Source organism: Colius striatus, chromosome 6, assembly GCF_028858725.1.
Source record: "Colius striatus isolate bColStr4 chromosome 6, bColStr4.1.hap1, whole genome shotgun sequence".
In the NCBI taxonomy this organism is placed as follows: domain Eukaryota; kingdom Metazoa; phylum Chordata; class Aves; order Coliiformes; family Coliidae; genus Colius; species Colius striatus.
Window position 1 is genome coordinate 22940849 of NC_084764.1, and position 559907 is coordinate 23500755.

The 559907-nt window shown below is 41.3% G+C and overlaps 9 protein-coding genes across 20 annotated transcripts; 4 read left to right on the forward strand and 5 right to left on the reverse strand.

Annotated features, from left to right (window-relative positions):
* Positions 1–1986: 1986 nt before the first annotated feature.
* On the forward strand, positions 1987–155311 carry ITPK1 (inositol-tetrakisphosphate 1-kinase). The gene is made up of 11 exons (XM_061997805.1): positions 1987–2090; positions 2408–2610; positions 37541–37565; positions 79215–79340; positions 94718–94835; positions 133178–133276; positions 134799–134839; positions 138619–138784; positions 140975–141042; positions 142494–142656; positions 148772–155311. Exons 2-11 carry the CDS (start codon positions 2516–2518, stop codon positions 149092–149094), a joined length of 1224 nt encoding a protein of 407 aa, XP_061853789.1. The 5' UTR covers positions 1987–2090; positions 2408–2515; the 3' UTR covers positions 149095–155311.
* Positions 155312–157662: 2351 nt separating this feature from the next.
* CHGA (chromogranin A) lies at positions 157663–170065 on the reverse strand. The gene is made up of 8 exons (XM_061998410.1): positions 169919–170065; positions 169421–169467; positions 165364–165457; positions 164910–164978; positions 162683–162781; positions 160595–161098; positions 159663–160129; positions 157663–158044 (listed from the first exon to the last, which is right to left on the reverse strand). The coding sequence occupies exons 1-8, from the start codon at positions 169962–169964 to the stop codon at positions 157961–157963; spliced, it is 1410 nt and encodes a 469-aa protein (XP_061854394.1). The 5' UTR covers positions 169965–170065; the 3' UTR covers positions 157663–157960.
* Positions 170066–210196: 40131 nt separating this feature from the next.
* Positions 210197–229979, reverse strand: GOLGA5 (golgin A5). Of its 2 annotated transcripts, none has more exons than XM_061998470.1 (13): positions 229836–229979; positions 228443–229058; positions 225967–226188; positions 224721–224940; positions 224016–224139; positions 222997–223200; positions 221671–221841; positions 220913–221041; positions 217325–217423; positions 215501–215726; positions 214156–214261; positions 212900–212963; positions 210197–211525 (listed from the first exon to the last, which is right to left on the reverse strand). In XM_061998470.1, exons 2-13 carry the CDS (start codon positions 229005–229007, stop codon positions 211445–211447), a joined length of 2211 nt encoding a protein of 736 aa, XP_061854454.1. In that variant the 5' UTR covers positions 229008–229058; positions 229836–229979; the 3' UTR covers positions 210197–211444. The 2 variants fall into 2 exon arrangements, with proteins under 2 accessions (XP_061854454.1, XP_061854453.1); XM_061998469.1 differs by having other exon boundaries at positions 229788–229979.
* Positions 229980–243164: 13185 nt separating this feature from the next.
* LGMN (legumain) lies at positions 243165–270019 on the forward strand. 3 transcript variants are annotated; one of them, XM_061997823.1, is made up of 14 exons: positions 243165–243259; positions 249352–249534; positions 257389–257486; positions 258354–258435; positions 258967–259052; positions 261717–261792; positions 262254–262316; positions 263223–263289; positions 264929–265047; positions 265718–265807; positions 266469–266666; positions 267289–267459; positions 268462–268529; positions 269300–270019. In XM_061997823.1, the coding sequence occupies exons 2-14, from the start codon at positions 249397–249399 to the stop codon at positions 269337–269339; spliced, it is 1296 nt and encodes a 431-aa protein (XP_061853807.1). In that variant the 5' UTR covers positions 243165–243259; positions 249352–249396; the 3' UTR covers positions 269340–270019. The 3 variants fall into 3 exon arrangements, with proteins under 3 accessions (XP_061853807.1, XP_061853808.1, XP_061853809.1); XM_061997824.1 differs by having other exon boundaries at positions 249373–249534; XM_061997825.1 differs by lacking the exon at positions 243165–243259 and adding an exon at positions 247184–247274 and having other exon boundaries at positions 249373–249534.
* Positions 270020–278058: 8039 nt separating this feature from the next.
* On the reverse strand, positions 278059–352921 carry RIN3 (Ras and Rab interactor 3). Its single transcript, XM_061997763.1, has 10 exons — positions 352657–352921; positions 332419–332605; positions 328773–328887; positions 311389–311461; positions 308240–308331; positions 302491–303975; positions 299337–299645; positions 290294–290425; positions 283327–283490; positions 278059–279265 (listed from the first exon to the last, which is right to left on the reverse strand). Exons 1-10 carry the CDS (start codon positions 352701–352703, stop codon positions 278957–278959), a joined length of 2913 nt encoding a protein of 970 aa, XP_061853747.1. The 5' UTR covers positions 352704–352921; the 3' UTR covers positions 278059–278956.
* An 8370-nt stretch (positions 352922–361291) lies between these two features.
* Positions 361292–459297, reverse strand: SLC24A4 (solute carrier family 24 member 4). Its single transcript, XM_061997764.1, has 17 exons — positions 458771–459297; positions 456269–456379; positions 403046–403122; positions 401808–401882; positions 399369–399453; positions 394570–394673; positions 391824–391898; positions 390853–390878; positions 390112–390165; positions 388957–389099; positions 384860–385029; positions 382763–382907; positions 369555–369721; positions 367464–367578; positions 365361–365473; positions 364462–364527; positions 361292–362739 (listed from the first exon to the last, which is right to left on the reverse strand). The coding sequence occupies exons 1-17, from the start codon at positions 458925–458927 to the stop codon at positions 362587–362589; spliced, it is 1836 nt and encodes a 611-aa protein (XP_061853748.1). The 5' UTR covers positions 458928–459297; the 3' UTR covers positions 361292–362586.
* A 65056-nt stretch (positions 459298–524353) lies between these two features.
* Positions 524354–537850, reverse strand: CPSF2 (cleavage and polyadenylation specific factor 2). 3 transcript variants are annotated; one of them, XM_061998010.1, is made up of 15 exons: positions 537656–537850; positions 536324–536509; positions 534739–534898; positions 534543–534648; positions 533391–533520; positions 532947–533062; positions 532216–532403; positions 531730–532020; positions 530566–530666; positions 530018–530218; positions 529227–529379; positions 528453–528678; positions 526757–527056; positions 526113–526247; positions 524354–526011 (listed from the first exon to the last, which is right to left on the reverse strand). In XM_061998010.1, the coding sequence occupies exons 2-15, from the start codon at positions 536470–536472 to the stop codon at positions 525919–525921; spliced, it is 2349 nt and encodes a 782-aa protein (XP_061853994.1). In that variant the 5' UTR covers positions 536473–536509; positions 537656–537850; the 3' UTR covers positions 524354–525918. The 3 variants fall into 3 exon arrangements, with proteins under 3 accessions (XP_061853994.1, XP_061853993.1, XP_061853992.1); XM_061998009.1 differs by lacking the exon at positions 537656–537850 and adding an exon at positions 537155–537631; XM_061998008.1 differs by lacking the exon at positions 537656–537850 and adding an exon at positions 537159–537630 and having other exon boundaries at positions 524355–526011.
* Positions 536891–539984, forward strand: NDUFB1 (NADH:ubiquinone oxidoreductase subunit B1). Of its 5 annotated transcripts, none has more exons than XM_061998014.1 (3): positions 536891–537018; positions 538310–538454; positions 539657–539984. In XM_061998014.1, the coding sequence occupies exons 2-3, from the start codon at positions 538315–538317 to the stop codon at positions 539691–539693; spliced, it is 177 nt and encodes a 58-aa protein (XP_061853998.1). In that variant the 5' UTR covers positions 536891–537018; positions 538310–538314; the 3' UTR covers positions 539694–539984. The 5 variants fall into 5 exon arrangements, with proteins under 5 accessions (XP_061853998.1, XP_061853999.1, XP_061853997.1 ...); XM_061998015.1 differs by having other exon boundaries at positions 538313–538454; XM_061998013.1 differs by lacking the exon at positions 536891–537018 and adding an exon at positions 537177–537432 and having other exon boundaries at positions 538313–538454.
* A 530-nt stretch (positions 539985–540514) lies between these two features.
* Positions 540515–553895, forward strand: ATXN3 (ataxin 3). 3 transcript variants are annotated; one of them, XM_061998025.1, is made up of 11 exons: positions 540515–540601; positions 543839–544003; positions 544530–544574; positions 545831–545916; positions 546335–546401; positions 549761–549848; positions 550101–550233; positions 551202–551377; positions 551768–551891; positions 552623–552699; positions 553316–553895. In XM_061998025.1, the coding sequence occupies exons 1-11, from the start codon at positions 540578–540580 to the stop codon at positions 553408–553410; spliced, it is 1080 nt and encodes a 359-aa protein (XP_061854009.1). In that variant the 5' UTR covers positions 540515–540577; the 3' UTR covers positions 553411–553895. The 3 variants fall into 3 exon arrangements, with proteins under 3 accessions (XP_061854009.1, XP_061854011.1, XP_061854010.1); XM_061998027.1 differs by having other exon boundaries at positions 551772–551891; positions 553316–553415; XM_061998026.1 differs by lacking the exon at positions 540515–540601 and adding an exon at positions 541514–541597.
* The last annotated feature ends 6012 nt before the right edge of the window (positions 553896–559907 follow it).

Here is a 559907-nt window from a genome sequence, read left to right on the forward strand (position 1 = left end):
TTCTGTTTGATAAAATCTTGTATTTGGACCTTATTTGGTTACAAACTTTCCTGATGTTACCACGCTTCCCTGAAATGTTTAAATACCAAAGAAATGTTCTGCAGCAGTTCTAATTACATTAATGTATGAACCATGCAAAAGGAATGATTAAAAGTGCTCTGAAAAATAGAAGTTATAACATACCAGTAGCAAATAACTTACAATGAATGAGAAACACACTTATCCCTCAGAGGCACTGCGAATGGAGACGGGCTATTATATACATTTACAAAAACCATTGGTATGAGCCCTTGGCAGATGGTTCCACTCCCTTCCTGCCTTCTGATATACCGTTGGTATAGGATGACTTCACTGTTCATGTAAGTAACAGGAATGTAAAATAGTCTTTTAACTACTCCTGAGGTCACTGACCCCTTTTGTGTCTCTTAAGGCTTTCCTGGCTTTTCTCCCTTCTTTCCTTTGTAGAGATGCTGCTTCTGCTTTTCCGATACCCTGCTGAAATTATTAAACAGCACTTGTTGTGGCACTGTGAGTCAGCAGAACTCGCTGAGCAATTTCAACTGTACCAGGCTCCAAGCCTGGTTCACACAAAGCATTATTGTAGGAGCATCATCTGCATCTCAGTTCAGGGCTGCAGGTACTGCCAACCAGTCTGTGAAAAACATAATTATGGTAAAAACTATACTTTTCATTCCCAAGGAGACAGAGAAAATGTTCAGGCTGGGTAATGGAGAGAAAAAAAGATGGGAATGTTATACTTATGCTGTGAGATGTCACAGAAATTCAGACTGAAACATTCTTCCTCTAAACTGAAGCACAGAACAGCTGCCTCGGTGCTTAGGAATGCACAAAACTCAGAATGCCAGCTCCTACTGTCACGGCCTGCCTTCCCTGCCTCACACACAGAGAAAAACCCTAAAAGTTAAATAAGGAATAGCTTTTACCAAAACTTCTGTTAAATCCTTAGAGATACTTGCCAAATGCGGGAAGAAGGAAGAGACTTGGTTGTGCAGCTGTACTCAATAACCGGTTTTATTACGTTTTTAGTAGCTCTAGTAGGAAATGTAAGTAGCTGTATAAACTGGTCTTCGATTGGAAACCAGAACTACAAGGCTTCTCTTGGGCCTCACTCCCGGAGCGCACCGGACTCCTGCAGCCCCCGCGAGCACGCCGGGGCGCCCAGCGGCATCTCATCTCTCGGTGCGCACGGCGAAGAGTCGGCGGAGGCACAGGCACTCGGGGCCGGGGCGAGGCCGAGGGCGGCGCGGGGGGCCCTTTCGGGAGTGGGTGCCCCAGGGAACACGGCCCGTGCCGCTGCCCTCCCTCGCGCACGCCCTGGGGTTCCCCTCGCGGCGCCGAGGGAGCAGCCGGGTGTTGCCCCCGCTGTCGCCGGCAACCGTTCAACTATAACTCGAGGCACGGCATTTCCCTCAATTCTAACGCTGAGAGCCGAGCCGAAACGGCTTTTCGACCCTTCCCAAAGCAGCCGCTTGCTGGGCGATGCGGCGGGGAGCCCAGTCTCTCCTTCCGGGGGCACGGCTCGGCTGCCCGCGGCGGGCAGGCCCTCCGCCCGGTAGCGGCGCTGGGAGGGGCCGGAGGATGCCCCCGCCGTGCCGGCAGCGGGCTGCAGTAGGCAGAGCCGCAGGGGACAGCGGCGAGGGCTGCACCAACGCCAGGCCGAGCGTTGCTCTCAACGGAGCCACGCGGCCACATCCCTGAGCCAGCCCCCGACAGGGCCGTTGCCTCTTTAAGGCGGCGGCGCGGCCCCTGCGGCCCCCTGCTGGCGGCAGTGCGGCAGGCAGGAGCCATGCCCGCGGAGGCGGGCGCGGGCGGCGCCCCTCAGCTCGAGCCGAGCTGCGGCGGGTGTGTCCTGCCGCCGCTCGCCCACCCACTCGCCCGCCCCTGTGCTGTGGGCTGGGAGTGGGGAGAGGAGGGGACGGGCCGGAGGAGGAGAAGGAAGTAGAGGCGGCTGCGAATAGCGGGCAAATGGGGAGCTGAGCGGCTGCAGCAGCACCGCGGCCCCGCAACAGCAGCAGCAGCGCGGCACCGGCAGCAGCAGCGGGCGAGCGCGGTGTCGACTCGGCGGAGGGGTCCGTGGGGCGGAGGCGGCCCGGGAGAGGGGCGGCGGGGCGCGCGGCGGGTGCCGCTCGGCGGGCGACAGCGGCATGCCTGCTCGGCTGGCAGCGGGCGAGCTGGCGGGGGCAGCGGCTGCCCGCCGGCAGAGGCACCTTCTCTGCCCGCCGCGGCGGCTGCCCCCCGATGCGGGGCAAGGCCTGCCGGGGGCTGCACGCCCCTCGCCGCCGGCGGAGGCTGCGCCTGGCTCGGTTCAGCGGCGCAGGGCGCGCGGGTGGTGGGTAGCGCCGGCGTCCTCCGCGGGCAATCAACTGATTTTCCTTTCTCTTCTTAGAGCCGTCGCTTCTCAGGCGCCGAGTGCGAGCAGGAGCCGGGCTGCCCCCGCCGTCCCGAGCTGATCTCCCTCCTCGCGAGGCGGCCGCCGCGTCTCCGAGCCGGCACCATGCAGACCTTCCTGAAGGGGAAGCGGGTGGGCTACTGGCTGAGCGAGAAGAAGATCAGGAAGCTGAATTTCCAGGCCTTTGCCGAGCTGTGCCGGTAAGGAGGCGGCCCTCGCCGCGCCGCGGAGAGCGCCGGGGCGGCTGCCGAGGCAGTTGGGGCGGGCGGCGGCCCCGGGATGGGGCTGGGGCCGGGGCCGGGCCGCTCCGGGCTTGCCCATGGCCTGCGGCGGTCCTCTGGCGTTTTGTGCTCCGTGTGAGGTTCCCTCCAGCGGGCTCTGCCCGCCAGCACCAGGGCAGGCAGGGCTGGCCGATGCCCTCCGGGCGCCCCGCTCCGTGCCCGCGGGGCCGTGGCTGAAGTCTGCCGCTCACCTGGGCGGCTGCTGCACGCTCCCAGGAAGCTCGGTGCGGGGCGGCACTCAGCGCCTCTGCGTGAGGGCACAGCCCTGGGTTACCACCTGGGCAAGGATCTGTCCACTGCTAACCGACAGCTCTCAGGTATTCTCGGTGAAATAGTCTAATTTTGGATCTCTGCAGACCTTGCTAGGATTTGCAACCGAAGCCAAGTTATTATGAAGAGTAAAATGACCGGGAATAACTTTCTTGTATGTTGTGTGAAAACACTTTAGAATTAGAGTGTTGGAACCCCTTAGTGAGCTTGTATTCACCTGAATATGAATGGGAAATCCGAAGATGGTGTAATTGCATGTGTTTTCTGAATCCCAGAGGTAAAGGTTAGTTCGATAAGCTGTAATTAGACTTTATCTTAGTGGCTTAGAGGATAATATATGGAGTATATTAGACAATTTTTTAATTGGAAGTGTAAACTCCATATGGATCCAAGGTCTTATGACACATGCACCTGAATAGCAGCATTTTCTTATTTATTTCATACTATTAGTAAGTTTATAACAAGTATATACTTTAAGTAGTCTGTGTTCTGGTTTTGATTAAGTCGGTTCAAAATTTGCAGAATGTCTTTTGCGAGACTTAAATACACTTTATTAAAGCATGTCATGCTAAAAACACTATTCTCTGTGAAATTTCTTTTGGCAGCACTTGCTCCTTTCTGTAAAGATGAAGGAGGCAGAAGAAACAGAAAACTACTTTGAGAAAGCAACAGAAGTTTTTACATCCGCTTGTGTTCTTGGCATTCAGTATCTGCCCTGTCAAACTTCAGGAGAACTTAACAGAGTTTTTTGAAGTATAGAGTAAAGAAAGGCTAATATTAACATGGGTTCTGGTTTAATGTCTTTTTAAATTTCATGTGATTCTCCAAACAAAATACTTCTGTATGAGTAATGCTAAGGTTTCACTGCCTAAGAGATTTTCAGGTTTTGTGGTGCTCAAAAATACACTTTAATAACCATAACAAAAATGTCCTTTTTAGGGCCTTAGAATAGATTTGGTGTAGACTGGTTTTCATGCCTAGGAACTAAGAGGAATCTCGGAAAATATATAAAAAGCTTTCTGTAGAAATTTGTCTTTTGTTCTTGGTGTTATATGCTGTACATTCTTATGTTTAGAAATCTCTAAAACTGCTGTTCTGTCTGTCTTCCATGATCTGTGTTTCCCTTTTTGACTAAAATCTTTGCTTCATTTTCCCCTACTTCAGAAACTCCTTACACTTGTGTTACATAACATGGATCTACAATTTCTCTGTGTAGTGTACAAATTTATTAATAGTGTTAGGTCCTCACAGTGCTGTGGAAATTGACCCCCAAGTGTCTCTCTTGCTACACTTTACTAATTTCTTCATGAAAATTAGGCTTTCTCATTTAGTATACTCTAAGCTGACTTTGAATAGCATTTACAGACGTTGGATAGATATATCTGTTCAGTCTTGCTCTGATATTTTTAAAAGCATTTAATATTAGCCTTTCTGTAGAACTGAAATGTTTGATTTAAAGACTAGTACAGTCATTGGAGTAAATTGCACTGGCATCTTGGATGCTCTAGTTTCCTTCCTGGTAACTGCCATGAACACCAGTGGAGAGCTGTATTTATTTAGGCAAAGATTTGAAGTATTTAGTGCGGAATATCTACTTGATTATTTGTATGTTTGTAAGCTTTTGTTGCTGTAGAAGTGGTGCCAAGCTCAACGTACATCTTACCAGAAATATTGTGTATGATCGGAAATAAGGCAAACACGCTAATTCCTGTACAGTGATTCATACATTAGAGTAGACAGACAGACACATAGTCCACTTTATGTACTTTATGGTGATTGTTACTTGGAATTTATTTGCCTTTTGCCTAGGGATATACTTTCTGGATGACTAAAAAGTTCAGTTTTGTTTGGATGGGTTTGCAACGGAGCAGTTATGTAATGCAGGAAAGTAAGAGAAAGCCTCCCAATGAACTCCTGAAGCATGTTGTGTTTAGATCAAGAGGATTGTTAGATTGAGAAAAATCTTCATTTCTTTACATTCTGTCGGTGTGGCTGCTTCTAGTGCAAAGCACTGGTGTCCTAAAGGGATCATGGACAGACTTTTCAAAATCTGTTTGAACTGTCCTCTCAGAGACTAAGTGTTAAACCAGTTTGTTAAGAGAGTGGTTCCAGATTTTATGTCCAGCAGCACTTCTAAGCTGAAATGTTGTTGCATTGTCCTAGCTGAAATGAGACATGTGCCAGTGTGAGTGGACTAGCAGTTCAGGTGCTGCTTTCGGGCATAGGCAGACCTGCCTTTATGGTCTCCATAAAGACTAGGCAGGAACCTTAAATACTTACTTCCTGTTTGTATCCATTTTTAAAGTGAAATTTAGGCCACTGGGTTTCAATAGGTTTCCCTGTTAATTTTTGACATCTGACATCTGACATTTTGCTACTGGAGAACTTACAGATATCTGCTGCGTCTTCTTAAAATTTTCACTTGGTTATGTAAGGTTCCGGTGACAGGTGTGACTGCCCTTCCTGAACACAGTGTCTTTGGGCTTTTGTTTAAGATTTATATCCACAAGGTCATTTTCTTTGCATCAAAGATCTTTGAGCTCACCTGCGTGTTTGATCCTCACTGTGACATGCTACGTATGATCTGTCTGGACTGTATTCTTCATAGAGCTCAACAACCTTGTCTGTACCTTCCAGATGTAGCCCAAGAAGATGAAAGCAGTGTCAGTGGTGATACCTACTCCACATTTATAGCCCAGACCAGTGGTTCCCAAATTGCTGACTTACAGCCCACTGCAGCCCTTAATGCTTTACATCTATTTCAGGCTTCTGAGCGATATAGTGTGCAAAAAGGCAGTGTGGTTTCACAGGCCTGTTGCAGAGGATCACTAGTCCTTGGATAGAATCTTGATAGCTGTTGACCTGTAGGATAGATCATTTAGCCTGGCAAGTTGGAAGCTGAGCTTCCAGCCTGCAGCTTATGTCTCCCAAAGGAGACTGAAGGAGGGCCAGACTTGCTCTGGTCCTCTGGCTGAACCTGCCGCTTCTGTATAGACAGGAATGCAAGCTCCCTCTCAAGTGCTAGGATAGCTATCCTTCATGCCATGCCTGTAGCACGGTGGGAGGGGCATTCCTTTGAGATGAGGTGCATCCTCACTCAGTTCTGCACTCTGCTTCCCACAGTGGTTTTTGGTTCTACCCAGCAACTCCTTTCTACTTAAATTGTTTATGGAGGAAGACTTCCATGTTCCCTTCTGTGCACCAGTATGGTTCCAGTGGGGAGAAGAAAGCCTCTATTTCAGCCTTGCTCATATGAGGACTTCCTTCTTCAAACTGTGATGTGCGATTGAGCTCTTCTGTGTGGAACAGGACATTTGGTACAGACTTCTTATCTCCTTAGTGAATTCATTAACCAGGAGGCAATTGAAGAAGCTACTATTGCCAAGTTCCTGTGCTCTTAAATGATGCTGATAGGACACCATGCTTTGTGTTGAACACAATATTATCTGCATGCTAGCATATATACTGCAGCTACAATTCACTTTATGGGACTGCGGCCTGCAAATGTGTGGTTTGTATATCTCAAGTAGATTTTCCTGTGAGCTTTTATGTTCAGCTCCATCAAGGTGATGGCACAGTGTCAGAGCTTTTAGGTAGCTGGCAAAATACAGCTTATCTATAGACTGCTAAAATGTAAGGCAAAGTTTCTAGGGACTTCTGACTGAGAATTTAGTAGCTTGTCATGTACATATGTAGTTCTCACATTGTTATATGTCCCTGCCACTGCTGCGAGGAACTGTTCCTCTAGCTGCTTGGTCTTGCCCTGTGTCTCAAGCTGGGTTTAGTTGTTATGCAGTTGGAAAAAATGCTCAGTCCAATCAGTTCCCTGCTCATCACATTGACCTTGGAATGCTTGTCCCACGCATGTGCACAAGCACTAGCACAAGGTTAGGGAGATGAGGATGGCTCATTCCATTAGAGGTATGACAGAGCTGTAGTGTGAATTGCAGATGGTGCTAAAGACTCTTGGATACCCATATTATCTTTTCTGAAGTACACACAGAGATGTACTGCCAGGTCTCTCTGAACACTGAATAAAAAGACTCCCGTTTATGCCGTATGAAGAGTGGTATACAGAAAAATGCATCTTACCTGTTCAGAAAAGGAGTCGTGTGTGTTTGGCATGGCTTCACATTAGTGAGGTGCAGACATTTATAAAAGGTGGTTCACTGTGTAGAAGTCTCCATTTCCTTGGTAGTTGTTCTGCATGTCATCTTTATGTATAGGCTCTTCTAGGAGCCACGGAGGCAGGAAGCAGTAAAGTTATGGCAGTGAAGTAAGTTACAGTTATATGAGGTGAAGTGAAATATATTTTGTCCAAGAGGAGATAATTCAAGTTACCCTATTCTGAATGTTATTTTGGGGAAAAGCATTCATATGTGCAACTCCAAGTTTGCATGGTAATGTGGTAGCTTTTCTGTGTAGCTATATACACAATGAGTCAGAGTTTCCTCTTTAGAGCATATAGAAAATGAATAGCAAAGGAGTTGAGAGTTGCCTGAAGAGGTGATCCATATCATGATAAATCCTGCAATTTGACAGGCAGAAGAACTGTCCTTGTACATCCTAATGTCCAGATTATTTATGGTCAGATTTCATTGTGCTGTATTTTTTTTTCATAAAAGCAGGGTGACCATCTGGGAGGAAAAAGTTCTTAGGAAATTACAGAAATTCTGAGTTAATCAAATTCTGCCCACAAAAGAAAATCAAAATGGAGTAATTGAGAATGCCGACTAGTAAAGCCCACCTGTCTTGATTTTTAGTGAGAAAGCCCACTTGTCATCTTCCCTCCTTTGGAGATTATCCGTAACAAACTGATAACGTTCATTGACACATGAGAAGCTAAGGCTTCTTAGTCTGGTTTGGATTTCTAGGTGCTACCCACTGCTGAAGACTGTTCTGAAATTTGAGACCCTGTTCTTGAATTGCTATCTGCATCAGTTCAACCGGGCTTGGTTTTTGTTTTATACAAGGGGATGTACTTTCCTTTGCTCCTGTTAGAGCATGTCACCTGTGCTGAAGACCATTTGGCTATTACAGTTCACTATGGTGGCTCACTTTCTGGGTTTTTGTTTTTGTAGTTTTTTTTGACTGAGTTAAGGTGAAGCTTTTTTTAATGCTGATACCAGATCGATCTGCTGAACATAGCAACCAATGATTTTTTTTCCTACCAAAGTATTAGTATGCCAAATTTAAACTTGTACATGACTCAAACTTGTTCATGGTTTTTTTTTTCTTTAAGCTAAATTGATTCTTCAACTTCTGCCTATTTTAGTTCAGTGATGGATAATTAAGCGTTCTTTTAACATGGCTATGAAACTACTCTGTTTAGTATATCTACCATAAAATGGTAAACTCTGCTGTTAGTGTTGTAGATCTGTATGGTTCTCTTTTCTAAACTTTATTTACAGTCTCTTGTATGCCGTAGCCTGTGTACAGGAACATAAACATGGGCATTAAGATAGATTTAAGAATAATACTGGTTTGAGGGTATTAAATTAATCTGTTGCTTTATATAGCAGGCCATGAAATATATTGCATTATTTTTTCCAGGAAGAACTTACAGGGGATTTTTTTTAACCCCAATTCCCCACAAAAACCTCTAAATACAACTTCTGTTAAATGTCTGTCTTGTGCCAGTTAGCTTTTACAGCTTTAAAAGCCATAAAAAAACCCCATATATGCGTTGATCAATAGCTCCCATTGTTGCTTGTGTTAGCCTGAAATACTGTATCATGATGAGTAACTGGGGGCTGGCTGGGTGGGTAAGTTTCTTCGACGCTGTCTTTTACAAAGACTTACAGCAAGCCTAATAGTAGAAGTTATATAAAGCCGTGAAAAAGTACTGAGCGTAGTTGCAAAAACCCCCCATGTATTTCTCAGAGGAAAAGTTCACTGTGTTTCTGGGTTCCTGTTTTTGATTCTAGTAGTCTGTAGAGAAGACTTTATGTCCCAGAAGAACTGGATATATGTGTGGTTTCTTAATGTTGGAGAGGACTCGGTGGTAGGCATCCTTCTCAAAAAAAAAAGTCTTCAGCATTCCTTCTGCAGAACCATTTCATGAGAACACAGAGAGCAGCTGTGTAGCACAATCACCTTTTCAGAGCCACTCTGTTTTGTGATCTAGCAATCATTTAACTCCACTTCAGGAAGTTTGTGTCCTCCTTCTGGTACATCCCTTTACCACAACCTGTTTGAACTGATATATAGCAAGGAAGAATAATAAGCTTGGTCAGGTGGCAGCTCTTCAGAGAATGATCTGCATTCTTCTGCAGATTGCAGACTGAATACAATTTGACAGTGTTGCCAAAGGGTAAAAAAACCAAACGTCATCTTGGGGCAAGTAAGTTGGAGCAAAGCCTGTGAGGCACAGAAAGTAATGCCTCCTTTCTGCAGGGCACTGATAAGGCTGCTGCAGCACCAGCCTCACTTGCTGCCTTTGGTTTGGGGCACAGCATTTCAAGGGGAAAACAGATCAGCTGGAAAGTGCTCAGAAGAGAGTGGTAAGAAGTATCGGAGGTCTTTAAAATATGATCTGTTGTACTATGTTATTCAACATAAAGAGGAGGAGGCTGGAGATGGCTCTTTGAACACTGTAAAAAGCTGTTGTAGCAAAAAAAAAAGAAAAAAACAACTGTCCCCACCCTCCCAAGAAAGAGTGTATTCCAGAGTTCCATTGCAGGTAGAACAAGAAGTAGTGGGCTTCAGTTGTACCAAAGAGGGATGATAGGTAAGTGGAAAGATGCTGTGGTTGTCCAGGTAGACAGTGGATTTTGTTGCTTGAAACTTCTAATACCAGCTTGGACAAAAATGCTGGAAATGACATGGGCCTGTGGTCTTGTTTGGAGGCAGAGATGCTGACCTCTTCTGATGTCACTGCTGTCCCTGGTTTGGTCCAATCTTTAATAGTGCCTGAGAAACAGATGTTTTTTTGTATGCTAAGTAGTTTGAAGTCCCATTGCACATTCAGGAGTCACGGCTCAGGCACATAATCTACATGTGTGCAGCTTTTTCAAATATATAGGCTCAGCCTGACAGGTTGTCAAAAGTGACAGAACGTTTGCTCCCCTGTAATGTACTGCACCTGGGAAGCACTAATGGACAGCATATCTCCTGATACTGACCAGATGATGTGCTCTTCATCTCAACAGTTGACAGTTTTTGGTGAGGTGACATTCTTGAACACGTTCCAAGGAAGCAAGGCACATGTAACACACTAAAATAAGCATGAAACAGATAAAATAATCACCTGTGCTGGGCACATCTGTGCTATAGTGCTGTGGAACAAACCCTCTTCTGTCTGGTTGTCCTTCTAATTTTTGAGTTCAGTCCTTGAAGCAATGGTTTGTTTTGTACTGATGGAATTTAACTCTCCTCAGGTGGAGGTATGTCCGTTATATGATCAAAGAGGAAACTAAATACTTCCATACTGTCCAAATACTACACAAATACTAGTTAGTATTCTCTCTCTACAGAGGAAACCTATTTGGAGGACAACCACATACTATTAAGAATAGCTTTTGAAATGACTGAGTTTATTGAAGGGGGAATGTTCTTTAGTTCCAAGTAAAACATCCCTAGTTATGGTTCTCTTTCCTCTCAACTGCAGTTTGACCTATTTTGGCTGGAATGTGATTGCCACGCAAACAAATTCTGTCAAATAATTCCTGTGAATTGGGAACCAAAGCAGAAGTCTGCTCCTTCCCACAGCCAGGCTACTGTGCAGGCAGGAGGATGTGTATTTATTGAGGTCATTGAGGGCTCTCAGAGGTGTGATCTCTAGAGTGAAGAAAGAGGTTTCTAGATCTGATGGTACTTTTAGGAAACTAATTGGCAGAGCCAGGCCCAGAATTTGTAAGTAAGTTCAATTCATGTTGAGCTGTTTAATCTTCTCACATCAGATAACAGTGGAGATTCATAGCGTGTCTCATTTTGTCATGTCACATACTGCTGAGTCAAGCCTGCTTCCTTGGAAGAATTTGAAATTAGTTGTTCCTCCTCTAAAAAATTTATTTTCACCCTTTATCACACTCACAGGCTTTTTCTTCCTCCTTGTGAACAAGCCATCTTTAGAAGAGTCCATTCCCTCTGTAGAGCATTGGTTCTAGATGTTTGTTCTGGATCAAGAGTCCCTGAAACTGAATTCTCCATGGTGCTGCTGGCAGTGGAGGAAAAATACTTGAATGAGACATGTCTGTAACAAAAGATAAAGTACAAAACCTTAGCTGCAAAGTTGGGATACTGTTGGCCATTGTTCTGGAGCTCCATGTTTGTCCTCTCAGACCACACCACAAAGGTGCCTGCACGTAGAGACAGTATCTCCCCCTTGAAGAATGCCAAGGGATTGAAAATCAGTGCTTTAAGAGATCCGGTTTGGCCATAAGCAACATTGTTATTCTTTGCTGAAATCATATGTTCCTAAAGTGCTGATGATTTCTTTTACTTTCTGTGATTTTTCCCACAACGTTGTGCATGGTTAAGTACATGTAGTTGAAGTACTAGTAGTATAATGTCTTTTCTTACAGCAGGAGGAAATAGCTCAGAGTTCTTTGGAAATGAGGCCTTTGACACTGCATGTTGGTAGTGCTTAGTAATGACTCTCACTGCCTAACCCTGATAAAGTTATCTGTGCATTGGGGCAACTGGTTGGGGCAAGCTGATAGAATAGATGATGTCTGGGGTGATTAATGGCCCTGGAAGGAAAAGATATCGTAAAGGTCCACTTGTGACATGCCACGCCTGCCTCATCAGCAGCCACAGTGCTCTCCATGCCATTCTAAAATGACTTTCTTGATTAAAAGAATTGGTGTAATGACTAGGCTTATTCTTTATCTTGTCAACCTGGTCTCACTACAAGGATAGCAAGTGTCGTCATTTGTCTTGGTGAGCTATGAAACACTCCCTGTTTCAGCAATAAGCTATGTTTTAGTCCAGCAATGAACATTTACACCTGATCAGGGATCTTATTTCTTAAGCATGTATGTTTCAATCTGAATCTTGGTTATTTCCTTGTAGCTAAACAAACAAACAAACCAAACAAAAAAAAAAAACCCCACAGAGATGACTGTAAATACTGATAGCTGTTGCTCTTTAGCTGTGTCTGCACGTCACACAGTTGCACATAGATGATTCTATGTTAAGGAACATGCTGTTCCTTGTATTACAAAAAGCCATCTCAGTTCAGGAGACTTTACAGGCTGCAAATGCAACTCTCTGCTGCTCTCGCTGTAGTCTGGTACTGGTGCAGCTAGTGTGGGCTGTCCTTGCTGCCATTTGAAGGATGAGAGGATAGCATGGGGTAATGGTGAGGTTACTCCTGCACAAATTCATCAGTACGTTTTTTGTAGCAGAGGCCATAACTGCACAGAGGTCTTTTGCTTGCCAGGCCAGCTGAAGAGCATGAGGCTAGCCAAACAAAGCTGAACCTGGCCATCCAGGTCCTGAGTAATGGTTGTAGCAGATGTTTAGAGACAGAACGAGGCACAGAGCAAATGTGCTCACCTTCCCCTTGGCTTCCTCTTACCTTCTATCAGTTGCTGCTTTACAGACTCTTGGTGGCAGCAGTTGTGTCCATGATACCATGTTTAATAGCTACAGATGCTCCATGTAAACCTTTTAAATGCATTTTTGAACTTGTTTCCATCCTTAGCATCACAGGAACATAAGGAGACCGTCAGTGCTTGTTGGCTATTCTCTAGTTTTGCTGCATAAAACATGTGCAAATATAAAGTTATTTCTGCTGTATTGTGTGTGGGGTTTTTTTTTGTTTTTTTGTGGTTTTTTTTAACCTGTAAAGGAATAGTCATTACTTATTTTTAGGTGTGTCTATAACTGTCCATTTTACAAAAACACTCTGGCTCTTGACCAAGTAAAAAAAATGAATCATTTCAGTCAGACCATAAGAAGTTCAGAGGTCAGAAGTTCTTCCCCAAAAAGAAAAGGCTTTCTTGCTAAAAATAAAAAAGCTTGCAAAAGAGGGAGGAAGAACTATAAGCTGGATACAGCTGAGGAGCCACCTTCTAATTTCATCTAGTGCATGGTAACCTGTGACTTGGGACCAACAGTGAAAGATTTTGAGGAACCTCAAAACTCCTTGTAATAGAAGAGAGAAGAATGTCTAGAGCCACATTTATTGCCTGACCAGGTTAAGTGGCAATATAGACAAGGTACACTCTTCAGTTCTGAAGTACAATATTAATACTGCAACAGGGACAGAAGCCTTGTCTCTGTAGCGTTTATGCCAAATCAAATCTGCATCTGTCTTTTGTCTGATATTTGAGCATTCAATTTTCCAGATTTTCTGTTGATTTTCAGTTAACATTGCCTTTCTGTATTTTCAAGTATGGCTTTAAGAGTTGCTTCTACTCAGCATTCTTTCATACTGTTGTCTAAAATAGATTTTTGCTGCTAGTCAGTCTTTAAACACAGACTTGCATGCGCTCAGACCAACCTTGTGATTTTGGTGCTACTGTGCTGTCTGGCACAGGTGTGTGCCAATAATATGTCAAAATGTTTGATGGAAACATCATGAGGCTTTAACATTAGTGACCTGGAGGTAGTTTGGGTAAAATATGTTATCAAACAGTCTTTAGGAAGCCCCTTGGTAAGACAGTGATGTGTGAAACTCAGCATTCAGATATGCTTGCTAGTTGGAGGCGTGGGAAGAGGAGGATAGAGGGAGCTTGTTCTGAGGTTGCCTGTGGTGCTGCTCTTGTTTTGCCGACAAAGAGGGAGCTTAATTCACTGGAGCTGTCAGTCTGGTAGTTTTCAAGTACTGAAAGAAAACTCGTGTAAAAGTGTGTTTAAGTGTATGTGAGGGAAGAAAGGGAAAAAGAAACTAGGCAAGTCTATTTTGATGAAGGGCTGATGTGGGAGGAAAAGGAGGAAAGTATTTTTATGTGCTGACCTGGGCCCTATATATGGCAGAAAAAGGGAAGTGTAAGAGAAAAAAGGTAGACATATTGTTGCTAGAACATAGGGTTGGAGCACTTTGTCCTGTGCAAAGAGTAGGAGTTGATAAAATAGAGCAGCACCCTTTGTCATTTAGCGGAAGGTTTAGTTTTTCAAAACTGCCAACTTTTAAATCTGGTTTAATCCATGGAGAGAAAATGGTTTGTGCTACGGTGTAGCCGTTCCTGGTTGCATGGATTGCAAGTACTAGCTGGGGCTATATAGAGAAAAGAGATCTATTTACAGGTGGATGAGTGTTGGATAGGGTTATATCTTGGCTTTGGGGCTTGATATTTTGGTTTAACTTTTCCTTCTGTCTCAAGGAATAGATCAAAGTCCAGAGTCTCTATCCAGACTGGAGTAAATTTTGAAGAGAGAGGGGGTTTTTAACCTTTTCCTGGCCTTTATAGAACCAAAATTTTAGCATGCTTTCAGGAACAGAAAGTACTGACTTGCTGCTAGATAGGAGATTGAAGCTCCATTTTCTTTTTGTTTCTCTTTCTGATGCTATTTTAGGCCCTCAGTTCTCAGCATCTGGGAGAATTTGTGCTTTGAATTTATTTTTATTCACAATTCAGTAGAGTAAGCAATCTTGGTGATAGACATCCCCCTGTTTAAGTCGCTTTTGTTTGGGGCTATCATTGTTTCAAGAACTCTTTAGCTAGTTTCCCTTCTGATTCTTTTTTTAGTGCAATGAGATCGTAGCTTCGCTCTTTCTATATGCTGTAGGGCATTGGTCTTCATCACTTGTGTTGCTTACTGGTGATGGATTGTGTATTTTCAAATGGCATTGCACCTCAAGGTAGAGCTCTCCAGTGGATCAGAACTTGCCTTTTTTCCCCAGAAAAATAAGTGAACCTTAATACTGTCTGGTCTTAATGTAGTTTAAAGCCTCTCATGCTTGTCCTTAAAGTATATAACAGGTTATCTCTGGTTCTGAGTATTGTAATCAAACTACATCAGTCTTTAGCATATAAGCTCATGTCTCCCTGAAAAGACTCTGGAGAGTAGAGAAGATTTTGCCTGATTGATGTTGGTTGGCTGCTGTGTTGTAATTGTGAATGTTTCTAAGACACTGCTGGGATGTAAGTACTCATTTGAGTCAACTAGGAATCTGACATTTCGAGCCCAAAATGATGCTGGAAGGAGCCAGAGTGATGGAATGAGAAAGGTCAATGGGGAGCTTTGTCATTTGCCTTTAAGTAAAATAAACTCGGTTGCATAGTACAGAATTATGCTTGCAGCAGACTACACTTCCATGTGTACTGTGCTTACCGTGAGCTTTTCTAGTAGCTTTTCTCATTTTTTGTGCTTCTGTGTAAAGTAGTTTCCTGATCAGCATAGTGGTGCATCTTGGCTCACAATAGGTATTGTTTGAGTAGGGGTTGGCACAAGATCTTTGTGCTGTGATTTGATCTGTCATTTTTCTTGAATAATCTATTAAAATGTAATGCTTGATCTCCTTCTTTTGTGGCAGGTTTTCCTCTAGTATTGTTGCAGTGGTCATGAAATATTGTAGCTCTGATTGCAAGAATTCACTGAAGAAAAACAATATTTTGTGATGATTCTTTTGTGTCTTTGGCTGTAGAGCAAAGCAGATAGTCACACTAGAGGCAGAGTAGGTTGGATCTTCAGTCTGACTTGCTGTGGCTGTTTATCTATTAACAAGTAATTTCCCCAATTTTCCCTTGTTCCTGGTTTCCCGTGTTTGTGAAAGAGATCTGCAGAACCAGACAGGAGGGCTTTCTTCAAACAGGAAAATGTGTTTCTGAAACCAGAGAACAGTGGTAGAGAGTTACTACAGCTAACATGTATTTTTAAAGTTACTTTTCTGTCTTTGCCAGCTTTGATACCACTGGACTGTGGAAAAGCATGTTTCCTCCCATCCCCCTACCCCAAATTATACTAACTGCAATTAGGAAACCTTAATTAATATGCTTGGTTTGCAGTTTGGACAAAGAATTTGGAAACAAAGTAACTTACTCTGAGGCAGCTTTACCACAGATTTCTTCTGAGGCAAAGCTATTTCCTGATGTGCAAGATCAAGATCTCTAAATCTGTTGTTCTGTAGATGAATTAGATGGAGGTCAAGTTCTTTGTACTAGTGTTTATTCCTAAAATTATACTCCTTGCGTATGAATTAGGCTGAGACTCTCAAAAGCTCTTGTTTGTTAAAATGCTGAGTTTTCTTGACCTTAGTGAGAGCTGAGTATGTTTGCAGACCTTGGCCTAATCCAGCTGCCTCTGAAGCTGCTGTAAATCTCTGTAGTTGAATTCCTTGGGAACTGAATATTATGTGGTGTTCAGATTTAAATGTTTTTTAGTGGAAAGCCTGAGAGACAGGAATGGAATTGGATTTGCTCAGTGGCACAAGTTCAGTGGCAAACCTACAGTCAACACATGGACTTCTCTTGCTGGTTTGTTCTTGCTTTGTTGTACTGTAACTACTTAAAGCAGGCACTTAAAAGATGTAATGGCTTGATAACAAGGATTGATGGCCAAGAATCAAAAGCATGGTAGGTAGTAATTAAAGCATGCAACCACAATGCCATTGAAAGTATTCTGAATGCCTCCTTGGCCCAGGGAAGTATCCTGTAGTATAATTTGAAGTGTTTTTGTCGACCCAAGTATAGTATTTGAGTTTCCTGTTACTTGCTAGTGCTGCTGCAACCTTTTCTTGTGATGACTGCTATGTGGGTGTGAAAGCTCTCTGTAAGAATACGTTTTTAGCACACTTGTGCTGCTGGAAGTGAAACCTGAAACACAAAATGTTTGTTTCTGGAAAATGCATGTAACCCATACAAAATCTGCCTGTTCCCTCTCCCATTAAGTAGATTGGCAGTTGTTTGGGGCTCTATCTAGGCAGAATGGGGCAGCCTAGCGGTGCTGCTGGTATTATAGTAAAGGAAGGCTTGTGCTGGAGAATGTTTTTAGTTACTTTTCTTTTGTCTTTAAAACAGTAATGTCTGTGTGGAGATGTCTTCAGCAGACACTTTGACTTCAAGGGGATAATTGTTGAAGCTTTCTATAAGAACAAGGACAAAAGCTCTCTTTCAGTAAAACTTGACCTCCCTTTGATTAAACTAAATCTATTAAAGAGTTAACACCACCCCCCTCTCCTCCCATTCTCTATGTGTCTTTGAATATGAAAATTGTTTCTTTGCTTTTTTTCCCTCCTCTCAAATACTTCAGGAAATTAAATTGTTTATTCAAAATGTCTCATGTTGATGCTGTATGCTCAACACTCGTTCAGGAGCTCAGAGACCTCAAAAAACTTGAGGTGACTCTTTCCTGCTGCACTGTAAATGTATAGTTTGACTATGAGAGGTCTTTGAAGCACACTGCTCAGACAGCTTTGAAATATTACTACAGTCTTAGATGTATGTAGATGAGCTGCAAACAATTGAAATATGTTTAAAACTGGATGTCTTCTTTGTGTTCACTGGGATGGGAGTTGTACAAGGAGTTTCCAAATCAAGGAACACTCTCCAATTCAAGACAGAGAATAGAGAAGAGTCTCTTGAATCAAGTGTAGGCCTGGCAGCCAAAATAGAGTTGGCTTTCAACTACCATAGACTTCATTGTAACTTATGCAAATCAGTGAATTTCCCACTCTACTAGTTTTTCTACCTGTCAAATGCAGAAATAGTAGAAATCTGTAAAAATATTGTCTGTGGCTGAACTAACTGCAAATTGCTGAGATCATTGGGTTCCAAAGGACAGCCGGAGTGTTTTAGTACTTTATCTTGGTATTTGTCAGCAGATCTTAATTCATATCTACCAGTTCCAGAGCATGGTTCAAAATTAAAAATTCAGGTTGCCAAATTTTTTTTGCTCCTCATTGGTGGTTTTTATAAAAGAAACAGCTTTGAATCCAGTTGTTGAGGACCCCAACATATTTTAACAATTTTAGCACTCTCAACTGCTGTTCTCTGACCTATTTAACTAGTAAATGTTTTCAGTTTTTCACATACAGAGTAAATTATTACTCAGCTTTTTCCATGGTAAGATTTCATCTTCTGTCATTGACTTTCCTAACTTGGTAAGTTTAATTTGTGGTGATAGTGAAGCTATAGGTTGAAAAGCCAAGAGGAGCAAAGGAGTCAGGAGGCTGTGCACCGGTCCAGAAGAGATGATGTTACTGATAAGGGTTGTTTTCTGCTTGTATTTTTCTCTGCTGCTTCTTTAGGTGCCTGAGTTCCAAGAAGGCTCTTGTAACCCTTAGGTAGAGCAAGCAGTTGGCATTTTCCAAGTGCACACCAAACCTGATGCAGCAGAGGAAAATGAAAACTCTGTAAGCTACAAATAAATTTGAGCTTGAGCCTAAACCTGCTGAGACTAATGAGAGGGTTTGTTTTAAATGATAAACCAATTTACTTAGTTCTGGAACTTAGGAGAAAAACCTCTCAAAAAGCAGGAATCTTTTATTCTTCTTAGCATCTAAGATGGTGCTATGTAACTTACTCATCTAACTATGAACTAAAAAAAAAAAAGCTTCCGGAGAAGTGATTAATTTTCTTTCACATTTGCAGGTTGTTTACTGGCCTCTTCAGGAAGTCTTTACTCCTTTGTGTTTGTTTTACAGAATTTTACTTGTAATAAACATCTAGACAGGAATGATTGGCTGGATGAAGGTTGTATCAGAAGTGGGTAGCAGCTTGGTTTTGTCTTGCTTATTTAAGAATGAAAAGATCAGGTATGCTCTACAGCCTCTTTTTTTGAAGGAACCTGCTACTCACCATTGTACCAAGAAGCTACTTTGTTCCCCTCTAAATGAGTCCCTGGATCTTCTAGGAGATTTTAAGACTACATATTTATTTTCTGAAAAACAGAATCATTTGATGTGCTTCTGAAATGATGCTTGAGAAATACTGGAATACATCTTTCAAGTGACCAGCAAGCAGCACAGACAGTGTTTCATTCTTCCTTTTACAGTGAGGATGTAGCTGTGAACCACTGGCCAGATCACATCCTAGCAGTGACAGTCAAGAAGTGTAATCTAAACGCTCTCAAGTGAAAATAAGGGGAGCAGTTAATTTGCTTTAGGTGAGGTTTAGGATTTTAGAGTGGACTCTGTTTATGTCAGTTGTCTCATCTGCAGGACTGATAACATTATGTCTGCAGAACACAGTATGTTAAGTTAATCTCTGTATGTGAAAGTTTCAAGGAGTGGTCTCCCTCACAGGAGAGGAAAAACTAGCCCAAAACAGAGTGAAGGCTTTTTTAACTACAAGGCCACGTACCTCCTCTCCTGGTTGCTTTTCAAATGGACCGCTGTGAACCACATCTAGGAGAAAAGATGGATGTGGTGATGAGAGCAGTCAGCCTGCAGCAGCTCTGAGCTGGTGTAAGCACCCTTGCCAATCTGGGGCTAGGGTCATGCAGGTGCTTAAGTTGGGCTGCTATTCCTACTCTTTCTCAAAGAAGTTCATATTGTTGAATTGTTCTTCTGTGAGAGAACTGGGAAGGCTGAAGACTATTTAGCCCACTGCCTTTTGGTCCTAGAATGAGCAGATATCATATTCAAGGTTTGTAATAGCAGCAAATGAAGGCAGTGGGTGCAGCAGGATGAACACAGAAGGACTGGAGAGAAGCTCTTTTCACACAAAAAGAGTGTAGGATAGATGAACCTTTTGGAATGAGATGCAGAAGTGGCCAGGGCAACTGTTGAGTCTGAGCCTGTGGGATGCAGCCAGTGGAAGCCTCACTGCTCCAAAGAGCAGTTAAGTGAAAGAACAGGGAAGTGGGTGGGAGAATAAATAGCTCAAGTACTGAGGTCTAGCATAAGAGGCAGAGGTTATAGTCTATAGCGTCCTGTCCCTGGATTGTTTTCTGAAAGAGGCATTGGGAGGATTTACTATGTCCTCTCACAGATTATCAGTCTGGAAAACCATTTCCTATAAAACCTGTACATTGAAAAATTGAGTTCTAACATTAGCTCATTAAAAACACCTTTCTAACTGGGCTTATGGTACAAATATGAACTTGTGCTGTAAAGGAGAGCTTCTGGAGACAAAACTTGACTCCTTTAGAGTAGTGTTGTGTAGCTTCAAGTATGTCATGTTGACAGTTCCTGGAGTGTCTGCTAAACTAATTATTCTTGGAAATCTTCTGTGTGGCTTAATTACTGGGAAGTAACTGTCATCTGTTGCATGTTTATATAAAAAGTATATAGCAAGTGGAAGAGTTGATGAGTACAGTTGTTCGTATGATCCAAATGTGTGCATATGAGAGAAGTAGTTTCCCAAATAAGACTCATTTCCAGACAAGTCCAGTTAATCTTTTTGTACAAGTATTAAATGACTTGCAGTGATACAGAGACAGGTTGCTGTTACCCAAGGCAATGCAGCATGACAGTAATACCTTTGCTTGACTAGCTATTTTGATAAGCACCTAGAATGAGAGATGACAAAAATCAGAGGATTTAGTGTTTAGTTCTCATGAAAGTGGTTTGAGGAAAAGCTATTTGGTTCTAATGGCATCTTACCTAGGATAGAAGCCTACAGTGCTAATCTTGCAGCAGCCCGATAGAGCCCAATAGACCTGTGCCTTACATGTCAAGGGGTAACACCTGACACAGAAGAGCTCATATGGTTCCTCTGCAAAACTGAGAAAGGAGGTAAGGAACAGTAGTGCTGTGTGAAGTGGCTGTAATAGCAAGCTTCACCCACAGCTGCTGTCACCCATATTCTAGCATGTTCATCATCAGTGAATGTGTTTGGTACTCGACAGCATAAGCATGCCATACCTACTGACACTGCCTGAAAGGTGCAAGCTGGCTTGATGCCATTACATTACAGCCCATTACAGGAACTGTGTTGGCTGTAGGTGGATAGAGACATTAGATAATACATCTTGAGCAATCCTAGCACCAAGGCAGTGGTAAAATCTGAGGAAGAAAAGAAACTTATCTTTGATATTATGTTCTCTCTATAGCACTTTCTCTTGTGTATGGGCAGAGGGAGGAGTTTAATGGCAAGTTCAGCATGCCAGTTGTCTTTAGGAGCATCTGTAAGCAGTTTATTGCTAGGTATGATACAACATTCTGGATTAGGGCCTTAGTTACAGTGAAACAGTTTACAGACAAATACTTAAAAATGACAAATCTTCCTGCTTTTAACAATATGAAAATTTCATTTTGTTTTTGATATAAAACACATTCTTCATTCTTTCTCAGTTCATAGCCTTAAATGGCCAAAAATGCAGTTTTAGGGTTTTTTCCCTTTCATTTTCTAATAGTTTTGTCTGTAGGCTAATTTTTTTTCCCCCTAGTGACATGAACAGAGAAGTTACCCTTCACCAAGGAAAGTCTTCCTGCAAAAGTCTAGGCATGATTTTACTAGAATTTCTCTAAAGAGAACACCACATTGTGAAAACAGTGGAATAAAATCATAATGAAAAAATCTATTATCTTTCCAGCATCACTTCTGACTGAATGTCCTGAAGTAAGATGTGGATATTAATAAAAGTGTAGTATACCTCTGTAAGCACGTCCTGTGGTTTAAAAGTGCCCCGGAGCACACAGCTACTGTTGTAAACTCCACCTTAAATTAGTAACCAGAACTGTAGGTATTATGTCTGACCAATTTACAGGCCAGTGCTTTTTATTGATCCAAAACATTTACACTTTAGTACTTTACTTTTCTCTTAAAGCCTTGAGAGAGGATTCTGCTGCAGAATCAAGCCTAGCCTTGGTACCATTAGGCTGACATGGATGGGCTGTTGGTTAGCTGTGCCTTGCAGAGCCATACTAGGTGGTATACTAGTGGAGCATACTTGCAGGTCTGAGGTATGTCTGTGGGACCTGAGGGGATGTTTGCCTGGTGTCTAGTGCAGGCCAAGCTGGAGGAAGGCTTCTTTTATACATTGTGGATGAGGATGCTAGAACTCAGATGGAGGGAAAATATGTAGATGTTCAAATTAGTCTTGAAAATAACTTATCCTGGCAATTTTTTTACCTTTATCTGGAGACTAATTAGAGGAAATAATTAGGGGTGATGTAATGTTTCATCGAAATGTAAGGGAGTAGTCCAAATTAAGATAATGACAGTTTATGGCTTCTTAGAGTCCAACTTTCTCAAGGTTTTGATTGTCATTTTACAACCATCACAACTTGACTGACTCAGTTGATTTTTCAGTGGAATGCTTTTGCTAAATTGGAATAGTCTCTGCCCTTAGGGTGATGCCTGTGTATTTTGCAGCTTACTGTGGCACCTTGGACTCTCTGCTGACCAAGCATGAAATCCTACAAGTTCAAGTAGGCAGATAATACCCACCCATTGTGACAGTGAAGTCAGCGAGGCTGAGCAACTGCATGCAAGGGGGTTACGTAAAGCTGGGTGTGGAGCAGCCTACTTCTTTATGAAACGTGACTGGCTGCAAAGATCTGATGTGCAAAGAGACAAGAAAACATGCTGCCTTGGAAAAAGACTTATTGGGATAAGAAATCCTGCTGTTGGAGATAGATGTTCTAGTGGGGTGTAAAAGCAGACTTTTTTTGTCTTCAAAAACAGGAATTCCTGGGAATATTCTGAGACTGAAAGAGAGATATGTACATTTCTCTAAAATTCTAACAGTATTACATGGTTCAGTCATTTTCATTAACTGTTGCTTTATTTATCTTACTGTGACAAAAATCACTTTCCACAGCAGATGTGGTTCAAGGTTCTAAGACATCCTGAATTTTCTACATCATTTGAAGCTGTTATTTAATGTGTTTTTTTCCCCCCATCTATAATGGTTCTTCAAGTCCTTGTACATACTCAAGAAGTACAGCAATTTAAAAATACTAACCTTTCTACAAGTCTCTTTCTGTTATGTTGATTCTGTCTCCAATTAAGCTGTGATGTAATTGTGGCAGTATCTTTGAGCTGATCCTGCCTGTGATGTCCCCCAGTCAAATGTAGAAGCCCTAAAGAGAGAATGTGGGGAATTAGCAGTGTGCATCCTATGATGGGCAATGTGGAAAGCAACCTAAAACAGCAGAGGAATCCTCAGCTTCTCTTTGCCTTGTGTTGTACAGTCACCTATAGACTTGAAATCCCAGTGTGTGATATGGCAGCATCTCCACAGGTTTTATCTCTTTGCCTACAAACAAAAGAAGTGAGCAAGAGAAAACAAGTATGCTTGTCAAAAGGAGATTTGTTCTATGGTCATATTTAATCAAACATGCAATCAACATAAATAAAACATTTAATAACTGCTTGCATTTAACCTTCTAATTAGTTGCTACCAACTATGTGATTGGAGAGTGAGTTTCAGAGTGAAGCTGGACAAGAAAATGACTAGCTGCTACTGTGCCTGTGTATTTGCCTTTCAAGCTCCTCCTCAAAAGTTTAAACATCTACTTCTTTAGCAGTGAAAAGGACAGTGGTAATTTGGTAGATTAGAGTAGAAATTTAGCAGTTTTTTTTTCCCCTGTAACAGGAATTTAAGTTATCTTACAAACTCTTCAGTGTGCTGTGATTATGGCAATGTAATGGGGTGGGGCAGGTACCAGATAATCTAGGTAAGTCCATAAAGGGAAACAGATCTAAAAGATGCAGCTGAACTGTTGGCCTTGGGCTTTTTTTTTTTCCCTTTGTTAATAAGGAGAATGAGAGTATGAGTAACAGAGCTCTGGTATGATGGTATGATTCATCTTGTTGAGGCAGCTTCTAGAAGATCTGAGGAGACCCAAGAAATTGTCTGGTTCTTCCAGTTACGCAGTGTAGCAGACTTCTCAGCAGATCTGAATCTGGGCTACAACCTTCTGGGGTTAGAAAATATAAGAACACTTTGGGGGGTATGTATCAGTCAGCTCCTGCATGCGCTGGCCAAATTTGTGAAGTTGTAGGCTTAAAACACGTGTGCTCAGTCACTGATGGAAAGGGTGGACATAACAGCTGCTGTCTATGATAAATTGTGAAAAAGACAAGGACAGGATTAATCAGAGTGCTTTGTGTGTGTGTGTGTGTGTGTGTGTGTGTGTGTGCCCCAGTTTGTGTGAGAGAGATTAGTAGCAAGATGTGCCATGGAGGGTCAGGAGTGTGGGAGACAGCAAAGCACGCACTGTGAGTGTTGGCCCAAGGCAGGTCTCTGAAAGTGAACTTTTGGACAGTGATGCCTGCAGAAGGGCTGAAGCTGATCAGAAAAAAATGTTTAGTTCAGAAAGATGGGATACTCTAAATGTTCACCTTACAGAGAATTGTACATTTTGTCCAGTAGTTTGAATAAAAATCAAGCAGTAGCTATGTTTTACAATTTATGAAAGGTTTGGGTTTTTTTTCTCCCTCTTACTGCACTGTAAACAATCCACTGAAGCAAACAAGAAAATGGGTGTTCTAGCAGACCTATACATATGCTACTGCTTAAAGCAAGAAGCCTATGGGACAGGAAGAAATAGGCAGAATTTTGATCTTTCTTTAACAGCAAAATTCAATGTAATATAAAGCAGATAAGATGCCTGATGAAATAGATATGTTTGTAACACACGTAAGTGCACTTCTATGAAAAGATCTAGACATCAGGACAGGAAATTTTCACCAGCTAGGATGGAGATTTCTTCGCGATACTCTTTACCTTTTTCAGGTACAGAAACTATAGTGAATGATGGAGACTGTCTTGCTGCTGCATCTCTGCTCCAACTTCAAGTTTGCACTTTCTGACCTTGGCTCATCCTATGCATAACAATCCTATGTTCATCCCTGCCCAAAGCTTTTGGTGTGTTTCTGTGTATCTTCATGACGTTCGTTGCCCTGATATTAAAAGCAGTACCTTGTTCATGCGTTAGATTTCCAACTCCTCAAACTGCAGCCCCATCCAACACGACCAATGGAAAACTCTCTGCTCTTCTCTGAACCTCTTTGTAAGTTCTTTTTTCCCAGGATGTGTGGGGGGTTGTGTTTTTTTTCCATTTGTTTGGTTTTGGTGGTGTGTCCCTCCACAAATGCTCATGTCAGATACTAATGGTTATTCTGTATGCTGTATAATAAAATAATTTCTTAATTTGCTGTCTCTCCATTGAGAGAAGTTTTTTTTCTTGTAAGTAGGATGATACTCAAATGTTGCATGTTGCAGACATTTTATTTGTTTTCCAGGATTATGTGTCGTTGTGCAGATACTGGATTTGCTGCAGCGCTGTCAAATGCTCTGTCATGTTGCTTCTCAAGGAAATTGGCCACATGTCAGTAAATGAAGTATTTTCAAACAGTATGACCAAAGCCAAACTTTCATATTATTGCAAGATTCTCTAATGAGGCTTCCAAATAAAGTAAAATCATTTTTCTTTGATCTATGTTGACATAAAGTCAAGCAGAAGAGTCATTTGCAGGGGAAGGAAATTCCCATTATTGGTATTGGCATCTAAATCTGTTCAAACGGAGAAAACCAATCCAATTCTTCAACTTGTATCATGTATTTTCTGCTGATCATCTTTTTATTCTCAAATAGGGTACTAGGCTGCAGAATTGCACTTTCCAGATTCAAAGTGGTTTTATTTTTCTCTGTTTTCTATTGACATGGTTCCTACAGTGTGTGTAGGGGAGAGCTGCATAGCAAAATAAATGTGAAATCCAATTTCAGATGATACTGGAACTACTTTTAGCTATTGTTTTATTTGGGTCTTAACCAGCCAGTCCTCTTTTAAAATAATGACTCCAGTCATAAGTTCCCAAAACAAAAGACTGAAGCTTGAAATGCATCTCAGAGTAACTAACTGGATGAGTTGTGTTGAGCCTGAATCAATGCAGAGTTTGAGGAGAAAATATTTCTAGGAACATACTTAACTATTTAGTGCAAAACTGTTGCAGGGATATCCATTTCACTCCATGAAACGTTGGATCTGTATCTGTGACTGTGTACATAGCTGGACACAGCAGCTTCTCAGTACAGACTCTTAACAGTTCTGTCTGTGAATCTGACTGACTGGTTCCATAACTGAGGAGGAAAATTTGTTTCTTGAAAATACAAACAGTGGTCACTTGGTGAGTGTAGGAGACAAGAAATAGCAAGCAATCTCAAAGCTAATGAAACTTGAGAGAGACTTGGGGTCTGACTTGTACAGTGCCAAAACATTAGGGCTATCCATTATGGAGGGGGGAAAAAAGTTGCAATCATGTTTCTTCAGTGAGCATATGTTAACTTTCTTGTGTTAACTTTCTCTTATTTGCATAATGAAGTTTCACATGAAGGCAAAAGCCCCAAACACCTATATATCTTACTTGAAGCCTGGCTAGAGATGAATACATTCATTTTTGCATGGCAGGTTGCTGAACTTAAATATGTCACTAATTTCTGCCAAAAAAATGCCCAGTCTTGTTTAGAGATCCAAGAAGTGGGGGGGAAGAAAGTGTATTACACATTTCTCATGTATGTCTCAGTGCGTGTCTGGCCTCTATAAAAACTCCCAAAAGGTTTATTCAAGGCTATTTGCCTGTCTTGGAAAGTTGCAGTGGCTGTACAAGCATTTGTTTTCAGGGTTAGTGGATTAAAAGCCATTCCTAGATGAAAGCTGTCTTAGCAGACATATTCTTCTCTCTGTACCCCATGGTTTTAGCAGAATGGAGGTGTGATTTGGTCTCTCTTGCAGGGTGCAGGAGACCTGTGGAACCTGTAGTACCAGCCTGAAGTCCAGCAGAGTCTGGTCCTACTGGCCATATTGAGCTGATGGTGTTTGTCTATGTTGGAGGGTAGCTGAAGGTAGTTGTTGGAACTTTGAGGCAAGCCACTATAGGGCTTTTATTTGGGTGAAAGGCAGGAATCCAGATACAGCTTTTGAAAGGAAATGGAGCAATAGAAGCATGCTGGAGAGAGGTGATGGGGAGGGGGGCAAAAGGAAGAGTGTGGAAACATCAGCTTCTAGCCTATGCATGAGTCTAAGTACCTTTTAATTTTTTTACCTTATTTTGTATAAGAAACTTAATTCTGAGCTTTGATTAGTGTATGAGAATCTAGCAGGCACAGAAGGCTTTTAAATTTGGCTTGCCATACCTATGTTCTTTGTAAAAAGACATCTATAGGGAGGAGATATCTCCCAGATACTCTTAGTTTATTCTTAGTATCTCAAGGATTACAATAAATTTTCTTCTTCAAGGCCTTGATGCTGTTACAACAAAGTCATCAAAGTGGTCTTAATATGCTGAGCATCGACTTGGCAGAAGACCCACAAGCTCTATACAAACCTTCCAGAGGCCTGAAGGTGACAATTATTCTTGAATCTTTGCTATCAGAGTTGATTTTCACTGCTAGAACCCCAGAGTGCTGTGGTAGTTCTCCAGGTCAATTGTGTGGGATGGTTTACAAATGCACTGTCTAGGGGGATTACTGTCTAGTTAAGGCAAACTATGACTAATGGTTCTGGTAGTGTTTGTTTCTGATATAGTTTCTTTTTCTGTATGTTTTCGTTGGGTAGCTGTGTGCAAGCTCCAATGACATTGTTAAAAGTGACTATGACAGATACCTCAAACTAAGTCCTGAAGGGATTAGATTCTCAGAGGATGGTTGTCAGCAGTTCCATAAATTGTCTGCATACTGTGGGCTGAGATAGGTTGGGAATTAAAATTCTTATGTGAGCTGGAAAGGCTAAACCAGTTCACCTTTTGTCATATTTTCTTACCTATTCTTTTGCTTTCCTGTTCCAACAAAAAGTCGATTGCTGCTGACAGAGTTCTGCATGTTGTAGGTTAGCTTACCAGATGTATTGCACTTCTTCAATCTTAATTCTTCCCGTCTCAGTAGAGCAAGGACATATTGGGAAGGCTTATATGTAGGGCATCATGTAAATATATTTAATCTGATCCCTCTTTCTCTTTCTAGATAGATATAGTGAGGTATGTAGATAGATTAATATAGCTCTATAGATATAGAATTAGTCCAAATCTCTCTATTATTTCTTTAACCTTGCTTGGTAGCTGCTAACATTGTCATGTGCATTAATACTGGTAACCCAATAGTTATGATTCAGACAGCCTATCTGCAATAACAGAGAAGAATCATTTGATGCTTAAATCTGATTGATAGTGCTTAAGTCTAAAACCACTAATGAAGCAACTTTGTGAGTGTCTTAATGTACATTGTGATTCTATATTGTTCAAATGAAGGGAAAAATGTATGCCGTCCCTATTTTATATTGCCCTATAAAAACCTCATAAACCTTGACGATACATTCGATTAACCAAAACATGGGAGGTAGCCCTTTTCATAAGGGGACATTGGTAGTTGTTACAATTCTGAGAAAGCTTTCTATAAAATGTGTGTGCAGATTTTACTAACCTTGGTGTACATAAGTTAAAAATTAAAAGATATGTTGAACAGTAAGAAGCTTTGTTGGGTCACAGTGAACAGTGAGGCAGGAGCCTAAAGGAAGTCCCAAAATAAACCAAGGCTTATTTTCATCTGGCTTAAATCTTTTATTTCTGAGAGCTGCTCTCTTCCTAGATGTATCTCTGTAAGAGCCAACCTGATTTTGTTGACCTTCCAGAATAGCCTAATGTTCTAATTTAGTACTGTAAGAGCTGAGGAGACACTGATATCTGCTTTCATACTTCAGTGTATTAGATATTGAGAAGTGTGATATAGTTTTTCCTGCAATTTGGCAGTATCTGACAAGTCAGAGCTAAACAAAAGACCAGTCTCCTAACTAATGTAGCTCTTGGTGAATCCCTGTTCTTAGTGACTTCACTAAGAAGGGTTTGTGCTTCTTGCCTAAGTTGCATGAAGTTTCCTTTGATGAAGAAGAAAATCCGTGTCCCTGATTTCTAGAGCTCTTCTGGCAGTGGAAAATTGGAGGTTTTAGAATTGTTTTTGCTGACTAGTGATTTATTTGGCAAATTAAGAGAATAAGACACTAAGAATTTTTGACTACTGGCTTAAATTAATATGGGAGAAGAGCTGCTAAGATTAATATAAAATGTAAATATTCAGAAGCTTGATTTCAGAGTGTCTTACAGTTATAGTGGCAAGAGGTTTTACCAACATGTGCAGAAAAGTTCAGCCTCAGTGTGATAGTTAATTGAACACATCATGGCACTGCAGAGCAAGTATGCAATGTTCAGGTCATGTTAACACTGGAGTAACTGAAGTTGTGGGGAGGAAACAAAGGGAGCTGGGAGCAGAGAGGACATGCATGGTTTTTGCAGTGCTTAAGGAAGCAAGTGATTTATTGAAGCCAAGAGATGATGCTCAACAATTTGGAGTGCAAATTTGAAGGACTTTGACCTTTGTGAAATTAATGTCTTGGAATGGAAGACAGAGTGCCAAAACAACTTCGTTTGAAGATGATTTTTAATAAGATTATAAAGAGATCACATGGTGTGGCTGCTTGCCATAGCTGGGAACTGGATCTGTTAATGTCTGGTGGTATAAGCCTATGGCTGAAGGCTGAACCCTGCCCAATTGCTTATAATTGTCATCAGGTACTAAATATGTCTCTGAATGTCTGCTAGGACAAATAGCTTACCGCCTTCAACAATTTTTCTGTGCAGCTGTTAATCATTCCTTCTTCCCACTCTTGAGAGTGGTTTTGTTGTTTTTTTTTCTTTTTTTTTCTCAAAAGACTGCAGTTAAAGGTTTTGTGTCCCTGCTGGGAAAGCAAAGAGTATGGGCTCCCAGAACCTGGGGTCACTAGTTCCAAGAAAAGCGTCTGGCAGGGCTCAGCAGCACTGATCCATCTTGAATGCCTAATTTTAAAAGAAAACAGACCCTTTGAATTTGTATTTACAGACTTTATATCTTGTATATCTTGGGATATACAGATTTTATTTCTGTAATACCCGTTTTTTAATGCTGAGATAAGTAGCCATGTAATGCTTCATTAAATGGTTACTGAAACTTTGTCTTAATATTTACTGACTAAAGGCAGTTTATTTCTTCCAGTTACTGCTTACAGTGTCTGATTTCATGGCTTTTTCTTCCCTGCTACTTGAACCTCTGAAGTCATGGTGTTCCATGTTTCATGTTGTCTTGCACGATAAGGGGTTAGTGAGTTTCTAACTCGATCTTTGCTGTGAGATACTGGTGAATGTTTGTGTGTGTTGTGGTGGGAATTTCTGGCATGTGGAAGCATTGTGGTGCCACAGATGAATACCAGAATGATGCTGCTATTGCCCTACCAAGATCCTCCTTTATTTTCTAGTCCCTTTTAGGGCACTTTGTTCTGGTACACCACTTTTAAGCAGTACTTTTATAGCTGTTAATAGGATGGTATCATGCTTTGAAGATGTGGAGAAGATGAGATGGTTCTACCAAATATCGTATGTCAATGGGGTTGTGGTGTGAAAATCATTGATGATGTTGCAGTGTGTGGTGTATGAGGACTCCTATTGCTCAGATCATTCCCTGTTTATAAAAACAAGGAAGAAATGTACAAATGTGGCTGCCCCATGTGACTTTTTTGCTACTTTAGAGGTCTTTATTGGCAGCCCAAAATCTTGGGTTTTTTTCATCCCATCTGAAGAGCACTCACAGTTTTAAGTGTGAAACCTTTTTGCCGCCACACTATATTATCTATTCCTACCAGATTATAAAGATGTACTTTGTTTCCCTTCTCCTTTGGAACTGTGATGCTTTTACAGATTGAGAAAACTGAGGTCTCCCTCCCCCGTATGCCAACTTTGGATTCATTTCAATCATAAGTCTTTCCAAAATACTGCTTACTGAAGGGGAAAAATTTGCTGAAAGGTAAGAATAGTTGGACATAAATTAGTAAAATTAATTCTGATATGCCTACTTGGTAGTCTATGTGCAAAAAAACAAAGCACAAAAAATTTCCATGTTACAGCCGAGTGTTGCCGTGTTTCAGATGCCCTCGGTTCACGTCTGTGTGCACCTATGGCTACGGCTGTGAGCACTCTTGTGCTGGGATTGCCACTTGGTTGTTTCCCAAGTGGAGTCTATCAATGATGAAAAATAATAAAAGCAGGGATCCTTAAAAATATTTAATAACAGAAATGCAAGGCATTCTGCTAATGGTAAAACTAAGGCAAATGGGCTGAGTTTGCCTTTGTGCCAGGAGGAGAAACAGGCTGTCTGCAGGGTTGCAGATGCCTGGTATTGGCTGGTTTTCATGCATTGCTTTGGTTTTGCTTGCCTAGTGTCTTTCTCCATGTTTCATAATTTCAGTGTGGTGGAAAGTCTTAGTGGCTGTAGGTTTTTTTCTCTAATGCATTAATACTTACACAACTGCCTCTGATGCCAATGTATTGCTTTTCTGGGCAAATGATTTTATTTTTTATATTGAAGCAGTACATTGATATATTTGCTGCTGTTTTATGTGGAGAATTTTGGAGATGAAACATTGTCCTAGCTGAGAAAATTAACTTCACTGCATGCAATAGTAACTTCTTAGGCTATTGAAGCAGTTACAAAGATTGCCTTTTAGTTTTGAAATTGTAAATTCTGTTTGGCATTTTTCCATCTGTCAATTGTACCAGACAGCAAAAATATGTTACTTCATTTAAATGAGGCTATAACAGTATTTTTTTCTTTTAACTGTCATTCACTGTAATGTTCAGGTCCTAGATGCTGTGGGGAAGTAGGCCAAAATATTTATTTTGGATGTTAAAAAAACCTAACCCCAACCTCAAAAGCCAACTGTTCTGCATAATTTGAAGCTCTAGTAAATCATCAATGCCAAAACACTGACAAATGTCCTTTTAGTAACTTGATACTGACTACTCTAAATCTATACATCACTCTATCTTAAACATGGAGTCAACTTGCATGGTAATTATTTTAACTGCTGTTGCCTATAGTGAGGTTTGCATTATCCAGTAGAGTTATTTACTGGTTTCGGGTATAGAACCAATAAATCATAACAGTATTCTGGGGTTTGTTCAGTATTGCGAACTAATGCAGTGGTTACTTAAATGTTTCTGGTTTTCCTTTAACTGTAGCAGTGTGTGATTCAGCAGAGCTGTGCACTGAAGGAAGGGAACACAACAAAACAGTAGTCAGTAATTTGTGCTGCACCTGAATAGATTTCTGTAATAGCTTCACTGTAAGTTAGGTGTTTAGTTTTGTCACCTTCAAACACTTTTTCCTCTTCTCTTTTCTCCCAGAGGTTTTCTGACATTTGCTAACTATTTTTTTCCTGGGCTAATTATGGAAATACAAGATCCTCATCTAGACGATCTTTGGAATGAAGTGTATTTTTAAAATAGTGACCTCTGGGAATAGAGTTTAGAACTGACTGTTTTTCAAACATGCTCAATGAAAGCAGGCAGTTCTTTGACTCAGTTGTGTTGCCTCTTTGGGGGGAGGAGGGAAATAGAGTTAATAAGGATCTTTCTTTTCCCCTCTGAAAAAAAGACTTGCAATGGGGTTTGTATAGCCTATTGCCAATATCAGGAAGCAGCCAGGCCAGCTGGGAATGGGAGCCCTTCCTCTGGTAGGTTGTGGCTCTTCATGGGAAGAAAGAAGGGTCACAGAAAAGCCATGAAAGACAAAAGAGTAGTGGTCAGTACTCTGTGGTAGTTTAGCCCTGGCTGGGTGCCAGATGCCCACCAAGTTGTTCTATCACTGACCCTCCTAAACTGGACAGGGGAGAGAGAAAAATATTACGAGAGGTTTGTGAGTCCAGATAAGGACAGGGAGATCACTCAGCAATTAGTGTCACTGGCAAAACAGACTCAACTTGGGGAGAAATTATTTGATTTATTAATGAACAATCAAAACAGAGCAGGGAAAACGAGAAAGAAAACTGAATCTAAAACTTCTGCAACATGGGTCCTTCCCATGGGCAAACTATTCCAGCATGGGTCCATCTCATGGGGTGCAGCCCCTCACAAACTGCCCCAACATGCATCATCCATATGGGGAAAAGAATCCTTTAGGAACAGACTGCTTCAGCGTGAGTCCCTTACAAGATCACAAGTCCTAACAGCAAGCCTGTTCTGGTGTGGGCTCCTCTCTCCCCACAGGCTTCCAGGTCCTGCTAGGAACTTGCTCCAGTTTGGGCTTCCCACAGAGTCACAGCCTCCTTCAGACATCCACCTGCTCTGGTGAGGGATCCTCCATGGGATCTCTGCTCCCCAGTGGCCTCCATGGACTGCAGGGGCACAGCTGCCTCTCCATGGTCCTCACCACAGGTCACAGGGGAGTCTCTCTTCCAGTGCCTGGGCACTTCCTCCTGCTCTTTTTCCACTGACCTTGGTGTCTGTGGAGATGTCACATTCTCAGTCCCTGTTGCTGCTGCAGTTTAGCAACTGCACAGCAGCTTCTTGTCCTTCTCAAATACGTTATTTGCAAAGGTGTTACTTCAGTCACTAATTGGCCAGGCCTTGGTCAGCTGTGAGTGCGTCTCAGAATTGACTAGTCCCTATCCCTGTCAGCTACAGGGGAAGCTTCTGGCAGCTCTTTGTTTAAAGAAGCCACCTCTTGCTACCAAAACCTGGCCACACAAAACCACTACATGCTCCATGTGGAATAGCTCTCACTTGGAGACACCATCTTTGACATAGGCATTGGTACTTTTGGGAGCATTCTGCCTAGTCTGGACAGGTTCTTGCATCCCTCACTGACTTTTTCATAACTGCCTGGGCTTGTCTGCAGAACTTGCAATTTGCTAGTTGTGTCTGAGCTGCAATCCTATACCCATGCAAGCATCTGTGGTTTGTGCTGGGAGATGGCTTTGTTGTAGTATCTCTTGTATGTGAAGTGCATCTGTGGTGCATGTTTCAGCACAGCTGACAGAAAACCTGTCCTCTGCTAAAGGAATAGTCTAAAGGATGTTCACCAAGGCTGTAGGATGTATTTTTCTTACTAGCTTTTTAAGCACATAGGAAGAAGCATTGGCTGGTCCATGGCTGTGTCAGACTCCCACAGCAGTTACTTCAGGAGCCATCTTGTCTGCATTGAGTGTCCTGCATAGACAGCCTGTTATCTGGGAATTGCTCATGGCCCACAATCTGCTTCATTCTGTCCGTTTCTCACACGTAGGATCACTGTTCTTTCCATGTCTGTCCCTCTGCCTTTTCTCACGTGACGGGGCAGTTAGTGTGGTAGGTTGTATCACATGCTTGGTTGCATAAGGGATGGTTTGCTGCCCTGAGCCTGCAGCTGTGACCTGCTCAGCTGAAAAGCCCACAGACATTGATTTAGGAAGTCTCTGAGGCAGAGAATCAGCTGTTGACAGAACTCAGGTGTGTGATTGCTTGACATCCTGGTTGTTTGGATACCTTTCATTTTTTAAATAACTTATTTTCAAAAAAAAGCTGTTTTATTAGAGGATTTTCCCCAAATTAACTAATCCTCAAAACAGGCATGCTTCTATGGTTTCTGGTCTCCTGGGCTTAAGTATAAAAAAGTTCTCTTGTTTCAAGTAATCAAAGGGGATCCCCCACACCCCCCTGCCTTCTGAAAAGGGGGAAGATCCAGCATTACAAGTCAACCTTGGTAATCACTCCCTCCTTCCCTTAGGTTTTTAAGTTTGTGTGACATAGTATCAGATGCTGTTTCTCTTCCTGCTCGAGTGCTGTTCTGTCCTCTTCCCTTCTGCAGGGACAGTACAACCAGTCACTAAGTCCCAGTAAATTTGCAAAGTCCATTTTGAGGGGATTATAGAAAACCTTTTGACTGACTGTTTGTCAAGTGGGTTGGCAACCAGCTTGTAAGGATTTTTCTTCTTCAAAGTAGAACAAATGCAGTGTGTATGCAGACGTAGCAAGACGTCTAAAGCCTTTGCCTTTAGCGTCTCTTCTTCCAGGGGTGGTGGAGCAGTCCTATCTGAAGCCTGGTGTATTTCAATAGCAGTTTTGAGTTGTTACATTTACTCCAGGGCAGACATAGCAAAAATGTAGCTGGTTTGGTTATTTTAAGTTTTAGCTTACAATACTTGGAATGCTTCTGAGTAGGCTACTGCCCTAATTAACAAAGAACATTCCCCACCTAATATTTATTATTTATCATGCTTAGCTTTGTGAAAGTCATGGTTTCAACGATTTGACTGTTAAGTATTCCTTTAAGAAATTAATATTTTCTTCTAAAAACACAGTTGGAACACATCTGGCCAGCCTCAGGTAATAGTCTGCAGGAATGCTTCCCACTCTGTAGTGGCAATCTATTAATCACCCACCACTTACAGGCTACTGTTTTCTGTAAGAGAGCTTTGAAATTCTCTGCAAGAGGTGCTTGGTTTCATTTTCTTTCAAATTTCCTTTCTGAGCAGTGACAAGCTCTCTGTTGTTGGTGTGCATTGCATGCTGCTTCTAAGCCAGAGAAACTCCAGACTGGTAAAGTGGAAGACGGGAGCAATTTATGTCATAGATGTTGATTGATTGCCCGTCCCTTTGGACATCTTTGTAATGTAAGAAAGACTTACTGTATCGAGCAGAAAACTAGAGGAGCCATTGTGTATTCAGCAGCCTGCAGCAGTTCAACTTTGGACACCACCACAGACGCTCTTAGACAGAAAAACATTTAGGGCAGAGTTAGGCAGTCCTGCTCTGTGACCTTCCCCAAAAGAGTCTTTGGTTTTCACATATGGGGTTAGTGGGAATTAGGAAGAGATATTCCTGTCTTATACTTGCTGAGGCTTTTGAGTTTTAAGTTAAATTTCCTGTATCTTCAAAGTGAGGAGAAGGTTCTAACATATTTAAATAGCCTGCATACATTGGGATGGTGGCATGGAGCAGGGATGACTGGGCTTTGTGCCAGAAATTCAGTCTTGCCCTCAAAACTAGAGCACAAATGGTTTGGTTTTGGTAACTTGTTGAATGCAGTGACTGAGCATTGTCTGGCTTCATGTACCTGAGTCTCGGTTCTCACACCACCAGAGCAGACAACTATTTCTACAGATCTACTTAAATTGGCTCTTCTGGTAACAGTTCTCAACATTTTGGTGTATAATTAGTAAGCCTTTCCAGTCTCTTATCCCTGGTGTTCAGGATCACCAGAACTATTCCCCATATGGCCAAAGCAGTGTTTAGAGGAATAGGGCCTTTCTGACAAACCTCAAGTATTTGAACTCTGCTCCTGCAGGAGCCGGACTGTGACTGCAAGTCTTTGAACTGAAGTCAAAAGATGTGTCCTCACATCCCGACAGCCTGCCATCTGGAGCAGGGTATCACAGTACCCTGGATCTGTCTCCCTGATTAACACACCTGGGTATTTGTCTCTTTCTGCCCAAAGGCAACCACAGCACTGGGGGCTGATGCACGCACAGAGTCCCACCCTAGCCTGCGGCTTAATATTTGCTTGGCCTGGGACAATGGAGTGTGCTCACTTCATGGACTTAAATCTGTACATGTTTGCTTCCATGACTGCTCATGTAATTTGTTAGCTTTTCTTTGGTCACAATTCCATGCTGCAGGGGTGACTGTCGCTGCTGAGACCAGCACAGTTGGGTCCATCTGACACTGTGCAGTACCAGTCACCAGTTGGAGATTTAAGTAATTGTGGTTTTGAGGCACTCTTTCTCGAATGGATTGTCTGTCCTGAGCAGTGGATTTACAGGGATGTATCTGTGGTGGAGCTGCAGTGGGGTGACACATCTGGACAGAGTGCTCCAGCTGAAGTGCAGTTTCTGGCTTCTAGAGCTAACCTGTTGCGTTACTCTTCCTTTGTCCCTTTCCCTGATCTGTTTGCAGGGCTAGTCTGTGGAGCCAGACTGAGTATCTTTGTGCTTGTAAGGAAGGCAAGCCATGGGACAGCTTTAAAACTTCTTTGCAAGAGTTTCAAGCAGAGAACAACCGATGCAAGTCCCTGTGTGTGTGTGTGTAGCTCTGGGATATGTTCTGTGGAACATCTTTCATACGAGGAAAGGCTGCAGGAACTGGGGCTATTTAGTCTAGAAAAGAGGAGATTGAAAGGATATCTAATTAACATTTACAAATATCTAAAGGGTGGGTGTCAGGACGTTGGGACATCCCTTTTTTCCATAGTAGCTAGCAACAGGACAAGGGGTAATGGGATGAAGCTGGAACACAAGAAGTTCCACTTAAATATAAGAAAAAATTATTTCACTGTTCAGGTGAGGGAGCCCTGGCACAGGCTGCCCAGAGGGGTTGTGGAGTCTCCTTCCTTGAAGGTCTTCAAGACCGACCTGGACATGTTCCTGTGTGACCTGATCTAGGTGGACCTACTGCTGCAGGGAGGTTGGACTAGATGATCTCTAAACGTCCCTTCCAACCCCTACCATTCTGTGATTCTATGATTCTGTGATGGTGGTAGGACAAGACTGTAAATAAGAGGATAAATGCTATGTTCATTCTCACTGACATTTATACATGTATCTTTGGATCAAAATCAAAGATCTATCAGGCATGTGGAATGTGCTGTGGTGCAATTTGCACACTCTGAGGGCAGATGAGAAATGAAGAGCGAAATGGAACTGACTAAAATTAAGATACTTCCTCCCTAGTGTCATCCACTTCCTACCACTGCTCACCTGTCAACTCTGTCAGCCCCAGCACTGCGACTGCTTAGTATGCATCTTGGGTCACTTCTGAGGCCATGATTCAGAAGGTGCTGAAGTGCTTCCTAAGCAGGGAATGGAATTAAATGAGTGCTTTCCTGAATTTGAATCAGGTTCATTAGTGTGGATTTTTATTGTTTGCATTCTAGTGTGAAGTAACCCTTTTCCATTAGTTGTTTTTACATTTTGTCCACGTTTCCAACATTAACCATTCCTTTTTTTTTTTTTTTTCTTTTCCAGGAAAAGAGGAGTAGAAGTAGTACAGGTGAGTAAAAACTGTATTTGGGTTTTTTCTCCTCTATTTTCTTGTAAAGAAGGTTTACTGATTTTAAATGCTGTCATTTAGATGTTGGCATGACCTGGGCTTAATTATTTTGTTTTCTATTCCGTTTTCTGCCACGGATAATCGTTTTTTGAAAAAGAGACTCACAATTTTGTGAATTATGTGTTGAGCCCATCTAGTCTTAACAGGTGACCTGGTGAAAGTAGAAATGCAGTTTGGCTTTTCTTGGGTCTGTTAATTAACAGGATCTAATCATTGATTAGGTGATGTTACCCTGTTCATTGCATTCATGAACAGTTGGGCTTAACAGAAACAGGAGCTGGCCTTTGAAAAAAAAAAAAAAAAAACTGGCAGAAACAATGTTCTTGTAACCCAGTGAGCAGAGAAATGATACTCAGATGCCTTCAAGTTGAAACCCATCTGTGAAGTTCAGGTGTTGGCTATGTTTGTTCTTTCCCAGATCTAAATAGTCATATTTCACACAAGATGTATGATGGCAGCTTGGGAAAGGAATTATGTTACTTTGACATCTGTAACATAGAGCACTGTAGCCTTAAAAGATCAAAGGGGAAGCATGCTCTTTCCTTCTGGCTTATTTTGTGTACTTAGAAGAGCTGTATGTCATCAGTTTCACTCTTAACTGTTGTTTACTTACTGCTTGTTTCACACTCTAAGGTGTTCTTTGTGTTCCTCACAGTTGTTTTCTCATATCTCAGTAGCAGAGACGAAATTGCCTCAACAGAGGGGACAGAGGAGAGAGTAGGACAATGAGGTGTTAGCCACTGGTAGCTGAGGCTGCTCTTAAGTCCACATGAAAGGTGCCTCTCAGCACCAGCAATGAATAGGAGAAAAGCACTTAAACCCTATTGAAAAATCAGTCCATGTTGTTTTAAAGGATCCACTATCAGAAAAGGTTTTGAAAAAGCTCTCATTGCTAGTTAAACTAGAGAATACATCTTTCAAGTAGTTGATGTTGAAAGATGTATGATGTGGTTGTCTGAGAACTGCATGCTATTAGAAGGCCAAGGGTCATATACCTTACTGACTGGATTTAACCTTTCACCACCATACAGCATCATCTTCCTTGCTTGTATTGGAATTGCTCGGAGCTAAGGAGCAGCTTCTTTTGTCAGTTGTGATAATATCATCTCCAGATTGATAAATACAAACCAGCATTTGTGAAGCACAGCTTCAGCAGCAGGACAGGGAGAAAACATGCCTGTATTTGTGTCACTGCTTAGAGGACATTATTATATTAGTGAAACCCCAGCGTATTATAGTCCGATGTCTGCATTTGTTATACATGCCTTGCATCTGCACTGTATATTTAAGCAGCAAGGTGCTCATATGAGATGAAGTCAATGATGCACCAATTTGCTGAGCAGAGGTCAAATTCCATTTTACCTTGTGGATTAAAGTTGTAGTCCTTACATAGGTTACCTCTTAGTCTTCTGATGTTTGCATAGCTTAATGGATAGTCATCAAATAGATACAAAATGATTGGAAAGGATTTCTTTATAGGAAGAACACTTTGTGAAACATTTGGACAGAGTAGACAGGACTTTGTGTAGAAGTACTTCACGGTCTCTGGTTTCACAGCATAGTTGAGAAATCAGACTAACCTATACAGGGAATTTTTCCCCCAAAGGCGTGCCTTGGACATCACTCCTTGCAGATCACTTGTGTTGTCTCATATATCCTCATGCGTGTACTTGTAGTCAGTAGGGAATTTATCAGAAATGGGCTCTTTCTCCATCCAACATTACTAAAAAGCTTTGTTGAGTCACCTTGCATGATCCATCCCATGAGCCCCGCTTCTAGATGGAGAATGTCTTGGTATTGGTCTGTTGGACAAAATTTATTTGGCAGAGGGAGTATTGTTTTTCAACGTTAAGCAGTAGCAGGTTTTTTTTATGTTTCCCCTTTTCTTCCTTTAAAGAACCTACCCTGTTCAAGAAAAAACAACTCTTAGACCTGATGATAGGCAAGTAACTCAAAACACAAAAAATACACAGACTTTTTTAAAATCTATTTATTTATTCTGTCTATTTTCTTCTTTACATAAGTTCAAATATTTTCTGAATGTAAATATACTTTTCAGTAATAAGAAGTGAGTTGGAAGGTAAGGTTCAGTTGCTGGCTTCCAGGTAGCAACAGACTGGTATCAACTGGCTTTTGTGAACAGGCATCAGATTATTCTTTTCCAAAGGTGTTTCACAGAAAGAGGAAATAATTTCCTACTACTAAAGGGAAGTCTTCAGATAAGCCCTTGTGTGATTTCTGTTTCCTTCTTGCAGTGAGGAATTATGATGATCCTCTGTTATTTACCTAGACCAGTGAAAGAGTCTATTTTGCTTGGGGCTCTTTAGCTTGGAGGAGACTGAGGGGTTATCTTATTAATAGTTACATCAAGAGCAGGTGTCAGGAGGATGGAGCCAGGCTGTTGTTAATCATGTCCAATGATGGGACAAGGGGCAATTGGTATAAGCTGGAACATAAGAGGTTCCAAAGAAATACAAGGAAGAATTTCTTCACTGTGAGGGTGAGGGAGCACTGGCACAGGCTGCCCAGATGGGTTGTCGAGTTTCCTTCTCTGGAGACGTTCAAAACCCCTCTGAACGAGTTCCTGTGTGACCTACTCTAGGTGTTCCTGACTCTGGAAGGGGTGTTGGACTAGGTGATCTTTCGAAGTCCCTTCCAACCCTTAAGATTCTTTGATTCTGTGAGTCTTAAGACCAATTGCACCATACCAATTATCAGCAAGCTACTGCTAGACAGCAATTAACATTCTGTGACTTGTGTTCAAGTTCTGTGTTTTGTCTTGTCTCAGACTTGTAGTTCCACAGAAAGAGTGGTTCCAGCGTTCTGTTGTTATTGAATGGGGAAACATGCACATCCTCCAAAGAGAAATAATGGAAGAATAGGATTGGCAGTGGGATGGTAAGCAGGCATCCTCCTTTATCCTGAAGTAAGAAATTATCCAAGCAACACATTGAAAACAAAGAAAGAACCTCTCAATTTGTGTGGTGTTAAGTAATTGTTTTTAAATTCTAACATAATGAGAATTCATTATGAACTCAACGCACAGGAGCTGAGTTGTGTGACATCATATAGTACAACTGAGTAACATCCATCAGGCTATCTCACTTAAAAGATAGTACAGTAGCTCAGTGAAATAAAAAGCTGTCAAGGTTATAAACTTTCCAAAGACAAGTATGAGTCTGAGCCTGCACCAGAGCATGAACAGATTAGCTCCTTTCTGTTTTTCCAGTGAGCAGTAGCAGAACTCTGAGTAACAGCATCTTTAAGATCTGTCAGTATTTTGGATCTAGATTTATTTTCTGCAGCCTAAATCCACATCAGTGAGTCAGCTACAGTCCAGTGTTATATTGCAAGTGAAAAACAAATATCTTCCTGGCTTTTAAAATTTTTAAATACTGTCTCTTAACAGAATACTGTGCTATACTTCTTACATTATGGCAGGCCACTTGCTTAATTTTTTTAATTCGGTGTCACCCCAGTATCAGGGACCTTTCTGAAGTAGAGTGCCTATTTGTTTGTTCCCTGTGAGGTAAGAATACACTCTTGTACCAGTTTTGAGGAGAGAAGTCTGAAGGATGTGCATAAGGTCCTTTAGGGAGCCTGTTGCTGTACCCATTCCCACCAGTTCTGCACTTCTGATCAGCTGGTTCAAAAGGGGTGTCAGAGCTCTCCTCTGTGCTGTTTGTTGTGAAGAGCAAGCAAAGGTGGTCAGCAGACCTGGTGTTGCTGGCTTTCTTCCAGTGCATTTAATTTTAAGGCTGCATGTGAAGTATTCTGAATATAACGCTCTTGTGGTTCCTGTGGCAGTTGGCACACCTCCTCTTTCTTGCCAGCTCTTCTCACCCCTCGTCACAGCTTGCTTAGCTGGAGTGACTTGATCTGGTGGCCAGAGGAGGGGTGAAGATGCTCTGAACAGATGATGAACAGGAGTGAAGCCTATCTGCCACTGGGCAGGTGGCAGCTGGCAAGGCTGAGGCAGAGCAGCACTTGCATTCGCACTGGAGTGACTTGCCAGTAAATGCTTAAATTGAAGCATTTCTTAATAAATTCTTTCATTATTGTTTCGAGGGAAAGACTGCTTATGAAGTTATGCAGTGGTTGTCTGATGAGGCATTTCTATTAAAAAATAATCTATTTTCTAGAATCAAAATCTATCAAAGAATGGGTTTGAGTAAGAAGGGTTTTTCTAAAAGGTAAAGCTGTTTCTTACATTTTTAAAATAAAAACTTGATTTTGTTCAATTTCACCTCTGTGTCCCATAAATTAATATAGGGAAAAATTTAGAATTGAAAATTGGCAATTCTTCTTTAGCCAGTAAATTATCCAATTTCTTACAACTTTGTACACTGCCAAAGGAAAGAAAGAACATCTCCATCTACCTTGTTTTTCAGGAAAAATCTGTTTGGCTTAGTTTGAAGAACGTAAGATTGAAAACATGTGAAGTGCAAATCATCACAAGTACCTCTGATAGGGACATGCATTTATTTTTGTTTCACAAGCTATGCAAATCCAGAATCATTAGCTGCAGCCCTTTGGCTTCTGACAAGTTGCCAATCTGTCTTTGTGTGACAAAGTTTGGAGTCTTTTTATTTCTTCCTAACTTCAGAGCTGTTTCAATTACTTCCACAACCAAGCTTTCCTAGAGCTTTCACTTGCAGTTTTTAATTTTAAAATAGTGAAAATTTCCTGATTTTGATGGGTATTTTTTGTTTGAATGAACACTAATGCTCTCTTTTATCTTAGAAAGATATTCTAGTCAGTTAGCTATAAAAGTGGGATTAGTCATTGTATTTCAAGCTGCACTTTTTTTAATAGCAGTGGGATATGGAGTACAACATGTTTTCCAGTGTGGAACAGCTGATTGTAGTAGTTACAATGGTCTGGGCTGCTGTTTTTGTTTTTCCTTTTTCTCCAAACTCTCTGGGAATTGAGATATTTGCAATCTTTTGCTTTGGAGAAAACTGTCCTTTCAGCCATGCGTTTTACTGAAGCCTGCGAAGGAGAATTCAGAGCTCTCCCTTTTTAATTCTTCAATCAAACTAAAATACTAATGAAAACAGTTTCCATTAATTGTTGCCAGGGAACTGTTGTTTTCTTGAAATGGTGAGAGGTTTATTTTCACATGAACTATTAATGCCCTAAGCTTGGAATGGCAGTGTTCTAACAGAGAAAAGAGCTTATAAAATATATAACCGATAGCATATACAGAAAGATGTGACTGGAAAGCCTCCAAAGCAAGCGGGATTGTTGAGATGTTGGAGAGTTGACTCTCTAGTACAGAGAGAAGAAAGTTTATTTTTACATGCATGCCAGGCCCTCAGTAAAGTGCATGTTCTGAGAATGGCAGTCTGCTTTACTTTCAGTGCATTTTTGGAAAGGACACTGTAGAAGCCCTCCAGTTCCCCCCCCCCCCCCCCCCCCCCCCCCCCCCCCCCCGTCTCGATTGTGCTAGATACTGTGTATATGCTTGAAGGTGAGGACTGCTGGTTAAAATCTTGAAAAGGTACTGATACTTCATAGCTAAGCACACAAATTGGAGTCTTCCTAAAAGTGTAACAATATCAACTTCAAACCCAGAAACAGCAGGACTGTGGTAGAACAAATCTTAGGCAGAATCCTCTCTGGTCCTCCTCAGTAGGGGAGATCCCTGTATTTGAGACCTTCTTAGTACCTAAGAAGCAGCAGTGCCCAGCAGGTATGAAGCATCAGTTCCAGTGCAGGGAGAGATGTGTTTGGCATGCTGCTGTGTATTGCATCAGCAGACTGGTCAGTGAGGTACAGTGTGGCCCTTTCTGGTCCAGTGGGGAAGAAGAATAAATATACTTGTTGGGGCAGAGAAGAATGAGAAAACTACAGAACATTTGCACTATGTGGTTTAAGCAGACTAAATAAATATTTAAAAATTAGAGTAAGCCAAGCAAATAAAAATGCATTTAGATCTGATTTTTTTTAAACTTTTGGTGAGTCAATGAGAGAACCATGAAGAAATTCTTGTGGTCCAGAGTCTCTTACTAACTGGTTCGACCACTTGTTTTTGACTGTGAATCCCAGTGGCCTAGGAGACCTGTGGGTTTCACAGTCACTTACAGAAGTCACCTGAGTGAGTGAAAACATTGCTAAGACTTAGAAATCTGTAATATGTAATGAATGGCTATCACGTTTGAGCCTGTTTGTATTTCTTTGGCTTATGGAGACAGCTCTGCCCAGCTCCTTTGTCTTATCCTGGCTCTTGGTAAGTAGTGATGAGGCAGTGATTCCTAACAGTTCAAGATGTCCTGGGTGGAAATCCAGTCTTTGTGAGACCTCTGCCAAAGATTCCGGTGATTGGAATGGGACTGAAAAGTAAGTAATCACTGTCACTTTGGACAACTTTACAAATTTTGCTACCGTTTCCTAATGGAGATAATACTCCATGTGGGGGAATGCCATTAAAGTTGCTTAGAGATACCTGAATGGAAGAGATGTAGAGTAAGATGTGTGTGTGTGAAAGAAAATGGGTCTATTAATGGTAGCTGGTAATTACTGAAGATTGCTGTATATAATATTCTTTTCAGTCATCAGTGTATAAGTGTCTTCTCAGGTACTTCTGTGAACTGCAAAGCTTCATAAAACCGTCCACAGGCAACAACATGAATGAAAAGAAGAGCCTAATATAAATACTAGGGAGTAAAACTGTGTTTGCCTCCTTCTCACTAGGAATATTTTGCAGCATACAGTCCCAACCTTTGCATAAAATGACAATTAGACATTGCTTTTATTAATGGTGGTTATTGCAGTGGTGCCTATAGGCTGACAAAGACCATTAAACTTAAATAGGATTATTTGACTAAATGAATGCAGTTGGTGTGATTTGCTATCAAAGCAGGGCAAATGGAGCATACACGGAGACATGACTCAGGAAGTGTCTTACTTTAAAACTAACCTGCCTTGTTTGTAGTTTGCTGAAACTGTGCTGAAACTGCAAGGTCTGTGTTGAAGTACAAATATGCACAAAGTTCTTTTGGCCTTTTCTGAAGTTTTTTTTTTGGAATAAGAAGAATGGGGAGTTAATATGGTACCAAGGGTGACTGTACCTCTTTAATACTGAGGTGTCCTCCCCCTGTTGAATGACCCATTCTTTTCTGTTTTGGCATGAAGCTGTGCAGTTCTCTGCTGAGGCAGAGCTACAAGATCATTCCTGCAAGAGCAGTTGTAACCTTGTCTTCGGTCCTGGAGGGTTTTTTTTAGGGAGAATGGTGTTCCTTTGGAAGCAACAACTCTGCTATCCACCGTAGCTTGGAACTTCTGACTTTGAATCTTTATAGAGAGAATATCTTCAGATCAGTAAGGGAAATTATTTCTATGCCTGTCATCCCCACTGAGGATGCCAGCAGGTCTGAACTTCCAGAAGACTCTGCAGAAGAGTTTATGGAAGTCTTTTTAGTATATGTTGTTGACTTCCTTTTTCCAGCTATTGCAAAAGTTACTCCTTTGATCTGAGCCGTGACCTGAGATAATTATATCATTGCATGCTTGTTTGCTCTTCTTGCACTTCACTATTGAAGGAGATAAACGTATTCATGTCACAAGATTGAATAGGGCTCCAATAAAACCTGGTACTTAAAGATGTTCGCCTGTGATGTTTTTTAAGTTTTATCATATTTATCCTTTAGCTTTAAGTTAGAGAAACTCTTAGCACATGTACTTCGGCTGACCCTATATAAAACAGGGCACGTTCAAACACAGTGAAACCTAGAAATGTTTTCCCGGACCTGATTGCCTTCATGAAATTATAGCAGAAGAAAGCGGAGTGGCTTCAACTTAATCAGAACTGCTGAACATCTTTTTTTTCTCGTCCAAGAGGCACTGTGTTTTAAGAACAATGTCTTTTGAAGAAAGAATATTTGTTATTCACTTTAGCTCCGTATTTCTAGTAAAAGCAATAGATCTACCTTTTCGTTTGGGAACAGCATAGACCTCGTTTTGCTGTGTGTTTAAAGTAGGTAGATCACACAGAAAAGTTTTCTGTACATGCTGTAGATGTTTGCTATGCCTTTGGTGGTTATTTTGCAGTATGTCTCATTCATGTACCATATGGATGGAAGACAGTTGTAGACTTTTCGACAGTTTATTTTAAATCACTGTCTTTGTTTAGTTTTTGAGAACATTTACACCTAAAGGTAATTTTGCACTGGTGCCAAAACCAGTGCGATTAACAGCTAAGAGTGGGAATTGTTGAACACAGGATTTCAGTCCAAGGAATAAAGAGAGCCAGGAGAAGTTTTGATGATTGAAAGCATAGTTCCTCCAAAGTGAGGTAAAAGTGGGTTATCCAAAAATATGTTTCTTTAACATGAAGTAACATTTATGGAGAATTTGAGCTGTAGTGTGTTTGTTTTATTTTAAATTTTTTCAGCATCCCTGTTCCCTCACATGATTTGTCAAAAAGGAGATTAGTTGCAGCTTCCTAAATGAGATTAACTTAGTTCTCCACTGTCTATGCCAGGAGCAAGGGTGAGCCAGCCACAGTTAATAAATGGATCAAAGTCGTCATTGGATACTTAAGGATATGATCTGCCCTAAGCAGTCCTTTAGTAAGTGGTAGAAATAACAGTCCCTCATTTTGGAAAGCTGTTTTCAAAGAGAAGATAGAAGGCGGGAGTTAAGGTTTCATTCCACAGACTCGGGGAGAGCCTGGAGATAAGCTGCCTCCAACACATTCATGTGAATGTGTCTCTGTTGCTGTCGTGGTTTAGGCCCATCAGGGAACAAAGACCACGATTAGCCTCGAGTACCGAAGAGGCTGAGAATTGCTCAAGGGCAGGGAGGGCTTAATTGCCGCTTAAGGTTCAGGACAAAACAGACCAGGCTACTCGGTATGGGGAAGAAAACAGAAAATAATTTAATGCAACATCAACTAAAACATACCCCCAAAAAACCCAAAACATAACCAAAACGAAACAACACAGAGTAATACATCAATGAAGAGTCCAACCAGCCTTTTTGAGAACACCTTCTTGCCACATCTCCCCTCTTCCCAGGCTCAGAGCCCTGATCCCGGGGTTTTTACCTTGCCCCCCCCTGAACGGTTCAGGGGGGCAGGCAGTGGAGGTCTCAGTCAGTCTGCTCCCCATAGCTTCTGCCATTTGTCCCTCCTCAGGACGGGTGAACTCCACACCAGTCCTCCCTGCAAGTCCGTGGGGTAACTCACATGCATGGCAGCCCTGCACGGGCTGCTCCGACGCTCACTTATTCCAAAGGCTGCAGCTCCTCTCTGCCTCTCGTGTGGGGCTGCTCTGCGACGTGCAGGCTCTCCAGCACGGCCTGGGCCATGGCCGTCTCCCCACACAGTCCCTCGCCTGTCCGGGCTCACTCACATGGAGCTGCTGGTAACTCTCGGTCCTGCCACGGATCTCCATAGATTGCAGGGGCACAGTTTGCATTCTCGCCACGGCTTGCAGAAGGGTCTCCGGTCTACTGCTTCTCCTTCCTTCCTCCTTCTCTGGCCGAAGGGTCCGCGTGGTCGCCTCCATCTTGTATCACTCTTCCACCTCCTGACTCGCATTCCAATTCCCGTCCCTTAAATAGTAATGGCAGAGGTGCCAGATTGGCCCAGCCGGGCCGGAGGTGGGTCTGAACCCAGGAGCCGGGGGGGAGAGTCCGCAAACTCTTTACCGGGTCTTCACTGCAACCCTCTCCCCCTGTTACTAAGCCAAAAGCTGCTCCTTGCTAAACCAGAACAGTTGCTCACATTTATACTGGCAATGATACTTTAAAGACTGTGCTACTGACATACTGTGAATCTGTGTAAATCCCAAAGCCAGAGGAAGGAACCACAAAAGCCTTGGAGCTTGGTCCATGCAGTGCTGCAAGGCAGTGTCATTCGTGGTAGTCAGCCTGTGCTCTGCTGCCTCCCCCCTCCCCTGCTCACCCCTCGGTAGAGCCCTGTGGCTCTGTATCTGGAAGACTGTATCCAGGTGCTCTCTGAGACACAACTGCACGTTAAAAACAAAGCAAACCCAAGCCTGCCTTTGGTACACAGCATAGATTCATCATTGAAATGGAGATGCTGCAGTGTGTTTAGTTATTAGTTTTGGAAAGGAGTCAAAGGAATTAATTGTTGCTCATATTATAGATGAATAAAAGCAAATAAAGAGAACTTGTCCTGTGTGGTTTTGCTTAGTTTTCTTGTTGACCTATAGGATCCTAAGACAATGCTGTCATTAAGGTATCTGACGTTTCAGTCACAATAAAACTATGTAAAGCTGTGGGTGGTATTCCTTTTCTTTGAAATATGGCATAACAGAAGTTATGAGTGGGAGAGCAGAAAATATACCTATCTACAAACCATAGACTGCTTCTATCATTGCTAAGCAATGGACTCACCATATACTACAGTGGTTGTTCTAGCATACAGGGTAGTTCAATATCTTACTTGAGTTTACTAATATTTTTTTCAACATGAGATTGCTTCAATAAGTTATAGTTGCCTCATTTAATTTCTCAACTGGTGTGCTTCCCTGAATAAAAGGTGTTTTGTAGCTAATTAAAAGTTGATATACACATTAACTTATATGTATATTGTGTCCTCATTTGCATGGGTTTTATAAGACAGATATTTAATAGTTAGTGAAAACGTTTTTTTTAAAGAAATACATTCCTCATTGGTACCTTGCCAAAGTGCAAACAAGTTATTTATAGTGTTTTGACAGAGTCATCTGAAGACAGAATGGAGAAGATGCCATTGGTACTGAGCTAATACTGTAAGAGACTGAGATGTAAGGGAAACAACTGTTGCAGAGGGATTTTTGGCTGACTTTGCACACTGAGAAAAGCTTTTTAGCTTTGTTTTTGTAGTAAATTGAGACTCAAAGGTCTTAAGTGTATCTCTAATCGTTTTCTTGTACAAAAAGCTTCATTGCACAGCTCCACTGTCCTGTAACCTTGGCGCTACAGTTATAGTGTTAAAATTGTTCATCAACTTACTGATGGCAAAGATTAGAGGACAAGCTAACTCAGTGTATAGAGAAGCTGTGTTGATTTCAGAGAGATCATTTTTACTTGAGATTACCTTGGAAAGTGTTCTTTCCTGTGACCTAGGTGAGCTTATCATGTAATACCCATTTTTTTAATGACATCCGTAAGTGACTGAAAAAAAAGAACAGCAGCTGTAAAGGGAGGAAACTGAACTTTTTCAATATTAGAGCAGTTTGAAACTGAGTCAAAGCAGATTACATGTTCATAAGCATACTGTGATAACTTGCATATCATTCAAGGCTTTAGTGGCTGGTTATCAGTGAACTAAGTGACTGAAAAGGACGTAGAGAGAGCATTTGCTCCTTTCAAGTGACAGATCCTCCCACCTGTCACTGCTCCTGCTTGTTTTTCCACCTCTGAGCCAAAAAGGGCAGGCTAGAGTTGCTGGTGGGTTTTTAACAGTGATGCTCCTGCATTAGCCAGAGGACCTTTTCCTTGCCAGTAGGGCAAGTGCACTGCCCTTGCACTGCATCCCATTCCTGCTGGGTGAGGAAACTCCTAGCAGATGTGTTGAATGCTCAAGTTCTTTGCTTTCTTTTGGTAAATGCTGTGATTATGGATCTTAAATATTACTGGCTGCTGGGTCTCTTTTTAGCTTCTTCAGCCTGCTTGTAGGATTAGATCACCTGTGTTTTTTAATGTGCTTCCTAAAATCTGAAATAGAAGTGGAAGTATTCAGAAGCCGTGTTGGCTTTGTGTGTGCTGAGTGCTGCATAGATGTGATAGTGCAGTTCCTGAGCTGGAAAGACTGATCTGGTTTATGTGCAGCAACTAGGGCTAGAGCATGTTAAATCTATCCGATACGGTCCAGGCCTTGCAGTGCCTTTTAAGGATCAGTTAGTGGAATGTCTTTTTACTAATTTAGGGCAGTCAGCCTTTTGTACAGCAGCTCAGTGGCTTATATTTACTTCTGCTTAGTATAGAATAGACCAGACTTCAGTGTAGCACAAGGGAGGACAGAGGATGGTCAGTGGATAATTTGCATTATTGAAGATTGTAATATTGAAAGTGGAAATGCATTTTCCCAGCCATCTCTTCAACTTGTATTGTCATGTTCATTTTTTCTTAAATGGTGCTGACTTAGACACTAAGAAAGTTTAAATGATGTTTTCAATAGTTTTGCTTTCCTCACACTCCAGGCTTTGGTTACTGAGTAACATTACTTGCTCTGCCAAGTAATGTACACTTTTGTGTGCAAAGAAGATCTCTCTGGAAAGCAGTGGAGGAGGGAGTGCCTTACCCAGAGCTTGCCCTAGAGAAACCCCTGGAGAACCAGCTGGATGCACCATGCTTGCAGTGCTGGAGTGGGAAAGCAGTTTGCTTGCTTTGAAGGGAATTACCTCAAACCAAAGGTGCTTCTGGAAGGCAGATGTGGCCAGCCTGCTGCCCTTGAGCCACCTGGGGCTTGAGAGCTGTCTGCATGCAGCTGCTAAGCCATGATCACCTCCCAAGAGCTGTGGTAGTCCTGAATCGGATGAGGTTATTGTGGGGTGTCCTGTGCTTTCTTAACAGTCAGGGATGGGTCTGCTGTTTGTTTCTGTAGCTCTTGGCTCTGTGACTCTTTTGATGTGTCCTTTCAAATCAACAAATCTGACTGCTTTTACCCTTTCCTTAGTGCTGAAGGTTCCCTGTTTTGAGGATTGTATTTTATAACTATTGTCTGAGACTCTTAAGGAGTGAGTACAGCTTAACTGCTTACAGAATAAGGTATTTGCAAGTAATTTTATGCTAGTGGGTTTTTTTTGTTGTTGTTGTGTAAGGAATTGCAATATAAATGCTACATAATCATGTATGAAAAATAGTCTTTGCATAGAAATGCTTTCTTGAAGGTCATCTTTGTAATTGCCTGGATATGTCTGTCTGTAGCTAAGTTTTGATGCGGTAATACCATCAAGCTAATGTTTAAAAAAAGAGCTGACAGAGTTTATTTAATCTTCAGTAGATACAAGTACCAAGCATAGCTGCTGATGAGTGGGAATTTTAATTTCCTACAAATTTCCTTAGGATTTATGTGCTATAATTTTATTTATTGAGTCTATCACAGTTGTTTATGATTGTGTGTCAAGAACTTTGTGTTTTTAGGGAATCACTTAGCAACAGCCTATGGCACAGTGAGATTGCCTATGGCATGCTCATGCTAGTACAATGAACCGTAAAACAATGAGGAAACACTCAGGAACAGCAAACATAAATTTAAAGCAAAGCAGAGCAGTTCACTTACTGAAGAGTTCCATGTTTCTGTGGGGCACTGTTTCAAAATTCTTTCCTTTTCAGTCTTTACTGAAGTGTTTGTCATCCTGATCTAGTGTACTCTGCTTGTGTAGGTATTTATGGGAAGTCTGCAGCTGTTGTAATGGAGCATCTCCAGAGTATTTAAAATAAACACAACTATTTGATATTAAAGCAACTCAAACTTTAATCTGTTAAATCTTCTTAATTAGTGCTTCACCAAGTAATAGCTAAGGAATAGAAGTTCCCTGCAGGGTTCTGGGATCTAGACTGGTGTTCCCACTTCATGGCTTTATGCTAATGCTGCAAGATTGCTGCTGCTAATAATCAACATTTATTTCCCTGAGAGCGGTGGGTTTCTTATGTTGTTTGGTTTGGGGGATTTGAGGGTTTTGTTCGAGAAGGATTATAAGTTTGAATCTGAATTTCTACATATTTGGTCCATTTATTATTGTTTGTTGACACCAATAACATGCTTGACTTAAATGACTTAGCTTGCCCAGGAGGTGAAAGCTAAATGCAATCAAAAAACATTTTCTTTTTTCAAAATGTTCCTTAAGGTCTGAGGTATGGACAGTAAATACCCGGGAAATGCCCCATATCTGTGTTTGGCAGACAGTAGCTTGACGGAAACATACTGACATTGTATTTATGGATCTTACTGGTTCCAGTGGCGCAGAGTAGGTCTGGGAAATGTTGAGTGGTGAAAGACAATGCTGTTTTTTAACTATTCTTTCTGATTCTGGGCTGTGGGATGAAGAAATTCTACCATTGCTTGAGCTTTTCAAGAAGAAACTCAACTGCAATACTTGCATTTAGATCTAGTGTTACCTGAGTTTTTTAAGAGTTTGGGTAGGAATCTTAAGTTTTAATGAAAAAGGTCTGATATCAGGAGAATTCAGTTTGTTGTTACTGGTATTCCTGCAATCACTTTAAATTCGTAGTCCCCTGACCTCAGAATCTGTCTCTTCAAGATGAAGAAAACATGGAACTCTGTTATTCTGCTCAGAAAATCTCTCATGTAAAATAACACTCTCATGGTAAGAAATGTATGAAAGATACGGCAGTAAGGGATATTTCCTACTAAAGCAAGGGGACTGACTTAGTGAAGGACCTCAAGTCTTTCCTCAGTTGCTGAGTGCTATACAACAAACCTGATAAGTTGGAACAGTTGAGCAAGAAGACAGTGCTAAATGATCTCTCTCAGTTTGCAAAACCAAAACTGTGTCTATAATACATTTAACAGTAAGGGGCAGGGATCTTTTGGTGTAGCACACTTCACAGACTTGAAGGTTGTCATGCTGCACATTCACTTTGTTCCTAACACTACAAATGTTGAAAATCATACTTCACTGTGGTGTCAAGGTCATGGGTTTATCTGAGATGAGCTGGCTACAAGGAGGTAGGGCAAGGTTATGCTGTTACACATGTAGTCTGTTTTGGGCAGGGTTATCACACAGTTTGTTTAACCTGACGGGGTATGTCAAACCAAACCTACCTTGGTTGTCTTGTTCTGTATGTGGCATAAATACATTATCTAAGGTTGTGCTATACTTTCAGCAGATGCTCGCAACAGTCAGGGATTTGAAGAATTAACATTTGATGGGAATGAGAAACCATTAGTTATGACTAGAACTTGCAGTTAAGTGCCCTTGTTGCACTTGTTTGTATTTGAAAGTACGTAGAGTGTTTTCTGTCATTTCAGTTTGGTTTTGGGACCTGTGTAGCAGACTTTTCTCTCCTGTCTGATTTCTTCACCTACTTTAATATCCATTGCCTTATGTGTTTGTCATTTCACCTATTTTAAAAGCTATGCATTTGACCAAGAATAAATAGGGAAGAGAATAAACTCAATGCAAGCTAATTCTGAAACTGAAGACCATTAAAATAGTATTTGCATATGTATTTTATTAAGGCTAGCATTAAATAATATTAGATTATGAATTTTTTTGTATTATCATTTTAAGATAAGATACTCCAAATGGAGCAATGGCATGTCTACAAAAAAGTTCAAGTCACTTAACATCCATGCTGAAAGCATGTATTAATATGAAGGATGCATATAACTGACTGATCAGTGGTTTGCTTTTTATCCCTTATTTTGTAGAGCTTTACTGGCATATTTGTTTAAGCTTTGCACATAGGACTTCCTTTTGAGCTGAATGTTTCTGCAGTTAGCATAAGCAAATCAGGCCTGCAAAAGAGATATTTTGAAGAGAAAATTTCAAACTTCAAACCACTCTGCACTGGCTCTGTATCCTTCTTTGTTCCCCTTCACAAACGTCTGGGCTGTGGTGTTCAGAACAGGCTGTACTGAAGGACGTGTGTTTCGGGCCTGCCCTGTGCTTTTGCTTGAAGTTGGCTGGAGGCAAGCCAGCTCTTCGCTTTGAGGTTGCAAAATTGTGGTAGTGTGGCAGAGGACTGGCTTTGTTTCTTCAAGGGACTCACTAGCCTCCCAAGCCCAGTGCCACATCAGTGAGGCCAGGCAGCATCCCTGGCAGAGCCAGGTTACGTCTCTCTGGCTGTACAAAAAGGAGGCACATCACATATGTCTCTGCTATGTGACCACAGACCTACCCAAAATCTGTTAATCTGTGCAAGTGGAGCATTTGAATGATTGTTTATGTAGGGAGAGCACTGGCGATGGGAAGCCTTCCTGGAGCATGATGAACTGTTAGGACGGTCCCCTGTAAACTGCTTGGCTCCCTTCTGCTCCTTGGTAGCTGCTTCTTCTAACTTCAGAGCAAAATATACAAAATCCTGCATGCAACAGCCTGTGTATCACCAATGGAATTCCATTCTCAATGAGATTATCACAGCTATACTTTACAAAATAGCATGATTTTGGCACGTGTTTCTGATAGCTCTGTTAAAACCCAACCCATTTGTAAGTCTACTACTTGTTAGCAATGCAGTAGAAGAAAGCTAAAATTACAAGCTGTTAACCTTGTATTTCCTAGTAGCTTCACGGAAGAGAAATTTCTGTTAATGTTTCAGTGAACACTCTCTTTCCTTTGCAGTTAACAAGATAGCACCATACGCAAAAGGAACATGCACACTCCATACATATGCTAGTTGTGTGGGTAGAAAGGAGGCAAGTAATACAAATTTCAGATGAAAACTTTTTTTAATTTTAACAAAAACATTTTCCCCGCAAGGTGAGATACTTTTAGCATTCAGTGAGGGACTTGGATTCTGTGGGAACTGATCAAACTTAGACATAAATGTAGAAGCCATGTAGCCTGTTGACTTGCAGAACCTCTGCCCCTATAAAGAAAAAAATGTCCAACACCATCAGTTTATTGCCACACTTTTAATATGTTTTTTGAAGAGGTAAGGGGACAAGAGGGTGCTCTTTATAAAGGTGTAGAGAGACGTGGTGCCTCAGCACCTCTTTCAGTAGGTTTCAGTAGGATATTTGGCAAATCGTCACCGGGACATAAGAAAATCAATAGAAAGGATCTGAAGGCTGTTCTCATTGTATAGTTGAGTTAAAATGTTAAACTTATCCATGACTGATATGGATTGTTGCTTAGTTTGGATTTGCTAGAGGGGACTGGACCAATTGTGTAAACAAGACTAGCTTTACAATGCCAAGATGCATGCAGGTTAAAAACTTTATCTGAAGTCTCTTACATCATGCAGTAAGAGGTGGCAGCTCTGAGCTGTAGGAGTTCTCGTATGATGTAGCTGGGAAAGTGGGGTTGAAGGATTAGTCATTACAGGTAGCAACAGTGGCATCTTTTCCACATGGAGTGGTTGATCTGTTGAAGAGCATGTAATACCTAGTTATGTTGCTAATCTGGACCAAAATCAATGCCACTGGATCTTCCTTTTCTCATTTTCCAGGCCAACACAACTGTTCCCCAGCCATGTCTCCCATTGCATTTTAAAATATCGGGTATTATAGAGTGGTCCCAGATGTATTTTTAGGGATACCACCTATTTTCTCCAAAACTCTGGACAACTTTCTAATTCTGAAATAGCAAACTAATATCATGAATGAGCTTGATATGTCTAACATAAAGAAAGACTGGGAAAGCAAAGTTTTATTACCAAGAAAACAAAGGTCACTCCTCCTCTGTGATGAAGAGGAGAAACTTTATATTCTTCAGTAAAAAGAAATCCTTTACCGTTGGTTCCTAGAGTAAAATCCAACCAAATCAAAGAGCCTAGAATAAGTCCAATAAATTGCTACTCTGCTGCTGTCACCTTTATGTAGTAGGCTGTTAGCTTATGTCTAGCTGTTTTGTTTCAATTTGAGACATAAATAAAAATGCTAAAATGATATTTATTGGATGGTCTGGAAATTAATTGCAGTTAGGTCTTAGTTATTTTTTCATCATACTTCTGGGAACTTCTCCCTAGAAGGAGACAGCTTGAAAGGCACTAGTTTTTCTTAAACTATTTTTAATACTTAAATGTTACTTAAAGACTTGAGAGGTTTATTTTTGGCAGAGAAGAAAACAGCTGAATTCTCCTGTATATATTCTTAGTCACTGCTGCAGGGTGAATCTCCATTTCTTTTTCTCCTTGGCAGGCTCAGTGTGTATTTCTGTCTTCTGCTCCCACTTGTTTCATGGAGAGTAAGAATCTGGGAGCTGTACCAGGAGGAGGAGGCAAAACATGCTGTAACCTCCTATTCTACATGTCTTGCTTACTGATCCCAAACATATCAACCATAATCGTGTTTGAAGTTAACCAGGAGGACATTAGGTCAAGCATTTGGCAAGTTGCCTCTTAAAAGCTTTATTTTCTTAGTCTGCAGGTGCAGAGTTTGGAGTGGAGGTGCCCCTTTCAGTGACTTGCGTCTAGCTGGAGCAGAAGGGGAAAACTGACTGGGAAAGCTGATGCCTCTGTGCAGTGGGATGATGCAGGAGGCTTTGGGAGAGGTCAGACTGGCTGGCTCCCCTGTGAGTTTGATAGTTCCTCAGGGAGATGGCTGGCTAAGGGAAACAAAACGAAACCCTAGGCGCACATTTTAAACTAGTTTGTTATGAGTGTTCCAAACAGTTAAAATGTCTGTTTTTATTCCCACATTGGAGACTGTAGATAATTATTCTGGACCTTAATTTGGCCCATTAGCAGTACTGATCTGAACTTCATCAGGGATTTAGGAGCCTTCAACTGATTGAAGAGGTTTTAAGATCCTTTAAGAGGTGGTGAAATACTTCCCAATGGAATTACTGCATGACTTGACTTTTACATTTAACTTCTATTGCTTGGCACCCGCCTTTACATGACAAGAGTATGTTTTCCCCAGTTAATTCACTGTATCACCATTTGTCACTCAGTTGCTTTGATAAAGACAGAGATTTCCTGCATCATGGGCACTGGTCGGTAAGTGACCATGGGACAAAGAGGTGACTAGAAGAGGCTGCTAAAAGAGGAAGGGCAGGAAGTGTTCTACTGGGATTGAAAGCTACAATGATGCATGGGGCTAATAGTCATCTGGGATATTTTTGGCTGAAAAATCCTTATTGCAGAATTGTTCTCTTCTCCTATGAAGACAGACTGAGAGAGCTGGAGAAGGAAGGCTCCAGGGAGACTTTGTAACGGTCTTCCAGTACTTAGAGGGAGGCCTACAAGAGAGACAGTGTGACTTTTTACAAGAGATAGGATAAGGTGTAGTGGCTTCAAACTGAGAGTGGATTTAGATTAGATGTGAGGATGACAGAGCACTGGAACAAGCTGCTCAGGGAGGTTGTGGAGTCTCCTTCCTTGAAGGTCTTAAAGACCCACCTGGACACATTCCTATGCAACCTGATCTAGATTGACCTGCTTCTGCAAGGGGATTGGACTAGATGATCTCTAAAGGTCCCTTCCAACCCCTACCATTCTATGGTTCTGTGATATTAGGAAGAAGTTCTTCCCTGTCAGAGTGGTGTGGCACTGGAACAGGTTGCCCAGACAGATTGTGGGTACTCCATCCGTTTAAGTATTCCAGGACAAGTTGGATGAAACTTTGAGCAACGTGGTCTGCAGAAGGTGTCCCTGCCCATGTCAGAGAGGGTGGAAGTGGGTGATTTTTAGGGTCCATTCCAACCTAAACCATTCTGCAATCCTACAGGCACAGCCTGTGCGGCACAGCCTGTGCAGCACAGCCTGGCAAGTGCCTGGCTGTGGAAAGAGAAGCCATGGTTTCATGGTTCCAGCTGCTGCTCTCTCCTTTTATTTTCTTGAGTTTTGTTGGTTTTGCAACACCAGCTCTGTGAGATTTTATGCAAAATCACTATGTCTGAAGAGTGTTTTGTCACATACTGTACCCTGTTGTGAGTGCTATAGGCAGTGGGAGATTTTTGCTCTGGAGTGATTCTGCCTTGCTCTTTTCTTGCTGCACCACTAGCTGAGGCAAAATAAATTGTAAATAAAATGAATCCAAAATAAGCATAAGTAACTTTTTGACACTTTCTGAATAGCCCTGTACTACTATTTTCTTGCATATTATAGGATTAACTACATTAAAGAAAAAAAATAGACTGACATATCTTACCTGTGTACATATGTTTTATTGTTTTTAATCTTAGAAGCAATTCCTGCTGCATATTACCTTGATAAATGTAATGATACTTAGCATAGTTCACTCTTGCACTTTGCTTGCACCTACAAGCAAAAAAATATTAAAAATTGAAATTGCCATTATTAGTGGGAGAGACAAAGATGAGCCTGCCCACTGCCAGTGCATTCTGGAAATTGTCTAGTGCTTGCACTTTTTGAGGTCGTCCTGATTTGTCAGGTACATAAAGGGAGGAAGGGAAAAAAGATGACAGATTGCAGTGAGAAGGGATGACAAGCCTTGAAGTCTTATTGTCAGTTACTCATTGTGGTAATAAGCATGACAGAGCATCGTTTTCATGACTTACCTTTATCTCTTACAGAATCTTTTATCAGGTGTACCTGCCCACAGTGTTGAAACACCTGACTCAGGATGTGCTGTGGTAGTGCACATTCCTTAATCTTTATTGTCAAGCTACTGGTGAGCCAAGGGTACCCTGAAGGCTCTTATCGGACAGTAAATAAAATCAGTTATGTTTGCACAGGGCGTTTCTGAACTGCAGTGGTAACCTGTTTGGTGTCAAAGTGCATATGCTGTAGAGACTATGAACTTGAGGAATATTAAAAACAGTCACTTCAAATTTCTATGCTAAAGGGAGAAGCTTTTGTTCTTTTGTGAAATGAACTGGACTTCTCCAAATCCTAGTGATTGGTAGTTGATAGAAGAAGTGCCTGGAACTGCAGTGTGTGTTACAGCACGTAGCACTGACCAAAATACATGTACAGTGGTATGTCTCTTTGTAAATAGCTATAGGTCACAGCTAATAAACCAGCAGTTACTTAGCCCTGTATTGCTACAGGATAGTTAATGGACTGAACTTTGATAGGTCTTTTTGTATTATTACTGTACGCATATGTACTGCTGTCTACTGCATTGTGAATGCAGCAGAGCTGAGCTGTGTAAGGGCTTGTTAAACCTCAGAGGAGATTTATTCGGAAAGCTCTAGTTAAACCTTGAATGACACGTCTGTAGTAGGCAATATATTAATATCCGTGAACACTAACCCTGCAAGCCTGGCGCGCTTAAGGATGTGACAAATGTCTGCAATCTCTACAGGCTGCATTCAGTCATTTTCAAATGCATGAGGTAATTTTTCTTGGTCTTAGTTTCACGTCTTGCAGACTGTCTCAGTCCAGAGCTGACAGGAAACAGTACAGAGGCCAGAGCTGGTCAGCCTCTGGTTGCAGAACTGGTGCTGCCTTACAGAAAGGGACAGACCCAATTCCCCCACATGGTGCCTGGCATTATGCTTTGCTGTTGGACCCAAAGCTGCTGCAGCATAGAGAGGACCTAGCTATAAAAAGACCTGCACAAAGCTTTTCTGGTTGGTTGAATTGGGGACGGGGGCTCTGTAGATGCGGAAATACCTATGCTCTGTTTCCCTGAAACGCAGGATTCTTTCCTATGTTTTGTCTATTGTTCGGTGTAATTTTTTTCAAAAAGCTCCAACCAATTGAGCTTTCACCAGTTCCTGTGGGAGATTGCTCCATGGTCTAACACATTTGTCTGCCAGGAAGTGTTTCTGCTAATCAGCCCATATGTTTCCTTCTTCCTATCAATCCCAGCTAACTCATTTTGTATGTCACTCATCTTAAGCATTATTTCTGTTCTAGGGCAAAGCACCTTTCAGATACTGATAATCTTTTACCATATTACCTGTTCACCTTGGCTGAAAGTAGGGCTGCTCCACAGCTACCTGGCTTCAGTATTGTTGATGAGCTTATAAATCCACAGACTTGATCTTACCATAATTTGTTTGCTCGGCTGTAAACTAAGAGTTTCAAACTAATCCATTTCCATTCCATTGTCATTAGCAGGATTATCTTATATTGACTTAACGGTGTTTTAGAAAGGGATATAATTTACTTTATGTAAAGCTTGATGTCACACCATAGAAGTTTGTTCTCCTTTTTCTCCCTTTCCACCTACTTGCACTTGAGAAGTCTCTTGCAGTTCAGCTCCCCCAGCCTGCAGCAGAAAAGCTTCCTGTATGTTTCTGAAGCACCTACACTTCTGCTTTTGCGTAGTGTATTTCTATTGAAGTACCTCCATGGAGAGCAAACTCAGATAAGTGCAATGTTTGCTGTGTTACAGAGCGTCGTGAAGGATTTTGTGTTTTGATTCCAGCCTTATATGTTTCCTCAAAAGGTTGGTTTTGCTGTGGAACAGGTTTACAAGTAGTATTGCAACATTAATGTTAAAGTAGGTATTATTAATAAATAAATTAATAGCAACCACCTGCTGGCTTTCTCTTTCTTTCTCTTGCTTGTTATGAAGTGCTTCCCTTGTGTTGTGAAGTGGTCAAGATGTTTTCTGCCATTCAGAAGTTCCCATTGTGGTGTATATAATCATCCTGCAAACTCTGGGACATGTTTTAAAGGGTTCCCTTTCATTCCTAGAAAAAGAATCTGTTTTCATAAAATACCCTTATTTTGGAATCTGTCTGCAAGGGTTTCCTCGCAGGATTTCAGGACGATTCAGATGAAGTCTTTTGCATATCAATTCATTTTCACTATCAAGTGAATCTGGCAAAACTATATTGGCAGTTTTTTGCATCCTTATTTTTCCCACTTCTCCTAAAGAACACTTAGTCTCTTCTGAAAAGGTTCTCAAAGGGCATTTATCTAACCTGTCATCTTTTATTCTTATGTATTGCGCTGCTCCTGGGAGTAATCCTCCAGCTATAGCACGGTGCTATTTTATCCGCCCCAGTGGCATCCCCAGCTGCTGCTTGCCTCTGGCAAAGAAGACAAATGGTTATTGTGTTCTGGAGCCATGCCAGGTCTTCTGTGTCTCTGCTTGGTCAGTATTGTTGTATTTGATTTAGGATCTAGCAGTGTTTGAATAACACTGGTTTATTTTGAGCCTTTCCTTCTTCATCTCCCTCCTATTGATTTTTTGTTTGTAGACTTGGACTTATAAGAGACCGCCCAGCCTGATAAGCCCTTTAGTAACCCGAGGATAATACTCTTTGGATTCTTTTTCCTTCCTTATGTTTAAGGTTTTGTAATAATTGTGAGGAGAATGCCTAGCCCTTCATTCAAATTTCTGAGATGATTTTTGTCTTTAGTCTGGTTTAGAAGAGAAATTTTACCAATTTTGAGTAAGTCATTTTGCTCAAACTTCATGTAGGAGAACATGAATGAGCAGGTTGGCCAGACTTTTATATAAACTTTTCAATATTTGCTTCAGAGCCAACAGATCCTCATCAAAATCAAATGACTCCTCTGGTTTTTCTGTCCACCCTTAACTCATGTCTGCAGCATTCACTTCCTTTTAGAATGCAAAGAAGGCCTTAGCCACAATCCCTCTGTTACTGCTCTGAATAGCAGCAGACTTTACAGGACTGTTCCCCTCTCTACTGAAGATTAGTTATCCTATACATATGCTGTGTAGCCCCCTTTCTTGAAGAACTTCTACTGCCAGAGTAGTAACACGAACTATGTGGGCAAAGGCTTTGCAGAAGTGGCACCCACTTAAGGCAGACATGCTCCCATCTTCTCTTTAGCCAGTTTTAGTAACGATGTGGCCTAGCTAAGGGTGTGATTAGCAGACAATTTGCTCCTTTTCTTAGGAAATGGGGAATGTCTCTTGGCCATCTTCTTAAATATAATTTAGGGGAATTGTTTCAGTGTTGGAAAGGGCACATTTGGTCAGGATATTTTCAGTATTTCTTGAAGGATGTGAAAAGCTTTGAACAGATGAAATAACCAGAGGGGAAAAAATGCAATGTCAAAACTCAGGATGCATTGATAGTGAAATTACTTTCCTTCTTTTAAATTACACAACTGAAAATGAAACCACGTTTAGCATATTTATGTCAATGTGACAAGTTTTCTGTCTCTGTGTCTTTCCATCTTAGAAGGATGTCTGCCTATGGCTGTGTAGCGCTGGGAAGGGGACTTTCAAAAAGAGCTGCGATGTTTACCTGAACCACGGAAATACCTGGCCTATGCCAGCCAGAGGTTTTAAAAGATATTTTTTCGCTTCTAATTCTAACCCTGTAATATGATTTAAAATCTGTATTTAGCAGTAGCTTGAGCTCAAATTCAGAAGAAATTCTGTAGACCATTATGGTGACCTGACCCCAGCCATCAGCTAAGTCCCCAGCCAGTCGCTTGCTCATGCGCTCGCGTGGGCTCAGCTGTCCCAGCATGTCCCCTGCCAGCCCTTTGCCCACCCCCAGCTGCAGGGCAGCCTCATTTGCAGGAAAAGCCTGGCCACTGCTTGAGCACTGTGCAGGACTAACTGTAACATGGAGGTGTTGTCCACACTGCTTTTGCCATCAGTTTAAAACACATTACCATAAAGACTTCTATGAAGAAAATTAACTCTGTCCCCAGTACAACCAGTCACTGTCCTAAGTAGTCTGCTTTTTCAGAGATTGTTCTTGCTAAAGAAAGACTATCTGGTAGCTGTATTTAATGACATGGAGCTTTGTCCCAGAGAAGCCATTCCAAAGCCTTCAGCATCCTTAGGGAGCTGGTCAAAGTGTGAGACTGTAGGATGGGGTTCTCTCTCTCACTTTGTGAACTTGCACTTTGAGAAGTTGCATTTCAAGAGTCATCTAGTCCCATGACTTCTTTCTCATAAGAGAAACAATAAGGTTGTCAATAAGTGAAACAGGATACTGTGTAGACCACTTGGGTGTTCAGTTGGCAAGTAACTGGTGTTACTTGCAATGTTTTTGCAATTCTGATCAGCCACAGGAGGGTGAGTTAGCTTACATTCTTGCCATGCAATTGGGAGGTAGTAACCGAATGCTCCTGGCTAATTGCAAAAGTGAAGTAAACAGATTGTCCTAAATACACCTAAATAAACCGCCTACCAGATCCTTGGGTTTGTCTGCTTGTTCAGAGACCTCAAAATCTCAAAGAGATGAGACACTATAAAAGAGCCTGTCACCTCTGTTCTTCTAAAGCTCATAGCTACTGTAGCTTCATAAGCATCTCTCTGATGTCCTGATCCAGGATTCAAACACCAAGTAAAATGGGCTAGTGATAAAAATGCACAGTTGAGTAAATAACTTGGAAGGGCATAAATAATGTACTGCATGATGAACTTCCAGATGTGAGAGCACAGCAAGCACTGCAGATTTTAAAGGAAGCAAGTCTGCTAAAGTTAAGGTAGGGCTGGTAGTAATGGGACAGAAGACAAATGAGAAAGTTTGTGGAGTGTAGGTAAGTATGATTCCTTGGAGTATAGTTTATTGTGTTTTAGTGAAAACATTGCAACTCAACCAGTTCTAATTTCACTATTCTTCCTCTGAGATGCTGCTGTGTAGAATAAAAATCCTTGGAAGGTCAGTGCCAAAGTCCAATCCAGCACTGCAACCAGGGCCGAAGGGGCCCCACTGCAACTCCCACTGTGGGTCAGTAGGAAGCTGGTCTGGAGGACACCTCTGTTGTTTTTCAGTCTGTGTGTTTTTCTGAGGACTTGGCTTAGAGTTCAGCACTTCAGGGCATGCATGTAGATCCTGCAGCACTTCCTGTTTGCTAGCGATTATATTTTCACTGGAGCTTAGGTCTTGTACATGTTAGGCACTACGTATGGCTACAATTGCATACAAGGCACTGGGAAGGTTTACTTGTCCTTTTCTGTGTTTGCTTCTGCCTTTCCCTCCACCATCCCTCTCCCTTTACCTCTCCCACACTCTGCCTCTTGCTTCCATGTGAAAAGGGAGAAATTATGGCAAGTGGCCATTTAATAGCACAGCTATGGAAAAAAATCCTTTATTAACGCAACATATGGCCAAAGTTTCCAGACACAAGCAGCTTTCTGATTTGTAGTTCTCCAACATCCCCTGTTCCAGCTCGGACAAGTCAATTATTTCCTCCCACCAGCAGATGTAGACAGGAGCAATTGGAGCTGTGATAACGTTATCTTTAATAGAGGCTAGCTAGGTCACACACCTTAGTCTTTCCTGTGTGTAAACAGCAGTGTGGGATGGCCCCACTGGCTGCTGGTGGGGAGCTGTAGCTATATGAACTGACTGAAGAGGAGGGAGATGCCAGTTCAGCAGCAATCCTCAGCTGCAAAGGAGGGATGGAGGGAAATAAAGGGAACTTGTAGAGAGATGCAAAGCAGCAGAAGGTCATGGTCAGAAAACTTGAAACACTTCTGTTAATCTCTCCAGTAAGGTGAGAATCAGAAACTGAACAGCTCTGATTTGACTTCCTTCTGGGGGGAATTACTGGCTGGATCTGCAGGGCTCACATTGCATCACAGCTTTAGAGGAAGCATCCTTTGGAAATTGCCCTACCAGGTCCTGCTGGGAAGCAGTTAGCTTTTTTTATACTGCTGTGATGCACAGGGTAAACTTCATCTATGGAACTTTCTTTTTTTTGCCAGTCATCAGAGGTTTTGAAGTCAACTTTTCTGTGCTAGAGGATTAAGCAGGGACAGTAAAGCAGGGGATGCAGGCAAAACAGAAGTTTTGTAAAGCCAGTTCTTACGTGACGGAGAAGTTTGTTCACATCTTTTGCTTTCAATAAGGAAAGAAGTTTGGAAATTGATATTTGTCCAGAAAGTTTCAAGTGTGCTTGTGCCCAAAAAGTTTCAAGGTATTTTGTTTCAACTAACAGTCCATCAGGAAGCTCACAAAATGGGTGTTGTCATCAAACAGGCCCTTTTTTCAATTGTATGTGAAAACTTCCAAGTGTCAAAGCTGTGCCATCAATGATATGTGGTTTCAGCTTTTCCTGCTTAGATAACTCAGAGGTGATTGCTTATGGTGAGATGCTTGACTTCTGAATGTGGGACAGGGAAGGGAAAGTTAGTGTTCACGTCATATCTCAAAGGGCTGGTGTCAGAGAGAGCTTCTAATTATGAAATTATGTCAGTTAATTGCATTGTAAGGGTTTCAAGCCCCCTTTCCTCCCCTAAATATAGGCATATAAGTACTACCGTGGTGAGAATTGACGATGGGGGAGTGCATAGAGGCTCAATGTTAAGTTCTCAGTCTCAGAAAATGGCTTAAAGTGGCAACGTGGTAGTTTCTTCTGTGTCATCTCTTCAGTGAAAGTCAACTAGCTCAGAAGGAGAGAGGAAGAAAATGTGTCTGTATATCCTCTTCAGCAAGGGCTCTTGGAGAGGCAGGAATATGTAGCTATCTAAAAGAATGGGTAAAATGTGTTTTCATGTGTTAGACTTTTTTTATGGACAACGTTCTTACTGGTCAAGGCTCTAACTTCAGCCGCAATGCCCCTCTGCTCAGGTGATCTCTGTGAACGTTACTCTGCCCTTAGTAGTTTAGTGTGTCCCCACTGAGCATCTGGAAGCTGTATAGCCACATTAATTTAGGTGCAGTGTCACACTGGTAACCTGTTTCCCTATAGTTATGTGTGTTCAAGCTGGTAGATGGGAGTCAACTAGCCCTCTGGAGAAGAGGCTGGAGAGTTTTTGGGGTCTGGTAGATTTAGAAGTGACTTTATGCACCACCAGCAAACCAGGAATTGGGAAAAGTAATGTGAAGTCTGGCAGTGACAAAGCATTGTAGATGTTTATGGCAAGCTCCTCTAGAAGCAGAAGGATGGGAGAAAATGCAAAGTCACTCGCTGGATTTTTGAAGTGGACAGTGGAAGTTGGCTTTGTTGGGTGGATGAGAGATGGGAGAGGGCAAGCTCAAAAATTTTGAAGGTTAACGGGGAGAGCATCCCCTTGATCTAAAAGAAGAGTGATGTGGTGAGGGATACAAGGAATCTGGAAAGTCTGTATTGCAAGAGGGGAATAGCTTGAAATAAATCACAAAATCTCAGAATCTCAAGGGCTGGCAGGGACCTCAAAAGATCATCTAGTCCAACTTCCCTGCCAGACCAGGAACACCTAGAGTAGGTCACACAGGAACCTGTCCAAGTTTTTAATGTCTTCAGAGAAGGAGGCTCCACAACCCATCTGGGCAGCCTGTTCCAGTGCTCCCTCACCCTCACAGTGAAGAAATTATTCTTTGTGTTTCTTTGGAACTTCTTATGTTCCAGCTTGTACCCGTTGCCCCTTGTCCTATCATTGGACATCACTGAGAACAGCCTGGCTCCATCCTCCTGTCACTTGCCCTTTACATATTTGTGAACATTAATGAGATCACCCCTCAGTCTCCTCCAAGCTAAAGAGCCCCAGCTCCCCCACCCTTTCATCATAAGAGAGAGAACTGATAATGTCTTCTAAAAAGTGGGCCTGGCAGCTCAATGATGATAAAATGATGACAAAAGGGAAGAGCTCAGAGCTAACTGGGGCAGGAGTGAGAGCAGAGGCTGAGGTAAGAGTCAGAGGTAGAAAAGTAGAAACTAGGATTATGAGATGGAGGTTCAGTTAAAATGAAAAGCATAGCTGAGGGAAGAATGAGCAAAGTGTCAAAAGAGAGGCTGCTAAGGATGTCTGGTAGAGTTGAGGACCTGAGAGGGAAGTGGGAGTTGGGCTCAGCCCTCTGTAATTTGGCAGGATGGGTCTTGTCTGTGCAAAAGCCATGTAGAAGACATGCTGAGGTGAAACTAGGAAGGAGTTTGGAGCTATCCCTGTGCAAAAGCATGGAGAAGCAAAGAAAGTGAGAACAAATTAAGCATCATCAGTGCGGACAGATGAGAAGCAGTGGAGGGAGGAGGGAAGTTGTTAGTGCATCGTGACAGGCAGCTGAGTGATAGTTGAGACAAATGCCTTGATATCAGAGCTTGGGGGTGAGTGCATGCAGACTCACTTTGAAATCATATGAGACCTAGGAGTTTATCTTTTTTTTTCCATCCTGAGGTTATAAGCTACACAGATGGGTTTTTTACAATCTAGCAATGTTCTTATATTTTAACTATTTTTGCCTTATCTTTGCCTGTTAAAATCAGTATGAATACTAAGGATGGGATTTGGTGTCTGTGGAAGGCATACCAACACTCCATTTTCTGAGGATGTTTTACCTGTTGCTGTGACAGGAATGCTTGAGATTCCTGTAACGCTTGAGCTTCTTGTAAACAGAATTGAGTGAGGAATAAGAGCTGCAGTTTTAGTTGTTCTCTTTCTAGCTCATTTAATTATTGCTGTGTTCACCATCTTCCCTGAATAGGAATTTGTTTTCCTGTTCACTTGTGTCTTTATGATCAGTGAAACTGAAAAGAAAATTAATAGCAAGGGATGGGTAATGTCATTGTAAAGCCTGAACAATCAGATGGTATGCTTGGGAGATAGAACCTGAAACTATTATTAATCAATTAAAATGGAGTTTTGACCTAATTTCACGTTACTGGTATTCCTTTAAGTCAGAGCAGCAATCTTAGTGAAACAAGGTATCTGAGGATCCTTGCAGAAGTCCAGTGAGGCCTGGATGCCTTGCCAAGGAAGGAGCTACAGCTTCCTCCTCCATCTGGTGAGGAGGGCTTGTCAGTCAAGGTGGATGAGGAAAGAGCCCAGAATTAGGGAGTGTGCCAGACTTGGTTTACAGCTCGATGACAGTGATTCTTTGCCTGCTTCTTCCTCAGTGATGTTTCTGGTGATCTTTTTTTAATCGTCTGTATACTGCTCACTTAGTGCTGTGCTTACGATGATAGTGAAATATGAGTTTGAATAATTTAAAATCTGAGATCTTTCCATTTGTCCTCTGTTGCTGCACCTTCTAGTTCTTTGATCCTAAACGACTATTTAGGAAACTTTGGGACCATACATATTCCTGGGTACTTGTACTCTTTGTACTGTGTACCTTGCATCTTGTTTAGTTGAATTCTTAAGCATTTCTTTTTATTTTCAATTTATGTTTCTAGATATAGACGCGTGTGCAGCTGTTCCATGGGTTCGGGTCTTGGTAGTGCCTGCTATACTAGCTTGATTCTTGCAAACTCACATAAAATACCCATATCCTGGCGAAACTGAGTTTTGTCTTTGTCACAGTCGTGCTTCAGCAACCATAGGACTTAACATTCTCTGAGCATAGGTATTTTTGGGGTTTTTTTGCGTCATGAGTCTAGCTAGATGTAGCCTTTCATCTTATATTTAACCATGTTGTCCCATTTCTGATTCTCTATTCCACAGAATACTTCTATTAGGGTTGTGATGTCAGTTACACTTCTGTGTAGTTATTAAGGTCTAACAGTAATCTAGTTACTGTGCTGAGACCATAATGAAGATATTAAATAAAATGGCCACAAGACGGGTGCTTGAGGAATGCCAATGCCACTAGCACACTGTCTCCAGATTGCCACTGTTGCTTCCAGTATGCAAGCCATTGTCATCTTCACTTACTTTCCTGTTCCTCTACTGGTCCTTGTCGTTCTGCAGTTGACCTGACTGCATGCTTTGCTGAAGTCTGAGAAAATAGCTTTGTTGCATTTTCTAGAGAATCAGTGGTGATACAGCTGGATAGGTGGCTTTGATACATCTTTTGAGAGTCATGTCATGTTGTACTATATATTTTCATTTACCTCTGGAGATTTGATTGTTTTTCCATATCTTCAAATGTGCTGAAATGCTTGTATAGTACTAAGTCAGATGAACAGTCAGTAGCTGCTGTATTTTATTTTTCATACTCTTTCCCTAATATAGTTGCCTTTTTGTGATCCTTGGGAAGCACTCCATACTGGATACTGTTATTCAGAACCCCTATATCATGGTCCTATGACTTCCTGTGCCATGGTTTGGTTAATTGGGCTTTGTTTTCTAGAGGTTTTTTGTGGTGCTGTGGTTGGGGTTTTTTAAGTATCCTATTATGAGAGAGAGGTAGCTTCCCTTCACCTCAGCATATTAAATTCTTCAGAGTCATCTAACATCTATGCCACTCCACTAGACTCCCTCTGATCAGGCTATTTCAAGTGCAATTCCTAAAATATAAATGTAAAGCAGGCTAGATGAACTTAAAACATGAAGTTATTTATTCATTTATTTCTCTCTGACTGCAAGGAGAAGCCTGAAATTACAGTGTCGTTACAGACTCTTTAAATTGAGATGAAACAAAATCTCACTTGGTGAATTCTGACTTTAACTGATGATACTTGCTGATAAATCTGTACTCATCTTTGGTACAACTTGCCGGCTTGCCTTGCTCCTATGCTCAGCATCTTTATTCTTGCTGAAAACTGAGGCCAAATATCTATATTAAGTTTGGGGCCATTTCTGTATTATCTTTAATATTAAACCTTCACTTGCTGTACAGAGACCTCATTTTTTCTTGTTTTTTACATGTTCCCAAAATACGTTTCAATATTTGGCATGGCTGCAAGAAATGCTAAGCATCCTTTATGATGAAATCCTTGAGCTTTTCACAGCTCAGCAGTCTTTACTAATTACTTCCTTTAATTTATCATTTTGTCATCCTGAAATCATAAAACCAGTGCTTGAACTGTACACCATTTTATCCTGTATTTTAAGCTAACCCAACTTAATGTAGTATTCTTTGTATTACTAAATTTCATGTTAGTTTTCCTGCTTTGAAGTAGCTGGGCTATAACCTCAGTATGAATGTTTATTCTCCTGAGTTTAAGCAGTGAATTTCCCCCAATGATAACAGTTACTCTTGTTTTCTTTCTCACTAATATCTGACTATGTCCAAATAATAACATGAGATTTCCTTGGCACAACAAAAGTGAGACTATCACTCTTGTTTAAAGGGAATTTTACCTAGAGTGTTTTGCCTGTGCCAGTGGTTCTCCCTATTTGTTGAGCAGGTGCTGTGTCAGAAAATAGTACACCTGGGTGAAAAAAAAGATGTCTGGTGCATGGTTGAGACATGGAGCACTTGCAAGGGCTTTGTCAGGGTGTTTACACAGACATAGCTCATGTTAGAGCTTTGTCTGTATCCCAGCCACGTTCTCTTGGCTTTGCTTTCTGCTCCATTCTCCAGTACTTTCTAGCAATGCAGCACCTGAGTGCGTGGTCTGTGGTGGTTGTGATCTCCACCCATGCTTTTCTTCCTCAGTATGAGCTAATTGTTTTATCTTCACGTTCACGTTCATTTCAGACCATTTCAAATGCCTTTAAATTTGGAAGGAACAATTTCATCATTTTGTCTCACTGGGGGTGATTTCAAGATGAAACCACTGCTCTGTAATCGAAAGGCAACTTCATTCTCCCATAAACAATACTCACTGGAACAGAGTGGAAGAGAAAGCCACAATCTCTTCTGTCTCTTCATAGTCTCTCTTGTGATTTCTGCTCGTGCAGCATAGGGATATGACATAGATCAACCTAAATGTAGCCTTCTCTTTGTTTAAAAGCAGCCTTACTCATTTTTATTTTTTTATTAGACTGCCTAAGTCTTCAAAAGTTTTTGCATTTCATACTTACTGTATTCCATTGTACTTCTCCCTTTGCAGTTACAAACTTTACTAGCTTACCCAATGTCTGTGAGCAACACTTATAAGAATATGTTTGAATGAAGAAGGATCTTTTGTTAAGATAAGTATGTTTAAATTTTGTTTAGTTTTTCAGAAGAGATCCTATTTAGTTTAGACAAGGGACAAATAAAGAGCATGAAAAGTTTCTATCCTGACAGCTCTTGCTCTCTCGACATGTATTTCAAATCCCTAGTACACAGTAAAGACCATATACATTCAGCAACATGAGGAGCAGACTGGATTATATGTACAAGGTGCTACCTGTGCTTTTGTACAGCTCAACATTATCCGGGGAAAAGGAAATGGACCTAGAAATTCAACTGTCCTGGGACTAGTAACAAACAGAAGTGAAGAGGGTGCTAACGATCTGGCTGTGCCTCACTGTCCACCATCTGGAAGCTTTGTTGAAGGCAGAATTACAGCAGAGACACTGGTGATCTTGTGGGAAGTGCAGCCATGCACACAGGAGCACCCACTGCTGTCTGACAGGTGCCGAGAGTCCAGAGCTGAGCTTCTCAGCCCTTAGGATACAGGATGGTAGCCAGGCTTTTTGGGAGATACGTCTTATATATTGGCTTTTCTACTGATCTAATGCCACGGACCAAAGAGAGGAAGGTTATATAGTGCACATTTACATGGCTTCAAGAGAAACTTTCAGAAGAACACATTTCCTTCATTTTAACTTCCTCTGTATCCAGTAGTTGTTCCTCATTCCCCCCCCCCTCCCCCAATTAATAGTACTGTCAGATCATGATGTTTTGACTGTTTATATGATGTTATAATTAAGCACCAAAAGCTTCTGAGAAGTGACATGCACTCCTCTCACCTCACTCCTGTTGCATACCCAGACTGTAGTGCTGCAGTATTTCTGTGGTCTCCCGGGATGGCTTCTCAATTCCTTCTTTAATTCCTTTCTGCTCTCCTAAAGGATTGATAGAGTTTGACAGTTCAATAACTGGGCTAGTGCTGATATAGTTCACTCAAAGAAACATTAAAAATATTCCTTGAAAAGTGTTTTTGACTTTCTGGATCTGATCTTGCCCATTCCAAAGCTTTAAGTTAAAGAAGTGAGAGAGAAATTTTATGAACCACTTAGTAATTTTCCCATACCTATATAACCTATAATATGATGTATGTAAACACTATCTTTTTAATGGTTACAGAATGTAAAGCAAGGCAGCCTCTGCAGCAAGTTATGCTGACTGCTCATTCTCCTGTGTTTTTTGTTTTTCTGTAATTTACTTTCCTTCTTTGGAGCACTAATCCGCCCATGTCAGTCTCTGTTCAAGTTTTCTGTTAATCTCTGGATTTGTTCTGCTGCCTTTCCTAATCCACAGGAGCATTCATGACCTCAGGAGACACCCTTGGCAAGAGGCTTTTTTGGATTTGAGCAACATCAGTTATTCTTCCTGCAGTACTAAAAATCAGTGATTGCCTTTCAGACTATCCCTGACCACGACTGAATGCTTAACCACTTGCCTACCAAAAACTGTTCACTGTAGTGCAGCCCTAATGGGACATGAGCTTTCAGTTCAGTATCATGCCTAGAAACAGCCATTCCTGCATCTTTGCAAGTTCTGGAAAGAACTTTCTGCAGCTGCTGAGGTATTGTACAGAGGATAAGGAGATAAACCAAGCTGAGTTATAGTTTAATTTTAGTGTAGTTTCTAGATTTGTGTGTGTGTGTGTGTTGGGCTGTAAATCAAAAACAATCTAGTAACTAAGTTCCAGTCTTGGGTAAAAAAAAAAAATCTGTACTGAAAAAAAAATAAAATGGTGAAAAGCTTTATCTGTAGCCCAAAGGTGGAATTTCTTGTTTTGCTTTTAAAGAAGATGCTCAGTGGAGATTTATATGCCAGTACAGTGGAAGGAGAGGAGGGCAGTTGGAGAAGACTGAGTAACTGAGATGCAGTGATTTTTATTCCAGTATTGCTCCGAGTGCTGAGTAGGAGTCATGATTCACTGTCTTTCACTGTTACTGCCCAGGCAACAGCAATGCTGGCTTGCTGGTGGCTGCTGGGGGAGTGCAGAGGAGGCTGTGGCGAGGCCATGCTCACTGAGGTCCTGGGGGATTGCGTGACTGCAGGACAAGCCTTCCACGTGCAAAGGCTAGTGACTTTATGTAGGACTTGGGGCAGCAATCCATAAATGGTGTCTGTGCATGTTAGTATATGCAGTGTAAAAAAAAGCTATGAGGTTCCATTTACCTCATTTTTCTAGACTAGAGCTAGAAGTGAGAACTTCCCAGACGTTTCGTAGATCATACCTAGCTTCCAGGGGAGTGGCAGTATGTGACTCCTGAAAATGTGCAGAGTGCTCACACATACTCTCTGGCAACTTGTGCCAAGCAGAATGCAAAGTAATCTGCTCTGGCATCAATGCAAGAAAACACAAAGAAACCATCTGTTAAACCCAGAATCTCCTCCTCTGGTGTTAAAGTTCCAGTATCTGAGAAAATGGAAACCCAGCAGGGCTTCACTACTGTGCTGCTCCTCACCTTTAGGTGTATCTCGCTGCTGGGGATATCACTGGCATCTGAGGTTCTGAATAGCATGTCCCATTGTGGGACTTGCTTTCCTTCTCCTTTGTTGATTCTCTTAAACTAAGCTGAGCAGAGAAACAAAAGATAGCCTGTAGAGTTAGTGTCCTGCAGTGGTAGAAAGGTAAGCTCTTGTATCACTTTAATTTCCTCGTTTCCGAAAGGAAAGGTAGGGCATTTTCAAGTACATTTCCTTCCTGCCTGGGAAGGAGTTCCCCTCCGACGTGGCAGCTGTTGCCAAAGCTGTGATGCCCTCCGCTCTTGTCAGTGTGAGGGAAGAGTGGGACAGCTGAGGAGGGGAAATCTCCTCACCACAGCGGATTTCCTTTCTCAGATTGCTGCCACTGCAACAGGACGTGCAAGTTAGTTTAACACTGTGAAAGGATGGCTGGGGAAGGAGGGCACACAGAGGCAAAAAAGGGGCTCTCAGTGAACTTTTTCCTTTTTCTTTACAGCTTCTGATGTTTTCCCTTTGCAGTGGGACAGAGCTGGTGTTTTGTCACCTAGAGGGGTTCATGTTCTCCCTGAGTATCCTTTGACCTCATTAGCAGCAGCAAGTGCTGAATACTTGCACTAGCTGTGCATGACAGCAGCCCAGATAACTTTCTTGCATGGCCAGAGAGATGAGGAGGAATGCTCTTAAATATGTGTGTGTTTATTTAGTTTGAACATGTGAATATTTTACGAGCTATGGAGAGGCTGTAAATCAGTGTAGACAACAGGTAATATAATGTCTTTCCTCATGAGGAAATGTATACCAGTACTACTTTGTCACCTTCCATGGGCTTTGGCAGGGAGTCAATTGTGGCAGTTTTGTGCTTGCACAGACCTGACAGCAGGGTTTGTGGGAGTGCAGTCCCAGTGGAGGAACAGGACTGGACTGCTCCTGCAGGATTGAATTTGGGAAAGGAAGGTGTGCTAGTCTTGTTTCATTCTGTGTATTTTGCTTGATTTGTCAGAAGAGCAGGCAGGCTTCTGCTCCATTCTTTTCTGTTGCTGTTGCTCTGGGCAAGTAGGTGTAATATGTATGAATAGACAAGCACAAATATTTTCCTGGTTTCTTTCAGGAAATTTCTCTGCTTCCGTTCAAATACAAGCACTTTCTCTCCTGTAATTAGACTATGCTATGTATTTTTGTTTACTTTTTACAGTAAGGTAGAACAGTGAACTTGGCAGTATTGATTTTTGCTGCTGCCCTTCCCTCTCCAGAGCACTTAAAATATTTTTAGAGGCTTCCATCTCTGAGCTTTTTGAGGAGAGATCAGCATCCACCAATACATAAACTGTCAGGATTTAGCTTCTTGAAGGCTTGGCTTTCCAATTCAAAAGCTCATGGCTTTTCTTTCCTTATGAGGTGCTCAGCATTGATGCATAGCAAAGGTAAACACTGGAGTTGAGGGAAGATGAGGAGAATTTTAAAAGCTAGCAACAGGACAAAGGGGTAACAGGATGAAGCTGGAACACAAAAAGTTCCACTTAAACATAAGAAAAAACTATTTCAAACTATTTCACTGTGAGGGTGATGGAGCAGTGGCACAGGCTGCCCAGAGGGGTTGTGGAGTCTCCTTCCTTGGAGGTCTTCAAGACCCGCCTGGACATGTTCCTATGCGACCTGATCTAGGTGACCCTGCTTCTGCAGGAGGGTTGGACTAGATGATCTCTAAAGGTCCCTTCCAACCCCTACCATTCTATGATTCTATATGAGTGTATGTGATAAAGATATAGGGCAGAAAATAGCCCCAAGAAGGGAAGATGATGACTGAAAAACTGAAGGCCAACATGCAATGAAGCTCTAGAAGCTGAATTAAGATTAAAATAAAGCCCACCTGTTTTGAGCTCAGTGCAGCCTTAACTGAGGATCTGGATGCAACAGATTTGTGTAGAAAATTCTGTATACAGCCTCAGGAGTCAGGGAGCAGAGAGGTCAGGTCAGGCTGGTGCTATATTTCCAGTTCACAGGGAGAAAAATGGTTGAATTACGACAAAAAAACTTTTGGACTGTGATTTGTGAAATATACAGCAGAATGTTGATAGATACCTACTGGAAAACTGGATGGATTCCTTCCCTTTTGTGGCATTTTATTAAGCTTTCTAGCACTTAAGATAGCATCTGATAATTTGTTGGTATCTGCCTAGTGAGAAGGCTTAGAATAAACACATTATCTCAGATTATTTTTTCCTTCATTTCACCTCCTTTGGGTGAAAGTTTCATGAGCTTTTTCCACCTGCAGCAAAACAGGCTGCTATGGGGTACATGCATTCCTGTCCTATTGCCTCTAAGCAGTGCATAGAATTAAACTGAAGCAGCAACAACTTATTGAAGCATCCTAGTGGGTGGAGTTTCTTAGATGTTTGGAGACTGGGAGCAAAATGCTTAAACAATAGGTTTATGAGTATTTTTCTCTATTTTATCTTAACATACTGTCATTTGAAAACAAAAAATGAGGGTAAATAGAAATGGAGAGACATGTTATAAATTCCTCAGGGATACAGCAGTGAACAGCTCTATCTTCAGTTTGGAGAACGGAACAGGTTTCTATTAAGACTTTATTTCACGTGAATTATAATCCAAAACTATTTCTGAAGAAGAGCTTTTAAAAAACCCCCACAAATCCTGCTTAGACAGATTTTGAAACACAGTGGCTGATAATAGCATGGGCTGGACACACTGAATAAAACAAAAAGTCCCAAACTATTTTAAATCGTTTAGATAAACGATATTTCTTTTTGCTAAATCCAACATTTGCAGTTGTTTGGGGTTTCTTTTTTTTCTGAGTGAACGAATCCAGATTGGTTTCCCTTGGACTTGTGTATTTAAGCAGGGCTCCCAGCAGTGCATGCACGTGGGATTGCAGTTGGGAGCAGCGGAGCGCCCTGGCACTCTGCCGGGAGCTCGCCCTGTCCCCGCGCTTCAGACGCATTGCCAACGGTCTGGAGAAAAACAACCCCACAACTTTAAACAAATTTGCCTTAGTGGAAATAAACTTTTTTTGCCCTCCAGTGTAATGATTTGGATGATGTGCTGGCTGTGTGTTTCTGGAGGACAGAGGACGGGGGAGGAGGAGAGGAGGACAGAGATGGAGCTCTGTATGCCTGTAACTTGCTCTCCAGTGGATGCTCTGGGAAGCCTGGAGGGGGTGGACTGTGACGTTACTAAGCTTGGAGCATTTTTTAACTTCTAGCCAACCTTTATGTTAGAAGGTGAACAGGTTAGCTGCAGCCAGCAATGATAAGAGCATTTATCTAGTGGTTGTTTTCTTCCATATATGGATTTGTAAGACCTAGAAAGGCATATGCCTTGTATCTGGCATTTTCTGTGTACAACTTTAATGCTATCTTCTATGTCATGCATCTGAGTTTTGCTAGGTTTTGGTGGTAAGAGACGATGCCACAAAACCAATACTTGGGGTCTAAGTTTATTTTGGGGTTTTTTTCATATAAAAAAGGGCAAGCAGAGTAGGCTATAGCCTACTTGACAGAAAGAAAAGGCACCATAGCCATATCTGGTTTTTCAAGCTGGTGCTGATAAATCTTTTCTCTTATTTCTGTTGCTATGGTGTAAGTTCTGTGCAAAAACAAACCTTTGGGTGATCATGTCAAATGCAAAGATGGTTTGGAGAGAGCGATGCTGAAAGAGAAGGGAAGTAGGAGGGCTGAAATTCCAGCTGATGACAAACAATGAATCAGTGTTTGTCTCAGCAGAGGGCCGTCAGAGATTTTGCACTCTACTTTCACTGACTTCTGCTTGGGTCTGAAACTCTGTTTGAAAAGGTTTCTTGAAACTCCCCACCCCCCTAATTTTTTTCTTCCTTCTTTTACTCTTTTTTCATCTTAGTATATAAAAGGAAAGTGGATCTCTTCCAAATTCCACACACCCTAGGAATATTTGCTTTCCACAGTGTGGTCCAGAACACAGAGAACTTATTCTTGCAAATGGTTTGATCCTTGAGTCCACAAAATACTGGATTAAGTTTTGGAGATTTGTGTGGTTGAAATGTACCTGCTGTGCTTATTGAGCCAATTGAAGTGGTCATTGAACTTCCTGCTAGAGGAGTTTCTTTAGGGTGCTACTGTAAAGCATTTCTACCATTGATTTCCTGGTCACAGGGAAGCAGAGCACTGTTATGAGGGGCCCTTTTAACACTTTCAGGTGTGCAAAGTAGGTGCACTTGGTTTCATTCTCAAAAAATAAAAGTTACTCTTAGCTGGCACAACTGTTGTTAAAGAAGTTCTCTTTCCCAGATGTCTCATGCTTCTGGAAAACACTGCTGAAAATGGCCTGAATATTGCTGAAGGCTTATTTCTGTTCTTAGGTCAAGGCTGAAAGGGAGGACTGTTTTCTTGTTTTCTGAATATTTCTGTTCAGATTGAGCCGCAAATGCAGGAAGAATGTTGAGGGGGTAACGAATCTCAAATACTTGTTTGCTTCTCACTGTTTTTCAAACTGGAAGTCCTGAAAATGGATTAATTAACATTTTTGTACCTTGGCAACTGGAAACTTTCCAACCTAGTTAAATGAACTCTTTGTTTTGCTGTTTCCTTCCAGATGTGATAGGCAGATGAAAAAAACTCAGTAAAAGCAGTGTAGTCATCTGATTTCTTGTAAAGATATTAACTGATTTTTCTGGAGCTTGGTTGCAGTAGAAGATCATCTCCTTCCATGTCCTTAGCCAAGCTGCAGTTCATTTTGCCATAATTTTGCAGACACAATTGCCTTCTTGCTGCACTGCTTGGGGGAATAAAAATGTAAATGCTAGGACAGCTAGACCTTCTGTGTACTACCTCACTCAGCCATGGTCTATCAATCACCGAGCATCCACATCAGATCTGTCTTGTTTGTCTTTACCATTGCATAATATTGACACATAGAGAGTCTGCTGCCCACTTGTGAATAATGCCTCTATACACAACATGTTTTCCAGTTGTATTAGAATCTATATAAGTACTTTAAAGGTAGTACTAGAACCTCAGCACATAGCTGTTGGTCGGAAGATTTAGTAATGTGCAAGATGGTCTCTTGATAGAATTGGCAGTCTTTTAGTTTGCTTTTGTGCCATAGATAACTTCAGTTATTCTGCTCAAGTAAGCCTAGCCCAGATAAGTGTGCCTGCACAAGAAAAACAATTGAGCTGCTTTGGTCAGCTAGATTAGCAACTAGCAAATTATTATGAGGCTCACAGATGTCTGCTGTTTCAGGTTTATTAGTGCTTGAGCTACAGTTATCCTGCCCTATCGTTACCTTCCTTAAGGCACTCCCTGATTCAAAGCAGGGCCATTTCTGTAGGATGGGAAATTTTGTTAGTACAAAACTCAACCTAATGAGACAGTGGTGATCAGGCTTCTATCAAAAACAGAGCATCAACAGTCTCTTCTACCCAGCCCCGCTTTCCCTCCTGGGCCACTTACACCCTTCTCTGCCAGAGCTGAATAAAAGGGATAGCAGCAGTGCAAAGGAGCATGTGTGTAACTGGAAAACCAGGTGCTAACTTTCGTTTTGTGAGCATACATCTGTCTTTCATTTCAAAGTTGTTCCTGGTTTGAAGTTTCGAAGGTTAGGTTGCCTCTGATTCAGCAGTTGGTTAAGGTCAGTGCTTGATAATGTGGAAGTTTTTGTGCTCTGGGAAGCCTGGTGCATTGGCTAGAATGTGAGCCAGCCCTGGTACTTATACTGTACAAATGTTCAAATCTGGTATGTAGCTTCATGGTTTCATTAAGTTTGGCAGGGACCTTAGGGGTCCATAATACAGCATCTTGAACACAGTAGATTCAGCATTAAATTCAGACTAAGTTGCTTAGGGCTTTGTCAAGTCAGGTCTTGAGGGATGGAAGTTCTGCTGCCTCTGTGGGACTCTGCTGCAACCAGACTGTCCTTGTGATGGATTTTTTTTTTCTGGTTTAGTTGGAATCTCCACAGTTTTGATTTATGTTCTGATAAATTTAAGCTCTCACAATGATATTGGCCAGTCCTCTTAGTACTTTTGCATGCATCCTGTCAGCTCCAGTAGCCACCTTTGTGTTAAAATTCCCTCAAGGTATCCATAACTCAACCCTTTTCCAGTACAGGTGGTTCCTTTGCTCCTTAAACCATCTTGGTACTTGGTACCAAACCCTGTGACACATCACGACCACTTCCATGCCTTCCCACACTGCCTGGAGCAAAGTTCCTGCACATCCCACCCCAAATCTTTGTCTCCTACCCAGCTAACAGCCAAAGTCTACTAGTGAGAGTGCTCTGGGAGCTGCATTCCTCTTTACCAGCTAAATAAGTGTCCCTGCAGCAGATGAATTTGCCAATATCCTGAGTCACTCGCTTTTGTGTTAACTGTATTAGTGCCCTGGGTGCTGTTTTGTGCAGTCCCAAAGGGCGAAGGGCACAGCAGGTGTTCCTTTTATTAGTGGTCATAATCTTTGTGGCCGCTTTCCTTTTGCATGTGTGTGTAAGTATCAGGAAAGAGCTGAAGAGGGAAATTTTTGGCTCAGGGCAGAGTACAGGAAGGCATTTGAATGAAAGGTGCTTGCTAACCATAGAATCCATTAGATTGGTAAAGGAGTTTAAGATCATGGAATCCAACCATTAACCTAGCACTGCCAGGTTCACTACTGAAACCTGAGCACCATAAGAGTCCCTAAGTACCACATGCGCACATCTTTTAAATACCTCCAGGGATAATGACCCAACCGTTTCCCTGGGATTTGCTGTCGTTCAATGAAGTTATTCACATTCAGTGAATGACTTCACCTGCTTTTTCACCAAATTAGATCAACACTGCTGAAAAAGAAATGTCCAAATGAAGTTTTCTGACATTCAGTGAAATACAAATTCTTCAGAATTCAAGTAACATACCAAAATAAAGGCAGCATATAAAGTGGGTGCCTTCTGTGTAGGCATGGACAAGAACCTCAGATACTACCTATATTAATAAAAGGTTTCTCTCTGGTTTATTCAGCTTGACCTCACCAAACCCATTGAAGATCAGGGCCCTTTGGATGTGATCATACATAAACTGACAGATGTCATCCTTGAAGCAGACCAGAATGACAGCCAGTCACTGGAATTGGTTCACAGGTTCCAGGTAAGTGGCTCTTTCACAGCCCTGCATTTCAAGCAGGAGGATGATCTTGGTGCTACAAATTCAATATTTCCCATACTGTTAGTAGAGTTTGATGAAAAGAACTCCTTGGCACACTGCTGCCCTGCCCTACTGATAGCCCAGGAAAGAAAGAGTTCTGTCAGTGAAAAATGCAGCTACATCTTTGAATAGGTTTTGTGTTGCATTGGTAAGGTTAAGAACTACGTTCCCACCAAATGTTGTCCTGAGGTCATTCCAAGAGCATGAATGCTATGCACAAAGAGAAACAGGTGTTTGAAGAATCCTTATCGATATCTGTGACAGGAGCCACTAAATTAATTTGACCCAGTTCTGTCTACTCTTCCCAGTTCCTAGAATGCTAATTCCTGCAATGTCAAGGTTACTGTGAGTGATTCTGTTCACTAGTGCTGAGAATCCTGTTTGATTAATCCTTTTTTTTTTTTTTTCCCTCTCAAGTTTACAGTGAAGGTCAGCAATATGTAGACCATACTGGTACAGAGAACCATGTTTCAAAAAAATTCCTATTTCTAATGTGAATACCAATGACAATGATAAAGCAACACCTTTGTCATTTTAAAAGATGTTGCTTCTGGTGGATGCCGTTGATCATAGAATGGTAGGGGTTGGAAGGGACCTTTAGGGATCATCTAGTCCAATCCCACTGCAGGAAACAAGTTCACCTAGATCAGGTCACATAGGAACATGTCCAGGCGGCTCTTGAAGACCTCCAAGGAAGGAGACTCCACAACCCCTCTGGGCAGCCTGTGCCAGGGCTCCCTCACCTCAACAGTGAAATAGTTTTTTTCTTATGTTTAAGTGGAACTTTTTGTGTTCCAGCTTAATTTCATTACCCCTTTGTCCTGTTGCTTGCTACTATATTAAAAGAGGATGTCCCAACCTCCTGACACCCACCCTGTAGATATTTATAAATGTTAATAAGATCTCCCCTCAGTCTCCTCTTCTCCAGACTAAACAGCCCCAGTTCCTGCAGCCTTTCCTTATATGAAAGATGTTCCATTCCCCTGATCATCTTGATGGCCCTGTGCTGGGCTCTCTCCAGAAGTTCTCTGTCCGTCTTGAGCTGAGGAGCCCAGAACTGGACACAGGACTCCAGATGAGGCCTCAACAGGGCAGAGTAGAGAGGCAGAAGAACCTCCCTTAACCTGCTGCCCACACTCTTCTTGATGCATCCCAGGATGCTGTTTGCATTCTTGGCCACGAGGGCACATTGCTGGCTCATGTTTAGCTTATCATCAATCAGGACTCCCAGGTCTCTCTCTGCAGAGCTGCTCTTCAGCAGTTCGACCCTCCTGGTGCATGGGTTTATTCCTTCCCAGATGCAGGACTCTGCACGTGTCCTTGTTGAACCTCATGAGGTTCCTCTCTGTCCAACTCTCCAGCCAGTCGAGATCCCACTGAATGGCAGCACAGCCTTCTGGGGAATCAGCCAGTCCACCCAGTTTGGTGTCATCAGGGAACTTGCTGAGGGTACACTCTGTCCCCTCATCCAGGTCATTGATAACGAGGATGTAATGGGAGACAATGTCAAAAGCCTTGCTGAAGTCAAGGTAGATGACATCCGCTGCTCTCCCCTCATCTAGCCAGCCGGTTATGCACTCATAGAAGGATATCAGGTTGGTCAAACAGGATTTCCCCTTGGTGAAGCCATATTGACTCCCCCTGATAACCATCTTATCCTTCATATGTTCAGTGATAACATTCAGGATGAGTTGTTCCATCACTTTTCCAGGGATGGAGGTGAGGCTGATCGGCCTGTAGTTTCCTGGGTCGTCCTTTTTGCCCTTTTTGAAGACTGGGCAAACAGGATGACCCAGGAAACATCAAAGACATATTATTTTCTTCTGTTTCAAAGAGAAGCAAAATTGAAAATGTTATCTTCTTACAGAATACATTCGTGTCAGGTGGAAAAACAGCTCAGTCAAATTCTGCAGTTTTGACAACTTTACTTTCTTGGGAGATGGTATTCTCTTTTCTCTGCTTAACGTTCTACAACTATTAATGCAGAAATAATTTACTTAATGGAGTCAATATTCTCTTTGCTCTATTTAGCTTTTTTGCATCCTCCCACGTGTATATTACTCAAACACACACAGGAGATTAAAAGGTTTGACTTGTGGGTCCAGCCTTCTGGCAGCAGTTCTCTGAATAGTAGGTGACTGTTCGCCAGTAAGTAGTGCAGACATCCACTTCCCACAGCACCGCAAACTTGAAAGTTTCCAAAGAAGCATATGGAGAGATAGACTTGAGGAGCTTTCTGCTCACAGTCTTTCTCTGCTTGAGATGTTAACTAGTTTGCCTTTACAACATACCCATCCAATCAGTGAGAAAAAATGACGACCAAAAAGGCAAAAGGGCACATGTGTTAGGTTATATGCAGCTGATTAAGGTTCATGAGATTCCTCGGTCCCAATTCTTAAATTTTTGTGTGCATTCATGTTCCGACTTTATGAGGCACAGAGACAGCAGTTCTTTCTGTGTAACATTGTGGTACCTCCCTTGTCCCCTGGAGAACATCCTGGTAGGGAACTTGTTCAAACAGTTGTAGATCAACAGTGTGTAGCAGTATAACTAATATCTAAACCACGTTTCTTTTATTCTTTAGCAAGAGCTCTTCAATGGATATGGGATATTTTTAATGAAAGATAGTGAACTTACTGTATTCAATAGCTTAAGGTCATAACTTGATACTTTCTGAAGTACCAAAGTGAGATCTGGAACATACAACAGTAAGTACAGAGGATGCATTTTCCTGAACCTGTATATAACCACCAAGGTGAAGTTCAGTATGAATCAAGGTAGAGCACTTTGCAGGTAGAGCCTTAGCTTTGGCTGAAGAATTAGTGTTCCTGTGTCTGAGTGACAGCTGCTGCACTGCTGAAAGGCTGGTAGAGGCAAAATGACCTACTAAAGTTAAATCCTTTACCCAGATAGATTTCTTAAAGTAATGATGATATGATACCTTGACATTATTCTGTGTACCTTTGTTTCCATTTAAATAACATCATTCACTTAATTCACATTTTTGTACTTAATTTCAGTTGGAAATTCTCAGTGCAAATACAATTTTAATCTAATACATTTGTGGGATACATTCTCAGAGCAGTGACAGAGATACAGTATAAATGTATTCTTTAGTTTAAGGACATGCTCTTCATATCTTTATCTGATAACGCTTGGAAAAGAATATTACCAACTAGAGATTCAGTGGCCTAAAAACAACAGAAAAATCCTCTTACAAAAAAAAAAAAGAAAACTTGATCAAAACTGCAACTACAAACCAGAAACTGAACTCCTCCCACCCAAAGTCTCTCCTAAAATTCTCAAATTCTAGAGAGCTATTCAAGTTAAAACATATCACTGATCTTACAAGACTTATTTTCTTTCAGATGATCATATCAAATACAGAGGTATTTTTTTAAACTACAGACTACTGTGGTTTAAACTTTTAGAAATGATAAATAGTTTATTTGCATGTAGTAGTTAATACAGCATAAAAATAAGAAATGTGTGTGGGCATAGTGTTTCCATTTTCTACGTTTTAATCAGGAAGAAGGTATTTTATATAGTGCAGCTTGGATTTTCTTCAGAAAGTAAGTTATAATTCAATTGCAGTACAAAATTGTCCAATTGCAGAGATCTCAAGTTTCTGGATTTTTTTTCAAGGTATACATGGTAGTGGAGGTGGGAACAGGAGGCCACAGGCAAAAGCTTTGCAAAACATGAAGAGATTGTACATTTCTGTTAGGCTTATTGAACGTTTGCTGCTGGCATGCACGGTGGCATAAATTTTATCACCTGGGCCTTTTGGTGATGCCATTTAAGCTTTCTGTAGTACTTCATTTCTACCAGTTCCCCACCTGGTGCAGTTTCTTCACCTCACAACCTAAATCCAGCCTGCATGCTTAAGGCTATCTTCATGGTCCTCAAGAGCTGACCACAGTTAGAGGAATGCTCTACTGCAGCATATTAAGCTCTAAGCCTGAATTTGGGACTCTCTGGTTTAACTGGAAATTTCAATGACTGTTTGGTCTCAGACTTCTTGAGCCCTCAGCCAGAAGGAGACTGGGACGTGGAGGGAGTCTGTTGACTGTTGTGAAGGCATCAGATAAGCTAATGAGAAAACAAGGTATATTCCCAGGAGACTTATGTCCTCTGTATGGCAGTACATGCTCCCAGTAGAAGTTTCTCAAGATACACGTGTCACAAAAGGCTGCATATCCCTGATTTACAGTAATATCCTTATTGAGACAATATGATTACCTTTGCGAGTGCTGGCAAATCTTACTTGAGATGCCTTATTTCTGAGCAGCTGAGAAACAGTAGTATTCAAATCCTGTGTGTGGTGGTATGTGACATTGGGATACCCTCACCCCCACACTTACACGCCTATCGGCAGCTGCCACCTATTCGTGTACGTGTCTCCTTGTTGTTCCTGTATGGCTCACCCGTCAGGTTGTGCCCTCGATCAAAGTCTGGAGGCAGGGCGTTGTGCTTCTGTTTCACCACAGTTGATGTTTTCCAAGATGTGATTGTGTGTTTCCTACAGTCAATTTACTGAAACATTCCCATGTCTCACCGGCTGGTTAACCTCTCCTGTATTAAAACTGTGGAGCAACTTGTTGCAAACAATTTTAAATCACAGCCTTAATAAAAGCTAAACAACCAAACTTATATTGCCCTAAAATCTTACTTGATGTATTTGAGTATAGTCCTGTGGGCAAGTTCAGCAATTCAGCCTTGCCTTCCCTCTCAAGACCATTAGAAATAATAAATCGAGTGTCACCATATTTGGGGTGATCCCCTGTTAAAGGAAGCTACATAATAGCATCCCTGTGCTGTGCTGTTTCTCAGAACTGTACTGCAGCTCTTGTTATCTTTGTTAACTTTGGAAATCACTGAACTATTTTTTTGTTGTGACCTCTGAAAAAAAACCAGTGAGAAATTTTCCCTTGAGATTTGGGCCAAAGAAATCTTATCACTCTCTGTATTTCCTGACCAAAAGGGGAAACAAATTGGGCTGGAATAGGTTTGGATTACAGTAGAGTGAAGCAGAAATACCAGTAATCCAGAGACTAGATAACAGAGTTGAAATTCAGTCTTCTATCTGTTAGTGTTGCTGCTCTTTTGTTGCTCTGGAACACTTAAAGTCATTCTGTGCCTCAGCTTACCACCACCCTTTCATAAATTGGTCTCTGTTTCTTAAAAATGGACTTCATAATTATCCTGTAAATATCAGTATTTAGTATGGTAGTTCTTGTGGAGCTAATTTGCAGTAGGCTGACTGGAAGTTGAAACATTTTCTTATTTTCATAATGCTGGAAATATGGATTGTGTGTCAAGTGTGTTCAAGTGGAAAACAAAGGTATTTTTCACACGTGGAGCTATCTTGTATCTAAGTCAGCACCCTTTAATTGTTGGTAGGTCTGTTAGTGAATAAGCAAGTGTATCCTTAGGAAACATCTCTCTACAGTAATGCCTGCTATCTCTATATTTTTTTCAGAGCTCAAGTAGTAGAGACAGAGGGAAGTGAGGATAAGTTTCTGAGCAAGTCAGACTGAGAAGAGATAGTTCCCTGTCTCATGACTTGATTGGTAAATACATTTGAACACGTTCAACTAACAGTGTGAAATATTTAAGAACGAAATAAGAGGGAAATAAATAGGGTGAAAAGCACCTATGGATACAGAGCCCTGTGTACAGATATCAGTGTCTTCACTGCAGAGGATGGTGGGGAATTCTGCTCATGCTTTGAGGTCTCCTCTGCATTTTTATCTTCATGTCCTTGTTGATGGTAGTTTTAGTCTTTTTTGACCACTCTGCCTCGTTCCAGTTTAGCGTTGCTGTATTCACAATGGCAACCTCTAGAAAGACTGTTTCAGGGCCACACTAGGAAACTGGCTTAATTCTTCTTGTGAAATGCTTGGATCCAGCTGGCCGGTGCCTTCAAGGCCTTTGTTTTTAGGAATATTAAATTTAACTGCAAATGAAAATAATAAAAAGCCAAGAATGTTCGAAGAGAACTGCATGTTCTTTCTTCACTCCCTGTCATTAATTCTTGGTTGTACAGTAAACACTGCGTTATCTGTATACCTATTCTTTTTGAGGACACCATTTATCTGTAAAGAAATGCAATGTAATGCCTAAAGAATTAGAAGAGGGCTCTGGAATATGAGTTCAGTCACATGCTTTTCCACAGTTTCATTTTGTGATCGAGACCATCCCTCAGTTTTCATTTTGCAAGCTGTAAATTAAAGGAAGTAGTATTCACTTCCTTTTGAGATGAGTATGAGAAGCCCTTTAGGTCAACTCAGATCGATTGTCATAAGGCCTTGGGGTTGGTTTGTTTCTGTATGGAGCTCTGGTATGAACGTGCAGTACCTATGATGACATCTGATTTACAGACCAAGTTACAATAGTCACACTGGTGTCAGATGATCTGTCTTTACAGATAGAGCGTTCTTTAGCATAGCTCAGCAGATGAATTGTCCACAATCATGTAATTGAGTTAGAATGTAGGTTTACATTACTGTTCCACAAATATTTCTGATGGTGAGTATGAGATTATAATCTTTCAGTATCTTCAAAACTCATTCATTAGAAAAAGATCCTGGCCTAGTGTCTTCAAAACTGGCAGAGGATCTTCTTCTAGAGAATGAAATAAAGGGCAAGGGACTTTGTGAGTAGGTTTCTGAATGGAGGCCTCTCCCCAATAAAACAGGGCCTTGGAGATAAGAAATCTAAGATAACACAAACTATTAGAAATTAAGAGAAGAATATTCCCTAGAAAAAAGTAAACGGTAGGAATGCATTTGTATAAAATGTGTGGTGTGAGGTGGTTATTTTGTTGGGGTTTTTTAAGCTAAAGTCAATAGGCAGCTTAAAAAATGTAAAGTCGACACCTTGCAGGAGGTATATGTGTGTAATGTTGAACAATAACTGTGCTATTTCTGACACCTGCACACTAGTGGAAATAGTTTGTTTCCCTTATTGTTCAATAAACTGACCTAAAAAGTTTTCATTATCTTAATCAGTGCAAAAAGTGCAAAATTAATGATGTTAATGTTCCTGCTACTGAATATAAATGTGATAGCAAGATGATATCTGTCATCAGTTGTACTGTTGACTTCATAAAGCTGTCTTCCATGAAGGAGAGAGCAAGGGATCCTTGAGCACAGGAGGAGCAATCTGCCAGGCTATATTTATGACCTTTGTTAGAATAGCTTTATTTCAGATCTTCATTGTAAAAGCCTTGATCATCTCATCTGCAAGAGCTGAGGAGGAAAATGGCTATACATTTATGTAGATAGATCTGTGTGCCTCCTCTCTGGAGTCTCTGGTGAGCCATTATACAGTCTGGTGGAGAATGCTAATAGACTAGGAAGCCTACTAGCATTCCCTTTTTGTATTGCTGGTTAATGACTGTTCTCAGTTGCCCTGTAAAAAATTAATCATTACAAGAGACCCTGGAAACAGCAAAGAGTAGTTGCCTTTGTCAGTGGGCTTTTGTTTGCTGCAGCAGACCTTTAGAGCTTCACTCTCTAAGGTCTTTATGCTAGTTGAATGTCATCTGGACTGCAGTTTCTCAGGAGAGTGTTGTTGGGTGCAGACTACTCTTCACTGCATTGAAGATCACTGATGAGTGCGTAGTCATCTCATCCAAAGCCAAAATGAAGTCTGCATGCAGCACCTAGTGTAGCAGATGAAGTACAAAGCAGAGAATTTTTTCTGTTTGCTTTGTCGGACACTTAAATTCTTGTTTTTAGGGATGATGATTATTTGTAGAGATGATGATAACTCTCCCTTCCTACTCACTGTTAACACTGAGCTGAACCGAATGTAGTTTATTTGATGTCTAGAAAAAATTGTTATAGTCCTTAGTGGTTCCTTCCTGACCAGAGGAACATGAAGAGAAGTGAGGTGGGAAGAAGCAGAGTCCTCAATAGTCCCTTTCACTTGCTTCAGTTCCTGTCTTCTTGGTAAGAAAGAGAACCAAACTACCCTAGTTCCTGCCTTCTAGAGAGAGTTTATGACTTTGCAAAGTGAATATGTTTTGGCTTGTGTAAGACATAAACTGAGGAATCTTTGTTATGCTCTGATTAGAGCAAAATACTCTCTGAGCAGCTGCCTATCATAGCTGTACAGGGGCTTGTGTAGCTTCATTCATTGCAGCTTCCTGTTAGTCTTTATACCATTCAAAAAGATGGCTCGAGCCATGGAAAATCAATAAGGTTATTACTTTGTCTTTCAGATTGTTTTCTGAACAAGTTCTCTTTGTATTATTAGCTGTCTTTAAAAAATAGATCAGAAGCAGATTTTATGCATAGGCTTCTACTGTAAGGTTGATGAAAATCTAAAGAGTTTCCCCTCCCGCCCCCCGTGCCCTCCAACTGTTGACTCTCCCACTCTGAAGTTGTCTAGGAAGGACTCTTCTATTCTTGATTCAGAAGCCTCCTTAGAAGGGTATGGGACTGAGAGGAAGGAAAATAAGGGAGATATTTTAGAAGGGAAGGAGTTAGGGAATGGCTCTTGTTTGGAAAGGGAGAAGTTAATTTCTTCTTGCTGCACTGATTGCTTTCTGCAGAAGTCTTAGCTGTGAGAAGGTGATTTGGATATGTAGTTGTGGAGATTATGCCAATGGATTTGCAATGCTGCTTTTTTTTTTTTTTTTTTAAAGATACCAGCCCATTCTGTTCCTGGTTTTCAGCTTTGTACTCTGAAAATACTTGCACATTTCTTTTTTTTTCCCATGTACTCTGCTGAGAAAAGACAAGTGAAAAATCAAAGAAACTATTAAATCTTAGAAATTTTTTCTTATGGGGTGGGCAGGGTGAGACACAAAGTTGAATGGCATCTGAATCCACAGGCCAATATCTGTGGCTTTCTCATTTAAAAAAACCTTTTCTTAACATTTGTTGGAAGAGCATTGTAAGCAGGCAAAATTATCTAAAAAATTTGTCATTCAAATGCTAACTGGTAGGATGGCTGCCTGTGGGTAGGTATTTGCAGGATGAAGCAGTGGGGGACTTTAGAAGGCAAACTAGGGAAGCTGAGTAGTCAGGAAGTTGCTTTGAGATGTATGGTGAATAGAAATATAACAGAGATCTGCCCTCATTTTCCCTTACTGCCCCCTTTATCCTTCCCAACCACTGCAAGAGTCTGGAGACAAACAGTTTTGAGATGAGTGTTTGTTCAAGATCTAACTTGCCTGCACTTTTCCTTTTGAAAAGAAATGGCTGTGAAGAGAGACCATAACAGCCCAAGACAGCAAAAACGAACTTTTAATTCTGAATCTGACGCAAACTCTTTAGGCAGACTTATGTCTCTGTTTCCACCTTGAAAAATGTCAGTCTGTTGTTACAAGTGGTAATCTTCATGTTTCTGTGTATGGGAAAACACAAATACAAACATTGTCATTGTTTCATTTGATAACTTTTTTTTAATATGGAACTTTTGTTTAATATTAAACAAAGAAGTTTTAGTACTTAGTAATAAAACCAAGTCAATGAGTCAGTGAGTCTCTCTTATCATCTCATGACCTAATATTTGCAGTAGATACTGTATCGACTTTTTGTTAAAACATATTAAAAAAATTAAAAACATTTAGCTACCTTTTTGAGTAAAATGGCAAACAGATCTTTTCTCATCTATATACAGGCTTCTCAAGAAAAGGGTTTTTAAAAATAATCTCTGGGTTATATCCAGAGGTATTTAATAGGGAACACAAAATACTTGGTCTCCCTTTGATTTCAAGTTTTATTGCTGGCCTTCTGCCAGTAACAGGGCTGATACAGAGTATGACTGAATGCTAAGCCTGGAATACAAACTAAGGAGAATCTGCTGCAAGACCTTATTTCTTCTTGTTTGGTTTTATTATGTCAAAGATTAGAAAGAGGAGAACATAGACATTGTCTGGGTCAAGCTGAACTGCAGCCCAAGGACAGAGTCCTTTCAAAATATTCTTGGGAAGCCTAAATATCCTCCTGATTGTTGCTGGAGTTGCTGGAGTCTGCTGTTGGTTACCAATCTTCAGTAATTCCACCAAAGGAGAATGCAGAATTGTTTGAATGACCAGAGAAGATTTGAGCATTCCAAGTTGAAAGGTTGTGCTGTACTGAAAGGTATCTCTTGGCTTCAGTGTTTCTCTTTTCCTTCTGCAACTGCTCCATTTTCAAGTTCATATCTGGAGTAGCTTATCTGCTATCAAAATTCTTAGACACAAACACTTCATGTTCATCCAGGCATATATTTCTAGTAGTGGAGCCGTTCTGTGCTGTGGGAAGAATGCTGCTACTTAGGCTACATCAGGAGTTTTCCAGTCTGTTCAGTGATCTTCACAATTATATATTCAGTAAAACATGATGCCTTTATGTGCAGCAGTTCCTAGTAAAGAATCAAAGTTTACAAAGAATTCACATCAGCTACCATAATTGTTCCTGTGAAGTTAATGTTTGCAATTTCTTGTGGAGAATTGGTGTTAAGGTTTGGATTTTAAAAAATACTAACATGGACCCCAACGGGATGCACCTGCAAGTGCTGAGGGAACTGGTGGAAGTCATTGTTGGACCACTGTCCATCATCTTCAGTAAGTCGTGGAGAACAGGAGAGGTGTCTGAGGACTGGAGGAGAGCAAATGTCCCTCCAGCCTTCAAAAAGAGTAAGAAGGAGAAGCCAGGTAACTACAGACTGGTCAGCCTCACCTCCATCCCTGGAAAGGTGATAGAACAACTTATCCTGGGTGCTGTCTCCAGGCATTTAAAGGGCAAGAGGGTCATTGGGAGCAGTCAGCATGGCTTTACCAAGGGGAAATCACGTTTGACCAACCTGAGAGCCCTTTATGAAGATGTAACCAGGTGGAGAGATGGTGGCAGTGCAGTGGATGTGGTTTATCTTGATTTCAGTAAAGCATTTGACACCATCTCCCACAGCATCCTCACAGCAAAACTGAGAAAGTTGGGGGCTGAATGATCAGGTAGTGAGGTGGATTGTTAACTGGTTGAAGGGAAGAAGGCAGAGACTTGTGATCAATGGGGCAAGGTCTAGTTGGAGGCCTGTATCTAGTGGAGTCCCTCAGGGGTCAGTGCTGGGACAAATACTGTTCTATATATTCATTAATGATCTTGATGAGGGAACAGAGGCACTGACAGCAAGTTTGCTGATGATACTAAACTGGGGGGAGTGTCTGACACACCAGAAGGCTGTGCTGCCATTCAGTGAGACCTGGACAGGCTGGAGGGTTGGACAGAGAGAAATCTAATGAAATTCAACAAGGACAAGTGTGGAGTGTTGCATCTGGGAAAGAATAAGCCCATGTACCAGTACAGGTTGGGGAATGAACTCTTAGAGAGGAGTGTAGGGGAAAGGGACCTGGGCGTCCTGATGGGCAGCAGGATGGCCATGAGCCAGCGATGTGCCCTCACGGCCAAGAGGCCAATGGCATCCTGGGGTATATTAGAAGGCGTGTGGGCAGTAGGTCGAGAGAGGTTCTCCTCCCCCTCTACTCTGCCCTTGTGAGACCACACCTGGAATATTGTATGCAGTTCTGTGTCCCTAAGCTCAAGAAGGACAGGGAGCTGCTGGAAAGAGTTCAGCACAGGGCCACACAAGTGATGGAGTGGAACATCTCCCTTATGATGTGAAAGGCTGAGGGAGCTGGGGCTCTTTAGCTTGGAGGAAACTGAGGGGTTATCTTATTAATATTTACAAATACATCAAGAGCAGATGTCAGGAGGATGGAGCCAGGCTGTTTTCAATTATGTCTAATGATAGGACAAGGGGCAATGGGTATAAGCTGGAACATAAGAGGTTCCAAAGAAATACAAGGAAGAATTTCTTCACTGAGAAGATGAGGGAGCACTGGAACAGGCTGCCCAGATGCGTTGTGGAGTCTCCTTCTCTGGAGACATTCAAAACCCATCTGGACTAGTTCCTGTATGACCTACTCTAGGTGTTCCTGCTCTGGCAGAGGGGTTGGACTAGATCTCTCAGGGTCCCTTCCAGCCCTTAACATTCTGTGATTTATTTCAAGAAGTTTTCTGTGCATGGGTATTGGAACTTTCTTTTGTAAGTGCTGGTGAAGTACTGGTGTGAGGTAGGCAAGACTGGGGAAGTGTTGACAGTGTTAAGTGTCCAAGGAGAGACTGGGTGATGTGCATTGATGATCCTGGTGCAGCTTGACGGTTCTGCTTTTGAATGCAGAGTTAATGCTTTGTGATGGAAGTCCAAACAACACACCATACAAATAGATGCAGAGTTATAAGGGCTTGAGTCCTATCCCCTAATTGGTTTCAGCAATTAATTTCTAACAGTGTTCGGATTCCTTGTTCTGCATTGACAGACTTTTTGCTTCAAAGGGGAGGCTGTTTCTGGATTCAATTAAAGTGAGACATCTGTAGCCCATCCCCAAATTAGCTGTAGGAGACACTTACTTCAGGTCCCAATCCTTTCCTTTACTCAGATCGTAAAATCGTATAATCATTTTGATTGGAGAAGAACTTTAAGATCATCAGTTCCAACCACTAACCTTACACTGCCAAGTCCAACACTAAACTAACCATATCCCTCAGCACCTCATCTATGAGTCTTCTAAATATCTCCAGGGATGGTGACTCCACCACCTCCCTGGGCAGCCTGTTCCAATACTTAACAACCCTCTTGTTAAAAAAAGTTGTTCTTAGTATCCAATATAAATGTCCCCTAGCACAACTTGAGGTTATTCTGTCATTCATTACTGCAGAGAAAGGATCAACTCTCACCTTGCTACAACCTCTTTTCAAGTAGTTGTTGAGAGCAATAAGGTCTCCTCTGAACCTCCTCCAAGCTAAATACCCCCAGCTCCCTCAGCTGCTTCTCATAAGACTTGTGCTTCAGACCCTTCACCACCTTCATTGCCCATCTCTGAACATGCTCCAGCACCTCAATGTCCTTCCTTGTACAGTTCAGAACTATTATCATTATAAATGGACTATGAGATTCCTTTCAGAAAGCATAAAAAAACAAGGCTCCCCCTAGAAAGACTTAGAGTAACATAAGCCAAAATAACAAGTGGAACACACCTAACCCAGGCAAATGAGGATAGTCCTCAGTGCCGAGGTAAGCATCAGGAAGATTTGTGAAGGTACACAAGGAGCTAGGAAGGGGAAAAATCATTCTCTCCTTGAAGGGGAATGAAGAGGACAGAGGCCACGGGCAGGACAAATCTATGTAGGAGGGAAGTATTAATATGTATAGAAAATAGGTGAAAGGAAGAGCTAGTAGATGCATTAGAAACACCACAGAGTGCTTGCTGTCAGATCACTGCTGAAGTCATGTGTCTGAGCTGTGGCTTGTTCGGTCTGGGTGCTGTGTGTACTTACTGCTGCCCTACAGGGATATTGCCTGTCTGTCATGTGGTCATTGCCTCTGTGTGCTTATGAGGATGCACACTGTGGTAGCTCCCTGTCTTTTAAGCTGAGCCATAGAGGGGCTAAAAGAGCTCTCTTACTTTGCTTTAGATATGTTGAGATGCTCAAGTACAGTTTCAAAATCAGCAAGTTTAAGCTAATGCTGCAGTCACTGGACCATCCTACCTCCACAGTGTGTCTTTTAGCTGCTGTGTAGAAGCACAGCACACATAGGTCATAGCTGTTTAAGATGCGTTAGAAAATCTCTTTTGTATTTGAAAGCTGACTGCTCCGCTTGAGGTTCTGGAAGAACTGGTGGCAGGAGACTCAGGAAAGCTGTTCTGTGTATGTTCAGGGTATTCATTACTTGAAATGAACCTTACTTCTGCTCCACTGAGCTGAAGAGGGTATTTTATCTAGGCATTTTTATGCAAGGATGAGACAACAGCTGGGTCTGACAGTCTTGATGACTGACTGTGCAAAATGCTCAGTCTCGTACTTTTCCTAAGTGGTAGCAAGTTTGATCATACATTTGGGGAATTTACTCTTTGTGTTCTACAGAGACTATTAAATGCCTCAAACACATGTATTACCACTGAAGTATGCCTCATGCCCTGTGAAGGAAAACTACTTGTGTCCTGTGGGTGATGCAATGGGTTTGGATCCTCTTAGTCTCAAAAGAATAATCCCCTTTTAGCAAGCTATCAGTTGAGACAATGTAGACAGCAGAAAGGAGCAGTTTGCTAGTGGTAGGTGGAGTGAAGGGAGGAAGACCACAGTCAGTGTCTGGAGCAAAATCACTTGCTGGGAACAGATGATTCCATTCTTTTTTCTCCAGCTCAGTATCTAGCAAATAGCATTTCCCAGGGCCTAAGGATCTTTTGAAATATGTTTTGCTCTCTGAAGTAACCAACTTAAGGGAAATAGAGCTTTATGGAAATTCATTACTTGCAGAAGCATCTACCATGCATTTGCATAGATTTAAAGAACTGAGTGGAAATGTAAAGATAACTTTGGGAAGATGGGGAAAACAAAGGCAAATGCTAACTTTGGAAATGTATGTCTTATTTTGGATAGGGTAAAATGGATGCTTGTTTGTCCAATAGGCTTTGTGGGGTCAGATTGGGACAGTGATGAAGGAACTCAGCTTCTCTTCTGAGAAACAGAAGGAAATTTTGTTGGGTGTGCAAGGGGCAATACCTGTCAGTTGTGTCTGTGTTCACAGCTGAAGTGCAGTAGTACAGCCATGACCTCAGTGAATGGGGACTCAAGTTCTCAAAACAAAGATCCATGACAACATTAACTTTGTTTTGTTCTTGTAGTCAGGGGAGTATGAACTTAGAGAAGTAGCTAGATAGATGCTTTCAAAACTCAGTGGAGACACAGGGAAGCCACACTCTCTTCAACTGCCAAAAGAAAATTCCAGCCTTTATCATCCAACTCTTAACACTGTCTTCAGCCCAGATAGAGGACAGGAATAAAAACAGCATTAAAGAAGCCAGATGTAGTTCTGAGCTTAGTTCAGAGTGTTGTGATGTTCATGTGCAATAATTAAATGCAAGACTGACCCCAAGATAGCAATGTGTCATCTTTCTTCTCCTAATTGCGTTTCTCAGTCCTGCTCACAGCTGTTACTGTGGCATTTTGCCACTGGCTCCCTTCTGAGTTGATGTGGCTGAAGCTCAGGTTTCACTGCTGATGGTGAGTCCACAGGAGAAATTTGCCGTCCTAAAGCAGTTAGCTGTCACGTTTCAGTTTGTTTCAAATGTCACTAGTTGGACTGTCCTGTGACTTCCTGCATTGCCAGCATCTGTCTGCCCTTAAGGGTGGACATTGTCTGCCCTTGAGGTGGGACATGGAGGTTTTTAACGTTGTCTGTTCTCTTCCACATCTCATTATTTTTCCACACCTTTCAACCAACCTAATGCCTTCCCCCCACCCCATGTATTTGTTTTGCAGGAGTATATTGATGCTCATCCAGAAACCATTATCCTGGACCCTCTTCCAGCTATTCGTACGCTTCTGGACCGATCCAAGTCTTATGAGCTAATCCGGCAAATAGAGGCATACATGCAAGGTAGGCCAATACATGCTCTTCCTGAAGGCTTTTTTTGTGACTTGAGAAGGGAGCAACTGGCTTCTGGAGGCTGGATAAAAGGTTTGAAGTAGTGGTTTGAGGCCCATTGCATTCTGTTTCTCTATGGGAGCACAAAACACTGAAGCATTCCTGTATCATAGGACTGCCCTCTGGAATTGCATGTTCTTTTTTTTCCATGTACACAAGAGGACACTTGCATCTGGTTAGAAATATGATTTGGATTTAATGGGGAGCATATTTACTACAATGAGCACTCCCAAAAATCTTCTGGAAAACAGTGTGTTTTTGTGCATGCTAGTAAATTGAAATGACTGCACAAATTTAGCAGCTTGTCATAAGAACCCTAAGGCCTGAATTTGGGGAAGATTCATAGAAGAAAAACTTGTTTTGGAAAGGACTGAAAGAAATTAAATTGTAAATAGAGCTATGATCTTTGAAAAGCACTGGAAACCTATTGCACAAGTTAATTGCTAGGAGGAACATAAATGCACTTTTGGTGTTGGCTGATTACCTCAAATAGACCGTTGCCTTTAATTGATATCATTTGAGTTGTGGTCCCATATGTAGAAGTCGTGCCTTTTCAACCTGAATATTTCCGGTATTTTGTCATTGTAACCATTGTAACGGTTAGGTTAAGTTTGTCTTTCATTCCCTTTCTACTTCTTCTGCTGTCACATTCTTGAAACATTTATTGGCTTTTGAGCTTAAATTTGGAGTAACCGTTGAAGTAATTGTTTGATATATTAGCTGTATTTGGGGAAATTGCATTGCTGAACTATGTTCTAATGGGACATCACTGGAATTACCATTGTGATTGTGATATCACTATCTCGATGGACAGATAAGAAGCTTATAGATTTATATTTTTATAGTTGTGGTTTTATAGACATACTGGTTACATCTGATCTACCTGGCTCCATAAGCAGTGTCTTTATGTAAAAATAGGACTAATAATTTGCAGCACTCTCAACTTTTGGAATCTCTTTAGGACAATTTCTTCAATTGGTTTTAAATGGTTTTGTTTTAGAGTGCTTATTGCTGTTTGTGAATGGGAGAGAGGTGCTGAGGGATACTTGTGCTCTGAGAAAGTGGTTGAGATTTTGTTCTAGTGGTGGAGAGATTTAGCAGGTTGATTGTTTTGGGGTTTTTTTTCTTAAATTGTTATCGGTATTATTATTGTTATCTCTGTGAGAACAATGTATTTGGGAGAGCATCCAGTTTTTGAAAGTACTTTGCCTTATACATATTTAACCTCCTCTGGTTAAACTCATGAGAAAAGGAATAAATGCTTCGAGAAGAAAAAGGAAAAAGTAGGTTTGTATTCAGTTAAAACTGACACTTTAAAGAGAAGCTATTAATAACGGTGAGAAATAAGGTAAAGAAAAGATGATTCACCTCTTCTCACTGTAGTTCTAGATTATTGCCCATCTCTGTGTGCACCCTATGCCCCTCCCTCCCCCCCCACCCAATCTGGTCTTATTTCTGTCTCATCATCAGAAATATCACGGCAGAGACCTTGAACCAACTTCATATTTAGCAAGGGAAACCTCAGGAGAGCTGAGTAATTGACTAACTTCTCATTCTGGCACATAACAATCTGCAGCGAGAAGAAAGTTATGTCCCTCTAGACAATGTTGTGGGGTTTTTTTTCATGCTCCTTGTTTTCACCTGCTAAATTGTTTTTCTACTTTGCAGCTATCATGTCATATCCTAAGGCCACGAACTCTTAGAAAACTCAAACAAGAAGTAAAAGATCTGTGAATAGTATGAGATCTTAAGAGCCACATATTTTTTGTTCTGGAGTTTCAAAATGGAAGTCACTACAAATAAATGCAATAAAGTAAAAATAATACCCTAATTTTTAGCTGTAGCTAGAGAGCTCAGTTTATCACAGGGTATGAAACCAATGTAATGGGTTAAGTTCAGTGCAAGGAATTATCTCTTCCAATGCAATGCCATAAACTCGGGAAAGTTGAGAATGTGTGTAAGGGAGAAATCTGCTGCTGTTGATAGTCTTTCAAAAGAGAAATCATTGTTTGTTTACAGACTAGTTTTGGACTCAGGTAATCATTACCTTGATTTGAATCATGTTTTAAACTATAAATTAAGTGTAGTCTTTATTTATGTTCTTCAGTGTACACTTCATTTCAACACTTTTGACCTTACAAGAGCCGTAAAACTAAAGATTCACACTAGTTGAGTTAAAGGGAGGACAAGTATGTGCTCTGCTTACTCCAGTTTGTACGGTGCTGAATCCTCCTCCCTTTGCATTGCTTGCTCCTTTGAAAATGGCAGATGTTGCTGAAGTGACTGTTCTGCAGCAGTAGCACCCCAAGTTCTATAAACAGCTTGATTTTTAAATGTGATTATCTTTCAGATGTCCAAGTTAATGCCTTGCCTGTCCTTTTGATGGTGAATTCTCTGTGCTTCTTGAAAAAGGGAATCTCTGTTTGAAGTGTCTGAAACTGGGCATCTGTACATTGTTAGGCTTTCTGGAAGTACTATAGCTTACTCTCTATAGAGTAAGCTATACTCTCTATAGAGTCAAGTGTCTGAGTGATAGGTATTTTGATCCAGCCTTCTGAGAATGGGTTGGAAAGATGCTTGTGGCACACTCCTTGAGTCTGTGGCCAGTAAAGAAACTGAGGTGGAGGAGAACAAGTAACTAAGCAAGAAATGTACATGTAGTCTGAGGGAGAACACAGGGTTGAACCTGGACTTTTAATGTCCTAGGCTGGCACAGTAACACTCAGTCCTTCTGGGAATACAGTGTTCACAGATTTGCAGAATCATCGAGGTTGGAAGAGACCACTTGAGATCATACAGTCTTAACTCCCTGATCAAGGCAGGATCTTAAACAGCAGATTCCTCAGGTGCATGTCCAGTCAAGTTTTGCATAACTCCACAGATGGCGACCACATGGGCAACCTGCTCTAGGATTCACCTTGGATCTAGCAAGCAACTAGCAGTTGCTGAGGTGACTTGCAGAGGTTGTTATTTTCTTCAGTATAGATAGTGATATCTTCCTTGGAAGGAAGTAGGACTCACTTCAGGAAAGAAAAAAAAACAAAAAAACAAAACAAAACAAAAAAGCAACACAACAAAATTTTAAGAGATGTTTTAGTATTAATTTTAATTGATTCTTTTTTTGAAAGCAATAGTCTTGCCAGGGTTGTGACTTCCTCTTTTTCCTGTTCTTTGTTATTTTGAGTGCAAGCTCTAAAAGAGCTAGATGTTCTGAAACCTCCACTTCTGAGGGATTTTTGAAAAAAATAAACATTACATTCTCAACTGTGTCCTATGTAGCTGGCAGGTCTATCTTGCAATAAACCACTGAATAGGTTTTTAAAGTGCAATGGTTGAGTTTTATCAGCAGCTGTGAAGAATTGCTTCTGATATAAAAGTACTCTAGATCAGGTTCTGTAATGTTTGGTGAAAGATTAGGAACATTATTTAATGGAAATGGCATTTTGGTTGGAGCTGTGTCAGCCTTCTTCTCCACCTCCTGAAAAACAACTGAATTCTTTAACATGGTGTTGAAAAGCTGTCACAATTAGAGATCTGGCTTTTAAATTATGTTCAAGATGGTGGGAGATAATCACTGTAACTAGGCACTAACTAACATTTTTATGTGACATTTTTCTTTTTAAGATTAAGAGCTTTAAAAATTCCCTAGGTATCTTTCAAGTAATAATCTAAACTGAAGGAATTTAAACCAAAACTAAGCTAAATGTGCTACTCACCCAACGTTCTACCTTGCTAGTGTTGCCAGCTGCTACTTTGCTTCCTTTGCTGTCTTAAGAGACTTACAGGTTTCTTCGATAATGTTTGTATTTCAGATATTGCAGACTCTGGAGTTCATTTTTTTAACAACTTCCACTTGGCTTTTTTCCATGATTTAAAAATCTTCTTGTTCTTGGATTCTTAAATTAAACTACAAATCTAAAATTTCTACAGAGGCTAATCTTCAGGGGGTTTCTCTGGAAGAGAGAACTCCTGCCTGAGCCAAGTCACAACTCCTGAACTTCTCTCTCTCCTAAAAATCTTTTTTTAAGTATGGGAACTATTCCCTCGGGACACTCTAAACAGTATGAAACTTTTTAGCTGTGATATTTTCATTCCAGCATGTAACGAAAATAATTTATGTTTGATTGCTTATTATTATATGAGATGCTGTTGTTACAGTGTGCACTCCTTTCTGATTTTGAGAGATATTACAGAACAGATCACACCATCGTTCTCTTTTCCCTGGACTTCTTTTTATCAGATTCTGTCCTAGAAATGCTCCTTGAACAGCTGTATGTATCTTTTATGAATCTCAGCGTGATATAACAGAATATACATATGCATACTCTACAACTATCCGTGTAGATGTTAACAGAAATTGTAGATCTATTGTTAAGTAGAAAACTGGGTATTTACAATTCAACACCAAAGTAGACAATTGGGTTTTATTTTTTGAAAGTTGTGGAGCCATGTACACTGCTAGAGTGGTGTGTGCTCAGAATTTCTGAAAATCAGGCCACCCAGTTAAAAGTGCCTGAAAATAGCTGTATATACATAGCCCTAGGCATTCAGCGTTTCAAACTACGGTCTCTACTCTTTCTGTCCTAATTTTCAAAGCAGTTTTGGTCAGAAGGGAGGGAGAAGAATAGTCACACAGGTCAACTTCAGACACTTCTATCTGTATTTTGAGCTCCTATTAAAATGAAGGGAAAAATCTGGGTTTTATTTAAAAAGTCTAAATCACCTACCTGAGGCTCACTTGTTTATGTAGGGATATGTCAGTAAAGCATCTAAGTTAAGAGGGCTGATGTTAACTACTTCAAATAATCACATGAGTTTTTGGATGTAAAAGTGTCCCTTGTTGATTGTATGCTCTCTTTCCACCAAGAATGCATGCAAACAGATGTCTTATTACCTCACTCTAAGCGTGGTGTGTATTCGCTCACTGCATTTTAATTTCTGAAAAATAGAGTACATGCGTGGAGGGTGGTAATTAGAATGGAATTAATGTTCTCTGTGACTGGAGGGAGTTTGTCCAAAGCACATCAGCACGCAGCAGCTGATGTTGCACATGGCAGTGGTCTGTACCCTGGTTGTCAGCACTTGGTAGGTTGCAGCCCTGTTCTGTCAAAATGCAAAGATTCTGGGACTTCTGACCCAGGGAGGTGTCGTCTGACATCTTTCTCGTAAAAGCTCATTCACATTCACGTTGGAAGGGGCTGACTAAGGCACATGGACATGTTGATGTTATGATAAACAAGCCCAGACTTTGAAATTTAGACAGCTTCTTCCAAAGGATTCATCCTGTCTTGAGAGAGAGGTGCAGGAAAAGAGAATGGGAATGGGAAGGCCCAAAGGAAACTTGGAGTCTTCTCTGTTGTACCATTGCTTGCTTTTGTTAAGGTAGTTTACAAAAGGATTTTTTCAAGGACAAATGCTGAAAGTTAGCCATTTCATAAACAGAAAATATAAACACTCTCCTTTCCTGCCTCTCCACCCCCTTCCCAGGCTTTCATTATTTTGAGCTGTCAGCTGTGCTGTCCCAGCACAGGTGTGAGGAACTGGAGAGCTGGGGAGCCATGTGGAACAGGTGGACACAGTTCCTTTTCTCACAATTAGGAGTGGCATGCCAGCCTGCTGCTTCTGACCATCTAAGAGACATCAGTTCTTTAAGCTGACTCTGGAGTCCAGCAGACACAAGCCTAGAGAATAATATAGAAAACATTTTTATCGTTTCATTGCACAGTGTGATAGCCAGAACTCTTTGAACCAACACGCAATCTTCATTTTTTATCTTAGTCTTGATAGTCACTGAGCTTTCAAAATAAGCCTGTTGCTTTTGGGTGCACTTTGGTTTAATCTTTAAATCTTGTGTGCTTTTGTGGCCAGATACGGGGAATCTGCATTCCACTTTCCATCTCCTTCGCTTATCCAAATCTAAAAAGAAACAAATCTGGACCTTTTATCCATTTATTGTATACTTTTGTTTTACATCTACATGCATCATTTCAAAGCATTTGTGTGCTTGATAAAACTGAAAATGAGTAAAACTTTATAGCAATTTGAGCAAGATGATCTGTGAATGTTGTGTTTGGGGCTTGAATAGTTCTGAAGAATGACCAGGTCTGCTTGTATGGGATAAAGATAGAATCCATGACTGCAATCCATTGTCATGTTCCTAAGACATCTTGAGTTTGGATTTTAAGAATAGAACATGGATTAATTCTTGAGGATTATTTTCTCTGTAGAATTAGGAAAGGAGAAGCAGGAATTTTTCACGTCATGAGGATGTCTTCTCTGAGTAAACCAGATGCTTTAAATTCTAACAGTTGTGTTTCAAGTTATACTGATCCTCTTAAGCAGAAATTTCCTTGGCCAGCATCCAACAACTGAAGATACTTTGCTCAAGTATCCAAGTGCTAGAAAAAGTAAGGAAGGGGCAATGAAAAAAATGCTCAAAATATCAACGTAAAACTTAACTCATAATACTTTTTGCAGCAAGTGACCTTTCCCCTAATGTTTCTACTCATAAGTTCATAAAATCAGAGGTAAAGAAATAAGTCTTGAAAACTAGGACCTTTTGTCTGACTCAGATGGTAGAATATTATTCCAGTTCTGGCATGATGTGTTCAATGTCACTTTTGCTGCTAAAGAAGTAGTTTATTTTAAGACGTGTTACAGAGTCTAGCGTGGACATGAAAAGTGACATCCCTCACATTTCCTCAGACAAGTATCTAGCCAACTTGTGAGACTCTGGGTAGATTCTAATCCCTCCTCATGAAGAATCCAGCAGGATGTTAAGGCTTTATCATGGTAGCGTGGAGTCGGATGATGAGAACATTAACTGAGAGATCCACGAAGAGGATGCTTTCCTTCACCAGGCCCCTAACATCCTGAAAGCACTATCAGCTTCTGTTTAATTTATCTGCTGGCTTTGTACAATTGTTACAACATCCAAGTGTGTCAGCAAAGAAAATCATGAAAGCTTGAGTGCCTCTATGTGCCAAGGTGTATATGGAGCCTGTTTCAGAATTCATGGCATTTCTAAGGAAATATACAGCTTGTTTAGGTCTGTACACTGAGAGTGAACCACTGCTTGTTAAATTGGGTTAAAATTATCTGAATAGTAGAAATTGTTTGACCCCCAAACAGCACTGCAGACCATGTCGCTCCAGTTGCCTTCCTGCCTTCTAGTGTATTAGAGTTCTTCAAAGCTGTCAGCTGGAGATTGGATATCTGGACACAAGTCAGCACATTGAAATAACTTTGAAAAAAAACAAAAACCACTCCTCAGAGGGGAGATGTTAAATAAACTGGAGCATCAGGAGGTGCGAGACAGAGAGAAAAATAAACTGCTTTCAAATTGGCAAATCAAGCATCTCATAATAAATGTCCTGGAATGCCACTAGTAATAACTTTGGAGAAGGCAGATGAACACAGGATGACAAACTTTTCAGATACGTACAAACTGTTTAGTTTTTTCCAGGCAGTGGGAGACAGCAGTATCAGATGGTTCTACCAAAAGTCAGTGAAGAGTCAGCACGATGATTGATCCAATTTATTGCAGTCTCTTGGGCCCATAAAGAAATAATATGGACAGCTCATGCATTGTTAACTTCTACATTGTCTCAATGCTTAGGAAAGACCTTGGCGTCACAGTATGTTGCTCACTGGAAACTTCTGCCCCCTCTGCCTTAGTAGTCAAAAGAGAGCATGCCAACAGAACCAAACAAAAAGATTATGGTGGACAAAAATAGCATTGACGATACTAAGCATACAGTTATCGAAAGAAAGCACTTTCCTCCAAATACTGTTTTTAGTTCTGCTTTCCTACATTTAAAAATATGCATCAGAAATGAAACGAAATCTGGAGAAAAGGAACGTGCCAAGAGATGGCCACACAAGGGGAGAATGAAATAAACCTGGGGCTAACAGAGGTGGAGCAAAACCTGAGTAAACAAAATACGAATAAATAGAGAAGTGTCCTCCTTTTTCTCTTTCCTGCTGTGTTAGAGCTTCACTGAGTGTCTGTGCAGTTGCCATAAAGTATGAACTAAGATCATAGCTGGGCTGAAAAAGGTAGGAGACATTCACACACAGTTAGGTTTAGAAAGTTTACAAACAATTGTGTTTGGGGGTATCTGGTATTGACTGGTGGATGTTAGAACTCTGATTTATGAAATCTGAGCTCCATAACTTGGGATATGTTGGGGGACAACGTATATTCCTCTGATTTGTAATTCAGTGCCAAGCAGTGGAAATGGAGACGGCACATTATCAGCTCACTTGTGGTCTCATTTAGTTTAATAATTCCTGTGTTCATTTCTCATCTTCGAGGAAGCAGGAATATCTGAAACTATGCTGATGATTAAAAACATTTTCTAGTTTTACATAACTTTTATGCCTGGAATGAATAGCAATATTTTGGCAATTTTACTGTCTTGTGTGTAAAGTCTTGGTATGTTATAGTAATTATGAGCTCTCCACGTTTAACAGGAACTTGAAATACAGCCTGACATGTTAAAAGTGTTATTCTTCCAGAAATATGTCTGGATGATATGATTACGACTGTTTTTTTCTTCAGTAGCTCTTTCTTCTGCTATTATTAAAGCCCCCACAGAACACTATAAAGTGAGGCAAGGGAGTGTGCATGAGGGAACAGAACCATAGTGCTGTGGGGCAAGTGCTTGTAATATATGTATTATAATATATGTCAGAAACTTAGTGGTACTGAACAGCAGTGAAGAAGTTTGTCTGTTAGCTCTTGTTCCACTAGAGGTTCAAAGAGGTCATCCTCTAGATTACACTGGTGCATTGTCTGGGTCAGAGCTTTACTTAGCACATTGAGACTTCTCAACTTCTAAAACTTTTTGTTTCATTTCTTCCCTTGTTGCCTGGCAAAATCATGAGGAACACTGACCAGTTGCAGTAAATACAAAGGTGATTGAAGAGAGAAGCGTTTCCCCAGGCTTACCTTCCTGCCTGACCTAGCAAGACAGCTCCATGGTCAGAATACCCTGCAGCTCAGCTGCCAGCTTATTTAGTGTCTGCCAGAGCAAGGAGGGAAGTGAGCACTCAACTGTTACAGAGCCTCTTAGCTTTAGATGCACCATCAGGATTCCTACACAAGGAGAGTATTCATATCCAGATCCCTCTTAACCAGCTTGAGGATACCCTGGAGGTGTTTGGTCTGTCTCTAATTGATGGCCATTGAGCATCCAGCAGTGAAATCTATCCTGCAGAGACACAAAGTGCAGGTCTTGCAAACATGTACCCACTATGCTTCTACTGACAAAGAGTACAGAAGTATTCTGAACTAGGTCCTTTCTTTTTTGACCAAGGAATGCTACACATATTATGAAGGTAACGGAAAATGTTAATGTTCAGGAAGAGCTTTGTCCTTTCTGATTTGTATATTGTGAATGTCTGAAGGTCCACTGAGGTCTTGGTCATGTGGGAAAGTTCAACCTCACCAAAGCAATTTCTTCACTTAAAATGGAGAGCTTGTTCTATCACACTAGCTTGCTTGGTTGTTGGTGTGTTGACAAAATGCCCACCCAGGTAAGTAGTAGGGACACTGAATATGAGCCTCATCTTGTGCTAAGTCTAGTTTCATTTCAGCCATGTTTGAAGGATAATTACATTTTTCTACCAGTCCTATTTGACTTGCATTATCTGATGGTTCTGAAGAAATGCAGCACACAGAGCCTCGGTGCCAGGAACCAGGCATTTTTGATCTATGATGTTGAGATGACAGCCTTACTTATTCTCTTGATCTCTAAAATGACAAACTTGCATGCCTCACCGGGAGAACCTTTTGAGGGTTGGCTTATGGAGAGCTTGTAAGAGTACTGCTTGAACACTGGGAGAAGGGGGTAAGTATGACAAGATTTTTTGTCACAAGGCTACTGTAGCACTGAGGCAAACTAATGGAATAGATAATGAGAGTCCTGTACTGGAGGCTTTAGAAACAGGTTAGATAGATAAACATCTGCCAGTATTAGAGGCATTTCATCTTGCTGGAATGCAATCGAACTGGGGTAGATAACCTGATAAGCTTTCCAGACCAGTATTCTCTGATGTGGATTGTCTTTCAAAAAAAACCACCACAAAATATCATTTTAGTGACAGCTTGTGCCAGAGAGTTTAACAAAGTCCTACTGAATGCTCAGATACCTGTCCTATGCGGGACCAGCACAGAGGGAGATACATAGCATATGTGCTTACTTGTGCTGGTGTAAGAGCTACGCAGTCCAGGTAGTCTTGGGCTCCCACTGGGGTCAAGTCTTCATGGGTTGGTGCAGCCAGGTCTGAATGTCTTTGGCTGTGCTTCCATACAACAAGCAGTATGATTCAGCTGGACAAGGCTATGTTACACTGGCTCTATGACTTCCAGGCCAAAGCTGGCTTCATTCTGCTTTTCTGTGGATGCTGAGAGAGACTGGCTGCACCTGTTTATGTGGACATGGCACAGCAGGAGCAAGCATTTCGACCCTAGCTCAGAAATCTGTGGAATGAGTTTGTTACTTGCTTCACAAAGGTGGGGCAGTTAAGCCATGCAGTCCTGAATCAGCAGGCTCTTCTTGTGGTGCTAGGCAACCACACATTAAATCTAAAGCTATAAATTGTATAATTTGCATAAGATATTAGGCAGAGAAACACAATAGGACAGATGCTCTTTGCTGACTTGGGAATCCTCAGAAGCATTTGCGATTTGCAGTTGCTTTGGTACTGAGCAATTAGTGTTCGTTTTCTAGAAGGAGAGAAGTGTATCAGAACAACTGATTTCTTGTACTGTGTAATTTTCTGGTGCTATTGTTGCTCTTGAGGACAGTTTTTTAGTTCCTTCTTTTAAACTACTAGTTTTGGCAGGCAAGCAGGCAGATGCAGTTTGGAAGGAGTGTTTCCAGCAAGAAAGCTAGGCAGTTCAAATGCACTTTCCTTGTATTTTACTGCAGGTAATTGAATTCAACCATAAATTCTTTGATATTCAATACATCTGTTCTAAGTTGTTGTGTGGGTCTGCCAGATTGTGGATGGGTTTTTGTTTGGTTGATTTTTGCAGCCTTTGCAACCCAGAGTCTGGTATGAGCATAAAACCTATGCTGAGGTTTTATTGCAGTTACCGTGAATTTGACACTTGAGTTTTCCAATCACTTGTTAGGCTGCCAGATAGTAAAACTGTTAAATCCTGAGATGTGTTTACCTGGATAGCAGGAGTGTTTCAGGGACTGCAGAGGTCTACATTTTTTAGTCATTCTGAGTGTTGTGTCTTTCAGCGCTTCCCCGCAATGTTTGTGTGCCTTTCCATGTTGTGAGCTGTTTGTGAAATACATGCAATTTTGTAGTGTGATACTTCCCCTCAAGGTCCTGTGCTGTGGGAAACTAAATATCGTAGACATTGGAACTGATTGTAATTGCTTTTGGTCTTCAGTATTTTTAAAGAAAATAATGTTAGAAGAGATCAGAAAATATCTGGTGTATTTTCACTGAAGAAATGATAATTTATAATGAACCTAAAAGGGGTAGTGGAGAGAGATTTCAGAATTTGAAGAATAAAAGAGAGGAAAAGATTTTCTCTTTTACTCTGCTTCCTCTCACATTCTTAATCCCTATCTTGCCAGAGACTCCCTAGAGTCTGTGGGAGAAAGGTGGCTTGTTCTTTTGGACACCTGTGTGAGATGAGGATAAAGAAGTTTTGCATTACCAGCTGGCTAGATGAGGGCAGAACAGTGGATGTCATCTACCTTGACTTCAGCAAGGCTTTTGACACTGTCTCCCACAACATCCTCATCAGAAAGCTCAGGCAGTGTGGATCGCATGAGTGGATCGTGAGGTGGATCGAGAGCTGGCTGAATGACAGAGCCCAGAGGGTGGTGATCAATGGCACAGAATCGAGTTGGAGGCCTGTGGCCAGTGGAGTTCCACAGGGATCGTTTCTGGGGCCAGTCTGGTTAAGGGAGGTTCTTCTGCCTCTCTACTCTGCCCTGTTGAGGCCTCATCTGGAGTCCTGTGTCCAGTTCTGGGCTCCTCAGCTCAAGACGGACAGAGAACTTCTGGAGAGAGCCCAGCACAGGGCCACCAAGATGATCAGGGGAATGGAACATCTTTCATACAAGGAAAGGCTGCGGGACCTGGGGCTGTTTAGTCTGGAGACGAGGAGACTGAGGGGAGATCTTATTAACATTTATAAATATCTACAGGGTGGGTGTCAGGAGGTTGGGACATCCTCTTTTAATATTGTAACTAGCAACAGGACAAAGGGGTAATGAGATGAAGCTGGAACACAAAACGTTCCACTTATAAGAAAAAACTATCTCACTGTTCAGGTGAGGGAGCCCTGGCACAGGCTGCCCAGAGGAGTTGTGGAGTCTCCTTCCTTGGAGGTCTTCAAGAGCCGCCTGGACATGTTCCTATGTGACCTGATCTAGGTGAACTTGTTTCCTGCAGAGGGATTGGACTAGATGATCTCTAAAGGTCCCTTCCAACCCCTACCATTCTATGATTCTATGATTATGCTTCACTGAAAAGCACCTTGCATCACACCTGTGATGAAAGTGAGTGCAAGCCCTGTTTCAGATAGTTTCACTTGTCCATTTGTTTTCAACTTGACTTTAAGTAACTGTAAACTAATTACATGGAAAAAGTAAAACACAAACTGTGCTCACACTGTTGTCTGACTGGAGTTACAGGAGAGTTCAATTGAGGAGGATCTGAGGGTTTGTCTACATTAGTTGTGCTGCTTTTCATTCCTTCCAGTGAATGACAGCTCTAATGTGGATGCTCTCACACAACTTTCTGCGTGGGTGCAGGTATGAACTGTACCAGAAGAAAGCACTTTTATGGTCTGGTGTAATACTTTTATAGTATAATATAACAACATCCATGCAGGATTTGAGGCAGAGTCACCATTCCAGATGGTAATTGCACCTCTGTCAGGTACTGCTCTGTGGATGCAGCTCTTTGCAAGTGTACGCCGTGTCCTGAGCCATGATCATGTAATGCTTTGCCTCTTCCCTCTTGCCTTACTCCTTAGTGAGTTTATTTTCAAAGTCACCATTGTGAATTAGGACAAATTTGTTGTGAAACGGGCTGAAGATATGTAACCAGTGCCATCGTTTAAGTGGTTCAATAAGCTTTTTAAAGTTGATTATGTAACCAAGTAGCTGAAACAATAGTGGTACCTGTGCCAAACAGAAGCATAGGTTGCTCTTAAGAGACAAGTATGGGTGGAGAACCTTACCTGGTTGGTTTACGGAGATTTGTCTACCTGGGACTGGCAGTGTGTACCAGATGCAGTAGTAGGAAACATCTAAGGTATTGTTAAGGAAGAAAGATAGGGAGTAGTTGAAACAGCTTCAACGTATGTGTCTGTGAGGCTGCCTCCCTTCACCAGAACACGAAAAAGAGACAGTAAAACAGAGAGCATACAAAAAGAAAGAGAGATGGACAGACTGGTTACACACACCAACCCATCATTTTTATTCTTCTTCCTACAGGGAAACTGGACTTTCTGTGTTAGGTCAGCATCCAGGCTTATCAACATATATGACATAGACAGGCTTATCAAGTCCCAGCCTGCCTATTTCTAGGCACTTTATCATCCAGGCCATTTCAGAAACCCAGGGTGAGTCAGTGGGATGAGCCGAAGGTTTTCCCTGTTCTCCTGACCTTATTAGAAACATTTAAATTAGAAAAGACCCTGTTCCAAGCCTTTCCAGTGGTGCCTGGGTAGATATTGATGTCTCCACCCCCTTGTTACTTTTCATACCTCTGTCCTTCATTGGTACTGTTTGGTTTGAAACTTCTTCAAGAGAGACAGTACCTCTTATCCTGTGTTTTGCACAGTGCTCAAATATTCATTTTCCAATGCCATTGTAGTACAAGTGATCCTACAATGTTAGAGGAAAACACTGAGGCTTCTGTGGTGTTCACGTAGTTTCTTATTTTAACTGTACACAGAGGAAATGCTTTGAAACAGCTTTTAGGGAAAGCTGAATTCTGAGCTATGACCTGGTTTCTTTAAACATTCAGATTTCATCATTATTTTGAAGCCTGCAGAATCTGATGCTAAAAAATACACTGTCCTGAACTTCCCACGTGTAGGTAGTTATATAAATCTTGCCATAAATAATACTTGTTCCCTCTATCATTATAGAAATGTCTTGACATGCAGTTCATAAGGGATTTGCTCAGAGAAAACCAAAATTGAGTAGGAAAACACAGATTAGGATGAGAGCCTGTTTAGAGCTTGCTTTTACAACATCATTTCAATCATTTCATGGCTTACTTTGTCACTTCTCAAAAATCTAGACCAATCTTAAGAGGGCTAAGAAGAATCTCCCTTAATTCTTGAATCATCTGTGAAGTGCAAAGGGTTGGTACTGCACTTTTACAGTTGCATGCCTTAAAACAGTTTAAGCTAAACTTTTTCAGCCAGTCGTGCTGTGAGCATAAACATAGAGTTGAATGCTTCAGTCAGTTCCTCAGGCTGGCAAGACCTCTGCTGTATTTAGTCTCCTGAATCCAGGTATCTTGACTAAACCATTCCCTGCCTCAGTTCTGTTTCTGCACTGAAATATTCTGGTCACAGAAAAGTCCAAATGCATTTAAACTTAAAAAGTTTAAGGAAAAAGGAAAAGGGAAAAGAAAAAGTTGGTGCCATCTGGATAGTGAGCAGTTATGAACAATAGCTCTTAGGATATCACAAAACTCACAGGTATCAGTGTAGCAAAGTATAGACGCAAAGGTTAGTCTAGTTTTGCAAGTTTGTACAGAGCAAACTGAAGTGAAGTCAATGAGATGAAAATGAATAGTGCAGCTGAGCTCTGAAAGAGTGTAAGTAACAAGGATATGCCAGAAAGTCTCACCAGGATCTCAGGATTCTTTTAATTAGGAAGCAAATGTTATCCCAGTTTTACCTTAGGTTCTTCTGTCAAGTGGTGGATATCATCGGTGCACAGTTAACCAGTCCCTCAGCCTAACTGATCGCCTTCACATCTCTGAACTTATTTCTGTACACCCTGCTTCAAGTTTGAAAATAAGATTGTGAAATCATTGTACTGGTGACTGCTGTGAATTTTGATTTTGCAAACAAACAGTACTGCAGCTTATTAGACCTATTACTAACAGCCAAACTCCATAGAACCTATTTCACACCTTAAAATAAACCTTGAGAGTGAAGAAAATTACAGTGCACAGAACAGTAAGGCAGGAATGCTCAGACAGCTCTGGAGAAGTGAGGCCTGTCCCCCATGAAGGGCGACGGGGTTTTTGGTACCCACTCCTCCTGTCCCTGGAAAGGCCAACCTGCCTGCTCCCTGGGACCCTTGCAGAGCCTTCATTATGCTAGAGCACTGGAGTCGGGGGAGGAATATGTATTGGTTGTAAGAAGCAGAAGGATTGCAGTGTTTATTTTAAAAGTATGTCATTTTCTTTGCAGGTCCCAGATCTCATTTCTGTGCCACGTGAGACATGAGAATTGTAATGCATAGCTCTGCTTTGAGTTACTCCTGTTTGAGCACTGTAGGGGTAGTTTGTTGTTTTACAAAAGCTAAATGGAAGATGAAGGGAATTACTGAGGGTTTACCTCCAGCACTTCTCATCCAACTGATTTGATTGTAACTAACATTTGTGGGTCATATCTGCAAGTTCACTGTCTTCTGGTGTAGAATGATGTTGCGGAAGAATTTTGGTTCTCTGACTTTTTATTGTTCTTCTATCGTTTCTCATTGTGGCTATATGATTTATGGCTAAGATTGATCCGGGATCCCTTCCAGAAGGATCTTCATCTGTTTCCCTTAAAAGGAGGTAGGGAACATGAGTGAGAAATGACAGATTCAGAGGAACGGGAAATTCAGGCTGCGAGATGAGGGTTGCATTAATAATCATGGGAATAAATTGCCAGCCCTTGCGCTGGTTTTTGAAGGGCTACTGCAAAAGAAGCCAGTGATTAAAATTTAAGCAGTTTTGCTTTTATGTGAAGCTATTTAAAACCTAATTATTCAACAAATTATTTGATAGAATTTAATGCCAGTTCTTACAAAGTGGTGAGAGAACAGACATTCAAACGTCAGAATGTTGCTGTGTAGCCTGACCATGGCAATCAGATTTTCAGGAGAACAAACAGTGAAAAGGATTTTTTTTTTAATTATTTTTTTTAGTTGTTTGGGTTTTTTATCTGTATCAAATAACATGCTAAAAAAGGATACTAAGAGCAAATGAAAGGTTTTGATTGTTTATCCTTAGTTCCAAGTGTCACAAGTGCTGGAATGAGCTCTTCTTGTACTGCAGCTCTCTTCTCTACCCTAGTGAGAAGAAAAAACGTGATTAGAGAACATCTGGTCTAGTTCAGTGGATGCAAACATCAAACAAGGTTATTTGTAAGAGAACCCAAGGCCATCTAATTCTGGGTTTTACAAGACTAGAGTGTGAATTCTACTGGAAAGAACTTAACTCTTAGAAAAGAAAAACAAAGTGTTCCAATATGTGAGTGCAGATTCCTTCCTTACATGCTAAATCTGGTTGTGGAACTTGACAGATATTGTTTGTCTTCAAAGTGTCTGGAGATGTGTGCACATTTCTCCCTTCCCATTTTGTTAACTTTTAGTGATGCCAGGGCCCCTACTTAGGAGGATTTCTGAGCTGCTCAGTATTTGACAGTTTAAAATATCAGTTCACTCCACAGTGAGCTTGAATTGCTGACACTAGCCACATTTGTCACCAAGCTGGGGAAGAAGTCAGCTCAGTATATGTTCTCTTAATGAAAGCTCTCTCTATAAAGACAGGTATACTGGAGACAGTGAGACTGCTGATCATTGGCAACTTCAAGCAACATCCACACTATACACTACAGCCATAGGCATAGGAGGTCTTCCAACAGAACATCCTCTGTGCCCCATCCCAATGCGTCCTATTGCCGCAGTCACCTGCATGTATGGGATGTGGCCCAAGGCTGTGCAGTTCCAGGGCACCATATAACTTTGTCAGTCACTCGCCAATGAGGAAATGTATTTGTAGAAGGTTTGGGAGCACAAACCTTCATGGACTGACAGTGTTTACTAAAATTTTAGGGTTATTTTGCATCTGAACAAGAAGTTTATAAAGTACCTGGAGTGAAAGTGAGGTCCCAGATTTAATCCATGCCTGAATTAAAGTACCTCCAAACGTAGCCACAGATTTCTGTGTTTAGGTCATCTGAGTTAAGACTATAATCTGAGTTAACAACATAGTATGTGTGTGTCTTTCCCTGCCAGCAGTAAATCTGTACTTACTTGGTAGCACTGTATTATGCACAGGGTCTAATACCTAGTCTTTTGATTTTTAGTCATTCAGACAGTAAGATTTATCTCACCATTGCAGAATACTTCTGGCAAGCAAGAACACTGAGGAGAGATACTACTTAGGCTTCAAATCCCAGCATTTCCAAAAGCAGCCAAAACCTAAAGTGGTGGATTTTTTCCCTGTCATCATCTTGTCAATGTCTCCAATATTGTAATGTCCCATTCTTTTCTCTAGAGCCCTCCTCTATTCCATTTGCCTCAGGCCAAGTGAAAAACTTCAGTATTTTATATGTCATAAGGAGTGCAAGAGACCTTCTGAGTCCCTTGGCTACATAACTTTCTCTGTCATATTCTGCCTTTTCAGTGTTAAATTAAGGCCAGTGTCAGAGTTGGGCATTGTTAACTGTTGACAGAGAAGGGTTATGGAAATTCACGGCAGATTGTCGTTCAAGCACTATAAATCATGCCTAATAAAAAGAGCCCTGGGGATTGAACGAGAAAAAATTTGCACAATGAAACACTTTTCTTACACTGACTGTCCACCCTAACTCACTCTCCTCTTCTCTGCTTCACCAGTGAATCTCCAGAAGTACTTGCAGGCTTTCAAGTTTGATCAGATTGCAAGGAGCAGTCTCTTGGAAGAAGGAATCAGACAAAGATTAACACTGCCTGGAACTTGGTGTTTACCATTTCATTGGTGTGATATAGTTTTCTCCTTTATACTGATTGTCATTAGGGTTAAATAAATGTCATAAGTTTTAAAAACAGACCAGAGGAGACAGACTGCTTTGTAGTTTGAAACAAAACATATCTTTAGGACTGGGCAGCATATCCAAAGTTGAGATAGCATGGTTATTAAAATTAATGATAATTTAATGTAATGATCCTTATCCTGTAGAAATACTTGTTTGTACAAAATGAAGTATTACATATGCTAATGTAGGGGAGGAAAAGTCTGTGGGCTGGCGATATGTCACCAAGTGTAGCTCAAATAAACCAGACTGTATATTTGTTTTTTAATTCAGCATAACGTATGTATCTGTGAAAAGCTGCAGCTAAACTTTGGTAGGCTGAGTTGACCAGAGAACTGCTGTTCCTGAAATAGGGTTTGTTATTTTTCTACTGCATTTACCATTTGAGGCATCTCTAGCTGATGGCTGGCTAAGATAAGGGTCTGCCATTTGTCACAAGGCTTCCTGAATTGTCCTTTGACAGTGCTGACCTTTATGGTACAGAACCATGGCCTTACTGAAAGGTTTTCCATACTGGGAAAGTGTCCATTGACCAAATTCTCACCATCATCCTGTGAACTGACACCTCTGATGTAATTACTAATTCAAGTGATATTACTGAGATCAGAGACATCTGTTTGCTTTGATTTTCAAATCTCACAGCATCCTGGAACATTCCCTTCAGCTGTAGCAGGCGAACCCTAACAGCAGCAGCAGGCCTCTGTGTGTGCTGCCGGAGCATGCTGTGTGTGCTGCAGCAGACTGGTTATTTCTGTGTCACAGTTGCATCTTGCCATAAGCATTGGACAGTGCAGGAGAAACTGACATTTCTTCCAAGCTGTATCTTTTTCCCAGTAATGGGATAGCTGTCATTGCCAGGCATGTGTCAGCTCAGAATCACAGCAGCCTCTGAACTTCTACGGCTCCTTTTCAAGGTAAAAAGAAGAGGATGGGCCATGGAAGGGAGTTAGACGGCTCTGGCTCCTTTCACGCTGCAGAAGACTAAAGGTAATCAGCTGAGCATATATCTCTTCCAGAAGAGGGAAAAGCAGGAGCATTGTGTGGAATTTTATCTAGGATTCAAAACCAGCATCTGAGCAGCTTTCTGAGCATTTCAAGCTGAGCCCCAAACCAGACATATATATTGCCACAAAGCAAGTAAAAAAAAAATCCCAAACCCCAATCAAGCTACAAAATCTGATCCTTAATTTAAAGTTAAAGCTTATTTCCAGCTATATGTTATTGCCTCTGTTCTTAATTGGCATTGATGAGCAGAACATGTATAGTGTGGGATTTTTTTAATTTTAACTGAGGCAAGTGGTTTTTGCAGGGAGTGAGTGTGTGTATCTGGTGTATTTGGGCAGTGGAGGGTGTTAAGCAAACTGATTCCCCGTAGGCATCACACTTGAACGTTGTTCCTGCATACCTGTGTACTAGTCTTTGGAAATTTGTATCTAAACACAATTGTGGATTATAATCAGAGTCAGACCAGCACTACCAAATTCTGACCTGGGTCTACAGCACTTCTTTTAGCAGAAATCTGCCCCCTGAACACACAGATGGGAGGATTTACAACCTGAGTTAACTGCACAGATATTACAGGATATTTCTCTGATGGTGACCTCTGATTTTATAAATTGCAGAAAAGAAATGTGGTGTGTTTAGTGGTCTGTAACTGCCTAAGTGCAGCTTCTCATCTTCATTATAACTGCTGAAATGCGTTGCATTCTGAACTGAGAAAATTTAAATAAAGAGATGACTTTTAAGTCATAAAATGACTGAAGGTCTTTGTGATCTTCTTGGAGCAGTCTCTTATTCTTAATAACTAGGCTTGTGTATTTAGTGTACTTTAATATGAGAGGCAAACATTTTGTGTAGGAAATAGTGTTCAACATCCGACAGGCATCTACAAGCATAGTCCTCTCTTGAATTTCTCCAACTTTTTCCAACCAGATATCTTGTTTTCTTTCAGAAAATAGGTGTTCTAGCCTTACAACGGCTACATAATAACCTCATACACTGAAACACAATCTGAGTCGCACAGCTGGAAGTCCCAAAGCAAGTTTAGAAAAATGTGATTTTTTTTCCCCCATCCAAATCTTGTACAATAAATACAAGATCTTGTGTTTCCCTGTGCTGTTAAGAGTCTTTATTGAAGACTCAACATAAAAGACAGAAACTTGCATTGGGTTACTGAAGGCCAGACCCTTTCATTTCCATCCCCAGGACAGTAGCTTCACTGGCAAAGTACTTTATCAAACTGAAATGCAGAACTCCAAACTTCTTGAAGCTGTTGAGTGAGGAGCCTAATGAAGGCCCGAGTCAGGAGTGGCACATTGATGATGAATAGGAACAGCAGTGTGTGGTTTCTTCTGGTAAATACAAAAGTAGTAGGCTAAAAAAACCCCACATTTTTACTATCCTATACTTCATCGCTAGGCAGGGACAGTCAGTGCCATAGGATGATGTGAATGCCAATTTGTGGGGGTTCAAAAAAACAACTGGATTGATAGCAGAATTGAGAATGGATAAACCTTTTACTGTTCTCAGGGAGTCCCTAAATGGCTGCTGCTGATGTGGACAATGTCATTGTAAGTTTTTTGTGGTTTTATACTCTTACCTAGACATCTGCCACTAGCCGTTGTCTCTGCTGATTTGTTCTACTACGATCAGGTGTTGTCTTAATACTGGGGAAAAAACCCAAAACCAAACAAATGAGCAAGGATGCTGAAGATCTCTCCGGCAAAGATTGAGGAGAAAAGGGAGTGAAGATCATAAAAGGAAAATAAAATAGCAAGAAACGAAGTGAATACTAGTGGCCAGTTTCTGTGGGAGAATGCAAACACGTACTTCATCACTACAAATATGCGTCTCAGTTTCCATCCTCTGGAAATATGACAGAGCTTTGCAAACCTGAAATGCAAAGGATGAGCCACATCCTGGGAAACAAGAACACCTTTCTGATCCCAGTTCAAACAATCTTTTTGGTCTGTCAGAGACCACTCTTCTCTTGTGGACTAAACTAAACTTAAGGGCATAAGGAAAACTAGAAACCCATAAACTTTTTTACATGGTGTAGTTAAGCCCCATCCCCCCTCCCGTGCATTCTATTGATCATACTGTAGTCAGATGGATATTGACATAATAAATCATCTGACATCTTTCTGGGCTTCTATGATGACTGTCTGGAATGAAATGCCTTTAAAGGTGTTTTATAAGTGTTAGTACAGGTGCCTACAGCATGTACCTGCGGACTGAGGTGGGATGTTCCCTGCAGGGACCTCCACCTTGTGCTGAGGAGCAGCTTTTTAACCACCCTGGGCTGTGTTCTCATGAGGAAGTGGTCTGAAATTTGACCAACTGCAGTTTAACCCTGGATTTTGGCAGCTTTACTTAAGGCAGAACATAATGACTGGATTCATGCTGCAGAATACAAGTGCTTTTGAAATGAGATGAAAAGGTTAAATATAAATTTTAAATCCTTGGGCATATTTGGAGGGAAGCTGAAGTAAAATGAGTTTGAGGCTGTGCAGAAGTGATCATGACCTGTAACATATGAAAATCCTTTAAAAATCTTAAGGTGGATCTTAGAAAGATACACTATTAAATGTGGGCTCAGAGGAAAAACAGAAAGGGTAGCGGAAAAAGTGATGACTTCACTCATACCTAACACTCAAACTTTTGCAAGTGAAGAAATCAGAATTGCCTGGTTGGCAATGTGCTTGCAATGCTTCATTTTTGATTGTGCTATATGAACATCTATCCTACTATTTACCTTTGGTACAGAAAATGAATTTCTTCTTGTCTGAGATAGATTTGCAAAGTATAAGGGAAGAGCTATTACACCAATATTATGGAAAATAGCATGAGTATATTGGCTAACTGACAGGGATATCTTCATAGAATATTCTCTTACTCAGGTAGACGTGAGAAACAGGCATTGAGGATGGGGTATTCATTTTGATAACAGGCCAATAACCATTGCCAAAATGAACCTAGCTCTCATGATATACAGAACAGGGGTCATCCTGCAGATTTAAAAGCAAATTCAAATAAACATCTAACTCAGACTCATGGGGAAAGAATATTAACTGAATAAAGCACATAATGTAGAAGAGTTACAGTTTCAAAAGATGCTGAGGTATCATCTGTGTGCCATGAGTGTGTCCTGCCTTAGATAATGTCTCCTGCTTTGTTTTAGCCAGCAGAAGCCGTGGCAGTGCTGTCTGCCTCAGGATCTCACTTTGCCTTCTGTGGCCATGAGGTTGCACCAGTCTAGAAAGCAGCCTTCCTCTGCTTTCCTTTGCAGTAGGGTTCAGTCCTGACACCCCCAGCTTCTCCAGTGAGGTGATTGCATTGGTTTCCCACTGATTGTTCCAGTGGCACATCTGCACACTAATAGCTGTGCCCTCATGGATAGCTTATGGTTGAAGTAACTGTGAATGTCACAAGGGTCCCATCCTCTCCTGAACTGTGCCTGGGTGTTTACCTTCTTCCCCAGCCTCACACCAGAAAAATGCAGGTGAATGACAAGGGCTTGTTGGAAAGGAAGGGGCCTCTCTGGTTTCATAGTTTCCTCATCAGTTAATCTTAGAGCTTATGCTTGCTTTCCATGAGTCTCCTGTGTCCTTGTGCCCTAAACAGGGCTAATGGAACGAGATGAAAGAGTTTAGTTTTTCAGGGGGTATTTAGTTGGTGCAGCCCCAGAAGTCCCGTAATGACTGTGTTAAGTGCAGTGAACCAAGATCATGTCCTTAATCTCTCATTTAGAAGGAGAAGTGGGGCATAAGTCCTGTTAAACTTTATCTCCCCTCTGTTCATAACTGCCTTTTCCTACCTGGCTGTCTGAACTGTTGCTCTCAGATGAAAGAAGACTGCCTCCCTCCTATGTGTAGGGGCATGAAAGTGGTCTGCAAAATCAAGTAGCAACAGGTGCAGATTATTGGATGAGCAATGCAGGCTTACTGCTCTTTGCTGGTAGCCCATCATCTTGGTTGTGACTCCCTGGAACTTTCAAAAGCTGTGACAGCCTAACCACCATCAAGATTGCAGCCATGTCTACCCAATGTGCAATCATCTTTTTTTCACAAGGAACTTGGCATGTTCTCTGCTTCTCCTTTTAGTAAAGCACAAAATCTCCTGATGATTTCCTGCTTTTGTACTCTGCTATACACTGTGCAGACAATTCCCAAGGCACCTAAAGAGGCTATTATTAAACACTTGACAGAGCATCTTGAAATGTTGATGTTATATGCCTGACAACTGGAAAATACTGGCACCTGTTGTGATTGTCTAGTTCTGAACACAGATATTCATTTATTTATTTATTTATTTTCGTGCTTTCTCGGTTTAACAGAACAATTGATTCCTTTTCCTGTGAAGACATTGCAGAGAGTGCTCAGGGTATTTCCTCCTCTTGTTCTGATAAAACTGCGAGTTTCCAAAGGACAAACCTATTGTCAGACAGAGCTGTGGTACATTCCTGCCTGTTTTCAGGTCCAATGTTGCTTCTGACATTTGGTACATTTTTTGTCTAACTACAGCATTTGAGTGCTGTAGTTGATGTATAAATGTGACTGATATCCAGGCTTACAGGAACAAAACACTGGTACTTCCCAGGCTGGTGTCCTGGTAGGATGCTAACATGTCCTCCTTTGGCATACACAGCCATCCTTCCCAAGTGCTTTCCCCTTCTTGCTGAGCTAAATTCAGCAGCACTGAGAAGCAGCAGCAGCAGCATCATCCTCCATGTTGCATCTCAGAGAGAAAGTGCTGAGATCAGGTTTTGAAGGCTGTTTCCCATGAGACAGAAGGTACATTGTTCCTGCTTTTTAGCACACTGTTGAACTTCATGGCACCCTGCATGTAGTAGCCTAATGTCTTCTGTTGCCCTTTTCTCTGGTAACATGAAGAAATTACTCAGAAAAGCTGTATGTACTCTCCATTGCTGCTTAACAGGTGGCCTTGAGTTTCTGCTAACGAATGGCACCAGTGCTGGCCTCAGGGAAGAGGAAGGAAAGATAAAATGTTCTTGTCAGGGCAAATCCACAATCTCTGAAGTCTTGTGTTTGCATAATCTCATCTTCTCCAAAGATGAGTTCAAGTTAGGAAGAACAGCCTCCCTGGCCCAGAGAATTAATGTTTTTGTACAGCATGTGTCCTGCTTATTTCTGAAGTGCTTTGAGTGTTGGAGTGCAAATTGTGGTGTTTGAGAGGTTCTACAGAACTGAGCACATTTGGATATCTACATGTGCTGGTGGCACAGTTGCAGTTACATTAAATCACCCATGGGCACACAGGCCAAAAAAGCAATCTGTAGTGGTCATAATCACAGAACCTTAAGAGTTGGAAGGGACATTGAAAAATCATCTAGTCCAACCCCCTGCCAGAGCAGGACCACCTAGAGTAGGACACACAGGAACTCATCCAGGTGGGTTTTGAATGTCTCCAGAGAAGGAGACTGCATAACCCATCTGGACAGCCTGTTCAGTGTTCTCTCACCCTCACAGTGAAGAAGATTTTCCTTACGTTTCTTTGGAATCCCTTATGCTCTAATTTATACCCGTTGCACCTGCTCCTAATGCAAGAATAAAAAGTTAAAACCAAACAAACAGACAGAGGTTTGAGCTTCCAGACACTAGAAAATCTCATATAAAATAAGCTATGTGCCTGTGTTATGTATCTTTGCAAATCCTATTAGGATAACATTCTACAGTCTTGGAACAAACTGAAATGGTCATACTGTATGTGCTGCTCATAGTTCTACAACCTTTTCCAGTCTACTTTTCTACTTCAATATTTAGTTCCTTTCTCTATTTAAATGCCTCAAAATGCATGGTTCAGCTGTTGCGTTGCATGTGGCTGGGGACTCGGAACAGAGCTGGGATCTGGTAGACTCTTCGCTCAGATGGTGTGAGGCACAAAAGATGAGATCTTTCCACCCTTGTCTGCAGGCTGTCTCTTGGGGAGCCCTTCTAGGATTTTGTCTCTTAACTCTGTAAACTGGAGTTGTAGTGAGTGCTGCCTTTGTAAAAAGGGAAAGATCTTCAAATGAGGAGAGCTCTGTGAGAGCTTGGGAGAGTCCTCAGTACGTCCTGATCCAGAGCTTGCTGCTGAAACCCATCATTGCTTTGGTCAGTACACTGAAGGTCAGTTTTCAGCTTCCCTGGCAGTAAAATGAAAGCTCCATTGGATAGCCTGGGGATGCTGGAAGAATCTTTGCTGCATGTGAAACTTTGTCTATTTGGAAAAGTTTGCATAAATTAAATGTAAATCAGTGACAGAAGCCTGGATTTTCTATGAGCATTCTTTTGTCTGCATTTTAATTAGTTGAAAAGTTTAATCTTAGTATTTACTCTGTGGTTTTGGGCTTTTTTAATCATTGCAAATACGAGCTAATTCTTTTCATCTACTAGGAAGCAGATTAGTAAAGTTTTGACTGAAAGACATGACTGCATGTCTCAGAAATCTACTGATTGCCCTTGAAGTATTTAGCTTTCCCAGACCTACAGATACGTTCCTTGTTTTGGAAGTCTATGTCTCTGAATGTGTTCTGTTGCCCTGACTTTGTTACAGCATTTTCAGTCTGTCAAAAAGAAGACTAGTACCCAGATTCCTGAAGCCTGGAAAAAGGTCATTCAATAGATCAGACGAAGAGGAAATAGCGTGTCTACTAAATCAAAGATGTTTTATACAAACCACGATGGGTCATGCTGAGAGCTGTCTAGCTTGTTGAGCTTAGCAATGTTTCTTGAAAATTAGCCAAGAATTCAGCTCTTTCCATAACTTTCTAATTCACCTAGACAGCAGAGTTCAGATCCTATAGCTGGTATGGTATGAACTCAGTATTCTTCTGACTGGGTAGTCTTTAATGCTTTTTTGACTACAATGTAGTTAAGAATAGAGTTTAGCCTGTAATTTTACTTATCCTATTAGTAACTTTAAAATTATTTTGTTCAGGACATATTGTATGCAGAGCATAGGGTTTTGACATACATTTGTAGCATTGTTGCCCATCAAAAAGTGAATTGGAAGATAATCAGCAGGTGCAAGTGAAGTACTCTGGGTCCTTGCAGCTATTTACTTGTCGAAGTGCATTTCCTGAAGACATAGGATGTTCCGTGTCCTTTGGGAAAGGATCTCGTGAAATACAGTGAAGAGAAGGGAAGCTTTCTTCTTCAGTGATCATATACTCTGAGCCACAAAGTATGGTGGTGGTTTCTAAATGGATGTGTCTATACAGCTCAAGGCATCTTCCAGAGGGTCCATCTCCCAGTCACTGGCATGCATCCTGTCACTGGCTGTTGTGAGGAAAGCACCTCCCATGCATGTTAAATCATAACTGTTTTTTCAGGCATAACAGAGATAATTGGTTATATCAAGTCCTAATTGGATCAAACAATGGGAAAATAAAGTATGCCTTAATTCACTTGATCCTTATGTCAGGAGATGGGAACTATTTGCAGAGGCCAGTACAACCCTGCCAGCCCAATGCACAAACTGATGCACAGAAAAAAAAAAATTCTCTCCATTGCATGAGTCCATACTAATCAGTTAAGCAAGAGCACGAGGTGTAATCCAAGGCTACTGTGTTGTTACAAGCAAAAGATTCCATGAGTTGCAGCAAGCCTCTGCAGAGAAGCCCAAAGCAAAACCAGAGACATGCGTACAGTCAGGTGGCCCAGGGTTACATTTGCACCCTCTTTTAGACAAGTGGAAATATACTAGTAAGTTTATTTGGGAGCCAGTCTTTGCCAAAGTGGAGAATTTGATTCAAGAAGCTATTTGTCCTGGCCAGTGTTGCTAGATGTAAGCAGAGGAGATAGCTGCAAGTTCTCTGTCCTTCCTGTGTTTTCTCAGGGTGTTTCTTCTGCATGTAGATGTCTCCTCCACCCTTGGTGATGTGTTTCTTTGACAGAAGATGATAGCAGGTTTGTTATTAGGAGTCAGTGTAGTAACCAAAGCCAGAAGATGATATGCATTTCTTTGTCTATTCAGACCAACCAGGTCAGCATTGTTCCCTGCAAGACAGGAATGCACATTTCAGGAAAACAGGAAGATTGCTTTAAGGCGACGGTCCTGGTGAAGGTAGTTGTTTGGCAGACAAGGGCAGTTCACTGTGCCTGACCCTAGCTGAAAGTTGCATGTTTATTCAGTAACAGGAGTCTACGTTTCTCTGCAATCAATGGACAGAGATGGATGTGCCCAGAAGTGATTAATGTTAAACTATTCAATGTATAAGGTAAATCATCATCCAAGTGTGCCCATTTCCACTGACTACACTTGTACACAGACAGCTCACATAGACAAGTTGTCTGGAGTTAAGTGAGATGAATTCTGACTTCCATCACTGTTATCCATTGGCAAATGGCTTCTGGGAGCTCACAGCCACACTCAGGAGGCTGCTGTCACAGGGCACTTGGCTCCTGGGGCTTCCATGTGTGCTTATGCATCAGTCAGGGATTCTGCTCTGCTGGAGGTCCCTTCCTCCTGTACCTTTTTATTGCCATCTCCCTCCTTCCCAGGTATTAGTGGAGGAGATCAAATACTGGACGTGTTTCTTTGAAGCATTGAGGTTTCCAGGGAATAAGAGACTTCTGGCTTCTTCTAGCTGCTTAACATGCCCAGCAACAAACCAAGGACTCAGTCGTTGATTGCACCAAAGATGAGGCCAAAGACCCAGCCTCACAGCACAAGAGATATAGAAACCACTTTGTTCTGGATACTGCTAGAAGGCTGGTATCTTAGCAGATGGTGTACACAGGGTTACCAAGCTGGGACACATACCCCTTTCAGTTCAGCAGCCACTACCTTTTCTTCATGGTGCCAGCCAGAATCCTGGTGCACAGGATTTCCTTCTTGCAACCCATCAGCAGCTTGAAAATAATATCATCTTCCTAAAACAACACAGCTTTGGAACAGTGGATAAGGATTGCTGGTCCTTGCAATAGTTTCTCACAGGTGCTGCACAGTGTTTTGATCATATGGGATCTGTTGTGGGAATGCTGTTCCCTGCAATATCTACCCAGAGTATTTTGCAATTGTTTAGGGAAAAAAAATCTACAGGGCTGCCTGAAGACTTTTTAACAGAGATTAGTCCAATGTAAACAAAGTGGTGTGTGTGCATTCTTTTGCTATACCAACATAATTGTAACAGAAAGACATACACTGACAAAGCTTTCCCACGTAGACAGGTCTTTACTCCTTTTCTTTCTGGTGTTTAGAATACACATGGCTTGTTTGTCTCAAGTTGTTTCTGTTTGTTGGTTTTGGAGGGGGCCCTATGCACCCCACTTGGGAAAAAAATCATCAAACTGCACCAATCCCTGTGGTGGGCAGCAGCCTTGGTCAATGTGCCATACACCAGTTAAGCTGTGGCAAGCAAGTGCAGAGGAGAATCCTTCAAGGCCAGAGCTAGTGTTTCAGGGTTACATAAGTGTTTCAGGATTGTCTACAAGTCTTCTTTAAGATCTTAATTTGAGAATACAGAATGTTTCTTAATATAAAAACGCTCTTCATTTGGTGGTATTCCTTTCACACCACAAAGTGCAAGCTCTGAACAATGAGCACTGTAGAAGGCAGAAGTACCCAATGTGTTAGAGAAGTTTACCAGCCTGTGCAAAGACAGCGTTAGCACAGGGTGTTACCTTCTTGTTTCCCAAGTTACATGTAAACTTGTGACTGATGATCATTTGCTTGTGTTGTTGAGTTGATATTCAAGTCTGCTTAGGTTTCTCTATCCTTGTTTAAATGTACATTTGTTTCAGACTAAACAGTTCTTTCCACTGGTGTTCTTACGTTTCACTCATCACACAGTAAGAAATGCATTGCTATTGTATAGTTGTTTTCTCAGAATCTATTGACATAATGAAACTCAAATGAAGTCGGTAGTTACCAAGTCTCTGGAAAATCTTTCTGACCTCCCAGCATAGAGGAGGGCCCACAACAAAGCTGACTGGAGATGCTCAGCCACAGGGCTTGGTGTCAGTGCTGTTCAGCAGTGCAGTGGCAGCAGTATGCTTCTCCTGTCGTTCAGTGCTATCCCAAGATCTTGCTGTGTTTTATTGATCTGCATGTAATCTATTGCACTTGTTGGTAAAGTAGTAAAAGGGAAAAAGGGAGGTAGTTATTCACTTTTCCCCTCTCACTGGTGGCATGGAACAGGAGCAGAAAGCCCTGTTTTCAAGATGGGGCACAGCTGCTGCAGGATCCTTGGTGTACTATGAAGCCTTGATCTGGTCATCATCTGATACTGTCAGAGGCCTTTCCAGCATAACTTTGAGATGCTTTTCTACTTCTAAGGGTGTTTTGTCACTATTTCACACTCCTTGTGGGATGCTGCCTTTCCTCTGACTCAGCATATGTAGTTTGGAAGCGGTATTTACTGAAAGCGTGGGACATGCATTGTGTAGTGTCTCCCAGGATTTAGCTTCCAAAAGCTCATTAAACTGATCTGGTTAAGGGCCATCAACCCTCTTAGATTAGAGCTATAAAGAGCTTCAGTGGACTCTGTTCTACTGATTACTCGAATGTCTGCAAATGAACTCTGTCATGGACAAGAAAAAGCTGCCCGTGTCATCTTTGTCATGTCTGTCATCATGCCCCCTGCCATGAATATACTCACTGGTGGTTTTCTTTTTTATTAGACAAAGTACTGTGTATGACACTCAGAGAGACTGAATCTTCAACTGAGAGGAAGTAACTAGCTTAAGTCTATAGAGGTACATGCAAATAAAATCAGTGAGGAGTTCAGCATTGGGCCTTTAAGCCTCACCTTAGATTACTGGGTACGATTAGCATCCCACAGCATGGAGCACAGTGGTTATGAGGAACCTTGGTGCTTCATTATCTGTTCAAGCATATGAAGGCCTTGGTGTTCACACTCTTCCTTTGAGCTCTAACATACAGTATACAAAAATATATTCACTCCAAATCTGGTGTGTCATTTGCAGATGTAATTTACCTTGGAAGTTGTTCTTTACTAGCCTAAGTAATTTCTTAGCTCAATATTTGAGAGCAGAACCATGAAATAAAGTGCATTTGGACTATTAGATACCTTTTGTATTTCAGAGTAAGGAGTTGTTTTTGAGCACTGCTTCTTGATTCTGAGACTCATTTATCATTCTGTCTACTACTCTACTATCATTCTGTCCATGTTGGTAACAGTATTAAAATTGGAGACTTATGTTGCTTCAGAATGGCAGTGCTAACTATCACTCTGGTATCTGACATATATGGGTAAGCACATGAAACAGCAGGTACAAATTACTGTGTGGAGGTTGTTGAGTTGGCTTTAATCAGGGTTCAGGTATTCACACTGAACCTGACATTTGCATTTTAATGTAGAGCAGTTTTTGCATTGTCTCTTTTCTGGAAATGCCTTTGAGGTTTCACAGATATAAATAGTTTCAGTTCTAAGTGGAGCATTATTGAGGTAAAAATGCAGATAAAGTCTTCTTTGAGCTTGCCAGACAATCCCTTTCATGTTTTTTCCTTGATGAGGAAAGTTGCTTTTGTTCTTCCTGTAACATTGGAAACACTCCAGCATGTAAAATGATTCCCCAAGTTCCAATGCTCTGAGGAGTAAATGTTACCATTTTAACAAAAGCCATCCAAACAGGTTTTTTTACTCTTTGTCATTACTTATCAGAGAGTTTTGCCTGACATTCTTCTTTACATGGAGTCTAAGAAGGACTAGAAGTTTTATTTCCTTCTCCAGGAAAGTTAGTGCACTTACCTCCTTTTTCTGTGGTCGAGTGTGCCCAGAGTGCCTTCCCTTAGGCCTTTGCATACGATGCTCCTGAGAAGCTTGAAAAAACAGTGGAGGAGGATGAGTTGAAGTTGAATAATCCAGTCTCTTGGGTAATCCTGTCAAACTGCAGGAAATGGGCTTTAGATTTTGTGTACAGTTAGTGTATAAACATAGCCAAAATGCTGCATTTTTCAAACACCTCAAGTCATGTGTTTTAATAATTGAAGTTATACTTGTTTTTTTAAACCCACTGCAAAACTTCCTGTCCCTTACATTTACAAGGTGGTGGGTAACCATTCTTACCACCTGAAGAAGGAGACTGTTAGATGATTAATACACATTTTCCATCCACTACTGGGTATCCAGACTGAGATAAACTTTCACATCTTATCTTGTTACATTGCCGTGAGTTCACTTTATCATGGTGTGTCACCATAGGTCTATTTTAACTGAAGGCATATCTGTAGACGTACTCCTTTACTGCCAGGTACCTATGAGGCTCCATTACCATGAGTAAGCTGAATACTTGTTTGCAAAACCTGCCTTTTTCAACCTGAACACCCAAGGCTGGAATGAATTTCTTTCTTGGGAATCAAAGGAACATTCTGATTGCTGAGGAAACTGGGTATAAGATGAAGGTCTAGATCTAAAAGGTAAAGGAGGATCCTGTATGGAACATAGCTTTGTGCAATGGTTGTCTCTGAAGGCGGGTTTAGTTAGGGAAAAAACTTCATTAGATTGACATTACTTTGATTTTTGCCTTTATTTTTTCTTTATCTTTTACTGTTTCTCTTCAATCTGAGCTAAAATCATGTTTGAAAACCATAATTAGCACTCCTAAATTGCATGGAAATGGCAGGTTGTTGGGAATTTCTTCAATAGTTTCTTATTTATATTCAGTTGTGAGATCTCCTCAACTTGCTGCCTGGATGAAATGAAGATGGTAGCTCTGCAGATGTTCTATTTAACATAGATACTCAGTTCACAATTCCTTATATGTCAAGCCCAGAGTAAGGTTAAAATCATGCCATCAAAGCTGAGTCTACCCTGCCCTCTTGTGTCTTTAGAATGTGCTGCCAAATGATCCCCAAATACAGCTGCGTTATCGTGAGAACTGGAATTTTTTCCCCTACAGAGTAAGATGCAAATACACAGATATTCAGATCTGGATTGATTTTTGAGTGATGAGTATAGATCAACATACATTTGAACTAAATCTGTTCTACCAGTGTTTCTCATGCACACATATGTCTGAGGGGAAGAAAAAACAACTTGAGAGTATTTTCAGTACAGCTTGGAAGTACCAAAATAAACCTAAAACCTAAAATAAAGTTGTGATTTTTACAAATAAAGTTGTGAGATTTAGGAAACTTCAACTGAAAAATTATCTACTAGAGGAAGAGCAAGGAAAGGGTTCTTCAGATGAGAGAGACTGGGCTATTGTGAAGTTATGGTTTGGCCTAGCTTGGCTGACCCCTTGATACACCAACTTAGACCTTAGTGGAAGTGACAGTCTGTAGCTATGGTAAGTTTACAGTGATTAAAGGGATTCTGTAGGAAAAAAAACCCAGTCATGAGGTGACTTAAATTAAGATACCTTCAAGATAAGATTTAGCTGCATGCTGAAAAAAAAGATCCTGCCGGCTTCTCTGTGTGATTGGTTGGGTTTTTTTGGTTGCAAATAAACTTAGGATGCAGGGGTGAGCTTGGAAGTTCAAATTTCCTCCCTGTATTATATTAGGAGAAAAAGACATTGCCCTGGCTCTGCATCCTGTCTATCCTCTCAGGAGCAGAGTGAAACAGTGCAAGCTGGTGGAAGCTACAGTGAAGCACAGTTTACTGAAAATGTATTTATTTGTAAAGAGGCTTAAGTGTTTTCAAACCACAGAGCCAACTATTCTATTAAAGAGTGGCTTTTCTCAACAAATTAGGAAGTTTAGAGTTTGATATATTCTACTGTAAATCTTTTGAGATAGCTTAAGGCTTAACATTTGCTCCACGAGCATAGGATTGTGACTGACCTGAGCCAGTCCTGATTTTGACACGGATGTTTTTCTGCTTATCTTAAGGCTGTATACAGCAGAGACCAGCACTTTTCAGGACCAACTTTGTCCTTTCTGTGCATAGAGTGTTGTGCGATATGGAGGTCATGCACCCTGTTTCTTCAGAAATAATCCTGTCAGCCTTTCCAGCCACAGAGTGCAACTCAGGCAGAAACTGTGCTCCCTCTGTAATTGCGAAGCAGAAATGCAGGATCACAAGCTCATGTGCTTTGGCCAAGTCTGCTGCGCACCTGGGGGACTCCAGGCCTCCTCTTGTGCTATTTTGACAAAACGCATCCTCTATTCATCTGGTTCAGAAATTAACTGTACCCATTCTTTAACCTTTCCATTTTCCTCAGCATGCCCCTCATTTGGTGCTACTGTTGCCTTCTGTGTGTAAACAAAGAAGATGCTGCTAATGAGATAAAACTGAGCCTGATCAGAAGTTAGGTCTTGAGTAAAGATCTTTCAGTTAATGTTTTTTCCAGTAAAACTCGGAATTTTGGTTACTGATGCTCAGACTGAAACTTCAAACAGATATTTTGTTCAGCTGTTGTAATGACCCCAGTAGCATTGAAAAATCTGTTTCCTGAAACTCCTTAAACTTTAAGCTTTGCTAAAGGGAACTTAGAGGTAGGATGTGTTTGATGATTGGGTCATGTCTCCTGACAAGAGGTTGGTAGTACTGGGAGTAAATATTGTTCTTCAGCCTGTCTGCTCTGCTTCCTAGTCTTTAGATTAAGTACTGAATGAAGAATGGTGAATTATGAGGTAAGGAGACGTGTTGAGACTCAATCTGGAGTTTAATAGGCAATCTTGTCCTCATGGGGCTTTTTCCTAGCAGTGAGTTTTGAGCTAGCCTCACAGATGACCATGAACTCTTTTTTTTTAAACTCCTTTTCTGAAAGAAGACAAGGAAGTGTGGTTTGTTGGTCTATGAATGTAGAGCATTGGATCTGCATTTTGTTGTTGTTGTTGTTGTCTTACCTCTCCAAAATCATAAGAATCAAAGAAATTTCAGTAGGAAACTTTTTATGGTTCTTCTGTTCTTCTGGTTCATTTTTTCCTCACAGTGATCCACAGCTGTCCTTCAGGTCAGTACTTCTCGACCTTTTATAGTGCAAAGACTATCTACCCTCATTAAAAAGCCATCCAGGGACTGTCATGTACAACTATGTCATAGTGCTTTCCATTGGCTATTTTGTAAGATTTGGTTCAATGGAGAACAACTTTTATTTTTCCTCTGTTTTGCCCATCAGCTGAATGAGAGTCTGTGTTCAGTGTTGTTTTTCTTGTGCCTTCCTCCTTTGGGTGGTTTGAGTATCCTGTAACCGTTTGGCAGTCTGTCTACAGGTCACCAGTGGTGCACGGGCTCTGGGTAGAGGAGCCCTGCACAACATCTCTTACTAAAGCAGATCCCAAGCATAAAGATATCCACCAGCTCTTACTGCCAGAAAACTCTTTTTTCCCCAGACAGTATTTAGTCTGCATCTTCCCCATCTTCACATCCCATTGCTCCAGCTACTATTGTTGAACTTCATTGGGAATAATCTCCTCCTTGATGCCAACACCCTGGTTTGAGTGCTACTCAGTCCTGTAAATTGACTTTCATAAATCATGTTTTCTACCTTCATAATAATGTTGTTGCTCCATGGGAATGAAGCAATGCTCTGACACAGCACAGCCCAGAGCAGGACGTGCCAGAGCTGGATGCTCCAACGCTGCACAGAGGCAGCTGAGTCACAGCCTGCCACCTGTGACTTATCAGTGCTAGCTTCCCTGCTGTCTTCAGAGGTCTCACTTCAAACACTCCTACTGTTTTTGCAATGAACATCATCCCAGCCATGGTCTCCATTCAAAGGTGCTACTTTACTTCTGCTAAGTAGCAGAAGAAGAAAGTTAGAAAACAGTTAGAAAACAGAAAAACTCCCGCATAAAGAAGAAACAAAGATGAAAAAATGCAGAAGGTAAAACCGAGAAGAGAAAACTCCCTACAAGATAATCTTGGAGAAAAGGTAGAATAATTTAAGGAAAGTATAGAAAACAGACACTACAAAGTTTGTGCCAAGGCATACAAGAAAAATGAGGATGAAGGTGGGGGAGGAACATAGTGACAGCATTTTTACTTTAAAATTTAATTATGATGTGTTGTTTCTAACAACAAAAATGCTATCGATATTTTTGGTACTTGTCTGAAGTAAGAGCTGAACCCTCTCCAGATCTGAAGAGTCTTTACTTGTTGCTCTTTAGTTGGCAGCTCTAGACCTGACATGGTCCACCTGGAGTGCTGGACATATTTCAAAGGCAGGTCTCTGAGAGACTACCAGGCACTTAGAAGAAAGAAAGAAATACCACTAAGTGTGCCGTATGAAAATGTTCCACTTCTTAAATCACAGCAGTCCTTTGACTTAGGCAGAGATTTTTCCTGATGGTATCTTCAGTTCAGTAAAGGCTGCATGAAGATAGGGTTGATAATTATGGTTATGTGTTTATTGTGTGATTCGATAGCTGTACCCAAAGAGAGGGAGGCAGTACCTGAGTTTTCATTTCGGGTACAAAGTGAAAACTGCAGATATTGCTTTTGTAATAATCTCTTGGGATCTAAGGATGCTTGCATGTAGCCAAGGATGGAAGATGAGGGCAAAATCTTTACCAAATTTGCTCTTTTAGAAGTCTCTTCCAGTCAGCAGCATCCCAACACACAACTCTGATGGCAGATTAGCAACAATGTTGGCTCCTTGCGTGGGGTTGGGGTTGTTATCATCTCTGTCCTCACACACTTCTGCTGTGACTGATCAGTACTGTTTTGGGAAGAAGCAGTGACAGTGGCCAAGAGTCCAGTGCCTGAGCACAGCTCAGTAAGATCCCGCTAAAGCAGCTCACCTTGGCAGGAGGAGCTTGTCTGCGCTTTGTGGACTGTATTGTGTAGTTCCATGCTGATGTAAAACAGTATTGAGATTAACTCTCAACCATTGAATTAGATCTGTCCTGGATCTCAATGCAGATAAAGTGTGCTGAGACTGTTGTCACTGAGAGAAAGCTTCAGCATGTGTTTGCTACCCTGGGAAGGAGGAGAGGATCATGCTGGCAGCTGAAGGGGTTTTTTAAAACCTACAGCTACCTTTAGAATTGCAAAGTGTGCAATTAAATTCAGAGCAGCAGCTTTGTAGCTGTAGGCCATATTGAAATCTTGTTTTGAGTGAGAGTTTGTTTGTGCTCAGGTCTGGCTGTGAATTAATGGTCTGTTTCAGAGGCTTCAGTGGGCTACAACTGCCTTCTTGGTGAGGAAAATGCCAGCGCTATGCAAAGTCAGCAGAAGCACTTTGAGACACTAAGAGTCTTCTCTGCCACTTTTGTTGATCCAGGTGGTCTTTTCTAAGTATAGAGTCAAAGAAATTACTGTTTGCTCCTTCATCTCCCCTTGCAAGTGTCATGTAATTGACAGGAACGCTGAATCGGCCCTGTCTCCCATTCCTGTTTGCATGGGAGAGAAGCAGAGGGAAGTGAGATGAACCCATACATCCCTCTGCATCTGTACTCTGAAGGTAAAGTTGTTTGTGAGCCTTAAGCCATATGGGTTGGAAAGCTACCAAGACAAAGTTGTTCCCAAATATCTGTAAACTAAATCTGATTCCTTAAGTTCATCCAAGTAAGGAACTTTGGCTCTGGCAAAGGCTTGTAAATATTGCAGTACCTGTCACTCTTGGATGCTGCTTTCTATTTTCATAGCAGCAAACCAAAAGCTTTGAAGTCTGGGATGTTTTATTGAGCTTTGTAGAGGTTGACCTCAAAGCATCAATCTCTCTGCTCTTTTTAGGATGTATGAAAATAGTCTTTTTGCAGAAAACTTCTTGTAGCAACCGTATCACTTATGACCATAGTTCTCAGATATGCTCAGGGTGGTTGGACATGTATTGAGATATGGGTACCAAAATACAGGGAGTTGTACCTCTCTGTTATTTTCAGTGATTCAATTTTCTCTTCTGTGTGATGGAACATGCATAAACATATAGTGAAGCAAAAAGCATTAATCTAAACAATGCTTATAAGGTGGTTTCTGAATGTATGATGCTCTCAGAGTATATAGTTCGTTTTGCTCGGGTTTTGATTTACATGTACATTTCAGTTTCTACACCATCTGCATAACATAGACTCCACCTGTTTAGATTCTCTGTGCTCGCTGGGATATATATGGATGGCAGTAGTGATATCGTTTTGCTTATTTTCAAGACAAATTGCTGGTTGATACAGACCTGTGACTTGAATTTGCCAGATAACACTTGCTCCCATAATTTGTGCTGGTTTCCAGTTGCTTCTTGGAGGAAGACATCATGCTGTTTCTCTTGAAATAAGTCTTAGAAGCGAGTTTTGGCAGACCTGTTCTGAATTGGAGTTCAGTATTGCGCAGCTAGGTTGAGTGACTCATTTTTGACTCTCTAGGTAACCTGGCCACAGCTGAAACTCTATGGAGGCAGTACATTTAAGACTGTGTTCACTGAGGAGTTAAGTTGGATTGTTGCGCTTGAGTGGTGTTCTTGGCTTTGACTTTGTCAATGTGCGCACAGCTTTTGGCTAAAAGTCTTTGGGCCTGATGACCTGTCCCAGAGCAGGGGCTGAATCTAAGGTTCTATTTACACTTGAAATTGCAACCCAGTCCTCTTGAGTTGTGGAGATTTATGCTCAAGTGCTTTGAGTCCTACAGTGCATTCACCCTTTCCTGGTGCATTCCTAGAGGAATCAAGAGTTCCTACAGTGAACAGGATGTGAATCCTAGAGCAATTCAACCTACTGAGCCACTAAGAGGGATGGGTTTTGACTCTGGCCTTCCTACAACCCCATGTGAACAAGCACAATGTCAGTAGAAACCCTCCAGAGCAGACGTACTCTGTTAGATTTTACCGTGGCTCCCGTGTTTTTTCTCTTCAACCAAAGTACACTGAGTCAGTGTTGCCAAGGAGTCTCAGAGTGTGAGCAGCTCTCTGACTTACTTTGCCAAACCAAATGAGCACTACTTTTGTGTCAGACAGGTCCAAGGGATAGTGGAATGTAATACATGACTGGCACCTTGCCTGAAGTAAATCCACGCTGGAGTCTGCCACCTGAGGGGCCCTATAGTAATGATGGCTTTGTGAGACAGCCTGCTCCACCCACATTTGCTGACCACTCAGGTTTTTGTAAAATGCTTTAGAAAATTATGCTTGAAGGGATAATTTTAAGAGCTAAGATCCCAACTGCTTTTCACCTCACTGGCTAAGTCTTGTGCAGTTAAATATTCCTAAGTGTGAAAATTCAGGCTTTATAATTCTATTTAGATTATCTGAAAATTGGACCTTTCATCTTCTGAAATGTTTCCAGAAACCCAATTCAGGCCTGTCTGATAATCTTTCCAGTGCTTTCATATCAACTGTTAAAGTAAAGCTGACTATCAAGAAGCGGTTCATATAGAGAGATCTGGTAGCGATGCATCTGATAAGCTAAACCCCATGTTTTATTTTTCTTTGTCTTGCAGATGAGAGGATCTGTTCACCACCCTTTATGGAGCTGACAAGTGCCTGTGGAGAAGACACATTGCAGCTTATAGAGAAGAATGGACTGGCATTCCCATTCAGTATGTACATGAGCTTTTCCTGGGTGCTTCTAGTAGGTTCTGAATATTGCACATACACCCCTCAGGATATAGCCAACACTGTAGGAGTCTAGGTTTCATTAACAGTGTGTCAGGGATGTTAAATCCTTCCTGAAACAAAGGCTCTGAAGCCTTCTGCTTGGAATGTGGAACAAAACCCTGTCCATTTAGCTTGTATTTTGCCCTTTTTGATGTTCTTTGCTTTAAACATCTCACTACGGTAAACATGCACTGTTGGCACATGCTAATAGTTCTAACAAAGTCAGCCTCTTGCCCCGAACTTGTGCAAGGCATTTCTTCTGCCAGCTGTGTTCAATATTTTTCTTGAGAAAATCACTGCCTTGCTGACTGCTGCCTGTTTTCACCCATCTTTCCCTTTCTCTGGTCCAGGCTACAAATATAATCTTAGAAGGTGGAAGGAAAAGTGTAAAAATTATCACAGATAGCAGACACCAAGGGCCCACAGCCTCAAACAGCTGCTATGAACTGTTAGTGCTTTGTAGCAATAGTCAGCAGCATATTCCTTATATTCAGAAGGTCTGAGTCACCCCTTTAAATGATGATGAAATTTAAAATACCACTGAAAATTAATCTGTTACCGGGGGAGTGCTTTTTCTGTTGACTCTCTGTTTTTTTTTTTCCCCTCTAAAAATGCTCCTGCTTTCCAGACTGTGTCTGTGAGACATCACATACCACTTTACAAAATTTCAAGTTACCAGCTTTTTGGACTCTGGTGCAGGTCATCTGCCTTTCATAGCTGCCTGTCCTCTTGTCTGGCTATTTGACTCTTCCAACAGCGCCCTAAGAAGTTTTGTCTTATCCACCCCCTCACTACTTGCATGTTTTCATCTCCTTTGCTTAACATATAAGTAACATCAGCTCTAGTCATTTTGTGGATCCCAGGGTGTTCAGCTCTTCTCTGGTTTCATAGTAGCAGAAGCATGTTGTTTCTTTCCTCTTACTGGTTTTAGGATGGAAGGAGAACCAGGATACACAGGGCAGATAAGGTATATGAAGGAGAAAGAAAGACTGCTGGGCTCTTTCTACCTTTTTTGGTCCCTCTCTATGGTTGCCTACAAAAAACACATTATTTCTTAGTTTGGTTCAGCCCATTAAGGTTACTGCTCTTCTCCAAAACCAGGAAGGCAGAAAAAAACCCTGTAAAGTGGTTCCAGCCTCAGACAAAATAACTTACTTGTGAAGATGCCCCCTGAATAGGCAGAATGGCAATACCAGTACTGATGCTTTGCATCTCTGTCCACTCCTAATAATAACCTCTACTTGCACCTTAGTTACAGGGAGCAGTTGAGAGAGAAGGGCTTGGAGTCACACTTTGCAGTGATCAAGGACACTATTCAAGCAGAGACTGTCACTGGTATCTGGTACAGTTAGTGCCTTGGTCTGGTAAACTCCAGTGTTTGCATATGTGAGTGGGAATGGATTTGTAAAGGTTTTGTGGGTCCTGTTTCAGTGATGCATTGTTTTTTCTTTTTTATTTACCCAGTTTGTAAAACCAGAGTTGCCCATGGAACCAACTCTCATGAGGTGAGTTAAGAAACTTTTGCAGTGTTACCCCTCTGCCCCCAGTTCCCTCATGGTGGTTTGGCTGGTACTTTCCAGTCCTGCAGCAGACACAATGAGGGCTATGCCCAGATGACCTCACTGGCCTAGCTTCTCCCTCACATTTACTTACACCATTATTTTTTCAGATCTTCAGAAATAAGGTTAAATATGACTTTAACCCCTTGACATGAAAGTTCTTTCTAGCAGTTTCTAGCTTCTGTCATCTAGTTGCTTCTGGCAGTTTGTAGTCTCCAGTCAGCTCTTTCTGCAAAGAATCTCCTTCAGCTTCTCCTTTGGTGGGAGGTCACACTAAACAGTGTTTCCACCCCATCATGTTTCTCTTCCAGCATGTATGTGGTACATGGTGTGAAATGATTTTGTGATGCAGATGAAGCAGCTGGTTCCTCTCCTTTAGGGAAAGGGAATTGAAAATAGAGATGGTTTCCAGGCATGGCCAGTTGTGGTAACACAGTGGAGCTGCAGGGAAAATGGGCCTGGTAGAATTATCTGCCTTCCCTCCTTTCTGTAAGGCATTTGCAGTTAAAATAGATGTATATTCCTGGAAGGGGTGCATTCCCTATGAGCTTAGCTTCCTCTAAATTTAGGCAACTTGAGTCCTATTTTAATCCTTTTCTATTTGTACTTCCTGCCTTCCTGGTTGCTGCAGCTCAGTTTTGAGAATCCAGCCCTTGCTGCTGGCTCTCCAAATGCCTAGCTTCCTTTGTTAACATGGTCATCAGTCCAGCTTTCCCAGCTGCTCCTAAAATGTTTTGCTGCAGTGTCTCTGAGAGCTGGAGGCTCTGAAGTAAAACTTAAATCTAGATGAGCAGAATGGCTATGGCTGAAATTTTGGGTGACCAGCACCTCCTTTTAAAAATGCAGTGAGATTTGTCATGCAGACCTTAGCACAGATCGTTTCATAAGCCCACAGACAATTCTGTTAGTTTGCTGGAGCAGCTGCTATAAATTTTTGCTGTCATTCCCCAAAAAACTTGGGGTCTGGACTGTTAATGAATTTAAGACTCAAGCTTCCCTGCTAATTTTTCCATCAAGAGATGGAATCCCCACTGATTTTTTTTTTGCAACTACAGCCTGAAACGCATGAACCTTTCAGTGCTTGTCCAGTTAGGCATGGACTTTTTTCCCTGGTGAATCTTTCTTTGCTCTTCTTTCTGGCCTCCTGCCAGAATTACATTTTCCAAGCAAAAATTAGACTAAAATACAGTTGTAGTTTGCACTTTATCACAGGAACTTGTGACTAGAGCCTAGGAGGACCCCTGGAAAAAAGCCTGGGGTCTTGCATTGTGCTTTATATAGTTAGTAGTAGTAGTCACTTTTGGAGTTACTGAGTTCTCAGGACTGATCCAAAAATGTATTCATGATCAGACAGAACTGTCTTATAATCACTATTTTGTCGTCAGTAATGGCAAGGGAAACGTAAATACTCTGCCTACTCTGCCTCAGTCTGTCTGAAAGGTGGAGCATAGGTCACAAGGCAGAAATTGCCTGTTGTATTAATGACTCCTCCTTTGACTTTTGGTAAATCACTTTATTTTCTGTAGTGATATTCCCACTGTCGAGCTGATACTGGAACTAGAACAGAGCCTAACCAGAAACCTACTTTTCTTCATCAGATGACTATTCAGGAAAGTACTGGCTAACAGTGACAGAGAAAGATGCAGGCTCGAGCTTGGGTTTGGCACCAGTCAGGGCTGACAGACTCTGCATTTTGCAGTGAAAAGATGAGCTACTTAAGTCAAGGTGCTAGTTAGTCTTCTTGTGGCATCCCACAGTTCTACATGGCCAAGTCACGTCAGCCAGATAACGACTTGAACCCTACTCTGCCAGCACCAATTGTTAGATTTCAGCAGAGATGATCCCTGAGTGCTGTCTTTCCTGGCTGCCAACAGGTCAGAACATAATAGAGCTTTCATAAAGTTGCCATCAGACATCACTTAGACTCATAACCTGAAGAAATGTGTTCAGAATGACTCTTTTTCTAAATGTTGAGCAGACAGGAATGAAAAGACAGATAATCACTGTATTTTTTGAGACTGATTTTCTTAAGGACATTGTCAGTAAAAAATCTTGGTGCCAAATGTTTTGGTTTGCCTTCAAAAGAGCTCTACTGATAATGAGGTATGATGTTTGGAAAGTCTAATACAAAGTATTGTTCCCATGTTACTGCCAGACACAATATTTCTGTGCAAGATGACAAAGAGCAAGTGCACCCTGCAAATGAAAACTTGGAACTGTATTCCTGCATGCTAAAACCCATGAGACATGGTAGTGAGCCAGCATAAGGCAATTCCTGGACTGTGTGCTAGTCTGTGGGACTGTCAGCACAGAGCTCTGCAGAAGAGGTTTCCCACATTTCCAGTAGCCTAGGATAGTCCCAAGCCAGGAAGATAAACTCTCTGAGTTTCCACACTTCTAAAATGCAATAAGTACCTGCTCATCTTATGTTTGTTTCTGGGGATTAATTAATAATGAAGAGACCACTATAGGAACAGAATGGTTCTTGCCAATATGGTGTTGTAGGTACTGTAATGTCTACAGTCTACACAGCAGGAAGAAGAGGCCAGTGTTTCTTGCCACCAGTGAGACAAATGAAGTGTGGTGTTAATGACATGAATCATCTTGATGCAGAAGTGTGCTGATTAGAGCAGGTTTCTTGCACCGGTTGCTACCACTCTCAAATTGAGATAGATAAGCATCTAGTATAACAGAGACAGAGTAAGAATATCAGGTGCAAGTAGGTATTGAAGGCATATGTTGACTTGAACTCAGAAAATGTTAATCTGATGAGTTGTTCATGAATGCAGATGGTTACATGATCTTATGTGGTCTACCAGATAAGGAGGAATAAGGACAAAAATGTGCTCAGGCTTTTGACTATAAGTATGTAATCACCATGTCATTTACCATGGCTATGTTTTTGAACAACAGAACCTATTCTATTTACTATTTTTATTACAGGAACAAACTAAGGTGTAGCAAAAATTAAATCTGAAAGTAGAGTGTACATCAAATAAGCAAATGATCATATATAATATATGAGAAAGTGTGTAAAGTGGTAAGGTTTCTTTGTAAAATCTGTAGGAAGCAGAGCAGTGGGGAAGAACTCATACAGTTAATACATAGAGCTGTTCCTTCTACTATTCTCGTGATACATGCTTGTATTCAATACAAACTTTGTCATCTGTGTTCGTTAAATATTTTACCTTTCTGTTGTACCTGCAGTTGCAGAATCACAGAATTGTTTGGTTGGAAAAGACCTTTAAGATCATTGAGTCCAAGCACTAACCTTAGACGGCCAAGCCCATTGCGAAACTAAACCATATCCCTCAGCACCTCATCTACACGTCTTTTAAATATCTCCAGGGATGGTGACTCCACCACCTCCCTGGGCAGCCTGTTCCAGTGCTTAACGACCACTTCAGTGAAACAGTTCTAGTATCTAATCTAACCCTCCCCTGGTGCAACTTGAGGCCATTTCAATTTCAAGAATATTCAAATTACTGTTCCAATTGCAAAAAGATGAGAAGAAAGTGTTCATTGCAAATGAAAACTGCACTGTGTTTGGAGAGTTGTGGATCAGTGAAATGAACCTTAATTAAACAGGACGAGCTGCTGAGAAGGAATTCACATGTGGTCAGTGTATATGCATCAGTAGCTGTTCCCCCTCGTTGCTAGTCAGGTGGTGGGTAAGCATGAAATTATTGAAAGACTTGTGCAGAATTGTGTGCACATGTTTCCAGATGGCGATCATCTTCAACCGGGAGGGCCTGAAAGCTGTTCGCCCGCCGTGCGTCATTCAGAGCTTCATCAATCACAACGCTGTGCTGTACAAAGTCTTTGTGGTTGGGGAATCCTACACAGTGGTGAAAAGACCATCTCTAAAGAACTTTTCTGCAGGAATCTCAGGTATGTTGTGCCAATTTAAAAGGAAATGTCAGTTCTTGTGGCCTTATCAGCCAACAGCTCAAAAGAAAAGTATCTTTGAAGAGGTTACTGAAGTGAAGGCAACTGCTTCTTACATACCACGTTTCCTCTTCTGTATTATTTCAATAGGCAGGGAGATAACTCATCTGTTCTGGAATACATATGAATGACATTCGTATAGTAAATATTTATGGAACAGTAATCTGAGTCTTACCTGTTAGAAACAGTGGTTTATGTCACGTGGAAAGGGGGAGAGGGAGAAAAATTCTCTCATTTCACAGTAAGTTAATGTGTCATTTGTTCCGGAGTTTGTTTATAAATGTGCTTTGGAGAGAATTTCCTGGATTCCATCACTTTAGAACTTCCTCTCCCTATTTTTACCTTGATTATGTATGTGTGTTTAAATTAAAGATCACTTGTGCTCTCCGCTAAATGAGGCACTGTTCATGTGAGCCTAGTGTTATAAACCTGAGTTACCATCTGTATTGAGGGGAAGGAGGAATGAATTTGTCAGCAAGACAGTGATTGCTCCTATATGTCACTAAAAAGCAGCACTTGAAGGATTTTCATTAAAGATGACTTAAACTTCCTTTGTGGAAAAAAAGTCTCCTTTCCAGAGAACTACATTCTGGGGCCTATCAGAAGCAAAAAGGAATTAGCAGCACATGGGTGGGAGCATGATCTGCCTGCAAGGAGACAAATCCAGGAGGTTGGGGGAGGAGGGGAGAAGGTATCAAACTAAGGGAGATGAATGAAAAAATGCCACTTGTCACTGAGTGGCTTCTGCTGGTCTTAGTGTGTACATATATGCTCACCATTGCATTGTGCACACAAATATGGGTTTTGTTAGTGTAGGTGAGCAGAATCCTGGTAATAGTCCTTGTCTGCAGGTACCAATGACTGTATTTACATTTTGGTCAGCTCTGTGTCCTGATCAAATTAAGTAGGCCAGGATCTGAGTTCATATAAACTGTTAATACAGTTGGTCTATACTTTTGCTGGAAGGAAACATTTTAAGGCATCTTTCTACAAATGTCTTAGCTAGTGTCTCACTTGTTAGTGTAGTCTAAGACTTGAAAATTGTCTGGAAGCTCACATAAAAATAAGTTTTGTGGGCAGATTTGGATAAATATCTGGCATTGTTACCTTCATCAGCAGAGTTTAAGGCAGCCATGCCATACAGGCACCTGATTAGGCAGATCTGACAATTAAGCAAATCTGGCAGCTGTGAGGCACTCCTGGAGCTGACTGTCTGAAAGTACAGGGCGTTTCTAAATGAGAGGAGAGGCAGGAAGAGTATATGGTAGTGTCAGATTGCAGAGAGGATTTGGGTTTGCTTTTCACAGGTCCCTCATTTTCATTACGTGTGGCGCTGTGGCTGCTCTTAAATGTCTACTCAGAGCAGAGCAGAAAGACTGTACTGCTGGTGTCACCTGCGTGCTTTGGTCTGCGTGTTCCCGTGCAGATTGTCTGTATGATTGCCATCAGTCTGCTGTGATGGGAATCCCAAGGGGAAACCTGTGGTGGTGGGTTTCTCCCTGCCAGTAAAACCTCCATCACAGAGGGAGTGGGGCGGAAAGTGCTGGTACAATTCTCCCCATGGTTTCCACTGTGGTACATAAGAGGCTTCTGTCAGCTCCAATGTGTCTACTGCCTTTCTGAAGTGCCTCCAAAGGGAGAGCAGGTCCTGACCATGGCATTCACTGCTTTCCTTTGTGATGACAATGCCCTCCTTGGGTTTACAGGCATCTCGATGTACCCTGGTTGCTATCAATCTGCTGCCTGCAGTGAAAGCAGCTTCTCCCGTCTATCACATGCCTTCCCATTGGAGCTATAACTTTGAGTACAGCAAATTAGTAGAAATTAAAGTGAGGATTTACTGAATGTAGTTAATTGGCTCTGCTGATGGAAAGGAAATGGGTTTCTGTTAACCCCATGCAGTTCTATTTATTTCTCTGTGATCGAAGGTATGAAAACTGTGGGTGACCGGCTGTGTGTCCTGGCCTGTGCCAGCAGGCAGGAGGGGCCCTCAGGGTGGTGGGTGGCTGAACACTGCCCAGGGGGATCAAGAAAAAGTTCCCAGGGCTGCAATGCCATCTGCTGTTCCTTGCACTTATCCTTTGGAAATCAAATTCTGGTATAAAGTTATTTACAACCTGCTTTTAATTCCAGACAGAGAATCAATATTTTTCAACAGCCACAATGTTTCAAAACCAGAATCCTCATCTGTCTTAACAGCAGTAAGTACACTTGGTCTTTTTACCTCTAGTGCGGCTGGAAAACTATCTAGTCTTTTCTTATGGAAGCGTTAGTAGCTAGTGACTCTCCTTCACAAGTTGTCTGCTTCTGTGTTGCAGGCTGAGGTGTGTTTGGTACAACGAACCAGCATGACTGTGTGCCCCTCTGGTTTTCCTTGCCGAGCTCCGGTGAGCAGCAGGGCTGCTTGCCAGGCCTAAACTCCCCAGAGCTAATCTAGGCAAAGGGAAGAAGGATGTTCTGAATGCAAATACCTGGCCTTTTCCTGTCCAGAGAGCTTAATAAGCATAAATCATCCTTCTAGGACTCAGTTCTGTGAGGAAAGCCAAACAGTGACAATTGGAGCACAGAAATTGTGTTGGGCAGGGCCACAGAGGACCAGTAGCTGTCTGTGGTGGGAGCACACCCAAGCTGTGGCCATGGGACCATTTCTGAGTGTCTTCTGAGTCCAGCAGTGCTAGTATACGGCACAGTTTTGTGCCTACATTACCAGTCCTTTTAATAAGCTTTGCAGGTTTGAATCCTGAGAAGTTCTCAGGCACTCAACTGTTGAAAAAGTTACTTTACAGGACTGGGTCCTTTCAATCTCTGAGTCTCCAGATTCTTTTCTATTTCACAGCGCTGTTGGGGAGTAGTTTTGTAATTGGCAGTGATTAAATTTTAAGTTGTGTGCAACACTGATAGGCATGCTAAATATTAACTGTAATTGTGCTGGTTGTCAATCCCTTTATGGCCAAATTTACTTTCAGAGTATACACTTCTGTGGTTTACTTGTCATCTCTCTCATACATGTAAATATTCCATACATGCTTCTGTAGGCACAACAGCGTCCTGCTGCTGCACAGCACGTTGTTTGAAAAGTGAAGAAAATTACATTTTCCATTTAGAAATAACCTGACTTACTTATTGTAATAAAAGTTTATAGGATACTTTATACAAGAAAACCTGCATAAAAGATATCTCCTTTGAATTAACTTCTGCACTGGAAATACCATCTGAGTTGTATTGTACAGCTCAGATTAAGAGCAAGAATCTGTCTTATTAGCCTCTTAAAGTAGGCCTTAAACTGTGTTGAAGTAACAGAGTGATATCCAAAATATTTGTAGCAGGGTGTTAAACACATCAACTGTGCTTGGTTTTTTAAGGTATAGATCTAGTACTTAATCTGATCTCCATTCATTCCTGCACTGCTCTGTATCTGAAGGAGTTGCACCAGTATGAAGAGGAAGAGCTAGGTGCTTTAAAGCAGGTGAACTTCCAACATGGGAAGGATTCTGGATTATGAGAGCAGTTTCTCTTTAGTTTCTCTGTTTCCTACCACCAGTTCTCTGTAATTAGATTTGGTGGATATACGCCTGGAAACCTCTGAAAATCAATCTTTTCACTAAAAAGACTGTTTCAGAGTCCCTTAGTAATGTGTCTTTTTCCACTACAGCTGGATAAAATCGAAGGAGTATATGAGCGGCCAAATGATGACGTCATCCGGGAAATCTCTAAGGCTCTGCGACAAGCGCTGGGAGTTTCCCTCTTTGGAATTGATATCATCATTAACAACCAGACGGGGCAGCATGCAGTCATTGACATAAATGCATTCCCAGGTGAGAAAGGCCTTTCCACTCATGCTGTGGGGAAACTGCAGCGCATGCTTAGTGTGAAGTTTTACTGCTGGTCGTTGTTGCTTCCCAGGGAAGGGAACACGAGAGCAACAGCCATATTGTTCAGAGATCAGATATTGTCCAGTCTGGGAAGGGTAGAACCCCAATGAGACATGGAGTGTTCTACTTAAATACCAGCTCTTAGGAGATAACGGTGAAATTTTAGTGGCCAACTGTAGCGTGGCTGTCATGCCCTTCCCTGCAAAGGGATGCCCAGAAAATGAAGCCTGGAACTGTGTGTTTGGACCTGATCTTTTTTGGGCCTGTCTCTCATTCTGGAGATGAACAATAATAAATTCTATTTTAGGAGAGCCTTTTAAGATGTCTTTCTTTTGAGACTCTGTGCCATTAAAAGTGTTGAGGGGGTGGAAGCAGCAAACTGTTCCCTTGAAGATCTCTTCCTGTGCAAACTGATTTCCTACACAAAGACATTATGTACAAAAGCAATAACACCAGGAATCTGAAGAGGATGATAAAATTGTAGGTGCACAGAGTTTACTCTAAAGATTTAAATATCCTTGCAGACTTTCATAAGTGTAGCCTGGAGTAAAACAATAGAGTAGAGCACATGAAGACAGGTCCCCCACTTTTTTTAGTGCAACATATGTCTTGGAGCACTGGAACTGTTAAAAGGAGTTGTAAGCGTGTATAAGGGGAGGCAATAATGGTCTGTCATTTGTGTTAAATTCAGTAACCTAACTCAGGAAAAGAATACATCAGCACCAGTACAAGCTGGGGGTCGAACTGCTGAAGAGCAGCTCTGCAGAGAGAGACCTGGGAGTCCTGATTGATAATAAACTATGAGCCAGCAATGTGCCCTCATGGCCAAGAAGGCCAATAACATCCTGGGATGCATTAAGAAGAGTGTGGCCAGGAGGTCAAGGGAGGTTCTTCTGCCTCTCTATTCTGCCCTGTTGAGGCCTCATCTGGAGTACTGTGTCCAGTTCTGGGCTCTTCAGCTCAAGAGGGACAGGGAAGTGCTGGAGAGAGTCCATCTTCCCTATGAGGAAGGGCCGCAGGACCTGGGGCTGTTTAGTCTGGAGGAGACTGAGGGGAGATCTTATTAACATTTATAAATATCTAAAGGGTGGGTGTCAGGAGGTTGGGACATCCCTTTTTTCTATAGTAGCCAGCAACAGGACATGGGGTAATGGGATGAAGCTGGAACACAAAAAGTTCCATTTAAATATAAGAAAAAACCTATTTCCCTGTGAGGGTGATGGAGCCCTGGCACAGGCTGCCCAGAGGGGTTGTGGAGTCTCCTTCCTTGGAGATCTTCAAGACCTACCTGGACATGTTCCTATGGGACCTGATCTAGGTGAATCTGCTTCTGCAGGGGGGTTGGACTAGATGATCTCTAAAGGTCCCTTCCAACCCCTACCATTCTATGATTCTATGATCTTGTTTGTTGCTGTTTTACATGAGGTTTTTCTCTTTGATACAATCTCCTCTCATTACCTGAATGGTGATGTTTGTCTCAAGAGACAGGCAGTTACAAAGTTTGTGTAACCTGACATTGAAGATTTGGAGTTTTCAATGTGGCAGAAGTATCTTTACATCTAGAGATCTTGCCCAGAGTGCCAGTCTTCTTAATCTTTCTATCAGAGCCTCAATCCCACTGCTGCCCTGTGGTGCTTTGCCTGTCTGTCTCCACAGTGACTGGCTTCCATTTAAAATCCAGCCCTGCTATTCTCAGGTCACTTTGCAGCTTGATTCTACCATATGGTGTTGATGCAATGTGCAGACCTTTAAAGATGGTCCTCTGCCAAATGCAGTGAAACAACCTAAACTGACTGTCAAGTGGAGCCATATCAGTTTTATGAATGGGACTATATTTCAGACACTGGCCTTGAAGTCAGTGATACAGGACATTATTTTGCAATCCTGCATCCTGTATTTTGGGTTGATTATGTGGGGTTTTTTCAAGTACTGGTTTAGATTTGGTACTTTGCACAGATTAAAATTCCCCTTTTCTTGAAATATTGAAAAGTCCACATTGCAGAACAACTAGTGGCAAACTTTATTTAGAGAGGAGTAATGTCTTCTTGTTGTGACAGATGTGTGCAGAACTGCTTCAGCCTTGTGCACTGCCATATTTATACCCTAAGGCAATAGTTTTCAATGTTCAGCCCAAGTCTTGTGTTTCAATCTGAACAATAATTAGTCTTTGAAGAGGTATTGAATTAACAGTGTGGTTTAGCCTGTGCAGGAGGCCTGAGAGCATGAGAAAACTTCTTAGGCACAGGTCCACATTGTGTCTCACACAGGATGTTTTTGATGGTGAACACATGAGTAGTGAAGGCAGCTACTGGCTTTATCACCATGGGAGAGGTTGAAGACCAGTTGGAGAAAGTCTGGAGGACAGCAGCAGAGACCAGACGTTTGAGGAGAGAAAGCTAGGGCTAGGCAAAACTGCCTTAAAATTTGTAAAATGTAGTAAACTGAGAGAGATGAACAGTTCTCAAGGGATACTGGAGTCAGAGAAGCAGCAATGGGGTAAAACAACAGAGAAGTTACTTTTCAACACAGAATACTCTGTTGCCTAAAAGCATGTTGAGCCCAGGCAACTGCATTTCCTTCTAGGGGCTGAGCAGCTTTGAGAGCGTCACTGGCTTCAAGTTAAAATTCAACCCTGCTCAAAAGAGTCATTGATGAGCTGTGTCAGCAGTAGGGTCTCACTGTTCCTGGCTCAGCACAGTCCCAAGAACGGGCTTTAGGCATTCTATCCTGCAAGCATTGCCAAACTGGAACCAAGCTAGACACTTTGGGGACTTGCTACATTTTCCCTAGACTGCTGTTTTGGGGAAGGAAGGGGAAGAGAAGCCCTTTTAAAGAGCATTGACAGCCTCTCATGGAGCTGAATGCCAGGCCTCACCAAAACCTTGTTCAGCTACCCAGAGGCTTGGCTTCCTAGTGTGCTGTCGTTTCTTGAAGCTCATTTGAACCTGCTGTTCCATAGATGTCGTCTTGAAATAAGTTGAATGTTGTCAGTATTGAGAGCAGATGTACCTATAGGAGGATGTTGTCTGTTGGCTGCCTCATTAGCACCAGTAACTCTTCAAAAAGGTTTTAAAGACAAATGTCTAAAAGGTCTATTGTATCTCCTGTTCTGTGGTAAACCACCAAGACTATTTTGAGCAGTGGTTGCTGGCTGAGATATTTACCAGTAGGCATAGTCACCTGTCATGTGGTTTTATGTTTGTCTGACCTCAGGGAACTGAAGGAAAAGGTTCTACATAGCCTGTGGTTGTGTAGCTGAGTGCCTCCAGCCCAAGCAGCAGCTTGTGTGCACATTCTGCTGCCTGAACTGCTGGTTCTGTGTGCATGCATGTGGTAGCTGGAAGCATCAGATCTGCATAGCCACTTTGTTTAAATATGCTGCTGAAGGAGCTGGACATGGGCTGTCTGTTTCTCTCTGCCCATGGAATGATGCAGAAAGCATCAGGGAGAGTCTCCTAAAAATCAGGCAGGTAGCATCTCTAATGCTTGCTTAAAAACGGAGGCATTTCTTGACTCCACAAAGCTCAGGGGTGGAGGATGGCAGGTATTTGTTTTCAGATGCATTGCTGGGCGAATGTGCTTCCTGTCCATGCTCAGCCAGAAGACCCTGGAGACTATTTTCAACACAGCAAAATTCAAGCCTTGTATGGTTTCAGTGGGCAGGGCTGGGATAATACCTGCTGGAGCATGATTCATGTAACTTGTTCTTTAAGGCATGCAAAACTTATATCTTCCTACTGATTCCTTGTGTGACGTGAACTTCAAATTCATTGCCAGTAGTTTCTGAAGGTGTAATTTAATCTGTCCTTCTTGATTTTGTTATCATCACAGCACAGTGATGTCTCACAGTTGCCTTTTTTAAGAGACCTGAAGCAGCAGCCAGTAAACAGAGCAAGGCAGTGTCCACTGAGGTTGCAGCCTTCCCCAGGCACCTTGTGGCTCAAGAGTTGAGACACTCTAGTTCTCTTCATCCTTTCCTTGTATATCTTTTTCACAAGTATGTCAAGTTCTTCGAGTGAACAGGCAGAATTACTTGGGCCTTTCCAGCCAGCGTGTAGAGGGCTTACACAGAGGAAGCCTGCCTGATGCATACATCTCTCTTACACTGTAACATCTGCTGATTGCAGGGCTGAGTAACTGACCATCTTATTGCCATTAAATATTTAAAGCAACTTCTTTGTGAGTTTGCCAGGTGCCCTCAAACAAGGCTGATTTGTTTTTAGTGAGCAGACATGAAACACTCTAGGGTACTATGGATCTCCTGTCTGAATATTAAAGCTGTTGCTATGGAGATGGCTTATTCCCAGGGTGTTTGAAGCACGCTGAATAGATTTGAAGGCTAATCCCATGGTTTTTACATAAGCAAGAAAACGTAACAAGCACCTCTGTCAAAGAGGTGGAGAACTTGTTCTGGCTCCTGTGACTGGCCCATGAGTGCCCTACTTGCTACCCACTGACTGATGGATTATTGTGTGGGGCACTGGAAACTGTATGTTTTGATAATGGCTGATTTATTTGGTGAATCTATTTAAGGGCCTTTGAGAAGAGAAATCTGGGAGCTGTTGTCTCACATTGCTGGTGTTTTGTGTGACCTGTGAAGTATCTGGGAGAATTGTGACCAAATGCAATAAAATCCAAAGCAATGTAGCAGCCTAAATAAGTGTTAATTGGCTAATGTATGGGTTAGAAATACACCATACAATCACCACATTTATATTAAGGTGAAATCATCCTCTTACCTTATGTTTTTCAGGAAGTTGGGGTTTTATTTCCTAAGGAAGTTGGTCTTTACAGGAGAATGGAGATTAAAATGAAATTCTTTATCGATCTGAGGGACTCTTCTGCCACTAACCACTGAAAGTGTTTTAATAAGTGCATTTACTTTGTGGTCTCTGGTTCTTCTCGTGCGCTGCTGTGCAAATGTGTACTATTCACATGGGACTTTTAAACTATTATTTGTTGCTTCAGTCTTCTGGCATTGATGCCAAGTCACCTTCAGAATACTTCTTTAGACATTTTAAAACAATCAGCCTATCCTATTAAATACACTTGAGTGTCATGTGTCACCTCTAAATTCTAAATCAAATTGTTAACAATTTTAGGTAGTGCAGTAGCAGTTAAGATCCTGTTCAAGACTTTGTACCAATATATTGTATGTCTGGTCCAATTTTAAAATGAAGACAGTCATAAAACTGCCTGTACTAGTGTTTGAAGTAGAGCCAGTAGCTCTGTACGCCTACAGCCACTCTTTGTGTCACCAAAAACGTCATGTCTCCTGGTATTGGAGCAATTGTTTTTACCAGGAAACTTGTTAAACGTTGTGTTGCAAAGTGTCTGGAATAACTTAGCAGAACATGCAGAAAGATTATTTCAGTACTGAAACGAAAGGCTGATGTTTCTACCAAATACTATACGACCGATACATGTTTATCGTCACTCGAGTGTTTTTTCAGACCTTACTCTGAAGGGAAACTTGTTTTAAGTGCCAAGTTAAGTAAGGTGAGATGAGCATCACATTACTTTTTACACAGTGGGAAACTGCATCTTCTGTAAGGTATAAAGCCAGCCCCACAGTCCCGTAACTGAGAATATTGACGGGTAAATTCTAAAGAGGGTCCACAGCCTCAAGGAAACTGTGCATTGCAGTGGCTTTCCATAGTAAACCTGGAAACAGGACAAAAAAGATCAGCATTATACCACAGGGTTTGTAACTTTAGGGTAAAACCTGGACTTTTCAACAAATGGTAGAATATTCCCAAAATTATTTGTACACGTATATACTTGAGAGGAAAAATAAACAGAAAATCTGAAAGGTGACATTTTTCCTCACCAAACAAAAGTATTTTCGTAGCAAGGGTCTCTGTTCCTCCGTATACTAGTTTGTTCATGCAGTCACTCAAAATGATGTCATGGAAAAGAAGCATTTTTGTTATCTCTTGGAGGGCAAAGACAGACCAAGAAATCAACTGGTAGAAGCCTTTCAAAGACATTACTTAATTACCTTTTAATTACTCAATCACCTTTTTTTCCCCCCTCTCTCTCTTTTTGCTCTCTTCAGGTTATGAGGGTGTTTCTGAATTTTTCACGCATCTGCTGAACCACATAGCTGCTGTCCTGCAGGGCCAGGCCCCTGAGGTGAGCCAGCTGAACCGTAGCAAGCTCCTGGCAGAGCAGGGCAGTGGGATCCTGGATGAGCGGATATGCTGCGCCGGCACAGGCTGCCTCAGCGTCATGGGCAAAGACTCCTCCTGGATTGTGGAAAGCGAGACCAACAGCTCAGTAAAACTGCAACACCAGAGACTAGGCTGCAACTCAGCAGTGTCCCCCAGCTTTCAGCAGCACTGCGTCGCTACATTGGCAACAAAAGCTTCTTCTCAATAACTTGTCAGTGCCATTGACTGAGAAAAAGCCACAGGGATACAAATTGTGGTCCCAGAGATCAGGCTGTAACAATGCAATTGCAAAAAATGAAAAAAAAAAAAAGTAACACAAAACACAACAGAAAAAAGCAAAATAAAAAACAAACTTTCCATTTGATTTAACCTGATTTGCTGATGAAATGGACTGAAAGGGGGAGGGTGAGAAAGTGATTCAGATCTATTTCATCAGATTCCAGTTGCAAATCTGTAGTGAGTTTACACACACATGGGTTTTAACACTAGTCCTTTCATTGTGGGAGGGTTACTCTTTCATTTCTATCATTCTTTGTAATCACTAGTGACCAGCATTTTAAAATCAGACCTCATGGTATCAAGCAGATAATAATCCAGTGTCTGAATGTAACAGTGCTAGAGATTTTTCCCTATAATATTTCCCACTCCCTTTTCCCAGCTTGGCCGTTGCAAAAGAAAGCTATGACAGCTTCTGTATCACTAAACTATAACTCTTGAAACATTGACCAGTTGAGACTTTGACAGGTAGGTCATGGTGGAGCTTTGGCACATTTGAGTAGGACGGAGCAGACTGGTTGTTCAGGGTGCAGAGCTAACGTAATCACTTTGGTTCCAGGCTTCTAATTCTTCCCCCAGGCCTCATTGCTTCCATCAAAGACAGCTTCTAACCACACTTGCCAAAAGCAACACGTTTGACCCAGACAGGGCACCAATAGTTGAGTGATTTAATCTACTAGATTAAATATCTTCCTTTCAGTTATCTACTAATGGTGAAATCCCAGAGTAGTTAATAGAAGCAGCTCATCTCTTAGCAGAGAATTTAATTCTCCCTCCTTTGCACTTGTGAGGACTCTGGGAGGACTCTGCAAAAGGGCTGGCAAACAGAGCTGCGCATTTCCCTTGGAGCAGTGCACCTCATCTGCCCATCCTAAGGGGTAACACAGTTGCTGCCTTCTGCAGGTCCCTGCTGCTGTGCATTTTGTTTTTCTTTAGCAAATTAAATATAAGCAGAGTTGTGTACCTTTGTATGAGGTAGAAATACACAACAGCTTTAGCTCCAGTTCAGAGAGCACATTACTTTGTTGCAAGCTGCCAGATAAGGCCGTGTAGTAGTTTACAATAGTGCTTTATACTATTTGTAATCTGTGGCACAGCCAAATTGTATCTCTTGAGGTACACAGCAAACCTATGGTGTTCATCCTCTATTGCATCTTCTAGCATGACAGCATCTTCAGCTGTTGAAAATTCCTGCAAATTTTGCCAATTCTGAACACTAAACTGGAAATATCCAAGTCTGTCAGTGCTGAGAACAGAGACACTATTTTGATAGAGTGGCCTTCCCTTCCCCGTATAAGTCCTAATACACATTTAAAAGGGGTGGTGTTATGAACATTTCCTTAGTTAAGCTTCTAGCTTGCAGATATGGGAATTTATGTGTTTCTATAGCAGGTATTTGTAATGCATCCATCACTGCAGCATTTAATACGTTTGTTTAGTATTGTGTGTGAGAGATCTACTCAAAAGGAAAGGATCTAGAGCTTAAAGCCCAGGTAGACCATGGAGAGAGGTGTAACCAGTGTAAAAGATGTCCTCACCCCACCTGATGGCACCAGTCCTGAAGGGGAAAAAATGAAGAGTGTTGTGTAGCAGTTCTTTTGTGTAAACAACAGGTTTTCCTTAGGAGAGACTGGATTTGTTCCCAAAGTGTCATTCCTGGGAGTTTCCTGAATCCAGGATTGGATTTTTGAGAGTGACTTCAGAAGAGAAGATCGTTCCACCTCTAGAGGGGTTACTAACGTTAAGATATTTCTCTGACTGTAAGGTCGTTATGAGCATGGTATCTGTCAAATTGCAGGGTGCACATAAATGCAGCCAGTTTCCTTGCCTGTCGCAGGTCCATTCTGAGCTAGGCACGCGTCACAACCCTCGTATGCTTTGGGGCTGCTGGATCCCACGCTGTCTGCAGCTTGCAGGTCTTCAGTGCTTGTGGTATGAGTGAGTCAGATGTACATAGTTAAGGATTTGTAGAAGTCTTCATAACAGACCAAACCTTTCATAAAGCCATGACTGAAATAAAATGGACATCTGCAGTTTGAGGTTTGTTTTTGCTTGTTTAAAATAAAAAATGTTTTTATGTTACTTGTATAACAAAAGATGCCCTCAGGAAGGAACTTGCCAGTGCGTATTTTTGTATGGTACTTTCTTGTAACCAGCTGGTGGAGTGTTTGTAGACTTGCCTTTTGCTCCCTCTATTACAATGGCTTGGGGTTCGGGGGGTTTTGGTTTTTGGTTTTTTTTTAATCGAGTGGTGGGAAAGAAGCAACAAAGATGTTAAAACTGGGTTAGTAACTCAAGACCTTTCAAACTAAGTATGTTTACATGAATCTTGAGTATTGGATCCAATGGAAATTTCTGTATGCTGTTTCCTAGTTAGAACATCAAGTAAGAGTTTTTATTTTCCTGGCTGCCTTCTGAATTTTGGTCGGCCTATTTTGCACTGCTTTATTTCTCCAAAATAAACTACTGAAATATAATTGTGCATTTTAAACTTGTTTACAAAAGATTGTTAGAAGTTTGTTTTGTAATTCTCTGAAGGCTTGCAGAAATACTATATTTAAATATTACTCCAGACCGTGGCAGTAACTAGAACACAAGTTTAGGTCATTGGTGTGATCAGTGAAATCTTTCCCATAGTCTGTAATTTATTTTTTATTTATCAAATGTATTGATATCACTTTAATTTACCAGGTGGTAATGTGCAGGTACCTGTTGTGATGTGGCATTACAGTAGAGTTTTCACATAAATTACCATGCAATTGCTGTACTGCTATATTTCCTTGCAGAAATTATTGTATGGCTCAAATACTAGAATGTTGCCAAATCACAGGGGTAAATTGGCAGACCAACTTTTAAAAGCCAAAACTGTAAATTACCAAGTATCCAGACATACATTATGGCAAAACATTCGAGCATGCCTATGTTATTAAGCCTGTGCTAAAGTGCTTTTCTGAATTGCTGCCTCGTTTGATAAGTTCAGGATAGTTTTGATTTAAGATAAACTTCACAGTAAGTTAGTTAATATTCTGTAGTCCTGTCTTTTCTTGTAAAAGTAGAGGAGTCTAGTAATATATATTAAAAAATAACTGAATGCCCTTGCTCTTAAAATTGCAGACAATCTGAGGGATATTTTCCTTAATGTCTCTTTGAATTCTATTATTGTGGGTTGGAAAAGATTCTGCTGTGTTTTGAAAGGCATAGCTATTTTTGCTGCGTTGATGGGAGCAATCATATTAAAACTACATGGTCACCAGTTAACTTCTTCTGCTGCATTATCAGAAATCCACAAGAACACCATTAGCTTGTCTGGAATTTCTCCAGGTTTTGTGTTAGCCTGATTGAGGAGATTGACTTCATTAGGTGAAGACTTTTCCCTGTTGAAGAGAACTTGAGTTGTGTTGTTACTGCCAGCTGTGTAAAACCATCCCCATCCTCTTCTCCCTCTAGCTGATTCAGCCACGTCACGCTTGGGTTTTTAATGGCTGTACCAGAACATCCCCATGTTGGCATGGAAGCTGGCTGCAGAAGTGCAGCCCAACTGGGAACACTGGTACTGGCCCCTGCCTGCAGTGTGTGTAACGCAGAACTGGCACCGGGCCTGGGCCCTTTTGCCTTTCGTTCACCACATGTCTGACTATTCAGCCTTTGTGCTGTAGGATACAATTGGCTGGGCTGGTCAGTAGATGGGATGCACTATTTGAATTAATACTGTTCAGACTGTTGGAATGGTAAAGCTGTTTCAAGATCCTCTTGGGAATGTTTGTGCAGAGGATGTCCACAGCAGGTTGCTCAGATGGAGAACTACCAATTTAATTTGTTTTCACTATAGATAAATACAAATTAGGAACCTGACCCTGAGGCTTCATGAGGTAATGAGAATTGCCAAAGATAAAGCCTCGGGTTCTCCAGATGAGCTGCAGGCTGTGGCCATCTAGAGAACAACCAGGCACAGTACTGGGTAAATAACAGAGGAAGAATACAGTCCAAAGGCAACAGGCATTTGAATTGGCTGGCAAAAAAAAGAACACAACAAAAGAAAAATGTTTCTGCTGTTTCCATCCAATAAAAACCAACTCCAGGCTTCTCAGTTCTCAGATTAAGGCTGGTTTCCCAAAGTCTTTGCGTGGCAGCAGTGACAAGTGACTCAGGCTTTTTCACACCAGCTTGCAGCCTTGCCTTCCACAGCTGTGCAGAAAATCTTTGATTTTGTTTTTTAGTGAATAAAGTCTATTTTGAGTTTGTAGCAGTCTCCTCACGTGCACACTTGCAATTTACTTGCATTACTCTGTTAATTTTCTTTATTTTTCTCTATCCTTTTTAGTAAGAGATGTATCGATTTCTGTATTCAGTATACAATTATTTTATGGTGTTGCAACTGTGTGTTTTGTAATTAGGAGTATGTGAAAATGCTTTGTTTAGATTAAAATATTTCCTTTAATATAATCTCTCACTTCCATAGATAAACAGGCACACCATTGCAGATCACATTGTTGATTTTATTGGTAATATTGCTTTAATTTCTATTTCAGAGGAATGTAACCTCCAGAAAAGTACTTTCCACATCTTTACTACCTTTCCTTTCCCTGTTCATTCTGTGTGGATCCAGGCCATCAACACTTGAGCTGTTGACCAGATGGGTTTCAGATCCTCCATGGATTCTCTTGTGGCCACAGAAGTTACTAAAGATGGTTGAAGTTTGAGAGGGTCCAGGTATAAATGGAGATGTTAAACTGACTCCTCAGCAGCACAAGCACAGTACCGTCTGTAGCAAGCAAAAGGAATCGTTCTCCCTCTGTGCAGGTGGTAGTTGGGGTCTGGTCCACCCCTGCTGCTGAGGCAGTTTTCCTGTGGAAATAAATCTCCAGTGTAAGAAAATGTCCTGTATCTGTGATGCAGAAGGGTGGTGAGAAGAGGTAGGGCTTGAGAGTGAAGTCCTGTCCAGTGGACACTGTGGTACCAGTGGTCCAGAATTTCACTGTGTGTTTTTGAACGGCCATCTGGGGAGATGTCTTCTTTCTCTCCACCTTCCTTAACCCCAAATCCACTGGCACTGACTCTAGCAGATGCCTGTGAGCCACGTCAGCTCATGAGCAGGTGACCTTGCCCAGTGTGCCATAAGTTTGCAGAGGGTTCCCAGTGTGTTGGGAAGCTTTTGTTGATGGCCTGGAAATCTCTTTCAAACTCCAGAAATAGTTGAAACAGCAAGTGGAGTTATTGAAAATCGGGTCTTCCTCTTCCATCCTTTTTAAGGAAATCCCTATTTTATTTCTTCCTTTACACAGTAGTTTTTAGGTATAAATTATTTTAACAGCTTTTGTGTGAAAAGTCATATATACATACACAAAGTTATTAAAAGGTTGAGTATATGTTGAGTACAAAATAATGACTTCTTTGTTTCAGATATTAGCAGCCCCTACAAATGAGTTGTTTATTCTCTTGTAAAGTCAATGCTGTTAAAAAAAATTAAAATAAAAGATGTATTAGATGTATCTTTTATTATTTATTTCTGATTCAGTATTTGATACAACTTGTATACACCCTTGTGAGAACCACATGCTAAAATGTAATTCTTCTTAAAATGGAGTAACAACTGTTCCTTAGTATCCAAACCGTTTTGAGAGGACTGGCCCTCTGGGTGTGGTAGTGCTGGATATTCTTCACTCTCCAGCATTGCTCCCCACCTAAGCATGGCTGAATCTTGGGGACCATTCTGTGTATGTGCTAGGTTTCACAAAATCATCGATATCTGTGTTCAAATCCAGTGTTAACAAGTGTGTCCTGATTTGCTTCAGCCCAGTTCACTCTGATTTCTGAAATGTAATTCCCACTTTGTACTTAAATTTATACAGAATTATATGGACCCTAAAAAGATCCTGACTTACTGTAAAAACCAAAAATATTTGCTGTTTGGCGTCTTCAATTGCATGACTGATCAGATCTGACAATGAAGGTGGTGCTTTCATCTAACAGCGTTGATTTCAATGGTAATAGAGTCATTTTCTTTTCGTTTGCCAAGCACCTGTTTTGGACAATGTTTTGGTTTCAACAGTAAAGCAATATGCAGTAGGTATTGTGGCATTATCTTTGTACTTGTTTTGAAGACAATTGTCCCTTTTCAACACATAACAAAAATAAATGCCTTATAACAAGTTCTACTTTGCTTTCTCTTTATGAGTGGGCAGGGGGATGAGCAGCTTGTTGAGGGAAGCCCACTTTCATGAGAATTTGGTTTTCACATCCTTCCCTTCCTGCACAAGTGCAGTCATTTGCAGTTACTTTGAACCTCCTTGTACCAGCAAGATGTGATTTGATTTCTAACAGTAGTGGGAAGCTGGCTATTTTTTGTAACACAGCTATATACAGTTATATGTAACTGTATAACATCACTACTGTTCTTAAGCATTTGTTCATAGTGTAGGCTCCTGGGCTGGTTGTTCCTTCATCATCCTGGGTAGGGAATCCTTGATTTTTCAAAACCCAGCATTGCATTTTTGCTAAGCAACAAGCACTCTGAGCAAGGGCACTCCTGTAAGAACTGCCTGGGGATCAGCACATGGGGTCAGCCCCAAGACCAGGCCCTGCAGTGGTGAGCGGGGAGACCATAGAGCAGAGGCACAGCTGGTTGGAGCACCAGGATCTACCAGCTCATGGGGCCAGCCCAGTGCTCAGGCTTTGAACTCCATCGTTCCCTTTGAAGAAAGTCCTTGGGTCCTAAATGTTTGTGATTACTTGAATATCCAATTAAGACAGTACTTGTAGTAGTTCCACTCCATGAAGGAACAGTATTTTTTCCTCTTGTTGATTTTGCAACAGCAGTAGTCAAGTTCTGTCTGCTGTTACCACCCTTTGGGGGAAAAGCTGCCTGGCTCCTTTGGAGGTGGCTGCATTTCTATGGTGGGTTGTTTGGTGTCTTGGGTTTAGAGTTGGTTGGTTGGTTGGTTTGGTGAGGGGGTGATGTGTGGCTGAGGGTTTCTCTGGATTCATTGTGAGCTGTAGACCTGAGTTTGCAAGGGCTTGTGTGGGTGATGCCGTCAGCAGAGACTATGCCACAAATAAAAAAAAAAGAGAAACTAAATACAATACTAAATTTTAAATGAAGATCAGTATGTAAAATGTGACTTTTACAACTGGATTAAGTCCCTAATAGCTGACGTAGCCTGAGGTTAATGAGGGTGTGACCTCCTCAGGATGGGGTTGGGAGACTTTCACCTTGCTCTGGTGCACTTTCCCCATCCAGGCTCTCACCCTGTGCCTTGTCCCAGCCTGTGCCCTGTGCTGGGGCAGCTTTTGGGTCAAGCTCAGCCTCCTACCTCCTCCTGCTGCAGGGTGGCTGCCAGAGGCTGCAGGCAAGTGGCCACTCAGCAGCCCCTCCAGCTCTGCCTGGGGAAGCTCAGCGGGTAGGCGGCAGCTCTGGATACCCAGTGCCTCCCATGCACACCCGCCTCCACTGCAGTTCACCCTGCAGGCAAACAGCACTGATATTTGTAGCAGAACAAAGGAATATGTTGAATTCAAAGCCTGGCAGCTGTTCCCTGAGCATCTCAGCTGTTTTGTGGATTGTGGGTGATGGGAGACAATCGAGCTTTGAACTGGAGAGTGGGATACAGCCTTGGGAGTGGGACGCTCTTTTCTTCTCCTGCTAGTACATGAAGTCTCAAATCTTAAGATCAGTGTTCAGAGGCTTCTGGGGAAAGATCCCCAGCCCAGGCACCACCCAGTCTCCAAGCTGGCACGTGGCCTGAAGCTGAAAGGATGGGAAAGATTCTGCCTGTCAGTGCTGTGTCAGCAGGCCACCACGGCTCCTATGAGCCTACACACAGGAGAGGCATCCCCTCAGGATTGGCCTTCACCTCTGGGAGAGCAGAGAGCAGCAATTTTCCTCATGACAACCCTATTTGTTACTTTTGGGGATTTTAACCCACTCAAATGTTGATCAAGTTTGAATGCTTGAACCAAGTTTGAATACTTGAATACTTGATCAAGTATTCACTCAGTGTTTAAACTTCTAAACTGTTTTCTCTCTGGTCAACCCCGAGTTCATCAATGAAGTATGGATGTGGTACACGACTCACTGAGGCACCTGGGATGCCCAGAGCCAGGGATGGGCTGTACAGCTCCACTGCAGTGGGAAGCAGTGAGAGCCCTACAGGGCTTGGGGCTTCCAAGGTGTCCTCAAGGCAGAGCCTCGTTGTGCAGCAGCATTGGGTCCTGGGTAGGGAGGGAAACACCATTCCCCTATGTCTGGAAGGAGGGGAAGCCTCCATTGCCCAGCCTCTGCACCAGGCCCATACAACCCTGCAGCCTGCTGACAACCCAGACTGACACCACCAAAACAAAGGAAGGAACCCACTGCAGTTTTATTTTTCCTTAGATAAATTTTTATATAGAATATATTACAGTCAGAGTTCTCAGCTTTTAATCAAAAGATAACAAGTTATTGCAGTTTTTTACCCCATGAAACTACCAGTGGAAGGAGAACTTTCTAGAAAGCTGTCTTGTCTTTTAAAAAAAGAGGGAAAAAAGACCCCACCCAGACAGAAAGTACACGTGTAGGTGTCGCTTGGCGCCCACCGGCGCCCAGCCGGGCGGGTAGGCAGCCATGAGGACACGGGAGCGGGAAGGGACGAAGCAGCGATGGGCACAGCGCTGTGGCGAGGGAGGCAGGCCTGGGTGCTAGCGAGGTCAGATTCCTAGGCACGATGCTTCTGCTCCGGCTTAACTGCTTTGAAATTGGGAAATGAGGCCAAGGGGAGGGAGGAGGGTGGCGGCGGCTGCCAGGGCTGGGAGGGCTGCGGCCCTCAGCCTCGCCTCAGCTCATGCAGCTTGTGAGCGACGCGCTCCAGCTCAGCCTCGATGGCGGCCAGGCTCTCCAGCTCCTGATCCTGCAACAAAAGCCCACAACACATCTCAGCCACCGTGAGTGGGCAGCCCTTGCCCTCCAGAGCTATGGAAAGCCTTGTCCAGGGCTAGCTGCCGGTGGTGGCATGAGCATAGACACATCTTGCCCCATGCCCTCAGCCCGCTTGTGCATTTACCCCTCTGGTCAGATGTCTGTGTGCAACCCTAATCCTGTCCTAATGTTAAATCACTGTAGCTGGTGATGAGGATAACATGCAGCCATCATCCCCCCCGCCACACACACACAGGGAAGAGGGCCTTGCTGCTGCTTGCAGCAGCTACCAAGCATAGGCCAATGCTGAGCCGCTGGCATGCACTGCATGTGGCTGGGGCAGCAAAAGATATGTCCAGAAAAATGTCATTTTTCTCATCCCTGAGCTATTTTCCTGAACAGGGAAGATGTCACCCTGGCACTCCACAGGGCCCTTGGCTCAGCCCCTGGGAAGGCTCTGGCTACAGCAGTGTGTTGGTGGCTCAGGGATGCCACCAGCACCCCGAGGAGCCAGTCTGAGCCCAGGCAGCTGTTCCAGCGCATTCTGCTTGAAGTGAATCAGGGAGTAGCTGGCTGAGGCTTGCCTTGCTGGAGGAGAGTTTTGGCTGCAACTTTTTCCCAAGAAAGTGAGAAAATAGCATACTGAGATCCTCTGCAGCACCCAAAGAGAGGAGAGGTCAGACCCAAACCAGTGCCTCATGCTATGCCCACCTGTCCTGGCACACTTCTGTCTGGCTCCTCAGGCTGAGCCCCATCAAGTGTGGCAGATCCCCAGCTGTGCCCATGCTGGCCTCACTGTAAACATCCATGCCTGGAGCTGGGCCTCAACACAAAGGTGATCCTGCCACTGCTGGCTGCTGGGCAGGTGCTGAGCTACCACATAACATCATACAAGGTTCCAGGGCAGGAGAACTCTGACTCTGGAAGCCTGGCTCAGATATACTCATCTGGAGTAGTGTGTCCAGTTCTGGGCTCCCCAGCTCAAGAAGGACAGGGAACTGCTGGAGAGAGTCCAGCACAGGGCCACCAAAATGATCAGGGGACTGGAGCATCTTCCCTATGAGGAAAAGCTGTGAGAACTGGGGCTGTTTAGTCTGGAGGACACTGAGGGGGGATCTCATTAATATTTACAAATATCTAAATGATGGATGTCAGAAGGTTGGGGCATCACTGTTTTCTGTTGTATCTAGTGACAGGACAAGGGGTAATGGAAAGAAGCTGGAACACAAAAAGTTCCATTTAAATATAAGAAAAGCTATTTCACTGTTCAGGTGAGGGAGCCCTGGCACAGGCTTCCCAGGGAGGGTGTGGAGTCTCCATGTCCATCACAGGCCAGCAGAGAAGTCCTCTCACATTTTTAAGATAATCTGAGGCAGGGTATGGTTTTGCAGTAGTCACTAAAACAAGGCTAAAAAACAAAAGCAGAGCCAGGTGTAAATCTCAGTGATACCTAGGCCTGAATGACTGAAATGTCACCAAGTATCTCCTTAATGTCACAGAGAACCAATGCTGGCTGCGTAATGCCAAGGTACCATTCACATCTCCAAGCATAGTTCTCATTCCCAAGTAATAACTGGGTGGGATTTACTCTTAAGCCTATGTATACCAACCTCCGTTCTCCTGTTAGCACTGCCTTCCTCATCCTTCTTCTCTTCAGGCATGGGAGCAAGTGGGAAGCCACCTTCACTGCTGTCCTCCTTTGAGTGATGCTTCCATGACCTTCTCACCTCTTCCTCTGGACTACTGAAGTCATACTTGCGGGACCTAAATGCCATTTTCATGGACCGGTCTGGGTCTTCCTCACTGTCATTTTCCACCATGCGCTTCTTTGATGTCAGCTGTTTGGCCAGCTCATCCATTTTGTTCCACCTCTTGGAACCTTCCCATTCCCTGGAGGACTCCTCCTCCATCTCTTCGCTTTTGGGATCCCTGGGCTGGAAGGTGTCCTCCTCTCCCTGCATTCCCTCATCCTCCAGGCGATGCCTTCCTCCCCTCAGTGCCCGAGGCTGTTCTTCCTCCTCTTCCTCTTCCTCGGAGCTCCGCCCATCTTTGTCAAATCCCAGAGCATCGTCATTATCTGAAAGAGCGTTAAACACAATAGTGAGCATAAATGTTAACCTGGGCATGCTCCTCCTTTGAACCAAGCTGTCAGGGGTGATCCAAGGTGGGTTTCCTGACTTAGATCTGTTTTCCCAGAATTCAGGAAATATCCACTCTCACATCACTATGTCAATTTCAGGGCTCAGAGGCAGCAGTCAAAAGCCACGTAGGAAGTTCCAAAGGAAGAAATTAGTTGTCCCAAGGTGCTATGAAAACTGAGCAGCAGGCAGCCAGGCAGCTGCTGGGCCCGTGTTACCTGACATGCAAGGACCCATGTGCTTGGGTGCTTGTGAGGGGGGCTGGGGGGCTGTCAATGGGGGTATTTCTGTAAACCCAGTAAGCACCTGCCTGAACTTTCAGGCTTTAAAGCCTCTTATCCATCTGTCTCAGTGCTCTCTGCTCACCCCAGGTAGGTATCAGTGCAGATATCTGGGATACATACTGTCTTCTTCCCGCATGTCCTCAGCCTCCTCATCCTCCTCAGGCAAATCAAGTGACCTCTCTGCTTCAGTCGGGTCCTCTTCTGCATCATCATCTCCTCGGTCATCCTCACGCTCCCCTACTGCCTCCTTGCTCTGCTCCCGGCCCTGCCTGGATGGCTGCTCTCCCTTATCCTGAAGATCCAGGCTGTCCTTGAGGCCTCTGGGATGCTCCTCTTCATCCCCTCTCTGCTGCTGCTCATCCTCATGGAAGTCTTTGCTGATGTGGTTGTCCAAAGCTTCCTCTCGCTGGGCATCCTCTGTGCCCCTAATCTCATTGCTCTCTGCTTCCTCCTGATCCTCCCTCTCACCAGGGTTGGCATCCCATGACCTAGGCCTGGGCTCCCTCTCCTCCAGGCTATTTCTTCCCTCCTCTCTTGAATCTTCATTTTGCTGGGTTTTCTGCGGTGCCAGCTCAGCCAGGGACCCTGTTGGCTGCTCCTCTTCAGGATGCTCCCCTGCAGTATCTGCAGAGGGAGGAGCAAGAATCAACACCTCTCCTGAGAGCCCATTTCACAGCTAGCAAAGCCCATGCTTTCTTAGGGAGCTTCAGCCCTGCTCAGCAATCTGTTTAACCCACCTGTGGATCCTTTCACAAGTCCCATACCCATATGCTGGTGCTCAGGCAAACCAGCACACCGACTGGTGCCTGCTCTTCTGGAGAGATTTGAAGGGCTGAAGTCAGACATATGGCAGAGCGCTGTGCTGCAGCACACTCCTCAGCACCAGCTCCAGAGATGCCAGCAACAAACTCGCCCCGCCAGTGAAAAATGGAATTGTTCAGGGGTGTAAGAGAGTGCTGGCAGAGCTCTCCCTGCTCTGAGCACTGCGCTAACGTCGTAGCCTCCTTCCTCTCACCAGGCTGGAGGTGCAGCCAGAGCTGACTGCAGGTGAGATGAAGTGTGGCTGGGGGCAGCTCTGCTTCTGCAAAGCAGCTGCTCATCAGCAGCTTAACAGGGGCTGGGCATTTGCTTGTGCTCATGTCAGAGGCTGGCCTTTAAACACAATTTGCCATGGAAATCACTTTGCAAAAGAAAAGCTGAGGGGCTAAGGAGCATTGGGAAAAGAGAGATGGGTGTGGAAAAGCAAATGCAGTCCCAAGCAGGGCTGAACAGAGTGCCGGGGAAGAGGCTGCAGGGAGCTGGTAACGCAGGGCTGGTGAACACTAGTGACACTGTACCAGTGTCACTGGGCTGCCCGCAGGCCTGGGCAGCCCAATGTGCAACACCATCCTCATGCAATCTCCACACTGCTGGAACAAGAGGGCCAGGTCTTCCCTGACAGGAGGAAAACCCAGTGCTACCCACCCTCTCTGTTGGCTTTTGTCGGTGCTGGCTGCAGCAGTAGCCCCCAGGGGGATTGCTCCTCTTTGCTTCATGCAGTTTTGGGCTGCCATCCTGTGTTGTGATGGCCCACTCAAGACTCTCTACAGTGGTGCTGCAGTTGGGTGAGAAATCGTCTCATTCCACATTGGGATTGCCTCTTCCTGACCTAGAAGAGGGAAGTGGCCAAACCCCCATTCTGCTACGCTGGCTGTCTCTAGCCAGGCCATAGAAGCATAGTGACAAGGGGAAACCCCAGCTGAAAATGGCCTTTCCAAAATGCAGGTGTTTTGTGTGGGTGTGTGCACTGCATGTATCCCAAGTTCAGTTTTTCCTTCAGAGACCCATAATGTAATATCTTGGAGGCCTAGAAAGGAGAGCAACAGAAGCAGAACTAGGCTGCTCTTGTCAATATCACTGAGTCTTTCAGTATGGGATTTCCCTGCCTGTGACTCATTTTGAGCATGAGCAGTGAGTGATTGTGTGGCAGCAGAGTGGAAAAGATCAGTATCAGTTTGGTAACTTGACCAACATCAGTTACTATCGCTCAGAAATTATGTGTTGATTAAGCTGGTAAAAAGCAAACGATGGGTTCCTTGTGTGTGTCAGCAGCAGCATCAAAAAGATGCCTAAATAAGCAGCAGATGGACATATCAAGGCTGTTAGAAAGAACATCCTTGTTTACAGCCTGACCTGGATTTCCCAGGGAGGAGGGAGGCTGACACTGACCTCTCTGCTTGTTCTTGTCATTCTGACTTTCAAGGACTTCAGAAAGCTCATCTTCGAAGCCACTGTTTTTCTTTTGCTGATGAGTTCTCTCATTGGCACCTGCATCAAGTAACAAAAAATATAGAAAGGCAACAGCTCCTTTTGTGTTTCACAAAGTAGAGGCAGGAAAATAGTTCTATGCCCTTCATAATTCTATGTATGTTTTCTACAATGGACAATATCTTCCAGATGGGAAGAGTGACGCTGGAAGATATGTGAACCAAGTCCAGTAACAAAGCTACCATGAAAAACATTACCTGCAGGAAAAAAAAAGGTTTCTAAATAGAGAAGTGAGGTTGCTAGGAAAACTAGTATTGATGGAGATCTAGGGAATAAGAGATGCTGAACTGCAGCATACTGAGGCCAACAGAAGACTTAAGCATAAGAATGTTCAAGGATAAAAATTGTCTCCTGCCAGATGCTGCCTACGTGCCTCTCTTGGGGTGAACACTGAGAGCCTCTGTGCCCTCTGGCCTGGCTGGGGGGCCCCTCTCCCCAGGGTCCTGGGAGGAAGAAGCAGCATTCATTCCTGCTCCAGGGTTAGGCTGGGGCTACAAGGCCCCACATTGTAGGCTCTAGAATTTTGGAGCCAGCTTGACAAAAGCAACATCCTTCAGAAAGGTGTCTTGTGGCAGAACAAGCTAGAGGTCAGAGCACAGCTGTCCTAGCAACCAGCGCTCCTCAGGCAGCCCCATCCCAATGGGATCTGCACGTCAAGCAAGCCCTGTCCAACCCAGATTATGCCCTGCCTCTACACCTTCATGCAAAAGCAATAGCCAGCACTGCCAGCCCAGTCCCTGGGCAGGGCTGGATGGTGTGGGCTCTCCAGCCTGAGCAGGACCAGCTGCAGCCAGCACAGAGGATACCAGGATAAACACCTCTGGTTTTCACTCAGGCTAAATGTCTCTCCTATATCCAGTCTGTGATCTGTAGATTACAGTTCATGTTACTTCAGGACGAAGTGGTGTGATGGACTCAAGCCAAGAAAAGGGTGGACCAAAACACACCTCTCTGAAATGAGTCCCTTCACATGGGCTCTGTGCTGCACGGCACAGCCTGTCTGCCAGCTGAGCACTCCCCCTCACAGCCCTAGTGTGCCTGGGCAGCAGCATCCCAGCACAATGAAGAGGCCCAAGTTTCTTTCTTCTGATCATTAGAGAATCCATGGAGCTCACCTGGGGTCACTGCCCAGCTAGCCTCTCCACCAGTGGCATTTGGTTAGAGACCAAACTGTGGCTTTGGGAGCTGTATCAGGCTCTGTCTCAATCTTCCTGAATTTTTCCTCTCCCTTCTCCCTGTTGCCTCTGTGGCTTCCCTGCTCTGAAAGTAGTCTGATGATACCTTCTTCCAGCCATTCCTGGCAGCCTTATACACAGGAGCAGGGCACAGGGATGCCCTGGCAAGAGTGGGCTGCTGGCTGAGTTACCTGAGGGGAAGGAAGAGGAAAGGCCAGGAACTGCTCTCCTTGCAGCCTGAGGAGAGCCCTGTTGCAGCCTCAACTGGACCACCTGGGCAGAGGGACCTGTACTGGATCTGAAGTAACCTGCACATAAGCTCTGGGGACCTGAGCACCTACAAATAGCCCTTTTTCCCCTTGCACACCCCTTTGCACTGCTCTGTGCTGCTACTCCTTCACTGACCATGATAAGCGACATCCACTTCCCCAAACCAAAAAAACTTGCATTCAAGCTAAGGAAGCCAAAGCAAAAATCCCCATTAGCTCAAGGATATTTTCACTGCAGTCTTTCAGATGCAAGTCCCACTTGATGCTCAGTGAGTCTTCCCTTCTGCCACACCTAAGTTTGCTGCTAGACTCTAGCTGCACAAACAGTGAAGGTTTTCTTGTCTTTCATTCTGTTTTGGGAGCTGGTAGTTATATGTTGAATTAAATTAGAGTATTTCCTTTTAACATTCTCCCACCCTAAAATCCTCATATTTTGTGTCACCACCAAATTATACTGACAGCCATTTAAATGATCAGCTGCATACTGGAGTTATTATAAGCAACATTCTTGCCCCTACTCAGTCTCTACTGGAAGTCCTGGAACTATACTTCCTAGGGCACATATGATGTCAAATTAATGTCAAATAAAAAAAAACCCAAAACAACAATAACAAATAACAAAACTGTGCAAGGATCTGCAACAAATGAAATCCCTCTTCCTGAATAACTATAGTGACACTGTACCTTGAGCAGCAATTTCCTGAAGTTCCTTCAATAAATTTTGGTGGCGAAGGATAGAAATGATTCGTTCATCTGCAATAGGGAACATTTGATACAGAAGGTGGTCAAAGACATCCTCCCCCCACTCCCAGGATCTGAAAACGAACTCCAAATGCCACCTCCCTCCTTGTTTACTCTTTTCTCCCTTGCCCTGATTTGTTGCCTCTTCTCTTAACCATGTGGTTAAGATGAGAGGAAGGTCCTGTGAAAACCAGGTAGGCTCGTGTCACCCAGCACTCTCCTAGCCACAGTACCAGCATGATACGGCCTGGGTTCAGTGCAGGCTGGTGGGGTGACTGAGGAAGGTCAATGTGTCAGGAACCCCTTATTAGGCACTAGGGTATGTGTTAGGGCAGGATGAGCCCCTGCTCGCTTGATCTGCTCTTACCGCTCCCCAGCATTAAACCTGAGCCTGTACCTCCTCTGAGTGTTTCTAGGCATTCCTCACTGATTGGAAGGGGATTTGGCTTCGATAAAGTATCAGAGATGACCTCTACAATGCACTTCATCACCTAGGAAGAGACAAAAAAAAAAACCAAATTAAAGCACTGCTTTTTAATCTTTTTTTTTTTCCTTAAATCTAATTTTTACCAAGGCTAAAATGCAGCAGATGATGGCACAGATCTTCTTGCTTTTCTGGTAGCGCCAGAACTGAATGTTCGGATCCTGTTTTACCTAACACAAGAACAGAAGGTACCTCCTGAAACTGAGAAGTGAGCAAGTGACACATGACAATGCAAAGAGCTTTTTCAACATGACACACACTTCAGAAGAGGATCTCATGACTCCAGCCCATCTCAGAGACTTGGCACATCAGGAGATTAAAGGGGATCTGGATATATACATAGAAATCTCAAAGTCATTCTCTTTTAAGTCAATCTATCTCAACCTGCATCTCATAAAAGGGATCAGTGGTGGGTTACAGAGATCGACAAATGCTCATAGCTCCTCAATAGATGACCTTTAAATCTTGCAGCGGTCCAAGCCCTGAGAAGGAGACCACAGTTAGATTGCAGCCAGGCATGGAAGGTGAGGTGAAGCAAATTGTACTTTCAAATACGGATGGGAAATACTATTCTCAAGCCCTAGAGAAGGACAAGCCACTCTGCAGAAGTGTTTGACCTTGCACTTGAGAGTTCAAGCATTCTGTAACAGACTGGAAAAACTGTACATGAAAGCAGGTCAAATGAAAACAAGAAAGTTCTCACATTTTCCTTGGAAGCATTTCCAACTGCCTGATGCAAATTACCAGACAGAGTGAACTCTGGGCCTGCCCTTTGCAGCAGCCCCTTTCTTCAGTGTAAAATAAGGTGCATTATTTACCTATTTTTTTCACCTGTACTGAGACTGCAGGCATAGCTCTTTATCCATGCAACTGCAACAATATTGATCCCCCAGCAACCACCCACTGCTGTATGGGGGACAGGAGAGTGAAAGCCACGGGTGCAAAGGCGAGGTGGCACTTCTGGTAGAGGTGAAGGCATCCTCACTACACTGAGTCACACCACCAAGAGCCCTGCATAGTGATCACGGTAGACCCAAACGATCACATAGAAGAGAAAGCAGCATTCACTGCAGACTGGTGTTAGTCAGTAGTGCAAGAACCAGGCTGCTTAGTTCAAAAGGATGATTATTTATAAAGCAGCCTAGAAAGTATGCAGGGCTCACAAGTGTCTGTTGTAAAATAGAGGCTAAAGTGGAAGAAAAAAGCTAAGTAAGCTTTGGGGGAAAAAAATCACTCACTGAACCTCTTTCTCCCAAGGATTTCTGCAGGTAGCCCTAGGAACCCTGACTTCCCTCACAAGGTGTCATTCTCAAGAGAGCAGAGCACTGTGGCTGCAGCAGCAATTAAACAAAAATCAGAAATTACCAGTATTCCACAATGTTGCTCATTCAAACAATTGGATATATTGACCATCTGGAATGGGCAAATTTTTGCCCTCTGTGAAGAGAAAATTGTGATTTTGCAGGTTACATCCATAAAATGCTGAACTCTTGTAACTGCTTACACAGTTTGAGGGGATTGCTTGCTGGACTAAAAATATTACAGGAAAGATCTAACAAAAAAAAAAAGCAGGGAAATTTCCCTGGTGTCATGGTCCTATACCACAAGCAATACATTAATATTGATTTTAGATGACTTTGAGTCACTTCACTCTAACTGTTAAATAGAACAAACCCCAGATTCTGATACTCCTCCCATGTTTCCCAACCCAAGTCACCTATTGCAGTAGTATTCAATGCAGCTGGAGAAGTAACGACTTTCTCAGCATGAAAAAAACACCAATCTGGGCCAATGAAGTGCTCATAGAAGCTATCTGAAGACTTATAAGCTGATTTAAGGTCTTCATCTGAACACAAAGAAACACATCAGTCACCACAGAAATACAGCCAACTCTGTGGAGGAATTTTGTAACATAACGAAATGAAGACTGCAGTCATTCCACAACACTCTCCTTGACTTTTTGTTAGAGCAAGTCTTGCAGAGCAAGGTCTCATAAGGTCATGAAATAATAGCCTGCATCAGGAAACGAAGCAGATCCTTTACAAATGAATGTAATTAAGCCAGCGCAGAAATTCAGACTGGAATTTTGCCATAGCTATCCTCTAACCGTTGAGCATGTAACTAGATCCTTAACAGCTGCTTGTGGTGTCCCTACACAGAAATCTCCAAAGGATCACATCCTTTCAAGGAGAGACCATGTTTGAGCTCTGCTATTCTCAGGTCCATCTGAAATGTATGGTTGCAAGTGAGAAATAATGTCCTTCTAGCACAAGAGTGGGCAAACATCAGAGATATTGCAAAGGGTTCACCTCCCCAAGGAAAGGCTCTGGTCTGATAAGCTGCCCAGGAAGGGCTCACAGGTGCTGACTACCCATTATGCAGTCCTAAGCCACCCACAAATGCTGGTGGCACAGAACAAGGTGCACAGAAGGAGCTGTGGTGCTCACTGCCACACCCATGTGATGACACTCCTGCTGACTGTCCCATGGGATCAGAACTTCTTTCACTAAAATTCCATGTCTCAGAGAATGGTGAAGGAAGAAAAATGCTAATGTGTCCTTCCAGTTGCAGCAAATTTAAAGAAAGTTGTGATCTGATTTTGCTCTCACCTAGAGCCTGTGTCAGTGTAGTACTCAAGGAGAGGACAGGCTTCAGAGACAATTCTTCCTTGGTGGAAGCATTTCCATGGAGTTGCACCAGCTTCCACAAAGGAACCATGTTTTACACATAGAACATACTGGGGAACAGATTTCACAAGGAAAATTGTGAAATTAATGGGTTGTCCCACCAGATGCCCAATGAGCATTTCACTTTGGCATGGCCAGTAGAAGGGGTGAGTGTCTGCCACAAGTCTCCTTTCTCAGTCAGCAGCACCCAGTCTGAAGTAGTCACAAAGTGGCTCACAGCTCATGGCTCAGTCCCAGCAGGGCTAAGCAGGCTAAAAGTCTTAACAAAGCAACAGCTCTGCAGATCCAGGCACGTCTGACAGGAGCCAGGGAGGCGTTTCTCACGGCACTTGCCTTGTGGGTAATGAGCAGAGATACTGTACAATGGAGCCTGTGACTGAGACTGGCATGAGTGTGCCCGCCCCTACTGCTGCCTGGGGAAAAAAACATTATGTGGATAGAAGATTTCAGGAAATGTGTTCAAGTAAGTGCTCAGAAAGGGCTGGAGTTTTCTTTCTGGATATTAATTTCTATAGAAGTCTTAACTTGGCCAGCTAAGAGATCAGCTCATCTGAAAGACTATAAGTATTATCAGGAAGGGGAGGCAGTGGGTGTCACAGGCTCACACACCTATCCAAGCATTCAGTTTGCCAAAAACTCACTGAGAATGCACACACTTGTTAAGTGCAACTATGAATGCCAGAGAGGTATGACACAGATGTATGGATAGAAGCCTATAAAAGAAGGCAGGAGAGGTCAGCCAGGTCCCGAGCTGCTTGTAGCCATCCAGACAGGCTGAGTAGCAGCTGAGGATGGATTAGCAATCTGAGAGCAGCCAGTTGCCTAATTTTCAGGAACATGCATGTTTAAGTAACACACCACAAAACGTTCACACAGAGATATATACATTCCCCCAAACACATGCAGTTCCAGCAGTGTCCATTCCTGAATCACATCTCCCCCCACTCTCCCTTGAGTCACCTCGTGTTGGGAGCTTTGAAAAGCTGAAAGTAGGAGGACTAGGGAGGTTTATATCCAGACTCCAATCCAGCCTCACAGTTCTTTAGACAATTCTCTTTTTTGAATTCTCTCTGGTACATCCTAAGGGATTTGTCTCTTGCTCAGGTGCCCAGAAGGAGATGCACAAAAGATAAACCTTGGTAGGAAGGGAGTGAGCATGGATTTACTGTAAGGATCTCAAGCAAATCCTTGGCACTTCCTACAGGATATTTCAGCAGGCATAGCCAAAAGCCAACCAGCTAGATGGAGGTCACTCATCCCTTCCACTACAGGCTCATCCTTACCTTAGTGTCACCTTTATTCATGTCGTTTGTCACAGGAAGGGCGATAGCTGTAAGGTGAGGAGAGGATAAAAAAAGAGAGGTTATAATTCACTTCCTCTGTGAGAAAAGCAGAAAACTCTTACCCTGCTAAAAATGGGAGTGGAGAAGAGGAACATCTCACTCTGGTAGAAATGGTCCCTGAATACAGCACCTGGATGTGTACATTGTGCCCCCCTCAGCCTTCCCTGGGGAAGGGAAGGGAAGGGAAGGGAAGGGAAGGGAAGGGAAGGGAAGGGAAGGGAAGGGAAGGGAAGGGAAGGGAAGGGAATGTCCCCAGGCCGGCAGGCGCTGCGCGGCCCGCGGGCAATGACCTTGCGGCGGTAGCTGTCCGTGGTGCTGAAGGGGGGGTGGGAGGGGCGCCGCTGTCCCAGTGCTGAAGGAAGGGCCCGCTGGAGCGGGTCGGGGGCCGCGCTGCTCGCCCGGTGGGGGAAACAGGGTCCCCAGCCCAGACTCACTTACCCGGCACGGCCAGGAGCAGGAGGGTGAGCAGTCCTGGGCGGCTCATCGTGCTGGCCGGATGGACAGAGGGAGAAAGGGGCGAGGGTGAGTCTGTCCGCTGTGTGGACGCTCCAGGTGAGGAGCCAGGGAGAGACCAGAGCCGTGCTTGTCTACGCCAGAGTCCTGGCTGAAGATCCCAGATGAGGCACTGCAGCAATCGGCTCACTTATATATCTCAGCCCCTCGGAAATGGCGTCACGAGGAAGCCATCTCCTCCTCTCCCTCCCCTCGAATACCGCCTTCCCATCAGTCTCCAGTACTCGCCGGGTGTTGGAGGAGTGGCCGCACACCAGATGTCCCCACCCTCCACCCCCCCACCCCGGCTGTCCGGGCAAGAGGTTCCAGCAGCAGGGTACCAGACTGCAGTTGTACCATCTTCTCACACTCGGCAGCCACAGGAAGGTTGAGAGGTGTGTTTCCAGGATATCACTTTTCCAACACTGGCAATCTACAAGCACCTTTAGGTATGTTGCACTATCTCTATGTACCAGTAGTCGAGTCAGTGGAAGTCACCTAGTGTATCTACAGCCACCTGTAGATGGATTTGCCCTTTAGGAGTGACCTTATCATCCACTGACCGCAGAAGTTAAGAACAGTTGTTGACGTTTTTAGATGTCTGATAAACATCTCCATAGAGAATAAAAATGCCTGTAATACTGGTCAAAAGCCAGAGAACTGGTCACCATGAAACAGATTTGCCAATGGAGGTGACAAATCCCATCTATTTTATTAAAGATTTCTAAGTAGTAGTATATTGTAGTAGTATATTGTTAAATAACAAAGGCTGGTGTGTCCATGGCTCAGCTATTGTGACTGTGCAAGCAAATTTTAATAGGTTACTATCTTTTGTTCAGTGATTCACAACAAGCTTTAGCATCACCCTTACATCCTCACAGCTAAGCACTCCAAAGTTGAAGTAACCAAGATTACCAGGCCACTTGTTTCCATTGACAAGGAAGAGAGGGGAAGTAACAAACTCTGCCATTCTCTTAATCACAAAAATTTCCATGCTCTTGACAAAATGGCTGACTATTCTTGGATGAAGCATCTATCAGTTCAGCTAGCTGTATTCTCCTTTGAAAGTGGGTCCAATGCTTCTTTAGGAATAGCACCTCTGCTATTTTGTTCTGTAACTCAAGCAATTTCAGAGGCCACAAAAACCAGGGACATGTAGTAGAAAACCAAATCCAGAAAAATGCGTTATCCTCCTTCTCCACCCCATCTTACTCTGTTCACTGGGAAGTCCTGCACCCAGGAGCTACAGAGAACATCATAGTTATTCTAAGATAATAAGAACTTTTCTATGAAACCAGATAGTACAGATTGCGCATAGGTTTCCGTCTTCTCTTTCCATATGCACGTGGAAATGTGTTCCTAAATGGACTTCCAAATGCCCTCTAATATGTGATTTAAATGCATGGTTCAAAAGACACATTGGGATTGTAAAGGCTCACTCACACAAAATCAAATCTCCCCTTGTCTGTTGCATTTTCTATTTGATAGCAGAGAAAAGCTGGAAATAAATTGATCCTCTGGACAGTGCTTTGTGGTTGACATTGCTCAATAGTTAAATGTTTATAAGACCTATGACACGTTCTTTCTTTTTGATTGTTGGGGTGGTGGGGTTTTTGTGTGTGTGTTGTTGAATTACTTATTAGGGGAGAGGAAGAAGGGGAGTTTTGTACAATGGGCTTTTATTCCTTCAGGATGCACCAGAGCAGTTTAGTCTCTGAGTCTGCAATACTGAACATTATTAAGTTTATTAATTCCTTTGTATTCCTAAGAGAGAAACAGATTGATTGACTTATCAGGCTGTATTTACCTAGTCAATATTTACTTATCCTTATATATAAACGTTGCTCTTACTGCAGTAATAAATTATCTCAGTTCTAATCCAGTTTCTTAAACAAAATCTTTTTCTTCCCTTGGGGTCTCTTTTTGAGAAATGATACAGGACGTAGTGCCCACTACTATATTTTTTCCTCTCTCTCTCAAGCTGTGGTCTTGCATCCATTAAGTTCATTGCAAAGGAGAAGCTAAATGTTTTCCAGGTATGGCATACATTCTCCCACTCTAGTAGCATATGATGGATGAAGTATTTTTCTATTTCTTGCCCCAGGAAGGTGGATATGGAATTGTTAATCCAGCAATCAGTGCTTCTGTTTGTGAAATTTGTTTCATTAGGCACAACTATATTAGGAGCTGTCAAAGTAAAGCATGCTATGGAAAGAGTTATGTCAAAAAGAAAAAGTGATCAAGTAAAAAAGTGGAAGGTATTCTGACACTCAGAGAAAGGCAATGCCAGAAGCAGACTTCAAGGGAAGACCAGGTTTGTGAGTCTCTGAAGCAGTTTGTGGTTTTGTAAATGGAGAACAGGAGTGGATCTTTAGTGGGTGGCAAGGTGATGAAAATGGACAGTTCTGAGTAGTTTTACAAAAAAAAAGCTGTTTATATCTATAGAGAGCAATTCTATTTTTCCTTATAGCTGCCTAATTTCTAGTACATGAAGTGTGATGGGAATGTGGAGAGCCATATACTGTTACCTGGCTGCGGTCACTAATGTAACTTGTGCAGAGGAACAGAGAGATGAATTACTGTGATGAGAAAAGGGTATTTGCCTTCCTAGCCTGAAAAGTGATTTGAGAAGATGGCAATATCTAAAGGGATGGAAGTAGACACGCAGCACTGCTGCATTACCCATGATCTAAGCTGAGCAAACAAGAGGGTCAGCCCTAAAGCCATATTGAGATATGAACATCTTCCTATGCATAAGGTCATTTGCTCAGGAAATCATATGGCTTAGGTGCTATTTTCAAGCAACATGTAATGTTTTCCCCTTCCCTTTATTTATTCAGGAAATAAAAGCAAAGGATCTATGGTATGGCTCCAAGCTACTTTGAGAGCTTTGTTCTCTAATTTGTTGGCCAAAACTGGGGTAAGAGTTTACCTCCTTCCTGTGCTTGGGAACACTGACACTGCATTTTAGACCACTGTGATTTTACAGATCTGGGAACTGAGGCACAGAAAAAGGAAAACATTGTTTTCATGAAGATATCAAAAAAACTTGAAGCCAAGGCACAGCTATTACCTACACCCTAACAAACAGACCACTACGCAAAAACTACATGACAATTACCTTCTTGCATATGAAATCGATTGATAACTGACTGAAAAACCTGAACGTAAGCTCACTGCCAGATTAGTAGCAAAGTATATTAAAATCTCCACATCACACTTTATCCTCTTTCTCATGTTAGTCACACTCGCTTCTCAGTTCCCTCGTACAAGCCTTGTTTGCCTGCTTGTAAATAGAAATGAGCCTCAAAGCTCAGATTGCTGTTGTGAATATCCATCTACACTGTTAAAAGGCAGTCATTTCTCTTCTTTTTCAGATCTGAAGCAAAATAATGTTGACTTGCTTTGATTCTCTTGATTTAGAATGTGCTTGCATCAACCTGAAATTAATTGTTTTTCCTGTTTAAAGGTTTACTTACACCCCATAAAAGAGGCCAACAGTGTGCCCAGTCCTGAGGGTAGCTGATGCCTATCCACTTCATTCTTGCCTGGCATACACAGCTCTCACTGGGACAGATGGAGGATACTCTCTGTTGGGAGAAGAGACTTCTCTATAGCGATCGTAGAATACCATCTGGGCACCCTTACAAATAGCTTGGATTTCAATATAATTTTTCTAAACATTATTCAAACACCAATCTGGAAAATGTCATACCCCTCCCATGCCTTGGTTAATTTACCTAGCGCTTACAGAAAACTCTCACTGATTACTGTCAGCCCCAGTGAAACAGTAAGAAAAGAGGTAGAGAGGGAGGTTTTCTCCTGCAGAATCATCTCAGCCTCCTCAGGAAATTACTAATTGTTCACATGGCTATGGTTTTACTTCACCTGTGACAACAAATTCTGTGTCATGCTATTGTACATATTTATGTTTACTTACCTCCAAAGTTAGAGGTAGATACCTCCAGGCGGTAACAGGTTTCATGAGAGTTAAGAAAAGGAATAACAACAAGAGTGACTCAGGTCTTCGAACCAGCACTCCTCTTCTGGAGGTCTGTAAGCTCAGCAGACTACTTTCACTCTGCCAGTATCTCATAGCTAACACATGGACCCTCAGTCAGCATCAGCATCATGATCATCATCCCGTGTTCTGTACGTTAAATGACTGCTTGGTATGCTTTGTAGACATGACTCCTATTCCTCATCTTCTGACTTTAAACACTTGCACTTTCATTCCTGAAGTGTCTCAGGCTGCCCATCCATTCCAAGCAAGTTTCTCAGCGAACAACAAGAGAGGCAGAGGGGTAAGTGAGTGTCCTGAGATACCTATATGGCCAGAATTCACATATCTATCAAAGGCTGTGAGCATGGTAGTAGTCTGAGATGTAACTTGTGTGAACTTTCCCCATTCACGGGGATGAAATGACAAAATCCCTACTTAAAAAAAAATTACAATTAAAAGAGCTGCTTTTTTTTTTTTTCCCTAATGGCAGGGCTCAGGACCATGAGGCATATAAGTATTTTCCATTCTAGATGTTTTATTTGACCTCCTTGTCTCACGCTTGGAAATAATGAACTTGAAGATATGAACAGAAAACTGAACATAGTGTGCTTCCCCAAAGCTGTTGCAGAAGGATGAAGGAAAAGGGTGAGAATCTGAGTACTGCTCCCTACACTTCTCTGTCCCCAAAAGTGTCAGCCACAAAACCCAGACATAAGGACTTCCAGGGCACTGCTGTCGCCCAAGAATATTCTTCTCCAAACAGTGACAGTAACACATCACTGGAACCATTTACCTGAAGATATGGAGCATAAGGACAGAGCAATTGCCATTCTGGGCTGGAGCAGGGAGCCAGGATGCAGCCAGAGATGCTGAGGCCTTCCCCAGAGGCAGGAGCAGGGATTTGGATAGGACAAGGCTTCTCCCCGCCCTTGTGCCAGACTGAATTCCAGCTTCCAAACCTTCCAAAGATTGGGCATCAGTCCTAATGTTTGACAGTGTTTCACAGCATTTTAATGGTGATTAGAAAGAGTTCATTTACTTGTCCCTCTGAACACAGCCTCTCTTGGTACCTTCTCAGCGTGAGGACTTCTTATGGCATTTTAAGTACCAGAGCTCTCTTAAACACTGCAAGAATATTTCATCTGATGTTTTTAAATCTCCCCTTACCCAGATGCTAAAAAGCTGGGAAAACCAGACCTTCTCTCTTTCATAGTCCAGTGATGTATTTATGTTTCTCCCTCACTCTCCTTTCTGTGAGAAACAATCACAATCATCTGGTTCTCGTGTGGCTCCTTTAAACCTGGCTACTAGCCAGTGAGTCCCACAGCCTAATTACCCATAGCATAGAATTACCTATAGTGTAGTGCAAAAAAGTCTATCCTGATCTCACTAGGAGTTTTTCAGCCTTCACTTAGTGTCCAGGAAACTTTATGGAGTACATGAAATAAATTTTTTTCATTTCAGTAATGACTACACAGAGATCACACAATCACAGAATCATAGAATCACAGAATGGTAGGGGTTGAAAGGGACTTCTAAACATCATTTAGTCCAATCCCCTTGCTAAAGCAGATTCACCTAGATCAGGTCACATAGGAACATGTCCAGGCAGGTTTTGAAAACTTCCAGAGGAGGAGATTTCACACCCTCCCTGGGCAGCCTGTTCCAGGGCTCCCTCACCTGAACAGTAAGGAATTTTTTCCTTAAATGGAACTTTTTGTGTTCCAGCTTTTAGGCTTATCACTGGACACTACAGAAAAAAAACTATTGCCCCATATTCTTGATATACACTTTTTAAATACTTGTAAATATTAATGAGGTCCCCCCTCAGTCTCCTCCAAGCTGAACAGCCCCAGTTCCCACAGTTTTTCCTTACAAGAAAGATGTTCCATTCCCCTGATCATCTTCGTGGCCCTGCGCTGGATTCTCTCCAGCACTTCCCTCTCCCTCTCGAGCTGAGGAGCCCAGAACTGGACACAGGGCTCCAGATGAGGCCTCATCAGGGCAGAGTAGAGGGGCAGCAGAACCTCCCTTGACCTGCTGGCCACACTTTTCTTGATGCATCCCAGGCTGCCACTGGCCTTTTTGGCCACGAGGGCACATTGCTGGCTCATGGTTAGTTTATTATCAACCAGGAATCCCAAGTCTCTCTCTGTGGAGCTGCTCTCCAGTTGGAGTCAGTATCCTTCAAGATCTATTTATTCCCTCATGTAAAAGACATTGTGAAGAGGATAGGGATGATGTCTGGAGGTCTTACATATGCTCTCACAGTAAGTGAGTGGTAGAGAGTAGTCTCAGCCTGTATTAGGCAATGTCTCAGCTTGGATGAGGCAAGGAAAAAGAAACCCACTGCAGTTTTGTTTGGCTCAGATGTTGCCTTAGTCCCTCCCCTCCATCCATTCACCCTCATTTGGGTCAAGTTATTCTCTGCACAGCCAAGCAGAGCTGCAGGCAGCCTTTGCAGCGCAGATGGCTCTTTACCTCAGATGTTCTGTTGATAAGGCAGTTTTCGAACACCAAATTGCATGTTAATGCCAGTTAATGAATGTTCTTTTCACAAGCAAAGCAAACCTTTCCCTTCTATACTGAGAAGAGAACAGGAGGAGGTAGCCTTTCAGATATTAAATTGCCTCAGAGCATCAGCACAGAGCAGCTTGAGGAACAGCCATGGAATCTTAAATTACTGTTACTGAGCTTTTTCTCATCCTAAAAGAGCTCAGGTTTCTTTCCTGACTGATACTTTTTCTTCCCAGGAGGTCAGGGGCTGCAGTGTCTGTCCTTGGGGGAGCAGCAAGTAGCTCCCAGGAAGCAAGGGCCAGCAACACAGAGCACCTTCAAATGCAGCAGAGCCTCTGCTGAGCCCATCTCATGCGCACGGTCTGCAGACAAAGTGGTCCAGACAGTCCATCCTCCATGTTGTGGGATAAGACCAGAGAAAAGCTGGGGCATCTTGAGGAAGCTCTCTGCCCCTAGCTTTGCTCTGTGTGAAGGGAAGGGTTTGGGCTTTTACCACAGAGATCTCACCTCCGTTTGCACTCAGCTGAGTTCAGACACAGGCTCTGCTACTAACTGCTTGTGTGAATGTTTCAGGACAAACCACACTTTCTATTTTGCTGGAGATTAAAAAAAAAAATAAGAAAATGAACATGCTTCTCTCTCTGTTTTTAAGGCTTATCAACAGAGACAATGTCTGCTGGCTTTCAACAGCTTTTTGTTTTGTGGAGGCAGCTAGATAACACTGTGAAATCCCTCTACATGTTTTGTGCCATTCAAGAGGTAGCTGCTGTCATGTATAACCCCCAGGGAACAGAAATGGAAGCGTTTCTGCCAGGCAGAGAAGATAAATGGGTACTACATTCACTTCATATTTAAAGCTACAGTCAGTATGTGATTTTCTGTACTGAGGGGAATGTTGCAGTTGTTTTGCTTGGCATAGATTCACATAGTGAGAAACTGGAAATGTAAGGAGCAAATTGGTTATTTACATTTCTAAACAAACTGTTTAAAAAGAATCTGAAACATCTAACAGCAGACTCAGCACTTCATCAATTTAAAGCCATCAAGACCGGAGACTTTTGCTTAGCTGGAGATTTTTGTGAACCTAAAGTTGTGATAGTATAAAAAAATTGGAGAGTGAAAGGCTTTAGAAAGTCTCCTGATTGCCCAGACAAATCCTGAGCAGAAGCAGGCTCCTAGTTACTGAAGCTGCACCTCATGGTGGCACAAAGGGGTCAGTTCTCCTGGGTCACTTGGAGGGGAAATGCTGGCTGTCAACCACTGCCTATTAAGCCTAGTAATTCCTTACTTGTGAGCAGACTGCTTGACCCAATTCTTGGCAATAGTTGCAAAACCTTTAATAAAATCCTTACTGCAGGTTCCCTGCATGCCTCTGTGGAAGGATGTAAGCACCAGATAACTTGCTCGTGGGCCTGACCCTTCTTCCTTTGGGTGACTATTGCAAAGGAGGCTTCAAGACTTGATCTTCAAGCAGCCACATTGATAGGAGTTTAAATTTGAATGGTACAGGAGCAAACTTCTTGTGGCTATAGATACCCAAAAAGCTGTTATTTATATTAGAAAGCCAGAATAATTTATAACGTTTCCAAAACCCCAGAACAACACTTCATAGGTAGATCAAAGTGAGAGACCTACTTTTGCTTTGAAAGAGATTGTCAGGCATCAAGGATCATAGAATCATAGAACTATTTAGGTTGGAATAGACTCTTGAGTCCAACCACAAACCCAGCACAACCAAGCCCATCACTAAACCATGTAACTCAGCACCTCATCTACATGTCCTTTAAATACCTCCAGGGATGAGGACTCAACCACTTCCCTGGGCAGCCAGTGCCAGTGCTTGACAATTCTTTTGGTAAATTATTTTTTTTCATAATATCCAATCTATATCTCCCTTGGTGCAACTTGAAGCTGTTTCTTCTTGTCTTACCACTAGCTATGTCAGAGAAGAGACCAACCAACACCTCGCCACAACCTCCTTTCAAGTAGCTGTAGAGAGCAATAACATCTCCCCTCAGCCTCCTCTTCTCCAAGCTAAACACCCCCAGCTCCCTCAGCCACTCCTCATCAGACTTGTTCTCTGGACCTTCCACTAGCTTTGTTGCCGATCTCTGGACAAGCTCCAGCACCTCAATGTCCTTCTTGAGGTGAAGGGCCCAGAACTGGACACAGTGTTCAAGGTGCAGCCTCACCAGTGCTGAGTACAGGGGGATCAATCTCTTCCCCACTCCTGCTGGCCACACTATTTCTGATACAGATCATGATGCCATTGGCCTTCTTGGCCACCTGGGCACACTGCTGGCTCATGTTCAGCTGCTGTTGATGAACGCCCCCAGGTCTTTTCCCACCAGGCAGTTTTCCATCCACTTTACCTCAAGCCTGTGGTGTTGTGTGGGGCTGTTGTGGTCTCCTGTGATTCTCCTGTGGTCTATACTGGCTTCCCATCATCACTGTCCTTCGCTTCTTGAGTCCAGCCTTAACTCCTGTCTTGTGCCAGAATGGGGAGAGACATGTTTCAGTGCTCTTCTAAACTATTGTAAGAGCTGATCTCTTGAGGAAAATCTTTCTGGCCCTCCCTGCAAAGTAGTGTGAGCTCCCTGGCTTTCAGGAACCACCTGCACCTTCTTAATTTGCTTTACTTGCTGCCAAGTTATGTAGGTGTTCCCTGTGGTCTTAGAGGTCCAATAACACAGTGCAAACAGACAACTAAGCAACATAGCTCATCTAAAGTAGTATTTCATGAAGTAATGAAATCATTTATGTTTTGAAGCAAGACAAACCCCAAGCAGAAACAGGCTCCTAGTGACATTCATATGTCAGATGTCAGTCAAAGACCTGCTTGACCAAACCGCATGCCTCTCTGGCTTTGAAGCTATGGAAAATCCATGGGACGATGCTACAGACTTAAACCAGACATTTTAAAAGTCAGAGCAGCAGGAACAACAATCCACATACATGCAGATCTCGCTTTGAATTTCTTGTGAAACATGCAGCAACAGGCTCAAGCCTAACAATGATAAAGAAGCCCCAAATCATTTGTGTAGAAACTCTCTGCAGGGTTAATGCCTCAGAGAACAACTCAGTTCTCTCCTTTAAAGTTGATTGGCAGTCCATTTTACAGGGGTTTTGATCAATACAAATTGTCCATATCTATTTTGATTGTATTTTTAACAAATAAAAGCAGAAGTGATAAGGAATGTTTTTGTCAAACTTTCTTTTAATGTAAGAGTGCTTCTTCCAAACCCTTCGAACTGAAAGCAACTTTGGTTCATTGATGTGTTTTGCAGAAACACTTCCATATTTTGATCAGCTCTTTATATCTGTACTAAAGACCATCTCTACCACCATCAACTGATGTTTACAGCCATCTGGATCACAGGCTACTCATGTTTTTAATACGCTTATTGCATCCGTTAATGATTTCTTAACCCTTTATAAACAGCAGGCACACACTGTACAACAGCCATAGGGAGGAATCAGGTGTTCAGCCCTGACTTTCCCACCTTTGCTCACATACTCCTGGGTATCACAAACACTGCAGTTTAATTTAGTTTTAAGTTTTTACATCTGAGTGCTTCAAGTAATCAGCCTTCTGGGGTTTATTCCTCAGCTTAACACAAAGAAATTGAATTAAATTTTTGTGTTCTGAGAGCAGCCTCATGAATTGGCATAGGCAGGTAGGCAGCATGACCCATTGGAAATCCACATTGTAATAGAGGAACCAAGCACAGAACTCTCTCCTGCTCTGCTCCTAAGATACCATCAGGAAAAGTGACCGCCCTGGTTGCCCTTGCAGTGGGCCTCAAGCACAGGGCAATTAGAGCAGCTGCTTGTATTCTGTAGTTAAGGAAAGCTCCCAGAGGACAGCATATTGCTGTTTGATTGGAAGAGCACTCAATTTTCTAATGAAGCTATTATCCTCTATTTAGCCAGAGATGAGAAAAGGAAATCTTTATGTATTGCTCCCATGTAACTAAAAAAGCTAATCAGTGATATCAGACCCTCAAAGGCAAAATAAAACCACCACAAAACAAGGCAATGGTGGCAGTGAGTAGAAGTGGGCAGGAGTTTACCCAGAGCAGATGCTGACACCCACCCTGTGCATCACTTTGCCCCATCCACAAGAGAAGGTGCTGCTTCGTTTTTCAGGTTATTGGTATTTTAGTTTTCATCTTCCACATTAGAAGTATCCCCTTTACCACCAGAAATGACTTTGGAACATGGTTAGTAGTGTTGACAATATCAAGTGTATAACGAGAAGCTTAAGCTCCTTTTTTCTTAAACCATACACTCACACACACTCCTGGTTGCAATAGGATCCACACGGACTTTGGAATAACCCAGAAACAGACCCTTTGCTTCAGCAGGAGCACTGAACTTTGCATTGAAACCCTTAGATACACAATAGATACTTTTTCAAGAAAATAAAAGAGCTCATCTGTATTGCCAAGGTGACCTTGCATGGTGTTTCTGTTCCTATTAATGCCCCAGGATGACATTGCTGTTTTTCTTGTATGGATTAGTTTGAAACTTTCTTTGTATCGTTAGAGCTGAATGATGAGTCTGTACTCATGGGACAGTTCATTTTGTAGTCACTGAATGCTTGCAACCAGTGGTCCCTGCTTCAGTGATAAATGGATGCTTAAAATAAAGAATTTCCCAAGGCAGGAATTCATCCAACAGCAAAGCCTCCATTTCACCTGCAAAGACTAAGTTTTATGAAGTATTTTTAACCCCTCCAGTATCAATCACATTGCCATCATCTTAATTTCATACCTCTGATATGCAAGAATATTTTTACTTTGAACAAGAAGAGAGAGGGCACAGTTTTATAGGAGATGGCTATTGAAGTGGGTAATAGGAAGGACTGGTTGATGGTTATCCTCAGCATTATGGGAGGCTATGCTGGCCAAGGACTGTGTCACCCACATACTGAGAATCCGGGCAGGACTATCTAAACCTCTCTGTTTCTTTCAAAAATGCCCATTTTTTATATTTTCTTTTCTCTTCTCCAGAATGTCCTATCTGACATTTTATTTGCTTCCTCCCTACAGTATATCCACTTTTCTTTAAAACTCCTGCCTCCACTCTTTGGTTTTAATTCTGAAGGGCTTAATTGCATCCTGTGCTTACCTTGAACACTATTACTCCACACTATCCTCACCAACACCAGGCAAGTTTCATCTGCTTTAATGTTCAACTTAGGATGTTCAGCTTTACACACTTACCTGCTATAGGTATCCTCTCTAACCTACAGAAGAGTGGGTGCAAAGACTCAATGTGGCTCATCCAAGCCTTTGTAGGAGATTTGCAATGTAAATAGAGACCCAGATCAGGGTTTTTGGTGCTCCGGATACATCGTGCCTCTCCAGGAAGTTTTACTGGACTCTGCTGCCCATCTGACATCTCTTCTGCAGAATATCCACGTGCTTTTCTGCTGTGCTTTGGCTAAAAAGGGAATGTTTCAATAGCAGCACAGATCTTTGTTTTCTGCTTAGTATTTCATTCCCCTGTGTCTTCCCACTAGGCTGCACCACAGCCAAATTTCTTACCACGAAGGCAGAGCATATCTTCCTAGTGCCAGCCTTTATCTTCATGAGGATTTCACATTGGAACTTTTGCTCACTAGAACCCAGATGTTCTCCATCTCCAGAACTGTTCATGAGACCTAACTCATCTTATGGAATTAGGTCTGTGTTTGCCTCTGGTTGCATTGTTTTCGTTACAGATGGTAAAGATACCTAGAAGTTAGTCTGTTAGCCTAATTCTCTCTATGGCCTTTGAAATAGCTTCTAGCAATGCCTGAGCTGCACAGTCCCTCAGAACAAACACTTTTTCTAATGATAGTTCAGGGAAAGACCTATTTAACTCATCCCTATTGTCAGAAAAATGCCTTCTGTTTTCTGGTGACTCATACAGCTATTTTGCCTTTCCAGTAGTCACATAGACTTTGCTGCTATTCCCCTACCCACCAGCAGCTCCTACAGCTCCTGCCAGCAGCCAGACCAGGCAGGAGCAGCAACAGGCAGCACATAGGTGTGAAAGAGTCAGGTGACCCATTGCATAGTTTGGATCAAACCAGCACTAACTAAGCTGGCAAAGAGTCAGGTAATGAACATGCTTGAATTGGGGAAACATTTCAGCCCATGATAAAAGCTTGGGGACCTGGTTTCCATGCTCAGCTTTGCTATTTCCTTCCCACACAACCACTGCAACACAGTTAACTGCTCTGTGCCTCAGTTTACCCATTGGACAAAATCCCAGTGATACATCATGTCTTTCAAGAGGGCTCTGGGACATGAGAATGAAAACCCCAAGAAAACATTGATTATTCATTTTCCATGATTTTCCTATTTTAAATGGATTTCTCATCCTGTCTTTTGGTCAAGAGATAAGGCAAATACATAAACAGTTTTTGTGGCAATTTTGGTGTGCCAAATGTTTCAGGCAAAGTTCTGCAGGCTTGGCTCAAGCCAACATCTTTTGGGACTAAGAGGAGCTTTTCCTGCTTGCAGTCAGCAGGATGCTGCTCCTATGCAGGATAAAGAAGAGGAACATGTAAACTTTTAACTAGCTGTACTTTATCTTTTGCTGCTTCTTGTGCAGCCTAATTAAGTCTCGGGCTCAGCGTTCAAGCAAGCAGTTCTACCGCATTGTCACAGGATAAGAAACCCTGCACAGCGCTGGAAGAGCTCTTCAGCTGCAATGAGTAAGCACAACACCCCTGAGGTGGAGGGAGCTTTGCCAGAGGGCTGCAGGTGAGGACTCACCCCTCTGGATTTTGAGGCTTGAGGAGGGAGTTGGCTGGGAGGGGAGTGCAGAGCTCCTTGATACATATCATCTTTGACACCACAGTCAGCCATCTGTTCTGAGTTTATTAAAAGTGATGTACTCTGCTGGGAGGATCAGGAGGCATCTGCTAGTACATTTACATTCAAATCCTCACAGCAACCCCATCCGTCCTCCTTTTTTAATTAATCAAACACACTTCTTGGTGCAGCCACATAGATAAACACTTCCTCCATAAACGGGAGTGCATATGATGCTAATGCCATTAAATGGCTAATACACAGAAAAACAATTTGGTGCAAGTAGCAGCATCTATCTCAGGATTTAAGCAAGCTGTTCTGACAGAGATCATTCTTGTTTAAAGGGATCACCATCTAAACCTGGCTTATGCCACAGCGCAGTTTTGCTGCTGCAGAATTACTAATCAGCTGCTTGGGGCAAGAGTGAACCCTGAAGTGATGAACTGAAGCACAGCTGCATCAGGAGCCTGTCTGCAAGGGCTGGAGGCTGCTGAGGGGCCCAAGTCCTCCCCAGCAGAGCAGTGGCCCGGGGAGCCTGGAGGCAGATGTTGCAGAGCAAGTGTAAATCCTGTTTGACTGGCAGGAGAGCAATGGAATGCTCTATCTGCATCTTGGCACTGCTTCTTATTAGCATGGCTGTTTTGAAAAGGTGAAAAGATGGAGAGGCTTCACATCACAGCCAGATTCTTTGAAGGGTGAGGAGGAAAGAAGTGATGTTAAGGCTGCTGGTGTGTCTCTGCCTGGCATCAGGTGCCCGTGTCAGAGGGAACTGTCCCTGCTGCAGCTGCTGCCAGCACCAGTTCCCCATGCAGTGCCAGTTAGGAGGGCAATGCTGTGTGCAATCAGCTCTCTGGGTTTCCCCAGTGAGTTTAAGGCTGGGCTGCAGTAGCAGGCAGGGCCTCCTGAGCTAACACCAGCTAGGGTACTATGCAGTTTACTCAAAGCGTGAGAGTCACCACTACAGATCTTACTTAAATCTTGGTACAAAATCCTCTCCTAGGAGCCTCGGGATCCAAACATCCTGTCCAGAAGGGCATCTCCTGTGTACAGGACAAGATGTCTGAATAAAGTGCAGTGGGAGCTGTTAGCAGAGGCTGCCACAAAACACAGCTGCAGTGGTTTCCAAACCAGAGTGGTTGGTGAGTCTCTAGGGACTGTCAGCAGCCTCTTTCACTTGGACAGTAGGAAGAAGAAAGTACCTCGTAGGTCCCAGTCTGTGCTTAGGGATCACTTCTGGCTCACCTGTGGGGTGGTGGAAAGACTCTTACAAATTAGCTCTGAGACACTGCTGGCCAGTGCTTTTCCTAGGTGCCTCAAACAGGTCCAGCTTTTCCTAGTGAAGGCATAATGCACCCAGCACTTCACTGGTGGCTACAGCCCACTCTTCCAATGGTTTGGGGGCACATCACCAACCTCCAGCCTGTGTTTTGAGGGACCAACCAGAGCTGCTCATCCTGCCACATCTTTATTTCCAGGCTGTGAGTCACAGTGCCAAGACTTTGTCTGCAGCCAGTCTCTATAATGCCAGGCCTCCAAATGAGTGAGGGGGTTTTGCTGTGCAGCAAGAGGGATCAACCTTCCCCACAGCCCTACAAAAGACATTAATCGTATCAGTGGCAGCAGTGAAGGTACTGAACAAGCAGTGGTGCTGGATGGCGAGAGTAGCAGTCCTTGGGGCTGTGGGAGCGAATTACTGTTCTTGATACAATCTCATCTCTCTTACATGGAGCATAAGGGGCAGAGGGGATTTCTGTGTACTTGAGAACTATGTCTAACCCCCTTCACACGGGTATCATTAATAGACAGCTGATATGCAAATTAAATAGAAAACTTTTACTGCTTGGCATGCTGTTCCATGTCTTCCAGTGATATGTTCTCCAGGCCTTTTTTAAACACAACTGGTTATTTTCCAAACACTCTCAAACAACATTTCCTGAAGCGTGTAGAAAACGTGAAATGCTGTTGCTCCTCCCCTTGCCCAGCCTCTGGGTTCTGGCAGGCCTGGCTTTCATGCAACACCTGCTCCCACAGTGAAGTCCTTCTCCCAGTCTGCACTGTGATTGCAGTCCTGGCCCCTTCTGTCAGCAAACAAGGGAGTTACAGCTGCCTAAGCCAGAGCAAGCTGCCAGCCCTCAGGGACGCATAACTTGCTTTTCTCTTTCTATTATTGAGGTTGAGTGTTTTCTAACTTACATTCTTTTATTGCAAATGTTGATGAATTTTCAAGGCTGCAGTCCAGAGACTGGGCAAACTGCATTTAGGGAACTAACATTTGTTGGCCTGGTAGTAACTGTGAATAAATATGTGCGTGAAGTGATATTTAGCAATTAGAAGGCTGGAAATGTAATCAGTAACAAATACCACGATTTAAAGAGCAATAGGTCTTGTCAGGCTCAGACCAGACAGCAAGAGATGTGCTGCTAAGGACAACTTACATGTCATGTACAGTGGTGCCTCTCCAGAAGGGACTCACTCTCCACAGCACATCACAGGTGAACAAATTAATCTGTGAGCAGCAGAGTTAACAAACCCTGACATTTTTTCCTCCCCTCTAACAGTCCCACCACTTGGTCTAGACTCCAGTTTTTGTCCCTTGTACTGTACACAGTCCAAAGGTTTCTACAGCAGCTGCCACCACACAAGCCTGTGCAGTATCAGCATACCATGAGAGCCAGCCCTCTGCAGGCACCCACTGCCGGTTTGCCCCAGGGCTCCCACGTCTGAAGGAAGCTCAGAAACCTGCTGGATGACACCTGAGTGCTGGAGGTCTTCCCAAAGAAGATTTCTAAAGTTGCATTTTATGGAAGCCATGTTTTTCAATCTTGAACTGAAATATCTGCTGGAGTAAAACCTGCTGGTTTTCACCCAAGCCTTATCCATTAGGCAAAGGTAGGCATGTAGTTTATAACCCCACCGCAAATGGGATTCTAGACAGGGCTTTCAACCAGAGCTGAATAGTCCCCAGACTCCAGGGGAGCCTCTGTTGGCACACTTAAAGAAATATTTCCTTGGTAAGACAGCTCACAGCACCAGGAAACCCATGGTGTCTGGGTTTGTTACCCAGAGTCCTTGTCTCTTCAATAATTCACTTCTTGTAGCCAACTGCTTCTTCCCTTATTAAATAAACACAGGTGTCCCGTGGTCAGCATTCTGTATCTGAGTTTATCCAGATATATGAATTTGAAGTAATTTATTTTAAAAAAATATATAAGGAGGAAAGGATGGATTACCTTTTAACCAAAAGGATTTAGCTTTTGAGTCTCTGTACTTTCAGCAAAGGATAAAATTAGCCAATAGATTAAGCAAAAGCACTGCAGGGCTAAATTCCATGTTTGGAGGAGACTTCACTCCCTCTGTGCAGACATCCGGACCTTCCTGTCTCTCTGAAGATCTCTTCCTGAGGACTCTCTGCTTGTTGATTCTCATCAAGATAAGCAGAAGACCTGTGTGTGGTGAAAGGTGTAGCCACAGAAGACCGTTGCATCTACTACAGCTGCACTTTCTTCAGGGTGCTGTGTCTACAGACCAAAAATGTAACAGTTCCCTAAAAGGAAGGAGTTTTGTCATGACAAGTCCCTAAGAAATGTCCTACTGCTTGAGCAAAGGACTCCTGAGGCCAAGCCTCCTGCCTCCATCCTACCTGGCAGGGTGGGTAAGTCATGGGGGACCTGATTTTTCCCTTTTGAGGCTCAGCCCTGGAGCTCAGGTTGTGCCAACCTGAGAAAGTCAACTGCAGAGTTTATGACAGAGAGAGGCTGAGCTCATGGTCTCATCATTATTTAAAAACAACCCCAAAACCACAGTGGTAGTAGATGTTATTCAGGAAAAGCAGCTACTCTCTTCAGACCCTTTATTCTCCCCCAACATCTATCTTCAGCTAAAGGATTAGGGATAGCATCCCTAACATTACCTTGTCTTTTTGCCATGTCAGTCTTGCTGTTCCTGGATTTACCTGGTCCTTTTTTGACCCTGCTGGTCCTATGTGCCTCTGCCAGCTCCCATAGCAGCAAGCTCACAGCCTGCTGTGTAGAGATCTTTCTTACCGGTTTTAATACAGTCTCCCACTGGTTACCTAGAGATCCTCAACTTCTAGTGCCACAGGATTTGGGGAATATCAGCTCTGCATTCATGCAATCCTCCATCTTCATGATTTTGTGAATTCCACTCCTATCCTCCTATAGCCTTCTTTTTTCTCTAAACTGAAGTGTCCCAACCTTTGTTTTTCTTCTCCTACCTCTCTCAGATTTTCTGTGTCACTGATCATTTCAGATGCTTGTCATGGTGAAGGTTCTTTTACCTCTAGCTGCATTACCAGTTTTATCTCCACTGAAACTCATCTGCCACCTTCTTGCCCATTCACCAGATCTGTGAGGTGCCTCTGAAGTCGCCTTGGTTTGACGTTTGACTATCCAGAACAGCTTACTTATCATCTGCAAATCTGGCTGCTTCACCTTCTGTCATACCTGCAGCTGTGTACACGTGGGCAAAATGAAACCAGCGAGGGAAGCAGAGCAGCTCCAGAAGAGCCCTGCACTGCAGGGACTTCACCTCATTTTCTCTATGAAGCGGTGAGCTGAATGAGAGCACAAGAGAAGGGACATATTCAGAGTCTGTGATCCCCTTTAAAAACCCTCCACCTGACCAACAAGTGACTTCTAATCTGTCCCTGTTTCTATGGACCACTGAAGTAATCAGAGAAAAAGAAAAGTCCAGGCAAAATTTGCCTCTGTTTGAGTGGGTAGTTGCAGTATCTGCCTGTGCATGCTGCTGATGTCCATTTGAGACCTCCTGGGCAACTGCTGGGCAACTGCTTTTGCTTTTTCTCTCTCGTGACACAGTCTGTTGTGGAAAAAGGCAAAAATATATTTCCCTGAGGTTATTGATCATACTCTTGATTCTAAGGGAGAAAGCTTCCATTTCTTACAAAGCACATCTGCTGGAGGTAAACCCCTCCTTCAAAAGCTGCCAGAAGATTGTGCTGCAGAAGGAAAAAAATATGCTTTTCATGTAACAGGAACATTCTTGTAGTATCAGGGAGCTCAAAACAGAGAGCCAGTGCCTGCTTCACTTTCCAATTAATGACTTCTAAATAATTAGCCAAACAGGCTTTTTAGAAATGCTCTAATAGAAGTGCCTCTGATTGTCAGATAACCAACCTCCTGGAGGGAAAAAAAGCTGTCGATGATGAACAACTGGTTGAGGGAGCAGTGAGGTTAGGCCAATCATTAAGCTGGGAGTGCATTCATCAGCCCATTCAAAGGGCCCAACAAGTCAGAGCCATTTCAAAGAGCAGGCTAATTAAAGACACTTATTTATTAGGAGAAAACAGAGGTCATTTCACTCTGATGTCTGATGTTCACGCCCACTGTGATTTCAGTCTTGTAAACAGTAAAACAATTCTTTTCCTTTGACAGTCTTTTACTGCTAAACTCTGGATACTTTGTTGTCCTCCCAGGCTTTAGCCTTTGTGTGGGAATTTATCAGGGACAGTGTCAGAACACTCTGATCACAGGCATGCCTGCTGTGCCCCCTTCCTCATTCCCATCACCTTTTTTCCCCTCTCATTTCAGTGCCAGTTATTATCCTTCCAGAACAATTTGTTTCAGGGCTGCAAATTAAAAAGATACCCTGGGGTACTGGGCAAGAATAAGGTTGATGTGGCTCTAAAAATGATTTCTAATATAATAATTCTTCAAACTACATCTGAGAAAAAATGGTGAAAGAAGTACTATGTTACTGCAGTCAAGAACTGAGATTATACTGGGTTTTTACTGTCTGTGCATATCTGATGTGGAAGCAAGTTTTGAGAAAATATCACTCAATGCAGCTGTGGGGATCAGAAAAAGGTGAAAGATCTACACCAAGTTCACCGATATCTCTCCTTTTGGCACCATCGTTGGTTTTAGGTACATATGACACAAATTCACCCTGATTTTGACAGGACTGACTCACAGAAGTGTCAAGCTGAAGGCATCTCTCCAAGACCATCAAACCATGATTTCAAGGTGGATTGGGTACTGCAAGACCTTCCTGCCAGAGAAGATACCTCAGCCGCCTTTAACAGTCACATGGCTAATGGAAAAGTGAAGTCTTACGCTCAGAGGAGCACATCTGGGTGTTTTGCTATCCTTGCATTTTTAAAGTCAAATTCTACAGTTTTCTCCTCATTTCTGTCATTGGTTCAAATGAGTTGTCCAGTGCGGGATCTGGAGAACTGCTGACGATTGCCTGCTCTGTGGCTATCCTGTGCAGCTATAAGATTGGTGTCCCATTTATCTGCCTGCTCTCCCAAGCTTCTCCTCACAACAACGTATTTTCCAAACTTCTCATTCATGTCGCTATGTCCTGGGTCACTTCCATCTTTTCTGTCTTGCACAAAGCGGGATTCCCAACACTGGAGGCAGCAGTCCCAGCCGAAGGCTGGAGCATAACCCCGCTATGTCTTACAGAGAAGCGAATGAACAGTATTAGTAAGGAAGCCCCTAGGTCACCCAGCTTGGGCTCATGCTCCTGCAACCAACTCTAGGAAGTCTCTGCCAGAAATTGCTCGTTTCCATCTTGAACCCAGTAAGGTTTTCCTGACTTATTCACACTTATTAGAAGGCCGATTCAGAATTTATTCCTCTGGTACAGATACTCTTCTGTTTTCCAGTACATTTTCATGGGTAGTTTAAACCCATTTATTTTCTTTTTCTTTTTTTTTTTCAGTAGTGCATAACATCCCCTCATACTCAGTTTATTGTTAGCATTTCCCATGAACCTCCTTTGTGGATGTCTCTGTAGTTGTGCATTGATTTCACTTTCCTGCTTGCAATACTTCACTCTTCTTGCTCAGCCTCATCTTGAGGATTTAAGAGCACTGAGCACTTTTCTTAGTCATCAAGATCATTTTGAATCATGAACCTGCCTTCCAAACATCTTGCAAACTCTTTGGCTTTACTCAGACATAACTGCACTCCCTTCTCCATCATTCATTCTTTCATACACTGGTCAAGCATGGGCTGAACACACATCACCTGGGTCTTGCATTGCTTTGGTCCACCTTTTCCATTTGATCAGGTAGCTGCGCTCTGCTCTCACAGTGAAGTCTAGACTATGCTTCCCAGGTGCACATCCAAGCATGTTCTGTAGGAAAGTGTCCAAATACTTCTTAGAATTAAGCCTATTTCCTTTAACCACTAGACCAAAGAGGGAAAAATGAAACAAAATGACAGAGTTTACTCTTAACAAATCCCTGCAGTGTGTTTCATATCAACTGACTAACCCATGGCTGATTATAAATGGAGAGTTTCATAATCGGTTCCGGCAGTCTTTCCAAGAATTAAAGCTAGGCAGATTGATTTAAAGTCCTCGGCTTTCCCTGCAAGGCAGGTACTAAACATTCCCCCGTTACTTCTCTCCTATTCCCCTAGTACTCAAAAGCAATTACTAATAGGTCGGAAATGGCTTTGGATGGGTCCTTAAGCCCTTCAGATGAATTTTGTTTGGTTCTGCAAGCTGGAGCACATCTCACTAATCTAAATATTCTTTAAGCTCTTCTTTCCTTATTCCTCTCTGTGCCTCCAATCCTCTTGTAATATGTTTTAATTGTGTTCAACATCTGTTTACAGTCAACCTTTGTAGGAAGTTTGAAGAAGAAAATGACTGTGGATGTTTCAGTCTCTGCTAGATCATTATCTCTTGAGAACACAGGCATCTTCTTATTTTTCTATGTAGACTGTGATTCCATTAACCCTTTCCCCATGACTTCTTCAGTTGTCCTCTCAGGACTTAAGAAAGGTGTGATGTTAATGTTGTGCAATAAAAATCCCATTATTTTATTAACACAAAAGATTCGGGAAAAGCTAAAATAGTTTGAGGGTCTACTCCTGCTAAAGCACGTCACCTCCCTGTCTGTAGGCTCAGAGCTATATGTAGACATGATTTAGGCAAGGTGCATAGTGTTTTGTGTTATACACTGGCCCCAGAGTGAAACCCAGAAGATAAAGGTGGGCTCCTGATATAACGTATGGAGTGGGAATTAGGTGTCTAAGAGGGGCATGTGAAGGTTTATCAAGAGATTCGTGCATTTGACAAGAGACTCATCCCTATGGGTACCTGACTCAAGACAAGGAGGATCTTTTACTAACTTGGGCCTCAGATCTTGCATCATCTCCTCAAGGAAGCTATATACTTGTGGAAAAGACTGAACATGAGTCACAATTTCATGTTAAAAACAAGAGCCAGTGAGGTAGTTGTAGTGCAGTGCTCCTTCCCAACCAGGATAGTATTTAAATCACATCAGATTCCAAGAAAAAATGGAAAGCAGTGTTTCAATGCTTCTGTTAGATAGTTTGATAAACTTCACAGCCATGACTTCCACCCCCTTGAGTTTCCCGGCCAGGGGAGGCCAAGGATTCTCCAGCCTCACCTTCTCCTGAGCAGTCACTGATGCAATTTGAGCCTGAGTGAATGAGTTCAAAGGGGAAGGTACCCTTTGTCTGCTCTTTAGGGAACTTGAATGGGAGCAAGATTGATCCTCTTCATCTCATCAACACGACTGTGCCTGCTTCTAGCTATGATACAGAGGAAGGGCTCCTGAAAGCAATGAGTTTGGATTTAACCACTTCAGAGAAAGGTGCCAGTCTCAGCATCCTAAATCAGAAGCAGGAGCTCCTCCAGCACTTTAAAGTCAAAGAGAAGGCACTTGCTGCTTAAAAATAAGCCATGTTCCATGGATATTATGACACCAAATGGTGTGTTAATGAGTTACTCTTCTTTGCAGAAATACCACTGCAAAGGTAATTTAACACAGGGACGTTGATTTGGTTTATGGTACTGTATGGTAAAATTGAAAGGGGACAAATGGAAACATACAAATATGTGTATATATGGGTGAATTTTGGAAGACCAAATATATGAAATAATTTGGGTCCAACAGTGGCTTGAGGAACTTTGAGAACTGATGATGTGGAAGTGTGTGTATGTGTGTGTGTGGGGGGGGTGTGTGTGTGTGTGTGTGTGTGTGTGTTCAAGGTTCAGGGGAAGGACACAAGAAGAGGTGGCTTGAGCTGCCTTCATACCCAATGTGTCATCTATAATACTGTTTTTTCATGTGTTGGCCCTCTCAAGCAAAAGTCTTGGAGCCAAACTCTTCTCAGTGATGTCCAATGATAGACAAGGGACAGTGGGTATAAGCTGGAACATAAGAGGTTCCAAAGAAATACAAGGAAGAATTTCTTCACTGTGAGGGTGAGGGAGCACTGGAACAGGCTGCCCAGATGGGTTGTGGAGTCTCCTTCTATGGAGACATGAAAAACCCACCTGAATGAGTTCTTGTGTGACCTACTCTAGGTGTTCCTGCTCTGGAAGGGGAGTTGAACTAGATGATCTTTTGAGGTCCCTTCCAGCTCTTGAGATTCTGTGATTCTGTGAAAAGTCTCTCACTTAAAATACTCCAGCTAAAACTAACAACAACCCTCACTAGTGAAGCCACATAAGGGTATTTATTGCAAGATGTCTCTTATACAGACTCTATGCCTCTGAGCACAAAGCTGGATGCACCTCTTGCAGGGAAAGCAGAGAGCTGGGCAGGTGCATTGGAAACCTTTCTGAAGCATACATGTGAAAACTGCACCAAAAGCCTTTCTCATACAAAATTATCCAAACAACCATAGAAACAGCTTCTGAAACTTGCATCCCAGTCACCACTCCCCTTGCTGCAAAGCTTAAGCATTAAGAGCTTTGAGGCTCCATGGAGATGCTGTAACCTCATGGAATTAACTACAACTATATCAGTAATAAATTCAGCCTGGTCACTCCGCTTTTGTTTTCTACTCAGAGTAGGGTCTCATCAGCATACATCTACTTTCATTATTTTTTATTGCATACACAGTAAATATCAACTGACAAAAAGGCCTGTCTAATGAAATCTTTTGCTTTATGAGTATCTGTGAAATTAATTGAAATTAACTTCATTGATTTTCAAAAGCAAAGTCATTTGATCCAATCCACCTTTTGCAGCTTGAACAGGCTCTATCAGAGTACGTTTGCTCAACAACTCTTTCAAATTCAATAGTTATCACACATTTATGTTCAAGCAAACACACAAAATGATTTTGAAGCACTAGGGCAAAAATCTCCCTGATGAGTAACTAGTTTGAGTCACTTGTGTCAACCTCTGTCTGATCAAACATTATCTACCACAATATCTACCACAACCAAAGCCTATTATGACAGTGGTTCTGCAGTGTATTGCTGTGAAGCTCCTTCCCTGGTCACAAATGAGCAGAGAGGAAGGTCTGATGGTGCTTTAAGTGGTGCCTGGGAACACTTGTGTCTCTTGGCTCACATGCAGGTGTAAGGGATATTTTAGGAGGCCTGCCAGCATAAAGCTGTTCTCTGTGAGACAAACTATATTCCTCCACGTGCCTTCCAGAGGAAGAGTTAAAACAGGGTTACTCACAATTAAATTTTTATGACTCTGAGAAGTTTTGATGATCAGAGCTTCCCTGAGCTCCTGTGACAGACTGCATTGACCTCCACACTCTTACACAAGATGTGCTGCATGTGAGGATACAGCCAGGGCTATTGCTACTGCATCAGATCTCCCTCCAGCATTGTGCGACTGCTGCAGAGGACACTCACACTTTGTTTTTCAGCAGATGTTCTGTCACTATATCTGGCTCCAGCCTTCCCTCAGCCATACTGAATGTTGCAGGTGATGCACCAGCATCAATAAGGAATAACTCATCTCAAAAAGCATGGCCTAATTAACTTTTTAATGCTATTTTCCCCTAGCACTGGCCTCCTTAGATCTGTGTGTGTTTGAAATACTTGTTTAGCCAGGTATTGTTCTGCTAATCATGAAGACTGGCTTGTTGCCTGGATACTTCACCCTAGCCACAATGTCATCACTACAAATGCAGAACCAAAAACCAAGTCACTCCTTAATCTGCTGATCCCTGCACTGCAGGTAACTGTATTTCTTGAGCAACACAGAACAAGCTCTTGCTGCACGTGATGTACCCCCGAGAGATTCAGGTCGTATTTTAAATGTATCACTTTGAAATTGTCTTTTTTAATTTCTTTAAAGTTTGAAATGCCTGTTTGTCTCCTGGGCACTTTATGAAATGGAAAAATTTCTTGCACATATGTGGTGTACTACAGCAGCAGTTAGGCCTTTGTACTTTTACACAACTAGACAATTTGCACAAGCTACCCCTGAAACAAAGAGCTTATACCCCAGGGAATACAGAAGAAAAGGGAAACAGAAGGAAGTTTCTATCTATACTAGGCCACCATTGGCACTACTTTTACATTCAGATCCACCAATTTGTGCATTGGCTAAATCATTTTAAATAGTGGGCTAAACAAGGTGAACCTCAGACTACTGAGCTGCAACTATGCCGTCCTTTCTTGAAGACACCTTTGGAGAACACACCCCATATTATCCCATCTGTGCTACCTCAAGGACACCATATTAAACTCCTAAATTCAGGATTGCACTGGAGGGTCCTTTACATGCTTCCTCTTTTGTTAGTAGCTTCAGTGTATCTGGATATGCATTTTTCATCAAGGTGTTTTCTAGTTTCAACAAGTGGAAAGACTGGAATACCACAAGACACAAGGAGATGTTGACATTTAAATAGCCTTTACACATATGCAGTACTTGGTCCTTCAGAGGCTGAGCGTGGCCTGATCTCAGCTAAGAGAAGACTACACGTTTTGTCCAGCTCATGTTTCTCCATAAAGTCTAAGCTCTCCCTGCTACTTCCCTTCACAGATGTATGAGACTTTGTTGAAGCCATGAGCCCCATAATGGACTTAGTATTTACTGCCCTTATAGACATTTCTGCATAATTAAGTGCTGTGGACAGTGGTGACCTTTATGTACCCTCTGGGTATTTTCCATGAATATGGACTTAGGTGTTCAATTGAGATAAGATCACTGCCAGGGCTGCTCTTTTGGAAGAGTTAGCTAAGAGATAATATAGCCACTAATGGCCAGCACTCCTCAAATCACAGCATGTTGCTCTAGAAAACAGCCATTCCAGGCCAATGCTGAGGGCAAATTTCCTACTGTAACTTTGGATAGAGCCAGAGATGGAGGAGCTTTCTAGCATGAACAGAAAGAAGTTACATTCTGGGAAAGGGCAGTGGGGTGTGGGAAGCTAAATTTTTAAGTGGTGTTGTCTACTTGACTCCTTGATGCTTTGGAAGAGAAGACAACACCTTGTTCACTCACCCCAAGATGATGGGTCAAATGTGCACAAAACATAGCCAGTGTTTCTCTGGGCAACCCAGTGCATTCTGGCTCTCACAGAGCTTGAGAGACAAGGTGTCCTCAAGTGCATCCCAGGCTGGGTAAATGGCTCTGTAAGACCAACAACTTGGTTCCTGTTCCTTGCAGCGAGAGGCAAAAGGTGAAGGTGGTCGGAGGGGCCAAACTCTGCACCCCTGGCTGCCCTTCCAGCCATGTAGGACCAAGCTCAGTTTAGAGGTCAAGCTTACATGCTAAGAAGAGTGAGACAGGTCATTTGATGACTTAAAACAGAACTTCATGGAGGATGAAAAAAGAGGCCATAATCATTTTTTTCTGAGCAGCTCATTGGGGAATTCACAAAGCATTAGATAAATCCAGCCTCAGGAAAGCCAGTTATAATTTGAAAACATAAACTGACCCTTGGATGTAAGTTCTAATCTTCCCCATGTAACTGACAGCAAATAGTAACATTTCAGTGCCTCTTCTGACTCAGCTATCAATTTACAGTATGAGTAACCTAATTTCCCTTGATTTGTACCTATATCTAGGCCCCTACAGAGCCCATGAATAAATGGATCTGTTGATATGGACACATATCACCTACATGTTCATATAATACCATTTAATATTTGAATTTTTAATGTAATGGGATTCGATTCTTCACCATGAATAAAACACACGACTGTACCAGTGCTTGGTGTTCTTACAACACAGAGGTGTCCTAATGCTTAATTCATGTTTGCACAATAAATTGAAGGCAGAGGCTGAAAGATGTCAAATGCTGAAGGCTTAGTCTGAAGGGTTTATGCAAAGGGGCTTTGTGGTGGCCCTGTCTCCACAGCTCAGCCACTGGAGAATGCTCAGAACTCCTTCACATAGCTCTCCTCTGCCTGAGGAGGGCAAGGGGGATCTGCTTCTGAGCTCTTGTGAGAGCTGGCAGTCCCAGGAGCAGGACTGACAGCAACTGTGAGTTTGGGGGAAGGCAGAAGGTGCAGATGACCCACTCCCACTGTAGTCCCCTGTCACATTGCAAAGGGTCTTCTCACTGCAGGCACAAAAAGGCTGAAATAACCCCACCAGTGGCTGATCAAAATCAGATTTCAACATGGCAAAACCCCCCTGTGATGAAACACAGCTGCACACTGAATTAGCTGTGGCCCTGAAGCGATGTTTAGAAGGACACAGTAAGCGGGAGTATGCTTAATTAAAGTTGACAGTCATAATGGCACTGCCTGGAATAGTATCAGATTATCATCGGTTACAGGTCAGTGCTACAGGCTGGGTGACGTCCCTGGCAAGGTGTGACCCTTACACCAACCCTGGCATGCCAGATCTTAATTTCTGCTCTTTAATGCCGAATACCTCATGCTTTTTCCTTCCTCTTCTCCATCTCCAGCTGCTCTCTGTACGACGCAAACAGTGATTATAGAGAAATCCAAGTTAGAGTTTATCTAACTAATTTTTAATATAATAACAAGTAAATGAACAAAGGTTAGAGGAAAGAGCTTAGTATGGAGGAGAAGGGATGTCTTCCCCTTTCCTGACTGACGAGTTGAATGTTTTTATATTTACTTACATAATCCATATCCAAATGAAAGCAATGGAGTTGTGAAGTTACTGTATCCTTTTTGTGAAAGGAGGTGGTCGGGGAAAGCAGCACTGCTGGAAGGCTGCCCAGGCAGAGGAACTGGTGTAGCCCAGAGGAACTGGTGTAGTCTAGAGCATGCTGCTGGTGCAGCGTCCTGGAGGGCAGCCCTGCTGCTGCTGCTCTGCAATGGTCAACCCCAGCTCTGCCCAAGCCAACTGCGCTGAAAAAAAGGATAGTTTGGGACTCTGGGAAGGAACTCAAATCAACCAGCTGGTATGGAATAGTGAGGGTTCTCACTGAGAGGCTACAAAGCACCAAATGATCAATTACATCTCTGCCAGCTTTTGCTGTTTCAGATACTTAATGTCCTCTGCAACTTGGAAGTCCATACTGGAGGCAAATAATTCAGCTTGCCTGTGAAGTCTCTCCAGTCACAAAGCTTTTGCAAAATGGCCTGGTTTTTAAATGGGTGCACACCCACTTGCAGGCAGACTTTCCCTTCCATCTTACTGCACCATGCTCCCAATGCCCTCTCAGAGAGGCTTGACCAAATGCAAGGGACTCCTGTCCCCATATTTCACTATGAGGCAGAACATCACACACCAACAGCAAGCACAAGCTTAGAAAATGAAAGAAAACCTGATGCTTCAAGTAACACTCCCGCTTCTTTGAAGCAACACTTTAAGATCTCAGCTGTTGCACACTGTATTCCCTTTTGAAAGCAACACTTATTCACATGACTGCCCTGGGTTTGGCTCTGTAACTTGCTACCAAGAAATGACAAACGTTGAACGCCACTCTTTCAGCTCAGCAGAAGAAAACGTAACCACAGCTTTTTTATAGAAGCTGAGAGCAACTCTCCTTCAATTTATATAGTTTCTACTCCATGTTCTCAAAAAGCTCTGGGATCTTAATTACAGCAACATTTCCCAGTGGAATGAGAGCACTCTGATTGAATAGGGTAATGAGGTGCATGAATTAACAGTGACATCGACTCCTGCCTTCAGTCAATACCTCAATAGCTTATTCATTGAAGTAAGTACTTTTAACATTACTCCCAGCAGAATTTGGTACATGTGTATGCTGCAGAAGAACCAGCCAAATGGGTTCAAACCCTGTCCAAGAAAAGTGAGAATTCAAGTGAGAGAGATTCTCAAAAAACAGGTTAATAACTTACAAGCTGGGCTTCGTACTTCCTTGAATATGCAGCATAGCTTCTGCAAATGCAGAAGTTCTGGTGGGTTTTTTTTTTGTGACATTCAGGATTCCCAAATCTAATGACTAATGACACAATGGGAAAAGGCATCAGAACAGGCTTCTTCCTGGCACAGTAAGAAAATGTTATATTTGGAGATGAAATTGTATATACAAGAAAGGGGGGAAAGTCTGCCCATTCTGGTAGAGACATTAGCTGATTACAACTAGCTAATACTGACTATATTGACAACAATATTCTAAGATTATCTGAAGAGTTTTAATGGTTCTATAAGATTTAAAAACCTGTTAAAGCTGACATCCTCCTTTTACATCCCCATCCAAGTATGAGCAATGCAGCAACACTGTTAAAGGCTTCAGAAAGACAGGCTGTGCGTTCTGCACACTGCTGAGTAGCTTCGATACTGCAGTAGCTGGTGGCAACACCTCAAATGCTGTAACTGAGAGCATTTCTCAACTCTCATCCCTGGGGATGTGCTCTAACCCATTCCACCTCCCACCTCCAGAAGCATGCAGGAGGGAAACTGCAGAGCCTGAGCCAGAAAGGAGCCTTGGTCCTTGCAAGAGAAGAGCAAAGCAAAATCAAGCAGGAGATTTTTACAGGATCAGGCAGTAAACCAAGCTGCTGGGCAGAGGGCTCGTTGGAAAGGGTCTGGGAACTGTCAGTGAGAAACCTCCATCCTGTGGTTTGGTCTCGGTGGCATTGTAGGGAGTAGGGTGCCAGGTATACTGGCAAAGCTAGGGGATGCACAGAGAAATGCCAAATTCCATCCCCAGTTCCTTCTTTAACAGAAACAATCTGAGATTTAAAAAGGCATTTTCTTCAAACTTTCCAAATATTACATTATTCAAATGTAGCAGCAGCAGGAGGACTTCACAGCACCATTAGCATGCAGGTACCACACTCCTTTTTGACAGGTAGAGAACCTGGTACAAAGAGGGTAATACAGCTTAAAATACATGGGTTTTTAAAAACCAGCCTTGATTCTGGGTGCCTCCATTTCTGGAATCTGTGCCCAAGACAGGTTATGCCTTAAGCTAAGTGGGGTCACACAGACACCAATCCTGAGAAGATGAGCTGGAACCTCTGCTGTGTGGTGATAATAATGCTGATACTCAAGATGTGGACTTTAGCTGGATTCTGCAAGTTAGTGAATGGGCAGCAAGTCTCTCAGCTCTTATCTCAGACACATTGCTGCAGAAGTGGAACTTCATTAGTGCTTTTCCTCTGTGAACTCCGGCACCTAGAAGTGAACAGTTGTTTAAAGTAGCTTAAAATACCCAGGGAAGGACTAAGTCACAGTCACAAGTGCTCACATCCAGATCTCCGACCTTCTAGCTACTGCAGGTACCTTGGCCAGGGTGTGATTTCCAAGGACTGACTGAACTCTTGTACAAAATGGACATGTAAAGGTCTACGTTTTATTTTAACCTCTGAAGCTCTTTTAAGTCAGTAAGGTAACTTTGGTGGGAGAACATGGGACCTAATGCATGGCAGACCTAGGGTGCTGGTTAATGTGGGAAATCCGAGTGTTTCAGACAAACTGCCAGTCACTCAGGTCCCTTCAAAGTGCTACTGGGGTCACTGCTCTCTGCCCCAAATGTGGCTGAGCTACTATCAGTAAGTTACTAATGAGCTCATTTTTATGGCAGTGAGTTTTCCTCTTTGCTTTAGCATTCCAGATCTTACTTCTTAAGGTTAAAAGTGGATCCCCAGCCATTTAAAGCAATGCACTAGTTTTGCAGTCCCCTAAGAGCACAACTTGATGCCTGTACCCTTCACTCACACCCTCCTACCTACACCACTCTCGCCCTGTGCAACAGCTTCCTAACTGTCAGAAGCCAGTACTGAATGGGATATGTGTGGTTGGGGAGGGGACAGCACAGTAATATCTGACCCCAGGCCATGGCAAACTGGGGAAGGAGCAGAGCACTTAACACTTCTGCTAGCAGCGATGTACTGAGAGGGCACAAGGCAGCTAGTTCAGACAGCCCTGCTGAAAGTGGGCAGCTTGCTGCTGCTGGGTGATGAATGATGCAGCCACGTGGGAGCCTACCAAATGGCAGATGCCTTGCTGGCAGAGCAGGAAGCAGGGGCAGAAGCCTGGCATGGATCAGACAGTAGCAGCCTGGGGCTCCTCAGCCTTGCACATCTACAAGATCTGTTCCACTTGCATCTGGGTAGACTATCCTCTTGGTCTGACTTGCAAAGACATGATGGTGCAAGCACAGGAATGCACAACTAAGGCTTAGGCTGCCTCTCTGCCTGCTCTGCAGGCTTGCATGGGCACCTCCAGACCCAGCCTGCCAGTGGTTTCAGCATCATGAACTGCATCCAACAGCAATTCACTGTCACCAGCTTCTTCACCCGCCAACTCATGGATGTACAGTATGATCATTGCAGGGCCAGCAGTGCCTCTGAGTCACAACTCTCCTCTTGCTCTCACACATTTGAAAGGTGTAAGATGCTTCCTCCACACACATAGCTTGAGCCATATAACACCTTCAGACTTGCAGTTCCCTACTGATCTGCAGCCTTTACACTGCACCACAATGGTGAGCAACTGGAAACTGCTTCCACTCACACTGTTTGCTTTCTCAAGTAACTCAAGTCCTACCCTCTCTATCTTTTCTGAGTTACAAGACTCTGAGCACAGATCACTGTACACAGAGATCAACACTGCCTCTGTTGGGGTTGCTCACGTTCACATTAGCATCTATCTGTTCTACTAAGATGCTAGTTTGTGAGAGAAGTGATCATAAGGAGGCTCTGTAAAGACTCTGGTATAGGGTCTTTTTGGTTTTTTTAAATCATTTTTACCATCTGCAGCGCTCATGAGAACCAGAGATGACCATTCAGCTGTCCAGTCCATGCTAGGCCAGGTCACTTTGCAAGCAGCCAGTTTTGCCCAATACCATTATATTCTTTCTCTCTTTCTAACATTAAATTACAGAATAAATGTCTCTTACTGTGAATATTTAAAAACTTGGAATAGCCAGAATGGTAATTTCCAAAAGATCTCCAGTCCCACAGGAATCAGTAATTTCAGATATTATTTAAATCTTTGTGGAAGATAATAAAAAATGTGCTAAGCAAACCCTAAAACCTTGGAAACTTGGAAGAAAACACTTTTTCCAGTCTCCCAGCTAGTAGACCATTGCTGTTTTGCAATTCTTGCCGTGATGGTGTGGACAGCTCATGACCACAAGGCACCGGGGCTTCAGCCATCAGAAAATACACACTGAAACTTTGACATTTATTTCAAGGAGGTAACCTCCAGAAAGAAAAAAAGCAGCATAGGCAGTGGTGTGTGTGAGTGACCAGAGTCCATGCTTCTGCAGTTGTGCCTGATATCAGGCAGCTTGCCACCTAAAAGTCAGGGTGCAGGTAATGTCCAGGCAAGCTGTCCCTACTCACTCCTGGGGCCTGATCCCAGCCTTGGTCCGAGGACAAGATCAAATAGTGACCTATTTCAGGTTACGCCTCGGGTAGTGCTCTGGCTGAGGATATGACAGGATTTTGTTGCGTGGTCACTGGAGACATGGAATACAGAACAAACGGGTACATGTGGATGGGTACTGATGGATGACTTGCACTTGAGGTACAGACATCTCCTACCTCTTTCCTCTTGGCAGGAGCAGGGAGGTGATCATTCCCCTGTACTCGGCTTTGGTGAGGCCACACCTTGAATACTGTGTCCAGTTTTGGAACTCTCTCTACACGAAGGACATTGAGGTGCTGGAGAGGATACAGAGGTGGGATACCAAGCTAGTAAAGGGTTTGCAGCATGTCTCATATGAGGAACAGCTGAGGGATCTGGGGCTGTTTAGCCTGGAGAAAAGAAGGCTCAAGGGAGACCTTACAGCTCTCTACAAGTACCTGAAAGGAAGTTGTAGCGAGGCAGGGGTTGGTCTGTTCTCCCTAGTAACAAGCAATAGAACAAGAGGAAACAGTCTCAAGCTGCACCAGGAGAGGTTCAGGCTGGATATGAGGAGGAATTTCTTTACTGGAGGGTTGTCAGGCATTGGAACGGGCTGCCCAGGGAGGTGCTGGAGTCACCATCCCTGGAGGGGTTTCAGAGACGGGTGGATGTTGCACTTAGGGAAATGGTCTAGTGGTTGATAGGGCTGGGACAAAGGCTGGACTTGATGATCTTAAAAGTCTCTTCCAGCTGAAATGATTCTATAATTCTATGATACTATGAACCTACAGTATTTTCTTCACCAATAACTCACTGTCCCCCCTAAAGAAGCTTTAATGCCAAGTGAACTTTGACTATCTTATTAGTCACCATATTCAAAGAAACAGCCTGTGCTCAAGCACCAAACTATGAAGATCTAAGGGGAAAAAAATTAACAAACAGTAGCAGTTGGTAATGCAAGCACCTACATTTCCTATCTATGTCTTGACAAAGCTGCAGATTGAGTCATGTTTCCTGACATATTAATAAAAGGTTCAGTGCGTGGGAAAGCGGGAACGGGTGGTGTTTGTTCCTGCACAGGAAAAACAGAGAAGCACCTTGGAGTCCACAGAATTTTCCAAGCCCATTCCTCTTTGCTTATTTAAGAGCTTTATTTTTTTTAATAAAAGCAAGTTTACAGAGATAGGAAGACAATAAAAGGCAGTGCCATTTCCTAGCTTGTTAGTGCTGGGTAAAGGTGACAGGCTGAACAAAATCATCCCTGTCCTTATAATTCTCCTCATTTAATTGCTTACAAATAAACCAGTTTAATAAAGGCTCCAAGATACAAATGCCACATGGCCATATTGACAGGAGTGAGGGAAAGGAGAACACAATGTTCATGTTAGCTCTATCCCTCAGATAAATTATCTAGATAAAATAAGCATTTATCTCATTCTAGACAGAAAAATATCATTTACTGACCAGAAACTCAAGCAGGCATGCTGCTGTTAAAAGCCAGACCTGAATGATCCTAACTAGGTGGAAAAGATGAGACCCAAAACCCCCTTGAAGGATGGGCTCCTCCTCCTGTCTACAACAGCAGCTCACTGTAGCAAGGCTTGTGCCTGCTCAGCCTTCAGCTCTAGACAGGAGCAGCTTCAGGAAACAGTGGATCCATTTTAGTCCCTCTTAAGTGTGTTTCACTAAGACATAGCACACTCATATTTAACAAAGTCCAGTATTAGGGACATTTTGTCACTGTGGTTTCACTGTAACCCATGAAACTTTAGCTACAGTGGAGGTCACAGCCACAGGATGTGGCCTGGGCCCTGCTGCTGGTATCCTGCCCACTGCTGCCTCAGCTGCTTCTCACAGCACCTCATCCTAAACACAAACTTAGGTCCTACCTTGTCATAAGTGCCACAGGATGAACCAAACGAGATCTGTCTTATTCTGTGACAAACTCTAGTTTCCAGACCATAAGAAATCATTGAACTGATATGACACCAGCCCAGTAGGGAGAAGCCAACACAACCAACCTGAACCTCAGTTCAGGTGAAATTACATGACACCAGGTTTCTTTTCTAACACCATGTCATTAGCTGCTGAAATTAAGGCAACACTTACCAGAACTTTTTCATGGTCAAGCACTGAGAAATATTTTTTTCGTAAGCATAAGGCAATGTCTTTTCATAAACAATAAGGCAATACTTTTTCATAAAAATAGGCCAATGGCAGCCTGGGATGCATCAAGAAGAGTGTGGCCAGCAGGTCAAGGGAGGTTTTTCTCCCCCTCTACTCTGCCCTGGTGAGGCCTAATCTGGAGTCCTGTGTCCAGTTCTGGGCTCCTCAGCTCAAAGAGAGGCAGGGAACTTCTGGAGAGAGTCCAGTGCAGGGCCACCAAGATGATCAAGGGACTGGAACATCTTTTATATGAGAAAAGGCTGCAGGAACTGGGGCTGTTTAGTCTGGAGAAGAGGAGACTGACGGGTTACCTACCTCATTAACGTTTACAAATATCTAAAGGGTGGGTGTCAGGAGGTTGGGACATCCCTTCTTTCTATGGTATCTAGCAACAGGACAAGGGGTAATGAGATGAAGCTGGAACACAAAAAGTTCCATTTAAACATAAAAAAACCCCTATTTCACTGTTCAGGTGAGGGAGCCCTGGCACAGGCTGCCCAGAGGGGTTGTGGAGTCTCCTTCCTTGGAGGTCTTCAAGACTTGCCTGGACATGCTCCTGTGTGATCTGATCTAGGTGGACCTGCTTCTGCAGGGGGGTTGGACTAGATGATCTCTAAAGGTCCCTTCCAACCCCTACCATTCTATGATTCTATGATAAATAGTTAACAGCGGGGAATAGACCAACTTGGACTTCAGAATATAAGGCCAAAATCTAAAAAAAAATCCTACTTAGACACCCAGAAGATGCTTTGAGATATCTGAAGCACTAAGCAAAGTGTAGCCTTCCTCAGGGATCACCAGATGACATGGGGAGGAGGGTGTTGCTCAGAAGCACTTTGAATTTCAACAGCTCCATATTTGAGGTCAGTGGGTCTCCAGATTGGTGCCAGGTCCATGTGGCTGATTTGGCAGGCGTGATGGCTGATGAGTTTCGTCTTCTTGGTGCTGAGTAGGACAGAAACCCAGCTGCCATGAGATAACAAGGATGATGCAAACACATCGCTGTTGCTTTGCTTGAAAGAGTTCAAGGGGAAAAATGTGCAAGGAAATGTTTACTTTCATACTGCTGCTCACCTAAACTCATCATCAATGAAAAATGAAGGAGGCTGGACTATCGTGTGGCCTTGCAAGTAAAGGCAGGGTACTTTTTGTGAATTAGAGGAAACTGGTAAGATGCAAAGGCATGTATTTTACCTACAACTCCAGAGACCAGAGAGAGCACCGGAGGCTTGAAACCACTTGATTCATGTAAGTGAAAATCAAGACAAAAACCCTAAGTACTGCTGGGAAACAGTGCAGTTGTAAGGTGGTTCTAACCTTCCCAGAAACTTGCCTCATGTCGCAGTTGAGCTTCTTTCAGCCTCCTTCCCACTCTTCATAAAACGGTATTGCAGCACCTCACACTGACCTATCTTGGAAATAATGTGAGTAGGTACTTAGTCTCTTCACATACCCCAAAACACAGGGAGTTCCAGGTTTTGTGCTAAAAGAAATAGTAGATGAATACAGTAACAGTTATAAGATTTGACAAGGTGAAAGTTTCTGAGTGGGTGCCCCATCTTATCCCCCTGCTCCCATAGCACTGGAGGTGGGCAAAGGGCAGGGCAGGGCAGGCCACGGCGCTGGCTGCGTTTGCCTTCCGCGCCAGGCCACGGGGGCACAGCCCCGAGCAGAGGCACCTGCACTCCTTGCTTCTGTTAAACTCTTTTGTTGCATAATGGATCTCTTTGTGAACCCCTGGGAAGCAGTACAGGCAGGAAGCTCAAACCACTGCTTTCAATAACCTTGAATTAATGGTAAATAGTCATGTTTAACTGATACAGGTGATCACACAGCTCCGCTTTATGCCTATGGAAATTGTCTTGGTTACACAGTCAGGCTTCTGGTCCTTGGACAACCTTTATTTCCCTCCCTGAACCCCAGAGGCAGGATTTTTGGCCTGTAAACAGGCCCCATCTGGGCAAGCTTTGAACATCAGCATGAACAGCTGGGGAAATACAAATTTCTGCTCTTTGTTTCATCTGCTGCATCTGTGAAACCTTTTGAGCTGTCACGGGGAGAGAGAAACTGGCAGGCTCCCTTCCAGCTTGCCAGGGATGCTGCTTGGAAGTCTTCAAGACCCTCCTGGACATGTTCCTATGTGACCTGATCTAGGTTGACCTGCTTCTGCAGGGGGGTTGGACTAGATGATCTCTAAAGGTCCCTTCCAACCCCTACCATTCTGTGATTCTATGAATGGTGTTGGGACACTCGTGGGCAGGATCTTCTTAAGTACCTACCTGTTTTGGCAGAAAACTGGCATTTCCCATCTCTTATCCAGCAGAATATGTTTTCTAATTACAAATTCAGCACCAACTGAATCATCACGTTTTCTTGTCACTAAAAATACCAACACAAATATTTTCAACAAGCTTCTTAATTTTTTAATAGAACAATTCAGGACTTAATTATTGCTTGAATTTGCATATAAAAATCACCTCTCTTCCAGGTTGCTGAGACACACTTAAGTCTTATAAGCTTTTGAGAAAATACACAAAGTACATTAGTGAAAGACTGGAGAAAGTGCTATCTTTAATAATGTGCCTCTTTACTGTGAATGCCAAAACAGACTCCTGTGTGAAAAGAAAACACATTTTCTCTATCCCATTCCTCCAAGGCCAGATCTTTCCTGTACCATATCAGGTATTTTGCTGCAGTTGATTAATTACAACTTAGGTAGCTATAGTGAATGAGAATATAATTTTCTTATCACAGCCCTTCACTAAACACATCTGCTTGATTTTGCAGAACATCTGGAGCCCATCCATTTGCTACTACAGAGCTCAGACTCCTGCTTATTTGTGTCCTCCTCCAGTTTCTTTTCAACAAACATGGACTGAAAATATAATTTGCCTGATTTGAACTGAACATGTAACATGAGAAGCTGCACATGCAGTATCTGTCTGAAAAGAGTTAAATTTCAGCACAGGAAAGGTCACTTTCAGGCAAAACACCCAGCTATGCTTCTGATTCCTTGATTAGAGAAGCCTAAGTCATGGCACAAAAATGCCATTCCTTCTCTTTTATTACCTTTTTTTTTCCTCTCAAGAAGTCTCTTACACAGAATTTAAGCTGTTAGACTTTTAACCACATCATTAGTAGAGTTTTTAAATCGTAAATCAGCAGCTTTTTTCTTTTCTTTACAACTTGAGAAGGTGTCTCTGTGCATCCAGCCCAAGCTTTTTCCACACCTTGATTCAATTATGCCTTGAATCTATTTAACAGTCCATGATTCTTCTAGCAATCTGAGCTGCCTGTAGTACTGGACATTGTCTGAACAGCTTGCACTTACTTTTGGATGCACAAGCATTTAATTCAAGCGATGTCAGCAGGAAGCAAAGTTCAATAGGGAGAGCCTGGAAGATCAGGCCACTATTTGTGCAATTCAGTGGTGGAGTCAGGTTTGTATCAGGAGCCCAAAATCGGGTACTGTAAGATACAGGTTAAATCAATGTATTTATATCTGAAAGGAAACTATGTATCTAAGAAGATTATTTATATGAGTACCTGAACAATGATGCCTGTTAGAATAGTACAGCTAATTTGGGGATAATTTCTGATTTGCTGACATCTGCCTGGCTATTTCCAAGTCAAGGCTTTCTAAAGTCAAGCTGTAGGGCAAGGTGGTAACATACAGAGAAAAGCAATTGAGATTCTAATGAATTCTCTGTACTGCTCATAAAAATTGCCTTACAGTTTCATGTTTAAACACCTAGCAACACGTTCATGGCAAATCTTACAACCGTCAGCCGACGGTCAGAAAAGGAGGAGGGAAGCAAAGAAACCCATTCTCTGTGATAAAGCAACATCTGTCTCGTCTATACTGATGAGAAAGTAGTAAATTAATTACCACACAAGTTTAATTTCTCCTTTGTTAATGTTATCTGCCATCAAGCAATAAAGTCACTTCCTTTGTACAGGGTCTTGGTATACATATGGCTGACCTAGCACAGTAAATAAAGCAGAGAGATCAGATATCAGCAAACCAAGCTGGCAAAGAAGAGTTTGTTGTCACATGAGGGCTTGTGAGTATTCATACAGAGCCCTCTTTCGCAGAAACCCAAATCTGGCAGCGAGTACATCTGCCTAATTGAACGCGTACCAAGATGACCAGCATTTGAAAGGAACAGGCCTTTTCTAAGCTGCCAAACATCAGATAAAGAGCGATCTTGCTCTCATTGCTATCCCTGCCTCCCTCTGCAGCCTCCTCTGCCTGAGCAGCAACCACCCAAGCCTGTGGTTTGCCCACTGCTCCCCCTGAGCCTGATATCAGCCGTCCCAGAGGGGACATCGTCCCTCACTCCCTTCCAGAAATGCAGCACCATCCACTCTGTCCTTCCAACCACAGCATGGAAACCGAGCACCAGTGGGGAAGGAGGAAGTAAATGTAACTAAATTAACTGATGCTCCCTTTCAACCCTCTCTTCCTCATTTTTCATCTTTTTGACCCTTTCAAAGTGTATACTTGGTACCTGGATCTGTTTCAGTCCTAGAGGAAGGAAATGAAGACAGACAATAGTCTATTTTGCTCTCAAGGCAGTGAGATACAGCAGCTGAGAAACAAGAGATTGCTATTTTCTGTGAGTTAATGTGACCATTTATTTCTGGTGCCAGCCTATAGAGCATGGAGAAATAGGCTCAGCATTTTTAAACCCCCTAAGTTCCTGTAGTAGTCTCTGAAGTGGGGGCAGTTTACTTGCTCAGGAGTACAACAGTCCCTCAAGAATAGACTTGGCGCTCAGAATATCCTTCCACTACTTAAGACAGAGACTAATACAAGCTTCTTGTTCACTCCAAAGCCATCTGTTCAGTAAGGCAACCTCCTGACACCATTAGGAGCCACTTGTTGAAATGGTGTCCTTATGTCACCTTTGACCCGCAGCTGTCCCATTTCGCACATCAATGCAGAGGCCATGGAGCTCGGCACTGCTGTCAGAGGCGGCACCGACACCTGACCCTTCAGCCCAAAATCCGACCTTTATATTCAGAGAGACTCCATCCTACAGTCCTGTGTGTTCTTGTGCTGCAGCATGTGCAGCCTGTTAAAATGAATTATAGTGGCAAAAGCCCGGAGTGTTTAAAGCTGTCAGGAGTAGTTCTTTGTATTTCTCGCATAGTTCTGAAACAGTTTAACATCATAATAAAGGCTTTCCATGCTCTTCTATGCTTTAGAGCAAGCTTTAAAGGTGTTTCCATCAACTAGTATAGCCTTTAGTGGCACAGTAGCATTTGTTTCTTCAGCTCATGTTACTCCCCACACTACCAGCCTTTTGTCTTGTAAGGAACTGCAACTATAAGCTGCCTGCTTCCAGAGCTTTTACTAGGTGAAAACACACCGATTAACAGTTTGGTTGTTAACACTGTACCTTTTAAAAATCAGAATATAGTCAACAGCTCAACAGCTGTGTCTTCTTTTACAAGTGTTTTTTTTTTTAAAGGGAAAATTAGTAATTGTTAAATACATGAAGTTGCATCAAGAACAGGATGTTATACATAGTTCCATGGGCAGGGAATAAAAGCAAAAACATCTCAGCAACAACCACAGAGGCCAAGAGCACAAGGCTGATGCTCCTCACATGCCCTGCAATTAAGACATTATTTGCATCTTTAAGAAATCTCAAGGGTCAACACCACATAAGCCTAAACTGATACTGGAATGCAGGAGCCCAGTGCAAAGGTAAAAGTCAGCAGGAATCTCCCTCATGCTTACTCCCCATAAATCTTCTAGCGTAACAGCTGGAAGGACTGAAGAAAAGAATAGTGATCTGTGACAAAAGGTTCTAGAAGCACTGCAGTAAGTTACAAAAAAATTAAAACCTACCTGTGGATACCAAGAGGTGACTCCTACAATAGCAAGAAAGATAAAAACAAGGAAGGATAAAAAGAAAAACATAGGGAGAAAGGAAGCAGGAACAGACATGCAGTTAGTGTGATGTCAGCAAAGCTGCAAGGTGTTTATACCACTAAGAACATTCCCCCGAGATTGTCACAATACAATGGAGTATCAAAAGATGCAGTGGTTTGGAGGTTTAAAATGAAAAAAGTGCACAAGAAAAGACTGTAGAAAGGACCTCACTTGATCTCCTTCTACAGCAACCAGCCCTCCCCAGGGTTCAAAAGTGGCTTGAACACCAGAATTTAAAAGAAAACGGGCAACAGGAATTAGCCAAAGTACAGAAAATACAACAGGACAGGGACACAGCAGACAGTAAATACTCTCTTTTATTATTTAGTTCCTCAAAGCATTTTGGCTTTCTCTGCCCGACCCAAGCCAGCAGCAGTACAGTTATTTCCGCCCCACACCATTGCCAGCAGGACGGGCTTCACATACAGTACCGGAAGCTTCGTCTGTTCGAGGCACACAGAAACCAAACCACATCCCTCAGAGCAGGAGTCACCTTTCGTTACTCAGCTTTGAGCACCACACAAGAAATAAGACATTTCTTAGGGAAAGAAAGTGACCCTGTATTATCAGGTATTGAGAATCTGTAACCACAGAACCGCACTAGAGATCTAACGCTGGAACTATTGCAGGTTTGGTATTACGGGGCTTATGATAACTATGTGATGAGGTTTATTTGCTACGTGTTTAAACATGAGAATTTTTTAATGTTTTGATAGATTTTGTATAGAAATAGTTTTAATTAAGTACCCAAAGCTTTAGAAAATAAATATTTTGATGAATATAAGATCTAAGTAGCAATGAGAGACAAATAAGAAAAGACAATCAAATACACAAATTTCAAGTGCAAAAAGAAACACCGTTATTTCTAAAGATTTTGAACCTTCTTTCTCAAAACCATCCCTCTCATAAAGCTAAAATATCAGCCTTTAAATAGGCAGTGCCACTATTCAGCTGGCAGAGAAGATACATCTATTGCACTGGAAGTACAAAGCTAAGAAGAATGAATAATATTTTATTTTTAAACTTATTTACAAAAAGATATTGCACCGATCCATTGTCCTTTTTTCAGTTTAACATGTTAAGGAAAAGCCCATTCTTTACAAAGTTAAAAACAGCAGTGCAAAAGCAGACTGAAAGAAACCAGGAAGAACAGAGTTTATTTGAGTTGCTAAGTACAGTGTCCTACCTGACCACAGCCCACATCCAGTATGACCTAAAATAGCTCATATCATAGATATCTGCAATTTCAGAACTCCCTGCATTTCTCTGTTGGTGTAACCCTTTTCTTTCACACTATCCACCAGAAGCTCTATGTAAAACATAAAGGCTAGCCACAGCCTAACTGAATAGCTTTATTTCTCCAGGAAAGTGACGCTCCTTTCCGTAAACTGAAAAAGCTCCATAGTATTATACACCTGTCGGAAAAGTAGTGATAAATCAGGCATGATGCTCTTCATTCTCCTTAAAAACCATGAGGAAAAGGTTGTGGATATCTGAGGACTGATTATTCTGAAGACACTGTGAGGCTGAATGATGTGAGCACAGCGTGAGGGCCTGCCTCAGTCTATCTGCCACTGGGACTGTCATGATGCATTTCTGGGGTGTAGGTAAGTAGGACAATCATGACCCAGAGATGAAGCAATGCCTAGGGAAAGAAAAGAATTAATTTATCATCACAGACCACCACCATTCAGGGCAGCAGTACATATGAGCTGAGAGCGCGCATGACAACTAAAAAAACCCAAGCCACTGGTCAGCCACTACTCCCGTGCTCTAAAATAGCTGAGTTCCACTCACCTTACCACAGCCACTGTGATTTGAGGCATTTTAATGAACTTTTTAGGAATGTTAATTCTCATCCAAGTGTGTCTGAAACTATCTAATTAGAAGTTGCTGGGGGTGCAACAAGGGAGATAACTGACAGAATACGTAAGCCACATCTACTTAAAAAAAACCTAAAAATTACAAAACCAAATATGAAGTTATAATATTCATAGTCAAGGATAAAGCTTAAGAAGGGTAACTGCCACTGAGTGCCCAATATAAAGCTCCTATGCAACCAGCATTGAGTTTCACTTGCGATAGAAGATAAGGTGCCAGAAATCTTCAGTGTTTTGGTACAAAGCATTTTATTCATACATTGGTAAGTCTAAGTCATGAATAGGTAGAAAGAGAGAGGCTGGGAATTAAACAGCCCTGTTCCTCCCAGTACCTAACAGGCTGGAAGAAGCAATTGCAAGGGTAAACATTCCCTTCCCATTCACTCATGTGTTTCTGCTTTATATTCTGAAACAGTGACAGCTATTCTCAGAAACTCTGTTCAGAAGAATAAGCCTTCTCAAGCAACATTGTTTGTTCATTTCAAAGACTCGAAGGCTCACCTAGTGGATTATTTTCAAGCAGGCTGAACTGCACATCGCCCTCACCGCAGGTCACTTAACCTGACAGACATCTGCCCTCCAGTGGGAAAAGGAGGGATTTCATTTTTACCAATTGGCAAGTCTGCCAATCTCCTCTGGTATGGATGAGCAACTTTCCACTACTTAAGTCCAGCAAGAAAAAAAAAAACCAAAACTTCTCTGGTAGCTGAAAATGTACCAAAAAACTGTAATTATTAGTCACTGAACAGAAAGTGAAGTGTCAAATATGAGAAAAGCTACAACAGACACCATTTTCCCAAAGGCAGTGCACACAGGTGTGGTGGGTTAACTTTGGCAACAGGTCACTACTATTCTGTATTTTAGTACTAAAACTCTACTTTTACAGTCTTTTAAATGGTAGTTACAGACATGTCTAAGATATCTACATAAAGAATTCCTGGGAAAAAACGACAAATGTGACCCCAAAATGCTGTTACACAAGTACTACTCAAATGTACTTTTTGGTAAAGCAGACTAAGTTGTTGAAGTTAATTATATAGCGTTTTGAACATTAAACATCTTGCAATTTAAGAAGTATTGTATAAACTGGCTATAAGAATCTCATGTTGAACTTCTTACTTTCCAGGAAGCTTACTCACCATGTAAATAATGACGAAGACTCTTGCCATGGGATACCGCCTCAGAAAGATCCCCAGCCGAATGCTACTCAAGTACAAGAGGAAAGCAAAATGCACAAGTTAGCACTGAGCAATACATTCCTGCTCCTCTCATTCCAGTCACCACAAACTCATAAACATCAGCTGATATACATATGACACACACAGCTCTGTTTCTGATTTTGTGTATTCAAGATGTTAAATGAAGTGAGAAAATTCAGAATTCAGACTATAAAACACACTCTCCCGAGTCTTTCTGTTACACGCTAGGCTCAGAGTTGGTGGAAAAGAGAAGCTGGCATGAATCTTTCAAAGAGATTTAAGCAACTAACACCTTGGATTCCTTTGAAAACATTGATAGATCACTACCATTCTTAGATTTCATTAGATGAAAAAGACAGGGGTTTCCACATCTACTGTCACAGTGCTACAAAGCACACTGTATTAGGGAACTGCTCAGCAACAGCAATTAAAACTCCCACATGTACTGAAGTGAGTGTCAAATGAAGTTTAGTATTAAAACATTAAATACAATAGGTACCAATCGTGGAAATCCTGGTTGAAGTACCAGGGAAGCACAAAGGGCTGTCTATCAAGGCATCTTGCTTTCAAAGGATTACAAAACATTACATAGTTTGGGTTTTTTTAAACCCAAAGTTTTGGGTTCAAGTTTTGGAGCAGACCTTTATTGTGAATATTGACAATTAACTAAGTGCTCGGAAAAGGGTTCAAAGCCATCCTTTTGCTGGATCCAGAATGATTTTTGTTTACTAATTCCTTGAACTGATTACCTTTCAAGGTAAACAGTTGCCCTGGGTCAGAACCCTGAATTTTGTCTTCATCAGAATGCCTCAACAGGAGTAAAAGAACAGATGTGATACTCCCTAATACAGTCCCAGTGTTTATCACAGACACAGTCAAAACCACTGACAGTGAAAAAGGTAGAAGATGGTAATGAAAAAGGTTAGGGTTTTTTGTTCATAGTTTGGTGATCCTCCTGTATCAAAATTAACAAGAAAGTTGTTTAAATAACTAAGTTGCAAAAGCCTGAGGATATTCATGTCACAGAAAAGCACAAGTGAGCTACCTCAAAATATTTAGTAATTTATACAGTACTTTAGCTCCATTATGTTTTACCTTTGCCTTCATAGAAGCTATTCAAAATAGAAGGTGTATCACTTGGAAATGTCAAAAGGATTCCAGCCATTATAAAATGCATTCCCTTAGGATACTCTTACCTGAACTGGTCTATGGTGCTGGCAGCTTTGCGGACTCTCCCGTACATCCCTGCCGCGCCGCTGTCCACGTCACTGAACAGCACAGGAACGTTGCGCAGGCGGGCGCCTGTTAGAAGGGAAAACAGGAATCCATCGTGTCACTCTAAACCCAGCAAAGCTGTTGGTTAAGTAAAGCAAGTCGACAGTAACAGAGATCTAAAAATAATATGAAAACAGTGATTCATCTGATCCGTTAGTGCTGTTCTGCTGGGGGCAGGGGACTGTGTTTTTAGGGCAGGATTCTTGATAAGACTCACAATCAAGTTCAAGCATTTCTTCCACTTGGTGTGTATGTAACATTTATTTCTCTAGGTGGGCATCTGGATACTCAATTCTATCATGTAACAACCACTTATTAAGTGGGTTAAATTAATAAGCTTAGAAAAAGAAATAAAAGGTTTGTTAATTAAGGGTTAAATGATGGGATTGATTCTGTCACAGTTTCTCCATTTGCTTTTAGTCCTCATGCAGTAAAACTTCAACAGAATTTATGATACTAACTTGTATATTCCAGAAATTTCTAATTCATTATTTTACTGTGTATTCATTTTATTAAAAAAAAAGATTCTCAGATAATGTTACCTTTGTGCAATAAGCCTATTGAAGTTACTTAAAAACAAGCCAAAAGTAAAAGTATTTCAAAATTTGCTAGTTCTCCTGCCTCATTTCTTCAAAAGGCTTTTATAAGCAGAGAAACAAAAGCCTGGATTGTCATTTTACACCTCTTAGTAATTGTCTATTGCTTTGCTTACTATACATAGAAAATTACAAACTGTAACTTTGAAAAGTCACACTTCAAAATCGTGGATCAACTGCTGAGGTTCTCCTACAGATACAGGATGATCACTACACAGTACAGACAAACCAACCTCAGCAGAGATACCATATTTAAGCTGCTTTTCAAAAAAAGAAAGAAAAAAGGAGGAAATTTATTTCAACCAGGATTCTGATCAACTCTCAAAAGGAAGTATCTTGCTTTTCCTCACCTCGCAAACCCTTTTTGCAAGGTAAGACTTAGATTCTGTTTCTGACATACAAACTAAATCCCGAAAGACCTGTAATTTGTAAATATTGCCCAACAGTGCCACAGCATTAAAGATTGAGTTGGCTTTACATTTACATAGAAAAAAGAGCTTCTACTTAACTATTTCTATGATACTGTCTGCTGTTGACAAGGTCTCTGGCACAAGTTGCATATTTTCAGCATTTTTTTTTTCCTTCTAAACTCAGACTTTCAGGGAAAGGCTTTAGGAAACAAATCTGAACTGCAAAAAAGGACGGAGTTTTAAGTATTATCCTTACTTACCTTCAGCACTGTCAATGCCTGACATATTAATGGAGGGTCCATTAGCACTAGTGCCTTGGATAGCCTTCAGCTGTTGCTCAAGTCGTTCCAGTTGATAGACAAGTGAGTTTTTCTCTGTGCTCAGGCTCTCTAACATGGTTTGCTTCTGAATTAGTGTTTCTGTCAGCTGATGGAGACGGTTTTCTAGTTCTGTCTGACTACTACTACTTAGAGCTTTGTTTGTGAGCTGAAACACAAAGCACAGAAAAAAACCAGTTTGAAGTCTAACTGACACATTACAAAATGATAAAAATCTAAGCCCTCCAAGAACCGAGTTACCCCATCACGGAATGTTTACAGGACAACAATGAGCACAATAAAGAAGATACTTAATTTTGACAGTTGTTAAAACAAGATTTTACATGACACAAGAAACTCCACGCAAAAACGTACTCCTATGTTTTCCACCTCTAATCACATCAACATTTCTTTATAATTTTAATTTTGATCACAAAAAACAAAGCTATGCCTCAGAGCTGAGTTTAAATGGTAGGCGTGACACAAGAGCAAGACAACCCATCTGACTATCACACCTCCAGCTCCAGAAAATGAGCAAGTATATAAAATGTTTTCAAGCGAGGAAGGAAGATGTGAGCCCAAGTGAGAAGAACTCGATGCCATTCTACAGGGAAGGCTGAAAGAAAATGATGAAAATGCAAGATATGTTGCAGAAGAACTGAGGAGCACTGAGGCAGAAAACATGACTGTAGTAACAAACAGAAACCACAAGGACAGCAGATGAAGACATGGATCACGTCATCCAATTTGCAGAAAATATGTAAAGCAAATGGGATTCTCCAAATTAGCCATATGTAAAATAGCTCATCGATTCACTACAGTCTTGGACCTTAGCCACTCATAGCATCAGATACCACAAAGATTAAAAAAACCCAAAATAATCAGAAACCAGAGGCAGTAAGATATCAAAAATATCAATTAGATGTAGGTACCAGGGCAGATGCAGGTAGTACTGAAGCCAAATTTACCAGAAGAATCATCTGCCAACAAGCTCAAGAAAGTTGTATCACAACACAATTAATTCTGAACCCTCTGACACTACAACTGCACAGCTGACATAGCTGCCTTTAGGCTACCAATTTCTCTGCCTAGAGACTACTTTCCATTATACCAAAATAATTTACACAAAGCAAGGCCTATGCCTTCATAATGCACAAGACTGTGGGGGCTGACAAGTATTAGAAGGTTCCAAAGGGGATTAAACTGATTCAAGGAAAGCAGATCCATAAATGTGCTTGTGGGACTTAGTAGTGACTAAACACTGAAGTGTTGAACTGAAGTCCCTAAGCTGACTGCTGATGCTGAGTGAGTACAAGGGAGTGAAGAAAGTGGCCAGGCTCACATGCTGGCCCCCAGACAGAACAGTGGGCCAACTGCATCATTGCGCTGGTACCACGTTCCTTATATTCTTCTAAAAGACATCAGTGGAAATTACAATGATCTAATCAAACACCAGTGATCTTCTTTTAGCTTTCAAAATCAAGAATGTTGATCCAGCACCATTTCACCAGATGTAGTTGGGACAGGTTTTTGGTTTTTTTCTTCTTGTGCAAAGTAAAAAAGCACATACAATTACAAGTTAGGTTATTTACTATGTCATGTTTCCCTTCTTGCACTCCCTCCACTCAAAACTCTACTCTGTATTGGCAAGAGGGGTACACTGTAACTCATTAGTTATGTTTCTTTCACACAGCTTTATCAAATCAATAGTTCTCATGACTGTTTTCATAATTGAAGGTGATGTTATTTTCTATACACAAACAGTACCTGATTTCTTAGCTTCTGAATTTCCTCTTCTCTGTCTTTCACCCTGCTTTGCAAAGTATTCTTTGTTCGATACAACTCTTCTTCAGTATAATGGAGTTCCTGCAAAATTTATCACAATCCCAAATGAGAGATTTTATATCTACATGTGTTTTTAGAGCCCTAATAAGTAACTGAAAATTAAGTACTGTTAAAGAGATTTTCTTCACCCCTTGTATTAATTCCATTAGGTGTAAACTATTGAACAAGTCTGAGACTAAGTCTGGATCCAATCACACCCATACCGCTCCTGTTCTGGAGCAGGAGCACAGAAAGCAAGAGGGTCCATTCTGAACCTCCTGACTCAATGGAAGGGTCTCCCTTACCCTTTCTGTGTCCAATTCCTGTGAAAATCATTCTAAACCAACCCCAGCATGATCTCCCTTTGTATATTTCTTGATGAGGGAACAGAGTGTACCCTCAGCAAATTGGCTGATGACACCAAACTGGGAGGATTGGCTGATTCACCAGAAGACTGTGCTGCCATTCAGCTTGAGAGTTGAGATTCTCCTCCCCTGCTGAGGTCTCATCTGGAGTTCTGTGTTCAGTTTTGGGCTCCTCAGCTCAAGAGAGACAGGGAACTTCTGGAGAGAGTCCAGCACATGGCCACCAAGATGATCAAGGGACTGGAACATCTTCCTTATGAGGAAAGGCTGTGGGATCGGGGACTGTTCAGCCTGTAGGAGACTGAGGGGGTATCTCAGTAATACTTACAAATATTTAAAAGGTGTATGTTTGTCGTGGTTTGGCCCAGCTAGCACAACAGCACCACGACAGTCTCTCGCTCGATGCCCCCATTCACTCCTACCCTCATTAAGATGGCGGAGGACCCAGCGAAATGGGAGTAAAAAGATAAGCAAGATTGTTGTGGATTGAGACAAGGGCAGGGAGGGCTCACTGCCAATTATGGTTCTGGGCAAAACAGACTCCAGTACTCGACTTAGAGAGGAAAGTAGGAAAGTTTATTCTACAAGAAACAGAACAGAATAAAAGCAAAAAGGGAGTAGGATGACGAGAAAATTACAACCAGCACTTTAAGATCTCCCTCCCCCATCCCTCCTTTCTTCCCGGGCCCAGCTCACTGCTCCCGATATCTCTACCTCCTCCCCCCACAACGACTCGGGGGCAGGGAGTGGGGGATGTGGTCAGTCTCTCACAGATGGGCTCTGTCGCTTCTGTCTTCTCAGATGAGGACGACCCCTGGCATTCTTCGCCTGCTCCAACACGGGGTTCCTCCCCCGGAACACAGTCCTTAACAAACTTCTCTGGTGTGGGTTCTTCCCAGCAGCTGCGGCTTCTGCCAATACAGGGTCCCTCACACGGGACACAGTCCTTGGTGAATATCTCTGGCGTGGATTCTTCACCGTGGTTGCAGTTTCTGCAGTTGCAAGGTCCCTCTCTCGGGACAAGGCCTCCTCCGGCCAAAATCACTGTCCCTGGCTCGGGGCCTTTAATGAAGTGAATCGCTGCCCCTGGTCCAGGGTCAGCTTTAGCAAAATGAGTCTCTGCCCCTGATGCGGGCTCATTATCAAAATGAGTCTCTACCGCTGATGCGGGGTCTTTAAAGAAATGAAAATAAATCTCAGCTTCACCAGTTCTCTCCATAGAATGCAGGGGAGTCTCTGCTCCAGCACACCTCCTCCTCTCTTTCATCACTGACCTTGGAGTCTGCATGGTTGTCTCTCTCATTGTTCCTACTCCTTGCACCACCACCAGCCAGAAGAAGGAAGAAGGGGCAGAAGAAAGAAAAGAAGATGGAGGAAGACACCTCCCCTTCCGGCTTCTTCTTAAAAAGTGATCGTGGAAGCATCTAATTGGCTCAGCCCCAGAAGCGGGTCTGGCTCTGAGCTGGGGAGAGTTGTAAGCAACTTCTTGCAGGAGCCATCTTTACAGCCCCTTCCCCCTTACCAGAAAAGGCTGTCATGTCAAACCATGACAATGTTGAGGATGGGGCAACACTTTTTTTTGTAGTGTCCCATGACGGGACAAGGGGTAATGGAAAGAAGCTGGAACACAGAAAGTTCCACTTAAGGAAAAACTTCTTCACTGTGAGGGTGAGGGAGTCCTGGCACAGGCTGCCCAGGGAGGATGTGGAGTCTCCTTCTCTGGAGGTTTTCAAAACCTGCCTGGATGTGTTCCTGTATGATCTGATCTAGGTGGACCTGCTTGAGCAGGGGGGTTGGAATGGATGATCTTTACAGGTCCCTTCCAACCCCTACCATTCTGTGATTCCACGACCTCTTCCCTGTAGTAAGTAACAGTAAGTAACAGGTTTTTTAAGTGTTTGAAAACCTTATCCTTTAAATTATGACGGTTTTTAAATCACTGTGTCACGTCAGTTGTAAGTAAACAAGTAAACCTTCAAACCCATCAAACCATCAGATGTACGAGATAACACCTCTACTTACTTCCTTTGGTCTCAGAAACCTTATGGCAACAGTTAAAGGAATTCCCAAATAGAATAGGTCATATAGGTGTTAAGTATCAGTGCAGACAATCACTTTAAAAGTATATGTAAATGTATGTCATCAAAAGGAATGCTTCAGTTTCTGTAATAATTGATAATGTCTTTGTTTTTTTAAATTCACCTCACTTTTTCTGTATGTAGAATTCACTTAAAATATACCCCTCAGAAGGACAGGAGTAACAAAATACAATTGGCCATCTGCTTTGATATAATAAACATCAGCTATCCATCAAGAGCAGACCTTAACTTCTGCCTTTTAATTAGTTCAAGCTGCTACTATCTCATTAAAATGTAATTTCTGGAAGGACAGATAATCCTCTAAGATAAATTGTTCCTAACAGATACAGTGTACTCTCCTGCTTTCCTCATTAATTCTCTTTACATGAGCTTTTTCTAACAGACAGATTTTCTAATAGGGTGCAAAGCATTAATTTAACTACTATTGAATAAGAAGTCTATTCACATAAAACATGATTTTGCCTTTTTCCCCCCTCTTTTTAGAACAAAACTCCTTAAATCAAAGGGTATTTTGCTTAAAAAGATTACAGTTTGACAAAATTCTTTAACATATGTTAATCAACAATTTGTCTTATAGAGCACTTCAGAAGTAACAACATTTAGATTCAGAACCAGTTAACAAGTGGATTCAAAAATATATCTGTGAACTGGTACTACAATAACATTGGTTTAAGAGCTACACTGTATGCAGGAATTGAGCACAGGAAGTCCCACAGTAACCATTTTGAGATTTTTGATACAAATAATGGTTAAAAATGTTGCTAAATCCCTATTGTGCTGAATAAAAGTTAAGATCATGACCAATTTTTTGCAGTCCCTTTGTTCCTAATACACCAGGGAGAGCTCTGTTTATCAGGAGTACCCAGAAGACCCTGTCCATTGCTTAGTACTGATTGTGCTTTGTTTGGCCTAGTGACATATAGTAAGTTTTGGGGGATTTCCTTGGAATACTTGACAAAAAATAACCCAAATACTGTATAAGCCACTTTTTTACTGATCTAAATGCTTTACTGATGACACCACATGAGGCCTGAAATAAGATTAATCAGCTTTCAAGAATTTCTTACCTGTTTTTGCCGTTCTAGTTCAGCTTCTGCCTCTTGCTTGGCCAGTTTATGTGCTGCTATCTGCTCTTGTAGATCTTGAAGTTGCTCTCTCACTGACTCAGCCTCACTCACCTGCTGAGTCTCCATATCCTGAAATGAACAGAACCGTTACCATTCCACTAACAGACAAACAATGCTGCAAACTGCCACGACAGGAAAAAAACAAGAAAACGAAGATGAGAGTGGACTGAATAAGTGACATTTGGTCATTTTATACAGAGTATTTTACTCATATAGTAATAAAATAAAGGCATTCTGTGAACATAGAAAGCTTCCACTTCTTCATTTCTACTGTCTATAGGCTAAGACTGTGTAAAGCAGGCTTGCGTGCAGTTGCTGGGTTGAGCCAAATGTGCCAGCAGTTGACGCAGATTACAGTTGCTTCAAGAATTAGTAGCCCCTGCAGAAAGGGACAGGGGTGACCTGTACAGAAATCACCATGCTTGCTCAGCAAGAAATGTTTCCCCTCAAAATGAGCACACGGTAGTGACAGAAGACAGAAGTGTTATGTACAGTATTCCTCCCACCATGAGCTGAAGTGGTGAGACAGCATGGAAAGAAATGGAGGATAAATGAGCACTTGTCTCACCTTGTGCAAAAGTTGGCTTATTTTAGTATTAGGCCAAATAAATAGCAGAAGCAAACGTGCCAAAGCATACAAGAGAACAGTTCTTTGTGCATGGTTAATTACAAATAGACGTGTACATAATCGCAGGTACCTGCAGCTCTGTTCTCATCTGTTGTATTTGACCCATTAGTTTCTGTATTTCTTCTCTCTGAGTGTCTCGCTCATGTCGCAGCTCCTCTAGTTCCATTGTGCTTGCAGTATTGCTATCCAGGCCTTCAATACCAGAGCCTTCTTTCAAGCTGTTTATCAGCTTTTCTTTAGACTGAAATAGGAAGTCAATATATTATTTGTAGCAGTATTTAACAAGTGCTCAACTAGAATACGCCAAAATAACTTTGCTCTAAAATTCAAACATAGACATATGGTAAAAGAATTGCTTTATCTATTATTTTAGCCAAGTTAATAATGACTCTACGCATTTTAAAATGAAAATGCTTCCCCATTCATAATTTATCTGACTTCATTTATGATACGAGACTGGATGGACTGGAAGCCTGTGTTATCTGAGGAAGAGTACAATTTTCTCTTTAGAAGTGCCTGGAATGTTAAACGTGTCATGGATAACACTTTTGGCTTTCGAGCTATCATAACAGAGAAGACAGACTAACAGGCACTAAAGACAAAACTGACTCCCTTCAGTCCATCCTTTCTCCTGCCAAAGCCAAATAATAATCAAATATAGCAAGAACTCTTGTAGGAAAGAGGACGAACCATTTTATTCAGAGTCAATCTAACATTAGCTCGACATTGACTTCTCATGCTTCTTTGTGTTTTTTAAGATGACTTTAAACTCCTCCTTGGATATCACACTAAATTATTCTCAACAGACCTATATTATCAACATTTTTTAACTTCTATAAACAAGACTCAAATTGACCATGTTTGGACTCAGTGTCTTTGACAACTTCAGCAGTATAGAACTCAACATGAAAGACAGGATTTTGCCATCATATAAGCTGATCACATGCAAACTTTCAGAATACATTAAAGTGTTTTCTTTGGTTTACACTGAAGTCTCCATCATATGCTGTGCTTCTGACTAAAGCAGAAGAGAGCAATATTTTTGACTCAAGAACACTGTATCGAACAAATTCATATTACTTTTATTATCTACCTGCCTAAGATCAGACTCTTGGATGCAGAACACACTGAAAGAGGTTGCAGAGTAAATGCAATGATTCACTTCAATTTTTCTTTAAGTTCAGAACCTGAACTTCCATTTCAGTTACTTAGCTCAATCTGTAAACATTTACCAAATGCATACTAGTAGCTGTTCTCCATAGGTACCATTATAGATACACCCCAAAATACATTACAGGTCACATGGAAAATCCCACAAAGTTGATTATTTGAGGCATAACACCTTAAAAAAGTTAAATGTACAAATCAAACTGGGTTTCTAGACAGAAATGCTTACTTGGAGTATGCGAGTAGCTTTCTGTTTATAGTCTGTCAGTTCTTGTTTTGTAGATTCTAGGTGGTTTTTAGTTACTTTGAGTTGCTGCTGAAGCTCATCAGCTCGCCTCTTTTCATCTAAATACTTTCTTTCTGCTACAGTTATCCCTTCTGCCAAGTTCTGACGGTCTGCTTCCATTTTACTTAGACGAGCCGCAAACTCATTCTATTAGTAATAAAGAAACAATACTTTGTGTTTAAACAGTCTCAACTTTAACCTAGAAAGGAAAAAAAGAAAGTTTCAAAGCAATTACATATGAAAACACCTCATATCTACCACCTCCACCTTAAAGATCCACTAGTGCTACATGGAAAGAAATACTGCTTAAGCAGCTGATAAATAATCAGTAAAAACATGCATTTCTCTCCAGCACCACAAATAGTGATGGAATAACAGTCTTCCTGTTATTCACATGTTATCTGATAAACTGAAAACAAGCTTTGTCCTCCAAAAACCCTACCAAATGTAGTCTATCGTATTTTCATGTACTAAAAAAATTACCCCAAATGCTGATAAAGATTTTCAAAGATCTTTATGTAATGCTCTTATATGTAATAAAGACCAAGGTAAGTGTGGAAAGCCGTTTTTAGCAAATATGTACTCATATCTTTAACATACCAGTGATCAACAGGTTTAATATTATTATGTATTAAAATTGTGTAACAACTTGTTGTGTAACAACAGAACATAGAAACTTAAACTGATTACTGATTTAGTTTTAAAATATGTTTTAACATTAAAGTCAGCATGAAAAAAACAGAAAAAAATGTCAGCATTAAGCCTCAAAAACTTTTAATCACAAAGATTTCAAAATAACATACAAAAGTGAACTAGTATAACAAGGATATTTAGTGCAGCAGACAGCACACCCTTCCAAGCATATAGTAACCTGAACAGGAACTGAAGTCAAGAAGAGAGAGCATCTGGAACCTCAGACTTAATCTCAAAAGTAAAGTCTGAAACTCCTCTTCATGTCTAACCTGCATCTGTTTGTAACTTTCCTGCTCTCGCTTGAGTGCGGAGTCAGCATCACGCAGCCTCTCCTGAAGAGTTTGAAGGGCTTGATTTTGCAAGCTGCTTCCTTCACTGTGGTCTTGTATTATCCTGAAAGAGCAACAAATACACTAATTGAAAATGAAGAGATCTAGTGTGAATTTCAAGTAGAAATATCACTACCTGACTTTCAGACCAGCTTTGAAAATGTAGCTAGTAAATTATTGAATATGGCTGGTGACAGCTGTGAGGCTTGGAGCTTATGACTCATGCTTCTCCTCCCTGACCTATATTCTGAGGTATCCATCCAATTGCCAATTCATATCCCCATGCTGAGCTAAATCAGGAAAGTCTTCATACTTGTGGGATAAGCAAATGCATTTTTCAAGTTAAAAACTTTTTTTTTTGAGGTGTTCTGCCTCAGGCTTCTGATACAAACATAAATACTATATACAAAATGGATTGCAAGAATCAGGTGACAATTGCCCCTATTTAACACTCATTTGCCCTCTTCTCACTGCCAGCTACAATACAGGGGGCTCCTAGCAAACTTTACCACTCACATTTCAAATCTTGATGCAATCCTTTTCCCCACTACTTTATTTTTATTCTTAAAGAGACTAAATCATCTACCTCGATTTTAAAAACCCCTTACTATTTGAAAAATTATGAAGTATGAAAATACAGAGTACCGTGACTTTTCACTCTGCAATGCTTCCAAAGCTTCTGTACGAGCACTTAAGAGCTGATCAGCTTCTTGCAGCCGTACTTTCAGCACAGCTAGCTGTGAATCCTTGGCACCAACAGCTTCTGTCAGATCATCAACTCGAGCTCGAAGTTCTCTAACCATCCTGTCGCTCTTTGAATGATCAACACTCCACTTCTCGACTCTTTCCCGGGATTTGTTCAATTCTACAAAACAAGAAGTTTCTTTGAAGTTCTACAGAAGTAGGTATGACAAGGTCTTGTAAATGGCCAGGGGACACTTATCACGCTTCTTAAAAGAAATTAAAAACAACCAAGCTGAAGTAACACTGAAAGTTTATCAGCTACCAAAAACCGACAAATGCCAGACTGGCCATCAGAGTATGATCATAAAATGTTGCAGATCATCTCAAGACAGGTATTTCATTCTCCATCACACTGTCACTTGCCCCATCCCTTGCAACAGCCTACCACCCAATATCCCCATGCAAGCCAGACTTTGCAAACCTCCACATAAAGCACTTAGTTCAACTCAACGGTACAATAAGCTCAACCTAAAAAAAACAGAAGAAAACACACCAGTGCTGAAATAATGCCTGATTACTTACCGAGGCTTCTGCTTTTAATAAAATTACATATTAAGCTTCAATAGAAACTGAAATTCTCTGGCTCATCCAGTTAATTTGCAAACCATGTGGTCCCTCAGTTAACTGCCACACAGCAGCAGTTTGCCCTATGTTTTATCATTTAAGCGTTTCACATTTTTTAAATATTTGTCACATCTAAAGCCAAATGAAAGCATACAAAAACACTATATTTTATAGTTTATCGTTTCTAGGCATTAGAAATAACAGCCTAAAGCCAGAAATTAGTCATATTTTGAACCATTTAAAAGAATTCATTTTAAAATTAAGTCTTATTCAATGGTCTTTTAAAATCAGAAAGATTATTTTAATACTACTAACATTTGCTAAAACTGTTTCAGTAAATGCAAGTTTTGGAACTAACTTGATTTCATAATTTTAATCAATGTGTGTTATCTCTGTAGTTGAACAAGCCTTCCAGTTTCTCCCAGATCATTATTGTTCAACTAAGAATCGTTTTGCTTGGTAAGTCATACATGCAAATTTAACCAGGAAGATTATAAATACAAAACATCGACACAGCAATAGAACTGTTTTCTAGTTCATTAGCATTTCAGGAATGTTACAGTTAGTTTCCAAACCACAGTACCTTCCTGTGTTTCTTTGGACCTCTGAATTAACGAAGCCATTTCCTGATTTAAAGACTGAACTTCATTCCGCAGCAGCTGGTTCTCCAGGCGAAGATTGGACAGCTCATGAGATTTTAAATCCTCATTAGCTGAAGGGCTAGGATTAGCTACTGCACCTGGTGATGAATCCTTCACACTAACTCCTTGAGCTCCCAGTCCAGAGTCTGAACTCTCTGGAGTTTCTGCACAGACAGATGCAAGTTAGAACCAATACATGTATTTGTAAGTTGCTTTGATATAAACTGCAATTCCATGTTCTGCATCAGTGTTTAAATGCATAACATAAAAACTAAAACAAAAATAGCTTGTACTGAAATGGAATATGGAGCTGCTTTTCCCAAGAGATTTGCCTAAGACAAGACTATTATATGGTATATATGCATCGTGCAGCACTTTTGTTAATCTTGCAAAACAAAGCATCGAAGTTACAGAATTTCTTATTACATTAATGTCAAGTTTAGGATTTTGAAACATTAATACTTCTTTATGACTATGCTGCCCAGAGATGTCTTCAGAAGCTGAGAAGGTAACAGAAGAGATTAAACATACACAACAACTAACCAGGGGAATTTTCAGTACAAGTTCATTCTGGTTTTCCATTAAGATTTTGAGGATGAAAATTTTCTGTTCAGATGGCTATACACAGTCATTTTGATATCAAACCTAAACATGTAGCTCAGTCACATTGCTACGTATTTTAGTTAACTTTATGTAAATAAGCGTTTTAAGCATCCTGAATTAATGCAGTGAAATTGATACATTCACTGTAGCAGCCTTGATTCCAACGTGCAGGTAGGGGGAAGCTTTACAGCAGTGTTAAGGTCACAAGGTAGTACCCGATGAGTAAACAAGCAGGCAATCCAAAAACGTTACTTTTGAATTTAGTATGAGTAACTGCTGAAAATCTAGGAGGACAGTCTGCAACTACTTCCAAGTGAGCATGCAGTTTAGCTGTCACAATGCTATGTACTTCATTTTGTTATCAACAACCAACCTTCTCCACTGCTACAGCCTCTATCACCCAGACTATTAATTCCAACCACCATCAAACCCACAGGTAGCAGCAGTGAGAGCAACATTTCTCCCACATTTTTGCAATCTCCTTTCCTTTCTAAATGGTTGTAAGAAATGTCATTTCCTTCCTTTTGATTAATTTACACAATTTCCAAGTTATCAGAAAATTTATATTCATTCCTTTGTCTGCAAAACAATAGACTAATTAAGATAATAAAGCAAGAAATCAGCCATTTATAGTACATGTTAGATTATATCCATGGCTGTGCACATAGTATAGCTATAGACAAATCCAATTTATGTTAATGTATCATACTTCAACAGATGCTATACAGAACATTTCAACAACACAGATATATCTGTGCAATCAATTTTGAAACTATAGTGCTCAAACTCTATGTTTTAACTGTGTGCTTCCTCACCAGTCAGCTCCACAATGCAAACGCCACTCAAAAATCCTCAGAAGAAAATTCAACAGGCCACAAGAAGCAAAACAAATATGTTCCTTAAGGACCAACGAGCAAGGCCATATAGCCAGGCCTATCATATTTGAACGATTAGTAGTAGTACATTTCATTGAAAAGCTACAGACCCATAAAGATGATAATATTCACATCTTGGAAATTATTCCTTTTTACATTAAAAACTTTTCAGCATACCCCGTGTAATAAGTAAAAAAAAAATGGCTTTACATGCTCAAAGTACTGAACAACTAGCAAAGTATTTTAAATACCTTAAGAAACAATACAAGCAATTACTTCTATTTCATACAATAAACATGATACTTCCCTGCCATATTTTCCTTTGCCTTGAGAATAGCTTTTGAGGCATCTGGATTTAGACTGCAGTGACAAACCACTGCTAGCAAACCTAAAAGTTTTACCTATCTAGCTCTCCCATGCCTGTAGCTCTAACAGCCTATCCGTGTGCAAATTCCCACTCTGCAGGACAAGCAAATCTGACAACTTGCCCCCCTCCTTCAGTGGTGGAAAACCTCACACCACCTGACATGGTGCTCTGAGCAAGGGCCAACACCATTTACTACAAAAGTAACTTGCTTTCCTATGTGGCAGCAACAGGTAAGAACCCCTGAGAAACCATAAACACAGCAGCACCTGTGCTGCTCAGTGGGGGTGTATGGGGGCTGATGCAAGGTCACATCATAGCCCAGGGATGTCAAGGTGAGCAGTAGCAATATGGTACATGGATAATACAAAATATTCAGGTGTTAATTATGCAGTTTGTCAACTCAGCATGGTATCTAAGATTATCCCAGTGATGAAAAAATGTTAAAGACTCTATTGTACTCCACACATTTAAGATGCTATGACCACTAAATGTTTCATGAAGTGACAGTAAATCCATTACCTAGCCTTAACCTAGACATACTTGGGCTTTAAATATCTCTAGGTTCAATACTACCATTGCCTTGGCTCCTGGTGGAATTGTCTTCAGTAGTTTTTGTACTCTGTGTACTGGTAGACACGGAACTAATACTTGAAGTCCGAGAGTGATTTTGAAGAACAGCTGCCTTGCTCTTCTCTTTTTTAGAGTCCATCTTTCCATTAGGCTCTTTCTCTGAACTGTTGAGAAAGTCAAACAGCAACTCGTCATCAGGTTCCGACTTTTTTCTTCTCACAAAATGTGAGGCAGCTCTGGGTGTGGAAACACTTTCTACTGGAGAAGCAACCTCCGAAGATGTCCTACGTGCTGGTTTAACATTTGCTGTTCCTGCTAGGATTGTGGCCTTTTGATGTTTAATATTATCAGCTGCCGAGGAGATATAGGCTGCTTTGGATGGTGCCTGGTACTTCAGTTCTCCAGTATGTTGGTGTAATTCAGAATATTCATTGGCAGGTTCCAAATTCTTATTATCATAAGCTGCACTGCTTGCTATGTCTTTTTTGCTCAGAGCCGATGCAGCTCCTTGATCAACTCTGTTGAGTAGATCCTCTGCCTTTCCAGCCAGATCAGCAAGCCAAGACATGATGGATGTCTGTTGATAAATTCTATAAAGTTAAAACTTCAGGAGCATATGCTGCAAGAGACATAGAATGATTACAAATCAGACTGGTGTTGATAGGGCAATATGTGTGTGTTACCTAAACAACTGTTGTGTTAACCTATTAGTGCTGTCATTGTTTTACACGCTCATTATTTCACAGTTTTGGTAACTGAGGACAATAAATCAAATCAGCTTCCCAGGGAAAGAGACAAAAAAAAATGACTAGCTAGCAGCCCACTATATCTGTTTCCAGCATCAGCACTTGCTACACAGAGCCTCCACTCTGCTAGCCAATCTGCAACAATGAAAACCACAGTCTACTTGCAACTCACAAAACCAAATTTGGATGGAAAAGCAGCCAGATGCTTATTATAAGAACAAAGTTTTAGATGTTTGACCTGCAGATTTGTACTCTGGGTCAGGCAGAGGAACATCTCCCAAGAAACTTCGCAGCCTACTGCCTCTCATGATATCAGCGCAGGGGACAGGTGCACTTCCACCGCCACGTCCACCAAGGGCCTGCCAGACTACACAGGTGAACGTGCGCCTCTAACTCCAGCTCCCGGGAAAGTGTTCTTCACCTAGGGCAGGCTTGTGGTGGATCCCTTGGCCCAGCACACTCACAGCGGGAAGCGGTGAGCACAGCAGCAGCCAAGGCCGAGCGGCAGACCGATGTCCAGGGTGGTCGCTGCCCGCCCTTCCCGCCTACCCTCAGCACGGTTGCCTGTCCCTGCCCTTCCCCAGCCCGGCCCCCGCCCCCACCTGGCGGCCCTCAGGAGCGGCGGAGGCCTCGGCACAGCCTGGCCTCACCTCCTCCCGGCGCGGCAGAGCCCCAGCCCGAGGGGAGTCGTGAAGGGAGAGAGGGGCGCCGCGTGCCGACGGTCACTGCGAAGCCCCGGAACGGGCTCCTCGGCGCAACCCCATCTTCCGGTAGACGTGGCCGCCTTCCGGGCCGCGGCGCGCAGGCGCGGGAAGCACCGGGCGAAGCGCGGAGTGGCGCGTCAGGCCCCGCCCCCCCGGGCGTGTGGAGCCGGGGCACGGGGCGGGGCACGGGGCTGGGCACGGGGCGGGGCACGGGGCGTGGAAAGGGGAGGGGAAAGGGGAGGGGCGGGGCAGAGCGCGGGGGTCCCGCCCCCCCGGCAGCGCGATGCTGAGGGGGCGGGGGCGGGGGCGGGGGCGGCGGCGGCCGTGCGCCTTGGCGCCGCTTCTGCTGTGAGGTGACAGGAGGAGCTCCAGCCCCGTAGAGGGAGCGGTAGAGGGAGGGCTGTGCAGAGAGTGGCCTTGCCTTTCTTGACACGCTGTTTAAGCATGGTGGTTTACAAATGGCTGCTTGACCTGACCGAAACTGTCTCACTGCCTCTGTCCAGAAATGACAGGTGACCTGTTCGGAGTGCCCCGGTCTGCTCCAGACCCAGGAAGCCCTTCATGTCTCTGCTTCGCAGGTCAGGATGTCAGACCATCATACAGACCTACTGGAAAAAAACAAACGTGTCCTTGATGTGACCGATAATTTATAGGAGTTTTAACCAGAAGAAACTACGTGAGGTATTTACGGTCTGTTCTCCACAACTTGGGGAAGGTGTGAAGGGAATGACCTCCTGATCCTGAAGGGCAGTTGTTAAGAGAACAAGGAACATGGAAACCCCCCAGACAGAAACCCCTCACTACCCACCCTACAGAACTAATACAAACAACTGAAAGTTTTTAACCTGGATTTACAGAGCTTTGATCATAAGCTTCATGTCCAAGCTCACTCATACTGTGTTACAAGAACCCTTCCTGTGTGTTTCTCCTATGTGGAAACACTAATATCACCTTGTTTCTGCTGAAAATATTTGTGCTATGCAAGTAAAAGTTATTCTTACTTGGGCAACAGGTAAATATACTGATGTTTTCTTAACTGTTTTTTCAGGTTTAAGTTCACATAGGCACCATGACTAGCCTTGGAAGAGACATTATTTGAGGTTACCACAAGGGCTTCCCACGTCCTTAGGAACTCCCTTTATAAGATAATATCCTGGGACTAGGAACGATATAAAATCATAGAATGGTAGGGGTTGGAAGGGACCTTTAGAGAACATCTAGTCCAACCCCCCTGCAGAACCAGGTCAACCTAGATCAGGTCACATAGGAACAGGTCCAGGCAGGTCTTGAAGACCTCCAAGGAAGGAGACTCCACACCCTCCCTGGGCAGCCTGTGCCAGGGCTCCCTCACCTGAACAGTGAGATAGTTTTTTCTTATGTTTAAATGGAACTTTTTGTGTTCCAGCTTCATGCCATTACCCGTTGTCCTGTTGCTAGATACCATAGAAAAAAGGGATGTCCCAACCTCCTGACACCCACTATTTATATACTTGTAAATAGTAATGAGATTCCCCTCTCAGTCTCCTCTTCTCTAGGCTAAACAGCCCCAGTTCCCGCAGCCTTTCCTCGTAAGGAAGATGTTCCATTCCCCTGATCATCTTGGTGGCCCTGTGCTGGACTCTCTCCAGAAGTTCTCTGTCCGTCTTGAGCTGAGGAGCCCAGAACTGGACACAGTACTCCAGATGAGGCCTCACCAGGGCAGAGTAGAGGGGGAGCAGAACCTCCCTTGGCCTGCTGGCCACACTCTTCTTGATGCATCCCAGGATGCCATTGGCCTTCTTGACTCATGGTTAGAATCTAAGAAATAGAATCTAAGATCTAAAGCCTCAATTTTTTCAGTGTTTGGTTTCACTTCCAGAAGAACTCTCAGGATTTTCTGAGGTCATTTCCTGATGACCAATAAAAATAACCCATTTCCTTTTTCAAAGATCCATGATTCAGGGGTTTGCATGACAAAAAAAGCCACTTGGATACATTGAAACCAAGGGGCTCAGCATTCTTTTGTTTTGATAGATTTGCACTATTTGCCTCCAACCAAAGAAGAAAAAAGACTTTAAAAATTACTTTTCTTAAGTGAAAACTACCAATGTTCTATCAGAAATAAAATATTGCTCCAACAGCGCTAAATATTTATAAATATTAGTAAATATTTCTAGTAATTACTTATTTAAAAGGAACATTCAAGAGGAAGGAAGGCTTCTGTCTTTTCTGACAGAGAAACTGGAGACTTTTGCTGTGGCTTTGTGTGTATGGGGTTGAAATAAACAGCAAGTAACTTTTAGCTAATTTCAGAACTTTTTTCATAGTAGGTTAAGAAGAAAAAATGTTGTTCTCCTATGATGATGTTTCATCTGTCTCGAAGTAACTGCACTCGTTAGCTGAATGGGAAGTAAAGCTCCAGACATTCATTTTGCATATTAAGCACGTGATGGTGAGCGAAGAAGAAAACCAAAACTTCAGTTATCTCACAGGTCAGCTAAGACAAAAGGTTGAAAGAGGTAGTTGCAGGAGTATGGCTCATGTCACATGCAAAAGACTAAGAACAGATCTTCTTTCACAGTTGCTCCAGTCCTAAAAGCAAATGTATAATACAGCAAATTCCCTTGACAAAACGGACTTTGTCTTTACTTTTAACAAATAAATCTACTCTGACTTAGAGATGGTGCCTTCAGTAATTTTCAGCCATTGTTCCAAGTCAGGACCTTTTGATTGATGTCAGATTTACATATGAGAGCTCAAGATCTCTCTCACATTCTTCCCTTTGATCATCTGTGACTCAGTATCCCAGACCTGCAGTACCTGGACTTTTTCAAACTTCATGACTGTTATGTCTGTTCTGTAAATGCTGCTTCTTAGAAAGGATAGCTGTTAAATTGTACATAACATTACGTTAGGCTTTGTCCTTCCTGTTCTTTCTCTCACCATCCCCCTTTATTTGTATCCTCAAACGATCTTCTATACTAACATATTGCAACTAACCACTATATTTTCTCCACTTTAGAACTTCTACTCATGCCTGAAGTATCAGCAAGAATGTGACAAAAGATAACACAACTCCTATTACTTCAAATCCTCCTCTGTTGAAGACCTGTTCACCTCTTCAGTTTCTAATGCTGAATGCATAGTTGGTGGCTTAAATCCACATTTCCCCAGAGCTCTATATGTCATCTTGTCAGATCACACCATACAAGTATTATGTGTTGAAATTCACAGGTATACTGAACATTGTTATCAAGTAGCCTCCTCTGGCTTACAGAATTTTCCTTACGTCTTATGACAATCCTCTTCCTGTAGTGAACCCACAAGGGTTTGGAAGATCATGGAGACCCCCTGTGTAGGATAAAGGCGCCAAGAAGTTTGTCTACGGATATGAGCTATCAATTATCATTAGGACTTAAATTCAAGGAGAAGATATCAGCCCTACTATCTATTCAGAACATACTCATGGCACTAGTGCTGGTATGAGTTCATAGAAACCCCATCCTGCCTCATGACAGATTAAGCAACACATTGGAAATAAGCAAACAAATGAATTTACAGCCTTCAATTTCTATATCAGGTGACTCAGCTGCACATAATCATCATTTCAATTAATGTGAATATATCACCTTCTCAGACACAAAGGAAAAAAATAGAGTTCAAAACCCTGTAGGGTATCTTCTCTTCATGTAATATTTAAACCCCTAACAATCAATGCTACTTGTGTGAGATGGGAAACTCATCTAGACCACTGAAGTTAATCATAACATCCCAGACCTAAAGCATTTGTGGCATGAGGCAGGATTGGTTTTAAGTGTTATAGTAGCATCTGTTCAGATTTCAACAGACAATGGCACAATTAATTTTCATATAAACCATTAAGAAGGTTTTATTAAGGGATTGTGTTAATTAATTCTAGTTCTATTCTACTTGTTTGATCTTCAAAGCACATTAAAAATCCCCTCAGTGGAAAATTCATATGTGATTGTGAATGTTTGAGATGTTAGATCGTTGAAGACCAAAATGACATGCACAGATCTATTCCCTATGCTGGAAAGAAACGAGAATGGCAAAAGCCAATGCCCTAGATTAGATCTGTTTTTTCAGAGAGGATATAGACAAAGTATACTTCAATCCAGAAAATATATAATTACATCACTGCATCTAACAAGCTTTTCTCTGCGTTACACTCTGAAAACCTTTTTAGGAAATACACCCACAGCAGAGATATATAAGCAGCAAAGGGAATTCAACAGACATTTTCACATGGCCTATTCCACTTCACAGCTATTGTATGGTACTTGTTTGACTGGATGAACTTACAGATGTATCTAGTTTAGGTGAATAAAATGGTTGGAAAGAAGTGTCTTTTATTCAATATTAGATAGGCAGACTCCTACGCCCACATCTGAACTGCCCATATCCTGAGAGTTACTGGTTCTTGCAGATGGCATATTTATTACTATGTTACATAGAGTAGATTCCATGACAACCCTGTTTTCCTGTTCATGCAAAATCTCAAAAAGTGGGATCCCATCTTGATAAAGGGACTGGGTGAGAGCAGAGCTAACCCAATCCTGTAAGTCCTGTATGGATTTTACGTTGAATTGTTTAGTTATAGAATCATTCAATAAAAGCAATCATGCTTTAATTGGAACTTAGAAAACACATTTATTCCTTCTGAGTGTTCTAATGAAATGTAGTAACTCCACTACAATTTTTACCTGTATTTAGTGTTTCACAGTATGGTGCGTAACCTTTGCAGTAGCCTGATCTTTCAGAAGACATAAAGTTTACATCAATGCCATTAAAGTTTGTACATTTACATTTTCACAGTCCCTGATAGTCTCAAAACAGAATGTTTCCATTTACAAAATATTTTTTTTTAAAAAACAAGCAGAATGTTTCATGTTTTAGACCCGGAATAATACAGAGAAATCTAGACTAGTGAGATCTCTTTCCTTGGTGCTTATTTGAGGTCTGTATTTTTATTCCAATAATTGATGTTCTCAGGTTGTATGGATTTGCTGGGTGGCAGGGAAGAAAGAGGAAAGAAACAGAGATTACTGCCTGTTTCATGGATCTATTTATAACGTCCCTTCTGTCTGCTGTACAGACAGCTGCTTCTCAGCATCCTGTGACGGCTAGGCTGAGTGGTGAGAATATTTAATTCTGTCACAAGGGGCATACAGCTTCACCATCACTGAAAATTGCACAGGTGCTTTTTCAGTTTACAGGTGCCCTTCCTAGAGTCCAGGCCCTGGCTTGATATCCTACATGGGCTGCTGCAAGGTTTGAAAGGTTCTGGATGCACTTCTTTGTTTGCACGCATGAAAAGTAAGAGCTTAATATCTAGCTGTAGATGAAAAGTTAGACTCTCTGTACAAAGCTTCTAGATCTCTATTCATATTCAAAGTCGAAGTACTTTTTAGTAATAATTTGCACACATTTTTTCTATTGTAGTTCTCATTGTAAGGAGATTTGAATAAAAAAGGTAGAACATATCTGCCACAGTAACTATATCATATTAAGATTAAATCACTTCCTCAAAATTTATATCAAGAGAAGAACTGTGCCTTTAGTTTTGATTTTTTTAATGAAAATAGAAGCAATTTCCACAGTTGACAAAATCAGTTATTTCTTTTAAATAACAATTTTCCACTTTTAGCAGATTCACAGGTTTTTTACTGTTCATGAAGGGAAATTTTTAGGTAGTAGAGGCAAAACAGAAACATAGTCACAAGACTTGTACTTAGAAAGTTAATGGTTCTCTTTTCTAAGTATATTTGGCAGTAATTTTCAGTGCTAAAATGTGCAGAAGAACATAAAAATTGCAAAATGTAGCCACAAACAAATAAAGTTTGGTCACATCATCTTAATTCAGTCTTCTTTTGCATATGTGTCATGATATATTATTACAAAGCTACACATCTGGAGAGAAGTCTTCACTTCATGCAGTATTTTGAAACTGTATCAGATATCAAGGATTGGAAAATAATGTGATGGTCACCAGTTGAATTCATTCTCAACGTTCAGTATGTGGTCTCATGCCATTCACCACTTAAACACTTCACTGAATAAAATGGTATCAATTTGCCCCATAAGTTTGTGTGACTATTGTCTATGACTTTAGATGACCAAGAGAAATCAGTTACAGCAGGAAAAGCTAAGGTGAAAAGTTACATGTCTGCACTACCTGTCCATCTCCTCACAATTGCTCCATGGAAACCTAAACTCTTCCTTAAACTGCCTTGCACAGCCTCACCTACATTCCCAGGTAAGCCTACATTCACTCAAGCTGTCACATTAGCTCATCATACATGGTTCACACCCTCACAGCCTCCGAGACAAGCAGTGTTACTACCTGCACATTCCAGGTTGGGAACTGAGGTAGAGCAAGGAGAAACTAATGAGTACATCGTTTTCCACACCTGAACAGAGCAAAGCAAGTTTGGTCTGCCCAAAGTGTGCAAATGTTGGGGTCAGATCATGATCTAATGCTAATGCTAATTAGCATTAGAGTGCTAATGAAGTGCTAATGAACTTTTCAGAGACTTTTATTAATCACCAGCCTTCAACATACTTCTGAGTTTTGAAAGTATGTAACTTGTCCAGATGTGACCTGTCTCTCACAAATACAGCAAAAAATCATGGCTATGACTTGAACATAATAGTTTTTCTCAGTTATATTAGTGCAGCTGTATCACTCAAAGCACAAATCCCTGTATGGAAGTGGCCAATTGCAGGTAATGAGGGAAGGTGTAAGAACAGGACAGGAGATACTTCCCTGCTACATTCTCCCTGAGATTTTGACTCAGGGACTTTGAGAGTGGAGGCATTTCTCTTCTATATTTTTGATCTGTATTGAAGCTTGGTAGGGCAAAATATTTGTGTGACAATGTTTGTGAACAAGCATTGCTTAATAAAATGATCTAAAGTAATTTAATCCTCTTGCTGTTCACCTCTATTATACCTAGCTCCTTTTGCAATTATATTGAAGATGTTTCTTCTTGTTTTGACTCTCACTAAAGATATATGTTTTCCCTTTTCAGCAGAACTGTGGAAGACAAGTTTAAAAGGTCTTATCTGTCCCAAAGGCACCTAAGTTTGCATGCAACATGTCTCTTAAGAGGAGTTTTTTACTAAGAAACACTTATCTTCTGCACACACGCTTTCACTCCTGTGGGTGAAAACTCAGCATCTGCAGTGCAATATAACTGCCCAAGATCTTCTTGTCTGAAAGATCTCGTGTCTGAAATGGCCTGTATAGGCTATGTGAAATTTTGAAAAGAAGATAGCAGATCCAAGCCTGACATAAAATTCAAGAGGCTGCCAGCACACAAAGTAAGTGCAGCTGGTGACATGAGTACTGGAGGAAAAGGCTTCACTGGGCCAGTTTGGCAATTTCCTGGTTTAGCTGTGAATTACATGGATTAATCCTGGAGCTGTGAATGTGTAGATTGACTGGACAAACCTGAATCTAATATGGAGGGAAGTGTATTTTAACCAACAAAGAGAGAAAAGAACTTTTTTCCCAACAATGGCAATGGGTAAAGCAATTATATGGAACACGAGTGCAGATATTCACAATGATACTGCAAACGTATCACACTTAGACATTAATTGTGTGCAGGAAAAAAAATGGTTATCAAAGGGATGCATGCAGTGAGGTTTAGGAAGTATGTCAGTCAGATACGAGGATTCCCACGATGGCCTGAGATGAATAGAAAAAGATGATACAAGTCAAGTTCATAGAGACCTATTTTCAGTATATACACTTCATAATTGACATTTGTTTTCAGTTTTAAGTGGAGATTTCATAGCTCTGAAAATGTTGGGGAACTAGAATAGCAATAAATAACACCATTAAGCTCACTGCTTGTGGTTAACTTATTCCACCCTCCCTGCTTGTTTTCTCTAGTACACATTGTCCTTCCCTTGAATTTCTTGATCATATACGTATTTGAGGCTATCACCTCACACCTATTTTATTCTATTCCACACCCTCCAAATCCTTGTTTTCTTCCATACAACTCACTTCACGCTTATCTACAAAAGTAGAAAGTGTTCTCTGCAGAAAAGATGCACAAGGGGATAGGAGTAATGTTCATGTATTCTGTTGAACAAAAATTGAACCCTAAACTGAGTGCATTTAGCTTTTCTGATGAGCCGCTTCTCATGCTCTACGTGCAAGCAGACATTCAAGAAGCATTTCTCAGTTTGAAACTGATGCTGTTCTGTATATGTATGTAGTAACCAGGCTGACTTGCACTTAAACTTTCCAGAACACTCAGACTTTCCCAGATATAAACCTGAAACTGCAATGTGCAGACAAATCCTAGATCACGATGTCTTTAAGCTCTGTCTTCTTCAGCATATGTATCTATATGTGTTCCTGTTCCTGTGTAGAAGTACATGCCCCAAGTTCTTTGCACTAAATTTATCAGGTGCATTCCAGTCATATCTTTACTTTTCTCTTGGGTGTCAATATTGCACATGCTTCTTTTGCAGTTGTGCAGAAATCAGTGCCTTACTTCTCCTGACATGCTTTCATACTCTTGCTTTTATTTTTGTAACAGAAATGGACACGAAGTCTGATAGAGTAAACCTCAGCTCTTCCTTCCCCGGCAGGGCTCTGTCTTTAGAATCAAGCTGACAGAAATATGACATTTGCTACATTCTTGTCTTTCCCCCAAAAGCCCATAGGAGAAAGAAACAACAAAAATATCTAACATGTTTTAGTCTTGGAAGAAATTATGTTTATATGGCCATGTTTGTAGGCTTCAATGCCAAGGACCATTCCAAGGCCAGTGCTTTAGCATCTTACCATTAAAAAAGTGTTTTCTTCTCTCTAATCTACAAGTACCTGTTGCATTTTAAGACTGTTATTTCTTGTTCTCTTTTCTGGAGACATTAAAATATTTTACCTTCATCTTGCAGCAATCTATTATGTGTCACATTAGTGTCTCTCCTGGATCTTTTCTTACTTTCTTTTCTATACTAAATTGCCCCAGGTCTTTCCATCTTGTCTCTTAAGTGATCTTTCCACAACCTCTAAATGTTCTTTTCTACACCACAGTTCATTCCATTATTTATTGACTATTAACTAGGAACTACTAAGTGCTGAGGAGCTCTGCATATAATGAGGCTCTGATCTGCAAATCTTTCTTATGCTAATGAATAAAATTAATGTATATACACAAATATGTATAGTATCGAGATATGTGATATCGATACACACATATAGATTTTTCTCTCCAAAAATATATTAGAAACAAATTGATCATTTGCTCTCACTCTGCTCACCTTCCTCTCCCTTCCCCTAAAAATAGTCATCATGTTCACTAGCTGTCTCAAGCCTTATCCCTCTACTTGTCCACTTATTTCCAAGAAAAACAGAGGAACCCACTATCTTGAACACTGTAAAATGTAGTTAAATCTGTCAGAACAGTTGCAGAAGGCATGTACAAAGCTGTAGGGATAAGGTTTTCCCTCACTTGATCTCAAAATGTGGGTCCATGTTTTTGCCTAGTGATGTAAGTGACCTAAAACTCTGAATCCCTCTACCTCCCAGACTAGCTTAATCTCAGTTATGATGAAATGTCTATCATTAACTCCTTCTTTCATAATTAAGATAAAATAAGTCTCAGAAGATTTTCCTCCCAAAATAAAGATAAACATGGTTTTTCCCTTAGGCATTTGATAGCGAAGATTACTCCTGTGTTTATCTATTAGTTTTGCTAAAATGAGAATTAAACCTTCCCTCTTTTCAGACATATGGGATAACTATGACTGATATTTGCTTTTACAAGACAGCTAGTCATGTATAATGACTAATCTGACAAATCCGATCTCATTTCTGGTGATGATGTTGAAAGACCAGACTCAGCACATCACTTTATTTACCACAAATGGCTCCCACTCTTTAGTGTTTTTTTTCCCAAAATTGTTTATTTCCTTTTTCTGATAGTTATCAAGTTAGTGCAACTACAAGGAATTAGCATTCATTAAAATGTTTTAAATAGGCCAAGGAAGGTTAAAATGACATGAATATCTGCAATCCAGGACTAATGTTAAGCAATCATTTAAATTTAGATTAAGAATCCAGCATTTAATACAACTTGTTGATCCTGTAAAAGCAGTTCATTGCCATATCAGGGCTGGGGGCAGCTGACCGTACTGCCTGGCTACAGAGTGGCTCAGGAAAATCCTTTTAAGCTGTATAGAGGAGGCAGAAGAGAAGAAATTGCCTTTTCTCTCGATTACTCAAGCATTGTGTTGGTAAATATTACGCAAACCTACAAAGGAATCTATGTACAAAGCACTTTAAAACCTAAACTGTCCTGAAACAAGTGACTCGAGTGAGCAAACCTGTAATTGAGTGGTTGAATAAACATACAGGTACCACAATAACAATGTATTATACAGCTCTGGATCCAACACAACTAGTGTGGTCTTGGCCCTATGCATTCTTAAACATTGATACTAAATAAAATAATTTTAAAATCCTCTGTTAATGAATAAATACTTTCTGTCTTTTATTTTCCAGATTTGTCCACATGGGACATATTTATGGATTCATTCTATCCCTCCCTTTGAAAATGTTCAATAAAGTTTTATGACAATTTTTCTAAGAAGTAAAACACATTCTTTAAAACAATTCCTGACAGAATTTAAAAGGTCTTACAGGAGTGTTGTAGTTCACTAGTTGGGTTTTAGTTTAATAGTCACATGATTCCCTTTCACTTACAATACCAATATGTAAGATCTACGTACTGCTCCCTGATACAGGCTCTAAGTGAGCTTGATTCCTAGTTCCAGTCCTTTTTCTCCTACCTAAAAACGTCCCTGAGTCATGGGAAAAAAAAGTCTTGATCTAGTCAGATGCTGTTAAAGGAGAAACATACATGCAGTCCATAATGGCTTTCTGTACATTTTCTTATAAATATTTTTCCTGAGAGATTAAAAGCAAAACTAATGATTTTCAGTCAAAATTTTGTCAGTTGTAAGGTTAGTGGCATTGTACCATAAACATCTGTGTTAAAATATCTATAAAGTTCTGCCAGAAATATTGAAAATCTGTTTTGGGGAAATCTGTGCTTTACGAAAACTACTACTACCATGTCAGCACTTTCAGGCAGCCCATTGTCAGCAATGTTAGAGGTAGGAGTGAGAATTCTGACAGACTTAGCTAATTAGCTCTTAGCTAATTGTAGTTGAACTACCAACCCTTACCATATGTAAGCAGTGCGATCTGTAGGACTTCCCATACTTGGTTGGTAAAATGTCTCCACTCAGAAAGAACCCACCTTATCTGCAGCTTTTAAGTTTCACATTTGGGGTGGTTTTCTTTTTCTCATTTGGTCAATACTTTCAGAGTTTGCTGGCTGCTTAGGTTTCATTTGTAGCATATGGCTTTGGTGGGTTGATGGAACTGCACTTCAGAAACTCAGAGTTTTGTTATGAGACATATGGGTGATGGTTTTTAACTTTTGCTTTTTAATGCTGTCAGAAAAAAGAGCAAAGTGTTACATAAATCTGTCATGTTTTTACCTATTTAGGTGCTCTTCCCTTTCCAAAAAGATTGTATGTATGTTTACATAGCCATAAAGCATGATTGTGTGATTGACAAAGCATTATTTCTTCCCTTTTCCACTCTTCTGGGGTGGCAGTGGTCACCACGATCATGCTGGATTCCTGCTGCTTCTCTCTGAGACTCCTCACAACTGTATTTTAGCAATCTCTTTGCTTACTTCGCCCCATACCCAGCTAGCAACACCGTTCATGTCATTCCCTCAGGCAAACCTCCCACCTGATTCAACAAGGCTTGCTAACTTTTTACACCATCAAAGAAATAGTTACATTCAGTCGTAAAAAACGAATATTACTCAAGTTGCCTTTAGTACCTGTCTGATACATTTTGACTGAGATGTAGGATTCCTGTAGTGGACTTCCCGTCTACCGTTTTCCTTAATAAGGAACATCTTCCTCCTGTTTAATGAATGTAGAACTTATAGGTTATTTGGCATGACATTATTAGACCTTTTTAGAAGTGAGAGCTGACACAAGGTATACTTAACTTACAAACAACATGAATAACACCTTTGGACTTGGATGATGGGCCAGCAATGCTTTTAAATGATACCAGATAACTTTCAGGGCAGGAGGATATTACTCAAAACAGAAGCATAACCTATGTGGCTACTGAGCTCAAATTGAATTGAGGGGAAAGGAAGGTTTAGGGCATGTTTGTTTGTTTGTTTTTTCCTGTTGGATAATCAGTGTGATTGTCAGTTCAAAAATATCATCTTGGGACCAACCAGAATTTTACCAGCCTGTGTCAGGAGAAGCATGCCACGTTACTGGGGACTGCAACTTATAAGAAAGTACGGATGATTGACCTGTAATGAGCTTTTACATTTACGATCATAAGCAAAGCTGACACACCACGAATAGCGCAAATGTCAAACTCGGGTCAAAGCTGCCTTTCCGCAGACCTTCAAAGACAAGGTTGGTAACAAAATACAAACTTGTTTTTTTAAACAGACTGCATGCAAAGGGGAAGCTGGTGTGCTCCTTTCTGTGTGGTTTATTAGGCAAAGCTGATGTGTCTGTACGTTTCAAAACAGATCTTTACTTCTCTTTCTCATTAAAAATGCAGAAGACTTTACATAGGTGTTTCTCGGGCTTTTTCATAGTGCATAATCAAAAAACCCTCGACACTCCTGTGTACTGGTATGCGCACACTTCAGCATCTGCCTGGGCCACTCCCTGTTGGCCAGGAGCAAGGCCTGGCGCAGTCTGCAGGGAAAAGCCGGGACTCTGCAGCCCGTCGTTGCTGAAAGATGAAGGGGGCAGCGTGAGGGCATTGGTTTCCTTCCCTCGGTTCATAAACTACCCTTTGACACACTCCTTCACTTTTCCATTCTGGGCCTCCTGCCTCCATCCTGCCCCGAAATAACAGGAGGGCAATTCCGACGGGAAAGCGCAGCCACCACTGAGGTGTTCGTGCCTACCACACATCCCACAAAACCACCATGGGCCCGGCAGGCCCCGGCACCCTCCCATCCGTCCCCGGCCCGACCCCAGCATTGGTCCCCGGCCCACGCGAGACGCGCTCCCAAGTGCCACCCGCAGCCAGGCGGAGCGCACAGAGAACTACAACTCCCAGCGTGCCTTGCGCCCAGGGCCTCCCCCACTCTCTGAGAGCGGGGCCGCGCCGGGCTTGCTGGGGCGCGTAGTGCGGCCGGGCCCGTGTCCGGCCCCTCCTCCGGCCCGCCGCGATTGGCTGGCACCAGTCCCCGCCCACGGTGGCCCGTGGTCGCCTCACCTCGCGCGGTGACCGCCGCAATCACGGCGGCCGCGGTGACGACGGTTCGGCAGGCAGCGCGGTAAGGGCGGCCGGCGAGGCCGCGCTGGGCACTGGGGCGGCTGCGGGGCGGCGGTGTCCGGAGAAGACTCTGGCGGCCGCGGGCTGGCGGCAGGAGTTCGCTGAGGGCGGGAGCCGTGAGGGTGTGCCGGCCTCTCCTGCCCGGCGGCAAAGCTGCCCGCGAGGTGGGGGCGAGCGGCCGCGTCGGCTTCAGGGGAGCGGGCGAGGGGCGCTGGTTTTCCTCACCCCTGCCGGCTCATCGCGGCGCGCCTCGGCTGGCGGGAGCTGTTGGGCCCCGACTGTCAGTCAGCGCTGGGACTGACAGGGGGCGACCCCCGCGCCTTCCCTCCGTCCGTAGGCTGTGGGCATTCCTGCAGAGCGGCATCGCCGGCGCTGCCCTTCAGAAAAGGATTTGGGGCACAGTTGTCTCCCCTTTGTCACGGGGCCCTTCCAGCTCCGGAGCCGTATTTGAGCTCGCCCTTCTGGAAGGTCTTCACCGGGGAGAGGGGTCGAGGCGTCTCGTTTCGGAAGGCATCGCTCAGGGCTGGTACAGGAGAGAGGAGGGAGATCTGTGGGGACAGATCTGGTCCCCGGTAATACATTTTTAACTGGGAAGAACAATGGATTAAGAGTGTACATATTTTCTGCAAATAGATGATGACACTGCACTGTGGGTACAGTAATTTATACCTAGTAGACAACCTTTCTATAACATGAAGATCTGCTCAGACTTAGCACCACTGGTTTCTAATTCGGATGGGACAACATTGTGTCTACATTTGGGGGTTGAAGCAAATATTGCAATGAGTATCTGAAATGCTAAGATAAACCATAGCAAAAGACATGTAGAGTGTGGGGACCTCAGACTTTCCACATAATCGGTTCTCCAGAGTTTCATTCAGTCCACACTCCAGACATTTCCATGTTTGACAAATAGAAACGCTTACCCTGATCTGACTTAATCTTCTGCTCTCAACCCACCCCAAATCGTGTAACAAATTCAAGTCAATCATGCAGTGTTGCAGTAGTTATTTTTCCTACCATCAGAATGTGACTGCAGAGGTTTTGTGTTTTTGTAGACAGACACAAAAGTAAATAGCGGAAGCAGTTTTACTGAAGCCTTAAGATATCAGATTTGAAATGGTGCTTTTTAAAATGTGTAGAAAAAAAAATCCTGTAAGCCAGGTGTACTAAATTGTCACCATCCTAGGAAGCATAAGGAGTGATTTTTGGTAGTGTCTTTTTTTTTTCTTGGTAAATGATACCATCTCTCTGCTTTCAAGAAAGGTAAATCTACAGACAATAGAATGATCTTTATTTTAAATTACTTTTATATACCTTTCTTTAATATTTAAAACCATTCCGAGTTAGCAGTATTACAAGTTCCTATTTTTACAGTAAAAATGACTTGTGCACCTTCAGTAGCTGTACTAAATGATTTTACCACAAGTTCCAGCCAAATTAAGCTGATATATAAAATGGTTATTGCTGGACTTTGCAACAGAGACTGCAGTCTCCTTTAAAATGTATGTTGTCAGAGTTCATCGTGATTAAGACGTTTTTTGTTCTACCACAGAAGTGCATAAAAAAAAATCAGACTAATTCCACAGGGACTTAATCACGGGTTTAGGTACTTCAGTTTGTGTAGCAGCCGGCACATGTAGACGCAACATTGCCGACAGAGAACTGATGACAGTCGTTTCCTGTGAGGAGGGCTGTTGTGAATCACATTTTGTGGAAATGATCTAAATATTACAGTGACAGATAAGATGCAAGCATGCTTGGGAAAAAGAATTGGGACTTGTATCTGAAAACTGAAAGATTAGTTAGTGGTCATAAGAAGAACAGCTGAAAAGAAATAGATTTCCAACAACAACAAACTAAAGGAGTGGTCTGCTGATTAGCTTAAGTCTGTTATTTTTCTCCAAGAACTACTGTTCATTTCCTGATTTCATATGAAGGAAAAATGGATATATAGTTTCTGTTTATGTAGCTCTTACATGCTGTGCTTGAGCTATTTGGCGTTTAAGGTACTAAATGTCATGGAATCTTAAGGTTTGGAAGGGACCTAGAAAAATCATCTAGTCCATCCCGCTGCCAGAGCAGGACCACCTAGAATAGGTCACACAGGAACTTGTCCAGGTGGGTTTTGAATGTTTCCAGAGGAGACCAAACAACCCTTCTGCGCACGTCAACATCACTCTAAACACTGGTGGAAAACACTTTGATCAACTCAAACCGCTCTCTTTAGAGTGGACTCCTTTTGTTCTAACGTTTTGGATTTTAGTGGAGTGTTTTCCTAAAGACAAATAGAGATCTTGGGAAACAGGTTGGTGAACAGGAAAATTGTTCTAGCAGCAGCCATCCACTTCCAGATGTGAGCATTCTTAAGCACCCCTGTCTTACCAAGTCGGAGATGTGTGCTAGCCATGTAATGGGAAGATGTCAAGGTACTTCTGTGAGATGTGCCTTTTCCCTGACATGGTGTCCAAAGCAAAATTAACTCTTCTACCAGAAAGACTAGCAGAGCTCTTCAAATCTCATATTTTCTGGGGGAGTCAAAGCTCTAAGATAATCTTGAAGTGAATTTTCAGTTCTTCTCTGCAGTCTCACTCTGCACGCATTTAAGGTCACTTGTGACGGATCTTTGATTCCTTGCTTTCAGAAAAAGACTTTTTATGTACCTATGATAAGCTGGTCAACTGAGCTGGTTTCTCTTCTAATATGACCTGAAGACAAAACATGTGACAGGAACTTTCTCTTCTCAACTGTTGGTCAAGAAGTCATTCAGAACACAGTCTTTTAAATTAGCTGCCTAACCACTAAGCACTCAAAGGCTTTTTCTAAAACAAGCAGAGATGTGAGGAGTGGTGGGAAGTGGATTTTTTGTCTTTTTTTTTTTATTATTTTTTTTTTTTAGTAGTTGGAAAGATGCAATGAAAATCCTGTGCCCACCACATGCGTGTTTAATGGTTAAAACTATTTTAAATGCTGCTTGGAGAACCTTGGTGAGCTGAGCATTTATTAATCATGATTTATTAGTGCATTGTGGTATGTCTAGGTTTTTTCCTTTCTCTCTGGTGTTGATTTGATTTAGTGATAGTGTAGGAAAAGAGAAGTAAGTAGGATTATATATCATTAATTAGTATAAAAGGAAGGAGATATTTTTACATTCTGAGTAACCCAGGACAAAACACCTGTGTGGTTTTCTAATAGAGTGCAAATATTTCTTAGTGTTTGTGTTATGGTTTGCATTCTTTAATTTTTTTTCCCCCGGGCCTTCTGCATCATTCACAACTTTGTCTCAGTAGAGGAGAGAAACCTGAAGATCTAGATATCCATGTACCACATGGGAAATGGTTAAATTCCTTGTGGAGGGGCTGCCTGAGGAGCTCGATAGCTTAAGTTTTCATTCCTGGTCTGGCCCTGGGGTTTTTTTGACTGTGGGCCTGGTGGCAGGCAGAACAGAGCGCTGGTAACTGGTCCACCTGCATCCTGTGCAGAGGTACCGGTTGGGGTCCCAGGAGCTACAAATCCCTGCTAGAATAGTCTGAACTGTGAAATCATTAGGAAAGACAGTTGCATCAAGCTGTTTGCAGTTCAGGACTCAGCTCTCTGTAGGTATGTTTTTTTCTGAAGCTCCTTTGGTCTCAGTTCTGTGGTGTATCAGTAGCTGGCAGCCAGTGGGTGCTGATTTCCTGGGTGGGTGCCTGGCTGCTGGGATCTGCCTGGAATTCAGCTGTTATGTTACACTTCCCAGTGAACAGCCGTCAGCAACACAGCTTCTGCAGTACATTCTGGGTTCAAATTGGTGACTTAAAGAGCCAAGCATCATGTGAAGGCATCTCCAGCCCTTCTTCTGCAAGCACTTGAACAATTTCTTTTCTCTCTGTATTCTTCATGGAAGTATAAATATTTGGTTTTAGTTGGAAAAATGAAAGGTTGTGCTTTTATGAACACGGAAAAAACTTTTTTCTCGTGAAACGGATACTGAGCTCTGAGAGATCCATTTGTGTGAAATTTATCTTCATATTTCAGTAAGTTAAACTCAGTTAAGATTTCTAAACAGATTATCTAAAATATATGGATATATTTAAATAATAAGTATATGGATTTTTTTTTTCTGGCTAACATTTCAGTGCAGTCATTAGTATGTTGTCTGAATCATCTGAACAATTGACAACAATGACAAGAATTTACAATTCCAGTTCAGCAGGAGAGATTATGACTGTCTATCCAACAGCAGAGAAATTCTGCTTGTTCCTTCATACCTGCTTAACTGCTGAAGTCCCTAATAGTTCAACAAACCTTAACTTGTTAAATTATCATGTATTGCTCTCACTCCTGAATCTCATGCTTAGGAGCGACTTATTACTGAAAAATAAGTTTCACAGATTGAAGTGAGTTTTTGGAAGAAGCAGTAACATGCCACTTAGTGTTTGGTTCTTTCTCATTCTCTTCTGGGATTTTTTTTTCCCTGTGTTAATAGCTCTTGCTTAGGAGCTGATCTGCTGACATTATTTCCTTTGCCTTGTGCTAGCTCCACTAAAAAGACAAAAACCTAACAACTTCCAAATATTTATAATGTATTTTTCATGCTACTGCCTGCAGCTCTTAATCTTGCTGACCCATAGATCCAGTCTTGTAAAGATCCATGCTACATGTATGTTAGCAGTATTCACTGTGCACAACTACTTTGAAGGTGAACTGCATACTTCTCTGTTTCAGTCTTGCTTGAGTGGCTGCAGATGGATGGTTTTGACTGTGAGGAACTGAGTCTGACTTAGTTATTTGGTTTAGTGGTAGCTTTGATGTTGTGCTTTGTGTCTGTGTCATATGTCTTGGGAGTTTCCAGTTTTTATTCCAGGAAAAAACATGCTAAGGTAGACTGCTGAACCTCTTACTGTAACACCTCTTCCATATATAGCAGTAACAGTCAACCTCCAGAATCTCTTTTGTTTTTTATGTAAGCAGGCCAGTGTAAAATCCCATCTCTCAGTGCATGAGGAGATACATAATCTCTGTGTGTGTGCCAAGAGCATACAATCCTTCAGGGGAGATGGCTTTACAAGTTACACATTGGATGCAGCAGAACTGAGACTGTGGCCGATATACATAACCTGCCCATGTCCCCCTCCAACCTAAAAATCAGATCTTTGTTTAGATAGGGGCAGATTGTTCACTTTTTGAGCAAATGCTTTATCAGACAATCAAGGTGCTTGAGAAGCTCACTAGTGGGGACACTACTTCTAGTCCTCTCGAGAAAGTAAAAAGTCATTTCTATATGGGCTCAAACCTCTTCTCCGGCTCTGCTTTTGTGAATTTCACATCCACAGACTCAGACCTGATTCTCTCTGTGTACCTTGTGCAAACACTTCACTATTGTTCAAACATTTAACTATTGTGCAAAAGCCATTAAAATGCTACTCTTTCATGGGGTACTGGTTCACATTTGCTCTCTATTAGCATAATGGTTTACACAAATTGTGTGTGGCTCTCTGTACTTCCCCACAGAGCAGCAGCGAGAGCTGTATCTCGTGCAGAACAGCAGCATGGCCTCTCCCCACCATCTCAGGCTTTGGAGGCATAGAGAGCTTTTGTGACACACTGACCTTCCAACTCCCCGAGCAATTCTTTGTGTGTATGCATCCTTGTGCCCGTATCACTGGGGATTTGACTTCATAATAATGGACTAATTGCCAGTGAGTGGAAACCAGGGAACTACACAGACACTAAGAGAATAGTATTAATCTGGAAAAGTTTTATCTGTGAAGTACTTGATAGCAAGGCTTGTTCTGTGTTTGAGACTTATTCACTAGCAGCTATTATAAAACAAAACAAACAGGGAGCTGAAAGACTCGCTTGTCCTATTCAGAATGGCTTTCAGTCAGATTTGAAAGCTGATAGAAAACTCTTTTAACTAGTAGCAGCTTGGTGTTAAAGGAAGATTTGACCAGAAACTGTCATGGGGATGAATGGTCTGTAAAACACACAAAAAAACCAAACCCACAAGCAAGAAAAGCTTCTAGTTGTGACACTACTACTGTTTGTTTTATATTTGTTTTATTTCTTAGTTCTGTCCTCTGATCTACTTCTCTCAAACTTCTTCATTAGGGATTTTTTTTTTTCTCCCAGTGGTGGAGTAACTAAAGAAGAGAGATGATACTGACAGCGGTCGTGCTACTGGGCTGTGCTCTGGGCGTCAGTGCCTTCCCCATGGAAGATCCTGAAGATGGAGGCAAGCACTGGGTGGTGATTGTTGCAGGTTCAAACGGGTGGTACAACTACAGACACCAGGTAAGGCCCAGTGGGCCCACATGGCAGTGCTGACCATGTTTTGGAAAATTCCCTCTCTGGGACTCCTGGGGGGATGAGAGCTGCCTAGACTAGTTTAACTCTTCTGTCCTTTGGGCAAATGCTTCTACTTGTAGGCTTCCAGGAGTGCTTTAAGTTTTCGAAACAAACAGCAATAAGATTGACCCAGAGCCTAGTCTTAATTCTTGTTATTCTCACCCCAAGAATTCCCCTCCACTGCTCCTTTTGCTTTTTGGTGGTTTTTTTTTTTTTTTCTTTGCTTACACCTTTGTCCTGGATCTTTTGAAAAGCTGTTACTAGTAGGAGAAGCAAGAAATTTTCCTATCTGGCCTGATCTAGATGGACCTGCTTTAGCAGGGGGATTAGACTAAATGATCTCTAGGGATCCCTTCCAACCCCAGTCACTCTGTGATTCTGTGAAGCAGTGTGCTTCTAGTCATGCTTCTGCATCCTGGGAGACTTGTATCATTTAAGCTAAATATTCTATTACTAGTCTAGAGCATCTGCCCCAGCTTGTAGGTGACCAAATGATCTGTAGAATTAAAACTCATTTTGAGGCACATGTGTGTTTTTTTACGTCTGTTTTCATTTTACCTTATGTTATGAAAAAGTTCCCTTTCTTCTCTCCAGTTTAACAATCTGCAAAGGCTGTGAATGCACAGTATGTTTTTGTGGGGTGGAGGACACGCAGAAGAGGGGTCTTTTGAACCTGAGTCAGTTTGCTTGCTGCTTTTGACAGCATGGCCTCAGACTTGCGTTTGCACAAGGATGTGATACACTGGGATTCAGGAATCAGAGTGGATGGCAGAAAGAGGAGAAAAGGGAACAGGAACTTCTGAGTTTGACAGTGCTGTAAAAGCCAGCGTGTCATGGAATTGTGGTCTGGATGTGACTGTCAGGATGTCAGTTTCAGGATGGACAGGATTAAATCCAAGTGATTTAACTCTGATTAAGTTCAAGACTTATAATCAGCAGTCAGGAGAGGCAATTTTTCCCTTTGGGGAATTCTTAGATGATCCCTTAAACAGATTAATTTACACTTAAATATAGTCTTTGCTCTAAGCTTGAAACTACCTCTTGCTTTTCTGGACAACAGAGTTCACTTAATTCTGATTTATGTATAATTTGTATATTTCTAAATGTTAGGAAAGTAGTTTACTAGGGTATTGTTGGTCAAGGTGAGCTTGAACAGATGTTGAAACACTAGTATACAAACAGCATTTTAAAAGTTAAACTGTATTAAATGTAGTGGGTACAGCTGATTTGATGAAAACTGAAAATTCTGAAGTATTATTATTATTTATGTAACTGCCTGCAAAAATCTAGAGGGACTTTATCTTCAATATTTGTATTGACTGAGGAAGAAGTGAACCTCCCGTGTATTGGACATGCTGGGGTTTGTGTTTGTTTCTACTCCACCTCAGCTCACAGTGGATTTGTAACTTTAAGTGCAGTGATGAGCTTAAAACTGAATGAACCAGACTGACAACCTTGTTGCATCTGAAGAAAAACCTGTTACTGGCAAATGCTAGCTCAACACTTTGTCAGACTGGTTTTAGGGATTTTGCCAGTTCCTTGCACTGTAACTTATCACCTAATAACCATAGCTGGAATATTACAACCTTACTATAAACTATTCCCATTTTGAATTAAATATTAAGAAAGATATTTTTTAAAGTTGAAATTGGAAACCAGTTACAAAAGCTACTGGTGTTGTACTTGATCACTGCATACCCTGGGGTGTCTAAATATAACTACTGAGTTGTACTCAGGTTGTTGCTATTGCTGTATAACCAGTCTCGCTGACTGCCTTCCACTCTAGGAGGATTGAATACCACAACATTCATTCTTTAAATAAAACTACATTTTTGAAGCCTTGGCTCGTGAGAATTCCTTTTCTACAGTTGCCCAAGCACAGAGGTTTTTTAACCTTTCTGTCAGTGAGCTTTCAATGGCAAGTGTACATGCCAGGTATAATGGAGTTATGAAGAACACAGCATGCACACTTAGGTATTTGTGTCCAACAATAAGTCTTTTGAACATCCTAGTTTCACAGAAGCAAATTAACTTTTGAGTGTGGTCATGCTTTGCAGACGGTTATTAAGTGATTACTTTTCAAGGTTAGAAATGTAAGTATTTTTTTAAAAACACTTTCATTTTGAAGGTAATATCAACTAACAATGCAAAATGTCTGCAGTGTTGGATTGTTCTGAATTTCTATCCTAAAAATGTCTATATTTTAACCTCTACCACTTGCTTCAGGTACGGTATTAACATTTGGGGGCAGAAAAAGGAAATAAGACTACCACTAATAATTCTATTTAAGTTATGAAGTCATCATCAACATAAAATAAGAGTCTGTGTGCAGAATCCTGCAGAATAAGCCTGAGCTCCTTTTTTACCTGTCCTGGGCAAGATACTGTACCTCTTACTTTTATGAGATGCAGCACATCTGTGCTGTCCTGCCTGGTGGCATTTTGTGGCCAACCTTAAGGACCTGCCAGCAGTGAGTGAGACAGACTCAGCAATTAGTCATGGAAAATCCACTCTGTGTGCCACCAAGTGTGAATGAATTCTCTGAACTCAGAGAAGGGTGCCTTGGGTATCAAAAACTTGGGGAAATTTGTTTGCAGCAAAACTTGCTGAACAGAGAGTTACACAGTGGAGGAAGGGTACTACAGAAGTCTCAGGAGTTACAACAGATTTTTGGAAACATTGTGCAGACTGGTCACTGTGTCTTTGTGTGTGATAATTCTCCCTGCCTTCCAGAGGTAGAAGCAAAAGCCCTTTAAGCATTTAAATTATTTGCTCAAGTCACTTGCAGTGGAACCAGGAGTAGGACTTTGACTTCCAGTTGTGTACTTCATCCGTCATGAAAGTCATTCTGCAGTGAACACACGCAGAAACACATGTTATTTTTCAGTAGAATCATCCCTGTACTATCAGAGAGCAAAGTAGCTCTCCAGAATTGCAGATTTGGGTAATTCTTTGCTTTCCAAGAGAGAAACTGCAGAAGAAAATATGTTGTACGACATCACCTTTCTACTACAGAACTTGTCTAGCCTGTGTACAAGTGAATTTGTAGATATGTATGTTCGTGTAAGCAGCTACTCAATGAGACTTTATTCCTGGACTGCTGCTATCCCCTATGTGCAACTAAGCACTCGATAACCCTTGGTCATTGGAGACCTCCACAGACACATCTCAGGGTTTCAGTTTCTTACTTCAGCTGTTCAGGGTATGATGTGATGTTATATGTTTGTGTTACATTTATATCTTGTGAGTTTTGTATGCTGTCTGCACACAACATAGGCAAAACAAACTCTGTTGCCTTCAGCGGTAGTTACGTGGTACCAGTATATGTTCATCTGACCAATCAACTGGAAAAGAAGAAGATGATTATACCTTCAAAATGTATCAAATTTCATACATGAAAACTTGTGGGTAAAATAGCCCACTATTTTATGTTGTACAGACCCTCTGAACAGTAAGTTTGTAAGGACTGTGGAAACTCTGGAAATGCTGAGTTAGCACCTCAGGGACTATGAAACTCTTTCTCAAGACTTGTAATTCAGTGGTCAGGATACAATCAGTGGTGTAAACCTCAAGTCTAGACAAAATAAGGAAAAAAATGTGGTTTGCAGTTACCTATGAGTGAGATTCACAGCTTGCAGGCACTTTTTGCCTCTGTGATGACTGAACTGGGACTGTTTCCTAATCAGACTGATCTAAACGTTTATTACACATTTATCTCATCAGGTTCCTAAAATAAATAGTGTTTTGAATAGTATACAGCTCAAGGGGATGGGCTTAGTGGCCTTGCAAAGCTAGCTTGTATATTGCATTATGCTTGTGGCTTCTTGGTTATTTTCACTGTTTTTATCCATGTCTGAGTGGTTTTGAATTGCTTGTGCTGTGGAAGGACTCTGCTCCTCAGCAGTTATTCTGACTTCTTTGTGGCAGCTTTTTTTATAACCAGACTGGCTGCCGTTCCCTAAATGCAGCTAAGCGTTCATAATATACATCAGAAAGAGTAATCCCCCCTTTCTCTGGGAAAGTGTCTCACATCTCTACCGTGCAAAGAGCTGGATGGTGTGTCTCCATAAAGCTTGGTATTAGTGACATACATGAGCAAAAAAGCACTAAGTGTTACTGGTAGGTTTAGAGAACGAGTCAAGAAACTGGTTCTTAAGAGAAATAGAATATTTATGTATACCTTAAACCTAAAGCTAGCTTCACAAACAAATCAGAAAGAGAGACGGATCAATACTTTTTGGATACTCCAAAAGGCAGTTGATGGAAAAGTCTGATATGAAGCATAGTCTTACTAAAGGTGAACTGCGTACCCAAGGAGAAAAAGAGCTGAAAAATCTGCAAAAACTAAAATGCTGAAAATAAAAACATTTCAATTTATGTACAAGGGTCTGTTTTCAGTTGGTTTTAGTTCCATATGAGCCATGGACTGTATTTATTCTGGGTTTTGGATGTTACCAACCAGAGTAGTGTCTTATTCCAGGACAGTCCTAAATTCTGCAGTCTTGCAGGCAACAGCCATGAGGGATGCCTTGGCTGTTTGCCTGCAATTAACGTTTCCTCACTGTGCTTACAACATTGTAACTTAATCTACAGGGAAAAAGAGTTCTCAGTTACAGTTTTTGGCTGATTAACTGATGCATGTTTTAAACACGGAGTGAAACCTGAGTGGCATTTCAAACATATTCTACCATGTTGATGTATTAGAGTTTGTTCTTTTTTAGGCTGATGCATTTCTGTGTACTTCTACTGAGAACAGTGCTACTCTGCAATGAAGCTGATACATGCTTGTTAGCTGTGAACCTAGCAGTCACAAGACCAGAAGTAAACAATTTCACATAAGTCCAAGCTTTTCCCTTTAGGAGCTATTTATGCATGCATGTGTCATAGAACAGCTGGATTCCCCCCTTCCCACCAAGCAGGCTTCTTGCAAGCTGAGTCATTCCAATGTGTAAATAGCTGTATGGCAGAAGGAAGGTGGGGTAGGGCGCTGGTTTGGTGGGGTTTTTTTTCATTTTGGAATTTTCTCCAAATGTACATTTGGGGATAAAAAAAAGCCCATCCCGGGAGAAAAATGAGAATTCCACCTCTGATCCTCATGCTTTCAAGATCTAAGGGTTAATTACTTAAGCACAGATCTTCCATATAAATTTACTGATGTAGCAGCAGGCTAAACTAACCTAGGGATGAAAGGTCTGAATCATGTCATTTACAGTGTCCATTTTAGCTGGCATATGAGTTTGAGTTGTACAGTAGGAGCTGTACAGCTGCTTCTGTTTTTTATTTCTGTGCAGGGCAGCTCCTGTCCACCCCAAGCGATGGCCACAAAAGTGTGATTTGCATTTAGTGTCCGTTTGCCCTGTAAATGTTCATAGCATTTGTTTCACATGTTAAACCAACAGGAAATCTGGAACAATATTAACTGTCTTTATTTAGGGTGGTTTACAGTTACAGATAAGCCAGAAATATTTCTGGAAGAAACAAGTCTCAAGTAGCAGTATTTGAGAGACAGTTAGACATCAACAGGAAACGCTGTAGATTCTCACACACCTCCGTACTCTAGCAGCAGACTGTTTCTATGCTGGTTTCAGAGAGATTCATTTTTTTTAATGTGTACAGAGGGAACAGGAGGAGCATGTGACCAACATCAAAGGTGGCTAATCAGGTCAGCTAATTCTATGCAAAACCCTCAGCCATTTACTCGGAACCGTCCTACTTGAACCAATGGAGTTTTAACAGCAAAACATGTTTTTCTGCCCTAGCCTATGTTGATGATGCCATATTGCTACCAGCAGGTACAGTTCTGTTAGCAAAAGCCTTAAAAAGATGGAACAATCCCCAAACAGGCATAAGTTAAGGCTGAGGGAAATTGATTACATTGATCTGTTTCCTTCCACACAAGGGAATCTAACTCCTTTATATTTACCAACAACAGGTTTATTGTTTGCTACAGCCATAGTGAGTAAGCCATGAATCAGAAAGAAGGAGAGAGAAAAGAAGCTGATAACATGTATTTACAAAGCTTAACTAATTTAGAGTACTTTGGTGTTAATTAAAAACACCTCTGAATTCTCTACTGGCCAGCCACGTGTCTGTGGGAGCCCAGATCCTTGCTGGTTGAATAAGTTGCTGTTATATCACTGCAGTATGCCTAAGCATTTCTGGGTGTTGCCAGCCTGTAACTGTTTCTGTCAGCCTTAATAGAAACGTTTTATGTCTTGAGAGTGAGAGAGTATCTATGAAATACTCATCAATCAATGTGAAGAAGCCCTGATTAGTGTTTTTTCCAAGTTCTGCTTGGGTTGCTTCTGAAAATCAAGTACTGGGTCAAACCTGCAGTCTTCTGTTTCATATTTTGTGTGTTGCCTCTATACGTCTCCATTTTGACTTGCTGAAGTAGCAGCTGGTATACTGACATAGAAGGAAATGGAGCACTATGAACAGTGGAGATTGTCTAGGGCAGGTGGATGAAAACATAGGCTGATCTGCATAGTAGGAAATGGAACTGCTTTAGTAAAGACAACTTAACATTCAAGGTCAGTCACGTGAAGATTTTGCTGGAGGAGAGTTCATTAGCATTGAATGTGCCTCACCCTTCCCACAATCTTGCACAATTACCCTCGCTTTTCAGCTTCAGCTACACTTAGAAGACTAACAATTATGAAGTGACGGGAGTTTACAGTGTCCTTTCAGTTAAACTAGTCAAAACCACCAGTACTCCTAAGTCATCTGAACTTATAGGTGCACTGAAACCACTTTAGTTGGGGTTACAAACTAGCAAATTAGATTAGTTGAACAGAATTACGCTTTAAAGCTTGCTTTTTGCCTGCATTTGTAATGTGCATTTGTTAGATGAGAATTCTTCTGTGAAATCTGCACAGCTTTTTCCTAGCATGTGGTAGCTTGTAGTTGTAGAGTTTAGGAATGATTGTTAATGTTCCATTAGGTCCTTCACAAATTGCAAGTCTAAAAGAAGAGAATAAGTAGGGCTGCGGTTACTAAGAATTTAGCATTCTGAGAGAAGTTTGCATTTAGTATAACACCACTTTGATGAGTATTGTTATTTCTGCATCATGGGAAGATGGTTCTATAAAGAATATTATTCGTATCCTGTAGAAGTCAGGAAAAGTCTGAATAGAATTTCTGCAATTCTGTTTTCCACTGAAATCTCTTTTCTTGCCCTGAAGTTGCTTCACTGTTACTCTGCAAGAAATATATAATTAAAAAGGAAATTGTCATAGCCAAAATTCTCATCTGGTAAACCAAAATTTAACAAAATCTTTGCAGAGATGAGATTGGTAAACTATACTTGCATAAGCCAAGGGCAGTCTTTGATGTTTAGTCAGGCAGTCTTGGTGCTGGACTAATAGAAACTGGTGAAAGTCCAACTCTTCTTCCTCTGGTTGGCACACGTTGGTTTTGTCTGCCAGTGCACAAGATTTTCATTTAAATTTTATCACAGAATGCAGAATATTACTGAGAAATTCTGTTAAATTTTGTAATCTATACCAAATCTGAAGTAACTTCTTGTTTCTATTCAAATAAGAAACCAAAACAGGTTAATGAGAGAGAGATTTTGATTGTAGTCTCTATTATTAATACAACTGCTCCTGGTTAAAGAAAGACATTGAGTTTTGGTTTAACCTGTGCATTTCACTCTTCTAGCAACCTTCAGTCTCTTATATTTGAATGCAGCTTCTTTTGGACGATAGCCTGCTCTTAAGCCTGCAAAGCTGTTTTTTCTTCTGGTCTCCAAGGTGAAATCTCTGTTACAGCTGGTAATGAAAATCTTCTTACTTTCAGGCAGACGTGTGCCACGCGTACCAGATCGTGCACCGAAATGGAATTCCAGATGAACAGATCATTGTCATGATGTATGATGACATTGCTGATAATGAGGAGTAAGTGATGAATGCCCACTAGTCACAAACTTTATGGTTACTACAAACATGCCACAGTCACCAGTGTGTTTGGAGTTTGCAGTGGTTTTGTAAATAAGCCTTTAAACCACCTGTGATATGCATAGAGATGTTTTATCCATCACCACAGTGCTTCTCCTTTGAAATGATCTCATGAGCCTTCTAAGCTTTACTGCACAACTTGGCATCAGTTGTGGCCCTGAAGACTGCAGAGCTTCATTGCCATGGGAGTAAGTAATTCTAACTCCCAGGTGTAACAGTTTACAGCCTAAACCCACAAAGACGGGGAAGCTCTTTGTATGACTTGCTAGGCTTTTTTGAAAGGACATTATCAGATGAATTCCCAAAATGTACATTCACCAAAGAAGTGTACATGTCTGGTTCTTGGTGATACAGTAGAATGTACCTTTGCTTTCTAAGTGAAACAGTTCAATTGTAGATTTGTCTCTAATTGTGAGATATCTTGAACAGAAATCAGCAGACTTCACATACACAGCAGCTCTGGGAGCAGAGAGTAAAGGGACTAAAAGCAAGACAGAATGTAGAGAGATGACAGTGTAAGACCCCACCCACCTATATCTTCAGATTAATTGCCAGATCTGAGGTGGGATCCTTGCACGTGCTCTGAGGGTAAGGACACCTGAGGCAAGAATACAGAACTGCCTGAAGTGAAAAGACATTTCTATTCCAAGATCACTTAACGACACAGAGTGCAAGTACTTGCAGTCTGTCCCAGGCAAGCTGGCCAGTTAGGACAGTATGAAGGGTTTCCTAGTTGTTCTGTGGTCATTGTGATCATCGTATGACAAGTAGCTATTTATTCATAGTTATGTTCTATTCAACTTTCAGAAATCCAACAAAAGGCATTGTCATCAACAGACCTAACGGTACAGATGTGTATGCAGGAGTGCTCAAGGACTATACAAAGGAGGTAGGAATGAAACACTATTCACAGGGAAGGTTCATCATTAGCCGATGCTCTGGATAAATCCGTTCAACCTGTATTTTACACTTAAAAATGCACGTGGTATAAAGCCTACGGCGTATTCCTCTCCATGGTTTGGCATGAAGTTTGGCATTCATAAGATGAATTTAAACTGTAGATGCTTTGAAGTGGAGCAGTGGTCATACAAGTAAACATTAACACTGCTTCTGTGCTGGCATATGGAATAAAAGGTAGAAGGTCTTGCATTCATAAATATTATAACCCAATCTGAAGACCAGCTGTGTAAGAGGAATTGTGTCATTAAATCAGAACAGTAATCCATTCACTTGGTGATTTCATGATTCTGTATCTGAGTTGTCAGTGGCTAGCACATTATGTAATGACGGATTGAAAACGGTGGCGAGCTAAAGTTGCCATCCTTGCAGGGATTCTGACTTTCAGAAGCAATCTTTCTAAATGAAGGTTTTGTTTATGTATTTATGATCAGATTTAACTTTTTTCCTCTTAAATCCTTAGGATGTTACTCCAAAGAATTTCCTTGCTGTATTACGAGGAGATGAGGAGGCAGTGAAGGGGAAAGGATCAGGAAAAGTATTGAAAAGGTAAGAGAAGTTGAATTTAGAAAATAATTGTATATGTAGTTGTACATTGGCACTGATTTCAACAAAAGAGGAGGGTAAGTTAGAGTAACTTGAGAATGCAGCAAGACTGCTCATGGCAATTTCTTGTCATTCACATGAGAGATGCAATGGTTCTGGCCTCTTAAACTATCCAGCACCAAGGAGCAACTGCTGATACTTGACTGCTACAGAGTACAGTATAGATTAAGGTATAAAAACTTTGTAGAGGATAATGTCAACTGTATTAAGGTATTTGTTGTGTAGACTGTTGTTTTTTACAAGAATGGCTATTCAAAGAGTTTTACCAACATTTGGAGACCTCAAGAAAGTGTACACTAAGGCTTGGCTTAATGTCAAGGAACAAATGGTGACACTTAGCAGTCACCACTTGTGGTGAGGGAGAGATCTGGTGAGTGGCAGAGGGACAAGGTAGCTTAAACAGCTCATCACCTGAAAGACTTTCATGTCTACTCCCAGCCTTGGTCTTTGTGACAGATGTAAGGGTTTGAATGTAATGAAATAGAGTTATGGTTTATATTTAATGCAAAAATTGTGATTGAAAGAGTAGCGTAAGAAACTAACCTTGTAGTTCATACATATTGCATGAAGTATTTCTAAACCATCACACAAACAACTGTAAAATTGACAATATTCTAATATGTGAACAATAATGAATTGTAGACTAAGTACAATGTAAGATCCATAATTAATGGGCATAGTTTATAGAGGCTTAGATCATTTAGATGATTCAAGAATAAAAGCAATATCTTTGAGGGCCTAATTAGAAGACCTCTTGGAAAGATACCTGGTATCAGTTATTTATTCATCTTGCTTCTACAGAGTTTGAGATATGTAAGTATGATGCCTACTTACTAAGGAGTGTTATCTTTCTAACTCAGTACTGGTGGTAAAGGTTTATATCACGTTTTTCTGCGTTATTTTGTGTAAAACCTTTAAGGATTTAAATTTGTCTGTTTGGAAGAGCTCATCTAGTTAAAGAAAAATTCTGTAGTTGCCTATCTTCATATAGCAGTTTAATTTTAGAGACAAAGCAATGACACAGAAAAGAAGAATCTTGGCCTTATTTGGGGAGATGTAAAAAAAAAACAGAGGAGCAGGGCAATTGTCAAATAAGCTGTAAGTCTCAATTGTTTAAACTTCATCCTGAAAAGCTGAGATAGAAAATTATATTTGCAAGGCACATAGACAAAAAGTTAATAAATTGCTACACATTTCCTAGTTTATTCTCTTCTAGTAGCTGGAATTAGCCGAGAAGTGACTAGAAAGCATTTTTTGTTAAACAAAAAAAGTACTTCAGAACAACACATCACCTGTGAAAGCTTGATATTACAAGTCAGATAAGGGAGCGGCTATGCAGAGAGCCAAGGACTCTTGGCTGCTCAGGAAGACAACTTGAACTCACATATAAAAGTTGTGGTTATTTACATTTCACCTTGGTGAATTTTTTGCACTTAAGGTCAAGAGTGGAAACCAGGCAAATAACACCCTCTACACCCATAACACTCATGGGTGGGATAAAAACTCAATTATCCTCTGCCAGAAGGCTTCTAGATTGGCTTCCAGATTGTTCACTAACTGACAGGTTATTGGCCAGGCAGAAGCTGAAGAGTGTCTCCATGATCTGCTGCAGTTGTACCTCTTTGCTGTCAAGAGAGAGCAAAAGTGAATACAGCTTTCTGGACCACTGATAAAGAAGAGAGGAGAGCTTGGGAACTCCTTCCAATCTGTTCACCTGTTCTGTATTTAATTATCCCTGAATGCAGTTTAAAAACAAAGTCCCTTTGCAGATCTGGCTGTCAGGGCAAGACTTAATATCACCATCTGTTTGGTTTTAGAGTGCAATAAACATCTCTGGCAAAGGGTGTATTACAGAGGTGTTAGGGAACAAAGGCCCCTGAGCACATAGTACCCAACGAGCTGCAGAGTTCTGGGTGCAAGTGCCCACCTGGTCCAGCGAGTGAGCTTGTATGCAGCACAGCTCTTCTTCTCTGGAGATGTTCAAAATCCACCTGGATAAATTCCTCTGTGACCTACTCTAGGTGGTCCTGCTCTGGCATGGGGAGTGGACTTCCAGCCCTTGAGATTCTGTGATTCATGGAGATGGTGGCCAGGTATGGCCAGACAGATCACAAGGTGATACATAAACATGCCTAAGAGTCTTATCAGAGAAGTTTCTATGGTTTATTCCTGTGCTGTTGGTGCCTCAGTGTAACTTAGTTATAAAAGCATTGCATTTTACCAGACTGCTACAAATGCTCCCAGTGTAACAGATGCCTCAGGTAGGCATCAAAACCCAATTGTGTTTCCACCATACTTGACATGGCAACCCTTACATGTGCAGCAGTCAGGGCACAGCTTGAGATGTAAAGTGTAAGTAAGTGCCAGATTGCCTGTGCTTGAGGACCAGCCTGTATTCCTGTGCTCCTTCCTTTTGCAGACATTCATCTCTGCTCATAAGCACCCAAGGTGGGATGTTTTGGGAGGAGACAAGTACCACTGAGAAGAGAAGCTGCTGTGTTATTTTGAAATGCTGATGTGTCTTGGCATTGAGAAGTAAATGACTGTCAAAATGAGCATTAGGTTGGAGTGGTTAGAATGAATTTGTTTGCAATTTTTTCATTACAGTGGTCCCAAAGATCACGTGTTTGTTTATTTCACTGACCATGGAGCTCCAGGACTTCTGGCTTTTCCTGATGATGATGTAAGCATTTGGGGGCAATTATTTTGTCATTAAAACATCCCTTTTAGAAGCATACTAAAATAATAAGTAATAAATGTAAAACAAAAATATTAAGTGCACTGCCATATTGAGAGGGGAGGGAGAAAGAGAGCACTACTCTCCTCAGTTTGGATTTCTTCCAGTTTGATTCTAAAGCATGTTTGAAATTATGTCATTTAATATTTCATTGGACTTGGGTGGTCCAACCAGACTGTTTCACATGAGTATGACTTGGCTCTCTGGTGCACTCTGCATGTCACCTGGGACCATTACTGATCTTTCTGGAGCAGTAAATACTAGAACTTAAAATTTCAGAAGGGCAAAGCACTGGATATATTTAATGGGAAACAAGATACATATTCATAACAGTACACATTCCTATTAAGTGAATTGTATGTCTGTTGAACATTAGGATGTTTAATACCACCTTTCTTATTTTACAGCTTCATGTAAAGGACCTGAATAAGACTATTTGGTACATGTATCATCACAAAAAATACCGGAAGGTAAACAATCATGTCAGGATTTGGGAGATGAAAAGAGCCACTGGCATGGCTGCCATGAAGAGTAATATTTGTCTGCATTTTGAGAGTTGTTTAAAGCAGGAGGAAGCTGTTGCCACACAATGAAATTTGGATTAGGATTTTGCACTTGAAAGGATTGGTCCTCTCCAAGTTTTCTCTTTCTGTTTTCATTGTGCTGTATATTTGCAGTCAATGTTGAGATGTAGTGTACTGCCTTTTAATAATGGTATATATTCTGACCAAAGGCAGAGAAACAGCATCCGTAGCTATTGCACCCTCCTAAGATGTACCTGACTCATTTCTTCCTGTGCTTTGTTCACTTCAGGCTGCACTGTTACTACAGGAAGTTTGTATATGCCTCACGTTTCTCTGTTACTGTTGTAGCTTAGGAGACTATAACTCTTGTCAGAAAATTCTGTGCATTTATTTCATCACATGTCGTCTCAAGCAGAAAGAAAAATATTTAGAACATTTTAGTAGCTTGTCTTTTTTTAAGCAACTTTATGCCACTCTACTGTGACTGGTTGTATTTAGGAGCACATAAATGGCCATTGGCTGCAGAAATACTGCATTCAGTAGAGGTACCCTGCTGTGCCTAAAGAGTGACTGTATATTTGATTTGCACTTTGTACGTTGGTCAGTAGATCCATGTGGATTCTGTAGAGATTAATAGCATCTTTTCATTGTGGTTGTTTCCCCCTCCCACATAGTTTAGTTCCCAAAATTGAAAAATGGATCTGTTTGCTTTTGTGTTTTATTTTGTAGCATTATGGATGCGTTTTGTTTCAGGGATAGCAGTACAGGCCAAGTAGCTACATCTGAAAAGCACTGAAAGTCTTTTCTCCATTTCCTCGTGGCATTTCTTAAGGTCTCTGATTTATTTTCTAGATGGTATTTTACATTGAAGCATGTGAGTCTGGATCTATGATGAATCATTTGCCTGATAATATCAATGGTGAGCAATCAGTTAACTTACTGGATTTAAATATCACAACTTGTCACAGACAGGACCTAAACAGATACTGTGTCCAGGATAAGTTCAAGGTACTTGTACGTACAGTTTTAGCAGGAGAGCTCAAGAATTAGAGAAAGTAGTATTTTCCCATTTGTGGGAAGCACCTTTTAAAGAATTAACGGAGTCTTAGAAAGGACTATCAGGGCTTTCAGTTTTCTTGGAAATGAAAAGCTGAAAAAGTATTTGGTTTTGAGAACTTTGTGGTTGTCCATAACTGGTAGCAGTTACAGTGACATTTCTCAGCCTCAGCACTGCTCAGCGAGTGTGAAGTTCCTGCCAGCAGTTTCATTTAGTGACAAAGGCGCTTCTGACACACCATTGCCGGCAATCTTGCTGCATTGTTTGCATAATAACCCAGGAAGGGAATTCTCAGAGTTTCTAAGCTCTCTGGTACAGAGCTGGGAGCCCAGCTGTGATTAGGCCAAGGTATCACAACCTTTTCAAATTCCTGCTCCATGGCAGGGAAACCCAGTGCTCTGGCTTCCTTGTAGCACTGAAGCTGTGATTCTGGGGAAGACCAAAGACGTGCCTGCCTATCCATGGCTTCCTGGCTCTGTGGCCCAGGCCTATGCTGCCTGGTACCCACTTCAACTTCTTTATTACAGCCCTGTCAAAGATTTACAGAAAGTTCACACAGGATGTTTAACACTGGTGATTGTTCAAAACAAACGCTTGCTCAATCAGTGCTGTTCAAAGTTCGTTCTATCAGAAATCTCCAGCCCGAGAACTCTGGTTTTATCACCAGCTCTGCCCCACACTTAAAAAGGTAGAAAACTGACAAATGATGTATGACACTGTGAAGCTGTCTTTGGCAGTCTTCAAGGGCGAAATACAAAGCTTAATGAGTTACTTAGTAAACATTTTAAAGGATGCCAAGAGCTGCGCTTTACTGCAAAGACAAGACTTGAGACTTTCTTGGGCTTTTGAACTTCAGTTGCACTCTGAGGAGAAAAAACATTATGACTATCAAGCATACTTAATACCCTTTCATTTTGAGTCCTTCAGCTGTACAGGTATGCAGAGAGTTGACTTTGGCAAAAAGCTAAAATAGTTTTTGTCCCAATAGCTGCAAAGATGTGTTCGCAGTATTAAGATATGACTTAGTGGGAACACTGTGCTTGGGGCAGATGTAGATGTTTGTTTTCCTCTTCTCTCAGTGTGGAGTGTTATCCAAGAAAGGATATTGCTTAGGAAGTGGCATTTTCTGGAAGAGGTGATTTAGGGGGTTTACTCCAAGTTTGGGAAGACATCCTCATTATTGTAATACAGAAAATGAGTATATAGATGGTTGTCAGTACACAATGTTCTCAGGCAGTTCTTTGAATAGATTTTTCCCTCAGAAGTGCATATTATTTAAGCACCTGAGACCACATATTTGGCACCAAGGAAAAAAGTCTTATAACTGCACTGAGAACAACTGAACAGAATGATTAACAGCCTTCTTTGTATCCTGCTGTTTAGAGGTAAATGATTGAAAGCCAAAATATTTAGACAAACATGATGTGCAGCTAAGTGATAAATCATGGAGACAGGGAAGTATAGCATTGTTTTTTCAAATTACTTTCTATTTGTCTTACAGTTTATGCAACAACAGCTGCCAATCCCAAAGAGTCATCTTATGCATGTTACTATGATGATGAAAGGCAGACTTATCTTGGGGACTGGTACAGTGTGAATTGGATGGAAGATTCAGATATGGTAAGTTACTTAGATGAGGTTTCTACATTTCCACTCATGTAGAAAACTCACTAAGCTTTTAAAAAATAGCTCCTTTACAAGATATGTGAAAATATTGGGGTTTATGTGAGACTGAAATCAACAATGGACATGGTGAAAGTATTACTCAGAACAATATATGTAACATCTGTTTAGGCCACTAAGTTTATTTCTGAAGCTAATTTTCAGAAACATTGTCTTCTTTGTTATTTCTAAGATTAGAAACTAACTCCTAGTTTCAAATTCACATAGTTTTGATTTGCTGACCTGAGAGCAGATGTTCAAATTTGTTAAACACATTGGACAGTTCAGTAAGTTGTTCGTCTGCTTCAGAGTAAAGTAAATACTGAAATGTGGCCAACCTCTTTGACACTATTGTCTGTTTTACTAACAATGACACAAATCTGGGATTTGTATGCTAGCCCATTCCCTTCCTACCCTTTGCTGGAAGATTAGGAGATCACTGAGCAATTTGAAAATATGCTGTCAAATCTTCTTTTCAGTTTTTGCCCCATATGTCTTTCAAATATTGTATAGACCTTGCCCTATACTTCCTTTTACATACTAGCAGCTGTGGCCCTTTCCAGGTTTCCTTCCATTTTTAGAATAGCTGAATTTAAATATGTGATCACATGGAAGTTTCTTCATGCAGGAGGATCTAAGAAAAGAAACACTCCACAAGCAGTTTCAGCTGGTGAAGAAACGCACCAACACCAGCCACGTGATGCAGTATGGAAACAGAGTATGTATTTGAGTGAGCTTCCTGGACAGATAGATCTTAAAACTTTTTGTGCCTTGTACTTTCATCCCTTACAAAAATCATAAATCACCAAAACTGGCAAAATTGATTTAGAAAATGAAGCTCTTTATCTCTGGTGACCACGTAGCATTTAAGAGATGATGTTTCTGATGCTAAAGGATATGCAGCCTTGTATTTTGCTTTGATCCACAGAGTCAGGATGCAAGACATCCTCCAAGCTCTGACAGTGATTTAACCCTTGAGTCAAGTATAAGAAGGGTATTTACCACTTCTAGGCAGATTATGACTATTAATGAAATGTTAACAAGTACATTGAACCCTCCGATGGTAAGAGCTGAGAGGTGATTTCTCATTTATAGTATTTGACAGATTAAATATTTGTTTAAAACAAAAGAAATCAAGTTATTTAACCTGACAGTCTTTTTCCCCACAGTGAGTTTTGGGAATAAGAGTTCACCAATTTTTGGCAGCCTTGACCTCATATTAAAAACCCAGCGTGTACACACACCCTCCCCCTGCCATGGTCTCCTTTGTTTTCTCTACCAAGGCAAGTTTAGGGAGTTAGGTTTCCATGCCAAAGCCAAGACAGACTGCCCGCTGGAGCTGACTGACAGTTTTGATTTGTTTACTTTCTAACCTTCAGAGCATCTCCTCCATGAAAGTGATGCAGTTCCAGGGTACGGGGAAGAAAGCTGTCCCCCTTCCTCTGCCACCTGTGGAGCACTATGACCTGACACCTAGTCCTGATGTGCCTTTTGCAATCTTGAAACGCAAACTGATGGTTACCAATGATGTTCATGAGGCTAGAAAGATTGCTGCAGAGATGAAAGCACACCTGGAGGTAAGCAAAAAAATGAAGTTAACTACATTTCAAACCAGGTTAATTTACATCCTAAGCGGTGATAGATGTAACACCTCTGAAGCCAATGGGATTGCTTCCAGTTTTTGCAAATTGCCATAAAATTAGTCTTCAGACTGGTAACTCCTAGCTGTTTGGTGGTTTACTCTTCCTTTGAAATTCAGGATCTGTTCCACAAGGCACAGGGAGTATTGCACAAACATCAGCAAATGCAAGTCAGTCTCACAGCTTTTATTGCCAGGAAATTCCTCTTCTGCATCCATAGGGATTCTTGCTGGGAGGACTTACTCTTTGGTATTAGAGAAGCTCTGAAGTCATTAGAGCCAAGTCAACTCCTGCAGAACAATAGTCATTGTTGGTGGTTTCGCTGTTTTCTTCTGGCAGAACACTAGAAAGACAGTGAGTGATTTAGGGTGCCAGGAGTCTGACTTTGTTTCCTGAGTTTTCATTTGTATGTTGAGACAGGTCCAAAAGATTCTGCCAAAAATATGAGGTCCTTAAAAATCTTGAGAGTTGGAGGTTTCAAGAAAGATCAATTTCACTCAAAGTCTTCAAATTAGGTTCAGAAAAAGCATGTTTTAAGTTTTCATCGGTTTATGTGCAGGTGAAAGAATTTATCCAAGAATCCATGCGAAAGATAATCACCTTATTAACAGGATCAGAAGAACAGACCAACTTAATTCTGTCAGACAGACTGACCATCAGCAATTATGACTGCTACCAGTCAGCAGCGAACCACTTCAAAGCTCATTGCTTCAACTGGCACTTACCTGTGGTAAGTCAAGCATCAGATACAACCTGATAAACATACTGGTTAAACAGGCACAGTAGTCACAGGCATGTCTGTAAAACCAGCTGTTATTAAAAAGCTGACTTAGGGGCAGACACACAGCTTAGTTTCAGAGAAAGGGTAAGTAAGGTTTTTGGAAGCAGGAAACTGCTTCCACTGGATCTGTAGATAAACAAGATTACAAAAAATACTTTTGGTAAGAACAAGACCAAAACCAATCCCTAACTTATACCAGTTGTCGCTGTCTTTTCATCAACACTCTCCCCAGATATCCCAGGATTAAGTCATATTGTATTTCTGCTTGAAGCATCTCTACTGGCAAAACAGAAACACAGACACCACCACTGTGAACTCATCCTGATCCATTCAGGTTCCTGCATTATGCTTCTGTGTTACATAGTTCCTGGCAATAGCCTAGTTTGAATCCTGAGAAACACTTCTTAAGGGTTTTATTACTGCCTGCTCTTCCTGGGATCCCAGTTGAGGGCCAAATTGTGTTGTGCTAAGCCCTGTTTAAACAATAAGAGGTGTCAGCTCCTATTCCAGCAAATTAATTGGTTTTAATTAATTGATTTTATCAGAAAGCAATGGGAATACCTGGCAATTGGCCAAGATCTAAGCACTGTGTACAGATCAAAAGCAGATGCACTCCCTTAGCTGGAGCTTCTAATCAGCCAGTCTGTTAAGAGACCGCATTAGTGTTAAGTTCCTCTTTAGTGTTTTTGTGGGGTTTTTTGAATGAAATTGGTTAGATGGTGAGCCTTGCCTATGGGGCCATTTTGCAGCAACAGCTGGATTCACCTAATGAAGTTCAAAGTGCAAAGTGCCCAGAAGAAAGAACCATTTAGCCTAGTAGTACTAGATCCTCAAAGACCATCAAACACCTTGAATATTAATAGCATCTCTAAATTACTTCCACTGTTTAATCTGGATAAACGGTACCTACTCTTCATCACTGGAATTACTAACAATGTTTGTTTATTTCAGTATGAGTATGCACTGAGACAGCTGTATGCCTTGGTCAACGTTTGTGAAGCAGGATACCCCCTCGACAGGTAATTGAGGTCCCAGATCCCCTCTGTAGCTTTGTCTGACTGGAAAAATCAGAAGCTCGTGGGCAGATGAAGCCCAGCACTGAAGGCTTCTCGTTTACTCTGTTCTGCTGACCATTTGGTCAGTAAAGTTCTCACTCTGAAGTCACGAATGTTTATTTTTGACAACGTGCCATCATTAGTCCCTTCCCACTCAATGAGCCATTTCCCCAGTAACCCTTTAATTTCCCTGTTGAAGACTCTCAAGGGATGTTACAGCCAGTCAGAGGATCCAGTGCACTGCATAGCATGAAGCAGCATGACTGGTGCAAGGGTGTTGTCCTGGAGCTCCTGTGGGAGCTATGCTGAGGCAGGGATGGGAATTGCTGTCTTTTCTCCTCTACCCCCTCAAGCTGCTGGCTCAGAGCACCCCAGCACCGCTGGGTTCTGGTCAGGAAAGGGAATACAGTGCTAGGGCCTTCACCTGGGAGAGGTGATAGGAAAGTGGGGAAGTCATGGCCCAGGCTGACTGTTGCAGTAGGGGCAAGGGAAGCATAGTGTTGGAACCCTGCCTTGGGAGTTTGTGGTAAAGCAGGAAATCCTAGCTTGAGAATAATGTGAGCAGGGAGAGCAGAGGGGTAGGAGACGGAAGGGTAGACAGGTAGTTTAGGCAGGATGCACATACAAGCCAGAAGGTGAGTAACTGCTGCCTCTACTCCTGCCAGCATCCCACTAGAGTCACTTTGGGGAATAGCTTCTGGAAAGTTTCTCATCATTGTTGTTCTCTGTTGCAGAATATGCCTGGCCATGGATCAAGTGTGCCTTGGGTATTGACAGCAACAACAATCCCCGCTATAACCCTTACTAGAAGTGATAACTCCTTGTAACTGTACCAACCCAGGCTTGACTTTCCTGGCCCCTGACACAGAGCGAGCCCCGTGGCGGGGCCGTGCTGGGAGCGGAGCACCCGGCCCCGAGTCCCACTGCTGCTGCTGCCACCGGCCTCTCGCCCCACTGGCAGCTTGCAAGATGGATGATTTGTTTCCAAGCCCAACGCTTTTAAGAATCTCTGGATGAACACTACAAGCCACCTGTCAGTGATTGCTAAATCTGTGTTAAATCTAAACGTTGAGTCATTAATTCTGGAATGTTTGGGGTACTATTGCTAGCTACAAGCTTTTTAAAAGTTAATGGATTCCAGTACAGCGAGTAACATGCAGATCGGTTAGAGAGTGAAGAAACCAAAGCTGCTTGTTTTAGTTTAAGCTCCTCAAGTTTAAAGAAACAAGTTGCATTCAAGAACTATTGAATGTGAACAGCAGAGTTAAACTGTGAACATTTTTCAGTCTTTTTGGGTAGAAAGTACTATTTCCCAACGAAAAGCACCAGTATCTAATGCTGTAAGTTTAGCATCAGTACACTCTCATTAAATATATATACACACAAACCTGTGGGAAGTCAGAGTACAGGAATTGCCTGTGAATAAAAATAAAGTTGACAGTTTCATCAACCTACAGGGCAATTCAGTGTTAGACATCTTGTGTCTTGAAAATGAATGAGAGCGAATTAGTTTTATGATGTTGCATTAAAAGGTTGCCTGTCTCCTGTAAGCCTTTTACACGACACGTACTCTCAAAGAAAAGCCCAAAAACCCTAACCCACAAACACTAAATCAAACCCCAGGCCCCAAATGCAAAAGCAAGGACAACAACAAAAACTACCAAACACCCAAATTCACATTTTAAGGCACCACTCCCTAGAAGTGACTCAGTAATTAACAAGGAGGGGTTAAAAAGAGGTTACAAGGTAATTCAAAAGAGCTTCAAGTTTTTCAGATATTTTTATAGACAGGATACATAAGTAACTCTGAGTTCTTTCCAAAATCTATTAAAAAACACAAAATTATCTCAGCTCAATGGGAAAAGAACAAACTTTGGCACAAAACAAATGCCAAAGATGGTGAGAGTTGGAGATGATAACTCCACTCACAGGAGAGGGGTTATAAGGGGTGTGACTGAAACTACCCTTGTGTAAGGAAGAGTCAGCTAAAGAGCATTAGCAGGTTCAGCTGTTTGCTGAGAGATGTCCTGGAGCACAACCAGTGTCAAGATGGATGGGAAAAGATAAAAGAATGTGGAACTCAGATTTACTGAATTAAGAAATGAAAGTTGCACCTTGAGGGTTGTTAAAAGTTCAGATATGTGCTACTTTTGAGTTGCTTCTTGTTTCCTTTCAGCTGCAAAGCTTGAGGGTTTTCTTGTGTTCGCAGAAATCTAAAATTAAGAGTATTACCTTCTGGAGTGCCTGAATGTGTTGCAGGTGTTCCCCTGATGGCAGGAGGAAGGGCTGGCCACACTGCATAGCTTTCAGAGAGTCTGGCTGCCATCAGGAAAGTGTACCAAGAGCCTCTGATCACTTTGAAAGAAAGGAGAAAACTCCTTTAAAGTCCCATTTGGATAGATACACTAAATCTGCCAAGTCTTACTTTTCTGCTGTTAGTTGTTCTCTGCCCTAGAGGTGCAGCCTCCTTCTCAAGCAGCTGATATCGTCAGTCCAGAGTTTTAACAGTTTTCTTCACCCTTTAGAAATACCAATTTTCTTCTGAAGTATTGAGGAGAGGCTTTTGGTCTCTTGGATTTTTGTATTTAGAATACAGAAAGGAAGGAAAAAGAATGTTCCAGGTTCTTCGCAGATAGCATCACTTTAAGCCAAGAGTCTCCAGCTATAGTAAGTTGGCCTCAAAAACTAATGAGGTGAAAAATCAGCTGCTAGCACATATTTTTACTTCCCACTCTTCTGCCACCCAGGCGGCACTTGCACCTCACTGCCATCACCTGCCCTGGCCCTCCTGCAGGCTTTTGTAGCCCTGAGAATGCAAAGCTGAAACCCCAAAGAGTGGGATTTTGTTCTGTTGCCCTCCTGCAGGCGCGAGTCCAGAGCTTCACCATCCCAAGGGCTACTGTGGCCACCTTACCCCTTCCCTCAGGAGGGCATGGAAAGGAGGGGAGAGGTGACCTGAGGAAGGTGTTGCTGCACCTACAATACTGTCCGAGGTGCAACAGGTTCTTACCCATGCCCCCCAAAAAAGCATTAATGTGCTATTGAACTTTCAGTTCATATCCAAAGCCGCATTTCCTTTGCAGTCACTCAGGGAACGGCCTCACAGAAGAAAAAAACCACAACCACCTTCACCTGCACTGATCAATACATTTGTTTTAAGGCCTCCAAATAGCAGCACACAGGCCTAGTGCCTGCATGGCAGGCTGTTTATATTTGAGATGGTAATAAAACCTGATGAGAAAATCATTTTAGGGTTGTTGTGCAAGGTCAGTCTTGCGCCAGCGTGTGTTGTGGTGTCTTGGGCAAGTGCAGACGCCTTCCCTGTTGCTGCAGGCACGTGGCCCCTTGGGCTGCCCTTCCTGGAATGCTGGGGTGCAGGAATGACTTCTGCAAAATGGGGAAAGCTCTCAGGTTCCAAGAAAATTGCTATCGCCAAAAACCTTTCCTGAGCAGAATAGTTGTAGATATTCGTAACCCCTGGCAGAGTGTCATTTGCAGCAGCTGGAGCCTCCTGTCCTCCTCAGTGCTCAGTGTGAACATTAATTCACAGCCCTTTTTCCAGCCATTCAGCGCCAAATCTGCTGCCTGTTTCTACCCCACATCGTGCTGTACCTTTGAGAAGACCTGGAGGGCAGGAGGCCTGACCAGCATCCATAGTGCACTCTCTGCTAACTGCTTCTGTAGAAGGCAAACTTGCACAGACACAATTTGGTTTAGAGTGCATGCAACCACCCTCCCTTCCCCACTAATAGTAAAGCAGGAGACAGTTCACCTGGAGCTGGAGGTAATGCACTTTTTTAGCAATTCCAGTATTATTTTAGCTCTGTCCAAGCCAAGCTGCATCTTCTCTCACCACAATGGCTTAAGGTAAGTGCTGAGCAGCCATGCCCATCTCAGGGACACTTCAGCTGGTCCTGACTAGGCAGCATTTCATGCCAAGAGCTCGGGCAATTCCGAAGCAAAGGCTGCTCCCTCCCTAAGGACACAATACTCCAGAAGAGGCAGGAGATAACAGAAACATGCCACACCTGTAGTCCTGTGCACCACAGGCACAGTTGCCCAGTGGCCCCCGGTAACACTCGTCGGAGGGTCCGGTGGGACAAGGGGGGTCCACACCAGCTGGAAAGGAGGAGACCTAAGTGCAAGGAGCAGGGCCCCAGCGAGGCTGAATGATTTCTAGTCCCAGAGACCTGCAGCAGTAAAACACCAAGGTGCTGCGCAGTCACAGGATGCAGCTCCCCAGGCAGGGCCTGAACTGGTGACCTCCTGTCCGAAGCACCCCACAAGCCAGTCTCGTGCTGAGTTTCAAAGTACAGTTGATGACTGATGCATGATGAGACTGAATTCAGCAGGAAACCCGCCTTTGATTTCAGTGGCTTTTATTTGAGCTTATAAATGACCTGCTGTTGTAGTTATTTCAGTGAATTATTGACAGATTGTATCACTGAGTGCAAAGTGGTGTTAACTTGGCTCTGTGCACAAAGTGATCACATGGGCTTTTTGTTTTCTTCCTTGCAGAAGTTGCTGGGTTCAGCAGGTCTTGCGCTTCCTCTCCTTCACACTGGGATCCCTTCTGTGTGAGTAAACGTGTGACCGTTTCACAATGTTTCTCTGCAAACCAGTGTTTGGGAAGACTTGACTGCATTGCACAACCCTACTTGGTCAAAGTCCACTGAAACAATCCTGTCTGCTGACAGCTCATGTGAGGGCCAGAGCATGAGTCACAGCGTGACCATCTTGAGTAAGCAGGGCAGGCCACAGATCACCAGGCTGGACAGCTTCCTCCTTGCTTGGACTACAGCATGAGGAAACCCGGTGGCAAAGCAAACAAATCTAATCCCATGGAGCATTTAAAAATGCCTATTTCATTCTCATATTTGATTTTTTGTTTTCTCACCACCCAAAATGTCAGATACCAGCCCAAAGCAGTGCAGGATCCTGGGCACCAGGCTCCAGAGGGAGGAACATGCTGAACAGCTCCAGCAGTGTCCACGCTGGGGACTCGAGCTTTGTCAGGGTCACCAAAACAACAGCACGTTTGTTCAACACAGACTGTTTCTGCATGACTCTGGTGCAGGCAGAGCCCGAGTCCTACTGCTGAGCTGTGAGCTTGGAGAGGTGGCAGCCATCTCTCTCCTGGGTCCTCCCGACTTATGTTCCCTGACAAGTGACAGCTGTGTTCAGGCCCTGGAAGAGCCAGATCATCTCTGTACCCCAAGGAGGGATGTTTAGCAAAGTTGGTGGTGGTGGTTGGAGTGGTTTTGTGTAGGCCAGGTTTTGGTAACAGAGGAGCTACAGGGTGCTGCCCAGAAGAGGTGGCTTCTTAAAGATCTGCCAGAAGCTTCCTCTGTAGCTGACAAGGCCAATGCCAATCAATTCTAAGACGGACCTGCTGCTGACCAAGGCCTGTCCAATTAGTGACTGAGGTAACGTCTCTGTGAGTAACCTGTTTGAGAAGGGGAAGAAGTTGCTAGGCAGTTGCTAAACTGCAGCAGCAACAGGGAGTGAGAATGTGAAAATGTCTCCACAGACACCAAGGTCAAGGGAGAAAGGGGGAGGAGGTGCTTAGGCCCTGAAAGAAAGACTCCTCTGTGCCCTGTGATGCAGCCCATGATGAGGCAGCTGAGCCCCTGCAATCTATGAAGGCCGCTGGGGAGCAGAGATCCACTCACAGCCCATGGAGGAGCCCACACCAGAGCAGGTAGATGTCTGAAGGAGGCTGTAAATCTGTGGGAAGCCCACCATGGAGCAAGTTCCCAGCAGGACCTGGGAGTCTGTGGGGAGAGAGGAGCCCACGCCAGAGCAGGTTTGCTGTCAGGACTTGTGGTCCTGTGAGGGACTCAGGCTGGAGCAGTCGGTACCTGAAGGACTGTTCTCCCGGTGGGTGACCCACACTGGGGCAGGGTGTGAGGCCCCCGTGGGAGACCCCATGCTGGAGCAGTTTGTGAGGAGCTGTAGCCCATGGGAAGGACCCACACTGGAGAAGTTCACAAAGGACTGTCTCCTGTGGGAGGGACCCCACACTGTAGCAGTGGGAAGTGTGAGGAGACCTCCTTCTCCAAAAAAGCAGCAGCAAAGTTCATCTGCCAGAGAGCTTTGCTGCATCAATCTGTGCCTCGATCCTGGTCAGTGCAAAGACTGGCTCATCTCCAGAAATACCCAGCAGAAGATCAGTCCCAGCTTCCTTCCTTGCGTGTTTCTACTTTAGCCTCATCCCCATCAGATTACTTTAGGCTCATTAACCATGAATGTTACAGTATAAAGATAACGTGATCAGGCCAAGGACTTTGGCAGACATATGCATCTTTGCTCCTGGTGCTTAAAATAACTTGCAGCAGCTATGGCAGAACTAAGCTGCTTCTCAGTCCCCTTCTGTCTCTGGGTCTGGCACTGGGAAACCCCAATCCTGCCATACTTGCTGTGTGATACCTGTGTGGAGGTGGTAGAAGGAGAGGTGGGTGCATGTCTTGGAGTCCTACCATGCGTGGTGAGGAGGCTGGTGGGAGGTGGGCCAAAGCTAGTCTGGGGTCATGGCTTGGGTGAGGGAGGTAAAAGGCACAGTGTATCTTTGGGAGAGTAGGAGAGTGTGTGTGTGGAAGGAATAGTTTTGAGACAAAAGGAAGGTTCATAAGTGATGCTGCCCAGAGTTTGGACTCTCCTGATGCCGCAGACCCAGAGGTGACAATGGAGATCATTCTCAGTATGCCAAACATGGAGCACGGCAGCCTTTGGGACATATGGCCATCAGTGGTGATACCTGTGGTGGAAAAAGTACAACTGGCCTCTCTTGTGTATCAAGGCTTTACTGGCAGTGCTTCCCCCAGATGGGGAAAATGCCATGAGCTTGCTCAACGTGCAGGGATGGTGGTAGGCTGAGGAGCCAGACAGGGTGAGGATGTTGCCTCACACCCAGAGGACCCCATAGCCAGTCCCCAGTGAGGGTCTGCCTGAACAAGAAGTCCTCCTTGACCAGCCTGACAGCCTCCTATGAGTGCATAACTGGCTAGATGAGGGGAGAGCAGTGGATGTCATCTACCTTGACTTCAGCAAGGCTTTTGACACTGTCTCCTCATCAGAAAGCTCAGGCAGTGTGGCTTGGATGAGAGGACAGTGAGGTGGATCGAGAGCTGGCTGAATGACAGAGCCCAGAGGGTGGTGATCAATGGCACAGAATCGACTTGGAGGCCTGTGGCCAGTGGAGTTCCACAGGGATCGGTTCTGGGGCCAGTCTTGTTCAACATCTTCATCAATGACCTGGATGAGGGGACAGAGTGTACCCTCAGCAAGTTCCCTGATGACACCAAACTGGGAGGACTGGTTGATTCCCCAGAAGGCTGTGCTGCCATTCAGCAGGATCTCGACTGGCTTGAGAGTTGGGCAGAGAGGAACCTCATGAGGTTCAACAAGGACAAGTGCAGAGTGATGCTGCCCAGAGTTTGGACTCTCCTGATGCCACAGACCCAGAGGTAACAATGGAGATCATTCTCAGTATGCCAAACTGTATCTGGGAAGGAACAACCCCATGCACCAGTACAGGCTTGGAGTTGAACTGCTGGAGAGCAGCTCTGCAGAGAGAGACCTGGGAGTCCTGGTTGACTAACCATGAGTCAGCAATGTGCCAATGGCATCCTGGGATGCATCAAGAAGAGTGTGGCCAGCAGGTCAAGGGAAGTTCTGCTCCTCCTGTACTCTGCCCTGGTGAGGCCTCATCTGGAGTCCTGTGTCCAGTTCTGGGCTCCCCAGCTCAAGAGGGAACTTCTAGAGAAAGTCCAGTCCAGGGCTACCAAGACTGCAGCATCTTCCTTATTAGGAAAGGCTGCAGGACCTGGGACTGCTCAGCCTGAAATACACACTAATACTTGCAAACATTTAAAAGGTGTATGTTGAGAGGATTGGACAACACTTTTTTCTGTAGTGTCTGGTGATAGGACAAGGAGTAACAGACAAAAGCTGTAACACAAAACGTTCCACTGAAACTTTAGGAAAAACTATTTCACTGTTCAGGTGAGGGAGCCCTGGCACAGGCTGCCCAGGGAGGGTGTGGAGTCTCCTTCTCTGGAGGTTTTCAAAACCCTCCTGGGTGTGTTCCTGTGTGATCTGATCGAGGTGAGTCTGCTTTGGCAGGGGGATTGGACTAGATGATCTGTAGAGGTCCTTTCCAACCCCCACCATTCTGTGATTCTGTGATTCTGAGCCTCCAGCATATGGCAGCCAGGGCAGCAGCAGAGGGGTGAGAGCTGATGTCCTCACCACAGCCTGCGGGAGGGACCTGGAGAAGCTGCTCTTGGGGTTGGGAGATCAGCAGCTCCCAGGGCTGTGGGCTCCCTGTGAGCCTGTCCCATTGCCACAGCTGGGGGTGGGGCAGCGGGCAGCACCAGGGGCAGCCCAGTCCTAAATACTGGGTACCTCCTGGGGATGGGGACAGGCTGTGATGTTGCTGTGAGCTGCTGGAGAGCAGCCCTGCTTGACAGCCCTGGGTGGCTGAAATGGGGTCTGGGGCTGTGGGCTGGCTGTGAGTCCCTGGGTTGGCATTGGAGGCAGCAGTGCCTGTGGGTGCCCTCAGGGCCCTCAGTCCAGCATCTCCTATCTGTACTGGAAACTTGCATCTCAGGCTTAGTGATGGCACCCCAAGTGCCACCCCAGAGCGGCTCCAGCTCCCAGCAGTAGCATTCTGCCCTGCAAGAGGCCAATGCAGCGTGGGGGAGGCCTCCAGCTCAGGCACCCTGCGGGCTACTGGCAGGGCAGACACAACCTTGGCTTTGGAGTCAGCTCCGTCCCGGTGGCACACACTGCAAGCTCTGCACATGATGTCCTCAAAACCAAGATTGCCGTTATTCACTGTTCCCCATTCTCAGCTGTTGTCCCTTCCTGAGAAGCTGTGCACGCAGCCCAGGCTGGCAGATGCACAACACTGATTTGCTATCAGTGTGCAGATTTGGCCAGAGCAACACTACAGCTGAGGCACGTACACACAGACATTTCAAGCCCCAGAGACTGAGACAGTGACCAGCTACATGCAATAGCATTCTAGCTTTAGAGCTCCAGGAGTAAGGCAGGGACCTCGGGAAACCCGGCCCAATGTCTCAATTATTTTTCGAACATTTTTTGAACAGTAGATCTGATCCCAAATTTGTGTAGCTGTAGTGGAGGCTACTTGCTCCTGCATGTAGCCATTCTGGTATCTTGTGTTCACACTGGGAATCCTGTCTGAAGGAAAACACCCAGAACACAGGGATCTGTCTTGCAATCAAGGCTCCCGCTTCCATTATCCAATCCTCAAACATTGTTTGGAAATTTCATGAAATGCATTTTTGCATTGGTTCAGTTTGTTCTATTGGAATTCAGGTTTGCAGGAAAATTTAAGTCTGCAATAACTGAAAGCACAGGTAGAGAGGAGAATTAGCAAGTTCTGTCTGCAACAACCTGAATTTCCTAAAGCAATAACCAGGTGAGATGTACAGATATGAAAATAGTAGAGACAGCACCACCAGTGTAAAAGGGGACAAGTATTTAATTCTAGCTCTTTCTGACTTTTGAATTTTAACCTGTTGTGCTGCACTGGGAAAATTATTAAGTTCTTTACAAACACTTATTTTAAAATAATCGCACCATATCACACATGGCAATAAATATACAATTAACCAGACACTATCATACAGCCAACGTGATTAAAACTGCTGTACATGTAAAACTGACAGTGAAGACTTTCAATCTTTCTGAAAAATGCATTAGTGAAAATGGCTGTGCTACCTGATTTCAGTGACAGATAGATGGCTGAAAATGTATTCTCGGTAAATGTACAGGATCACCTTGCATGGTCTGTAATTACATGGATTTCAAAGGCAATGACGTATTGTAGACAGCAAAACAGAGGTGGGGTTCTGCTACAGGTGGCAACCCCATTCCACTGAATACATCAGACAAGACTCGGTTGATACCGATTGGGTGAAGAGACGTTGTAAGGCATAAAGGCTCTCTTAGCTCCAAACTGATTGAGGCATGTGCAGGCCTTTCACAGGCCGTGTGCACAGAGGTGAGTCATACCTGCCATAATTTATTATGGAATAAATGTCCACTTTTGTGCAAGATCTCTGGATTTTCTCCACTGTCCGTGTACATTCTGCAATGTCAGCTGGTTGCCAGTGGGAGGTTCTGAGGTTTGATACTTCAAGTGTTGAATATTCTCCTGAATGCTCCTTTTATTTCTGCAAATGAACTCTGCTGAGAATGCCCCGTATTCAGACAGCATCTATAATTAGTACATCTGCCCTGTGTCGAGGGCCATGCTACAGAGACCTTCTGAGGTCTGCAGATACCCGAGGATCTCAAGAGACAAACTCTCCAGCCCTCGCAGGATGACAGCGAACACGCCAACAGAGCACCGTGGCCCTTTAGGAGAAGTCTGACTCCTTGACGATTGGAACTGGTGGGGTCTTATGGTCTATTGGTTTATAAATAAAATGGAAATCTTTCTTGATTTCACTCTTTAGCAGGGAGGCTTTGATATGATGAGGCAGGGCATCTTTGTCCAGTTGCAGCCACTGGTCATCAACATAAACGAAGAGTCCATAGTCCTTGGGATGCAAGACTTCAAACTTTTCGGCACACTGCTGGCTCAGCTGCTCAGCTGTGGTGTCATTCCGGGAGGCAAGTGTCCGTGACTGAGCACCAATTTCCAGAAAAGAGATAGAGATGAAGTCCTGAAGAGGAACAAGAGGATAGATCTTGGGTTAGGACTAAAGGAGGCAGAAATTAGCCCAAAGCTCTAGCTGCCTAGAGCTCCTAAACATTCCCAAATAGCCCCCAGTGCTGTAGTTATTCTCTCCTTTCTTTCCTCTGACGGACAATGTCTAAATCAGCAAACAAACTAACAAACACCTCACCAAATAATACCCTAATAATGCTAATGCCCTGTAGAGACACATAAGTGATCTTTTTTCCCTGATTTTTAGTGAATATCCTTAGTGAGCTGTCTGCAACAGTTCCTTTTCCTGCCTTTCTACACCTCCTGAAGAAACAAGATGCCAAGTAATGGACCAGAATAAGAAACCAAAGCCTCAGAGATCTGGCCTGAAAACTCCCTGTCTCACATAAACAGGAAAGTGCTACCAGTGCCATCACCCTTGTAACTCCACCGTCACCCCAACACCTTGAGAGTATGTCCTCCAAACTTCCTTCCATCAGTAAGGAAACAGCAGCAGTTATGCTGAGAAGGATGGTTTATTTGTATCTTGTTTAGAATCACAGAATCACTTTGGTTGGAAAAGACCTTTAAGACCATCAAGTCCAACCCCTAATCTACCATTGCCAAGCCCACTGGCAGTTTCAGGCAATAATGACTTTGGGATGACTTTCCCCTTGCCAAACTCACGAGGAACAGAATCTAGAGAACCTTTGGTTATAATGCAACCTTTGTGCTTAATTTATGTCTGTGAAGTTTAAAAAACTTCCCAGCCTTTTTGGTGAGAAATTACTCAGGTTTCCCCACAGAGGGAAGTTGTGCCAAATATTTGAACTCTGGATTTCGAAACTGCATTTACTGTGTGTCGCTGTAGATGAGTTAAAGCAGCCAGAGGGCTGTATGGGGCCACGCTGAACGCCTCAGCAAGCTGTTTATCTTGTCAGGATGGGCTCACGTCTCTCTGATATTACCCCTCCTCCAAAGGAATGGAAACCAGCCCTTACGTGCTGGGAGCAGTGGGCATCTTCTGGGGAAACGTGGCATTTGCTTGCCCATGCTAGGTACCCTCTGTGAACTGCTGCCAGAGCAGCACTTGGGGCTGGCTGGATGTTTGATGTGTCTCAGACACCATTCACACCTTCTGAGATGATTGAGGACTGTTTTGACTGTGATGTGGGAAGCATATTAAACCCCGTGCTTTCACAGGGCTACATGGGCTGTGCCTACCCTTCAGGAGACTTTCCCCTCTGCATTCTCAGTTTTAAGTTTCGCGCTGTGAAGGCTTTACAGAACTGAGACGCAGCCTTTGCTGCCTCCCCGTGGGTGACAACTTGATCACAGGACATGGAGGGGCAGAGCATCCTGCCTGCCCGGTTCTGCACCCAGCCTCACCATGGATGGAGACCCAGAGCACTCATCCATCCTGGGAACCTCTCCCACTGGTGCATGAGGAGGTCTTCGCCAGGCCATACTCAGCATGGGCATCAAAGCTAGCCAGGCATTGCTGGGTCTGCCCTTCTGCCAGGCAGGAGAAGCCAAGCTCTGGAAGATGCGTGTCTGACCAGCACTTGGGATGTCTCAGGTCCACCTACAGCTTTATGCCACCTAGGAACCACTTCTACATAGCCTGCTCACATCTCCTCAGCTTAGCCCAGGAACTCGCCATGCCCTGGAGCAGAGGGGTTCCCTGCCTCCCCACCACAGCTCTCTGCATGCAAGGCTCCCAGCACTGCTCCCTCAAGAACCAAACAACAAATCACTGTGCAGTCATACTTAGACTGATATCATTACGAGGGTATTTCAAGGCTTCAGAATGTGTTTTTAAAGTCATCTGTATTTCAAATGAGGTGTGTTTTTTTAAGACGTGTGTGGGAATACAACAACAGACTGGTGAGGAGGACTGTAAATATGCTCAAATGACCTGCAGCTGGAGTGTCGAAAAACACATCTATCAACAACACTAATTGTTGCTTAACCCTGTGTGCTTGGCAAGTAGAGCATCCTTGCTTAGATAACACAGGCCTGTGATGGGCTCAGAGGCACCTATCAGACATTCTCAAGATTCCTGCCTTGCTGTGGGAAGGATCGAAGCACAGTGGAAAATTACACCAACCCCTGATTTACAGGAGAAAAGCAGCAGAGAAAAACAGTCCTTGCTTTCCTGCTCTGCTGCTGGCAGGGCTGATCTCCGCGGTGCTGTGTCCCGCTCATGTGAGGTGCAGCTTTGGAGAGCCCCTGCATTGTGAGGTAATGAATACATTTGCTGTTGGCATTTTACCCGTGGTTCTGTGGTTGTTCCTGTGTCCTGCCTGTGTTGGGTCACACATTTGGGGTAGTCGGCGGGATCCAGGAACAGCCATACTCTTGTTTAGGAAAATGCTGATGACTGCTTGTGTTCTGGGGTGGCCCAGTATTCAGGAGTGGATCCCCATGGCTGCTTTCCTGTCTAAACTGTAGCACTGTGGTCTGGTGCTGTCACTGCTTACTTTTATATTCATGATCTATTGATTATGTCAGATGCAATATCAGAAATTGAAACAGCTGCTGAATCAATGACAGCACATTTACAAGACCAAGGCTAGACAGTTAATCCAAAGAAAATACAGGGCCCTAGTGCTACTCTGTAATTCTTGGGACTGTTTTGGCATGGCAGATTAAAGAAATACCAAATAAGGTACAGCTAACAGTCCAGAGATTTCCTGTACAAACTACAGTAAAACAGTTCCAGACCTTTTGGGGATGTTTAGGATATTGGAGAACTTTTCTGCCTATACTAGTGGAAACTGCTCCCCTGCCCTGCCCCTTGGAGATACCCCTACAGTTCCTGTGGAGGAAGCATCCCTTATGACAAGTTAATAGAAAAAAAAAAGATGCCAGGTTTACTGATGAAAGCACAACATACACAGAAACTACAGGGGAAATGGAATCATTTACACTTATAGCTTGCATGGTAAGACTAGGACGTATTAGTCTAGACATGAAGACTAGTATAGTAATCCCTGAGAATGCCGTATGGTTCTATATTCCAACTTATCCTCTTATTTTACATCCTTTGTTGATATCAAATTCTCAGGTTCTTGTATTTCAGGTATCTTTGACAATCACCTGTATCTGATCTAGATGGGAGAGTATTGCAACAGTATTGCTGATATCATGAAACCAACACAAAATTGAAGTCCAGTCTGAAAAAGTGAAGCCACAGTCCTCCAGTGTGTGAGGGCAATTTACCTCACATCAGATTACCAAACCCAGACTAATATTACCTGAAGGAACTGGAGCAACAGCATATATATATTACTGAAAGAAGATGACACTCCTGTTTTCCTCTTTTATCACAGGTTGGCCTGTTTTATAGTCTGTGCTACAAGCACATATTTCTGCAAGATCAGTGTGGCAACATTTAACTCAATTTGCCTCCACTGTAAGTAACTCATCTGCCTTTTACGTTCAAGAAACCTTAGAACTGTTAACAACATGTGTCAGTGGTGTGCATCATTATAGAGATATGTTCATTTCTTTCTATATGTGTTTGTTGCATGCCTTCTGGAGTTGTTCTTCCCTACACCCCACAAATCTAAATTAATATTTCAAGTTTTGCCAGCACTAGTAAAAGTGGTCTCTTGAGCGAGGGGCTGGAATATGGGAGCATAATGGAAGATTGGCAAGGAGCATTGTAAATATGCTCAAGTGACCTGCAGCTGGAGTGTCGAAAAACACATCTTTCAACGACACTAATTGTTGCTTAGTCCCGTGTGCTTGGCAAGTAGAGCATCCTTGTTTAGATAACACAGGGCTGTGATGGGCTCAGAGGCACCTATCAGACATCAGAAACCCCTTGGATCATGAGGCAACGAGAATGAATTTGCTGCTGTTATTGTATCTGTGGTTCTGTGGTTGTTCCTGCGTCCTGCCTGTGTCAGCCCACACAAGGTGGAAATCTCACCCTGTATGTACTCTCATTTTTTAAATAGTGATTTGGGTTAACTTTGTTTTTAAATAGTTATCATATGAAAAAATCCCTAAGTATGTCAAGAGCATGTCCACCTTCCAGAATTTTCCCTGGAGAGCCCTGACAGGTACCTGGACGGATGAGCGGGAAGCGCGGGCCTTGTTCAGCGTCCTCCGCCGCTCCCAGCGGTGAATGGAATCCTGCACCTCCACGCTCAGCTGCCGCGTCACCGTGAGCTTGTCGTAGTTCTTGATGTGCTCCAGGGCCCCGTACGTGGTGGTTAAATAATAAGAACCTGTGAAAGGAGAAGGTCTTGTATGAACATCATCCCTGCACAGGCCCTTCATTTCCACTTCCATCCTGCCTGCTTGTGCCGCCCTAATGCTTGCACTCTCGGTGCCTCATTGCAGTGAGTGCAAGAGTGTCAAAGTCACTTCAAGAGAAGTGAGACCTGATAACCGTGGTGTCCTCTACTCCCTTCTGCTTCACAGCAATGTCACTGTCTGCAATGCTGAAGTGGTAGATGCTCTAAGAGTAAACACAGACTGAAGTCAAACTACTACAAAAACTACTTTCACAAACAAACCCAAACCATTCTTTTATCCAATCTAAACCTAAACCCATTGCACCTTGTCCCATCACTACAGGTCTTGGCAAAAAGTTTTTCTCAGTCTTTATGTATTGAAAGATTGTAATGATGTCTCCACAGAGTCTTCTATTCTCTAAACTGAAAAACCCCAACTGTCTCAGACTTTCTTCATAGGAGAGGTATTCCAGCCATTTGACCGTTTTCATGGTTTCCTCTGGACCAGCCCCAGCACCTCCACACCCGTCTTGCACTGGGGATGTCAGAGCTGGATGCAGCCCTGTAGGTGGGCTTTCACCAGAGCAGAGGAGAGAGGCAGAATCACCTCCCTCAACCTGCTGGCCACATTGCTTTAGATGCAGCCCAGGATATGGTCGACAACATTTATAGCCTGGGTCCCCTGTGGGTTCAGCACCACTGAAGGCTGTCTCAGACCTGCAGATATAAGTTACTCTCTCCTCCCTCCATCTCCATCAAGTAGATAGGGAGCCCAGGCGTTTTTCTGAGAGTAAGTCCTGGACTATTTCAAGCTGTGGGATAAATCTTGGTAAAGCAGAGAAATGGAGAATAAAGCAGTAAATAACTGCAGCCAGTCCTTTTGCCTCAGAAGCTCCCTGATTGCTGTGGTATAGGCTGCAGCAGGTGATGATTAAGCAATGACAGCAGCCAGGGAAGCTGCTGGGTCATGATAAGAACAGGCTTCATCAACACAGGTGAAGATAAGCCCTGACAGGAGGGCAGAGTTGAATATGAGGAAGCTGTGTCTTTGGTTGAGGGGCAGCCCCATGTCAGGCCACAGCCCCAGTGGCAGGTTAATTAAAAGTGCTTATTTTCCCAGTTGCCTCCCAGGCTCAGCTCTGCTGACGAGCAAGAGGCTCAGGCCAGGGCACTTCTGTGCAGAGGGAAGGAGCCCTCCTGTGAGGTGACCTGCAAGTAGTGCAGTGGCCCACAGGCAGCAGGGTCCAGGACACCTTCCCCAGGGCAAGAGCAGGCCTGGCCTGAAGCCACAAGAAGCAAAGAGAGAATTGGGGCATTTGATAAAAGGACAATCATTGGAAGATGTAAGGAAAAAAGGTGCAAAAGCCAAAAGGGAACAATCAATATGATTTAGATGAGCTATTGGATGTGGCTTGGGAGGTTTATCGTAATGGGAACACCATTGCTTTAGTTCAAAATCCTCAGAAAGGGGCTGGGTGCCAGTAGCAGCAAGAGAGGATGTGTGAGTACAGAGCAATGTGCATATTGCAAACAAACAGGGCACTGGAAAAGGAGTTGCCCTCGACTGAGAGAGAGAAGTTCCTCTCAAAACCCCCTTCCATGAAGGAGCCTAGAGACTTCTTTCCCAGCACAGCCTCTGGTTACAGCCCAGTTGGGGAAGGAGGTAGAATTTTTAGTTAATGCTGGATCATCCTGTTCTGTGCTAAGCACTTTAGAAGGACAAGTCAAGAAACAATAACAGTTATTGGTGTCACAGGGGCTGGGGAAAACCATCCATTCTTTAAACCAATTAAGTTTAAATTGGGAAAGCACTGGGTAAGATAATGACTTTTATATCTGCCAGACTTACCTAGAGCATTGTTGGGGAGGGATTTATTGGAAAAGTTTGAAAGAAATCAAGTTTGAAAAAGGAGAAATATCTGTTAATGTAGCCCCATTGGAACTAGAAGAAGCTGTGGCTGACTTTATTAACAATGTAATATCCAGCCTTCCAGGTGAAGCAGAGGACACTATGATTCTTGTTGTGTGGATGGTCAGAGACAGTAGTTTGTAAAGATTCAACTGAAACAGAGAGCCAGGCTGGTAAGATTGAAACAATATCAAATTAAAACAGAAGCAAAAGGAGGGCTCGAACCTCCAGTAAATAAATTCCGTACATTTGGGTTTGGTTCACAGTAATTGATTTAAAAGATGCTTTCTTTTGTATTCCCTTGAGTGAGGAGAGCCAGGAATTATTTGCCTTTGAACAGGAAAGCCCTTGACCCGAAGCACAGCTGACTTGGGCAGTGCTCCCACAAGGATTTAAGAACAGCCCTACTATTTTTGGAAATCAACTAGCAAAAAACCTGGCACGTTGGGGGAAGACTAATTCAAATAGAACATTATTACCGTATGTTGATGACATATTAATAGCAACAGAGCCTCAGGAAGAGCAAGTCCAGATGAGGATTGACCTACTGAATTTTCTCAGACTGAGGGGCTATCGAGCCGCAGAGGAACAGGCAAAAAGAGCTAAAGAGACTGCTTTATATCAAGGATTTGAGATTTGCCAAGGACACCGAAGTTTAAGCCGGGAAAGAAAAGAAGCTGCTTGCGAAGTCCCTGGGCCCGGAAGGCCACGGGAACTGCGTGTGTTTCTGGCGACGGCCGCACGGTGTCGCCTCTGGATTGCTAACAACGGACGGTTCGCGAAGCCGCTGCGCAGCTGTTGCCGACTGCAGAGAAGAGTGTTTTGCAACGGGATGATCCGGGTAAAGCTGCATTTAAACGACTCAAGACATCTTTAATGAGAGTCCCAGCCTTGTCTTTTGCCTGACCCGACTGAGGCTTTTGATCTCCTTCCACATGAGAGGGAGGGGAGAGCCTTTGGAGTCCCGACATAATTTTTAGGGACCGAATGGAGAGCTGATGCTTATTTTTCCTAACAACTGGACACTGCTAGGCAAGGATGATTGGGGTGCTTGAGAACAGTAGCTGCAACTGTAGTGCTGATTTCTGAAGCCTGTAAATTGACTTTGGGTCAGAAAATGACTGCATATGCCCCTCACTCAGTACTGGCAGTACTGGAACAAAAGGAGGGACATGACTCTCTCCAAGCAGAATGCTGAAATACCAGGTTTCCTTCCTAGAGCATGATGATGTAAATCTGAAAACAACTGCCACTGTTAACCCGGGTGTATTTTTATCTCCTTTGACTCTAGAAGACGTTCCTGAACACGATCGCCTGCAAACCATCCAGGAGGTCTATTCCAGCAGAAAGGATTTAAAGGAACAATCACTATTGGATGCAGACTGGGACTTGTATACTGATGGAAGTAGTTTTGTGCAGAACAGCGTAAGGAGGACAGGATATGCCGTTGTAACAACAGACACCATTATAGAGGCACAGGCACTACCATCAAATGTCTCTGCACAAAAGGCTGAGCTTACAGCTTTAACCAGAGCATTGGAACTAAGTCAAAACAAGAAAGTAAACCTGTGGACAGATTCAAAGTCTGCTTTTAGTGTGATACATGCTCATGGGGCCATTTGGAAAGAAAGAGGACTTTTAACCTTCCAAGGAAGTGACATAAAACACACAGGCCAGATCCTGAAATCATTGGAAGCCATCCAGCTACCTACACACGTGCCAGTCATGCCTTGTAAAGCACAGAAAGGAAACAGTCATGCTGCATATGTGAGGAAACCAACTGGCTGACAAAGCAGCAAAAGAAGTGGCCAAAACTGAAATTCTAGCCTTGGTCCCCAAAAGGCACCGAAGATATTGGACCAAATCCTTCATTATGAAGAATGTGATAGAAAATTTATCAGTGATTTGGGAGCAAAGGAACAGAAAGACAGCTGGGAAATAACCCCTCAAAGGCAAATAATCCTCACTCCTAGTCTAATGAGAGAAGTTATTGTCAAGGAGCATGAAGCCACTCATTGGGAAACAGAAAGTCTGTTCAAATATTTAAAGCAGACACTACTCAGTAGACATAATGGCAGAAATCATAAAATCAGTACTTGAAAGGTACAAAAACTGCAGAATAAATAACCCTAGCACAGGTAAGAGGGTCATCTTAGGTGTGACAAAAATGGGAATGACGTCAGGGGAATATTGGCAAATAGACTTTACCAAACTACTAAGAACGAGAGGCTACAAATATCCAAAGGGGGAAAATGATACTTCAGAAACTTACCCTAAAATGCCTAACCTGACTTGTTATGATTTTAGGTGCAAATTGCAAGCAAGAGTGTCAATACTTGCCTATCTGTTTTGTTAAAAGTGTCAGTGCTTGCTTATCTGTTGTGCAGACACCTGGAGCCTGAGACCTTCTAAATCGGTATGAGAAAAGACTAGGGAGGAAGCCTGTCAGCCTGGGAATAAGTGGAATGACTTGAGGGCAGCAGGGAGTAACTTTGAAGTTGCCTTAGCAAGGCCACGGTGTTCAGAGATGTGATAATTGCTTTATTTCTTTAGCTCTCTGTGATGTATATAAGGAGTGTTTGTTCATTCTTAGGTATGCACGTTAGGTGGAGCATCCCTCATGCAGTGCTGCAATTAAGAACGGCTGCTCTCTAAAACTCCAAAACGAGTCTTAAAGAGTTTCTTTGCCAATTTTTATGGTAACTCTAAGACATTCTTTTTTTAATGTTCCCTGTATCTGCAGCTACTGCAGTTCTCCTTTCTTTTGTGGTTATTTAGGCAGTTATCTGGAACTCCTTCACAAAATTTTCCCATTACACATTTTACACAGTCTTTGTATCTTTGACTTAACTGCCATCCAGCTTTGCCTTGGGTTGCCTGAGCTACCCAGCACAGTTGACTTCAGTAACCAGCCTGGTAGTGTGCCCTTTTGAAATGAAGAACCTGTGGCCAGCAGAGTCACCAAAGCCAACTTAGTTATATCAGTAAAATGTTGTGCTTAGGATTTTACGGGCCTATCAGTTTGACTTCAATGCCTGGGAAGCTAATGGAGCAGATCATCCCAAGTTCTATTGTGCAGCACATGCAGGACAACCAGTTGATCAAGCCCAGTCAGCATGGGTTTATGAAAGGCAGGTCCTGTTTCACAAACCTGATCTCCTTCTATGACAGGGTGTTGGATGAAGGAAAGGCTGTGAATGTTGTCTACCTTGACTTTAGCAAGGCATTTGACACTGATTCCCACAGCATTCTCTTAGAGAAATCAGCTGTTCTTGGCTTGGATGGGCACACACTTTCCTGGGTGTAAAACTGGTTAGATGGCTGGGTCCAAAGAGTTGTGGTCAATGGAGTTAAATCCAGTTGGCAGCCAGTCACGAGTGGTGTCCCCCAGGGTTCAGTGCTGGGGCCACTCCTGTTTAACATCTTTATTCATGATCTGGATGAGGGGATAGAGTGCACCCTTAGTAAGTTTGCAGATGACACCAAACTGGGTGGAAGTGTCCATCTGCTTGAGGGTAGGGAAGCTTTACAGAGAGATCTGGATAGGCTGGATGGCTGGGCCAAGGCCAATGCCATGAGTTCCAATAAGGCCAAATGCCGAGTCCTGCACTTGGGCCACAAGAACCCCAAGCAGCACTACAGGCTTGGGGAGGAGTGGCTGGAAAGCTGCCAGGCAGAGAGGGACCTGGGAGTGTGGGTTGACAGCAACTGAACATGAGCCAGCAGTGTGCCCAGGTGGCCAAGAAGGCCAATGGCATCCTGGCCTGTATTAGGAACAGCAGGAGGAGGGAGGTGATAATTCTCCTGTGCTCAGCTTTGGTGAGGCCACACCTCGAATACTGTGGCCAGTTTTGGGCTCCTCTCTACAAGAAGGACACTGAGGTGCTGGAGAGGATCCAGAGGTGGGATACCAAGCTAGTAAAGGATTTGCAGCATGTCTCATACGAGGAACGGCTGAGGGATCTGGGGCTGTTTAGCCTGGAGAGAAGAAGGCTCAGGGGAGACCTTACAGCTCTCTACAAGTACCTGAAAGGAAGTTGTAGCGAGGCAGGGGTTGGTCTGTTCCCCTTAGTAACAAGCAATAGAACAAGAGGAAATGGCCTCAAGTTGCACCAGGGAGGTTCAGGCTGGATATGAAGAGGAATGTCTTTACTGGCAGGGTTATTGGGCATTGGAAGCTGATGGGCTCCAGTGCTCCCCAGGCTGCCCAGGGAGGTGCTGGAGTCACTGTCCCTGGAGGTGTTTAAGAGATGGGTGAATGTCGCACTTAGAGAAAGGGTCTAGTGGTTGATAGGGCTGGGACAAAGGCTGGACACAATGATCTTAGGAGATCTCTTTCAGCTGAGATGATTCTATGAGTTAAGGAGGAGCCTGCAGTTCCCTGGGGTGTTTATCCCTCTAATAGCAGTGGTCTTTACTGACATCCAAAACCAATATTCCTCTCTAACCCAACTTTCACTTCTCTGCCTTGCTATAATACTCAGCCAGAGAACACTGTCAAAAGGGTGACTCAAATTTAAGAGTAGAGTCTTAAATTTGTAGAGTGATCGTGAAAATGATGTATTGCCCCGGGCATACAATGCAGTTTAAGAAATGTGCTCTTTTCTGATTGGAATAAATAAAAGTTTCCAGACAATGGCAGCAGGTGTTTCATTTTAGGCAAAGACCTGGTAACTTCTCAGCTTTTGGGCCGAGGTACACTCCATGTCTCTGTTTAGGTTACTAATACAGCATTTCAGTTCTCATTTATGCTGGGCCCTTGCCTTTCTGCAGCCAAAACTTATCCACAAAGCCTAGTCAAAGCCTTGCTGCTCCACTTCCACAAACACTGAAATGAAGTAAATAATGATTTCCAAAGTGAATATCCCAGGAGGAAACACTATACCTTCCCCTAGCTGCAGAGCAGGATCCATGAGCTCCATCATGTACTCCACATTCAGAAGGACTTCAGTCAAGTTGCTGCGGGCCAACACATACATGAGCACAGGGAGGAAGTCATCTGCACCGTATGGTTTCCCTGAGCAAAGAGAAACACAGAGTGGTCCTAATAAACTCACCACAAAGACACATTCCCACACAACAGTGACAACTTCTCACCCAGCTCGTCCTTTGTAGAATTTAGCTTACGTTATCTGAAGAATTAAATCCTGAAAGCAGCTCCAAAGAAAAAATGCTGAAAAAGTTAGTTCACTTTAAAAGTAAGTAAAATTGCTTCAAGCCTAAAGTATGAGCTTGAAGATTTCTGGTGAGCTCTATTTCTGCCATTCTTTATTAACTGGAGAAACTTAAACTTTATGGATCACAGTGAAGGGACAATCCTTGAGGAGTGCACAGACTGCCAGTTTGGCCCTTTGATTTAACGCTGACATCAAGACATTTTCAATATCAGCAGCAAAGTTACCTACATGAATTAAAGGTATTCATTCTCATAGGTTTGCCCTATGTTTTGGACCAAAGAGCAGAAAACAAAGAGCTGAAGACTTCCTTGTTTATGTTTCTTCATACGGCAAAACATCATACTACATGTTCCTAATTAAAACAGTCTCCAAAGAGTTAGAATCTAAGAGGAAGCATCTTTCCAGTCATGGTTTTAACTAAGAAAACAAAAAGCCTTTCACGTTGGACTTAAACTAGCTTTTGGACTTTGTGTGCAGCAGGTGCTACAGGAACAGACCCTCATGAGCATAAGATTTCCTGTGCTTAAAATACTCATATCAACAAAATCAACAAGGGATCTTACATGTAATCTGTAAAAGCTCTTTGGGATCTCTGAGGGGAAAAAATGCATACACGTTAACAGTCCTAATTATAAATATTTACTATTTAAAACAGAATCCAAACTGAAGCGAAACCATATAAACAGCAAAGAACATAAGGGTAAATGTTCTTATTTGAAAGATGCTTTCATGTTCTACCAATGTGTCACAAATTCACGATGGACAACCCATAACAACAAGGTGCTTAAAAAGGCCTATCCTCCCAACATTCAGGGCTGAACATTCCTCTTACCCTAAGCCCAGACTGCTTTCATTCTGAATGTCCTCCCTCAGACAGTGGACAGTTTTCCCCACCTGAGCACTTGTGGGTTCTGTTGGTTTCATGGGCCATGTGTGTCTCAAAAGCCAATTGCTTCACTTCAAAGAATCAAAGATACCCTTGGTGTAGCTTCAGTTAAATTATGCCCTAGCCATTTTTGGCCCACAGTCTGCATGCCCTTCCATGGTAGGGCATAAATTCCTACTTCTCAAATGTTCCCACTGACTTATTTCAAATCTTTGCCATGAGTCAGCTTTCCTTTTTTGTCATTCATAGCTGACACAGATCCTCCACTGGCAAAGAAAGATACTCTTCTGAAGACTCAAATAAACATGAGCTTGGCCCCTGATTAAAAACAAGTATGGCTTTAAAATAAAGCCAGTAATATATCTAGCAAACAGAGAGTTGATCCAGTTAAAACAAAGCGTTGGAGGATGAGAGACTGTCAGGGCTGTAACTCAGTCTGTTTTTAACAGACTCTGCACAATTTATTTAATGAAAGCTGGATTAACGCTTTCATTTCTATTTGCTTTTTTATGGCTGCCTTTAGTTAAATGGCACAGCCTTATATCTTAAACCAAACTATAAAAGGACTGTATTGTTTCATTAACATCTGAATGGCCATTTTGTATGTCTGTTGCTGCCTTGGCTTATGTCTCCGTGAAAGCGTCAGGTCTGTGAAGGGTCCAATTCATCACTGTAATATATATTACCTTAGTACATGCAGCTTAGTATTACAGCTATATAATATTGTCCAGCAAAAAAAAAAAGATTACACGAAGGAGACATGAAAATGTACTAGAAAAAGTGCACAGAGAAAAGCCCTGTTCACCTTTTGACCTGAGTACATCAGATGCCAGCAGAGTCAGTTCTGTATAAAACTCGTGTAAAGGAAGATGGAGTACCAAAGAGTTCACTAGGTTCATTTTTTTCCCTTCCTTAAAAAATGTTTGGTTATCATGTGGTAGTTACTGGCCAGCAGCATGGATTGGGTGCTTCTGTTTTACTGAAGGTTAAGGGATTTCCAGTGCAACACCAACAGCAAGAATTTCTCCTCCCTACTCCTTCATTTTCATGACCAATCCATGTTGCCTAGGCCTCCGCTTGTGCTACTACACAATATGAATTCCTATCCATTGGAAAAAAATGCTATTTTTCAAATAAAATGTCACCAAAAGTGTTCACCAACCAGCCAATGGACTAACCAACCAATGTAGAGTGGAAACACAAACTTGAAACTAAACAATTCCATGTCTCCAGCCATCAACTTCAAGTGTCAACTGAAAAGAAAAAGGACATTTTTCAAGAACTCCCACAAAATTCCTCAATTTTTTAATTGACTGGGAAGTGGTTGTATGTACAAGCAGGCACTGAGTTCATTATTTTTTTCACCGCTGTCTGTCTCATTTCTATAAGCTGATTTAGCTGCTCAGCCCACAAGCCCTTGTTATACACCTTTCTCAACTTGAAGATTTCAGAGAAATATTATTGGACTCCCAACTGTTTATGTGGCTTTAATACAAAAATCTGATATACAGTTTCTTTTTGATTAATAGAGTAGGAGTGTCTGACTGCAATAACAGAAAGAGTAACCATTCTCCGTGTGCTCCATGCTCATAACCTGGATAAATTACTAGACATCATTTTAATCCACTTGTGGGAATATGAAGCCTGATTCTTAAATACCCAGGCCTGTAGATAAAGCTGAAGTCAAAAGGAGCTGTAGGTGTTAACAAGAGAAAATAAAGCTAATCATCAAGGATCTAGTTCAGACTCCATTTGTTGCCACAAAGTTCTAGTGTGAGTCAGGTACATTGTGCCTCCTTCTTGTAGGCATCACAACAGCTTCTCCCCACTAATTGCATATAGAGATAAGGATACGTGCCTGAGAGGGCAGGACTCTGAATCTCCCCTTGTTCTCCTGACCTTGGATGCTGCAGCAGGTGCAGGGACTAGCTTAGCCATGTACAGCCATCAGGCCAACTCTGGCCCTGTGACACCCTGTATCTCAGTCCATCCATGGGGATAATTGGTGCTGTCAGCAACTCAAATATGACCAGAAGCAGGAGGCACAAAGATAAATGAAATAATGCCTGGGAGCCATGACACCTGAGAGATTGGTTCTGCTCAGCATCTTGCAACCCACATACTCCCTGTGCTGTGAAAGGTACCAAAACACTAACCAGCATCCAACTTGGCTCTGCAGCAGGGATGTTCCCTGCATGCTGCTGCCTCCTCAGCTCCACTTTCAATCTGGTCTAGAGCCAAGCTCTCAGACCTTCCTGTCTAGTTCCATCTGTGGTCTCTCACAGGGGGGTATGAGCTAAATCTAGCTGTGTCCCTGCCAGTGGTCTCAGTGACACTGGGGCTGAGCTTGTTTGTTCAAGGTGGTTTTGTCCTACTCCAGATATTACTTGCCTGTTTTTCTCCTCTTCCCTGCAGGATCAGAAATAATTTATTTCATAAATATCTATAAGAAGCTTAAAATAAGCCTTCTCTTCTGCCACATACTCATCCTATTATGTCTATAGCAGACCAAATACGATGTCAGCTCCTGGCTGGGATGCAGTACTTGAATGGAATGGGTATTCATTAAATACACAATTTAAAGCAACTGGAACTCTGCCCAAGCCTCCATAAAGAAATTACAGCCTATTTTAACACATTCATGCATTTCTCTTCCCTCCATCCATATTCTGACAACCAGCAGACAGTGATGATGCTCTGAATCTTGCTCTAACGTCTTGCAAATGCTGGAATGCTGTCTAGCAGCAGCTCTATAGGAAACGTGAACTTTATCCTCAGTTTATAGTTGGGAAACCTGGGGTACAGAAAGGTTAACTGAGATTTGTTCAAGATCATAAGAAAAGATTGTGACCAACCTTCCACTCTCTAGCATTTTACTGTCTCTTGTTCTTCCCATACTACTTCAGCAAGGTTCCATTTATGGTATACTTGAATTAAGAGAATTAATACCTGAAGGCAGCATGAATCCATTTCGAAAAAGTATGTTTTACAGATCAGAAGAGTTTGTTCCCCTTGAAAAATTTCAATGGTCTCTTTAATTCAAATGTAGCAAGTGTGCAAGTCAGAAAAAGGGTATAATCTCTAGTCCCACTGAAGACACACTACTTCATGTCCATGCCTTTGTCAACTACAGAACCATATAGAACAACATGAAAACAACTAATATTGAGGTTCTTCGTTCTATGGGGGAATGACAAAATTTATTCTAAAAGCTAGGGAAAAGAAATATGCCAATGGAGTACCTGTCCTATATTTCTCTTTCTTCCAAAAGCACACTACATATTAGCCACACGAAACTATGCAATAGAAATAATTAAAGCAGATATTTTAGGGCAAATCACCTAGCCAGCTGTATCACTAGTACAGAACTGTTTTTTCTGGGACTTCAACTCCCTATGCAGTTCAAAGATGCTCCAAAAAAGAAGCTTCATAAGCCCAGGTAGTCCACTAGTTAAAAATGTTGCAGTGTGAAAATTCTTCTTCTGTTGATTCTTCTTGAACATCCTTCAAAAGCAGTCTCCCCATCTTTCAAACTTGCAGCTTCAGCTTAGAGCCTTTCTGTGCCTGAACTTCTCCACTCATGGACTGACCAAACTTGGCCTGATTGACTTACACAGTATTTCTTCATAAACCAATGTCTCCCCACAGAATTACAGAATAGCAGAGGTTGGAAGAGACCTCTAGAGACTATCCAGTCCAACTCTCTGCTAAAGCAGGTTAACCCAGATCAGGTCACACAGGAATGTGTCCAGGTGAGTTTGAAAACCTCCAAAGAATGAGACTCCAGACCCTCCCTGGGCAGCCTGTACTAGGGCTCCCTTGCTCTCACAGCAAAGAAGTTTCTCCTCATGCTCAAGTGGAACTTGTTGATAAGGTTCCTCCCTCAATCTCCTCTTCTCCAGACTAAACAGCCCCAGTTCCCGCAGCCTTTCCTCATAAGGAAGATGCTCCAGTCCCCTGATCATCTTGGTGGCCCTGTGCTGGACTCTCTCCAGCAGTTCCCTGCCCCTCTTGAGCTGAGGACCCCAGAACTGGACACAGGACTCCAGATGAGGCCTCACCAGGGCAGAGTAGAGGAGGAGAAGAACCTCCCTTGACCTGCTGGCCACACTCTTCTTGATGCATCCCAGGATGCCATTGGCCTTCTTGGCCACGAGGGCACATTGCTGGCTTATGGTAAGTTTATTATCAATCAGGACTCTCAGGTCTCTCTGCAGAACTGCTGTCCAGTAGGTCAACCCCCAGCCTGTACTGGTGCATGGGGTTGTTCCTCCCTTGCTCCACCTTTTGTATCAATTCTCTTCCAAAGAGCAGCAGCTGTCAGGTATCTCAGGGCTGGGAGTTCCAGGCTCACCACTGCCAGTACACACCACACATACTTCAGATTTACATCTTGTTTATCACTCCACAAGTGTCACTTGTGTTTTTGATAGAGTGAAAATCAGAGAGTCTCATTCTACGCCTACCACACAGTATGACTTGGACATTTTGTCTGAGTAAAGATATTTTTTAAGATAAATAATAAGCAGATATTTCTGCATAAGATTGCAGTGCCTCTATATAAATGAGACATGTGCCCAACTCTCTCTGTGGGTATTGGGGTATGCCTTTCACATGTGGGAGCAATTAGAGAGTGGGGAGCTTACAATTCCCTGTGACACTCATCTTTTTCTAATGCAAAGAAAAAAAACCCCACAACACTGCCAGTTTGCAGGGAAGAGGCTGGGTGGGTCTTCTTTTAATGCATAATATTCTTACTAACTACTCCTGGTATTTTTAGAAGGCAGATTATGTATTTCTTGATGGTAAGTTAGGTTCCTGGAGGCATATGGTACTGTTATTTAAGTTTGCACAGAACTTGGAAAAGCTCAGTGAGACACTGCAGTGCTAATGTAGTTGTCCCTTGGGGGACAAATTCACTTACTAATACCACTGCCTACACTGTATGTGTGAACATCTGAACCACTACCTCTAAACTCCTTTTATAGCCACTGATGAACTAATCAATATCATCAGTGGAGTCTGTCATGAGTCATCTCACCCTAAAACAGACACCTACATCTAGCCAGATGAATCAACTGAACTCCACTGACTAAGTGCCCATTGCCTATAACAAGAAGCTAGATATGATACCCATCTGTGGCCATCTACAGCTAGATGTACCTGTAGATTAATTCTTCTTCAACACAGAGCTGTATCTGGTACTCAGAGGTCTGTTAGGGGAAACAAAAACTGTGAACTTGTCTCACCGATTCCTTGTGATGACTCTGATCCACAAGTTGGTTGCCCTCAACTTGAGGGACAAATGTTAAACCACCTGAGAGCCTGACCCATTCAGCTTATTGTGTACCAGAGGGTTCAACCCCAGACAATTTTTCAGGCATATTTTGTCACGTAGTATGGACTGAAACCAAACTACATAACTCCTCCTTTCTTAAAATGGCCCAACATACATGGAGTCAGTCAAGACTGACTTCCAAGTGTCATGACCCTTTCAACAGTGCAAAGACAGGCACTACCACAGGCACAGATATTCCTGGACAAGCCTATTTCTAGTTTTAAAGAAAACTTGGGCCTACCTGGACACTCTGGCCAAACCTGGACTGCTGTACATTGGTCTCAATGTTGTAAAAGACTTGTGTTTTCGAGGGGGTATGAAAAAAAAAAAGAGTACTGGTTTTGGTGGTATTTGCACTTTGCTTTGAAATATGAAAGCATATTCTCAGGTTAGCGTGTCCTACAGTCAGCCTAAAGCGGATAAAGACCTGGCCTGAGCTAATAAATTGCAAATTAAACTGGACAATGTAAGTAGTTACCATGTTACCAAACTGATAAATTTTCTGACAGAGATAGACTGATTTCGGTCCTGTGGTAGAGGGAATGATTTCTTTTGTGTTCCACCTGTTCAGAAGACGAGGGAACTTTCTAATTCATCAGTGAATAAAAGGAGTTACAACACCAGACTATTTCACAGGAAGCCAAGCATGGGCTCTGCTCTTCCTGTGTGAACAGCACTGCACCGCCTCAGGGCTGGCTGAAAGCAAAAGGGGCTCTGAGCTGCTGCTCTCAAGTGGGGTAAAGAGCAGGAGTACAATTCCTACTCATGGAAATGTGGTCTGAGCAGCCCACAACGTGCTTTTCTGCACAACAACCACCAACTGGGAATTCCCTGTCAGAAAAAGACTTCAGTTTGCTAAATGTTTGTCTCTGCCAGGCAGAAAATCAAAGTGATCTGGGGTCGGTTCATTCTGTTTAAGAGCTTTCACATGTTTCAATTCTAAGTGGATCTACAGGATGTTTCACTCAATTTCTCTCCAAATCCACTATGTTCTAGGAATTAGACTATAGCATTCTCCTCCCCTTAACCTCTTTTTCTGGTCTGATTTAATTTCCTTCATGCCAGGCCAGTTTTCTTCTGACCAGGCCCTGAAATGCATCACTGATGATATATACTGGAGAGGGAACTGGATGCACAAGGCTGAAGTCAGCTTCTAACCTACAGCTTTCTTACCGTACTACTCATCATGAGAAAACAGCTGAACTGGCCAAACTGAAGAGCTTTGGTTAGCATAGCAAACCACAATGAAATCCTCTGATTTCATGAATGCCAATCTTGTAAAACATGCATGGGGTTTTTTTCAAGTATTTCCTTGACCCCTACTTTCTGTTCAGAAAATGATGCAGCGGCATTTCCTGCAACAGAGAAATTCCAGCTCCGGGCTGACTGAGGTGTGACAGATACGTAACGTACCACCAGCATCAAAAGGAGACCACGCTATGTGGGCTTTCATGAGGTATGTGAGTCTTTGATGTGTACCAAATTTACACTCAAACTTAACATGACTGTTTTCACAAAGTTACAGCAAATTCCCCTACATGTGTCCAAATCTTCTGGTAATATTTGAAGAGGGTCAGAGGTCCTATCCATCCCGCAGCTTAGGCTCTGCCTTGGCGTGGCTTCTTGCTCTACTCTTAACGTGTCTAGCTTGACCAGTGAACCTTGCTGCATACTATGCAAGGGACGACTCTGAGGGAAGGCTCAGAAGGAACACAAAAATTCCCATATGAGTGCTCTAAAGCTGTTGTCAGGAAAAAAAAAAGGCAGAACAGCTAAAAGCACCAAAGAACTGCAGGTTGTTGCAAATTAATATCTGGCTTCTCTCCAAATTTATGCATGGCTGGTCACCAGCTCACCAGTGTATAAAGCAAGCTCTTAAACTGGCAAGGCAGATTCCTGGTGGAAAGGTCTTCCTGGCTAGCTGCAAAAGTGCATCCCGTCTGTAGGCCAAGGGCTTAACATGTGCATTTAGTGGTTGGTCCGAGGCTCAAGTTATGTTATTCTCAAAACTTCCTCACACTGAAGAAGCATAACAGTGGCTTTTTAAATTTACTGGAGCATGAGGAATTAGCTACAAACAGTACTAGCATTCTCCACCTCAATTTAGGCAAAACTTCATAAAGGCCAAATCAAGAGACTTTTCCCAAAGACCCATTCCTAGAATTTATCATTAAGATTTTACAAGCTGGGAGGGAGCTCTGAGGATTTATAGAGAGCTGTGTGAAGACTTGTGTGAGAAGAACAATACCCATAAAAGCTGTACCTACAGACATCTGGGGGTTTTTTTTGAGTTATGGAGCTTAAAGTTAACCAGGTAACATCTTATACCTGTTACTAGTGCAGAAAACTTGACAATCACCAACCAGCCCATTCTGAACACAACCTGTGTACACGTGATATCAAACACACTGACCACCACCATTACCTCCAATTTGGATATTACCACATCAACTGTATCCTAAACCTTGCTCCTTTGATACATGAAGAAGGACCAGTGGGGGATACTATTTCAGCAGGAGTGCTGTACCTGGGTTTCCCTGAGCCATGGCGTCATAGATGAGCTTGCAGGACTTTAGCAAGATGGCAATCTTCTTTTCTGGGGAGTAGGCCTTGTGCATGGTTGTGAACTTGTGAAGGATTTTTTCCAGCACTACAGTTTCAGGCACACTGGTTGTTACTCCTAGGTCAGTGGTCGTTGTGTTTTGTACCACTAGTTGATTCTCTTTTAGCTGCTGTAAAGATCCATCTTTGTTGTGTATTTCCTTTAAGTAAGAATCTATGGCTTCTTTTAAAGGTTTCAGGACACATTTGCATAAAGCCGTCTCAGCAATCACGTCTGCATAGAGAAGGGAGAACACAGAAGTCCTTGATAAAGAATCAACAGAGTAATACAGATGCAAGCAAAACTCCTAAGAAAGCATGTGGCTGGTCATTCATGCACTACTGCAAAGCTGTGAGCAGGGAACAGAAATTACATCCCAGAAAGCAAACAGTTCATCACCAGTACTCTCCAGAAGTCCTCGAGAGGTCTGAGTGGGCTCTGCCACTGGAGCTACAGGAAAACTCCTGCTATGAGCAGCTCCTGTTGTCTTTGCCTGACTCCTGGCTGACCTTCATGGTACTGTCAGGCAGCAGGAAAGCCAGCTCTGGGAAGGGATGAGGAACCTCACCTAAATCTGCTTCTTTTCAGAGCCCTGCTCTTACAGCTGCCCAGCTGGGATTCATCTCATGCCCCTTCTGACATATCCCTGTGACCTGTTTGAGATATCAATTTGGGGATTAAATTAATTGCATTTTCAATGTGCCCCTTTCTCTACAGTGACTGAACAGGGGCTGTAGCCACCAGCTCGGAGGCAGACACCAACATCTGTTCAGAAGTTTCTCACCCTTACTGCTCAAGTAACTCTAACTTGCTGATACTTAAGCCACCTCTTACGACCCCTGTGCATGAGGAATAGTCTATGTGGGTTGAGTGTTTGCTTAACATTCAGCAGGAGACAAGAGGATGTGTGAGACACTGTGAGAAAGTCTCTTGTCTCACTGCTAGAAACCAGAGGCAGAGTTAGAGGGACTGCAAGGGATCAGCTTGTCACTCCTGAACTGATGCAAAAAGGTCACTGGCAGAAGAGTTTATCTGCTTAGTTAGTGAGGAATGAAACAGAGGACAGCAACATTTCTGTATACAGAATGCAATTATTCTGAGGAATCCAGAGAATCAGTCCTGAAGCAGGACAAATTCACATGGTATATCTTCCATGGTGTCTGTCTTTCACAGAAGATGACAGTCCTCTGTAGGCTGACTGGGCCATATCATCCTCTTAAGGAATTGCCAGAGAACAGTGCTAGATCCAGCCAGCTTTGTTGGCATGAAGTTGGAGGGATCCTTGCAAACATGCAGCTCTACCAAGCAGAACAAGGACACTTCCTCTTTCTGCCTCCTCTCCACCTTCCCTAATCAAGATTCAAGGCAGGCTCCTCTGTGCTGACACCCTCTATCTATTGAAGAACGAGGTTACTGGGACAAAAATTGCAGGTGTTACATGAGATGCATGAGAAGTGAAACCATAACTCCCCTCTCCCAGTTATGGCAAGGGACTGGCAACAGGTCTGTTCTGCTGGGGAGACTACAGAGTCACGTAAAGCCTTTGCTGGGTGAGAAAGAAGGCAACAGCGCCTGCTGAGACTGACAGCTGAGATGCTCTGGCTTCTGGCTCACCACTTAGCTGAATCCCACCTTATACTAGAGCTGCAGTATCCCTTGAAATCACTTCTGTGCTTGGCCATGTTCTGTGTTGGGGGTCTTCAAGCTCTCAGCTTTAAGCCAATTTAGGATCCTGGTAAATAGCTCTACATTGGTTCTCACATACTCCAGAAAGAGTTTTAAGTTAAAAGAGCATGCGAGTGCATGCATGCACACTTTGTCTGTACAGCTTTGAGTGGGACAGAAAAATCCTACATGTTTTTTTATATTCCCTCATGAATGTACATGAAACAATCCACTTCATAGCAAAGAGAGAATTAGCACATTACTCCCTCAGAGAATATTGAATAAGAAACAATAAACCACACCTAACAGCCAAAAATACTATTTTTCTTCCCCAAAGGCAGACTATGAATGTGGCAAAGAGGGGTGAATGTTGCATTTTGGAACAAGCAGTGGTTTTGCAGCAGGCAGTTCTTCGACGTCTCTGAGGTTTGAGGAGCATAGTGCAGGATCAAGTGATTCCTCCAACCTGCTACTCAAAGTCAATATAATCTTGTCCCTCCTTGTGAACAAAGCTGATGGAGGATTTGGAGAAAAAGTCTTATGAGGACTGGCTGAGGGAACTAGGGTTGTTTAGCCTGGCTGAGAGGAGACGTGATCACTCTACAACTACCTGAAAGGGAGTTGTAGAAAGGATCAGTCCCTTCTCTCCAGTAATGAATGACAGGACATGAGGGAAGGGGCTCAGGTTGCACCAGGGGAGGTTTAGATTGGACATTAGGAAGGACTTTTTTACCCAGAGGGTTAGAAGCATTGAAATGGTGGAGTCACCATCCCTGGACATGTTTAACATAGATGCATAGATGAGGTGCTGAGGGACATGGTTTGGTTTAGTTTAGTGGTGGACTTGCCAGTGTTAGATTAGTGGTTGGACTCGATCCCAAAGGTCTTTTCCAACTGTAATGATTCTGTGATTCTACAATTCTGTGACCTCTGATCTCGCTGCCACATGCAGGGAGTTCTTCATCCTCACTGCAGACCATGGGGCAGTGGATGTAGAAGGCAATAGGGAACACAGCTATGCAGGGAAAAACTGGCCTTTCATGTTTCCAGTGACCACAGCTCTGTGTGTGTGCTATGTGGAGACATATATATACACAGACTCGTATTTTTAAGTGTGTATATGCATATATACATACATATAGGTCTCTCTCACACACAAACATGTATCTCTTCTGCTTAAACTCTTCTCTTTAAAACATTCATAATGGGATTTCCCCCCTCATTGGTCTTCCAGTTTATAAAGCTGCTCCTCCAAGTATTGGCAACCACACACTAGATCTCAATTTGCACTTCTAAGCTTTTAGGAGATGGTTCACAATTGTGTAAAGCATGATTATGCTGTTTGTGCATAATCCTGTCTTCCTCCTCATCGTCCCAAATCCTGCCCAAAGATGAGTAAAGCACAGTCACCTACCTAGCTGTTCCTCGGAGTATGAGGCTGGGTCTATCAGAGACTTCAACTCGGTGCTCTGCACCAAGTAACTCTTCAGCTGTGTCATCATCATCCGGATTTCTTGTAGCATCTCTGTGCTGGAGCTCTGCTTTGCCATCATCTCTAAACTGTACACTCTGTAGTCTCGCACCAGGTTGCCAAAGTATGAATCCTTGTCCTGAGCCAGCTCCACTATCTTCTTCTGCAGCTTCCTGTCACTAGACAAAAAGACTGTGAAGACATTGGACAGGCTCACAAAGGACAGTCTGTTCTTGGCCTTGCCCAAGATCGCCGAGCGTGTCTTTTTACCAGATGAAGTACTCAGCATCTCCAGGTCATCCTCAGTGCTGCTGGTGGAGTAGGAGTCCGGCTCAGAGGTTGATGTCTGAGCCACGGCACTGGCTCCTGGGCCCTCCAGGGAGGAGTGAGAACCTTTCAGCTCGGCTGAGCTGTCAGATTTGCGTGCATGTCCTGGTTCAGTCTTGGGGTGTGTGCAAGTGGCACCACCTGCACCTGTAGCTGAGCTGCTCTTGCTGAAAGGCTGCACTGTGGCTGTGGCCGTCTCTGCCACTGTTCTTTGCTTCAATTGGCAGGAGCTGGGCATCCTCGGTACCTGGGAAAGCCTCTTCCTTCTCGGTGGTGGGATAGGGGGTGACATTCTTTTCTCAATGGCTTTGCTTTGTATCTCAGGCATGCCCTCCTTCTTCTCTGCAGCTTCAGACTTTGTCCCCTGAAACTGTGATATAGCCCTTTTGGGAATCTCCCCAGGCATTTCTACAGCCTTCTTGCACAGCAAACTTTTATCTCTGCTTTCTGCACTGTCTTGGTTTTCTTCCGTCCGTTCCCCTTTTGGTGTTTCACAACTTCCAGGCTTACCCACACAGCTCCCCTCCGAGATCCTCTCACACGGCCGCCTCCGTGGCGGCACAGAGGGCTGGGAACCCTGCTTGGGGCTCACTGCCGAGGGCTCGCTGCCTGAGCAGCTCTGTTTCCCTTCTTCTTCTTTACTGTTACTGCCCTCAGTTTTCATTTCCTTGATGCTCTTTCCTAGTGGCTGAAGCAGCAGCTTGTTTTCTTCACAAGCAGTCACGGGATCCAGCGGGAGCTTCAGAGAAGGTTTCTGAAGGAGAGCGTGAGGAGGTGGAGGCGGAGGGGGCCGTCGGGGAGAGCTCTTTCCTGCGAGCGTGGCAGCGGTGGGGCTCACATGGGCGCTCACGGCATTGCTGTCGGGAGGAGGGACATCTGCAGGAAAAGGATTACTGCACTCTTCTATAAAAATAGGATTCACGAACCACAGCCTGTCATTTCCTATTGACAGCTCAATTTCGCATGAGCAGTGGTTTATGTTGCTTGCAAAACACTGGGTAGATCTTAAACTGTCTTCCTGGGCAGTGCTGAAAGCAGGATCTTTTGCAGAGTGGGATAACTCTTCTCTTCTTCTGTGGTTTAAGGAAGACTCCCAGAAATCTGTCCCCCATCCCCCCCAAAAAAGGAAGAAAAAAAAAAAAGAAGAATGAAAAAATGCTCAGTGAGAACTTTAGCTGCTAATGGTATGTAGAAGTTCTACTTTTTGCTAAAAGAAATGGTATACAGGCTTTCACACTTCCGCACAAAACAGTGTGAAGAAAGGGTTGCCTGGTTTATGTGTGAGGTGCTTCAAACGTGGAGATAAGCTCAGAATCTTCACCAGAAACCTCTTTCATGCCAGTTTTAGGACACTCATCTAGTGAAAACTGTTAAAGCTGAGCAGCCTGTGAGGTGCGAGCAGGAAGGTAGAAGTGTCAAATATGAATGACTGTGAAAAGGGGTCTATGGCTCGTTCAGAGATCACTACCCTCCAAATGCAAATAACTGTGGATCCCTGAGGTACAGGTGTAAAAACCTCACAGGAGTTTTGTCTCCCTCTTGCTGAATGTGGGAAGGCACTGGGCTGAGATACACAGCCTGGATCCAAAGTGAACCAGGAGCACAAGAGACACCAGATGACCATGACTCTACTATGCAGCAAGCTCATGTGGCAGGGTCTGTTCTACACAAGGTCTGTTCATGCTTTGCAGTACGGCCAGCCTGGAGACATATGATTTTAAATACCTTCCACAGAGTAAAATTACAATTACAGTCTCTGCCTCTGGATGAGGATTATCCATAGCCATACTAACCCTCTGTTTTGCACCTTTCTTTGACAGTGCCTGCCTGCAAGGGTAAGAGAGGAAAGATGGTGCATAAAACTGTGTACACAGGAAGGTCACCTACTGAAGGATTAAAGAATAGTTAAGCACTTCAGTGCCATCAACTGTGACTGAAAAAGGAAGATGAGTGTTTCAGATGCAAGTAATCATTTCTGTATGTCACAAACCTCCTGTTAGAATTTGTCTTTGAGTGACTTGTTTTAAAAGAAAATCACAAAGCATTTGTACATCTTTTGAATAGATTCAGTACCACATTTAACCTTTAGCCTCTTCCTGCACAGGTGAGTTTTCAAACCTGCTTGCATTACTAGTCTGATTTCCTTTTTCACTCTTAGAGCTAATCTAGGGTCTACTACTAATCTAGCTAATCTGTTAATCTAGGGTCTACTAGCATCAGGAAATAGGATCCTGTAAACCTCATGTGTTCTGACCAAGGAAAAGGTTACAAACCTCTGAGAGTAGTCACTGGGTGAGGACTGTACAGATTTAGGAAAAAGGGAAAGATGTGAAATCCTGGGATCCCAAAGATGCAGATAACTAAATAGCTATTTCATTGTTCTTGGTCTCTGACATGAAGCTGACACTGACAGCCCACCATTCTGAGTGGACTTACATGGAATGCCAGCGGGGATGAACCCTGCCCTGTGCTTGACATGCAGCCTTATCTCGCTGTGAAAGCATCACAGGCCAAAGAGAGGCTGGATGGGGCTGCACATGTGGAGTGACCTTAGTGCTGGGCACAAGGTACAGCTCTCAGGACAATGCCTTCTGCTGTGCCATGCCAGGGCCCCATTCTCCTATCAGCTGCACCAGCACAGCTCCTGGTGCATTACAGGGAATGGGGAGTAGGGCTGAGCTGGTCAGAGCCCTGAGCAAGGTCTGCCTGTGCCTCTTCCTAAAAACTAGCACCCCAGAAAAGCTCAAAGGCACTTCCAATTAAGAAGGTCATAGCAGAGCAAAGAAACTATTCAGCTAAAGCTAATGCAGAACTTGTGGGTGAAACATACTCAGATAAAATCTCTCCCTTGCCCACTGCATCCCCAAAGACAGGCCACTTCTTCCCATTTTGCTCCGTGGTGCAGCCGTGACTTTTGCTGGCTTCCTGCTTGCAGCCGGCTCCACACTGTTACTGGAAAAGCAGTCTTCTTTCCGCCCCTCTGCTCCCTCTAACCAAGCCTTTCTATAGCATAGGCAAAGAGTAAGTCATGCACAGGTGAACTAACAGACTGTCCATTCCCATCAGGATAAAATTGCTGATTTAGTCTTCTGCAGCCTAGGCTAGTGTCCACGGCTAATTCGGCTTTATAAACATGTCAGCACGTTTTCTTAGGGAGACAGAGGTTAGAACAGCTTTATTCTCTGATTTCCTACCAAGAGAGGGAGGAGAACAAAGAAGTTTAAAATAAAAATGTTACCAGGAACAGCAGCACCCTTGACAACAGAATTTGGGAGTACATGTGCAGATGTAACCACATATAACAGCTTCATGCAACCAACCCTCACGTCTGACTGTCTAGGGTATGCTTTCCTTTTAACACTCCAGCTCTGCTGGGTATCAGCAAATGCATGACAGTAGAAGTTGCTTGTTTAAGTCAAAATATAACACTGTGGAGACTCATGGGACTCAGGAAACGGTGAGCAAACCAATCTACAAAATGGGAAGCTGGTTATTTTTCGTCAGGGGAAGACACTGACAAAAATGCAATGCTCCACTCCGACTGTGAAGGACCTGATGAGGTGGTCCTACCAAGGATGCGTCCCAGCCCAGCCGGAAAGGAAGTCTGATCAGCTCCTATTGCTGCCCTGGCTTTTCCCTTAGCTTACGCTTTGGGAGGGTTAAGCAGTTCTTTGAGACTTTGGCACGCCTGTGATGGTATGTGTTCTTTGTTCAGCACAATCATACTAATTCTCCTGCTAAAATGCCTTCTGTACCAGTGAGGTCAGGACTAGAGGGCCTGCAGTACATCCTCTTTGACAGTACACACAACAGATCCTTTGTGAACAATCCAGCTTGTAGGCAGACATCTTACCCTTTACCATTCTACCCTTCCCAAAAAACAGATCAGCTTGAAGTAAATAAAAAGCAACATATTTTAACTTCAAACTCTCCTTTGGGAGTGTCACTTTGGGCAGCACTTACTGTTTGTGTATCCATTTGTACCCACAAAATTTTGTTCCAGAAAGCAGTAAACGGCATCACTCCTTACTTCAGCTTGTTTGAGTTTGCTAAGACAGCATGGCTCTCCAAGACACCAGCACCATTTCCCAGGAAATCTTTATACAACACCAGATTTTCTCCTGTTGTCAGAAACTTTCCTGACCTGCAATGTAGCATCACTAGCAAACCTCCAAGCATCACCATTTTTATGACCATCAGTAGGAGATAATGAAAAAGACTACAGCCAATAGTGCTTTGGGCCTTATGCTTTAGTTAAACTTTCCTTTCTGGAAAGATTGCAAACTTGCTGGAGACTGTTCCCTGAATCAGGATATGCTTTCTTATATTTTAATACAAGTTTTGACACTTGTTAGAATAAAATTACTAAGAAGCTTGCAACATACTATCTCAAGTTGCCAAGTACCTTTCTTTAATCAAGAAGTGCTGGCTGGACACCCATACCCAAGGATGCTTAGATAAATTGAAACACACTCAAAATAGAGGATGCTGAAAGTGTTAGAGGCAAACCCTGTGGTCAAATTCAACAAAGCTGCCTGAACTGAAACTAGTGGGGTTTGCCCATGCCTTCTGAGACGTATAACACAGAAGATCCAAAAATAGATCCCTAAAGCCCCAGGGTGCTCTAAAGAGTATCTCTAAATGAGCTAACTCTTCAGCTTTCCCCATTTTTTGCCTGTTTTCAACAGCTGAAGGAAAACTGAAAAGCAAAGTAATATAAGAGTGACTAACTGTAATAGCTGTCTCAAGTGGAGTATGTTAAATGGGAAGAAATAAGAAGGAAATCTTGTCTGTAACTTCATACATCTGATCTAAAGTTTGCTTTTTTGATAATTTTTGATCACTAAAAATAACACTTTGTTCTATATTTGATTACTGTGAGGCAAGAGAGCATGCTGAGACAACATACATTTCTCTACCAACTAGAAACCCTGCAGGAGGAAGCACAAATAAAAAAATTTAAAACTTTTGCATCAGCATTGCCCCCACACACCAGATGGGGAAATTGCAAAGGTGTTTTCCTTTTTTCATATACCTCAGATGCCAACTACTTCAACTATGTGTGAGCTATTTTGAAAGGCCGTGCCACCTCAGTTGTTGAAAGTCCCATCTTATATAGTGAGACTGTAGGTCTCATGCCCTGCAAAGAAATCCAAGCAGAGGCTTATGTCCTAAGGGGCAAGTGGCCTTTTTTACAGTGTGCTTCTATGGCATAAAGATTATAAACGTCTTCTCTCTTGCATTCAGGCCTCCTCAGCTATTCTAAAGAAAATAGTTTATCTGTCCTCCAGTTGCATTTTGTCTGTGCAAGGCACCATGATTCTCACAAGTCTGAGCGAAACTCTGGCTGCTTAGGGGGACTTACCTGTCCCTAGACTAGAGATAATTTCAAGGTCTTGAAAGGTACTGGCTTCTAATATTGCTTGTGGCAGCTTCAGGGTGAAGGGCAGCAAATCCCTGTGAAAAAAGAAACCCAGTGAAAAAAACAACAAAAGAATAAACCCCAGAATTGTTAGGAACTCCAGATTTTACTGTTGGTTTTAGTGATTGAATTGGCTTACAATTTCAGCCCTGTTCTGCAAAGTCCTGGATGTTCTCAAAGGAAGCTCTCGTGCCCAGTAATGTATCATGGACATTGTGTTGGCCTGGGTTGCTCTGATTTCACAAGAGATCACCAGTTCCTGTGGTGATGCTTCATGCCATGCCAGTGTGTCCTGGCCTCCTCCTCAAAACACCAGGAACCTCTCACCTCAGGGGAGGCCACAGGAGTTCCCACAAAAAGTGAGGCGTTGCAAATAACTATTGTGAACAGAAAAGCTATTCTTTTTGGTGTGGAAGAAATTTGCAGTCTTTTTTCTTTCTGTTTACCCTTTTCTCTGCACCCTGCTTCCTCTTTTAAAATCAGTGTAAGCATAAGACATGGAGACATGGTAAGACACAGTTGGGTTAGGGAAGGAAGACCCCTCCTGAGGAGGGGTAGCCCCCGAGTAAAGTAACAATCAATGATGAAACACATAAATCCCTTTGTTCTTCACTCTCAGACTTCTGACTGCTTGGTTTTGGAAAGATGCTACTTTTATACTGAAAAAATAGATGCAGTTTCTCAGGGAACATTATCTGGGTTTCACTGAAACACACTCAAAGTCTCAAATGATTTAACAGAGCTCTTGGGCTGGTGCTGAAATATTTAGGTTTGCCTCTTGCCTAGTGACTGCTAAATCTGTTCCTACTTCAATTCACATTCTAACAAAGACTAGAAAAGACAGTAATAATAGTCCCTAAAACGTAGCAAGGAATGTCACTGCATCACTTCACACATTAAAAATTTTAATGTTCTGCAAGCTGGAGGAAACTATTTTAGACAAAGTTGGCCTTGTGAGTAGGTTGTCTCTGCTACACAAATGCACACCCAAAAACATGCATGTGACTGCAGACTTGGAGAGGACTGGTCTGCTGACAGATGAGTATAGAAGGGCTATTTTTGCCTTTATTAAGAGATACACATTTTACTGACGTACTGTGTACTCCATGGATCATCTGTGCACCTCTGAATACTTTGTTATCATATTGTTTGACATTAATTGATGTGACCCCAAAATCTTTATTTTCAAGTCAAATATCAAGTTTAAAAGAGGATTAAAGTCCACGGACTTTTTGCTTGCTTTGTTATTGTTATGTGCATGAATAGTATTCCCTTTGATCTTTTTTCTCTTCTTCCCTAAAATCAGGAAACATTTTTCTCTGAAAATCAGGAAACACTACGATATTAGCCAGATAGAAAAAATAATAACAGGGAAGCAGTTTGCAGACAAGGCACCAAGCCACCTTTTACCTACAGGTATTATTTTTGTGATCTAAGGTAATCCGTGCAGATCAAACTTTCTTCTGTTTGTCAGCCCAGAAAAGCTGTTTCAGCTATTTACAGTGACTATTTAATATGACCTGGGAATAGACCTCTCCATTGACCATCACAGAGAACTCCTACAAGCTGACAGCCAATGGTAGGTATCTAAACAATCTTTTTTTTATTGCCTGCTTTTCTCATAAAATTATTCCCTATTGACCTTGACTTTTGACAGTGATCTGAGAAATCACAAGAACAATCTGAGTGTGTACTTGACACTCAGAAGGAACATCTGTAATAGGAATTAGTAGAAAAGCTTTTCTTTCTTTCTTTCTTTCTTTCTTTCTTTCTTTCTTTCTTTCTTTCTTTCTTCCTTTCTTCCTTTCTTCCTTTCTTCCTTCCTTTCTTTCTTTCTTTTCTTTCTTTCTTTCTTTCTCTCTCTCTCTCCTTCTCTCTTTCTTTCTCTCTTTTTTTTCTCTCTTTTTTTTCTCTCTTTCTTTCTTACTTGCTTGCCATGATCCTTTCCACAGGAAAGAAGAAGTGACCAGATTTTCCCACCCAACAGCTAACTTTTACTACAAATGCCAAATTGTTCTTTATGTTTGGGCTCTTCTTTTTGCTCCTTTCGGAAGACAAATCTTTTCACCTCAGCCTGCTGCAAGAGTAGTCCCCAAAATACCATACTGGCTGAGTAAGCTGCAGCACACAGTATACCATAGATAGACAGTTCTTGTTCTGTGACCTAACCAAGTCACTAGCACAACTACCTTGTAAACATATCCTCAACCTCCTTTCCCCTCTTAAATGGAAATAACTACTTTAAGAGTCCTAGCAGCTTATAAACAGGAGTTTACATCCAACTCAAAACCAGGCCTGCTGCAGCAGAAGTGGGATAAGGAGGCTGTGGAGGTATTGCTGCAGTGTGCATAGTGCAAACACACAGGTTAGAGAAGACCATAGACATGCAGGTTTAATTACACAGAGGGAGTCATCAGCTGCTGATCAAACCTTGATCTGAGGAAATGACTCTCCATGTCTCTCCCAGCACTGCGCCCACTATGTCTGGTATTTCTGTGCTGAGCAACCAACCAAGGTCTGTTCCTTATTGCTTTATTTTATTTGTAACTTTTGTCTGGAGAACAGAATTTTTTTCAAGACTAATCTCCTTGACAGATCTCCCATATAGGTGACTAAGTCACATGTGTCTCCTGCAGGCAACAATCTGCTAGCAGGTTTGTTAACTCACTGCCAGGAGTGTGTGGATGCTTAAAGCTGCTTTTAGTAAGAGATGGTTAATCCAGGAACCTTTTTCCACCTTGTCCTGCTAGCCCTAGTCCTCTGATTTGGCCCTTTGTTGGCATAGCCCTACAGACCTTGCTCAGACATTGAATCACAGAATCATAGAATCATTGCAGTTACAAAAGACCTTTAAGATCGTCAAGTCCAACCACAAAGCTTAAAGTTTCAGGGACAGCTGTAGTTATAGCGTGCCTGGCTAGAAACTATGTGATGTGGCTCCATCGTAAATACAAGCATCCGAAATATCTCCTTGTCTGGCAGATTAGAGGAAACTGGAGGAAACAACTGGGGCTGTGACTGGATTTGGGTAAAAGGCAGTCCAGAAGGCAGAGCAATGGGATTGTTCTATGTAAGCAAAGAATCCAACTCACCTGCTGACACAGTAGAAAGCAACCAGTTTGAAGACATCCTCAAATACAAGGACAGATCCTTCCAGGTACAGGACTGGTGAAAACCAAAAGAGATAGTCAGCAACTTTTTTCTTTGAGCTACATGGTAAAAAATGTTGGTGGGTTTGGCTCACATATCCTGTATTCTGCGATTGTCCAGTATTTGCATGGGCTACTATGATGAAGCATAAAAAACTGGCTTCAGGCAGCCAAATACAATGAGATTCCCTCAGGGAAACACTAGAGAAGAAAACTCTCAAGCTGACTTTCTGAATGGTTAGCTCAAGATATCAGAGTGCTGTGACAGTGACATAAACAATGGGAACAAAAAACCTCAGGTCATCATCAAAGGGTTCATTACAAGCCAATCTGTCTCTAAGGACGTGCATAGCTGCAATACACGTGGGGCTGACCTTATGACTCCATGCTGGAATATGGTTTGGTCTGGATGGACAAAGTGCTTTGAAGCAAAAAAAAAAAGAAGTTACTGTTTCATTACCATGTGTGTGGGCTCTGACCTGGGTCAGGCAGGCAGCCTGAGCATAGACTATTTCTATCTCCCCTGTCTTCTCCCTCCCATTGTGTTACACAGCAACAGCACTTTCCTTTAAATGGCAAAATACAATCTACACTACATTGCAAAGTTCTTCAAGCTTACCTCCTTTGTATCAGCATACTATGGCATTGTGTAGCCCAAATCTCACATGTCATTATAGAGCTTTTTGCTGCTAAGCTAGAAAAAAAATCACTCATCATTGGAGGAAATTTTGCATTGACTGATAACCTGAGGCAGACAGAAACAGATGGATCTGCAGGAGAGAAGTATTCAGCTTTGCTTCAGCTTTATAGTCTCACAAATTGTCTGTGCCCATGTGTACACAACACTCCATCACAGACATTGACAAGTTTGAGGAAATTTGCAGTGGATGTTCACCCACTGGTGGTGAGGCACTGGAGCCCCAGAACTGCACCATTTTCTGCCACAGGAGCATGCCAGCACTCCAGCTCACACCCACATAACAGGGCCAACAGCTGGTTTGCACCTTCCAGCCCTCTGTTTTCTAGGCCCCAGTTCAGAGCCGTGGACATGAGGCTCAGTTAGCGTGATTCCACTTCCTCTGTCTGCCATGATTCCCAGCCCTGCCTACCTAGTGGTTAGCTGCCCTACAGAGCAGGGTCTCCAGCACTGTGAGAGGGAGCCATCAGCCTGGCTCTCCTCTCCATTGGCTCCCTGCAACTGGCTCTCCTTCTCCAGCCAGCAGAGAATCCCACAGGAAGGAGATGCTCAAACTTGTCTCTTTTGTTCAGCTTCAGAGTTTGTTCCCCAAACAAGGAATTTCTTCCTTTTGCTTCTCCCTTTGTCCTAGCCTAGGCCTGGCAGGTTGCTATTTTGGGCTGAATGCACCAAATGTAGGCATTTGTTACAGAGGCAAAGGCTATGTAATTCTCAGAAGTCATTCCTAATATCAACATGTGTTGGATCAGCATGAACAGATCATGTGTTCATTGATACCAGACTGCAACATGGCATTTAGAATATACTTCTAGTAAAACAATCCCTTTCCCTTACTTTTCTCGCACAAGAGGAAAAATATGTGTTTGTCTTTTTTATTTTTTTCTTTTTCCATACTAAGAATCACATTTCAGTCAGGGATTTTTGTTAAACATCTGTCATGAACAATATCTGTACTTTGAAATCCATCTGCTTCACAGCTCTGACACTGGAAACAAAAAAAAAGACAAACTAGTGCTTTTCCAGAGAATGAATCAAAACCCAAGAGTCTGAACTCACTTGAATTTCCAGCAATTAAATAAAGCCCTTTGTGGAGACATTGTTTTTAAATACTTTTTTTCTTGTTAAGAACCACATGTCCAGTTTGGCATCCTGAGTTGCAGGTGTATGTAGGAGAGCAGGCTGCACCAGCTTACATACAAGAGCAGATCACTTGGATTGGGACTAAAGATTGTTTCTGTGCCAGGAAGCTCTGCCATTTGGGAGCCTGGATTTTAGACAAAGGAATATTAGTCCAAGCCCCTCAGTGTCAGGACTGTCCACATAGAAATGCCTTGTCACCATGCAGCTACTTCTTCCAAATACAGTTAAATAGCACAAACCAACACAAATCACCATGAATTACATAGCTAAAGCAGTCTAGGTACAAAGGCTGCTGGAGCTTCAGGACAGGAGTTTTTAGCAGGTGGTATATAGAAACTGGACTCTTCCTGGTCTGTTCTGAGAGGTCACAGAAGGTAGCAAAATCAAGCGTACTTGTCAGAAGGCTGGAATTAATTGTACAGAAACCCACGGCTCTGCTGGGACATTTTTGGCTGGCCTGCAAACGAGTAAGCTCGTGGAGGCCATTAAGTGGGTCTTGCTGCATGCTTCTGATTCTTGGAAAGAATACTCTAACTTGCATAAACCAGCAAGTTTGTACAGATAGAAGAGCTCTTCTGACTGTTGGGAGACAAAATGTCTCTCTGCCATTACTGCTCTTAAGGCACTCTGCTCCGGAGACAGTCAGGAAGAGGTGCTTTTCTCTGGCTGTGGATGTGCTGTGGGTAGCTGGGGACCTGCACTGACATGAGCACTGTTGATCATGATGTTGCCATTTTCAGGAACATAAGACTTTTACAAAAGCTACAACCAGACACTTTTCTGCCAGACTGCTGTAATCCTGCTGTAAACTACAGATATAAATTTTACCTTTCTTGGGCTCATAAAACTACATTCAGGGCTCCTGAAGAGCCAGGAAACCTCTATGTCTCATCAGAACAGTGCCAGGATGTCTAGAGTATGACCAAAAGCAACAGTAAAAATAGGCTGCATTCTGTCAGCCAAACGTACTGCCACAGTATATTGGGTTCTACTTGATACTTAGGAGCCCACAGAAAAAACTTGCCTTCAGGAAATAAAAGGGCGATGGAAGCATTACTAACAAAAATTAGTGGTTCACTGTTGACTCTCTTCTGTTTTGTGTACACTGTGCAACTCCATAAGTGAACAAGATATGGCCAGGTTGTGGACTGCTATAGATATTTAAATTGTCTCATCTCTCCCTTTAGTACACCACATGCTCAGAAGAGTGTCACCTTTAGCACCAACTGGAATTTTCTTCATGTTTCCATTACTCCTTAGATCTCAGCATTTTTCTCCATCCAGATGCTGATGTTTTTGAGACACGTTGTCCCTGGGCATTCTGCCTGCCTTTCCTCTTTGATTTTTCCCTGAAGAATTCTGTTAGCTAGTCCTGTTGTTCTGGTCACACAAACCACCCCAATTTCCATCTTCTTACTGCTTACATAGGCTCCTGGGACCCAATTACTTCAGCTTCTTCTTCTCTAATGGTACTGGTATTGCTATTTGCTGTTTTTGATATGTATGTAATCCTTCAGAGACATGTGAATTCAAAGACATGAATTCTTTATTCTGCAGCAGTCTGGTTGACAGAAGACCATTGAGAACATAACCATCCTCAGAAGTCCTGCTTGGATGTGCTTGAGATGCTCTTATCTCTCCAGATTCTGGCAAACTGTGAGATTTGTCATCATGGGAGTGATTCTACTTTTCAATTGCTATTTTAAGATTTAAGATTATAATTCCACAGTCTCCTAACCAGACCTGTCATTGGCATTTCCTTCCTTTAATAAGTCTCTGGCTTGATACCACAGTTGCCACAATCTTGCTTTCACTGACCTTTGCAGTAAAGCAACACTGGCCAGCTTTGCTGCTTTTCTGCCACCCTCAGCCCTTTACTCAAAGAACATGATTACTTCAAGGCAGAGGTTACCAACTTTCCTACTTCCAAATGCTTGTCATACCTGACATACTTTAGGGATGTGTGACAGTGTGATGTAATTCCTTTAGATTATTGCTTCAGTTCCCTGAACACATGCAAATCTCCTTCTGGCCCTTATTCCTGTGTTAAGTTGATGGTGGTATTGAGAGAAAGAGTTTTACCTGGATAGGGGGAATTTAGATTACACTGGTGGAAGTCTTTAGGGTTTTTACAGTGTTTTTCTGCAACAGCTCTGTTTGTTTGAAAGTTCATAGTATCTGTCCCTGACACTGCTTCTTGTATTACCTCTTGATGACCTACTGGACAATACTGTATGGTCTTCAAGTGCTGTGTTCTTCTAAAACACTATAACTTTTTATCTGTTTTTATTTCTTCTAAAATCTGACACCACTGCTTCTCCCATCTGATGTCTATCTAAGCTGTAGTTTCCTTTTTGCTTGCACATTTCTAAACTGTCCTGGGCAACCCAGGTCTGTTCTGTCTTTCTTGTCTTTCCTAGTGATCCTTTCCTTAAACTTCAGCTGATTCTATTTTTTCCCTCATCAAGGAAGGGCAGAAACTTTCTTGTTTTGGACCTCTGCTAGTCTTCTGTTGTGCATCCAACTCATGCTTACTCATAGGATTTCAATTTTACAGTTTCCTACAGACTTTAATCTGTCTGGCCATGATGAAAAAAAACACTGCTGGTGGCAATTCCTGGCAAGTGCAAATTAATGATTTACCAAAGCGAAAAGTGTTACTGAGCTTGAGTCTTGAGTGTAAGAGAAATCTATTTTTTAACTATGGTTTTGGTTTTCACAAAATATAGTTGTATTGTGTAGAATGAAATTAACGCCATTAAACTACATGTAAAACACAAGCTTTTGTACTCAAGGTAGGATTAAGTTGGGGGAACACTTGGCAGGGTTCATTGTTTCTCTGTGCACCATGGCCAAATCCTAGTGCTAAGAAAAAGGACTACCCTCACAGGTCTTGGCTGCTCCACTGTACCTTGGCTCATCCACGCTCACCCAAGTTGATGGGCAGCACTTTGGTGTCCACTCAGAGTTTATGTCTTTATCTCAGCATAAACTCCTGCTGCTGCCTGGTCTTGTTGCCTCTGCCACAAGATGCTTGAGTAGAATTGTGTTACAGTCATTTAGCTGCTCTGTTTCCTCATTATTGTGATTTGTGTTTCAGCAGGGGTTGAGAGCATAGCACAGCTAACAGAGAAGTGTCACACCTTCTCCGTGTTTTCCTTACAGGTATCCATGTGTCCAGTCCCATCAGGCCCACGGGCACTGCCAGGCATTTCAGGGATTAAGAGCAGAGCATAGCCTAGTGCTCACTTAGCTGTTCTGTTTCAAAGCACATGCCTTCCTTGTCAGATCCTCACCCTGCACCTCCTTTTCAGTGCTCAAAAAAACACCCTAAAGTCTGGAAAATCCATACCTGATTTGCATTATTTCTTCAGCCAGAGACTGGGGAGATTTAGGACTTCTTCCCAGGACCAGATGGCAACCTGAGGTTTAGCAGGAGTTTTAGATGTAGCTATGTAATCTGTGTTTTCTTGCTATCACACAGCAGGAATGAGGAGCAAAACATGACCTTTCTGAAATGTTATGGACTGAGAGGACTCCCAAGGACTCCAAGGGGAGGAGGGATTGGCATGGTCCCTGCTGTAAGCAGATGAGCACTGTGGGATCAGAGAATCATAGAATGGTAGGGTTTGAAGGGACCTTTAGAGATCATCTAGTCCAGTACCCCTGCAGAAGCAGGTCGACCTATATCAGGTCACACAGGAATGTGTCCAGGCAGGTCTTGAAGACCTCCAAGGAAGAAGACTCCACACCTTCCCTGGGCAGCCTGTGCCAGGGATCCCTCACTCTCATAGTGAAATAGCTTTTTCTTATATTTAAATGGAACTTTTTGTGTTCCAGCTTCATCCCATTACCCCTTGTCCTGTTGCTAGATACAATAGAAAAAAGCGATGCCCTAACCTCCTGACACTCACCATTTATAAACTTGTAAATATTAATGAGATCCCACCTCTTCTCCAGACTAAACAGCCCCAGTTCCCACAGCCTTGCCTCATAAGGAAAATGCTTTGCTGGAGAAGTCACATTTTCACAGGTAGTTCAGCATCCACCTGTACACTGCAATGGCAGTACAACATTTATGTGGCCCAGCAGAGTGATTCAAACTGTGAGGATTCAGGGCTATGTCTGACAAGATAAACTGAATATAGAAAGCTATTATTGGAAGGCAAATTTATTTCATAAAACTTTGTGAATTAAACAAAGCTTTCAGAAATATAAAGGGTCTCCTGTGTGCCTCACATAACAGGAAAGAATGTTAGGATTTGAAATTCTGGAAGTTTAGTTGTTAGCAACAATTTCCAGGTCATATAGAAAATCTTGTGAATCAATCCTTATGTGAACATATGTGTTATCATATAGATGCATTTTATTAAGAACCATTTTTTTTCCATTTACTTTGTAGAAAAGTTGATGTCTCTGGCTCTGAGATACATCATGAAATACTGTAGCATTAAGGTTAATCATAGAGAAAAAGGAAGTTTTCTGAGTATTTTAAGGGAAGCCACTCGCTACCCAGAACCATGTTCTGCATAAGACATTGCCAGGAAGAAAGGCCATGCTTTCCAAAGGTGGGTGATGAAAGGGACTAACCCACTCTGAAATGGCAAAGGTCAAGAGGATGGACTTCTGAGTACTGCAAGTTGCCAACCTGGAGGAAGAAGTTCTGATTCATACCTTTCTGAGTAGGATAGATTGCACTCGCACTCTCACTGACTTTGAGGGGCTTACTCAAAGGTCAAAGTATGAGGAGCTTACTTCCCTCGTTTTACTTTGAGCAGTATTTTATTTACCTCATTTACAACTCTAAACTCTTATTTATTAAGTTCTTTAAGATCCTCAGATAGAAAACACTGTCCAAGGGCAAAAATTATAATTTGTTCTACTTTAGCCACTGAGTCAAGGACACTGGTATTATGGGTACTGATTTAGAGCAGCTGTTTTAAAATCAATAAGCTTTTTGGGTTATGTTCAAGGTACTAAGCAGAGTAGGGTAAGGCAATATTATCCTGGAACAGCATGCACAGTCTCTAGCTCTGATTACCCACAGATTTTGCATTATGTCTCTTGGGAGTGAAAAATAAGCCAAAAAAAGCCATCGAAGTGAGGATTAACAAAGCTAACAAGACCCCGAGAGCTCCTTTCCATCAGGCTTCCCCTACAATCCCATTGGTTTAAACCTAAAGTAAAAATGGAAATGTTTGCATGGAGAGAGGGGAAGTAACTCTTCAAGATGAGAGCTTCAAAAGAGAACATAACCAAAAACACCTGCTATAAGCAACCAGAATGTTTCCAAAACAACTTGTTAACCACATAGAAACCTGGCACAGTTACACTGTTACATCTTGAAAAAGCAGCTGCGCAAGTGTTATGTTTTAAAAGTTTTGTTTGAAAATAAGCAGCGTGTCAAAGTGATGTGGGACTCCGGGAGATTTTCTGCTTTCCTTGTGTATGCCTGTGTTTAGAAGACAAATGATGAACTTGCACAATAGGTTACGTATCCTCATGCTGTATAACGTTCCCCTGCCCTTGGTCACTGTTCTTGACAAACCAAGACACTAGGCTCCTATTTTGGAGTAGTCTCCTGAGTGGGAACTCCTTCACACTAACTCAGTTTTCAGGGTTAAGAACAATGGGGATAATGAAGAACGCATTCTTGCCAAGTGGGCTAACCTTGGGAAGATGTCTAGGTTAGGCATCTTTGGGGACTAGTAATCTATCTCCAAACCACCCACAGACAGTAGACCAGACAATGATGATATCTCCTGTGTCCTTGTAACAGCCCATGCAGAGATGGCTTTCCAGCAGAAAGCAACAGCAAAGCAGCACTCCTCAAGCTGGAGACCAGGGCTGGGGCAGAGCTGCCCAGTTATTCCACACCACAGGGCAGACTTGTGCAGTGGCAGGCTTTTCATCCCAAGGAGCCTCGTAGGTGACAGTAGACTTTTCTTGCTAATGAAAAACATGCATAAACAGGGGAAATTAGCCCATGCTGAGCCCCTGGTGATGCAGGTAGATTGTTATCTGCATCTGAATGAGGCTAATCTGAAGATAACTAGGATAGCTCTGCATCTTCACAGCTGCTACACAGACACACCATTGACAGCAACAGGAACCACTTTAAAAGATAAGGCTTGCCTGTCTACTCTCCTTAACCTACTCTCCTTAACGGCAAGTTCTCTATTTATTTCATTTACCACGAGAAAACAGAATACTAGTCTGCATACCCAGAGGCCTCCTTAAATGCAATTAAACTGCTTAAAATGTGAAGCTTATGGTTAACTATATGCTCAGCTTTTCTATCCTCCTGTGCTAAAAACACACAAACTTTTATTCATCTACTGGCTAATCCCTGAAACAAGGAGACTTGGAAAAGTGCTGCTGCTGAAATGTATGAGCTGCTTAATTGAGATGGAATTAGGGAACTAGCCATTTTTGGCAAGAGAAGGGAAGAGGGATTTTCTGTCCCAAGGGCTTTGATAACTCTGTTATTTTTTCCAGTACATTTCTGCTTTTTTCAGGCTAGTCAGGCCCAGAGCTGACAAGTTTCTTACTTTGCTTCAATGACAGACTCCATCATGCAACAATAATGGAAAACATTCCTCTGAAGTAAACTGGAAAAATTCGCTTCCCTGACAGTATGGCAGCAGAATTGCCTGCCAGGGTATACAGAAAGCATACAAAAAATATCTGAATGGTAGTATTGCTACCTCAGTGCTGAATAAAGCCAAGTGTTTGGCAGCAAAGGGTCTCTCTGCAGCCGGGTAAGTACAGTGCCGGTCAGGAACTGGGCTGGTGCTGCATGCCTAGCCAAGCCCCTTCAGCAACTTGTGCCACAGCTCTCAGCCTATAAAATGGGTGTGATGACATTGACTTCCCTGGGAAAATTCAGCTGAATTGAGTGGAGAGGAAAAGAAGCAGCTCCTCAGCATAGTGCCATACTCTGCCTCGAGGAGGCTGGCTGGCATGGGGCAGTTTGGCTGCTGTTTTGCACAGAACTCTCACTCTTCCCAAGGGTGCTTGCTCCTGCAGCCTCCTCTCCTTGAACTGTGGCACGGTTCTGCTAAGCTCCTGCCTCCATGGACAGCCTCCTTTCAGCTTTACCCAGAGCATCTTGGAGGCTCATGCAGTCACCCAGCACTACAGGATATTACCCTGTCCTCAGTCACCTACTGCCCTTCTCCACCCTGTTCCCAGACCACTGTCTCCAGTCTGATGCCCTCCCTCCCCACAGTCAACTGCTGCCCTCCCACCCCTTATTACTTTCTTCTCCTTTCCAGGCTTTATTTCATGTAATGGCAGCACATGGCAGCATCTCTAAAGCAGCGCTGCCCCACCACACTGTCCTGATTTCACATCTTCTCGTCTGCACTGCTAACTCCTTCCCAGCCATAACCAGCATGAGGGAGGGAAAGATGGGCATCAGACAGGCATGAGTGTATAGAAACTCGTGGCTGCCAGACAAGAGATGTTAAGAGTGCTTCTCATGATAATGTGTGACAGCAGTGTCAGCACAAAGTTACAGCCTGAACTCACCTAAAACCTGTCTCCTGCTTCTTGTGTTCATGAGGCAGTACCATAACTAGTAGTTACTGGGACTACTGATGTTTTTGCTCTCTCTCTCTATACATATATATTTTAGTAAAATCATATTCTATAGTAAATCTGAAGGTGAAGACACTTAATGATCTTTCTGTCTGGTAGCCAGTTCTCGAGGGCAGTTCATGAGGTAGTTGCCATGGCAGTCCCCTCTTTGTTTTACTGGTGAAGAGCAGCATGGGGTAGCAAAAAAAAAAAATAAATAACTTGATCTTTTCACTCTGTAATGTCAGGTTTAGCCTCTCACCTATTCAGAGGAAATCAGAGCTATAAATAGTCCTACCAAGTTTTTCATGCCTTAGTTTACGGTATGAAGAATCTTTCCTTCCGGTGTCGAAAGCTGCAGGGTCTCCACTTGAGGAAGTCAATCATTTTGGTTAAAGTGACCATTTTAAAAAGTACTATGGTGCCATTAGAGTGATAACAGATGTAACTGAATGTACTTTCTGACAGCCTCTTCTGGCTGCCCTCTGATGAGCCAGAGATTGTTTCCAGAGGTTCAGCTTGGGAAGGACAGGATCTGCATTTACTCCTTGGATTGGCCTACTCCAAGTGAAAAGTCCCTTTAGCACCTGTGCAAGAACGGACCAGAAGCCTTGCAGTGCTATTAACTCCACATGAGATAGTCTATCTCAGCCCACAGCAAGCTTAGCTTTGCAGTGTGCCAAAGGATGTATAATTGCATCTTTAGGACATTATTGGGCCTTTTTACACTGAGATATCTCATATGAGTTAATTCAGCTGGAAATGCACATCGAGCAGAATGAACACCTTCTCTTCTTTCCCCTACATACAAGGTATCTACTAAAGAAAGGAAGTTTGGGTGGCGATCACAGGTGAGACACTAACCTAAGAAATATTACCCTTTTTCACCACCATCCCTCTGTAAATGTTTGCAGCATTTGTCCCAGAACCTGGTTCTTAGAGAATGGGAGCTGCTTTTTTTCTGTGGCATCCTTTCTGAGAACTGCCATCTGCCCTGACTTATTCTCACTGGATGGTTCTTCTCATGGGATCACTCAAGCTGGCAGGGACCCCAAGAGGTCTCTAGCCCAAACTTCTGCTCAAAGCAGAGTCAGTCATGAGGTCAAATCAAGCTGCTCAAGGCTTTATCCAGCCCCATCTTGAAAAATTTCCATGAATCGGCAAATGCTACCCAAATAAATAGCTTAATCTTAGAAGTCAGCATCATGAATACCAGAATATACTTCAGTTCATTCACTTTAGCTATGACTTGAAAGACTTTGTGCTTCTGACTTCAGTCACTACCACAGATTTCCACATTTTCCATCTCCATTCCAGTTCATAAAGGGATCCAAAATAAATTAAATTCAAATTAAGTTTAAAAATGGGAAATTGTCTTCCTATAGGTTTTTTTGTTATCTCTTCTGTTTTCTGAGCCTTATAAAAAAACCATTAAGGTTACATCTTCTCTGCAATTGTCAGGATTCTGGAAAAAAAACCCCAAACATTTCTTTCTATCTTCACTCTACTTCCCAATTCCAGTAGGCAGGATGTTAGTGAAAAGAATTGCAAAACTGAGGAAGCTATTGCAAGAGTTGCTAACACTTCCACAAAAATATTTCTATCACAAAGATCATTTGCACAACTGGTTACTCTCATTAGAGGAGCTAAACTGTGAGTAGGCTGCAGTAACTGAACTATCCCCGCTTTTTTCCCCATGACCTCATTTGTGTAGTAGTTCAATGCAACTCGTGGGAAAATACCACCTGACCATGCTCTGCCATGCTAGCAACAAGAGCTTTAGTCTGGGAATTTGTTAATCCAGACTCAGCAACACATATTAAAGGAAATGTTAACAAAATAACAGGAAAATCTGTCATAAAGGACTGTATCTGGCCACAGTGGCCAGAGTGCCACCAGAGTGCAATAGGCAAGTCCATTATCAGTATCGGAAGGTGTCTGAGCCAACAAGTAGTACCTTCTGAGTTGTTCCTTGACAATCTAACCCCTCTTCCCTGCCCAGTGCTCACTCAGTGAGTGCCCTCACGTAATGCTCAGACCTGCTGACCCATGCAGGGACACAGACAGGAATCTGTATGCCTTGCACCTGAGCTCAACCATTGTGCCAGGCATGCTCACAGCGCTCAACTCAGGCTGCCTGCACTGTAGAGACCAGGGCTTTCAGCAGCCTTGCAGCCTGCAAAGATGAACAGTCTGTCCCTATCTCACTGTAATGCCCCTCTGTACACATGCTGCTGCCTGATTACTGTTCTTTAGTTACCATCTGTTACTGCTATAGGACAGTCAGAAAGACAGCATACACTCTTTTTATCCTATGCAAATAGCATTAGTCTACAATGAAAGTTGGCTTCGAGAGGCAAGCTTGCTTTCTGAGTAACTGCACCTATATGGGATTATTAAGGCAACAAAGGAAATTGTGAAATCTTAGCCTTTAAATAATCGTTTCATTTTTTTGACTGATTTCACTGTTACTAAGATCCAGTGTGCAAAGGAACACCTTTGCTCCTCTAACTTGCTATTTTGACTCCCCAGCAAGGCCTGCCTTCCTGCTGCCTCTAGGCCTGGTATAACTCTTCTTCCTGTCCTGATGAGCAGAGCTCAGAGCGTGGTGGATATACTAAGTGGTCAGGTCCTCATGAACTTTCATGGCAAACAGACTTCCTTTGATGAAAACAATTAACCAGGCAGGTAAACTGCTGCCATGTATTTTACCTGAATTGTGGTATTTACGTAAATCCCTTCCATCTGTCTCAAGCATTTCATATCAGACTCCAGCCAGCACTTCCTGAGCTCAGTCTAACCTAAGAAAAGCCAAATAAGGTGATCAAGGCAGGACGTTCAATCTCTTTATCAACATCCTTCTTGCTACCAAACTTGCAACTTTGCAGGAATACTGAGTGCTCTTAAACTGCTTTTGAGCACCGTAATTGCCTATATCTTTTCTGTCAAGGTATATTGTGGTTCCCTACCACCAGCCCATATCATATCGCCTGAAGTACAGCTGCTGTCCATAAACCAGAAATTGAGTATAAACTACCCTGTCCAATGGCACCGTGTCTCATTTTTCAAAGGTGGTATTAATCCTGATCTAGACATATTTGTATTAACTGGAGAGAATTTATTTTGGCTTTCCTATTTGATTGTGTTAAGGTTATTTCAAGACCTCTGTTATGCTTCAGCTTGTTCAGTGTTTGTCTCCAGAGAAGTCAGGAGGGTCAGAGCAGACAGAGTTTTAATTTAAATCAGAATTTATTACAGATTTTTTCTGTAATAAAAGAAATAACCACACCACAGACAAACCTTCACTACAACCCCCTCCCCTCCTTCAGCTGTGCACTCATAGATTTGGGGAGCTCAACTCAGCCTTGGCTCAGCACATTGGAAGAGATACTTCTGAACATCGAGCTGTGCCTCATGGCAGATTGGCCCACATGCATATGGTTTAAACAAGGAACAAGGACAGCAGCTCTGCAACATGAAAATATGTGAACAGCCTCAAGAAAATGAACCTCTGAGTAAGCAAAGCCAGCCACAGCAATGGGGGAGGCAGGAGCATGATTACAAGAGTGAGCATCCATGGCAGCATCAGGTCAGTTCAGCACTGACTTGGCAAATCAATTCCATAGTTATTTCTAGAAATATTTCTAATAATATGAATAATACATTCTTCTTTATCTTGTGCAACTGCAGATACTTGCATGCGAGTAAGACTCCTGAGAAGCCAACTCATATGTTTCATGAAATCAATTTATTTTAAGCTACAATCCATAAGATTTCCCAGGGAAAAAATAAACTGAAGCATTACATTCAATATATGGTGCTGCAGCATTTTTCTATTAATAGACTTTACCCCTGTGGCACGTGTCTCCATAATTCTCAAAATCTATTGTTGCTACCTGCACCGAGTGGTCTATCATACTCAGATACTTCTTTCAAGCTCCCAGTGTATGTCACTTCAAACATGCACATTTACTTCAAACATCTGATTTTTTTTTCTTTTAAAAACTGCTGCAATGTCACTGATCTCAGTGGGACATTTCTGACTGCCAACACATAAAGGAGAAGGAGAATCAGGACCTGAGATTCCAACCAGTTTGTTGAGAAGAGTCAAGGGCAGGAGTCGGCTGAGGAAATGGTGCTCAGTTCTTGAGGTATGTGAGGCTAGGGATTCATTTCGGGATGAAGCAGGAGTAAGAGATAAGTTTCTGAACTGTGCCCAATGTAGTTGAGATTTCAGCAAAGCTTGAGAGGGATCTCCCAGCACTGCAACTCTAAATGGAAGAAATTTTGTAATAAGTCTATGTCTGGGAGATTTCTATGGTATTGAGTAAGAATTAAAGGATCCTTCAGGCCAAGAAGCAGAACCACAGAGATCCAAGGCTTTGAAAATTGCCAGGTTTCTCAACTTTCTGATGAACCATGCACTGTATCTGCTCTTGGGTCTCCACCATATCTGCTGCTGCAACCAGGCTTCAGCCTTCCTGTCTCTGAAGGACTTAAAACCAAAGATGAAGAACCAGAAGAAACTTTTTTAAATCCAGCCTCTTTATTTTCCTGTTTTATGAATCTAAGGGCTACTATGACAAAATAGATAGAGGTTTAATTTCTTGACACTCTTACCTAGTGAGTTCTTTGGGGATTTCCATTTAAAAGAAAAATCGCAATTAAGTCCATTCTTCCCCTCAGAAAGCTACACTTCCCTAAACATGTCATCAAACATCAACAAAGCAGATCAGATATGGGGAAAAGAAAAACAACAATCCACCATGATCTGGCAGTACAATGCTATGAAGTTTCACTTTTTTTGTACTTCATTGAATGGCCATCTATACATGGATCTCAGGGGCTGGGCAACACCTCTGTACTGTCACAGTGATACAGGGGAAAACCTCCTCAGATACGGCTTGAAAAGTAGGATAGGATGACATTGTAGAGATGGTGCAGAGCCATTATGTCATCTCTAAGCACAGCGCAACCTTCTTTGTGCCACTTTTGAAGCTGAGATTGCACTGAGTCCTCGTGAGAATGACAAGAAACAGCTCCAAGCAAGTTGGCATGGGTTGCAACTTGAATTTTAACCGGAAGGGAAGATCTCTGTAAAACCTGAACAATATTTGTTAAGGCAAATTGAGCTTTCAGTTTGCATCTGAATGTGTCACATCTGTCGAGTCTAATGAGCCGAACCAAGGGAGAAGAACTTGTTCCCATTTCTTCAAACCCTTTAGGAGGAGTCAGCTCTCAGGAAAGGACAAACTGCTTTCCGTGGGACAGATTACACAGATCATTGCTTATGTGTCAACTCAGAAAGGAAATACAAGAAGCAAGCTTGCAAAACCAAAGCTTTCTGTCCCTAGTACGTCTGGAAAGGAGGCGTTACAGATGTTGCTTTTAAAGGGCACTGGAAGGGCAGTTCTGTTCCACTTCATGTAGACTCAAAGAGCAGGCAGCTATCAGGATTCACCTCCCTGTTTGTGATGTTCATTGGCAACCTGAAGCCCTCTTTTAGCAAACACAGAAGAACTGAAGAGGGACTTTCTGAACTGAAATACTCAGATTCCTGGAAACCCTGCCAGCCTACAGTGGTCCCTGGGCCATGCAGCCAGTGTGCTGTGCTGTACGGACTCTCAGGAAGTGTAACACCCAACTTTCAACAGATTTGCATTCCACAGTAAGTTAACGTTTCTGGTCTCTGGTCTGCAGCTACTCACGGAAGGAACTCAGAGGTCTCCTACCCTGACACACAATACCACGGAAGACTGAAGGGCACTTCATTAAACTAAAGCACTCCAGACATAGGGCACTTAGCAAGGAAGTTCAGGTTCTGGTCTTAATTATTTTAAGGCATTTACACAATACAGAATTTTATTTCCCAAAAAAGTTTATAAAGTAGCTGGAGTAACACAGAGGCAATAAATAAAATCTAATGTATTAGGTTACTTAGAGACACAGAAGATTTACCATCTTCCCCCGTGCCAGATATAGTCCTTTGGCTTTCCTCAAAGGAATTGACTCAGTTTCCTCTAAACTCAAAAGCCAGGCTACTTACCCTAAAAGAGAAAGGAAGCAAAAGAATGACTGTTTCCATGCCCAGTGAGTTCCTGTCAAAACGGTGTGGGATAGTGAACTGAGAGGCTTTCTATGGGTCAACACTGACAAAACTAAAGCTAAAAATAATGTGAATGTCCACCATAGGAATGCACCAGCCTCATGGCTGCAGGGATTGCTGCACCTGTGATGGCAGTTCTCCCACTTTTTGAATCAGAGCTTGTTTTTAATTGCCCTCCTCCACTTACTTTGCAACTTGTATGAAAGTGGCGGAAACTGATTTAACTCTTGATCCTACCTGGAAGCTGTGTCTCTGAACACATTCTTTGCATTAAGTTAGTAATAAATTAAAAATAGCAAGCAAGTCAGTCTGAAAAACACGGCCCAAAAGTCTTTCTACCTTGGCCAGCTCACAGTGAAATTTTCGTACTACATTTTACTTTCTCTATTCTCAAAGAAACGAGATTTTATGGCACAGAACACAAGTCAAGAAGCAATGTTTCTATAAATAACATTTTTTTAAGATGGCAGGATTCAATTTTTAACTTTTATCCAAAGGAAAACTTGAATTATCAGAACCCAATTCCCCATCATGCAAAACCGAAGCCCCAGCTCAACTTCAAAGAACTAAAGAAAGAAAGTTTGCCCACCGTGTAGCGAACCTTTGCCCCTTGCTTTGTTAATCTGGACACCTGAAGCTGTGGCACAAGGTCTGCTATTCCTGCTGTCATGCAGGAGCACTGAACATGTGCAGCATCTCTGTGATTGCGTGCACAGCTGAGAGAGAAAACTGTCCTGAGGCCAGGCAGTAGCCAGACAGGCAGCAGCCAGACAAGCAGCCGTGCTCTGTACAGGAACAGCGCTGTGACAGACTGTGGGCTGCACCTGAGATTGGAGAAGATTGAGAGATTCGCTTGTCCCTCTGGCTTTAAAGTCTGTTTAAGATGCAGAGGTATGCAAAGAAATATATGAGAAGGAAAAAATGAATCTGAGCAACTGTTGCAGAATAAGAAAGAAGCTGCGACATTGAACAATGGAAACACAAGTGTTCTATCAGACAGTAAAATATATAGCCCAGGAAGTTGGCTTTGGGGCAGAGCTCAGTGGCAGAGGATCTGGATGTGCTCATGTAAAGAAATAGTGTGAAGTTATTTTGATGTATTCTTTCAAGTGTGTTTTTCTGAGACTTTCCTAAAATTCTTGTGTTTACTAATATTTCTTGGAAAGTGGAAATCCTGTGCCTTACATGTCCCTTTACAGCAAGGGCTGTGTCAGATGTAGCTGTCTGAACTGTGTTCAGTTCTGCTTACTGACAGCAGACTTGGCTGCCCCATCAGGAACTGCACTAGTACCCCCAGCCCCAAGCCCCAGCTGCTTCCCAGAAACAGTGAGGTGTTGCAAACAGTCAGTTTAGGAATAACTGGTTGTTCAGTATAACTGTATGAGGTACATGAAAAGGGAATGTAACAGATGTCAGATGTCTGGTGGGTCTCAAATTCAGTGGCAAAAATAGAGATAGTGAGTTAACAAGGCTTAGGCTGTCAATCCCTTGTGCTTTGCTCAGGACTTCCACTCAGTAAAAGGCAGCTCCTCTTGCTTGACAAAAACACTGGCCTGCTCATCTGTGGGGTGATTTATTTTTCTGTGGTGAGTCTGTAAATGATAACACAAGGTGCAGAACCACAGGGGAGCTGAGGTAAAGCAGCTTCAGGAAATATTAACCAAACTACACTGTAAAAGTAAGATCTGCTGCTGATCACAAAAGAAACCCGCTCGTTGCAAGTCAGAGGACAGAAATACTGGTGATCACAAGAGGATTCAGGACAATAATTAGAGTAAGACCCCAAAAATGTGAAGAACTTACTGGATTTCTCCTCTTTAATGTTGTACTCCAGCACCCCAGGGCCCTGGTTCTGCGCTGGCAGGCGGACTGCAAGGACCATGTTTTTAACGTTACCTTCTTTCCTAACCAAGAATATCTGAAAAAATAGAAAGGAAATGAGCTTTTAGCTACATTATGTGAACTTCTGAACTTCATTTTAGGTCACTGGCAATTAAGTTTTTTATCAGTACACCTTTAAATGATCTTATTTTAGCTTCGTTCCACTTGGTTGAACTTTACAGGACAAAAATAATGAATAAAGGGACATTTCATCTGAGTGAAATTCAGACCTGTGAAGAAACCAGTAAAATTTCTATGCATTGCTGATGTCCCACTTAAGCCTGAGGCAAACCATTTCACTAACTGAAGAGCATAAAGCTGCACTCACAATTTGCCAAGTGATGTTCCTCACATAAGAGCCCTAAATCACAAACAATTCACCCTAGAATGTTCCAGTCTGGGTCTAAAGCAAGGAAGCCACTTGTATGTGAAAGGATTCAAGTGTCCACAAGTGGTATATAAGATATTCTGGTGGTCAGAGTATCTCATGATGCAGTGTTTTTATGGAACCAGAATGTCATTCAAGGCTGACAGGGACTCCAGGAGGGCTCTCTCATCCATGAGGCCACACCAAGTTGCTCAAGGCTTTATCCAGACAGGTCTGGAGAACCTCTAAAGGGTGGAGACTGCACAGCCTCTCCAGGCAACCTGTCCCACCACTTACTGTCCTTCAAAGGAGAATGCGTTTCCCCGGTACCCAGTTTGAGCTGCCCTGGTTTCAATGTACCCCTATTACTCATCCTCCCACCATGCAGTGCTGAGCAGAGCCTGGCTCCATCTTCTCCATGAGCTCCCTGTAGGTACCAGAGGGCTGCTGTGTAGTCACCCCAAGTTGCCTCTCCCCCTGTCCCTCACAGGGCCTTTCAGACAGAGCTGCCCAGCCAGCCTGTATCACTGCTGGGGGTCTGCCTTCCTAAAGGCAGTGCTTTTGTCCTTGCTGAATTTCATAAGGTTCCTGCTGATCCTGTCCCCACAGCTTGTCTGAGATCTCTCTGGATGGCAACACTGACTTCAAGTGTATTGACTGGTCCCAAACTCACAGAGCAGATGTGGTTGAAAGGAACCCTAGAGACCATCTAATCCAACACCCGTGCTCAAAGACAGATTGACTATAGCAAATCAGTCAGGATTGTGTCTTGTTGGGATTTTATTATCTCCAGGGATGGAGGTTTTGCAGCCTCTTGGGAAACGTGTTCTAACATTCCATCAACCTTAGAGTGAAAAAGCTCTTTTTAATATTGAAACAGAATTTTCCATGTTTCAACTGATGTTCACTGAAACTCATCTTTTCACTGGATACCACTGAGAATGTTCTGTCTCAGCCTTCTGTACTCCCTCCCATCAGCTTCTCATGCACATTGCTAAGAGGCCTGAGTCTTTAACTGGAACCAGTGGAACCACTGTAGCCATTGGCTCACAGCAATGGGACCAGTGAAATGAAAGAAAAAAGAAAAAAGAAGAAAGGGGAAAAGAAAATAGAAAGAAAAAAGAAACAAAGAAAAAAGACAGAAATTCAAAGGAAAAGAAAAGAAGAAAAAAGAGAAACGTATCTCATTCTTTTCGTTGTGTAAGCCCCTGTGTGTCTAACTAATGCTCATCATCAAGGATATTTTTAGCTTACACCTTGAAATGTTCATCTCTATCTGTTCTTTGATAGCAGGTTTTGGCAGGATTCAAGGTATTTTACTAAAAAGTGAACTAGGAGGAATTTTGGAGGAATTTCTTTAGTGACAGGGTTGTCAGGCATTGGAATGGGCTGCCCAGGGAGGTGCGGGAGCCACCGTCCCTGGAGGTGTTTAAGAGACGAGTGGATGTTGCACTTAGGGAAACGGCCTAGTGGTTGCAGTGGAAATCTATCAAGAGAATATTAATCTTTTTGGACACAGGAATTAAAAAAAAAATAAATTAAAAAAAGCTTGTCTAGAAGCCAGGACCTTTCTTTATGACAGTCCCAGTCATAAAGGCATCTTCTATCACTTTGAAGCACCCATGCTAAACACACAGCTTTGGGGTAGCTTCACAACCTTGCACATTCATAAGAATAGCCTCTGCCGTTCATAAGAATTGAGCCTCATGAGCTCAGGTCCACCAGCAGTGCAGAGAAAATCCAAATAAACTCATGGCAAACAGGTGGATGCCTGAAATTGGCCTATTTCTAGTGTAGGGCAGCCCTCACCTTCTACTATCTGCAGGAAGGAAAAAGCCATAGAGGCTCTCGCAGGTCCTACCATCCGTGTGACAGCACGGTCCCTCTAACCACCTCAAGAGACTAGGGCAGCCCTGGATCTGAAATGGCACTATCTCACACTCCACTGAGCAAGTGCTTCACCTGAGATGAGGAAGTGATGAGAGAAGTGAGACCTGGAAATGAACCACTTCTCTTTCCCTGATAGGCACAACTAGCTGCCACAGCTCCAAAGTCTAAAATTGGACTGTGGCTGTTCAGATGAGAGGGAGGTGGGTATCTAACCTAGGTGGGTACCTAACCCTAGGGCCTGGGTCAGGACCGGTACACAAACCATTTTCACTGGGAGTGGGAAAGGTGCAGCACTGCTTGGGCTTCATGTGGGCTCAGAGTAGACAGGAAAGCCTGCTCTTGCCCTGGGACACCTCTGATGCATCAGCTCTTCTGCCTGCTTCAAGCTGCAGCTGAAGACCATGCCTAAGAACAGTGTGAGCAGGAGGAACAGAGGTAAGGGTTATCCCCAAAGCCATTCCGAGGTGGAATGGCCCTGTGTGTGGGGAGTGGCTGATGACCAGGATGGCTCATGGCCATGCACAGCCACATCAGAAACAGTCACTCAGGTCTCCCGTTTACAGTAAGTGCAGAAAATCAAAGAGAATAATTTGTCCAATTAATTGAGAAGTCTGATTCAGGGTGAGTTGTGCTGCACAGTCCAAGTTGGTCAAGTGAGTCCTACTGGAGGTTGTCACTTGTCTGTGCCAGCTCTGCAATAGACTGACTCAGCCAAGGCACAGCTCCAAACCTCCTCAGAACAGAAGTGAGTGAATTCCCCTTTTCTCTGGCATCATCTCAGGTTATTTGCACCTGCCCTCCCCAGACCTGACTAGGACACCTATTCCTTGCCATGCCTCACCCCTGAGACTACAGGAATGGGGAAGTCCCTTGACTACAGAGCTGTTGTTCTTAAGCAAGCTCCAAGCTTTGCATGAATCTGCCATTTTCTAACACTCAGCTTATGGGTACCAGTTACCGATGAGTGCCATAAAAATGACACCTAGCAGCTCCCAGAATTTAAGGGTCTTTTATTCAGTGATTATTTTTCTATTGCTCCAAATTAGGACAGGCAACACATTTGTGGGTATAAATGTGAATGAGAAGGTATCTCCCTGAATCTACATGCTAAGTAAATAAAACCAGAGGCAAGATCTTCCTCCCCAAAGCCATTATATTTGTTGAGTGGTTAAAGCATTAAATGTAATGGAAACAGAGAGTTTAGTCTGCTAAGTAATTTTGCTTCCTCATGAAAAAAGGCACCAGTCTCCTAATCAGCTCCACCAAGGACAGGAAATGCGTCTGTCTGAATCAAAACCACTTTGGACTTACCCCTGCAGTTTCTTTGCCAAGTATCGCCCCGGCCCTTTCATGGTTCATGTTCAGCTGAAGCCAGACGGGACAGGTCTTGATGAGTTTATCAAGGATGCTGATCCCTGGAAGCAGGAGGCAATGTTGCAGGGCAGTGGCCTGACAGAGATCTGTTTCTTTTCCCTCTTTGCTGGTGTCTCTGATTGGGCTGAAACACAGAAAGGCAGTCTCTTTTAAGCAGAACTGCAAATGGAAAACTTGGGAGGGGGTGGGGGTAAGGATTGTAAACACAAATGCACAGGCACACTCAGAAGTACTTAACAGAAGAGTTCCTCGAGGGGCATCAGACCACCTTGTTGTGACAGAGGCAAACTGGGTGCACAGGTCTCAACAGACAGATATGCCCTGTCCTGTCTGCAGCCTCGTGCTAATGATGCAAACCTGGGTTTCAGGTCTCAGGCTTGCAGGGTGCTTTGCGCTGAGGTCTGCTTGTTTCAGTTCATCCATCTATGTTGCCTGAGCACAGGTACCCAGAGACAGAGGTAAGAGATGCAGAGAGGCAACCAGTGCTGCAGGGAACAGAGCATGCCTGCCCCTGGACCCCATCCTCCACCTGAAGAGTCAGAGCAATGTTTCATGGCTTCAGAAAGAGGGCTGCATCAGAAGAAAGGGGCCGCAGACCTCACCAGCAGCAGGAAATATGCACAGACCGAGCCATAGTGTCTGTCTGAGGTGTGCAGGGGACAGGAAGTCTTCACTTCACACTGTGGCCATGTCACTGCCAGCAGTTCTTCAGTCATGCTGGAGCCATGTTGGACACTGATGCTGTATCTCACCCCACTCTCAGAGCCTCTCAGAGCAAACCTGACAGCAGTAGCCAGGGGCACCATCAGCACTCTCATGTTGTGGCCACCACCCTCCCTGCCCAGATGATGTAGTCTGCAAAAAGACAGATTAAGACATCTCACTGTCTAAAAATAACAGCAAGCACTCCCCATCTCTAGTGATGGGTCTCTTCTGGTGTGGGGTTTGCAGAAGTGGATGTTTCTCCGCCCCTGCACCCAGGGAGCCGCCGTGGCTGCTGATGGGGAGGAAGGAGTATAGGAGAAGGCTGTGTAAGGATGCCTTCAGCAGCAAGTTATCCAATGCAGAAGAGGTATCTTTGCTGATTCCCAAAGACTGATCTGCAGCTGGAGAATAATTGAGGGTACAGCCCTGCTAACAGCGCTAGGTTGTTCAGCACAACACAGTAAGTGCTGCAGGAGACTCAAAAGACACAGACCCTTTCCCAGTGCCGAGGGAGGGCAATGGGAGACAGCACAGCAAATGTGGAAAAACACCAGAGAGACTTTCAGGAGTGAGGAAGTGAAGATCTGATTTCCCTCTTTTTTCTCAGACATATTTGTTGTTTTGTCCAGTCCTGAAGACGTAATTGGAAGCTCCAAAAAGACATATGGGAGACGCTGAGTGACAAGAGAGGAGACACACTGCAGCACCACACGTTAGCAATACCCAGGAGCACCTTATGTCTCAGAGCTTATTCTCGGCTCTACAAGACGTAACAATACTGAAGTTATGCTGTTGAGAACATTAAAGATCTGGGACACACTCTCCTTTAGATTGCTGTTCTGATCACTGACATAAAGAACTAATCCTTTTTATTTTTAGTTCCTGCAGTCTAATGGCAGACTGGTATTAAAGGCTGGTCTCTACCTACGGTGCTGATTCAACAAGTATTTATATATGTGCTTAGCATTGCAGGCAGTGGAAATACTTGTGCTGAAAGGTCTGGTCATAAGAGCTGTGCTGGATAAGGCTACAGACTCATGGACAGGCTCTTGTCATTAATTCGATTAATTAATAGTAAAAGTAAAGACAATGTAGGAGAACATCCACGAAATACATTTTTCTGCACCAGCTTTGGTGCTTAGAAGTCAGAGCCTAAAAGAGGAGGACTCTCACTCCTGATTTGGTCTGAATTTCCAGTCTTTTTTCCTTTTATTTTTAAAGCTACAGACCTTAAAGCAGTACATTTTAAATAAGGTTAGACTGATGCTACCAAAAGAAGACCCCTTCAAAGACCTAACTTAACACAGCATGCTTAACCCAGAAGTTATTTTTTTATATAAATAGCCTTTCAAATCCGCAAACCAAAAGTGAGATGTCTTTTTCAGTAGTTTTTTTGTTTGCAATCCTACAGAGAGACCTTCCTTAGAAAATACATATTTACTCTGTGATCCCAGTTGCTGATTCCACAGAACCTTGATTTTAATCAATCTATTTTTGAGACAGCCAAGATAGTAACAATGTGCTTAAAATGGCAAACAGAAGTAGGGGAAACACTCTGCCTTCACTTCTGATGAAAGCTCAGCTTGTCACTCAGGTGAGAAAATTTATTTCAGATGCAACGGCATATGATTTTAATCAGTATCACTTGAACATACAGAGTAAAACAGTGGAGGACAGCTTTTGGAAGTTAACCTGATTCATTTCTCCATTGCTTTCTTTACAGCGGAAACCAAAAGAAATGCCTGGTAACCATGTGAGGGGAAAATGTGTGTGGATGCCAACAGTCATACTTGGTAACAGCAAAGAAGTAATGAGCTGAAGGAAAAGAAAGGTGAGTTATAATGAAATGTTCCATAATACCGTTACCAAATGCTACTCCCCAAATTAGTCCCACAAGCATGAATCTGATCTTGCCAATGATGTGTGGAACCTAGATCAAAAGGAGACCAATGCTGGTAATTCCTTGCTGGGGCACCAGGAGGTGATATCCGTGATGCTGAACTTCATTACCTATTAACTACGTAAGGCAAAAAGAAAATAGCCAGCAAGGGAATGATGCTGAGAAATCCCACAGCCTGGAGGGAAATGAGGGATATAAACAAAGATAAGGAAGTAATACAAAGCAGGAGGGACATGGTGAGCACCAGGCAGGTAGTGACACCAGCATGGATGTCTGGAAGCAGGTGGAGGCACTTGGCCCGCTTCTCCCTCTAACAGGCACGTCGCCTGGACAGAGCCCTGATCACAGCAGTGTGATTTTGGCAACAACAACAAACTAGTGAAAAGAACATAACAGAACTGCCCTTCTAGTGCATGTGGCTGCACGTAGGGCCCATTGTCTAAGTTTTGGAGAATGGATGAAAACCACAAAATCATTCCAAACTTAAGACATCCAAGATAAAAAGAAAATTGTCTTAATAGAAACATCTCTTGATTTGAGAGTGTGTGGTCTTTCACTGCAGATAACTAAAAGCAGTGGATGAGGCTTTTTAGCAGATCAGCCTTTTGAGCCCTCAAAGATAAGAGCCCTGGTTTGGAATATCCTTTCCTCAAAAACCAGAACAGCTCAGAATGAACAGAGGGAGGAAAGGACAGCTCAGTGCAAGGCGAGGCTTTGATAAAAAGGAAAGGCAAGAAGAGTCACTAAGGGGCTCATATTAAAACAGGTGAATGTTGGGCCAGACATTTCCCTGTAGTGAGTTATAACAGATGATAGATAAGTTCCCAAGAAAGGGGAAGAGAATTGCATTGCCTAAATCTCTTAAATATCATGCTTAGTGCAGTAGCAAATACTGCTTTGAGTTAAATCCTGTGCTAGCTAAGAAATGGGAGTGAATGACCTACCAGAACTTTTCCAGCTGTAATGCTGTGACCCATGACACACCAGTTGACGCAGTTATGGCACAGATGCTTGACTTCTTTCCTGGGCACAGCTGTCACACAGATCCAGATGCTGGGCTGTGGGAGTGCTTAATCCAGCAATTAAATCTGCCTCTGCAGTAGCACCGAGAGGAGGGAGCCCAGGCAGCTCCCGAGTTCTTGCTGTGCTGCCAGCTGAAGGGATTTGTGGGGCCACTGTGGTGAGCAGCTGGTCTTTGCCATTTCACTCACTCAGAATTCATGCATCACATGATTTCTAAGCTCACAGTTTTCAGAATAACATGCAACTCCCTCCTTCTTCTCCCAGAGTCCTACAAAAGTCAAAGATAACAGGCAGGGGCTCATTTTTGTTAGGGTTGACATGAAGCTGAAAAGCTGGCCTTAGAGCTGCCTGCTTTGCTTTTTTGCAGGAGGTTGTTTTTGAGTTATTACTGAAAAGTACTTTTAAATCCTGCAGCCACTCTCCTAAATTGAACTCAGTTGGGATGCAGAGAGCTCTGTGTTGCACACTGACTGGAAACACAGGTTAATTAACTGCACAGTGGTTACATTCACACCGGTGTCCAGTTTGGCAGAAGGTGTCAGATTGCTTGTTAAGTAATAATGATGACAGTGGTGATTTGAATTATTGCACAGTGCTGGAGTAATAACAACACCATGACTCACTGCTTTAGAAATCAGGAGCCACACTTGCCAGCTGAATTCCCAGAAATCATCAGAACTGCCAGGAGGTATAATCTACCGAATTTCATGCAGGTGCAGGCCTAGACATACCTTTGCAAGAGACTTTAGAAATATTGCCACAAACTTACTGACACTAAGGATTTCCTGGCTGTGCTATACAGGCCTGGTCACTCTGAACTTCCCTGAGGCAGCTAAGACGCGGGAATTGCATACAACAGCAACAGGGGCTGGCAGATTATTTCTTCACTCCTGTACATTTGTAGCTTCTGTCTGTCACCAGACAGATCTGGGAAGATGTATCAGGTGGTATTAAATCTGAATCTTAAATAGGAAGCCAAACGCTCTGTAGTGCACTGAGAAGACTAAGTGCCTTAGCATCATTTTAAGAGATCAGGTGTAAGAATTAGAAGCTAGGCTTTTATTATTATGATTTATTGTTTTTATTTCTCTCCTTGAATACTAGAAGAGAGAGCAAGAGCAAGAGTTTTCTGTGCTGTCCTCAAGGAAAGAGATACTCTGGAACATTTAAATTTATAGCAAAGTGGGCACCACAGTCTTAAAACATGTACCAGCTGGTTTGGCTCTAGGGGACAACCATGCACAAGGGGCCATAAACACCATATGCCAGGGTAAGAGCAATTTTTTGGACCAAAGCCACTTGGTACCTGAAGGGATACTGTTCAGGACAAACCAGCTGGTGTCTAGAGCTCACATGTGGAATCCCTTCAAGCACAGCAACATCATTTGCAAGGAACACATGAAGTAGGAGGAAAAGAAGCTGACACGCTGGGCTCCGTGGGAGCAGATGGACAATGCTGGTAACTTCTGTGGCTAAAGGAAAGAGCTGGGAGCATGAGACTTCATGGAGATGAGTCACATGATGGTACTGAGATTAAAAGACCGACAGAAAACTCACAGCCCTGTTTTACACCCTGTGTCACAACCAACCCAACTGGACTCAGCTGCAAGGCTCTGTGACTTATCTGGCTCTATCACCTTATCTGGTGATAAAGGCAGATCTCTCTATCTCTTTTTTTCATAACCACCTTCCATCTGAAAAGAGTGTGAAGTTCTGAATCCAGCACACTGGAGAAGGAATAATCAGAGTTACATGGATAGCAGCAAAAGAAGTGCAGCAAAACTTCATCAGTTAGAACCTTGCTATATACATAGCTACCTATGCTTTCCTTGATTTGATATCACTTCTGACTAGATAGACTCATTAAAAGTTTCTGTTCAGACAGACCTGAATTCATGTGCTGTTACTTTCAGTTCATGGGAGGGAAGTTATGCAGTACCTCAGCTAGAGGACAGCAAGTTTAGTTTTGCTTCCATTTTAGTTGTGGTCATTTCTTGATACTTTCTTGTTATTCTCATAAAAAAGCCCATCTTTGCTCACTTGATCAGATCAAACTAAAACCAAGATGGAGTAGAAGGATTCATTTACTTTCTGGACCTGGTTTGGATCACCTTGCTGGATTATCATTTCTTCCACAGGTGGTGGAACTGAGGCACTGCACCCAAGCTAGCCTAAAGAGAGAGCTCTGTCCTCTGTAAACTTCGTATCATCATAAAACAGAGTATGGGGAAGATGGGAAGGCAGCAAAGTGACATGGAAAAACCCATAGCACAACAGCTAACTTTGTTCACCAAATGCTAACACTGCTTCACAGAAAATTCAGGCTTTGCTAAATGTTTTTTCATAACAGAGCCAAGAGATCTGACAAAAAAATCAAACTAATAGACATGAAAAAAATCAAACTAAAAGACATTAAAAAAATAATAAAAAAACCCCAAAACCAGAAAGAGAAGGAAGTTCTCAAGGTCTTCAGAGATCATACCCAGCTTATTGCCATGCTTTAGTCAGAAATAAAACCCAAGTTTCTTGTTATTTGGTAGGCAAAAAGAAAGGGAAAAAACATAGGGTGTTAAGCAAACTGTGGGTGCTTCCTGCATTGTAAAGTTCTCAGATGTACAGAAAAAATGGAAGTAACATGACAGGCTCAGTGTGCCACATGAGGCAGGCCTGTCCATCAGTCCTTCCTACCTTGCAGAATGCTCACATTGCTGGTCCACCTTGGTGACAAATGCAGTGCTCAGGAAGCTGTGCTTCTGAAACTGTGGTCTGCAGACAACCAGTGGTTGACAGAGCACTTCCTCTTGTTCACTGCTCTCCTTCTTTCCACTTGACTTTTATGTCCACCCCTCATCTGTTTGGTCTTTGATCTACAGCTGAAGCTCTGCATGCCCAGGCCTTCCCGCTCAGCCTGGAAAGTACTATGCTTAATAGCCAAGGCAGCAGCTCTTCCAGTTGCCAAAAAGCAAGGCAAGCCAAGGGTCTCCTAAATATCCCAACACCTCTAGCCCAGAAAACCCCTTTGTTCCTCACCTACACCCCTTTCTGTTACAGGTATCCTCAGTTTCAGCAGTGAAGTTTTGCACCCTGCAATTGCAGGCTCGCTTCTGTAAGGCTCACTTTTCTGTACCTGCCAGGGATTTCCAAACTGTCCACCTCTGTGCAGGCTAGCAAGGGTTTGCACACACAGCCTGCACACATCCACCTCTCCTCAGCTGGACCCTACACATATGTTTGGTGAAGTGGAGCAAGTCATCACCCTGCTTGGGAGCTCCATGGATGGTCATAGAGGGATAAGGTGTGTGACAGCTCATCTGGCCTTGAACCACTCACCAGCTCACTGAGCCCTCACCTACCCAGTCACATAAACAGCAGAGGAAATCACAAAAGGGAGCAAGTGCTATTACAATCCCTGGGGTAAAGAGCGTAATGGCCACTTGAGCAGGTGGAAGACTAGCTTGTTTATCAATCTATCAAGCAATAAGTGGCTACAGACAGTTTTCTGCTCACATATGACACCAGATTGCTGTCTTGTATGGTTCAGGGCTCAGTTTGAAGGTCTTATAGACCAGCATCACACTGAAGTATTTGTGTGGGCTTATGCTGCTGCCTGCACAGTACAGCAAGGACAGCTGAGGCAGCTTTAAGTACGTTAGCTGATCAGCAGGATTAGGCTTTATGCAAAAACACAGAGTTTGCTGGCAGAATAACTTAGCTTGTGCTAAGCTCTGCTGCCATGACCAGGTTTAAAGTAACAAATGTATTTTTCCTCATTACTGTCATCATGCAGACAAAGGACATGATCTCAGCTTATCTGGATTTTGAAACGAGACAAATCTTGCCCCTGTTCAAAGGTCAGGAGTCAGGTCAGCTCTGAAGAAGCCTTGCTGGATGGGAGCTACTGATGTTGGGAGGAACATGTAGCCACTGACACTCATGACAGTGTGAACCTGAAGACTAAAGATCTTTCTCTAATGGCATGAGCAGCAGCGCCAAGTCTCCACTCAGGAGTGGAGAAGTGCGTGCAGCGTTTCCTGTAAACTGCCCAACTGCAGCATATTGCATTACCTGCTTGGGTTTCTGCTGTAGTCACTCAGAGAGAGCTCCCATTGCACAGGTACCCATCTCAGTTTTTAGAGGCCAGCTCGCAGCTCCTCTGGAATTGCTGCTCGTGCTCCTAAATTAGTCGAGCTTTGTTGTAAGTGCCTACAGTGATGCAGTGGCAATACCCCTGTCAAAGCTTCTTGTTTAACCTTGTCAACAATCTTTCAGTGTACAAGTGTTCTCAAGGAGCAGAGAGGTGTAACTAAATGTTTATTAAGTTGCTAGCTTCACTAAATTTCCTGGGCTCATTAGGTTTATCCTTCCGTTTACATAGACAAAGGTATGCCTTTTATAAAGAACTGAATATGTATAAAAAAACCCCAAACAAAATACAAGCTAATTCATACTACTCCTAGTACCCAGGTCAACTCTTTCAAAGCCCCTTTTTAAGTTCAGTGTGGCTGTTCCCTGCATTCATTATGGAAGAAGTTAGTGCAGAAGGTATGTGCTGCCTGTGGTCCCACAGTGGAGCAGGAGTACTATATCCTGTTTGGTGCAACATGCCCTGGTCTGTATTCACCTCACAAATTGTACTGCTCTCTTTAAGTGACCTTGCACATACATACATATTTTGCATTCATCAATCTGTCTCAAAATATCAGCTGTTCTTCTCTTTTTACTTAGTCAAAACATACATTCGCAAGTCAAAACCAATTTTCAAGTTTTATTGGCTTACTCCCTTACTAACAACAGACAGTTGCTGTGTTAAAGATAAGGGCTTCTGCCTCCTAATCAGACACTTTCAGGTCGTTTGTACTTTGCTTGTTTCAAACCCAAATAATTCTCTTAGGAATGTCAGTATATCAGCAAAACTGAGGATTTTTCTTTGTGTGCAGGCAACAAAGGATAATTTATACTTCTGTGAGGCCCTTTCACTGCAAAGCAGCCAGCTTCTGAAAGGCAGGCCTAGCCAGGAGTCACTTCTGGCAAGGTCAGAGGAGACAAAGAAAGCACCTTTTCCGTAACAAAAAGCTGCGGAAGTGTTTGCTGGGTAACTCTGCTTTCTGGAGTAGGGCTTGTGAAGTGCAGGAACCAGAAGCAAATGCTTGGAAGAAGAGGAACTGCTTGAAAAGCCGCAAGGAGAGGAGGAAGGCGCAGGCCTGGCTTGGGCTGGGGCGGTAGTGTGGAGGAGGGCCCGGCAGAGCCCCCAGCTGGTCAGCAGGCCCATGGGCTCGTTCCTTGCCTCTGAACAACGACGGATGTGCTGAAAGCACACAGGCAACCTCTGCTGAGAGCAGGGTCAGGGCTACTGACAGATGTTTTGCCCTTTCCCAGCTCAGCTGGTCAGGAAGGAAGACAAATGCTGGGGGAACGCTTTTCTATATTGTACTCGCTTAACAAAGAGGGGAAAGGGAAACGGAAAATAAAGCGGAGGGAGAAATTGCTGAATTCAAACTTCATTGAGAACATATTGTAGCTTTTCTTAAATAAAGCCGTTCTGTTTCAAACTCTATGCATTAAAAATTATTTGATGCTGCATGATGTGTCAGAGCCAAAACTCCAAGCAAAGAAACACCAGCTTAGTTATAAAAACCAAAGGCTTTCTTCACCTTGTGAGTGAATTTAGTGTATATGCAGGAGACACAAGATAATGAAGCTCTAACCACACAGGCTTGCACAAAGCTGAGCAGTCTTCCCCTCTTCTAAGAAATATTAGCAAACTTTTATCAGTCACCATTTACAACTAGAAATGGCCATTTTGCCAAGGGAAGCAAATTCTATCAAACTTCCATCCTGGATATCTCATGGAGCAGGGCACAGGCCTTCAGGGTCCCTCCTCTCATTAAGGCACTACAAAAAGGGTCTTCAAACCAGTCACTCAGTCACTGATCTGCAGACTTACACACAAATATTAATATTTTGGGTAAGAGTTCCTTCCAATGTCAATGTGAATGCATTTCAACACATGGTAATATTAATAAAAAACAACAAAAAAAATTAAAAATCTAAATCTGTGAAACTGTACCTTGTCTATCCTTAAGACTTACTGCAGCAATTTCATACTCATGTTTAATTTTGATTAGGCGTTGGAGAAGTGTGTCTATTTCTTGCTTTATGATCTGATAGGATCCCTGCCTACATTCACACTGAGGAAAGGCTAGAGATATGCCTTCCTAGGTGAAGGAGAGGAAGAAGGAAAAGGCCTGTTGATCTGTTTCAGGTCTAGGGAAGGGTGTTAAAAGGGCATGGTCCCCTGTCACAAGGATGAGGTGCTCTAGTTTGCTGAGCTACGTTGAGTGACCTGCCTCTGGGTAGGCATGGTCCTCATCATCCTTGGTTAGTGGGACTGCCAGAGGCCAAAGGACTGGTTAATGGAGCAGGGCTGGAAACTGCTGAAATGTCCCTGTGGTGGCTGGGAGCTCAGCATGTGACTATAAAACCTGCCAAGCAGCAAGGCAAGTCTGTCAGCTCCCACAGTCCCAGCTAAAGGATCCTTAAGCCTGTTCATTTAAGAGTATTTATGGTCACTTGGTCACCAGGGCTACAATGTAAATAAATCACGAGCCAAAGCCTGTGGATTCACAGCAGTTCAAGACATTCGATAACACGGCTGCCTTGGTCATGCCTTCCCCAAAACATCAGCACTGCATTCAACCCCAGCTCCAGGCTGCCATTGCTTGTTTGACCCGAAGCAATCTGACTCAGGGGGCCAAACAGTGGAAGAAGGTTTGTGCTGGACATAGCTCTCTGTCCTGGCTCCCTGTTCAGCTCAGTTAGGCATGAACAAATATCTGACTTGGATTCAGCCCACTGGCACCAGTCACTCCATTATTCCTTAGAGCTGCATCTTCTTTGGCAAGACCAGAGATCCTCATGGGTGCACAGATTCCTAAACAGGACATGACAATTAAACACCTAAATTTAGGCAAGATGAATCCATGCTAGACCTAGATAACTAAGAGGTCTAGTAGCAAAGGGAGATGCCAGAATGCCAATCCAAGGGGCCAATGGCTACCATCCATCCCTATCACAGGCTGCATTTTGGTTTCCCAGCCCAGAGGATCCAATCTTGATGGGAGGATAACATAGTCTGTCGCTTTCTGTTTTGGCTAGAAAGGTTACTAATGAGATCCAGTCTAAACGTAACTAACTTCTAATCCTTAAAAAGTCTTAGAATGGAACTGCAGTACAGAATGATACCAAAATGTCCTGTGTTACATATTTGCCCTCTGGACAGAAGGGAAAGTCATCTAAAGTCAAGCTCTTTCCTGTCTGCTGAATCATCAGGAGAAGCTCTGAGCTTTGCCTGATTTCTGTTTTTGTGGGGGGTATCAGGAGTGACAAATTCCGTGTGGCGAACTCAAGGGGGAAAAATGGGAGAGAGGTAGAGAAGAGAGAAAAATCCTTGGCAGACAGGATGAAAGGTTGGGCCAGGTCCCAGGCTGTCATTTAGCCAAATATGTAGGACAACATTCTTTTGCCTAGAAGTCTGCTAGCAATTTGCACAACAGTGTTGCAGGTAGCCAGCAGAGCTGTCAGTCTCGACACTCTGCTATTTTTGTGGTCTCTTTCTGTTTCCTTGGTGAATTTTCCCAAGGAGAACAAAATTTAATCCAGTTCACAAGAGGCTGCAGCTGCTTCCAGTTCTACCCAACAGTTACTTTTACAAGACAGAGACTTCAAAAGATTGGCTTTCTCTAGAGTGCCACAGGAAGGGTGTACTTGAGCTGTGTGGGTTCCCTAGATTTGGCAAGGTTTTCCTGTATCCAAAAGGTTGCATGTATCCAGTTGGCTTTAACAAAGCACTTCAAATTCTCCAACAATTCATTAGCCTTGCAAAACCAAATAGAAAGATACTTTCAAGCAGTAAGACAGGTCTTTCAACCCTACCAGTAAGGAACAGCGTCACCTAGAGTGAATATCGGCAGACCCAGCCCTTGCAGAACCATTTTATCTGAGCCAGAATCACAGCCTTGCCTCAGAACAGCTCTCAGGGTGCTCCTCCTAATCCAGGCAATGGCAGGATACCCCTGAGAGGGCATTGCCCAACACTTCACTTTTGCTGCTTCTCTTGCTTCAGCTAGAGAGGATGTGTACACACTGAGGGAGCTGGTCCAGCTCTGTAAACCAGCAGGGAACTCATCCACCAAAATGAACAGGCTTTCTGATAACTGGATTTTGCTCCTGGCATCACCCCAAACCTAAAAGATGCTCTAGGGCTCTGGGTAATCGCTTGACAAGGATCCAGGGGACTGAGATACAAAGTGACCATGATCAAATCACCTTCATGAGCTGTGCCTCAGTTTCCTTTCCTCCAGTGGCACTGGTAGCTATCTGCCTTCAGTTGGTTGTGAGGAGGCTTTTAATATTCATGAGACACCTAGAGATTGTCTCATTCAAAGAAGGGCTTTATACTAATCATACAATGTCATTACAATGTCATTAGTGGAAACATCTTGTCCCTTTAAAAGTATCAGTAATGTAGAAAGCAGAAATCCTTTATTCAGACATAAATATAATCCCTGTTTAGCAGAAAAGTGATGGAAAGTCTGGGGAAGGCACCCTGAGATGTGCATGTTATACATTCATGTGTTTGAAAAGAGCTACGCTCCCTAGCAGCCCCTGGCTTGCATGCATCTAACAGAATGTCTATTTAGGAAAATGTGACTAGTGTAACCAGCTATGCAATGCTCACATCTGCTAATCCTTTGCTGCTCAAGTAATCATCTTTGCTTGCAAAAAGATTTATACTATTTTGGGTGCTGGCAAAGAAGAGCTAAGTACTCCAAACCTCTCCTAGCTGGTATTGTGAGGGAAGCATTGCCTTCACATTCCCACTCCAGCAGGGTACAGTGATGCAGGGCTCTCATTTCTGAACGTGAGTAGAATTATTTTAGCTCAGAGAGGTACAAAATGGACAGAGGAAAGGCTTGTGGCTGCAATAGTTACTATATTGGGTGATGCTTTGTTATATTTGCACAACTTAAATGTGCTGCTTGCTTGACCACAGCTGCTTTGCAGTGATGCTTCTTTGTATACTTTCACACATACACTGCCCCAAAATTCACAGTTAAAACACACCAGCTGAAAGTTTGCCTTGCTTCTCTGAGAAGAAAGCACCTGATAGCTTGGGCTGAACTCAGCTCCTCTCCAGCTCCACAGAGTCACTCAGGACTGTCACCAGCACATTACTCCAACTCAGCCAAGTACATATTTATGTTTCAGGGATTTCCCCCATCGGGGGGAAGATGGGGTTGGCACATTGTAAGGGCAGATCATGGATGCCAGACAGAGTGGTGACAGGAGACTGAGGTGCCAAGGGTCTCTGGAGAAAATGCAGCATACACGCAAGCCCCACACTCACCCAGCCCATGGACACAGCCATTGCACATGGATAACACACAAAGGCCTGCCAGCTCTCTCTGGCAGGGAGCTATCTAGAAAGGGATTGACAGCCAGGCTTCAGCCCCTGCAGATGCTGGGCACCCTTTCTGATGGAGAGTTCCTATGAATGCCTGGGTGCCTGCTCAGCTGTCTTCTCACTGCTGCTCTTCTTTATGTGGCCAGATCAATGCCAGAGCCCAGATGTGCTGAGCACCCTTTACATCTCCCATTTTCAGTATGGATGTGTCCTGCCCCTGTAACCATGAATTTCAGAGTACCCTACTGCTATCTGGCTGGTTCTCCTAGGAGAGCTGCACATCCTTATTCAAGTGGTTTGCATGCAATATGCATCTCCTCAAGTACTTTTTTCATGGGCAGCCGCCATTGATATTACCCCACAATTGCAATACTATGTCCCCTGTCACCCATGGCTAGTAATTCTAGTAAACTGACCTAGCTGTGACAAGTCACATAGGCTTGATAACACAGTCAGCAACCCAGGCCATGCCCACCAGGGCTGTAAGGGCATTGCCTCCTCTCATTCAGCAAATTCTGAAGAAGAAAGTACCTTCATTAAATCTCTTCATCTGTGCCAAAATTTTGTGAAAGACATTTTCTTGCTGAGGCAGAGAGTCTGGAATGCTAGAATATTAATGTTTTAAGGTTTTTAGCATTATAAAATATATAACAAGCACTCCATACCTCTCTGGTTCAGACATAAACACACAAAGAATAATACTGGTTGGAAGGGATCTCTAGAGATTGTTTAGTCCAATCCCCTGCAGAAGCAGGTCCGCCTAGATCAGGTCACATGGGAACGTGTCCCTGAGGGTTTTGAAAACCTCCAGAAAAGGAGACTCCACACCTTCCCTGGGCAGCCTGTGCCACTGCTGCATCGCCTGAACTGGGAAATAGGTTTTTCTTATATTTAAGTGGAACGTTTTGTGTTCCAGCTTCATCCCATTACCCCTTGTGCTGTTGCTAGATACAATAGGAGAAAGAGATGCCTCAACCTCCTGACACACAGCCTTTAGATACTTTTAAATATTAATGAGATCTCCCCTCAGTCTCCTCCTCTCCAGACTAAACGGCTCCAGTTCCTGCAGCCTTTCCTCATAAGGAAGATGTTCCAGTCCCCTGATCACCTTGGTGGCCCTGTGCTGGACTCTCTCCAGAAGTTCTCTGTCCCTCTTGAGCTGAGGAGCCCAGAACTGGACACAGGACTCCAGATGAGGCCTCACAAGGGCAGAGTAAAGGGGGAGCAGAACCTCCCTTGGCCTGCTGACCACACTCTTCTTGATGCATCCCAGGATGCCATTGGCCTTCTTGGCCATAAGGGCACATTGCTGGCTCATGGTTACTTAATAAAGTAACCAGCCCTCCCAGAGCTCCTGAAGTTGCTCTCCAGCAGATCAATAATGACCAACAAATATTCACAGTGGCAAAAAAAATTGCTTACCTGTCCACATAGACCCCTCTAAAAGCTGGCAGACAAGCAATTGAGGAAACAAAAGATTGACAGATTTTTCATCTCTTCAGCTTCAAATTAAACATCCCATAGGAGTGAATTATCTCTCTTAAAATAGACATAACTCATTAATCAGTAGAATTTCTGCTGTAGGTCTTGCAACCCTGAGAAACTGATGTATGTACCTCCTCTGAATAGAACAGTGGTTTTCAAGCTCTTTTTCCTCTAAACATCAGTATCATCTTGCATTTACAACCTTAAAAAATCTTTACAAATTTCAGTTAATGAATTCTTATGCTGCTCTGGTGATTGCAGTGCGACTATTCAGTTATTATTCATATCCATGACAACTCTGGTACAGTGAGGGTAAGATTAGCAAGGACAAGGTCTTCACTTTTCCATAGATTTTTTAAAATAAGCATCATTTACTTAGGATTCTACTTATTCACCTGCACAATCCCACTGCCTTGGAGGGGCCAGCTCTGGTGTGAACTACCAGCTAGTCAGAACCCCATGGATGAAGAAGCTGGAGGAGAAAGCAGGTGGATTTTTTACTTGGTCACCAGAAAAGTTACTCTGTAGGGACCAAGGCAGCTGTGAGAGGCCTCGACCCTAGACCCTTTGAGGGTGTATGTGAGGACCAGAGTGGACAGAGTTGAAGACAACTGAATGATTTAGTCTAGCTCCAACCTGGCTCTAGATGAGGATTTGCTCCAGTGAGAAAACTTTAGTTATTTTAGTTACAAACTTCACTTTAGTTACTCATTGTGAAATACCTGCCCAACTCCACAGAGAAAGAAATACATTCAAAATTAGGATTAGTAAATAATCTAGGATACAGGCTGAATGGCAGATCACTGCTTAGACCAGTGCCTGCTCAGAGACCCAAGAATTGCTACTCAATTGCCTTTTTAGCATGACTGCTTCCTCTAGTTCTTGAATGCCTTCTTAAAGCTACTCTTCTGCAGTGAAACATAGTCTTCTTCCATTCTTTTCTTACCTTTGAACAACAACTATTCAGAAAGATAAATATGAAGTCTTTGGTAATGTGAGTACTTCAAACCTGCAGATGGTGCCTTTTTTTTTTTTTAATGACTAAACATCTCAGGTTTGTAACTGTTACCATGCAAGGCACCAGATCAGCACAAGGAGATATGATCTAGTTGCTGCTCTGAACACCAGGCCTGCCAAGACAGGGTCCATCACAGCACACCCCAACCTCTTTGACTGTAGGACTACTCTGTACTGACAATGACATGACAAATGGGATTATCAGCTCTTATTGCTCTTCTAGAGAATATGTGATACACCTGCTTCCTCCCCTCCCTCTGGTTCTTCCTAATTCTAAATCCCATAATGACTTCTTAAATACCAACACTCATTGTCATTCATTTGTAACTCACAAAAGGCAACCTGAACAATCATAAACATATATACACCCTTCCCTACACAAGAGGAATACCTTTGTAATACAGTTGGAAAAGCATGATAGTCTTCTGGGACATCACAGGGCTTCTGATAACCATATCTACCCTCTCCTCACAGATCCATCCTGCTAAAATTTGGTCAGTCGTTCCAAACAGCTACCTTTTCTTTCTAATTATCCTTTCAATCTTTCTAATTATCATATTTCTTTCTATTCCCAAACACAAAAACCCTCTCCCCTATCAAATGGCTAAAGGTCAGTGATGGACATTCCTTATCAGTCAAAGCATTTAAAACTCTAGGAAGTGAATCTGGCTGCAGATCATTTTTCTAATGGATTTGGTTTAGGTATTGGCTTTTATGTCTATTTTTCAGGTCATTTTAGAGATTCCTCTGAGTCTCACAAGTCTATCTTGTTGATGTCAGAGAAGTCAAGGAATTTGCGCCAAGCAACCCTCACAGTTACTCTCTAGGACACGCTGTTCTGCACATATACCCGTATACACAGAGCAAGATTGATTCATACACATGTGTGCAGAGTTTTCAGCCTATGCTGCCTCTAGGTTTGAAAGTCAACAGTAAAAACCAGCACACAGCCATTTAGGTCAGGAAATGAAAAACTATATTTAGCTGAAACTGTAGTAGAAAGGGGATGAGCAGAATATTGCTTAAATTCATGTCCTGTGAACATTGGTGTGAGACTGTCTGCAATGATGAGCTCTCTACTCAAGGGCAATATTCCCAGTGTGGTCTAACTTCTAGCAAACAAAGGAACAGTTGCCTCTTGCATTACAGCCAGTGTCACTGTACCATGTGCTCAAAGCATCGGTTAAGTTTGGTGACTACTAAGTTACTGAGAAGCACTGGAAAGGTAACACGACAAGTTGGCATGGTTGTAAACATGCTTTTCTGTTAAATGAATTTCATGGCATTTTATGCCACCTCTCTGGATGAATCAAATTCAAGGATCTTTGGAGAGTACCTCCTTTTTATCTTCACAGTAATCTTCCGGTTTTGGTGTAATGCATCTTGAGCACAGACATTTCATTTTTGAGAAGCACCTTGCACCAGGACTGGAAAGTGTACCCCTTATCAGAACTTGACAGATCGCAGAAAGATTTAATGATATTGATTTATTTCCAGTTGCCCGAACTGTCCCTTCCACACTTAAATACCATATCTCACATGTTCCAGGTTGAGGTTTTCTTTGAGCAGTACTTTTCATTGGCTTCAAGACCTTCTGAGGCAAACAGGTTACACTGATTGAAATAAGCTTAGATTAAGTCCTTTACAAAGGACGGCTCTTGAGGAGTTTTTTAAAACCATTTTCTTGATTCAAACCTGTAAATGTTGATATTGCATTTATTTATCCTGCTGCCAAGATGAGTATGTAGCCTGGGCACAAAAGTCATTTGTCCAGAAAGCTTCTGTGGCCAACAAGTATCTAAAAGCTCTCATACCAGCACAAATAATGGGTTTGATAGGGTGCTTACCAAAGCAGTTCCCTGGTCTTTTCTACAAAGGAGACTGGACTAGACAACCAAAACAGTCCCTTTTTAAGCTAAAATCTGTGAACCTATGAGAGTTCAGTTTCCATATCCCTCCAGTGCTTGGCCTCTTTATATCTACATTCATTATATGAAATCTGTCAACTGTGATGGTGGTTTTTGTGCCAAAAAGACATTTACTTGAACACATGCACAATCTTTACTCCATTAAACAGCCTAGTGCCCCAGAAATAAGAACCACCATAACCTAGCCGAGCTTCCTGAACCAGACATTACCCCAAAAAAATAATATTTGCATATTATGTCTCCATCTCAGCTCCTGTCTGCTCTCCTCATCATCTCCTCCATGCGTTTGCCAGATGTTTGAATGAAGGCATATACCTTTTCATGAAACCATGGTCACCAGGCTCAATCAGCTCATATTTCTCCAGATGTTTGTTGATGTCACCACTTACTAATGTTCCTAGGAGTTCGTCCAACTAGATCAGAATTACTGGTTAAATTTCCCTGACACTATCCCAGTTCATTTTGGAAATATTTGATTAGATTAATTTCTATCCACTCCCTAGCTACAATTCTCCCCACATTCATCTCTGAGGAGCTACTAATTCTGGAGGCAGATTTCTCCTCAGTGTATTTCTGCCATGTCAGAGGTGTAAGTCAGCAAAACCTTCTTATTGATTGCCTATATGTAGAATAGAGCTAATAGCCACTACTAGGACTGGCTACACGGATACTTTCCAAGTTGCCAAGGTTCTTTGATGATAATTTTCTTTGTCATAGTTTCTGTGCATGTGAGTCAGCTTTCCTGTCCTATTAATGATCTGAAGACTATGGCGAAGGAAGGCACAATCTCAGCAATTGCTCATGCAATTTTTGTGCACAGAATTTTAAAATCAGTTCCAAACTCTCCCTCAGCAGCTTGCCATCTGTTACCATCTCTTCTGAAAGCTACCAATTTTATCTACACATACTTTGTGAAACTGGCTTCCAACACCATGTGATCGCAGCAGGGAATTAGAATCATTTTAACACACAACATCTCTTAGACATGGTTCTAATTCTTTAATGTGTCAGAAGCCACAAGGTATTCATGCTGAAGTGTAATTAATTCTGAGGATCTTCAGCAATATTGTGTCATGTAAAGAGAGAGAAATAAACCAGATTTTAAAACACTTATGTTCCTTTTTGTGAGCGGGAGATTGAAAACAATGGGTTAATGAAATAAATGTCTGTTCTGTTAAATTGTTCAGATGTTCATAAACTTACAAGGAATGTATGCCTCATGCCCATTCATGCTTCAATATTCCTGCAACCACCTGATTTACAGCCCAAACCCAGGGTCTATGGCTTGTTTACTTTCTCCTGCAACTCTAAGCTGAAAGCATGTGCAAGCATGTGGATCCTTTCAGACGAGCTGAGAAAGAGATAAACAGTGTGAATTTTTCCATTTCCCAGTCCTTGGCATCTTAACTATCACAAATGCTGTAAATACCTGCAAAGTGCAAATTATATGGAAAGATATTATTTAGATTACCATCTAATAAGTTCCTCTAGTTGGTCTACAGGAATTGGAATCTTTCGTTCTTTCCTTCTGGCTGTATGATCTTTGTCCCCCAGTGTTTAACATTAAGCAGAACTGAGGAATTGTACCTTGGAACAGAAGTGTCATTGTTCCACTTAATGTAAACAATTGAACAAAGCAAAAGCAATGACCTTGTAATGCAGGACTCTCCCTCCATCCCCCAGACTGGATGTGCATATTTGGGAACAGTGCTATGGTGAAAGTACAGCACACTAGCTTGTCAGCAGCAATTTTACCAAATGGGACTGACTTGCAGCAGCCTCAGAGATTGAAAATGCAAGCATCCTGTATTCACCTATACAGCTTCTTCTACTGCACCCACTACAGACACATCTAGGAGCTTCTATTCATGGGAAACAGGCTAAGTACGTCCGAAAGATAAGAAACACTCTTAGTATCTAATATCGTATGTGTTTCCAAGGGAGGTGAGTGAAGGTTTCAGCAGCTATGTCCTTTTTTCCCCTCATTGTTTTCCACAGGAAACAGAAACACTCAGCTTCAGCCTGAGCTTTATGATACAACTGAGCCTTGGGCAGATCCTGGAATTCCAGCAGCTGATTTTCCAATAAAAACTTATTTTCTCTCTCACTATCTTTTCTTGGGGCTCAATTCTGCAAGGTGTGGTGTCTGTTGGCCAGGAGCAAGGAAAATCTGGAGTCTTTTCCTAACAGAAAGCATATCTGAAGTCTCCTGGGAGTCTGTGGACAGGGTTAGTGCATACCTTAGTGTGCTAGAGCTGGAGTGACCATCATCTCACAGAGACAAGCCTTTATCTTCTTCTCAGCATTTCAGTAGAAACAAAGCAAGCCTCCCAGAAAAGACTTGACACGTTTCCAAAAGCACAGAACTCCCTTATCCTGTCCTTTGCCCTAAACTGCAGCTTGGAATGAATCCTTCTTTTTCCCTAAATAGCTAAGATTCAAGCTAAATAAAGGTATTGCAGACTGTTTTCATCTGGAATATGTTAACTAAAGGAAATATGGTAAACTGCAATACAATCATGTCACACCGTTGTGACTCTGTTGCTGATAACTCAGCAGCCAACTCGCAAATGCAGCTGAGAACTCTTTGTTAAGTAGGAAAAGGAAAGCGACAGTTAATAAACATGAGCAGTCACTGAAGATCCAGGACTTACCCTGCGTCATCCCTGGCTCCCTTGTCTCCTGCTGATGTTTTCATCATTACAGTAAACTTTAAAGCACCTTCTGTTTCACAGTGGCTTTAGAGTTCCTTGGTAAAGAAAGCACTTCCTTTCCATCGCTGAGCAGAACCTCCACATCCTTAGATTTTGTACTGAAGAGACTTCGAGGGGCGTCAGGGGGAGGATGTTTAAAACCAGCTTCAGGCTCGGTACTATCGGAGGGCAGAGGACTAAACAAGCACTGAAACGAAAGCAAACTACCAAGAAGGTCTGATTTTAGCCTCTCTTATTTCTACTTCCTGTATTTATATGAACGGGGGATTTCAGGAAGAGGCAGTCTTTGGTGGTCAAGGGTGTGTGTGTGCGTGTGTGTGTTATAAAGCCATATTTAGTATAGCAAAGGCAGGTTAACCTTGTTAGAAGAAGAGCCTGAGACTGTCAGCTTATCTGTTTCTCTAACCTAAGTAAGTTTCAGGGGAAATTTTTACAGACTACAGGTATACCAGGAGGCAACAGACCATAGTGAACTTTGTAAAAGATTTTATAAGGCAGCAAGGCAGTAAGTCTCTGTCTGCAAATTCCTGAAGCATGTGTATTTCTATTGCTTGAGTAACTGGAACCAGATGGAGCTTGGAAACCTTTGTATTTACACAGGACCTGAGAAAATGAAATGTCTAACACTGGCAGAGGACAGCTTTGCAAAAAAATTCCCAGTTAAAGCAAAAGCTAACGATAAGGTTGTAAGACTGCTAGTGAATGAACAGCTACCTGTGCTGTGAAGCTCCAGTCAGTCTCAGAGCACGTCTGATCTGAAGTTACTTAACTCCAGTAGTTCTTGCTGTACTGGAAACCCGACTGTGTATAGACCAGCTGTGGAGGCTGGGGACTGACAGATGTGCTGTTAGACAGGGCTGGTGGCACTCCTATTTGGCAGCCCTATCATTCCAGAAATATTTGGTGTTGGGAGAATGCATAATGGAAAAATTAAGGCAGAAGTATGAATGTGAGGCAGAGAAAAGCAATTGCATAGAATGGAGAAGATGAAGGCAACTTTTTGCCTCTTTTATCTTTAGAGGGAATTTTTCCTTAGAAAAGCTGGCAAATAGAGAGAATACACTGTGCCATATGGCCCCCAGTGGAAATGGAAATGCTAGGCAGCTGCCAGTGTAATGACACGGGGGGAACTAGACCTCTGTGTAGAACACAAAGCTGCTTCTGCTGGCACTAAGCTTAGGAGAATCAGAGGGACTTTTACCATCATGTCATGTCCTCTGTATTAACACAAACTTTACTCAGTTTTTTTGACCAAGCCTGTAACATTTGCTGACATCGGGAAATCTGTCTTACAGCTTTAAGAAGGGTATTCCTTAAAAAATAAAAAGTCTGACTGAAAGGCTGTGCGATAGAAAACTCACCACTCTTCTGTGTAAGGTGTCTTAGTGTTTAATTGTTGGTATTATTTAAACTCACACTTGTATCTCATAATGCTCTTCTCTCAAATTAAGGAGCTCTCTGCTCCAATTCATGAAGTCATTTTCAGATGACCATAAACTTACATAACAAAAAATTTAGCCCTCTTAGACAAACTGATTGGTTGAAATTCACTCATCCCTCACTACAGGTGTGTCAGATCTCAGCTCTGAACCCTTCTGTTGGTTCTGCGTACAGAGGTCCGAGAAGGAAAAAATCCTCTAGATTTGTTCACCAGCTGGACATCTTTGAAATGAACCTTGGGTATTGGCATAAGAACAATGTCCTAGATGCATCACACCAATTCAACTCACACCCCAGATTTCTGTTGCTCTCCACTGCAATTCAACAGGGGCCAAGCCCACTCAGAGTATACCTGCTTTGCAGGAAAATAAGTTTGCTGAGACAGGAGACTATAAAGGTGTGCTGCTTCTGCATAAACCTGTTCAGATGGGGGAACTCTGTGTTCACAAATTTGCCTACATTGCCATCCTAGGCAAAGACCTACGATTTTGCAAATGCAGAACAAGAGTTTTCAGAGAGCGTTTGGCTTTGCAAAGATGTTGTTAGGCAAGAAGAAACAAAAAGGGCTAGAACTATTAAAAAGAACCAGGAAAAAAATACAAGAATCCAGTATTGTGATTCTACTTCATTTACACTTGATTTGAGCAAAGCTCTTTTTTTGTGTGTGTATGTAAAATCTTTCCTACAGTTTGCTGTCTAAAGAAGATAGAATTTTAGGAATTCAGAGTTTTGAACTTAGTGTTGTTAAAAGATATTGACTAAAATTCATGAAAAAAATCTTGCCTTTTTCTGCAAAATGCATAGTATTTCTGCAACATCAATAACTATTTCTGTGAAGTATTTAAAATATGAAAATGAAGATAAATTTTAACATGAGAAATTCTGTCCAAGCTTTGCTGGATGTTTTTTTAAGCCAGAGATTTGACAGGTTTGGAATATGATACTGTGTTCAGCCTCTAAAAGGAAACAATTTTACAAAAGTTAAATGATAAAATAATGTCCAGTTAGTGCAAGATGCGGCCTCTTTGTGATGGATTCAAGCTGAATGGGAGAATTCTTGTATTTTCTAGAACTGATTCACCCTTTCCAGCCTCTGCTACCACACGTTGCAGCCCTATTTTGTATTGTCATGTGGCTGAGTCGGAAAGGTTTGAAAATGCCTTATGAGGGAAGCCCTTAAGCGCTTTGGCTATAATAAAGTGCTTTCACCATATGCACAGATTACATGACAGCTCTGCTTTCCATATACAGTAGGGAGTAATATGGCATATGATAAGAGCTTGTAGGGATTGTCATGCCCATTGTGTCACTAATCCATAGATTATGTGCCTTTTATAGGGCCTATTACATAACAGAGCATGATGGGTCATCATTTCAAACCTATAGGGGATTAAAAGAAGTACTTCCCCAGTCAGATTTTGATTTTTAAAAGTTAATTCTGTGTGTAAGAAGGAATTTTTCCCTTCCCACAGCTTAGAAAAATTTAGCCTAGCATCCAGCAAAGAATGGACTCTTACATAGAAGTCGAATGCAGGATATCCTTTTCTCCACTTCACTAGGACTCTTCTGTAGATGCACAAAACCCACAGTGGCTAATGACAGGTTTATACATCAACAGGGATTCCAAAAGCATGCACTGCGGTTAAGAAAAATAAGGTCAAGTTTTGTTTTAACTTGCATTTCCTGGTAGTAAACTGGCTAGGAGTATTCATGAGAAGACTCTTGCCTAATGAAATTATTAAATCACCAGCACTTGAAACAAAGTTAACTCTTAGCTCCTCTTTTTCCAGAAACTGCATTTAAAAGCTTTCTGTCAACCCACATCAGACTGTACCGGAGACCATGTACATATACCAGAAGTCATCATAGACCCATCATATAGGGATGTTGGAAACGAGCAATCAAGGGTAAGAGAAATTACTCCTTCTCTTTGTAGTTTCTTTGGAGCCTAGGTAACTGGGAAAGGAAAGCAATGTGCAGCTTTTGGACCTTGCTTCCATCCTCTCCAGTCAGCATTCAGCATTCACTATGAATTTGCTGGATACCACTATACTATGGCACAAAGTAGCCAAAATACTCTTGATCAGAGCGTTTCTGAGACTGCCATAATTGCTTTTAGATCAGTGTCTCAGTACAGCAAAATGTACTCTCAGCAAATCACACACTTCTAGTCCCAAAGAGCAAATTGTCCGTTCCAGAATTGTTGCAAATCAGACTGATGCTCTTAACTGACCCCAAATAATGGCTTGATCCAGGTGATGCTCTCTGTAATAGATGAAAACGTGGGTTCTCTGTCATTCTCTTCAGCAGGGTCCAGATTTTACCCAAGAAAGTGCAGGGACGTCACCTAGTCAGGTCCTGAAATTGTAGATTTTCAACAATAACCATGGGCATGTTTCACAAGTTCTCATTCCAAGAAAAAGCCCAGCAAACACCTCAGTTGTTTATATAATTTATTGATAGTGTATATATTTTTCTATAGTGCATTACAATACTGACTGCTATAACCTTTTATAAATGCTGAATTAACTATTTTTTTTAAATTTTCACAACAAAAATAATCCAGTATCATGCCAACATTTTGTAACAAATTATCACATTAAATCCATTTGGATTTCATGACATATTTATCTGTACAAAGGACCCCATATCACAGAGCATTCACAGTGCATAAGGTCACAGTCATTGAAAAAATAAATAACAAGATAAATAGATTTCTGTTATTTACAGTTTACAAACCCATCCCTTTCTGTTTTCAAAGTAAGCAGTTCTAGAAAGTTTTAACAATATTTAAAGAGGTATTGCACCTCCTAAGGGTGCACTGCAAATGCCTGCAGGTATGAACACAGGGAATTTTTAAAGGTTCAGAAGCTATTTCAGTGACGAGAAACAATTTCAATTATTTTTTGCCAGTTTCCGTACAAATTTGTGCCAATTACTGGGACATTAATGAGCACTGGCATCAGTCTCTAGAATCTGATGGCAACAATTTGTTTGTAACTTTGCTGCAGTTTCAGCCATCTGAAACACAGATGCTGCTGGGAAAGCAGATTTACAACTGTTCTTTGCATATGAATAAAGGCTATAATCTTGCTGCTAAAATCCTCTGAAAGGAGGCATCTCAGCTGGTATTACTCTTTCTAGAGATTATACCTCTCTGGTGTTGATATGATACCTCTAGATTTTGTGACAATTCCCTATTGCTATAAATCACCTTTCCTATTTGCCTTTCAAAAGGTCATCTCAGTGTTAAGATGACAATGATCAATTACACTTTTTGTGCAAGTTTAAAAAAAAAAGTAATCAAACTGATAATTCTTCTAAGAAAATACCCAAATGGCATTAGTTTAACATAACACTTCCTTTCTTTCAGACAGTGCACCATATGTCACAAGTATGGTAGCAGGCAGAACAATGTGATGTACAAACTGCCACCATCACTACACATCTCGGCCTGTGGAGAAAGAGCTACATGTCTCTTCTTTTGGGACAGGGATGTATAGGATTTCACAGCTTTCTCTGGGGAGAAAATATCAGGACCCACACGGAAATAATGTGAGAAAAGTGTATGTTCAAGTTATTAAAAAGGAGGTTTTTTAAATGTGTACATGGTAGGTCAGAAACTGTAATGCCCGTGTCAGTTGAACAACATTCTTCTCAGCAGAACATTGATCCCTTGCATACAGTTTTCAAAACAGTTCAAGGGAATAATAAAGGGTTGGAGATAGAATTGCTGGAAATGCTGCCATTTACCTTTGTAATGATCATATAAATCTCATCATCCAACAAACTGAAAAACTGGAGTTCAGAATCAAAGAAACCCAAAGGAAACTGAGTAGTAAATGAATGAGCTGTAGAGACTTTCTTCTGTGTGCTTAAACAGAAGTAACTGATAGGTCTGAGGCTTCTGATGACAGAACATTATATCCATTTCAATTAGGAAGATTCTTTGGCTTCACCTGGTTATCAGTGTTATTTTAGTGCCTGTTTCATATTACATTAGGTCTGATCTCTCCTTGGCATGAATAATTGGGCAGTATTAACACAGTTTAAAGCACTCTACCAAAACCATCTAACTGTAGGATGCAAATAAATGGCATTACAATTGCAAGAAATCCAAGAAAGGAAGACAACAAAACTCATGGGGGATTTGTGCAACTAGAGCAAATGCATAATAGGAACAAGTGTAATTAAAACACAGTCACAAAGGAAACCAAAGACAGAATAAAATCTTCTCTATAATTTCTAAGTGTTAGACTAGTAAAGACTTTTTCCATTTGATTACATGTTGAAGGAATGTTTATATTTATAATCTAAACCCAGAAACTAATTATATGTTTGTTACAGTTGCAGCAAACATATGAAGATAAAATTGGCACCAACAGTGACTGAGCCAGGAGAAAGGTGCTTGACTATGCTGTACCTGTTGAGAAGACTAAAGGTATTCTAGGCTAGATTTCAGTCCAGAGAGCAGCCCTTAGGTCATCACGTCATCATTAAGATCACCATACCAGCAGCTTTTTGAATGCAGACATGTAGATCTTGAGGCTGAAATCTCTACTCAGGTAATACTTTATAACGCAGTACAATTCTTATGGTAAATAAATGGGATCAAACACTTTTGAACTCAATGGAAACACTCCTACTTGCTCACTGTAGACAGGACTGCACCCTGTGGGTCTATGTAGGACTGTGCTACTCCAGTGGAACTGCAGTAGAGCTGCTAAAAACTCTCCTTGGTCAGCTGTAACTCAGTTTTGATCCTGCTTGTACACCAGGACAGATGCACAGTTTTGAAGTCTGGGACAAGAAACCAGTTCTCTTATTTACAAGAGTGGAAATCCAAAGTGGTATCAGCAGAGAAGTCCACAGACTTTGGCCAAACCCCTAATTTGAGAAACAAATAAAGTCTTTAGACTACAAAACTAATAAAATATGAGAAGATCTAAATATGAGAAGATCTGAGTATGATAGAAAACCCCAAAACCATGCTCCAATGTCACCTTAGGACACAATCCAGCAAGGCACTTTGATATACACTTAGCTTTAAGCATGGAATCAATCCTACTGAAGTTAAGCTTTGCTGGATATGGGTTATCATTTTCTGAGTTGTATTATTTCTCAGTGTTGGTATGCTGGCAATTTTCAGATCACAGTAACAGTTTTCCCTCTCACATCCACCAGCTTTCTTTTCGCTCTTGGGCTGAGTATTAACTTACACAACATTGTGGCATACATTCCAAACTCAGCCACCTAACTTTTGCTATGGTTAGTACAACAAAACGGCTACAAAATTTTACAGGCAGGAACTGAAGAGCTGCAATACAGAACTGTACTAACTGCAGAGAACCAAGCACAAATCACTCCTTTTCTTGTCTGGAACCACATGAGAAAATTTAAATATATATATATATCTTTTAATACATGTGAAAGGCACTAGTCTGCTATTACTCAGCAATAGCCTCCTGAATTACTGATACATTCTGATGAGGGTTCATTTGATGTGCAACAATATGTCATTCAGATCTTCCTCGGGCTGCTCAGTTTATTGGCATGGCTTGGTCTATAACTGGCATCTTTATTTTAGTGTATGGATAATGACTACATCCAGGGACTCTTTAAGCTACTTACACGATTATGTCATCAAGGCCCTGATATAGCAATGAACAATTCTTTGGCAAACAATATACACGTTGGTGTCAGGGCAGAATCCTAGTAATGTTATTTATAATGATAAGCATGGCATGGTATCTGTCTTGGAGCAGAAGATACATATGAGACCACCTCACAAAATGCTGCATTAGAATTGAATATAAACTGTTGAGAACTGGGTCTGTGTTTTAGGGAGGCCTATAGACAGGGCCAGCCATGCAGTTTAAGGTCAGTATTACATTCTGAAACTGTATCTTGCTACAACAGTGATAAAACATTCTGGTTTTCTGGAGCAGGTAATATTAAATTTAAGCAGAATAATTCTAAATTATATGTGAAGGATTCATGGCATTAGTAAACCCAATTTCACGCATATTTGGACATACTTGCTACAGCCCTTAGTCTAAAATTGCCTGGCTCAGAAATATGAAGGTACAGTACAACTTGCTAGTTCTGGCACTGTAAACATTGATGCCCTCATCACTGTCAGCTGATCACCAGACATTCAAAACTAGATTTTGGAACTACTTTTCTGTAATGTAAAGACATCTGAGCTGCCTGAACAGGGCACAGAAGAGCAAATATTTACTTGGAGACAGTTAGTTTTCCAAGCCCACCCAACAGCAGAACATAAGAAAAAACCCAGTTACTTAGTCTCTCTCTCTGCTCCTTTCAGCCTATCTAAGCCATCACAATATTTTCAGCAGCAAATTGTCCTCCTGAAAGACAGCAGGGAAGAGACTAAGACTAGAGAGGGATGCTCCTACAGTGGCACAGTAGTATGCACCAACTTCACAGCCTTTCTGCAACAGAACGTAATTCCATCTCCTCAGCTTTACGCTGCAGCAAAAATGTCTTGAATGCCTGGAAATGGGGTCACTGGCATACTTGAGATCAAATGTGTTTACTCTCAGGCTTGTCTATTCAATAAAGCATTTTAATAATGCTGTATTTGTTGCCATCTTTAGAACTGGCTAGTTCAACTACACAACTACTTAATTAATGTGGAAAACCCTAAATGGATACTAATACTGACATTTGTAACAAAGTGTAAGCAAATAACAAACATGTTGCTCTTTACTTAGAATTACATTGAAGGGATCCAATTCCTAAGAAAATTCAGCAGCAGAATACACTCCTTAGTTTGTACCAGAATATTTTTAAATGGCCTTAGCTGTAAACACGTTGCCTGGTGTAACCAGTATTCTGCATGTGAGCTGGCTAAACAGAATTGTCAGATATATCAAAATAAACAACTGTCTGATTTAGTGCTTATTTCCAATAATGGGATTTTTTATATATATAGTCCTAAGTGCAAAATATTAATATATTTAAAAATGCACCGTTAGTTGATAGATTTGTCTTGGTTTAGAAACATTAAAAAACTAAAAACATCTATGTATAAAGTTACCTGTGCTTCTTTAGAAACTTCATGTGATCATTCATATACAGCTTTAAAATATTTTTAAAGTTTATTAGCAATTCAAAATACACTCTCTCAGTGATCTGCAATCATGTGACTGCAACAGTGTGGAATGTTACCCAATATTTTTAATACTCTGGGCCAGATCTTGCTGTCAATTACATCCAGAGTAATTCCTTGTATCAGATTTATGCTGGTGGAAAAGATATCAAAATGTGGCTTCTCCTGAGGGTTTAAAATAAGTATATCATGCTTCAGAACTTTCACGCAATCAAATCAAGGATCGTATTCTCTTGACAGACTTGCTTTTATCTGCACTGCTCAGTATCAGACACTTGTCTTCAGGAAATAAATAAAAACGTAGACCACACCAGCTTCTTGACCGAAAAAATAAGCTTCTTCCTCCCACAATCAGATCGAATCATACTGAGGGTGGGTTTTGTTGTCAGAAAGTCTGGATTATGTTCAGATACAACTCTCAGCTGATAACAGTAACTGATAATTACTGAGCACCCAGTTATATTTTATTGGTTTAGTTTCTTCTAAATTTACACAATGAGCTTACAAGGGCCAAGCAAAGTTTTTCTTGTGGCATGATATTCCACAAATGTTAGTTTATATTTATGTATACAGCATTCCTCATTAATGGTAAAATGTATTTTCAAGTATGAATTTCTGCATGTAATTATCTTCTTCAATATGCAGAAAGTCTGACTTCTAGTGTGCATCATCACAAATGATACAATGTACAATCATTTCCTCTTCTTTCTCTGCCACGCTGAAAGGAGTACTAAATATTCAACACTGCCATCAAAAACTGTCAGTGCAGTTCCTCTATAAGCAGAGCACTTGAAGGGGAAATGATGTCCTCAACAGTGCATGCCATGGTATGTGCCTTGGACTTTCTGGTCTTGTAGTTGAGCCATTTTAACTGAGCCAAGAAAAGTTCTCTTATTCTCCCATGGAAAGTAAATGTCAAAACCAAAAGAACTACAAGGATTTTTCTCCCATCCTTTTGCTAACCTTGGTGGTGGTTGTTGATTGTCTGCAAAGGGAGAATGAAAACCAAAACAGAATGTCCCAGAAATGGGTCATTCTAGAGCTCTGAGTAAGATCCACACAACTTCGTGACTGAGCAGCAATGTCCAAAGAGGAGGAAAATGCTTTGGTTGCCTTGAGCTAGCATGTTAAAAGAAAGGTATGCTTTCCTTCCACACAGGTAAAAGTGCTTGTTAGATGATAAAGCAGGAACGACATTCAAATTACTGATGGAAAGAAGGTAAAAATGTGAAGTGCCTCCTGTCATTTACAGCATATGTAATTAGAAGAATTTCAGTCACTCTTCTTGTTGTGGTTTAAGGTTCTTCTCGGCACATAGGGAAGTTGACAAAGGTGAAGACATTAAACTCTATCAATATGGAGAAACACAGGAAAACAGCATAAAGGAACAACACGTAGATGCCTAATTTCTTGTCAAGTTTCCACTTATTTACATGGATTCCAAGCACCTGCAAGCAAACAAAGTGTAGTTAATTAAGTCCCAAAGAACCCTTTTGGAAACAATCATTATAATCATTATGGGAGTCTTTTGAATTAGAGAACCTGAGCGAAGAAGAAAATAGAGTCTCAGTATTTTATAGATCAAAAAGTCAACATATGTTTCTCCGATCAAGAAAAGGAAAGTAGAGGCCCAAACTAAGAACTCAAACTCTGGCCTGACTCTAAGTTGTCCTGAGATCCTTTTACAAAATAATAAATGTACTCATTTTATGTCCCCTTCACAAGTTCTTCATGTAACTGAGAAACAGCCCCTAGGTGCCAAGTTTCAGTCTGTTGTGCCTCTTCAGTACATGGGGCATGCTCTAGTCAGGCAGCGCTCACTCATTGATTCGGTATAAACTAAAGGGATGCACCAAACTACATGAATGCCTCACCCTTCAGCGTTGCCCTTCTCATCCTTTATGTCCCACTAATACACCAGTACCTAATGTTCATTCCTTCCAACAGCTTTAGAAGAGGTGGTTTCTTTGATGTTTTGCTAAGCACCAGAGCTAAGTTACAAGTTACAGGTGCAATGAAGTCCTCAGGAAAGTATCTATTTTCAGTGGCAGAGAGTGTCTCTGAATTATTATTTGTTTTGCTCAAAACTCCTCATCGAGTTTTGCTGGGAAGGTCTGTGTGAATTGGGGTATCCAGCAGAACAAATGAGACAACAATAGATGCTTTGAACTCAGGTGACGGGCTTTCTGCTATGAAAAGACTCTTTTCAGAAAAGCATGAACAAGTAGCACAGTAACACATCTGCACAATCCTCCCATTTTTCCCAAAGTGCTAATTACCACCACAGATGCAGTAACAGATACAAATGTCTACAGAACATCTTTGTTGTTCTACAGGCATCATACAGTAAGGCAGAACCAGGGATAAGAAAAGAACAGGTTCCCACAGCTTATCTTTTAGACGCATCAGGAAGTTAGTGGCACAGTGAACAGCCCTGGTCATTCTGGCTCTTAAGCCATGCACAGGTGATATGGAGTTCTGTAAGATCTAGTCATGCAAAAGTGTGAAATCTCCAGTGATGATGCCCTCTTCTACAAGGTCTCTACAGAGCCTCCACAGGCCATCAGTGAAAGATGTTAGTGTAAGTGGGTATTTTTATACCTCTGGGATTTGTTTCTTCCTACAGAGGGTTCCCTGGAAGCCAGCAGGATCACATCTTAAGTACCAGCAAAATTGACTTTTGAAACAGAATTATTGTTTGACTTTGTGTTACAAAGGTAAGGTTTAACGCTGAGTGACATTTAGCATGATTATTCAAAGTCCTGAGGTTCACAGTCCTCACAGACTAGTCTTTAATAAGGGTTCTGGCTACAGCACTTTGTTAGTCCAGGATTCTGTAATCAGACACAAGGACTAAGTGCATCCAGCTCTTGTCCCAACACAGAGACAGGCCTGGGTTATGCAACTGACACAGGAGAACAGAAGTATTATTGGAACCCACAATTTCAACATTGGCTCTGAAGTCAGTGGTATTTACTTGCACAAAATGTCAGATTTTAGTCTTCACTGAGGACAATGGTAACACTTCAACTTACAGCACTGTTAGGAGACCAATATGTTAAAAGAATCAATGATTCAGAGATAGTAAGTATTTCCACTTTGTCCTTCTGTGACGTGGAAATATCTAATAAGTTTTTGCAGTTTGAATACTTGGAGACACTCATACTTACAGTAAGTGCCACTGATCCTAGCAAAAGTGCAACTGAATAGACCAGTCCTTTGCTGTTGATCTTAACCTGTGGGAATTAGATAGAGAAGAGACCTTTAAAATTCTCAGCATGTAACAACTGTGCTTTGGAGATCAGAAATCAACTTGTTAATTTATGGTCCACATTCTGTTCTGATTAGTGACTGACTTAAACATTTTAAACTATGCAAATTCATGACAGATTTGTCATAATGAAGAATGGGATGTGTAAGTAATCCCACTTCCATAAAAAACCCCAATAAATCAGCATTTGTAGTAGACTTTATGTTAAAAGATCCTCGGGAGAGAGAGATATGCTGTTACTCACAGAACCATAGAATGGTAGGGGTTGAAAGGGACCTTTAGAGATCATCTAGTCCAACCTCCCTGCCAAAGCAGGTCCACCTAGATCAGGTCACAGAGGAACACGTACTGTGTTTTGGGTTTTGAAGACCTCCAGAAAAGAATTCCCTCCCTGGGCAGCCTGTGCCAGGGCTCCCTCACCCTCACAGTAAAATAATTTTTTCTTATGTTTAGGTGGAACTTCGTGTTTATTCTTGTATTACAGACAAAAATACTAATGTACAGGGAGATAGAGAGGTGTGCTTGAAGCTGTGTAATGGGAAAATGACAGAGCCATGAACAGATATCCATGGCACCACACAGTATAATATACTCCAGCTGACAAACTGGGAAGTAATTACAGCCTGTGGAAGCTCCCGGTTCTCTGGTAAAGAAATAACACCTTATTTGGCAGCCAGTAACATGCTTAGGAGGTTGTTGGTTTGGTTTTTTAAAAAAAATATTTGCCTGCTCTCTCTTTAGAACTTTTTTTTTAAATAGACAAGAAGAACAAATGAAAGCTTTGCCAAGTATACATACAGTTGATCCAAATTTAATCGCCATGGTCTGCAAACCCCAGGGAACGCCAAGGCCCACCAGAATGTCAAAGACATTGCTTCCTATTGTGTTGGACACTGCCATGTCACCAAGGCCTGCAGAAATAAAAACACAAACTCTTCAGTAAAAAAAACAATAGGACCATTACTCTGTGTACTAGAGGAAACTAAGGGGGAATGATCTGCACTGATCAGAGCCCCCTTGGATGGGCCAAAGTATCCAAAGCTGGGAAACAATTTTCAGCATCTTAGCTTGATTTGTGAAATAAGTGTGCGCTCACTCCAGCTACATCTTCCTTGTGTCTTGGACAGCCTTTACTGGCTGTATGGTATCAATTCAGCATCCAAGTTCAAAGCCAATTAAAAACCAAGTCTTGTTTCAGGTAGTTTGCAGCCACAGGGAACCTCGAGGTTATGTATTGGATTTAGGATGTGGAGATGTAGCCTTTATCTCTGTGAATGATGAAAAGTGGTCTTGGAAAGAACCCAACCAGATACAGGCTCAAAGCACTTCTGTGGGGCTTAAACAGCAATGACTTCACTTCATGAAAAACAAAATGATACAGGAAAAGAAAAAAGAAGTGAATGGTGTTGAAGTCCCTAGGCATTACTTGAAATCTGCTCCCAGTGCTCATCACTGTCTGGCATCTCATTTTGCACCAGTGTCAATGGATGTAAGGAAAGCAGAGTCCTTCGCTCTCCCTGATCATTTCCCTTAGGCACTGGTCAATTGAATCACTTCCACAAAGTGAAAAGGAAGAGGAATTCTGATGTAAATGGAACTTTTCCAGCAAATACTTTGAGGGCAGACAGAGTGGAGACAGATATTACCACACTATAAGCACAGCATCACAGGGAGATGGTGAGAGAAAGGTTATGCTTTGGATACATATTATGGTAGTATCTACCTCTACTTTTTAGATACTTATCTGCAATCTATCAGTAAACATCCCTCTTGAATCCCCATAGTGCAAAATCTCTGTATTGTCTTTTAAAAGAATGGGGCTTCTCTTTGCCAAGCTAGTGTTTACCTTTGCTTTCAGAGAAAACAATCCCTACACTAGTTTTGCCTACTACTAAAGAAGAACTAATCTAAAGAAGCACTCTTTTTAAAGCAGCATTTAAACATGTAACATGTTTCCCTTCTGCTCCTGCAAAACATCTGTTCAATTTAACACTATATATGGAAAACTAATTTAGTAGTAAGATGGTTCCATAAGAATCCTGAATACATTTTTTTGTACTGCTTTTTTTTTATTGCTTTTGGTGAGATTTTTCTGCACATAACAAATGACACAACCTGGAAAATGAAACATTTAAAACATATAATTCTTTTCAATCAAGTAACATTCACAGCACTACTCCTATCTCAAACTACAAAAGTGGGGCTTTTGAGTACTTAATTTATCACTTCAGAACCCTTGTTGTTTGCCCAGTGATGAGATTGCTGGAGATCTCATTATCTGGAAAAAAGACTGGAACTGGAATAGTAGAAAATAATACAGTTAGGGCTTTTTCTTATTTTACTGCAGTACAGGAGGTAACACTCTCAGGTTTAATGTTTCTCAGCAACAGGAAGGGATATGGCTACATATGAGGACATAGCTGACATTTATCTAAAACCCTTTCCAGTGCAATTATTCATGTGTCTCAATGGGAAAGTAGTCTGCATTTGTCTAATTTATCACTTCTGTCAGATCCTCTTAAACCACTTCCAGTTTTACATGGACAAGGACTGGTCAGCTTACATTCTTCAATGTAGTTTTTAACAGTTGATATTTCAGTTTGTCTACTACTTTTATCTTTTTAAGCTGCCTGATACACACCAGACATGGGACATCTGAGTACTGAATGACCTTCTAGAATGCTAGTGTGCCCTGTCCCAATAAACAAAAGATAACAGGACAAGGATTACGTTTTTGATTCACAATAATTAGCAAAGGGTTTTGGCTTTTAATGAGGTCCTGAAACAGTAAAAATAAAATAAAAGAAGAATGTAATTGCACTGAGAACTTGTGTGTACAGAGAGAGAAAAATCACAAAGCATGTGTGCAAGACTGCAGAAATGTTTCAGCAGACACAGTACCTTGTCTTGCTACTATTAAGCTGGCCATGCAGTCTGGGACGCTTGTTCCTGCAGCTAGGAATGTAATGCCCATGATGACATCTGGTATTCCAAGGGTGTATCCAATCACAGTCACCTGAACAGTGAGGAAAACAGATTAGCCTATCATGTTTGGAAAGTCTCTTCATTTCAACACAGTTGTGGCATACTCTTAACTTTGATTCCGGGTATGGAGCCTAACAGGATTAGACTCAGGATACTAATACATTTCTGCGAGTTAAATAATTGTGGAATATCCAGCCTAAAATCAACTCTGTGAAAAGTATTTTGGGTCACATTATTCAACATTTTATGAGCGAACAAAAAGCTCCATTTTCCATGCTTCTAGCAGGACAGGCTGATCTTTTAAGGAGATGCACAGACATAATCCAGCCTGTGGTTTGTTTTGTTTTTTAATTCTCAAGAAATGCAAGATTCTTGCTGGTTCTATTATCAAAAGGATAGCAACTGATTTATATTGTGATATTGAGACAGATATATGAAGGACTTATTTTATACCAACTCATGAGGAAGGAACCAGTTTCTTGCATGACTTCTGATATAATCCCAAAGTGAGCAAGTCTGGTTTTATTTTCCCCTGAGAGTCCAGATGCAGCTTTAGAAGAGGTTAGGGAATGGCTGAAGGTTGTAGCAGAGTTATCAGAAAGGACATGGAACTGTATTTAGCTGGAACATCCAAAGAAGGCTGAAAAAGCATCAAGAAAAACAGATGAACAGGCAGCTGAAAAGGAAACAGCCTTGTGAGTGAGAAGACTGAATCAGCGACAGGCAGCTACTTCCCTGCTGCAATTGCTAAAGGTGAAAGTTTTTAAGGCTCTGTGTTGTTTTCTTGGAATAGTTTGTCAATCTCTTACATGAGGAAAACTGGACCCTTCACCAAAGAAAAGGTATATTTTAAGGAACCCGCTCACAAACCTTATTCTCAGGGGAAAGCTGTGACTCAGAAATAGGAGTGGGCATAATTCTCTTGCTGTATTCTCCTGTAACGGAGTATTAAGGTCTTGTCTGCCTCAAAATAATCTGTGTTGCAGCTTTCACGAGCACATTGTCTCATTTGTGAAGGGAATATCTACAAATGGAATCGAGCTGCAGTGCATGGCCTTGTAAAGGACATCATACAACTGTGTGGCTTTGGCACCATTATATGACAGGCAGAATGAGTGGCTGGCATATGAATTTATCTGCCACAGTCTACATTAAATGACAATAGGATAACTTTACAATACAAAACTCATGCAGAAAGTTGCAGAAAGTGTATAGAAAACACAGCATTCCATGAGAGGAATTATGAATATAAAGTAGTTTGCAAATGCTTGACACATTGAGAAAGGTAGAGATGCTCTCCACCCAGAAGAGATTTTGCAGGTAAGAAGCTCACGTACAAAAAAATTCCTTCATATGCATGCCTAGAAGAGTGTACATTTGTATTTGAGTGTATATATGTGAGGCTGTATGTATTTGAGGATGAAACCAGCTAAAGGTTTCTTCACTATATTTTCCTTTAAAAGGGAAAATGGGCATATAAATCTTCAGCAGCATATCCCACCAATCTTCCAGTTATACAGCATTCGGGTTTTACAACTTCCAGTGTATAAAAGGGTAACTTCTATACTTCAGAAGTATGGCTAGGTTTTCCATCACAGAAACTATCTGAGGAGCTTTCCTATTGATGCCACGTCTCTGACTGAAAACATAAACTTGAGAAACTGAAAGAGTAAAAATGAATATCAGATCTTGTATCCAAATTTCTAAAAGTGTCTCAGCTGCTCAGAGTTAAATGCTTTCATTTTAACTCCTTTTTACTAGTAGGATGTGGATGTCCACATTCTCTTGAAAATTTGGCACTTTTCTGTACTGTATTTCTGCACAGTAAAGGCCCAATTATTTGCACAGAAAGAAAGCACTAGAAAGCTACAATTATAGTAATCAGAGGAAGAGCTGAAGAGAATATACTACAATTGCATGCCTTTCTTTTAACAAATACACAAAAGATATGTTCTCTGTTTTGAGATGAACATTTCATTCAGTATGGGTCCTGCTACATGTACTTACCATCCACACCATGAAGTAGGAGAACAAAGCAATCCAGACAGTGGATAAGATGAATGTCATCATAAACCACCTCTCCCAGCGGGGTTTGCTGCAGTTTGGAATGGTGCAAAAGAGCATGAATATCAATGGCCATGTCAAAATCCATTTAATTTTGTTCATTTTTCCATCTGCAGGACAAAGAAAGGAAAGAGCCAGTTTAGCTTTCCCATCATTATCTCAGGCCCAGTTGTACCTCTTTGAACACAGCAGATGATCCTAAAGATCCCAGAAGGATGTTTGCAACTGTGCCTGTCAGCTCATTTTCCAGCATACCTTCATCTATACTTGGTCTCATCACTCAGTCAAGTTCTGCATACACATCCAGAATCTTATAATTAAGCCTGACAGAGTCTGTGTAAATCTATGAAAGAATTAAAATGATTTAAAAGCATGGATTATTTTAAACCAAAATTATCAGGTTTTATGCTCTTTCAAATACTTGAATCACTATTAATGAAAATTTCTAAAAAACAAAACCAAACAACCAATCCCTCAGCTTCTAAAAAGGAAGATGGAAATTCTTGTGAAAATAACTTGTACTCTCTGTGCAACAACAGAAAATACTTCCACAAAAAACAGAAGCAAAGACCAAAACTTCTTTATAAAAGGAAACTGAAGACTTAGGAAACACCAAGCTGGGAGGACTGGCTGATTCCCCAGAAGGCTGTGCTGTCACTCAGCGGTATCTCGACCGGCTTGAGAGTTGGGCAGAGAGGAACAAGGACAAGTGCAGAGTCCTGCATCTGGGAAAGAACAACTCCATGCACCAGTACAGGCAGGGGGTTGAACTGCTGAAGAGCAGCTCTGCACAGAGACACCTGGGAGTGATGGTTGATAATAAACTGAACATGAGCCAGCAATGTGCCCTCGTGGCCAAGAAGGCCAATGGCATCCTGGGATGCATCAAGAAGAGTGTGGTCAGCAGGTTGAGGGAGGTTCTGCTCCCCCTTTACTCTGCCCTGGTGAGGCCTCATCTGGAGTCCTGTGTCCAGTTCTGGGCTCCCCAGCTCAAGAGGGACAGGGAACTTCTGGAGAGAGTCCAGCGCAGGGCCACCAAGATGATCAGGGGAATGGAACATCTTTCATATGAGGAAAGGTTGTGGGAACTGGGGCTGTATAGTCTGGAGGAGACTGAGGGGAGATCTCATTAATATTTAAAAGTATCTAAAGGGTGCGTGTCAGGAGGTTGGGGGATCCCTTTTTTCTATAGTAGCCAGCAACAGGACAAGGGGTAATGGGATGAAGCTGGAACACAAAAAGTTCCACTTAAACATAAGAAAAAACTATTTCACTGTTCAGGTGAGGGAGCCCTGGCACAGGCTGCCCAGAGGGGTTGTGGAGTCTCCTTCCTCGGAGGTCTTCAAGACCTGCCTGGACATGTTCCTATGTGACCTGATCTAGGTGAACCTGCTTCTGCAGGGGGGTTGGACTAGATGATCTCTAAAAGTCCCTTCCAACCCCTACCATTCTATGATTCTATGATACTGACTACTGTCATACAGCTCTCCAAAAATTAATTGGTGAAAAATACCAGAGAACTGTCATTACTGAAGACAAGTGCACACCTTCTCAGGTCTTAAAAATGTAATGTATTGTAAATGTGGACATAAATATAAATATATAGAAGAGAATTATTATAATTGGGCCATAAGTAAATGGGGCACTTGTATGTTTCATGAGGTATCCTGCAAGCAGGATTATCAGACTAAACCAAAGTATCACAGTCAACAGCATGGCATTTTTAGTTTGGGTTTCCTCTACTTATTTTCTAGACTTGAGCTAGTAAGGTTTTCCATCATTAATTTATAATTATATGCATAAGATCTAATAAAATAGGCAATTTTCAATAAAATGTTTGATCACAGATGGCAAGAACTAGAAGGAACTTTTAGACATCATTGGACTAGATGCTCTCTAAAGGTCCCTTCCAACCCCTACCATTCTATGATTCTATGATCTAGTCCAACCTCCTTGCTAAAAGCAGGTCTGCCTAGATCAGGTTGCACAGGAATGCGTCCAGGTGGGTTTCGAAAATCTCCAGAGAAGGAGAAATTACACTGAAGAAAATGATCAGATACACCTTCCAGTTAAGTTAGCTAAATTGTAAAGGGCAGGTAATAATCAGCGAAAGCTCCTATCGCTTTTATCAGGAATTTTCTTTCAGTAAAGACACTGGGAATTAGGATTTGTTTAATGAGAGCTTTTGTCAGTGAATTTAATTAGATTTAAATCTCTCCTCTGGATGGATGTGCACCAGATATAATGAAATTCAATATTAGACATTTAAAAATGAATAATACTTTCCTCATTTATGAGGCTACTTACTAGTCTAACTTAACTTTGCGAGTCCAAACACAAGTTTTTATTCATTGTCTTCAGCTATGTATTCTAGTACTACATTGTCTTGCTTAAGTTATGAATTGGCGCCTTAACTCAATATTTCTTTGTGCATTTCCCACCAGGAAATCTTAAACTAAGCTTGGCTCTTTATTCCCATTTAGCTTGTGGCTGTGGATCTTCTAATACATAGAACTACTGAAGTGTCCTAGGGTCAATTCAAATTCTAGAATTTTACATGCTGCTGGTTATCTATTACAGGTTTTAATGGAAAGTCCTTTTCCCCTCTGGTTAGATATACTGCGATACGGACTTTTGTCTTTTATCTGTTCTGTCCAGAGAATGACACTTAGCTCACATCTCACTTCTGTTAATGAGGCTGTAAATATCCTATGGTAATTTATACCTCCTCCCATTTGATTTGTTACAGTCTGGATCATTAAAGACTCTCGCTAGTCAATTTGTACTCTTTGTCTACCCAAGTTGCTAAGCTTGGTTCATAGTCGAACAAATCGGCACGGCCTAAGCCAGTAATTTCCTCAGTGCGTACTTCCAAATGCAGGGTGAGTGGGCGACTGCTTGACAAGAAAAAAATATGGATCTGATTTTGATCTGATGTGGGTGTAATCTGACTGACTTCAGTGCTGCTATAGAGGAGATCAGTCTCATTTCTCTTTTCAATAACATGAATAAAGGAAACAAAATTGCCCCGAGACCAAACAGAGCATAAATAGATGCACATAGCCTCTGCGGAGGAATATCCTGTGTAGTGCCCTGAATTACTTTAAAAAATGGTTAACTGTGAGAATTCATTGCTATGTGGCATTGCTATGCTTGCTCAGTTCCCAGAAAACCAAAATAATAGTGGAGGAGAACTTGCCTTTCCCTTACCTTTGCTCAGTTTGAATGGATGTGTGTCAGATTCAAATTCTCAGCTCTGTTAGTAGTGATGTTTTATCCACACAACTCCATGAGTCAAAACTATTTCTTATAGCTAGATAGTTTGTGAAGTGACATTTGCATTCATTATGTGACAAATAGGCTTGAGACTTTGGGGAAGAACTGCAGATAATTCTGGGTTTTGCTGGGTTAACAGAGAAGCTGATTGACCATTTGCAGTTGACCTGGAAGAGTTCCGAACCATATGGCCAAAGCAGTCTACCTGACAAATTTTACATTGATTTCTCTTCTGTGTCAGGGTTTGCTAGCTTTATAAATTTACATATAAAGCTTTAACTATATCTCGCTTTGGTTATGCCTTGGGCCATTTTCTTCAGCTCGTACTAACTTGCGTGCCACCCAGTACTAAAGAAGTCTACACTTACACTATGACTTGGTAGTTTAGTCAGAATTCAGTCAGTAAATTTAGCAGCAAACTCAGACTTTATTTCCTCAGGAAATGGATGACTTCATTCACTTCACCTGGCTTAGGTGAATGTACAAAAAATATATAGCTTGAAAATTTGAACATTTTTATTTAAGTTCTTTTGAAATTACTTCTTGTGCTGCTGTTTTTCTGGTTCTCATCACTCATTCTAAAATAACCACTAAAACAATTTAGTGAGAAATTTGTCATAGTGTGACATACTTTTAGTTCATTTTACTTTTAGCTCACAACAAATGTTTTGTGACTGTTGTTTAGCTCCCTAGTACATCTGCAAGGAAGACAATTATCATCCTCATTAAGGCTATTATTCGACACATAGCTGTTCTGTGAAAACAGACAGTCTCATTACAAGACCTTAGCTCGTTTTTTTTAATAGCAGTACTGACCACTTCTGTGGGCCCTGGGTCTGAAAGCTCCTCAACACACACATAGCCGAGGAAAAGTGAATTTTTTTGCCACCTCCTCCTTAATTATGAAAGAATATTGCTTTATTGCAGAAAGCAACATTGGTCTATGTTCTGTTCAATCTGCTGTAAAAGAGAAAAAATACATTTTTTGCGTTAAGTTATTTTTTCTACTTTATAGTCATTTTTCTGTTTCTTCAGATATTTTGAAGCCAAGCATATCACTTATTTCAGAGAGGTATCATTACAGAAGAGTCTGATAACAATGTTTCTGAAAGTGAAGCAGTAGCCCTATAACAAGGAGCCCTTTGCTAATTTTCAATACATCTCTGGGCTTGTCATTTTTCCAGATGTTATGCTCACAACAGTTACTTTCACATAGTGTCCTGGTGACTGAAATCAACAACACACATTGCAGAAATGAAAGGAAATGAGTATATCCTTAAAGTATTAAAGAAAGTGACATTTACAGGAAAAATATTGTCCTATTTGCAATATTCATGCAGATTTGAAACAACCTCGTTATGGAAATGTGAATCCACATTTGTGTTCTGATTCAGATGAGGAATATACTCTTGAAGTAAGTCTCCTGATTGTCCCCATTTACTGTCTTTTGGTTTACAAGACAGAGCAGCCTTGCATCACACCACTGAGATTCCCTTGGTATAAAGCTGAATCAGAGACACAAACTCAAAAGGGCTCTAAATAATAACAGGTATTTAGTCCAAGGGACCAAGAGAGACCTAGTCTGAGAGACAACTTTCAAATGCATAGTGCAGACAGCCTATGTGTCCTAGCCTGTAAGCTGCATAGGAAACATTTTTTGAGTTTAGACAGACTGGAGTCTGCAACTACACTGTCAGGAGACAGATCTCAGTTACTGCAGTTAACTGAATTTGATAACTTTTCCACTTAGTCTTCCCTTTAAAGTGTGGTAGTCAAGCACAGACCACTGCTCCACATATTAGCTACTTTAGAACACACCTAAACCTTCACATGTAAAAAAAAAGTATCTCCTTACACAACAAAATTAGTAGATGACTGATCTAAAAAAATGAAAACATCCCTGAAAAGCATGAACCTAATTGACACACGGGATTTTTAACTGCATTGTTACGGATTAATAGAAATCTAACTTGGAAAATGGGAAGGGTTTTCTCTAAGATAAGTCTATCTGCAAAATGTGAAAGGCTTCCTGGAGTTTATTATTGATTTCTATTTTTCCTGGGTTTGTTTTGTTTTGACAATGGTAAAGCTAGAAGAAAAATACAGGACACCCAGGCAGGCCTAGAAGGATTACTACTACAGATTTTTTTGGTGCTCCATTTTATACTTTTTAAAGTTCTTTTTTATGTTTAAATGTCCTCGCCGTTTTTCACTTGGAAAAAATAATCCAGGTAGCAACTAAAATGCTCATAAAAAGTGCCGTTGTTCGTATCAGAGTTGAGACTAATTGAATATAGGTAAATTAGCCAATCTGAAAGCCTAATTAATTTCTGAGAATGTGCAGTATCCAAAACACAACAGAGGAATGTAAGGTTTTGTCCAAAGTACAGGACTCAACATAGAAACAAATGTAATAGATATAACAAACTAGATCCTTAGTGAATTTTCCATCAGAATTATTTTCCAGTGAAAAATGCATTTGTTGCAAAAGAAAAAAAAAATCAGAGAAAATGTTTGTTTATTTGCTGTTGGGAAAATTAACACGACAGTTGACTCTCCATCTTTTTGGAAAAATCCTAATTTCAGCTCTGCAACTTTCCCTAGGAATTGTGAGGGTAAGAGACTCTATGTTACCACACTAGAGACAGGACACGTAGGGTGTAACAGGGTATCCAAGAAGGCCCAATCTCTTCAGCCTTCCAAGTGGGCAGCTGACACATTAAAATATTTTTATTGCCATTCGACTGTAACTGAGTTTTGGAAACAATTATTTTTGTCTGTGGAAAATATCGAGGTTTTACTTTTCTTCTTCATCCAAAACAGACTATTTTCCAAACTACTGCCACTTTTCTTGTAAGTTTCACTTTACAAAGCAGAAGTTCCAAATTCCAGATCATCTGTCCAAAACAAACCAGATTTCTATTTTCAGCCTGTGCCTTTATCACACTTTTCATATTTGGATTTATGCTATTATTTTTCTCTTAAAGACACATTTTTGATAGAGTGGGAACTGGTCTGGAAAAAGGATTTCCTTCCAGTATGCAGAAAAAAGCTTTACTCTCAAGAGTTACTATACGCTTACATAGGGCAATACTCAACAAACCCAAATCATAATTGAGCAGAGGTACTCCACATAACTTGTCTGGCTTGGTTGGATTTTGGCATGCTTTGTTTTGTATGTTCTAACTTTGCTGTTTATCAATGTTTTATATGGGAGAACTGGGATTTATAGACTTCCTTGAGTCCTTCTTTGCCCTGTCAGAATTAAGTGATGAGTTACTAAACTAAACTTTGCCTGCTTCTCTTGCTGTGTATTCTCCTCCAAGGTAAAGCACACTTGTTGTTCTTCTGAAGTGCATTTTCCAGATTCATTTTCTACAAAAGAAATCTGCCTCATGAGCTCCAAGAATACAATGCGAATCAAAGCACAGTACATGACGACAACTTGTGAGATGTCCCTCAGAAGCATACTTGTGTTCAGAAATATAATTTTAAGGTAGGAGTCACATTACACAGGCAGTGGTAAGAGGAAGCTCTCCAAGAATGCACTTTAGAATACTACAGTTAGGTGCTGCTCTGAACTTGGAAGAACTGTCTTGCAACATCAAAGAAGCTATGGAATCTAGCTCTCTTCCTTACTCAGCCACCTAAGTCATGTTTTCAAACTTTGGCAAAAGCACCACAGAGCAGGCCAAAAAGAGAGTCTAAGGAACAACTGCAAAGAAGAATCAAAATTCACAATAAATTTCAATTCAAATACAACAGGAGCAGGAAGTCTGCTGGGTCCACTAGTGATCAAAGTATTGAGGAGCACAAACAGAAAACAGGGGCATTGCAGAGGCTAAAGTAACTCTCTGCATCAGTGTTTACAGAGGCAGAAACTAGAGAGATTTCTACATGGAATTCTCTTCTGTCTCTAGCTCAGCCCTGAGGACGTACACTTCCACAGGTGATACAACAAAGACCTATAGCAACCTGAACGTTCAAATAAGGTACATGGCCTTTGCCTTCTTCACTGTGTTTTCCAATAGAAGACGTCAAATGAAGCAACTAGAAGCCAGATTCAAACCAAGTAAAAGGAGATGATTCACATACAACTATAAAACTCCTTCTCAAACAGTGATCTGGTTGTTAAAATGTTTGCAAAGATTTGATGACAATTAGCTAGTTTAATGAAGAAGAAACAATTTTTAACTACTTAAAATTCAATGCAGGAAGTTCCTTGAGCTGAAAACAGCTGAAGGCCAATGTGTCCTGTTTCACTCTTCCCTAGGCTTCTTCATAAAGTCATGGTTACAGTCAGAATACTGTGCAAGACAAACATTTGATTTGGCCAAGTACAAACACTTTAAAAATGTTTTTAGAAGATACTATTAATTCCTTTTTGCTTCTATCCTACACGTTGTCTTTGTATTTTGGATCCATACAAAAATGGGCAGGATTGCTTATCTCCATTACTGTCATCTCACTTTAGCTCTGGGAATTATTATTCCTATTTTAGCTAATACCATCTTGACTTTTATAAGACCTCCTTGGCACAATCCCGTAAGAGAAGTTCTTCATTTCTGTGAAATCAGCAGGAGCCGAGAACACTGACTATTTTAAAACATATGACAGTGAATGGGATTTAAGCATCCTATAAGAGCTGCACAGAAGTGCTATTCTGAGTCTGGGCTCAAAAAGATGACTGAGCTATGTAAGTGCTTTTACACAACGCTTTGTTGTCAAAGTTGCCTGCTCAGTTCCATCCTGCTTTTTTTCCGATCTGTGGGCTTTTTCTTTTCGTTTAAGATAGAGCAATCAACTTGTAAAGCATCAAATGAACCTTTCTCTTGGAAGACAATTATCATGGCCTAAAGATTAGGTTGAGAAAAAAACCCTCCTCTTCTAAAGACAATGTTTCCTCCCACACAAAAATCAAAGGCAAAAGCTGTTTTTTTTACAGTACCACAATTTCCATAAAAACGATGTGTTGTTTCCTGTTCCAAGATGGGCCTGAGCCACACCCTGGGGATGAAACTCTCTGGATGTTTGACACAAGATCTAGGCTGGATGCTGTAGCTGGATCTTTTTTTTTCATGTAACAATGTTATTCTCTATTTCTGTATGCTAAAGACCTACATTTATTGCTGAGCATTGACATTGGCAAGAGGATAAAAGAAAACAATACACAAAACTTACAGATGGCAAATGATTTCTTAGCATCTCTCAGAGACGATGTAGTGCTTTAAACTTCGCTTACATTTATTTGTTTCAGAAAAAAAAATTGCTCTTTCAAAAAGATCAAGAATATGCAATTTGAGTAGTACATTCAAACCTAAACATAGGCTAAAATCAGGCTTAAAATCAGGGAAAAAAGAGAGTTTATGACCTCCAGAAGAAGGGGCAAACCACTCACAGTGAGTACAAGAACATTGTTAGGTTATGTAGGGAGATAATTAGAAGGTCAAAAGCCCAGCTAGAAGTCAAACTGGCTTTAGAGGTAAAGGGTACTAAGAAAAGTTTCTATAAATACATTAACAGCAAAAGAAAGACCAGGGAGAGCCTTCATCCCCTGTTAGATCCAGAAGGAAACCTGTTAATAAAAGATGAAGATAAAGCTGAGGTGCTTAATGCCACCTTTACCTCAGTCTTTAGGAAACAGGAGTGTTTCCAATGGGAAAAGTCAGACCCCTAAGCCAAGAGACAGGGGTGAGGAGCAAAATGTTCCACTTACAATTCAGAAGGAGATGGTCAGTGACCTGCTGGTCCATACTGATGTGTACAAATCTATGAGGCCAGACAGGGTACATCCTAGAGTGCTGAGGGAACTGGCAGGGTTGCTTGCCAAGCCACTGCCCATCATTTATCAGCAGTCCTGGCTGACTGAGGAGGTCCCATCTGATTGGAAGTCAGCCAGTATAACACCCAGATATAAGAAGGGATGGAAGGATGACCTGGGAAATTACAGACCTGTCAGTTTGACTTCAGTGCCTGGAAAGCTAATGGAGCAGATCATCCCAAGTTCTATTGTGCAGCACATGCAGGACAACCAGGTGATCAAGCCCAGTCAGCATGGGTTTATGAAAGGCACGTCCTGTTTCACAAACCTGATCTCCTTCTATGACAGGGTGTTGGATGAAGGAAAGGCTGTGAATGTTGTCTACCTTGACTTTAGCAAGGCATTTGACACTGATTCCCACAGCATTCTCTTAGAGAAATCAGCTGTTCTTGGCTTGGATGGGCACACACTTTCCTGGGTGAAAAACTGGTTAGATGGCTGGGTCTAAAGAGTCGTGGTCAATGGAGTTAAATCCAGTTGGCAGCCCATCATGAGTGGTGTCCCCCAGGGCTCAGTGCTGGGGCCACTCCTGTTTAACATCTTTATTCATGATCTGGATAAGGGGATAGAGTGCACCCTTAGTAAGTTTGCAGATGACACCAAACTGGGTGGAAGTGTCCATCTGCTTGAGGGTAGGGAAGCTTTACAGAGAGATCTGGATAGGCTGGATGGCTGGGCCAAGGCCAATGCCATGAGTTTCAACAAGGCCAAGTGCCAGGTCATGCATTTGGGCCACAAGAACCCCAAGCAGCGCTACAGGCTTGGGGAGGAGTGGCTGGAAAGCTTCCAGGCAGAGAGGTACCTGGGAGTGTTGGTTGATGGTGGTTGAACAAGAGCCAACAGTGTGCCCAGGTGGCCAAGAAGGCCAATGGCATCCTGGCCTGTATCAGGAACAGTGTTGTCAGCAGGAGCAGGGAGGTGATCATTCCCCTGTGCTCAACTTTGGTGAGGCCACACCTCGAATACTGTGGCCAGTTTTGGGCCCCTCTGTACAAGAAGGACATTGAGGTGCTGGAGAGGATCCAGAGATGGGCTACCAAGCTTGTAAAGGATTTGGAGCACGTCTCATATGAGGAAAAGATGAGGGACCTGCGGATATTTAGCCTGGAGAAAAGAAGGCTCAAGGGAGACCTTACAGCTCTCCACAACTACCTGAAAGGAAGTTGTAGCGTGGCGAGGGTTAGACTGTGATTCTATGGTTCTAAAAAAGGTGAGTACGGAACAGCACAAAGAACGGTTTGGGTCAATTCATTGTTTTTTTAATGTTGCCTCTCTTAAAATATTGGAGTGAAATTTCTACTTAGTATGATGCAAGAAGTTGACTTGGAAAGTCCTATCAGAAAGTGAAAGCCTCCTATTCTTCATAGAGTGCTTTTCAGTACTGAAAGAATACATGAATTTCTGTTCTTTATAGAAAGTATGTGCCTTATTCCTGCTCTGAAAATACATCAGAGGGGATTCTGGGAAACTGCAAACTAACTTTGCCCTAAAGCTGGTTTTAAATGCTAGGATTTTTTTTGGCCACTGATTATGTCACAGGATTTTAAAAGTAACAAAGTGCTATGCCAGCTCTTTATATCTTCCCCAAAGTTATTAAAGTGGTACTTTTGAAGGTAAAATAAAAGAATTCGCCTTCAGAATATATGAATTGAGCAATGAGAACCCAACCAACAGATAAGTATCTTCAAGCAACAGGAGTAACAAAACCTGATGATAATGGAGAGACTTTAAACAATCACTTCCCCACTTTTACGCAAGTCTGACTTCATGTTGAACTTTTGCTCCATTCCAGTATGAACTGTATCACTAGTGGTTCCACACTGGCCTGTTACACCTCAATTATCTTTAAAGACTTTCTCAAAAATGCAGAAAAACTGCATTTAAAAAAGGCCAATGGCATAACTTGTAACTCCCTCTTTAGTTCAAAGCATTTTCTCTATTGTGAATGTCACGCATTTGGGAAGCTCTATTCCAAAATCTACTTTGTCCAAGTCTTGAATAAATCCAAATATAGTCTCCAGGTAATGACTGCCACATGTTAAGAATTCGGCATTGTCCTAGAACGTAAGAAATGCATGATTGCACTGCCCTAATTAAAACTTGAATCCAGTAACTTGTTAAAAACAGCTCAGTTAAAAAATTTGCATTGCAAACACATGCACTGAATTCATTACTTTGAGATGGTTTGGGGAGACACTGTTGGCTTTTACAAGTTGTTTTTTATTTGTTATTATTTTTATTATTATTGTTTTTTGACAACAATGTTGTTTTTTGACAGTCTCCCATAACATCCTCATCAGAAACCTCAGGCAGTGTGGCTTGTGGACAGTGAGGTGGATGGAGAGCTGGCTGAATGACAGAGCCCAGAGGGTGGTAATCAGTGGCACAGAATCGAGTTGGAGGCCTGTGGCCAGTGGAGTTCCACAGAGATGGGTTCTGGGGCCAGTCTTGTTCAACATCTTCATCAATGACCTGGATGAGGGGACAGAGTGTACCCTCAGCAAGTTCCCTGGTGACACCAAACTGGGAGGACTGGCTGATTCCCCAGAAGGCTGTGCTGCCATTCAGTGGGATCTCGACTGGCTGGAGAGCTGGGCAGAGAGGAACCTCATGAGGTTCAACAAGGGCAAGTGCAGAGTCCTGTGTCTGGGAAGGAACAACCCCAGGCACCAGTACAGGCTGGGGGTCGAACTGCTGAAGAGTAGCTCTGCATAGAGAGACCTGGGAGTCTTGATTGACTAACCATGAGCCAGCAATGTGCCCTCGTGGCCAAGAAGGCCAATGGCATCCTGGGATGCATCAAGAAGAGTGTGGCCAGCAGGTCAAGGGAGGTTCTTCTTCCTCTCTACTCTGCCCTGGTGAGGACATGTTCCTATGTGACCTGATCTAGGTGACCCTGCTTCTGCAGGGGGGTTGCACTAGATGATCTCTCAAGGTCTCTTTACCATTCTCCTACCATTCTATGATTCTATGATTTTTTAACATGTTCATATGTGCAAGTGTATTACTGACTTGGATCCATTTATTTCACCATACAAGCAAACCATCTTTTTTCATTATCTCAGTGATTATCAGGAGCCCATTTAATGGGTCTGTCTTCAGAGAATCAGTTTGTTTCCATTCTTCACCCCAGAAAAAAGTCTGTAACTGCTCACTGCAAGAAGCTCCTGTAAGAGCACACACTAAAGCAACACATTAAAACACAGAGTTTTATTCAGTCTTCACACAGCATGCTTCAATGTTTGTTCACTCATAAACTCTTCTAAAATTATAGCTAAGAAACTAGGATTATACACAACACGGAAAATTCTTCCTTTTTCTTTGCATGTGATATTGAAGTAACGATTGTGTTCAATAGTAACTATATGACAGGTGACTACTGACTACATGTCTCTTAAGAGGGATTTAATCTCTGCTGTCTAATCTCCAAAGTGTTTGAGAGAGTATCAACCTGCTAAAGACACCAACATACTAAGATTGGCTATATATAGCCTTTCAGGCCAAAGAGTTTCCAAAAAATCGCAAAAGGTGAGTATTATTACACGATGCTATTCTAAGAATTTTAAACACTGATGAAGATATTAAACATTGTTTCTCCCTATAAACTTTCTTCCTCTTCGCCCAACAAGCCTCCCCTACAGGCAGTAAATCAAGTTATTATATATTTATACACCGAGATACCTCTAGCCTAGCAACTTCCAGCAGGCCATTATTAACTTTTGACTTGGAAATTACTAGCAGTGCAGTGCTCATCGTGTTGGTCTGACATGGTTTTTAATACAAACCTGTCTTACCAGCTTTCCTTTTGCCTCTGGCAAACCAGCACTTCTACAGTTATTGTACATGACAACTGGGAAACACTTTCCTAAGATCTGATTTTAGCCACGTAGCCTCTAGCTCAGTTTTGCTGTCATCATATCCAACCTTCAGACAGTCAAATCAACTCCCTTTCTCCCTTCTTGCCCATATATGTTGTATTTTCCTACAAGCCAGTGTTTGTTATTTTAATTATCTTATGTGACCTTACAATAAACACCTAGAAAGTAAGCCTTACCTGGCAATGAGAAGGGAGATAGATTGTCCTGTTCACTTTCCTCCTCTTGGTTCACCACAGGAATGTTTCCATTTTCAATATTCTCATGTCTCCCATTCTGAAGCGCTTTGCTTGAGCCATTGGCAGATTGGATTAACCGCTGACGCTGCACAGTGTCAAAGAGAAAACTGCCATAGTTTGGAAAATATTGACTTTGTTACATCTGGGTTTTGGTGTCTATTCAGCCCCAGTCATGTGAGCCCTGATGCTTCTCCACAAAGCCTGACTTCCAGTCAGCAACAAGCTAACACATAGTGGCCTACCTGTCTTCATCAAGCCAGTGTTGACCATCCACCTCAAAATTACTGGCAGGAGTCTTTCAAGCCATGATGGAGAAAGTTGTCATAGCTGTTCTTCTACACCATGTTTTAATGAGTGTAGTGATTCTGAAGTTCTTCTCACTCAACAGTTCCCACCAAAACCAGCCAACACTCAAAACATTTCTGCTCTATTAGAGTTGGCTTATGAATGACTCATTATGCAGGGTCTCTCCTACTTAGCTCCAACTCTTCTCCCTTCTTCCCATCTCCATCCTTGAGCTAAATGTAAAGGTTCTACTCACAATTTCAAAAGCAGACTAACCCCTCTTGCTTTTGTCTAAGTATATACTTTCATGAAGCTCATAATTGCCCCTGCAGACATGTATATAAGACTGATATAGCTCCAATACACACTACAGGGATAGATTTAAATATCTATATATAACCATTAATACACTGGAGAATGTGAGATGTAATTTTCTACTTAAAAAAAAAAAAAATCATAGTTTGTTGGATGAGATAATACAGGGTCAGTAACTGGTCTCTTTTTCATGATAAATTGTTGCAACTTCCTTAAACGTGCTCTGAAATACCTTGAAAAATAAAGTCACTGCACAACGTGTAAGAAAGGTTCTGAAACTAGTGTTACACACAAACTAAAAATAGAGAGAACTCCTATCTGAATACTCTGCAGTGAGAATACATAAGAACATAGATGCAAAATGTTCTGGTTTAGAGAATGTTTTTTGCAGATGTTAAACTAGCAGGCATCAGCTCTCTGTGCACATTCCCATTAAGAATTTTCTTCTGCTTAATGAATTGTAGAAGTTCTGCTTTGACGGCAGAGTCAACTGCTGCTGTGTGCCCTACTTGATCTTCTGCTCTTGACTGTACAACATGAAGGTATCTAATAAACATTTCACTCTTTTACTGTTAAATTGATTTTTGGTACAAATATATTAGTGCTGCTTTCTTTCACTGGGGTATTCACAGTCCTGGGCAGATACATGAACTGTGTTATGATGCTCAAATCCTAGGAACTCGCCAAAGCTTTCATTTCCTAAACTACCAAAATTAATTTATTTGCCAGAGGGAAAAAACCTCTCTGATACTGTAGGGAGCAAAGGACAAAACCCTGGCTTCACAGAAGCCAAGGTTGGCAGGCCAAAGATTTCACCCTGAGTACTTCATGCAAGCTCGGAAACAGCATCACTTGCTCAGTCTTGTCACTTCAGCTGCAGGGTGTGAAACAATTAATATATGATGGTGACAATACATCAAGTAAGAGTTAACTGAAACTGTTCAGCACAAATGAAAATATGAACTGAAAATGAAAATATAATGAAAATATCTTGGTCCATTTTCATTTTGAGCTTAGAATTACACCGAAGACTAATGAGGTAGGCAAATATCTGACGTGATCCTGAGTAGTTCTTATAGGCTATTGGTTGCCCTTTCTATTATCCTCTCTTAGCCTGATGCCTTTTGTAAGAATAAAACATAATTGTTCTGCTGCCAATAAAATACAAATATGCACACATAAAAACACACATTGAAACATCTTCTGGCAGGGGGACAAAGTAGTTTCTCCTTGGTGATTGTCCTCCCATTAAGACTGGCATCACCACCAATCGGCAATCCACCTTCAAATCTGCTGCGACATAGCTGCTAGAGAAAGACATAGCTTTAAGCCCATCTCTAGGAACATGGGAAAATTTGAATTCCAGAATCACTATGAGCACGGTCTTGGGCAACTCCTCTGCCTTCAAGTCATTTATTGTTTTCTTAATGAACCTACCTCATTAATGATGAGTCGGCTTGCCATCCGCATTCTGGTGCGTGGTCCAAACTTGTTAGTAATCATAATCCGCAATCCAGCTTCAGGGAACCGGTACTTGGGAGGACTAGAGCAGATGATCTCATCCACCATCACAACACTGTTTTTGCCATACTGCTGCGTCCCCTTCACTAATGATCACAATGGACAGAGTTAGCTGTGGAATTGATCCTACTATGCTTCCCATCACCCAGAGTCATTCTTTTGAGGCTCAGGTGGTGGTGATACTCATTCAAGTGCTAGAATTTGTGAGTGACTTTCCTGTACTATCTCTGCAGCCTGGTCAATCTGCTACTCAGTTCTGTGCTTTGTTTAGATCACATGCTGAAAAAGGATTTCACTCTGCTAACGTAGCCACCAATCTATTCTCAGATGACTGGGAGCAGCTTTTAACCCATCCATTCACGCTGTAGTGTCAGTTTTCTTTGCTTATGTCCCACTACAGTTGGTTTTGTAAGCCTTCTCTAATATGCACTTGCACTGTGGCAGTGCAGACAGCACTCAGGAGTCCTCTAAGTTATCCTACCGGATCAAGGTGCTGCACGTCCAGAAGTCCCTAACATCGTGCTCACTCCTTTTGGAAATCTTCACTCTACTTTCACACAGTATTATCAAGATCTCTAACAAGACAAGATTTGAAATGATGAAAAACAATTGTCAAGAACAAATGTATAAGTAAGCCTTTGTTAATAGAAGGGAACTTGTACTGAGGTTAAGAGTTTTGTTCTACAATGTTAAGAACACAGAGAGACAAAATTATATTGGGAATCAATACAGGTACAGGCAAGGACTTTCAGAGCTCAACAACAAACCAATATTCTCACAAATGTTACAGACTACGCATAGCAAGTAGAGCAAGGCTGAGCAGACAGAAGACATTCCCATGTGGTGTTAGAAAGCAGAGCAGGAACTATGCATATGACTTTAATAAATATTAATTATTACATATAATAATATGTATGGAAAAAAAATTCTTTGCTGCTTGTTTTCTGCTTTGCTTAGCTTGGCTTCACTCTCCCACTCCCCTTTTGCATTAAGTTACTTACATCAGAAGAGAAAGAGAATTTAGGAGGTACAAGTGAAAGGTAATTATTAGAGCATGGTTCCAGTCAGGAAACAAAGGAAATGTAAGAAAACACTCAACCCCAACAGAGGAATAAAAAAGGACCTGTTACAAACAAACAAAAATCTACAGGTGGGTTTTTTTTTTTTGCATTGTTACAATGTTGAAATTTTTTTTTGTTTTTCAGGAAGAGGACTGGATTCACACATGCACATAAATCACACACTGCAATAATGGCTTTGCCATCTCAATTATCTTCTAACATTTATTTCAAGTCAAAGAAATATAGTCTTCCATATCATTCAGTAAGAAAAACCAAGCAAGCCTGTAAATCACCAGTAATTAGTTTTATCTTTTACCCTTTAGCACTTGACTGTCTTGCTTTGTTCCACTAAAATGAGTTTGGAATGAGTAGACTGGGGTTACCTGAAGTGTCCTAAAGAAATCTTAGTGTCACAAAGAAGTATGCCCTACTCAAAGAATCCACTCTAGTTTCCTCTTGCAGCTTAATATCTCTAATGGAGAACAGAACTAGTAGCAATTTTGCATTTGGTAAACCTAAAGGACCGATTATCTCCCCCAGTAGCCCTGTCCCTGCAGCCAAAACAAATAAACCTTGCTGAGCACTGCAGCTTGATGATGCAAATAAAGAGCACATCCGTTTCAGTGTAATGTCTCTCACAGTTGGAGTCTAACAGCTTTTATGTGAAGGAATATATAGCCAGACAAGCTTCCTAGGAAGCAGTCCTCAAGGAAGAGAACTCAAGCACAGTAGCTTAACATTTGCTTTAGTTAGACAACAACAACAAAAATGTTTGACAGCAATCCTGGTAAGGCAAAAAGGCCAGATGTCATTTTACAGTCTCATCAAATCAAGTGCTCTCAAGAAAGTTTCTCCAGCAAAGTCTCCAAAGCACTTCTTTTTCATACAGTGTCATAAAAAATGTGGAAGCACTGCAGTTACACTGAACTAAGGACTTAAGGAACTTAGCATTAAGGAGACAGTGACTAAACATACTCAGCTTTGATGAAATACTGTGATAAAAAACTCATCACTGATGTAGAATACATCATGATAAAGATATGTTATCAATTGCAGCTGTTGCTCTTATGTTTTCATATCAGCTCTTCAGTCTTACTCTCTATGCCCATAAACTTGCATTCCTTGGCCTCATATGGTACAAACAGGCTCCACCTAAAAATCACAAAAGTGGTTTTCAAAAAGGTGAGACAGAGAAAAGCCTTTTATGCTTTCTGCTTTGTGCTATTTCTTAGAAAAATAACTTCTGAGATAGCTTTTAGCAAACTACTTAAACTTCCTGCTCACCACGAAGGATCATCACCAACAACCTTATCAAAGTCAACAAAAAGCTTCTTGGTGACTTTAGCTGACTCCTGACCCTCAGAGATCCACTTTGTTCAAGAGTGTCTGGTTTTAGGCAGGAATCGAAACATGCCACCTGGTGGAAGCTTAGGTCAACGAGGGCAGTGAGCCACACGTTTGTCCTTTCAAAACAGAGCATTATTCACAAAGTACAAATATTTCACCTTTACCTGTGTGTGTAGAACTCACCCTTGTAACTGAATTTATCTTATGGCAAAAAGCTTTCCTTTTTCTCTCCAGAACTTTAGTAATGGAAGCTTTTGTAGTGTACCATAGAAGCTTTTCAAAGTGGCAAAACTTAGAAGCATAAGAGAGTTGTGCAGCATGTGAACCCCACCTTTTATCTGCACCTTGAGCAACAGACTAGTCATCCTTGGTAGGAAGGAAATTCCTTACCCAAAGCAACTGTTCTGTTTTGGGAAGCAATCACTTTCCTCCTGTGGAAAATCAGATTGTTAGACTTACAACTTAGAGAAATCAAGTGAGGGTTTTGTTGGTGGATCCTGAAACTTACTAACCACTGGTAGGAAGTAAGGCAGAGGCCAGCTCTCATTCTTCCCCCACCATTAGCAGTGCTCCTGTTTCTGCAAGCAGCTGCTGGGGAAGGTGCAGATCAGCTTGTGAAGTCAGCCAAGTGTCAATTAACAGCAAATCATGACATATTTTGACTCAACTGGAGGGAGATGCAACAAGCTGCCATGTGATTGTTTACTAGGACAGTGTTCCATGTGCTGTCATTGCATATATCTGTAATCAGTTACAGTACCTACCTTGAAGAGATTCTAGCCTGAACACTAAAAGCAGAAAAGAGTGGGATTCTCTTTGTCTGCTTGGAACTCCTGTTTGTTATTACATGAAGACCTTTACAAACACTACCTACATTGTGGCTGAACTTGGTCTCCTAGAATGGGAGATGTCTGCAAAGCAAGGAAACTTCATTAAGCACAGCTTAAGAGCTCTCTAAATTAGTTTGTGCTTTAAAGGTAGGGATGATTTTGCTCTATAGAGAAAAGGGGTAACATAAAAGAAGAATGATAAGACAATGATTTTTAGAAAGGCTTACACAAAGCCAAAAACGTCCAGGTATGTTTGCTTACCTTCAATACCAAAACCTGGGTATCATTTACTTCCCCTTTATGACAAAGCAAAGAACCTGCATTTCTCATTTTTTACTTATGTGCTTGGCAGCGTATGCAGCGCTGTTTAGGCATGTGAAAGCCAGTCTTCTGAAGATCTGAACTCAACAACTCCTGCCCCACTGATCTCCTCCTGTCCTTTCCTTCAACATCCAAGTTTCAACTTCTAGTCCCAAACTAATTTTTGAAGGGAAAACTACCTTTTTCCTGGAAAAAAAAAAACAGCATCTTTCACAGTGTCATAGCTTGTCACTGAACAGGAGATAAAAATAAAGTAAAAATGCCAATGTGCAAAGCAGCTTGTTTTCAGAATATTAAAAAAAGATTGGTTTTGTCTGACTGCTAAATTGTCGAGTTAACCCAATAAAAATTCCTGCTTATGATTGAATAGTAACACTGTCTTGATCCACATTAATGAAATAAAAAGGATATCTGTGAATTAATCTTTTTCCAAGTTCTGTCTGCTCAGCCTTACCTGTCCACAATAATGGAATGGATGGGTCATCACAACTAGTGGCATAACGTTCATTACCATCTTCCAGCTCATTGTTGACTGTGTCACCATTTCCAACATTCTTGCTTTTAAGGGTGAAGAATTTTTGCATCTTCACATTGTACCTGAAAGTGCAAAGGAAAGTTCTAAGCATCTGAGAACAACTTACATAGGCAAGGAGTAAAGCCTAGATGCAGAGTCTCTGACAACTAATATGAAGTTAAGAAAAAAGACTATCCAATTCAGCAGCAAGCTGACAGAAAAACATGGGCTGCTCATAAGATACAGCAAACTGCAAAAAAAACCACTAAAGCAGACTTAGTGAAGATGAAACACTGGAGCTGTGGATTTTTTAACCACAACAATCACTGTACAGTGGCTTCTTTCCTCCTCCATCAATCGGCTTGCAATTTACCTCTCACGTTTCTCTCATGCAGAACTTGTGTTCCCTATGGCAAGTGCCTGAGCACTTGGGACTGTTGACAATACATCTATTTTAGCACTAGTGTGGGATCTAAGAGGGCTATCAATGAACTCTGCAAAGACCCCATGTAGGAGAAAAGGGAGGCTAAAGTTCCAAAAAGGGTGATTTGGGAGAGGAGGGCACCAAAGGATAAGTTTTAACAATCTGCAGTATAAGGGTGGACTCAGACCCTTGCAGTAACAGACAGACATCTGACCCTCCTTTCAGAGGGAGTGACGCTACAAAAGGAGGACATCAGTATACAATCTGATATGAGAGCCTGAAGATAAATACATGTTTATCAGTTTTTCTAATGTTCCTTGACCACGTTGTCCAGAGTTTAAAAATCTGTGCAATAGCTGACCTGCTGTGTGCTTACAATCTGGAGTACTCAGTGGACTTTTTTGTGTACCTTTGCATAAGTGACATTTTCTCTCAACTTTTTCTGAAAGTTACCTTAGCTCAGTGCATTATGAAAAGGATGTATGAAAGGGTTTGCTCTTAACTGTGCACAAATGTAGAGTGAAACTGATTAAGCTTGAAAAAGCAAGGAATCTTACATAGAAACATGACTGGCTGCACTGACCTCAGCAGGAAGGCAAAGGACAAAACCACACTAAAAGAATGATGGCCAGTTAACACCTAAAGGGCATACAGAGGAGAAAAGCACTTACTTCATAATAAGTATGTAGAATGAATACATAATGATGAGTATAAGACTTTCCCACCTCAAAGAGATAAAAAATCAAGTGTTAAAAAAGCCACTCAAACAGCTGTATGTGTTAGTAGTTTTATGTAGGAGTATGCATTAAACATCTAGTACAAGTCACATTTGTGTACACAAGATTTACATCATTAAGATTAGAGTTTGTCTCAGCAGGGGGGGAAGCAGATCCTCAAGTTCTAATAAACACGCAAATAAAATGTAATGCATGTATTTCAGAAATGTGCTATACAGACTGAAACCATAGCTACCCTCAGAGGATCATAATGTCGATGCCTTTTGTCATTTCAATGCTGATGCACAGGCCAGGCACTCAGAGAAGACTCTTTAAAGATGCTTAGGATCTTCCAACTAGGATCCTAGCCTGGACTGTTCTTTGGGACACGTAGCATCCCCATAAATGTTAACAGCCAGAACTGGAACAGCAGACTTTTGGTTACCCTCTCTGAGTCTTCAGGCTTTACATATAGTCTACTTACTTCATAAATGTTTCCAGCTTCTTAAATTTTCTTTTAGTTTTCCATGATCATCATAAAAAACATAATCAAAGAAAACACATACAATTTCCTAAGTGTCAAATTCAGCTCATACTCCCAGCATGTACAAATGAAAGCTAATTAGACTACAACCATCTTTATGGATCAGTCTCATGGTAAATATGGGACTGTAGGAAATACTTTACACAACTTACCATTCAATTTTCTCATCATGTATGAACTAGAAGAAGGAAATAAAAAGGAAACACGAAAATTCACTATTTCTCTGAATGCTCTTGAAAAACTCAAATTTATTGGATAAATACCAGTAACATCTGGCCAGAAGCTACTCAAGTTATGACTCTTTCTAACCAGAACTTTCACTGCATGGATCCTGTCCCTTGCAAAGCACAAACCTCGTGAACACGACTCAGATCCCTCTCACTGATTGTTATAAATACTATTTAGTAAAACAGTGCAAGCATGTGAAAGACAGACAGGGGTGTACTCATGTACCCACAGTGTAAATGAAAGCAAAGCCATGTATTCTGAAGAGACCTAGCTCTGAGGCCTTTTAACAGATAGAGTAGTTTCAGCAAAGAAAAAACAATCATTTTACTTCTGCTCTTAGGTCAAGTTGCTATACACATTTTACTCCACAGTATGCAGTTCCTGCAAGTGAATGGGCCGCTAGAGATTCATTCCCTCCTTACCACCAGATACAATAAATACATACATTCAGGAACTACTACCCTTCTCCAGATAAGTGGTATTTCACTTGCACTCAATTTAGAAAAACTTAAAGCAGAATACACCAAATTACTGCACAGAAACAAGAAATAGCCTCCTTCTGTACTTAAAATACAGGCATAGCTCAAATATTTTCAAGTCACCAACAAGCAGTTCCCTGGGTCAGAAGAGTGTGCTAACTACACTGCGTAACAGTAGCCTGCTAGCCTGCAGAATTTTACAGACTGTAGATGCAAAACAAATGGACACTAATGGACACCTTCTGTGGGGCTGTATGAAGTTTTCACATGTGGATTATACTGTGGAGCTGAGCCCTCTCTTCCAGCTGTCACTAGAACTATCTAGGAAATTAATTGCTTAGCAGTGTATATCAGGTCCTCCAAAAATTGAAGCAATGAAACATATTATATGATTAACCGGTAAGAGAACTACTTACAACAATAAGTACGATCACAGACAGCGTGTAGTACACAGAGTCCCGGAACACAGCCCATTGGGTGAGACTCACCACCTGAAAAATAACACACCTTCAGCCAACAAAAGTATGAAATTTTAGAGACAAAACAAAGGCCACTCTTTGCTCACTTAGGTGCATGAGTGGAACTATTGCTAGCAACAATTCCAGAATCAATCACAGTTTTATGCTAACAGGAAGGCATATCAGTCTGTTAGACAATGGATCCATAACAATCACCAGTAATAAAAATCATATAGAAACTTGCATTAATGAAATGTATTTCTTAATGAGGATATTTTAATTGGTCATAATTTCAATTGAAAGTAAAATTCATTGTACTGCAGCAAATCAATGGTTCTCACTTCATTGTATTTGTGGATATTGTGCCTGGGACAACTCAGGCAGAAAGCAGCCATCTATGAGAGGTGGAAACTGGGGCTGGCTTCTTGGGGAGAGTATAGGAACATTGCCAGAGCATGCAGGGGTGCAACTAGGAAGGCTAGAGCCCTTCTAGAATTAAATGTAGCCAGGGATGTTAACGACAGCAATAAGGCATTTTTCAAGTACATCAGCAGCAGAAGGACGGTGAGGGGGAATGTGGGCCCGCTGCTTAATGCTGAGGGTGCCCTGGTGTCTGAGGATGCAGAGAAGGCTGAAGTACTGAATGCTGCCTTTGCTTCAGTCTTTACGGCCAAGGCTGACCCTAGGGAAGCCCAGTCCAGCAAGGATAACAGGATGGCCAGGACAGCAGAGGACTTGCCCTGGGTGGAAGAGGAAGAGGTTAAAGACTTGTTGGCCAAGCTTAAGGCTCATAAGTCAATGGGTCCTGATGGGACGCATCCTAGAGTGCTGAGAGAGCTGGCTGATGTGATTACTAAGCCTCTCTCTATCATTTTTGAACAATCATGGAGGACAGGTGAGGTGCCTGAGGACTGGAGAAAGGCCAGTGTCACTCCAGTCTTCAAAAAGGGCAGGAAGGACGACCCAGGAAACTACAGGCTGATCAGTCTCACCTCCATCCCTGGAAAAGTGATGGAAAAATTCATCCTGAATGTTATCATCAAACATATGAAGGAAAAGATGGTTATCAGGGGGAGTCAACATGGATTCACCAAGGGAAAATCCTGTTTGACTAACCTGATATCCTTCTACGAGTGCATAACCAGCTGGCTAGATGAGGGGGAGAGCAGCAGATGTCATCTACCTTGACTTCAGCAAGGCTTTTGACACTGTCTCCCACAACATCCTCATCAGAAAGCTCAGGCAGTGTGGATCGGATGAGTGGACAGTGAGTTGGATCAAGAGCTGGCTGAATGACAGAGCCCAGAGGGTGGTGATCAATGGCACAGAATCGACTTCGAGGCCTGTGGCCAGTGGAGTTCCACAGGGATCTGGGGCCAGTCTTGTTCAACACCTTCATCAATGACCTGGATGAGGGGACAGAGTGTACCCTCAGCAAGTTCCCTGATGACACCAAACTGGGAGGACTGGCTGATTCCCCAGAAGGCTGTGCTGCCATTCAGCGGGATCTCGACTGGCTGGAGAGTTGGGCAGAGAGGAACCTCATGAGGTTCCACAAGGGCAAGGGCAGAGTCCTGCATCTGGGAAGGAACAACCCCACATACCAGTACAGGCTGGGGATTGATCTGCTGGGGAGCAGCTCTGCAGAGAGAGACCTGGGAGTCTTATTGATAATAAACTAAATATGAGCCAGCAAATTGTCCTCGTAGCCAAGAAGGCCAGTGGCATCCTGGGATGCATCAAGAAGAGTGTGGCCAGCAGGTCAAGGGAGGTTCTGCTCCCTCTCTACTCTGCCCTGGTGAGGCCTCATCTGGAGTCCTGTGTCCAGTTCTGGGCTCCTCAGCTCAAGAGGGACAGGGAAGTGCTGGAGAGAGACCAGTGCACGGCCACCAAGATGATCAGGGGACTGGATCATCTTTCATATGAGGAAAGGCTGCAGGAACTGGGGCTGTTTAGTCTGGAGGAGACTGAGGGGAGATCTCATTAATATTTAAAAGTATCTAAAGGGTGGGTGTCAGGAGGTTGGGACATCCCTTTTTTCTATAGTAGCCAGCAACAGGACACGGGGTAATGGGATTAAGCTGGAACACAAAAAGTTCCACTTAAACATAAGAAAAAACTATTTCCCTGTTCAGGTGAGGGAGGCCTGGCACAGGCTGCCCAGAGGGGTTGTGGAGTCTCCTTCCTTGGAGGTCTTCAAGACCCGCCTGGACATGTTCCTATGTGACCTGATCTAGGTGAACCTGCTTCTGCAGGGGGGTTGGACTAGATGATCTCTAAAGGTCCCTTCCAATCCCTACCATTCTATGATTCTATATCAGACTGAATACCTGAAACAATACAATACACAGTTTAACCATCTACTAAGTAGATGCAGGAAATCTCATGCTTGTGTCCTAGATTCTCTGATCACCATCAGAAGTAGGAAGGATTAACAGATGACATCGATCAGTTGACTGTGAACACACTACTGTATGAAGAGGAACCAGAATATGTGTGTTCCCAGTGTTGACTCTGCAGATGAACTTTTCAGAAACATTTGCTATTTGTAGGCCATTTCTAAGTTCTTTCCAAAATTTCACATTTTTCACAATACCATTTCAGTTTTGGTTTTGACTAATGTTCCTCTTTTTTGTAATATTTTGCACATGAAAACTCCTACATTGTAGGCAGCTGAAGTCCATAAAGGCAGTATCTTACTAACCTGTCCTGCAAACAATCCACAGACACCAACAATGCAGAGAATGTTGAAAACTGCTGAACCAACAATGGTCCCTACTCCTACATCTCCATGAGTGATAAACACACCTGCAGAGGGAATAAAACATGCATTATTACCTCTGTCACTTAATTTTATGTCACAGGCAATTACTTAAAACACATATGACTTCAGAACAAGATATTGTTTGAAAGTTTAACCAAAACTTGTTTTGTAATAAATGTTCACTTCTGTGTGAAATATTTTGTACTTTTAGTCTCACTAGCAGCAATCCATTTTGGCTTAACATCTCTTAGTATATCTTTTTATTAAAAGTAAACGGTTTCTCAGCTAGTCAGTCAACAGTAAGTTCTGTATTTCATGGTTTGGTTGCTAGTGGTGCAGTATTTCATTCAAATAAATATGAAACATCTCCAGTCACACCAGGTATGTAGAATTTATTTCAAACAGTGTAATAAAGCAAAGAAGCTTATCTCCCAGGTATGTATTATCTAGTGTGTTCTTCCTTGCAATGTCTCATGGGCCTAAGAAACTCTTCCCTCAAAAAACTGGGAGTCACTTTCAGTGCAGTAATGTGTACCTTATGACTCAGACAACTAGAATTCAGAGTTAATCTACTCCTGTACTGACTTCCAGATTTCAATTAGTACTGAACCCACTTCAGACATCTATCTGTGACATAATTGTATCAGAATGACAAAAATTGCTGTCTGGAGTTGACCTTCACGGATTATCTAATGTAATCTTCAGCACTGAGATAGAATCAAAGTTAACATGAATGCACAGATACAGAACTGTATCTATTTGTATTTTAAATCTTTCACTAAAGAGATCCTTGAAGGCTTACACTTGCTGCTTTTCAGTCAGTTTGACATGAGGTTATAATGCATTCCCTTAGATCATATTTTCCTAAAGTTTGTAAAATTGGAAGTTGGGATAGTAGCAGAAAGCCTACTAAGGCTTTACTAAAGACAAATTTATCAATTTAAGCCACCATGCTGCTAGAAAGCTACTACCTAGCTGCCATTACTGAAACTTGGTGGGACAAAGCCTCCTGCACGGAGGATAACTTCTTATGCAAGGTAATAGCTCTACCAGAGGAGCTGTGCTAGTGGACCTGATGGTCAACATAAGAGCGCTAATCGGTGACATAAAGACTGGAGGCAGCTTGGGCTGCAGTGGATCATGCACTGGTGTAATTCATAGTGCTGAGGAGTATGGGACAGGTGAAGAGTAAAGTCAGGACACTGAATTTTAGGAAAGCAAACTTCCATCTTTTCAAGGGATTAGTCAAAAGAACCCTGTGGAAAACTGTCCAGTGGGACAAGGGAACAGAACAGAGCTGGTGGATCTTTATGGATGCTTTCCATAGAGCAAAAGGAGCTCTTGATCTGCACATGTAAGAAATCAGGCAAGAAACCAGTCCAGATGAGTTAAGATCTGCTGGTTAAATTAAGTCAATCATGGACAGGTACCTGGGAAGAGTATAGCAACACTGCCCAGTTTTGTAGGGATAGTGTCAGGTGGACCAAGGTGCAGCTTGAGATGAACTTGGCAAGGGAGGTAAAAAATAAGAAAGTCTTCTACAGGTATGTCAGTCAGAAAAGGAACATTAAATATTAGCAAGAATAGCAAACTGGTAACAATGAATGAGGAGAAAGCTGAGGTTTTAGTCTCCAGTGGTAACCTATCTTCCCACACCTCTTGAGTGGAAAGACAGAGACTGGGGTAGCAAAGTCCCTCCCACTGTACAAGATCCTCTGAGGAATCTGAGCATATATATGTCTATGAGACGTCACAGGATGCATCTCAGAGTCATGAGGGAATTGGCTGCTGTAGTTGCCAAGTGACTCTCCATAATGTTTGAAAATTCATGTGCCCTGGTTTTGCCCAGGCAGCAATGAAGCACCACAACTGTCTCTCGCTTGGTGTCCCCATTCACCCCTACCCTCCTTAGGATGGCAGAGGCCCCAGAAAGATGGGAGGAAAAAAGATAACCAAAGATGTTGCGGATTGAGACAAGGGCAGGGAGGGCTCACTGCCAATTATGGTTCTGGGCAAAACAGACCGCAGTACTCAACTTAGAGAGGAAAGTAGGAAACTTTATTCTACTACCTACAAGAAGCAGAACAGAACAAAAAGCAAAAACAGAGCAGGATGATGAGAAAAACACAACCAGCACTTTAAGATCTCCCTCCCCTAACCCTCCTTTCTTCCTGGGCCCAGCTCACTGCTCCCGATGTCTCTATCTTCTCCCTTCTCAACGGCTCAGGGGGACAGGGAATGGGGGATGTGGTCAGTGTCTCACAGATGGGCTCTGCCGCTTCTCTTTTCTCAGATGAGGATGACTCCTGCATTCTTCCCCTGCTCCGATACGGGGTCCCTCCCCTGGGACATGGTCCTTAACAAACTTGCTCTGGCGTGGGTTCTTCCCTGCAGTTACAGCTTCTGTGAATATGGGGTCCCTCACACAGGACACGGCCTCCTCTGGCTATAATCACTGCCCCTGGTATGGGGTCTGCATGGTTGTTTCTCTCTCTCTTGCAACTCCTTGCATCACCCACCAGCCAGAAAAGAAGAAGGAAAAGGAAGCATCTTCCTCTTCTGGCTTCTTAAAAAGTGATTGTGGAGGTGTCTAATTGGCTCTGCCCCAGAAGTGGATCTGGCTCAGAGCTGGGGAGAGTTTTGAGTGACTTCTTACAGGAGCCATCTTTACAGCCCCTTCCCCATTACCAGAAACAGCTGTCATGTCAAACCATTACACCATGTCAGTCAGGTGAATTCCATGGTGATTCAAAAAAGGGAGTAGAGGGGGAGGAGAACCTCTCTCGACCTACTGCCCACACACCTTCTAATACACCCCAGAATGCCATTGGTCTTCGTGGCCATGAGGGCACATCGCTGGCTCATGGCCATCCTGCTGCCCACCAAGATCTCCAGGTCCCTTTCCCCTACACTCCTCTCTAAGAGTTCATTCCCCAACCTGTACTGGTACATGGGCTTATTCTTTCCCAGATGCAACACTCCACACTTGTCCTTGTTGAATTTCATTAGATTTCTCTCCGCCCAACTCTCCAGCATGTCCAGGTCTCGTTGAATGGCAGCACAGCCTTCTGTTGTGCACTCCTCCCAGTTTAGTATCATCAGCAAACTTGCTGTCAGTACCCTCTGTTCCCTCAACAGGGTCATCAGTGAATATGTTGAACACTACTGGTCCCAGCACTGATCCCTGAGGGACTCAAATAGACACAGACCTCCAACTAGACCTTGCCCCATTGATCACAAGTCTCTGCCTTCTTCCCTTCAACCAGTTAACAATCCACCTCACTACCTGATCATCCAGCCCCCAACTTTCTCAGTTTTGCTGTGAGGATGCTGTGGGAGATGGTGTCAAATGCTTTACTGAAATCAGGATAAACCACATCCACTGCACTGCCACCATCTCTCCACCTGGTTACATCTTCATAAAAGGCTCTCAGGTTGGTCAAACATGACGTCCCTTTGGTAAAACTGTGTTGACTGCTCTCAATGACCCTCTTGTCCTTTAAATGCCTGGAGACAGCACCCAGGATAAGTTGTTCCATCACCTTTCCAGGGTCGGAGGTGAGGCTGACCAGTCTGTAGTTCCCCAGCTCCTCCTTCTTACCCTTTTTGAAGACTGGAGTGACATTTGTTCTCCTCCAGTCCTCAGACACCTCTCCTGCTCTCCATGACTCACTGAAGATGTTGGAGAGTGGTTTAGCAATGACTTCCGACAACTCCCTCAGCACGTGCGGGTGGATCCCATCGGGGCCCATGGATTTATGCACGTCCAGATTGCTGAAGTACCTCTTCTATAAAGACAGGCTGAGAGTTCAGCCTGGAGAAGAGAAAGCTCCAGGGAGACCTGATTGCAGCCTTTCAAGGAAATTTATAAGACAGATGGGAACAAATTTTTAGTAGGGCCTGTTGCAATAAGATATGGGGGTAATTGTTTTCAACTAAAAGAGGGTAGATTTAGACTAGATATAAGAAAGAAAGTTTTTATGAAGAGGATGGTGAAACACTGGCACAGGCTGCCCAGAGAGGCAGCAGATGTCCCATCCCTGGAAATATTCAAGGTCAAGTTGGACAGAGCTTTTAGCAACCTGATCTAGTTGAAGATGTCCCTGCTAACTGTGAGGGTACTGGATTAGAAGACCTTCATAAGTCCCTTCAGACCCAAACTATTCTATGATTTTTGAAATCTGTTGCTTTCTCTCACCTCTGTCTCTGTAATCCCATGTCCTCCCTTCTCCTAATAGTTACTGCTTTCACCATTTTGATCTCCTCTCTGTACCAGTAATCTTTAGTATTTCAGAGATTACTTTGAATAATTCTGTAAGTAATGTACACCACGCCCCTCTGCCTTTAACAGATCAGACTTATTTATACATTAGTTTGTTCTTTTCCCATGTTCCCCACTCTCCTACTTCGTTGCTAAAATTAATTCTCTTTACTTGGGGGAAAAAAAAAAAAAGTCAAAGAGGCATCAAATATCTCAAATTCTCTCTCAGGGGACTGCAATAAATCTCTTCTACTTCCTGTGTTCGGAACCAGCCATTCCTCTCTATGTTTTGAGAGTAGATTCACAGTTTCATGAGATATTTTGAGTAGTTAATTATACGATGAACCACAGACTGACAGCTGCAGTTGCCGATTATAAATTGACAGAAGAATGAGTAGCACTTTTGGATACCTCTGCTTGATCTGCTGCTGATTTTTTAACAGCAGATCTCATAAAAGCTAGTGTGTGGGCTCCATACCTATAACAGATGCAAACAGTTCTGGAGTGGAGCTCCCTGCTGCCATGAATGTGGCTCCAGCAACATCTTCACTTAAATGTAGTTTCTGGAAGAAAAACATCGGTAATTTCAGCGCTGCTGCTGTATTTACATTGCACAGTTTTACAGCTGCAAAGAGAGAAGCTCTTCATTTTGTGGCCATGGTGCTGTTAAAGGATGATACAAAAACTTAAGTGCTACCTTTTGAGAAGGCAAATATATTTTGGGCAAGTAAAATATTTACACTCTAACTCAGTAAAATGTCAGATAAAATTACCTTCTTATATACAATTGAACAGCCAATTGTGGCTTACGTGTAGCTGACTAGAGAAACACATCTCTGTAGTTCAAAAAGATTGCAAACGTTTGAAATTATTGCCATAAATTTACTTTAGAAACTCTAAACGCAATAACTGAAGAATTAAAAGTGCTTCTTGAGGTTTCTAAAATGTGAAAATATTCCTTTCAGTATTAAAGAAAGCTTATAAAGAAAGATGGGATCAAACATTTCAGTAGGGCCTGTTGCAACAGGATATGGTGTAGTGGTTTTAAACTAAAGGAGGATAGATTTAGACTAGATATAAGAAAGAATTTTTTCATGATGAAACACTGGCAGTGATTGCCCATAGAGGTGACAGATGTTCCATCCCTGAAAGCATCCTAGGTCAGGCTGGACAGGGTGTTGAGCAACCTGATCCAGTTGAAGATATCCCTGTGTGCAAAATTAAAATCTTGTCTTTGTCTTTAAACAAAAACGTGTGTGCTTGAATAAACACGGTGAAACCAGTAACGACATTCTGGAACTTCTGTCTGTAAATAAATCTCACAGACAGTAGGCCTGATTCTGGCTTCACTTTGCAACTGTGTAATCAAAACTGAGTCAGCTGACATAGAAAAAAATTAGTCCAATTAGACACAGAGATCTGCGTTCTGTAGGCAAGTCTATTTTTATGACAGAGTCTCTTAGGCTCTAACAGGATATAGATAAGAGTTCTCAGACCAGCAGAAACATGTCTAGCTCTACAAGTGGGCAGGATCGATTGAATACTGTCTGAAGGTCTTTCTCTTGAACTATAAAGAAGATTTTATGGATGAACTTTTTCCTTTTTGAGAGTCTCTCTAGACTCATCCTTAGTATCTTATTTTTCTTCCAAGGATAGAAAAGTGATTAGTGAGAACAAAACCACTGCAGAAATCTTGTATTTTACAGGCAGTATACATTGAAGCTAATGAAAATGGCATCCTACAGAACATGACAAAACATAAACACAAGCCCTTACTGTACCATTTGATCTATTACCAGTCATACTGTTGCAGAAGCTCAAACCTAAATGTGCTATCTTAATTCTTTTTAGCTGTTCTAACATTCAGCAGAATATGAGACACGAGAACATAAGAGGTCAAGATTTTATGAAGTATCAGTGACCATTCAAATGGTACAATCCAATCTGTACAACTTCAATATGTTGTATAAACTAGGTTATGAAGACAAATATCTGAAAAGGGAAAGAAAACATAGAATATTTTATTACTGACCATCTTCCTTATTGTTCTATTTGTTCTTTTGATAAGTGTTAAGTATCTGCTCTGAGTACCACTAATAGGAATTTAGCACATATTTCCAAAGGAAAATGAGACTTTTTAACCAGCTTCAGGAGTTTCACAGAAAATGTGCACACACATTTTTGTTAAAAAGCAAAGAAGATGAGATTATTATTTTGCCCTCAAAAATGAAATAAAATCTGGTTTTGTATTTTGTATTCATTTTGTAGCCTTACCTAACCCAACATCTACATACCAAGTATAAATTCTACCCTGTCCTGATTCTCTCACTCAGTTAGAATCCTGCATGTAATTTTGCAAAGTCTTCTCAATAATTATATAAAGAAATTACACGTATTTACTATTTTTTTCATATACAATATGTATTCTTCATTTCATATCAAACCAAGGTACATACTTTTCTCAGGCATTCTCACTTTTCTCACATTTCTCCACTTTATGCTAGAACTGCATATTCTTGCTCTCTTCTTGCTGATACAGTGGTAGATGTGCAATAAGACTTGCATTAACTTGTCTATGTATGACTTCTTTTCACAAGTAAATTTTAAAACTAGGAGTACCATAATAAATCCAACTCATCCATATGTCACATACATCTTAGAACTATACTTCGGGTATTTCAGTGGGTTTTGCCATCTTATCTCATTAAATCTTTTACTTTTCTCCTTGAGTGTTGCCAGGGCAGTCGATATCCCCAGACCACAGGTTCATTTCTTGATGGAAAGCTCAAATCATTTTAAAATAATTGAGGCAAAAAGTTGACCGGAATGAACTCCAAACAGCAATGGCACAAAATGTTTGCTTCTCTAATATTCTCTAAATAAATTTCCAAAACAAGAATAAAGCTCTTTAACATACCTCACAAATTTTCTCTAAAGATGGAACAAAGAAGTCATCACATACTATAGCCAAAGCATAGAACATATAAAGAGCCTGTAGAGAAAATAAATTCAGGAAATACTTCAGATTTTTCCTGTACATGAAAAGAGGAAAGAAGGCAATGCTATATTTATTCAGATTACTAGAAACATATAGCTTCATTTTTTACTTCATGCCAAATAAAAATCCCTCTGTTGATCAATTTATGACATAAAATTGTATTTTTTATTGTAAGTTTTAGAACAAGAATCCTTGCTAGACCTTAGAATATGAAAGGTAGCACACTTTCACAGAATAGGGTACCACAACAGACTTCATATAAACAAAAGTAACAGGTAAGGCTTATAAACTTATGCAGTAATAATCTGTATTTTCAATTAATTATCACACCAAATAATTAAATAGAAAGTAACACCATGTTGATCAACAATACTGAAGAAATAATATACCTGAAAAAAAGCAGACACTGACCATGGCTCACTGCACCAAATCTATTCAGGAATGATCCTGGTTACCTGCATACATGTGATTCTCCTACTCTCTCATGAGGCTTTATTGCTGTGCTTGTGCAGTGGGCCTAATCCTGTTGCTGTCCATCAAAGACAACTCATTTTTGCTTTACTTTCTCTGGAAATGTAAAACTGGAGTCCCTAGGCCTTACTTCACTTGATTTTTCTACACTAACATAAAAGTCCACATGATATTTTTCTGTATTTCTTCAGGGCTTTGCTTTGATTTTTAATTACAAATACATCTTTTCAATAGAGGCACAACAGAAAAGAATCAAGAATCTTCCACGTCATGCTTGATAACATCAACAAAAGAATCCTAAATCCCGTTTATACAAGATGAAACAGACAGAAATCTGTGATCCGTGCAGCCATAACTTTATTTCCAAGAGAATGAATGCACAGGCACTGCAAATTCAGACTTGCATCATTATCTTAAACAAATAATAGAATCATTTAGGTTGAAAAAGACCCTTAGGATCATTGAGTCAAATGGTTAATCTAACACTGCCAAGTCCACCACTAAACCATGTCCCTAAGATGTTACCTTTTGAGTATTTGTACCCATACAGACATATTAGAAACATTGAAATCTAAGTTGAATCATGTTGATATAATACAGAGTTCTATTTTAGTAAGCTCAGTAAGATGATTAACATCTTACAGGACAAATAAAACAAAAAAGAAACACGGTAGCAGAAAACTTACAGCAACGATATGAAGCAGAACTCCTCCTTGCTGCCGTTCTTTATTTGTAAATATATCTTCAGGAAATTCATTAATGGCTGAAAGAAAAATATATTTTTTAAAACAAAGTAATTTACAGCATCTATGAATAATGACAAAAAACCTAAGGATGCATCAGTAGAACTCATAGAATTACTTTAGTTGGAAAAGATCTTGAAGATCGAGTCCAACCACTAACCTAACACTGTCAAGCCCATCACTAATATGACCAGAAATGGGTGTGTCTTCCAATTTATTATATTATAACTTGCCACCTCATAATCTCTTTTCTGCTCTGTAGATTAAAAAAACAGAAAACTGATACTTAGGTATTATTAATTATTACCATTCCAGTGACTTAAATCAACCTCCAATGTACTGAGAATTTGACATTCTTAATACTTTATTTTTACTACCATCTCCTCCATGTCTCCTGTGAATATAATTTCAAAGTGATAGGCACAGGCACAAAAATTCACACTGAAATCATATTCCTGGCTTTAAGTGTGCCTTGCCTGAAAAACTGTCCAACAGCTGTAACCTTCCATCAGTTTAACAATAAACTTTTATAGGTCTCTATGGTCTTGCAAAATCACAAAGATTTAATTCACAGTTATTGAAGTGATTCCTAGTGCTTTCTCCAGGAAGTCCACTATCTAAATCTGGCAAAAGAATGAAACAGAAATGGTAGGTGGATGAAAGAAACCTGCAGAGACATGAGTTTTGGGATTATTTTTGAGTGACAGCAAAGTCACAGGGAGCTCAGTTAAAGGACCTATGTTCCACACAAAAGCAACAAAGCAAAAGATTCCAGATGGTGGAGACAAAGATAGGAACTAAATCAAAGCCCTGAAGAAATATATGAGATAAAAATATCCAGATTGACAAGGAGGGATAGATATTTATAGTTTCTCAGGCAGAAGTCTGGGAAGTTTAAGGGTGAAAATTACTTCAGCCATTGAAATCCAAATGCACGGACATCATTAAATTATTATTCAGAAGGAGATATTCCTTTCTCCAAGGAGTTGTAGATGTAGGTTGAAAACAAGATAAGCTTCAGAAAGTTCTTACGAACTAACCATAAATTATTGGAACTTGGGGAAAGAAATAGAAGGGAATACATGATCATCTTCCCCATATTCAACTCTTCCTATTTAAAGAAATGCTTAAGAGCACAACATATGGTATTTATGCTGTTCCATTTTCATTTTAAATGCCATATTTTCTCAATTTTTTAATATAATTCTGCAAACAACAACCATAAAAATAGAAACAAAAAACGTTATGGTTGACCTTTTTAGCTACTAAGCTTTAAATTCTAAATTAGCCTTACTTTCAGGACATGTTGCACTGTAACTCCTTGAAGATTACACTTTTTAGAGTATCTTAAATTTTAGTTCCCTGTAAACACCAAACACACTTGAAATCTTAGCTTCAGTGAGAGGATAATCTAGCTTCAAAGACCTGAATGACTTGTTATCTCCTCAGTCGTTGAGATTGACACAAATACAAAAATGCCTCTTCTCATATGTACTACACATGTTGCATGTCTAGCTTGACAAAGACTTGAACACCATCTCCACACAAAGCTGAAGTTCCTATAGCTCTGTTCATTTCTTGGTGCCCACTATCATAAATGCATTAATTTTTATTTAATACACTGGCAGCACGCAGAGTTTAAAACCTTATATACATAAATCACATCTTCCTTCCAAAAGCCAACCACCATTTTATGAAATAAAGTCCCCAACCTAATATTTGAAAGTCGCTATAGCTTTTTAAAAAACTACTAACAGTGTATAAATATTTAACATTAAATAAATGTTCATCAACAATGACTGACTGCAATTCCTTGGGCTTTTCAATAAGTCTATTTTTACTGTTGTATTCTGACTGGAACTGATATCAGCACTTTATATGTTGAATACAGCTATCACAAGCTACAGGTGTAGCTTTTCATTTAAATCTCACACAAAAATAATACAAAAATATATAAATCTATATTAAATTTTGCTCAGGTACTCCTGAATACGATTTCCTGCTCCTAGGTATCTGTTCTATTCCTGGTCCTCCTGTGATCACCAGGAAAAATGAAAGCAACAGTAGATATAAATAACAAATGCATCTGCACAATGGCACAATAATAACCGTTCACTCGTTGCACTATGACATACCATTTAAGGGTATGCAGAGTACTTTAGTTGTGATGGCCTAATGACCATCAGCACACCAGCACTTAGCAGGACTAGCTTTAAGAAAGTGTGTCTGGCTTGCTACAAAACTCCACAGTTTTCTAGGGCTGTGATTTGAGACCTTAGAAACAGGGAACAGCATTGCTATACAAATACAAATCACACCATAAACAAAAGACATTGCCTATTGATCCAAAAAAATTCAAGTAGTTTAAAATCAAAATACATGAATAAATATCTTCCTTTCTATTTGGTTTTCATCACTGTTACCCTCAAACAAGGAAAAAGATAGTGGAAACATACATGTTGAGAAAAACCGGTTGCATTGTCGTTTTGAGATTCTGTGTATTTAGTGCTGACATTCTTTTACTAGAAGACAGTACACAATAATTCACAAACTTCTGGTCAAGATGCAGCAATCTGCAATGCTTTTATCTACAGATACACCTTTTAAGATGGTAACAGAAAATATGGCAAGAAAAAAATGAGCACTCAAAGCATGGTTTAAATAAATCCTGCCCATTAACAACTGTCATGGTTTAGTGTGGAGCCATTTCTGGTAATGGGGAAGGACTGTAAAGATGGCTAATGTAAAAAGTTGCTCAAAAATCTCTCCAGCTCTGAGTCAGACTCACTTCTGGGACTGAGTCAATTAGGCACCTCCATGATCTCTTTCTAAGAAGAAGCCAGAAGAGGAGGCTCCTTTCTGTTCCTTCTTGCTCTGTTCTGTTTTCTTTTTCCTGCTGGTGGTGGTGCAAGGAGTTGGAAGAGAAACAACCATGCAGACCCCAAGGTCAGTGAGAAGGAAGTGTGCTGGAGCAGAGACTCTCCTGAATCCTGTGGAGAAGACTGGTGAAGCAGTGATTTGTTTGCACTTCATTAAAGACCCTATGCCAGGGGCAGTGACTATGGCCAGAAGAGGCCGTGTCCCATGTGAGGGACCCTGTATTACCAGAATCTGTAACTACAGGGAACAACCCACACCAGAGCAGTTCATTAAGGACTGTGTCCTGGGGAAGGGACCACATATCAGAGCAGGGGAAGAATGCCTGGAGTCGTCTTCATCTGAGTAAAGAGAAGCGGCAGAGCCCATCTGTGAGAGACTGACAGCATTCCCCATTCCCTACTCCCCTGAGCCACTGAGGGGGGAGAAGATAGAGATATCAGGAGCAGTGAGCTGGGCCTGGGAAGAAAGGAGGGATGGGGGGGAGAGAGATCTTAAAGTGCTGGTTGTAATTGTCTCATCTGTTTTTGCTTTTTATTCTATTCTGTTTCTTGTAGGTAGTAGAATAAACTTTCCTACTTTCCTCTCTAAGTCAAGTACTGTGGTCTGTTTTGCCCAGAACCATAATTGGCAGTGAGCCCTCCCTGCCCTTGTCTCAGTCCGCAACATTTTTGGTTATCTTTTTTCCTCCCATCTCGCTGGGGCCTCTGCCATTCTATGGAGGGTGGGGGTGAATGGGGGCACCAAGCGAGAGACTGTTGTGGTGCTTCATTGCTGCCTGGGCAAAATGATACAATTAATATTGACTAAAATTATTTTTAAAAGAGTGTTAAGGAGGCTTCTCCTTTGGGAAAAAAGACCCGGAGCTACAGCTGCTGGCATATTACACAATATAGTTGTTCTTGCATCACTGGCTAAAATATTATGCCCTTATGGATGTACTCAGGACATGTATACTATTTTTCTGATTGCACCCCCCTTTTGTTCTCTCTCCCCTCCATTCAAGCTGTGGCTGTGAGAATACACATATTCCAGTAATACACTAGGACAGCAGAGAGTAATAGTAATAGTACCTAGTAATAGTAATGTGATCCTGCACATGGAGTACATCCTTTCACAAAATATGATGCAAAGATTTGCAGCTCCCATCACAGGTGCTTGTGCAAGGAGCAACATCCCCATCACCGCCCCTGTATAGCAGGGGGAGTATGTCCCCATCCCATAACTTGGCAAAATGGATGTGTCATCTGGGAAGCTATTGCCTACCTGATAATCTCATTCAGTTGACTGTAAAATATATCACAGTATAACATTAAAAACTATTATGTCAGTAGAAACTGAAGTTCCAAGAAACATCAATAAAAATCACAATCTTATTAATGTAGCTTTACTTATTCAAAGTTAATATTAAATAGGAAATCAGAAGACCAGAAGATGTCAGAGGTAAGAGCCAGAAGACAGAAACAAGCTCAGGCATCTGATTACCAAATCAAAAGCAAATCAACTTCACTGCTAACCATCTTGCTTCATATATAGCATGGTGATGTAGTATTCATAATCAATAACTACTTTTAATAAGCATTTTCTTGCCTCACAGAGGTAATTTTACATTTTTAAACAAAGATTTGCTTTTCTTACCTACTGCTATGATAACCTAGTTGCTCAGAAAAAGCTGTTTGGATTTTTTTTGGCCCCTAGTTTAGTCTTGGGAATCAATACCACTTAACTCAGAGGGTCAGTGGCATTCCCTCATCTGTATGAGCAGACAGAGGGGATAAGATTTTATCACAGAGCTTGAGAGAGCATAGTCTGCACTCGTGGTACAATCAGACATATGTGCACAGCAGGGCACCACTATATTTCACACAGAGATATTTTCTTATGTATGGGAGACAGAGTTATCTGGCAACCCGAGTAGGAGCTACATCTCCTCAGTTTTTACCAAAAAGAGAACAGATGGGAGAACAAGATGAAATAAGAGTGGTACATCTAATGGGGCTAACCTTTGCCAAAAAAAAAAAAAAAAAAAGAAGAAAAAAAGAGAGAACATACACCAATCACCTTAAAATCAGCTAGAAATACAGAAATATTTATCCTGCTGGTACTGTTGCAAACCCATGGCTCCTGCACCTTCTCTTATCAAGCACAGATTTACTGAGGGGGAAGGCAGGGCACCAGAAAAGCCAAGTCTATATTGGAGCTGTCATCATTCTGCAGCTTGTTCCCTCTCCCCAATCACAAAATGAGTGGGGAAACAAAAGTAGCTTATGCAGCCAAGACTTCTGGAGGGGACACCACCACCTTCTTCTATGAGTCATGGAAACAAAAAATCCTTGATTGCGCCATGACAGAAAGGATGACTCACCTTTGATAAAAAGCTCTGTCTGAGCTGTCTGTAGCTACAGAGCCACATGCAAATAGGATGCCTCAGAACTGAATGTAATAGCAGCCGTATAGCTTAACATGTCTACAAGGCTCTGGAATCAAGATTTGGTATTCAGCAGCCTGGGATAACCCAGGCACGCCAGTGACACCTGCACAGATTTAGGCTCTTACAGGATTACTTCTGGGTACTATCAGAGCATTGTTCCCATGTGCCCTATCCGTACTGTGACAGGCAGTCTGCCAATGAAGTTACGTTTCAAAATCTCCTAAGCCTGACATCTCAATAACCACGTGGATCTGTGGTTTTATAACCTGCCTCGACATGTGATTTCTTCACCTTATCAGCTGTTGATTTACTCAGATGCAACAAACAATCCAACTCTTAATACCTGCTAAGCATTCAAGCCTGTTACAACTCTTAAATTTCTCCTTATAGGGAGAAGGGAGCTATAGCTGTTTGAAAAGACAAGCAGAATCATCTGCCCTGGGCCTTTGCAGGAAGGAAATCAGGTAAACGATGCATACAGAAGCCCACTTCTTCTTTGAATGCCTGCATCTTATTTCTCTGCTTGTGTTCCTCTGTCCCTTCAGGACGTTACATCTACAGATTGCAATAGCTACCCCTTTGCCTTGGCATTCAGGGGTTGTTTATCATCAGATTCACCCATGACAGAGGTATAAGGGGAAGACGAACAGATGGAAGATAGAATTACGTATTTCCAGTTTTATCCCCTCTATAATCATATTAACAAGCCAGCTTGAATATTTTAAATTTGTGTCATTTGTTTAAGCACTGCAAGCAGTTTTAGGCATTCCCCCACTTTAGTGTATTTCTGCTTATGTGCAATTGTCTTTTCATGTTGCAGAGCCCCTTCTTCCCAAGGCCTAATGTTGTGTACATGCACATGTATCTGTGCCTCAGTGACAGCAAACTCCTCACTGTGTGCAGAAATGAGCAAATGCATGTGCACAACAGTTTGTGCACCAAGAGTTAAACTTGCAACAATCTTCACAGTACTGCAACTTGCACTAATTTACAATTCTGTACAATATAATGTTAGAAGAGTTGAGAGAAAGCAAAAAACCCCCAGCACTTCTTCCAACCACACCTCCCTGAATACAGGTGTCCTATATGAGCTGAGCTGCAATGAATAGATAAATATGAATTAGGATCACTCTTCCTTTCAAAACATTTGTGGCATTGGTCCATATTATCCTTCAAAATCAATGTATTGGGAAGATTTTTACAGAAGGAAAGTATCTGGATGGCAATGAAAGGAATTCCTCCCATATTCTCTTTACCACTAACATTAAGAGGGTCAGTCCTCATCACATTTCACATGTTAGCTCAGGTGCTAAAGTGGTGACAGTCAGAAATTACTGTGGTGAGCTCAGTACAACCAGACACATAGGTAGTCTTGAGGAACAGCATAATACACTCATCTGATCTTCTTGCATAACCTGTGCATTGTCAGTATTACAACAGCAACTTTCTACTTTAGAAAAGCAGGGCAGGTTTACTTTTGCTCATTAAAAAGTGCTCACTTTAGTTATGTATTCCAACGTTAACACTGGAAACAAAGTCAACCCAGAGGTCATATTATGACAGTGAAACTAGTTTACTTGTATATAGAACGTTTCATACAAAAGCCTTCCTTTTTAATGCTACTTCTGAAATTAGATAATAAATTTTAAGTCATTAGAAAAACATAAATGTCTCATAGTACATTAAAGTTACATTTTCCAGGGAATTACAGAAAACCTAAATTCATGAAAAAAAAAATTACGTAAATCTCAAATTTCAAAATAATGCTTTCAAACACCACAACCTAACATGCCTTTAACTCTGAATCGTCAGTGGAGAAAAATGCTATACTCAACAAAGGCTTTTATACATTAAAGCTGGTAACTTAAAAATCTTACAAGGACCAAAGAAATAAAAAAAGAACAATTCACTGATAATCCCAGATGTCATATGTAAAAATGTAAGATTTATCAAGCTTTACACTCCCATTCCCACGAGATAGCCGTTTCCAGTTTTCTGTAGCAGGATGACATGTGAATTTTCCCTCAAATACTCAGTTCCAGTAGTGTTAAAGGAAATCACAAATGGGCAACTGAAAAGAATGTACGTTTGAAACATTTCGTAAGGAAGTTCCTTTAAAGATAAATCTTTATCCACCTGGACAGCAAGACACCATCCAAATGAAGTGCAGTTAAATTATATGAAATACCATCTAAGTTCTTCGAGAGACATTTGTGCATGAGTGTAATGCTGAGTGATGCCAACGATCAAGCTTTCTATTTAGGTGAAGTACCATATGGCAGGAGGCACAGTAAGCATCTTCATCCATAGCCTTCACCTCATAAACTGCAGAATTATCAGCAAATTTTATCTCTATTGAATATTAGTTCAATTTACATTGGTCAACCAAAAGACTGCGAAATGTGATGGGCTGTGCAAAGGTAAAGTGACAGCTTATGAACAACTGACTCTAAACTATTAAATCCATTTAATATATGTATTGTAATGGATGGTGTATTAATAAAACGATCTTCAAAATGTTCCTTTCATCAGTATGAAACCTGCTTCTGCAGGGGGGTTGGACCAGATGATCTCTAAAAGTGTCTTCCAACCCCTCCCATTCTATGATTCTATGTACTATGAAAATATCTATACTAGACTGGATTAGCTACAATAAAAACTATATTAACATTACTTTACTTATTTACTTATTAAATATTACCTATTAAACCTTGGACTTAAATTTAGTTTCTTTTATCTTTTATTTTTAAAAAGTATTTACACTCAGTAAGGCAACGTTAATCAAAGAAAAATACATTAACAATTATCTGCCAACAAAAAGAAAATTGAAAGGCACAATGAAATCCCACCTCCTGACCTTTGGAGTGGGTGATGACACATGGATGCACAAGTACTGCAACATGGGGATGCATCAGCATATCAGAGTGCAATATTTCATGTGTACTGAGCTTTGTGTTAATGGTGTTATGTCCTCAAGGTAACTCTAACTGGACTCCAAGGTTTGGGATCGTGGATTTTTTTCTCCCTTGCCTCCAGTCAACAACATTGTCTAGAATCAGCCTTTAAAAAGCTAGATATCAAGAACCTCATGGTGAGTTTTCTTTCTGACAACAGTCAGTTATTTCATATTATTGTCTCATATGGATAGCTCTTGCCTGATGCGTTCATACAGCTCTATCTCTACCTTCACACTGCAAAGTCGCAGTTCCACAGAAGACAGAACATCTCAGTCACAATCCAGGATTTCAACACAGCTGTTAAACTGTGAAGTCCACTCAAAGTAATTAAGAGTGAGGACATGAATGTTTCTAAATTAGTGTTGAACATAGGTGAAACTACCAAGACCTGGTACAGCACAACTTACATTAAAAGATTTTACTTCAGTGTGAATTTACATGAAATAAACTGTTGGTCTCAGTGACTAGTCACTGAATTTCTCAACTCTTGCTAACATCTTCTGCAATTATGGTACTGGTTTTCCATAAAGACCATGTGTATTCTTCAAAACCCCAGTCAATTACATCAACTGTTTTATTTAACACCTCTGATTGTTAACCAGGCACTAAAACGTTTTCTACCTTCTCTTTTCTCTTAGTTACTATCTCATACTGCCTCTGCTGTGTTTACTCTACTCTGAGCCAAGGTTGTCAAAGCATTTTGAATACTGGCAAGGTCCAGCACTGGTGCAGTGTATTTGGATATATCATTTTCGAGCTTAGAGGAAATAATACGGCTCATTCTCCACTTAGGATTGAATAATCACCATGGAAAAATGTGAACGGGTTTAAATTTCACTACAGATCGCTCTGTGAATTAACCAGATATTAGCAACCAGTAAAAACTAGTGTCTTCTACATCAGATTTCCTTCTGGTTTCTCACTTTAAGCTTCATACATTCAGTCTCCCCTCTCTCCTTTACCTTTCCCCCTCTTTTTGCTTCATGAAAGTTGATGGTCTCTATGGCCAACAGCCTCTTGTTTTGGCCTCAACTTGGCTGTGTTGTCTTTAAATACAGGTAGAAAGCAATGTCATGGTCACTACCTAATAGAAGAAAGTGTTTTGGAAATGGGATAATGACTGCATTAACTAGCAATACTGTGACTCACATAAAAAAGGACAGTTATTTATACTTGCCATGGGCAAGCCCCCCTGCTGCAAAGAGGCTTGAGAATCAAGCATCACACCAAGTTCTTAGTGTTACCACCTCAAGCTCAATGAGGTCTTGTTTGGGGATTTTGTTTTGCTCTTAGTCAGACTTTAAAATATCTTCCAGAACTAAAGGATGGAGCAAGTATTTATGCCAGTTGTGCAGTGTATCCATTTGTCTGTAATGTCAATAACATCTGCAAAGGAATTTTGTTACAAATCTATTAGTGAGCTGTACCACCAAGGGAAACAATAGTCTCATTTCAATACCACAGAACTTTGAAAATCAACCAGGTAAGCTGTTGCACTCCACCAAAAAGATTATGAGAAGTGTAACATAATTTTAAGACACTGAGGACTAGTAACTATCTTTGAAACAACATACTCCCATTTGGCACTAAAGAAGGACACTTTCACAGAAGTTGGGTTGTAAGTCTCCAATTTTGTTACTGAATATACGTTGACCTGATACATTGTTGCTGTGTTATGCCTAATGAACAGATTGACAATCAGACTAGACCCACCAGCTCCTGATTTGTTCTCAAAATGACTCTTTCAGCAGGTATATAAGCAACAACCACCAGCCCCTGACAGACTTCCCTAACTAAAGAGTTTCACAGCTGGAAGAATCTCTTCAGCGCTGCTTGAATATGCATCCAAGATGGACCAGTTAAAGTGTATCTCGTCCAAGTCTGAAGTCTCCTTCCACTCTGAACATCTGAAGAATACATTTGGCAGATGTCACCCATTTAAAAACTGGGATGCATTATTATTCCATTGATGCCATGTAACAATGGATCAAAACTGCCCTTCAGAGATAATATGCAAGACGATCACTTTTATGGATGCATATAGATGGAGTGGCAGGAAATAACAGTTTTCCTTAGAAAATATCACTGATACTGTTTAATGAACATCTCTGCTTGCAAACTGACTATAAAAGTATTTTTCTATACAACACCAATTTTTCTTCAGTGAATAAAATAAGTTGTTACTACCTCCTTGTACCTGTTGGAGACAGACCTCAAGAAACAATAAATACAAGGCTGTTTCCTGGCTGGAACATGCTCAGTAGAAGTGACAACCACATTCAAACTGCAAAACAACTGGCAAAATGTGACCACACATTAAGTTTGAACTGCTGGTAGCTAGAAAAGCTAAAAGGTTACCTGAAAACTGAACAGATTACACGTAGAAAACACTGAGAAGGGAGAAACAAGCAATCACAAGAGCTGCCAGAGCTTCTATCCTTCAGAACAGAACTGCACTTTAAATGTAACTGTGCTATTGTGCCTTCAGCACTGTTAATGCATAATAATAGGCTTTTGAATCCCTTCAATTTTAGCAATAGCAGCAGTATGTCTCATTTAAAAACAGCTGTATTGGAACATGCCATTCTTTTTCCACAAATGCACAGAAAAGGAAATTAAATTCAATATTTATGTATTTTTACTGTTTTTCTGATATTCAATCCAGTGGGGATTTTAACCATCCAGGAAAACTGTGTTACTCTTCAAGTTGAAACACTGAAAGAACTACAAATATTATCTCCTAAAGGGCTCAGATTAAGTTAAACAAAATGTTTTCTTGAAACAAATGGGCACAAGGTAGTAGAGTAATGGTAGACTTTAAGTCAGGCCTACAGAGACTAGAGAAAGGCATAAAATAAAGTCAGGCATGGTTATTGTTTGAACTTTTTTTTTTTTACATACAAGTCTTTCTTTCTGAATATAGAAGGAAAATGCTGTAAAGCTGCAGCAAAAAGACCTACTCATTCATTCCATCCTCTGCCAATTTAGAATAGTTTCGAATAGTAACTTTTCTTGTGCTTTCTTCAAATAGCTCCATCAATCAAGATGCAACAGATGAAATACCAAGACACAATAATAAGGCAGAGGAAGCCCTCATGGCTGCTCATTAGGTGACCATTCTGGGGCCAGAATTCCCAAAGGAGTTCAGCACCTACAGACCAAGATTTTTAAGGAACTCAGCTCACCACAGACACCATACCCGGCCCTTATAAAAATCAGGCTGTTGATGCCACAAGCTGAGATCAGATGATTAATTCTCTGCATTTTGTTTTCACTTTGTCAGTAAAATGAATTTTAAAAAGTGGTTTCAAGTAGCGTATGTTAAGCTTTCCAAAAAAATCACTGTTAAAAAACACTGGATCTATAATGAAGTCAGGTTTGGCGTTGAGTATTTATTTTGTTCCGGCTGCCCCTTGGTGCTTTGAAAAATTCATTCTCATATGGACAAACAGAAGCACAATGGTTTCTCCCTGTGAGCCATGCTCATACAGTGTAGCCAATTCTCATTACTTCATTGTAAACCATGTGATATTTGTTTTTTACTTTCCCTGAAGCCATACTCCTGAAATCATGCAATTATGTTAAGAACACCAGCTTTCATTTAGAACAAAAAATCTGCTTCTAGCCTTTAGTGTTCGCACAAGGCGGCCCAAGCCTAAAAACCTAAAAGACTTACAAAATCAACAAGACAAACACAAAAGAGACCTGGACTTGTTTATCTTTTAAAACAACATCACAATTTCACAGGACTGGGTTTATACTTTCAGAGTACACAGGTTTACTAGCATTACTCCTCAGTTCGCATGCTTTAGCTCAAAGTCCCAAATTCCACCACATTCCACCATGCAGTTTCTGCTTGATGATATAAAATGATGTCAATGTGCTTCTTATACCATAGGCTAAAGGCAACTTCACCTTTTCATAGAATCACAGAACGGTAGGGGTTGGAAGGGACCTTTAGAGATCATCTAGTCCAACCCCCCTACAGAAGTAGGTTCACCTAGATCAGGTCGCATAGGAACACGTCCAGGCAGGTCTTGAAGACCTCCGAGGAAGGAGACTCCACAACCCCTCTGGGCAGCCTGTGCCAGGGCTCCGTCACTCTCACGGTGAAATAGTTTTTTCTTATATTTAAGTGGAACTTTTTGTGTTCCAGCTTCATCCCATTACCCCTTGTCCTGTTGCTGGCTACTATAGAAAAAAGGGATGTCCCAACCTCCTGACACCTATCCTTTAGATATTTGTAAATGTTAGTAAGATCACTCCTCAGTTTCCTCCAGACTAAACAGCCCCAGTTCCTGCAGCCTTTCCTCATATGAAAGATCTTCCATACCCTTGATCATCTTGGTGGCCCTGCGCTGGACCCTCTCCAGCACTTCCCTGTCCCTCTTGAGCTGAGGAGCCCAGAACTGGACACAGGACTCCAGATGAGACCTCACCAGGGCAGAGTAGAGGGGCAGAAGAACCTCCCTCGACCTGCTGGCCACACTCTTCTTGATGAATCCCAGGATACCATTGGCCTTCTTGGCCACGAGGACAATTTGCTGGCTCATATTTAGTTTATTATCAATAAGACTCCCAGGTCTCTCTCTGCAGAGCTGCTCCCCAGCAGATCAATCCCCAGCCTGTACTGGTGCATGGGGTTGTTCCTTCCCAGATGCAGGACTCTGCACTTGTCCTTGTTGAACCTCATGAGGTTCCTCTCTGCCCAACTCTCAAGCGGGTCGAGATCCTGCTGAATGGCAGCACAGCCTTCTGGGGAATCAGCCAGTCCTCCCAGTTTGGTGTCATCAGTCAACTTGCTGAGGGTACACTCTGTCCCCTCATCCAGGCTATTGAGAAAGATGTTGAACAAGACGCCCCAGAACCGATCCCTGTGGAACTCCACTGGCCACAGGCCTCCAACTCGATTCTGTGCCACTGATCACCACTCTCTGGGCTCTGTCATTCAGCCAGCTCTTGATCCACCTCACTGTCCTCTCATCCAACCCACACTGCCTGAGGTTTCTGATGAGGATGTTGTGGGAGACAGTGTCAAAAGCCTTGCTGAAGTCAAGGTAGATGATATCCACTGCTTTTCCAAACACATAATTTCCTCAGAGGCAAACAAGGCTTAACCCTCCAGCTCCTATGTCATGATCCATTTACTACATAACTAGCTTTTCATATGACAGATTTGCACAGGCAATACTCCTTGGAGCATTTCCTCCTTCCTCTTGAAATTCAGTAAGGAGTTGTGGATACTACGGGAGTACTTCAAGAATTATCTCTTTTCAGTCCTAAACTCCACTGTTCAGTGAAAAACAGCTTCTTAAAAGATTTGGAGACTTCCACATATTTAGCAGCATCTCAAATGGCACTTAAGATTTGAGGGAGGAAAACTGGGGGGTTCTTTATTTGGGTTTTCATGTTTTTTTTTTTTTAATGGTTGTTATGGCTTTTTTTCCTAAAAGCACAGCAATTACTCCACAATAAAAGCAATCAGAATCCACTATACAGGCATACAGCAGGAAAGTCTACTGCTGGAAGACAAAAAGATAAAACATTACCACAATTCCACAACCCAAATTTACATTCCTTCTCACACTGTCTTTATCCACATGAATTCCAATCCGTAAGTATGTGTTGCAATGGAGCTCTTACTAATTCATATAAAGAAGATACATAATCCTTACTTTGAGCAGTGCACATGAGTCTGAGTAAAAGGCCAAAGGCCTCAGAAATGAAACTAGCAAAAGGAAAGAAAGAGGGTAATAAGGTACCTTGACTTAGTGACATCACAGTCCAATCATAAAAGATTAGTTTGGGGTTTTTTTTAGACTTTAGAAGTTAGGCATAGAAGAATGTATAGTTTAATACAACACAAGTCTGTCTTTAATCCAGCCAGGTTAGCTAACAATAATGGAACTACTGTCACACGTATGCAGCACGTATGGTAAAAACTGAGCTGGAATCCTGGATGTATAGGAGCTCCTGTTGTTACAACTAGTTCACTTAAACTCAGCTATTTCTCGATTACTGTAAAAACACTTCAGCTGTAAGTCTGAAGTGTTGCTTTCTAAAAACAAGCATCCTACTGTCACAATCCTGCATGCACATAACTGTCTGAAACGACGTCAAAGAACAGCACTTCTCATGCCAAAGCAGCCATCAATTTTAAACAATTTTAAAGAGGGCTAGTAAGTTTTATTTATTTACTTCCAAACTTCACTAGCTGACCAGAAAATTGAGGATAGTGGTACCTAGAGTTCTCTGCAGCTTATTCTGCACTGGTTTACTAGACAATATGCTTGCAGACTATGGGGTAACCCTCAGCAGAAAATTCCAAATCAGTACCACAATATATTAGTCTCTGATCACTGCCTATAAATATCACTGTGGTAACTATATAAATTAAGACAGGGAATTACAGAGTCTCAGAACATAGCAGGAAAAGAATTAACGTCTGAGAGGTAAGGAAGGGAAAAGAACTCCAAACCTTAGTTAAATATTAGGCACTAAATCCCTAACAAGAGAAGAAATAGGAAAATGACACCATCTAAAATAATTCTCAAGAAGAATCACATCAAGACAGTACCCAGCAAAATAGATATAATTAGAAAAAGCTGATCCAAGCAATCTTTCTTAGTCTGTTAGATTAGTGCCACTCAACGTAGCAGGATCACACAAGACATAACCACCTGCAAAACATATACAATGCTTCCATACCTGCCCATATAGGAATAATACTGCCTTATTCTTCTGTTGTCTCTTTGTAGCAGGTGGCTGAGAAACTGGTTTTCCTTACCCTACCACTTGTTTAGATAAGAAAACCTACCTTTTTAATACATAGTAGAAAACCACAAAATATACATATACACATTGATCCTGCCTGTATTCTCTCTACATATATATTTTAGGTTTGCCTCGAATTGTTATGTGAAAAAAAAACCTGCCATGAAGAAATAAGGTGGGTGCTTGTATTCCTGCTGTGCACCAGAAAACAGAGCCAGAATCACAGTAAAAAATCTGATACAATATGGCTGCAGGAGCAGAAGGGTGCTGAAAGACCAGGGTGGTCACAAAATGAAGAAATGTGGACTAGGAGAGTGAGTACTCAAAGACAGCAGAGTTTCACCACAAACTTATCTGCTTCCAGCTGATGAAAGAATAGCAGAGGAGTAATCATGGCTTTAAACTGCTGATCTGATCGGTCATATCCCACCTGCCCAGAGAGCCAGACTCAACATTTCAAAAGTTATTTACATATTCATTTTGGATTACTAAATCTATTAACCTAATTTACAGTGTCACCATGTCATGTAATAATAATCTCTTTCACAGTCAGAGGAAAGACTAAACATATGAAAATGCCTCATACTATTTGCACCTCCCTTCAGCAGCCTGGCTGAATATAGCTGATGAATGTTGCAAAACAACTGACCTGTCTGTGTATTTTGATTTAATTGGATTTAAGAATTTGCCAACCAGTTACAAACACCAAGGGGCACTCTTTTTCTAGTCTTTTGTTCTCTGAAAATGCTTCTTGTGTTACCTTCTAATCATCAATTACTAGGCACAAAATGTTGTAAACAGAAATTCTCATAAAATTTTCTTGCTTAATAATGGACTACACCTTTTAAAATCCTTAACTTGAGCATGGTAATGCTTCAATTCAATTTCGCTAGCCTGTCAGAAAGCACTAGTTATAGCTCACAATAGCACATCTATCACTTACTAACACAATCACTGCAGCTATTCAATCACTGTGTGAAGGGCTTGAGTTATTTTCCAGTGCAGTTGTTCTCATCTATGTTAAGCTACTCCAAAACAGATCATTCAAATTATTTCTGCAGTGAAGACACAAGCTGAATGACAGAACATGTTTTTCCCAACTGCACAGCATAGTTAGTGCCATAGGAGGGAATGATACCTACCAGTTTGGTTTCTAGCAGTTGTTCCATCCACTAGAAAAATCTCTTCCCATTCTTAAGGTGAAAGCATATATCACAGTTTAATACACGACTGGACGACTGGGCAGCTGACCAAGTAAGAGCTTGGCTTTTCCAGTTCAGTTTGTTGGGTTTTTTTTTTTGCCCCCATAAATTTCCCAGCAGTTGGAAGATTTTTAAATATGTCTGCAGATGCATCAACAGCTTAAATGGTTCAGTGAGCAAAATAATTGTATGGATTCTTTCTTGTCAACATGGGGATTTTAACGTATTTGCACTTGGCAGTCATAATAAATTCAAGTAAAACTCATTTCAGTTCAATTTCAGTTCTCTTTAACTCTCATTTCTTATCCATATTTCTGCTGAAACGCTAATATTGAAACTAAGAAGCATAGCTCTACTAAAGTTGGTGGAGCTTTCCTGATTTACATCAGCTTGAGATTTCAGACCACATGTTTTCTTTAATTAGAAAGGTTCAGAAGCATAAACAGTGTAAACATCTAGTGAACGATGTTATACTCAAGTACGAGTTTAGAACTAGACAAAAGAATTCTGAAGTAGGAAAATGTGTGGATGGTGTACTTCAATAAAGACAAAACCAAACTTTTCATGGTTTTTGCAGCAATCACAAAGCATGAATCAAGGATGTAGATTCCATAATGGGCTATGAATGCTGTATGTTTCTAAAGTCATCAGCACAAATCCAACCCACCAGTTACAGAAGTTATTATTAATACTGGTCCCATTTCAATTAGACTTTATGTTTTTGAGTCAGGCACCCCTTTCAGTACTCTGATAAAGTTCCTGTGATAATCTTATTAAAAAAAACTGTCACCATGTGAAGACACTTTTGCTCTTGCAGTTTATTTACCTGAAGACGGTCAAAGATGTAACTAAACACCAAACCCACATTCTGCAAGACTACAGTACTGTTTACACTGAGGAACAATTGTAAAGAATTATCACTGGTATAGAAAACAAAGTCCTACACATTGAGAAATGTATGTTAACATTTTAGCCATTAATTATAATCAATGGCACTGACGCCCTTTTCTAAGGTTCACATCAGTTAACCTTAGTCCAGTTGACACAGCTACTATAAAAGCAGCACAGACAGAATAAAGCTGAGGCTCTACTAAATTTTCAGAATCACCAAGTGATGCTTTGTACACAACTGATGAGGAAAAGTGCTGAGACAACTATGTCAGACCAGTCTTATTATTATTCTGGTTTGTACATTGTGGGCATTATGCTCTTCATGGTTCACCTCTGCATGGTGAACCAGTAGTAGCCCTGAATAGATATTATCTGAATTACTTAGGCAGTCTCTAAAAATATGATTTTAAAAGAGTTGCCATACCTAACATAAATTCCGTGTAGGAAACAATTGGAATATAATCCCTTAAGGAAGCAAGGATAAGCTTAGCATCATAAAATTGGTTTTGTATGAAAAGACTTTTAAGATCATAAAGTCTAACCACTAACTTAAGACTGCCAAGTCCATCACTAAACCATGTTCCTCAGCACCTCATCTACACATCTTTTACTAATCTCCAGGGATAGTGACTCTATCACCTCTCTGGGAAGCCTGTGCCAGTGTTTAACAATCCTCTCTTTGAAAAAGTTTTTCCTAATCTCCAATCTAAACCTCTCATGGCACAATTTGAGACCATTTCCTCCTGTTCTATCATTCATTACTTGGGAGAAAACATTAACCCCCACCTCACTACAACCTTTGAGTTAGTTGCAGAGTGTGATCATGTCTGCCCTCAGCCTCCTTTTCACCAGACTAAACACCCCCAGCTCCTTCAGTCGCTCCTCCTAATACTTGTGCTCCAGACTCTTCACTAGTTTCATTGTCTGTCTCTGAACACACTCCAGCACCTCAATGTCCTTGTAGTAAGAGGCTCAAAATCAAACACAGTATTTGAGGTGCAGCCTCATTAGTGCCAAGGAAAGGGGCATAATCACTGCCCTGGTTTTGCTGGTCACATTATTTTCTATACAAGTCAGAATGCCATTGGCCTTCGTGGCCACCTAGGCACAGTGCTGGCTCATGTTCATCCAGCTGTTGATTAACTATCGATTTCTACTGAACAGCTCTCAAGCTATTCTGTCCCAATCCTGTAGAGTTGCATGGGGTTGTTGTGGCCCAAGTGCAGTACACAGCACTTGGCCTTGTTAAATCTCCTCCAGTTGGCCTTGGCTCATTGATCCAGCCTGCCCTGGTCCCTCTGAAGGGCCTTCCTGCCCTCAAGCAGGTTTATGCACCCACCCAACTTCATGTCATCTGCAAACTTATTGAGGGTGCATTCGATCCCTCGGAATGGGCTGCCCAGGGAAGTGGCTGAGTCACCATCCCAAGATGTAGTCAATTTAAGATTTCCTTCTTGAAGAATGTCAGCCTTCCTGGGACTCCTTTACCCTTCAGGACGGCCTCCCAAGGCACTCTGGCAACCTACTTCCAAAACAGGTAACAGTCTGCCCTCTCTAAATCTCAGGTAGCTCTTCTGCTGATCCCCCTCCTTGCTCCTCTGAGGGTCAGGAACTCAATCATTTCATGATCACTCTGTCCAAGATGGCCTCCAATCATTACATCTGCCAGAAGATCTTCGCTGTTCACAAACACCAGGTCCAGCAAGACATTGGCTCCCTCACCAGCTGCATGAGGAAGTTATTGTCCACATACTCCAGGAACCTCCCAGACTTTCTCCTCTCTGCTGTGTTGTTTACCCAGCAGACATTTGGTAAGCTGAAGTCCCCCATGATGAGGAGAGTCAGTGATCTCGAGACTTTTCCTAGCTGCCTATAGAATACTGTGTATACCTCCTCATCCTGATTGGGCAGTCTGTAACAGAGTCCTACCATGACATCAGCCTTATGTCTTTCCCCCGATTCCTACCCATAAACACTCAACCCTATTATCACCATCATTGATCTCCAGTCAAGACACTCCCTAACACAGAGGGCTACTCCTCTGCCTGTCCTGGTTTGCCTAGCCCTTCTGAAGAACCTGTATCCATCCACCTCAGCACTCCAGTCGTGTGATTCATCCCACTAAGTTTCTGTAATAGCAATGATGTCACACTTCCCTTTGTGCACAATGGCTTCCATCTCCTCTTGTTTGTTGCCCATGCTGCGTGATTTTGACACACACAGTAATAACTGTAATAACTGTAGCAATAACTGTAGACCTTAACAAATATCAGCAATATATAGTAATGAAAGAGAAGGTTGCAGCCAAGAATGAGTGATGGGGAACCATGCACAGGGCTGCTCTGCCACCACATCAAGTGGGAAGAAATTTGAAAATGAAAAGCAGGCACAGCTTCCGAGAAAACGAGGGCGGCATAGCTGTGCAAGAAGGCTGAGGAGGTGTCAGTGGCAGCTAGAAGAAATTGAGGAAGGGGTGGAAATTGTCTAAAATTAACATCTAAAGAAGGAACAGTGTAACTGTGAATAACTGACGTGAACAATCACAAGATAAGTTGAATCTTTTCCTACTACTAAGTGTAACCACATAAACGCATCAGAACTTCAGCAAATAAAGCACTGTTAGAAGTAGTGACAGCAGTAGTACTGTAGGAAAATAAGATATAGGATACAGCATAATGTTAAAGCCTACAGAAATAGTTACTGTCACAAAACCAAAAAGAAATCATAAACATTACACAGGGTGAAGATATTACTGATAAAGAAACTGCTATGAGAGTAGAAGTTTTTAATGAAAAAATAGGATGTAACTGGGAAGAAATCAAAGAGTTTTTATGAAGACACAAAGAGCTAAATAAGAAAGGACTGAAATAAGTGCAGAGCATACAGAGAGAAGTACAGAAAATTAAATGGGAAATTACACAAAATATGCACAGTAAGGAATAACTACTGACAGGCAAAATTATGTACCATTTTTGACTAAACATTCAGGATTTGTTAATGAGACAGAAAGGCATCCTGTAACAAATGCCTGAAGGTTCAGGCTCTGAGAACAGAAAAATATGTGAGAAACAGGTACAGATACACATACTTGGAAATTACCATCAGAGAAGTCTTGATTGAATACATCAGAGAAGAACTGTAAAAGCTTAGCTAACAATACTAAACAGGCATAAGCTATCTGTGTTTTCTTACATTTGACATATGTGTCTATATATGCACTTGTGTGTGTATTATTTTGGTGATTCTGCTGGAAATATTTCAGACTTTAGTGATATCAAATATAATAGTATCAAGGTACGTACAGTGGGAGTTTTAAGCCTGAATCTGCTATGCATGTGATTGGTCCAATTCTGTCCCACAGGAGAATGAATCTAAACTCAGAATTTATTTTTCAGTCCTATTTTCTCTGATCAGAGGTGCAGAATCCCAACCGGCTGATTTATTTGAGTGCAGGTGCCCCAAATCAAAAGTCTCAGAATCATGTCCACAGATGCCTATTTCTGAGTAATTATCCAACTCAACCATTTGTTATCACTTTTCCAGCTCTCAGCTTCACAGTTCCATTTTGCCATCTATGCTTACCTCAGCCTCCCACTCTCTTTGCACGGAACTTGCTCTCAGCCCTTTTTAAATTGCATTTCTCATCCATAGAATGATAGGGGTTGGAAGGGACCTTTAGAGATCATCTAGTCCAAATCCCCTGCAGAAGCAGGTCCAGCTAGATCAGGTCACACAAGAACATGTCCAGGCGGGTTTTGAAAACCTCCAGAGAAGGAGATCACACACCCTCTCTGCACAGCCTATGCCAGGGCTCCATCACCCTCACAGTGAAATGGAACTTTTTGTGTTCCAGCTTCTTTCCATTTTTCCTTGTCCTATCATTAGCTACAACAGAAAAAAGTGATGTCCCAACCTCCTGACATCCACAATTTAGATATGTGTAAATATTAATGAGATCCCCCCGCAGTCTCCTCTTAGCCATGCTGTCCTAGGTCCAGCACTCATATGACCTTCTTGCATCTTCCTTTCCCACATTTTATTTTAGGCGCTAATATAGGGAAGCACCTTAAAGCATAGATAAATATGCTTTCTCAAATAAGGATAGACATTAGTATTTGCTACACTAAGTCAAGGTCTGGGGCTGTGATTCCTGTTGAAAGCTAGGGTTTTTTTTCAGTTCTGATAAATATCTTTCAAGGTATCTTGTTTGGCATCTCATAAACTTACAGACCCCTAGAAATAAGAAAAACTCAGAAAGGAACAATGTTTTAATTTCCTTTTCATTTACTGAATTGGAACAGATATGAAATGGGATATAAAACACAGTTATAAGAAAACAATAAATTGTATTGTAAAATGTACTGGGTTTTGGTTTGGGACTTTTTATTTTAAGAGATTGTGAGCCACAGCCAAGGGTATATAACATTTTTCTATGTATTCTTCCTAGTCTTCTCAATATACAGCTCTCTTCTTCTACCACAACATAGCCCTAAATAATTAGTAATTCCCTCTTCTCCTTCTATTTCCATATTTTAAAAGTTCCCAAAATCAGTTATTTTAAGGTACTCTTGTCACAACAGGATACAGAAGGACTGAAACAAACAGCTTTTCTATCCCACAATGAAAGAAAGCAATTAAGAAGACAGAGCATCATTCTTAGTCTTACAAAACCACAGTACAAAAGAGGAATACTTAGTAGAAAAAGAATGAAGATGCAGGTTTTCAAAGATGGCCAGATGACCTAATCCTATCTTGATTTTACTGAAATTGTGTATCTAAATCCCTTAACTGATTGTGAAAAATTCAGCTAGGAAGCTCAAATTACATGATATTAGAGGGAAAATGTCTAAAATTCTGGTTTCTATGTACAGTGTAATATAAGAGATTAACTACACTCAGTAGATCTAACAAGAAATGACATTATGACTCTACTACTATTCTACTTTGAATGATTTCAAGTTAAATAACCAACTTCTAACATGCCAGTTCTCTCAGAATCCAATTCCAAATAGTATGTGAAACAATAATTATCTCCAACTGAAAAGCTGTCATATTGACGGTCTGAGTTTAGCTCCTAGACCTCTTGTCCATAAAGAATCAGAGACTTCCTAAACTTTTGCAGGTTGATCCATTTCTTCCTCATTAAAGGAACAATGGAAAATGAAGTATATGAAATACAAGAAGAAATACAAGAAAAAAACCCCACAGTGTCAATACATAGTTTATCTTCCCAAGAAAGCATTAACTTGCTGGGAACAAGAATTGCAAAGAAATACAGCAGCACCTGGAGTGGCCTGGCATGGATACAAATTTTAAGTGGGAACACATACCAGGTCACCTAATTTATGTGTCAATCAGTGTGGAATTCATCATTATAACACACCCTTGGTGCTTTTCATCTTCTTTTTCATTTTAAATTATTTGATTTGGAAGACATAATTAATAACTAATAATATTTCTAAAAAATATTTGATGTAGAAATGGCTCATGAAACTCCAGTTACAGGACTGATGCTGCAGCTTTCATTAACAAACACACTGTTGATAAACCCCCATGACTTTTCATATCATGACTCTCAAGCAAGAAAATATGATACTCTCTCTTAGAAATTTAACTTTATTAAGTGTTTCTAGGAGAAAAATGTTAATTCTCAATGTAAAACATACAGTGAATTAGCAAGGATCAAGATACAAACCATCATGACCTCTCAAATCCTACGAGAGAAGGTATTTTTATCAGGTGATGAAGGGGCATCCTGCTGAGATTATGTAGAGGTCTATGCAGTACACAACCGCACTGTGCTCATCTGGTTACATGCTTAGCTGCTTGGCAAACTATAAAAGAGAAAGGTTCCAAAGAAACATAAGGAAAAACTTCTTCACTGTGAGGGTGATGGAGCACTGGAACAGGTTGACCAGATGGCTTGTGAAGTCTACTCTGGAGAAGACTTCAAGGTCCCTTCCAACCCTTATGAATCTCTGAATCTGTTATTCTTTCAACGTACTATCAATATTTGGATAAGCAGTCTTAGGAAAGCATGTCTGGAACACTATAAAACATCTGGGTAGCTGGGTTACAGGCACTCTATGCATTGCTTTACAAAATGTTCCCTTTCCACTTACCTTTCTCTGTTGAAAAATAAGTTATTATATGAGATAAATATATATATAATCAAAAAAGGAAAAGGCCTTATGTACCTCTGTACAGTCATAAATGAGGAATAATTGCACAAAATCCAACAGAATGTGACTTGATACAGATTAACAGAAAATTGGCCACAAAAACCTCTGGTCAACCAATCTGACTTTTCTCGTGTCAGAGACAAGAAACAAACTGGTTTGTTCAGCTACACTAATTCCATTTAACATGCAGATATTAAGAGCGCTTATGTTTAGTTTTTGTCCCAGGCTATTAGCAGGGAGGTGCATCTCTAGGCAGGTACCGAACAAGGTAGCAGATGTCTAGTCACACAAAAGTGTTGACATTTAGAACAGGGCATAGAAATTCTACTTTACCCTGCCAAATTCTGGTGTCTAAATATTCCACAAAACCAATTTTTGTCTACACTGTAATCCACTGTCCACCATTCCACAAAGAGAGGAGCACTCTCAATAACAAATCACAATACAACCTTCATGAATAGGCTGGCACATCTCATCACAAATGTATACAAAGGAAAAGGTGAAACTAACACTGAAGGATGGATGCAACTGCTTTCTAAAACACTCAACATGATCTACATTCTTGCAGTGTCGTTGTCACAAATTGAACAAAGTTTGAGTTTGAACAAAAGACCACAAAACTTGAAGGCAGGCCTTTCTTTACAATCAAAAGCTCCTAAGTTTCTAATTACCTCTCAAATTCTGCCAGACACTTCTGGCAACTTTTAAATAGCTTTTTTTTTTTTTTAATTACAATGCTATTACCAAAAGAAATCTGATAAGCTAAATCACTTCTGTGAGTTCTGAGTCTTTACACAAAAAGCTTGTTCCCCACACATCACCCATTGTCCTCTAACACAACAGTCTAAAAAGCAGACTGAGTGTTAACACTGTCACTCAAGTTGGAACAGCCTAAAGGAACCAGTAAATTTCCTTCTGAAATACAGAGGGGTATGTTTTAATGGAGGAAAAAAGCATGAATGTTAGTCACAAACACACACAATTCTCAAGTCATAATTGAAAATTCATTTTTCTGTTGGCTTATCCCCTTCATTTCTCATTTTTACATTTATATAAGCCAATAAAGTTTCCCTTAGGACCAGTCTATGCTTATTTTTTCAACATTTTTTCTTGAAGGCTGAAAGTACGCATCTCCAGAACATTAACTGTCAGCAATTAAATTAGGTAAAACAATAGCAGGCAATTTTCAAAATCCTTTTCAAAGAAACTATTCCCTCTGCAAGAAAATTAAGCCAGCAAAATATCTGCAACCCCTTGTCAGTAACCTGAAAAACTAATTAGGTATATGCTTCTGCTAAAGCTGACAGGAACCTTTCACCTGTTCTGTAAGATCGAATTTGCCTTGGAAATTTCTAATTTCTCTTTTGATATGTCTCATGTGATTCATCCACATATAAAGTAAAAAAGAAAAAAGAGAGGAAAGATCGAGTGGTTCTAAACTTCTACTAATTAAAAACGTATCTCATTATTCCAACTGTTGTATAAATTTTCTGAATCCAAACTTTCACGCCTAACAGTTTATGAAACGTACCTTTAAAGTTACCATAAAAAGAACTCCAAGATGATTTTTTTAAAACCAAAATTAGTGCAAACTACTAGGAAAGTGGTTTAAATTATAACATCTCCATTCTACTTAGCTAGCACCAGAATCTAAGCATTCACCTAAGAACACCCAATATGTACAAAAAGGTTTAGAGAAGTCTCACGGTCCTTAAGAACTGCTGAACCTAGAAGGTGTCCAGCTTGCTGTGGTAAAATGTTCTGCCTACTTATTTGATTTGAGGTGGTAACTTTAAACACGGGGATCTTGGAAAAATGTCTTCAGGCTTACCCATCAGTACTTTTAATCTTAGAAAGGAAAAACCAAACCATTTAGCCTATTATTAGAATTCCATTCTTCATTTGTGGGCAGTCCTGCTTCAGGAAGGCTGAAATCTTTAAACAAAAAGACTCGACTGGTTTTATGTCCAAGAATCTGAAATCTGCAGTCCACAAAAATTAAGAGGTGGGCTGTACATTTTTTCAGTTACTCTTCAATTTCATTTCAGTCTGTTCTCCCATTTCCTAAGAAACATGTCAAAAACTAAAAAAGACAAAATATCAAGCAGTGATCATCTTTCACACGCTGAGCAATATTGTTTTTAACATCCAGCTTCCAAATACTAACTACTGCTCTCTCCAAAGAGCAAATGGTGTGGTTTTTAAATGGTTCCCGTGATAGATGATTTTTTCAGTACTTTCCCAATGTTCAAATCAGAAATGCAATATTGTTTTTCTCCCAATATTTCATACCAAGTTCTCAAACACACGCAAAACTCAGTGAACTAATATCCTAGCATATGTTTCTGTCACAGTAAATGCTTTTTCCTCATTCGTTTCCATTCAGTTTTCATACATTTGAACATTTTTAAGCTATAAAGGATCTGTTTGATCAAGTTTCTTAATCTTAACTGCTGCTGGATCAGTTGTGCCAAGAAATGCCACATAATAATTTGTTTATTAATCCACTCTGGATTTAAAGACAATACATTATGTCAGTAAGTAATCTTTTCTGAATTTAGATTACACTCACTGTTAAGATATTCATTTGCTTTTACTCAGAAATCATCATAGACTTGCTTGTGATTTCCATTTCCTGCTGGATGAAAAGTGCCAGGTTTTCAAAGACTTCAGAACCATTATACACGTTTATATTAGCTAAAGGATCTCATATCCCAGGGTACAGTTCTGGATCATTACTGCTTAAGACATAATGAGATATAAAACTGTAAGATTTTCAAAAACTTATCAAATTGTTTCAAGTTGCTGATAAGCATATGGGTATTTAGGCATTCAGTTCCACAACAAGAAAAAAGATGATAGACTATTTTGGTCAGGCATGGGTGTTCCCGTGTCCCTGAGTCACAGAGGCAGACACAAGCTTATCTCCTTAATTATCTGTAAAAAGCAGGTTCTACTCCTGACAGGAGTTCTTGACGGCTAATGCAGTATATCTGCATATTGTAGACACAAATGGTATTATATTTTGGTACTGTAAAATTCTACTATACTAGGATATATTTTAGTTGTAGGCCTATACTTAAGACATCATTGTACAAACACAAAGCAATTACCAAATGCAGCAAATTCACTTCTTATTTATTCAAAATAAGTTATCCATGTCTTATATACAGGAAGCAGGTAACTTTATCTGCATTTTTCTTCATCATTTCACGTGAGAAATTGTTAGGCTTATGTGCCCTTACCAGCATTATTAAAGCATGAAGTGATCACAAGCAAGACTGATACCAAAGAACACCTGCTGTAATCTGTTTAGTGAAAGCACCATTCCACACATCTCTTCAGAATACCCTGAAAACTCTCCCTCAGACAAACAACTGTCTCTGATTTTCACTTCAGATATGAAGGCAAACCACAGTGAAATGGTGGCAGTGGCTAAGGCTGGAAAGAGTCCATGGCTTGTAGTTTCCCTTGAAATGAAAGGCTGACACCATATGATCCCTCTTGGGCTGCTGGTGAGGTGCTGAACTACAGCTGCACCACTTAAGTGTCAGAATTGCAAAACAGTTTATACTGCTGTGAACCCATGTTGTAAAAATTAAAAAAAACAACTGAATCCAAAGATCTACTATGTATACTCAAGAGTCATCTCTGGCTGGTCTGATTAGGCCATATTTTACAAGCTTTTATTTTTAATAAAAGGTCAAATTCTGCCATCAAACACGTACTCACAATTTTAATATGGAAAGTGAAGCCATAAGCTACATTATACATTAATAAACTTTTCTGTACCGAGAAGAACATTTCAAAATGAGAATATTCATCACAAGATAAAAAAGCCTTATATGCAAATTGGCATTTACATATTACTAATATGCCTATGAATCAAAAAGATGCACACACAACATATGACTGTTTTGCTTCCATGTTTCAGCTGTTTTCCAGATCTGAAAATAACAGTATTGAACCTGCATGCATGAACAGTATCAGATGCAGGAAGAGTACAGGAAGAATGCATATTGGCAAAAAATGGAAGGGTGAAATTCAGAGATAATGGGAAAACAGTCACATTCAGTAACTCAGCTCCAGTATCTACATTAAAGGAGGAAAGAATGTGAAGACTGGGAGAGTGGGGAAAAAATAATCACAGATTTGCTGAGGAAAAAGCCTTACTTACTAACATGTTTGGTGGCACGTGTACACACACACACACATTCCTCATTGTTACCCAATAATAATGTTAAAAAAGAAAATGTGTTTGGCTACAAGCCATGTGAGATGAACCCGTAAGCTATCTCTCTCCTGACATCTCACCAAAACTGACAGTCTTGGTTAAAAAAAGGAAAGTTTCCAATGTGTTGGATGAGAGAGCTTAGGAGCAACTTGGCTTTGGTGACAGTGAGAGGACAACTCAAAGAAAGATACTCAGAGAGTATTTGCCACAACAATGGCAGTGCAAGAGCAAAGAGAAAAAAGATTATCAATGAGAGGCACCTGATGGATCCTAAAGGATGACAGCAATAACAAATGACTTTCAAAACCAATCCAAAATTAATAGTACTTCAAAATGAAGACGATCTAAACCTCACATTATTATGTTGTGAGAAGTCACGTTAAATGAGTGCATTTAAAAGAGCAACAGGTACAGAGACTCTGCTCTTCACTCGTTATGGATGGACACTTTTCAGTCTCTTCAGATAGGTGAATAGGTATTCTCTTTAATTCTTGAGTGCTTAGTGAAAACTAAGCATTATTGTGAAAAGACTACATAAGAAGTACTTTTGGGCTAGAAAGATAAATCTGTAAGTTTCAACAGCTACTTGAATGCCTAAACAAGATACTCATGGATTTGAACAGAAGTTAATCTTTTAGTAAGACTTGAGCATACCTACAATACTGAAGTTTGGTTTCAAGATTAAAAATACTTATAACTGCAAAGAGAAAAATGTATCAAAAACACCAGCATTACTCCTTATCACTTTTAGAGTACCAGTGTTCTACTGATAACAAAAATGAAGCTGCTTCCTAGCACAAAACGCTTATGTACGTCCATTATCACATACAACCAAATAAGTGAGAGGCACAGTGTGGCAAACAGTGGTAAAGCTAGTAATGAGAAAACAGATCTGTAATATTCTTCACAAAGGGAGTTTCATCTCAAAACCTCAACAGCATCACCACTTTAGTCCTAAACTTTAAGTCATTATAAATAAAAATCCACACTAACCTCTGTCTGACTGTAGCCAAAAGGAGTTTTGATTCAATATAAAATAAACTAAATTTCATAAACAGTGAACTTCAATTTCTTTCTAACAAGCATGGGAGAAACAACTGCACCCTGTATGTAATTGGAACCCCTAGACATCTGGACAGCAGCAAGAGGAGTTCTGTCTCAGCTTTAATTCCCTGGTTTCAGTGGCTTTGGTATACCAGATTCAACAAAGTTTAATTAATGAAACTGAGCAGATTTTTAAAGTTATGCTTAGATGGAGAAATCCTTGATCAACTGCAATGGAAAAGACAGCATTTTACATATATTCTGATCAATAAAAGAGAGGAAAGTAAGTGGCAGTTTTAGTCTTTTCTAAGAGTTTCTGAAATGCATTGTCATTCTGCAAAAGACAAACGTAATACTCAGTGAACCAATCTACAGCAAAATTAAGAGTTCAACTTGACTTTGTTGCCATCAACTCATATAGCATTTTTAGTTGAATTAACAGAATAATCTAGTGCTAATTTTCACTGATAAACACCTGTGTACAACTTTCATGTTTGCATTCCCTTATTACACCATTTCAATAAAGCACTCAAAATTTGCATATTAGCAGCCTAAATATTATCTAGAAGCTTTCTGAATTGTGCCCTAAGGTAGTCCTGATGAGTAGAGAAGGCTCATATCTAGAGTCACACGTCAACTGTATAGAAGACTACTTCCTAGACCAACATTATTCTTCAGCTCATTTTCAAAATAGCAACAATGGCCTCAACTAAATCACACATCTGCCTGCTACACATGTGCAAGCTTTTTGCTGGTTAATCTTTACAGCTTTGTTTTGTCATGGAGCTATTTCAAATGGAAAATTTTCATGCCCATATCATCAGAAAGAAATTCTCTGCAAGACTACTGATTTTTTTTAATATGGCACAGATAGTAATTAGTTGGTATTATTTATGCTTCCAAAACCTGCTAATTTCTGCAAGATGAGGGCAACTTTTCAAAGGTCTAGATACTGCAGAAGAGTAAATAGTGTTTGCAAACTCTGTTCACTAAGTAAAAGAAAAAAAGATAGAAGAAATTATCACAATAATGAGGGATACAGAAATAGCTCTGTTGTGCTACCTACGTGGTCACTTGATACATCTGTACCGTTATGTTTATCACAGCTGCTGTGAAAAAAACCTTCAACCTCACAAAATGCATCCCAGGTAAGGAAAAGTTCATATTACCATTGTCCAGGATTAAGGCAGCAATCAGAGGCTTGTGACCATCATCCTGGCCTGTTCATGTATGCTCAGGTTTCAAAATACAGCATTTATCACACCTACACTCGGTATCTACTCTCCTTATCGAAAGCTGAAATCATTCCAGTTTTTTCAGTGTCTCTGGATTTACAACTTAGTGCAGAAAGTGTCCCTCACTCCTTGGTTTATCTGGGGCAGGTGAAGGTGGTATTGTCTTCCTCAAGGAAGAATCATGTATAGGCTCAGATTATTCTGGAATTCCCTGAAACAGCAATGGGGCACTTCAGTATTGCACAATATGGGCCTTTGCAGGTCCAGGAAGCAGATAAGCCTTCCTAGGTGGTGCTGTACCAATCGAGACTCAGGTAGTAACGAAGCTGGAGCAAGCTTGTCTGTATCTGTCCTGCCACACGTTTTTTTTCCCGTTTTTGTTCTACCCATCATTCAAGCTGTGCATGACTATCTATTCTGAGATGCCTTCAAATAAGAGTAGTTCTTTACCTAGAGCTTTGTCTGAGCTGCTTTAGAGCACAACAAAGATAACAGTAAATGGGAGTAATGAGTCAGAAACAAGAGGTCAAAGGTTAGGTCTTTTTAAGTCAGTATTATCACCATAGCCATCATATCACAGAAGCAGCTTCAAGATTTCACATGCCTTCAGACAGTTCCTACCCAGCTGCCTAAGGCTATGTTCTGACAGATTCCCTATACTAGCATATAGGAAGCTGTAAGCATCCCTTTACGCACCCATACAGACACAAATCCTACAAAAGACAAAAAGTAGGGTCTGCTACAGACCTACCTACCCCCTATCTTTCCTTTATGAGATTAGATGGATTTTCTTCTCTCATTTAATTGTATTATTTGTGTTTCTATACAGCATAATTGCATAGTAGATGTGACATTCATGTCTGAGCATGCAATAAATGCATATTTCAGTAATATGTGTGTGAGCATCTTGCACTCCATCTTCTTATGATATCAGCACTTCTCACACTTTTATGGCTGGAAAGTACAGTACAAAGAGACTAAAAATACCTCCTTTATAAGCTGAAGCTTTAACACTGTAAGATAACACATCTAGTAATCTGCAATAGTAACAAACAGCCAGCATTATCTTGCTTACAGTATAATACAGTAGGTATGCTGTTCCAAGAGACATTTGGAAAAGCTTCTGATGGTTCACAATTACAATGCTTTTAAGATCAAAATGTACCCTGCAGTTTCTTCTGTTCTAGCACATGTTCACAGATGACTCAATTTTCTGACAAACACTTATTTAATACTTTTCCTTAATAGAAAAATCAGTGAGAAAAACAGGAAAATACTGATAGGAGATCCATAATAAGACTAAAGCGTGTACTCTTCCAGCTCTCAGCTTTCTGTTAGCTCCAAATGTTTGATTTACTGGTGGGCCATTTTGTGCAATGGATGTTTTGGTTAGGTGTAATTCCCATCTATTTTTAACACTAAGAATTTAAGAGATTTATTTAAAAGGGTTATACACATACAAAAATAAAGTCTTGGCAAAAAACTGCTTCTGGTTTTGCCAAGTAGAACATTTCACAGACACTTCAAAATGAAGTTTGGGGAAAAATGTTGGTAAGTTCCTACTTCTGTATTTGAGCCACTCAAAAAGCACATGAAATTATTTCACATTGCTTAAACTACAAGAAAAATAAATTATAAGTTTTAATTTTGTCCAGAAAACAGATATAGGCTAAGAGTTTATGACCTAGGTGAAGAAGATTCCACTACTTCAACCAACAGCTGGAAAGATGCTTACATTGTATGACACCAAATGTCACGCTGCTCATCTGTTAGGTACCAGCCCTAGGAGCAAGAACAGTGAAGTAACAGTATGCCAAAGGAGATAAGCAAAACAACCACCTCTCTTTCTTGAGTTTTATTCTCAGTCTCTCTTCTGGGTGCAAGATATTGAAAAGTAGCTGGCAGTGACAGCACCTAGATACATGCAAATAATTCCCTTTATATCTATCCCATCCAATTTGCTGGCTGAATCAAGAGACATAGTAAGGCACCTCTTTTTCTTATCAATCTGTTAGTTGCAGTAAAGACAACAAGTGGTAAACCCTGGACTATGCAACTTAGAAAGTAAGAAACTCCTTTTACCTATGTTTACCCTTAGGTACACTAGTGCCACTTTCCTCACTCCAGACATCCAGTTTCAGCCAGAAGGGTGGACCGTACTCCCAGGCAGACAACTTGACAATCATTAGGGCCTGCTCCTGGGAAATGAGACTTTAAATATACTTAGGCTGTAATGGAAACACTGAACCTCACTATGAATTTCCCAAGTAAGCCTCTCAACTCCTAGACTGCTAAGCAGAACACAAGCACAGTTGTCTCTCCTTTAGGGAAATTTTATGTTCCCAACACACCATTACACCCTTTCTGCAGAGGACGCACAGGTTTGCAAATCGTGTTGGCACCTGGCTACTGAACATGGGCAATCCCCACGATACACACGAGAACTCTGATGTAGATTTTGGTGTTTCTTTCTATCATTACACTTCATGGAAAACTTCAGGCTGGAAGGGACCTCAAGGAGTCTTCAGTCCAACCTACTGCTCAAAGCTAGTTGAGCTGTGAAATCAGACCAGACTGCTCAGTGCTTATACAATCATATCTTTACAAATCTCCAAGGATGGACCCTGCACAATCTCTCTGGGAACCTGGTCCAACACCTGGCTTCCCTCATGATGGAAGTCCTTTGCCTTTCTGGTTTCAATCTGTGCATAGCCTCAGACTTTTACATGCTTAAAGTTGCTCCTGAACTCAGTCCTCTGCCTGTAAAATGTGTATAGTATTTGTTCTCTGTCTCTAGGGAGAAGAGAGGTTGTAAGAATAAGTTAATATTGCCCATTATTGTTAGCTCTGGTAAGTGAGGGGCTCACATGAGAAAACATTTCAGGCCACCTATGTAGAAAAAAATAACACACCATATATTTCATGGTGCTCCCAATCTGGAGCAATGTCTGCTGATCAGTTCTGCACACGCTACAGGACCTGTACAGGGACTTGGGCAGTGGGTGGAAGGGAATAGTTGGAATGAGATCAATAGTATATACTAGAAGAAACCTCCGGAACAGAAGAAATGAAATGGTGACATGATGTTCGTGCCTTAAGATCCAAAGCACTGCTCTGTGTTAATCTTGAGTATAATCCAAAGTATGCATGGAAGGGGTAGTAACTAGAAGATAGATTTTGTTTCTCATTACACAAGCAATCTTTACTTTCAGTACTATTGTTTCAAAGTTTGTGAAACATGATAATATCTTTCCCACAATAATATTAGTTCAAACACAGGAAATGAAATTTTCTTCAAGGTTTTTAAGAATATTCAACACTTCTATACCTTCAGCAGAGTCTGCAATAACATGTTTAAATGCTCTCCTGAATTCAGACCACAGTTTGAGGATGTATTTATTGCATGAGATCAAGCTGGCAGTTGATTTTTAAATATTTCCCTAAAAAATCCAGAGATGTAAAATTATATCATTGAACTATTTTGTATCATTTAATGAAGTTGCAAAAACATACTAATAGTAATCTGTCACTTTGAAGCTTGCACCGTTGGATGTAATAGAAAGGCAGCCTGCCTTAGTAGAGCAGGGGGAGGGGAAAAAACATCTTTGTGAAGAAAATACAACCTTCTAAACATTCTACTTAAGAGGAATTTTTATTTAATATCTACAGTACACAAAAGCAGCATAGGATACTGTATACTATACAGGTTTTATTCGTATTCACTTGAGACGTCCTCTATTACTCACTAGCCTACTGACACACTGGAAACACTAACAAAATGTTCACATGACAAAACACAACCATGTATTCTGTATCTGCTTTGGTCACTCATCACATGTGCACACATCAGTGACAGCAGGCCTGTGATATGCATCACAGGATCTCACAGCTGGACATCCTAGACCCAGTGTTTATTAGATAATTATGCCAGAGTAACATTACTTCTGTATTTAACAAGTGCTCCAGGGCATACCATTCACATACAAGTGTCAAGAATCATAAATTAATACTGACTTGAAAAGGATAGGCTTGGTTACCGATCCAAAGATACTAGGACATGATGGAAATGCTCTCCTCTAGCAGAGGAACGTGGCTATGAGCACTGCTATTGAGTGTGTTTTCTCAGATGCTATATGTTTCCATTTAGTTCTGTGAGTTTGGCTGGTTAGTCAAATTTCTATTTCCTGTGCTACACTGCACCCGTCTGACTGATATGAAGTGGACTTGCTTTTCACAAAGAGAGCAGAACACAGAATATTGTAGGCCTATAAAGAAAGGCAACAAAATACTTCATCTTCAATGCTTCATCAAACATGCACACTTAACAGAATTATTTTTTTTCTGGTCAAACACACTCAATCAGAACATACACATTACTGAATACCCAGAACCACGTCCCCATTCACACATGAGACCGGGAAGTTACAGACATTTCCCAACAAAGGATAAGATAAATAAGCGAACACAAGGGGGAGCTTTAAGCGCAGAGGGAAAGGACACCACACCAATGAACCTCTTCTGATGACTTAGTCTCTTCACCATCTAGACGAAAGGTATTCTCTCAGTTGAGCTCCTCTAGTTTAAAAAAAATCCATACTACAATAAGTGCCCTGCGTTTATTACAGTTTATGTTATTTGGATGGAAGGAGCATTGCTATGCATGCCCAAAAACTACGAAGTTTAATTACTACCTCAGCAACTCAGCTGTAATATATTTTGCAAAGGAGACCAATAAACAGCAACACAAGCAGAAAGCCTCAAGTCCATCCACATTTTAGTGGCATTTCACATCTGAACATTCCATACAGATAACATACAGTCAGGATATAAAGATTGCTAATTATTTAAAAATATAATTTACAGATATATAGTATGAACAAGATATACAGTGCTGCTACTACTAGATCATGTTCAGTGGATGAAGAAATCAATTAAAAAGGCAATAAGTAAAAAAAGCACTCAAAAGTACACTGTAAAACCTAACAACCAATAAGATAATGTACAATACAGTGTCTAAGAAACAATCTCAGCTTGTGTAGACTTGGGCATCCAAAGAACTGAATCCTCCAATGCAGGTTTCAGTCCCAAATGAAGAGCAGCGAGCTGCTGCTGCTTGGGGCAGTGACAGCAGCAGTGGTGGCTGGGTTTCCTGACTGAAGGAACTTTCATGACAAATTTGGCCATGAACAGCATTTGAGGAGTGAGTCAGCAATGCCTACTGGATGGGAAAAGTAGATTTGGAGAACTCTATATTAACAAGGTGTAAATTGCCAGTCCTGGAAGAGCAAGGAGAGGATAAGAGTCCTAAAATACTCCTGGTGTCCAACATGAGAGTCAGACCTGGGAGAAAGAATTGGACGGTGTTCTGAAATCAACTTCTCTGTGTGGAGATGGTGACAGTAAGGACAGAATCCCAATTTTTACTTTCTAAACTTCTTTCCTCTGAATAATGGAAAGGTCCATCTGTACTACAGACCTTGGCACTTGTTCTGTGAGACAGAGCAGTAATGCCTACAGCAACAAAAACGAGACAACAAAATACCAAAGTCACACATACACAAGTTTGTCCAAAATCATATTTGTAGCAGAAGGGTCTCTTAATGAAAGTAATTCGCAAAAGCCTAAGACAAAGCAAAGCAAAATGAAAAGTCACAGGCAAAATGTGAAGAAATACAACAGCAAATTAAGAAAGATGTTGGTCATGTTTCTAACATCTAAGCTGAGCTGCTACCAAAATGTACTTAGAACTGTGCCACTGGAGATCAAATTTCTCTGCTGTAATACTGACTGTGAAGAATGCCTGGTTTAGAATAGAAACATTAAGATACACTAAAAATCATCCAGCTCTCAATGTGCAAGGTGTTTGGGTTGCTTATCTCCACTGAGGATAAATATAGTCTACATGACTCAGTCTGAATTTTAAATGGCTAATGTCACATAAACAACCAACATGACATGCATGACACGGAACCAAACTTTTAGTAAGTGCTCAATACTATTTAAAGAAACAAATATTCAGCAGTTTAAAAAAAAACCCAAAACACCACCATCACTGTTTTTTGAATGAGTGAATATTATTTTAAATGTGAAGATTCCATAGCTATAGCATAAGATTTGGTATCTCATTTGAAAGGTCTGTAATTCTGTCATTAAATATTTTCAAGGAGGAGTTATTTCAAATGCAATGTTCAATTTGACAAACAACTTAAGTGTATCTTGGGTATACATAAGTGCCTAGTGTCAAGTATTCTGTGGTTATGACTGTCTTTCTACTTGCAGTATTCTGCAGCTTTCATTTCTGTAGCATAGCATCTCAATCTAATGCATACAACTGCACTGTACCTTTGTGTGACAGAAAAGCATTTTTAGTCAAACTCCATAAATGAGGCACTGCAACATGGAGGATTGGATCTGAACCATCAAATTTAGGGCTAAACCAGGACTAATGCAGAACTTCAGTAAATAAGTCTAAAGAAACAACACAGAAAGTCTGTACTTGCAGTTACTTATCCCAAGGGGAAGCAGGAATTCAGCACCTCCCTGTTTATCTTGCAGGTTCCCTAGGCAATTTCCCCTGTGCAAAGCCATCTTCATCTGGGGAAAGAGGCAACTAGCTTTTACTTGAGCAACAGAACTCTCCACTAACTGAGTAAATGAGAATTAAAAAATCTTCCAAAACCCCTAGAGAGGCCTTGGTTCAAAGTACTCCTTATACATCTCAGTAAGGTTGAATTCAGTACAAGCCACAGGTACTATGGTAATTTTCATTTAAAAAGTTAAATCTCAATCCTTCAGTTTCCCAGATTAGGGCTTTCACATCTATCTCACTGATCCTTAATTCAGGTATCACCTCTCCCTAAGAAAAGGGACACAAAAGCCGATTCATATAGTATAACAGTTCTGCATCTTTGCCCATTTACTAAGAAGTCACTTTAACATAAGTGTTGCTAGCAAGGCCAGATAGCTCCACAAGAACTGTTAACTTTTGAACATGAGCTTTCTCCTACAGCAGAGACCTTCGCCCTCTGCTGCTGCATCGTCCACCACCTCAATAGCTCCTTGTGTTTAACATGAAAGATTCTGTAGTATGGGCAACTCATAGAATCCTGCCCAAGATACTTGTCAAAAACCCCATTTTGTGTTCAGTAGTCCTCACCAACTTCACTGGAAGCACTGCAGGTAGGATTTGAGGTTAGAGATATACAGCACTCCAGAGAGAAAACACAGTTCTTCTAAAACATGACAGGAAGTTTTCTTCAACTTTTTCCCTTACTGCTAAAGGGCCAAGACATCCAGGTACCTGAGGATGCACTTCAGTGAGACTGCCAAAGACGTCTAACTCCAACTAAGATCAAGAGAACTGAGAAACTTTGTTCCAAAGATTTCTCAAATATCTAAGTATTGAGGCCCTTAAAAACCCACTCTGAAACTCATCTTCTCCTGCTCAAGCGAGTTTTCCATACTGACTTTAATGACAATGGAGGCAATCAGTTTTTAGTAATATATCCAGTTATTTCACTGAGAGAGAACAATTTCTCTGGACAGGGGTTACAACTCATAAGACAATAATCTTTTGCTTTATTGAGCTGCCAGTATCAGTTCCATAGATTTGGATACACAGAAACAGGTAAATAAATTTGTTTTTAAGGGGGACACAAGTGCTTTCAGACTGCATGCAACACCTGCTAACATCATCTGTCACTTTTGCACAGGCCAAGGACAACTCACAAACATAGAGATCTGCCATCTGTTTTATCAACGAAAGTTATCTACCATGATTCAAAGAACTTCTATGCAAAAGACAACATAAAAAGATTGCTGGTAAGTAACTAATTTTCATCATCTCCCTCTCAAAGAGGGAAACATTTTAAGCAATGGCTAGTTCGCATTCCACCAGATGAACTAGTTTCACTGTGATCCTTTTCAGATGTATAACCTATCACTTTTCAGTTGGTTGTAAAAGTCCACAGAAAACCAGTTTAACATTTTCCATCTGTACCAATTTAAACACTTCTTGAATAGCAACAACAATAGTTTTGAAATGTCCTTTCCCTTGGCTCTCCTCCTTTCTCCTGCGTATCTATATGATCTCTAATAATTTTGATGACATAGGAACATTTCAGTACTTTAACAATAAAATTGAGCATGTCAGTGTTCTCACTACATAATCAGTGGCAGAAATACAAGCACCTGACAGAAAACTGAGTGATTTAATATCAGAACAGTTTCAGTGTTTAAAGTAATGAAGAAGTGTCACAGACTGCTACATAGTCCTGCTGTGAAAGACGAGTAGTTGCACAATAAATGAAGAGAAAACTGTAATTTTTTAACTTTTGTAAGGTGCATTAGTAACAAAAATTGTCTCCGAGAATGCCAAAATAAAGGATATTTCTCCCAGTGGAATTAAGATTTTAATGCTTTGCCTTTGACCTGAATTACAGTGTTCTTTAAATCCAAGAGCACAAAATTTCAGACTCCGTAAATAACCTGCAGCTTGCTAGCACAAATCTGTCAACTAACAAATCCCTCTTCATCTCTCCAAAGACTACATTTTTAAAGGTCATTAGATGGTCAGCTCACACACTGGCTTTACAGATCATGTAGTAGAAAACAGACATATCAAATCTTCATTCCCAATTTGAAATAGCAGTGCTTCCTGAGAGTGTATCATCCTTGAAGTAAGTTAGAGAAATAGCAAGGTCCTTGCTTTCACTAGATGAAGCAGTCCAATGCAGTATTTGCTCTTTATGGAGAGGTCCAACTGATGAAAACAGTGAATCATCCTTCTTGATGGATACTCAAAGCACTGAAAACGTCTCAGTCCAAGAAAGAATCAACAACTTCAATTTCAGGTTAATTACATGTTTAATTTTGAAGTTGTGCATAAACGCTGTACTAAATCAAAATGTTTGCTCAAGTGAGCCAAGTGAAATCATGAATTAGATCCACTGTGACTATACTTAAAAATCTGCCCTTCAAACTGAAGTGAATCCACTGTAACAAACTTCCAGCCCTGAGGCAAAAATGGTCCCCTCCAGGGACTGCTGTTCGTGTGCTAGTACCTCAACTACAAAACTCCATTCTAGTCTCCATTTTTAAAAAAGGGACAAAAAAAAAGATGTCAATTAAATGAAAAAATAATCCAAACCCCAAAAGTAAATAAATACAAACCCCTAAATGTAGCTATATAGTATTACAGAAATAGTCCTATCTCTCAAAGTTAGTCTAAATGAAGCACAAGAATGCCTGTGTGGGTCATTTCAATGTAGCTGAGATGTCACTCCAGCCTGTCCCCAACACTGTATAGAAGGTTTACACTAATCAGCTTTTTCTGAAGGTAAATTCTAGCATCACATCGATAGCTGTTACACAACATCAAGAACTAGGAGCTGTGCTGATTTATGAAAGCCAATCTAGTCCTATTTTCAAGCATCTTAATTAAAAGGTATTTTACCGCATAAAATTGTTTCACATCATAAAGTTAAATGTTTCAGTTACGAACAAATAAAGACAATGGTGCATCATTCTCTAAATTATGGACAGAGTTGTTTTACAGTTAGCATTAACTTTTGGTAAGCTGGGGGGAGGAGGAACAGGAAGGAGGGGTAAGAACCAGGAAAAAACCAAAAAATTTAGATTTTTATCATCATTGAATACTTTACAACAGTACGATTTTTCTCACAATTTTAATTATGTATTTCTACCTTTATCTATTGGACAGTGAATGTTTTCCTAGAATGGAAAAAAGCATACTCCTTTCTCCAAGTTTGTTTCAAAAAAAATCAAATTGTATTAATTATTTTCTCATAGAACATAGACCACACAACTCAACAGGTAGTAGAACTAAATTTCTGTTCTTGGCTTTTGTTATTTTGTAGTAGTAAACCTGCCTTGCACTCATAGCAGCATCTGAAGGAACATCGATGGAATTTAAGTCTTTTAAATTAAAAAAAACAAAACAAAACAAAAGTCTTTCAGCTAACAGAATTATTCTCTAAAGCAAAATGAAAAAAAAATAGCAAAAATAAAAACAAAGCAAACACATGTTCAGTCAAAGCACACATGTATTCACATACTAGACTTCAGGAAGAATCAAAACAGTGTAACTGGTTAATCTCATAATTGCAAGAGGCTTTTATCCATGGCTGTTAAATAACATGATCTAAGTTGCACCTCCAAGGTTAAGTGTGTAAAGTCACCATGCAACTAAAATAGCAGGTCACTGAAGAGTATGCTACACCATTTACATAAAGAGAAACAGAATTTTTAGTAATTATGCTTGTAAAATAATTACTGTTGTTTGTTTCCGTACCACACAAATATATTTACTAGTACAATATAAATGCATTCATTGGGAATACGGTGACTGCAAAACTTTTGAGTTTTTACTCCTGTAAATGCCTGATCTGATACAGTATTTTAAAACAAGCAATGTGGAGGGAAAAAAAAAAGAAATAATCAAAGCGATGAACTGAATCATCTGAGGATAAGTAACAGGTGCTTAACTGACAAGCCACATGACATTTATGTTCACTCTAAATCAGAACTTATACTGTGGTACCTAAGTAGGTGGAAGTCTACCATTGGGAAAGCCAAAATAATTTGCATTCTCTATGGATACCAAGGATTACTACTATAAAGATATTTTTCATGTTCAGAGCCCAGTCTAACAGGATAATATTTGTAGAAGGGATAAAGGGATCTAGGTTACCCACTGGTGTTCAATTGATTTTTTGGTCCCTGGGAAAAAAATAAAAATAAAATTTGTGGAGTATAGGGGAGAATCACAAAGGGCAGTCACTGCTGCAGCCACAGCTAGAACTAAGGATTTCCTGGTCTCCATTCCACGCTGAAACACTGGACACTGGTCAAGATCACTGTATAAAGTTACTATATAGCCATTTGTACTTCAGCTCAAGCTTGGAACTACTGAACACAAACTTTGACTACTACATTAAAATAGTCATTGAAACAGAAAACAAACATTATCTGTAACTTACAAAAAAAAAGAAAAAAGATTTTGTTGGATAAACTCCAAATAACATGAGCAAAAAAACCCTCTCTCCACTTAGTACAGTGACTGAACTTTTTTCTACATGAAACAGACAATGATTGTTATTTTATAATCACGATCAAGATGTCATGTCTGTAGGCACTGCAGAAATGTTAAGATATCACCCCTACTACAGCATGAGCACAGTGAGATGTCACAAGGCTAAGAGTCTTAGCACAGACAGGCACACTGCCAATATTGTCAAACATTGCCACTTTCCACCCTGCACTTCGGATACAGGAGGTCCTCATCTCTTCCACAAGTTACGAAATGTGCTGACCCCCACAGCTGAAAACTCTTTGGAGAATGACAGAATTGACACATAGACCAGAGTTGTTCCCCTGTCAAGAAATATCTGGCAGAGGTGCAATCTCTGTACAGCAGAGCTGTACAGCAGTGATCAGCTGTAAGAGTTATTTGCTACTCAGGAGTCAGCAATGTGGTAGGATCAAAATATTTGGAATCAGTTACTGGGTGAAAGGGAAGAATTTTAAATGTGAAGATGATAGTTTTATTCCTTAAGTATATAATACATGTACCACTACTCCCATCCCATCGGCCACTTCATCCCAGATGCTAATGGCATTTGTATAGCATTCAACCTTGCAGGGGTTGGAATGGGGGGAAAAACATCTGATTTTGAAAGCATTCAACAAAATTGTAAAAGTCTGCAAATAATTTCATGCATTCCACCAAGTCTGGCCAATTTCAAAAGTCACTGAACTTCCAGAAACATGGTACTTTTTAAGATCCTGAAGTACTTGACTTGCATGATGATAGTAACTGTCTTTTTTTCAAAGTGACATCTCTCTTATATGCACAAATTGTTCTTGTACCCACATCTATAGGTACAAACTGGTGAAACAGTGACTGAGTAAAGAGAATTTAATATGCATTTATTTAATAGAGACTTTATTACTGTTTAGCCAGTTGGCATTCTTTTCTTTAAATCAAATTTGAGTCCAGAGTGCAAAACAGATATTGTCATTTTTTTCATAAACAGCTGTAAATACTCTTTTCCGTGTAAGCAATTTGTTCTGGTTTTGCTACCACCAAGACCATGTGAACAGTACTGTTATTTCTATTGTCAAAACTCTGTAATACATGAGAAAATCAAATTCTGAGTTGGGTGGGACCAGACTCCATGCTATACAGAAGCTAACACTGAACCACGTTCACTGTTTTCTCTTTAACAGTCTGTTGTCTTGCAGAGAAAGAAGCCCAGCTCTAACCTTTAATTACCTAAGTAGTACTTACTAAACTTAGTTGCCCTGAATATCCACAGATTAAAGCAGTTCTGGGGATGATCCCAGATAGTCTTTCCAAGTAAGAACTCTCATCAGATGCCGTTACTAATCAATCCTTGACAAGCAAATAACTATAGTAAACCCATACAGTATTAAAAAGTGCAATTGATTAACTTCCAATCTTTAGTACTTGTTCCACACTAAAAAGTCACTTTAGTTACAGCCAAGACAAAGCCTCCCATCCTTTCCTTTCCCTGCCCCTTCCCAATCAATTTTAAAAACTCAAATAAACATTAAACCTTTGAGTCACGCACAAGCACAGGTTTGCTCACACATGAGAAAATACTGAACTCTTTCTTTCTTTCCTTTTTCAGCCTGCAAGCAACAAGATGTGCTTATTTTATCCCTGGTATGGGAAAGGAGTGGTGGAATTTTATAGTCTTGCTCACAAAGTGGTCTCAAAAAAAACCCATTCCCCAGTGGTAGAAGCATCACCACAGCACAGATCTGCAACTTCCCTAGTCACAATTTTTCATCTCCACTCTGTGTACATAGCAGCTAGACCACCGATAGGCCAACCAGGCATCTCCTCATCCCCTTGTGGGAGCAACAGAAATTATCTCGCCTTGGTCCTATTCCCTCAAAGGGGAGGAGGAGGAGAAATGATAATTGCTCTGTAATGCAACATTCAGCTACATGGTATAACTAGCTGGGATGTGATAACCACTGTAAAGACAAGCTGGATACTTCTCTTAATAGTGTTTTGGTATCACCATGAGTCAAAAACATTCAGCATCCTGATGCAGTTCTAGTCATATCCTTGCCTCATTTATACTAGTAATTAGTCTTGGTGTCTCATGTTAGGCTTTACACATAGTGAGGAAAAAAAACAGCTCTACTGTGAAAAATTACATTTCTCAAGGAAAAAAAAGCACAATAAAAGAGCTAAGTCCTTATGAGTTGATCAGGAAGGAGAGCAGAGAGGTGGTGGTAGTGGCAGCAACAGCTCCAGGCTCAATGAACTTATTAGAGCTTGTGATTAAGTGGGGGAAAAAATAAAATACAATTTAGTCACTGACACTCTCTGCAGACTTTGGGCAAGTTACTTTGCCTTTTTCAACTTTCTTTTTCCTTTTCCATTTCTACTAGGCACTCTCAGGGACTACGACTGTATCTCACAACAAGGCCAGAACCCTACAGCTCTGTAGGGACCCTCTTCTCCCTCCATCCTCAACTAGAAAAGCCTCTGTGCACAACCAAAACAGGACTAATTAATATGCTAGCTTTGACTTTTTTCCTGTCTAGCCAATCCTGGACGGCCAGTCTCCTGAGAGCACCAAGATGCTCATGAAGTGAGATTCAAAAAAAGAAATGTAGTATTTCAGTAGCTTTTTTCACATACTAATCTGCAAGGGGCTACATAAATGTAACTAGAAAAGGCAAATGAACCTTGGGAACTCGTTCCAAGTTTCAGTGCAGGTAAACAAGGCAGACAGAGGCTAGCAACAATAAGGAAGGCTTGTGAAAGCCTTAATAATGTAAAAAAAGGCCTTACAACTTTAGGCAACTGTAGCCAAAGACCCTGTGGAGAGATTTAAAGAAGCATGACATAATAAAGCAAATAATGCAACCTTAATGAAGGTATGAAAAATATTTTAAGACAGATGATTCTTACCAAAAAACTAAACCAGAAACAGCATTTCAACATCCAGCAACAAACCTGAAGGGCACAACTCAGTGGCTGTAAACTGTTGTAGCTGTGATGACACAACAGAGTTAAGGCATCATACACTAGTGCAGATGTGCTCCCAGAAGCCCCAAAAAACAGATGCCTTTTTTTCTTTAAGAGTCCATGTTTTCGACTAGTAACTGGGAAAATTCAAACCACATGATTATTCACAGTAAAAGAAAAATGAGAATACCTGTATTCCCTATTTCAGTCCCTTGGAGCTTCTAAACATAAATTTAATCCATTTCAACTTTACCATTCTTGGAATCAAAGTGTTTCTCACATTTTGTGAATATTTATATCTTGTTACTCAAAGGTTTTGATATCTCAATGCAATAGATCCAGTCATATTACCCTGAACAAGTGAGTGCATCGTATGCAGGTGAAAAATTCACCAGGTTTTGGCAATCTCTGAGAATAAGTCCAACAGGCAAGTATGTATGGAAACTGAACAGGTAAGAGTCTAAATTATCTTCTTGCTTGCAGGAAGGTACAATCATCACTATTCCCCGCTATGGGTACAGAATGTCACTCTCCCAAGATCATTAATGCAGTAGCAGTTATTGACATAAACTGTGATTTTAACATTGCAAAAACGGGAAACAATTGAATGTGCACCTATACATCTAGCCCTCTTTCCTCTGCTGTACTTCTTAAGTACAACTTAAGAGTCCCCAGCAGGAATGAATTTGACTGAGTTTTCTAAGCTATTATATTTTCTGCTATGTCTTCAACATCTGTTTGAAAATCTCCAGAAGAGACTCCACACCCTCCCTGGGCAGCCTGGGCCAGAGGCTCCCTCATCCTCATAGTAAAGTATTTTTTCCTTACATTTAATTGGAATCACTTTCTACTAGAATCTATAGTATAAACACTTGATACCTAGATAGCATCATTAGTACAAGCTCTGAAAATGTTTTCTTGATACTCAATCCATGCTGAAGGAAAAAAAAAAAGACATCAAAACTAAAAAATGAACTAAAAACTAAATATAAATTGTGAATGCTTCCAATTGTATGTGCCAAATCCACGGCTAAAAGGTAATCCTTTTGTAACTTAAGCCCTCTTTAGCAACTCCCTTTTGTTTTTCATTATATATTCCTTTCCCAACCAAAACAAAACCTGCTTATTAATTCCCAGGGCCTGCCTCCTCACCCTGCAATTCCCAAGTTCATTATCCAAATTTAAACTCCTTTTACTTATGTCTGTGTCCCTTTCACCTATCCTCCAACTCCAGGCTCCATGACTTAGTCTTTCTACAACACAGTTCCAAACATCAAGTTTCTCTGTCCCTCTGGCAGCTTCTGGTGACCATTTTCTACTTTTACATGCTTTTTACAATCTGTTTCCCTGCAGCCAAGTTCTGTTCTTGTCCAGTTTTGCCTGAATCCTCCATGTTGGTGGAGCATGGAAATGATGTAATGAATCTATCAAATGATCCAGTACCTTATCATGACTCTGTCCTAGCCTGACCCTCAGAGTATGGATTAATGGTCACAGACTGATTTATATATAATGCCTTTTCAACCCTCTTCCTGGAACAGTCAAGTGAGGTGTGCTGACAACTGTATGCAAGACAAAGCAAGACCATAGCATTTTCTGCCTCAACCACAGTACATGGTGACATCACAGAAAATAAGGTAAAAAGGAAGGAATGAAAATGAAATCACCATGGATAAGGTTGGGTAAATTCAAACACAGCTTTTATACTGACAACAGAATTTGTTGAAGGGAAAATAGAGCATACTCCCACACAAAAAAGTCTACCTGTATGGTCCATACTAGGGATGAATAGATCTAACTACACACACATTATCCCACTTTGATTTTGAAAACCTCAATTCAGGATTTCAAATATTTTTAATACAAGTGAAATATAACTAATTTGGTTTCCATACCAGATCACAGGAAAACTCAGGTTGGACAGAAAACCCTAGAGGTCATATTAATCCAAACTTATTTTCAAACATCATAGTTGCAGGAGCCTATTTAGGATTCAAGTACCTGGGTTTCATTCTTTGTTCTACCACATAATTCCCGTCTCATCTCATATCACTAATTTACACAGCTGCTATCTGCCTGAGCTGTCTGCCGTCACAGAAAAGATGTTGTACTACAACATTAACATTTGAGAAATGCTTAGGTAATGTGGCTTCAAACACAGGCAATCAGACATCAAAATATTAGAGCTGGGTTACTATGGGAAACTTTAGATCTTAGTCTGGCACTCCCAAGCATTCAACCTGGGTGTCTTGTTCCACTCAAAAAAGTAAAGATCTGTGTGCACAGATGTTTGAGTTCTGAAGTTGCTACATTTTAGAAATTCGTATTTTTATTTCAAATCTGTTCCTTGGTTTAAGAGCAAAGACTTAGCTTGTGAAAGTCCTTAACCACACTGTGCTTCTACTGGACCAAAACTAACTGTAAATGAGAGTCATAAAACCAAAAATTGTTATCAAGTCACATTTATTAGGTTTAAGAGTACACAGTAATACATTAAATAATATTTCTTTATTTCATTTGCCCCTGTTTACTACATCTCTAAATAGCATTTCAGTCAGACACTTACCTATGGTGTGTTAAACTATTTCCTGCTTAGCACCTAGACCTGGGAAAATGGATAAATTACACTGGAGTTCATTTTCTGTTCTCAAGTCTCCAGGAGATGATGCTGGCAGGTTGAGGCAAAGTACAGAGGGATGTTTGTCTCATTTCTTTCTGCTATTTTGGATGACAGTATTAATACACCACTAGAAAATGAACAAGTCAAAGAGAAGGTTGGTTATTTTTTAAATTCTAGCTTCAAACAAAGCCCATTAACTGAACTGGTTAAAAAAAAACATGAACAACACTTTTCCTAATGAACTTCAATGATATCTACCTGCCAATCCTTTTTATATCCTCATCAATAAGCCAGGCAAAAACTGCCAGAAGTTCAATCTAAATCTAGGTGTGAATTCTGATTGGGAGACCTTGTGAGCCACATAAACTTGCCATTAAATGTTTGCCATTTGTCCTCAACTAGTCCACTAAAAGTGATTTTAAATTGTCACACATTCGTCTCCTTGAAATGGGAACCATCAAGTGATATCACAATCAAAAAAAGTTTACCACTCAGCATCTACAAGGACAAGACTGAGTCCAGAGACAACGTGGGGAACAGCAAGTAAGACCAAAATGAACCCAAAACAAATAAAATCCCACAGAATCAGAGAATACCAAGGGCTGGAAGGGACCTCGAAAAATCATCTACTCCAACTCCCGTGCCAGAGCAGGACCACAGCTACATGCTAGCTGGTTAATAAGTCTTTCTGTTACGTAAGTATGCACATCTGTGCATATATACATTCATATTTGCTGGACACTGTGTGTAAATATATTGTCATGGGTTTGTGTGGAGCTGCCTTTTGCTTGATAATAGGAGGGAGCTACAATGCTCTCCTAGTAAGCAGTCTCAGAACATCCCCCAGCTCTGAGGTGGACCCATCTCCAGCCTGGTCAGGCCAATCCGTCACTCCCTGCCATCACTATTTAAGAAAGGAAACCCGAGCTGGAGGAGTGGTACAAGATAGAGATGACCATACAGATCCACAGTCAGAGAAAGAGGAAGGAAGGAGAAATGCCAGACCAGAGACCCCTCTGCAGCCTACAGCTAGAAAGCAGGCTGTGCCCCTGCAACCCATGGAGGGCAATAGCAAGCCTGAGAGCCATCAGCAGCTCTGGGTGAGTGCACCCAGACAGACAGGAGACTGTGTGAGGAGGCAGCCATGGTGCAGGCCGTGCTGGAGTCTGTGAGCCACAGAGACACACACAGGACACACAGGAGAGATGCTGCAGCCTTTGGGATGAACGCACGCCAGAGGCCTGTGAGGGACCCTGTGCTGGAGCAGGGAGGGCTGGCAAGGAGCCCATCTGCCTTGATAAAAGACAAGCAGCAGGAGCCATCAGGAAAGGACTGACTAAAACCCCCATTCCCTGCCCCCTGAGCCATTCATGGGGGGAAGGAGGTAAAGATACTGGGATCAGTATCAGGGTTCTAAGCCAAGGAAGAGAGGGGCAGTGGGGGGAAAGTGGTCCTAAAGGGCTGGTTGTGCTTTTCATCATTGTACCACTCTGTGTTGGTTTCTGTTGGTTATGTTTTTAGTTTTTATGGTTTTCGTTGGTGGTGGATTAATTTTTGGATTTTTCCCCAAGTTTAGTCTTGTCTGCTTTGCCTGCAACCATAAGTGGAAATTGAGTCCTTTCCTGTCCTTAAGGGGTTCCAAAGGCCTTTGGTACTTATGGCTGATCGTGTCCTTTGTTCCCACATGGGCCTAAACCACAACATACATGCATAAAGCAACTAAGAAACTTTTACTTAAGCCTTTCTTCATTTTCATTTCCTTTTAGATCAATGCAAGAAGAGGATATTTAAGGGTGGTAAATTTCCAGGTCTTTGACAGCATAAGATATGGGAATAAATAAACATTTTACATCAAAACTTACACACTATCGTGAATACTAAAACAATTTTACATTTTCTATGCATTAAGGCAGAGAACAAGTCTGACTAAAAGGCTAGTGGGAATATTTTCAAATAACAGTTTTTATCTATATTACCTCAATGAGACCAAACATATTGAGGATGATGCATCTAACTAAGCATAGCATTTACTAAATAAAACTGATTTGAAACCAATGCTTCCCATAGTGTCTTTACTACAAATGTACAAGAAATAGCTTTTTCTGTCCTTCTGGAAAATTAGTTTGAAGAGTCAGTCCTATCTCCTCTAGTCAGTGAGAAACCATCATCGATTTCTTTTCTAAAAAGTAACAGGTTCTTGTACTCTCTGTGGTATGTTAACAAAACTGTCTAAGACTTCTGTGGTTTCTCTGCAATGCATTATATCCTACATGAGTCCCTACGGTTATAACTAACAGTATAAAATATACATAGACTCAATGACTTTTGATCCTGATTCTGAACTCAGTTATACACATGCTGCTAGGAAACACACTTTATTTCACTGTAAAGGACTGACTCTTTCTCTCACTGCAAGAACAGAAAGCATTGCTACAATGTGCCTTTTAATTCTAAAGTAAAAAGGCAGCATGGCTCAGAAAGAAATACTAACCCCTGCCTTTCCCCTGATGGACAATTCATCTTTATATACTGATAACAATGGGAGGAGCACACTTGAACCAAATCACTAACTATTTAAAAGCGACGTAGTTCATGAACTGTCCATGGTTGATAAACCATTGAACAGAAAACACCATTGACTCTTTCCATTTCAAGGCAGCTCCCTGACTAGTATCAGAAGACTAACAGAAATATATTCCAATACATTTCTAATTCACAGCAAGTAATTTAAATATTCTCTCTACTGTACATAGAGATTGCTTGAAAATATTCTCAACAGACAAGAGTCCAGATCAGTTGCTTTAACAGCCTAACACAGCACAGCAGTCATAGTTAGAAAAATCCCAGCAGCCAGTCACCCCAGCTTGTAATTCCTCTGGAAATGTTACCCAGAGTTCTGGAGGACATGGAGTCATGGGAACACTTTGAAATAAGAGGCGAGCCATTGGAGCAGGGAAGCTATAAATCAGACTTGCTGGGCAGATGGCACTGCAAGCAAGAGAGCTGATGGCAGATGGCAGTGAGAGCTTGGATAAGGCAAAAAAATTGGTTGCAAACTAATGAGATCTGTTAAGATGCTAGAGACAAGTACTCTCCCTTTCTGATCACTCTGTTTAAAGTGAGGGTCAGATCAACCCCTCCTTCCCACAGAAATTTACCCAGTAAAAGTTTTCAAAGACATAAAGGTAGCTTGGTTTTCTTTCAAAAAGAAATATCCACAGCAACCATTCATAGAGTCAACACAATTCAATACAAAATAAGCATAAGATTCATAATTAAAAACTCCAAGGCTCTCATGAAATTTTGGAAGTCCACAGTCTTCTACAGGCAATCTATGAGCCCTCCAAGATGGTTTAACAACATGCATATTTTCACAGAGGAGCAGAGACGGTTCAAACAAAAGGGAAGTTTCAAGTCAGAAAGTATCTTTAATGGAAAAATGCTACACAACACATTAACTTTGGTGAAGATCTGGTCTTAGTTAGACAAGAACTGAGGTTGGCTTGGTGCTCACAAATTCTCCACTTCTTTCCTGAAGCTGACCTGTGGCTCCTCAGCTTCTGTTATGAGACAGAATAGTACCTATCAGTAAAAATGTGTAGTATCTCTTGAGATATTAATGAATATCATTCCCTCTCTAACCTCCAAATATTGGAAAAACCTTTCTCCTCTAGTTTTATATACACATGCAAGCACACAAACATACACATATATTTTTGTTTCCTTTGTCAGAGCCTCAGCATTCTTTTTTAAAAGTAGTACTGCCAAGACTGCAAAGTTTTTTCTGTTTTGATACAATGGGGCAAGAAGCCTTAAATTTTTCAGAACACAATTACAAAATTATCTGCTTCAGAAAATGTGACAATCTGAGCGTAGGCTATGTGAGCTTCTATCAGAGAGCAGCTTCCACTAGCTTCTAACATTACTTCCAGGAGCCTATGCAGTTTTTCTCCCAAGATGTATTACCAAGGACAAGCCTATCATCTTACCATTGCAAGGATCTCATGGTCTTATAAACTTCTACAGCTGCAACTTCTGACAAGTATGGTTGTTTTTTTTATTTGCATGTAAGAAAAAGCAATGAAGTGGTAAATAAATTGACTTTAAAGCCTTCAGGAAAAGGGAAGCAAAGCTCTAGACTTGTGTGGGAAGCTAATAAAGAGGGAGCACAGCAATAGCACTGCAGTAACACAAAGGATTAACAGGCTGTCATTAAGAACTTACATATCCCAAAGTTATTATGGAGTTCTTGTATCCTGAACACATATAAAAAAACCATTCACATAAGAAAACCAATATATACCATATACACACCCATATGTTTGTAGGGCCCCTAAGGCTTACAGCAGATAAAGAAATGAAATGGCTAAGAAGTACTTCCCACAAACTGACTGTTCTTAAGATTAAAAAAAAAAAAGCTAGAAATAAAGTCCAGCCTTTTAAAATGTTCAGCAGCACATTCCTGAGACTTTCATTACATTGGAATAAGCACATGACTGAAAACTTGCAGATTCCAACTGCAAATCCACACTCTCCCATCAATTTTCTACACAATGAAGTCTCTTGACCTTTCCTGAGATTACTTTCTCCAGATGTAGTTATAGGGTTACAAATAGAATCACAGACTTATTTTGGCTGGAAGAGACCTTTAAGATCGAGTCCAGCCTTTGTGCCAGCCCTATCGACCACTAGACCATTTCCAACATCCAACAGTCTCAAAAAAAAAAAGCGTCAAGCATCTCCTTCGAGCCAGAATAGGTTTTAGGTCATTGTACCTTCTTGTTACACACCAAAGCTCAATCTATGGCTACTAAGCAAGCATGAAGTGATTTTTTTTTTTTTAAAGCAGCAAACCACAGCCACTCCCCGTGTCCTAAAGAACCCCAAACACCACCAACAATCAACAGAAAGTTGTTACTGAGAAATAACAATCATGGGTTCTAACAGACCCATTCATGCCCAACAAACAGCAATTTCAGGTATTTTCAGATGGTCCCTTTATTTGCAGCTTATCTTACATCTAATTTAATGAAAGTCTTATGATATTTTTCTTAAAACCTCAGCATCCTGAGGCACACTTGGGCTCCTCTAGTGTCCAGCTGTTGTGGTTACAGAAAAAAGTGCACCTCAGTGACCCGAATTTCAGAAGGCACATCAAAACAACACAATCGTATTTATTTGTTTGAATTTTTCTTAAACTAATCTTACTGTTTCTCTAAAACAGAGGTGAGCAGAGCTATTTGCTCTAAATATCTGCTCCTGGTATCTCAATTTACACGTAAGTACATGTTTTCCTTTGGTAGTCCTATCATGTAATTGCAAAAAAGTTCTCATTCCTATTAAATAGAAATCCCCCTTCAGAACTTTGATGGGCATCTTTTTGATCCAGCTTCTATGACTGTGCGGCCTTTTATTGGCTTGGCTCCAAGTGTGCTACAAAGTACAAGCTTCAGACATGATCACATTGCTGCATTCAGGTATGTGGGAAAAATAAATGAAAAGAGTGAAAAAGAACAGTATTTTCATGGATAATTCCATTCTTCCAAAAGGTCATTTTTTTGTCTTCTCTCGTCAGTGAACAACTCTGACACACTAGTCAACAGCATCATAAGGTTACAGATGCAGACAACAGCAAACTAATCCACAAAGTTCTTAACAGAAACACAAAAAAAACTCTTGAACACCAAGATGATACAGTTAAAGCTTTTGGACCCACATACTCTGTGCAATGTTCTACCACTCTTCTCATAAGCGCATAAGCATCATGTAGATTGAAGGTCCCTACAGTGGTGCCTCAGCATTATAACAAACATGTAACTGGGGAGAGGAACACTGCTCCAAACTCTTCTAATGGCTGGGGCTGAGAGCAGCATGGAAGTCATGCTGTCACTGTTTGCAAGAAGACACTGACTTTGCTGTCAAAGAGTTGATCAGAGTCATAATAAAAAAAAAAATCTGAACTTTAAATTAATTTGGCTAGTACCATTGTCAAAATGTCTCATCTCCCACACAGCATAAACCACAGAGAGACAGTGAGAGAGAGAAAAGAAATACACACTGGAAAGACAGATGGGAAGATGAAAGTATTGTAGACTAACACCAACATTAAAATGTGTCATCTAACCCTGCCCTCAATCAATTATTATGGCCTGGTCAGGGTAGATATACTAAAGTAAAATAGATTTATGGTTTCCGTATTACTTACCTCATGATCTGTTTCCACACAACATATCTTCCTACTCTGAATACATAGTTTATCATTAAACTAGTAAACCATGATGAAATGGTAATGAACATAAATTACTGTGTTCAGATGGTATCTCAAACACCATGTGTTTAGCTACCCCTATTTACAAGAAGAGTACACCTCTCATTACCAGTGCAATACACACAGCATCAGCTACACATGAATAATCACCAAAAGAAACAAAACTAGACAAATCAAATTGTCAGCACAAGTCTCATAAGGACCGCAAAACATTCTTATATCTGAACAATAACTTTTGTCTTTAATAGATAAAGTCACAGCATTACATAGCACAATAAACCATGTATCTACATCAAATAGTCCTTTTTTTTTTTTGACATTTTTGTGTTTGCACTAATGTATCATTACAGTTTGGTCACAACAGCACTGCAGAATATATCTCAAGAGCTTATAAGACATCAAAAATTTTCCTATCTTACCTGGCTCTGTACAGTTCTTTTCTTTATGTGTTGCGTTAGGCAATGCCATCAACTTCCTATTCTTCCACATTTCTGAAAAAAGACGTCTGTCTCCAACACTTGACTCTTGGCCTAAATTAAATAGAAAGAGGTTATGCCCACTGTCACTAATTTTTTCCTTCCTCATCTTAACTGTTTTATGTGTCCCTACTAGCAAGATCATTAGTACACGAATGCAGCAAAATCAAAGTGTGACTGGGGCACATGCCAACATACATATACTAGGTGCTCCTAGCTACAAAGGGTGAAATTAGCTAGGAAGATACAGCAGAGCTGTTAGCATGTTCTGGCTGTCACAACACCTGGCTGTGACCCACAATAGGAAAGTATTCTGCAGTAAGCAAATCCTAAAGCCTGCACCTGTGAACCTCAACACTTCGCAGTTCCTATAGGTGAAATCAGCCCAGCTATGCTGACATGGGCAGCAAATCACACTTCCATTTAATCATCTGCACTTGCACATATTACATTAGTGATTTTTTAAAAATTACAGATGGACGTGTTCCTGTTACACCTGAGTCTACGGACTAATCTTTTCAGCGTTGCTTATACTTGAAAATATAAATTTCTGCATAACTTGTCAAGGAAAGTGAGAAATAGCTGCTGTGTGAATCCCCTGCAAAGTCCTCTTTAGGAAGTCAATGGAGCTTTTGCCTAAACTCGTATTCCAGAAGCATTCACAATGGAACTTGCTGAATAGTGTACAGAAGGAGCTCTTGTGATAAAGTAGGGTATGCAATTACAATAATCAAAGGAAGAATAGGATCTCTTAATCAAATCACTTCCATCTCAGCCTTATCCATTTCAAACAAACATACCAAAATAACAAAAGTTCTTCTACAACTGATCCTAGCGTTTATATTCAATCATCATGTAATGCTCATACCTTGTTACAACGACTCTTACAAAAAAAGTCTTTATTGGAAATTAGTTTGGCTATAGCTTTTGCTAAAATAGTCAGATGCCCCAACTGTAAGAGTCATACAGAACAGATGGTCAGCATTTATGGATACAATCTATTGTAAATTAGCCAGCTAAGAAAAAAAAAAAATAATCCTACGTGATGGAGCATACCATAAAAAATTAGGTTATGAGAGATTTAGTTAATAACCCAGGAGATTAAAAACTTCCATTAGTCATGACATTTTTCATGTAAACCTAAAAAAGTTCTGAAAAACTGTTGTCTGCAATAAAAAAATCTCAAGCTATGTAAACATAATCACATGCTTGCTTTCACAAACCAAATCAACAGAATGATAGAATTATATGAAAATCGCTGGAGCAAGGGGGGAAAAAAAAAAGCATAGGCATGACAAAAACCACACTCTGAAACCACAATTAAAAGACACTAAAAGTTCTAAGATCACCAAGTCCGTATCTAGAATGGCAACAAGCCATCCATACACTTCAAACAACTCAGCAATAATTTGAACACAGAAGCATTATAAAGTACAAGAAATTCCACCACATTTTTCTTCCCTAAAGCACACATTTTAATTTCAGCTTTAAGATGATGACCCATTCTAGCTCTGCTGAACTCCCATTTTCTTATATTAAACATGGACATGGGATCTGGGCTTAGTTTGATTTTGTTCTTAAATCCTCAAGGATTGTTGGCAATCCTACCTAGCGACTCACGTGCTGTCCCAGCAACCTTAGACTTTGTATCTGAAGGATGCAAAGCATATTGCAGGAAGAGAGCCTGACGCTGCACACTTAACAGCCCAAACTGGGTCAGCAGGTGAGGTTAAAAAAAAACCAAAAACCAAAAAACAATGGTTCGTTATGAATGCATTCGTTTACCAACAGGGCACTTGCACAAAGAATGCAACAGACTGTCTCTAAAACACGAGATTGGTACTGCTCCTTGCCTAAAATACAGGCTTTTCTGTCAAATACACCCTGAAATTTAGCAGGAAGTCAGAGGGAAAAGATGCAGAAAAGAAGCAGTTGTAGCTGATGGAGGTTTATAACCTAAGGATAGAAATGAAAGGCGGCTCGAAGTCGCAGAAGGGGCCATAGCGGCTGAGAAGGATCCAACTCTGATGTAAGCGGCTGGGGGGAAACTACTTCAGGGCCGTTGGAAGGCACGCACCTGCCCCATGATTCCCCTCAGCCTCCCGACCCGAAGCCTTCCGAGAGGCACGGCGGAGGTCGCCAGGGCGGGCTGGGTGCTGTGAAGCCCACGGACACCAGGCGCCAGCGCCGCCGCCACCCCCTCCTCTCCCCGGGGCTACAGCCACGCACCTGCCCGGCGAGGGGGTTTCTACCAAGGAAGCCGCGCTGCTCCCCCGCCTCACCCACCCCCGGGGGTATTTCCACTGAGAAACTGAAAACGGGAACAGGTGGGGACGCCTCAGCCCGCCAACCTCCGGCCGCCGCCGGGGCAGCAGCACCCGGACCGCTCCAGCTGCCCTCCCGGCCGTGCCGGGATCCGGCGCTCCCGCGGCCACAGCCACTCACCCAGTCTGGAGAGCAGACTGGACATGCACCATACGAAGAAGAGGATGGCGCAGATGAAGCCCAGCTGCTGCAGCAGCATCTCCCGCCTCTTGCGAACTTTCCTCAGCATTAGTAGCATGGTCTTCGGCGGAGAGAGCGGCGTCTCGTCCAGCTCCATGGGAGCAAACGCGGCCGCCGCCGACCAGCAAGTCGGTCTGAAAGCGGGGATCACTCCCAGCGGCTTCCCGCAGACGGCTCCATAACGGGCGGGCTGCAGCGCGGAGAGAAGCAGATGCCCGACGCCTCAGGTCGGCAACGGCGAAGCAGGGAGGCAGGTGGAGGCGGGTGGGGGAAACGGCGGCGGCAGTGTGGAGCGGGCGGGGGGAGGGGGGCGGAGGGCGAGGCGTCGCTCTCAGGGGCCGGGCTGAGCCCCGCGCCCCACGCGCACCATGGCCGGCGGCGCACGAAGCGGCGCGTCGGCGCTCCGCAGTCCTCTGGCAGCGGCCGCCCCACAGCGTGCTGCGGGCCGCGACTCAGTACCGAGGGACGGCGACATCCATGCAGCTCCCCGCCCGCTCTAGGCAAGTTGAAAGTTTATCACTTTCCTCCCTCCCGCCGCCGCGGGAGTAGTTGGCTCCTGAGCTGCCAGTCAGCCCCGGGAGACTACCGCTCCCCTGAGTGCGTAGCCCAGCCCCTTCTCTCCGCCCCTCTCCCGCAACTTTAAGGGTGCTCCTCCGGCACCCATAGCAACGCGCATGTACCCTCCCCCACCTGGGGAGTGGGAGGAGGGGAGCGGAATTAACTGTAAAATTAGTCCTTTCCCCTAAACAGCGCAGGAATTCGCCGTTTCGATGTGGCGTTTGGCGGGGCCATCCATGCGAGGAGGGGAGCAGCAGCAGGTGCTGAGGTGCGGCCTGAGGCGCGGGAGCCGTTGGGGAGGCGCTTGTGGCATCTGGATTCTTTCAGCTGGCTCTAGGAGATGCATTCCAAGCGAGGCTTCCATGGGGAAAACAGTATTTGTCTGATCACTGCTGTACATAGTTTGCACTGTAATGAACGTGTGGTGTTTAGGACAACAAAGCGAGTGACTCATTTTGTGAGACAGCAGTTAGTTCCAAACTGGCCCACAACAGATATTTTAACTAGAATTTGGTGTTTACATTAATGGTCACCGTTTTTCAACAAAAACGGTTCTGGGAACTTCCTACCACAGCACAGGCCTTGGTTCTGTATTCCTTCCAGGTGTCCAGAAATGCCGTGCATGTCAGGGAGCGCACGTAGACAAAACGGGATTAACTCATCTTCTTTTAGGTATAGCATTTGGTTTACAATAGAAGGCCTTTTGGGTGATTTTCTCTGAATCTCTGTCCTTGTACTTCAGAAAATAAAACATTTCTTATCTGGTATAGTTTCTAGTGGTGTCATAATTATAATAAAATATCCTAGCTTACAGAAGCAAATCTTCACAAATAAAAGGTCGCTAAGCTTCTGAGGGTTTTTTATTATGTTTATGAATAATATTAGTTATAGTGAGATGCAGTAGGACAGTGCTGAGAGTTCTGTGATACACACTACCTGTGAAATTGCTCTAGATTCATGCAGAAGGCTGCCCAGTTGTCCCAAGTGCAAAAGGGATTACTCAAGCTGGAGAACCAAAGAGAAGCAGTTATGTTAACCTTGTCACTTTCTTGAATGCACATAGCTACAGAAGTCTGTGTGCCTCAACTGTTTGAGCTCCAGGGGCACCTAGGCTCCAACAGTCCTTTGACTTTCAGATTTATTTTAAAGCAGGAAACAGCTAATAAAATCATAGATGCATGTTAGAAGAATGGCCCTAAGACACCCCAGTCTTCCCTGTGTCATTCCCTTTATAGGTGCTGAGAGAGGAAAAGTAACTCTGAAAGCTACTGCCTGCAACAAAAAATGGTAGGGAGTACTACAACTCAACCCTTTATGTTTCTCCATGGCCACCTAGGAAATCTCCAAGTTGAACTCAGGATGATGAAAGCGGTCCCTCACTGAAAGAAAAGGCTAATTAGATACTTAGGCATGGGAAGCTGGGTAAAGGCAACTGAAGCTCTTTAGATCATTTGTTGAAGACTTTTAAGCTCTAGAGACCTTATTTGTTGGCCATGTCAATAGAGGTGCTGCTGCATCGTTAAATGCTACTGCATGTGCTGTCAGCTGTCATAATGCCTGAGAGGTAGTTCTTCATGTAGCTTTTTAACACCTCTTTTCTGGGTCTAAAACCTCCCCTTCTGCTCAAAATAGCAATGTGAACATCAATCTGCCACCCCTGTGGTAACTGTGGTGCTGACAGGACTGTAGCTTTCTATATGAAGATTTTATCTAGCAATAGGATGATGACACTGGGAGGGATTGCAGAGATTTGTTGACTTTTTTAGTATCCACTTGCCATAAGTTTATAGTCTTCAATCATAAGGCAGACCAGGGCCATGGCTTGAGAAGGGCCATCCTGGGGGTTGGTTCTCTCACCACATCACCACAGCTGACAGAGGTTGCTCGTGATTTTTATATTTACCTTTTTTTTTTTTAATCTTAGTTTCTTTTTACACTGAAGATGTTTTCAAAGCCACAGCACTCCTGATCTGAAGAGTTATGGATGTTAAGAGATGCAATGACAAATCTGTCTGGAACTGAGGTAAAGAGGTCCTGAGTTTCACATGTGAGGGATTTCCATTAGTTCTGTTGAGTCCTATGAACATCACATGGATCAAACCAAAGCACATGGTTAGTTACAGGAATTAGTATTGACTTTTTTGACATAGAACTTTTTTTTTTCCTGGCTGTTAAAAAGTTATCAGTTTTAGAGGTAACGGTGACTGTAGAAACCCTGGGGCCATCCCTGTGCAGAACTGAAAGCAAGAAACAAAAACCAAAAATGCTAAGAGATCTACTGTGAATCCTTTACACAAAAGAAATCTGCTACCCATGAAAGCAGTTCTCAGTGGGGTTGTGTGTGTCTCCCCTGTGTACACAAATGAGGCAGATCAAAGTTCAGGCAGTACTAATCTCCTAATCATACAAGCTTCTGACTAGCGTTTTTAATCAGTCTAGTGATCACAGGGCAGCCTCAAAATTGTTCTTGAAGACTAAACTTTAAGAACAGAATTCCAAATAATTTTTATTTTGGTGTTTCATATGATAGTGCCAGGTAACCATTTGTGTAGGATGCCTCAAAGGCAAATGGTGCTCTGTGGAATTCAGCTCCAATTACCTCTCCCTCAACAGTAGGCAAGACCCTCACCTGGAGGGTCTGTTAGTGTGCATTCAAGTCATTCACACGGAGGTTGGCGTTGCAGTGATGTCGTAACACTTTCTTCTGATCTGAGACATCCATACTGTGTATGCAAGAGTGATGACAAGGTCAAAGGCAAAAAAGAAGCAAATGTGTTCTGCATAAGGTGGTGTTAGAGAAATTTACACTCCTTATTTAAATCTTAAATTCTTACTATCTCTTACTGCAACCAGAACAACTGTATATTTTCAATCGAGTCTTTCCAGTAATAGTCTCAAAAAAAAAAACCCCAAAAAGAGAAAGAATAAGACACATGGGGTTTTCTGAGTGATACCTTCACAGTGAGTGGTTCAGTGATCATCCAGATCGTCTCTGTTTCCGTTATATTCAGAACAAAATGTTTTCCAGACTAGATGTAGAAATTCTCCTGAAAGAATTACATTTTGGAAATTAGAGGTATTTGGGAAATATCATTAAAAAAAGGCGTAGAGGAAGAAAATATTAAATAGTACTTCTTGTCTTAAACTAAGCCAGATGCAAGAAACAATCTCTCTTACTGCTGTGCTTATAATCTGATCATTTAACTTTCAAGTATGTCGCAGGCTAAAGTGTCTCACAGATTAATGCTAGTTTCATCTAACACTGCCAAATTTGCTTGTTTTTCATCTCAAGCACAATTAGTATCTTGAACTGAGTAACAGCCAAAAGGCTTTGAATTAAAGAAGTGTCTCACAGGAGATCCATGAAAGCAGCTCATCTGAAAAGGAAATACACTGCTGAGAGTCAAAGGGAAGTGTAATGTTTGGATTACTTATCTGTGGCACCCCCTAAAAGAAGCAGGAACAAGGTAAGTGGAAACTAAGACCCTGTTGGTGGGCCTTGAAGACTGTTCCAGCATGAAAGAGCTGAGAGTGCATCAGCTGAAAAGTCCAGAGGATCAAGAGGTAGTTGGTTGTGACAGGCACCCAAGCAGCCCTAGGAGCCTGTTCAAGTCCAGCTTTTCCAACTGATACGACCAGCATCCCAGTATCAATTCTCCTGTCCCCTAGGTCAAGAAATAGTATCCAAGAGAAGCCAACAATGTTCCCTTAAAAAAGATCAGAAAGTCTCCCATAAGCCATAAAAACTCAGCTGAGAGGAAGAGCATGGTTGAGGGAGGAGACTGGGATTCTGCTTTTGCCGTTTGTTCAAGGTGGTTCATATGAGGGAGCTATGGATAGAACCTTAGCTTGATGCTGTCCATAATCACCTGCCTGTCAAGAAGGAGGCAATCCTGTGTTTATTTAGGGCCCAGTCCTTGGAAAAGGGGTGCACACTAGCGTGACTTGACAATATAAGCTTGCAGAAAACAAATATTAGCATGTCAAGATTTAAATCTTGACAGGACCTCTGAAGGTCCCTCCCAACCCCTACCGTTCTATGATTCTATGACATGTTAAATGTTAACTCGGGACACCATGTATCCTTAGGTATATACCCAGATGGCTCTTTAAGCACTAGTGAAAGGTGCTTTGCTGAACCATACTTGAAGTTTAGAAAGCAGATCTACTGTTGGCATCAGCACTGAGATTTCCATTAGAGTTGCTGCCATGGGTAAACTCTTAACTGAGACCACTGGATTTAGCACAAACTCCATCTGTAGGACCCATCAAAGGACTCATCCTTGTGTGAAGATCCTCGATGTCTTTCTACTCATTCTCACATCTCTCATCCTTTTTCCAGTTTTAGTGGACAGTTAGCAGCTGTGTTATCATATTGTAGTTTTTGCAAACTTCAAAGCCAGAAGTTTTCCTTAATACAAAGTTATTTTTGTTTTGCTTTGAAGGCTGTAAGTAACTCAACCTTGAAAGCAGAATTTAAATGCTATGAAGTCAGTCTCACACTGCAGTATGGAACCACATCTTACTTTAACTTATTCAACCTTGTGTTTTGTATGTTGCAGTCTTCCTACTGCCCATTTCTCATTAATAATTTTTGGTAATGTTACTTTCTATTTGTGATGAGCACCTCACATTCAACAGTTAGCTAGCAACCACACGTTCACCCAGACTCTACTTGGGAGTTTAACCATAGTTACTTAACAATAATGGGAATCTCCCACAGTATGCAGGAATGCTACAAGTTCCTCATATCCTACCTGCCATGAACAACCTCACATAAACCCAGGAATGAAGTCAGGCTGCTGCACACAAAATTCTTGCTATACAATATGAATAAAAGGTGCCAACCAGTTCTAAGTCCTTTGTGATCTACATTAAGCTACAAGAAAATAAGAACAGTTGATTCCTGATCTCCCACATTTGCTGTTAACACATTTTAATTTAGGTGCAGTAGCCCTATTCCTTTCTCTGAGCCCAGCAAAATGTTGTCTTGTGGGACAGAATGAGAGATGTTACGCATACCAGTAGGATTTCGTGGGTTCTTCTAACCATAAGGTTTCAATCCATATCTAACTAAAACAAGGGAGTTTGTTAGAAAAACGTCAATATTTGTCTCCTTAAACCAGTATTGTCTAAGCTCTCCAAATTCACCGCAGCATCTATGTTTAATGCCCACTAGGTTTCTGAGGGATCTAGGCATCTGCTTAAACACTTGCTTGATTTGAAGAACTTGTGCACATGCATAAAGCTGTACTGAAATGGATTAAATTACTGGGACTGTGTTATGCAGCATATCCTCTTCTACACACCTACCATTCTGTCTTTCTCAAGCTTGCTATCTACTGAATCCCAGCCTCAACTGATTTTATCAGTTTTACATTTTGCCAGTGATATTCTGTTCTTCTCTGTCCTCATAGTCACTTGCTCTTATGCCTACTTCTCTGCTTCCCCTATCCTTTCCCTCTGTTCCACATAACTTTGTTTCCTACCTCTCGATCTTCCAGGCCCAGTGTAAATTTTTCATTTGTTCCATTCAGTGTAAACAGGATTCCTTCCTCCTCCTCAAATCTCCTGTTAAATCTGCACATGGGTTTGAGCTTAGTATTAACTCTAAGCTCTATTCCCACAGGCTTGGAGAAATTTGATTGTGCTTACCCATAACTGTGAGGAATGAGGCTAGCTGACATCATGCTAAACATGAAGGATTCTGGCTGGTCAACACGCCCCAGGTTAACTGCAGCACTCTTTTCCATAACTATACAACACCTTTGTTTGCTCTCCATAATCCCATTACTCTCTCAGACAAATATCACAGATAAAGAAACTAAATTCAGTTCTATAAAGTGCTCTCCATTTTTTTTTCTTTCTGGAAGGTTTTTCTATATCTCTGGAATAACTGAAACTCAAACCAGCTACTGAGGAGACATCTTCACACACCTCAATCAATCACACTTTTGTTCAGCTTTCATGCCTACTGGGATCTGTTTTCAAAACCCTTTTCTAGTCCCTCAGAATGAGAAGGATCATTAACTAAGCAAAAATTGACTCATTACAGTGAGAAAAAATGTTGACAGCTCTGTGTTGTTAGCCCAAACCACAGGCTGCTGTGATCTTATGAATAGACAGGAGAAAGCTGTAGAGAATTTTCACAAAGAAAAGGCGTCAGATGATGCCAGTGCTTGAAAGCCTGGAGGCCAAAGAGGTTCAGTGAAAGTCATGTTGAGGTAACTGAGAGAGATTCAACAGGGCAGCACTTTTCTCTCATTAGATTAGTCCATATAAATAATTTTAAAAGAAGAACAAGCATTCATCCTTAGTGACTGTAGAAAAAAAAACGAACTGCAGACAAAAGTAAAACAAGCATTTATCCTTAGTGACTGTGAAGAAAACAAACTGCAGACTCCAAACACTATATATGCCCTGGCAACTGATGTCAACTGATATTGAAAAGGTGAGAACTGTCTTTATTGAGATACTTGTAGAATATATGCTTGAAGGAACCTGGAGAAGTCATCCTGTTCATTCCCTTTTTCTAAGGCAATATCAACTCTTCTAATGCTGAGTGGGCTTGCTCTGAAATTTAATATCCATCTTGATACTGAAATTGCTGTTTGACTGCCTATCAAATCTTTTAAAATAAAATGATGGTGAATAACGTTAAGAAAAGTTACACCTCCTACGTTGGCTGGCATCCTTTTTTAACACCATTAGTGAGCAGAGCTTGGAGAGTTCTGGGAGTTTTCTCCCTCATCTGACCATAGATTTTTAAAAAGAAAATTTATTCTATTGAAAACCTATCATGTTAAAGCTAAGAGAAATCATAGCTGTCAGTCAGAGAACAGGAAGAATATTCTTGCCATTTATTTCTGTAAAGCTAGTAGAAATCATGTTCCTTTATGGGCAGTAAGAAGAAAACAACCTTGCCCTGGGAAGATAAATTCAGTGTATAAAATCATGTAAAATGATAGTCTAGAGCAAATGGCAATCAGAGAAATCAAGTGAGTGGGAACAGTACTCAATGGAGTGTTTTGTATGAGGAATTCAGGTCATTTATTTCATTGCTGTTTCATGTTGTCTCCAATGGTGGGGATAAGACAGGAGGGTTCATTTGCTCTCCATTATGATCAGACAAGAGAGGGGAGAACAGAGAAGGCTGGTTCAGAGTCCAGGTTCAGAATAGCAAGGGGAAAGGTGTTTGTGTAGGGAGGTATTTAAAGAAAATAAGGGAGGCCTTTGGTACACAAGAACAGGGAAATGGTACTAAGCAAGTGGGTTAGGCACAGCCTTCTGTGGAAGTAGACAAAGGGAACATTAATCAAAGTGGATCGGAAGGGCGAGTGAGATGAGCTAAAATGGGGGAATGAGCACCTCTACATAAGCTTTGAAGACCAAGTGTTGCACTGCAAATTTGAAAAGGGTCAGTGTAGCTGGAAAGAGACAGAGCTGTAGCTGCAGTACTTAAAGAAGAACATCCTCCATAAAAGCTCCCTTTAAGTTTACAAGAACTGCCACACCTGCATCACAGCCTCCTCCAAACCTAGATAACTGATGTTTGTTACCATTAATGAAGAGTCACGGTCAAAGCAAACATTGGCTTATTTTCAAGAATTGGCAGGAACACTTTTTGCCATATTTCTGTATTAACTTCCTAACTGACTTCACAGTAAAACACTAAGACAGTCTGTAGTTATTGCCAGTTTTAATAAGAAATGTTTATCATGGGCAAACAAAAAACCCAGCACTCCTGCAAATTAACCTTTTTTGCCATTCCTGGCTCCCTGCAGAGGCCAGCAGCAGGCTATTTCAGCTAGCCTTCGTCATCCATATGCTCAGCTGCCTCCCAACACCAGGACAGCTCAGGTTCAGCACATCTCTGAGTTGGCTGCTCTTTTCAGCTTCTAATAGGAGAGCAGCAAAGTTAGCACTAACTCACAGTCCAATTTAATAGCAGCTATTGTGGGTGTCACCTACCTGTCATGTCTGACTCACCCCACCATCTTTTTGTTGTTTCCATTTAAATATTTAAACACTGAAATATTACAGCCACTTTACATTTCACCTCCTCAGAAAGAAGCAATGTTTCAGAGGTGTTACCATGGAAACAATGGAGTGAGAAGGCAGCTAAACATGAAAGAGAGTCATCCAACAGTAAATCCAGAGACATGCTTTGGGGTAACTTGAAATTAAAAAATGTATAATTAATTGGGCTGCTGCTAAGCATGTATTTATCCTTATTGCTACCCGCCTGGCCACATTCCTGTGTGACCTACTCTAGGTGGTCCTGCTCTGGCAGGGGGGTTGGACTAGATGATCTTTTGAGGTCCCTTCCAACCCTTAACATTCTGTGACTCTATGCGTAATAAGAGGCCAGCTTTTTGCCTGTGACAGGAAAACAAAATTTCTCTGTGTACAGTTTTCACTATCTAAAGTCCATTTTGGCACAAGAGATCTTACAGTCTTTGGAGGTGACCATTAGAGTTAGTTATCAGCAAGATAAGGCAACTGTAATGGTATCATTAAGGGTCGGCAACATCACCTTCCTCAAACAAATCAATCCCTACTGATCGCAGTGGCTGTGAGTGTTGGAGATTTGTGATCTGAGATATTTGCAAAGTTTAATCAGACTATGGGAAAAAGAAGATTAGCATTAGTGGAAGTAAAAATGCAGCTAGATATGGCAAGCCCCTTCCAATTATTCAAATGAATACACAGACGCATTCTGTTCAGACGTGGATATTAAATTATCCTTGTGGATAAATATAAAAGCATACCTTTGTCAATCTGTCACCATATATCCTGAAATACCATAATTACCTCTCTTGAGCATGGGAACACTTGGCTGTTGCCTGTTTTCACATCATCAAAACAGTTTCCTGCAACTTTAAACAGCTTTAGCCTTACTGAACTATATGTTATCTGTAATGAAGGTAACAAAGGAAAATGCAATGTTTCAACTACGTATTAGCAAGAAAAACTCAAAAAAAACCCCTGTAATGAAGATCATATTCACTTCATGCCTTGGCAAATTGACCACTGAAATGCTTAATAACATTTAAATATGCCACACAAAATGTTCTGCTCAGAATAGATTCAGAAACAGAACATTAGAGACTTGAGCTTTAGTTGCTCTTCATAATCCTTTGATCATGCTTAAAACCATCATACTTTTACTTGTGCGCAAAGGAAGGGTCCTGGGAGATGTTTAAAACCTCTTCCTGTGGCTGGAAGTTGTCTTGATGATTAAAAGAATTGTTCCTACTGTCAGTGGCCACTAGAAATATTCTGTCATTGTAGACTGGCAGAGTGGGATGCATCTGTAGCAAACCAATGACTCTGATCTGATTTGTATGCTGAGCACCAGGCTGTTGGTGGCCAGGGCGGCCTATAGTATCCACCTCACAGCTGCCCTCCTCAGGGAGGGTGCCCAGCAACTGCTTAAACGGTCACCCTCAGGACCTAATTTTTTTACTGAGTTTTTTATTAACTGTCAGTTTCTCAAGAGTCTTTCTTGAGAAACGGTTTTCTTTATTTGTTTCTTCCATTGTTTCCTCCTTGGAACAATGGTTTTCTTCTTCATACATGTTCAGCTGGAGATGGAAGCATTACTGGTGGAGCTTCTTATCCAGACACTTTGAAGTGTACTCCATGCAGGTAAACAGCTGCCACTGCACAAGGAGCTCCTTGAGGACGGAGAGAGCAGGCCAGGTTAGGAGAGAGCCCTAACCACGCACTACTGAGAGAGTCTTCCTCCCGGAGGGTTGGACAGAGGGTTGGGTGGTAAATGAGATACCCATTGTAGCCTACAACTTAAGTGAACTATGAGAGTATGGGGGGGACTGGTTTATTGAGGCTTGGGCCACTTGTGGTGCTCTGCTACCAGCAAACCCTGAGGAGCGGATTCTACCCATACCCAGCTGGCTTGAGAGCACGTGGAAATGAACAGCCACACCAATTCACAGTAGGCTGGCAGAACATGAGGGCATCAGACAGGTTGTAATGGTCATCATAAAATATATTCACTCAACGGCTTTTGCTAAAAGATAATTTATACAGTTCTATACAAAAAAAAAAAAATCCCTTTGAAGTAGCACAACTTTACAGCTAAATAAATGTTTATCTGGAGAAAACTGATCTGCTGTCAATTTCGCAATGATTTAAAGGAAGTACTGAGTTGCATTTTGCCTTGTGACTCTTTCTCACAGAATTAGTTATGCTGTGGGCATTGACTGTGCAAAGAAAAAGAGAGATGTGCTGTGGTTTATGCAATGTTGGAAATCTAGCATACTTTTCCTGCCCAAATGATCAAGGTGGTTGATAAGCTGGAAATAAATCAGATCATTGAGGTGAATGTTACATAGCAAGCTATTGTGTAACCAAACTGTTTTTCCTATCTTAGCCTTCCAAACTCTTAACATATTAATTAATTTTTAAAATACAAGTATTCTGGAAGATTTAGCTACCCTTAATATTTGATTTTCAGATTTTAAATTAATCCTAAGTAATTTAAAGCAAAGCAAAACCAGAAAGTCTTCAGAGGATTAGCTGTGACTTTGCCGTGAAAACAGAGCAAAAGAGCACAGCTTTTTTTTGTTGGTATTCTCTCCCCAGAACAGATCAGAAGCTTCCAGAACGAGGCTGCCTCCTGCTTTCCTTCAGCTCCATGCCTCCCCTGCGTTGGCTTCCATGGCAGACATCCTGTTGTACCCACTTCCTTGAGGGGGGAACGTGGCAACCCCCAGCCTTTGGGATTTGCACTGCTGCACACTTTGTGGTGGCTTGGAAGCTAATAAGCACATACACCCCTACTCTTCCTTGAATGTTGACATGAAGTACCCTTCCTAAACAAAGAAGACCTGTTTCGTCTCTTGTCTGAAAAATCTCTTTACACTTCTGCTTTTCTCAGTGTTTCTGTCTGAGTTGCCACTCGCTGACTACAGTGGACCCTGGTACAAGTCCTAAGAGAAGAAAAATCTTTCAGCTTGTTGTCAAGTCACTGAGCAAGCCAGTCATCCAGAAAGAAAAAACACTTAAAGTCATTCACAGAATAATAAATTTGTCCAGGGTCTGATACTTTTTTATCATGTTTCAAGAGACAGAAGAATCTGTGAGTAGAATTACGTGAAATCCAGACTGGGTTTTGCTGCCACTGACACAGTGCCCCAGCTCAGAGCTTTGTGGAGAGGATTACACTGAGTTACTTGTGACCAACAGACATTGAGCATTGTCACGGTCACCAGTGATTTTCAAGTGCTAACTTGCAGTAGGTAAATATCTTAGTTGATGTTTTTCTTACTTTTAGGCTGTTTAAAAAAAAAAAAAAAGCAGTAAAAAGAAAATCATTCCCACAGAATCAAAAACCCTGAAAACCTTTGCTGTGATAAAATGTGATAGGATGAATACTTATGATTTCTCTGGTGAACTTAAAGGTACTAAGGCATCGCCACACTTTAGAAAATCTAGTGTTATTAGCAAGTAAGATATTTCACAGTATCAGACTTCACTGAGAATTGGGCTTAGAGGGGAAAGAGATAGGCTTTAGCTGTAGCTCAACTGTACTTTTAAGCTTCTCAGTCATGTCTGGTTTGCTACCTGAGGAAGCAGGTAGCTTAAGGAAGTGAAGTCAAAAGTCTCTGACTTTAAGCGATATACAATATTTCTTCTGAAAGCTTGTGCAGCTTCTTTCACTCTTGAATTATTTACAACATGCACATTCTGTCATGTCTGAATAGATAGTATTGCTTCATCATGTAAAATGAAAGTAATTTGCACATTGTAAATATATATATGTGTGTGTAGAGGCTTAGTAAGAATCAGTGTTAATGATCACCCATCCATGCAAAGAATGTAATTTATTAAAGATACAGAGAGGCTTTGCGGGTGGAAACAGATACAAATTCCAGCTAGTCCAGTATGTATCTTGAGCACAAATTAGTACTAGAAGTTGAAAAAGGTTGGAGAACTTGAGTCTCATCTGAAAGACTTGTTTTTAATGCCAGGTAGATGGAGATTAGTTTAAATCCCAAAAGTTGGAGGAGCTTGATCCTTTAGTAGGTGATTTTTTTTGGTTTTTTTTATGAAAACAAAGGTATAAAGAAACCATTTACCTCTTCTAACACCTTATTTCCTTTTGCTGGGATAGGCCAGCTGTAAAAAAAAAAAAAAAGAAAATCAAAGGGTAGCCTCAAGCAGATGCATTAGTCTGTGCATCAGTATCAGTTTCTCTGCTTCTCCAAAAGTAATTTCACCATAGGAATTCCAGTAAGAATTACAACATTTTCCTACAAAAGACACATACAGAACAAGAGCTGTGTGCTGTAGAATACATATGAGACTGAGAGTTGCTAACAAGGCTGATACTTTTTCCTGAGTCCATACAGTCACATATACACAAACCTACAGCTACAAAAAGCTCTCATTAGCCAGCAAAACACTGAAACTTTCAGTGGTTCCCAGACCTATATTACAAAATTTTTCAAGAATGTAACACCTGAAGATGCATTTATCAGTTCAGCCCAGCTCTCAGCATTCAAACACTATTTGTTGTGATCAGGAACCTGACAGGATTATGACCAAAATGGGGCACAGAACCTGAATCAGCATCTACAGAAATCAATTGGATTTTTTTTTGTTGTTCTTTGGCTTAAGAGGAATCAGGTCTTTTCCTCACACCATAGCAAGCCATAGAAAAGATATGACAATGCAGAAAAGAATAAAAGTAATAAATGAATTCTGCTCACTCAGCGTTATCCAAGTATTCCTTATAGTCATTCCAGGAGGAATAGCTGCTTTGCATCTATTTGGAAACTGCTCTCTGTAGGCAAACTGACAGAGATGAAAGGAAAGACTCAGCAAACCTCAGTTGATGTTAACAACTGTGATGGATCCAGGCTTTTAAAATCACCATCTGATTAGATAAACTTGGACACAGGACAAAGATAATATGCCTCACCAAGTCTTCCCAGTGCTCTGTTTGAGCATTTTTAAGGCTTGTATAACAAGACTATTTCAGAGGAGTGGGAATTGAAAGAAGAATTTTCTTTGTGACCTTGGCAACAGATTTCTGGGTAATACTCCAGTACCAAAGTTTGATTTTTTTTGTTTGGAGAAACCCCAGCAAAACAAACAGCGTGTGGAGAGAAACTGCAGAGTTTCATTCCTTTCACATATCTGAGGAATTCCCTAAACAAAGGGGTTTTCCATATCTGCAGAAAATATACTGTTTGTTTATGCAATAGATTTCCCTATGCACCTCTGCAGTGCTTGTTTAATATTTTATCTAAGAAAACAAAAGCTTAATAAAGGTAACATTTCAGAAATAAAGACTTAGAAGTCACACTGAGATAAGCTTACTTACAAATAAAGGGACCAAAACAACTGCTACAGAGCTTAAACAATTGGGACTGAAAGTCCTATAAACCTGGCAAAGTTAAATGGAAAAAGTTGCTTAAACCAAGCAGTGATATTGCTGCAGCTGCTATTGAGAAATATTTACAAAATGCATTTAATTTTTTAATGCAAAAAACCCAAAGAACAAACTAGAACACTTACAACATGAGTCTGTGTGTTTGAAAGAGCCTCAAAGGACATGTAACAATTCCCCTGAAAATTTGACTTCGTTTATAGGATATGCCACTAATTAAGTCAGCAGCTGCAACACATGAGAGGAACATGTCTTTCCAAGTTGCATATACATAAAAAGTAAGGGAGAAGGAAGTCTCTTTTTTGTGTACGTCAGTTTGTGTTACATTTCTCCATTTTGGCAGGAATTATTAAAAGAACAGAAAGATTTGTTAAAATCATCATCATGCACCAATGTGCTCAGCAGTACAGAAAACACTTGACAATTCCCTAATTACCAGGGCACACCTAGCAAGTTAACCTTTTGTATTCACATGCTGACTGCCAGGCAGTAGGTGATATATGTTTGTCTACGCAGGTCCATGGAAATACGGGTTGCATGATTACAAAGTGAGAAGAGTGTACCATCTGTCTATCTAATACTATCCATGTGGCAAGCACATCGCTATTTTAAGCCTCAAACTCCTTGGTACCAAGGAGGCAGAAGACAAGTGTTGCCATTACATTGTAATTATATTTGCGATGTGTGTACATTTTGCCTGGGAGTGAAAGTCCACGACTAGTAGCCAAAAATATTCATAGAGTTATAACAGTACTGGTGCTTTGGACTTTTCATGACACCAGATGATACTTCATTATCCCATAAAGAGCTAAATTATTACCTAAAACTGGCATATTTGCAAAATTAAAAATGCAGAAGAATTCTTGTCAGTCTCTAAAGGAGGGACATCAGTAAGAACAGACAAGTGGCTAAATGACATGTGCCTAAAATGCTAGGTGAAGGCTCAGATCAGCAGGCCCCAAACTGTATGCAGGGTTGCTAAAAGTATCCAGCATCCAAAGCTGGCAAAGGAACATCTCCACACACTGTAGTTAAGAATGGCAGTTGCCAGTATATAAATAGAAAAACTAAACATGAAGGACACGTCTATGAAGTGAGTTATATATCAGAGGAGTTAATAAATTCATATAGCAATCATTCCATGAATGTGTATCCATATATATGTGTATCTGCTATGAAAAAAGTGATGAGTTAACCAAGCCCCAACTTCCCTTAGCAACAGAGATTATTTTCCTCTTAGTTTAGAACAGTAACTCTTACGTGCTTCATTACCATATAGTTTGTCAAAGAAGTTACTTGTGGCAAGAGTGCGTGTCTGCAGGAACTGCAGGAAATCCCTGGCATTTGGTCCTGCCGCTGCAGTTCTGCTTTGAGTGCTCCCTGCAATAGCTGTTGTTTGGCCTATGTCTTTTCTAAGAACTGATGCTCATATCTCAAGACAATGGATATTTCACCATCTTCCATCATGTTTTTGCCGCGTTTGTAGTGACTATACATATTCATGTCCATATGAAAAGTAAGTATGTCCTTTTTCCCCAAAGCAATTAGAACCTTCCAAGACCTCACAGTTCTCAGAGTGCTTTACTTCACTGATAAGCAAGTGCCTCTGATCTATCTTTGCAAGCTGGAATACTGCTGGTAGTGTAGTCCCAGCTATAGTATCAGCCATTGTGCCAGGTTACTTTTGCTGAAAACTGTTCAAAATGTTCCTCTACCTGGGAATGGTTTATTGCCCATTTTCTTTGCTTTTTGCAGCACTCTTTAAAAATCTTAGCAATTTTATCTGCCTGTTCAGCTTTGCCCATTCTTGAGTCATCATCTTTGATTTGGAAATGTGGGGTATTTTTGTTGCTTAACCTTTTGCACCTAAAACACCTTAATATTTTGCCAGGTATTCATACACTAGCTTATTATATCTCTGCTATCTTTGCTTGTCTTGCTTCAGTAAATAACTGTTCTTATTTTCCAGGTAGCAATGTACCAATGTACCTAGAAAATTGATAGCTCACTTTCCAAATATCAATGTTTGAGTGATTCAAAGGAAAATGACCTGGGTATGAAGAGTCAGTTGGGTTTGTACAGATATTGTGTTCATCTTGCTAGTTCATTGATGTTTCACGAGAAAGTCGTGTCTATTATTTTTACAGTGTATTTTCTGTCGCTGTCTTTTCATACTAGAGGACTGCTCTAAACAAGACAAGAGTTGTCTGTCCCTCTGTCATTTCCTTTCTTGTAAAGCAGAGTTGCAGTTCCAGTAGCATTCACCAAAAACATTTTGAGTTCTTCATGGCAACACTGTAGTGCTTTGAATTGCTCTCTGTTCTTAGATTTGTGAGTCTAAGTCTTGACATGGAAATACACTACTGCAGGATACCATCCATTGTGTCAAGGATAGTTTTACTGTCTTGGCAATATGGAACCTAATGACTACAGCTCTCTGCTGAGTTCACATAAGTTTTCTAAATATTCCTAATAGATAGCTTTTACTTGGCTTTAATGTGAAAGCTACCCATCCTCTCTATGGTGAAAAATCTATTTCACTCTGGCCTCTCCATTACATGACTAATTTTTGCTGGGTGACAATTCCAGTTTCTCCTCTCCATCTTAAACAGTTTAGTCTCTTTTGATGTTGCACTACTTTTGCTTGTGTATCACCACGTCATCTCTGCAGTTAAGGCTAGTCAGATGTTTGAAAATTATTTACTTTCTGTCATATTATAAACATACCAAATCTCATGTTTGGAGTTGCTGCTTTTTATCTTAGTATGAGACTTTTGGGGTTTTTAACTCATTTGTAAACTCTACAACAGTCATTGCACTTGATCCAATATTCAGGACATTTTCCACTATCATTTTCCAGTCTCCATCGTATCTCCATCTTTTCCTTTGTATTCAGTTTGTTTTCTCTGCTTTTTGCACTTGCATGAATATTGGCACATTTGTTTTTCATGAGTAAACTGATTACCTCAGTCTCTTCAGCACTTATGCTCTGAATTTGCAGATGAATATGTTCACGTGTACATGTCTATGGTTGTTAGTAAAGTTAATGTGAGCTCCCTGAACAGTCTTAGTCAAGCACATTCATCTTGTCCCTATCATTTCTGACACATTCACCTTTTGTGAAGTGACAATCCAGGAGCTGAGTATTTTGTGATATGCTGGTCTATTGTTTCTCCAGATCTTTTCTCATAAAGAAACCATTTATTTGTGACATCTTTTGAAAGATGAAATGTTTTTTTAAAGAATCACTAGAATTTTACACAGTTTATCTTGGTTCAATGCTTCTGGTAACATATGCAGCTTCTTTTACCAAGTGCAGCCACACTATGATTTTTTTTTTTGATAATTTTACTTTGTGCCGTTCAGTATTGCCAGACATCCCAGGCCTTGCAACAGGCTAGTCCTTTCTCCAACTACTCTATCTACTCATCTGGCACTTCCTGAAAGTAAAATTCCCTGACCTTTGAAGTATAATCATTCAGCAGTTTCTCCTAAATGGAATACTGTCTACTAAAAACCACAGGTCAGTGCCCTGCCTAGATATATACTTCCTGCTTGACCTTTGACAAGTCACTCATCCTGTCTGTGCCAAGATGATTAAATATTTAATTATGGTATTTATGCCAACAAGGACTGCTCCATAGTGATACAGATGCAGAGTAACCACAGAGAAGTTAAGAAAGTTTTCAGAGGAGTCACCAGCATCTTGCTCCTCAAGATGAATCAGATCCATTACAGGACAGAAAAAAGTCTTCCCATTGTTTCCCCTCTTCCTCCAGTTTTTCTTTCTATGATGTTGAAGTTATTTTCAAAATGGGCTTTTAATAAAACTTAATCAGGCTTGGATGAAGTCTCTGTGTGGATATACATAAGAATGCTCCATACAGATGGGATGGTACATAGTGTACACTTACCTGGCTAAAGATGCTAAAATAAGCATTATAGCCCTTCCCTTCCTCTTCAGTAAAAACATTTTTTCCTTTAACTGTAACCACTATACAGCAATTGCATGAGAACCACTTGTATGTGAACAAGATATGGGCTCCTGTCATAGCAAGTTAAATGAAGAATGACCAAAAGAAGTGACACTGTAAAGATTTGTTCCAGAATGCAGATCTACACGTGAACTAGCTTCCCGAGACAGGATGAGGACGATGCTTGTAGGGTTGCTTACAGCTTCAAGTACCAGACAGTTTTTGTGAAATGAGCCAGTTTTCTCTATTGTAGGCTTAGTTTTATGTGAAAGTCCTGGATTGGCCAAATTCAAAGCATTTTCCCTAGCTGGTATATATTTTCAGGGTTTAATCCTGAGCAATGCATGGAAAACTTCAGTAAAACCATGCACCAATCTCTTTGCAAGTAATTTCAAGTACCAGCAGGGTACAATGAACAAGAATCAGTCAAGCAACCGAATGAACAAGGACCTCCCTTTCCATTGGTAGCTCTCCATATCTTTAAGCTAACTTAAAGCTGAGAGTTTGGGGATTTTCATGGGGTCTGTAGCAATCTCAGAAGAATTGCAGCCTGATGGGATTGAGGAACAGCTCATATCCAGCCAGATAGATAATCATGACCCACATGGAAAGTCATTTCATCAACTAGCCAAGTAGAACTCAGCAGAAATTATAATGTTTTCTTGGGAGAAAAAGCAATTCTGTTCTATATAACATTTTCTTGAAAGTGTAAGAGATGACAAAAGTAACTGAAAATGTAGGAGCTTTTGGTGACATCTAGCTTGCATGTCACATTTCTTCTAAACTGAGTAGCAAACATGATCCTATCTGAAGATGGTGTTAACACTGTTAACAAGACCTACATTTCTTCACCATTAGACTTTGTTTTCCCGAATTCAGGCAGGATTTGTGCTATAAGGCACACTCCCATCCAGCTTGATTTACCAGATAGGAGTTAAAGTGTCTCCAAGTCTGTATCCAAAGATTTGCTGGCCTTTATCTATTACAGAGAGAAAGATATCACCCAAATGAAATTCAAGTTAGCAACACTGTACAGAAGATATACCTTGCACAGGTGAAAGACACATGACACTTTACTCAGTGACACACAATGACATTAATGTTGCTTCAAATGTTAGTGATACATCTGTGTGTTTGGCTCAGGGATCGTGTGAGTCATGATACAGTTAAATTGGACTGAGAAAAACAGAGGAGTTTTTAGACAGAAGAAAAAGTCTCAGGTGGTAGGTAAACAGGACTTTGCCAGAACTGTGGAATGAAAAGACATTGAACTGTATAGACAGTCCCAAGAAACCAAATGGTTCATCAGGGAGATACTGCACATGGACCATAGGGCTACTCTTAGAATAAAAGCCACACAATGAAGAACATGGCACCTTTTCTGGGAGATTTATATTCATGTAGGTCTCTGTAATGGTAATTTGCTACTGGCAATAGCTTTTTCATATGTTCCAGACAGTTGTTTCCCTGAGACCATCAGCAGTAAAGAATCTTTGTCCTTCATTAACTTCTCATGAGAGCATTAATTGGCCCACAGATTCTAGTAATAATAGGCTTGTGAAACTGATGTCTGAGTATACCAATAACCTCTGCAGTGAACTGTGCTATCCATCAGCAAATTCAGGAAAGTAACTGAGGGAGGAATATAGTCTTAGAGAGTTTCTACCAAGATCCCTTTCCCTCTTTTGCAAGACAGTTGGAAAAGGGATTGAGGAAGCCTGTTTTCATTTTCCAGGATCATCTTTTCCTTCAGTAGCTTTTAATCACTACAAAGCTTAGTTATTAATGTCACTGAAGTTAGACTCCAGCTATTTAGTGTATGCAATTCTTTTGAAACAGCCTCAAGCACAAACGGTACACTGTCCCTTCCTGCCTGTTTCTGTTATTACTGTCACTCTATGGTAATACTGTGCTTGGAGCCCATGGCCTTGGGCATTATTAAACACTGACCATCAAAGCTGCATGCTCCTAGGAGCTAGACATATGGTTATACCCAAGAAGCAGAGTACAGGGACCAAAGAAGCAGTACTAGTCAGTATGACAAGCCCTGATTCTAGAAGATGAGCAGTCCCCACTCCTAGACTGATTACTGATGGCCCTGAACGTAGGAGATGCCCTGTGTGCTTGGATCACTGCGTCTACAGGGTAGCCACTGAGACTGCTGGAGCCCTGTGCAGATGCCAGATTGGGTCCTGAATGCACAAAAATGCAGAAAATCTCCCCAGTCTCCCATGACCTTTATAGGACACATTGTTATGTAGTTGAAGGAGATACTTCCTTGGAGCCGGGTATGGAGAGTGCAAAGGTCACATTTTCTGTGAGCACACTCTTCAGTAAGTGTCTTAGCACACAGTGTCAATTTTCCAGCAGTCCCCCAGGGCTGAAGCCATCCCTTCTGTAGTCAGAAAATATGCCATTGTGCAGGTTCTTGAAAAAGGAGTCCAGCAGTGTTCATCAAACTCATCCTGCACACCCATGGGTATCATTTATGTTGCAGTGGCTGTTGGAGACCATAAACTTGGAAGAGCATCACCTTATGCTCTGAACTGTAGATTTACGTGTGATTCTCTCCTATTTCTAAAACTCATCAGATCTCAAGTTAAAAATACTCAAAGTCCCACAGCCTGTATAATCGTCTGTAGGAGAAGGAAGTTCTCTGTTAGCACCATGCAACAATGAAATCTGCAGTGTCCTTATTTTAGTGTGCTTCCTGTTCTCTGTGATACAGACACTAATGAACTGTAACCTGGGAAACCACTGAAAGTCTGTTGGCTTAATGCATGTGAGAAGTTTGGCTAGATTAAGATGTCTTTCAGAAAGGAAACTGAAGAGATCTTCATCCCCCTCAACCTCATGGTCTTCAGATTGTTCCTTTAAGATAGCAAAGTTTCTTGAAATTCATGGAGCTAGATTTGGGGGGTGGGGGGTGGGGTCCTATCTGTGATGACAAAACAACAGGTGTCTGGTAGTGGAAGAATTTCTAGTTACCAAAATAACTTGTGATAAGTGGGAAGAATGTATTCGCAAGATTGGGGTAAATAATATCTTGCACATTGAGAACAGGACCACACAGGCGTTTCTACAACCTGCAAATGTATCAGTGAAACCTCATACCATTTAGTTAACATTAACTTATACAGATAGCTGAATGTCAGGGGAGGTAGAGGAGGGTAGGACATTCACTCAAACTCACACCATGAACTGGTCTTAGACTAAAACTAGGTCTCCAACCTCTCCTTCTGTCCCTCTGTCCACAAAAATACTGCCCTCCTTCTGTAACACTTCTGTACAAACATTTCTGCTGACTCAGCCCTCCCTCACCTTGGTCCTACAGCCCCTTTCTCTGAGCAAACTTGCCAGGAAGCATCACTGTTTTGAGTAAACTGTATCTGAACTCTCTCTTCTTCCACTGGCTTGTTCCAGCAGTCATGTGGAGAAAAGAAAGATCTAACAGGTGCTGGTGGTGACAGGAAAGTGCAAGGGCTTCTCTGTGACAACTCCCACAAAACATCTGCTGTCTTCTGTGACTGGCTGAGCTCATTCTCTTAGGACAGCAACTCCTCTCTACACGAAGAAAGGCTTCACCAGATGCTTGTTCCTGCTAAAACATGCCCAGTAGAACTTGGTGTGCCAGAAAAGAAAGGGCAACTGAGGAAAAAATATGGCAGCACTGTACTCACTGGGATGTGTAACAGCACAGCTCAAAGATTAGCTATGAAACAGTCCCTCCTGCTGCAACCTGCCAGCTCCTGCTGACCACACTTTTCTTCATAGTTCTGCTTCCATGACTTGTGATTCTCCCCTCCCTCCCTAATTGCTCCTCCTTTGCATCCTCTGCAGCAGCAGTCACCTAGGCATCATTCTCAGATCTGCATCTTTGATCATCTACTCTCCATCAACACTTTTCCTCTGGTAATCTGATCAGTTATCAGCTGTCTGTGTGTACGTATTTCACGATCTATTGCTTTATTCCATCTGGACCTGCTTTTCACTTGGATGCAAATCTGTCTGTTTCTCTGGCACCTATATATAATATGACTTCTAACACAAAGTCAACAGGGCTATAGTCTGTTCCACCATGTCTCCTCCTTCCCTAACTCAGCTAGGATAACACCCCTGCCACTTTGTGTCTCATGTTCTGTGCCCATGTCCAAGCAACATCTCAGCCTGACAGGTTATTTTTACTGGTATCCCTGCTATCTACTTGACTCATTCAAAACAATTTTCCTGTGCTCCTGCCTTCACTTTCACCTCCTCTTGCATCACATGAATGTCTTTTCTTTCTCCTCTTTTCACTCTCAGCTCTTCATCCCTCCACCCCATCCTAGCTCTTGTTTAGTAGTCATTCTCAGAGGGATTAAAACATTATTTTAATCAGAATATGTGTCAGGACCCACTTACTTGGATCCTCAACATGCATCATCTCTCTTGAATTTGTCACTCATACAAGACAGGTGCTCTGTGAAGTTCTACAGACATACTTGTGTGCACTCTCAAGTATTTCTTAAATTCTCTTTTGCCATGATGCCACCAAAATGCTACCAGCTAGGTAGGGTGCTGGTGGATCCCTCTTACGCCCATTTAGCTGTGTGCATCCTTCTAGATTGTATGTTAGATGGAGAAATTGCCTTTTTTTTTCTGTGTCTATGGAGTACCTACCATATTGGGAAGCAAGTCCATCATTCCCAAGTCTTTGGCATTAAGGTGACAAATAAGTGTAGAAATTACAGTTACAGAATTGTCACAGGCAGAGCAAGTGACACCACTGACAACAGAGCAGGGGCATCCTGCCTTCCCTTCTTGCTGTTCATCTGTCACTATTCATTTCAGAACTGCTGTGATTCTGCACCTGCACACGTGCAGCCAGGGGAGCAATAGGAATTGTTACCATCTAGAAGTCTACTTTTAATTATAAGAGTAAGATCACATGGCTTTCTGCCAGCCAAATAGTTGTAAGCTCTTCATATACAAGAGGCTTTCACTTGAACTTAGCCGTCACAATCCAATTTGCTCGATTTCAGTAAGGTTTAAATTGTTCTTATTTCTACACTAACAGCCCCAGAACGACATGTTAAGAGGATGTAGATAACATGTCTGAGAGATATTTTCAATTGGATGTGTTAAAAGTCTTCCTCTTTGCCCCTAAAAATGTCCTGGCAAGAGAAAATTACTAGTTGCAGACACGTGTTTCTGTCATATCTATCAGCAACCAAGCTAAGCTGATTTGCAGCTTTGAACACTAACCATCATTCTGCTTTCAGGTTGCTGAGGACTTGATGCATAAGCACGCCAAAAACTAGGATGCTCCCAAAATAGAAAATGCTTTAGGATTCGGCATAGTTAAGGCATAATATTAAGGTGGAAAAGCAAACAGTTGATCATATATACAGTGGAGTGTTGCAGCACACTCCAAAGAAAGAAAGTGACCTAAATGTGGCATTCAAGATGAGGGGCAAAGGGAGAGACAGAGCTGAGAGTTAACCGGTTGTGTAGGTGATTGGAAAAAGAAGTGCATTTACCTGTAGCTGTTAAATGGCCTCGTGAGCCTGAAAAGGTTTGTGTGTAATTAATATTTTCCTTTGATGTTTCTTCAGAACAACTAGTCTAGGGCACTAGCCACCATAAACCTCTTAAATTTCCAGTGCTATTTTTATGGCCTCTTTATGATTGGAGTAGCCTCACTTAAAGGATTACAGGGGTTACTTCATGTCTTTGTAGCCAAATGCATTCTGGTAAAGATCAGATTGATCTGAAGTCAACTGTTACCTTTAGCTTGGATTGTTAATCATTCCTAAGACCTTTGTTCTTTGATTGTCATTAGGCAATCTTAATTGCTGGGTATGTTAATTAGTACCTGGGTTATCAGCAAGATGTGCATTATTAAGCACAAGAAATCTATTCCTGATATTGTTAGTGAAAGTACCTGGAAGTAAATTTAAAATAATAGTATACAGCTGATGATTCCCGTAACATTTTGCTGATCTGGCTTTAGTGTTTGCAACTGTTTTACAGCAGAGGTATTTATAAAGGAAGGCAAGTAAGGTGATCTATTTTAAAAGGGATGAATATCCTCTAAGTAAAAGAATTTGCAGCCTAGATTGAAGCATTTAGACAAACTAAAGTCCGATTAATAGGTTAACATATTTGCCAGGTTATTCAGTTTCAATCTATACTAGAAATGATGCAGATGCTGCTTTCATGTTAAATACCATGTCACAGCCGATCATTGGCAAACATCAGAAAAGAAAGTACTGATTTATTACAGCCTTGTGGTAAAGCTCTATATGGCTTTGCAGTGAAAAATACAGTTATGCAGATTGTACTTTGAAAAGCACAATCCAAGTGCCTTGTTATGAGACCTTTAATAGTATAAAGAACTACTTTGTGCCTGGGCACAGCTCTGCCCTCTGTAAGACTCGCTCACAGTACTCTGTTGCACCTGGGCCTGCCTAGTCATCAGCTGTCCAAGATTAATCTTTTGTTGAATCAGTTCACACCTTTTACTTTTGAAGAAGAAGGATGCAAGGTCTCCAGTGCTGTTCTCTTGTTGCCTAAGCCAAGGTATGTGTCCAGAGGAAGTCGTGGGTGGCAAAGAACAAGCATGATGATATAACATGTTCATCTGTCACAGCTATTTTTAGACATTCTTCTTCCTGTGGATGCTTCTTTCAGTCCCAAAGGTCTCAGGTAAATTATTCCTTTAATAATCTCCAGTTCAAACTATTTGATCTGGGAAAAGAATTACACCATGAAATTGTTCTCATATATTGTTAACTAGACCTAAGTTGCTCAATATCAAATTTGAATCAAATGATAAGTTCATCCTCTGTCTTCATAGTCCACTACAGGGAAAGGTCATAGAATCACAGGACTGAGGTTGAAAGGACCTCCGGAAGTCATCTGGTCCAAACTCCCTGATCTGGTAGGCCCACTTACAGCCAGTTGCCCAGGGCTTTTGAATATCTCCAAGGATGAAGACTCCATAACCTCTCTGGGTAACCGTGCCAGTGCTTGGTCACTCTCACAGTGAAAAAGTGTTTCCTGATGTACAGAAAGAACCTCCTGTGTTTCAATTTGTGTCCATTGCTTCTTGTCCTGTCACTGGGCACCACTGAAAAGAGCCTGGCTCCATTCTTTTCAAGTTTTTACATACATTGATAAGACCTTCCTCCCAGCCTCTTCTCCAGGGTCAGCTCTTTGAGTCTTTCATTGTAGGAGGTATGCCCCAATCTTTTAATCAATGGCCCATTGCTGGGCTCTCTCCAGTGTGTCTGTATCTCTGTGTTACTGGGGAGTCCAGAACTGGACACAGTACTCTGGGTATGTCCTCATCAGTGCTGAATAGAGGGGAAGGAGCACCTCATTGGACCTGCTGGCAATGCTTTGCCTAATGCAGCACAGGATACCATTAGCCCTTCTTTACTGCAATGACACATTGCTGGCTCCTACTCAACCTGGTGTCCACCAGGACCCCCAGGGGTCATTTTGTCCCAAGCTGCTTTTCGCCTGTGTGGACCCCAGCATGTATTGGTAGTTGCTCCCCCCCAGGTTCATGACTTTGCACTTCTCCTTGTTGAACTTGATTAGGTTCCTGTCAGCCCATTTCTCCAGCCTGTCAAAGCCCCTCTGGAAGACAGCATGACCCTCTGGTATGTCAGCCACTCTTCCTGGTTTTGCTGAGAGTATACACTGCCCCGTCAGACAGACCATTAATAAAGATGTTAAACGGGATCAGACACAGTACCGATCATTCAGGTAAACCACTAGTTACTTCTCTCCAACTTTGTTCCACTAATCACCACACTCCAAGTCTGGCCATTCAGCCAATTTTCAGTCTACCTCACTGTCTACTTACTCAGCCAGCTTACTTCATCAGCTTTTCTATGTGGATCTTCTGGGAGATAGTGTCAACAGCTGATGTCAAGGTAGACAATATCCATTGCTCTTGACAATCATCTGTTAAGACAGTCATTTCACCGTAGAAGGCAATCAGGTTGCTCAAGCATGACTTCCCCTTGGTGAAGCCAAGCTGACTGCTCCCCATTACCTTCTTGTCAGATCAGCCTACTTAAGTATTGAAAGCTATAACAGCAGTATCAAAATCCATTAGCAACTTTTAGAATCTTACTCAAGCTCAATTTAATTTTCTTTCAAAAGCATTGGTAAGACACCTTCCTTCATTAAGTATATCTGGGTCAGGTCCTTTATTACAGATATTTCCATTTCTGGCATTCAGTTCTGTTGTCAAATCTTCCGTGACATTGCCATGTTCTCTGCAAGACCTCTGTGAGCTATTCTAGTCCCAATGGCAAACATCCCATGAAAAAATTTCCAACCTGTCTTAAGAGACTGTGTCTTAAATCAGTATGTATTTTAGGCAGGTTTATCATCCAAGACACAGAAGGTTCCAGCCTCACAGTTAAATACTTAGTTAGGCAACTCTTAAAGCACACTTACCCCAAAATCACCTAGAGGGTAAGGATAGTTCTTAAACAGGAAGCATTTTGAGGATTGTAACATTAAGAACAAGAGGTAGGAATAGAGTCGCTACAACCTGTATCTTCAATGAGATTGAATTCTGTGGTTATTTGTATACTTTTATTGAAGGATAATCTCTATGTAATGAACAAAAAATCTCATTTTATAAGGCACTTGTGTAGGTCTGAGGTCTTCTTAAACAGGTCATAATAAGCTTTTCTGAAATCCCTACTGATAAGACAAAGGAGATGAGACTTCTACCTCATTGTCAAAGCAATCCACAGATTCTGCATTAACAAATTTCTGAGAGCTAAACTTACTGGCAGCTCACCACAGAAGTCTATTAGATCAAGTAAGTCCCTGTGAGTGTAAACAATTTACTTCGGATAAATACACTTAATTTGCTCTTGACTACAGCTATTACACTGGTACCTATTACTATTTGTATCTAGTGACAGGACAAGGGGTAATGGGATGAAGCTGAAACACAAAAAGTTCCATTTAAACACAAGAAAACACTATTTCACTGTTCAGGTGAGGGAGCCCTGACACAGGCAGCCCAGGGAGGGTGTGGAGTCTCCTTCCTTGGAGGTCTTCAAAACGCACCTGGACACATTCCTATGTGACCTGATCCAGGTGGACCTGCTTCTGCAGGGGAGTTGGACTAGATAATCTCTAAAGATCCCTTCTAACCCCTACCATTCTGTAATTATATTATTCTACCACTCTATTTTGTGGTTTTATCTTGCTGTTTGTCACTTTAGTAGTATCTGAATGTCTTATAAAATATGCAAACACTAACAAAGTCCAGAATGGATTTAAAACTCCCACTGACAGCATTAGAACACTTCTCTGGCCTCCTTTGAGGATGTAGTGCTGTCTGCTCACTGTTCAAGAACCAAAATCATTTATTGCCTTTAAGTCTGAATGTAAGGTCCATAAATCATTATAATCATTCTCAAGTGTCCTTCCAAGACCATGTGAGAATACATAATAAGGACATTTTCTACCAGGTTTTTGTCAGATCTTATAACTTCAAAACTATTAAAATAGTGCCTTTGTACCAAAGATCTCTGAGGCCTGATAAATACTGTTCTAATTTAAAAGAGGCCAAGATAAATTTTCTTCTTGTTTTTTAACCTACTGCTGAGGTCAGTAATTAGTCAGATTACTGATTATAGTAATGACAGATTTTCCGTGGGGGATTCTGAGGCCGTGCAATAAAAATGCTTATAATTTTTATGTAATTTTTAGCCTATGTAACCAGGATATACACATTGGTGCAATATTTGCATTGCCTATGGCAAAAGGAGCACCTCTTTGAAGTGCTACCAGTGTTCTGTATGACTGGCTAACAAAATTGCAGCTATGGTAGATGATGGTCTTCTGATGCTTCAGCCTTTGTCTTGTGTATTTCTTTTGCTCTTCCCTCTCTTTCTACTCTGGTCCTCTTTGCAGGCTTCTACATATCAGAGATAGTGTTTGGGAAGAACCAGGCGGAACCAGTCATCAAAGGCTGCTTTTCACCTTGAAGCTAATGCTAATGCAAGTGCCAGTCATTGCCTTCTTGCCTGGCATTCCAGATCAGCTGGACAATTTGACCAGTAAACTAAGTTGCTGAGCGTTGGTCTTCCTTACTTACAGCAACCTCCTCTGGAGAAGCAATATTTTGTCCTAACTGGTCCGCAAAAAAGGTAAAATTTGGTGCCTGGAACATAGTAAAAGAAGCTTGGATATAATTGGAGCTTTACCTTTTAAAGAATAGGAGGAATTCCAGAAATGTGGCCCTGGTATGTGAAAGCCCCAAGAAGTAAATGACCTGAGCACATGCACCAACTTACTGCTTGGTTTTAGACTGGGCAGTGGTAGATGAAAAAAGTAATTAACCAAAATGTTTGACTTGGCATAGCAAGAGCTGGGTAAATTCTGCTCAGATTACAAGCTAATAAAATTCCACTTGTCTGCTCTTCACCTTCAGCTTCAGAAAAGTCTTCAAGGTATAATTATTCAGGCCTTTCTCATGTGAGCTGAACAGACTAAAGCTGCTCACACTCCCAGAGTGAGAAAAGTACACAGGTATCTGCACTGCTGCCAGACAGGCCACGTACTGCCTGGGTACTGAAGGGAGCAGGGACCAAGGGAGCCTGAGACACACAGCACAGAGCAGTGCCACCAAGCAGTCTCATAGCCACAGAAACTTGGCTAAAAGCTTCTCATGTAATCAAAGCAATTCCTTTGGTGCTTATTAAATTAACTAGAATGTATTTGTTTTTAACAAAGTTACCGCTTTGATTTTGGGCTCAATATAAAGGAAATAAAATAGTGAAACTGTTATTATGAAGTAAAATTGAACTTTGGAGCTGAATGAAAACATGAAGGCTTCTTTTCTCCTGGTGTGTGATTAGGGGTAACGTTTCACATGGAGGTTCCCACATAAACAGTTCATTGAGATTCAGTAGGATAGTCACTGTGTTTATTTACATAATGAATTCAAATCATCCTGGCTCTGCACTATCCAGGTCTTCAAGCTATGTTTACAACGTGGTACTGAAGAGCAGAGAGTGAGGGCTTCTGGTTTCCTCCACTGTAAGTGATATGAGAACCGACTATGACCTCACATATCATTTGAAAATCCATTAGCTCTGCTTGAGTAGATGGGACTCCAGCTCAGCCATACACCACTACATGGCCCCCTGCTGCCTCTTATTCACCAAGTCCTCCCTGTCAACAGCCACACAGGAGTTCTCTGCCACAGGTTTCCCGTCTATACTTTGGGGTAAAAGCCTTTTCTTGTGCAATGGGAATTAAATCACTGTCATCTAAAAATAGCATTTAATAACCAAAGCATAAATAAGGAAAATATTTAATACAAATTATCTTTTTAACATATAAATAAGGGAGACATTTATGTATACATATGTAATTGGTACATGGTTAGAAGTTGGATGGCATTGTCACAGGCTTCATATTTTAGAGGAAATCCCAATCTCAAGAGGTTTCATTCTGCTGTTTGAGGTATAATTACTGTTACAGCCCGAGGAGTAGTAGATATCATCCACAAGCTTCATGTGGATATACCAAAGACATTTTCTGTCATCTGACACATGCAAACCAACAACAGAAGTTTTCAGCCAAGCAAGAGCTGAAGAAGATGGAAGAGAAATATTACTAACATAGAAATCAAATCTGTGTTTCCACAAGATAGATGGAACTCTAACTCTCTGAGTATTGACTAAAGATGCAGTGGGTCTAAGTTACATTCAACCAATGGCTCAACAAAATATAATTGAAGAATTTCATCTGTAAAGTTTCATTTCCAGCCTACTTCTGCAAGGTAATTCAACTTAAACAAAAGTTTTCACCAAGTTAATGTCACAGATGTTCTGTTTTTTCTCTCAAATTCCCAAATTAGAAGTGAACAGAATACAAGTTTGAGCTAACAGTCCAGAAGGGTTGTATTTGCTGATCCTTATATAGCAGAACATGTACCTGATCAGAGTCAAGCAAAAGGGCATGATGACCCCAGAACATGTAGCAAATATTACTGGATTCATTCTTTACTGCACATTTCCAGAGAGAGGGACTCAAGCCACACAGAAAACCCAAGAATGAGGTTTTTAGTCACATACATTACTGCTGAGAAAGCGTGGTTGGTATCAGAGATGGACCAACTGCTTGTGCTCATCTGATCAGTCACCACCAGTGGCTGAAAAGTAACGTTGTTTGTACCAGTTTTCACCCAGTCTCTCTGGAGTTTTATATACAGACAACCATTGCTGCTGAAAGAACAGAAAACTCAATACTTTAAAATATATTTTTATGGCTTTCATTAGTATCAGAGTAATTGATGATTTCTAAAAAGATGACTTCAAGAATTAACCTGAAGAGGCTTTAAGTAGCACGTGGGACTCGGGTTATTTCTTCCAGTGCTACCTGTTTTACTGTCCAGCTCTTCATGACTCAGAGGAAACTCACAGAAAAAAAAAGACAGATGCTACTTCAACTAATGGTTTACAGTAAACAACTAAACTAGACATAGGAACTTAGAATTGAGACATAAAGAAGCTAAAAAAATCACCCAAAAAACCCAGACAAGTCTACAGGACAAACAAGATCATCCTCACCAGATCTGGTTTCACAGATGATCAAAGAAAGATGAAACTGGGATCACATCAGCCCAGACTGATGAATTTCATAGAAAGTCTTCATATGACTTATATCCTCAAAGGACTACTGATAAGGTTTTCTGCATGAAGAAGAAAACAACCATATCTGGGTATTCTGCAGGGAGGACTGATTCCGTTTATCCCTTTCACACACAATATAGCCTTTTCCCAAAACCAAGGGTACCTCTATGTGTGCTTGTGAGTAAATATTATAATCCATTGAACTAATTAAGTAAAGTATTTCCTAGCATAGCCGTGGCATATCTTGTCTCCAGAGGAGGTTCAGACTTGGATCTCAGACTTCAGACATTAAGAAGCATTTCTTAATGAAAGGGTGGTCAAACACTAGAACAGGCCTCCTTTAGATGTGGTCAATGCCCCAAGCCTGTCAGTGCTCAAGAGGCATTTGGGTAATGCCCTTAACAGCTTGTTTTAATTTGATAAGCCCTGAACTGGTCAGCCAGTTGGACTAGATGATCATTCTAGGTCCCTTGTAACTGAACTAGTCTATTCTAGCCTATGCTTTGTTTCCCAGGAGTGATAGTAATACAGGAAAAATCTGCATTTTCTTTATGAGAAGACAACTGATGAGATAGTGCCCAGGGTATTGAAATGCAGCATGGTTAGCAGAGTCTTGTCTGGATTAAGGGGAGCACAAGTATCCTGACTTTTTAAAAGACTGTGTTTGAATTAGCACAGGAAGAGAAGACTCAGGAGGGAACTCTTCCATTTCCCTCCTATGAGAATGCTCTTAGTTCTCTGCAAAAATTTGCTTCAGATTAGTTTAGCTCAGAGGTTGAAGTCTCCAACCTGCACCTGTGTCACGTGCAGAATTAGAAGATATAACATACTAACATTTCACCTTTCTAGAGACCTATTTTTAAAACTAAGATCAATGACAAGGAAGACAAACTTGATACTTTGACCTGAGGGCTAAATCCAAAGGGCAACTGAATTAGTCAGAGAGACTTCACAGTCCTGGGTGGGGTGTTTGGCACTCCAGAGGTGTCATGAAGCAGTAGAAAGTGGAGCTGGCTTCACTGGAAACAGGCAAACCAAGCAAAGGGTTGTCTGAGCTTAGCCAACAGAGAAGGCTACCAAGAAGAACGTGTAGTTATGTCTGCTTAGAAACGTCAGCTCTGAGCGCTTTGCATACCAAAGACAAAAATTTTATGAAATTCCAGTTGCCAGAAGACAGAGTCCTCTTCACCAAACAATTCCCCAGCTAAAAAACCAAAGACTGACATACTTGAATCTCCTGAGAGACAAAAAGGGAGGGAGTACAGCTTTTTGGTCTGCTGAGCAGATCTGTTACAGAGGTGGATGTGGGGATACCCTAGATACTGATCCCTGATCTGTGAACTGTTCATATATTTCCTTAAATGATTTGTCCACATGAAACAGTTGGTCAGGACAGCAGCCAGTATCAACCTGCCAAGTCAGTACACCACTTACTCTTCCATACCATCACTGGTCTAGTCAACAGTCAACCTTTCTTTAAAATCACAACTTTAATATGCAAAGCAGAAAGCCATAGTACATAGCCAACAAACACTCCAGTCACAAGAGAAGCCATTTTGGCAAAAACCTGTTCTATGGTTGTATTTCAAATGTGCTCCAAGGATGTTACTTCTGGTGGGCTAGCCTTGGCCAACAGTCAGACTCCCACCCAGCTGCTCACTCTCAACCCTTATGGCCCCAGTGGAATGGGTCAGAAAATAGGAAAAAAAAAACCCCAAAACAGTAACAAGAAAGCTCATGTGCTGAGATAAAGACAGGGAGATCACAGCAATTACTGATGTGGGCAAAAGAGATTTGACTTGGGGTAAGAAAGAGAAGAAGGACACAAAAGTGGTCAGAGGGATAAAGTACTTCTCCAACGAATAAAGGCTGAGAGCTAGCTTTGTTCATCCTAGAGAAGGGAAGGCTCCAAGGAGACCTTATTGAGGCATTTCAGTACTTAAAGGGGCCTATAGGAAAGATGAGGACAAACTTTTTAGTAGGGCCTGTTGTGATAGGACAAGGGGTACTGATTTTAAACTAAAAGAGGGTAGATTCAAACCAGATCTATGGAAGAATTTTTTTATGATGATAGTGATGAAACGCTGGAACGGGTTGCCCAGAGAATTTTTGGATGCCCCATTCCTGAAGTGTTCAAGGACAGTTTGAACAGGGCTTTGAACAAACTGATCTAGTGAAAGATGTCTCTGCTCATGGCACAGGAGTTAGACTAGATGATCTTGAAGGTCCGTCCCAACTCAAACCATTCTCTAAGTCTATGATTCTAAGTTATTTTAATTTGTTGCCAGTTAAAATAGATACTTAATCACAGATTCAGGGACTGAGAAAGGAGGAGACAGACATTAAACTAACACTTTTCTTGCCCCCTTTCCCGGGTTCAATTTAACTATTCCATTCCAGACTCTTCTCCTCACTCTGAGTGATATGGAGGAGTTTCTCCATGTTGCTCCTTCCTCATGACACTTTTGTTCTGCCCCAGCTTGGGTCGTCCTCAGGCTGCTGTGGTGGATATCTGCTCCAGCACTGTGGAGCACTTCCTCCCTCTCCTTCTCTGACCTTGATATTCCTTTTGCTGTTTCCCATTCTTTTGTTCCCTCCTCTTCTCTGTGGCATTTTTTGCCCTTTCTTAAATACACTTTCACAGAGATGCTGCCAGCTTGGCTGAGGGGCTCAGCTGGGTTCTGCTGTGGGTCTGTTGCAGAGCTGCAACCAGCTGTGTCCAGCACAGGAGCAACCCAGTCTCTGCTCCCAGAGGCCACTCTGCATGCCTACCCCCTATCACCCAGAATCAAAATCTCGCCATCTACACCCAATACACAACCAGAACAAGCCTCTGAGCAATCTGTTTTTCACAGCAGCACTATACAGGCTGCTGTGAAGAAAATTAACTCCATTCCAGCCAGACTCAGCACAGCCTATCACATAAGCAAAACAGTTTTCTTTCTTGGCCCTTCCAAAAGTAACCTCTCAATGTATCTGCAGAACATCTTAATAAGAGATGCAGATATCTAAGGAGGTTAGAAACCTCCAAGGTTAGGAAAGAATTGGCAGGGAGAGGGAACAGAGACGAACCCCACTCCTGCAGATTGGGAACTAGGGACCAAAATTCAGCCTTGTTCCTTTCTGGGTCTTGGTCTAACATTAATCTGCAGATTAAGTGCTCAGTCATTAGTGGATATTTGTGTAAATGCATTAAAACATCAGACAGTGGCATTTGATATGTTAAAGCAGAGGTTTGCAGGTAAAGTTCAAAAATGGTGATAGAATAGAGTGAGGAAAGTAGGTGAGTTTTGCTCAGCCTCATCTGATCCATACTGCACTGGTGGAAGGGAACCAGAGGACCTATCAAAACCCAGGGTTGTCCCCAGGGCCTCTGCACTGGCAGGCTGCACTGCTGGAGCAGGAGGTTTTGGTACAATGATTAAGCTACAAATGAGCTGCGTCTGCATTACATGCTCAACCCTGATATCCTATGGAAATGTCTGCTTGTTACAGTCCTTTCTGGCTTCTTTTTGGGAGCTTGGAAAGCTTTCTAGCTATTAGGAAAACAAACTCCCTAGAGAGGAAGGATGTGAATATGCAAGACTCTAACTAAAAATGAAATATCATTCTTCTTTGTGGGTGAAATGGAAAGCTATTACTTTCTGTGCTCCTGGAGGATGCATTTCTGAAAAGAAGATAATTTTCTGAATTGTCTTAAAGGCTGACAAATAAATTGCTTAGTTTCAGGTTTCATTATAGTCTTGAGGTTCAGTAGGAAGTTGCTAAAACATTTGAGCAATGCTGATTAAACATTTAAGTGAACCTAGTAGAATTCAGATTCCAAATGAAAGTCACATAAATATTACTCTCACTCAGCTTTCACAAAACAAGCAAAACAAGGGCATCGGCTTTTGCTTTGATGTTATGGACCATATTGAGAGAGGATGAACTGCTGCTGTAACTAGACAATGAGGAGAGCAAGGCACATCCAAAGAGTCATTTGCTCAGTGGAAACTCTAGAATCTAGAACCAGATAATGGATAATAGTCAGCACAGGAGTACTGGTGCAATTCGGCCCTCCCCACTTGGTTCCTTTTAGAGGAACACGGCATGCAAGGTGAAGGAAAGGACAAGCAGGCCACCACAAAACAAGAACAAATAAAAGGCTTGCTCAGCATGTGGCCAAACAACCATACCCACAATATAATCTAGTTCTTCTCATCAGTGGATCTTTTCTTTAAACAGGACTATCCACTGTCCTATTTTGCAGACAAGGAACTGGAGTTGCAAAGGCTAAATTAGTTACAGAAGGATCTTCGTCACTGCCCAGCATTACAAGAGCAAAGCCAGGGGTAAAGTGTTAGTGTTCATCTGTTGACAGGGCCTAACTATGCATTCATTAGCTGATAAGTCTCTGTAATTTCCAGCTGTTAGAGCCTAAGGTTAGAGGCTTACTATTGAAAATCTCTGACTTACACCTTATAGTGAGCCTTATGAAATGCAGCTACTGGGTTTTGGTACAGGTTGTGATCTACAAATGTCAAGTTTTGTTTATTTGCAAGACCCGAAACCTGAGATTTGCTGTTAACTCCTCACATTGTGGAAGTATACACCAAACTCCTGACAGTATTACCAAGTACACCAGAGCTTAGTCCATGAGCCTCTGACTTCAGTAGCTGGTTTCAAAATAATTTTAGTCTGAAGCCCTACATAATTTTTCCCCTCTACTTTTATAGCACCTTTTATATCTAGGTTCTAAAAATAATAAAATCAGAAAACAATAACCACTTGTTGCTTATCAGTAACTACAGTTGTAAGGAGGACAAACCACAGAATTGACAGAGGATGTGTCTGACCAAAAAGCACTTCCCATTTTCTGTTTCTGTGAGGAAAAAAGCTTTGCAGACTTGTATGATGGAAAGTTATCCAAAATCACTGTACTTTTTTGGGATATTCTGATAGAGGCAGATATTAATATCTAAGATCAAGTTCATTCATCCTAGCTTTGTTCGACTTCTCAGTGCCAGAGTTCAGAGAAGTGTCAAATGTGCAGAAGTTCCTACTGGGCACAACTTCTCCTGCATTTAACTCTGGTACCAAATAGCATTGGGAGGAAAAAGAAAAAAAAGTCAAAAGAGACTCAGGCTGCCATCTTGCAGGGAAGTCTCAGCACAAAGGGGAGAGCCATTCATCCAAGTGCAGTTGTTCCTCTGATTTCAGGGTGTGCTTCACTTCAATAAGATCTAAAGATACCTAAAATAGCACACATGAATCATGTGACTTTTGCCACAGACTATGGGCTGGAGACCTGGACAACTATCACAGGTTGTCCTAAATACCAGGAGCTCCCTCAGCTCCAAATCTTAAAGTCAGTACCTCCATCACCTGCCCTTTCCCCACAGAGGTACCTGGCTCCAGATCTCCAGCCTCTCTATCTCTATCTGTACTGCCAAATAACAACAGAACCAAGACTAAGGCCAAGTGACCCACAGTGGGTCACATCCACACTGCATAGACTTGGCCCTCTATGTCCCCTGGGATCCATGTAATGCTTTAAGGCCCTAAGACATTACTGGGACAGGGGATGGTGCTTAAATCAAAATGTCTGAAATCATGGGACTTAAACAGATCCTGTGATTTCAGCAGAGTGATAATTTTGTTGCAAGTGCATGTGAAATATACATGCCATGCAGGATGGTATAAGGGCATAGAGGAGCATTTGAGGAAGCAAGGCTTGCTGGAGTGTGTCAGGGGACTGAGGAGGGAGTCTGACACTGCACAATGTCCTCCATCCTGCCTATTTTTGCCCTTACTTTCTCCCTCCCTCAACTTCCTATCAGCCAAAAGCGAATAATAGAAAACCAGGGATGGGGTAATTGATTCACTGCAGTCCACAGAGCATGGAGAGGGGACCATAAGCAATAAGCACCAGGAGAAAGACTGCCCAGAAAACAGTAAATTCTGCTTTCATAGGAGACTCAAAGAGCACATGGGAAATAATGCTGCAAGTCCTATTGTGAATAACAAGAGCAGCCTCCAACATACAAGACGCTGTGCTCTGTGATTCTGTTTTGAATTCTAATACAGATGTACAAAGGGCATGAGTCAGTAGCCTGGATTCATCCCACCAAACTTCAGACATGGAACTTGAATCAAAGAAGTTAGTTCAGTCACCCCTGGCTTCCACAGCTAATGGAGAGAAATGAGGAACAGCTTTGTTAGTTAGTTATCTACAGGAGAGAAGGATAAATCTAGAAGTGATGGGTTGATTTTGCAATTGAAAAAGTCCTTTCAGGCTGTTTTTCTGAGCTGAATGATGCAGAGCCGGTAGTGTGTTGTACATGAATGTGCCAGTGTATCTGGCCCTACAAAAGAAAGAGCAGAAAGGCTATTTTATAAAAATAAAGAAATTGGTTAGATTTTTTACAGGCAAAATGTAAAAGGTGATCAGAGAAAAGCAAGTGTACATTTCTTACACAGTCTCATTTTCTATAATCTGAAAAATTGTTAGCAATTGCAGGCAAGGAAGGCATTTACAAAACTCAACACTGTCTCTGTGAAAAAAAGTTTCTGAACAGCATTTGCAAAAAGTTTTGAGCTGTCCATTACTTAACAGCAGGCCCTCCTCAAAGGAGAGCTAAGTAGGTTGCTCTGTTGCAGGTCGTCACAGATTTCTTCACCTGGTGTCACTTATAAAAAGACCAAAAGAGGGTATTGGTACTAACAGTGAATAATATATGTGGATGTTCCCTTTCATGTTTTTGATTCTATTCTTACAAAAAGGTTTTTAGAAAACAACAAAAATCTTTTCAGAGGCCATCTCCACTGAACTAGGGCATGGAGTAGCTAATGGCTGTGAGAATGCTCAGTGAGGCAGAGCAGTGTTTTGGGTGCAACAGCTTTTTCTCTTTTTCTCCAAGTGCTGTCAACAGATTTGTGATGCATTAAAGAAATGATTTACAAGATGATGACTGGGGGCTAAAAACAAAATAATTATTTTCATTGTCATCAATAATTTATCATTTGTTAGGAAAAATATTGGGCTACTAAATTTGTTTCAAAATATATGGAAATGTCCTCAAGTTGTCTGTTGGAGAATCTGCCCATCTATTCAAAGATTAGCTGCAGAAAATATCCTTGTTTGAGATCAGTGATGCAAAACCTTCATCACTCGTGATGTCACAACTCAACAAAGACAGGATTGTGTTTCTAGACACCATAAACTAAATGTGTCCTTTCATCCTAAGTCACATATTTGATGAAAATAAAAACATTAATATAAATTCCTCACTAAGAGAGAAATTGTCCTCATGTCTCTCTTACAGAATTCCTCTAGTCTGAATCCTGACTGTTAAAACCTGGAGCTGGGCACAGGTACTGAACACAAAGAAGTCTTAAACCTCTTCCAAGAGGCAGGTATACATTGTTTCTGCATGGAGAACTACTTCAGGTAGTTTTGAAAAGACAAGATAAACTGTGTGCTGTTGATGCCCAGGGTACATGCCCTGTAGGGAGAAAGTGCTGCTAGAATGGCCCTGGGGACATGTAGCCAGCGTAAGCAGTGCTGCTGGGAGTGATCATGAGCCAAGCCAAGTCTGAGCAGCACTGAGGCTGCTTTAACATTTGCTAGGAGAACATCAACACCCTGGGAATCACAAAAGCTGTGTTGGGCCCTCTTTCTGCATGTTAGATTCCTCTATTGAGTACAATTCAGCCTGGGCCTTAGGTTTTCATTCTCCCAGGCAGCCTGCTTTCTTGCCTTTAGAGAGAGACACAGCACTTGCAGCACTACCTATATACAGCTGGGGAGAGATGCTTTGCTAACATGCAAAACTTCCACGTGCCAGGAAATACCCAGACAAAAATATTCAGTGAAGAATTTCTCCATTCAGAAATGCTGGTCATTTGCAGCATGACTGCAATCTATGTTCAGTCTGAATTGAGGCCTCCCACCAGCTGCAGCATTTAGTGCAAAGACTGAAACTGGCCAGAAATTTTACTTCAAAACTTTTTTTCAACAGACTGTATAAAATTTATATGAAACATTTATGTGATCTGAAGAGAAAATAGAGCATGTTTCAGCCAAATAGTTCTCCGAGTAAAGATCTTTTTGAATTATTTTTTTCTTTGGAAAGCCAAAATATAGATTGGCTTGGTAAAAAACTTGGCTAAGGTGGGAACCTGACAATTTTTCCAGAGTTCAGTTGCTGAGAATGAAGAAAACCACTGATTTTTATGAAATTTATTTTTAATTTGCATTTTCCATGGAGGGAAAAGAAATTTTCACTACGTCTAAGTTTGCATTTATTTTCCCAGCAGCCTTCTGGTCCTGTTCTCCCCATGGTAGCCCCTCTTTCTCTTCTTCCACAGCTAACATTGTCACATAAACTTGCAGAGACTGGAGATCAATACAAGACGACTTAAGTGGGGGTTTTCCTCTGAGTGGTCATGTGTGACCAAAAGTAATATTGAAAATATGAATAATAATGCAAAAGAGAAGTACTGCCTTGGGTCAACATTACTTACGTGCCTCTTATCAACAGTCATCATGCTAAACTTTGCCAGGCCATGTATCTATTTGCAGCTAGAAACATTGCAGCTCCCCAGGTTCCTGGTACATACATGTAACTTCCATTTCTGTAATTACCATTTTCAGGATGTGTGAAGGCATTCTGGCACAGCTTCATCTCTCAAAAGTGTAAATACAGTGAACTTCAAGTTTTTTTCAAGGATTCAAAAAGTGAAAGCTATATGAAATAAGGAGGATTTTTAAATCTGCCACAATTAAAACATGCAGAAAGTTGAAAAGTGCCAGTGGGGCTAAATATTGTTCAGACAACAAAATGCAGGTAGAGCAACTTACATAGATTGGAAGACTGATTCTGGAAGAGAATTATTACAAAATACCACATGACCTTTTCACTTAAGTTTCACGTGGATGAACCAGCAGATAGATTATGAAACATCATACAAATCCCATGATCTTTCAAGTGGTCAGTCTCTCTTTTCAGCAGCATCTGCAGTGTCACATCCTGACTGAGGTTGGGTCCCCAGGGTCCTGCCCTGCCTTCAGTAAAGCATCTTCCACCTCACACCAAAATGAAAACAAAAAAGTAAACACTTTCTCAGTGTCACTAATGAAGAGAAAAAATATTTGCTCATGACCCAGGTCTTGAAAAATGAAACCAGATCAGTCCTGCAAGCCAAGGCCCCTCTCTAAGGAGCAGGGTAAAAGACATGCAAGGTTAAAGCCTGTTTTTGTCACGAGCAGTATGAGTTAGATCCATGGTATTGGAGACTACCCCTGAACAGCAATATTAAGGAGCCATAAAGCTCCACTGGTATCAGAGCAGTAGCTCTGATGGCTCTGATGCCATCCCAGAGCAGTAGCTCTGTAGCGTTGGGTACTACCTTCCCCACAGAATTCGTGACACAAAGTCCACAACAGAGCTTAACCCTGAACATCTTAATGGTCTTTTTTTTCAACAAGATTTTACCACCTTGATTTTCCAAAGTCTGGTTGTATGTTTGGGTTTTTTTTGGGGGGGGGGGGTTCTCTATTAAGAAGTGGAGCATAAAAGCAAGACTATTCTGTCACTTAGAAGGTAACTGTATCTTTGAATCTACTTTAATTCTCATCCAAGAGCTCTACTGGGAGAATTCCCTAGCTTAGTATTAGGAAGGTAGAGTATCAGATTGCAAAGTGTTATTAAATCCACTCAATAGCAACAGTGGGTTGAAACTCAGCAGAATGTCCACAGCAGCAGAATGTCAAATGGAAATAAGCCAGCAAAGATCAAAGTGCATATACAGTGATGAAGTTCCAGCTAAAAGATGTTGAGGCTTGGTGATGATGTGGCCTGAAAAGGTTTACACAGCCACTCAGAACATAATTGAAAAAAGCATACAGCAAGCAGGGACTAGTAGAGCCTTCAGGGCACTGAATTTAATTTCTTTTCCTTGATCATGTGAGAATCAGGAGAAAATCTTGTGATTTCTGAGCTACAACATACCATTCATCACGGAAAAAGAGAAAAAATTCAGGGCAACAAAACCTGACTGAATCTGTATGTTTGAAAGCAACCACTCACTTAACAAATGAAGGACACACATAGAGGACAGACTTGGAATAGCAGAGGTGAAAAAACAAATTGTAAATTGCAGTTTAGCCCCTAGATTACACACTTCTCAGTTACCAATATTACTGATAAATATTCTGACAGCTCTTCAGTGCGATAAATTTCAAAGGGGAGACAGCAAGCCCCTGTCATAATAGCAGATCAGTTAAAGCTCATCAACAAGGCAGCAGAGGCAACAAGTGTTACTATAGGAAGCCCATGGACCAGCTTCTGCACATTGTGACAGCAATGGCAGAGTTGAGACATTCCAGCAACTGATTTCCATGGGCACAAGAGGACAGGTCCCTTGGGAGAAGGGACTGGGAACACTGCTCTAACCCTCCTTACTCCTCTCTCTTTTTCTAGTGAAGAGGAAAAGATAGGAAAAGAGTTTGGGGGGGGGGGGGGGGGGGGGGAAGAACAAGAAAAAAAAGGCAAATCGGGCAGATATAACTGGATCCAGAGTGGAGGCTGGTGATGAGAACCTGCCGACAGTGAAGTTTTAAGACAACGATTAAAACGAAGAGGAGGAGGCTAACAGAGAAGTAAAATGAAGTTTGAGGTGTGAAAATTTGCACGTCTGTGTATTTATATAGATGATATTAGCAGGATCTAAAAAGAAAGTGGAAGCTGGAAATTCCTGCACACATTTCAGAATATCGCACATTCCCAAACATTATCCTATGTGTGAGGCTTTGACACCTTTAGCATCTCCAGCAGGAAATAAGTTTGCCATAAGTATTGGAAACTGCTGAAGATCCAGTCAACTGACTAAGAGTAAATGACAGCTGATTTTCTTATTAAACACTATGTAAAATATTAACATGTTGGTCTGCCATGTTAAATCCTCCCTCAGGGTACTTGGCCTCACATGTGAAAGGCTAAAGTAGCTTTTGCTGGTAACAAATGAAGCTAGCACATCTACTCTGTAGTATCTAGCAACAGGACAAGGGGTAATGGGATTAAGCTGGAACACAAAATGTTCTATTTAAATATAAGGAAAAACTATGTCACTGTTCAGGTGAGGGAGCCCTGGCACAGGCTGCCCAGAGGGGTTGTGGGGTATCCTTGCTTGGAGGTCTTCAAGACCCGCCTGGGTGCATTCCTGTGTGACCTGATCTAGGTAAACCTGCTTCTGCAGGAGAGTTGGACTAGATGATCTCTAAAGGTCCCTTCCAACCCCTACCATTCTATGATTCTATGATTCCACAACTACGTCAGAAAGCTAAAATACTAATGAGGCTCTAGCAGAGGCTGCAATCAGCTACAGCAATCATCTTGCTGATTGGTGTCTCTTCCATTCAGGGTATGTTTTCAATGTAATGAATTTATGCCATTGGGAACAAAGTGTCAGGAAAGCTCAGGGGACTAGCAGAAGGTTTCTGAAGGAACAGTCCTGCTGCGTTGGTGGTGCAGCAAGAGGGTGGTACTGAGACGCCTCCCATCACTGGTCTGCAGGTGGCACAGAGGGAAGAGGGAAAGGGGTAGAGATCTCAGGTGTTCAGGAGGTGGAAACTGCACTAGGAGACCCACTGCAGTAGAGGGGAAGAAGGTAAGAGGAATGTCACAGCTCAATACAGAGTGGTTAAAGCCAGGCATCGTAGGAGGGAACAGCAGTGGAGTTTCCACACATTCAAAGGGAAACTGTGATCCTAGTCACACTAAGGAGGCGAACACATGTTCCTTCTGATGAATACCCAAAAACGGTCAGGACAACTGGCCACTGGCCCCAGACAACCTACCAGGAGCCTGTGAGGTCTCCAGTTATTCTGTTGAGAAATAAGGGGGGGGCATGTCTTACCTCTACTCCTCTGCTACAACAGTGTTTATACAGGCACAAACACCCACTGCAGAGGCAGAACAAAGCCTTAGTCTCCCAATTTGAAATCCCCATCTTACACCACAAAAGTAAGACTATTAGCTTGTGTATTTTCACTAATAGATCTCAAAATGTTTTTATGGAAGGAAAATAACCACCTATTCTCAGTTCACAGATACAGGCATGAACTGGTAAGAGACTTTCCTAAAGCCAAAGATCAAGTGAGGAGACAGTAGGGGAGCCCTGTTTGGGGACTGCCTTCATTTTCAACCAGGGGGGAGGCCACAATTCAAGAGAAGATCCCACTTCTTTTCTGATGCCAGTTTGCATATAGGAAGTGACTAAAAGTGGCAATAGCAGAGCCAAATTAAGCATAAACTGGTTTTGATATCAAGGATACACCTTTTGCAGAGAAGGCATACTACCACTTTGCTGAGCAAATATTTGAATGGAGTGGAACCAATTGGCAATTGTCATGTGTTATTTGCAAGTGAATACACCAGATCTTTTACTGCTACTAGAAAACAAATAATCAGATCCCTAAATCTATGTACTTTCTCTTTAGAAAGAGCCACATTGTGTTGTTACATCAGCAATTGAAATATGACAGGGTGCTTGTGTTTATACTCAGAGAAGTCATATACAGATTCCATCTGTTCAGCATTTGGAGCAAATTTGCAGGGATTACTCAGGCTGAAAATTGCTTTGGAGTTTTGTCTGTTATTGCTTTTTTGAAATAAATCACTGATGTGGTGCCTCACTTCTGAACACAGACATGCATATCAAAGTGAGAGGACAGCAGCTGAACTTCGTCTGTTCAGTTTTGCAAGACATTCAGGTGGTGTCGACACTCACAGGGGAGTTTTCTCATAGGCTTTGAAGAAATCCAAGAAGAGCTGAAGCTGTTGCTGAGGTAAGGAATTAATTTCCTGGTGCTTTGTCTCTGCTAACTAAGGCTTATTCCACTTTACAAAAAGTACATCCCATACCAGGGGCTCTCATGCAGCCATGAAGAGTGAATGTCACATCAGAGTTGCAGCTGCACTGCTAAAAGTGGCTGCCCAGTGTCTGATAGAGGTATCAGTTAAACAGAGGCACAGATGATTCCTAGCCATCCAAGCTCATTGAGTCCAAAATTACATCCAAGCTTTGAAGGAACAATCTCTCTCTGAAAAAGACATAGACAAGACTCTGGATCTCAACTAGGAGAATCAAGAAACTCTGGAGTTTGCTTTGGAGTTTACATCTTCATTGATTTGGCTCTAAATCAGAGTAAGAGATAGATGAATTTCAAATTTGATCCTTCATACGGCCAAAGAGAAAATGACAAAAAGAAAGAAAATTCAGTCATTCAAATGTAGTTGAATATGCTCAGCTGCAACTTCAGGGAGAAATCAGAGAGGAATAATTTAGCTGATTGGATTTTGAGCCAAAAAACAACTCCTATTAAAGTGCCAGATGTTCAACAGTAGCCACAAATAATAAGGGTTAAGCTCTACATCACCATTATCCAATCCTTCAAAATCCTTGACTGATGGAAGGCTTTTTATAAGAAGGTAGGTTATTACTTCCAACACCCTGCCTAGCTTGTGAGATCAAGTGGAGTAAAGCAAGATGACAAGCTACCCCAGCTAAGAAATTAGTAGGATGAGAGAGCGAAAGCATATATTACTGTGAGAATTAGGCTAACTATGTGGGTGGCAAAGAGATAGGAAAAGGGTTGGAGGGAGACAGTATGCATTACCATCCCCATATCCTCTGCAAAACTTGTTGACTGGTACTGCAGCCAGGCAGCTTTGGAAGATGAACAGCTTGGCTGGTGGAAAAACCTGTTCTCTGGCCACCCACACCATGGAAACCAGCAAGCAGTTGGCTTTGGATGGATAAAAGGTTATTTCTACAGATGAAACACATAAGGGTATAATTAAGGGTAAAGTGGCAAAGTTAGGCATCGACTCAGCCCTAGCTAACACTCAGGGACTGCAGCTGACTTGTGAGACACTGACACCATGACACCATCTGTTTACGATTTATACTGAGCAGACTGCATATAGAAACAGACGGGAGGTGTCAGCTTTGATCAGAATTGTTATGCTGGTGATTCCGCAGCACATTATAGAGCTGGGCACCTTACTTTCCCACATGCCTCTATAAAGAGGAACGTGTTTATATTCATAGGACCCCTGTGTTACTTGGGGAATTATTCTTGCTGAAACCCCACTGGACAGAGTCCTAAGCTTATGCAGCTGGGACATATATTTATTATTGTACTGGATATGTTCAAGAAATACAATCACTTTGTCCAGTCCAATGTACTTAAAATAAGGTCCCAAAGTGCCTTTTTGAGCTGGCTCTCAGGGTTGAATGAGAAACATGCTAAAGCAGAGCCCTGGGAAGCAGCTATTGACAGAGAAAGTTTCCCCATTTGTTTAGGGCAAAGGAAGGGAGCTGTGGCCTTTGGACAGATGCCCTACCTTTCTGCTATGTCTGTGCTCAGGGCTGCTGCCAGATTGCTTCCTCTCTGCTCCACCACCAGGCTGGTTGTACTAGTGGGCTTAGAAAAGAGTTCATTGCTCTCATGAACACTCATGAATAGCATCTTGCAGCCAGGTCAGCTTAGCAGGAATACAAGGTTTTCAAACCTGGCTAAGTGTTCAAGTAGAGGGAAATGCTTTCATTTCTTAACTTTCCCTTAAAATAATGCACATGATCCGTTCTGGGAACATCCACCCAGTGAAAATCCCTCTGGAGGCTGCCTGCCAAAGCCCGTGAAAATCCCTTCTGGGAGCCGTGTCCGCTATTTCAGACACAGCCTGTTCATAGGAACATAAATCTGCTGTCCTCACTGATGAAGATTATTTGAGCTGGATTTAATGTGGCTAGGCACATCTTTCTTAACTTGGCTGAGACAACCACCTGCTACTTCACGTGCATTTGTTGCTAAGTACAGATCCCTTAATAGAGTCACCCATCTTGCTGACAGCAGCTGCAGAGGGTTGCACATTTAACCTTTTCCCCACTACCTAGCATAGCCTATGCCTATAGCCCATGCTAGGGAAAAAGCCATTGCTCTTCACAGAATCACAGAATCTCAAGGGTTGGAAGAGACCTTGAAAGATCATCTAGTTCAAACCCCCTGCCAGAGCAGGACCACCTGGAATAGGTCACACAGGAACTCATCCAGGTGGGTTTTGAATGTCCCCAGAGAAGGAGACTCTACAAGCTATCTGGGCAGCCTGTTCCAGTGCTCCATCACCCTCAAGGTGAAGAAATTCTTCCTTGTGTTTCTTTGGAACCTCTTGTGTTCCAGCTTGTACCCACTGCCCCTTGTCCTATCATTGGACATCATTGAGAACAGCCTGGCTCCATCCTCCTGACATCATCCTTTATGTATTTGTAAACGTAAATGAGGTCACCTCTCAGTCTCCTCCAAGCTGAAGAGCCCCAGCTCCCTCAGCCTTTCATCATAAGGGAGATGCTCTATTCCATCATCTGTGTGGCCTTGTGCTGAACTCTCTCCAGCAGCTCCCTGTCCTTCTTGAACTGAGGGGCCCAGAACTGGACACAATATTCCAGATGTGGTCTCATGAGGGCAGAGTAGAGGGGGAGGAGAACCTCTCTTGGCCTACTGCCCACATCCCTTCTAATATATCCCAGGATGCCATTGATATTCTTGGCCATGAGAGCACATCGCTGGCTCATGGCCATCCTGCTGCCCATCAGGACCTCCAGGTCCCTTTCCCCTACACTCCTCTCTAAGAGTTCATTCCCCAGCCTGTAATGGTACGTGGGCTTATTCTTTCCCAGATGCAACACTCCACGCTTGTACTTGTTGAATTTCATTAGATTTCTCTCTGTCCAACTCTCCAGCCTGTCCAGGTCTCATTGAATGGCAGCACAGCCTTCTGGTGTGTCAGACACTCCCCCCAGTTTAGTATCATCAGCAAACTTGCTGTCAGTGCCTCTGTTCCCTCATCAAGATCATTAATGAATATATAGAACAGTATTCGTCCCAGCACTGACCCCGGAGGGACTCCACTAGATACAGGCCTCCAACTATACCTTGCCTCATTGATCACCACTCTTTGCCTTCTTCCCTTCAACCAGTTAACAATCCACCTCACTACCTGATCATCCAGATGCAGCATTGTTCCATCGTAATGTCAAATGTGAGTCACAGAATACCTGATGTTTAGGAAAGTAACAGAGTATGGCACAATTCCATAAAAACAGAGGGGAGATGATGCAAACTTAACAATATCTTTGGAAAGTTATGTATTGATACACTTCCCAAGACAGTGGATTACTTTTGCAGAACCTCTGTCTGGAAGTGTCTCCTGCATTTCACTAGTGGGGTCAAAACCACTAGAGGAGGATTCTGAATTCTATAGGACATTTCTCTCTATTACTGTAATGCCTATGGTAAAGAAGAGAAGTTGGGGGAGAAGAAATAAAACCTGTATTTTAGCACTTCTGCTGCTGGCAACTTGTTGAATTGTTTAAAACCAAACGAATACCCACATTTTTGGGGACATCAGAACATTGGCACAAACAGGCCTTTGTAAGATTTGGCATAAAACAACACTGTTTTCACCCATACCCAAAGAGTTCTGCATACTGCCAGCCACTCCAAACATGCTGCCATTTCAACACACTGCTGGCACCAACTCTGCTGGCTGACAATAACTTCACACTCCAGCTGAAGTCGAGGTTCCTGAATGCAACTGTAGTATTAGAGAATTTGACTCTGCTAACATCCTTTGTGATTTCTCAGTATTACTCCTCAGAATCAATGAGTTGCTGCTGCTTTAAGGTTTCATATCTTTCTGAATTAACTGATCAGAAGCTAATCCTTGTTCTAATGCAACAGTCTAACCCTGTCTATGATCTTTATAATTCACCTCTTTATCTGTGTATTCAGAAAAATTAAAAATACGTCTAAAATAGAAAGTTTATCCTATGCTCTCAGTTTTTAGAGCATTTTAAAGACAGAATCAATTCAAACTGATTTACCTTACCTAGTTTGATATAAAGTAGATGAAATAATCACAATGAATGATTATTTGTATCTCTCAGCCAAGGCTCCTGGAACACACTACAAGCATTAGGCATAATAATTAATATTCATAATACCCTACTAAGGGATGATCAAATACCTAATGCTTGTAATGTGTTTCAGGAGCCTTGGCCACATTACCATCACCTTTTGTACACGTACTCAGCACTGAGAATTTCACATCCTTGTTCCAGTTCTGAATCCACTATTTATAAGGCTCAGAACTTCAAGTTGACGCAAGCCTTCACATGATATTCAGCTTCAATTTGAAATTCTATCCAGTGGGGAATCCACCCTGTCAACTGTTATTGCACTCAATTGTTAATTATTTTCACTCTTAACATTTTGCATTTTACCTCCAGTGAAATTTCATTTCCAAGAGATGATGGGCTATTACCATCCTTTCAGCTGCCAAGCAAAGCACACTCTATTAGCAGAACTGTCACAATGTGGATGTTTATCAGCTGAATAAATTATCACTTAACTTTCCCTTTAAGGTAGCTCTATTTTTATCACTCGTGCATTCCTATTTTCTAATTGATAATAAGGAAAAGGGATATGGCTGAGATATAGGATATGATCAGAGTCAAGCCTGCCTTGCAGGATCTTAATACTCAAACCTTTGTCCCTGATGCTACTTTCTTCCAAGAGCAAATTAACATTTCTGCTTCTCTCCCAATACTCTATAACAGCAACACAACAAGCTGGTACATGTTGGAAATCCAAAGCATACAGAGTGGAAAATAGCAGAAGAACACATGCATTATAACAGCAATATTTTAAACAGCTAGGAAATTGTTCACTCAGATGAACTAATACAAAGGTATATTCTGATTCAAAGGATAACAAGAGGTCATTATGAGTTTCACTGCTTATTATATCCAATTAAAATTAATTACTTGCAGAAACAATTATTTGATTCATCTGAGAATCAGCAATAACGCCAGAGGTTTTTAAAACATACAGTGCGCTGAATCCACCATATTCTGCATGTCCTACAATATATCTGCAACACATTCAGTCATTGGAAGCATCTGGAAAATACCTATTTTTTTCTTCTGAGCTTTTCAAAATAAACTAAATGAACACCATGCTCACAGATAAAAGCAGGCACAGCTAAGTTCATATGTGTTACTTAGTTCACCAAATTGCTGGTATTTTTCCCAATAGTTCAGCAATTTGATATTCCTTGTATACTTTTTTTGCAATAGACAGATTAAACTCATACTGTCTGAAGATATAATCAAAACGCCTTCATTAGATTCTGTATGATCCCAATTTTTTCTCATGGCTATATACCACCGCAGTAGCTATGACAGTCTAACAACATCAGAAGTAAAATTTGTTGGCAAAAGTAGTATCTTTTATTAGAAAAATTGATGTACTTATGGAAAAAGGTTTGCATTCTCAAAAGATAACAGTTAATCTAACAGAAGAGCTGTACTCTCTACCAAGCTTTCAAAATATCATGATTCAGTTTTAGATCATTCAAACATCACAAAACTTCTTTAGAGCAGTAAAACAGAAATGTGGATGCGGACATGTTCCTCAGGACATTTCCACCTCTTTACATCAAACTTGGCCTTCAAAATTATATGCAAGTTCCTCTAACATTATACTATTCTCAGTGTGTTACGTTTTGCAGAAGATACAGGCTGTAAATTTGACTCAGTGATTGTCTACACTTGTAGTGCTCTTTCATCAAGATTCAAGGTGTCATCCATTTTTTAATGAGTGGAATGATTAACTTTTAAAAATTATTTAAGGAAAAAAAAAGAACCAAGTAAATACGAAGTCTCCTTAGATGACCCTTAAGAAGAAATTTCCTTTTCATTAGTCTGTCACTTTTAGGAAGGCATTTAAGCTTTATCAAGTTGTGACAGGTGATAATCTCAGATGTGGCAATCAACAGCAGACACTACTTTGATGCAAGACCTCACAGATACAACAAAAGGACTTTATTTTAATTGCTGGAACAAAATCCAGAATCAGCCTGCTATGTGAGCAAGCTCACTGCTATGTGAGCAAGCTCAGAAGGACACAAAAGACTAAAGAGATGAAAGTGCACTTGAGTGAGATCTTCAAAAAGCTTGCACAGGTTTCATATCAAGTCAGGATGGTCCATCTTATGGTTTTGGTGAGACCACTGTACCAACACTTGCCATAGCAGAGTCTCTGTTATTGCATCACTTTCAGTGTGGGCATAAAATAACCATACACATTGACTGCTGGGACTTCTCATCTCTGGAGTTTTATCAATACTGAGAAAATGTTGACAATTTGATACTGAACCATTATTATTTGGGAAATATGAGAGACTGAAAGTAAACATCTGAAAAATGGAATTAAAAATATTTTCTCATTACAAATTATGTGTGCTTAAATCACACAGAGTATCTGCTGCAGATATGCCGCTCAGCATACAAGTTTCCTTCATAGATTACAAAACCTTTTCCTCCTTTTGTATCAATATTTACGCTGATGCAACTCAGAAAGCTGCTCTGAAATTGTCTGCTTACCAGACATTGCAATACTGCATCATATATGTGTCAAGATCCTAACACCCTGTGGCATTGGATATTTTTGTCCTCCACATTTTTTACCTCAAAGCCTTTCCCTTTCCTGCAATGCTCACCTAGTGACTTCTTTTTACAACTCCAACACCAGCTCCTCCACACGAAAAAGGCAAAGATCTTGAGCATAACAAGCCATACTTTGCACCTGTGGAAGTTTTCTTTTTTTCATACCATACCTACCAAAAACAGTCTGCAAAAGTGTATGAGGACACACAAACAGGCATCCATTGAAAAGACCTTAAAGTATGTATTTTTTCACCTGAATATCAGATCAAATTCTTTCCTACCATAAAGAGAAGATTTTGTAGTCCTCTTCCGAGTAATGTTTATCAATATTATCTGCTTGTTAAGTAGGAAAGGTCTATGTAATTTTTCAAACAGATGCTTTTTGCCAAGCAATGTGCTCAGTGAGTTTTAAATTCGTTTATTTATAGAATTATCATGAAGTAGCCACTCACTTTTTAAGATGTCTTTAAAAAAATCCCTCAAACAAAGAAAAAGGAACAGAAAGCAACAAATTTACTTCCCCCCCGACCCCCACCTCATATTTTCCAGAGGTAACCTACCTGATTATAAGCTTCTATTAAACGTTAATAAAACAAAGGTTATATAATTCACTATTCAGCAAGGACTAAGCAGGATAAAACCAGATACTAATGATGGTTTGTTTGGGATTAATGGTAAAGCGTTGGATTAGTTGAGGGCTTCTTGGTATCTGTGTTTCCCATCTCTCAACAAAAACTCCAACTGCAAAAGACTAGTGCCACCTTTAGATGAAAAGCAGTATTAGATCTCTCAGTCAATCTGAACTGTTCCCTACAGACAATGTTTTTTTAGGTATTTTGTCACACTTTCTGAAAGTGTGGTGAGATTTAAACAGAAAAGCCTTTTTTGCTTCTCTCTCACCTTCCTTTTTCCTTGTGCCTCATGTTCAACTTAAATTTTTTATCAAAAAAGACAGAAAGTCCTTTCCTCTTCTCAGTGCTCATATGTTACATCATCTCTTTGGAGTTTGTCCTTGGAAATGTATCAGAAAGTCTCCTATTATTCATCATGAAATACGATTCAGCCTCTGTAACCTATTTCCTCAAAATTATTATGCATTTGGTAAAAAAATAAAAACAAACCCACAACAACAACAACAAAAAAAACCACAACGGTGGAACTTTTTACGTAAGTTTAGATGAAGGTTAACCTAACTTTCTGAGTCTGTTTTTTAGTACTTCACCCATTTTTAGACTATCCTTATTTTACCTTGCCTCAGATAGCCAGAAGCATTAGCATACTCATCAGTCATCAGACCCGCACCACCTAATTCATCTAAAAAGGAAGGACTGCTTCATTTTGAATGATGGTATTCAAATGTAGTGTACCAGGTCTGGCTGGAATGGAATTCACTTTCTTCAGAGCAGCCATGCACTACTGTGTTATGAGTTTGTGACTAAATCAGCATTGCTAGCAGACCACTGGTTTTGACTGTTGCTGAACAGTTCTTGCACAGCATTGATGCTTTTTTATCACTCCGCCTTCCCAAAGCAGATAGGCTGAAGAGTGGGCAAGGGTTTGAGAGGGGGTCACAGCTGACCCAAACCAGCCAAAGAGATATTCCATACCGTGTGGTGTCATGCTCAGCATTAAAACCTTGGGGTAAGGGGTGGAACATCTTCCAACTTAGCCATTGCTCAGAGACTGGCTTGGCATTGGGCTAATCATGACAGATGGCAAGTTCACCTTTGCAGCATTTTTCCCCCTACCCTCTTTCCTTCACTTTTTAACCATCTTTACCTTGATGTAGGCTTTTTTTTTTTTTTTTTTTTTTGCTTTTTTCCTTTCTATTTTCTCCCCACTGGTGATATGATAGCAGCTGTGTGGGTGCTTAACTGCTGGCCAGCATCAACCCACCACACCAAGATGTTGAAAATGTCTGTCTCCAAAATAGGCACACAGACTCATGCAGTGTCTTATTTCTTAAGGCAAAATGGTATAGCATTACTGACAATCAAATCTATATTCATGTATGGTATTAACAAAGAGTAGAGACTGTAAGCTAAATCACAGAGAGAGGCAAATAATACCATTTGCTAATTGGCTTTGGTTTTCCATCTCTGCGTGGGTTTGATAATTACATGTAAGCTTCATTTGATTTCAAGGGCTCTGCTTTTATTTCTAACAGTAGCACATTCCAGTTTTATTGGATGATCCCCTGAAGACCCTGCACTAGGAAGAAAAAATAAACATGATCAACCAAATGCTTCACTTCATATGTTCAGGAGTACTTCTACAGCAAAATGAAACAGATGCCATTTAATCTACCACACACAAAGGCAAGTGACAACTTGAGAAAGACAGTCTGGAGTGAGTCAAATCAAAATAAGTGACTTCTCTCGGTGATTTCCCCATGCAACCAATTAAGTCCACTCCCTGCATACTGCATGGCCTTGTTTTCAATTTTTCATGATTTCTTTTTTTCTAGCAATTTCCCTTATCCTCTTAGGAGTGATGAGAGAAGTGTTTGCTTTCTGCTGAGGAAATGCTCTAACATCAATGCTCCTGTATGGCCATCCTAGTTTTAAAGCCTCTGATTGCAAAGCTGAGGAAGGTTTGGCCAGCTGACTTTTTTTGCTCTCTGCAAGTATCTCCTACCACTTCAAGAGAAAATTCAGGCTCATCTGCAAAATATAACAATTGTTTCAGACATCAACATGTAATTGAAGTGATGTCACAAATACCATGTGAGCCATCACACACCAACCTATTGGGGAAAGGGCTCATATTTCCAGTTCAGTTGTTATGACTGTTCATCTTGTCTATATGCTTGGCTTTCACCACAAGTTGCAGTAAGATGTCTGTTTTTCAGAGGCTATCTCGTTGAACTTACTCATCAAACCTATTTTTAATTCCCTGCTATAGCAGGAGGAATCAAGGACAACAGTTATACTCTAACCTTGGTGTAAATCATCCATGTGGATCCCAAATGAATGATCTGCTACATAGTCACTGTAACAAGATTTGATAATTTGTTCTATCTGAATGAATATCTGATTTTTAAAGTCTTGTGGGGAAAAAAAAGTGAAGAAATTAAGAGACAAAAGAGTCCATTTATGTGCTAAAAAATAAAAAATACACTTGTACCTCATCACTATAATCACTTTGATCAGGCTAATTTCATCATTTAGTATTTTTTCTGTGATTCTATTTGTGTTATATTTATGCTGCATTATGAAATTGCTGATTTGTAATTTCATAAAGGCCATGACTACATTATTTAATACACTCTAAAAAGAGAGTTTCTCCATATGCCCAACACTAATGCGTAAGTGCCTATAACCCGCCAGGTCAGGTGAATATTAGGACAGAGTATGTCAGAAGATTCCTGGAACTTCTGACACAGTACGAAGACTTAAAGAGTATCTAGAAATCACATCTTACATAACAGCATTTCTTATTAATATTTTATTTATATGAAAGTCAGTCAAGGAAGTAAAGTATATATGTAATTCTTCTACTAACTCTTGTTTTCCCAATTTCTGTCAAAAGTTATTTAGTACATATCCTAAAAGGAATTTTTGAGTGGTAAACATGTTTGAGTATATTTAATACAGTGAAAGAAAACCAAAGTAAGCGAACACTAAAACAAACAGAAAATGCTGTTCTTTTCTCAGTCCAGACCCTGTTTCTTGGACCATTTGGCACTTAAACCAGTATTACACTTCCACTAACCCAAGGCTATATGAGCCCAGATTGTACTGTAAAATAAAAATGCTTACGGCTGTAAAAATTAGATGAAACCATTTAACATGTACTTCCTCCCTGTCCTGCCAACATAAAACACAGCAGCAAGCAGGCCCTTCCTGTCAATACAACCCATTTATGTTATTACTGGCACTCCACAAGTCTGCAGGTCCTATCCAGTTTGCTTACAATAAAGCTGACATTCACACATCCATCTTGATCACACACAGCTTAATGTCATGATGGGACATACTCAGTAACTGACAGCTAACCACATTAGTATTCACAGCATGGACTAGTAACTAGTTGTTGACTGTAGCCAACTAGTCTTTAAAAGTGGTTACCTTGGTCCTCCTGGGACAGGTTCTGGCTTTCTAGCAGCTAGTTTAACATCTCCCACATCACATAAACATACTCCCTCCGCTATCCACCACCAAGGAAACCATTAGGCCTTTGCCCAACAGCTTTAAAGGGTATAAACAATACCAAAGAGATGCATCAATATCACGAAAGAGACGCGTAACTGAATGTATTCCGACACTTAACAGTATAGCACATGATGCAGTTCTAAAAAGTGAGACACACTGTAATACAAATTTAGGCACACAGAAAGGCAAGTGAACCCCTTATGTATGAGGTTATAAGTACCGGCTGAAAAAAATAATCTTTCTCTTGCAACTCTATCAGAAACCCCATGTCTCCCAAGACGTCAGCACTAACTTTTAGTTCTTTGTTCTAACTGCTTACCCCAGCCAGGATCCCTCCGTGTGCCTCCTCCAGAGCACATGGTACACCACAGTGTTCAGCTCAACAAGAGCAAAGACAAAGTCACGACTGACACCGTAAAGATGTTTGTTCCACATATGGTTGCAGCTCACACTTCGTTAGTGTCTCTTCCTAAATGACAAGTTTATCTGTTGCTTTGATGCTAGCTGGCTCATGCCTGCCTCACCATACCATAAGCAACATGACTAACCCGACAGCAGTTTGGATCCAAGAAATTCCACATTCCATGTAACTTTTGTATCTAGTGAAAAATCATACACTGCATAAAACTTTTAAGTGTGTTCATAGCAAATGAGATGTTTGATGAGCTCTGTAACATTGCTAATCAATCCCTAGGCCGACACTGATTTGAAGGCTTATGCAAGCCTGTAATCGACCCTCCCCACTTGCTGGGTCAGTGGGCCTGAAAGGCCCCTCTCGGCATGGGCAGTCACAGACCCGTTACAGAAAGAACAGCCTGGGCACTTGGGGATGTTTTATTAAAGTAATCCATTGCCAGTTAACATCAGAACACTGATCTGAGTACCTGTGAAAAAAAAAATTCCAGTCAGTATACCTTTTCTGGTGTGGGTCACCTTCCTCCAAGAGCAGCTATCCCCTCAGTGTGAGGGGACATCGTCTCCAGCCTCTCCAGCTGCTGCTCTTGCTCAGTCAGCACTGCTGGGCACAGGCTGCTTGTACTGGCTGGAGCTGGCTGGGACCAGCACGGGGCAGCCATGGCAGACCCCAGCCAAGGCAGCCTGCAGGCCTCGCTGCATAAACACACTAGACTGCCACACAGTGACATGCTGCTCTGTCACACAGCTGAAAAGCATTGGAGATTACTTTCTTTTTAACAGTTTATCTCAGTCCACTCTTCCTCTTATGCTACTGGTTAAGTCAAAATATTGAAATAATATTGAAGCAGCACAGCGCTAATACTTCAGCAGTCTTTGACATGAATTTGTGAAAAATACTCTCACGATTTTCTTTGGATTTGTTTATCTGTTCTAGGTTTGAGATATTTCTCCCTCCACCCTGCCCACAAGATTTCCATTTGTTTTAGCATATATACCAAAATTGGGGTGCCATCGCTATGCAAATTGTTTCATTAAGATTTCTTTTTCCACCTACTTTTGTTTCAAACACTTGCGTAACTTGCTAAGGAATTCATGCTTTAAAAATATACACGCTAAAAACAAATTAACAAAAAGAGATTGTCTTTTGAGCACAGAGACATATATACATTCTGTTTTTTCAAAGAAGCTTCTCCATGACCACACTGCACTGTACCATCAATGTCCCACTTTAGCCTTCAAAACTCCAGCCTCTGACCACAGCTGAGGCAGAACACATGGCAGGCCCACAGGTACAGGCTTTGCATTATGGCAATGTATATACCATAGGGCAGAATCTGGGATTGAGGAGATGAATGTGGCACACAAGACATCTCACCTAGACATGATATATGGACAAATAAATTGGGCCTGTGTGATAAAGGACTGCTCTTTACTAACATTAGCCACAGTAGTTTTTATTTAGGGTCAACTTTAGAGCTGATATCACACCTTCCTTTTTTTTTTTTTCATTTAAATCATTAAAACATGACTTTCACTTGCAGTAATTGATATTAAGTTTTCTTTTCAAACACAGGAAAAGCATAAGGGAGGTGTTTGCACTGAAAATCTTCAGTTACTTTCATCTGATTGCAGCAAGAAAATGCACTTTTCATCTCTGAACTACAATGCCATCTACTATATTCTTTAATGATATGACTAGTAGTGACTAGCAAAGAGAATTCCAAAATTTGTTATAACTGCTAGATATGAAGAGAACTCAACAAATCTAGAACCTCCTTGATATTTTATCATTCAAGACAGCAAAAATTATTTTCATTATCATCAGGAACCCAGAGTTCTGAAAAGACAGTGTTGGGTTTAACATTTCTGCACATTAAATTTCACTGCAAGTCTTGGATAACAATATATGGGTTTTTTTCTCTGTTATGTTTTTCTAGGAGTAAAAACACTACATGACAGGCTTTATAATTTCTACAGATTTTTTGACTAGATTGAGATTTCTAGTCCATGAATTGTACTTGCTCAGATAGCAAGGTTAAACAAGCACTGATGCAGAGGCAGACAACTTCCATTAGCCTAATATCTCGTTTCTTGACTGAAGAATTTAAATAAAACAATTCCTCTCTCAAGAAACAGTTAATATGCCACAAGTGTTTTGAGACAACCCCTAAGTTTTCTGAGCTACATCCTCTGTCAGGCTTCATTTCAGAACTGCAACTTCCTCAAACTGAAAAGCCCAGAAGAGTGGAAACAACAAAGCATTGTTGGCTGAGTAAAAAAGTTCGTAGAAAAGGCAAAAAGCAGAGCTGCTGAGGGTACCAAAGGAACCAACAAAGTCTTTGACAAAGACAGAATATATGGAACTGTAAACTGGAGTAAGAAATTCAAATATGTTGCTTTAATGTTCTCCTCTCTTGAGCTTAGTCCCCCTACTAAAAAAGAGAAAAAGGCAACAACAAATCAACCATTTAAGACAACCGTCCACTAAGTGTATCCATGAGTGAACAGAGACTCCTAAGGGCAAAAAATGCACAAAGAATTTGAGAGACTTGATGCAGAAACCCAGCTGACACAAAGGGAAGGTCTCAAGGTTCCATGTTCCGAATCACATGCTCCAGTTTCCATAGACTTGATAGGAATGCTAGGCTCATATTCACCCAAATGGCATATCTTGTAGTAGTAAAAGAATAACTACTCTTCTTCCCACACACTGTCAAAGGTCAAAACAGGTCAAAGACTGGAAGACTTATACAGATCCAACATAGAAAAGAGAAGGTCCTGTGCTTGAGGAGACAATTATGCTAAAGTGAAGTATTATAAACATAAATCACAAATAGGGTGAAGCTGATGATTCAGAAAGTTACTCTTAGACATATTCCACAGAAGTATAATTAGAAAACCAAGTAGGAATCTTCTCGTCTTCAAGGAAGACAAGGGAGAGAAGATGGAAGTGGTGAAGCATACCATTTTGTCAGCACAGATAGACATCCAATACCACTAGACATTAAAGGTGACATGCTAGCAAAATCTCAGCTACTTGCATGGAGTCATAAGCCAATTATGAACTCCAGGGCTACAAATTTGCTAAAAAATTTAAAAACACGACCTTGGAGTCAAAGCCAAGCAGTTGACATTTTTCAAAACAACATAAATAATGCTGTACTTCATTAGTTCTCATCAGTCACACAAGGGAGTCAAAGCTCTGTACAATAAGTGTGCTGCAGTGTTACCAGGAGAGAGGTTTTACACACATACATACATCAGTACGCAGCAGACTGTTGAAGTGCAATACCCTGTCCAGAGACTTCCATGCATCTGCCCTTTTAGAGCCACAATACACAGATGTGACAGAACACTTACAATAAGAAATCAAGACTTACAGAAGTATACATTTAGGGAATTTAGTATACCTCAGGGAATTTTTTAAAAAGTCAATGTCATAATGAAAAGTCACTGAATACTACGAGGATTTTTCAGTATTTTAGAGCCCAATTATAAAAACCCCCTTAATTCCAGATTTCATAGAATTACATTGCATATGATTGAACTATCTAATGAATTATTAAGCAATAGAATAGTATGACCAATACAATGAAACAAAAAGCAGTACTAATTATCTAGTCCAGCAAGTTACACAAAGCTGTGTATCAAAACGTTACAGACTGATGCTTTCACCAGTGACAGTGGAGTGCCACATATATTGAAAGCTTACAAACAGAAGTGAAATTAGAGTCTTGTAACTTCTTGTTGGTATCAACCCAGTATCAGTTGATAAGGCGTAAGTTGCCAAGAATACACATGATTTGCCTTTGATGTTCCACTCCATTTGTATTGTTAATACCAAGACTCATTCTATCTTCTGTCACAAGACTCTATATAGAATTTAGATTTGTAACGCTGGTGCTCCTAACCCTGTCCTTAATCATAATCTGAACTATAAATCAAATAAACCAAAACATCCAGCACAGAACATTTCATAAACTATTTGCAGGCAAACCTAGTCTTGCAGACCCTTCTGTGTAATCATGAATAAATCTAACTCTTTCTGATGCTGTTCATAATCCTAATCTAATCTTATCCTGGAGAAAAACATACATCATTCTTTTCCTCTGAGACAAAAGGCTTACAGACACTGAAAGATCTGCCAGTAAAACTCCCAAGTTCCCCTTCCAACTCTTAAATTCACACTACAGGAGACAGTTGACAAGACATAATCGTCTCAAGCAAACTAGAACAACATAGAATCATAGAATGGTAGGGGTTGGAAGGGACCTTTAGAGATCATCTAGTCTAACCCCTCTGCAGAGCAGGTTCACCTAGATCAGGTCGCATAGGAACATCTCCCTAAAAAAGACATCAGAGTTTTGGTTATTTCTCCTTAACTTCCATGTTGTCTAAAGCTCTTTCTTCACTCCATCTATACCTTATTTCCAAACCAAGAATACTAAGGCAGGTATCATTCCCCAGGAGATGGCTAGTTTCTTTAGGCAGCTCAACTTTAAAATATTCTTCCCCTAGCTAGAAGGGTTATTTCAGAACAACCTCAAAATTATCAGAGCACATGTTCTCACAAGCAATGGAAAATTCCATTCATAGATCAAAAAAAACCACCTGTATAATTTGGAAGCTGTTTCTTTCTTAAAACACAATCAGCTCAACAGTCCTGCAAATGTAGGAGTAAAATTAACAGAAGTGTGAACCACTCAAGTTCTGTACTCTTCGATATATAACTACTGACTCTCACATATATATAGCTCACACAATGCAGCCTCTAGCTGGTTTTGAGATCACGCATACATGCATTAGAAAAAATAAGCTTCAATTTTGTAGTTTTAAAAAATATTGTGTAAATTATTTATTTCTGCACATAGCTTAAAGGCACTCATTTTTTATAAGTAAATATCAGAAAGGATACTACTCAATGTTCAATCCTTCCAACAGGTTTCTTGAACACAAAGCTGAAGAATTTCTCCACTATATATTTTACCAATGCAAAACTGTTTTTTAAAGCTGGCTTCTTACAGCGAGCTGTCTGCTATGACATAAAACTTATGTACATGTGAAATTAGGACCATGCATCTTGACTGACCGAAGGCAACGCACAATATTGCAGGACATAATAACCTTAATATATGATGGCATTGACTTTAGGGCTTTTCCATAATAACTAAGTTGTTAAAACAGTAAGTAAAGGCTACACAGAATGAACAAACAGGTACAGTATTGTAGGATGAGGTTATCATGCTAGTATTTTACAGATATTCCATTTGGAAGGAATAGACTATGCACCTGATTTCTACTTTTTCCAGTTTAACATTTCTTTGCTTTACAAGAACCAGAAGAATTTAAGTTAAAATAACAACTGTCCCCTCCTTCCAGTCAATGGTGCAGTAGCCTATGGGCTATTCAAGTCAAATTTTTTAAAAGTCAAGAATTAATGAAAACAGTGTCCAAAAGTAATTAAAAGTCTATTTCACAGAAGAATTAAAGTATTGCTTTGACATTTCTGAAAGAGAAATCAGAACTATGAAAAATCACTGCTGACTTTCCATGATAAATATCAGGTTAACTATTTAAGTCATTGATACATAGAAACATAAAAGCTGTGCTGAAGAACCACTACAATCAACTCCAAAAGGAAACAGATTAGGATCATGTTTTGCAATAACAAGAGTGTTTTTTGACTGCAACAGAAACTAAATTTAGACCCAGTTACATAAAAAATACTAATAGCCTTAACACTTTAAATCAGCATAAGAGGTTTAGAGATACACAAATGATTTAAAGTCTGTTGACTAGTTGCATTTGCAATATTGTGCATTAGTAAAATCAGTGAGATTATGAAAGAAATACTGAGGAACAATAAAATTACATAAAACATGAAAAGCAGGCTGTACAGAGAGACTCCAAACTTTTAAACTAAGAGAAATTTTACCAGAATACATCACGAATATAATTTCTATATAGACTCCTGCAGCATGGGGATTAACCTACCCAGGTAATACTACACCAAGTACCTGGTAGGTTCAGCAAACAGGTTGGACTCTTTATAAATGAAGTATTAATTTGTGTGATCCTTCAAAGGGCAATAAATAAAATGCGTAGTATCTTCAGCCTGCTGCACACTGCTGATCCATGGCTAGCACAACAGCACAAAGCAATCTGGCAGCCTTTCAAATGCCAAGTCTGGCACGGTGACGGGCAATATGCTCTGACAGCTGTGCAACTCCTTCAGGAACTGCAAAATGGAAAAGAAAATTCCCTGATGATTTTTAAGGATAGGTCATTATTGTGGCTTGTAGTGCACCTGTTGGTAATTTATGAAGTATTGGTCACATAAAACTCTTTTTTTTTTTCTCCATAGCAGCAAAACAAGTTCTCTGAAAACAACAGAAGATGCAACAATATCATCCTAATAAAATTAGTTACTTGGATAAGATCCAACTGTTGCCCCAGGCATGTGGTAAACTGCAGAACAGGTAGCAGTGTTACCATATGTAGTATTTTCCTTTTTTTGATATGTCGTCTACACCATTAAAACATTTTCAGGTTCCCATTTTGAAGCATATGCAACAGGTCAGTAGGTAATATTTTTTTCTTCATTTAAATAGTTCATTGCACCATGTCCTCAGGAAGTATTCCTTAAAAGCCTGTCGTTATCACTGTGTACAGAAATTAAATGGCTGATAGTCCACTGACTGAGTTTTACTGATGACTAAGTTCCATTTTTCTTGTCTTTCAACGATCTTTCAAAAATCCTCTTGTACAATTTGTTACTACTGATAAAAATGTATAAATTCCAATGTATAAATTCCCTTTGGAATTATTTCTAAGAAAAAATGGTATTAACAGCTGAGATAAAACATAATATAAAACTTATCCAGATGGATTTAAAGGCGGGGGGGGGGGGGGGGGGGAAGGAATGCTAACTTTGAAGCAATTACTGTAAAATATACCTTCAAGCAAGTATTATCACTGATACCTGGCCAGTTACTTCTGAAGCCAATTGTTCTTTCTACATTAATACAAAGACCTGGAGAGGAAGCAGTAGTTTCTCTAAATTAGATTAACTACAATGGTTGCACATAAAATTATAACTTTAAACAACCCAAATAAAAGGTTAGCTTTCAACTTCTAAGCTATTAATATTTTTTTTTCTTCACGGGAACTCATTCTCAGTGATCTAAACTGGCTCACTCTACAGTACGTGTTCAATTCACATAGCTGTACAGTAGTCTAGAAAATTACTGTGCTGTGTCATAACATTGTGATTTGGAACTGGTGAGACAACTAAACCAGACTCCTTGCCGACAAGGCAAGTGAGTTAAGAGAGAACTCTTAAGAAGGTATCAATGAACCCGCCAGCTTGAGAAACTGATCACTCAAGCTTTGCTTAACAATTGCATTGCTAAGAGTTTAGTCTTCGTAACTGACACCTAAATATTCCTATAAATTGATTAGCCATGAACAAAGGAAAATATAAGTTTGGTTTTGTCTCAAAAAACCCTTTAATACAGTGCAGATAGAATAGTTACTTAGCTGCAGAAGTTCCAAGATGGTTACTTGACACTAATTGCTGTGCTTTATTTTCTACATCTTAAATAAGAGCAAGGGCACCATACCCACTACTACAAGGTGAACTCTTTCCATTTATTTCCCTATGTAATTATCCAAAGACAATTTAATGAAAACTGGTATCAACCTTCAGTAGAGCTGAACAGAAAGTTTGTTGGTTTTTTTTTCTTTTTCAACTGAAATTATGATAATTGCAAATTTCTTTAGAACTGTTTGTCAAAAATACCTTTTAGAGAAGTCCTCAGCACTCCAGAAAAAAATGAACCGAAAAAGAGAATTATTTAAGAAAAGCCTACACAACCAAAATGATGTATTTGCTTGTTACCAAAATATTTGATTACCAGATTGCAGTTACAAACTATGCTTTTTGGCAGATGCTTTGTTCATTATTATTCAGCTGTTGAACCACAAATCCAGCTTGCTCACTTAAGAGGATTACACAACAATAGGCCGGTTATTACTGCTTAAAGCTCAAATACCTAACTTGCTGCTTCATAATGTTTTGAGATTCTATAGATCCTTCTTTTCCAGGAAATCTGCCACGTGGCTTATTGGAAGTTCTACTCAAAAATGTAGTCTTTTTTTTCTTTTACTTCCTACCACAGTGGTAATATATAATCTGTCAAGGACAGTAACATTTAAAATGCAATACATGAAACAATCTAGTTTTCCCATATCTTTACATCTCTCATATTTATGAAACTTCCACATTCTCACTACACATAAGAAAACATTAACTGTTGTCCATTAATAGGAATTTTAAAGAATACTTCTACATTCCTCTTCTTTCTGTGAACAAACACCTGAAATGAGTAGCCATCAGTTCACTTACCACTTACACCGCAATTATTCTCCAGAATTTCTCTTCCAGAAACACCAAGATACCTTTTAGGACCAGGAATTAAGAATTTTGCTAATATAATTACTTTCAGTCAATCCAAAACAACGTGCTCTTTCATCCCTTGGTTAATACTGGTCAAGCATTATGATATACACTAACAGTTCACAACATACACTGCTTATCGTGCAGGTAACATTCCATTTTAAACCCTCCAAAACTTTCACTGAAATATTTTCCCTGTTGCTAGACTTCATGGAAGATAATTTTCTACAAAGTCTTGTAGAATGGAAGCTTTCAACTGCACAGGAAGGAATAAAAATACACTTTTTAAAGATGAATACATCAGCTTTGGCTAACTACCCTGTTCTGTACTTGCAGGGAACATGCCACACAACAGACTCTCAATTACAAAATAAATCCAAGCCTTGCAAATTTCCATCTTTGTGTCTTACCTCTCTTCCAGTCAGAAAGTCACTGAAAAGACATGACTTAAGGCTGTTTAAAGTATATTTTTCAAGTAACTTTCAACAGGCAATTTAAAAGATTTCTTTGATCTAGTTTCATCATCCTATTTTGAACTACCATTGGTTCCTTAAACAGGTTTCAGATGAAGACCTAAAACTTTGTTTACTGGGTAAGTTTCTTTATCAAGTTTGACTGTGAGATCATCTTCCCCAGCATCACCTTTTTAAAATTATGAAAACATCCTTAAAAGCCATGGAACAGAATGTTGTGCAACATTCAGACCCTTACAGTAAGATTTCTTTCGTCAGTCTCAAAAAATTTTAGTCATTCAAGTGTTTTCCCCAGGAAATACACTTCCCCTTCCTAACTAAGACATTAATACATGTCATGCCTTATCAAAAAATCTGAAGTGGTGGTTGGGGTTGGTAGGGTAGCAGATCTGGTTAAGTCTAAATATTGTTCAGGAAAAGAGAAGAAAGATTTTCAGGTTCACTTCACCTCCATTACATACTGTTCAAGTATAAAAATGAGACTGTCACCCACATAAAGTTATTTAACTTCAAGATAAAGCTATGTTTAGATAATGGGAACAGCTTAATTAATTCTAGATTTTAAAAATTATTATTAAAGAGCTCTGCTTCCACATTCCCCTTTTGAAATACAGCTTCATATGCTACAACAAAGGCACTGGAAGAGGAGGATACAATAGACAGGATTTACCCACAAATACCGCAGACTTTGGGGATGGGGCAAGACAAGTTTCTGCACTTCCTGGGTCTTCACACCCTCTTGGATCTTCTTAGCTGAGGAATCTGAATTATTCAAGACTCTTGGAAGGAAATATTTTGAAGTGGTCAGTAAGTACTAAAATTTGGTTTGTCTTGAATATTCTTGCCCTCAAGAGCAGTAGAGCAGAGAGTAATAAAAAGTACTCCTTATCACATTTTTACTGCTAATGAAAAAATACAGAAGTCAGAAAATACAGCTTACAGTCTGTGGCAGCACTGACATTTTGTGGAGTAAGGGGAAATTAAACTTTCATTTCAGATACAAATAAGAAAAAGATACTAACTCCAAACATTACACTGAGAAGTTCTTGTTTAAAGCAACAACAGCAAAGAGAAGAACAATAAGCTATCAGAGATCTGATAGCAGACTAGGCAAAATTAATGGAAATTTGCTCCAGTTCCACTGTGCTTACAAGTCACGAAGTCAGGAGCACACCTGCAACTGCAGCCTGTGATATGTTTACTACAGATGTCCTTTATTCTCCTTCATCTCTCTCACCAGAATTCTCCACAAATCCAGCTTTCCGTAGTCCCAGCCTTCATAACACTACTATTGCTTGCCTATCAGCCTTCTGGGTCTGATTGAGCCACACACATGCTGAATAGACAAGAACAGTTAGCTGTTTTGCTCATACTTGAACCTTTTCCTTAGTGATGGCACTACATTAGGATTCTCCTCTTTACTAGGACACATAGGAATTTAATGACTGGTAACACTAAACTTTTGTTAAACAACCTATTGATTCAAGCTCAGCTAAAAAAAAAAAAAACAACTCAGCAAAGCTGATATAACAGGTTTATGACCACATTGACTTTTTTTTAATCCCTTCCTTAAAAATACACTATTTTTAGTTTTATTTCCTGAAGGTTTTTTTCTTTAGTAATACATTCTGTGTAGGCATGTGTGATCTCTACCCACCCTAAGTCCACCCTAAGCCCTGAAATTAAAAGTCCTAAGTCCTAATGATGTAGAAAGTAACTCACTTTATAGAACTTCACTAGTATTAGCAACAATAGTAATATAATAGTATTCATCAACAAGCAGCCAGTATAACAGTTTTACAGAACACTGATAAAAAACAGTTACGAAACTAGAAAATTTTTATAAAGTTCTGGCTATCAATATAAACTAGAATAAACATTTTTCTACACTGCTAAAAATCAACAAAGCGTTGACCCATTCAATTGTTCCTAGACAAGGTTTTCTTTGTGCAACAAAATACATTCTTACTCAGCATTACATTTTTGAATTTTTAACATTTTCAGTACATAGTTCTAGCAAGTTGGAGGTTTTGTTGGGTTATTTTGGTTTTTTTTTTCAAATAAGGTCTTCAGTTTTAAGTTACTATTTTAAGCAGAACAAACAGTCCATATATCAGACAGAAAACTATTTATCAAGAATGAATTGCAAAGTAAACTATTTTTCCATTGATAACCCACAGGGCTTTTTTATCACTTTTTCAAAAGGTTTTATTTAAACATATACACAGAAAAAACTTATTACATTGCTGTTGGATGTAAAAATAAGCAAGCAACCCTCCACTGCCAAAGCCGGTGGTTCACATGTGGATAAGGGATAAAAGGATTAAACTCCAAGAAGTCATTTGTTTGCATAAGTTAATTTGTGAGACATTAAGGCCCCCAAAACAGTGCTCATCTTCATTGAAAAAGTAAACTTAATTGCCCATATCGGCAGCTACAGTAAGTCCCATCATCAACTGGAACGAAAAATAGCACAAAATGTGCAACTAAGATGAAACACGGCACAAACGCATTAAGTACAACATTTGAAGTCGGGTTCCAAGATAAAGGATCTTCCTGAACTTGGGTGACAACGTTCTGAACAAAGAGCAGTGCACTGATGAAGGCTTCAAACTTTGCAACTATTAAAATCAGAACTCAGGTGTAATTTTTCTAAAGCTAGAAGTTACAAATTCTGCAAGTTGACTGAGCAGTTACTCTGAAGCACACAATTACTGGATTTTCAACTGCCTGACAATATCATCCAGTCTTCTTAGAGTACACTTCCAAAGTAATTTTTTGATCCTGTAGATTAATACTTTACATAGAATACAAAATGCTGTTCTGGAACAAATTAGTAAGATGGAGCAGACAGAACATCAAGATGATGCCAGATTAACATTGAGGGAAAGCTTAGGTATTCTAGCTTTAAGTGGGCTACTAAAAAATGTATTTTAACCTCCATTTTCAAAAAAGCAGCCTCAAGACTCTCCTGTAAATTATTTGAAAAAAAACCAAAAAAAACCAAACTAAAGCAAATCACACAAACCCCCAAAAGAATAAAGCCACAGCTCTTTATCTAATCTTATTCTAGAACAGAAAATGACTTTTATATATTTCATACTCTTTGGCAGGGAATTTATGAAACCGAAACATGCTGACAAACTGAACCTTTCCTGAGAAGGGTTCACCATCGCAAACTCATTTATAATGTGTTACATGGGAGACAGCAAGGTGTAACAGTTTGAAAGACAATAACATGGAATGTACCAAGAAATTTATGAATAACTACAGTAGCAGTTATTTACATGTTCAGGGTAGTTAATAACTAAAGTTTCCCCTGTATAAATTAGAAAACTACAAAAAGTCAAAATTGGGAGAAACCCCCACTGCCTTTAAAAGTTCAAGTAAAAACATCTGTGCAGCACTTTCCTCAGACAATAGCGTATTGCTCGTATAAAAGGTCTCTTATCCTATAGAAGTCCTGACAGAGACAGCCTTCCAATCCAATGCGCCCTGTTTCAGTCTGAAACAAAAGACAAGTTTCAATTTATTATCTTATAGTAATTAAAAAACCTTTGGTTTAGAACACTATTTACCAAAGCCTTTAAGACTTATAACACCTACCCTGCGAACAGCTACCAGGTTGTTGCACACAAGCACTCCTCCTACAAACTCAGCTTGTATACCTTCTCGCAAGAGAACTTGCTTGAAGTCAGAGAGTCTTGGCTCATTCATAAACACAGACTGATGTCCAAGAACCTTTAAACGACACACAAAATTTTAATATTTCTGCTATTTAGTACCTTCCATTTTTCCAAAGATCTCCTTATCATTATGTTGGCAGTTCATGATACTGGCACGACATGACTAGAAATTAGAAGACTTGTATTTCTGTTCACCTGCAGCAAGACATTTTCAGGCTAAGAAGGCCTTAGAAGTTATCTGTCAAGTAAATGAAAAGTCTCCCTTTCTGCTAACATATTGAGGACAAATGGAATGCTGTCATTGATGATCCCTCTTCAAAGACACGCTACATCTTCTGGAATCGTCCTTGCTGAAAAGCATTAAATCTGACCAAAGAACAGTACCAGGTTTAACTACCAGAAAATGCAAACACGAAAATGCAGTTTAACCAAACACAAAAATGCAGTTTCAGCTAGGCTTTCATTTGACTACAATCACAGTACCAGTTTCTAAGCACAAAAAAAACCTCCAAATGAATACAAAGCTCTTAAAGAAAGAAGTCCAGATCAGCAAAATTTCTATACCTCATGAGGTGGCAGAGGTTCCAAAGTAGGAATGATCTCGCTTTCCTCACACATCTCCTTGTCATCATCACCGAAGAGGCTTTTCATGGCCTTTTGTTGTGCAATGGCACTTGAGTCTGAAGAAGGTATATCTGCTTGCACCTCTGAGTCTTCATCCTCCCTCAGCTCTCCCTCTTCCAAAATAACTCCAGTATCCACTTTTGAAACCCTCATGTCCAGAACACCATCTATCCAAGCCAACTCAGCATCTTTGGCCTTGCAGAACTGAAGGGAGCTGACAAGAGAATCTTTTAACCTGACCTGGGTTGCACAAAAATAAAAGTACTGTTAGTTGGACAGTAAAAACAGAGTTCTTACTTCAAGCTTTAAAAATTAACACTTTTCCTTTCATGGTCTCTCCACATAGGCTTCATTCATACTCTTTTGGAGAGAGAAAGGAAGAAATTGGTACCACCAAAGCAAGATGTTCTATACTTTCAAGATATCATTAGTATAACCCTCATGTCACTACTCAACTTAAAAAGCAGTGGTCATCGATACCTTTTTTGTCTTGGTTAAAACAAAAAGAACCTACACAACTCCAAACACGACTTAAGCTTACAGCAAGGGCAATCAGTTCCTTTTAAAACATCAGAAACTTGTTTTGCAAACAGAGTTCTTCAGATGGCCTTACTAAATTTACAGAAAGTTTACAGATTAATTTAGGTTCGTGAAAAGCCATTCCAAATTTCAATCCATGAAAAAACCCACCAAATTAATATTCTGTGAGAAGGGATGTTGCAAGTAACAGATTTTAAAGTGACCGAAACGTTGCCTTATCCAGATTCCTCTGGTGCAATCCAGGACTTCATCCCACTAAAGAAAGCCCTGTTCTAAAAGACTTACCCACCATGAAATTGTGCATGATTCCCATAGTGGAATCAAGGCTGCAATTGCATGAAGGATACTACAGCTATCTATCTGCAGCAGAGTCCACTCAAGACACACTAGGATTTTGATGCCTCATTCACATCTATTATTTTCTAACTCCATGTCTCTAGTGCACTTTGTCTGCTCAGAAAACTTAAAACAAACTAAAGCTATGCAAGAAGACTTAGGTTTTTTAATATAAAGGGGAAATTCAATACGAAGCAATTACAATTTTGTTCAGATAGGTATTTTGTGAAAAATCACAATTGTGTCATTTCTTATAGAGATCCTCAGAGCTTTAAAAAAACCTACCAAACCCCCAAACAACTAACAAAAAACCACAGGAAACACTGTTTTAAAACTGTCAGAACTGGAGAATTTTCTACTTCCTATGAAGTAACAGATTTTTCTCTTAAAGAAGCAAAAATATCTCTTTCAACAATTCTGCTGATGTTTTTCTACCAACTTTAAAAGGACAGAAGGAGTAAATCCTTTATTTCTAAAGCGCATGCTAGATATTTTCCTCTGAACAACTTTGAAAGTTCACAGTTGTAGTGCCTCTGCACTACAGGTAAAAACATGCTGATCTCATGTTTAAGCTTTTGAACAATAAGCATAAGGAGAACGCTTACCTAGGAAACAGAAAAACACTACTAATGTCTTGATCACACAAAACCAAGTGCACACATATGTAGTATTGTCTCTCCCAAAGAATGTAGGGCCAAATTAGAGTCACTAATACACCAGTTCACAGTAGTTAAACAACTGACAAATTCCAGTACCTTACCTGGTAAATGTGAGTTTCACTGGTTGCATCTACAGTTTCATGCAGTTTTGGCATGTAAACTTTAATATCTTTTCCACCAAAAGCTCTGCAACATTCTGCAAGGTCCTGACTGGCCTCAGGTGGTCCATGGACAATGATCAGTTGTCTTGGTTTCATTTGGTTAATAATTTTTTTAATTGAGTCCCCATCTGAGCGTCCTTCATAGTCAATGTATGTAACTCTGGCTCTAGTTTTAATTAAAAATCCAATGTTATTATTTTAGATTAAAAGATTTGATTGCTTCAAAATATTTAATTTAAAAGGAAGATATTTTAAAATATTTCTACATCAGCAAAAGCCAACAGCACAAGGTATAGTACTGATCAATAAACCACAGAACTGTCAAATATCAGCATATATGGGTATTCAATGCTATAAATTCCCAAAATTCATTTACATAGTTATCCAAAACATGAGATAAAAGAATTTACACACATATAGTTAACAAAGTATATGTATATTTGAGTGTCTATGATAACATGTATTGTTTGTTTTTCCTCTTACTTGTCTCACTCACACAGGGAACAAAGTACAAATTTCTTAAAAGAAGGAAACCATCAGACTATGTACAGTGCTCACAGAAAGACTTGAACAAAACTAACTCAGATAGCTTGGGGGAGAGAAAAGCAAGACCTTTCTCACTTTCTTAATTACAAACTAACCTTTTATAGCCAGTTTGCACTGTACCCATGCTACCCTCCTGGCAGAACTGACAAGAACGACAAAGCCACTCACTTAATTTCCATGGATTCTGTTGCAGAAATACACTTGGTAGGAACATCTGATAAATCCTGGTCCATAGGCTCTTCTCCATTTGTCAAGCCAGATTCTAATTTGCTTTTTTCTTCTTCTGTTGCTTGAAGTTCTGGAACTAGAAAATCCTCAGGTCTAAAGTATGAAAGGCATTTTGCTTTTAATAGTCTTATGGTAAAATCAAAGCATTATATAATATAAAACTAAGCAATGCTGGCTATCATTAATAACATGTTTCATAAATGTTATTGACAACAATTTTATTGTGCTTGCCTTCAATATTTACATGTTTCAACAGAGTTCATTCAGAAAATATCACCTACCCATCTTAAAAAAGAAATCTGATATCTTGGGAAATATTAACAAATCGAGGTTTTCTAGAAGTATCCCTTAAGCAAAGAGGACAAGTATCACTACATTTTTCTAGGTTGAACAATGTTCTTTTCCCTCATTATAAAATTATGTGTAAATTAAAGCAGAAAAAAGTCAGCTTAAAAAAAAAACCTAAATCTTGTGTTCCTAAGAGGTGTGAACACAGCACTTTGCAGCTTCAATTCTATCATAAGCTTCCTGGGAGACTTAGCTCAAATTGTCCTAACTGTTCAAGTTACTATGGTTGGAAGAGCATGTAGCAGTGGTACAAGAAACAAACTGACTTATTTGTATTACTTCTATTTATTGTTTCATAGACACATTTTATTTTTTTATATATATATATATATATTTCATTATGATTACATAGCTACATGTTAGCATGTATTACCACCACATACTTGATAATCTCGCCATATTCATCCCATTTAATTCTTTCTTCAGGGGCTGGAAACATTGGGTAAGATTTCTTTGCCTGTTTGAAGAAGCTTCCTTTCCGGCTACCTTCACCTTTCATCATCAAATCATGTTTGGTCTTATGTACAGTTGGTTGATCAATATCCTCTTCAGCATCACTTTCATCACTGGAATCAATATCTGCCCTGAAATGACATTCCAAAGAAATCATCGTTTGGTTTGTTCTTTTTTTTTTAGGTTTAATATTATGTAAACACACTGTCTGGAAAATAACAGCTGACAGAACACTATCCAAGGACAAAAGCAGTTTATGTATCTGAGGAAGAGCTCACAGACAAAAGGCGGATGAAACAAATCTATTATTAACAGTAGATTAAAGACAACCATTCCCAATTCCTCAGTGCCCTCAGACAAGTCTATCAAAACTACGACGTTCGCTTATCCCTATAAATGGTTGAAGCAGCAGAATGATCACACAGAAATCTCAGCTCTGACCATAACAGCAAAATGCAAGAACCGCCAACATGCTTACTCTTTAGACTGTTCTAGCTTCTTAGCTGCTTCTTTCTTTAGTTTCTCCTTTTCTAGGTATTCTTCGAGTTCTTTTCCTTCCAACTTGACACGTTTTCTCAACTGCAGAGAGTTAAAAAGAATACTATTGTCACATCATTTTTATCCCTTTCCTACATGCTGCTGATGAGAACATTTCTATTTAAGAGCCAAGGGCAAGTACAACTTTTATGTCACATACAAGACAAGATTGTGTAGCCTGGCAAAATCATGACAATGTTATCAATTAGTAGAGTCTACTTTAACAGAAAAGAATTTCTAAAAGTATTAAAGTCAGTTAGCTTGACAAAAAAGCATTTTCAGGAAATATATCTCCAGTAAGTGAACTCAAATACTCCAAGATGAGCAACAAACACTAACCAGAAGAACCTAACAAAGTGATATGAGCAGGCAAAACAACAGTAAGGTTTTTTTCTCATTTCCAGAAGGTTAGAGTAGATGTCATTTAAATAATACCGAATTCTAGTAATAGCTTTACACAGTAATTTAATGCTTCCAATCCAATCTAAAACTAAAATAAACCTGCATCATCAGGATTTAATTACCATCTCGATCACAGGGGGAATCCATACATTGACAATGTTTTCCAGAGAGAAATAGATGCAGGTATATAAGCTATTGAAAATAATTTGAAAGCATGAATAACAATTAATCATGTTCTAATTCCTGGCTTTTGCCTATCTTTCTAATTCTGGTGGGATATATTATAATACTTTGATTTGATTTTCGCCTCATTCAAAGCCAGAGCATTTTCCAGTAAGAATAATCCATTGTATATTGTGATCTGTACAACTGCAATCAGGTTTTTTTTTTCTATTATAGCAAAAACACAAAGGAGAGATAAAAAAGACTTAAAAGCAACTCCATGCTCATCTCAATGGAGCATTCATTTTAACACAGCACCAAAAAAAACCCACACAAAAAAACATGTAATTTGCAGTTCCTAATATGATACCTATTTAAGCTTATCCACAATTGATTAAAAAGGCAATGTTCTCATTTCAGATTTCCTTCCATGATTAGAAGCATTTTCCAGTAGACAAAAAAGAAAACTAAGTTTGACTTTGCTCATATTCCCCAAAATGTCTCATAATAAAAAACTTTGAGATATATAGACAACTCTTACCTCAATATCTATAACTTTTTCAGAAGGATTATCAATCAGGAATCGTGCTAATGTTCCAGGTGTAGTGCGATAAGTTAAAATGATAGAATTTTTGGAATCCTGGCACCACTGAATGAAAAGATCTCTAGAAAACCCACACTCTAAGTCAGGTTGACTGGCAAGAACAACTTTCGGACTAGGCACTCGAGCCAGATCAGACAGACTGTGACATAAGGAGAGATGGCGGAACTGAAAAGGATTGTTTCTCTTGTCTTCAAAGCACCTCATCAACTTGTCACTCATCCATTCAACCTAAAATATGTTTTAAGAAAAAGTTTTGTATAAGCAAATGAGTTTCTTGACAGATCAGAGACATAAACATGCACTACAGATTAAGGACAACACCCACTATTTGGCCTTTTTCTCTTCTGTTAAAAAAAACAAAATGCTTTTGCATGTATCTTCCACTACCCTCTTCATAATTGCATTTTAAAAATCAAAACAAACCTGTGATTTAGAGAACTCCACTACATTGTAGCTGACATTATTCAAAAGTGCTAGAGAGTAAACTCCTAATCCTGCATCTTTTGTTCTCCAGATCTGATCAAGAAGTTGAGCAAGTTCCAGAACTCTGCCTGCGGTATCCACGGCTATTAGGACATTTCCATCGCCTCGTAAGGTCTCCAAAACATTAGCTAAGAAGAATTAAAAACAAAACAAAAATTTACTTATACTTGAACCAAAAATGTTTGTGGTTGGGAGGTTTTTGTTTGTTACATTGCACTAGAAATCATTAACTAGAAGCGAATTGAACAGAGATGTAAACTAGATTTCAAAAGACCATATTTCCACCATAATTAAAGGAAGCTGGAATTTTCTTGGTAGACTTGAATATCTCAATGGCTTGATATTTTATTAAAAAAAAATCAAACCAAAACAACAAACCAAACAAACTCCATTCTACCGTGTGTGTTAATAAAAGAATGTGCCAAGGAAAGTCACTTAAAAATCCTTTAAGAAGAGATTAATTGATACTGGGTAAAATACATTGTTTTCAAATATGGGTTCTTGTTTTCTGGAAGATGTTTAACCCACAGCATCAGCACCATCAGAAAGAAAAAACTGAAAATTTGACAAATTTTAATAAAGGTTTTTAGTTTGGATGCCAATTAATCCCTCATAGGGAAACAATTTACAGTGGCTAAGAAATTACTGCTATTTTCAAGCCAGATACATACTCAGTAGCTGTTCATCTCTTTGCTTCCTCCTGGGTTGTACATAAGTAGCATTAAATGAATCTGTAATAAGCAATGAAGGCCTGCTCAACATTTCCAAGGAACATCCATTCAGATGGCTGTGGGAAAAAAAAAAGGTGAAATTTCACTTTTTAAATTTCTATTTTATGAAAAAAGACAGACAGCTTCCAGACATGCATGTACAAAAGTCCAACTCATTAGTAGCTGAGTGTTTCCTGCTTCAAACTCACAAACAAATAAAGCTGAGTGGAATGAAGAAAACCAGAGTTAATGCTTGTTTCAAACTGATTAATCTGAATTAGTGAAATTAGTGCCCTTATTAGAGTTGGAAAGGCTCTGAAAAGGCCAATTCCATACCTGTTATCACCCACTAATTGACACACTAACACAATGCCTAAGAAATATATATTGCTATGTTGAACTTACATCTCCCTCTTGTGGTTGAAATCAACTGCATAAACAATTTCTTCCTCTCCATCCTTGACAATCTTCCAAATTGTGCCTCCTATCATGTGGCCAGCTGGCAGTGGTGTGATTGACAAACCATGGCCTTTACCTACAAAAGTTCTCAATATTTTAGTTACATAACAGACATTAAAATTACTGTCTATTTGAGTAATAGATTTTAAGCAACTGAATGCCAAAAATTATTGGGTGAAACAAAAGAAATGAAGTAAGAAAAAAATCAATGACTGTCTCTCCTATCTAACCAGCAGCTTCAATTTTTTTTGCAATTCATTTCTATTTTGTTTGGAGAAAAAGAAACTAAAGTGAAGATCACTTCTTCCCTCCCCCTCTCACCAGTACTCAGACACACTACAGAGCTGCTGTAACTATAGACCTCAACAACAATAAATTCCATAACAAATATATCACATGAAAGCAAGTGAATTGGAGAAAAGGAGATCTCTTTCTGGGGCAACACAAAATGTTTACTGTATCATCTTCTGCCTAGGTATTTACAAAAACACACATCAATTACACAGGCTGGAAGTGTTCTAGAATGACAAACACTTAAAGCAAAAAATACAAGGAAAGGTATTCATGTGCTGCAGAGATGGATGAAGCCTTCTCTTTTTAATGCACTGCTGCTTCTCATCATTGGTGCTAGCCTGTATCTTTGTCAGACTAAAACCAGACCACCTATGACCATTACTCACTCATCTCACTGTACTCCACCCTTGAACAGAAGTGCTCAGCTTTAATAACAATTAACACACACATTTTCTTAGACACAGTGGTTCTTAATCACTTCCATTAAATATGAAAAAAGTAGGGCATTTAAAAAAGTTGTTCACCAAAATTACTTTTAAGAGGTACAAGCTGGCAGCATAGACACAGCCTTGCTACAAATATCTTGAAAAAGAGTCAGCAAACTTTCAAGGATGGTATCCCATTTCTGTTTTCCAAATTACAGGTATTCATGTGGTATTCAGGAACTGGGAGATACAGCATCTCAGAGATGAGCTGCTGGTGGTCAGCTTGTTCAGGTCTTTGTTAAAAAAACAGGGTTTCCATTTCATTCTGGTCTTGAAGTTCAACAAGAAGTAATTTATTAAACTTTGGTGACAACTTTACCTTTCAAGTTCACAATCTGAGAAAACTTCAGCTGTTGTATCTTATCAAAGGCTGCATCTACATCATCCAACGTAAAGAGCGTGAAATCTTCAGTATTATGTCGGGACTAAAACATAAGAAGTACAGAGCATTCACGACCCTGAGCACTCTACCGTACCAAAGATGTTGTGTATGAAAGTTATCAACTTAAATATACCTGGTAGAGATCATACATGAACATCTGTCCCATTTTATAGACAGGAATAGTCGCATAAATAGCACAGTTCAACCCCATTTTTCCAACTGCATATGGAAGAGCACCAAGGTGTAGTGGGTCAGGATGAGAAAGAAGAACGGCATCAACCTGGTGTACATGTCTACAAAAAGGAGGACAACAGAAGTTGGTAAAGAGAACTCTGTATGGTATCACATACTTCCTGTTATGGGTATTTTTAGATATATGCACAGTCTGAATGCCAAACAAGAACACTTAAATCCTTCCAGGTTTGGAACAAAGGTTTCAAAATAATAATTAAATGTACAGATATTTCCAAACATTGCAAGTATTTTAAAATACAAATGACTTTTGAAAAGACAATTTCAAGGTTTCATGTCAAATTCTTAATTAGAAAGACCTTAATATACACTTGGACACCAGGAAGTGCATTATTTGGGGACCAAAAATATTATCAGTGCAGACATGCTACAAATTGTTTCTACATCTACAAATCTAAATCAGACTACAGCTTTTCTTCTGATGAGAAAGCCCAAGTAATAGGACCAAAGATAAAACAAACCTTAAATTGATAATAAGCAAATCAAACTATATTTCTTTAAAAGCAGAAAAAGTCAAACATTTAAGAGAAGTAACACATAAATTTTGGGGGGTTTGTTCATTTTAAAAACACAATACTTCTTTCTTGCAAAACATCGCATAAAATAAAAACTTACTGTCTATCATCACTGAAAAACTGGAAAGCCTGAAATACAAGTAACAAGTGAAAATACCAGTTAAACTGTAAGGTTTTTGTTCCCTCACATAATAACTGGGGCACACATATTCTTCTTGTTGGCTGTTATTAGAAAGCTGATTTTATCTAAGTGCTTCTCAGATAACACATTCCAAAACTGTATAAATTTCCCCCAGGACATAACAATTCTCAGTTAAAAGACTTCAAACACAAGTGTGTCAATGCTAGAAAAGTGAAAGCAAAGCTCGGTTTCTTTAAGGAATTTCCATGCTTCAGTCCTAACCTTGTAATCAGTCTTTGCATCAGCAAAGTTCCTTGCTATAGACCTGCAGAAATTCCGTATTGAAGTCTAGACAGCCTTATTTCTCTGCAGAGCTGGGATAACTACAAGGAGCTCTTTTCTAGTCTGACTATTCAATTTGAAACACGAGGCAAGAGTTCAATCACTTTGCATTCAGCCTACATACACTAAGGCTTCCTTCATTTAAAACTTTAACATTCTAAATTAGCTTAGAGCCAAGGTCAGTCTTCCATAAACTCTGCTCTGTATAAAGTTTATGAAAAAATCGAAACACCCAAGCCAAATCAAACACAGAACAGTTTGAAAATTAGTTATTAGATAGTACTCATTAGACTCACAAGAAAAACCTGGATACTTTCACCAGAAATGTTTCAACAGCATAATTCTCTTTATATAAACTTATTTCAAACAAAGAAAAGGAACAATTTTGGATTTAACATCAACATACATATACCACTCCATGGTATTTTGAAAACTTGCAGAAAAGTACAGGACCTATTAAAAAGAAGTGTTGGAACTGAACTACTTACTTCCTCAGAGAATCAATAATATCCATAGAGAAGTTTTCATCCCAACCACAGTCCAAAAGAAAACGAAATTCATCTACTTGCAACAGATAGCACAGGGCAGATTCCTCCTGCACCCCTGAAAGCGTAGTCAACTTGATAATCGACGTCATTTTCCTCTCCAATGTTTAACTTCCAAAAAAACCTAACCTGAATGCGGGAAGAAAACGTTTCATTGACCAATCCAAAGGAAAAGTCCATTTATTTAGATCTAACCTCATACATCTCTGGGAATACACAGGATAACAGTTGTGAATAGTGTTTGATACAGCTATTGGATATCAATTATAACTTAGATAGTAACTTTTGACCGTTGTAAGTCATTTTGTTACTAGAAAAAAAGACGGGTTTTTACAACGAAAAATGTAAGATCACTAGGATCAAGATGGATAGGGGGACCCGGACATGGCACATGCAGGACTATGGCCCCTCAAGCCCAGTGACTGCCTGAAGGGGAAATCACCACGAGGCGAGCCCGGGACTCGGCACGGCAGCTCCAGAGCCCCACCGGGCCCCGCCGCCGAGACAGCAGCTCGGCTCCGATGACGTGAGCTTCGCCGGCCGGGCCCGGCGTTAAAGGAGACAGCAATCAACGGGCCGAACCCCGCTCCCGTCTCGAGAGGAAGAGGAGGAAGGGGAAGATGAGGAGGAAGAGAAAGGTGGGCTTGGCGAGGACTAGCCGAGGGTTTCACGCCTCAGCACCGGGCCGAGTCCAGCTTCCCGCGGGGAGGAGAGGGGCGTTCCGTAGCGACCTATGGGGCAGCCCAGAGCGCTGCCCGTCGCCGCTACCGCTACCTGCCTGGCGGCCTGCCCAAGCGCCGGCCTCCCTCAAGCCCACCGGGGCCTGCGCCCACCACCTCCGCCCCGTGCAGCACCCTCCGCCATCTTGCGGGTGGGCGGAGAGAAGGAGGAGGGAAGGTGGAAGGGGAACGGACGGCACCATCGCTAGGCTGCGGGAGGTGAAAAGGGCCTCCTCCCCCTCTCCCTCCGCAGTCGGTGGGCTGTCCCCGCCTGCTCGCGTCGCCGTTGTCCTTGGTGTGGCCGCTGCGCGGGTCCGGGGACAGCGAAGCGCGGTAACGGCGGGGGCTCGCGCGGGGGGCGGGAGCCGCTGGGAGCGTGTCTCCGTGGCACCTGGCGCCGGCCAGGCGCGAGGCCGGGGATGGCCGGGCCGGGCTTTATGTTGCTTTTGATCTTAGAGGCACGGGCGTGCGGCGGCCGGTCGGGTGCCCAGGTTGGCTAGGGACAGCGGTGCTCTGTACTTAGCCGAGCCGGGAGGCTGGCAGGGCCCTGTCGTACCGTGAGCGTTGGCCTGCGCCGCCGGCGCAGTCCCCTTGCTCCGCCCCGTTTGCCTGGGGGAGAAACGACGGCGTTTGTGCCCGTCCGCTGTAATTAGGCTGTGGTTTTGAACTCCCAGGTTTCTGTAGTATCTTGCAGCTTCCAGCAAGACTTTGAAAGGCTTTGATTGGGTTGGAAAAGGCTCGCGGAATTTTGGAAATGTCCATTCTTCCTTATCTGACAGTTCTCCGCTGAATCTACAGCTTATCTTTCAGTCGTCTTAGAGATAATAAAGCGTTCATCAGCAAGAGCTCGGGTTCCACTGGCATTTGGAACGTTTTACAGAAAAGCAAACTTTTGCGTCATTAGAGTTACTTTAATGGGTAAATAACTCGAGAACATGTAAATGGAACTGTTTGACCAGGAATATCTTGAATGAAATGTTCTGTTTCCCATTTCAGGATGAAATTCAATTTCCCAGGTCAACAGTGAGTTAGGATTATTTCTAAGAAATCTGTGTATGGATTTGAGGACAGCATAGGTCTCAGAAAGTGTTTGACGGCCCTGGTGTTTATTATACAGTTGCAGTAAGTGAGAGTAAAGGTGTCAGGTATGCAACAATTTCCATGTACACATTTATCAGTAACTCTTACCTGTTATGTTTTTCTTTTCTAGCAGTCATGGTGAATTTTGCCCAAGCTGTGCGTGATCACTGGGTTCACATCTTTGTTCCCTTGGGATTTGTGATTGGATGCTACTTGGACAGAAGGAACGATGAGAAACTATCTGCCTTCAGAAACAAGAGCTTATTGTATAGAAGGTCTGCTTTATGATGCCTCTTGAATATATATGTAGAGTTATTTTGCCAAGTGCTTCTCTGTTCTTTCTTAGACTCTAGAAGTATGAGAAAAGAAGTCAGGGATGTTGTACAAATATTAAAGAGAAGAAAGCCCTAAAAATTTCAGCTGCCATTTCTGAAAGGTTTTAGGTCACTAATGCCCTCTGAAAATCCAGGCTTTAGTAGCCATTTTTATCATGAGAGAAAGGATCATTAACAGCTGACAAGTTCTTAGTCTTGAATTGTGGAAACCATTATTTTGTTGTGTCTTTCAAACTTCAGTCGGAAACACAGTGCTCGAATTTTTATTTTCGGCTTTTCAGAGGATTAATCCAAACTTCTGTCTTAAATTTAAAATAATCACAGCACTTTTTAACTAAATACTTTTATAAGTTTCTGTCATTTAAAAATAATATCGAAGTTTTTGAAAATTAACCCAACATGTTGGCAACTTCTGTATCTTTATAGAAGGATGTGATTTTATACACTAATAAATTTGGGCTTACTGTCTTCATTTCTCAGAAAGGATTTAGGTTAACTGAATGCATTGCCTTATCTATTTCTTTTCTTCTAATTCTACATTAGGATTACTGGAACAACAGAAAATTAAAAAAACCCTATGCTGCATAGCATGGAATACTAATAGAAATGTTATTATTAGTTTGCAGATGGATTTTTTTATTATTATTATTTTGGTCTCACTTCAGTTAGTTCTGAGTGAGAAAGTAAGTTTAAGACATAACCTACTTCACTATCACATCAGCACTTTTCTCACTGCAGTTGCTGGTGTGTTAGTACTTCCACATACTGCAAAAATCTCTTCTGCTTTCACATCTGCTCTCTTCCCACTAAAGTAAGGAATTTTTTGGCTTAAAAGAAATGGATTTTTTTCCTTTTGGATCCCGTAAGAAGCCTGTTAAGTCCTTGGAGGGCAGCTGTTCTGTGTTCCCATTTGGCTGGGTGGGAGTTGGAAGACTCAATCCTTCAAAGCTTTGGAAAGACGAGAAGGAGCTTATCAGTCCTGAAAGCTGATACAGACATTGTCAGGTTAACTGACAATGATTGCAAGCAAAGTTAAATTCATACCTAACTCCCAAAATTAAGGTGTTGTAGAATAATTAATTATGTTTATTAATCATTATTCTACACCTTTTTTTTCTTCTATTTTTTTTCTTTCCACACAGAGAGTTGAAGCCTGGTGAAGAAGTTACATGGAAATAAAGGCTGCTGATGAAATGGAAGATACTTTTGTTTGATTCATCATCTTATCTCATACTTTGAAAGAATAAAGTTCTTGAGAGAATATGTAAAGCTACAGAGAAGGACACCTGCAATTCATCAGTGCTAGTTTAATTTCCAGCCTTACTTTTTGGAAGATGATTTAATTTCATGGCTAAGATGTATCCAGGAATTCCATTAGTCCCTAAGTTTTGAGAAACTTTCGTCCCCAGAAGCCACGGTCTGGAGACGAAAGGAAGAATGATGTAATAAAGAAAAACTATGCAAAAATAATGTATGTTGTTAGTGATGTGTGGTGTGAATTTCGTGTGTATTTAGCGATTTATGAACTAATCTTCAAACGAACATTTAACACAGACTTGGAATGTGGCTGACAGTTGTTTTGGGGCTTTTTACTGAATCTGAACAAGTTTCTTTTCAGATTTCCTCTGTAGACTTGTTTGGGTTCAGCAGCTTTTTGACCGAGCCAGAGGACAGGACGGTGGAAGGGATAGGCGCTGCTGGACGCTTGCCGAACTTGGTTACTCGGCGAAATCTGCCCTTCCGAGGGAACGGGGAGTTCAGGGTGTTGTAGAACCCCTGCTAACAATGTGAGCAGAACAGGTAGCCCGGGTTTGTTTCGCTCTCCGGGCCGCGGCCTGCTCCTCTGACCCACGCGGCGCTGCGGAGCGCTGGGCCGCGCCGCGGGGTGCTCCCGGCCGGCGGAGGCGGATCAGCCTGGCGGCCTCCGCACCAGCAGGGGGCGCTGCTACGGCCGCCAGCTTCAGCCGGGCGGCCCAGCCTAGCAGAGGGTCGTCGAGCAAGGGAAGGTTTGATTGGCTGCCGAGCTCACGTGAGGTGGAGGGTGCTGGCGGTTGACAATAAACATGGAGTCGATCTTCCACGAGCGGGTGAGTGAGGGGTCGGGGGAGAACTTTGCTCTTTGTGGCCGGCGTCGGGGAACTTGTGTCATTAGGGTCAGGAGTGCGTTTCTTAGAGGAGCTGTTTGAGGGGGCGACGAGTTTCCTGTCCCTGCGCCGGCTGCGAGGCAGCCCCCGGTCCCTACGAGGTGCTCTTGGTTCCTGCCTGGCCGGGCCGTGCATGCCCAGTTCCTATCTTTGCTCTGGCTCCTCCACGGCAGCCTCGGGCTGGCAGGATGAGGCAGCGGTTCGGGGGACAGTTTGGGCTGGTGCCTGGGGCCCGACTCTGCTTGGCTCTGTGAAGCCTGCCGGCTCTCCGAGAAAGGAAACGTTGTTACTGGAGATCAAATAGAATCAGGGCAGAGTCTCAGCATTTCCTTTCGCATGGAGACTGCTTTTCATGACCTTTTAGAAATAGGCCTTGAGTATGGAAGGTGTAGGCTACGGCTGCTTGCATTTCTTGAGAGAGAACTGGTGTGGCTGGGAAATGAGCATACAGGAGAGTAGCGGCAGTCAAGGCTGTTTCTACGCTCTCAGATAATTCATCTAGCCTGGCTTGGTTGGGATTGGATAGCGAGCAGGGAAAGGGAGAGCTGTTAAGGAAATCCTAATTCATGTATTGTGCTTCTGTGTGCTGAACAGTGTTTCCTATTTTGGAACAGAAATGTTTCCACTAATTGTGATTCATCCAGGTTCCCAGATAGGAGCTATTTACATTTTAATGCTAGTCACGTGCAACTACCTGTTTTTGTGTGCTTTAACAACGTCTCTGCACCTTTATCCCATTAATACTTTTTTTTTTACACCATTCTCATGTGTGATGGTCAGTCTACTCGGCAAGTAAAGCAAGATAGTTGTGTCGCTTTCCTAAGTAATAATAAAATTTCTGTTCTGAAATTCAGTGAACCAGAGGAGCACGCTTTCAAACTAGGTTTTAGTTGCAAATCTTGGCAAGCATTCTGGTGTTAAACAGCTGATGTTCAGATGGTGAGTGTTGGATTTCAGCTTTTATGACCTCTCCAACAGTGACCTTGAGTTCCACTCTGATCTTATTTTCAAGTTCAAAACAAATATACTTTTTTCTTCTCTGGCTTAGCCTAATACATAGCAAAATAATAACTAATTTGCTTTCAAGTTTAATAACAAAACTGCTGAAATTGAAAGAGCATAATACATTCAAAGGTATAAAGTGATTATATTTGCAACAGGCTTCAGGGAAGGGGAGTGCAGTCCTGGGTGTCTCACATGTGACACGTGACTGCTCCCTAGATAGTGACAAAGCTATACCTGAATGCCCGTTTCAATTTGAAGTTGCAAATATTTTTATCTTCTTATTGTAGGGAGAATTTAACTGAACTTCTCATTTCTTATGGGGTATTTCCCCACAGCCTATCACCTGGAGTGCACTGTCTGTTCCTGTCAAAATATTTTAAGTGGTATTTCTACATGCAGACACCCACAACTGAATCTGCACACCTCAGATATTTTAGTAAAACGTGTAAAAAGTTTTAGTAAAAGTTTTTTAAAAACGTGATGTTTATAAAGGAAATTTAACAAAGCAAAGACCAAAGCAATGTTACATTTTTAACAGAGGAATGACAATGGCAGTAAGTAGAGCTCAAGAAACCCCTGTCTTAGAAGCTGATCTGTCCTTTGCTCAGAGACAAGTGCCTGCAAACACCACAATACATATCAGGATAGGTTTTAATGAGAGAATTACAGATTATGGAAAGATGCAGTGTTCTCTGCAGGCCAGGAAAAAAAATGAAATTGTAAGATCAGTTTTCTCTTGTGCATTTTGCACTTACTATGAATGAATGAGCTGGAGGAGGTTTCTGGATTCTGTTGGACCCTGGCTGTACAGCCAATCTAGTTTTAATAACTCATTTCTCAATTGAGAGATGAAGCCCTAGGATGAGTCTGTAATCTGGAGTAAAGGGAACTTTCAGGGGCCCTGCTGTAAGGGAGATTATATGAGATCTGTGCACATGATTTGTATGAGGCTTTCAGGGAAGTTTAAAGTCTCCAAGGCATACTCTTGTATTCTTAGTTTCTGTGGGTTTGGCAGCAGCAAAGGGTCTTCCTTTATTTTTGTGGAGTGGTTTTAGTTTTGTTTTTAATGCAATGTATGCATATTAAAATTCTTAATGTAAATAAATGGGGACTATTCAAAGCAAAAGAGAAAAGCAAGACTTTGATGTTGATCTTGTCTTGCACTTCTAGTTCAAATATTTTAAAGAAGGGTTGCTTTCTGTGGAAAACTGATTGGGATAGAGTTTTTTTTGTTTGGTTTTGCGTTTTATAGGAAGGCAGTACTTTTTCTGGACTTACAAAAATGATGGAGCCTGACAGGCATTCATTCAGATGAGATTTTTTAAAAATTTGTGCTACAAAATCGACTGGCATTTCTAATTTACTCATTTTTATTTTGTATTGACAGTCTAATAATGTTATATTACATTTCTATTATCTTCAGTATGCTCAATATGCAACAAAATATCTGAAGTGTTTTCTATTTTAATGATTTATTAACAACTTTAATTATTTAATATGGTTAATGTCATTTTTTTTTCTTGCCACCTGATCATTGTAAGCAAGATTTTAGAGTCGATAGTATTAGCTTCTTTTACCTGTACATAAATTTAATGTGGAAGATGAGCTTTACTGTTTCTCTAGGTTTTTAATCACTTTCTTGGCAATAAACAAATTGGTTATAATCTGAACCGAGTCATCTAAAATGGAGGAAATGAGTTCTGTAGATGTATACTTGTAAATCTCTCCAGAGACCTACTATTGCCTTTTTGTTTAGCCACGTGGGGAGAGCAGGTTGCCAAATAGCCATACCTGGCAGAGAAGAAAAGTTAAAAAAGAATGAGAGCTTCTGTTGCAGAAGAAATTTGTTATTGGGAAGTAGAGACCTGAACAGTTTCCTTTCCATACAGGTGTGATTTGAAAGCTGAGACAATCCATTTGACAGTCTTTGTTATAACATTTTTATACAAAATTTATTTCCTTTCGGGAAATAAAGTAGTATGTGTGTTGGGTCTTTTTCCCATCAAATTTATGAGAGGGTTATATTCTGTAGCTTGCAGTGTAACATCTGAAGAATATATGGCTTTCTTGATCAGTGGGGAGGGCAGAAGTTTGCTAGAGTGAAACGGCTGAGTCATTTTACAAAGTAAAACATTAACTTTTTGTTGACTTTTTTTTTTCTTTTTCCAATGTTAGCAAGAAGGCTCATTGTGTGCTCAGCACTGTCTGAATAATTTGCTACAAGGAGAATATTTCAGTCCTGTTGAGTTATCCTCTATTGCACAGCAGTTGGATGAGGAAGAAAGAATGAGAATGGCAGAGGGAGGAGTGTCTAGTGAAGAGTATAGAACATTTTTACAGGTAAAATCATCTTAATTTGAAGTTACTTGCTATTTGCCTGAATTCTGATGCTGTATAGCACAGACATGCTATTTTTTAATAGCTAGAGAAGATTAATTTCCTACTGCTAAAACTTCTTAAATGTATAGGCCTTTTCATTCATGCACCTTAAATTTGGCTTTTTCAAATGTTACTAGTCCAACTTTACAATAATTCTACAAAAAGCTATGTGATCTTCATCTTATAGGTAGGTCAGGCATGGCAAGGAGGATCAGCAGTTTGCTGATAGAGATAGCCAGAGATAGAGAGAGGAACAAAAGTTCCCATGCCTGTCTGTCCTTTAAGCACTGATCATATCTAATTTAAAAATTTGAATTCTTAATTAATAAGCTTATTTGGGTGTTGTAGTCAGTCTTACAATCTAGGACATATTGAGTTGTTCCTTTAAGTATGTGCAGTTATATTTATTTTCAAAACAGAATTATTTCTGATGTTTTATGCTTACACTTTTTTCCCCTTTTCTCTCTCCCAACCTCACACTGAGCAGCAGCCTTCTGTAAATATGGATGATAGTGGATTCTTCTCAATTCAAGTAAGCATGGCTCTACACAGGCAGAATTTTTTATTTATGCAATATATGTGCTCTCATATAATTTAAATGGCATTGAGCTTTTCCATCTAGTTTCCAGTTTATATATAGGCTTAGTGAGTCTAAATGCTGGACTTCTAAGTCTTCGGAGTATTTTCCATTAAGGGCAGTGACTTGGCAGTTCTTCAGTTCATGGGCCTCAAACACACACCATAAAAGCATGAATTCCTAAACTGTGAAATGACACCTGCTGACAATAAGCTTGATTTCTAAGTTGTTTCTTGCAGGCATTTAGATGTAGACCTTGATTCACAGACTATAGATGAAAAAGCAATCTTGAGATTGTCTTCTCAAATTCTAGACTGTAAAGCCCTTGGTATTGTTTACAGGGTTATCACAGACTCACAGAATGGAAAAAACTGCAATATCTGCATTCCAATTTAATACACTCCAGACACTTTAGAGATTTTTTTGTTTGTTTGTTTAAAGGACCATGATGGAAAAGTAAATAATAAATACTTAACCCAGAACAACAACAACAAAGTGTATTGAACACCACATTAGGGTTTGTGTCAAGGTTAGAGCTACAGGCAATGCATTGCACCTTTGGCTGGCTCCCAGGCTTTCAGGGGTGTTTGGCAATGTCCCAGAATCCCTTGAGAGCCGCACTTCTGCGGGGCAAGGTAGGGCTGTTTTTCTCTTCAGTGGAAAAACCATTAACAATTTGGCATTTCTTGTTGTCTTGATTTTGCTGCTTAAATGTTGAAGCTGAGAAAAAAAATGTTTCCTCATATTCTACTTTTTTTGTCTTGTCATTGCTTTGCTCACTACATAGTTGACTTGCTGAAAGGAATATTATTTGTTAATGTAAAATTTCTTAACAGCATTATTTCAGATAGCTCTAAAGGATTACTGTAAAAGAGTTTGGGATATTGTATTTGACCGATCCTGTGGCAATCTCCAATAGTTACTGTGGGGAAGTATAACAAGGAGGACTGAGAGCAGAACAGTACATTAAGGGCAAAGAGACGATCCCGATTTTGTCACTTCCCCTCAGAGACTGTATGTCTGTCATATTTGTGTGTAGATTCGTGACAGCTGCATTTTGAGTAAAGTAAGATTCCTACCAGTGTTTTGAAGTTTTAAGAACAGTGTAATTGTGTGCAGCAGCTAAGATGATTATATTGCTTAAATTTAGATTTGACTAGTTTCACTCATGAAATAAGTGGTGATGTTTTTGTTTGGTTTTTTTTTAACAGGTTATAAGCAATGCCTTGAAAGTTTGGGGTTTAGAACTAATCCTCTTCAACAGCCCAGAGTATCAGAGGCTTGGGATTGACCCTATGTAAGAATTTTGGGTTTTTTTAGCGCCTTGCTTTAATTTTACAGAAAAAGAATGCTCTTAATCTATGACTCAAATCTTTCTTTAAAATTACTATGTAGAGCTCTGTTGCATTCCAATGTTTTTTATTATCCCTTCTGTCTTTAATTTATTTCCTTTTGGGGATGTGTGGGCATCTGTCCTCAGTGCCTTCATGCTATCTCAGTATCTGTGGCATCACAGGTATATGGAGATTTCAGTAATGTTGACAACTTCCTCAATGTTACAAAAGCAGTATGAGTACTCTAACATCATCTGTTGTATTACTGAAATTTTATTATATCTGTTTAAATTTAGTGATAGCAAAGAATTTAAATGTTAATATGCACTCCAACATTAAAGTACTTAATTTTATCTATACCTTTTGTTTTTCTTTTTACAGAAATGAAAAATCATTTATTTGTAATTATAAGGAACACTGGTTTACAGTTCGAAAGTTAGGAAAACAGGTGACATTGTCTTTTTTTTTTTAACTTAAAAGTCGAATTCAGAATGGGGGTGGAAAAGTGGTTGGGAGTGGACCATGTGTTGGCCTTGTGCAAGCTTTTGTTCCAGTTTGCTTTAATAGTACCCCTTATTAAAAAGGAGGGGAAAGAAAAAGAGTAAATATTTGTTAATCACAAAAATTCTAGGCAGCTTTTTATGAATGTAATTCTGGAGAAAGACCTTAATATCAATTCCCCAGTGAATCCATCCTCTAAGGGAGCTGCAGCTCTGGTAGAAAAGACGTCACACAAACTCTTTCATTTCTGCCTGAAAAATAGCAGAAAAGCCGCACTGGGAGGAGAGGGAAGTCCTACACAAGGATTAGGATCCCTATAGAATGCAAACTTCTTATAACACACTAAATTATTATAAAAATAATTTTGCTTGTTTAAATGAACAGTAGGTATAAGAAAAAGTTTGCATTTCAGATGTAGTCATCATAGAATAGTAGGAGTTGGCAGGGACCTCTAGAGATCATCTAGTCTAACCCTCTGCTAAAGCAAGTTCACCTAGATCAGGTCACACAGGAACTGCATCCAGGTGGGTTTTGTAAACCTCCAGAGAAGGAGACTCCACACCCTCCCTGGGCAGCCTGTGCCAGGGCTCCATTACTCTCATGGGAAAGAAAATTTTCCTTATGTTTAAGTGGAACTTTTCATGTTCTGGGTTTTGTCCATTGCCCGTTGTCCTGTCACTAGAAAAAAGTGTTGTCCCATTGTCTTAACATACACTTTTTAAACATTAATGAGATACTTCCTTAGTCTTCTCCAAGCTAAACAGTTCCTGCAGCCTTTCCTCATGAGAAAGATGCTCCAGTCCCCTGATCATCTTAGTGGCCCTCTGCTGGACTCTCTTTAGAAGTTCCCTCTCTCTTGAGCTGGGGAGCCCAGAACTGGACTCCAGATGAGGCCTCACCAGGGCAGAGGGGAAAAAGAACCTTCCTCAACCTCCTGGACACAAACTTCTTAATGCACCCCAGAATACTATTGGCCTTTTTGGCCACGAGTGCACATTGCTGGCTCATGGTTAGTTTGTCATCAACCAGGATTTCCAGGTGTCTCTCTGCAGAGCTGCTCTCCAGCAGGTCAATCCCCAACCTGTACTGGTGCATGGGGTTGCTCCTTCCCAGATGCAGGACTCTGCACTTTTCCTTGTTGAACCTCATGAGGTTCCTCTCTGCCCAACTCTCAAGCCGGTTGAGAACCTGCTGAATGGCAACACAGCCTCTGGTGAACCAGCCAGTCCTCCCAGTTTGGTGTCATCAGTGAACTTGTTGGGAGTACACTGTGAACCGACTCCTATGGAACTCCACTGGCCACAACTTGACTTGGCTCTATTGATCACCACTCTCTGGGCTCTGTCATTCAGCTAGTTCTCAATCCACCTCGCTGTCCACTCATCCAATTCACACTGCCTGAGCTTTCTGATGAGGATATAATGGGAGATGGAGTCAAAAGCCTTGCTGAAGTCATGGTAGATGACATAATAAATATTAATATTTAAGAGGATATCAGGATAAGGTTGGGGAAAGTAACATCACAGCTTTGCACTATTTTAGAAAACATTTGGAAATAGTTGCACTACAAGTATATGGTAGATATCTAACTGAAGTTACATCTGTGTCCTTTCTAACACCAGTGCAGTTTTTTATTTCAGTAGCAAATTATTGTTCCGGATCATACTGCATAAGCTTTTATGCAACATAAGCTGGTTTTGTGTTTGGTTTTTTTCAGGGTTTGGTTTGTTGTTGTTGTTTTTTTTTTTCCATAGAGTATGTTTATGAAATAAACTTCTAGATTCTACATTAGTGGACAGGTGTGTCTCTAACCATTTGGTTCATTTTGTAAGTTGTGGTTATCTGTGTTGTCATCCAGATTAAAAATCAGCAAACAAAAAACCCAAACTTTTCTTTTAAAAAAAAAATCACCTGTGGGTAAACAAGCTCTGCTTTTCTGCTTTAGTTTAAAAGTATTGCTAATGTTTACAGACGGTTTTTGTATATTTGATATTGAAAAGGCTGAATGGTCTCTTAAAAGTATAGGCGTATTCCTTATTATATATACACAAGTGTATTGGGTGATATTTAGTAAGAGAGAACATTTTAGGCTAGAATCCTATGTTAGAGAGGGGATGTCTTTTGCTTATATATATGACTTGTAACCACATGAAGACAATGCTAGGTGTCTTTTTTCCGTAGTGTAATGAAAAAAGATAGACAGAATAGATTGATTTAGATTTTATCTGCTTGTCTTCTGTTACAGTTAAAACAAGATTAGTTTACCAGAGCGTCCTCTTCAATATTCCCATTTACAAGTTTGTCTGTATTCTGTTCATTATATTTGTTTACATAACTTTTTATCCCTCTCTCCTACACTATTGGTCTTCTTACCCTTTCCTAGTGGCAAAGAGTGATTTTGACAAATTAAGTGACTCAATGTCAAGAATGATAGTCACTTACCTGTATTCCAGGTTAATTATAATATGGGCCTGACCACAAGTGTATGACTGCATAGATGGAAGTTTGGGTCAATAAATGCATTTTTTGTGAGTGGAGATATAATTCTCCTTCTGCTGTCCAAAATGGTGCTTCTTGGCTAAAACTGGATAATCTTGAACGAGTATGTGGGGTTTTAAAGGCAGAATATTTTGTTGTACATGTTGAATATGTTTTGTCTCTAGAAGAATAATTATAAATGGCTAATTGTCCCAAGGAACTGAAAATTATGTATATATATTTCTCGAGTGTCTCCTGTCCTAATATTATGCTGTACTATCAGCATATTCAATTTGAGATAATTTTTCTTAATTTTTAAATTTAGAAGTAAACAATAGTTTTCGGCATCACCAGCTATTAAAGGCAGATTATTTAATGGAGGTATTTCACAGAAAGAATACAACTTATCTTTCCTGTATCTGTTAATTTTTTAAGATACAGCATTAACTTAGAAGGGGTTTCTTCTTTCAGTAGTCTCTCAACAGATCTAAGACTAGGATTAAGCAGAATTACATCTGAAATATTTCTTCTACTCTTATATTTTGATTTATCTGTTTTAATCTGTTTGTTTCATACCAGCGTTCAGTAATAGTAGAGAGCATGCAGGAATTGCCTGACTTCAACTAACTCCTGTTAGCTGAAGAGTATTTGAAGGGTAACCTTTAGAAATATGGTATTGTGCTTCAAAAGACTAATTTGATAGTTTATTTCACTAGATTTATTTGGATATTCCATCATAGAAAATGACCACAATGTGCAGAAATGGATTACCAAGTAATCTTTTTGCTAATTTGTTCTCTCAAATCTTTTTTTTTTTCTTAATTACAGTGGTTTAACTTGAACTCTCTGTTGATGGGTCCAGAACTAATATCAGATACATATCTTGCACTTTTCTTGGCTCAATTACAACAGGAAGGTAATAGTAACTCGCAGATGTTAAATGTCATTAATTAAAATTAGGTAATAATCATTCTTTATTAGACCTTATGTATTCAGTTAACTGCCCTTAGTTTTACAATTGAAATAGTGAAATAACCCAAGTCCTTATAATAAAAGGTAGAGCCTTACATTGTAATTAATTGTACATCATTACGTTTCATGCAGTGTGCATTTTGGAGTGTTGATGCATACACCTTAATGCTGTAGACTTACAATTTCTTTTTCTCAGGTTACTCCATATTTGTAGTAAAAGGTGACCTGCCAGATTGTGAGGCTGATCAGCTATTGCAGATGATTCGGGTACAGCAGATGCAGCGACCAAAACTAATTGGAGAAGAGACAGCACAGGCGAGAGATCAGAGGTAAGATAAAGAGAGATTTAGTTGTAATAATGTTCAGTATGATGATTTCCATGATTAATATCTACATGGGGACAACTCTTTTAAGTAGTAAAGAGACATACCTTTAATGCAATATGCATGCTGCTGTTGCACACAGCAAAAGCAAGACAGTACACTACAAATGATGTGGTTTTAAGTGGGTAAAAAATACCTTAATAAGGATTCAGTCTTTCTGTGTGCTGAAGTGTTCTATGATGCAGATTTTTATCTTCACAATTAACAAGACTGGCTTGTGCATTCTGCCGTAAGTAGGAAAGAATCTGGATTCATACAACATATTCCCTTTTGGAATAATTTCATCCTAAGTGTTGTGGTGCTGCTGTGTTGTGATGCATACTGCTAATAGAAAACATCCTTAATAAGCACATAAAGTACTACTTCTGCAACAATTTAATCGCATTTTAGTAGTGAATAAACTGCATATTGATAAAAGGGTTTAAAGCTTTTCAGAGGAATTAGTTATTATTTCTTTGACTTTGTAAAGGTAAACTTGTGTTGTAAATTGATGGAAGAAACTACTTGGCAGTAACTTGGAAACTTTGTACAGTTTACAGAGGATCTGTTGCTCTAGTGTCATCATCAGAGTTTCCTAAGAGGGAGACCAAATGTACTATTTTTCTGCTGGTGTTAACTGTTTAAATAGTAATATATTATTGCTTTTTGTAGGCATATTACTTTCAAAGTTTTTCCTCTCAGACCTTCTTGTCAACATGTGCATGGGTGTAGAGTTCAGTATTTCTTATTTTTTAGAGCTGCAAGTTCTGCTTGCAGCCCTTTTGTGCTTTTTTTATATAGAAATGTAGATTTTTTTTTATATAACAGCTTTTCACAATAGAGAGTTAAATCAGCAGAAAATATTCACTTTAAATCTCACAGTAAAAGGTAATATATTCTGTTTGAATTCTGCCATAAATGTATTAATTTCACAGACTACCCCGAAGTGATGTGGACCAAGCAATAGAAATCAACCATCCTTTTGATGGTACAGGCATGTTAGATGAAGACGAAGAGAATTTTCAAAGAGCACTGGCTCTAAGTAGGCAGGAAATTGATATGGAGGATGAAGAAGCTGATCTTCGCAGAGCCATTCAACTCAGCATGCAAGGTGGAGTGCTTATGCTCTTACAGTGTTGATGTCACTTATGCTTTAGGTAGCTACTGAAATCAGTTTGTCAGCCTCTTCTGACAAAGAGTGACTTTGAGGCATGGAAGGGCAATCCAGAATTTCTTGTGGCTATCTCTTTTTGGCTTTAAAAAGAGTTGTAACTTTCATGTTAGCATTCATTATTAGGAAGCAAGAACAAATTGTCAAAGGGTGGCAGAAGGGAAGGGTCCTAAGGTTAAAAGGACAGATAGTGTCAAATGAAGTTAGCCTAGGTGCTTATTTTTCCAACAAGTCTCTTTCTACCTCTCAGGTTTGAAGACGTTTTCTTAAGCTATATTTTGTTTAGTAATTTTACCATAATTAGTAGGATGTGGCATGTTCTTGTTTTAGGTAGTCGTCGAAGTGAATTCTCAGAGTCATTACTACAGAATGCTCCTCAGTTGCCTCACACCAGTCAGACAGACTCCCTTTCTTCAGAAGAACTGCGAAGGAGAAGACAAGCATATTTTGAAAAGTAAAGTAGTCGATAGAAAACTGCATGTGGAAATACACATAATATTTTTCAGTACTTTTGGGGCATGGATGAGTTTCGTACAAAGTTCCAGTTTAACTTACCTCTCTGTTCCTAACAGTGTGTGGCTTCTACTATTCCCACATGCTATTTCCTACAAAGAAAAGAACCTGGTAAATAGAGGTCTGTTAGTAATGTGACCTCAGTCTTATGAAGAAAGAAGACACATGAGTTATAAAAGTATTTGAAATGACATCCTGTAAATTTCTGTAGCTATCTTCATGAAGAAAAGTATTCTTTCTCTAAGATTTTGCTTCTGGTAATGATGCATTGAATGTGCATCACTGGAAAGCATTCTGTGGTTTATGCTGCCATTCTGGACTGTTTTATTCCGTAGCTGGGGTATTGTTGTAGTTCTTCATATCACTGCCTCCTAGTGGTGGAGGAAATAAAGACCAGGAGGAAATGCTTTGGATGGGAGGAGTTAGACTTTGCATGAGAGGATAAGGATACAGAACATCTCAAATTTGTGAAAATAGTATTGTGCCTTGGAGTATAATATTGGGAAGATAGGTGTCTGAAGGTTAGCAGGGTGAAATGATTGAAGAGATTTTAGTTGCAGGGATGTTACACCAAACAGCTGCTTCTGCTCACTCTGGGCCTTCCTTACTATGAAATAGATACAGATCCCATACTGACGCTAATCTTCTCCTACAAATTTATAACATTTTCAGGCAGCAACAGCAGCTACAGCAGCAAGATCAGACACGAAACGTGTGTGATAAGCCAAGTGTTACGGACGCTGTCTCTGGTATTGTTTTTTAAACTCATTTCCTTTTTACTCTTGTGTGATGCTCTATTTCCAAACTTTCCTTGTCAGCCTACTTCCTCACTTCAGCAAGCATTCAATGTATCACAGCCATTATTCTTGTTGGTAGTGAAAGTGAGGATCACTTTCTTCAAAAAAGTTCTATTCTGCTGTAAATATCAAGATCCTGTTTCAAAGTGAAGAGTGTTACTGTTAGGCTACGTGAGTTCTGGCTTTGGTTTTTGTTCTTTTGTTTGACTTGAGCATTTTCTGATCTTTTGGATTTGTGCCAAGAATTTGTTTTCTGAATGACTTATGAAGTTGTATGATAAACTTGGAGTAATACATGACAAAATAACCAGTTTTGAGCAGAAGTAGTATTAGACCTTAGCAGTATTAGGTATTGGTGATCCAAAATTAATATGTATTACTTGTTACAAATTGACCATTGTTGATGGAAAGCAAAGTACAAAGTGATTTTAGAAACACAAAAGCTAAAACCAGTTTTGGGAGTAGGGTGGAAATAGATGTGGACAAAAGACACAACAAAAGCATTTAACTAGAATTGAGACCTCGATCTGTGCATTTATTGCAACTTAAATACCTTTATTTTTTTTAGGAGGTGATATGAGTGAAGAAGACATGCTTCAAGCAGCCATGAATATGTCTCTGGAATCTGTTAAAAATCACTTGGATACTGAAGAGGAGAAATGACATCACTTTTTTTTTTTTTTCCCTCTCATTGACAAAACACTAAATCTCCATTATAATTTTACTGTGTGGATATTGCACAAGAAGGGTTCATTTCAGAGTTCTGGCAGCAGGAATGAAATGGGCTGGAGGTCAGAGTTTAGAGGGAATCTGAATACAAAGAAGATTGCACTAATTTAGGAAACTGTAGCACTCCTACTACAGAACATCTGTTCATAAAGTGGCTGTATTGAAATTACTTAAACTATTCACATGAACAAAGTTAGACACATATAGCATCTATATCTTGCATTGAAAAAGCAAGTTTAAATTGTTTTAAAGAATTCTATAGAGAATGCAACAGGTGCTGAAAACCAGTCAACTGATTTCCTTCAGTACTAATGGAAAATAGATACAGGTAGTAAGTCATGCTCATAAATGACCACATTCTTTATAAGAAATATCTTAAAATGGAAAAAATATAGTTTCTGTTTATCTTAGATAATTTATTTTGTGATTGTTTCTTGTGAATTACTTAATAGCAACTTTTCCATCCTACTGCCCACTTTTGAAATAACCCATTTTGCAGGGTAAACATGAATTCATGAATTTCATACTCTGCAAGTCAAGAGAAAATCTTGAGTGTATTGTTATGATGTTACTCCTGAATCTTTCAGTGACTTCTGACCTTCTAACACTTTCTGGTTTTACTTTCAGTCCCAACTGTAAAATACTGAGATCCCTGTTTAAAGGAGGATTTTTGCATTGCCCTATTGTCTTTTGGCAGATAACTTGCCTTCTTTGGTTTTTTTACTTACTTTTTATGCTCTTTCTAGTTATGCCACTCTTTGCTATAAAACTAACATATAATCAGTTGGGTTAAACATGTTTTCTACCTCTTCTGGAGTCTTTTTTCCTCTTGGAGCTCATCCCTTCATTCTGGCTTTTCAGTATGAAAGACCTGTAAGTAAGTCTAGGAGAAAGGAGGAGGGGATTCAGGTGCCATAAAGTCAGTGCCACACACAGAAGGCTCATTCCTGCGGTCCGAAATGACCCCTGTGCAAGTAGCTCTTTTAAGAGTGAATATTTAATGTCTGTGTGGATGTTCTTTCTGAAATGCTTTTTACAAGTGTCTGTCAGAATGTTACAGCTTTTTCAGAAATGGCCTTTATTCATGCACCTTACAATTTTTTTACCATGATGTTTCTCATCCCGAGAAAACCTGGGGAGCAAAGTATGTGAGAGAGCTTACACTATTGGTTGCGAGATGTTGGCTTTGATATTCAGGATGAATGTGTAACAGGGTGACCAAACCTGAATTTCAACTTCAGTGCAACAATTGAGATACGTTTCATTTTCCTCAATGGTGCTTGAAATACAAATTCTGTTTACATATAAATTATAGGGGAATACATTGTAGATAAGACTATGTAAGCTATGGTCCACTTAATGTATTAACAGCACAGGCATTCTAAGGATCTTTTGAAGAAAACCACAAATTTCTTTATCAAATTTCTTTATAAAGTTATATTATGGCACAATAGTAACATTAAATTAAAATTAGTATGAAATGAGTGGTAGCTAGGTGGAAGTATACGTTCAGCATCAGGTGGTACTGTACATGAAAGGGCTCTTAACTCTCAGTAAAGATTTGTTTACAGCAATGGTTTCTTGATAGCTTAGGATATTACTATAGTATGCATAATTGGGCTAAATTCTGTTTTCCTTACCTGTGTGCTGAATTTCCACCAATGTCACCAGAACCAGTGGTATGCGTAAGACAATACGGTTTTAACTTCAGACAGCACTACTTTTTAAAACTTGATTTTAAATGTTGTCTTTCATGCACATTATAATGAATATCTGTAATGTCTCAAATTAATACAGGTAAACAATGGCTTTAAAAGTCCATGTGTGCATATGCCATTTTGAAATTCTAGATTTTTCAGGATGTAAATTTCTGCTTTCAGTTCAAAAATTAAATTAAATTGAAACCAGGAATCTCTACAGCACTGAATTATTTCTTTGCTCATCTCAACATTATCCACAGCTTTAACTTCCCTTCTTTTGTTGTGCCATAAACTGATTCTGAAATGAGATTCTCATTTTTATAAGTAGGTATAGGCTGGCAATTTGGTATCAGTACTTGGAACCTGGACCTTTTATCCTCTATTCTAAGAATATAATGAAAAATGTTTATTTCCATAGCTATGTAGTGTAGCAGCCCTAAATTAAAAGAATCTAAGCCCCTTGAATTGCATTAACTTTAACCTGTGACAATTACACGTTTTAATGATTGTGACAAGACAAGGGGTAATGGAAAGAACACAAAAAGTTCCATTTAAACATAAGGAAAAACTGTTTCACTGTGAGGGTGAGGGAGCCCTGGCACAGGCTGCCCATGGAGGGTGTGTAGTGGAGTCACCTTCCTTGGAGGTTTTCAAAACTCAACTGGATATGTTTGTGTGTGACCTGATCTAGGTGAATTTGCTTTAGAAGGGAAGTTAGACTAATGATCTTTTGAGGTCCCTTCCAACCCCTAGCATGACTCTATGATTCTATAAATAAAAAAAAGCATAGATGTTTGCATTTGACCTTTCATGTCCCTTTTTAAGTTACTTCATCACCCAAGTGTTTTAACATGTAAAGAATATAAGTAACAGTGCCTGAAAAGCACAACTACATCAGTCATTACAGGGCCATAACCATATTGCTTTCTGTGTAGAAACAGTCACTCTACAAATGCCAATTTGATTTTCAGAAGAATTTCACATTTAATGACGTAGGCCCATCTGCCTAGTCAAGCAATGAAGAATTAACATTAAGCAACTTAATTGCACCAAAGGAAAAGACTAATACTAATTGCTGACAGTACATATTTTATAACCCAGACATAAAGTTCAAAATGTGTGGACCTGCCAAGAAGCTGTCAAAAAGCTGATGTCATTTTTTAGTGTGCGTTCTTTCAGTAGTAAACAGTTCTCAATGTGGCTGAACTATGCTCATAAGGTGTTTACTAATCTAGAGCCTATTCCTAGTGTTATCGGTTCTGTGAAGCTGAAGGGGTTTTTTCCCGTGTTGTAGCTTTAGGCCAAAGTCCACTGTAAAGAAGCAGAAATCGATATATTATTTTTTTATTACAGTGCAATGTTTGAGGGAATTTCAGACTTCATTTAACAGGTTTTTTACCGTCATCCTCGCAGTGAATGGTCCATGTGTCGTAATTTGTGTTTCTCTGCCAACAGAAATCAAAGAGGATGGGGAAATGAGTGATAAATGAAAATCTTCCAAAATTAGTTCTGTAAGCATAATTCTATAAAACTTCTTTCATGATATTGTAATGACAGCAGGAGGAAAAAGGGTTGTAATGCAGTCATTCTTGAATGCAATTCTTGTTAGGCACAGCAGGTATAAATATGAGCTATTTAAATGCTCACTTTTTTCTGGGCTTGGAACCAATCTGATACAATACTGGCTTGCTCTCCAACCTTTGGGCTTTTCGTGCTCTTCAGACAACTTCAGCAAGTTTAAATGGAATTTTCAGCTAAGGTACGCTTACTATTTTTAACAATTACTTTGCAGGCCACTTAAAAATAACCAACACAAAGTTAAATCTCCAATGTGTTTTAATGTTGGACTACTGCTTCTATTACAAATCTATAACATGGTGGGGAGTTTAAAATGGCTTCTGCACATGTCTTGTAAACAATTCTATTTCTGTATCTCAAGACAAATATTGTCATTTGCAAGTTGCTTTGTTTTATTACAAAATGGCAATTAGGCTTTTAAAAATAAACAATGTGTTACAGTTCTAAAATGTCTGTGAAATTTTCTAGAATTCAGTTACTATTTCAAATAATGAAAATGTGCAAACTGTCTTTTTTACTGAAAAGTATTAGAATTCAGACTTAGAAAGAAGTATTATTGTAGAATTTGTATTATTACCACATACTTTTAAAGGAATCAAAAAGAATGCAAGGAAAAGAAAAAATGAAGTGGAAATTTTTTTTCAAGGGCTTAGATAAAAAACTATGTTGCTCACTTGGTGAGCCGTTACTGTCATGCATAAACCAAACTTAACTCTTGGTAAATCTTCACTGTAACTCACAAATAATAACAACAAAAGAAACACAAAGTCTAATAGATAATACATAAATACCTATTCCCCACATACACATTATCAGTTATTCAAGTGAGATCAATACAGTCAAACTGTCCCAGTCCAAATATTAAATTCCTTTAGTTTCAAACTAGTAGCTTCTTTGTGTTCTATCCAGGTTTGCATCTTAGAAGTATGAGTTGTTTTGCAACAAACCTTTTTCACCTGCATACACACATTTTGCCTTACTTGCATTTCACCCATGGAGGGAATGCTTTAATATTAACCTGCCATAGTCACCTTCTTCCCCAATACAGTTCTTCAGAATATTGAAATACTTGTGATTTTTCAACTGCTTTTAGCAAGTCAATGTGTTCTTAATTTAGTTTCTTGTAAGAAAATCAACAGTTGCAACACTTAAGATTTTAGGTTGGCTTTGTGGGTTTTTTGGGGTTTTTAGCTTTTCTTTTTTTACACACCCACTCCTTGATACTGCTTTTAAAAGCATCCAAGTATTGATTTTTATTTTTTTTTTTTTTTCCCTAAATGAAACCCCATGTGTACGAAACACTGTAGGGGTTAGTATTTTGTAGGAGAATATTTTTTTTTTTTTTAATCTCTTGACTAATGGACATTTTATAAATAATTTTCAGTAACAGCCTTTTTGAGACTGCTTTCAGTATCGTATCTTTGGCCCTGGATTCCAATTTTCTGTCTGTTTTCTGGATATAAATAATACCAAGAAGATTAAAAAGAAAAGCTGAAATGCTTTGTCGTTGTTTTGTCTGGAAAATGGCAGTGCTGTTTGAGACTTTGAAAACACTCTCCAAACAGGCACAAATATATATAGTAGTATTTGATACCACTTTTTAAAATAAACATGATTATATCTTCTAATGTTTCTCCCTTGACCTGAGTATTTGCATATCTATTTTCCTTTACATGTGGATTGAGCACAGAATTTCCAAATGTGGAAATCTCATCTTTAATATTGGTGGGCTTTGTACCACAAGTTCTGTATCTGCATTAGCTAGCGGTGTAATTTTCTGTTGCTCATAGTTGACATTTTATCATCTCTGATGTTTTCTCTTGATACTCCAAAATTTATGTACAGACACTCCAATTAGGAAGAAAGTTGGTACTGATTATAGCTATGCTACATATTTTTAAATTTTATGCTTTCTAATTTTAAGATAATTTTTAAAGGGGTTCTTCACTGGAAGAGTTGTTAAACACTGGATTGGGCTGCTTGGGGAAGTGGTTTGGGTCACCATCCCTGGATACGTTTCAAAGACACATAGATGCTGAGGGAAACGGTTTAGTAGTGTTGGACATGGCAGTGCTGGGTTAATGGTTGGATTTAATCTTAAAAGTCTTTCCTAAGCTAAATGTTTGTTTCTGTTGTTTTCAGTTTTGCTACCAGAATACACATTCTTTTTATGACATAATACACTATTTTAAGCTAGTAATAGATTTAAAATAGTGGATGATTGGTTTTATCATGGATAATTTTAAGTGGTAAACATCTCAGTAAATTTACTTTTTAGTAATGTATAAACTTGATAAAAAAAATGTTCACTGGAGAAGGGGGAATGCAATCTTTATTAGAAAATTGTCAAACTTGACAGCTATTTTGGTTACTTTTAACTTTACATTCCTGGACCACATCCAATGCCCAATGTCATAGTTGCCTCTGAGTGACGATGAACAGGAAAGCTAAACAGGCAATCCAATATTGCAGGCCACCTATGAACCTGCAGCATGTCTCTACAAGACCTCATTTGTGAAGCAACAAGCATTTTTTTCCATCACCTTCTGGTAATGTTTTTCAGCTTGTAAATCCAGAGCATGTGTGTTGTGCCTGCTGCATTCTCACCTCCCCTCAAAAAATGTTAAGATTTCACCTGTGAAATGATCTTGCTTCTTGCATTTATTTAATTTTAATGAAGTTATTAGTTGAAACTAGCAATGAGCTAGCTCCCCTGCATTTTATTTCTATTACTGTAATTTTTACGTATAAGTATTGTTACTGTTTTAATGCAGCGCAGTACTCCTTGTAGTTCCTAATAATCTTAAATACCTAATTTGACTGAAAAAGAACTTCAGACCAGACCAGTCCGAGAGATATGCAAAGCAGAAGGGGCTTTGCATACCAGAGTTCCTGGTATCTCAGGAACTTGTGTTTGGTAAGCGCATAAATTCAAATACAAAATGTAGCAGCTGGACGCCGTGTTTTGTTTATGACAAATGCCGCAACTACGCCTACGTACGGGCTGGGTTCGCGTTCATCACAGGGCGCTGCTGGCCGGCCTCCAAGCGCAGCAGCCGCACCCGCGGTGCGCGTCACCAGCCCGCCCTATGCGGGCTCCAGCGCCGGTCCTGCGCCAGCCAGGGCGCTGCTCGCCCCGCCTCACCTGACGCC

What these genes read in the sequence shown, in the direction of transcription:
- ITPK1 (XM_061997805.1), top strand. Translation starts at nt 2,516, where the DNA reads ATGCAGACCTTCCTGAAGGGGAAGCGGGTGGGCTACTGGCTGAGCGAG. An exon ending in GCCTTTGCCGAGCTGTGCCG is followed by an intron (nt 2,611 to 37,540) that starts GTAAGGAGGCGG and finishes TTTCTTTTCCAG; the next exon opens with GAAAAGAGGAGTAGAAGTAG. An exon ending in TGGACTGGCATTCCCATTCA is followed by an intron (nt 133,277 to 134,798) that starts GTATGTACATGA and finishes TTATTTACCCAG; the next exon opens with TTTGTAAAACCAGAGTTGCC.
- CHGA (XM_061998410.1), bottom strand. Translation starts at nt 169,964, where the DNA reads ATGAGCCGCCCAGGACTGCTCACCCTCCTGCTCCTGGCCGTGCCGG. An exon ending in TCAGGAAATTGCTGCTCAAG is followed by an intron (nt 162,782 to 164,909) that starts GTACAGTGTCAC and finishes TACTTGATGCAG; the next exon opens with GTGCCAATGAGAGAACTCAT. An exon ending in TGACAAGAACAAGCAGAGAG is followed by an intron (nt 161,099 to 162,682) that starts GTCAGTGTCAGC and finishes CTCCCTCTGCAG; the next exon opens with ATACTGCAGGGGAGCATCCT.
- GOLGA5 (XM_061998470.1), bottom strand. Translation starts at nt 229,007, where the DNA reads ATGTCTTGGCTTGCTGATCTGGCTGGAAAGGCAGAGGATCTACTCAAC. An exon ending in AAGCTACTCGCATACTCCAA is followed by an intron (nt 221,842 to 222,996) that starts GTAAGCATTTCT and finishes TTCCTATTTCAG; the next exon opens with TCTAAAGAAAAGCTGATAAA. An exon ending in TCTTCGTCATTATTTACATG is followed by an intron (nt 211,526 to 212,899) that starts GTGAGTAAGCTT and finishes TTCTTTCCCTAG; the next exon opens with GCATTGCTTCATCTCTGGGT.
- LGMN (XM_061997823.1), top strand. Translation starts at nt 249,397, where the DNA reads ATGATACTGACAGCGGTCGTGCTACTGGGCTGTGCTCTGGGCGTCAGT. An exon ending in ATCACAAAAAATACCGGAAG is followed by an intron (nt 262,317 to 263,222) that starts GTAAACAATCAT and finishes TTTATTTTCTAG; the next exon opens with ATGGTATTTTACATTGAAGC. An exon ending in GCAGGATACCCCCTCGACAG is followed by an intron (nt 268,530 to 269,299) that starts GTAATTGAGGTC and finishes TCTCTGTTGCAG; the next exon opens with AATATGCCTGGCCATGGATC.
- RIN3 (XM_061997763.1), bottom strand. Translation starts at nt 352,703, where the DNA reads ATGATGAAAACATCAGCAGGAGACAAGGGAGCCAGGGATGACGCAGG. An exon ending in CATTAAAGAGGAGAAATCCA is followed by an intron (nt 311,462 to 328,772) that starts GTAAGTTCTTCA and finishes GGTTTTCACCAG; the next exon opens with TCCTGTACCTGGAAGGATCT. An exon ending in CTTCCCGCTCATCCGTCCAG is followed by an intron (nt 279,266 to 283,326) that starts GTACCTGTCAGG and finishes GTTCCTCTTCAG; the next exon opens with GACTTCATCTCTATCTCTTT.
- SLC24A4 (XM_061997764.1), bottom strand. Translation starts at nt 458,927, where the DNA reads ATGGAGCTGGACGAGACGCCGCTCTCTCCGCCGAAGACCATGCTACTA. An exon ending in CATGATGAGAAAATTGAATG is followed by an intron (nt 390,166 to 390,852) that starts GTAAGTTGTGTA and finishes TATCTCTTTGAG; the next exon opens with GTGGGAAAGTCTTATACTCA. An exon ending in CCTACTTCATGGTGTGGATG is followed by an intron (nt 367,579 to 369,554) that starts GTAAGTACATGT and finishes CTCACTGTTCAG; the next exon opens with GTGACTGTGATTGGATACAC.
- CPSF2 (XM_061998010.1), bottom strand. Translation starts at nt 536,472, where the DNA reads ATGACGTCGATTATCAAGTTGACTACGCTTTCAGGGGTGCAGGAGGAA. An exon ending in AAGCTAGAACAGTCTAAAGA is followed by an intron (nt 530,219 to 530,565) that starts GTAAGCATGTTG and finishes ATGTCATTTCAG; the next exon opens with GGCAGATATTGATTCCAGTG. An exon ending in GAATATGGCGAGATTATCAA is followed by an intron (nt 529,380 to 530,017) that starts GTATGTGGTGGT and finishes TTCATACTTTAG; the next exon opens with ACCTGAGGATTTTCTAGTTC.
- NDUFB1 (XM_061998011.1), top strand. An exon ending in AAGAGCTTATTGTATAGAAG is followed by an intron (nt 538,455 to 539,656) that starts GTCTGCTTTATG and finishes CTTTCCACACAG; the next exon opens with AGAGTTGAAGCCTGGTGAAG.
- ATXN3 (XM_061998025.1), top strand. Translation starts at nt 540,578, where the DNA reads ATGGAGTCGATCTTCCACGAGCGG. An exon ending in AGTATAGAACATTTTTACAG is followed by an intron (nt 544,004 to 544,529) that starts GTAAAATCATCT and finishes CACACTGAGCAG; the next exon opens with CAGCCTTCTGTAAATATGGA. An exon ending in CATTCAACTCAGCATGCAAG is followed by an intron (nt 551,378 to 551,767) that starts GTGGAGTGCTTA and finishes TTCTTGTTTTAG; the next exon opens with GTAGTCGTCGAAGTGAATTC.